The sequence below is a fragment of the Myxocyprinus asiaticus genome, chromosome 14 (assembly GCF_019703515.2).
Source record: "Myxocyprinus asiaticus isolate MX2 ecotype Aquarium Trade chromosome 14, UBuf_Myxa_2, whole genome shotgun sequence".
NCBI lineage: Eukaryota > Metazoa > Chordata > Actinopteri > Cypriniformes > Catostomidae > Myxocyprinus > Myxocyprinus asiaticus.
Window position 1 is genome coordinate 25,678,366 of NC_059357.1, and position 489,156 is coordinate 26,167,521.

The 489,156-nt window shown below is 38.6% G+C and overlaps 19 protein-coding genes and 1 pseudogene across 39 annotated transcripts; 8 read left to right on the forward strand and 12 right to left on the reverse strand.

Moving 5' to 3' along the window:
• Positions 1 to 43,967: 43,967 nt before the first annotated feature.
• Positions 43,968 to 119,538, reverse strand: LOC127451324 (rab11 family-interacting protein 4A). Of its 3 annotated transcripts, XM_051715914.1 has the most exons (15): positions 119,281 to 119,538; positions 102,100 to 102,187; positions 96,296 to 96,381; positions 59,204 to 59,421; positions 58,296 to 58,463; positions 56,516 to 56,650; positions 53,137 to 53,172; positions 51,121 to 51,220; positions 50,830 to 50,933; positions 50,533 to 50,673; positions 50,255 to 50,336; positions 47,967 to 48,104; positions 47,715 to 47,870; positions 46,981 to 47,124; positions 43,968 to 46,663 (listed from the first exon to the last, which is right to left on the reverse strand). In XM_051715914.1, exons 1-15 carry the CDS (start codon positions 119,431 to 119,433, stop codon positions 46,547 to 46,549), a joined length of 1,866 nt encoding a protein of 621 aa, XP_051571874.1. In that variant the 5' UTR covers positions 119,434 to 119,538; the 3' UTR covers positions 43,968 to 46,546. The 3 variants fall into 3 exon arrangements, with proteins under 3 accessions (XP_051571874.1, XP_051571875.1, XP_051571876.1); XM_051715915.1 differs by lacking the exons at positions 96,296 to 96,381; positions 102,100 to 102,187; positions 119,281 to 119,538 and adding an exon at positions 79,537 to 79,873; XM_051715916.1 differs by lacking the exons at positions 96,296 to 96,381; positions 102,100 to 102,187; positions 119,281 to 119,538 and adding an exon at positions 79,418 to 79,553.
• Positions 119,539 to 123,576: 4,038 nt separating this feature from the next.
• LOC127451502 (coilin-like) lies at positions 123,577 to 132,296 on the reverse strand. The gene is made up of 7 exons (XM_051716250.1): positions 131,984 to 132,296; positions 130,828 to 131,893; positions 130,065 to 130,154; positions 129,512 to 129,559; positions 128,748 to 128,817; positions 128,542 to 128,630; positions 123,577 to 123,753 (listed from the first exon to the last, which is right to left on the reverse strand). Exons 1-7 carry the CDS (start codon positions 132,232 to 132,234, stop codon positions 123,694 to 123,696), a joined length of 1,674 nt encoding a protein of 557 aa, XP_051572210.1. The 5' UTR covers positions 132,235 to 132,296; the 3' UTR covers positions 123,577 to 123,693.
• Positions 132,297 to 132,394: 98 nt separating this feature from the next.
• Positions 132,395 to 142,023, forward strand: LOC127451503 (retinoid-inducible serine carboxypeptidase-like). 2 transcript variants are annotated; one of them, XM_051716252.1, is made up of 13 exons: positions 132,395 to 132,583; positions 133,510 to 133,634; positions 133,862 to 133,951; positions 134,173 to 134,328; positions 134,413 to 134,487; positions 136,700 to 136,772; positions 136,960 to 136,997; positions 138,969 to 139,097; positions 139,414 to 139,504; positions 139,619 to 139,732; positions 141,066 to 141,203; positions 141,409 to 141,572; positions 141,773 to 142,023. In XM_051716252.1, the coding sequence occupies exons 1-13, from the start codon at positions 132,520 to 132,522 to the stop codon at positions 141,833 to 141,835; spliced, it is 1,320 nt and encodes a 439-aa protein (XP_051572212.1). In that variant the 5' UTR covers positions 132,395 to 132,519; the 3' UTR covers positions 141,836 to 142,023. The 2 variants fall into 2 exon arrangements, with proteins under 2 accessions (XP_051572212.1, XP_051572211.1); XM_051716251.1 differs by having other exon boundaries at positions 132,396 to 132,583; positions 133,495 to 133,634.
• A 2,826-nt stretch (positions 142,024 to 144,849) lies between these two features.
• Positions 144,850 to 158,995, reverse strand: engase (endo-beta-N-acetylglucosaminidase). Of its 2 annotated transcripts, XM_051716712.1 has the most exons (14): positions 158,779 to 158,995; positions 158,576 to 158,652; positions 158,205 to 158,406; positions 155,733 to 155,881; positions 155,493 to 155,647; positions 154,457 to 154,605; positions 154,138 to 154,309; positions 151,161 to 151,264; positions 150,920 to 151,031; positions 150,344 to 150,528; positions 150,125 to 150,267; positions 147,200 to 147,299; positions 146,989 to 147,100; positions 144,850 to 145,578 (listed from the first exon to the last, which is right to left on the reverse strand). In XM_051716712.1, exons 1-14 carry the CDS (start codon positions 158,880 to 158,882, stop codon positions 145,174 to 145,176), a joined length of 2,169 nt encoding a protein of 722 aa, XP_051572672.1. In that variant the 5' UTR covers positions 158,883 to 158,995; the 3' UTR covers positions 144,850 to 145,173. The 2 variants fall into 2 exon arrangements, with proteins under 2 accessions (XP_051572672.1, XP_051572673.1); XM_051716713.1 differs by lacking the exons at positions 158,576 to 158,652; positions 158,779 to 158,995 and having other exon boundaries at positions 155,733 to 155,870; positions 158,205 to 158,342.
• Positions 158,996 to 165,462: 6,467 nt separating this feature from the next.
• LOC127451703 (monocarboxylate transporter 4-like) lies at positions 165,463 to 166,931 on the forward strand (annotated as a pseudogene).
• A 3,185-nt stretch (positions 166,932 to 170,116) lies between these two features.
• LOC127451755 (casein kinase I-like) lies at positions 170,117 to 210,909 on the reverse strand. Of its 3 annotated transcripts, none has more exons than XM_051716681.1 (10): positions 210,426 to 210,909; positions 189,197 to 189,307; positions 185,325 to 185,473; positions 184,737 to 184,965; positions 183,331 to 183,501; positions 183,094 to 183,242; positions 182,559 to 182,730; positions 180,032 to 180,144; positions 178,100 to 178,169; positions 170,117 to 172,135 (listed from the first exon to the last, which is right to left on the reverse strand). In XM_051716681.1, the coding sequence occupies exons 1-9, from the start codon at positions 210,499 to 210,501 to the stop codon at positions 178,137 to 178,139; spliced, it is 1,203 nt and encodes a 400-aa protein (XP_051572641.1). In that variant the 5' UTR covers positions 210,502 to 210,909; the 3' UTR covers positions 170,117 to 172,135; positions 178,100 to 178,136. The 3 variants fall into 3 exon arrangements, with proteins under 3 accessions (XP_051572641.1, XP_051572640.1, XP_051572639.1); XM_051716680.1 differs by lacking the exon at positions 178,100 to 178,169 and adding an exon at positions 209,546 to 209,654; XM_051716679.1 differs by lacking the exon at positions 178,100 to 178,169.
• A 4,680-nt stretch (positions 210,910 to 215,589) lies between these two features.
• dus1l (dihydrouridine synthase 1-like (S. cerevisiae)) lies at positions 215,590 to 224,622 on the forward strand. The gene is made up of 14 exons (XM_051716672.1): positions 215,590 to 215,676; positions 216,085 to 216,357; positions 216,488 to 216,596; positions 217,491 to 217,541; positions 217,627 to 217,739; positions 217,921 to 218,003; positions 218,151 to 218,254; positions 218,348 to 218,495; positions 219,705 to 219,801; positions 220,010 to 220,095; positions 220,347 to 220,510; positions 220,890 to 220,927; positions 221,505 to 221,580; positions 222,000 to 224,622. The coding sequence occupies exons 1-14, from the start codon at positions 215,611 to 215,613 to the stop codon at positions 222,131 to 222,133; spliced, it is 1,542 nt and encodes a 513-aa protein (XP_051572632.1). The 5' UTR covers positions 215,590 to 215,610; the 3' UTR covers positions 222,134 to 224,622.
• Positions 224,623 to 224,900: 278 nt separating this feature from the next.
• Positions 224,901 to 242,376, reverse strand: LOC127451752 (COP9 signalosome complex subunit 1). Its single transcript, XM_051716674.1, has 14 exons — positions 242,281 to 242,376; positions 238,985 to 239,077; positions 237,999 to 238,180; positions 237,731 to 237,895; positions 237,417 to 237,552; positions 237,111 to 237,188; positions 236,960 to 237,020; positions 236,670 to 236,755; positions 236,444 to 236,538; positions 236,221 to 236,326; positions 236,011 to 236,091; positions 235,513 to 235,650; positions 234,952 to 235,086; positions 224,901 to 225,315 (listed from the first exon to the last, which is right to left on the reverse strand). Exons 1-14 carry the CDS (start codon positions 242,311 to 242,313, stop codon positions 225,241 to 225,243), a joined length of 1,464 nt encoding a protein of 487 aa, XP_051572634.1. The 5' UTR covers positions 242,314 to 242,376; the 3' UTR covers positions 224,901 to 225,240.
• Positions 242,377 to 243,499: 1,123 nt separating this feature from the next.
• Positions 243,500 to 250,990, reverse strand: rac3a (Rac family small GTPase 3a). Its single transcript, XM_051716689.1, has 6 exons — positions 250,827 to 250,990; positions 248,080 to 248,151; positions 247,803 to 247,920; positions 245,325 to 245,387; positions 245,059 to 245,218; positions 243,500 to 244,724 (listed from the first exon to the last, which is right to left on the reverse strand). Exons 1-6 carry the CDS (start codon positions 250,859 to 250,861, stop codon positions 244,594 to 244,596), a joined length of 579 nt encoding a protein of 192 aa, XP_051572649.1. The 5' UTR covers positions 250,862 to 250,990; the 3' UTR covers positions 243,500 to 244,593.
• Positions 250,991 to 255,352: 4,362 nt separating this feature from the next.
• On the reverse strand, positions 255,353 to 266,901 carry LOC127451756 (cAMP-dependent protein kinase type I-alpha regulatory subunit-like). Of its 2 annotated transcripts, none has more exons than XM_051716682.1 (11): positions 266,788 to 266,901; positions 265,800 to 265,987; positions 265,512 to 265,679; positions 265,274 to 265,365; positions 263,868 to 263,929; positions 262,521 to 262,567; positions 260,811 to 260,969; positions 260,581 to 260,641; positions 260,266 to 260,387; positions 259,049 to 259,130; positions 255,353 to 258,326 (listed from the first exon to the last, which is right to left on the reverse strand). In XM_051716682.1, exons 2-11 carry the CDS (start codon positions 265,971 to 265,973, stop codon positions 258,154 to 258,156), a joined length of 1,140 nt encoding a protein of 379 aa, XP_051572642.1. In that variant the 5' UTR covers positions 265,974 to 265,987; positions 266,788 to 266,901; the 3' UTR covers positions 255,353 to 258,153. The 2 variants fall into 2 exon arrangements, with proteins under 2 accessions (XP_051572642.1, XP_051572643.1); XM_051716683.1 differs by having other exon boundaries at positions 265,800 to 265,982; positions 266,788 to 266,900.
• A 4,397-nt stretch (positions 266,902 to 271,298) lies between these two features.
• zgc:86896 (uncharacterized protein LOC415190 homolog) lies at positions 271,299 to 278,589 on the forward strand. The gene is made up of 10 exons (XM_051716685.1): positions 271,299 to 271,446; positions 271,923 to 272,003; positions 272,335 to 272,439; positions 273,426 to 273,648; positions 274,611 to 274,718; positions 275,235 to 275,441; positions 275,656 to 275,731; positions 277,621 to 277,814; positions 277,929 to 278,019; positions 278,135 to 278,589. Exons 2-10 carry the CDS (start codon positions 271,940 to 271,942, stop codon positions 278,138 to 278,140), a joined length of 1,074 nt encoding a protein of 357 aa, XP_051572645.1. The 5' UTR covers positions 271,299 to 271,446; positions 271,923 to 271,939; the 3' UTR covers positions 278,141 to 278,589.
• Positions 278,590 to 278,714: 125 nt separating this feature from the next.
• Positions 278,715 to 294,302, forward strand: wipi1 (WD repeat domain, phosphoinositide interacting 1). 2 transcript variants are annotated; one of them, XM_051716677.1, is made up of 12 exons: positions 278,715 to 279,312; positions 283,787 to 283,869; positions 286,188 to 286,357; positions 286,496 to 286,592; positions 286,718 to 286,815; positions 286,970 to 287,062; positions 288,655 to 288,725; positions 288,874 to 288,981; positions 289,412 to 289,576; positions 289,674 to 289,781; positions 292,123 to 292,253; positions 292,333 to 294,302. In XM_051716677.1, the coding sequence occupies exons 1-12, from the start codon at positions 279,236 to 279,238 to the stop codon at positions 292,446 to 292,448; spliced, it is 1,317 nt and encodes a 438-aa protein (XP_051572637.1). In that variant the 5' UTR covers positions 278,715 to 279,235; the 3' UTR covers positions 292,449 to 294,302. The 2 variants fall into 2 exon arrangements, with proteins under 2 accessions (XP_051572637.1, XP_051572638.1); XM_051716678.1 differs by having other exon boundaries at positions 286,191 to 286,357.
• A 7,849-nt stretch (positions 294,303 to 302,151) lies between these two features.
• slc16a6b (solute carrier family 16 member 6b) lies at positions 302,152 to 313,342 on the forward strand. The gene is made up of 6 exons (XM_051716662.1): positions 302,152 to 302,524; positions 304,314 to 304,568; positions 305,346 to 305,489; positions 308,001 to 308,129; positions 309,385 to 310,251; positions 311,518 to 313,342. Exons 2-6 carry the CDS (start codon positions 304,331 to 304,333, stop codon positions 311,754 to 311,756), a joined length of 1,617 nt encoding a protein of 538 aa, XP_051572622.1. The 5' UTR covers positions 302,152 to 302,524; positions 304,314 to 304,330; the 3' UTR covers positions 311,757 to 313,342.
• Positions 313,343 to 316,167: 2,825 nt separating this feature from the next.
• On the reverse strand, positions 316,168 to 369,134 carry gna13b (guanine nucleotide binding protein (G protein), alpha 13b). The gene is made up of 4 exons (XM_051716684.1): positions 368,796 to 369,134; positions 354,447 to 354,670; positions 335,316 to 335,366; positions 316,168 to 320,411 (listed from the first exon to the last, which is right to left on the reverse strand). The coding sequence occupies exons 1-4, from the start codon at positions 369,076 to 369,078 to the stop codon at positions 319,839 to 319,841; spliced, it is 1,131 nt and encodes a 376-aa protein (XP_051572644.1). The 5' UTR covers positions 369,079 to 369,134; the 3' UTR covers positions 316,168 to 319,838.
• Positions 369,135 to 370,242: 1,108 nt separating this feature from the next.
• rgs9a (regulator of G protein signaling 9a) lies at positions 370,243 to 387,793 on the forward strand. Of its 2 annotated transcripts, none has more exons than XM_051716675.1 (17): positions 370,243 to 370,389; positions 371,785 to 371,881; positions 372,813 to 372,863; positions 374,481 to 374,587; positions 374,705 to 374,756; positions 374,941 to 374,999; positions 375,085 to 375,161; positions 375,397 to 375,478; positions 375,609 to 375,671; positions 382,188 to 382,217; positions 382,315 to 382,376; positions 382,501 to 382,614; positions 382,716 to 382,831; positions 384,612 to 384,699; positions 385,399 to 385,537; positions 385,746 to 385,828; positions 386,365 to 387,793. In XM_051716675.1, exons 1-17 carry the CDS (start codon positions 370,324 to 370,326, stop codon positions 386,519 to 386,521), a joined length of 1,443 nt encoding a protein of 480 aa, XP_051572635.1. In that variant the 5' UTR covers positions 370,243 to 370,323; the 3' UTR covers positions 386,522 to 387,793. The 2 variants fall into 2 exon arrangements, with proteins under 2 accessions (XP_051572635.1, XP_051572636.1); XM_051716676.1 differs by lacking the exon at positions 370,243 to 370,389 and adding an exon at positions 371,446 to 371,490.
• Positions 387,794 to 388,091: 298 nt separating this feature from the next.
• Positions 388,092 to 401,327, reverse strand: cog1 (component of oligomeric golgi complex 1). Of its 3 annotated transcripts, XM_051716661.1 has the most exons (15): positions 400,458 to 401,327; positions 399,633 to 399,877; positions 399,369 to 399,550; positions 398,953 to 399,123; positions 397,256 to 397,412; positions 396,939 to 397,149; positions 393,856 to 394,638; positions 393,071 to 393,217; positions 392,702 to 392,863; positions 391,145 to 391,269; positions 390,940 to 391,048; positions 390,637 to 390,746; positions 388,942 to 389,023; positions 388,734 to 388,771; positions 388,092 to 388,260 (listed from the first exon to the last, which is right to left on the reverse strand). In XM_051716661.1, exons 1-14 carry the CDS (start codon positions 400,764 to 400,766, stop codon positions 388,757 to 388,759), a joined length of 2,808 nt encoding a protein of 935 aa, XP_051572621.1. In that variant the 5' UTR covers positions 400,767 to 401,327; the 3' UTR covers positions 388,092 to 388,260; positions 388,734 to 388,756. The 3 variants fall into 3 exon arrangements, with proteins under 3 accessions (XP_051572621.1, XP_051572620.1, XP_051572618.1); XM_051716660.1 differs by having other exon boundaries at positions 388,092 to 388,771; XM_051716658.1 differs by lacking the exon at positions 388,734 to 388,771 and having other exon boundaries at positions 400,458 to 401,325.
• A 5,107-nt stretch (positions 401,328 to 406,434) lies between these two features.
• On the forward strand, positions 406,435 to 408,495 carry smim22 (small integral membrane protein 22). The gene is made up of 5 exons (XM_051716690.1): positions 406,435 to 406,477; positions 406,576 to 406,666; positions 407,237 to 407,389; positions 407,488 to 407,555; positions 407,653 to 408,495. Exons 3-5 carry the CDS (start codon positions 407,263 to 407,265, stop codon positions 407,698 to 407,700), a joined length of 243 nt encoding a protein of 80 aa, XP_051572650.1. The 5' UTR covers positions 406,435 to 406,477; positions 406,576 to 406,666; positions 407,237 to 407,262; the 3' UTR covers positions 407,701 to 408,495.
• Positions 408,496 to 408,673: 178 nt separating this feature from the next.
• rogdi (rogdi atypical leucine zipper) lies at positions 408,674 to 416,285 on the reverse strand. 2 transcript variants are annotated; one of them, XM_051716688.1, is made up of 11 exons: positions 416,040 to 416,285; positions 415,554 to 415,625; positions 415,365 to 415,447; positions 415,134 to 415,188; positions 414,898 to 414,978; positions 414,662 to 414,757; positions 414,249 to 414,347; positions 411,856 to 411,969; positions 411,469 to 411,518; positions 411,206 to 411,332; positions 408,674 to 410,670 (listed from the first exon to the last, which is right to left on the reverse strand). In XM_051716688.1, the coding sequence occupies exons 1-11, from the start codon at positions 416,106 to 416,108 to the stop codon at positions 410,662 to 410,664; spliced, it is 855 nt and encodes a 284-aa protein (XP_051572648.1). In that variant the 5' UTR covers positions 416,109 to 416,285; the 3' UTR covers positions 408,674 to 410,661. The 2 variants fall into 2 exon arrangements, with proteins under 2 accessions (XP_051572648.1, XP_051572647.1); XM_051716687.1 differs by having other exon boundaries at positions 408,674 to 409,801; positions 416,040 to 416,283.
• Positions 416,286 to 421,549: 5,264 nt separating this feature from the next.
• Positions 421,550 to 444,410, reverse strand: glyr1 (glyoxylate reductase 1 homolog (Arabidopsis)). Of its 9 annotated transcripts, none has more exons than XM_051716663.1 (16): positions 444,332 to 444,410; positions 443,817 to 443,853; positions 443,510 to 443,589; positions 443,291 to 443,429; positions 443,097 to 443,207; positions 442,697 to 442,780; positions 435,697 to 435,750; positions 433,107 to 433,157; positions 432,933 to 433,006; positions 429,210 to 429,309; positions 429,007 to 429,117; positions 428,801 to 428,902; positions 428,237 to 428,399; positions 427,968 to 428,150; positions 423,601 to 423,725; positions 421,550 to 422,441 (listed from the first exon to the last, which is right to left on the reverse strand). In XM_051716663.1, exons 1-16 carry the CDS (start codon positions 444,367 to 444,369, stop codon positions 422,340 to 422,342), a joined length of 1,554 nt encoding a protein of 517 aa, XP_051572623.1. In that variant the 5' UTR covers positions 444,370 to 444,410; the 3' UTR covers positions 421,550 to 422,339. The 9 variants fall into 9 exon arrangements, with proteins under 9 accessions (XP_051572623.1, XP_051572625.1, XP_051572624.1 ...); XM_051716665.1 differs by having other exon boundaries at positions 442,697 to 442,774; positions 444,332 to 444,370; XM_051716664.1 differs by having other exon boundaries at positions 427,968 to 428,147; positions 444,332 to 444,370.
• Positions 444,411 to 455,330: 10,920 nt separating this feature from the next.
• On the reverse strand, positions 455,331 to 471,348 carry ppl (periplakin). Its single transcript, XM_051716862.1, has 22 exons — positions 471,118 to 471,348; positions 467,603 to 467,702; positions 466,225 to 466,379; positions 465,690 to 465,810; positions 465,479 to 465,598; positions 465,319 to 465,360; positions 464,723 to 464,884; positions 463,122 to 463,229; positions 462,752 to 462,847; positions 462,525 to 462,647; positions 461,534 to 461,680; positions 461,073 to 461,224; positions 460,666 to 460,769; positions 460,410 to 460,567; positions 460,054 to 460,232; positions 459,825 to 459,963; positions 459,558 to 459,751; positions 459,120 to 459,270; positions 458,935 to 459,018; positions 458,729 to 458,845; positions 458,502 to 458,594; positions 455,331 to 458,396 (listed from the first exon to the last, which is right to left on the reverse strand). Exons 1-22 carry the CDS (start codon positions 471,165 to 471,167, stop codon positions 455,727 to 455,729), a joined length of 5,265 nt encoding a protein of 1,754 aa, XP_051572822.1. The 5' UTR covers positions 471,168 to 471,348; the 3' UTR covers positions 455,331 to 455,726.
• Positions 471,349 to 489,156: the final 17,808 nt, after the last annotated feature.

The window sequence follows — 489,156 nt, forward strand, 5'->3', positions numbered from 1 at the left end:
AGGAAAATAATGAATTTAATCCATTTTGGAATAAGGCTGTAACATAACAAAATATGGAAAAAGTGAAGCGCTGTGAATATTTTCAAGATGCACTGTATATACTACTACAATCTTGTGGTATAAGAAACATTTAAATGTGCCAAGAGTTATAGACTTATAATGATAAAACTAGATCATATCACATTTTAAATGTCGACCTGTTATGGGCAAACTTAACACTTGTTATGTAAATTAGATTTACCAACTTTATCTGAAATAGAAGCACACCTCAAAGTAACAATACTGCTTTATTATAATTTGTAGGATATTGTGGGGGGCGTGCCTATTAAGTCTCCCTCCGCCATCACTATAATAAGAGACAGGTGTTAGAGATAATTATGAGCCAGGTGACCAGCCTTACCACTCCCCCCCCCCCCCACCCCCCCCGCAGACTGACACATGACCACGCCCCCCATGCCACAGATATATATAAAAGGGCAGTTTACCCTTTCTCAAATTCATGTTTATGAATGTAAATATAAATTGTGCTGTTCCAGTGAATGCAGCGAACATCCCTTTTTCTAAACACATACTGTACATATAAAGTATATTCAGGGTTGGGTAGAATACTTAAAGTATTCTGGGCTGAACACTAAATACTCACTTTCAAATTTATTCAGTAATGTATTGCGATACATCACATAAAAAAGTTACGTATTCAGAATACAAGAATACTTTTAGAATACATATTTATAAAGGCAAGACACAATTGGAGGAATTATGTGTAATATGTCATTATTATTTTATCTGAACTGCTACATCTCCACTATTAACATCTAAGTGTGTCTAAACAGCCAGTTAGCTATTTGTGCAAATTTCATTAACTAAGCACTACCTTGATTTCTTTAAATTAGATATGGAGTTTAATGCTGATATTTTTCTTTATGGAAGGAAGAAGGCCATTTGTGGTCAACTACAATAACTCGTCCATTTTCCTACAAGTAAAAAATGCTGCCAAGACCCAAAAGCCCCTAGCTGTGACAACCTAGCTACCGAGCAGGGTTGTTTGTGAATGTTCAGAATGGCATTTGTAATGTTTTTCACTATTGTTTTGTATTTGAATCTTCTTCTTAACCCATTATTTGACTGAACTGACAAAGATTAATAAAAAATTGGATACAATGCAAATCAACCATATTTTTGAGATGATTACTGGATGCAACTTGCAGAAATTAAACATGCAAGCGAGGTCCTGTGACAACAATGTATTATATGAATGAATTTAACTAGGCTTGCTTCCATATTTAGGCCTTTTTATTCTTTGTATTTTCTACTTCTTTAATTACTGACACTTTTATTTTATTTTTCGGTGCTTTTAATTCTTTTACTCCTTTGGTTTTAATTGTCAATCTTAGATTTTTTTATTTTTTTTTTGTGAATCACTTCATATGATATGTTAAATAAATGTATTATTTATGTACACAGCAATTACAATCACAGGAAACAATTTATCATGCGCTTGAATGTAATATTTGTGTAAAATTGTATCTGTATTGATTCTAATGCACAGCTGACAGCACGCTGATTAGGACAACAATCTTTTTTTTTTATTTTCTCCCCAATTTGGAATGCCCAATTCCCAATGCACTCTAAGTCCTTGTGGTGGGTAGTGACTCGCCTCAATCCTGGTGGCGGAGGATGAATCTTAGTTGCCCCGTGTCTGAGACTGTCAATCTGTGCATCTTATCACGTGGCATGTAGAGCGCGTTACCGCGGAGACATAGCGCGTGTGGAGGATTTACGCTATTCTCCGGCGCATCTACGCACAACTCACCATGCGCCCCACCGAGAGAGAGAACCACACATTATAGTGATCATGAGGAGGTTACCCCATGTGACTCTACCTTCCCTAGCAACCGGGTCAATTTGGCTGCTTAGGAGACTTGACTGGAGTCACTAAGCACACCCTGGATAAGACAACAATCTTGTGCGGTTGCCAGATATTAAATTCCAGAATCATTATTCATGTCTAAGATGTTGTATTGTCACTATCTTGTGTCTAAAATCAAAACTTTTTTTATTTTTCCCCCTTTTCTCCCAATTTGGAATGCCCAATTCCCAATGTGCTTTTAAGTCCTTGTGGTCGTGTAGTGATTTGCCTCAGTCTGGGTGGTGGAGTATGAATCCCAGTTGCCTCTGCGTCTGAGACCGTCAACCTGCGCATTTTATCACGTGGCTTGTTGAGCGCATTTCCACAGAGACATAGCACGTGTGGAGGCTTCACGCCATCCACTGCGGCAACCATGCTAATTTAATTATTATTTAAATTAATTTTAACCTGCAATTCTTTATTCAAATTAGCCCTAATTTGGCATGAAACACTTGCAACACTGCTCACACACTGCAGCTGCTCTGAGAAAGAAGAGTTGATCGCAAATCTCATAAATTGGATATGAACTTTATTACCACCTGCTGGTGAATCTCCAAACTTCAAATGTAGAAACTGCATTTAGAGTTTGCGCTGAAAACGTCTTAGCACAATAACCTATTTCTCATGATATTAGCAAATTGCAGGTCCTTGCACGAGAGCAGAGTGACTGCAACTGCTCGCGAGGTCGAGCGTTCAAGTGAAAACTCATTTTGTTTTGCTTCAACAGGACCACCAGCGATATTAACAACAGAAAACACAACATTGCTGCACACAAAGCAGAGAACAGCACTTGCAAAACATGTCTGAAGAGTTTGTAATAACCAGCGAGAAAGGCAGAGGGAGCGAGAATGTCTGTCACCTCTTCTCCATTCTGAACCTGTGTGTGTGTGTGTGTGTGTGTCAGACCTCTGCAAAAACAAACAGTAGGTGTAACATTCTTGGCCAAAGGAATCATATTCCTTCAGAACAAGACATGAGTCGCATACAATAATTTATTAGACTTCTGAATTATACTTTTGTGTCCTTTTGAAGCTTAAAAAGGTGGTCAACATAAAATGCCATTGTTTGACCTCACTGAGCACAATTTTTTTTTTTTTTTTTTTTTTTCCACAATTTCTCCCTTTGTGTTAAGAAAAAGAAAGAAAGTCACGTGGGGTTATAACAACACAGGGGGAGTAAACAATGACTGAATTTTCATTTTTGGGTGAACTATCCCTTTAAGAGGTAATACCATAATACTACAATAGTATGTCTATGCATTGCACATAATACATCTGTAAAATTAAAAACAAAAAAAGAGGATTCAATAATGATGGGGATGAAATATACTTTTTTAAACATGAAAATAACATACAAAAATTGCTATATAAAAAATTACAATAATAAACAGTTTCCTTATTCATTTCTTTGGCAGTTAAGTTATAATAAAGAGATGGTTACACTCTAAACAAATTAATATGTGCAATGATGTTCGATAAAATCAGTACTGGGAAAAAATAAATGAGAAACGGGCACACGTACACACACACTTGTGTTGTACTACAGCAATGTTATAAAATACTCAGAAGTCATGAATATTAGTAAATATGTTACAGTAACTTCACCGGAAAACATAGCCCATTACACATTGCAGTCGGTAAACTCAATATTCCTCCGGTAATGTTCTATTCATTAAAGCATGAAAACCAATATAAGCTTCAACAACCCTACCAGAAACTAAACATGCAAGGACAAATTACATAAGCCTGTGATTTCGCGCCTAATCCAACCCGACAGCTCAAAATATAAACCATTACTGTAGGCTTACCGTAGTGAATCGGGCTAAGATGAGGACAGGGTTTTAAACATCGATTTTTCACTCAATAATGAAATGTTAGTCATTTTTAACCAAAAAAATAAATAAATCTAACATAGTGCAGCCTTAAACAATTTAATGTGTTAGAATCCACCCTTTTACAGTGGCCCTGGTGTTCCTTACCATCTCCTTTCTATGGTAAATATGGGTAAATAAATGAGCAAGTTTACTGTTTAAACAGTTTACAGTAATAGAGAGAGAGAGGATGTTTTTGATGAAGACGGGCGCTTAATATAATTATTCTCAGCATCTCTCAGCCCTCTTCAACAGCCCAGCGATGTGACCCACGGGATTAACAAGTCAATATTTATGACCAGGCCATGGAGGAACCCCCAATACACACATTGCACCAAGATCATCCTGAGCTTGTTGCTAGTGTGAAACTCAACCCGTGACTCTCTCAAGGGAGTTAACATCAGCATTCTAAGTGGACATGTGGTGTCAGATGCCAAATTTGTGATGACCTTAATTAGCAGTTAGTTAATTTGTAATTCAAGATGGAGCACGGTTGTAATAGATAAAGCCTAATGAATACATCAACTGTTATCCAGTTAGTTTACTTCTATTTAAAGTTCCGTAGAGGAGTAATTTTCTAAAAATGCGGTGGACACACATTACTTAGGTGTGAGGTTCCTGTGACACTAATATTAGTCACAGATGAGCAGTGACTTTTTTCAGGGCAAATGAACACACATGCACACAAATGGTTGATAGAGGGCCTGGTACATTCTTGTTCCATGCCCTGTACCCTCAAACACGCAGTATTCGGACAATCCATCACCAAAATGCGGGCCAGGGGCTAAATGAAAACCAAATCTGCCATACCTGTAGAACGCCATACCAGCTAACACATGGGTGTCAGTTTGCACATGTTGTGTAGGAGCATTTTACGAGGTGATGTTAATGGGATACAGAGAATTGTTCCTTCTACTACACACTTCATCTCAGTGTGTGTCATCTCTCAAGCCTGCTGAACCTTCAGTGGGGTCAGACACAGGAGAACCACATAGAGTGTCCAGAGCTTTTGCAGAGACATGCCTGAATACACACACCAGGTGCTCACACAAACAGAATGCTTGGGCATTCTCAAAGTTTGGTAATAAACCTGTTTTTTGAATTTACAGTCATGGTAAAGATTTATATATTCAAGAAACCAATTTAAAAGCATAATTTTATAACCTAACATTTTATTAAATACTATGAAACTCTATATTGGTTTGCATATTATGTAATTATTTTAATTTTACAGATGTATGAAAAATCCTGTTTCCCCATCATGTTGTATACCACTTTAATGACATTGATTTATTTATTAATTATTTTTATTATTTGTCATTTTGTTTTCCCAGGTTAAGCATAAGTGCAAGGTGTAACAAAAGTGTGGAGCAAAACGTAAAATGTAAATTATTTAATTTAAAAACATGTATCCCTTTATTTCATGTCATTGGTGTTACCAATGTTAAAGACCTGTATTTTGAAAATACAAAAGGTTATTGAAAAAGATAAATAAGTTATTTTCAAAACATTAATTACATTTTAAACATATTATTATTTTCACTTTTTTTTATCACACTACACATAAATCAATCGGTGTTACATTATTTAATGTTCGTGTGAAAGACTTTTATCAAAACATTATTGAATTTTATAATATATTGATTTTAATGTGATCTAAGATGTGTGTTTTGAAATGCTATTGATGTCATCTTGGAAAATTAATCCTTTTTGAGAATTTGTTACTGTGTTGTTGTCATTGGCGTAGCATTCCAATGCTGTGAAGGGGGTAATTTGTCCCCCCAGTCATGTATCTGTCCTTGTTTATATATTTTTTATCAATGCTGAAAATAATTTAGTATGAGATACCTTGCAATTGCTTGACTGTTAGTCTGTTATAATCAGACAAAAAACTGAAGTACCTTTTCTCACCGCTGGCTAGAATGGGCCAGTCACAGTCAATTATTGTTACTGGATGAGGATTTTTAAAAATGATTTTATAGGAGTCGTGTGGCGCCATGCGAGGGTCGGATGTGTGAATGGTGAGCTCTGTGTACTTTGCTTGTTTTTAATACTTTTTGTGTCATAAACCGGTGAGATTTGAAACACCCTGTTCCATAACTGTTCTATGAAGACAATATGTCAAAGAATTCAAAGTCCTCGGGCTCTGGAGACATTAAAAGACACTTACATGCTCAAGCTGATACCCCTGACATGGCTGCAGACTGGGGACTCATTTTGGATGGTGCGGTGGGAGAGATTCAGTGTCAACTGTCGAGCATGTCGGCAGTGCTGGTGAAGGTTGTTGCTGACTTGGAGGATCTTGCTGTAATATGTCAATCGATCACTGCCATGGAGATAAAATTCTCTGAGTTGGTTAAAAGAGTGTCAGATGTTGAGAAACAGACTGATTATCTGGAGTCATCGGAGAGGGAATTAGCTGCTAACCCAGTAGCGACCAAGACTGACTTGGAGCGCATTTGGGAAAAGTTGGAAGACTTTGAGAATCGTAACCGGCGAAACAACATCCAAATTGTTGGAATTCCTGAGAATGAAGAAGGCTGAGATATGGTGAAATTCCTAGAAGAGCTCTTCCCGAGTCTGCTCGACATAACAGGCCATAAGCTGGAAATCAAGCGAGCTCACAGAGTTCCGGCTCGGAGATCCGCTGAGGAAGACAGGTTGATCGGGATCAATTCTGGCCAAATTTCTGAGATCATCCGATAAAGATCTTGTGTTACGCGAGGTGAGGAGTAAAGGAAGGCTTTCTTGAAAAAATCACAGCATTTTCTTGTTCCCAGACTTTGCAAATTCGACAAGAGAGAAACGTGATCGGTTCAAGGAATGCAAGAAACTCTTACATCAACAGAAGGTTGCTTTTGCACTGATGATCCTGACCAAATTGAGAATAGATACTAAGGATGGCCGCAAAATATTTACATGCCCACAGCAAGCGATGTCCTTCATAAAGTCAATGGAATAAGTCATTGTGTGATACTGTCTATGCAGCCGAGTGGGCCTGACTCATCTGCACGTTCTATGTGCTTATGCCTCCTATTGGTTGGAGTTTGTTCTGTGGAATATTTCTTGCAAAACATTGGAGTGATTAGGGCATTTTTTGCACTCATGTAACAGCCGAGTGGGCCTGACTCACTGAACATTCACTTGACTGTCTGAGGAAACTGAGTGCTTTTTTTGTTTCTTTTTGTGCTGGTTCTATATAGCGGCTGGAGTTTGTTTTGTGGAGGAACACACCTTCGGAACAGTTATGTGGATGAATCTACACGTCTTTGTGTTTATCCCACCTATTGGATGGAGTTTGTTTTATAGATTATTTTCTGTTGTGTAATTCTGTCTCACAAAATTTGTATAGAATCACCAGACTTGAGCAATCCAATGGCAAAGTTGTCGCAGGGGCTCTCGTAGGCGTACATAGATTGTTTGAGTTTAGAGGGATGGACGCCGGTTGGCGCTGTCGTGCGTGGAGTAAATGCGCATGTTTTTTTTTTGTTTTGTTTTTTGGTTCAGGGTTTGATTGTTGCACTAATGTTGGAAGGTGGTCTTTATAATCTTGTTTTTGACACACAATCTATTTTTTCTAATATGTCAAAATGTCAAATGTTAATATGAGTGGATTGTCTCTCTCTCCACATGGAATATGAATGGGTTGGGGCACCCCATAAAAAGAAGGAAGGTTATTTATTTTCTTAAACATAAGAAATATGATATTGTGTTTCTTCAAGAAACGCATCTTTCCCTGCAGGAAGCTGAAAAATTTGGGAGGATATGGGGTGGACATGTTTTCTTTAGTGCTTGCTCAAGTAAGAGCAGGGGAGTCATTACATTGATAAGTAAACTTCCCTATCTGTCACTCACTCGACATTGTGTCTGGCCGAGGCCTCTTTTCCTTCTCTTTTCTCCCCAAAAAGAGTGGAATTTGTTAACTGACTGGGAGCCCTAAGTGTCTACATCGGGGGGTGTCACTCCCAAGGGGAAGACACTGCGGAGACCACACCCCACCCAAAAGAATGGGGGAGTACTTCAAGTGGAAATATATCACATGGTCTTACCGAGTCTTGTTGGAAGTATGTCATGTGGAGAGTCGCATGGTAGGTCCTACCCAAGGGGGGAGGAGTTTCTACAAGCATGGCGACTGGAGCAGAGGGCCCTCTGCTCAAGGAAGACGTAGTTTACCAAGAGGGAAATGATTTTATGGAAGATATAACACATGGGGTTACCTATGGGGAACCACCGCATGCGGAGCACCTACCTCAGTACAGGGCCTTACCAGCATACTTACTGAGCCGGCTGTGAGTTTCTCCACAAACTCGACTGCCACAGGGCTAAGGAGGAAAGTCATCCAGGGATCACAGTCTGTGAACACTACTGGGAGTCAAGAACGCACGTCTTCCCCTCAAGGGAGGGGAAAGGCACTATGCGCAAGCTGTACACCTGGCCAGCTGTCCCGGAACTTACCTGCTTGTGCCTGCCACTACACGGGATGAAACCGACTCAACCCGGAGATTGTAGAACCTCGCAAAGGTGTTGGGTGTTGCCCAGCCAAAGAGGCGCCACTTGCCAGGGCCCAGGAGGCTGCCACACTCCTGGTAGAGTGGGCTCGTAACCTCGCGGAGGTGGCACGTCCTGAGCTTGATATGCACTAGCGATGGCGTCAATGACCCAGTGGGCGATCCTCTGTTTGGAGACAGCGCTTCCTTTCCGCTGTCCACCATAGCAGACAAAGAGCTGCTCGGAGCTTCTAAAGCTCTGCATGTTATCCAAATAGATGCGTAAAGCTTGCACCGGACACAGCAACACCAAGGCTGGGTCTGCCTCCTCCTGGGGCAGTGCTTGCAGGTTCACCACCTGATCCCTAAAAGGGATTGTGGGAACCTTGGGCGCATAGCCCAGTCGGGGTCTCAGGATCACGTGCGAGTAATCCGGACCGAACTCCAGGCACGATTCGCTGACAGAGAACACTTGCAGGTCCCATACCCTCTTGATGGAAGTGAGCGCAGTCAGGAGGGCAGTCTTGAAAGAGAGTGCCTTAAACTCAGCTGACTCCAAGGGCTCAAAGGGAGCTCCTTGTAGACCCTGAAGGACTATAGAGAGGTCCCACGGAGGAACGAGGCGAGGCCTCTCAGGAACCTGATGATCAAGTCGTGCTTCCCCAAGTACTTACCATCTACTGCATCGTGATGAGCCAAAATAGTGGCTACATACACCTTCAAGGTGGAGGGGGACAGCCCCTCCAACCTCTCCTGCAGGAAGGAAAGCACAGATCCGACTGCACTTCTCTGTGGGTCTTCCCGTCGGGAAGAACACCACTTTGCGAACAGACGCCACTTCAAGGCATACAGGCGCCTCGTAGAGGGAGCCCTAGCCTGAGTTATTGTGTCTATCACCATGGGTGGTAGGCCACTTAAGTCCTCTACGTCCCGTCCAAGGGCCAGACATGGAGATTCCAGAGGTCTGGTTGCGGATGCCAGATGGTGCCCCGTCCCTGAGAAAGAAGGTCCTTCCTCAGGGGAACTCACCAGGTGGGGGCTGTCGCGAGGAGTGTGAAATCCGAGAACCATGTCTGGGTGGGCCAGTAGGGTGCTATTAGGATGACCTGCTCCCCGTCCTCCCTGACCTTGCACAGGGTCTGTGCAAGTAGGCTCATTGGGGGAAACGCATACATGCGTAGTCCAGGTGGCCAGCTGTGTGCCAATGCGTCTATACCGAGAGGTACGGTTAGGGCGTACCAAAGCGGGCAGTGGGAGGATTCACGGGAAGCAAACAGGTCTACCTGTGCTTGACCGAATCGACTCCAAATCAGCTGGACCACCTGAGGGTGGAGTCTCCACTCTCCCCTGAGGGCAACCTGACGTAACAGCACATCCGCTGAGGTGTTGAGGTCGCCCGGGATGTGAGTGGCTCGTAGCGACTTGAGGTGCTGCTGACTCTAGAGGAGGAGACAGTGGGTGAGTTATGACATGCGATGGGAGCATAGACCGCCTTGGCAGTTGATGTAAACTACCGTCACTGTGTTGTCCGTCTGGACCAACACGTGCTTGCCCTGGATCAACAGCTGAAACCTCCACAAGGCAAGCATTACTGACAACAACTCTAGGAAGTTGGTGTGCCAACGCAGCTGTGGGCCAGTCCAAGAATCGGCGGCTGTGTGCCCGTTGCATACAGTGCCCCAGCCCATCTTAGAGGTGACTGTTGTAACCACGACACGTCTGGAGACCTGCTCTAGGGGAACTCCTGCCTGTAGAAATGCCAGATCGGTCCTAGGGCTGAAGAGGCGGCGACAGATCGGTGTGATGGCCACGCGATGTGTCCCGCAGCGCCATGCCCATCTCGGGACTCGAGTCTGAAGCTAGTGCTGAAGCGGTCTCATATGCATCAACCCGAGCGGTGTGGCCGTCGCTGAGGATGCCATATGCCCCAGGAGCCTCTGAAAAAGTTTCAGTGGAACCGTTGTCCTCCGTCTGAATGCCTTCAGACAGTTCAGCACCGACTGAGCGCTTTCATTTGTGAGACACCATCGCGACGGGTTGGAAAGCGCGAGCCACGCGTCCAAACTCTGGCCGCGGGGGACCGAGGGGATAATCGTATCAGACGTACCGGTGGGTGGGGCCTCGCAGTGGGGCGGAGCTCGAGGTGCCACGTCGAGGGGACTCGAGCCCCGTGGCTGTGCTGAGTCGAGGGACATCGAAGCACTTACCTGGCTCCTGCCGCCCACTATGAGATTGGCCGAGGAGGGGGGAGGAGGAGTCTTGTCCCCGAGGTCCATTGGCACTAATCCTGTGTGGGGGTATTCGTGCCACAGCTGGGCACCCAGGGGCGGGGGGTCCGCCACTGGAGCACCAAACCTGCCAAAAAGGAACTGTGGACGGCGGTCGTGACGTTGGCCATGCACACCGGACATGTGATCCAGGAAACAAGGAAACTGCTCTTTTGCTGAACCTTTGGGTACCACAGCCTCTGGGCATGCGGCAAAAAAGGAAACAAAAGATTCTCCTCCCGGCCCTCCACCAGGGGATGGAGTGGTCTGTGTACAAACTCCAAAGAGATGGGTCTTCTTGCCCCTGGGGTGCCAGTTTAAGGGGCGCTTCGAAGCCTTCCTCAGGTTCTTGGCAGCTGACCGTGAGACGGGGGGTGTCTGCTTCCTGCGATGGGCTGCACACCGGGGCCGGACCATGGGGGCGGGCTGCGGCAGAGCCGGAGATGTTGCTGCAGGGAGACGCCCTTGGCAACGAGCAGATGGGGTGTGGGATCTTGAGCCGCACCGGGGCAGGATGTGCTTTATAGCCTCCATCTGCTTCTTCACCGTCGAGAACTGCTGGGCAAAGTCCTCGACGGTGTCGCCAAATAGGCCAATCTGGGAGATGGGGGCGTCAAGGAAACGTCAAAGGGACCGCGCTGTGACCTTCATCACCCGGAGAGCGAGGTTGGTCGCCGAGCACAGTTTCTGCATCAATCCCAGGTCAGAACTACCCTCGTGCAGTTCTTTTAGTGCCTTGGCTTGGTGTACTTGCAGGAGAGCCATGGCGTGCAGGGCGGAGGTGGCTTGTCCAGCAGCACCATAGGCCTTAGCCGTCAGAGACGACGTAAACCTACAGGCCTTGGACGGGAGCTTTGGTAACCTGGGCCAGGTGGCAGCGCTCGGCGGACATAAGTGCACCGCGAGTGCCTTTACCACCTAGGGGATCACCAAATACCCCCTGGCCGCTCCACCATCGAGGGTAGCGAGAGCGGGGGAGCTGAAAGATCGGGACCGGGCAGTAAAAGGTGCCTCCCATGACCTTGTCAGCTCCTCATGTACTTCCAGGAAGAAAAGAACGGGGGCGGGGCACGGCTGTGAGCAGCGCCCTGAGCCCAGGAACCAATCGTTGAGCCGCGAGGGTTCAGGGGAAAGTGGAGGGTTCCACTCTAGCCCGACGCTCGTGGCTGCCCGGGAAAGCATGTCCATCATTTCCGCATCGGCCTGAGACCTGGCGACCGTTCCCGAAGGAGGAAGGCCAGCCGAAGCCTCAGCATCAGACGGGATGAGCCCGCTCTCCGATGCTGCACTCGATAACTCATCATCTTCCGGGGCAGCAAACGAGATGTCGAACCCGCCCTGAGACGAGCTGGCGATCTCGTCCGAGCATGCGATCAGGGCAAGCTAGCATGCTGGGGAATGGGAGGTCCGTGGTGGGATACCCGGCGGAGGTGGTCCCATTGAGGTCCCCAAATCGCCCCCAGTGCTAACCGGCACGTCCTCATACCCCGCAGGTAGAAGGACTGAGGCTGTCAAATCCAGCAGTCTTTAGCGAGGTGAGTTTTTCTAGAGGTATTGTATTCAGTGCACTGAATGCAACCACTCAGCTCCGAAAAGAAAATCTGAATGAGTGGTTGCATACCAGCTCCTTTTGTACCTGTATGTCCGGGGGAGTGGCATGCAAATTCCACTCACCCATTCTCTTTGGCCTTTTTTCAAACATCAGAGGTGTTTCGGGCTCCCAAGAGTGACCCCTAGTGTCACTACATCGACACAACATCTCGTTCCCTCCATCAGGGAACGGAGGTTACGAAAGCAACCAGAACGATCTACAATTCAAATGTCTCAAACAGATTAATGATAAATTAGGAAGAGTATTTATTGTTCTAGCAGAAATTCAGGGGCAAAGTTTGATTTCGGCTAATATTTGTGCACCTAATGCTGATCATCAGGGCTTCTTTAAAGATCTTGAAAGATTTTTGCAAGCCGCTGGCACCCCTCATGATATAATATTGGGAGGAGGCTTTAATCTTTTAATGGACTCAGTCCTTGATCATAGTGAAGCAAAAGTGTGTAAGCCCCCTAGAGCAACAAAAACGCTTCACAGGATGTGTAAAAATCTTGGTCTTAAAGATATTTGGAGACTTTTGAACCCATCTGGTAGGGACTATACATTTTTTTCATCAGTCCATAAGATTTATCCTAGAACAGATTTTTTTATATATACAGTTGTGCTCAAAAGTTTGCATACCCTTGGAGATTGGTAATATATGTACCATTTTTAAAGAAAACATGAGTGAGCAGGCAAAACACATTTCTTTTATTTCTTATGGGATTCATATTCAACTGTAGGTTATAACAGAATGGCACAATCATAAAACAAAACATGGCAACAAAGAAAAAAATTATATGACCCCTGTTCAAAAGTCTGCATACCCTTAGTTCTTAATACTGAGGATTGCCCCCTTTAGCATCAATGACAGCGTGCGGTCTTTTGTAATAGTTGTCTATGAGGCCCCAAATTCTTGCAGGTGGTATAGCTACCCATTCTTCTTGGCAAAATGCCCCCAGGTCATGCAAAGTCTTTGGTCGTCTTGCAAGAACTGCATGTTTGAGATTTCCCCAGAGTGGCTTGATGATATTAAGGAAAAGAGACTGTGATGGCCACTCCAGAATCTTCACCTTTTTCTGCTGTATCCACTGGAGGGTCAACTTGGCCTTGTGCTTAGGGTCATTGTCGTGCTGGAAAGTCCAAGAGCATCCCATGCGCAGCTTTCATGCAGAAGAATGCAAATTGTCTGCCAGTATTTTTTGATAACATGCTGCATTCATCTTGCCATCAATTTTCACAAGATTCCCCGTGCCTTTAGAGCTCACCCCCCCACCCAAAACATCAGTGAGCTACCACCATGCTTCACAGTGGGGATGGTATTCTTTTCACTATAGGCCTTGTTGACCCCTCTCCAAACATAGCGCTTATGGTTGTGACCATAAAGCTCTATTTTGGTCTCGTCACTCCAAATTACAGTGTGCCAGAATCTGTGAGGCATGTCAAGGTGTTGTCCGGCATATTATAACTGGGCTTTTTGTGGCATTGGTGCAGTAAATGCTTCTTTCTGGCAACTCGACCATGCAGCTAATTTTTGTTCAAGTGTCGTCGTATTGTGCTCCTTGAAACAACCACACCGTCTTTTTCCAGAGAAGCCTGTATTTCTCCAGAGGTTACCTGTGGGTTTTTCTTTGTATCCCGAACAATTCTTCTGGCAGTTGTGGCTGAAATCTTTCTTGGTCTACCTGACCTTGGCTTGGTATCAATAGATCCCTCCAAGAGATTCCACTTCTTAATAAGTGATTGAACAGTACCGACTGGCATTTTCAAGGCTTTGGATATCTTTTTATATCCTTTTCCATCTTTATAAAGTTCCATTACCTTGTTACGCAGGTCTTTTGGCAGTACTTTTCTGCTCCCCATGGCTCAGTATCTAGCCTGCTCAGTGCATCCACATGAGAGCTAACAAACTCATTGACTATTTATACACAGACACCAATTGCAATTTAAAAAGCCACAGGTGTGGGAAATTAACCTTTAATTGCCATTTAAACCTGTGTGTGTCACATTGTGTGTCTGTAACAAGGCCAAATATTCAAGGGTATGTAAACTTTTGATCAGGGCCATTTGGGTGATTTCTGTTACCATTATAATTTAAAAAGGAGCCAAACAACTATGTGATAATAAATGGCTTCATATGATCACTATCCTTAAATAAAAGGCATGCATGATCAGTCATATTTTCAAAATCAATGCCAAAATTTCACAATTTCTGCCAGGGTATGCAAACTTTTGAGCACAACTGTATATCTAAGTCCCTTATTTCATCTGTTGTTGATTGCTCAATTGGAAACATCTTAGTCTCAGATCATGCCCCGGTGAGGTTAGAGGTGTTGCCACATACGGAGAAAAAGAAATCATATAGTTGCCGTTTTAATGTATCCCTTTTGCAAAATCCTGAATTCCAACAAATGCTAAAGGCTGAAATAAATGTTTATATGGAGACTAACTAGTCCTCAGTAACCTCCTAAGGCAGTTCTTAGAGGTCAGATCAGCATGCCTCATTCATCAAAAAATCCAAAGCACGAGAACTCGTGGAGTTGGAAGGGAATTTTAAAATTGTCGAGGCAGAGCTGAAGCGCCAAATGTCGTCTGATGGCCTCAGAGAATTGACCCGATTGAAATACAGATATAATACTATTTTGTCACGGAAGATGGAGTTTTGGCTATTCAGGGCAAGACAGTCATACTTTGAGTCAGGGGACAAAGCAGGGAAGCTTTTGGCTAGATATATAAAGAAGAGAGAGTCTTTTTCTACCATTCCCTCAGTGAAATCTGCTGGTGGTGAAATATTTACCTCAGCCATTGGTATTAATAATGCTTTTAAAGAATTCTATCTTGATCTCTATAGTTCCACGTCTTCATCTAATGATGAAGATATTAGAAACTTTGTGGAACCATTAAAAATTTCTAAACTGATGACTGAGCAAAAAAATTCTCTTGATTCTGAAATAAACTTGGAGGAGCTTGATGAGTTAATTAAGGCCTTGCCTACAGGCAAGGCTCTGGGGCCGGATGGCTTTGCCACTGAATTTTGTAGATCTTATCCTACAGAACTGGCTCCACTTTTGTTAGAAGTTTATACAGAATCATTAAAGAATGGAAAGCTTCCGCCAACCATGACACAAGCCCGGACAAGCCCGGATCAGATTCTTAAAAAGGACAAAGATCCAAGTGTGTGTAAGAGTTACCGTCCAATTTCTATGATCCAGCTAGATGTTAAAATTCCCGATTCCCGAGTCTCATCCTATGTTCATGACCACGGAGGTCGTTCCCGAGTCTCTTCCCATGTTCGCGACCATGGAGGTCATTTCCCATTCATCCAGGACTCTTTGTCTCGAGCCTCCCACGGCTCCACCCCCAGAGTCTTCTTTCCCCAGCGGCTCCACCCCCAGAGTCTTCTTTCCCCAGCAGCTCCGCCCCCAGAGACTTTTCCTCCTGCAGCTCTGCCCACTCCCCCAGAGACTCCTCCTACACCGGCTCTGCCACCTGTCCCTGTCCTGCGGCCGCCTTCCAGGCCTCCTGACCCTGTCCCCACCTTGAGGTCATCTCCTTGGTCTCCTGGCCATCCGCCTGATCTGCTCTGGTCTCCCTGGTCTCCTGGCCGTCCGCCTGATCTGCTCTGGTCTCCCTGTTCTCCTGGCCGCCCACCTGATCTGCTCTGGTCTACTTGGTCCTCCGAGCCTGCAGCGTCGCCCTGGCTCTCCATCCTTCCAGCTCCGCCTTGGTTTCAAGCCTCCATGACATGATTGGTTTTCCCCTGATTGTTTCCCCAGATGTTCCTCGTTCCCTTGTTTTCCCTTGTATATTTAAGCCCTTGTTTTCCACTGGTTTCTTTGTCAGTCTTCATCTGTATTATGCTGTGTTTTGTTTCATTATGTTCTGAGTTACCTGGTTTACCTTTATTTTATTAAAAAGGCTGCATTTAGATCCTCATTCCTCTCCTGTCTTGTCACATTATTAAAATTAATTGTATTCCAAAATTCAACTACCTGCTACAGTCTCTCCCTATAGATGTCCCCCTCTCTTATTTCAAGCAATCTGATAGCATAGCAAAGTTCTTCTTTTGGAATGGTAAGCGTCCCAGGTTACATAGGCCGATTGACTAAGTTGGGCTAGGCCTACCCAAGATTTTTATTTATTATTATGCATTCGGTCTCAGACATTTGGCTCACTGGTCGCTTCCACCTGAAAGAGAGCCTCCCTGGTTTTGTATTGAACAGGAAGTTCTTGCCCCTATTTTGCCATTGCAAAGCCTTTCTATTAAACTAACCGGAGAAGTTAAGTCACACCCCGTTATCTCGCATTTACACGCAGTATGGACGAAAGTGTCCATTCAGACTTTTATTTAAATGTTGCTTCGAGCATATGGCTGAACCCAAAATTATGTATTAATAAGTCCCCTTTCTGCTGGACAGAGTGGATTTTGAGGGAGGTTAATACACTCAGTGACCTATATGAGAGTAAAGGGTTGAGATCTTTTGAAAATATGGTTCAACATTTTAGGATTCCCAGATCTCAGTTCTTTAGGTATTTACGGCTGTGCCACCTGCTCTGTACTATTTTTGGGGGTAGCGTACACCCCCCTAAAGTGGCAGATACTCTAGGAGTGGAGATTACTGCTTTTGGAAAAGGTCATGAGGCATCAGTGTATTACTCCCTGCTAATTCAGAGTCTGAGGGACAGAGCTTTAAATTCTATCAAGAGATTATGGGAGAAAGATTTAAACTTGGTAATGGAGGAGGGAGTGTGGGCTAGGATTCTAAAAAATGTCAAGTCTACATCTATAGATGCAAGGATGCGTCTGATGCAATTTAAGATTTTGCATCAATTCTATTGGACCCCCTCTAGATTATATAGGCTTGGACTTAAAGACACACCTACCTGCTGGCGATGCCAATCAGAAGACAGGGACACAACACATGTTTTTTTGGGAATGTGTTAAGATCCAAGAATTTTGGTTGAGGGTATAGATCTTTATGTGTGACGTAGTGGACACACAGTTTTCATTTTGCCCCAGACTGTGTATTTTGGGTGAGGGGCGGTCCTGAATATAGGCGATAAATATATAAAAAGCAAAATATTATAAAGGGTTTTATGTTGATTCCATATGATCTATTCTTATCTTTGTTGTAATCAATAAAAAATGTTAATAACAAAAAAATAAAAATAAATGCTTTTATAGATAATGCCGAGGTGGATTTCCATTGACAGGTATGAATAATGGAAAATAAGTTGTGATACAAAGTAATAAAATGAAAAACAAAAGTCAAGTTATCCTTTATTATTAGTAATAATGAGACGTTAATAAATCCGCTATAATGGGAGTAAACTGAATTCAAAACCTGAGCTGTTTCTAAGTAAGAAAGTTACCAAATATTGAGAATGACCCGCTTGAAAGGTCATAATTCCTGTGGATTCATATACTGTGGATAATATAAAAACATTAAAGACCAACACTAGATGTTCATTTCTACCAAAATATGTCTCAGATATCTCCTTTTGCTCTCTCACTCATGTCTTAGTAATGTTAAAGCTAATAATAAAAGTATTTCTGGAATTCGTTTTCACTCCAGCCCTCACACCCACACAGAGACAACAAGTTACACACACTTCTTTCTACCAGAAGCAATACTACAAAACAGCCAGGGTATCCAATATAAACGTATGATGGATCTGAACCAATCGGGTCTCATTAATTAAAGACATTCATTCTTTGAAAATGTATCTTTCACTCTGTCGTCACTGTAATAAATAGAACTAGCTCAATAACTGTATTCATCCAGTTTGTTGATTCGTTTTATACTTTAACCTTTATGTCATGATGAAGTATGGCTGTGATTTGTTTGTGTTCCACAAGTAACACTTAATTATACTCTGGACAGTCAAGATTAGACCTGCAATCTGTAATCAACATCATTTGTGTGATACAAACCCCTTCTGACTCCAAACACAGAAACAAATGTTTGATGAAAGGTTGCCTGGAAAAATATCTTCCAAATTAAACTATGGTTATCAATTTGTTGGTGAAACAATGACTATAAAAACAATACTTTGGTGTATTTTCTGGGACAGAACATAAACAGAATGTGGTGTTTGATGAGCAGTCGGTGAAGAACTGGCGAGAGCCGAAGCCTGTTTGTCAGTCACTAAGCCACAGAGAGATGCCGAAAAGCACAGGGGCAGCAGGCTGACACACCCTGGATCAGCGGTCCTGCATTACTCATAGGAGCACAGACAGGAGGGTTTCAGAAAGATCCGCTGTGCTTTTCTACTGCTGTTATCCAATCAGGGCGGAGATATGGGTGTGGCTTGTCAAAACAGATACACAACACACACAGAAGCAGTTTGCTTTAAATGTTTAGTTTACCCAAAAATAAACATTTGGTCATCATTTACTTACTCTCATGTTGTTCCAAACCTATATTAATTTCTTTCATGGAACACAAAGGTGATGTAAGATGTAAGAAAGACAAGTTCAGTCACCATTCACTTTGTTGTATGATACAATGAGTACATTTACATGAGCAGTTATAATCGAACTACCGCAGGTTTTTGTGTTGTTGAGCTACAGTCTTCATTTCTCTGTTCAAATATACAAGTATACATGCTGGACGGAACTGATCTACAATCGCATTATCTACACTCACTGAGAACTTTATTAGGAAAACCTGTACACCTACTTATTCATGCGATTATCTAATCAGCCAATGCATAAACTCATGCAGATATGGGTCATATCAACCATCAGAATGGGGAAAGAATGTGATTTCAGTGATTTCAACCATGGCATGATTGTTGGTGCCAGACAGGTTGGTTTGAGTATTTCTGTAACTGCTGATCTGCTGGGATTTTTCACACACAACAGTCTCTAGAATTTACTCAGAATGGTGCCAAAAACAACAAACATCCACTGAATGGCAGTTCTGTGGACGGAAATGCCTTGTTGATGAGAGAGGTCAACAGAGAATGGCCAGATTGGTTTGAGCTGATAGAAAGGTTACAGTAACAGATAACCACTCTGTACAATTGTAGTGAACAGAATAGCATCTCAGAATGCACAACACATCTAACTTTGAGGCAGATGGGCTACAACAGCAGAAGACCATGTCAGGCACATTATTAGGACCATAGTGTTAGTTTGATTATGCAGTAAACTATTTATTTCGGACTAACGTGTTTACATGACATTTTAAAAAGACGAATTATTGCTTTAATCTGACTGGTCAAACTTTTAATGTTTTAAACGCACTCAATGAAAATGAATGGTGACTGAGGCTAAGACTCTGCCTAAAATCTCATTTTGTGCTCCACAGGGGGAAAAAATAAATCATACGGGTTTGAAACAACATTAGGGTGACTAAATGATGACAGTATTTCAATTTTCTAGTGAACTATCCCTTAAACATAAACATTGATGCAGACGCAAATGCATACCAGCCATATAACATCATTACTTGTGCACACACTGTAAAAATGCCAAATACTGTGTTTCACACAGAAATAGCACTCATAAAAGACATTAATTGGACAATCAGAGTTAAAGCCATGCAGTTGTGTTTAGACTTTCAGCATTGAGAAGAATCAGTAAAGCTTAAGAGCTATATACCTTAAAAGCAATTAATGTCCACATTTACCCATCTATCACACTTTTGTAATTACACTGTTTCCTGTCCTTTATGCAGTACTTGTCTGCTTCAGGCCTGAGAGGATTATTTCTATGGGCCACCATGCGTTAATGTAGCCGTGCTGGACCTGCTTTAAAGAGAGACCATTAATACTGTGTTAAGATTACATTCTGAGGATGATTTAAGGAGGACCAGGAGACTGTGCAGCATTACTGCACTCCTGAGGAAAGGTTTTCATGGATGGAGGAGTTATACAGGAAGAAGGCTAGGTCTCTCCAAAAACATTTCAAATAGGGATGCAGTACAAGGCCATGTGGAGGAATGAAAACCCCACTTCTCTTTGTGTAGACACTGCAAGAGTTTGCAGTATATCCTGTATATACTGTACACATAGATAGATAGATAGATAGATAGATAGATAGACAGACAGATAGACAGACAGACAGACACATGCAGCTGAATATAAAACATGAATATATAAGGACGTGCTTAAGTTTGAAAGGTCAGGCATGCACAAGCAGCAGGGGTAACAAAGGCTTATACACACCCTAACACTCAACATCACCCTTTTAGAGGATGATTTCCATCTATATTCTAATTATTTACATACTCTCCTGATGCCCTTAAACTGTATATGAAGAACATCCTGATTTAAAGGGGGATGATGCGCTGGGATGTGAGCTCTGGTATAAATCAGCAGTACTATCAGCAACAACAGACAAATCTAATCATGCCTCCATATGGGCTGGAGATAAATCAGAACACTAACATATTATAAGCTTACAGGAAGTACTTCTAAAGACAAGTGAGGTTTCTCAGTTCCAGGAGGTTTAAGAAAAGTTCATCTCCACACTTCACAAATGCATAACTATAAGGATAAAAAGGCAACATACTGTATTTAAAGATCTTGGAACAGGATACATTTGAACTGTTGATAAACAATATTTCATGTGATATTAAGGTCTGGCTTTCATTTTTTCATGCTACTGAACTATCACTTTGTAACTTGTGAATTGCTTTACAAACAAATACACTGAGTCAGTTCATTCATTCGTTCATGCATTTGTTCTTTCATTTAGACTTTAATTCACACAGTTCTCCACTCATGCTTTCTATCTCTCATTCAATCATATGCGATTACACAGAGCAGGCAAAATCATTTGAGTTGTGAACTGTATCAGTGTCAGAAATGAACAAAATGAAGAAGAAATGTTTGCCTCTTGGATTTAATTTTCAGGGATATTTTTACCTTTATTGGCATATGTTTTCAAATTTAAAATATATAAATAATATAAAATAAAAATCTGTTCTTTTATGTCAAATACTTACATTTAATCAATTTCTTAACATGAATTGTCAACCTAAAGAATAATAGCTTTATATATATATATATATATATATATATATATATATATATATATATATATATATATACACACACACACTGGTGGCCAAAAGTTTGGAATAATGTACAGATTTTGCTATTTCGGAAGGAAATTGGTGCTTTAATTCGCCAAAGTGGCATTCAGCTGATCACAAAGTATAGTCAGGACATTACTGATGTAAAAAACAGCACCATCACTATTTGAAAAATGTCGTTTTTGATCAAATCTAGACAGGCCCCATTTCCAGCAGCCATCACTCCAACACCTTATCCTTGAGTAATCATGCTAAATTGCTAATTTGGTACTAGAAAATCACTTATTATATCAAACACTGCTGAAAGCTATTTGGTTCATTAAATGAAGCTTAACATTGTCTTTGTGTTTGTTTTTGAGTTGCCACAGTATGCAATAGACTGGCATGTCTTAAGGTCAATATTAGGTAAAAAATGGCAAAATAGAAACAGCTTTCTCTAGAAACTCGCCAGTCAATCATTGTTTTGAGAAGGCTATACAATGCTTGAAATTGCCAAAAACTGAAGATTTCATACAAAGGTGTACACTACAGTCTTCAAAGACAAAGGACAACTGGCTCTAACAAGGACAGAAAGAGATATGGAAGGTCAGATGTACAACTAAACAAGAGGATAAGTACATCAGAATCTCTAGTTTGAGAAACAGACGCCTCACATGTCCTCAGCTGACAGCTTCATTGAATTCTACCCGCTCAACACCAGTTTCATGTACAACATTAAAGAGAAGACTCAGGGGTGCAGGCCTTATGGGAAGAATTGCAAAGAAAAAGCCACTTTTGAATCAGAAAAACAAAAATAAAAGGTTAGAGTGGGCAAAGAAACACAGACATTGGACAACAGATAATTGGAAAAGAGTGTTATGGATCTTAACCCCATTGAGCTTTTGTGGGATCAGCTAGACTGTAAGGTGTGTGAGAAGTGCCCGACAAGACAGCCACATCTATGGCAAGTGCTACAGGAAGTGTGGGGTGAAATGTCATCTGAGTATCTGGACAAACTGACAGCTAGAATGCCAAGGATCTGCAAAGCTGTCATTGCTGCACATGGAGGATTTTTTGATGAGAACTCTTTGAAGTAGTTTAAGAAGTTCTGAATAAAAAAAAATTGTAATAGTAATTTTTCATGCTATTAATGTCCTGACTATACACTGTGATCAGTTGAATGCCACTTTGGTGAATAAAAGTACCTATTTCTTTCCATAAGAGCAAAACCTGTACATACATACAGTGCATTCAGAAAGTACTCAGACCCCTTCATTTTTTTCACATTTTGTTATGTTGCAGCCTTACACTAAAATGCTTGTATACAGACCCTTTGCTATGACACTTGAAATTTTGCTCAGGTGCATCCCATTTCTCTGGATCTTTGATTGGAGTCCACCTGTGGCAAATTCAATTGATTGGACATGATTTGGAAATGCACATACCTGTCTATATAAGGTCTCACAGCTGAAAATGCATATCAGAGCAAAAACCAAGCCATGAGGTCAAAGGAACTGCCTGCAGAGCTCAGAGACAGGATTGTGTAGAGGCACAGATCCGGGGAAGGCTACAAATTTGTTTTGGCTGCATTGAAGGTTCCTAAGAGCACAGTGGCCTCCATAATTCTTAAATGGAAGAAGTTTGGAACAACCAGGACTCTTCCTAGAGCTGGCTACCTGGCCAAACTGAGCAACTGGGGGAGAAGGTCCTTAGTAAGAGAGGTGACCAAGAACCCGATGGTCACTCTGGTTGAGCTCCAGAGATCATGTGTGGAGATGGGAGAAACTTACATAAGGACAACCATCACTGCAACACTCCACCGATCTGGGATTTATGGCCAGACGGAAACCTCTCCTCAGTGCAAGACACATAAAAAAGCACCTAAAGGACTCTCCGACTGTGAGAAACAAGATTTTCTGGTCTGATGAAACGAAGATTGAACTGTTTGGGCTCAATTCCAAGCGTCATGTCTGGAGGAAACCAGGCACCGCTCATCAACTGCGCAATACCATCCCAGCAGTGAAGCATAGTGGCAGTAGCAACATGCTGTGGGGGTGTTTTTCAGAGGCAGGGACTGGGGGACTGGTCAGGGTTGAAGGAAAGCTGAAGGTAGCAAAATGAAGAGATATCCTTAATGCAAACCTGGTCCAGAGCACTCAGGGCCTCAGACTGGGCCGAAGGTTCACCTTCCAACAGGACAATGACCCTAAGCACACAGCCAAGACAATGCAAGAGTTGCTAAAGGCAGTCGCACACCGAACGAGAAGCGCCACGCCACGTCGGGGCTAGGACATGGCACAGATATCAAACACAGGGCATGTCAATGCAGTTCAGATTGCAGACAGTACACACAAAAGTTACCAATGTTTTTCCCTTGTTCAAGAATGAAGAACGCTAAGGTAAATAATATATGTCCTTTGATAATGATTTGGGTTGATTTTAATGGAAAATATGTGAGTTGCGCTCCATGGTGTGGCTGAAATTTGAGCAGCCTCCGGAGTCGTAGCTGGGTGCCGCTGACAGACGCCGAGTGTCGGTGGCAGTGTGCGTACCTTCACACCGTAAAAAGTGTGTTTTAAAGTCATCAGGTCTAAAAGTAGGGAAAAAACAGATGAATTATTTTATTATAATAATTCATTATAATAGTCAATTTAGTATGTGTTTAGGGGAAATTAAGGTAATCTGGGAAATGTTTTGCACTTTTGACTTTTGGCAATTTAATTTGTCACCCCAACATTTCAGACCACAGCTAGTATATTGTAATATTAACAAACATGCTTGTGATGGGGCAAGAGATGGACATATTGCGCCAATGACCCAATGTCACAGATTACCCTAATTCACCCTACATCACACACTGTTGTGTTGTTCAACAACTGTAATTTTAATTACAATAGAATAACAAGCAATTGAAAAAACTGTATGTACTACACTGATGACTGCACACAGACAAAGCACTTGCTTGCAGTAAATCCGCAGCCCAGCCAGTGAAAGACAATGGCCTTATATATCACGATGATGAAACACCCAGGCAATGCAATGCTCTGAGCCAATGTTAACACTGGACTTATGTAGTCAAGCCACAGCGTCTGCAGGTTTCACTGTCAAACAAATGCCCATATTACCCTGACACAAACTTCCATCTATATTTATAAAGGAAGTTTAGTGAGACCCCCTCCCACTCACAGTAACATTCACAAATGCCAGAATTTACAAAACCAAATTTCTGATGGCTAACATGCAGCATACGTTTTTGCTAGCATCTCAAACTAGCATCAGTAGCACACAGTGGTCACAAGATTTTGAAATCCATGACAAATGTCTTGGGTGTCTCTTGTTCAAGTAGCAGCGGGTGTTGATTAAGGCAGAGGTTTCACACCTTCCTGACAATCAACTCTCCAACCAGCTGTAAAGCAACCACAGGAGACAAAGAGGAATGTTTACATGGTGATGTCTTGGAAAACATCTGTTCTCTTCTGACAAGAAGACACAAGTTATTGAGCTCTGATGATCCAGATTGTGTGTAAAGGGAGCGTATGAGGTAGGTGTAGTAAAAAGATAACCACCACATCAGGTCTTTGGAGATTTCAGGGGTCTTTCCTGCATGATATGTTCTTGAATATTCGCTGGTTTTTTAAAATTGTTTTTCTATGTAAACATGCACTAGATGAACGTCTTTGAGAGCTGTGATGCATTTCGCTGTTTTTTCATCATCTCATGCCACGAGCACTGAATTTTTAAGATGCAGTGTCAAGTTATACTGCCCTACAAAGCCTAAATATAGTAATTACACCAACACTGAAACTGAGAAAAATTACTTTCCAAAAGTGGATTATAAAAAGTCACTGTTTTCACTAATCTGAGCATAGTTGAGCCAAACAGGACAGATCGTAGTCCCATTTCGGTTATAACTATTCTGACCAAATGTGTAGTTACTGTGTTTTGGCTTTGCAGGGCGGTATAAACGGTTAAACGGTTCCATTGCATTGTGCTCAGGGGCGTAAATACAAGGAGGGCAGCCGCCCTAAGGCCTGGTGTGAGAGGGGGCCCGCAACAGTCAAACAAAAGGAACCAATAAAATGACTGCGGTCCCCACAGGTGACAATAAACGACCCAGGCTCCACAAGGAGTGGGGTTCTTTGCACTGGGGCCCATAAGATCCAAGTTACGCCACTAATTGTGCTACGTCTAGCTTTTTTTAATGCAAAAATGTATCCTGTTTTTACGGCCCCTTATCCATCTGAGGAAAACAACAGCACCATAAAGTTAACACAAATATCCAATAGTGGGCTTTTCTCATAGGAGCAATATCTAGAGGAGTCGGGGTTCAAAAGGTAGTATATGTCTGTCTGTCACTTTTCACTTTAAATTTCTTCTCACCCTTGATTTTCACTTAGTTCACTTGTATATATGTATAAATGTTGTTTCTCTAAAGCACTAGACAAATATTATCCCTGCAATGAGACACAGTGTGGAAAATGTTGAGTGCATGATAATTGTGAGGTAATCTCAGACCAGTGGTAGTCGCGGGTGGTGTGGAAATGCTTTGGTTAGAAGTTGAAGTGTCAAATAACAGACCAAAATCTTGATGGTGGGATATAGCCAAACCTGGGATGGTTAAATCCGCAAGTCTGCATGAAGAGACAGACATTTATGATAAAACAGTTGTTTGTTAACAGTGCTGGGAAAGTTACTAAAAAAATTAATCCACTATAAAATACAAATTGTAATCAGATTACTTCATCAAAATGTAATTATATTACTAATTACTTTACTTTTAAGTTGCTTTTTAAAACACTTTTCATAGAAAAATAATTTTTGCCGCTCAACAAATATTGTCTATATTTCTGTATATCTATATTTAAAATGTAATATACATGAATAATATTATTTTAGAAACATACTTAACGTTTAAGTTACGTACTTAAAGTAATTTAAAGTCAGTAACTGTAATCTGGTTACAAGAATTTAAAATTGTATGTATTCCACTACTTTTTACTTCAAAAAGCAATTCGATTACAAAAACGAATTACTTTGTAATCAGATTACACCCAATACTGTTTGTTAGTTTACATGGTGGAAGATCATTGGGAAAAGACTACATGCTCTGGAAGAAGAAAACATGTGTACATAGAGGAACAGACTCATGTGAGCAGGAGGCAGTTCAAATCTAGAGTCAACAGTCTGTTCACACTGACATTCTTCTTCCTTTCAAGAGTATAAAACACAGCAGATTTCCAAACACTTCCAAACGTTTGCTCCTCTCATACCAAAGCCAAACCTGAAATTCACATGTGATGATGGTTTTTGCACTTACAAACATTGGCAACTGTGGGCCCTGTTACTAAGCCAGTTTAAATTACAGAAAGCTTCAATTCTGGCATCTTTAGTTTTGAATTGAGCAGAACTGTAAAAATATCTTTCAATTTATTAGTTTCCACCTTTACCTGCATAAAATACCTCTAAACACAATGACTGTAATGCATAAATGCATTTGCTATACTGTAGAGGGGTTTGAATAGGAAGGACACGGGAGCCGGTTTCACAGTCCACGTGAGTCAACTTTTAATGCAGTTGTTTTCAGCTTCACAACAAAGTATTGGCCTTTCAGCTTCACAACAATGTACTGGCTTTTCAGCTTCACAAAAAAGTATTGGATTTTCAGCTTCACAACAATGTATTTATAGAACACACATAGCATTCTCTCTCCCTCTGTCTGTCACTCCGACGGCCTTTTCAAAGCCCATCTCTGTCGTCACTGAAACGAGACACAGGTGTTTAGTGTTAACAATCACCAGGTGATGGCCCTTACCTCTTCCTCTCTCCCCAGTGACAGACACACAACCACGTCCTGCTCCACATACCCCCACTGCCCAACACAGGCCCGGGCCCCATCCGGCCCCCCATTCCTGGAGAGGAAATCAGCCACAACCATCTGCGGCCCCGGCCTGTGGAGCACCTTAAATTTTAAGGGCTGAAGTGCCTTCATGCGGTGGAGGCACTGAAGTGGGGTGTGATCCGAGCAGAGGATGAAGGCCCACCCCAGCAGGTAATAGCAGAGGATTAGGACCGCCCACTTGATGGCAAGGCACTCTTTCTCGATCGTGCTGTACTTAGTCTCCCTCAAAGAGAGCTTGCGACTAATGTACAGCATGGGCCGCTCCACCCCCTAAACCTCCTGCGAAAGCATGGCCCCCAAACCCCTCTCTGATGCATCCGTCTGCAAAATGAAGGGGAGAGAGTTAGGAGCATGTAGAAGTGGTCCACCACAGAGTGCAGATTTCACTCTCATAAAAGCCTGCTGGCACGCCTCCGTCCACTGGACCGGATCTGGTGCCCCCTTTTTAGTGAGATCAGCCAAGGGGCTGGTGACATCAGAGAAACTAGGCACAAACCTTCGGTAGTAGCCAGCCAGCCCCATAAACTGTCTCACCTCCTTTTTGGTCTTGGGACATGGGACATGGGCAGGCCGCTATCGCCGCGGTCTTATCAATTTGAGGCCGTACCTGCCCATGACCCAAGTGGAAGCCCAGACACTGTACTTCCACCCGTCCAATTGCGCACTTTTTCAGGTTTTCCGTGAGCCCCGCCCACCTCAGTGACCTCAGGACGGCTCTCAGTTGCTGCATATGCCTCTGCCAGTCGTTACTGTATATGATGATGTCATCTAAATAGGCAGTGGCGTATGCAGCATGTGGTTGGAGAATCTTATCTATGAACGTGGCGGGAGCCCCGAACAAACCAAAAGGAAGAGTGACAAATTGGTGTAATCCGAACGGTGTGGAAAATGCCGTTTTCTCTCAGGATAATGGAGTTAAGGGGATCTGCCAATATCCATTTGTTAAATCCAGTGTCAAATAAAATTGAGCCGCACCCAACCGATTGAGCAGTTCATCAATTCGGGGAATTGGGTATGCGTCAAATTGACTTTCACAGCATTGACTTTCCGGTAATCTACACAGAACCAGACTGACCCATAACTCTTAGGTACAAGAACAACCAGGCTGGCCCAATTGCTGTGCGATTCTTCTATTACCCCCCTCTTGAGCATTGCCTCCAATTCATCCCGAATCACTTTTTTTTATGTTCGGGCAAGCGGTACGGCCGACTATGTACTACCACTCCCAGTGGGGTCTCGATATGGTGTTGTATGAGGTTAATATGACCAGAAAGAGGAGAGAACATGTCTGCAAATTATTTTTGCAATTTGGCCACCCCCGCAAGCTGGGACGGTGAGAGGTGGTCTCCACAAGGGACCGGGGTGAATGGATCGGCTTTGAACTTCACCTCCATCCCGAGCTCTGCCTTCGCCAGAACTACCGTCGCCATGGACACGGGGACCACCTCTCTCCATAATTTAAGGAGGTTGAGGTGGTAAATTTGACATGCTCCGCCTCTATCTGTTTGTTTAACCTCATAATCGAGATCCCCGACTCACCGTGTAACCTCAAAGGCTCCTTGCCACTTGGCGAGTAATTTTGAACTCAATGTGGGGAGTAATATAAGTACTTTGTCTCCCGGTGCAAATTCCCGTAAAATGTATTAATTTACTAAATATTATTACCATTACTGTTTTCTTCTCTGTCACTGCTTTTATTGTGAGTATTGATGTTTTTTTTTTGTTTTGTTTTTTTTAGAAAAACCGTGCCAGTGAAGTAATTTCAAAATAAAATTGAAAATTAACAGCTCATAGCTTGTTTGGGTCATTACATCACATACAAGAGATATTGCAGAGTCTCTTCACTTAGACACATATACAAACTAGTACATCATCGCCAAGACATCAAAGCCATTTCTGGAGACCTCCAGAGCCTTGTGGAACCTCCACAGACTCTTCTTAGCCCTGGTGAAGGTCTTGTGTGGCAGTAGATGAGCTTGATGAATAGGAATGCCAGGGCTAACACGACCCACATGGCTACACACAGCTCTCTCTGCGCTTGGCACTCACTCCAGGCAGGACAGGCACAGTTGCCCAGCAACAGTTAAACTCTGCTCCCCATTGGCTGGTTTGGTAAAGCCAGAACATACAAATTTCTCAACACTGCAATCTGTTTTTCCATCAGTTACAGAGAACCTGAAATACCAAGCTGGAGTCTGTTTCTGTTCTGAGTTTAGACTGACAAACAAATTACTGCCAAATGTCATTCCAGTACGACAAGCCAAAGAAACTGCAGCAGCACTGCTTCAGGGTTTGTGTTGCTCTCTCATCAGCTTGCGCTTGTTACCATGAGCTTTCCATAAGGCATTGTCTCACATTATCCCCAGTGTGCTGGGCAGACAGACCAGGGCAGAATTCCCCTACTTTAAACAGCACGGTTCTATGAGTCATTATATGGGAAAGAGAGAGAGCTGGAGGCATGCCTGGACATATCGGAGTTCCCCTTTACAGCGCACACACACACACACACAGACACACTGAGTCACACTCTTTGTGCTCCAAAATGAGAACAAAGTTGTTTGTTTTTAAAAAGTGTCATTTGGGATCCAAAGTCACACTAAATTTGTCTTATCTCTTCTCTACCTTAATTCTATTCCAAATGCTGTTCTTAATCAGCGACCAAGTTATGTTCTAATTAATACCTTTTGGCCCCAAAGTTTCTATAATTTCAATTTTAAAGTGACTACCTGTCAGGAATAAGAGGCTCAGGACCCAAGTGCAGAAATTCAAAAAACAAGGAATTTATTTAAATACAAAAAAAAGGGAAAACTCAACCAAAACTCCCACAAGGGGGAAAACAAACATAAACAAACCTGTAGGGGAAAACGAACAATCCAGGGCTGGGGCAGAGGGAAACGAGGAACCAGGACAAACCGGACCGGACAGGGATGGGATGAGGAACAAACTGGACCGACCAACTACACAAGACTGACTGGATCATACAAGACACACAAGTCTGGAAACAAGACGAACTGGCACTGGACAACAAACACGAGGAGACTAAAATAGGGGAAGAAATCGACAGGTTAACAAGACAGGGCAGGTGTGACTAATAAACTAATAATGGGCAAAGAAGTATGACATAAGACAGAGAGACACATGGCAATACAGAAACAAAACAAAGCCACATGCTCTAACAAGACAACAAAACACCCAAATGGCATGAGCGCACATTGCCAAGACAATGAGGCAATATACACCCATGGCAATCGACAAACAAGACGAGAGAATGTGTAGCAATGCCAAGCAAAGTGATGCCACGTATTCTCACACTAAACGAGACCTTAGTCTACATTGTGAGGCAAACACCACACAATGCACACACAACAGGCGACAAAAACAAGACAGGACACCTGTGCGAGAGTTCGGCCACACACACACCCAACACCTTAGACCGAAGTGACCAAACCTCAGAACAACATGAAGACAGCTCGCGTCCCGGGTGCGCAAAGCAACACGAGCGCGACACGAGGTGCAACCATGTTCACGAGAGACAGACAAACTATTGATGTGAGTGCATGCTGCCAAGATGACATAAGCACGATGCACCCATGTCAATAACAGACAGACATAGAGCACGAGAGTCTGGATTCCGACACAGAACGAAACCGAACCAGACAGGAAGTCAGGATCCAGACACCATGCTCCCTACATGAAACAAGAGAGACCGAAGAGCGCACGGCAGGGATTACAACCAAAACGCATGCTCACACAAAGACAAGACAGACATGGGACGATAATGCCACGGTCCGGTCAGACAAAAATCCAGATTGACAGAGTGACAGGACTGTGACGATACCCCCCCCCCCAAAACAGGAACATCAAATAAAACACAAGACAGACAAAATGAGCACTAACATAAAAATGGCCTCCGTGGCCAGGAGCGCTGGCAGCGACTGGGGAACAGCCTCCATGGCCGGGAGCGCTGGCAGCGACTGGGAAACAGCCTCCATGGCCAGGAGTGCTGGCAGCGACTGGGGAACAGCCTCCGTGGCCAGGAGCGCTGGCAGCGACTGGGGAATGGCCTCCATGGCCGGGAGTGCTGGCAGTGATTGGGGAACAGGAGTTCTTCTACACCTCCTCTTCCAGGTGTCCAGGAGCACTGCTGTGGCTGTGGCTGTCATGACTGAGGACACTGGCACTGGGATGGCTGCGGCTTCAGGCACTGGCTCTGGGACGGACGAGGCTTCGGACGCCGGCTCTGGAATGGACGAGGCTTCAGGAACTGGTTCATTGGCCGTAGCAGGTGTGGGCGCTGGCTCGTTGACCGTGGCAGGTGTGGGTGCTGGCTCATTGGCCGTGGCAGGCGTGGCGCTGGCTCATTGACAGAGACAGACCAACTATTGACGTGAGTGCATGCTGCCAAGATGAAATAAGCATGATGCACCCATGTCAATAACAGACAGACATGAAGCATGAGTGTCCGGATTCCGACACAGACCGAAACCGAACCAGACATGAAGTCAGGATCCAGATACCATGCTCCCGACATGAAACAAGACAAACCGAAGAGCGCACGGCAGGGAAAACCAAAACAGCACGCTCACACAAAGACAGACAATGAAACACAAGACAGACAGCAAAGCGATGCCACGTATTCTCACACTAAACGAGACCTTAGTGTACATTGTGAGGCAAACGCCATGTGATGCACACACATCAGGTGACAAAAACAAGACAGGACACCTGTGCAAGAGTTCGGCCACACAAACACCCGACACCTTAGACCGAAGTGACCGAACCTCAGAACAACATGAAGACAGCTCGCGTCCTGGGTGCGCAACACAACACGAGCGCGACGCGAGGCGCACTCATGTTCATGAGAGACAGACAAACTATTGACTTGAGTGCATGCTGCCACAATGAAATAAGCGCGATGCACCCACGTCAATAACAGACAGACATGGATAACGAGTGTCCGGATTCCGACACAGACCGAAACCGAACCAGACAGGAAGTCAGGATCCAGACATCATTCTCCCGAGGGCATCCTCCTCTGGCTGTGGCAGGCGTGGGCGCTGGCAGCAGCAGGGGAACGAACTCCATGGCCGCTGACAGTGGCAGTAGAACGGCCTCCATGGCCGTGGGTGCTGGCAGCGGCAGGAGAACGGCCTCCATGGCCATGGGCATTGGCAGCGGCAGGGGAACAGCCTCCGTGGCCGTGGGCGCTGTCAGCAACTGACGAGTGGGCATCCTCCTCATCCTCTTCCAGGCAGAGAGAAGTACTGCTGCTGTAGCAGCCTCCGACTCCTGGCGGTCAGCAGCAGTGGGCTCGGCCGAGGCATCCACTTCCATGTGGGGGGTGCCCTCATCCTCGGGTTGGGATGAGAACTGGAAGTCCCCCAGGCACAGGCCTTGATATTTTCCTCCCATTTAAGGGCGAGTCTGACAGCCTCGGGAAACTCTGCATCCTCACCCTGTTCAAGGACACGAACTGGCACTGGACAGCAAACATGAGGAGACTAAAATAGGGAGAGAAATCAACAGGTTAAAAAGACAGGGCAGGTGTGACTAATAAACCAATAATGGGCAAACAAGGAGGAGGGGTATGACGCAACACAGTGAGACACGCGGCGATACAGAAACAAAACAAAGCCACATGCTCTCGCAAGACAACAAAACACCCGGATGGCATGAGCACACATCGCCAAGACAATGAGGCAATATACGCACATGCCAACCGACAAACAAGACGAGAGAATGCATAGCAATGCCAAACAAATCAATGCCACGCATTCTCACACTAAACGAGACCTGAGCATACATCGCCAGGCAAACGCCATGCGATGCACACAACAGGCGATAAAAACAAGACAGGACACCTGTGCGAGAATTCGGCCACATACACATGACAACTTAGACCGAAGTGACCGTGTGGGGTCAGCACAACATGAAGACAGCTCGCGACCTGGGCGCGCAACGCGAGCACAAGGCACACCCGTGTTTACGAGGGACATGCTGCCAAGATGACATAAGCGGGATGCACCCACGTCAATAACAGACAGACGTGGAGCACGAGTGTTCAGATCCTGACACAGACCGAAACTGAACCAGACAGGAAGTCAGGATCCAGACACCGTGCTGCCGACATGAAACAAGACAGACCGAAGAGTGCACTGAAGGGAATACAACCGAAACCGCGAGCTCACACAAAGACAGATAACGAAACAAGGCAGACATGGGACGATAATGCCATGGTCGTGTCAGACAAAAACCCAGACTGACAAGAGTGACAGGACCATGACACTACCGTCTGTGTTGTAAGTACCATGATGCTGTGTCATTCAGATTGCATTTCAGGTCAAGAAAAGCCCAACTACTTAAAAAATGAAAGTGCAGTGTTTTAGACAGTCAGCTGAATAAAAGCTGCATGAAATCCATGTTGCATATCCAAAACTACTCCAACAAGTACTGATCTTTTTTAAACAACAGGGGCCATGATCGTTTTCTCCTTTGTTATGTTTAATAAGGCCTAATATATGAAGGGATTATTTTTGCCAGTGTTTCCCAATCTTTTTTGTCTTATGTACACCCATAGACCCATCAGTAAGGCTAAAGTACCACTTCATCAACACTAAACCAGAAATATGCTCCTTTTAACTCTTATCGTCCACAGATTTCCTGAGCAACCACTGGGTATAAAAATAAATGCAGATGCGGGTGAAAACACTGGACATCGGAAATTGAAAACAGGTGAATCGAACAAGACTTCCGCGTTCAGGAAAAAGGTGGATACTGGGCATTGGTCAGCATTATCATTAATATTGTTGAAATGGCCATATTTAAAGTGATTCACTATTAAACTAAAAACAATCAATGCTGGGGAAAAAACCCAGATTAACCAAGTAGCTTGTTTGTATTTCACAAGTCTAAGGGCAATCATGAAGAAACTTACTAGAGAAAGACCTAACACTGAAGTTATTTATGAATTTAATCCAATAAAGTAACTGACGTATGACATATGAATGTCATTCCAGAATAATTCACAGCACAAATTAAAATCACGTTATGTCCTAGTGCAATTATTCAAATGCAAATACTGCGATTTAATGAGATAAATATGTAGTTTGCATGTGAATGTGTGGAGCCGGTGTTGTGCCTACCCCGGCTGCTCATACACCATCATGAGCATTGTACGCTTTGTTTATAGCAGATAACAGCAAGCAGATCACTAATTCACTTTGTAGAGTGAGGCACATATTTATTTAATTAAAAAGAATTAAAAAGAGGCCTTTTGCAGTTCAATATTCACATTGGTGCTTTTGCGAAAGTGAGAAGCTATCGTCAAAAATACACAGAAATGGAAAGGGCTTCAAGCCAAAATAAAAGCTCAATTTAAATGGAAAAATTATGTAATATTTACTGTAATACTACTACTATTACTACTAGTAATAATAATAATTATTATAAATCAATAGTAATTGTATTATATTTAAACAATATCACATATCTGTAATGCACTGTTATGCAGCAATTGTGCAATGTTTTATTTTGGATTGTGCTGTGAGGTTCTTTTTAAAAGCACTTCTTTATTATTATTAAACTTAATATTATTAAACTTAAAACTTAAAATCATAATAACATCGTTCGTTGGTTTGTTTATTTTTCTCTATGAAAGTAAAAGTCATACGTTTTTATGAGATCAGGTTGAGACCGAGTTAAACCTGCTTAAGTACCCCTTGGGTACGAGTACCGCTGGTTGGAAATCAGTCTCAGTTCCCCAGTCTTACAGTGTCTCCTTTGTACACACACACAGCAGGTTTGACAATTCAGGAGGCCTTCAGATTGATTCTTCCCATAAGAAACAGAGTAAACCCAAACACTGCCTTGCCTGAAGATACTTTCTTCTTCCCTCAAAAGACACGTGTGAAGATGCCCCACTGGACACGTGGAAAACAGTGATCTTTTTATGGCTAGAGGGCAGACAGACATCACGTAGAGAACAGCAATTAACACACAGACAATCGATAACAGCAGTAATCTGCAATAGGGAGGGGCTGCAAGTACCCTTAACAGCTCCCTGTGATGAAAGCCCTAAGTATGGACAACAGAGACATAAAACAACACATCAGACATGAAACGCCTCACTGACATTAATCTTGCAAGCTAGAAACTATTGCATTGGCCATAAAGGAAATTTGGAAACTAATGGCTTGTTGCTGACAAAACAGAAAACAATCTGAAATAGCATCCATGATCTCTATGATCTATGTGTTATTTGTGTAAATATAAATCTAATCTTGGACTAGTTTCTTCCCTAGCCTCAAAAGTTCTTATCAGATCTGATCAACGTTTCACTCTCCAACATGCTTTACGACTGCTAGATCAGATTGATACTGCCTTATCTATCCTAGCAGGTTATAAAATGAACAGAAAACTCCTTATGAACACTTGTCCAAGAAGCCCCATCCAAAATCAGAGATGAGAAAATTGAGGCAGGAGATGAGTAAAAGTGGGACAGACCACTGTCCTTTTGGTTCCTCGCTTCCGTCCTCCCTGCTCTTGTGAGAAGGAGGTCATTCACACCTTGCAGAGCTCAATCATGAGGACCAGCCCTGTCTGGCCCAAATAGAGTGCTACATTCCCCTAGTACAGAGGTAATGTAGCACACACTATGACATGCAGTGTGGTCAAAGTCAAAGTCGTTTACAAAATATATAGAGCTGAAGTGTGTCATTTTTTAAAAATGTAAAAATACTTTCTCCTATCCCAGTTTAATATGCAGAGACAACTATAAGTAAGCCATTTGTAGCTTGATTTCTCCAAAAAGGGTAAAAACTGCGTGTGGCAGCGGGGCCATGGTCAAGCATCTCTCCGGAGAGAGAGAAAGCGGTAAGGGCGCTTACACTTGAGGTAAATTATGTCTAACAACTGTCTCTAATTTCAGTGACCACGGGGAGAGCGGCATAAAAAGGGCCACACCACAAGTGGACGAGAGAGAGAGCCTGGATACCAGAGATCATATTGTGAAGCCGAGAGTTTATTATTGCGAAGTTGAGAGTTTATTATTGTGAAGTTGAGAAGTGATTATTGTGAAGCTGAGATCAGTGTGGTTATTAAAAAAAGAACTTACCTGTGAGTAGAACAACCTGTCTCCTGTGTCCTCCTTAAAGACTGTCCACTACACTGGTGCCGAAACCCAGGAAAACAATTTTTTTTGGTTGAAGATGGACGGAAGTCGCCCCGTAGAGTCCTTCCAGTTGGCTGAGATCCTCCAAGCCCTCGCTGGCCTACATCAGAACCACCAGCAAACCCTGCTTAAGCTCTGGCAAGACCAAGATCGCCAGATTGTGGAGCTCCTTCGGGCTCAAGCAGAGGACCGGCAGGCGAACCGGAGCCTCCTCAGCCAGGAGGCGTCCCCAGCCGCGACCCTGGACACCCAGACACCGTTGCCACCACCTACATTACAAAAGATCGGGACGGCGGACGACCCCGAGGCGTTCCTGGATCTGTTCGAGCGCACCGCCGAGATCTGGGGTTGGCCGCTTGGCCAGTGGGCAGCCCGACTTATTCCGCTGTTGTCCGGGCAAGCCCAGCTCACGGCTCAACAACTGCCGGCGACGAGCCTCCTGGCTTATGGTGACATGAAGAAAGCCATCTTGCAACGGGTCGGTCGGAGTCCGGAAGAGAATCATCAACTCTTCCGGAGCCTGAAGCTGGAGAAGTCCGACCGCCCGTTTGCCTTCGCCCAACGGCTCCGCGACGCCTGCCGGAGATGGCTGCTAGCGAGGGACCGTGGCGTCGACGGGATCATCGACCAGGTGGTACTGGAACAATTAATACATCGACTGCCAAAGGGGACGGCGGAGTGGGTCCAATGCCACCGCCCGGCGTCGCTGGAGGAAGCCGTCTGGCTTGCGGAGGACCACATGGCGGCGATCCCGAGGGCGGAAGAGCCCTACCCCTCTCTCTCTCTTCCCCCTGTCTCATTCCCCTCCCCTCTCTCCTTTCGTTATGCTCTCTCTCCAGGTCCCGTTCCTGCCCCACGCAGACGAGGAGGACTTCAGCCACTGAGACCAGTTCCCCGGGTGTGGGAGGCGACACCTTCCCCTATCCTGATGCCCCACTGCTCTCCCCCTCGGGGGGGGTGCCCGCCGACACAAGTGCGGGCGTAGCGCCTGGGCCAGCTTGCTGGAGGTGCGGGGACCCGGACCACTTCCGGGATCAGTGCCCTCTGATGGAGCTGGTGACGATGGTGTGGGTTTCTGACCTCCCACAGGCTGCCCCCGACTGAGCCGGAGTGTACCGGATACCGGTAAGTGTCAAGGGGGGTACTCACCAAGCATTGGTGGACACCGGGTGTAATCAAACCACTATCCACCAACGTTTGGTTCAACCCGAGGCGTTGGGCACAACTAAAGCGTTGAGGGTGAAATGTGTGCACGGGGATATTCACAAATATCCGGTGGTGACCCTGACGATTAAATTCCAGGGGAAAAAGCATAGAGTGGAGGCCGCAGTTAGTTCCCACCTCACCCATCTGCTGATTTTGGGGACTGATTGGCCTGATTTTAGAGTTTTATTAAAGGGAATTTGTGCAGATGGGTCCTGTATGAAGCAATGTGCGATGCTCTGGCAGGGGAGGCGGAGCCGGGGCCGTCCTCGACAGCTCCACGTCATAATGACGAGAGAGGGGGAGAGGCGGTGGCCCCAAAGGGGATTTCCCTTTGGAGCAGTCGCGAGACGAAACCCTCAAAAACGCCTTTGACCAATTGAGAGTCATCGATGGTCAATGACGCCAGCCGGACATCGCCCTTTCATACCCCTATTTTGTGATTATAAATGAGCGGTTGTATAGAGTGACACAGGACGCTCAGACTAAAGAGGATACAACCCAACTTTTGATTCCACGGAGCCGTCGGGAAAAGGTATTCCAGGTGGCTCATTATAATCCCATGGCGGGTCACTTAGGAGAAAGGAAAACACTGAACTGTCTAATAGCCCATTTCTATTGGCTGGGCATTGGCGGCGATGTCCGCAGGTGGTGTGCGGCATGCCGCGAATGCCAGCTGGTTAACCCACCGGCCACCCCAAAAGCGCCATTGCGCCCTCTTCCGTTGATCGAGGTCCCCTTTGAGAGAATTGGAATGGACCTCGTCGGGCCATTAGAACGGTCAGCACGCGGACATCGCTTTGTATTGGTCCTAGTGGACTATGCAACGCGATATCCAGAAGCAGTGCCTCTTCGCAACATCTCAGCACGCAGTGTTGCGGAGGCACTCTTCAAAATAATCTCCCGGGTGGGGATTCCAAAAGAAATCCTCACCAATCAGGGCACAACGTTTATGTCATGGACACTACGCGAGCTGTACGAGTTGTTGAGTATTAAATCGATTTGCACCAGCGTATACATCCTCAAACGGATGGCCTGGTGGAACGATTTAATAAAACCCTCAAAAACAAGTTCGTGCACGACGATGCTAGAAATTGGGATAAATGGCTCGACCCCCTGTTATTTGCAGTACGAGAGGTCCCGAAAGCCTCCACTGGCTTCTCCCCATTCGAGCTGCTGTATGGGCGATGTCCACGCGGTGTGCTTGATGTCTTGCGAGAGGCCTGGGAGGAGGGACCTTCAAACAGTAAAAATGAAATTCAATACGTTCTTGATCTTAGAGCAAAACTCCACACTTTGGGGCAGCTAACACAGGAGAATTTGCTCCAAGCTCAAGAACGACAGCACCGACTCTATGACAGGGGAACTCAGCAAAGGGAATTTGCACCGGGAGATAAAGTGCTTGTATTGCTTCCCACATCGAGCTCTAAATTACTCGCCAAGTGGCAAGGACCCTTTGAGGTCACACAACGAGTGGGAGATCTCGATTATGAGGTTAAACGAACCGATAGAGGAGGCGCACATCAAATATACCATCTCAACCTCCTGAAATTGTGGAGGGAGGCGGTCCCCGTGACATTGGCTACGGTAGTTCCCGAGAAGGCGGAGCTCGGACCGGAGATGAGTTCAAAACATAAATAGTTCACCCCGGTCACTTGTGGAGACCACCTCTCACCGAGTCAACTCGCGGAGGTTGCTAGGTTGCAACAGGAGTTTGTGGATGTGTTCTCCCCTCTACCGGGGCGTACAAATCTCATTCACCACCACATCGAGACCGAGCCGGGGGTCGTGGTACGTAGCCGCCCCTACCGATTACCCGAACACAAGAAGAAAATCATTCGGGAAGAATTGGATGCAATGCTCGATATGGGGGTAATAGAAGAATCCCACAGCGATTGGTCCAGCCCAGTTGTTCTAGTGCCTAAGAGCGACGGGTCTGTATGGTTCTGTGTGGATTATAGGAAAGTCAACGAGGTGTCTAAATTTGATGCATATCCAATGCTTTGCGTTGATGAGTTGCTCGATCGGTTGGGCACTGCTCGATTTTATTCGGCATTGGATTTGACGAAGGGTTATTGGCAGATCCCCTTGACACCAATGTCCCGTGAAAAAACCGCCTTCTCCACACCGTTTGGATTACACCAATTTGTGACACTTCCCTTCGGTTTGTTTGGAGCCCCGGCTACGTTTCAGCGTCTCATGGACCGAATCCTCAGACCGCATTCAGCTTACGCCACTGCCTATTTAGATGACATCATCATTTATAGCAATGATTGGCAGCGGCACATGCAACATCTGAGGGCAGTTCTGAGATCGCTGCGCCGAGCGGGACTCACAGCAAACCCAAAGAAGTACGCGATTGGCAGGTGGAGGTACGGTATCTGGGGTTCCACTTGGGCCACGGGCAGGTGCGTCCCCAAATTGACAAGACAGCGGCGATTGCGACCTGCCCGAGGCCCAAGACCAAAAAGGGGGTGAGACAGTTCTTGGGGCTGGCTGGCTATTATAGAAGGTTCATGCCTAATTATTCGGATGTCACCAGCCCGCTGACTGATCTCACTAAAAAGGGAGCTCCAGACCTGGTCCAGTGGACGGAGCAGTGTCAGCGGGCGTTCACGCAAGTTAAAGTTGCACTTTGCGGGGGGGTGCTTTTACATTCACCTGACTTCTCTCTCCCTTTTGTTTTACAGACAGATGCTTCAGACAGGGGGCTGGGGGCCGTACTCTCGCAGGTGGTGGAGGGGGAGGAGCGCCCGGTGCTGTACATTAGCTGTAAGCTCTTGTTGAGGGAAACTAAGTACAGCACCATGGAAAAGGAGTGTCTCGCCATCAAGTGGGCGGTCCTAACTCTCCGATACTACCTGTTGGGGCGGGCCTTCACCCTCTGTTCCGATTACGCCCCACTCCAGTGGCTCCACCGCATGAAAGATACCAATGCACGGATCACCCGTTGGTATCTGGCTCTTCAGCCGTTTAAGTTCAAGGTGGTCCACAGACCGGGAGCGCAGATGGCTGTCGCCGACTTCCTTTCCAGGAATGGGGGAGGAGTGGTAGGCAGGCCGGATGCCTCCCCGGCCTGAGTCGGGCGGTGGGGATATGTGGCAGCGGGGGCGTGGTCAAGCATCTCTCCGGAGAGAGAGAAAGCGGTAAGGGCGCTTACACCTGAGCTAAATTATGTCTAACACCTGTCTCTAATTTCAGTGAGCACGGGGAGAGTGGCATTAAAATGAGCCACACCGCAAGTAGACGAGAGAGAGAGCCTGGGTACCAGAGATCATATTGTGAAGCCGAGAGTTTATTATTGCGAAGTTGAGAGTTTATTATTGTGAGGTTGAGAAGTGATTATTGTGAAGCTGAGATCAGTGTGGTTATTAAAAAAAGACCTTACCTGTGAGTAGAACAACCTGTCTCACGTGTCCTCCTTAAAGACTGTCCACTACACTGTGGCTCTGTATCTATATGACCATCACGACCAGCCCGACACAGCCATTTTAGCCACTTTTCCACTATCGGGCCAGTGCGAGCCAGGACTATCAACTGGCCAGTCGGGGCCTCGAACCTCGAGCTGTGAGACCAAAATTGATCTGTGTTCCCACTATTGGGCCAATAGCCCCGCAGCGTTGCCCTAAAACCCACCCCTAATACGCCACCCTGATGCCAATGTCACACACCACCCTATTTCATAAGCAAGAAGGAAACTCAAGCTGAGGTATCATGTTATCTAGTTATCTAAAATATTGAGTTTATATCGTATGTAATCATTAGCTATCTAGCAAGATAAATTAGCGTTGACAACTCACCGACTTTAACTGCTGTGGTGTCCCGAGTGTCTCTACACTAACAGCGGTACGATGTCCCAGCACACCGTCCATGATCTCGAACCATGGAAAGTTCTTTCTCTGGGCATCGCTTTGTCCATTGTGCATTTTAACGGAGTCGTATTGTGCCTGCATTTTTTTCTTTTTTCACGAACCTATACCGTTGTGCACTGAATACACAACCTGGCAAGTTCTGCGAAACTCTGCCTTTGACAGTGACCCTGCCTTAATCCCCAGTTGGCCTTGTTTGGCCAAAGGGTAATTGCTGAGGCAAAGGCCATTGTCCCCCAAAAAGCCCAGAGGAGGCACAATAAAGCCTCGGAAGAGACAGCAGGACTGCAACTAGCACGCCCTTGTTTGGCTCGACAGTGGAAACGCGGCTATTGTCTAAGCCAATTTTGAGTTTGGGGTGGGACTACCTGTTTTTTAACAAATGGCAGGAGGAGGAGAGTGTTCAGGAAACCTGTCTGAAAACAAGCAGCAAAGAAATTAGGCTACACACTTCACCCACCTTTAATAACCTTCAATTTGCTTAAGGCCTTGAAACTAGATAAAATAGCTTACACCGACGAACGATGTATGAATATTTAGATATGTCATTAAACACTTTTATGTAGTCAACACATACAACGAATCATATTTTTTAATTTTTTTTATTTACTTTGCCTTTTCAGTGACAATGAATCCATTTCTACTTGATGCAATCTTGCTCTTAGTTCCCTCAAAAGGATATAGACTTTGTGTTTGGACAGCTGTGATAAAACACATGTAAGTCATTCTTGAAGAGCACATTCTTGTAAGATGTGTCTAATGAGAACTGTGATGGAGATGACTAACATATCAGAGCCTGAGCAATGTGAAGAATGAGGATATATTGCTACAATACACACTTTATGCTGGGAATGCCAGACACATTGAATTGTACTTTACCTATCATGAGACTTGTACACACACATACAAGAGATTGCCATGTGACAGTTCTGACTAAAGACTTAAGATACAGTAGGTCTTTACTGTGGCATGAATGCACTGGGGGATGACCATGAGCTGTGGGGGAAACAACTGTAGCGCAAAAGTGTCTGAAAATAGTGAATCATAACTGAAGGTAACTGAAGCAGGCTATATTTGCTTGTTGATGGAGTGCTGAGGTACTTATAGGCTAAATGTTGTTGTGCTTTTGTGGATATTTCTCTATCTCTAAGAAACAGAAAAAGGCGTTTTGGTTCATTGGTTTCAATAAAACAATCAGCGCATTGGAAAATGTGAGTCCACAAAGTTAGCTCCCTCTGGTGGATTGTTCAAGGCGAAGTTGGGAAGAATCTTGTATAAACTATGTTTACTATCATGTAACTATAAATTGTTTGCATTCAAAAAACATCTGGGACATAATCAGTAGAAAAAGATGGGGGGGGGGGGGGGGGGGGGTAATACCCTTTTTCCTAGTTATACGTATTAGCCCTCAAATCAATATTACTGGGTTTAAATGTGTCATGTACTCTGCAGTTTAGTAAATCCTTTGAGATCTGAAGATAAGATACAGTGCTGTCACATTTCAGAGTTAGACATTTTCATTTGTGAAAAAGGAACAGAATTTCACCATCTTTACTGCCTGGACACAACTACATTTGTTTAGTCTACATATAGCCTATATTTAGTAAAGTTACACGTGTTTCCAATTGGATCACATGTGAATATAGTGACCTATCAGTTGTGTTATTTCTGCCAACATAAACATGATATTTTTGAGGACTGTGGTGGCTATACCATTAGCACAGTTGCATTGTAGGCTAGTAACAATAACTATAGTAGGGCTTAGTATTTGGCGGAAACTAAGTTTGACATTGTACATTTTTGTAAGGGATATAGGTAGCTATATATTAAACTAAGAGGGGTACTAAAACATTAAATTCTTGCAGTTAGAACGCCGATTGCATTAGGAGCCGTTCAAGCAGAAAACGTTTTGTCGTTCAACTGCGCTGTTTTTCCATCTTTGACCATTGCGCCGAGTTACTGTTTTCATAGATTCCCCCTTTTTAAATGTTGTGACAATTTAAAAAGAACTTAAACGGTTAAAAACGCGTCTCGAGACAACTGTTTTATTCGTTGCGCTGCGTCTAGCTTTGTTTTGCGCAAGAGCGTTCTCGGCCAAAACGGCCCCTTAGAGCCAAATTAAGTCTAAATTTAAAATCGCAAACTATCTTTACTGCGGTTTAGAGTAAAATGAAAAACTTTTACACAAATTATGTTCAATCCTGGATTCAGTGGAGTGATCAAAATGACCGTTCACCTTTCACGAAGTCTCGCCGTACACAACCACGATATACTGTATTTTGTCTTCTCTTTTCAAATGGTTGCTATTCCCTTCAAGGATTCGTTTAACTTGCGGTTAATACATCTTTCCCGAGTCAGAGGACCGCTTTTGGTGGCCTGTCCACAATCACCTGTCGGTGCAGGGCAGGCTTTGTCCACTAGATGGACACACAGTTACGTCTGGCACTAGATGAAGCAAACATCAGACAAAGTAAAATTTTAGTTTTATGCTGCCTTTATGTGATTTCTTGAGCTTGAAGGGTCTAGTCACCCTTCACTTGCATTGTGTGGACCTACTGATCTGAAATATTCTTCTAATAATTTTCACTTTTGGGTAAACTATCCCTTTAAATTGATCTGTTCATATGGTAGAGTGAAATTGATGTAGAATACAAAAAAAAAAGTCAATACTCTTGTCATCTCAAGTCATGCCAAAACAAGTCATTTATTGTACTTTTCAAAATTGCCATATCTCTTGAATCCTTTACACTATTATTTAATGTTCAGAAAGATTTTTTTTTTTTTTTTGTCCTCCTCTACAAGACGTGTGTGAACAGAAATTAGTAATAGCAATCAACTGTATCATATACCCATACATGGGACAAGAAATAAGTAATTTTTTTTTCAATAAGAACAAAAAAGGCGTAAGCAATAAAAGGTTGTGTAAACCTTGACCCAAAAAAGATGTTAAACTGTGTAAAGTCTTTAACAGTGAACACAGACACAGCACAACTCTTTAAAATGTGCAAAACAAACATTGTTGCTCGAAATGATTTTGGTCATCCAAGTGTTAAACAGAAATTATATGAATCAGCTAAGTTTTTCAAATGGGTGTTTCTTCATAAGTTTGTTGTGACTGCTTGAGAACAACCTTTCATTTCTTTTAAATGCATAATGACGAATGAGTCTTGCCTATGACATCACCATTACCGGTGAGTAAGCAGAGGAATATTGCAGTAACTTTGATGTCACTTAATATTTTCAACAGTTGGATTGACAAAACAATTAAAACTGTCTTATACCTGTACATTTCTTTTGTAATATGTCAAACTTATAACATATCTTGCCATTTTATCATAAAACTGTATAAAAGACAGCCTTTCATTTATTCATTAAGGTTGATCAGTGGCACATCAATACAAATAGGAACTAGTCCCTGTACAACATTTACAATGAGTGAAAAATGCTACAACACAAGGTATAACAGAAATATATAAAAAGCTCCTCTATAACTGATTAGAGTAATAGTTATTGAAACAATCAAAATGTTAATTGGTATGTTACAAATAAAGGGCACAAACAGAAAGAGATTAAGAACATGCGAAGAAACAGATTCAGTACAATTTGTGCAACAAAGCAAAACTAGTTTGTGACAGTCGAGCATGTAGCAGTATTGGCTCCTTTCCCATACTACACAATAATTTAAAATACTTTGATTAACATAGTATTTTACTAGCTAAATAAGATTTCATACCTTCATGGGGATAATGGGAATACTGAATACTGTGAGTGACATGGTTATACATTCATGGGATGTTTGTTCAAGCACTTTTATTTAATGTGCAGCTTCCTCTACCCATGGCACTGAGTTACTAACTCTATAAGTACCCACACACTCTGGCTTGAAATTTCATTGGGCCATTTCATTGAAACTTTTACAGATTTTTGTACAACTGAGTCATCTCTGCTCACACCGTTTACCTCTCTTGTGCATCTTTGTTGATAACTGCATGTGATCCCTCAGGTAAAGGATGCTTATGGCCAGTACAGGCCTGTTTGAGGCTGTATGACTATTTCAGTCCATCAGTATGGCAACTGAAACATCATGCAACAAAGACCTCATGACATTTAAATTGGAGTTTTGTGGCTTTTAGTCCATGTCTGTTAGCTTTGAAGCTATCTATATGCTAGTGTATTCCTAAAAGATTATATAATTAACTTTCAATAGATATACACTTATAATACGCATTCTCTAATGGGTAAACCGACCAAAAATAGTAATGTTGCGCTACACAGATTTTTGTCCAATCAAATGTTCTGTAGAATGAGAATGTCCCACCTACTGATAACACCTGCAATGAACAAATCATGGCTCATGGCTTTTACTTAATTTAAGCCTATTTGCTATTTAAAAAAAAAAAGGATGAGCCCTTAGATATGTCCCAGCCAAACTTCTTGTTTCAATAGGAAATATGTTTCAGAAAACTGTACTCGTCAAGCGATTTCATGGGGTCTTTAACAGCAATGTACTTTAGAGCCTAGTTCCTCTTTTTTGGTAGACTGACACAATGTTTGCCAACATTATTATTTTCACAGCAGTTCACAGTAAACCGCAGAGGACAGAAAACAGTCAGGAAGCTCTCTTATCTGCTGATCATAATTTCATTACAGCTGCAATCTTCATGTTGCATGAAGTCTCAGGCAAATACAGACCTCTTGTCTTTCTATAGCTCTGTCTGTTGAATCAGTGCTGAATTGTTCATTGGTGAACAGTACTATCAAAACAAGTTTTAGAGAAAGTCTAGAGGGCTTCTGGCACATTTGATTAGAGAAAAAAAATATGCCATACCCTGTCAGTGCATGTAAAGCTCTTCTCTATGGTGTGATCATTGTGATTTCATATTAATTCTACTTTTTTTTTTTTTTCTGGTGTAGAATACAACACTGAGTTGTACATACTCAGAGGTAGTGTGTAAATATAACTGAGAGTGAAAAGTACACTTCTACACTATATTCCAGTTTCATCACTTGTTTTTGTAATTTCTACAACTTAAATTCACAGCATGAAGACATGAGTGGCTATGGAAACTGTAACCCGTGAATGTGAGACAGAGTACATGAGAGACACAACCATTTCAACAGCAACTTGCTCTGTAAGTACATAATGAATTGGTGTGAGGGGCTATGTCAGTACACTTCACAGCCCTCACCTGAATGCAGAGTTCTCTATGAAGCATGTGTCCTCTATCCACTTTCAGCTCAAGAGGATTGACAGAGAGCCTAATGCTTTATTTCTAGGATGGAGGGGTTGTGATCTAGGATAGCCAGGATGATCTTGTCCATGTACTGCCTTAAACGGAAGTTGATATCCTCTTGTTCTTTCAAAGCATCAACCAGCTGCAGGGATGGAGAGGACAAAATGAGTGGCAAAAATGCCAACAAACCTGATACAAACCTCTCTATTCGTGAAGATGTAGAATCATACTGAAATTATTACTGGGAATAAAAACTCATGGTCATTTGCATACTACAGCAATACCACTGTGTTAAGGTGGCCAATTTTAAATATAACTTGACTAACATACTATTATTTGATTAAATAATGTGGACTAATGTACAGACCCAAACGTAACAGGATCAACCATTTCCATTCAACAACTTTCTGTATTCTGTGGCTCAATTATAAATCTCCTTCATACTCAGTGTTTTCTCACCTCATCTCTGGAGGCATTGTCTATCTCTGCTGCCAGTGACTGGGCCTTGGTGTGACAAGCAAACAGGTTTTTGGCCTCATAAAGGCTGAGGCTGAGAATCTGTCCGTTCAGATCATCATTCTGGTCTCGGAGTTTATGGTTCTCCTGTTAGAGGATTAAACATGTCAGTGTGGAATCAGTTCCTGAACTATATGCATAATATGTATAGTATAGAATAGTATAGTTTTGTATAGTATAGAATAGTATAGTATAGTATGATATGATAAAGTTTAGTGTAGTAGAGTACAGTATAGTGTAGTATGATATATTTTGGTATGGTATGATACAGTACAGTATGGTATAGTATGGTATGATACAGTATAATATATTGTATAGTATGGTATATAGTTTGGTATAGTACATAATGGTATGGTACAGTATAGTATGATAAAGTTTAGTGTAGTATAGTACAGTATAGTATAGTTTAATATGACATATTATGGTACGATATGATATAGTATAATATTGTATAGTATGATATGATACAGTACAGTACAGAATATACCTTGTGGTGTGCATTACACAAACTAACTACTATGTATCACATAAACAACCATGCGTCTGATTAATCTGCAAGAATATTGCAAAATATGATGTCACAGACGGGATGGTAAACATGGTCATATTCAATGTTTTTGAAGCTGTGTTTTTTAGTGGTAGTGCCAGTAAAGTAACAAAAGGATTCTCCACTGTACCTGTTTAAGCCGTTTGACTTCATGTTCCAGCTCAATCTCTCGAGTCTTGGCATTGTACTCAGACAGTCCGGCAGCATTACGGCCGCGGCCAGGCTTCTCCGTCTCCAGCTTAAAGAGCTGCAGGTGCTCCAGCTCACGACGCAGGTCCTCAATCAGCTACAAATATTGAGAAAGTGACAGAAAGATTTATAAATGGTGGGTTTATATGTTTGTGTGTAGTTGTAATGTGCAATAAAAGCTTCAGTGTATTACCTCTTGCATTGCCTCTCGCTCTTTCTGAAACTCATGTCTGTTCTGCCAAAGCTTATCCATCATTTTCCTGTACAGATCCATTTCATCCTTTAAACGAAGACTTGTGTCTTCCAGCTTATCTGTCATGCGCTGCTTCTCCTGTGCGCGCACACACACAAGTAAGAAATATATAAAAGGGCCCTTTAATGTATTTAGCTATATCAGACAGTGACCCAGTTTTTTAGCTTTATGGAAAGACTGCAGCATCTAGTTCTGCATTTGCTCCAAATTGTTTCATTCCATCTCAAAGATCAAAGTCCCACAGGCTCAGACTCTAACTACAGTGCTGCTATACCTTAAAAAAAATCTAGTGTTGCCGCAAATGTGCCACTGTTTATTTACGCATGCAAATGAACTTATTATTGCCAGAATTTTTCAGCTTTTCACTGGTAGTGGTGAACATGCAACAATGAAGGGTTTGCTGCAAAGCTCATTTGCATGTGAAAATAATTAGTGGCAAATTTGCGGGAAGTTTGCCACAGGGGTTTGCCAGAACTCTCGTTTTTTGTAAGGGAATATCATGCAAGCAGCAGCTTTCACACTTATTACACTGGCTAATGCAAGAAGTGTGAAGGAGTGTGCTGTTAACACTGACAGTCTCCTTCATAATAGAGCTCCAGGGATTACCCCGCCTGCTAAAATGTGCCACAGGATCCTTCAGTCAGGTCATATGTGACAGTGTGCAAATGTGTGTGAATGTGTGTGTCATTGAAAGTTTAAGTAAGACATAGAGAGAGAGCAAGAATGTGTTATAAAAGGTTTAATAGTTCAAGAAATATTTTAAAACACATAATTCTGACTCTAAATTCTGACTGGATGAGCTGCATTTGAATCTCTTGTAAAATGCACACCTGCGACCCAAATTTTACATTAATGCACAAAGTTGATATGTTGCTTGGACACCATAAACATTACGTAAACGTAAGGGAAATTAACCTAACCTCATTTACATGATGGAAGAATTGCTTGTTCCGATTATTAACCCTTAGATTGTGTTTATTTCATCCAGTTGGAATAAAATTCCACGACTTTGTTCACACAGGGCATCTGAATGTACACTTTTTTTTTTTTAGATCATTTTCATAAAATGTTATTGGTTTTATTTCACTTTGTGGTGTTTCCGGTCTAAAGTGACCGGCCATTGGAAATAAATTGATTAGACTACAAAATACAGAAATTTTAAGTGTTAAGGAGCATCCCAATCCTTTAGATGAGCATATATGTGGATGTGTGTTTGCACACACAAAGTCTTGGACATGTGCACACACACACAACGTGTGTTTAGCATCCTTTTGTGAATCATCTTTCCATGTACACTCTTTAAGTAATATTTCAAGATCTACTAATAATATTATGTTGTGTTTGGGCTCATTTAAATCAGGATAGTCTGCTGTAAATTACGATATGTCATTGACTATGTTATATGTATGTTTCAGGAAGTAATAAGGAGAAACGTGACAAAAAGACACTCCTGATTACTTTATTTATGTGTGTCAGTGGGAATTTAATACACTAATACTCACTGCAGTGTGGCCCCTGATTACTAACTGAGACCTTTCCAATGATATATAACACATGGCTATCTCATCTTTTTATGTTTTTACCAACACTGAATATAATTGTTGTGTTTACAAGTTTTCAAATTATGAGAACAAAACGGTTCTAATTTGTCAGCAATTTAAAAAGCATTATTTAAGAATTGGTAGGATCAGCCTTCTGCATTGTAAAGTTCAGAATTCTAATGACATCTATTTTGTTTAGATCAATCAAGTGGTTATTCATTTATTACATAATTATTATTATTTGTTTTCTGCAGGGAGTGCCCCCAACTAACTAAGCTCAATTCAATGAATCCTTCTAGCAATAAAAATATATATATATATTTAATACATTCAAAAAAGAAGTACAAAATCTGTCATAATTACTAAGAAGATATAATGCAATACCTTGGGATAATATATGCAATATGAGAGATTTATTAACAATCTTAGTGGGCCAGTCAATTTTGACTGGGAAAACAAAAGGTGTAAGCACAAACAAACACAACACAAGAGTTAATAGTAATAAAAGTAACTGTTTAATGGTTCACTATGTTCAATATTGGTGTATTTTATCATAAAAGCATAAAATCCGTAAGTGGTATTAATTTAAATTATTCATAATTTGACAATCTGTATTATGTGGATCATTTGCTTGTGGAGATGAAGGGACTTCAGTTGAAGGGGCCTGAGTTTTGATGCATCACTGACCTGGTCCAGTTTCTCAGTCTGGGACTTCAATCTGCACACATTCACTTTCATCTCTGCATTTTCCTCATCCAGTTGCTGAACCCTACAGACAGAAATCATCCATTCATTGAGATTGATGCATAATCACAAAGTAGTGTGTCACACACAGTCTCATTTGCTTTCTTGAGTAATTTCTTACAGTTTCAATTTGACATACAGTGGGGTCCGAAAGTCTGAGACCACTAGCAAAAATCCTTACACTTAATATAGGATTTTCTTGATTTTTCAAACTAAGGTACCTGTTACTAAGCAGTTCAATCTCAGTGCTCTTGTCTCTCTCCATCTTACTGTAGGCCTCTCTGTGTCTCTTCAACTCCTCTTCTAGACTTTGCTCCGCACGTGTCTCCTGATCTTTAATCTGCTCCTCCAGCTCATGTACCCTGATGTGTAACCGTATACAAATGTGCATAGACATACATGCAACAATAATTAATAAATACATACAAGAATTTACAATATACAGTATGTGTTAGCATGCTCTTTACATCATACTATACTGTTTGTCTGTATCTAATGATGAGATCTCTTAACTTTACCTGTGAACTAGTTGCGTGTTTTCTTGTTTAAGTTTGGATTTCAGATCTCCATGAGCCAGACTGTCATTTTCCAATTCTGTTATCTTCTTCTCCAAATAACTCACCTGCATTAGAATAAAGGAGCCTGTTATAGACTACTCCTTCTGAATCACATGAAAACAGTGTTATTACAGTGTCCTTGAGTGTGCTGATGGGCTTCTTTAAGAGTTTATCTGTAACTTTATTTTATTTGTGCAATTTTTCATGCATTAAGTAAATTCCACATAGGTTTTCTAAGAGATCTTCCAGGACCTTTTCAGTGATGTCAATGTCACAGGAGTCGATGCTATCTCTGAACAGGTCTTCTGTGCTGCCCTGACTGCTGCTGAAGTTACTGTGGTGGAAGAGCTGACTGTGGGGCACACAGAGAAACAGAAGAATCAGAAAATGGGCACTGATCTCAACTATGCAATTAACCACAGCAAGAATAAGATTTTGAATCTTCCAAGTGGTAATATAATTTAGCTAGGAGAAATTATTGTCCTACAGAGAGCACAGCTTACTTTTAATAAATGTTATCTCAGACATGACCACTAGACTTTCAAAGTAAAGAGATACGAGATAGGTTTTCAAGAAGTTCTGTTAATAGATTAAGGCCAAGTTAAGTAAGTGAATGGATTGTCTCAAGCCAGTTATCGGCTTCAGACAGGCAGTGAGTACCAGTAAAAGCTGGCTCAGCAGGAACCCTTAAACGTATACCTCGGGTCTTTAGTGACCCAGAACCTCATTTTCCCCCCTGTACCTCATCCATTTTTTTGGAGTTTCCTATAGTATTCTTCAATCTTTTTCTTTTAATTGTGTAACACACACACAAATCCAAAAGTGCAAAAATAAATTTATTTTATAATGGCTTAAGTATCAAAATTGTATATAATAGTGTCGCTTTTTTGGTCACTTTTTTTAATATTATTTATATATAATATAAATTATATTTTGATGACTGTTTCATATTTATATTAGTTTATTATCACAGTATATCTTTTTGTTTGTTAATTACAAGAGATAGAAGTACTATATTTATACAAATGACAACTACATCACTTTGATTTTCTATGTTACAATGGTGAATCATCAGTATCCCATATGTGTGTAGACATACATTTTATACACTCACTGAGCACTTTATTAGGAACAACTGTACACCTACTTATTCATGCGATTATCTAATCAGCCAATCGTGTGGCAGCAGTGCAATACATAAAATCACGCAGACACAGGTCAGGAGCTTCAATTAATTTTCACATCAAACATCAGATGGGGAAAAAATGTGATCTCAGTGATTTGGACCATGGCATGATTGTTGGTGCCAGAAGGGCTGGTTTGAGTATTTCTGTAAATGCTGATCTCCTGGGATTTCCATGCAAACAGTCTGTAGAGTTTACTCAAAATGGTGCCAAAAACAAAAAACATCAAGTGAGTGGCAGTTCTGTGGATGGAAATGTCTTGTTGATGAGAGAGGTCAACGGATAATGGCCAGACTGGTTCGAGCTGACAGAAAGGCAACTGTAACTCAGATAACCACTCAGCTCACATCAAACCTTGAGGCGGATGAGCTACAACAGCAGAACACAACATCGTGCACTTTATTAGGACCACAGAAGTCCTAATAATATGCTCAGTGAGTGTACATGCTATTTGTTACTTAATGTGGCACTGTTGTTTCAGTGATTGACTTGATTTACATTTGACATAGCTATTTGATGAAGAAACAACATGGAAGTAAACTATACCAAGTACAACACATGAACAGTACGATATGACTATTGTCATTTGACTGTACTACTGAAATTATATAAGTTGTGTGTCTATTTAGACTCAATAAGTGCCTGAGAAAATACATATGTGTAGCTACTGTGTGGCTTATTTGTTATGTGTTATGTGTAGCTCAATATGTGTTGGACAGCCAGTTGCATCTCATGAAGTTTCAGTGTGAAAGTAATAAATCCTGTTCTAGATTTGTCCTGATTTGTTGCATTATCTCTTTGATATATAAAAAATACAACATCAAAATATATCAAAATATATTGTATTCTATTATTGTCTAATTGTCTTGAAAATGTTTTGAAAATTTGACACTATCTGGGCATATTTTAGATCCATTTGTGATAGATATATACGTGCTGGGTCTCTAAAGACCCGAATATGTAAGAGTGTTGGGTGAAATTCACATGCATTTAAGGGTTAACAGAGCTGGAGTCAATGGTAGAGAAAATGTTTGCTGTACTTCTTAAATCATGTATTCTTCAGACTAAAATAAACTAAACTTACCGACCAAATGCTGTGCTGGAAATTTTCCTGTTTGGGCTGCAAAATTAAACAAAAACGGTAAAATATGGTTAGATCTGAGAAATTAGTTTTGCACCTCTATACAAAAACACAGCTAAATCTTCTGCAACTTGATAAAAATTTGATAATTTGAATGAATTTTTCAATTTGATAAATCATACAAGAAACTCACATTTCTGAGGATACATTTTTTTAAACGATTCACATTTTATTAATATTCTCCATGATATCTCAAACTTTTCCACATTCACTCCATGCATACAGTTATGCATAATTGTAATTTATCTAAATCCATACAGAGAGCCCAATTTACCCATATTGCAATTGTTAACAATGTTTTGTTTATTCAATTCTGCTAAACTCATTTGTTTAGACTCTAATGACAGATTCACTAGTGCCCCAAGTAGCCTAGATTACGTACTGCAGTCAATGTCTTATGAGGTCAACAGATTACACAGATATTTAGACAGCTTTGGAGGACCTCATTAAAAATGAATTACCTGCACTCTAATTATAAACAGTAGCCTGTTTTTATGTAACTGTGTGACCCATGTCAGTCTTTAAACCTCTTCTCTTGTTACATCACAAAGTTTTGAGCTCAAGCAACTTATAAATATACAAACCAGCTTTCTTGTCCTTATACTGTACATAACTAACCCAGCCATCACAGTACACAACTCACTGAACCGGACCAACAAAGATAGAGCCAGACAATCTCCTAACCAGGGAAGATAAGGACAGATATACACTTACAGCAACCACACACATATACTGTACATCCCTAGGGCTTCATGACCTGGCTTAATTTTCTCTAAATAAACATGCAGGCTTGTTTTCCAAATTGCATTAGTTTAAAACAATAAGACATTTTCACATTAGCTGTGGTATCTGGTGGCTTTTACACTAAACAGTCATTCAACGTCTTAACATCTACACTGTAACAGTTTTATGTAAGGTTCCCAGCCGAAGGAAACACTAATCACTATAATGGTGACTTAAAAAAATAAAATAAAAAAACTATTACACAATTATCCTATAATGCAGGGTAATTTATTGATTTAATGATTGATTGATTGATTGATTGCAGAAAATAACTAATGATTTCACAGTACAATTCTGAACAGTTTTTTATAGTAAGAATTGGTATTATATATTGTAAAACCCTTGCCATATTTTACAGTGTACTGTCCAAGTCTAATCAGTGATCTTTGATGCATGTATGATACTTTATAACCCAAATGTTTGCTGTTACTAAAGTGCAGTTCATTTGATGCCAATCATTTTTTGCATGAATGCATTTTAACTTCAGCAGAGTATGCAGTTGAGGATTTGGACAAAAATGCCTGGGGATTAATAACTAAAGGCAACTGAATTCCACATGATCCCACTTCCTCGTCAATCCTATCTGCCCAGAGAGTGGGAAATTACACAGCTCTTACTGTACACACTCTCTGTGTGGTATGATGTCTCACTTTATCAGCTACAATTAGTGGAACCCTCACTATCCCATGATGCATTAAAGGGGTCATCATATGCCTTTTTTAAAATCATTTTCATTATGTTCCTTTTGGTTCACATATGAATATTAGTTTTTGCACAAAAAACAGACATATATTCTTTAAAACATAATTTTCCACCCTCATTTTGACCATCTGTCAGAAACACTCGGTTTTGGTGCTGCTTCTCCTTTAAAGTCGGCATGAAACGGAAGTTTCGACCAACTTCCGTATTATGACGTATTTCTGAGTGAAACAGCTTATCTTACAAGAAAAAATGTTTTTTTTGAGCTTATCCATTGGTTGTTGACTGGATTGTGAAAATATGGCCGTTGCATAACGGAATGGTGGCAGATCTGAAAGCGAGTTTGCAGTGGACAAACACACACACACACACACACCTACCACCGTGGTGCTCGAGTCAGAGCTGGTTATCGGTGAAATTGAGCAGTGATCTCAACACATTTATTATCAAACTGACAACATAAACGCACAAGCACATTGCAGTCTTTGCTTATGAAGAGGCTGTAGCTGTTGAAAAACGAGTGAGTAAAAGATAAAAATATTTTAACATTTTGATTTACAATACACTAACTATAAAGGGAAAAAAAACACTTACTCATACTGTGCATCACAAGATAATTGCATTAAAAAATATAAATAAACTCCAGAGGCATCCAAAGCATTATATTCATTAGTGATCACCTCAGCAATTCAGGCATGAAATATCTCGAACACAACAGTGAATTCGCAGTTATTCCTCCTCATTCGAAATGTTAATTCAAGCTAGCTGACCCATAACCAAGGAAGTTTGGGTTAAGGCACGATAGTTTTGGAGGAAAACAGACGAAAGTACACCTTGCCATCTTCACCAACATGCGATTGATGCTTCGTTCAACTCTACGCAAGGTTGTGATATTTATAAGAATGGGGCAGGGTTTAAGTGGACTAAATGATTGGAGAAATCCTGCATACGTCACCAGAGAGAAGTCTGTCTTTTCACCAGAAGATCGAGTTATTACATTTTGATTAAAGATTACGAGGTCAAAAAATAAATAAATAAATATATAAAACATATGCATGGATGAATCGTTCACAATAAGATCAATAAAAGGCATTTAGAAAATAGATAGACTAGATAGACTTGATAGTAAACACCCACTGTTATGATTGTCTCTCTGCTCTTGACTGACCTGCTCTCTCATTGCCACCTCACTGCTCACCGCTGCTGGGCGGGGCTACGGAAGTGATTAAAGGAAAAAAAGGCGTTGATGTGGAGGTGGTCAGATGCAAATGTCTCCCACAGTGTGAAATCACAATGAGGAGGAAGTAGAGAATGGGTTGTTTTGGCAGCTAGGTTTAAACAAATTCTCTTTTGCAGTGAGGAGGAAGTTTTGAGTTCAGAAACTTACATGTTTTTATAGTACAATGACCTCTTATAAGGAAAATTTGATTCCTCATGTCATGACCCCTTTAATGCCTTGTTAAATATGAACGATTGCAGTGGCACTCTCCTAAAGTGCCAAGTTTATCAGGTGTCCACATGATAATAAAATAATTATTTCAGCAGGTTCCATTTAATTTACCACACACACACACTTTAAAACCCAATCTTTTCTTGAGGGTCTCAGTTTTCCCACACTGTCTGATAACATTCATAAAGATTAGTTAACCCTATGACTGGAATGTTGTTGCTATGGTAACAGCTCCTCTGATGAAACCCTTCTCCCGTTAAAGCTTTTGACAGACCAGGGTGATTAAAGAGACTCATAAAAATATGCCAAGCTTTGTCTAGAGTGAACCGAGACATAAAGAATCCTCCCAAACGCACAGTGTTACAGTAAGCCATGTTTGTCTCCTCTTACCTGTTAGCTTTGAGGTTCTTGAGTCTGGCCTCTAGGTCATTGAGCAAGTTGACTTTCTTGCAGCACTGAGAGCAGTAAACATCCAGCAGCTCACTGTTGTACAAGTGCCTGATCTTCTGAGGGGTCTGACCAGCACTGTAGACATCATTCAGTGATCAATCAAGACTGGTAGTAGAAGCATTCAGAGTTTACTTGTTCAATATGGTAAGATATTTCAAATTCCACATAGCTGGAAAATAAAATCTAATGATATGTTATTGATTTTATGATATGGTAATTACCTTTGATTCAAACATATGTGACAGATAAAAAAGAATGAATGGGAACTGCTGAACATTTACTGTAAGCCAGTATGTTCAAAACCATTTCACACACACAACTGTATTTATTGGCTGTTGTGATTTTGTATTCAACAATGAGATGATTAATGGCTGTCAGAGATGTGAAACTCAGCAGATTTAATGAAAGAGAGTGTATCTGAGTGAGAACTATTCATTTTTAGATTTACCATTCAAAGCAGGCTTATGACATCTATTCAGTCAAATATAACAGATCATGCAGAATGTAGCTGTTCTAAAACCAAGTGAGCTGCCTCATCGCCTACTACTTTTAGGCATCTGCCTTCAAAGGAACCTCATGAGCGACAGATTTGGAGCGCTCTCCATACAGTAACTCACAAATAGCGCTCTGCACGAGAGACGCGACCTTAAATTTCAATTAGGACTGTCAATCGGTTAAAATTTTTAATCGAATTAATTACATGACATATCGGTTAATTCATAGAATTAATCGCATTCATAATTATTTGCTGAAAAAGGCCCCCAAATAAAGGTAATTCTTATAAATAATTCATAATAATTCAAATATTTATAAATATAATACTAATTTATTTATAAATATAATATTAATATGGCCTACGATAAATATATAATATGGATTTAAATTCAGTTTGAAATAAATTGCATTATTGTGGCAGATGAATAAAGCATTTATTAGACAATACAAAAAGTGACTTAAGAATTCAATATATTGTTTATTTTATTCTCAAATCACTGAACAAGCCTACAGTTGACAGCAGTCTGTTTTGAATTTAGTTCATCAATGTGTCCAGTTCTCACAGTTCGCGTTCTTGCATTCTATCTGCGCTATTTTTAATTGTCACTTTATGTACATGTGCGTCTCGGACGGATGTGTTTGGAGCATCTCACTGGTATTCATTGTCATGAACGCCGCATTTTTAGGACGCTTTGTCAAGTTAAAAGTAGTGGAAAGTTCGAAAATCGCATCTCAAGCTCCCTGTATTCTGTTGCGCTTCCTCCTAGAGTGGTTCTCAATTGGTAGCTGTGCTGCTTTGTGAGGTTTGTTGAGGCACACTGCCACCTATTGATGCAGCTCGTAAAAACAGAAGTACTTCAAGCTTGAATTGCTCGTATGGTATGAAAATCCATCCTTTTATGCGGAATTTACTTACGCGTCTGTGGGCAATAATGTTTTTTTACACGTTATTTTTTATATAATCATACTAAATTAATGTGTTAAATCGACAGCTCTAATTTCAATAGATTTTGAGGGTAGCATGTTGCTAAGCTAATATCGGCTAAAACATTTGACTAAAATGAGTTATCTTAGGAGGCAGCATTGTGAAGTTGCCTACTTTTTGGAACAGCCTTCGTATTGGGACCGCACCTATGATGCTTTAAAATGCTCCCTCCTTAGGCAGCTCACTAGGCTTTGGAACTGAGTATCTATTTCAGTATTTTAGATTACAGGATCTATTAACCTGGAGGGCAGTGAAGAGCCCAGGTCAGAGAAACCATTAGTGCGTGTGTCATCATCTGGGATGGGGCTGCTGGGAGTGAAGTCCACATCCTCTCCCTCTCCATAGTCCTCGAATTGCTCCTCCACTGAGATCACTGACGCTGCTGCTGATGAGACCATATGACCACAACTAAAACCACAGACAGGGAGAGGTCAGTCTTGCATTATGCACTTCTAAAAAACAGAGAATCATTCAGACATCATTAAAGCCGAGGTGTGTAATTTAGGCACCACAAGGAAATTGAAATCAATCAGAATTGCAAAAACAACGATTTTTAAACAGGTTTTTCTGATCACTGGTCTTGAGTAGGAGAAGATAGTTGGGTGACATTATCTAGCTAATTACTTTTCACAGTTGCCATTCCCAATTTCCATATCTGCATATAAATGTAAAGTTTAAAATTGTAACCTAAAAGTGATGCTTGCTCCCTCAAAATAAACTTGAAATTTGGAACCTGAGACTTGGCACTAAAAAGAAAATTTGAACTTTAAAAAGAAGATTTGTAGCTGAAAAAAAAAAGAAAATAAAAACATAAAATTTTAACGTTAAATTTGTGTTAAAAGGCGTGTTACATTACTATTTTTCAGATTTAAAACACATTAGTCCCTTAATTTGCTCAGCCCCAAACTCATGCATTGGTTATGGTAGTGTTGCTGTGTTGGGATGATTAGAATGCTCAAACAAAGCGATGTTTTGATAGTGCCACAGAGCAAAAGTTTATAATTTTGGGGGAATCAATCTAAAAAAGTTGTACTTATAGTTGCCTCTGTATATTAAGCTGGAATACGAGAAAGTACTTTAACATCGAACAAATGACATGCTTCTGCTTTAACAAAACTAAAATAAATATATTAATCTATGATACTGACTTGTTTCCATGTAGAAAGAATCCTCCCAGTCCTTCCTCTTTATCATTATGTTGTCCTCCTCTAGAGGATTCAGATCCTGCTCCACTGTCTCCAGCACTGTCCATATCTGACTCCTGTGCATCCCGGCAGCCCAGTCCCTCCTCATCAGAATACAGCTGGCACGCCGGGTACGGCCGTGTGCATACGATGATCGGGGGTCCCAGACTGCCCTCCCTGTGCTGCGAATAGATAGCATAGAGATCATGTTATGTTCAGTCATATTGTTCAAAAATCATGAACTTAACAAAATACATCATCATATGGAGTTTTAAAATCATTTTAGCAAGTTATTCCTGGATACTGTTGCCTTTGGCTTGCTCACTGGGGGGTTTATAAGGCACTGTTCTTTGAAAAGTTGTTTTTGAACAAATTGAAACAACATTGTGGAAAATGTGGTTAATATCAACATACAGTAATACATTTTTAAATCAAAAGTTGTACAAGTTAACAATAGTTAATGCACTATGATCTAACATGAACTAATAATAAACAATTGTAATTGTATTAACTAGCATTAACAAAGATTAACAAATGCTGTAAAAATATATTCATTATTGTTAGTTTCTGATACCTAATGCATTAACTAATGTTAATGAATAGGACCTTACTGTAAACAAACAAATGGTGTCTTACAAAGAGGAGAAAAGACTGAAATTTCTTTATTGTATTTCTGGCAGAGTCAGAAATAGATTCTCTCAAAGTGAAATAATACAGTTACAGTATGTCTATCCCACAGTTAGCATTTCTCAAAGGTTTGGGAAGTTTTTACATCCATTCTATCACTCACAAAATATACAGCTCTAAATATTAATTTAATTATTTAAATGCATGTCACATCTCAATGGCGGGAGGACGATGGGAATCAGCTGATGCTGCCTAGTGGCACTGTTATTTGCACAGACAGAGCAGAATCTTTATCACACAATGAGGGATTGTCTAATCACTGCTTCTTTAGATGTGTGTGTTTACATTTTCTGTCTTTGTCTTTTTGTATTGAGTATATTTGCTTGTGTACGGCTTGGGAGATACAAATAGCAGGTTTCAATAAAGCTGTGAGTTATTGCTGGCCATTAAGTCTATACAATACCCACAACAACATAACAAAAATACACCCATATTGTTAATAAAATTACTTCAAATCCCAGCACAGCCCTCTGAGATGATCATTGCACCAGTAGAGGAAATCATACTAAGGCTCTGAGAGGCTCTCTCCACAGCATTTACTCATACTGCAGTGCTTCAATGTCATCGGAATCAGCTTCTCCGCCATACTTTAAAGGCGACATGAAAACATGGATAGGATTCTAGAGACAACTTATGATGAAAAGACTGTATGTCACAGAGGTAATCCATCCAAACACATTCCTTCAAAATTTGAATGACTGTGTTTCAGTGTTATTATTATACTGTATATAGATACATACATATACTGTATGTATTTGACAAAACTTCACTAATTTCTGAAACAAACTGTCAAAAATTGCTCGGTTATGTCATACAGTGGCCCCAAAAAAGTATTTAGACACTTAAACCACAATTTAAAATGCATGAATTTTATTGCATTGATTAAATAACAGACCAAGCATTATCTGCAAATCAATGATGCTAGACCTTTTTCTAATGTTTCTGAGCTCTTTTTGCAATTACTTTTAACCAACTGGTCCCACAGTCATTTTTCCCCCGATGGGCTGATCAAGACCTCAAAAACATTATTGGTAACACTTTATAATAAGGTTCCATTCGTGAACATTAGTTAATGCATTAGGTATCATGAACTAACAATGAACAATATATTTTTACAGCATTTATTAATCTTTGTTAATGCTAGCTAATAAAAATGCAATTGTTTATTGTTAGTTCATGTTAGTTCATAGTGCATTAACTATTGTTAACATATACAACTTTTGATTTTAAAAATGTATTACTATATGTTGAAATCAACATGAATCAAGATTAATAAATGCTGTAAAAGTTTTGTTCATTGTTAGTTCATGTTAACCAGTGTGGGGTGTAACTGGATTACAAAGTAATTAGTTAATGTAATCTAATTACTTTTAGGCACAAAAAAGTAGTGCAATGTATTACATTTTAAATTCTTCAGATTATAGTAACTTTCAATGAAATTAATCACTTTAAGTACATTACTTGGGTTACAAATATTTCTAAAAACAATATTATTTTGTATTATAGTTCAAATGTGAATTCATATGTTCATATGTACGTCTGTTTGTGTTTCTGTGACAGCTGTAGGGTGTGCGACAATGAACAAGGAGAAAATAGACATTATTTTGAATTTGTTGAGCGGAAAAACAAACTTAAAAGTAAAGTATTTAGTAATGTTTTTCAATGAAGTAATTAGTAAAGTAATCCAATTATAATTTTAGAGAAGTAGTTTTGTAGTAATTTGTAGTGGATTACTTTTTTAAAGTAATTTACCCAACACTGGTTCTTCACTGATTCACTGCCTACTTAATCCCTTCGTTGTGTCAGTATCTTTGCTAGATTGTTGTTTGGTATGAAGTAATTTACCTCACTCTCTCTGCCTAGTTGGTCCTGTCTATTTGGTCCTGTTTGGTTGCCCGTCTCCGCCCACATGTCGGGAATGTGGTAACCTTCCAGTTTGCTGTATGCTTGTTCTCTGCGCCCATGACTCTTCAAAGGAGGATTCCTCATCTCTGCCCACGTGTTGGGAGTGTAGTTATCTTCCAGTCTGCTGTGTGCTTGTTCTCTGCACCCACAACTCTTCAATTGAGGATTCCTCACGGATCTGCTCCTGACTACCATGACGCATACACTCGCCTACGAACACACTCTTCATGGAGGATTCCTCATGGATCTCCTGCTTACTGCGGCCGGTGCCAGGTTCTCCACTCTAAATCCTTTGAAATGTTCCTCTGCTCTTGGGTCTGTTTGTCTCGACTTCTGACAGAACAATCTAGCCAGTATGGACCCAGCGGAGGAATCTACTCTTCGCTCTGCCCTGTCTCAGCAGGGAGCTTTACTGGGACGTCAGCAGGATCAAATCTCCGCATCTAACTGGGCTCTGGAGATGATGGCGTCGCAGCTCACTGAGCTCACCTTTGTCGTTCAACAACTCTGCTAACCTCCCAATGCCGGTCCCACTCAGGAAGCACCCTCACCGGCTCCGGCAGTTCCTCACATTTCTGGACACTCGGAGGGTCATATCCCTCCTCCAACCCCGTTCTCAGGTGAGGCGGGATCCTGCAGTACTTTCCTTTCACAATATTCCTTGTTCTTCACATTACAGCCCTCTGCTTTCCTGTTGGAAACAATGAAGGTGGCTTGCATTAACACACTCCTCACCGGAAGGGCCGGTGAATGGGGGACTGCCATGTGGGAACAGACATCCCTATTGTGCTTCATTTCACGCATTCTACACGGAGCTCCACCAAGTGTTCGATCGCTCAGCTCAAGGTCAGGAGGCAGCGAGGGTCTTATCCAGACTGTTTTAGGGAGATCGGTGAGTTGCAGATTATGCTATCGAGTTCCGTACACTGGCTGCATCTTGTGAGTTGAACGATCACACCATGTGGGACCTGTTTCTGCATGGGTTTCCAACAACATCCAGGATGAAATCTATCCCTTGGATCTATCTCCACACTTCGATGATTTGGTGGACCTGGCCATCTGAATGGATCAACGTCTGGCCCTATGCCATCGCCCCTGCCGCTCTCCACCTACCCGGGCAGCTGGCCATACTACCCAGTACACAGCTTTGGCCTGGTCTCTGGAATCACGGTCAGACGCAGAGTTCATGCAGGTCAGGAGGACTCGGATCTCAAATAAGTAGAAACAGCGACGCCTCATTCAAGGATTATGCTTTCATTGTGGCGGTCTGGTCATTTCTCTGTTTCTCTGTCCAGTAAAAGACAATGCTCATCAGTAGACGTGGTTACTGGCGAGCGCAACACCCTTGGACAAAGCCCCTAGATTACATACACTTCTCCTGGCCCGGCTGCACTATGGATCAACCAGTCACACAGTGTCTGCATTGGTGGATTCCAGAGCCAAATGGACCTTTATGGACATTGACTTGGCTTCCGAGTGGTGGGTTCCTATGATCCAGCTGGATGAACATATCACCGCCCACACCCTCAGCGGCACGCCCTTGACCGTCATCACCCAGTCCACCAAGCCAGTCAACTTTGTCTCTGGAAATCATTCAGAGCAGTTGTCCGTTTACCTGATTCAATCTCCATCTGCGCCGGTTGTGTTGGGGCATCCCTGGTTGGTAACGGCAACACTGTGCTTGCTTGGATTCCTTACTGTTTGTCGTCTTAACTCTGCTGTCTCCCCTGCCCAGTCTTGTGTTTTGTTGCAGGATGAACTGGCCGATTTATCCGGAGTACCATTGACATCCCATGACTTGAGGGCAGTGTTCAGCTGGTCCCGCGCTGTGACCCTTCCTCCTCATCGCCCATACAACTGTGCTATTGAATTGCTGCCTAGCACTTCTCCTCCTCGGGGATGGCTGTATACACTCTTGGCTCCCGAGAGGGAGGGCCATGAACAGGTATGTCAATGATTCTCTGGCAGCCGGTCTCATCTGCCCTTCCTCATCACCAGCAGGGGTGGGGTTCTTCTTCATGGAGAAGGACAGCTCGCTTAGACCCTGTATAGATTATCGGGGGCTGAATGACATCATGGTGAAGAATTGTTATCCTTTGCTGTTGATGTCCTTTGAACTCTTGCAGGAGCATCCGTCTTTACAAAGTTGGACCTACGCAATCCTTATCACCTTGTTCGGATCAGGAAGGAGGATGAGTGGAAGACAGCTTTTAACACCCATAGGGGGCACTTTGAATATTTGGTCATGCCTTTCGGATTGGTCAACGCCCCCACCGTCTTCCAGGGGCTCGTGAATGACGTGCTCAGAGACATGGTTGACCGTTTTGTGTTTGTTTATCTAGATGATGTTCTGATCTTCTCCCAGAATATCCAGGACCATGTTCAGCACGTCAGACAGGTGCTTCAACGACTGCTAGAGAATCTGCTGTTCATCAAGGTGGAGAAGTGTGCTTTTCATGCACAGTCAGTTCCATTCCTGGAGTTCAGAGTTTCTTCCAAGGGAGTGCGCCTGGACCCTGCCAAGGTCAGAGCCATCTCCGAATGGCAAAGCCCAGATTCTCGCAAGGCTTTGCAGAGGTTCTGGGGTAATTTCTATCATAGGTTATTCGGAATTACAGCCTACTCGCTGCACCTCTGATGGATCTTACCTCCACCCGCACTGACTTTTGTTGGTCCCTGCAGGCCAAGGCCACGTTTTCAAAATTAAAGAAGCGGTTTTCTACCGCTCCTATCCTAGTAACTCCTGACCCTGCATGTCAGTTTGTGGTGGAGGTGGATCCGTCAGAGGTTGGTGTCGGAGCGGTCCTGTCGCAGCGCTTTTCCTTGGACAGAAAGATGCATCTGTGTACCTTTTTTTCGCACCACTTAACACCAGCAGAATGGAACTACAACGTCGGAAATAGAGAATTGTTGGCTGTCTGGCTGGCTCTGGGCAAATGGCATCATTAGTTAGAGGATTCGGGGTACCTTTCGTGGTTCGCCTACAAACACACTCTTCACGGAGGATTCCTCACGGATCTGCTCACCGAGCGGCCACGGCATGCACGCAGCAACGAACACCTATCTCCTGATTATTGCAGCCGGTGCCCAGCCCAGTTGAAGTTATAATTTATTGTTAATAAATCCTTTGAACTGTTCCTCTGCTGTTAGGTCTGTTTGTCTCTACTCCTGATATTGAAACAAGAGACATAGACACAGCTATTTAGGAAATTGGTTGCCAGGGACAACATTCAAATATACAGTTTAGCAGTCCTTATACAAAATTATTTAACTGTAGAACAGTTATTGGCCAATCAGAATCAAGTAGTCCAGAGAGCCGTGTAATAATGCTTAACACACAAGAATTTTATAGTCAGCTGCTCACCTCTCACTCTGATAATTTTTTGCCCTTTTCAGTGTCTAAAATCATTTTATCTTCTCATTTTATTCATTTTAGTCATCTCAATTTCTCTCCTTAGTATATACAATGTATTTTTTGTTAGTTTTTTCCTATATCAACCATGCTAAATTCTTTCTTAACCTCCCTCACATTTGCTTATAAAAAACACTTCATTCTATACTAGCCCAGTGTCTCAGTGTGCAGCAGTGTGTTTGTGTGTATCTGAAGTGACCTCCCTCATATTCACACCTCATTGAGACGTTACCTTCTTTTATAGGTCACACGCATCACTCGCTCACCTCTTCACTTACTGCATGCCACATGGCAGACTGTAGACTAAAAATTTCATAAGCTATTAAGATTTTTTTTAGAAAATAGCCATATCTTGAATTGTTTGTTTTTCTTACTCCATTAGCAATTTTCTTGTTTTAAAGGGATAGATCACCTAAAATGGAAAATTCTGTCAACATTTACACACCCTCATGTTGTGCCAAACCTGTATGACTTTCTTTTTTCTGTGGAACACCAAAGGAGATATTAGGCAGAATGTTAGGGACTGACAGCATCAGTTTCCACTGACATTCTTTGCATCTTTTTTTTTTCTTTTCATAAAATGAAAGTTAATGGTGACTGAGGCTGTAATTCTGCTTAACATCTCCTTTTATGTTCCATTGAAGAAAGTCATACTGGTTTGAAACAACATGAGGATGAGTAAATGACGAAAGTATTTTGGGCTAAACTATCCCTTTATATAGTCTACCTCCTATTCCTCCCTTTCACATCTATCACCTCTTTTGCCCTGCCCCTTTTATCTCTTTCCCTCTAATCTCCCTGATGACAGATTTTCATTTTTGATTGTACTAACCCTTTAATTAAATCTAAAAAAATCTAATGAGATTTATGCTGAAAACAAGAAAAATTAAATACAAAAATAACTCAAGATATAATCTCAGAAAACATGTCTTACACAATTTTGTTTCTCAAGTAAATGTATCTTGATTGTAGGATTTTCAGATATGTACATAATGTCCACAGGATTAAATATCACAGGCAAGCCACAGGTGGAGCTAAACTTTGATTCTTTACACACGGCTGCATCTTTGGAGATAACAGCGCATGGAGCAGATTACTGATGACCGACATCTGCATATCTGCTTAATGTGAAGCTTTGACAGTATAATAGAGGTCTCCCCTGCTGAGAACAGACTGTGATGAATGCAGCCCTCTCAAATAAACTCAGACTGCAGTAATGTGAGAGGAGAAACAGGGGTCTCCTGCAGTGAGAGCCCAGATAAATGTGCTCTAAACTCAGATCCCATTTTCTCCAACCAGACCCGAATCTGCCAGCCCCCCTTGCACCGTCTGGAATTCCTAGACGTAACATTCATTATTTACACTCTGTTACTGACAGACTGCTTTCAATATTAAGCACGCATGCGTTAACATGCACACACACTCACACTCACATGCATTTATACCATATTAATTTCATATAAAGTCTTCACTCACACATTTAAATATTCCTTCACATATGCCTACATTAATGAGCAGTAAAAACCAATTGTAATTAATAGCTATTCCTACAACAAATTATTTTTAAATAATTTTCCAATTGGAACTGTTTAAAAGTACACTAAAAAACTTAAACTAAATTGTGGTAACATATAAATTAACTGGTTTTATTCAAGTCAAAAATACTATTTGACATCATTAAATCAACCAGAAAACGTTAGGTTACACCAACAAAAATTATTTTCAGGGTTAGATCAGGTGAAAAGAACTCATTAAAGGGATTGTTTACCCAAAAATGAAAATGTAGTCATTGTTCACTCACCCCTGTTTTTTCATAACCCATGTGACTTTCTTTTTCTTAACACAAAGGGAGAAATTGTGAAAAATTTTTTGCTCAGTGATGTCCTACAATGGCAGTTTATGGTGGCCACCATTTCAAGCTTCATAAAGGACACAAAAGTATAATTCAGAAGTCTAATAAATTATTTTATGTGACTCATGTCTTGTTCTGAAAGAATAAAGTAAGGTTTGGTGAAAAACAAACCAAAATCAAATTGATTTTTTTGTGAAACTCTTGACCAAACATTGATCTTCTTTCCGCATTCATGAGGCTGCACGAGAGCAAAAGTTCAAGCAGCCCACTCTCACTATATGGGCCATTAAAGCGAAAAAAATTTTTTTTTTGCTTCAACAGGACCAGTAGCGATATTAAGAAAGCACAACACAGCTGCAATAAAAACCAGAGAACAGAACTTACAAAACATGCCTGAAGAGTTTGTAGTCAAAGAATAGATGCATTTCTATCCCCAGCCTTATTTGTTTGAACCGGAGTAGTCAGAAATCAAAGAGAAAGATAGAGGAGGCATTAGGCAGCCACACATACACATTTATAAGTTACAGTCAAACAGAGAATGCAGTTTTTTGAAGGTTTCAGATGTTTTGCTTACCGAAAGTTAACAGGAAGAACCAGAGAGAAAGGCAAATGGTGCCGGCATGTGTCACGTCTTCTCCATGCTGAACCGGTGCGTGTGTGACAAAACTCCACCTGAAGAGAGCGAGACCACTGAGAAACAGTCGGTAGGTGTAACATTCTCAGCCAAAACCAAGAAATTTTTAACCGGTAAATGAGATGTTGGCTTCAATATAATGTTATGAGATTGATTTTGGACTGGTACCAGTTCATAATTGACAGGACTGCATGGCGCAACGCCGCAAATAGAAACCAAGTGATCAACGGAATGTCCCATTGCTTATCGCAGCTTTAGGACAAAAACTCTGATTAACATAGAAAAGATACCTTTTATCATGTGTCGTTTGGTGTCTGGTTAGGACACGGTGTGACTGAGGCTGCCTTTAGGCAATTCTATCTCTCTCTTGATTCTCTCTTGATCTCATGAAAATTTATTTCTGAGCACTCCAATTCAAAAATATATGGCTGAACATTGAAATGCATGTATTCTTTGACTTAAAACTCTTTTGTCTGTTCTCTGGTTTGTGTGCAGCTATGTTGTGTTTTTTGTTGTTAATATTGCAGCTGGTCCGGTTGAAGCGAAAACAAAACGGTTTCTCGTTCTATCGGCCCATGTTTTGAGCAGGTGCAGTGTAACTGCTACTCTCATGCACCCTCATGAACGCGCACAGGAGATCAATGGTCAGTCAAGAGTTTCACTAAATAATCAATTAAATTTCGATTTGTTTCTCACCAAACCTTACTGTATGCATTCAGAACAACACATGAGTCACATACAATAATTTATTAGACTTCTGAATTATACTTTGAAGCTTGAAGAGGTGGTCACCATTAACTGCCATTGTATGACATCACTGAGCACAATAATTTTTCACAATTTCTTCCTTTGATAAGAAAAAGAAAGGAAATAATTATGACAATACGGGCGAGGAAACAATGACTGAATTTTCATTTTTGGGTGAACTATCCCTTTAAAGTAACAATTGCAGGTTACCACTTTTTACAGTGTACTTGTATATTTTTAAACTGTGTTTTATGTGTATTATGTGTATATTGTTTTGTGTGTTAAATGTGTTTCACTTAGTTCATATAGTTAAGGTAAACAGATTTGGTGTGCTGTCAATAACGGAGGGACTTGTGCTCTGAGATCCCCCACTGGACTTTCTGACAAAGCAATAAATAGAAAGACAATTTTGAAAAAAATTATTGGTATAGGCGTAATTAAATATAAAAGTGGAGATGGGGAGGTGGAGGGATGCCGGCAGCATTGTCACCTGAGTGAGGGAAGCAGCCAATAAAATATCCTTGGGATATGATTGGAAGGCCTAGATGAACAAGCTCCTCCCAAACTAACATTTGGAACTATATACAACAGTATATTGACAACTGTGTTGTGCACCATGAACCCAAGACTTTTACCTACCTTTACACTGTGATTAAGGTGTAGTGACAAGAAAGTGATTTGATTTTATGTAACTGATTAACTTATAACAGATTACAACAGTTGTTTTAAAACAAAGATAGGCCCTAATAAGAAAAAACACATTTGAGGAATAAAATTATTGCTATAAAACCATTGCATTTTCATGACTCAATTTAAAGTGGAAAATTAAAGCAGGGTAAGTGTGTATTTTTTGCTCTTAGCTGTTTATTTATGGTTACCAAGATGGACTAATACTGTCATGCTGTAGTATTGCTGACACATCCCAACATCCAGAGTTCTATGTTGGATCAAGTTATGCTTCAAACTAAAGACAAATGCAAAATCTGGGACACTAAGAGCTACACAAAAGAGTCCATATAGTTTAAAATGGGCTGAGTTGCCTTTAACATTATCAAGGAGAGGAAGATCACTGTTAAAAAGCCAGTGACCCGGCTCTGGAATACCCTGCCAGGTATTGATTCAAACACATACTGATTCAGACACTCTATGCTGAGTGTAAGTGAGATTCCATTGATTTTGATTGTGTAATCAAACACTTTTTTATGTGTCCTTACTGAACAACAGCAACTCCTTTTATTACTTGGCTTTAAATCAGCATTTGACATTTTATTCTATATATCTACAAAGTAAATCTTAAATTGTTCTGTACTTATGTGCTTCGTATCAGCTCTTGATGTCCACTTTATTCATAACATCTTAAGAGATGGTCAGTGAAACAGGGGTGAGAATGTATTAAATGTGTAGTAAAAGTTTGCTACTGCAGTATTACTTTGGTCTCAGAGCATGCCTGAAAACATTCCAATGCACGACATTTCCCCGAAGCTCACTTTAACTATAAATAATAGAGAAGTTCCCTATCTGTCACTCACTCGACGTTGTGTCGATGTAGTGACACTAGGGGTCACCCTTGGGAGCCCGAGACACCTCTGGTCTTTGATAAAAGGCCAATGAAAATTGGCGAGTGGTATTTGCATGCCACTTCCCCAGACATACGGGTATAAAAGGAGCTGGTATGCAACCACTCATTCAGATTTTCTCTTCGGAGCCGAACGGTCATGCTCATTGAGCTGAATTCCTACTGTTCATTCACCTCTGCTGGATCTGACAGCGCATTTCAGCGGCTTCTCCCTCCTCTGCACTGGTGCACTGCAGAGAACGCCCCTGGGCGTTTCGGCAGAAAAAGAGAGTATATTTTCTGAAAGGGTTTATTTCCTAAAAGAGCGGCACATATGGTCTTTTTAAAGATGCCTTTCCGATTGTGTGTTATTCCTGGTTGCAGTCATTATCTCTCAACTTCGGATGGTCATGATCGCTGTCTTTCGTGTCTGGGCGCGACCCATACGGAGGCAGCGTTCATGGATGGTTCATGTTCTCACTGCGAGAACATGACCATGGCAACGTTGCGGTCACGGCTTGCTTTCATAAGAAACTCCAGCGGCTCCCTGCCTCGGTCCTTCTACCTACGGGTTTGAGGCCAGCGCGGCTAGCACTGGGGGCGATTTGGGGACCCCAATGGGATCACCTCCGCCGGGTATCCCCCCGCGGACCTCCCATTCCCCAGCACGCTCGTCTGCCCTGATCGGGCTTCCGGATGAATCCGCCTCTTGTTTGGAGCCCGCGAAGATGATGAGCTCCCGAGTACAGCATCAGAGAGCGGGCTTGTCCAGTCGGATGCAGAAGCCTCAGCTGGGCTCCCCCCTTCGGGGACGATTGCCCAGTCACAGGCTGATGCAGAGATGACGGACATGCTTTCCCGGGTGGCCACAAGCGTCGGGCTAGAGTGGAACCCTCCGCTCTCCCCTGAACTCTCGCGGCTCGATGATTGGTTCCTGGGCTCGCGGCGCCACTCAAAGCAGCCACACCCCGCTCCAGTGCCTTTCTTCCCGGAAGTGCACGAGGAGCTGACAAAATCATGGGGGGCACCTTTTACTGCCCGGTCCCGATTCCTCAGTTCCCCCACCCTCACTACCCTCGATGGTGGGGCGGCCAGGAGCTATACGGCGATTTCCCTGGTGGATAAGGCGCTCGCGGTGCACCTATGCCCGCAGAGCGCCGCCACCTGGCGCGGATGCCCAAAGCTCCCGTCCAAGCTCTGTAGGTTCACGTCGTCCCTGACGGCTAAAGCCTACAGCGCTGCTGGACAAGCTGCCTCTGCCCTGCATGCCATGGCTCTCCTGCAGGTCCACCAAGCCAAGGTGCTAAAAGAACTGCACGAGGGTAGTTCCGCCCTAGATCTGATGCAGGAACTGCACTCGGCGACCGACCTCACTCTCCGAGCGACGAAGGTCACGGCGCGGTCTCTCGGGTGGACGATGTCCACATTAGTGGTCCAGGAGTGCCACCTTTGGCTCAACCTGGTCAAGATGGGTGAGGCCGACAAGACACGGTTCCTTGCTGCCCCCATTTCCCAGGCTGGCCTATTCGGCGACACCGTCGAGGACTTTGCCCAGCAGTTCTTGACAGTGAAGCAGCAGATGAAGGCTATCTGGCATATCCTGCCCCGGCGTGGCTCAAGATTCCGCGCCCCGTCTGCTCGTCGCCAAGGGTGTCCCCCTGCAGTGACTGCACCGGCTCCGCCGCAGACCGCCCCTTCGGCCCGGCCCCAGCGTGGAGCCCACCGCAGGAAGCAGACACCACCCGTCTCACAGTCGGCCGCTAAGAACCCATGGAGGTCGTCAAAGCACCCCTGAGACAGGCGACCCAGGGTCGAAGAAACCCACTCATCTGGAGCTGGTAAGAAGACCACTCCATCCCCCGGTGGAGGGCCGGGTGGAGAATCTTTTGTTGCCTTTTTGTTTGATTTCGCCGCATGCCCAAGTGGCTGCGGTACCCAATAGTTCACCAAAAGAGCGGTTTCCACCTTCCCTGGGTCACATACTACCGTCCACGGGTTTTTCTTGCAGGATTGGTACTCCAGCGGTGGTCTTCCCGCCCCTGAGCGCCCAGCTGTGGCACACATCCACCCCCGATGTGACAGTCTCCATGGGTCATGAGGACAGGCCTCTTCCTCCCCCGTCCCAGGCTGTTCCGGGGGTGGTCACAAGGAGCCAGATAAGTGCTTCGATGTCCCTAGACTCAGCACGGCCACGACGTGGTGTGGCACCTCGAGCTCCACCCCACCACGAGGCCCCACCTGCTGGTACATCCGATGACGTTGTCCCCTTGGTTCCCCTTGTGCGGAACTTGGATGCATGGCTTGCGCTTTCCAATCCATCACGATGGCTGGTCCGGACCATCTGATTTGGCTACGTGATTCAGTTCACCAGGCGCCCGCCCAGGTTCAGCGGAATCCACTTCACCTTGGAGACTCCACCCTCAGGTGGTCCAGCTGATTTGGAGTCGATTCAGACAGGCACATGTGGACCTGTTCGCCTCCCAAGAATCCTCCCACTGCCCGCTCTGGTACGCTCTGATTGAGGCCCCCCTCGGCATAGACGCGCTGGCACACAGCTGGCCCCCTGGCCTGCGCAAATATGCGTTTCCCCCAGTGAGCCTACTTGCACAGACTCTGTACAAGGTCAGGGAGGATGAGGAGCAGGTCGTCCTGGTAGCACCCTACTGGCCCACCCAGATGTGGTTCTCGGACCTCACGCTCCTCGCGACAGCCCCCCCTGGTGAATTCCCCTGAGGAAGGACCTTCTTTCTCAGGGACGGGGCACCATCTAGCTCCTGTGACCAGACCTCTGGAATCTCCATGTCTGGCCCCTGGATGGGACGCGGAAGACCTAAGCAGTATACCACCCGTGGTGGTAGACACGATCACTCAGGCTAGGGCCCCCTCTACGAGGCGCCTGTATGCCTTTAAGTGGCGTCTGTTCGCTAAGTGGTGTTCTTCCTGACGGGAAGACCCCCAGAGATGCGCAGTCGGATCGGTGCTTTCCTTCCTGCAGGAGAGGTTGAAAGGGTGGCTGTCCCCTTCCACCTTGAAGGTGTATGTTGCCACCATAGCAGCACACCACGATGCAGTCGACCGTAAGTCCTTAGGGAAGCACAACCTGATCATCAGGTTCCTGAGAGGTGCCAGGAGGATGAATCCCTCCAGACCGCGCCTCGTTCCCTCATGGGACCTCTCTGTAGTTCTTCAGGGTCTACAGAGAGCCCCCTTTGAGCCTTTGCAGTCAGCTGAGCTTAAGGCACTCTCCTTGAAGACTGCCCTCCTGACTGCGGTCACTTCCATCAAGAGGGTAGGAGACCTGCAAGCGTTCTCTGTCAGCAAAACGTGCCTGGAGTTCGGTCCGGGCTACTCTCACATGATACTGAGACCCCGACCGGGCTATATGCCCAAGGTTCCCACAACCCCTTTTAGGGACCAGGTGGTGAACCTGTCCCAGGAGGAGGCAGACCCAGCCCTATCATTGCTGTGTCCGGTGCACGTTTTATGCATCTATTTGGATCGCACACAGAGCTTTAGGATCTCTGAGCAGCTCTTTGTCTGCTTTGGTGCACAGCGGAAAGGAAGCGCTGTCTCCAAGCAGAGGATCGCCCACTGGCTCATTGACACCATAGCTATGGCATATCACGCCCAGGACATGCCGCCCCCGGTAGGGCTACGAGCCCATTCTACCAGGGGTGTAGTGGCCTCCAGGGCCCTGGCCAGGGGTGCCTCTCTAACAGACATTTGCAGAGCAGCAGGCTGGGCAACACCCAACACCTTTGCAAGGTTCTACGACCTCTGGGTGGAACCGGTTTCGTCCCAGGTAGTGGCACGCAAAACAAGCAGATAAGCCCGGGATAGCCGGTCTGGTGTATCGCTTGCACATAACGCCTTTCACCTCTTCTGAGCTGAAGACATGCGCCATTAATTCCCAATAGTGTTCACAAACTATGTTCCCTGGTTGACTTCCTCCGAGCCCTGTGGCAGTCGAGTTTTTGGAGAGACTCGCTGCCGGCCCAGTACACGTGCTAACTAAGAGCCCTGTTCTGGGGTAGGTGCTCCGCATGTGGTGGTTCCCTGTAAGGTAACCCCATGCGATAGATATCTTGTGCCCCTCTTGCCACAACGCTGAACTACCCGCTGAAATGGCCGGACCTTGTCTCGGCTCCTCAGCATAAAACCTGAATGAGTGGTTGCATACCAGCTCCTTTTATACCCGTATGTCCGACTATCACACAATAGATGAGGCAAAGCAGACTGAACTGAGTACTTTATTAGTGTATTTTCCTTTATGAAAGTGGAGGAAATATCAGTGCATGGGAAACATGACAAAACAAATGATATAGCTAACAATCTCAATATTTTAAGTGGTGTTTGCTAAGGCGACCCTCACCATTACTATTGCGCATGTCAGGGTTAAGGATTTGAACAAAATCCATATTGCACCACACCTTAGCACCGTGGCACAGCATCACTGATGTAAAAATCTGGTTTCATCACTACAGTCTCTTTTTTCTGTGTAAATCTGGCTCTTCTATGCAGATCTGTCATGTTAGGTTGACAACAACCCACACAGAGAATCAAACACTCAACGCTGGCCAGCCACCAAAATGCACCAGCATATTCATAGTCTTTGAATATCAAGTGTAGCCCACAAGAAATGTCAAGTGGGCTCACAAACATGACAGTAAAACTTTCATTCAAACAACAGGCATCCCCCACCCCACGCAGTACTGACCAGGGCATCATCCACCTTTTTTTTTTTTTTTGAGGGGTTACTAGTGGCCGTCCTGACACACTTTGTCTTGGCAGCCTAGACAAGATGAGAAATGACCAAAGAAAGTTAAAAAACACTTTTTAACAGCATAATATGTGTATGAAATGTCTTAGTCTAGTGGCATAGTTTTTGTTTAGTGTGCAAGGGACAGGGTTCAAATCCTGACTTCATATGTATCCAAGCAAAATTGCAGCTTATTTTTCACGGTATGGAAGAGGGCAGCTTTGACATTTTGTTAATGACTCCTTTTGTGTTTCACTGAAAAAACTTATGAAAATATTATGCATTAAAATCTACTTGGCTCAAGGCATGATGCTTCTATCTTTGGAGACTTTATAATATTCTAAATAAACTCTACAGGTATAAAGGTCTGTGAAAGCGGGTAACATTCATACTAGCTGCTCATTTTCCTTATCAAGTCTGCTTGGCTGGTTTTGTTTGAGATCTCAGTAGAAATGCAGCTGGATAGCTGGCTAGATCGCTGCCTAAACACAGCACAGTCAGCAGACAGAAAACAGTGTGGATTTACAGGGAGCCATGAGTCATAATCCAGCGCCCTGGGCTTTAGAAGCGCCTGTTGCCCTTCTCAAGACGGTATCAAAGCGAAACACCTTTGAAATCCTTATTGACCTTGAAATTGTTAACACAGCAAACACACAGAATGGCCATCCAGAGCTGTAGTTACACAATCAGTCCTGCAGGGACACTTGGTAAATTGGTGTAAGTACCAAGTAAATTACTTTATAAAACCACAGTATGTGTAGGAGTCCTCTGAAAGAATAACAAGTTGGAGCAAGTAGAGATATTTGTTCTGTTCCAAAACCTAATGAGCAGCCTACTGAGGCAGTATTTTAAGACATCATAGGCAGTTCCAGATGCGAAGGCTGTTCCAAAAGGTAGGCAACTTAATTATTCTGCCTCTTATGTTACCTCATTTTAGTCAAATGCTAAGACAGCAACATATGTATCCTTTACAGAGAAGACAATCCCAGAATGCATTCCCTGGTGAAATATACACTGATGAGCCAAAACATTAAGACCACCTGCCTAATATGCTGTTGGTCCTCCGCATGCCACCAAAACAGTGCTGACCCACTGAAAAATGGACTCTACAAGAACCCTGAAGGTATCTGGCACCAAGACATTAGCAGCAGATCCTTCAAGTCCTGTAAGTTGCGAGGTGGGTCCGCCGTGGATCGGACTTGTTGGTGCAGCACATCCCACAAATGCTCAATTGGATTGAGATCTGAGGAATTTGGAGGCCAGGGCAACACCCTGAACTCTTCATCATGTTCCTCAAACCATTCCTGAGCAATGTGTGCAGTGTGGCAGGGCTCATTATCCTGCTGAAAGAGGCCACTGCCATCAGGGAATACCACTGCCATGAAGGAGTGTACCTGGTCTGCAACGATGTTTAGGTAGGTGGCACGTGTCAAATTGGCATCCACATAAATGTTTCCTAGCACAACATTGCCCAGAGCATCACACTCCCTCCACCGGCTTGTCGTCTTCTAACAGTACATCCTGGTGCCATCACTTCCCCATGTGAACGGATCACAAGTACATGGCCATCCATGTGATGAAAAAGAAAACGGGACTCATCGGACCTCCAAGGTCCAGTTCTGATGCTCGCGTGCCCATTGTAGGTGCTTTCAATGGACTAGTGTGCTTCGTTTTAGGAGTGCTATTTGTATGAAGCGTGGAGTTGCTGCCTATAGAGTGCTCCAAATCATTCACTTATGAGGTTCCAAGACCATTTTGGATGCTGCCTTAGAAGGGCTTACTATGTTTTGGAACAGAGGTCTGAAATATATTTCCCAATTCATTTGCTCTATGATCCTGAAACAATAAATTTAGAGCCATCTCTACCCTTTTTCATAAAAGTAAAAAGTGCACCGATGGCATTCTGAATGGTCTGTCATGAAGTGTTCATCCACCTTGGCAGAGATCTCCACAGCAAGAGTCTGGATGCACCACATTATAGGGTATTAGAGTGTCCAAACTGCAATTAACTTCCTGTCCAAACCATAACATTGAATGATATCTTTTGCTAGGCTTTGCATTATGGTGTCCATGAAATGGTAGTGCAGAGAGTGCTCTTGGTCTTGCACGGACTTTCTTCTGCCCACACATTATCCAGTGCTGATAAAGCATTTAATAACAGATCGATATCTAATATATCAGGCCTACTAATTATAAAACTATTGTCAGCTTAACAGCAGAAGACAAGAGACCTGGATCAACTTACACTGTATGTGGGTGTCTGACATTAAAGCAAGCAGAATTTGGAAAAATAGGACAGAAAAAACTATATACAATATGCACTTGTCTTTTCAGAAAAGTATATATCACTATTGTAAGAACTGCATCACACAATATGAAATACATAACATTTAGCCTATTTGTTATTCTTGAACAAAGGTATTCAAATAATTGGAAATGATTATATTATCATTTAAAATAATTAAATAATTATATATAATTAGTTAAGTTTCAAGATAGTGATACAACATACACATTCTTACTTTGACATTTATACCACATTTGATGTTCACAATTCTGGATAGGTACAGTATGTTTGAACATGTACTGATATTCCAATAAACTAATGCATAACATAATTCAATAATACTTGTTTCAAGAAAGTTTTTTCTTCTTTTTTTTTTTTTTTAATCTATGTGTGGTGCTCTAGACATATAAAAATAAATGTCATAATGGCATATCAACCATCCATGCGTTTATGGTACTGTAGGTATAAGCAGAGACTATTGTGCTCTACAGAGAGGGAACAGGGCTGTGTATTGACTGATCTTTATCTGTACAATGAAGATTTATTAGTGTATACCTGCCAAGCTCCCGGTGGTTAAAGTTTAAGGGGCCAACAACACTTTGACTGAAACGCCTTGGCAAAACAAACCACCAGAGGGGCCAAGGCAAGCACCGGGGAAGGAATTTCAATGGAAGCCTGCGCTATTGTTCCTTGACCTTTCTAAATGGTCCTTTACTAGAGAAATAATGTTACTGAAACATTGAAGGCACACCAAACACACACATTCATAAAAACACAATATAGACGCGGTCCTACCAGAAGGGGGTCATTAACTGTCTGAACGCCTTCTCAAACCACCTCAGTACCCTCAAACTCTGCTTTCATGTTAACATCCTCCCTTCTAACTATCAGCTGTATTCTCCTCCCCCTTGACAACCAACAACTCTCTGCTGCGACAACCCCCAACCCCACACAAACTCCCAGTCCACACCGCACCATTAGCCCTGTTCCCAAGAGACAATGTTTAAGTTTATGAGCATCTACACTTATAACAACAATCAGTCTGCTGGTTTGTTTAGACCATTTCCCATTTCACTTCACAAGGTGCAAAATAGAGAAAAAAAATTTTTAAAAAGAGAAAGAAAATTCTGTCATTTACACTCCCTAATGTTATTCCACACACATATGACTTTCTTTCTTCCATGAAACATGGGACAGCCTCAGCCAACATTCACTTTCATTACACGTAAAAAAAAAAAAAAATCAAATTTAAGTGAATGGTGACTGCACATTCTGCCTAAAAATTTGTTTTCACAGAGGAAACAAAGTCATAAAAGTTTGGAACAAAATAAAGGTGAATAAATTTTCATTTTTGGGTGAACAATCCCTTTAAGAATAAAATACAGTATATTATTTTATGTATTTAACCACAGCTAAGCCCTGGACATCGGAATGTATAGTGTTTCTAAAAAGCATGTTTAATGTTTTACTTAAAAAATTTGATTTATTTTCATTTTTCACGACTGTTCTATGTCCCAGACATTCATAACATACAGTATAAGCTTTCTGAAGTTCATCTAAAATTTCTGGATAGGGATGTTTTAGCACCTCCAATTCAAATATACTAATACATCATATGGTGCAATTAAACTTGTTTAAAGACAGTTTTAAAAAGCACAGGAAAAAAGAGACAATGGGGTCACCAACAATTGTTCAGTAGACAAAGCCAGACATGAACAGACACATTAAAACACACTCCACACCACCAAACATGTATAATAACATGGATACACACAGTCCAACCACACACAAGCAGTCTAAACACACACATAGTCCCTCACATTGACTGATTAGCATTTCAATAGTATGACCCCTTTCCCCTCTAACAGATTACCACACAATCCAGCCAGGCTCAAGTCATTCATTGAACTTGTCATTCAAGGGCAGGTGTAGTCTTTTGGAAAGAGATGATCATGAATTCCAGCACACTGCACATAGCCATTACATCATACACTAAATCACAGTTAAGCTAAACATTTTACACTTAAATGTAGAAAATTCAAAAAATTAAGTTGTCCTTTGGTCTCTGAGCTCCACATTTCATTCCATTGAGCTTTAACTCTCTAAACAAGTGCTATTAGGTCTAAAAGAGATGGAGTTCAAATTCTTGAAAATCTAAGACAGTGTTTCCCAGTCTTTTTTGTCTTATGTACCCCCACATCCCCATCAGTAAGGCTAAAGTATTCCAAGAAAATAATGTATGCTGAGAGATTATTGCAGAGCATCTAAATTGATCCTTCACACATAAAGAGAAGTATATGAGAGAAAGAAAAGAAAGATGGAGTGATTTCGAGTCCTTACAGGAACAATAGACTTTACTTGGCTGCAGCAATCACTCTCCCATGCTAGTTTTCTCTTCTAACCACCATCATTCTCTCTCTCTCCCTTAGCTCTGATCAAAGCGCAGTGCCTCCTCTTACCCCGCTGCTCAGTACTGAAGATCCATCTCTTCCATCCTCTCCACCCGTGCTGGTTAAGCCCCCATCAGCTGAGGACATCCAGGATTTAGTGACTCCGTCTCCCTCCAGGATCCCCACCCTCACCACAGTCCAACAGGTGAAATCAAAGTACCTTGTTGTAAGAATTTGTTCTCCTGTAAATGGGTTGCTTCAGGTTTATTCACAAAACAGGAGACACCTATCCACTGCTAATTTAAATTGGCTTAGCCCTCCACAGAGTTTCACTCGCACACACACATATGCACACATACACACCAACCGATCATGCACATTCAGCCACACACAAGCAGAGATGGACAGAGACGCAACTGATCTGGCAACAGTTGTTGGGGTTTTGGCCACTCCTCCCAGCAAATCACCTCCCCTACACCTCCTGTCATACTCCCTCCCTCTCTCTGCCTCGTTCTCTAGGTTGTTGCTAGGAAACTATTCAGCTGAGCCGTCTCACAGCTGTGGCATCGAGCAGAGCATGAGTGCTCCATTGCAACAGACACGCGGTTATCTTAAGCCTAATCTCAGCTGTGTTGCTAATACTGTCTCTACACACAATTACAGATAATTAACCTTCTTCCCAAAACAGCACTGTACAGTAAATAAAGCAAAAAGCTAAATAAGATACCGATAAATACACAAATTAATAAGAAATGGATCATGTGATGGCTTGAAAAAAAATCATGCAGTCCTTATAGTAAGAATAGGCCAAGGAACTCTTATATCTTCTGTAAAGTGTTTATGGTGTTTTACTGTCATGTTGCATGACAAAGTAATTCAGATCCTACAGATATAGCCGCACACATCTAAAACCATAAAGCCAAGCATTTTCCCTCCAAAATTTCAATAAAGCATAAAGACATTACAAAACATAAATGATCAGAAGTATTACATTACTTTTGTCTGAATGGATTAAACACAGAAATTGTGCAAATCAAGTGTCCTAACACTTCATATGGAACCCTAACAATCAGACGCGGCAAAACCAATGGGCTTTTCAAATTTAAAATTGATAACCTAGGGTTAACATAATCCTGGGTTATCTTGTTCTGTTTCACACTGTTCACTTTGCCGTGAGTTAGTAAAAGTGGCCTTGACCCACATTTTAATTTAAAAAAAAAAAAAACATGAACCCAGGGTTAAACGTGGCCTTGACCCATAGTTACACAAAAATTAATTCAGGGATAAAAGTGTTCTTAACACAGGGTTAAAACTGGCCCTTGACCCACAGTTATAAAAAAAAACATTATCCCAGAGTTAAAAGTGGCCTTGACCCATAGTTACAAAAAAATAATTAACCTAGGGTTAAAAGTGGCCTTGACCCATAGTTACTCAAAAATGAATCAATGGTTAAAAGTGGCCTTAACCCAGGGTTAAATGTGGCCCTTGACCCAAAGTTACAAAAAAACATTATCCCAGTTAAACGTGGCCTTGACCCATAGTTATATTTAAAAAAAACATTAACCCAGGGTTAAAAGTGGCCTTGAACCATAGTTCCACAAAAAACTGTGGTCTTAACCCACAGTTAAAAAAAACATTAACCCAGGGTTAAAAGTGGCCTCAACCCACAGTTACAAAAAATATATTAACTAAGGTTTAAAAATGGCCTTGGCCCACAGTCACAAAAATTTACCCAGGATTAAAAGTGACCTTGACCCACAGTTAAAAAAACATTAACCCAGGTTTAAATGTGGCCCTTGACCCATAGTTACAAAAAACATTAACCCAGAGTTAAAAGTGGCCTCGACCCACAGTTACAAAAAAATACATTAACCCAGGTTTGAAAATGGCCTTGACCCAGAGTTACAAAATAACTTTAACCTAGGGTTAAAGGTGGCCTTAACCCATAGTTACACAAAAATTTACCCAGAATTAAGTGACATTGACCCACAGTAAAAAAAAAAAAAGAAAAAAAAAGAAAAGAAAAACATAAACCCAGGGTTAAAAGTGGCCTCGACCCACAGTTACAAAATATATATATATATATATATATATATATATATATATATATATATATATATATATATATATATATATATATATATATATATATATATATATACATAAATATATATATATATATATATATATATATATATATATATATATATATATATACATAAATATATATATATATATATATATATATATATACACATTATCTCAGGGTTAAAAGTGGCCTTGACCCACAGCTATAAAAATATTAATTTAGGGTTAAAAGTGGCCTTGACCCATAGATACAAAAAAGCATTAATCCAGGGTTGAAAGTGGCCTTGACTCACAGTTACAAAAACATTAACTCGGGGCTAAAATTGGCCTTTAGCCACAGATACACAAAGACTTTAACCCAAGGTTTAAAGTGACCTATTAACCCAGGGTTAAAAGTGACCCTGACCCACAGTTAAAAAGACATTAAATGAGAGTTAAGCATGGTGTCAAAAGTATTATTTTACAAATAATTTAATATTTTTTTTAAATAATTTATTAAATATATTAAGAGATTCCTCTAACAGTTCTCAATAATTTACAGCTGCAGTGAGCTCTTGCTTGAGGCGAATTTAGGTGAAATAGAAATCCAATCAATGGTGAACATTTCACCAAAAATGTTCACACTCCTAGGGCTGTGAGTGAGAAATCTCACATGTGCATGCTGACTCTGTGTATTAATGCATATGTGTGCATACTGTATGTGTGAAAATGGCATGTGTGGCTGTCATTAAAGGTAGATTAACAGAGCTATGGGCGTTACAGATTACAATAAAGAGATGACAGAAGCACAGAACTGAAAATGAGGTTCCGGATGCATGTCCGTGCAGGTTTATAAGATTTCTTATGCATCTGTGTTAGAGAGAGAAAGAGAGAGCAATACTCCTCCGTACCAGCTATATAGTCTGTATCAGTGATGCCCCACTTTCCCATGATTCCCTTGAGTTCAGTGCACAGCATCAGCGCCAGCAGTCAGTTTCAGTCAAACAGCTCAAATTGGACCTCTTACCTTTTACATCCTCAGCTCTCTCTTTAAGAGCTACAAACACCTCTTCAAACCATCTCACAACCAAAATACATTACATATTATCTCTGCCACTATGATGCTGTAGGGATACTGATACAGGCTGAGCTTTAACTATGAGAAGAAGGGAGAAAGACGGAGAGAAAAAAGGGAGGGTGGAAAAAACAGAGGATGTTTTTGGAACATGAGGGTGTTGGCTGCAGATGAATAGATACTCAAACAGCCATATCACTGCAGTTTAAATTGGCACTCAGGTCATGAAGCTGTTTTTATACCTATACAACCAAATGCAATTTCATATTAGCAATGTTTTACAGTTTTAGCTAGATTGTAGATTTTCAAAATACAATGTGAAGAGATGCAATTGTTATTTCAGCAGGTGGTTGATCTCCACCTGCTTCCTGTAGTCAGGTCTCAAAGGACTCACAATCATAGAAAATAAACAAGTGTACAAAGTTCCTGCTGGAACATGAAAGGTGTAGTTAGACCATTATTAAATACACAATTCTTTTTTCTTTTTTTTTTTTACATTACAGACTGACCGCATTGTGAATTCGGCAACAGTAGGTCGAAATATTTGATGTAATTGGTCTGTGCTTAGCAAAATTTGACTGCTCCCCAGTGGCCGAAGGTGGAAGTATTGTTGAACGTATGGGCACATGTGAGGTTCAACTGAAATGTCCACAGAATGGCGCAATAAGTGAGTTGTATTTTTAGTTGGAAATTAGGGGTGGGTATAAATATAATTTTTTTTGATGCATCGCAATCTTCATTTTAACTATCTCGATATTGATTCTTAAATCCCAAGATTGATCTTATACTTCGTGCACAGCCCTCTACAATGAGAGTAAATCACTTGCATCTGCAACCAAATTTTGCACTATGCAACTAAAAATGTATATATTTGGCAACTGGCTGGTAAATGTTTAGATTTCACTCACCAGTAAATGAATTGTAGTATAGTGGTGGAGTATTCAGCAGTGAGATCCTTTCACTGCGTGTTGAGAGTAAAAGTTGTTCCACTGACTTGAGAGCCGAACGGTGACGTAACGGGTTACGTGGCTATGTGGTAGTTTTATGTGACTACCTCAAACATAAACAAATATTGCACATCACTGTGTTTGTGTTGCCTACAGTTTTAACTCCTGTTTTTTTAGGATATATTTAAACACACAGAGAAATTCAATCCAAGGTTTTTTTTTATTTTGCAAATATAATAAATTACTGAGATAAGCTGCAGAAGACACCAGCGATTCGGTGTTTATCTCAAGCGAGACTGATTGAATTCAATGTTCTGGTTAGTTAGCTGGATGGTCGTGCTCCCTCCACTGCCGCTTTTGCTTGGGTCTCTTGTGGTCCCTGTACTCTCTTTAAAATGTTACATTTGTTTATTATTTGGTCAGTCGAAGCCGGTGTGCATCATTTATTGCCGTATCTCCTTATAGACCTTTTTTTTCCCTTTGCGATCTCTCTAGTTTATCTTGGACCTCCGTAGAAGACCATATCGCAAGTAGAGCTTGTTACCTCCGTGTTTCCTGAATACTTTTGATGTCTGACATTTTTGTGGGGTTTTAATTGTTGTTATACAGTAAAAAAGTACTCCTTTCAGCAGACGGTAGTTACTGTTGTTGTTTGGAAAAATACCTGGTGATGAAACATAATTACCACCGACGTAATTGGCTTCTGTGTCGAGGCTAGCAAGCTTTTGGGGCCAGTGCGGAACCAGATTTTCCACCCCGGAATGGCCTTTACTGCAGTGAAAACGCGCGGAACAGTTCGAGAATTCGCACTGGCCCAGGAACCCGCCCCTGATACATGTTGGTGGAAAAGGGTTATGAGGCTGCTAACACTAGAGGGAAAGGTGAAGATATTTGTATTAATGCAAAACTGCCTGATGGGGGATGAAATTTTAGAATCAACCCATTTCCCATGTGCTCATATTGTGGTCCAATCACTTAGCCTCACAATTTGAGGTGTCATACATAACTGTAGTGCAAACTGTGTGGGGCGAGTTTTGCGCCAAGGTTTAATACTTTAGGATCTTGTTCAGATCAAAAACCCTAAGAATGAGCATTAAGTATTAAATAATGAAGAGAGATAATAAATAAATGCATATATGTATATATATATATATATATATATATATATATATATATATATATATATATATATATACAGTTGTGCTCAAAAGTTTGCATACCCTGGAAGAAATTGTGAAATTTTGGCATTGATTTTGAAAATATGACTGATCATGCAAAACAACTGTCTTTTATTTAAGGATAGTGATCATATGAAGCCATTTATCATCACATAGTTGTTTGGTTCCTTTTTAAATCATAACGGTAACATAAATCATCCAAATGGCCCTGATCAAAAGTTTACATATGCTTGAATGTTTGGCCTTGTTACAGACACACAAGGTGACACACACAGGTTTAAATGGCAATTAAAGTTTAATTTAATTTGAGAGGGGTCAACAAGTATTGTGCTCCTTGAAACAACCACACCGTCTTTTTCCAGAGCAGCCTGTATTTCTCCTGAGGTTACCTGTGGGTTTTTCTTTGTATCCTGAACAATTTTTCTCACAATTTCTGCCAGGGTATGCAAACTCTTGATCACAACTGTATATATATATATATTTATATGGTATCAGTCAGAATTACAGTCTAGTACCCCAAGACTGAAAACAGAATACATTTAGTTTTTTAACTAAAACTGCTCTGCTGCATAGAAACAGTGTAATGTGTGAGTGATAACTTCAGGCTTTAATTTAGATAGAGAAGCCCCCCACTAGGTGTGCATGTGAGCAAGGCTTTTATCTCTTCTAACGCTATTTTTCTCTCTTTCCCACCCTTGTTGTGATTGACAGTGCATAGATTAGGAGACTGCTGGAATTTGCTTAATGTATTTCATAAGAGAAATAGGGGGAGAAAAGAGAATAAAAGAGGGAAGCAAAGGGTGGGGGCGGGAGTCACAAACAGTCCACTCTTTAATCAAAAGCAATGAGCCAAAAGGCATGAGAAATCAGACAAACAGACACACTGACTGGACAACGGAAAATTAACAATCAGTTAAAAAAAAATCCAAACAAATGACAACAATCCTAAAGCTTAAAATGCTTAACGGAAGTTTCAAATGTTCATAGCTACCAGCACAGAGTGGACTGGAAAAGGAAAAGGAGAAAAAGTGAGAGAGCGAGAGGCAGAAAGAATAGCAGGAGAGGACACAGTGAACCCCCTTGGCAGTTTGAGCACAGTGTGCATACAAATGACTGTATTCCTCCACTGTCTAAACCAAAGCAAACAGATCTCCTAAAGAAAGTCACAAATAACGTAAACAGCTACTGCATAAAGACCAATAGACATCAACACCAACAATGTCTACTCAACTGATCCTCTCAGTCTTCTTTAAGAAGATCTCTGTGGTTGGTTGTGTCTACAGCATATCTAACAATAGAGGACCACTATAACTCTGAATGTCAGAAGGAAGTGCCTAGCATAATGTAATGGCCGTAACATTGAGGTGAGGAGTTTCCTGAAATAGCTTTTGAATTTGTTTCTAGAAAAACAAGGGGGCTGAGTTTAGATGCAGGTTTTGTAGCAAGAAAGTAGCCAATGTCCCATTTAATCAATATACAATTAATCAGTGCTGTACAAATGGCAACATACACTCACTGAGCACTTTATTAGGAACTCCTGTACACCTAGTTATTAATGTGATTATCCAATCAGCCAATCATGTGGCAGCAGTGCAATGCATAAAATCAGCAGATGCGGATCAGGAGCTTCAGTTAATGTTCACATCAACCATCAGAATGGGGAAAAAATGTGATCTCAGTGACTTAGACTGTGGCATGATTGTTGGTGCCAGATGGGCTGATTTGAGTATTTCTGTAACTGTTGATCTCCTGGGATTTTCATGCAAACAGTCTCTAGAATTTACTCAGAATGGTGCCAAAAACAAAAAACATCAAGTGAGTGGCAGTTATGTGGACGGAAATGCCTTGCTGATGAGAGAGGTCAATGGAGAATGGCCAGACTGGTTTGAGCTGACAGAAAGTCAACGGTAACTCAGATAACCACTCTGTACAATTGTAGTGAACAGAATAGCATCTCAGAATGCACAACACATCTAACTTTGAGGCAGATGGGCTACAACAGCAGAAGACCACATCATGCACTTTATTAGGACCACAGTGTTCCTCAGTCAAAAGACTGGACACACTTGACTGAATTTATGTTTCTTAATATCCTTAAAGGTGCTTTAAGCGATTTTACCCATTCTGATTCCACGAGACTGAGCCGTCGGATTAGCCATGGCCCCTCTTCCCAAAATGCCGCACTCCAAAAATACCAAAATGAGCTTTATTGAGACCGACATCGTGCAGAAACGGTTGTTAAAAACATCAACAGCAAAATAGCTCCCTCAACTGACAAATGTTATGAACAACATGGCTTAAAAATGGTAGTAAATTTCAATAATTTGCTGCAACTACAACACTAGGAGAACATGCAAAATGATTGACATGTCGAAAGCATCATTGTCCACGGTCTGCGGACACATTTTTGTTTGCTGCTTACAGAGTCTAGCGGTGTCACAGAGACTGGTGAGATATTTTACAATATCTTGCTTACAGCACCTTTAAAACTTGACATTAGTTTTGTAGACAAACATAAAGTGTGTTTTTTTTCTTTTTAGAATCAGAGGTGCTGATACGCTGTGCCGAGGTTCTGGAACATTAACCCCTGGTTATGACTATTTTATAAAAATGTGGAAATAGTAAATGCATAATGCTGACATTTTATCTAGTAATGATGTCAACCAACCTCAATCTCAAGCTGTGCATGAGTTTGAGGTTGGCTTCTTAGTGGGAAAGCTTGTCATAATGTGTGTTATTTTATATTAATTCAGTTACCTGGCTACTCACACCAACCACCCAAGCAGAGAGAGCAGAGGAGACGAGAGGAGATAAAGTAATAAGCTGGACCACTGGCATGTTGAAAGCTTGACGGCAGTGATTGGACTGGTCTGGTTGTAGTACAGCACAACGTCATCCAAAAATGGGACGCTTCTATAATCTGACCTGAAGTAAATAACAAACTCATACGTAGTGGCAAGTTTTTTGATTTCCTTAAATTTGGCACACACATTACATGCAATCTCTCTCTCTCTCTCTCACTGTATTGCAAGCACTTCATCTGTCTTTAATATTTTGATATTTAACAATTTTTCTTATCTCAAATATTAAGTATTTTGTGTACAATATTAAGTCAAGTATTGACAGCTGCTGTAACATCCTGCCACTCAGCATTCTCTTTTGTTATTAAAAACACCCAAAGATACCAGTATATTTTTGAGCTTCTACTTCTAGAAGTAGAACCCTGACTTCATTAATGGTTCCTTTTTAAACTCTCTGCAATAGTGAAACATGAATTGAGAAACACAGTGTTATTTATATGCATGTACAGTACTTTAAGTTAATGAAAGAAATAAAAGGTCAAAATTGATACTATTTGATTAAGTTTAAGCATTTAACATAAATAGACATCATGCTGTGTTTTTATATGGTTTGAAAAAAAATGTCAGTGAAAATCAATAACAGTGTGCCAAATGTTGTCACTTAATAAAAAAAAAGTTAATTTCTGACAGTGCATTATGAACATGGAATACCTAAAATGTGAAATATTATGAGGCTCCAGCTGTTAAAATGTTCTAGGCCTCATAATTCTTCACTTCTGTGACTCCTAGACACCTTCCTCATGTTACTTAACTAAAGGAAGGTGTTTGAGAATCCATAAACATCAACACGGCACATCCCTTCCATCCACCATGTTAACAATGCCCAAATGTCTTTTATTAAACAAAGAACATTTAGAACAATGTAATATTCTAAAAATGTCAGAACCTGAATTTTAGGGCAAGATGACTTCGTAAAGAGTATATTTTAATCTAACAAGCTATTCTATCACAAACAACTGGGAAAGAGAAATGTTTCAGTCATTACACTCATTCCAAGTGGCCTCTTTTTCACAGAGAAGGGGCAGATCACACTGAATTCTAATCTGCCATCTTCACTCCGTCAGTCTCACAGGCAAAAGACACTAGCCTGTGAAATACAATCTCATATAGAGCTGTGTTGCTGTGTTCTTGATAAAGGGAGCTCTGCAGTGCATGACAGTCGGAGCCGGGGATTTCTACTCACACTGAAACATCTTCATCTCACTGTTTGCTGTGCATCTCATTTCAACACCTGTCTGTGCTTGAAATGCTAATAGCCTGAGTCTGTCTGTCTGTCTGTCCATTCATCCATCTATCAATATAATCTTATCTTACCCTTAAAAGTATTCTACATATGACTACATAAAATTAACTACATTTCAAGCTGTTTAAACTTTCAGGCAAGGCTTTGTCAAGCCAACATCAAAGTTTGTCTTGACAAACTTTCTTTTCTAGTTATCATTAATTCACTACTTAATTCAGTACTCTGTGGAGACTATTGAGATTAAAATGAATTGATCAGACTATAACACTGAGTTCATGTACTGAATGCACCCAAGAAAATGTTGTAGTTGTAGAAACAGTAGTGAATGAATGTGAAAATCAATAGTACCTCATGATTTAAAAGAACTGATTAAATAATTATTTATGAAATTATTTCATTTTTGAGGATAACAAACAAAGGAATGTAATTCTTAATAATAGTTTAAATCCTAGAATACCCTAGAGTCAAGCACAGGACCTTCAGTACCTGTAATCAATTATTTGACTGTACATTCAAATTAGTGTTGGACTGAGGTAGACAAAAAAGCAGACTATATTAATGTTGCACAGATAAAGGCGTGTTTCTGGAGCAGTTTTCTGCTCTATTCATCAGCAGGCATTTAAACCTGCAGTGACACTCTCTCTTTCTCTGCCTCTGCTTCAGTGACAGTGTAGGACATTCAGTCTAGACTTTCTCAATATCCAGTATCTCTACTTTCTCAATATTTCTACCAACTCAGCTCAGTCCATCAGCACACAATTTCTCTGTCCTGCACAGTAAAAATAAATAAATAAATAAAGACACTGCTATTAAAGGCGAAAGACTGAGTGTCTTAATTTATAATTAGAATAAAGCAAAAAAAAAAAAAAAGTCAAATCAATACAATTCTTTATTTCAACAACAATGGGCAATTCAAAATGGGCAATGACCAGACCTTGACATATTCTCTCACTTATACACTCATTCTTGCTCTCTCTCTCTCTCTGTCTGTCTTTCAGTGCTGAGTGCTGTGGTTATCCATCAGTGTAATCAATGTGACAGGCTCATTTGTGCACTGACTCAACTATCATTCAGCAGCAGTCACTCAGAAGAACATCTCAGAGCTCAAACTCCAATCACAAGTGACCTGTACCGAACATACACACAAACACAGATGTATCCAGACAAATCGCAGCTCTGAATCTTACTAATGTAACGTTGCTTTGAAGTATGAGGTTTCATTTGGTTAAGCCCTATTATTATAAACAACATGGGCCTAAATAATGCAACATTAACAAAAGCTGGGTTAAAGGAGCAATCAGCGGCAAAAGTGCCCTTCTATCTTTTCAGCCGTTTTGGTTCCGGAAGTATTTTTCCCATTGTTTTTTTCCATAGTGATTCCATAAAATCCTTCATAAAAGAATTCTAAGCCATGAACAAAACCAACCAGCTCCAAGGTCAATCACAACATTACAAATTTTAATTTGAAGCAAAAATGTATTTGAAAATCAACAAAAAGACAAAGGTACAAGACTGTTTACTTAATGTCTTTCATGAGGGAATGAACTACAATCCCATGAAGCATTGTGAAAGACATTAAAAGAAACAAAGTAGTTTAAAAGTGTGGGGAGATTGTCATTCAATTATAATTCGCAGCTGCTGCAAAGCTCTTTTAGTGCACTTTGTTTGCTGTGATTCTCTGATTGGTGGATCTTTCTGTGCAGAATCATGGATTGTGTAGTTCTTCACCAGGAATAACACTAATAAACAGAAGTTTTAATATAGAAAGTTGTAATAACATGGACTGATGGCTTTAACAGAAGCATATACTATTGATTAACATTCTTGGGCTCATGGTAGGTCTGTTTTTAAAGGTTTATAAGTTATTGATATTGTTTTTATGGCAAGAAATCATTATGAATTTCTCTCCTGACAAAGGCCCCGTTTCCACCTGGTATTGAGATGCGTTTCGGATGATCCGATCACATGTGGTCAGGTGAGACACATCGCTGTTTAAACCTGGTCACATAAATGCATCTCCTGTGACCACTTGTGATCGGATTTGGAGGGGAGGGTCTCTGTTTCATGACAGCATACATCAATCACTATGTCAGTGTGTTACTGCATGATATTAAAGCACATCAAAGTCAGAAAAGACAAAGAAAATGTGAAAAAACAGCAGGCTGTTTCTCCTAGGTGCAGCTGAAATTTAATCTAAGCACAACACAACATGCCAAGCAGAATTATCCATTATTTTAGTGGATTTCCTGTATTAAAGGAGCTTCAGCTGTTCGTGTTTCTCATCTGTGTTGATATCAGACACACTAAAGAAGACCCGTGGAGCTCTTGTGATGTTTTATGTATCCACTTTTCTAAATTTTCCTATAGGATGGTTATTTCCTTTTAAAGCTGCTCGTAAAAGGCAAAGTTAAAACTTTTTTTAGCGCAGCGGTTGATTGACAGGTGAGGGGTGGAGCTGCATTGCTGCCTGGATGCATACAGGATGGATTAGCGTTTACACATCAAATGTGATTTTGACCACATTTGTATGTGGTTTTTGTATGTGGTTTTTGTGAAACATTTTAGACCCCATTTAGAGCTGTATTTAGGGTTGACCACATGTGATCAGATCACCTGAAATGCATCTTAATACCAGGTGGAAACGGGGCCAAAGATTGTGAAAAAAAAATCATTCCATTCCATCATCAATGTAAATTAACACTTCAATGCTTTTGTGTTGCGGAGAGAGAGAGAGAGAGAGAGAGAGAGAGAGAGAGAGAGCGAGAGAGCTGCAGAGCAGATCAAGAAGATCAATGCAAGGCTTGTGTCCTCTCTGTTTATTTGAAGTGCTAATCTAACTCTTTGCAGCGGAGAACATAAAGAGTAAAGAGCAGTGCAGTAGCAGCATAATTTAGAGTTTATTTGCACCTCCTCACACAACAGCCATTTTTATTTAGCTCTGTCCTCTTCTTTTTTTATTTTTTATTTTTTTCTCCCAATTTGGAATGCCCAATTCCCAATGTGCATTTAAGTCCTCGTGGTTGCGTAGTGATTCGCCTCAGTCCGGGTGGCGGAGGACGAATCCCAGTTGCCTCCGCGTCTGAGACCGTCAACCCACGCATCTTATCACGTGGCTTGTTGAGCGCGTTGCCACGGAGACATAACGTGTGTGGAGGCTTCACGCCATCCACCGCGGAAACTACGCTCAACTCACCACGCGCCCCACCGAGAACGAACCACATTATAGCGACCACGAGGAGGTTACCCCATGTGACTCTACCCTCCCTAGCAACCATGCCAATTTGGTTGCTTAAGGGACCTGGCTGGAGTCACTCAGCACGCCCTGGGATTCGAACTAGCGATCTCCAGGGGTGGTAGCCAGCGTCTTTTACCACTGAAAGACGTAGCCCCTCTTATTCTTCTTTTTATATAATGCTGAACTGTGGGAGGTACCCAGGAGATATTCCTGATACCTGCACCACACTTTTTCCATTTCACTTGAAACACATAGGTTATAGTACAAATTTCCTGTAACTGTTGGGAAATGTACTTTAATGATTGTGATTGGGTTTTGCTGCATTCAGAATTTTGACAGTGCAAATGATCAGGTCTACTGTACATGCACGTGTTAATACTGTAAAAATGTGTTGCTCAGACTGTCAATGGTTCAAATAATCCCTTGTTTTATCATCTTGAAGTTAGTTACAGGTTTAGTTGACTTGAAATACTTTTGGAAAGTTGACATGTCCTGTGGTGTGACATGCTAAATCATGTAACTACATTTTTATTAACAGCCTTTTGCTAGTTATTTAGTATTATTATTATAATTATTATTATGACTGCAGCTTTTATGATCTCATATTAGGAATACTCCTTTTTTATTTTATTTTTGGGCTTTTTTGCCTTTATATACAGGATAGTATAGGTGGACAGGAAAGTAAAGTGAGGGAGAAAGAGGGGAACAGGATCAAGTCTGGATTTGAACATGGGTCCCCGTGAGGCAACAGCTCAGATATATGTCAGGGGCGAATGTGTTACCTTCTACACCATAGCTCCGACATACTGTTTGGGATTAAAAGGATAGTTCACCCAAAAATGAAAATTCTCTCATCATTTACTTACCCTCATACCATCCCTGATGTGTATGACTTACTTTCTTCTGCTGAACACAAATGAAGATTTTTAGAAGAATATCTCAGCTCTGTAGGTCCATACAATTCAAGTGATTGGTGATCAGGCCTTTGAAGCTCCAAAAATTAGATAAAGTCAGCATAAAAGTAATCCATCAGACTCCAGTGGTTTAATCAATGTCTTCTGAAGCGATCCAGTTGGTTTTAGGTGAGAATAGAATGGAATATAACTCCTTTTTCACTGTACATCTTGACAGCAGTCTCCTTTGCGATCATGATTTCAAGCTCGATTACGCTTTCTATAGCGCCATCTAGCACTCTGCGCATGCATCAAGCACTAGAAAGTGTAGCTTGAAATCATGATCATGCCTAGAGACTGCACTGGCAAGATGTACAGTGAGAAAGGAGTTACATTTTGGTCTATTATCACTCAAAATCAATTAGATTGCTTCAGAGGACATTGATTAAATCACTGGAGTCTTATGGATTATTTTATGCTGATTTTATCTCCTTTTTGGAACTTTTTTGGAGCTTCAAAGGCCTGATCACCATTCACTTGCATTGTATGGACCTACAGAGCTGAGATATTCTTCTAAAAATCTTCATTTGTGTTCAGCAGAAGAAGAAAGTCATACACATCACAGATAGCATGAGGGTGAGTAAATTATGAGAGAATGTCCATTTTTGGGTGAACTATACCTTTAATAAAGTAGCATCCTATTTTATAGTATATTCACTGAGACTACATGGAATATTTGTACTTTTAAAAAATAACTTATCACACTGCAGGACCATTTGAAATGAACTAGTGAAACAAAAAAAGGTGCTTAAAAAGGTTAATAATTTTTTATTTTTTTTTAAACTTGGTTATAGCAGCTAAGTTAAACATTTTCACTTGTACTTTCATAAAACATCTAACCAAAAATCTTGATGTTCATAAAAAAAGAAAAGAAAATGGTCAATGGTCATGGACATGTTATGCATCAACTACCCACAAGCTTCAAAGAGATGCTGGAAAACAACATACTAAGCAAATCCTAGATTGATTTATCTCTCATTCTCTCGCCTCCAATTTACAGTATACTGCTTACAAAATTTCATCTAAATATTAGTATCTAATTAGTGTCTCCTAAATTGAATGAGAACATGGTTAGGAAGCTCATTATCACATTTCATATGTCCTCAAATGGTGGAGCAGCTCAGAGAGTGCTTGCCTATTTGCTTTTGCAGCAGTGTTGAATATCCACAGGGACGTTGATCCAGCTTCAACACAAAATCTTCTCTCTTGAATTCACTGTATGAAGCTGACTGTTAAAAAACATTTAGAATCTTCCATGCAAGACTCTAAAGTTTAATGAGCAATCTTAGATTACAATTGGTGATGGATGATACAAATGGTATTAAACCAGTTTACTGCATGTCTAGCAATATATGTGCATACAGTCATCTTGATGAAAATAATATTAAACTCAACTTATATTTATATGATGATATCTCCAGAGTGCTGTGGTAGGTTTGAAATGCTGTTTCAATCTTTGTTGCTCTTGAAATGAATTATATACAATATCTTTTAAAACACTGCCCCCTAGTGACGATGCCAGTACAGTTGCAATAAACTGCTCTGTACTATTATACACAATCACAGCGGTTTTTAAAACAATATTTTTGGTTTGCTTTCTGAGAAGAAAAAGACTGTCATTTTAAATAAATATCTCTGATAAAAGCTGATAAATTATTTATTAATAAATTTTTAATTATTCATATTTATTTTAGGAGCACACCAGCACATAGACTTCAAAGCCAACTGACATGGACTCAAATTTCTCACTTTGATTTCTTATGGGGTCTTTAAGAGCGCTAATAAGAGTAAAATGTGTTGCTTAACTGCATAATAACAATACAGCTGTGTTTCTTATAGGTGTGTGTATGTCAGAGATTTCGTCCGCTCTTTTTGGTTGTTTGACTGACAGATCCATAGAGTCACACACAGCATGTTGACACCAGCCATTAAAACATTCTGTGTCAGGTAATGTTTTATAAGGCTTGAACGGTAACTCAAGCAGCAACCTGTATAACAGTGGCGGTATGGATTACTGTGTATTGTGTGAGTGAGAGCTGTACTTTGGCTCAACTCAGTGTAATCCATCAAGTTCAAGCAAGCCAAGCAGTGAGTTGTTCCCTGTTATACTAGAGAACAATAGATTTCTCGTCCTGTTTAGTGTTCTTATACGTCCAGACACACTGACAACAGAATATTAGACATCACAAGTCTTCTCTGGAATGGAACATTACATTATACTTTTAGAACTAATACTGTATGTAATAATAGGCAAGTCAAATCTCACAATCTAGAAATGTATCATCATATGAACTTGGAAAATGTTGAGAGGAAACAGCTATTAACAGTTGAGGGGCTGATTAAAACATATAGACATGCCATTTTTACATGCTTAGGTGGTTCCTCTCAAATAAAGGATACTTCCAGTTCTGGGAGGCTGTAGAGATAACTGCCTCTAAATTATGCAATCACATGAGCACAATAAAAACAAGCAAGTGTGCATATTCCAAAACAAAATCCCAGTAAAGTAAACTGAAACTTATGGACCACACATATCAGCCTGTTCTGAGCATAAGTATAGTCACTGTAATGCAAAGAATTTCCAATTGAAACAGGATATTCAATGAGAAAAACATTACGGGCAGGGTGTGATTTTATCCATTGGGAATTGACTGCATCGTCAAAAGTGGGCATTCCGTATCATAATGGAGCCAGACCTGAATACGAGTTTGCTAAAACAATGCTTTAATAGCCTTCTGGCTATTGGTTAACATTATCCAATAGCCTGTGCAGCCTTTGTGACATCAGTGGAAAACGAAATTTGTTTGAGGAGGAGCAAGATATTACATTTTGATTAAAGATTACGAAGACAAATTTTTTTTTAAATAACATGCACCAATCAGTAACAAATAGACTTTATACTTCCTACCACCAGATAGATTACATTTCACTTTTTTGTGCTAACACATACATTGAAAAGCACAGGCCAAAGTGGTTACATACATCCTGAGTATCGACCTTTAAGCCACAAAGCCATGTCTGTAGACTCTGAGAAAGATATTTTGGACCTCTAGAAGCTCAGAGACCCTCTCCCTCACTGAACCCTATTGGTACGGTGAACAGCTACTAATCAAAAGAGGTGCAATTAGATGCATATGCACAATAGCAAACAAGCAGAGTTTCCAGCTGACTGGAACCAGTCTAATTGCATTAACTGCAATGGTCTAATTGCACACATTGCAAACGAAAACAATAAACACAAGTCGCCAAACACTTAAAAACCTGCCCACCTGATAGTAGTAACCATTGTCTGTCTGATATGGCTGGGCTCCAATGTTAGGTGTCCCAAGTGCAGTTTTCAGGATTTCCTCACAGCCTGGATCACAGGGAAAAAAATATTTTATATGATATTAATATTAAAGAATACAAATCTCTTATGTCCCATAAAGCAGATTTATAGCACAAATCCATACCCTCCACTCATTGATATGATATTCCTTGAGGATCTCATGTGTATGACTTACTTTCTTCTGCTGAACACAAACAAAGATTTTTAGAAAAATATCTCAGCTCTGTAGATACTCACAATGCAAGTGAATAGTGGCCAGAAATTTGAAGCTCCAAAAAGCATATAAAGGTAGCATAAAAGTAATCCATATGACTCCAGCTGTTAAATCCATATCTTCTGAAGTGATATGATAGGTGTGGGTGAGAAACCGATCAATATTTAAGTAATTTTCTTCTATAAATCTCCAATTTCACTTTCACATTCTTCTTTGGTTTTTGCCGATTCGCATTATTTGTGCATTTTGCCACCTACTGGGCAGGTAGAATTTATAGTAAAAAAGGACTTAAATATTGATCTGTTTCTCGCCCACACATATCATATCACTTCATAAGACATGGATTAAACCACTTGAGTCATATGGATTACTTTTATGCTGCCTTTGTGTTTTTTGGACCTTCAAGGTCTGGCCACCATTCACTTGCATTGTGAGGACCTACAGAACTGAAATATTCTTCTAAAAATCTTTGTTTGTGTTCTGCAGAAGAAAGTCATACACATCTTAGATGGCATGAGGGTGAGTAAATGATGAGAGAATTTTTATTTTGGGGGTGAACTATCAAGAAATGTGGCTTAATCATTTACAAACTGCAGCCATTGGGACTATAAATAAACCTTTATGACTTTAAATTCCTTTTCCATATTTGACACCTTCTTGTGTCTAATTTCCATTCAAGGATGAAATTAAACCTGTTCTGCTTTAATTATTGAACTACGCCCCATTTAGGAGAGAGCCAGAGATATCAAGATCCACTTAAAAAAAATTTCACTATATTTATTCTCACACAGAGGTCTTTCACACACATAAACACAGACCAACCCCTCAGCAGAAATACAACAGGCTAAGTAAAATGACATGAATAAATAACGTGCGGAGAGAGGCAGTGAGGGGCAGCTGAGGCCTGGTCTACATTTATAGTTACAGAGTGAAGTGTATTGAAGGCTCAGTGCTCTGTGTGACATTTTAAGTGGGCCACAGCTCAGCTTGGCTCTGACAATTTCCCAAATGGGAACATATTGTGGGCAATACATAAATATATAAAGCCATGCACAATGGGCTAAACTGTAAGGGCCTGGTTTAGCTGATGCCAAAGACAGACTGATGGAAAAACTGTGGTACAATCCTGCATCTTTTAAGTTAACCACGTACATAAACACATCAGTCCTCATTTGGGACTGCAATAAGACATACAATACAGTGGTCCCAAAAAGTATTAGGACCCTTCAGCCACACTCAAGTACGTCTTTGCGTTACATAAGAAAATATGAAACTAAGCATTTATTTTAAAGAAATACAGCACAAACATACTTTTTCAAGCAAAACATTTAATAAAAACAAGATATAGATATTTTCTTCAAAATTAAGACAAAAAATAGTTAGACTCTTTCTGGTTGTGAAACTTTGTGTGATCTTAAGGGGAACTGGCTTCATACATTCACTTAAAATCACCTTAAAACAAGTTGGTTAAAAGTCATTGCAAAAATGGTCCTGAAAAGTAAAGTTAGTTCTAAGAAAAGCTCTAGCATAATTTGTTTGCAGATGCCAGTTAATATGATATTTTGTGTCGAATGCAGTGACATTCATACATTTTTAAGTGTAACTTAATTGTCCAAAAGTGTCCAAATACTTTTTGTGGCCACTGTATTTCATTTGTAGACTCTTGCTGTGCCTTCCTTGTTTGCATGCTGGGGATCAGGGATTGGATGATTCATTAGGGACAGAGATGTGAGTTGGAAGACCACTGGGGCTCATTAAACACAGGGCACTGGGGGCTGTGGGCCTGTAGCCCATTTGGCCTGCCTGTTACTCCTCAGCATCCTATCTGTCCTCTTTTTCCCCTTCCGTAGAGCACTGGCACAGAGACGTGGCGCCCGGGTCCCTGTGTCTGCTGGTGTCCTGGCTGTCCAGCTGTCACGTTTCATAAGTCTGCCTAGCAGCATGAGAGTCCCTGTCTGACAAATGCCTCCCTGCCTATGCGCTCATAATGAGAGTGAAATAGTCCTCTTATGGAAGAGTGAGTGTGCTCATCTAGAAAAACAGCTATAAGTCACATAAAATTAGATTGCTATGATTGCTGAACTGTTATTACACAGGCACTATGTCTAAAAGCAATGTTTGACACTATAATCAGAAATAACATCCCTTACTTTTTAACTGAGAAGCACAACCCACACAAACTAGTTAATTACTATGCTGTCATTGTATGGGGTATGTTTCAAAGACAGACAAATTACAAATCTGATAAACAGTTAATTAAAGGCAGACCCAGAGATGCTCCTAATTCTGTTGTTCAAATGTTGTTATTTTCAGTTAGGCATATCAAGAGTGTTTAGCGGTAAAGCAGAGGTCTGTTATCACATTCTGCTCACTCAGACTGAGATTATTCATTATTGCCAACATTTCGATACAGAGTAAACACAGTTGGGATTCTACCAGCAACAGGATTGGATGTAGAATGCTGAAAAGGCATTAGTAAATTGTAAAATCATTGATCAGGAAACCGTGAAGAGCAGTTCACCCACATGTCTATCTGTCTTTGGATTTTTCATATTAATTGTTTAACAAAGTAAAGTAATAATCCTGGACTAGAAATTAAATTGCATGTATTTTTGGAAATGAATGCACAAAAATTCCAGGGCATCATAGGAAGTGTCTGTCTGAAGGAACACGGTATTTTATTTGGCATTTGTGCTGAACATAACAGCTGTGTATGACAGAATAGAAGACGTACACTATTGTATTTGTGACGTCACAGTGTTGACATTCAGGGCTGAAGGGAGGTACAGTCGCCCCAAAAATTATTTGTACACTCAAAAAAATGGATTTTTGCTGCTTGTACTTAATAAAAATGAATTCTGAACATTTTATAACAACTTGATTGCATTTCTTTCTATCCATTTAAATCAGTAAAATGGAAGTTTACTTAAACTATTTGAGTTGGGATTACAAAATACTTATTGTGGTGTTAATGTAGCATTGATGAAACTGGGTAGGTGATTTCAATTCCCCAGGATGCTTTGCAGGGGATTCGATAGGGAGAGTTAATGTTAAAATTAAGTGTTATTTTTTTATGTTTTTGTCCGAGATGAATATAAAGGGGGATACTTGTTAGTGTTTAATATTTTGCTATGTTGAGATTTAGAAGAGTTTCTGTTATGTTGGAGATTTGTAGGTTACCATTATGGTGAAGAGTTGAGCTTGAGCTAACGATGAGGACAAGTAAATATTGCACATTAAATTGATTGCTTGCTTCATTGAGTAAATGCTATTCTAACTATAGCATAGTTTCTAAATTATACTCTGTAGTACTTCCAACCAGCATATATTTAGCATGCTAACATTCACTTTCACTAGTTAGTACATAAAGAAATAAAATAGATTTATTTAAGTTACCTTGACACAACAAATTTTGTTGGGTTTACCTAATTCAACTAGGTTTTTTCTACACAAAGTTTTTGTGTTGAGATCACACAGTAATTTGAGATAAGAAAACTCACTTCAAAAACATGGAATCACTAACTACGTTTCCATCCAAAAATGTTTCCATCCTAAACGAAAAAAGTTTTAGCGCATCAAAATAAAGCTGATGGAAACGCAAATTATCACTAAAATTTCACAGGTGTCGACATAATATTTTTCCATTTAACTCTAGCGCATAAACTATGTAGATACATCAAAAGTCACGAAAAACTGGTTTGGAAACACTTTTTGTTGAGAAAATTGGCATTAACGTAGTGTGACATGACAGAATTTACCCCAATCGTTAGCCTGTGTTAATCATATATATGCCTTTAATTCACACAAACTTAACTTGGCCATACCCTGTTCTGTAGACGTATAAAGTCGGCTGAATGACATTTTCTACACTTCAAGACTATAAATTATCAGAACTATTTGTCCAATAAGTTCACTTTTAGAAACCCAGCTTTTGAACCTTTTAAAACTTTTAAATATTTTAAATCTAAGCCTCTTTATCTCGGATCGCATTTGCTGAGCTTCTTCAGAAAATGTAAATTGCATTATGACACTAAAATTAATTTTAGATGATAATCAAGTTCAGTTGGTCATTAAAAGTTGTGGGACAAATATACGGGACATAATGTAATTGTGATGGCAATGCTTTAGATTAGATGATTGTTCAAAACAGCCTATTGAATATCAGGAATGTATAATATATAAACCCTGATATTACACCGCATCAGTTTTTCTTTAATAGTTGTGCACACAGCATATAGACATCGATGGATGGTCCTTCTCCTAAGACCGAAAATTTGGTGCAGGTTGCCAGCTTGAACAAGGCCATGATGATTCGCTTTCAGGTCGGAACCGGTGGCAACCTGTGATAGGCACAACATCAGTACCAATATTACAGTCCAATTTTGATTGCAATTACTCATCTTCTGATTGCTTTTATTTGTGAAATTAAAATGACAGTTAGCTGGCTAATTTCAATGAATTGTCTCAATACTCTTCCCATTTTACCAAAACTTGGGAGGAAAAAAATTAGGGACATCTGGGAGGCAAATTAGCGATAAACACACATTTCTGAATGGAAACGGCTTAAGGGCAGATTTCTTCTGCACTAAACCAAAACGTATGCGACAAAGTGTTTTTTAGGCATGACGTCATCATGCACACCATTTTTATTGATAAAAGGCCATTTGAATGGAAACAGGCAGAAGATGGCAAATTTTGCTAAAAATATTTTACGCATTTTCACTTTGTTGATAACAAAATAGTGAGAAAAGTGGATGGAAACTAGGCTACTGTCCACAACTGAATCAAGTTAAGTCAAAGAGCTATTTTTTTGAACACTTAAGCCACACTTAAAAATGCATTAATGTCTTTGCATTATGTAACGAAAAATTGTAAGTGTCTTACATATTTCTTTTAAATAAAGATAGCACAAGCATACTTGTCAAGCACAATATTTCACATTATAAAGTGTGTTAGATTTCAAATTATAAAACAATATTCTGTTCAAAGAAAATATTTGGACACTTGTGGTTGTCAAACATTAGTGGAACATGTCCATAGTACATGTAACAAACTACACCTGTGGTTACTCTGCTTCACTTTGAGAACTTGAGGGAACTGACGTCACATAACACAGGTGAACTTCATACATGTAAACTTGGATCTGACTTCATATATCCACTAAACATCATCTTGATACCAGTTGTTTAAAAGTTATTGTAAAAGTTGGTTCTGAGAAAAGCTCTATCATTTGTTTGAAGATACCAGTTTGATATTTTGTATTTAATGCAATAAAATAAATATACATTTTATACACATACAAGTGTCCAAAATTGTCTAATACTTTTTGGGACCATTATATAGTACATTTCATGGGATTTGTTTAATCCTAAATGAGGCAGTACAAAGTCTTGTGGTTAAATCATAATAGAAATAAATGCATATTTATGTGTTCTCTAGGATGTTGCTGTGCTCTTACAATCTCTTTGATCTGAACAGATTCAACAATGGTATTAATGGGCATGAAATATTGCTCAGAGCGAAACTCTTACCTTTGATTGCAAACACTCCATGGCAGAAATCTTTGAAGTTAATTTTGCCGTGAGCATTTGGATCCAGGTACTTGGCAAACTTCTTCACCTGAAAAAGAGGGCAGTGGTGAGAATGTTAAACACAAAGTCACAATGACAAGAAGGGTGATCACACATTTAAGATGTTACTTTATTATAAATAAATGAGAAGATGTGAGTAATATCAGTGGTCAGTTTCACACAGGTAGGAGTGCAGGTGGTGTCCTCCTCTCCCACTGTCAGTGAGTCTTTGTGATGAACAGCTGTCTCAGTGATACAGACTGATCCTGACAGACTGCTGACACACAACAAGACTCTCTTGTTCAATTCAGTGACATTTAAAATTCAAACACCCTGTTCAAGCATACCTGTATCTTTCAAACCACCATGTGCATTTCTGATAACAGTGATAAACCTCAGAGGACAATATTATTGCTCAGAGGTTGCTCTTTGGAGGCAAGTATCAACATTGTCTCAGATGTTGTCCTAGACATATTTTAAAAATAAGAAATGAAAGAAATGAAAAATAAGACAGAGATTAGACTATTGTTGACATATAGTAACAGTCTAGTGCCATGTATGTGGATAGCATTGGTTAGATAATTTGGGCTTGGAAGAATCTGATGACTTTTGATTGCCGACTTTGATGTCTTGGCAAGTTTGAGAAAAGTGTGTGACAATGTGTGACATCTCTTCTGAAACTCTAGAGGAGATACATGTTACAGAGGTTACTGGGACCTTTTTTTTGCTCAGGAGCAAAATCTGAAAAGCAGGACCCTACTGAAAAGACCAGCTAGACCACTTTGAATTCCCATGCTGGTCTAGGTCGGTTTATGCTAGTTAGTGTTGGCTTGGTGCTGGTGAAACTGGACTACCAGCATAGTTTTTCAGGTGAAGATGGTTAACCAAGTAAATCTTCAATGGTAGATCATGGCGCTACACTGAAAAAAATGTTTACCTAAAAAATTTTTTATGTAGTAACATCTAAATTAACTGGTTTTATTCAAGTTAAACAGAACTCCACACACAGCTCTTTGAAAACATCACTTCTTTCTAAATATATTCACCTCCTGGAGAAAAAGAAGTGCTCTTGACAACCGCTCAGTCTTCCAGACCTCCCCTTAAAACCTGCTAGAATGATTCACCATACTGCCACAAAAGTGAAAGAGCTCTAACAGAGAACCAAGAGACTGTGTGCAGAAGTATTAGTTCACACAACCATGAAAGCAGGTGATCAAAGTCTGCTGATGAGTTTGATCTATCTTTTCCTGCATCCAAATATGCATACTTCCCTGCTAACTAGCATGCAAAAAGCAGTTATGAGCTCAGTCAAATTAGCAGGATTTCCGATTTTGCAGTATTCATAACACGGTAGGCAAACAATAACATATTGATCTGGTGCTTGGTTTGCGAAACAGTGGATCTTAGCTCTTACGATCGTTCTCTATGTGCGAAGCTATGAACGTTCTTTGCTTTTTTATGTGCATTTCCCAAAACTGCACTTAACAGGAATGTGCAATGAGCCACCTTAAGTAGGAAGGAAGACGCTTTAAGGAAGACGAACCAAGATAGACAATTTACCCCTTTAATATAATATAACATCTCCATTCCCTCTGAATTTAATTTGCAAAACAATCATGCTCTATTGTATTTTAAATTCTATATTATTCAATTATTAAATACGCGTGCACATCAGAAAATAGGCCTTGATATGATAAGTAGACCTAAATAATTATATTACATTTAGAGCTATTGAAATTAATACGCTAACGCATGTCATTCATTTAAAATGTTTAATGTGTCATTTTTCTTAAATCGCGATTAATGCATTTAACAATTTTCACATTAGATTCTGATATTTTATTCAATTCCATGCGAGTGCTGAACACTGGTTGGAAAAGGGTGAAACCTTTGGGATGTGTCCATTGTCATTACACTGAAGCACACACCTCAAACACACAACAGCGATTCCGTGTCAATGATCAAGTGATGAAGAAAGGACCTACTAACATAAAACAAACCAAGATGGGACTTGTGATAAGCCGCATTCAGACGACATGCTGGAGTTGAGCATCAGCATTTCCACGGTGTTACATTCCAAACAATTCTGATGAAGTACCATTACGTGGACAGTGTAAGCACTAAAAGCAAAACAAGACATTCTCTGCAAGTGCTTTTCATGTGGCGTTCAAAGCGGCAAATCATGTAAATGGGGCTTCACGATTGCTGTAGCAAAGTGGATAGCCATAATTAATATTGAAGTGGAGGAGGGTTTAAAAAGATTTAATACCCATTGCAATGAAAACGCAAACTACATGGACTAGATATTTCAATTAGTTAACTTCCCATTTAGACTTTGGGAAATGTTTAATGTTACTTGAATTAGTGTCTTTATACTGTGGATTGCTTTGTTTGGTAAATGTTAATAAACAATTATTGTTACATATTGTTTTAATTTATTTTCTGGGAAGGAACTAAATGCATTTCTACAGGAAAAGTCAAATTTCAGCACTTTCCAAACCTGCAATTAATCGCAAATAACTATGAAAAATCATGCGATTAATCTCTTTAATCGAGTGACAGCACTAATTATATTTAAATAAAAATACACCACATTTAAAATTAAAGTATCATGTTCATATTGTATACAACTGCATAAAGTGTAAAAATCTGAACACTGTATTAAATTGTATTATGTGTAATTTTGCAGTTGTCCTGCAGGTGTCTACATAAAAATATGTCCTTACGATGCTCTTAAGTGCTCTATGATTCCTCCGCAGCACACGTAGATCTACGACAATTTTTCAAGTCAACCATGCTTTTGGGAAACAGCCCATAAATCTACTATGATTTGTACAATTATTTCTACAATCTACTTAGGCTTATGATTCTTTTGGGAAACAAGGCCCTGATTTTGAAGTGTGCAGCCAGTGAACATTTTATAATCTCATAAGGCCAAGAACTGCAAAGCCATTACATTTATGAAGTTAAATGTAAAACAACAGAGAACTTTGAGCCGAGTGGCTCTTTTCAAGTGTAAGTGCTTTAGGTACCAAGGAAGTTGTTCGTACTTATTAGTAAAATATTTTTGCAGTTGTTGTTAGCATGTCATAGGTCAAAGAACATAAAGATCAAAGTACATTTAGCTAACATGGCAGATGTAATATGACCAGGACTGTATTTATACTACACACCTGCATCCTTAAAGAACATACTTCACCAGTCAAGAAGTTCTTCATCGAATTTAGAACATACTATTTAAGTAGGAGAACTTGGACGCAGCTTCAGTAAAGGTGTACGCACTCACATGGAGCAGCACACATAGGCTAAATATATCTCTTGCCCCAAATTTATCTTCTACTGTGCAGGCAGAGAGAAAGAGAGAATCAGAGAGACAAACACATACAGTAGGTGAAAGGAAGAACTGTGTTTGACTGTTACAAGGGGTCAAGGCAGTGTTGCAGGAGAAGCAGCGGCCAAAGAGAGTGAGACAGATATGAAGATGGAAGAGAATGGCACACTTCCATGACTGTAATGCTACAGATTTTTGTGATTTACTCTTTAAAACAAACATGGCTACCAGCCATCATACAAGAGAAATGACACTGTCATCCTGCCATTAGCAGAATGCATGAAATGCCAGCAGAAGTTAGTGTATCAGATCATCCTGTTCTTAAACATCTGCACTGAGTATACATAATTAAATCAGGTTACATCAGGAAAAATAGAAAATTCACATCACATCCAGCATTGCTTCTGTCTGATTACTAAATGCTTTTAAACTCTCTCGGCACACCAAACAAGAGTCTTTTATCCTCAGAATATGTATGATTGATTGAATTAGCTCCATTTTTGTCTGAAATTCTACATTCTCATGCAGTATATGACCAGAAGTATATAGACATGTAAAAACTGCACCTACTCTCACGGAGCACTTATTAGGAACACCTGTACACCTACTTATTCATGCGATTATCTAATCAGCCAATCATGTGGCAGCAGTGCAATGCATAAAATAATGCAGATGAGGGTCAGGAGCTTCAGTTAATGTTCACATCAACCACCAGTATGGGGAAAAAATGTGATCTCAGTAGTTTCGACTGTGGCATGATTGTTGGATTGAGTATTTCTGTAACTGCTGATCACCTGAGATTTTCACACACAACAGTCTCTAGTTTACTCCGAATGGTGCCAAAAACAAAAAACATCCAGTAAGCGGCAGTTCTGTAGACAGAAATGTCTTGTTGATGAGAGAGGTCAACAGAGAATAGCCAGACTGGTTCGAGCTGACAGAAAAGCTACGGTAACTCAGATAACCACAACAATTGTAGTGAGTAGAATAGCATCTCAGAATGCACTAACACGTCGAACCTTGAAGCGAATGGGCTACAACAGCAGAAGACCATGTCCGGCACTTTATTAGGACCATAGTGTTTCTAATAATGTGCTCAGTGAGTGTGTGTTTGTTGAGCAATAAAAGGAATATTCCAGGTTCAGTTTAAGTTAAGCTCAATCAACAGCATTTGTGGCATAATGTTGATTACCACAAAAACTAATTTTAATTCATCCCCTGGGTGAGGCACTTAAAATAGAAGTGAATGGGGCCAATTTTAGGAAGGTTTAAAGGCAGAAATGTGAAGCTTATAATTTTATAAAAGCACTTAGATGAATTATTCTGTTAAAACGCATGTATTATTTGAGCTGTAAATTTGTTTGAATTGTCATTTACAGGCATTACAGGGTTTAAGGCATTACATTGTCATGGCAATGAAGTTGTAAAATTGGATATAACTTACACAATTAAGGTTAATAAAGGATTATATCACACTAAAATCATGTTAACATGCATATTGTTTACATCTTGTGACTATACTTTTGAAACAGTGAGTATTTTAATGTTTACAGATTGTCCCCATTCACTTCCAATGTAAGAGCCTCACTGTAACTCATGGCCTTTCAAAAAAAAAACTTTTTTTAAAAAAGAAAAGATGCAAATCAAAATTCATTTTTGTAGTAATAAACATTATCCGATTGAGCTTATATTGAGCTTATATTCTGCATTGAACCCAGAACATTCTTTTAATATTCCATCTCCATGCTCAGAGTTAGGAAGTTTCTTTTTAATAGTTAGCTATTGGACATGCATGTCAAAACCATTGACATTACTAGTGAGTTGGTCATCTCTAACTTTTCTAGGAATGCTTTCCACTAGATGTTGGAACATGGCTGCAGAGATTTGATCCCATTTAGACACAAGAGTATCAGTGAGGACCGGCACAGACGTTTGGTGATTGGTCTTGCCTAGAACTTGTCATTCCGATTCATCCCAAAGGCGTGTAATTGGGTTCAGTTCCGGGCTTTGTGTTGACCAGTCAAGTTCTTCCACATCAGACTCAGTAAACCATTTCTAAATGGACCTTGCTTCTTGCATAAGGGCATTGTGATGCTGGAACAGAAACGACACCTTCTCAATATGGTTGCCAATATGTTGGAAGCACACAATTATCCAGAATGTCATATGCCATTGTAGAACTAAGATTTGTCTTCAATAAAATCACTGGAAAACCAAATCTGTTCATTAGAAGGGGTCGTCCACATACTTTTGCCAAGTAGTGTACATTGATTTTAGCCACTAGAGATCATTCAGCATCTAAAGAAGACCATATGAAATTAAAGACTAACATTTAGACCCTGTCATCAGAGGATATCTTGCTATGGTATGTTCTGTCCCTGTGAAGCAGTGCTGTTAATGAGTGTTGTATCGCAGACTCAACATTAGCAACTACTCTTCAAGGGCACCACAGTGCAGCCTGTGGGAGGGGTAGGAGAGCAGAGCCTGAGGGGCGGCACACATGTTCAACACACGTTCTGTGCTCAAACCATCCTCGTGCTCTTCAGGCATACCAATCACAGCAGCTCTATACAGCGTCAGAGAATGGAGATGCAGGAGGAGAGATGATGAGGAGGAAAAAGACATGAAAAATGGAAGATGCTGAGGGATATAAGAGAGTAGATGAAGAAAAGGTGAACAGAAAGAGGTCATGTGGAAAGATTGAGATACAAAGGAAGAAAAGGGTAACAGGAAATAAAATGGAGGAAATCAGCATTCATAAACACAAGAAAGAGATGGATACAAGGTAATAGGGCCTAACAGGGGCGGACATCGCTGCCCCCTTCCGCATATCGCGGCACTGTTTTGTAGCGTGTTCTGCATAACGCGGCGGCCCATGCGGCCCCATTTCGCGGACGGCCCACTGGGAAAAGTCCCGGTTCTCCCAATGGCCAGTCCACGCCTGGGGCCTAACATTTGGAGAAATGGTTAAAGAATTAATGTAAATACTGGATTAGAGGAAAGAAATGGAAGCTGGAAGAGCCCTGGAAGAAGATGAATAGAAAGTCAACACAAACATGTAAGCCACAATCATGACTGTTTCTATGACTCAGTATCCATTAGCACCATCAAGAGAAAGCAGTCATCTGTGACTGTCCCTCACATGCTGTTACATAACTTCCTTCTGCACAAAGCACTGAACAGTATTCACTGAGACTGGCACTACATGGTGCAAGAACATTTACTTTTGACTAATGAAAAGCATTACTTTATATACACTGGCGGCCAAAAGTTTGGAATAATGTACAGATTTTGCTTTCATGGAAATAAATTAGTACTTTTATTCACCAAAGCGGCATTCAGCTGATCACAATGTATAGTCAGGACATTAATATATGAAAAATTACTATTACAATTTGAAAAAAAAAAAATCTGAACTTCTTAAACTACTTCAGAGTGTTCTCACAAAAAATCCTTCACATGCAGCAATGACAGCTTTGCAGATCCTTGGCATTCTAGCTGTCAGTTTGTCCAGATACTCAGATGACATTTCACCCCACGCTTCCTGTAGCACTTGCCATAGATGTGGCTGTCTTGTCGGGCACTTCTCACGCACCTTACAGTCTAGCTGATCCCACAAAAGCTCAATGGGGTTAAGATCCATAATACTCTTTTCCAATTATCTGTTGTCCAATGACTGTGTTTCTTTGCCCACTCTAACCTTTTCTTTTCTGCTGCTAAAGTGGCATTTTCTTTGCAATTCTTCCCATAAGGCCTGCACCCCTGAGTCTTTGCTTTACTGTTTTACATGAAACTGGTGTTGAGTGGGTAGAATTCAATTTAAGCTGTCAGCTGAGGACATGTGAGGTGTCTATTTCTCAAACTAGAGACTCTGATGTACTTATCCTCTTGTTTAGTTGTACATCTGGCCTTCCACATCTCTTTCTGTCCTTGTTAGAGCCAGTGGTCCTTTGTTTTTGAAGACTGTAGTGTACACCTTTGTATTAAATCTTCAGTTTTTTGGCAATTTCAAGCATTGTATAGCCTTCATTCCTCAAAACAATGATTGACTGATGAGTTTCTAGAGAAAGCTGTTTCTTTTTTGCCATTTTTTACCTAATGTTGACCTTAAGACATGCCAGTCTATTGCATACTGTGGCAACTCCAAAACATATACAAAAACAATGTTAAGCTTTATTTAAAGAACCAAATAGCTTTCAGCAGTGTTTGATATAATGGCAAGTGATTTTCTAGTATCAAATTAGCAATTTAGCATGATTACTCAAGGATAAGGTGTTGGAGTGATGGCTGCTGGAAATGGGGCCTGTCTAGATTTGATCAAAAATGACTTTTTTTCAAATAGTGATGGTGCTATTTTTTTACATCAGTAATGTCCTGACTATACTTGTCCCGCTCCAGGCGGTCAGCCAGGAGCCCCTCTCCACTCGCAGTCGGCGGACTCAGACCCCGCCGCGTTTCAGCGGCTGGTAGGGGTCTCCTCCACCCCTGGCAGCGGCCCTGACCGCTCCAGGAGGTCGGTTAGGAGCCCCTCCTCCCCTCGCAGTCGGCGTCCGTTCCTCCGCTCTCAGGTGGCCGGGCTCCTCCGTCCCCCGGTGGATGGCCGCGGCTGCTCCGTTGGGGTGGATAGTAGTGGTGAGGACTCTACTACAGCGCATCCCTCCTCCTTCATGTGTTTCGGCACCAGTGTAACAAGGTAAATGGAAAGGACGCGGCGAGAACCGGCTTAACAATATAAATAAAGGTTTAATGATAAACTTAACCAAAAAGACAAACACACAGGTATCGGACAGCTGCCCGTAACTCTCTCTCTCTCTCACACTGCCATCTCCAGTCAGCCTTATCCCTCTCAGGCTTAATCAACCTAATTAGGGGCCGGGTGTGCGGAATCACGACCCGGCCCCACCCTCCGCCCTGTCACAAAAATAAAACGCAGTATGATGTAACACAACATGCATTACATATTTCCAAAAAATAACAAAACATAGCATAACATTCAATAAAATAACACTGTTAACAAGAATAACATACAATGTTTTTTTCAAAATACCTGTTTACTTATGCATTAACTAACTAAGCACTGTGCTGCACTTTACTGATTGTGCTGCATTATTTTATTTCAATTTACATATTTCTGTATATTTTTCTTTCATTTTTATTACTTTTTATACATTTTTAAATTTAAATATATTAATATAAAGATTACACATATTTTTAATCTTATTTCTTTTTCTTTCCTTGTTCATATTTATGCTGTAAAATTATTTTAAAATGTACTATTATGTCTTCATCAGTGTCAGAAGTCAAAAACTTTACCATTACAGGGCAATATTTGCCACCTGCACTTGATTCTCAGGGGCATTTTTATAAGGGCATATTTTTATAACTCTATAAAACATATACTGCAAGTCTTCCTTTTATGTTAAATACTTACATTTAACCAGTTCATTAATATTAACAAGAGATAAAAATGCATTAATAGGCCAATAGAATATTAATACCTATATCTGATGTTACAAATACAAATCAGAGGATTTGTTGTGAGGACAATTTTTGAAATACCATTGTGTATGAAATGTGCTATATAAACAAACTTGCCCAAACTTGCCTTAAAAACATGACATTTATAAAAAAATTATAATAAAATAATACATATAAAGTACTTCCAAATTACAATATACTGTACAGTTTAAACAACAACAATAATTCTTGCATGAAGATTATCACATACTGTATTTTGCCAGTAAACGTTGTCTTCATTGGCATCAGTAATGAATTCAGTTTGATTCTGTACTGCAGGACTGAAGGTCTCGAGAGATGACTCTGCTGAGACATTCCCCTCTGCGCCCAGCATTAGTCGGATAAAACCAACCCATTTGTCACCACTGCTTACTCCTGCATACTGCTCACCATGTTTAGCAAGCAAAACAGTCACAGGAGCTAATGCTGTATAAAAGTACATTGTGACAACTGGGTGAGCTGGCATGGGGTTTATTTCAGAAATAAAATCAGATTATTTGTGTGGCGTCATAATAGAAAATGACTGGGATCTAAAACAAAACTATCCTGAGAAGGGTACATAAACTCATTCCAAAACATCATAAATAATGAATCTGGATCTCTGTCTCCATCACAAGATCTACCTACGTATCAAGATTCAAGCAGATTAAGGTTTTCATTACTGCCGTCTACAGTGACCATTGAGACTCATTTTAACTGTCAAAGGGCCTTGAGGCATCACAGTTCATTATGGATTAAATTGAATGTGTAAAGAAAGCCAATTAAACATCTTAATTAGCTATATAAAAGCACCTGTCAACCAAGAATGTCTGCACAGGGCTAAGCAGTACACAGAGCAGAAACATACTGTTATCTACAGCCACTGCTACGGTCCACCAAGAGCACCAAAATGCTTTACAATCTCAAGCCTTCAAAAACAGAAAAAGCTTCTAAAATTAATTCCCAACTTAAACTTGCCAGTCGGACAGACTGAATGTCCAGTATGCTATTCCCAGCCTGATCCCATGAAATTTACGTCCAGCGTGGGGCGCCAAAGCAAGTGAAATGATGTTTTAATCAGACAAGGTTTCTAAGTTGAAACCTAAAACTTTAGGTTACTTTCACGCTTCACTTTCATTCAGAACGTCCTTGGCTGGGCTCTATGCTCCGAGTTCAAAGTCCAACACTCTGTCAGAGTAAAGTCCATGTAAAGACCATGTACAGTCCAACTCAAGATGGCGCAGAGTATGGCTACTGCGTTGCGACCTCCGACACACAGTGGCGATTTTAGGGGGTGGCCTGTGGTGGCCTGGGCCACTCCTGAAATCTCATTGGCCACCTTGTGGCCACCCCAGAACTGATTGGTAGTTCATCATGTTCATCAACACAAGAACAAAAAACCAATAGAAACACCTGTCATTCAAAGATGACATCTCAGGTCATTTGTTGATTTAGAGCCACACTGACCCAGGGTCAGTTTTATATTTCTGACCATTATAGTAGTGGTGGGACTGAAGCTGTGTGAGCTGATCTTTGATCAGTGGGGGGAGGGGCAGGCCGCGGGTGGCCAGGCAGGTGCCACAGGTCGCGGGCAGCGGGCACCAGGTCTGGAGTATAATGGTCGGTCAGAAGCACGAAGCTGACACGAGCTAGCGTCTACCTCCAACTTCCAATGAGTTGACGACGTCGATTTGTGGTCAAAAAGAAAGCTGTTATTTGAGTGGTATGTTCATCTAATCTAACGTTTAATTTATCCCGAATTTCCATGTGAATGTGAAAAAAATTTTTCATTGTTACAGTAGCTAGGTTAAAGAGTAAGCTAGACCCTACACCACATTCAGCATGTTATCTTTATATTGACATGAAATATGAAATGCCATGTTTTCTGATTTAATGTGTAAAGGTGTGTAAAGCGTTTTACAGATGTATATGTTCAATAGCTAAAGTTATATATATGGCTAACCTGTGTGTGAAATGGAAGGGTTTGTGCTGTGACTCTACTTTAAATCTTTACATGAGTTATTTATGAGCTCTTTATGTGTATTATTGGTCAGTCAGACCAATAAAATCTTCAAAGTTTTTATACCTTATTTGACATTTTAAATATGCAGAGGCAGGGCAAATTGCACTTAAATGCCGCAAATGATTTGACTAACTATTTTATTTGGTAATATTCAAAGTAATTGAAGCTATCAGAACATGTGGAAAATAAACCTGAGTAGACACTGTAAATAGAGTTTTGTTTTTTACTGTATTCAGAGCTCAATCTGCAATTTTGGGGTTTCCAGACAGACACCTATAAGCCCTCGTAGCCAATTTCACACACTGATTTGTACCCAATTTAACAATATTTCTGCTGGACAGTGCAGTTATAGCTAATAAATAATGAATAATTGATTGAATGATTGATTGAATTGCGCCTCAATCAGTTATCACCTGTACTTGTATCTTTATATGATTATACACTATACCTGATGTTATACACAGATTAATTCTCTACAATGAGAATAGCTCTTAAAAATGTGTAACTGACTTTTCCTAAACAATTACTGATTTAAAAATGGATGTTATGTTAAAATAACCAGAGATTCCCAGAAACTGTAATAGGTTGAAATGGAACAGGAATAGAAGACTGTCAAATGTCAAAACAACAGTCTGATATTGAATACAAACAATTCAGTGAATGCTAACATGAGTTTAAGAATTCATTTATTCTACACGTGTAGATGTTGAAGCAAAGCAATGTGATATTTACACATTTTGATCATGTGCCATTCATAAAGGTTCTCCCAGTATCGCCACCCCACACTAGGTCTGTGCCACATCTTGGCCACCCCAGTAAAAATGTCCTGGATACGCCACTGCCGACACAACATTGTAGTTTTTTGTTTGTTTTGTTTACAATTCTTATGTTTTTTGTCTTGGATGTTGTCTGCCTTATTGTCTATGACAGACAAACACTTTTGGACATCGGTTCTGCAATTACACACCGTAAACCGGACTTCAAATTCCTCAATGCCGACCCGCTGTTTACAAACACGCCAGCAGAGCCCTTTGTCTGAGCAGCCCAGCCACGGAAACGTAGGAGGAAAAGGGGAAATTGAGCCGGCGTTCTCATCAGAGTAAAATGTCATGCAAATTGTCCCCCACTACCTAGTATTCTACTGGCAAATGTTCAGTCTCTGGACAACAAGCTCTCTTTGCAATGAGAGATGAGGGACTGCTGCATTATCTGCCTTACAGAAACTTGTCTGTTGAGATTCCAGACTCAGCCATCAAACCCGCGGGGTTCTCCGTGCACCGAGCGGACAGAGCGAAAGACCTCTCAGGTAAAAGCAGAGGTGGTGGTGTATGTTTTATGATCAACAAATCCTGGTGTGATCAGAGGAACATACATTCTATCAAGTCTTTCTGCTCTCCTGATCTGGAATTTCTCATGCTTCTGTGTCGACCATTCTGGCTACCGAGGGAATTCACAGCGGTCATTATCACAGCTGTGTACATCTGTCACAAGCCGCCACAGACCGGGCACTCAAGGAACTGTATGGGAGTATAAGCAAGCAGGAAACCTCGAACCCAGAGGCTGCGTTCATTGTGACCGGGGACTTTAATAAAGCCAACTTCAAGTCAATAGCACCGAAATACTACCAACACATCAGTTTCAACACACGAGGGGACCGGGTTTTGGACCATTGCTACTCTCCCTTCCGGGATGGCTACAAATCCCTCCCCTGCCCACCATTTGGCAAATCGGACCACTCTTCCGTTCTGCTTCTGCCCGCTTACAGGCAGAAACTGAAACCGGAAGCACCCACCCTCAGAACGATCCAGTGCTGGTCGGACCAGTCAGCCTCTACGCTACAAGACTGTTTTGATCACGTGGACTGGGAGATGTTCTGGTCCGCCTCCGATGACAACATTGAGCTTTACGCTGATAGCGTAACGTGTTTCATCAGAAAGTGCGTAGAGGATGTTGTTCCGACCAAAACAATACGGATCTACCCTAACCAGAAACCTTGGATTAATAGCGATGTTCGCGCGGCACTTGATGCGCGGACCTCCGCTTTTAATTCCAGGAATGCGGAGGAGCATAAACAAGCCAGTTATGCACTCTGCAAAACTATCAGAGCAGCAAAACGCCAGTACAGGGACAAGATTGAAGTACAGTTTAACACCACCAACTCTAGAAGCATGTGGCAGGGAATTAATATCATCACGGACTTTAAAGGGAATAAAAACTCAGCCGTGAACACTGCTGCCTCTCTTCCGGATGAGCTAAATACTTTTTATGCTCGTTTCGAGGGAAATAACACCGCCCTTGCGGAGAGAGCTCTCGCAGCCGAAGCTACAGAGGTTAGTTCACTCTCCGTCTCTGTAGCGGATGTAACCCGATCCTTCCGAAGGGTGAATATCCGTAAAGCCGCAGGTCCAGACGGCATTCCGGGCTGCATCATCAGAGCGTGCGCGAACCAACTGGCTGGTGTTTTTACGGACATTTTCAACCTTTCTCTCTCCTTGTCTGTGGTCCCCACATGCTTCAAAATGTCCACCATTGTGCCTGTACCAAAGCAGTCCAAAATCATTTGCTTAAATATAACTGGTGTCCTGTTGCTATGACCCCCATCATCAGCAAATGCTTTGAGAGACTAATCAGAGATTACATCTGCTCTGTGCTGCCTCCCTCACTGGACCCATTGCAGTTCGCTTACCGCAACAACTGCTCCACTGATGATGCCATTGCATCTACACTACACACTGTTCTCTCCCACCTGGAAAAAATTAACACTTATATAAGAATGCTGTTTGTAGACTACAGCTCAGCATTCAACACCATAGTGCCCTCCAAGCTTGATGTGAAACTCTGGGTGTGCAGCTGGATCCTGGACTTCCTGTCAAGCAGATGCCAGGTGGTTAGAATGGGCAGTAACATCTCATCACTGACCCTCAACACTGGAGCCCCACAGGGCTGTGTTCTTAGCCCACTCCTGTATTCCCTGTACACACATGACTGTGTGGCAAAACATAGCTCCAATGCCATCATTAAGTTTGCTGATGATACGACGGTGGTAGGTCTGATCGCTGACAATGATGAAACAGCTTACAGAGAGGAGGTGCACGCTCTGACACACTGGTGTCAGGAGCACAACCTCTCTCTCAATGTCAGCAAGACAAAGGAGCTTGTGGTGGACTTCAGGAGAAGAGAAAGAGAACACAGTCCCATCACCATCAATGGAGCACCAGTGGAGAGAGTCGGCGGCTTCAAGTTCCTGGGTGTCCACATCACTGAGGAACTCACATGGTCTGTCCACACTGAGGCCGTTGTGAAGAAGGCTCATCAGCACCTTTTCTTCCTGAGATGGCTGAGGAAGTTTGGAATGAACCGCCACATCCTCACACGGTTCTACACCAGCACTGTAGAGAGCATCCTGACTGGCTGCATCTCCACCTGGTACGGCAATAGCACCGCCCACAACCGCAAAACCCTGCAAAGTGTGGTGTGAACTGCCAGACACATCATTGGAGGTGAGCTTCCCTCCCTCCAGGACATATATACCAGGCGGTGTGTGAAAAAAGCTCGGAGGATCATCAGAGACTCCAGCCACCCGAGCCATGGGCTGTTCTCACTGCTACCATCAGGCAGGCGGTATCGCAGCATCAGGACCCGCACCAGCCGGCTTCATGACAGCTTCTTCCCCCAAGCAATCAGACTTTTGAACTCTTGATCTCTCACGATCAATATACATCAGCACTACACATTATTAATCTTATTATCTCACACTGGACTGTCATAAATTATATTCTCTCTTAACAACACACTGGCAACTGACTATCAACCGACAGCCTGAATGTCAATACAGTACAATACAACCTACTGTACATTTTATATATACTATATATACACTATTTTTTATTGTATAATGTGTATTCTATATTGTGTGTATTGTATACTGTACACTGTATGTTATTATTTGTATACTGTGTTGTGTAATTGTGTATATTAGATATGTCAATTGTGTTGTGTAAATCTTAAGTTTATTGTAAATTAGTATATGTCTCATCACTGTCACAACTGCTATGTTGCTCAGAACTGCACCCAAGAATTTCACAAACTATTACACTTGTGTATATGGTTGTGTGACAATAAAAGTGATTTGATTTTTTGATTTGAAATGTAGGTGGGTCTGTAATACAAGCGTTAAAATGTATCGACCATTTCAAGACTGTTTATGGAAGTGACATATTTATGTTCCTTGAACATTTCCTACTACTTGACCAACTCAGACTGTGTTGCAAACGGGATAAATCACCCTCCAAAGGGCACTTTGAAGGGAGAACAATCACGATACCATGCTGTAAGATCGCTTCAAACTGAATTTCCAGTAAAAATGACTTAAAAATTAGTTCTGAATGACCTTTATTTTTGAGCTCCACTCCTTTTAGCCTTTCAAAGCTCTCAGAGTGGATGGTAAAGTCTTCGAAGGGAATAGGGCATAGGAGGTCATCACTTTTGAATGGAACACACCTCATTCAAAACAACAGCTGGAGGCACTTCATTCGTAGTGACTTAAACACAATTAACACTGCTAACGTTAACAAGATCGTCTTAAAATGTCATTATTAAAATGTCGACCATGTTGTTCGGTGGCTGGATGTTGATTTAACAGAAATTAAAATGTTTAGATCTCCAAAAAAGCAACGACAAATGGACGCATGAACTGCTGAAATGAATGTGAAAGTGAATAAAATGCACAGTTGCCTATTCCCAAAATAGCCATAGTTTTGTCAGTGAGTTTTTCCACACAGATTCAAAAAAAGGCTGTTCCATGTTTTCACCTTAAACCAAACCCAAGTTTAACTGAAAGGAAAGGCCTCCTCAGCATCTTCACATTGTTATACATGGACTGCCATGGTGACAAAAAAGAAGAGCATTTTTACAGCCGTTACTTGTGCTGGCCATGTTGTGCTTTCATATATAATGACATTAGACAGCACATTCCAGGGGTCCAGCTTTCTAGTGCATCTAATTTATATATATATTTATAAACACGAGTAACTAAAAAAGGCCCACTGACAAACACAGCATGGCCCAATTGGGCAGAATAATAGGTATCTGTAGATCATTAAAGGATAATGAGTGATTCCTCTGTCATTGTTGTTTGTTTTGGTCACGCTCTAAATACAGGCAGTTTTCTTGAGCAGATAAACTGAACTGACAGATCAACTCAATGATTACCTAGAGAGGGAGGAAAAGCAATGACTCAATTTAGCAATGACTCATCAAATAAATCCTCTATTCCATTGTAACTTATTTCACTGAATATTTTTAGTAGTTATCATGGTTACATAGTTATTATCAAAACTGAGAAGGAAACAGGGTAGCCTAATGCTAATTTTTTTAAATATGTAGATATTCAATCCATCGTTTATTATATATATATATATATATATATATAAACACATCACACACACAAATACTGTATACTGTACATACAGTATATGTATATACACAGTAAATAAAGCCAAAAAAAATATTTTAAGCCGTGTCACCAAACATATGGGTAAAAATGTGAAACGTGCCAACATGTACCAAAAATAATATTTCTATAGTATCTGACATGCTTAAATGCCAGTCAGCAATGATATGAACACCCCTCGGAGTGAACAAGTGATCTAATTTGAAACTAATTTATAATCTGAAATTTGATGTCACATGGAATACATAAAAATTAATCTTGAATAATAAATTCAGTGAATTAATTCTGTGAATCATGTACCTTACTGTAAAAATCAATCAAGTCAGTTTTAACTGTCATATTGTGACATTAATTGGCATGTTCCTGGTATTAAATGTACAGTTAATACTTTTTTTTTTTTTATAAAATTAATCTCTAAAAAAAAAAAAAACAAAAAAAAAGAGAGAGAGAGAGAGAGATCATATACAGATCATAAAACATGAATTGCTAAGAATCTGTAAGTGACGCCAGATGACATCACAGCTGATGGAGTGAGGACACAGTTGTCTTGGTTACCTGGTGGAAATGTCATAATTAAACTAAAGCTAAATATGCAAAAGCTGCTACAGCATTACAAACGTTTGACCCCAGTAGTTTTTACTGAATAGAGAATATGAAGATATGTGAATATACCAACCTGTTTGCATAATAACATAAGTGAAATACTTTACTGAAATATTTCCAGAGATTACATGGTGTGATGTAGCCTACAGAAGTGTTGTGCAGTATTTATATTAGTCTTTTTAAACGTTGTTAGAATAATGGAATTATGAAATTGACTATGTAATTAGAGCATCTTACTTCATCTCCTTGGCCGAACTGTAGACCGAGGTCCACGAAGTGCTCAACCCGAATATAGCCGTCTGCATCCTCGTCACACACGTCGAAGACTTCTTTAAGCTTTTTCAGGAATGCTAGCAGCTGTTCTTGGTCGGGGAAGACATTGCCATCCATCGTTATGATTATGCGCTGTTAAACGAAATGTATTAGAGAGACTCGGCGTCTATCCGCGCACTCACCATCATCATCATCATCATCATCATCTCAGCTCGCGGTGGAGCTCAGCCTTACTCAGCGCTCTGACATCAGCGGCAGCATCACTTGTTCAGTTGGAACAAACCATTCGCGCCTGCGGAGGGGTCACACTTAATAACTTAATAATAGCGCTTACCTGTTGTTAATGAAGGAAAGAGCGATAGATATTTGGTTTGACGTCACAACAAATGATATGGATGGCCAGCATTTTGGGGGCCCTAAACAGATTTTCAAAATGGGCCGCCCCACAGCAAACCAAAGACACCTTACATCAATAAGCAAGCTTAAAATTGTGCAAATAAACAAGTCAATTTATTCAAACGCATAAAGCTTAAAAATGCAAACATTGGCAGGGGCCTGGGTAGCTCAAGTATTGTTGCTGACTACCACCCCTGCAGTCATGAGTTCGAATCCAAGGTGTGCTGAGTGACTCAAGCCAGGTCTCCTAAGGAACCAAATTGTCCCGGTTGCTAGGGAGGGTAGAGTCACATGGGGTAACCTCCTTGTGGTGGCGATTAAGGGTTCTCGCTCTCACGTGGTGAGTTGTGCATTGATTGCGGAGAGTAGCATGAGCCTCCACATGCTGTGGGAGTTTCCGCAGTGGCGTGATAAGATGCATGGATTGATGTCTCAGTAGCAGAGGCAACTGAGACATGTCCTCCGCCACCCGGATTGAGGTGAGTAACCACGCCACCACAAGGACCTGCTAAGTAGTGGGAACTGGGCATTCCATTTCATAAAAAAAGCAAACATCAACTGTAGTTCATTAGCACAGGCATAACTGCTTTAGAACTGCTTTAGAATCAAACACACCAATCACATGCACAAATTAATAAATACCATTAATGAAATTCCAAGATTGTGCATATAAGAAAGAATTAAATTAGTAATTTAAAGGTGCTGTAGGTGCATAACTTTTTCATGAAAAGGTATGCAAAAAATGTTCCTACTTCCCGAGAGATATTGCTGAAATAAGTTTAGTAAGATATCTCACCTGTCTCTGTGACAGCACTAGACTCTGTAAACAGCAAACAAAAATAACATATTGATGTTTTCAACCTGTCACTCATTAACACATTCTCAGACTTAAGCTACTGAGAAGAGTCGTCAAAATGGATTACATGTGGGAGCACAAAATATTTTTCACCAAGTGTTGATGGTGTGAGTCTACAGCACGTGAAAATGCTAGTGAGGTGTTTTTTCCCACAGCCTGCGGAGGTAAATTGGACCTGGCAGATCACATTCAGACAGCTATGCACACTGCACTTTTTCAAAATACAAGCATTTAATTGTTATACGTGTAATTCTGCTTAATTTCTAGCTTTCAACTTGTTAATAATTTGTTAAAATGTTTCCAGCAGTGACAGCTCGTATTATTACACATGCAAGATCAATATTAAAGAAAATGACAATTGTACTTTTTAAAATTTATTTGTCATCCTACATTTTTTAGAGGCTTAAATGTGATTAAAATTATTGTAAATGGAATATAAAATACACTATCACATATATGTGTGTGTGTATAAATATTTGCACCCTTCCCCCGTCCCAGTTTAATGCTCAAAAAATCTGCTAACCTTAACAATTACATGATGGGTGAATGACATGAGAACTCTACTGTCCTTAATATTTTTACTATGTGGTGACCGTTTTATAAAAGCAATAAAGCACTCGAGACTGTGCCATATTGTGAATATATTCACGGCTGAAGGGGTTTCAGGCACCCCGCTTTGCGTCGTGCCTAACAACGCCCTTTAGCCGTGTCTATATTCACAATATGGCATGGCCTCAAGTGCCTTATTGTATAAATAAGATTTGCACATAAGTGTATTATACACTTACAGAAACAGTTCACTCAAAATTGTAAATTCTCATCATTTACTCACCCTCATGCCATTCCAGATGTGTATGACTTTCTTCTGCAGAACACAAATGAAGATTTTTAGAAGAATATCTCAGTTCTGTAGGTCCATACAAAGTGTATGGTGACCAGACATTTGAAGCTCTAAAAATCACATAAAGGCAGCATAAAAGTAGTCCATAAGACTCCAGTTGTTAAATCCATATCTTCAGAAGTGATATGACAGGTGTGGGTGAGAAATAGATCAATATTTAAGTCCTATTTATTTACCATAAATCTCCACATTGACTTTCAAAATGTGAAAGAATGTGAAAGTGGAGATTTATGATAAAAAGTACTTATATATTGATGTTTCATATCATATCGCTTCTGAAGATATAGATTTAACCACTGGAGTCTTGTGGACTTGTGGAATGTCATACACATCTGAGATGGCATTAGGGTGAGTAAATGATGAAAGAATTTAAATTTTTGGGTGAACTCTCTCATTAAGACACTTTATTTACACCTCTCTGATGGTTGACAGCAAACAGAAACTGTCAGTCTTCACTTCCATGGGATAGATATGGGGAGAAGAGTGACACTGGCAAAAGAGGGACTCAAACTCGTGTCACCCGAACTGCAAGTCAGCTGTCATACTAATGTGGCCACGGCCATTCCTTAACACATAACTGTCAAATTTACATACTTATGTCTCCATTCCTTTTCTTCGACACTTATATAATATTTTTTTTAAATTGTTTTTACAGGTTTCATTGGCCTATTGTCATGCATATAGCAGGACTGTGTGGCCAGTGTTATTTACATTTAGTGCAAATAATTATTTGTCTATACTAATCCCATGGTAATGGGTCCCCTGGTGGTTATAGGACCCTATGCAGCCACCTGTGTCGCTTAATAGGTAGGGCCAGCCCTGAGGATGTCTTTAGTCTGCTCTGACAATTTTGAATGATCTCCGAATCAAAGCATAGGCTATTGAAAACAATATTATGTTGGTTTGACAAAGTCAACATACTTTTATTTTACAGACATGGTTTAGGATTTTTCCAAAATCCCATCGACACTGACGGAATGTTCAAACAGGACAAGATTATTCAAACTCCAACTGTAATTTAAATTTTTTTTTATTTTTTTTTTTTAACAAACCCATCCAAAGACTACTTACCTATCTATCTGACCGTTAGTTAGCTAGTTTAAAGAGGCCTTATTATGCTTTTGGGGATTTTACCTTTCCTTTAGTGTGTAAAACAGCTGTTTGTGCATGTAAAATATCTGCAAAGTTACAAAGCACAAAGTCCACACCAAAGGGAGTTACTCTCTCCCACAGAAAACACTGCTCCTGAACTGTCTGAAACACCTGGTTTGCAGTCCAGTCATTACTTTCGTGACTTAGCTATGTCACTGTGTAACACATATGCATAATGCCCGCATAACAGCTACTTCGGTTATGGAAAGACACATGGTCCAAGCAGTAGACCAATCACAACAGACTGGGCCAACTGACCAATCAGAGCAGACTGGGCTTTTCGGAAAGGGGGGCTTTAAAGAGATGGGAGCTAAAACAGAGCGTTTCAGACAGAGGGTGAAAAGAGGTGCTGCAGCAATGTACACTATGAAAAAGTGTTTTTTTAACATTAAAGCATGTAAACCTATTCTAGTAGACCCCCAAAATTAAATTATGAACCTGTAAATGAGCATAATATGGGCTCTTTAAACTTTTGCACAAGGCTTTGTCAAGTCAACATCAAAGTTTGTATTGATAGACTTTACCCATCTAGTTATATTAAAGATGCACATTTATGAATGGGACTGCAATGCAAATAATTTAGTGGTTGACATTACAGCAGCTGCTACTCAAACTGTCAGGTGCACATACTCAAACCATCTGAACTTGGAACAAACTTAATATAGAAAATATGCTTATCCCTTGCTGAAAAGACTAAACAAAACACAGCCTAAGCTGGTCAGGCTGGTTAGTTGGCTGGCTTTTGAGGGGGTTTTGGGCACTTTTTTGCTGGTCATGCTGGGAGACCAGCTAGATTAGATTAGATTGGCCAGGCTGAGTGACCATCTTCAACCAGCAAAAAACCTTTGGCTAGTGAGCTGTTTGTTTTTCAGCAGAGTCCATAGTAAAATAAATAAGGTCAACCCACAATTTTTTTTAAAAACAAATTATTTATTCAATAGACATTGTAAAAAAAAAAACAACAAAAAAAAAAGAATTACAATCTTGTGGAAATTAACCATTTAAATTTGAAAACAACATGAAAATAATGGTCATGGTCCACATGGCTCGGCCTGTTTGTATTGTCTGACTCTCATCCAACATTCTCCACAATGAGCCGGGGCTCCAGAAGAGAATCCCAGCGCTCAGTCAGCTGCAGTAAAGACATCAAAGACAGGCTTGTTTTAGCCTACCACAGCACACACACATGTACAAAGAACTGCCCTCTTTCATTTTAACAATTTAAAAGGATAATCAGAAAGCAACAATTGTGTGGGATTGGGGGATGGGGTTAAAATCCAAAACTACAAAAGAGAGGGTTTAGAGCTTTGCCAAAGAGTGCCTGCATTAGCTCTGTCAGGATAAATGCTGAATATGATATAAATGGAGTATGCATTCTTATCCTTTTAAAACGTGTGTGTTGTATGTGTTGCCTTCAATACATGTTCTAATTATGATTCTGTATTTTAATTTACACCATATGCCATGTGCCTAGGGAAAAGGTTGGGGTAAATAAAACATATGACCTGTATATTTTGGGGGGGCTTTACAGCTTACTGACAACTACCATTTTACAAAGAATGGAGTCTTAACCACACCCCTTTTATTCCAACTGTGGTGATAATTAGCCATAAACACTCTTCACACCAAAAGCCATTTTTTAGCCACATGATGATCACTGACGACCCTGCAGAAAATCTCAAATATTTTCAGAAAAACCTCACCGCACCAACAAAATAGCCTTTACACAAAGACCAGTTTCATTAAGTTAGATGCATATGACTCAAATGCGTGGGCAATGCAATTATAACTGTTGAGAATTATAAGTGGACTTTATAAAACATGACGAAATCAATATACAGTGCTGCGATTTCTTCTGTTCTTGATTCTGTAAATTGTTTCAAAAATTGAAATAAAACCTAACATAAAACAAAGGCAATCTGAGTGAACACAAAATACAGTTTTTAAATTATATTGGGCCTCATGTGCTAAGATAGGAGACAAAGGCAGGCCTACACACCATCATAAAGCCTGACAAAAACAAATGGTACCAAAAACAAACAAAGGGAGTCCAAACAAACTACAGATCCCATCAAGCCTTGCTCACTTTACACCTAGGTGTGAAATTCTGAAGGATCGAACTCTCAACTCCTATTGGATGAAACGCACGACAGAACGTGTCCCTCAATCATGATGTCAGAGAGAGTATAAAACTCGCTAAGCTCGCTTCCAGTGACAGTGTGCGCCACGTCTAGTTGCAGCCCTGCTGCTCCAAGGTGTAGCCTCGTTACCCAAGGAAGTAACATACGTACCTGAACATTGGCCATACAATCTCCATCTCGCTGGACGAGCCGAGATTCTCCATGCTCCACCGAGCACGCCAACGGATCTGAAGGAGACTGCTGAGCAATCCGCGTCTCACCCTTTTGCCTGCAGAAGAAGAAGATTTCTCTTCCTTCTTCAACCGAGTCAACTTCGCCGATATCTCCGCCAACCCACCGAGAATCAGCCGTACCGCCCAACGACAGAGCAAGGAAACGGCCTCCCGTCATCACTCAAGGTTCGAGGAACAGAGTTGGAGTAAAACGACGGACGAACACACATTCTACCCGCGTCCTCATGCGACTCAAGTAAGAGGTTTACGTCTGGGCAGAGATAGATTATTATAGTGTGTTATTCTTGTGTATCAAGGCTATTGCTTGTACAGTTTACGGACCACAGAGTCTGCTCATTGCTGCTAATAATACTCAAGGTATTACTGTTACCACGAATGAGATTTGCGGTGTCGTTCAACCACGTTGGGCTGTTTGTGCATTTCCGCCATCGCGGATGAGACCGGAACACTGAGTTTATCCATTAATGAACCAACAACCACGGCAGACAGATTACGTTCAAGTGTATCTGAGTGATAAAACTAACGGTTGCCGTCTCTCCCATAATCTGTTCTCTCTCTCTCGTACTAACCGGACACACACACACGACCCCTCAAGCATATCAACACACAAATTTGGCGAACAGATAACTTGGCAATAGAGCCCAGCTTTGTCCCTAAGTTATCGTATCAGCCGAGACACGCGTTAAATGGGCAGACGCCATTAACCAGTCTCTCCGCCCACATTCGCACCCAAATTCTCTAGCTGGAAACCTCACATGACATACTCTCCACGAGAGCCACGCCTGCCATTTTGTGCACTCCTCCTCTCCTTACATACAAGCACACACCCACCTATTTACATTCACACACACACCTACCCTCCTCTCATGTATTATATGCTTATCTGTCACGATATCTAATCATGTTACTGTTTAGTTTGTAGTAGGAAGTCGGAAGTTTATCGACTGCATTGAATTGATTATTAGTTGATATTACTGCATCAATAAACTTTGTTATACTTTAAAGAGAAGTGTTTTGGTATTGTTCTGCATGCACCTGTGCCAAGGGCTGGCAGGGGATGTCAGTGCTCGGATTCAAGCCTTCATTGTTTTCCTTTTGAATGTCGATGTTCTCCGGACGTTGACTTTCCTACGAGAACAATCCTATATTGAGACTGCTATACTGTCTGGTTAATAGTACCTGATTCCAGGGTGGTGCCCCGGCAATATTAATCCTTATTAATATTCTATTGATTTTGATCATTGATAGTTGTCTTTGATGATTGTTGATTTGAAGGATTAATAAGCCAATGCTGATTCTAATCAATGTTCTATTGATTTTAATAATTATTAATTATCGCTAATATCCAACCCCGCTCCTGAACGAAGCCCCAACCATCATAATGTTATTTGTTGAAGCAAAAAAGTTATCCAATACCAACTGAGTTGTTTAGTTACTAAATCCCCATATTTATGAAACTGCATTCATAATGGTGTTTAGCTGGACTAGACACACCCAGGCTTGATTACTGCCAGTCCTGTTCAATCAAATCAACACCTACATAGAACTTTTTCAGCAGCAAGAATTTGGCTAAAAGGTCCCATCCAGTAGCACACTATGCCAAGGTTGAAAAAAAAAAAAAAAATTCCAGAAATGAATGAAAGAATGATGCATTTATATAGCACTTTTTCTGATACTACACTCCAAGCGCATTACACAGTGAACAGGGAACTCTCCTCAACCACCACCGTGTGCAGAATCCACCTGCATGATGTGACGGCAGCCATAGTGCGCCATTACGCGCCATTACGCTCACTACACACCAGCTGTTGATGGAGAGGAGAGAGTGGACTGATACAACTAATTCATGGATGGGGATTATTAGGAGACCATGATGGATAAGGGCCAATGGGGGGAATTTGGCCAGGACACCGGGGTTACATCCCTACTCTTTACAAGAAGTGCCCTGGGATTTTTAATGACCACTGAGAGTCAGGACCTCAGTTTAACATCTCATCTGAAAGACGGTGCATTTTTACAGTACAGTGTCCCAGTCACTATACTGGGGCATTAGGACCCACACAGACCACAGGATGAGTAACCCCTGCTGGCCTCATAAACACTTCTTCCAGCAGCAACCTTAGTTTTCCCAGGAAGTCTCCCATACAGGTACTGACCAGGCTCAACCATGCTTAGCTTCAGTGGGTAACCAGTCTAGAGCTACAGGGTGATATGTCTGAGGAAAAAGGTGATTGAAATACATCAGTATGGGAAGGGTTACAAGGCTATTTCAAAAGCTCTGGGACTCCAAAGAACCACAGTGAGAGCCATTATCTTCAAATGGAGCAAACCTGGCACAGTAGTGAACCTTCCCAGAAGTGGCCGACCTTCCAATATTCCTCCAAGAGCACAGCAATGACTCATCCAGGAAGTCACATAAAAGCCAAGAACAACATCCAAGGAACTGCAGGCCTCCCTCGCATCAATAAAGGTCACTGTTCATGACTCCACTATCAGAAAGACACAGGCCAAAAATGGCATCCATATTAGGGTGTAGAGGTGAAAACATTAAGGCTCATCTGAATTTTGCCAAAACACATCTTGATGATCCTCAAACCTTTTGGGAGAATGTTCTGTGGACGGATGAGTCGAAAGTGGAACTGTTTGGAAGACAGGGGTCCTGTTACATCTGATGTAAATCAAACACAGAATTCCACAAAAAAATACCTACGGTCAAGCATGGTGGTGGTAGTGTGATGGTGTGAGGATGCTTTGCTGCTTCAGGGCCAGGGTGACTTGCAACAATTGAGGGAACTATGAATTCTGCTCTCTACCAGAAAATTCTAAAGGAGAACGTCCGTTCATCAGTCCGTGAGTTGAAGCTCAAGTGCAACTGGATTATGCAGCAAGACAATGATCCAAAGCATAGGAGTAAGTCCACATCTGAATGGCTCAAAAGAAGAAAAAATAAAGTTTGTAGTGGCCTAGTCAAAGTCCTGACTTGAACCTAATTGAGATGCTGTGGCAGGACCTCAAACTGGCAGTTCATGCTCGAAAACCCTCCAATGTGGCTGAACTAAAGCAGTTCTGCAAAGAAGAGTGGGCCAAAATTCCACCACAGCGTTATGAAAGACTGATCTCCAGTTATCTGAAGCGTTTGGTTGCAGTTGTTGCTGCTAAAGGTTGCACAACCCGCTATTGAGCTTAAGGGGGGCAGTTCATTTTTTACATGGGTGACATAGGTGTTGGATAACTTCTTTGCTTCAAGAAATAACATTATTCTTTAAAAACTGTATTTTGTGTTTACTCAGATTGCCCTTGTTTCATGTTAGATTTTGTTTTTGAAATAATTTAGTATGAGATATACACACAAACAGAAGAAATCAGGATGGGGGCAAAGACTTTATCACAGCACTGTACATGACGTTGTTTTACAATGATTTACACAGAACCAGGCTGGATCTCTTCAATTACACTATTCCAGTACCCTTCTGAATAAATTAAAGCAGGTAATAAACAATTATGGTATTGGTAGCTAATACTATATAATGGGAGTACATTCAATACCTGTGATCCATGTGTGACAGCATATTCCACTATCTCAGATCCATCAGGGTTCTGATATACCAGGTCAAACTTGCCAGGTTCAACTGGGGCTAAAAGACACAAATAAATTATTGTTGCAGAAGCAATGATGCAATTTAACAAGCAGCTAAGAAAGGTGCTGTCAATCTCCAGGTTTCAAATTTTTATAATTTAATGAGTTGTGATACCTTGAGGTTGTGAGAGCAGTTCTAGCTCCATCATCTTTGTTTGAGGATTAAATGCAATTATCTTCCCTTCCTAAATGAAAACACAGCACTAAAGATTATTTTAGAACATATCCATAATACAATTTACATTACAGAGGAATAAGAAAATTTGAATGAGCTTGAAGAAATGGCTTTGAACTATGGATGCACCAAAAAGAGTTTGTAAAATAGTTTGGCCGATACCGATTTTAACAAAAACCATAGGCTGATGATACAGATATTTTGCCACTTAGCTTATTTTGTCACCAGATCAGTTTTATTTAGGAATGATTAAAATGTAAAAAGAGGTACAAAAATTTTTATTTTTTAACCATTTTAACAATAAATTTCCAATACATCTAATTTCCACTGTCTCAGAAGTCAAAGTCTGCTAGTTTCAAAGCGTTTTGGATGTTTTTCCTCATCATGTAGCCAATAGTTAAAAGCCGCTTTCACAACCGTCTCGTCCGTTTATGGCATTTTTTTCTGCATTAACGGGAGAACGAGAAAGAATAAAGATTAAATATGATGTATATGTTATGGGTATGTTCTTAGAAGTGCCAACCTTTCTACATATTGTGGCTATTATTATTTCTGGATTGTGCATTTGAATACACAGAGATTTTACAGTGAATATCGGTGTTTTCATGCTAATAACTGATATGCCAATGGTTTTAATTTGGTCAGTAATTGGCCAATAAATATCGCCAGCAGATACATCGGTGCATCCCTACTTTGAACCTTACTTTATAATCAGACACCTCTGGTGTGTAGTTTTCTGTCAACTCCAAAAGCTGTGACGGGAGAACAATCAAAAATAATTCATAAGTACATCTCCATGGAAAACTGTTCACATAGAAGGTATATGAAGACATTGAAATAAAGAAATATCACATAACACATACTGTATAATATTATCAGGGGACAGAAAAAAAGGCTGATGTTGTGTTTCTTTTATAATTCGTCAATGTCAATGCTCTACTCCAAAGCAACTTAAATATGAGGAAAAACACATGCAATTTATAATACCGGACCCAGCCATATTTGTAGTATCACATTATCGGGATTCAAAAGCAAATCAAAGTACTACAGAAACTGGAGCAGAATTATAAATACAGAAATGTAGAGAAGAAGTGATTTTTTTTGTTTTTTTTGTTAGGAAGTGCCTTTATTTAATCAAGTGTTTGTGGCAGAGGTCTGTCTTGTGTTGTTTCTTGAAGGTTGCGTTGGTCTCAGCAGATCGGGTGGAGATTTGAAGCATTTTCCACCACAGAAGGATAGAGAGAGAGTGAGTCATACCTTAAAGGCAATCATTTGGCCAACCGCAGGGGGAGCTGCCAGTAGTGGCAAAGTGGTGTAGTCTCGTCTGGGGGCTGGTGCTGGTGGATTCTACAAGAACACACAAAAGGAACTGAAGGGTTAGTGCTTATGCTAAAGTAAATAATAATATTTTTTTTTAAAAAAGACAAAGTTGTGTATAATTCACCCAAAAATGAAAATTCTCATTTACTCATCATTACTCATACATTTTTAGTAGAATATTTCAGCTCTGTAGGTTCTCACAATGTAAGTGAATGATGATGAAGCTCCAAAAATCACATAAAGGCAGCAAAAAATGCAATCCATATCACTTCGGGTGAGAAACAGATCAATATTTAAGTCCTTTTTTTACTATAAATATCCACTTTAACTTTCAGAATGTGAAATTGGGAGATTTATAGTAAAAAATAAATTTAAAAAAAAATTATTAATCTGTTTTTCACCCACACCTATCATATCGCTTCTGAAGACATGGATTAAACAACTGGAGTCTTATGGATCACTTATGTTGCCTTTCTGCGATTTTCAAAGTTTTGGCCACCATTCACTTGCATTGTATGGACAAACAGAGTGGAGATATTCTTCTAAAAATCTGTGTTCAGAAGAAAGAAAGAAAGTCATACACATCTGGGATGGCATGAGGGTGAGTAAATGATGAGAGAATTTTCATTTTGGGGTGAACTATACCTTTAAGGTTAATAGCCTAATGCAAAATAAACTACCATCTTCACATTCATCTTACCTGTAAAATAAAACTTTCATTGGTCAGAGCATCTCTCTGTTTCGGCTCGTCATTCTCATAGTTGTAATCAAAGTCTTGTTTAAACGGTGTTCCCTTGGCCCTACCAAAGCCTCCTCTCCCACTGCCTCGGTTTGCACCCCGACCTTTGCCCCTCTCCTGGCCTCTTGTGTTTCCTCTGGCCCTGCCTGCTGCCTCACCATCACTAGGCCTCAAACCAGCAATGTTCAACCCCATTCCATGCAAGTTCGGTTTCTTAATCACTAACTCTATTTCACTGCCACCGGAGTCTGAGCTGTCTGCCTCATCCTGGGGCTTTTTAGAGATGGAGCCAGAGGTAGATTGAGCTGCACAACTCTGTGTGGTTGAGGAGAGCTGAGTTGTTGGTTGTGATTTCTTAGCTAAAGGTTTGACTTGGCTGGGTGATGATGATGAGGAGATGGAGGAGGAAGAATCTGTGGAGCTTGCTCTCTGTCGAGGTGTTCTAGGTGGAATTTTAGAGTTTGTAGAGGTGGATGGTTTCGGCATTGCAGGAGGTGTCTGCACAGGAACACTGCTTTTGCAGGTGGTTGGTTTAGCCTTATTATCAGAAGAGGATGAATCTGATGATGTGCTTTCTTTCCGTGCGGTTACAGCAGGTCTCTTGTTTGAACTTGACTGCTTGGGTTTAGGTTTTGGTGGAGGGGCCTTACTTTGAGACTCATCTGCACTGCTGTCTGAAGAATCTGATGTGAATTTGTGATGCTTTGCGTTTGTTTTGCCACTTGTTTTTCTGTTGGTTGTGTTAGAAGCAGGGGCTGTTTGGGTCTTTTGAGGGGTTGCAGGTTTGTTAACGGACTGCTTATCTTCCTTTTTCTTATGTTTCTTCTTCTTCTTCTTTTTGCCTTCCGCTGCTGGTGCGGAGCCATTGATTTGGGCATCTTCATGCTTCGTTTTCTTACTTTGACCTTGTGTGACACAGATTTGCGTCTCTTCTTCTCTCCCTCTCTTCTTGGTCTTTGAATCGTGAGTTTCAGAGTGTTGGCAGGCCTCAGTTCCATTAACATAAACAGGACTGGATACTTTGACCCTGTCAATAGTGATGGAGAAATACATGTCAACATAAAAGCTTTTAAAAAGCATAAACGTCCATTATATTATCATACAATGCAGTGCTTACCTTATACTGTCATTGTCACGTACTATATAGATGCTTTCTGTGGAAGGCAGGTAGCAATCCTCAATAAACAGATCTAAAATAGTTTTACGGCTGAAGCCAAACTTTTCCTTTACTATGCTGGACAGATCTGCGACAACTCGACATTTGTTTAAGTCCACCAGCAGCCAACACATACGACACTCGGGTGTTGCAGGAGGAGGATAATCAAAGTACAATCGGACCCTGATGGAGTTGAGACTGGAGGTGGCCATGCCAGTGCACTGTGTGCAGTTCTTACAATGAGGGCTACTCACTGTTTTAAACGAGGACGAGCTCAGTCGCACTATGATAAACTCTCCTGCCCTCTACTGGTCTGGAAGAGAATAACTGGAGTTTATTTCCTAGTGGTTCTATCACGTCTCGTCAGCTGACCGAAGTCATATGATACTGTACTTCACATCACCTTGCTCGAAGGATTGGGATACAATACTTATAGCCGGTGGGTCCAAACACAGCCAGTGTGCCAGCCTGATTAAGTGAGCTTGAGATCAATAATAATGGCGCGGTCGTGGATTGGCATGCTGGTTGTTGCGCTGCTCTTTGCTGAAAGTTTTCATAAAGGTATGTGCTTAAAACTGTACTTTTAAAAACGTAGAGGTTACTTTTTATGCGTGTGTTCTTGTTCAGTCACTCAGTTATTTGCAGCCATCGAGGTTTTACATGGGACGTAATTGCAAGATGAGTTGATTCTCAGATAATATGTAACTTTAGAGAAAAAGCAAACGCAAAGGATAAAATGATGCCTGTAGTTACATTAGTATCAAGTGTTAAATAGAGCTCCTCTCGCGCAACGAACTTAAACTAAATCTCAGCTTCATTTGCAGTTAGGTACATTTTAAGTTGTTCAAACTTAAAACAAGCACGAAAGAAAAATTGACTTTAGTTAAGGAATGTTACGGGTTCAAAACAAGTTAAGCGCAATTTGTGGCATACTGTTGATTACCACAAAATAAAAAATAAATGAATCGACTCGTCCCTCGTTTTCTTAAAATCGAAGTTAAAGTGAATTTTTGGAGGGTTTAAAAGCAGAAATGCGAAGCTTGTAATTATATAAAAGCACTTACATTAATTCTTCTATTAAAACTCATGTATTATTTGAGCTGTACTGTTGTTTAAATCATCGTTCATTTAGGGTATTGCTGTTTATGGCGTTACGTCATCATGGACTATATTTGGCTGTAACTTTACACAGAATAGGTTAGAAAGCGATTTTATCACACTGAAATCATGTTAACATGTATATTGTTTACGTTTTGTGGCTATACTATTTTAACATTTTGCCCCATTCACTTACATTGTGCCTCATTGTTACCCTGATTTTTGCTGTTTTTAAAGAAAAGGCGGGACGAGTTGAAATACATTTTAGTGGTAATCAACATTATGCCACAAATGCTGTTGATTGAGCTTAACTTGTATTGAACCATACTGAAAATTATTTTAGATGTTGTTGGGGGTTTTTTGTCACACAACAGGTATTTGTGTTCCAGTTCAAGCCAAAGAATCATGGGGATATGTGGATGTCCGTCAGGGAGCACATATGTTCTGGTGGCTGTATTACGCCAACAGTTCCAGTGCCAGTTATAAAGAACTACCTCTAGTTATGTGGCTGCAGGTTTGTAACCCCTCTGTGTGATCTGTTCTATCTACGCCTTTAACTAATAGTTATTTATTATTATTTATATATACATATGTGTAGTTACTCATAGTGATTTTATAATGTAGATAGGTATTCCAATGCACCTATGATGTCCAAAAATGTTCACTCAATTTTGAGACCCAGTCTTACATAGTCTCACAAAATAAACCTGAACATGATGATCATGCTCATTGCTATTTTAGGGAGGTCCTGGGGGATCTAGCTGTGGTTTTGGCAACTTTGAGGAAATTGGACCACTGGATAGAGACCTGAAGCCAAGAGAAACCTCTTGGGTATGTAAACTAATATATATTTACTTCACTCTCATATCTGCCACATTGATTTTGAGGTTAATTTCTGGGAATTTAGAAATGTAATTGTCTGATTTTATTCTGCATTTTCTGTTCGAAACATTTAACAACAAATCTTTTTTTAAATATAAGCTGTGTGTGTTATATTAAAAAGTCTGACTCATTACTTTTCCCAGAAAATAAACATTTCTGTATCTGTTTAGGTGCATGCATCCAGTGTGCTATTTGTGGATAACCCAGTAGGTACCGGCTACAGTTACACAGACACTGAAGATGCCCTCACCAAGGACGTTGCAATGGTGGCATCAGACATGATGGTCCTCCTCAATAACTTTTTCTCTCTAAAGACAGAGTTTCAGGTAAAACAAAAACAATAGCACCTGCCAGATATCATTTGCTCATCGCTTTTTCATTTGTCTTAACAGACGTTTCTTCCCCAACAGAGTATTCCTTTCTATATATTTTCTGAGTCTTATGGAGGCAAAATGGCAGCAGCTATTTCTCTTGAGCTCACAAAGGTAATGTTTGTTGTCTTCTCTCTCAGCTTATGCATCATCTGAAAAGCAATATTGTAGAAAACTGCAGAAGGAATCATGTGTTCTGATGATCTAAAAGAGGAACAGCATGAATCAGAAGAGTACTTACTTCCTCAAAAGTATACTTTGACTCTGTGGCATCAGTTTAGATTTTTTAAAGGGATAGTTTACCCAAAAATGATTTGCACTCATGCCATCCCAGATGTGTATGACTTTCTTTCTTCTGCTGAACACAAACAAAGATTTTTAAAAGAATATTTCAGCTCTGTAGGTCCATATAATGAAAGTGAATGGTGACCAGAACTTTAAAGCTCCAAAATTAATATAAAGGCAGCAAAAAATAAGCCATAAGACTCAAGTGGTTTAATATATGTCTTTATATGTGATTATATAAGTGTGGGTGAGAAACGGATCAATATTTACAGTTGAAGACAGAAGTTTACATACACCTTAGCCAAATACATTTAAACTCAGTTTTTCACAATTCCTGACATTTAATCGTAGAAAACATTCCCTGTCTTAGGTCAGTTAGGATCACTACTTTATTTTAAGAATGTGAAATATCAGAATAATTGTAGAAAGAATGATTTCAGCTTTTATTTCTTTCATCACATTCCCAGTGGGTCAGAAGTTTACATACACTTTGTTAGTATTTGGTAGCATTGCCTTTAAATTGTTTAACTTGGGTCAAACGTTTGGGGTAGCCTTCCACAAGCTTCTCACAATAAGTTGCTGGAATTTTGGCCCATTCCTCCAGACATAACTGGTGTAATTGAGTCAGGTTTGCAGGCCTCTTTGCTCACACATGCTTTTTCAGTTCTGCCCACACATTGTTTATCAGATTGAGGTCAGGGCTTTGTGATGGCCACTCCAATACCTTGACTTTGTTGTCCTTAAGCCATTTTGCCACAACTTTGGAGGTATGCTTGGGGTCTTTGTCCATTTGGAAGACTCATTTGAGACCGAGCTTTAACTTTCTGGCTGATGTCTTGAAATGTTGCTTCAATATATCCACACAATTTTCCTTCCTCATGATGCCATCTATTTTGTGAAGTGCACCAGTCCTTTCTGCAGCAAAGCATCCCCACAGCATGATGCTGCCACCCCCATGCTTCACAGATAGGATGGTGTTCTTTGGCTTGCAAGCCTCACCCTTTTTCCTCCAAACATAACAATGGTAATTATGGCCAAACAGTTACATTTTTGTTTCATCAGACTAGTGGACATTTCTCCAAAAAGTAAGATCTTTGTCCCCATGTGCACTTGCAAACTCTAGTCTGGCTTTTTTATGACAGTTTTGGAGCAGTGGCTTCTTCATTGCTGAACAGCCTTTCAGGTTATATCGATATAGGACTAGTTTTACTGTGGATATAGATACTTTTCCACCCGTTTCCTCCAGCATCTTCGCAAGGTCCTTTGCTGTTGTTCTGGGATTGATTTGCACTTTTCTCACCAAACTACGTTCATCTCTAGGAGACAGAATGCGTCTCCTTCCTGAGCGGTATGATGCTGCGTGGTCCCATGGTGTTTATACTTGCGTACTATTGTTTGTACAGATGAACATGGTACCTTCAGGCATTTGGAAATTGCTCCTAAGGATGAACCAGACTTGTGGAGGTCCACAATTTATTTTCTGAGGTCTTGGCTGATTTCTTTTGATTTTATCATGATATCAAGCAAAGAGGCACTGAGTTTGAAGGTAGGCCTTAAAATACATGCGCAGGCACACCTCCAACTGACTCCAATTAGCCTATCAGAAACTAATTGTCTAAAGGCTTGACATAATTTTCTGTTTTCCAAGCTGCTTAAAGGCACAGTTAACTTAGTGTATGTAAACTTCTGACCTACTGGAATTGTGATATAGTCAATTAAAAGTGAAACAATCTGTCTGTGAACAATTGTTGGAAAAATACAACCACTGGAGTTGTATGGATTACTTTTATGCTGCTTTGTGATTTTAAGAGCTTGAAAGGTCTGATCACCATTCACTTGCATTGTATGGACCTACAGAGCTGAGATATTCCTCTAAAAATATTTGTTTGTGTTCTGCAGAAGAACAAGATGAGAGAATTTTCATTTTGGGGTGTACTATCCCTTTAAATCTATTTTTTTACTAGTTTTTTCTTTATTGGGCATTTACTGAGCACTGCTCAAGTTAATTTTATTCTGCATTGAATGCCAATTTCCTCTTTAGGCAATTAAAGGGGGTTCAGTCAAATGTAACTTTGCTGGGGTGGCACTGGGAGACTCCTGGATCTCTCCTTTAGGTCTGTAATATGTGTGATACCTTAAGTCTTTTAAAAGATATCTCATTTACATCTCACATTACCAGTCATGATGCATGTTAAAGTTCTAATTTATCGCATTTTATAGTGTAAAATCATAGTCCTCCTTAGATGGCTCACATGACAATACAGAATTCAACACCTCCAACTACTTACTCTTTGTCTACAGATTCAGTCATGACCTGGGGTCCTTATCTTTACAGCACAGTGAGTAACCATAAACAACCCTGTCTTCTCCTCACAGGGATTGAGTATGAGCAAGGCCGTAATGTCTTGAACATTGTGGGGGACCAAACCATTTTGGGGGTGGGGTTCGTGGGTGTTGAGGTCACAAATATAATTGTCCTTTAAAATAGTAAAGGCTCTGAATGCAATAATTTTCTGAATAAAGGCTTTAAATGCGATAAAGGCCCAACATTTTATAATTTTAGGTTTTAAACGCTATTTTTTTTTTCATTAAGTACAAGACTACCACTGTGTCTACATTGCTAGCAGTTTGCCTGTTTTAGTCATCTTTTCTTTTTTGTGCTGTATCAAAGAAAGGATGAATATCATTTGAATTTCTTTTCATCATTGATGTATCTGTAAAATGACATGACATCAGCTGGCTAGCACAAAGAAAATACACAGAATTATTTACTGCCATCAAGTTGTCCCTCATTTTCCCCAGCAGAATCTTAACACAATATTTTCTTCAGGAATCCTAACGCTGCTCTTTTCCATACAAAAACGGTTCATATTGACCACTGCTGTCAAGGTCCAAAGAAAAAAAAATCATTATTAATATACATTAAAGTAGTCCATACAACACATAGCTGATGTATGGCCCCAGAAAGCTTGGAATATAGTGCACGAGTCACACTGTTATGATGTCTTTATACTGAACCTTTAATAGTGCTTTGTAGTATTTGCCCTTTTTGAAGCTTGACAGATCCTGCTCACTATAAACTGTTATTCTATGGAATAGAGCTGCTTAAAATATCTATTTTTATGTTCCAAGAAAATGTAACGGCATAAGGTTTTGAACAACATAAGGGTGAGTAAATAAGTGAGCAAAAGTACATTTTCCATTTTTAGGTGAACTTCTCCTTTAACTGGTGACTTGTCCTCAAAATAAAAAAAGTCTCTTTTAAAAGAGGACTCTTAGGAGATGCTGTACAAAATTCAGAATTAAAGATATAAAGAAATTTAGAAAATCTTCAATCGATTTTAAATTGTTACCTAATAATATTTGCATTAAAAATATGACACTGTCCTTGCCAAAACCTAAAAACTCAATTGAAGCCACAAGTCACAGATCTAATGTTCTAGTTCTGATCTAGGTGATAATGCTCTACTTTGTGTTAGATCATTTTCTAAGACAATATCAAGTGAATTTTCTAAAAAGGTACTTCAGATAACCACATGCATTCAATTCCTTTAAAATATACACACATTCGCTCTTTGTCTTGAGCCTGATACGCTGAAAACTACTCCGTTAATGTTTTCACATTCACAATTATGAATGACATACGAATTACGTACTGGACGTGACGTTTTTAATTCAAAACGGCAAATTTCACCAAATGGTGAGTAGTTTGCACCACTGGAAATTACTGTTGGTCTGTACAACATTTCAATCATAAAATAGTGGGCAAATATTGCATGTTTAGTTATATACTGATATCTTACATGACACTGGCACTCTTAACCTGAACTGCTGACACAGGTGCATGCTGTGTGGCGCTGGAATAATTCAGAAGATTCTCAAATGACATTGATGAGCATTGTTAGACTACTGTACTGCACTAAAAATTACATTTTTTTTTTTTTAAACCATTATGTTATTTCTGCAACAACTTAATGACAATTAGATAGCAGTGCATAATGGACTGCAGCAGAACAGCAACAAGGATATCAATTATTGGGGGGACAATCTGGCCATATTTGATTATTGGGGGGGGGGGGGACTTGTCCCCCTCAATGTATATTGTGGTTACGGCCCTGAGTATGAGTGCATTAAGTATGATCAAATCAAACTACTACAGTAATGATTTAATCATAGCGTATTGGTTTTTATTTGATAATGATCCACCAATTCTGACTTGGCTGTGAAATGGTAGATTGAAATGTTAACTTTCAGTCATTCATTGTACAGAACCAGATAACTGCATGCTGTCTCTATGTTGTGGTGTATAGTCTATGTTGGATGACAATGGGCTTGAGGAGGTGAACAAAGCAGCAAAGGGAGTGCAGCAGGCTCTGGATCAGGGCCAGTATCAAAAAGCCACTGAGATGTGGTCTATCACAGAGAATGTGGTGGAACAGGTCAGTAGTGCATTGAAATAAAGTTTATGTACAGTTTAAAAATACTGTAGGGTCTAGTGAAGGATGTTCATCATGGTTCCCACGGTCATGTAAACCCTGGAAATATTAAGGAATTTTAAAATAGATATTTTTTTTAAAAGGTGAAAAAAGCCAGTCAATCACAAATGACTGGAAAAGTCATGAAAATAATTGGTGAAAAGGCGTGGGTATAAGGAATACTGGTTTTTATAATGTATTGTTTCATTTCATGTGATTAAGCTAAAAACTTAGGTTGATGAATATGTCATGTGCTTCAGTTCTTTGTGTTTTGTTACAGAACACAAATGGAGTGAATTTCTACAACATCCTCACTCAAGACTCTGATGAGATGAAGAGCAGTTCAGATCAAACCACAGATGGATTTCTCTGTGAGGATCTCAACATACACATTAAAACTTTCTATTCAATTCAGTATGTTCACATATTTCTATTCATTACCCAAATGAAAAGGTTTTAGGTATTTTCTTGTCCTGTTTTTACAGCCTCACTGAAGCGACGTCACATTCGCCCTTTGCACCGTCAGTCCCTTTCAGAGTTGATGAACGGGCCAATCAGACAGAAGCTTGGGGTCATTCCAAAGAATGTCACATGGGGAGGTAATTAGTTATTTTTATGATTTACAAAGATGTTCCTGTGTGTGAAAATTCACAAACCATTTGCTATGGTTTAGAATGGAATACCAGCATACTGCCTACAATTTTTTTTAAAATTATAAATAAACAATAAATGTATGCTACATTAGCCACATTTACAGGCACCCTCATAATGCGATTAAGGCAATACTGTGATTTAAACTGTAGCTCATGTAAACAGAATACTTAATAATTAATTAATATTTTATTGCGATTATGCTAATAATCAGAGTAATGATAATCGCAGTAAGATATGTGGAATACTAATTTTAATCACTTTATACAGGCATGTAAACGTCCCCTGCAGTGGTCAGTTTGAAGTCTGAATTGAATGTCGGTGAGATAAAAAGAGTTTGTCCTCACGGGTGGAACACAACAACATCAAGTGTGCCCAGTGTACTCCGATTCACAAACAAATGACTCTTATGAACTGATTCTTTTTAGTGAATCAAAACAGACTGAGCAACCAGTGTAACTGTTTTTGTAATAAATATTAATTTATATTAAAAAAAAAACAATAAAACATTACATTTCTCAGCAAATTATCAGAGTAATGGCAAGTAGCATGTAAACGGGAGTGAATAGATTAGCCAAATCATCTAAACATCTTAATCTGACTATTCTTGATACTCTGATTATTGCAATAATCAAAGTATTGGTGTACATGTAAACGTAGCCATTGTCATTGTCACATGACCTCAACACTTTGCATGTTTAATTCAGTAAGTGGCATCCAGTTATGTTGGCAGTCAAATATGGAGTTAAGAAGAAAATATAAAATTTACATTTAAGCATTTGGCTGACGCTTTTATCCAAAGCGATTTACAGTGTACTTATTACAGGGACAATCCCCCTGGAGCAACCTGGAGTTAAGTGCCTTGCACAAGGACACAATGGTGGTGGCTGTAGGGATTGAACCAGCTATGTGCTTTAGCCCACTACGCCACCACCACCCCATAAATATTGTTCATTGCTTCCAGTTCATTCATCATTGTGGGATACTGTGTTGCACACAATGTGCTCTAGTTGTACAGTATACTGCACATTTTGGCAAATGTAGTGGGTCATCCAATGGCCGGGTCTAAGTGGGGGGACTAGGGGAGTCTGCTGGCCAAACGACCAAGAGCGACCCTCCAGTCAGACGAATAGAGAACTTTCCTAGTATTGGCCCTGGGTCATCCGGGTATGTGCACAGTATATATAGTGCAAACATAGTGCGAGTCGTATTTTAGTGTAATAGTCCTAACTTGCTCATTTTTACAAATTGTTTTTTACATTTGCTTTACTATTCCATCAGGTCAATCTGAGGCTGTATTTGTCAGCATGGCAGGAGATTTCATGAAGCCTGTTGTGAACATTGTGGATGAGCTTCTGGCTTCAGGAGTCAATGTCACAGTCTACAATGGCCAGCTGGATCTCATTGTCGACACAGTGGGTGAGGACTGCAATGTGCAATCTATGAGTAAAGCTTTCAGAATGGCTGACAGACTTTATATTAGGACTTGGCCAGTAAGCTCCATTTGACCCATCTGTTAAAGAGGTTTGACATTTAGGAACTTATAGCATCATTGTTGGATGCTATCTGGATAATGTCTCTGTACTGCAGTGATAATTATTTGTATCTGTGGGTGTGTGGGCAGGTCAGGAGCAGTGGGTGAAACAGCTAAAATGGAATGGACTCCAGTATTTTAACCAGATGAAATGGACAGCACTGGAGGACCCACAAACAGAGAACCAAACTGGAGCCTTCTATAAGACCTACAAGAACTTTGCCTTCTACTGGATCCTCAAAGCTGGACATATGGTATCAAATATTTCCCACTCTTTTGTATTTGGCAAATTACTTTGTTCAGTAATATATTCATCAAAATGTACAACCATGGCAGTGAATGTGCTGGGCTATATTGGTTTAGCTTCAACAGTCAAGAGAAAATAATTTCCTCTGTATTTATTTTCAGTTTCGATGTTTGTATGTGAACAGATCTATCCATTATGTCTTGACAGATCCCGTCTGACCAGGGCCCAATGGCTTTAAGGATGTTGAAGATGGTGACTCAGCAAGAGTGATGAATCGGATACCACTGGGATTAGCTTGTTATCCACTTTTAGACAATCAACACTATAAAAAATCACCAAAATGTTGTTTTTAACCTTTTAGGTTCAGATCCTAATGTAATCAGTGCTTTTAATGTCTATGCTGTCTTGTACAATTTGTAAATTTTAATGTGTGCAGACAATAAAGTCATTTTTATACAGTTTGAATTTCTGCCTGGAATCTACATATGCTACAAACAGGAATGTTGTTCCATGTTCCCATTTACTAGAATGTATTTGCTTTCAGAAACAAAGCATCTGGTCAGCTCTTCTTTCTTGATTGTTTGATGAAAGCAACTTGAGCTGCTTTTAGAAAAAGCTAACAACAAGCTTTAAAGGAATAGTTCACCCAAATGCCATGCCAGATGTGTATGACTTTCTTTTTTCTGCAGAACATAAATGAAGATTTTTAGAGGAATATTTCAGCTCTGTTGGTCCATACATTGCAAGTGAATGGGTAACAACATTTTGACGCTCCAAAAAGCACACAAAGGCAGAATAAAAGTAATCCATAAGACACCAGTGGTTAAATCCATATCTTCAGAAGTGATATGATAGGTGTGGGTGAGAAACAGATCAATATTTAAGTCCTTTTTTGCAAGAAATTCTTCTCCCTGCCCTGTAGGGGACATATGAAGAATGTGAATCACCAAAAACACAAGAAAGTGAAAGTGAAAATGGAGATTGACTGAGCAGGGTGGAGTATATATAGTAAAAATTGACTAAAATATTGATCTGTTTCTCACCCACACCTATATCACTTCTGAAGACATTGATTTAACCACTGGAGTCTTATGGCTTACGTTTATGCTGACCTATGTGATTTTTGGAGCTCCAGAATATTGGCACCCATTTACTTGCATTTTATGGACCAAAAGACCTGAGAAATTCTTCTAAAAAATCTTCATGTGTTCAGCAGAAGAAAGAAAGTCATACAAAACTGGGATGGTATAAGAGTAAATGATAAGAAAATGTGCATTTTTTCAAGTAGTTCACCCAAAAATGAACATTAATTCATTTACTCACCCTCATTATTTTCCAAACCCATATGATTTTTGTATTTCCGTAGAACAGAAAAGGAGATTTCAGGCAGTATGTTAGCCTTAGTCACCATTCATTTTCATCTTTCCATACCATTAAAGTGAATGGTGACTTGTCTCATTGTCTCATGTTGTCAAGTTTGGAACAAGGTTGAGCAAATGACAATTTTCATTTTTGAGTGACTACCCCTTTAAATGGTAATTTGCCAGAGATTGCATACTATTCATGAATAAATATTACATTTTTAATCAAGAAGTAGGGATATGCAAAACTACCAATTTTCATAACTGACTAATCGGTTGGTTGTTTGAACGACTAGTTAAGGATCTAGTTAAGAATAATAATGTATACGATCAGATGAATTTCAGAGGGATATATGGATGCTAAGTGCAGCAATTCAACATGGTGACAAACGGCTATTCAATAAATAAATAGGCTAAATAACTATAACATCACATTGCACAATACTATTAAAGTAAGAAAAAAGAAGGGCTCCAATACAGAGCGGCACGAAACGTAGATGACCCACTTTAATATATCCATTGTGCTTCAAGGTGATCCTCACTGCGCATACAAAAGTGCAGAAGGATATTATTGCAGGTACACAACTAGTTCACAACATCAAGCAGTTTAAACCTTTTTTTACTGCAACTGTTTATTTAAGCAGTGTCAGACAGAATCAGCAAAAGACTTTAATCTCTCCACAGCACCTCACAAATACTGGAATACAGTATGTGCAAACTCAAAGCGCAAGGCAATTTTGGCCTTATACAATCACAATCTAGTTTCCTTCTTCAAAGCTCATCAATATATATATATGTGTGTATATATATATATATATATATATATATATATATATATATATATATATATATATATATATATATATATATATATATATATATATATATATAAACATTTATCAAAATGACTGATCAAGTGCATAAGGTTTTTAAAATTCAAAAATTTCAGGCAGCTGAGGGTATAACTGTGTAATTTAGATTTTACAGCATTTTAAGTATTCTGCATACACATAGGTTGAAGAATATATGTAATATACTGTACAATTTTAAAAATACTGAACTGAAATATTAAATCATAAATAACTCAAAACCGGTTAAAAAACAACTGTTCAACCAAAAATGAAAAGTCTTTCATTATTTACTTACCCTTATGTCGCTCCAAACTCATATAACATTCTTTATTCCGTGATTCACAAAAGATTAATTTTTAAAAAGTTTTAACGGTGTTTATTTGCCAAGTCATAACGAACATTTGGTCAGGAGATGCGATGAAAAACAATGAGGTTTGATGTTGTTGATGTAGCCACCATATTTGATTTTTACCTTAAGTTCTGTTCATCACACAAGGTGATCGCACTGTTTTTCAACTGTTTTCCTATGTAAACCTTCACTAGATGGAAGTCGCAACAGGTATATTTTTTTTACAGTGTCTTGTGCAGGAGCGCTTTCAGAGGTTGCGCTACAAATGATCATTATCCATCATTTTGATGGAATGGGAAGATTAAAGAACTAAAATCATGGATGACTGATAAGCGCGCGTTTGGAAAAACAGAAAAGTTCTATTCATTAATTTGATCAAGTGAACATTCGGTTTGAGAAGTCAAAAACATTGCATCTATAACAAACTTTACTGTTATTGTTCAATAGAAAAATTAGTATCAATTTGATTTACTTTCTCAGTTATGGACCAATTTTAAAGCACTTTTTTTTTTTTTTTTTTTTTTAGAATTTCCTGCTGTACAATTTTTCTATTGATGTTTTATTTATATAGTGAACAAATATTCTAGGCTTACTATAACACAATGTCTGATAGAAGCTTTTCGTTAACAAAATATTCTGGCTTGGCCTGCATGCCCCGGAGGTTTTTTCCATCTGGCCCACTTGTCGATGAAGTTGAATAGCCCTGCCATACTGCATGAATGCTATCGATTGCTTTTACTGTGGTTTCTTGGTGTTCTTTATGTCCTTTTTTTTTTTTTTAGCTTGACAGACTGAAGTCACTAATAACTTGCATTATGGCAAATAAACTCTGCCAAGACTTTTTAAAAATGTTCCTTCTATGTTCCACAGAAAGAAAAAAAAGAAAGTGATATGGGTTTGGAGTGATATTAGGGGAGGTAATAATGACAGAATTTCCCTTTAAGCACCAACTCATGCCCTATTCCATGGCATATTGAAGAGGAGAGATTATTGTTAATGCATGTCAGTTGTGGAGTTTTAAGGCATTTGAGCAATAGTGTTTAATGTTCATTGGTTCTCTGTGGAGCTCTCACTGTAGCTGAGTGTGCGTCGGCCCCAGTGGACCTCAGGTAGTATGAATCCCTCTCTGGTGACCGGCTCTACCACCAGCTCAATGAGGCCTGGAGCAGCAGGAACTTCCAGCTCCACCACACGGTACAAGCTTGAGTAAGATCTGCCTATTAGGGTCAGGGGTCCAGGGGGAATCCGAGGGTCAGGACCCCGAAGACGCCTCCAGTGTATCCGGAAATGGCGGACAAGCTGGTTGGGATATTGCCAACGTAAGGTGGCATTCAAGAGGACCTTCAATGTTTGTCCATCTCCCTTCAAAGCACCCGTCTGCCACACCACATCATTCACACAGATTCCTTGAACAGACTCCAGGGGGGGTTGAAGACTCTCTGCGTCCAGCAGCTGTGGAAGAAAATATTAGGAGCTGACAATTTAGCCTCTACCGAGTTTATGTTCCCTTTTAATTAGGGTTGGGCGATATATATCGAACATGTATTCGCAATGATTTTATTGCTGATATAAAGTAAGCAACATTGTGAATTAATGCGCTGTTAAATTTGGTCTTTCACCTCCTGAAACCCGAGCGTGACTTCTGTGTGGATTTTCCATTTCCCTTTTTGATTTGTAACTAGTAGCACCTAATAAACATGCAAAAAAACTAGTTTTCCTAAAAATTGATGGAAACATATGTGGACAGCAGGACAAAGTTCTGAAATTTTAAATAATACCAAGCTATAGAAAGTCAGATTGTTTAAATCAAATTGTTTATTATGTTTCCAGGAGTGTTGGTTATTTATGTTTTGAGACGTTACAGACATTACATCAGAACTTAGTATAATTAATTCTGATTCAAAGTAATGGCCAGCATCATCCAATCACTGCCAACCTTGTTAAAATAAAATGTAGCATTATAAATTCTGAATCTATGTACTGATTACCATTGTCCCAAGTCTGCCAAACATGTTGAGTGGTCCAAACATCATCTGCAGCCTGAAACTGAACGTTTGGTTTGGGTTTTAGGAGTGAATGCACTTAGCTAGATAGAGAGCTCTAGGTTGCTCCCTATTTAGTGAGTCACTTAACCTCCAGTGTGCTGTCTGTCTGCACTGGTCTCAGAACAGTTCGAAATGCACCTTACTTTCATCCTAACTCCACATAAAGCCTCTGAAAGCAAAACTGTTCAGCTTTTGGATGAACCCATTTATTCTCAATGTGATAATGCACAGTAAATATAGGATTTCTAAGGAAGAAATGCGCTAAAGTACACATTAGTGTACATTGATAAATCGCTCAAATTTTAAACATGGCATATAGTATGAAACTACAGACTCTAATCTTTTGACTCAAACGGGTTTCAATGTAAAAAACTTAATTAGGTTTCTTACCAGATGTAGTTTTTTTTTTTTATGGTGTTTCTCCCAAAGACAAACTCCGCTGTGGTCGGTGCCATGTTGTTTTGTCACATGACTCGAAAGTTGAGATTTGGAAGGTTTCAATGAATGAGTCAATTTAACAATTTGTTTCATCATCACTCAAAAATGTTCATGGAAGTGTATGCGTAGCACTTTTTTCATTTATTAGAATGTTTTTGTAAAAATATATGTAGGTAAATATTGCTGTTAATTACTATATATTGCTATATTGGTGCATATAAATGAAATAGTCGTTTTCTCAAAATAAACAAATCCTCCTTTGAAGCTATTTCAGAACAGATACATGTACTGAATATCTTCAAAAGGCTGAAAAATGTTTTCGCTATATTGCCCAGCCCTACTGCCAATTAGCCCCTGATTATGTACATGTCTGCCTCACCATCATCTCTCCAATCCTGCAGCTGAAAGAGACATCTTCATCTCCTTCATCACGAGATACACGAATACACACTTCTCGCAATGAGCAGCCAATCGTTTTCAACAGGAAACATCTATGCATGAAAGCACATTGAGTTTGATTACAGAAAGCGGAGGTTGAGAAAAGTATTTCAGAAGTTTGGTATTATTAAAACAGTTTTGTGGAGTCTCACCGGGTAGTCCAGCCATCTAAAGCCCACTGGCCACAACTCTGTGTGAACTTTGCAACCAGCTGGTTATCCTCCGCTAACACTTCTGGAAAGACACTGGTAGCTAAACACACACACAAACACACACCATGTTACGTAAAATATGCTATTACACTTCCCTAAACATCAGGGTAAGCTCTTGACAGGATCTCTAAGGCTCTGTTCACACTGAAGCAAATCCGATTTCGTTTTCAAATCTGATCTTGAAATCGGATCCATTTGTTCAGACATTGCAGTCAATATCCGGTGTATCAACACTGTTTGCTATGGGGGCCTAGGTAGCTCAGCGAGTAAAGACACTGACTACCACCCCTGGAGTCACGAGTTTGAATCCAGAGCGTGCAGAGTGACTCCAGTCAGGTCTCCTAAGCAACCAAATTCGCCCGGTTGCTAGGGAGGGTAGAGTCACATGGGGTAACCTCCTAGTGGTCGCTATAATGTGGTTCTCGCTCTCAATGAGGCACGTGGTGAGTTGTGCGTGGACGCCGCGGAGAATAGCGTGGGCCTCCACACGCGCTATGTCTCCGCGGTAACGCGCTCAACAAGCCACGTGTTAAGATGCGTGGACTGACGGTCTCAGACGCGGAGGCAACTGAGATTCGTCCTTCACCACCCGGACTGAGGCGAGTTGCTACGCCACCACGAGGACTTAGAGTGCATTGGGAATTGGGCATTCCAAATTGGGGAGAAAAAAAATAAAAAAAATAAACATTGTTTGCTATAGTATTGCTAAGCGTCAGTGCGATGCCAAAACACAATTGTAAATGTCACATTTATATTATATACGGGATGTAAAAAAAAAACACACACACACACACACACACGACGTATCGACACTTCTGAACTTTTATTTATATAATCTTTACTGATTGCTGAGTTCATGTTGATTTTGACTGATAGTGTCCCCAAAGAAAGGCAAAAAATATTCTATTTTAATAATACCGGATTACTAGAACACCGGACATTTATGACGAGCAATTACTGATGATCACTGTTGATGAATAATATTTCATATTTGCTATATGACAATGTTTATTTTATAAGTGTTTATATTGTAATTAATACACTGTAAATAATTGTAAGAGTGCATATTTATTCACCTTATCTGTTTGTGTGAGCGCTAGCATTTAAAATTAAGAGCCCCTGAGGAATTTTGTGATTATTTATAGTTAAAAGTCCCGTGTTAGGCACAGAATCTTTTTTATTTCTGGTTATTATTGGGATTTTGTTTGCAAACTGCATAAACTGCATCTGGGATTTCATTCAGTCTAGACTTTTGTACATATAAAATCTTGTTTGTGTTACACATTCAATATATCAATTTTTAAAACTATCGGGCGATTAATCGGTTAGCAGTTTTCTACAAAACCTTAGTTATCATTATTAGCAAATATCGGAAGACCTTTACTATTCATACGCATTGCGTTGTGTCCTGAATGAATAAAAACTACACTTCCTGACCAAAAAAAAAGTTGCATACTCTAATATTTCATTGGACCACCTTTAGCTTTGATTATGGCACGCATTCATCACAGCATTGTTTCAACAGCTTATGCAATGTCACAAAAATTATTTCCATCCAGAGTTGCATTAATTTTTGCCCGAGATCTTGTATTGATGACGGGAGAGTCGAACCAATCCGTAAAATCTTCTCCAGCACATCCCAAAGACTTTAAATGGGGTTAAGGCCAATTCATATGTGAAAATTATTCCTCATGTTCCCTGAACCACTCTTTCACAGTTTGAGCCCGATGAATCATGGCATTGTCATCCTGGAATATGCCTGTGCTGTCAGGGAAGAAAAAATTCATTGATGGGATAACCTGGTCATTCAGTACATTCAGGTAGTCAGCTGACTTCATTTTATTGCTGCATAACGTTGCTGAGCCTAGACCTGAACAACTGAAGCAACCCCAGATCATAACACTGCCTCCAGAGACTTGTACAGTGGGCACTATGCATGACAGGTGCATTGCTTCATGCGCTTCCATTCTTGCACTGAAGTGCCCATCGCTTTGGAATAGGATAAATCTGGACTCATCAGACCACATGACCTTTTTCCATTGCTCTAATCTTTATGCTCCCTACCAAATTGAAGTTGTTTTTTCCCGATTAACCTCAATAACAAGTGGCTTTCTTGTGGCCCCACAGCTGTTTAATCCCAATCCTGTAAATCCTCGTCACATTGTGTGTGTGGAAATGCTCTTACTTTCACTATTAAACATAGCCGTGAGTTCTACTGCCCATTTTTTACGATCGTGATCTCCGATAACGATCATTCAAGATTTTTTTTTCTGACCACATTACTTCCGCGAAGCTGACGGTTCACCATTATCCTTCCAGGTTTTAATAATGCGTTGGACAGTTCTTTACCCAATTCCAGTGATTTCAGCAATCTCCATTGTTGTTTTCTTTGCTTGATGCAGGCCAATAATTAGCCCCTTCTGAAACAGTAAAATCTTTTCCACGACCATGGAATACGTCTTCCGACAATTAAGAAATGAGAAGCTACACATTGCATCAGTTAGGTTTAAAAGAACTGTTGCCAGCTGAAACTTATTAATCACTGCAATAATGATCCAATCATAGGCTCTTAAGGATCTGCTTATTTAAACCCAAACGGCAACTTTTTTTTGGCCAGGCAGTGTCCTTAAAATATGAGCACTCAGACTGAGATACACTGCAAAAAAAACAGATTTTCATCAGATTTCAAACCACATATGGATGTGGTTTGGATCATCGTATTAGTAAACACTGGATTTTTTTTTTTGCTCTTCAGACTACAAAAAACTAAACAGATTTGAGTCTGGTACCCAAATTGTTGCTGCCTGCCTGAGCAAAGCCTAACAAATACTTTCTAATGAACACAGCCAGAGCGATGGTACTCACATGGTATTTCCTCTGTCCCATCAAAAGTGCACAAAGGAACATCTATTGTTTTGAGCTCCAGGGACACTTTCACCCCCACAGGTGGCTTGTAGACAAAAGACACAAAAGTTCTGGCAGCCAAGGGAACATGGAGAGAAAATATCCTACAAAGGGAAAAGAAGGAAGTGTTGGTGACACCTTTCGATACAAGTTCATTTGAACTCTAGTAACCTACGGTACCTTGCACAGACTTCAGGAAGTCCAGATGGAATTATACCCTCCACCATCAGAGAGCTGCCTCCTATCCAAGCCTCCTCTGAGCAGCCACGAGTTTTCAGCCAGCCCCCTTTCTCGATGGTCTCAGAGAGGTACAGAGGCTGGATCTCCTGAGCATTCAGATTGAACCAGCTTCTCTCCATCTCCACCTACACAGTCCAGGTAGTCAGAAATTACACTCAACATTCTTGCCCATCTGCACCACACATGTGAAGCAAGGGCAAGTCACAATGTGTCTAAAAAAGAAGAGAGTTCAATTTATTTTTTACCATATGCCAGATGTCATTTCAAAGTATGTAATAACCAAGAATGCTTTGATTTGAATGTCAAGACCTGATTCTGCTGGGAAGGCTGCCTTTCTTGAGAAGACTAGAAAACTTCATATTTCATTGAGCATAATACATTTATAGCTATTTGAGATGAAGTCTTGTGGACTCCAGATGTGGATCTCAGACTTTTCGTCATTGACACCACATAAGGAAGGAATGCATTTAAATTGAATTTTAGCAAGATTGTGATTCTGTGTTTGGTATACAGAACCTGTCCTTTCCAATAGAGGCTTTTTCCAAAGCCCTGACAGAATGAGGAAATGAATGGAAGACTGGAGGACGGACGGTGGATATAAAGGTAATCCGACAGCAAACTCCAAAATCTGAGAAGAGATGTGAGATAATTGTGATAAAGGTGATCATGATGTTTGGATCTGCATGTGCATATTTGCTACTGCAAAACAGTCAGCAGACCAAGTGATCAGTTGGTAACTACGTTCTAAAGAACATACTTTTCCTGGTTTTGGCGAAAATCTGCCTTTTCGTGGCATTCGTACACCCAACCAGGAGCAAAGATAGCAGTTGAAAGTTCATACTTGCGAATCAGCTCCAGAGCCTAATAAGAAAACATCAACAGGGGAACGAGTTGAGAATGTCCAATTTGCTAAAATGACACATGTTTACTCTACTTAAAGGGATAGCTCACCCAAAAATGAAAATTCTCTCATCATTCACTCACCCCATGCCATCCCAGATGTGTGACTTACTTTCTTCTGCTGAACACAATTTTTAGAGAATTTTTCAGCTCTGTAAGTCCATACAATGCAAGTGAATGGTGAACAGAATTATGAAGGTCCAAAAATCACATAAAGGCAGCATAAAAGTCATCCATAAGACTCCAGTGGTTAAATCCATGTCTTCAGAAGCGATGTGATAAGTGTGGGTGAGAAACAGATCAATATTTAAAGTCCTTTTTTACTATAAATATTCACTTTCACATTCTTCTTATGCTTTTTGGCAATTCGCATTCTCCATGCATATGGCCACCTACTAGATGGAGCTGGTCAAAGGTGGAGATTTATAGAAAAAAAGTACTTAAATATTGATCTGTTTCTCAGCCACACCTATTATATTGCTTCTAAAGACATAGATTTAACCACTGGAGTCGTATGGATTGCTTTTACGCTGCCTTTATGTGCTTTTGGAGCTTCAAAGTTCTGGCCACCATTCACTTGTATTGTATGGACCTACAGAGCTGAGATATTCCTCTAAAAATATTCATTTGTATTCTGCAAAAGAAAGAAAACCATGTTTCCGGAATGGCATGAGGGGGAGTAAATGATGAGAGAATTTCCATTTTTGGGTGAACTATTCCTTTAAAAGTACAGAGATATTATGCGTGTACAACCAATAAAATGAAACAAAGTTAAACAGTATGACTTTTCCAAGACCTTTCCAGGTGCTTCTGGATATGGATTTTTAAGAATCATTTTGATTCACTAATGAATCATTCAGACTGAAATTGTGAACCATTTAGACCTAGTATTCAATATAAAGAGTGGACTAAAATAAACGATTTGCAGATTTATAAAATTAGTGTCGAAGTTAACGCTTTAATAGCACGTTAACACAAAATTCGTTTAACACCACAATTTATTTTAACAGCATTAATGCATAATATGACCCACTGAATAAACCGCAGTTCATGAGAAGCGAGTCAATTCACACAAACGCCACATGCATTGACCGTAGGGAAAACATTATTCCGAGACCTGTGCCAAGCATTTTATCAGTGAATCATAGCAGTAGAACATGCCCGCAAAGCACAGATAGAGCTCGTAACTTTGAAACATGAATGCTGCGGCAAAACATCTGCCATTTGATTACCTGCCTTGCACTGCGCACAGCAATAACTTAGAATTCTGCTCTTAAGATCATGTTTGTGCTTAGATTAAACGCAAGTAGTATAATTAAGAGAAATGGTGTGCTAGTGCATTCTTTTTTTCTTTTAGTACACTGACATAGGCTAATGATTGATGTGTCATTAAACCAGATACTCTCCTTCGAAATCCAACACAAGTGGTCAAAAACAACAACAAAAAAAAGGAAAAAAAATTAAATCAAAAATTATATATATATATATATATATATAATACGGCCAGTTATCGCTAACGGTGATGTGTCTCGATTGTCCACTTCTAATTGGATCACCCAAAATGCATCTACTTATGCTTGTTTACATGTTATCATGAATAAACTCTCCCGTTGACATGTGTGTGAGTTTATGAATGAATTTCGGGATCTACTCACCTGTCAATCAACCGATGTGCTAAAGCAAGAGTTTTAAATCATATGCCTGACGTCCTTCTCCAGAAGACAGCAACGCAAGACTGTTCTGATGCGATTCTAAAGGTAAATTGCTTTTGAACTGCTTTTGCCAGTGTGAGGGATACAACTTCGTAAACTGACAGGAAAGTTAAACTTCTGTGGCAGCGCAGATCATTTTTGAATATGTCAGACACTGGTACGTTTTAACGGTGAAAAAAAACAGTAATTTCCGGATAACGGACACCCTGTTGCTGTCTTCAAGATTCTGACACAGTGCTTCTGTTTGATAGTGCGCTAGCCCATGCAGAAGATGGAGACATTGCTGGAACCCTGCAGTTAATCTACACTGTCGTTAACCCATTTAATCCCACTGGTTACAATTGTGACCGGGGTCTAAAAGGAGTTGAAGATGTATTTTGCACAGAGCTGTCAATTGTAAATGACAGTGTAGACTTTTTTTTTGCATAAGTGGTGCAAACAGTCACATGACCATAGCTATTTAATTCCACTGTGGTCCTGGAAAGATTATTTCTGTCAAAACTCCATAAAAAGAAGTGAATAAATCCTGACATAATACACTTGATTTTGTACATAATTTGAATGATCCATGAGCCATGATCATTTTCTGTTGTTCAACTCTGTTGGTGGGGTAGGTTTTGTGTGGATGACTGAAAAATACATCTGGATGAAACATATTTTGTCCACTCATGTTTATAAAGATATTGCAATTAATCGTGATTAACTACAACAAATTATGCGATTAATCACGATCAAATATTTTAATCGTTTGACAGCCCTAGATAAAATAGATAATTCGTTACACACCTAATGCGTGGCTTTGACGTATAAACTTCCCAGAAGGACTTGAACGCATCATAACTATGGCTTGCGAGCAAGTTTTACTCAAGAGCATTATCTAGCCAGTGAGATGTTTTTAAACCAGATGAAAACTAGACAAATGTTCACTATATGAAAATATTCACTATGACTTTAATCTAATTTCTATGACTTTAAAGATTTTATCAATTTACATTACTTTCCAGGCATGGAAATCACAAATTTAAACTCCCTGATTTTTTCAGGTTTTCCATGACTGAGGGAACCCTGGAAATATGAATCTCTCATAGAACTGTGTTAACTCAAAACTCAAATTTCTCTTACCTTATTGGTCTCAAACTTCCCTCCGATCACCTTCCCTCTTGCAAACACATCAACACCAACATAGATATCAGCCAAGCGGCCCTGAGCGGCAGAGTAGGACTTCATCCACTCCAGGCTCTGCTCTGTCCAGTTGTAGTTTGTGAAAATTCCATCGCATGCATCAAAAAATATTCTGAAAGGACAAGAGAAAGCTGATGGCCAAATTGTGCAAAAGGAGCAAAACCTACAGTATAAATCTGACACATTAGTTTCAGAATCATGACATTAGTTTCACAGACCTGGATCTACCCCTCTAGAACCCCACAAGAGCACCACTTGCCTGTTATCATCATTGAGTTCATTCTGCCAATTCAGTGAGCCGTTCTTCAGAACACTGTCATACCAGATGACCACACTGCCTGGAACACGCTCATGCATCTGGTCTGTGAGGTACCGCAGAAAGGGAGCAGTATTCTTCACTGCAGTTTGCTGAAAAGTGAGTAAAATTTGGGGTAAAGTACAAAAATTTTGGTTTAATTGTACCGTAATGTCCTGCTATAAAGAGATACACATAGTGACCTAACAGTCCTCCATCCAATCAGACAGAGTTGGACACTTAGCCCAGATTTAACTTCACTTATCAGAGCCATATTTGAACAATACCAAATTTTAAAGATATTTTTTTATAAGTGAAAACTTAAACTTCTTTGCTTAAAAAGTTTTGCTTGTGCTATCTTTAAAATAAATGACACTTGATTTGATATTTTGAGATATTTTGTAATGCAATGAAATTCATACATATCTAAGTGTTAAGGAATTACCCAGGTTCAATACAAGCTCAATCGACAGCATCTGTGGCATAATATTGATTACAACAAAAAATAATTGAAAAAAATAAAAAAAATCAAGGTTACACTGAGACACTTATAATGAAAGTGAATGGGGCCAATTTTTGGAAGGTTTAAAGGCAGAAATGTGAAGCATATAATTTTATAAAAACCACTTACATTAATTCATCTGTTAAAATTCATGTATTAGTTGAACTATACATTTGTTTAAATCATAACTTTTACAGTCATAGGGTTTTAGGGTTCGTTGACATTACATTGTCGACAAAGTTGTAAAATTGGCTATAACTTTACACAGAAAAGGTTAGTAAGGGATTTTATCATACTATAATCATGTTAACACATTTTGTTTACGTCTTGTGTCTATACTTTTAACATTTACGAATTGTCAAAAAAACAAAAACATTTGTGGTAATCAAGACCATGCCACAAATGCTGTCGATTGAGCTTAACATGTATTGAACCTGGAATATTTCTTTAAGTTATCAAATACTTTTTTGGGGGTGGCTGTATGCATTGTTTACTCACACTCAGCACATTTTCTATGTTAATGAGCCACCCGTCAAAGCAATAGCAGTGGGAGATCTGAACCAGCTTATCGGCAGCTGCACGGTAAGTCTCCTCATCTGCAAGGAAGGTCTCACATATCTTTTCTCCATCTGTCCACTCTGTGATTAATGTACCTTAGAGGGGAATAGGATTACATCAATAGATCCATTCTGGTTTAACACTAAGCATTTATCAAAGGCAACCCATAAAGGGCCTCACCTATAGAGAGCACTCCATGCTTATGTGCGGCATTAGTCCACACTGCTGGAGGAATGGTTACCATCTGATGACTGAAGTAGTTAAAGATGTCAATGTAGTCCCAATGATAGAAGGCGTATGGCATCTCCACCTCTGCGCCTTGAATGAACCTCAGAAAAAAGGACAGGACCGTAAACAAAATGAAGTTTGCCAACCGCAGCAACCTAAGTAAGGTATGATCTAGCGCAGTGGTTCTCAACTGGTGGGTCACGATCATTTTTTTTTTTTTTTTAAACAGTCCACAGACCTGTTCTGACAGGATCGTGACATGCAGGTAAAAAGCAATAATAAATGCATATAATAAAATACAACTAACCATTTAATCATGAGCCTCTGAAAGCATTTGCTGATGATGGGGGTCAGAGCAACAGGACGCCAGTCATTTAAGCAAGTGGTTTTGAGTTGCTTTGGTACAGGCACAATGGTGGACGTTTTAAAGCATGTGGGGACCACAGACAGGGAGAGGGAAAGGTTGAAAATGTCCATAAAAACACCAGCCAGTTGGTTCGCGCATGCTCTGACGCGGCCCGGAATGCCGTCTGGACCCACGGCTTTACGGATATTCACCCGTCGGAAGGATCGGGTTAAGTCAGCTACAGAGACGGAGAGTGAACTAACCTCTGTAGCTTCAGCCGCGAGAGCTCTCTCCACGAGGGCGGTGTTATTTCCCTCGAAACGAGCATAAAAAGTATTAAGCTCATCCGGAAGAGAGGCAGCGGTGTTCATGGCGGAGTTTTTATTCCCTTTGAAGTCTGTGATGATATTAACTCCCTGCCACATGCTTCTAGAGTTGGTGTAGTTTAGCTTATCAAGTTTTAAAAGTGAAGAGAAAACACTTTCCATATTTTTGTGGTATATGTCAAACTCAACAGTATTTTGCTGCAAATAGGCAGATGTAAATGTGCAAAGGTTGTATGACATGCCCTCATCCTTAAAGCTGAAGTATGTAACTTTTGCAGAGTTAAAATACTTTCTTCTATCCCAGCTTATAATGCAGAGACAACTATTAGTAAGCCATTCATAGGTTAATTTTCTAGAAAACTGTAAACACTGTCTCTGCGGTGCTATAAAAATTCCTGTGTTTGTTTTGAGCGACCCGCTTAGACCCACCCAAACAATGTTACTCAACCAATGGCGTGAGTTGGGGGCAGGACTATCTGACTGTTTGAACAACTGCAGGAGAGGGGGAGTATTCAGTAAGCTGTTTTGAAAACATTGTTTATTTTTACAATTCCGTTCGATGGCGCTAGTTTCTTAGAAATTACATACTTCAGTTTTAAAAGCCATGAACAAAACTACACAAGGTGTAAAATAATATGACCCAGGCTACATTAAATATGGGTTCACTTGCAACAAGGATAAACACAACCATTTATTTTGTGAATCTGTGAATTATTGGCATTAGAGATTAACATTGCTTCATTTAATATTCATAAATACATGTTTTAATTTTAAGAATATTTCTGTTTACTTTGTACAATGCACAAATTTGTTACTGAGTTGGGTCACCACTTGATGTGCAATGTTAAATCTGGGTCCTGAAGCAAAACCAGATAAGAAACCACTGGTTTATATAGAATATCTTAAGAACATGTCATCACATTTACATAATATAATTAAAGGTGCACTCAGTAATTTTTTCCTCTTTAAAAAAGTCCTAAAGACATGAATTGTAATTTTGCAATATATGTAGGAAATCATGAGCACTCACATTAAAATGAAGACTCCAGTCATATCAGTAATCTTATAAAAGCTGTTTTATTCTTCATGGAGAGTGTCCACACATGGAGGCTGCCATTTTACAATCACATGACCAACCAAATAATACTCACTTATGCGGTGTTCCATTTTGAATTGGGTGGGATATTCCTACTTGATATCTCCAATCTCCTACCATAAAGGTATTCCATTCCCAGATGCACAGAAGATGACTTGTAAGGAAACTAAACTGTAATGCTCCCGTTACCTTAGTAGGTATTCGGCTGTCACCAGAGACATCACCTAGCAACTTAGTTGATAAACAATGCTGCAGCGCAAATGATTATCAAAAGAGTGTATAATTTACCATGTTTTCAACACCTGTCTCAGCAAACGTTTGTTAAACAAGCTTTAATATCATGTAATGTAGACACTTTGACTCGTTTATCAAGATTCCGACTTCAAGTGGCATTCCATTGCACTTTTCCTTGTAGGAAGTTGGAAAAGTTGAATGGAATGCAGCATTAATCTCAGTAAACACTCAAAGATTACATTTATTGTGGCTGACTGTGAATAGTGAATTTTTTCTATGGCATCTTTAACTAAAAACTATTAGCTTTGAAAAATGCTGCTTCCATTCAGCCAAGTGTCACTGTAAGTCCAAGATGACATAAACACCAAAATTACAGAGTGCACCTTTAAAAAATTAGACTCAAATCACACTTTGAGTAGTACCTGTCCTCCAGGTAGCCCCCCATCAAGTCATGGGACACCAATGTCCTTCTGGGGCAGCTGGCCAGTGGAGGATACCTGCTAGCCAGAGGCACAGTGGCCACGTTAAAGGGGCTTGCTTCATTTCGTTTCCATGACAACAGCTCATCAAGGGACTTCAGACTGCCACTAATGGGCTCAGTTGTGTCAGGATCATAGTGGCTTCCTGTCAGATCACAGAAATAGTGTCAACCTCCTTCAACCAGTAGTCAATATGTAACTTGGTTGAATCAATATGTTTTATTAAGATAAAACTACAAAATATATCATATACATATCAGTAATATAAATAGGTATAATGTATATATGTAAATATCATATACAGACATCAGTACCTGGTAATGTTGATGGTTTATAAGATATGACTTCATGCACACTTTGATCGCCTGGCTGGTCTAGACAAGACTCAGAGCTGGGCAAATAACCATTGAACATAAATCACATATTATTATAACGCAAATAAAATGTTGCTTTGATTCATATGATGTACAGCTATCGAGAACATGCGTCAATCAAAAGCCACAAATGACAAAGTTACCTGATCTCCTCGATGTTAGGAATCTTACTGTTTGATATTTCCTTCCTTTTTCGTTTTCGGGTAGCCATATGTTCATTTTTCTTCGGTGTAGAACCGCCTTCCATTTATAAAAAGATGAACGGATAGGCACTTAATAGATTTAAACAAAACACAAAAAAAAACTACTTTAGTAATGGGTCAGCTCTCACTCAGGAATAGTGCAGCAGTCAGCTTCCGCCTCGACTCTGATTGGCTGAATGAATGCAGCACGTTCTGAACAGAGAATCTATGTGAACGCTTTGCTGTATATCTCCACTAGAGGGAAGTAGAGCAGACTAGTAAAATGAGAACTGTATGTGTGAAATCAGCGTTTCATTTTATAGATCATCTCTTTCTTTGCCCAAATCGAATATCGGATTAAACCCCCTGTTTTAAACGGTATAATATAGCCTTCTCGTGTTTGACTTACGCCCTCTGGAAAAGTTATACAACCATTGTAAAGAATGCTGCTAAACATTAAGCCATGCAATGCACAGAGAAAAGGTCACCAAGATTTGTCCCTCAGACTCCAGATGATCCACAGATTTCTCTTTTGTCAAGCCAAATCACGTTTAGGGGATTGACACAAAATTTGTAATATTAAACTCAGTAAAGATAATGAAGTAAGACTCAAAGGTAGCTAATTTCAGTATACACACAATAAGCAAGACAACATTACAACTAAGGAGTCTCAGAATCATTTTTGAATAAATTATTTCATGATATTTATTTATAAGCACCTAAACAGCTTGTTTACCCTGTAAATAATGTATGTCCGCATGGGACTGAAAGAAACAAGCACTGCATGAGTGCACAGTCTCCCTTGGAGATGGCCCTTTAAAGCAACACTGTGTTTACATGCAGCCTCAATTGTGGTAGTTCTAGTAGTATGTGAAAAAAACAGCCCAGTGTCCAGGCCGAAAAATATGCACGTAAACCTCAGCTGAATAAGAAGGGAGACTTTTGTCTCCTTCATTGAGGATGTCACCTCCCATATCTATTTGTTTTGTTTAGAATGAAGGTCCATTTATTTGAAGCACAATGATTTTCTTCTGGTTCTCTCTTCTTTCAGTTGTCATGTGGGCTTGCAGTCTGAACTGAGTGCTTTTAACAGACTGGAGAGGCCTGTGGATACTGTGAAAGCCCGTGGAAGTTTTCCCCATTTACACAGTCTGAGCATCAGAAGTTATAAACATTCATTTTGTCTACTTCCTGAATACAAATTATATTTTTGCAAAAATAAAATACATAAAGCTACTACACCCATTATTATTTCCAATCTAATATTTAAATTAGCATTGTTTACACTTTAGAATCCCATGCACACATTGAATATATATAGTAGGTCTGCATGCAAATGTTTCCTTCATTGAGGCAGATCAAGAGAAAGTGTTGAGTCATCACTATCATTTGACATTTCCTGTCTTTCTTTCCCTTATAGGGTCTTATGCTTCCATAACTGGTTATTGAGCGTATTCAGGCTGTGGTTTGTTGAACGGGCATGATACATTTGTAAACATATATATTCAGAAAATATTTACATTTATATTGTGATGGAATATACCCAGATAGTTAACAACAACATATGTACTGAACAGTATTTCAAAGTTTACTCAAGCTTGAAAACTCAGTTGTGACAGCTGCTGTGGATGCATTGGTCAAAATGTTTATATGACCCACATTAGATCTGTTTGGCACCCAGAAAGAGCAGTGGGCTGTGTGTTTGTGAATGTACCACAGCACTGATCAATCAACTGATGCCCTGCAGGATGATTTTAGAGGGCAGTCGGGTGAATCTCAGAATGAACTGCAGTGTTCAAACAATGAAAATATCCAAGCAGTCTGCTATAGAAATCATAAACAGTCCTTTCTGGCTGTGGATATTAGAGAATAATATCTAAGTTTACTGATGACCCATTGAACACTTTGGATTTAATAATCAGGAAGTAAAAGTAATTTCAAGTCAAGTCATTTTTATAAGAATAGCGCTTTTTACAACACAGTTTGTTTTAAAGCAGCTTTACAGGTGTACATTATGTAATGTCTTAAAGTCCTCATTGAGCAGTTCAAATGAAAACGATTGAAAATCATGCTTTAAAAATTATTTGTCTTTAGGCCTCCATTGAGCAAGCCAAAGGTGTCTGTGGCAAGGAACCCAAAACTCCATAAGATGTTGGTTAATGCATAAAAATAACCTTGGGAGAAACCAGGCTCAGCTGGGGGAGCCAGTTCCCATATGGCTATATGGCATGAATATAATGCCAATATTAGTTATCTATGTGTAAAACAAGTCATGTATTATTTGACAGTAAACTGAGTAGATGTTCATTCATTTATCAAAGGGGATAATGGGTTCTGACTGCATAACAGACAGAGTCTGAGGGAAACAAACAACAATGATTTAGGAGTGCCCAAATTGGTTTTGCAAATGACTTTATTAAATATATGAGATGAATCTGCACAGGTTTAAAGGAGTAACGAAATCTTGGCTTTTGCCATAGCTCTTAAAGGTGCACTCAGTGATTCCTGAGAAACACTGCTGATATTCAAACTCAACTGCCAAAACAAACACACCCCTCCCTTTAGTGCTCCATTGGAAGCTCCACCCCCAAATTCATGAATGTGAGACGGTTTTATGCACACCAGTTCCAGACATTCACAACTCTCCTGCTACTAAATCTAACATCACAACAACAGCATATATGGGTTCTGTGAAACATAGCAACATTTATGTTACCCACCTATCGAGAAATAAAAGAGCAACTTCTGCATCCGTCTTCAAACCTTTTACCTCTCGGAGGTCTCTCCACTGCTGAAAAGCCTTGCCGATGTTGATGCGGCTCCTAGCCCTCGATTTATTATAATCCTTCTTTTTTAGTTTATATTCATCTGACCTTTTTCTCTTGGTCTGTTTCTCAGTCATTTGTCCTCCTTGGAGTTTAGAAAGTTTGCATCAGCCAGATTTGCCGTCGCTCTTCTAATGAATTTCCCTCTGGCTCTGCCCCCATCCCCCATCCTGTGCACACGCAAGAACCACCCCCTGTTGCTGATTGGGTGAAGTAGTGTTGTGTGGATTGGTCCGATCCACTTTGTTTTTGTCCCATTTACAGAGCCAGGGCTGTGTACAAATACTAGATTTTTTTTCAGCCCACCCACAGAATGGACAGCTAGCAGACTGTGAGGAGATATTTGCAGAATTTGACAAATAGTGTATTGGATTAGAATTACTGAGTGCACCTTTAAATCTTCTTCATGCTTTCACATCTTCAAACCTGGTGCATCACAAATGCATCACTTATGGAAATACCACTTTCTCTATTATAAAAATGTACCATGGTATTAATATGTTTTTTTTTAGACATGGTCCCTGGAAATTCCACATTCATTTGACATGTAGCTTGGTAAAACCATGGTTTTCTTTTAAGAAATTAGAGAGTACCATAGTAATGCAATGGTACATATTGGTACTTAATTTCCTGATCTGCATCTTTTATATTTATTAATTTAACAGACACACGCTTGGATGAATATGAATCATGATGTGAGCAGCAGACTTTAGGACACAGTCCACAGAGATAAAGCGGCTTTCTCTTTCTCGCTTACAGCGACATGCTGCACGGTGAACAACATTAACATTTAAAAGTGGGAGGGCATCATTTCATAAGTAAATACAATTAACAATTTGTTATTCATATTCTCAAAGCACAATATAGTAATCAGAGGGACTGATGCCACAATGATGTTAATACGCCTCTCACAAGATGACAAATGTTTGCACAAGTTCAGAAGTCACTTTGCCCATGTCGCCCATGACTGTGGTAAAAAAAATAAATTATATTGGATATTCACTAGACATTCGATACTTCCTTTAACATTAATTGGTATGTAATTGCAAAATAGTGGCGGTTCATGCTGTGTCTCGTTCAGATAACACTGTAAATCATAATAACAAAAGTAATTATGATGTTATTTGATAAATGTAATGGTTTTAAGCATCAAAAGTGAAAAACGCAAAACAGCGATCCCGACAAGGGCAATCCAAGTTAGGGAGTGTCTCAAAAGTGTAAAACACACAAATATCCAGTTACGAGATACATTATTCCATGACTGCATTAAAGGTGCAGTATGTAAGATTCAGAAACCCTTGTTATTAATGACACCTGTGGCCATTAAGTGAACTGCAGCCAGCTACCTTTTGCTCGTGCTCCTGCACACACTCCATAGGGACACGAGCATCCACCAAAACAATGACGTAAAGTACAGAGACCGAGACTGAATGTGATTCACCGGCATCATGCTGACAGATGAGGTAGCATAATTAAAATTACACAGTTATGATTGTTTAACTACAAACTTTGAGACTAAACTAAAACAGTAATATCAGCTAACACAGCATACTGATACATACTACCGAACTATACCAGACAGTTTACTGTTGCACTGCATTATGTTGCACTGCTGTATGTTTTGTATGTCATATGTTGTACTACGAATAAGAAACCAGCGTATTTGCTTATCTTGTATACCTGATTTTATTTTTTTTATTTTTTGGATTTTTCCCCTTTTTCTCCCAATTTGGAATGCCCAGTTCCCAATGTGCTTTTAAGTCCTCGTGGTTGTGTAGTGATTTGCCTCAGTCTGGGTGGCAGAGGATGAATCTCAGTTGTGTATGAGATCGTCAACCCACGCATCTTATCACGTATGGAGCCTTCACGCCATCCACCGCGGCAACCACGCTCAACTCACCACACACCCCACTGAGAACGAACCACATTATAGCGACCATGAGGAGGTTACCCCATGTGACTCTACCCTGCCTAGCAACCGGGCCAATTTGGTTGCTTAGGAGACCTGGCTGGAGTCACTCAGCACACCCTGGGATTCGAGCTAGCGAACTCTAGGGGTGGTAGCCAGCATCTTTACCACTGAGCTACCCAGGCCCCCATCTGTATACCTGACTTTTAGTATAAAGAGAAGATCGTTGAAATTATTTGAAAGTTACGAAGCAAGGTAGCTTGCAATTCGTCAGCGTTAGCAGGCAAGATCAAGTTAGCTAAAATTACACAGATCAATCCTTATGGCACTATATTTCACATGCTTTGCAGTTATGTAAGCTTACCTGTCCAATAAGAAGAACGGCAATTCAGGGTCAGTTTTGATCCCCAAAAACAAACGAAGGCCCCTTCAGGAAACAAATGCCCTGCCGATGTTCACTCTAGTTTTCGCTCGACCGCGATCAAGTTCCTGCTTAGCCAGACGGGATTCAGTAGATAAATGTTTTTTTGGCTTACTCTGAGTTTGTGTAGGAGCTGGACATTTGCTGGATTTCATCTCTAAGATAATGTTACCTAGTGTTGCAGTTTGTTGTCGCTGTTGAATAGCGGAAGAGAAGCTATCACTGAGGCAAGACTCTCGGGAGTGCGCATAAATGTGACATCCTTTGGATTTTCCCGGCAAAAGCGACCCGCTCCCTTCGCATGAAAATCAGCCTACAGGCTTTAATAGGCAACCTAGGAAGTTACATATTGCACCTTTAAGAAGTGGTTCTTTTTACATGTGTAATGTTTATGTTGTTAAACACATCACCTGCAATGCATTTACACACACCTGCTACATATCTTACACAGCTTTGATTGTGGAAATATGTTTATTGTATTTTTAATGAATTTTTGACATTTTCAAATCTATATAACTTCTTGGTCATGTGACCTAGTGATGTCAGACCACCTGTAATGCATTCACACACAGCTAATACACATCTTACATGACTTGGATTTTGGTTTAAAATGTGTATTTTTTTATTCATTTTAATTTCTGAAATATTTAAAAAACAACCTCCTTTGACACAGGCCAGAGACTTCAACTTGTGTTACCAGCATGCCTAACTTAATGAATCATGGCAAAGCACTTGCACTTCCCACAAGGCCAAATCTCAGCCTGCTTTGCTGCTATTTAATATGCAGCAATTAACAATTTTAATACATGACCATAACTTGTAGTTTGGATGATGCCTGACATGGTGTTGCCAAGACCCTGCTCTATCCATTGAGCTACAGCACTTACTCCAAATGACCTGGAAGGCTTTCATGACATCTGGATTACTAACACAAAGGACAGTTTACCCACAACTAAAACTTCTGTCATTAATACCATTGTATGCTCATGTGAAACCCTTAATATTGTTCTTGTTTCATGTTACACAAAAGTTACTTACATGCAAGTTCTTTAGCTGAATATTCAAGCAGATGTTTTCCATACAATGAAAGCAGATGCTAGTGGATGTCATGCTCCAAACAGGAAGCAAAAGAGTAACACTCAGTTGTCCTTATAACTTAATAGTTACTAAGTCACTAGTGATAAATAAGTCACTAGTGATAATAGTCACTAAAGCCATATAATACAAACAGTATATACATTTGAGTGAGGAACTGATTAAAATTTAGTTTGTAATTAATTGAAAACCCAATGAAAACAAGTTTCCCTATGTTTAAAACTGTCTCATTCACACGAGTATCAATTGTTCCCTTTCGATTACGGAAATCCAAGTCGTGTATGATGTGTTATAGGTGTTTGTAAATGTATAACAGGTGGTATGACATCATCAGGTCACATGACCAGGAAGTTAAGTGGATTTGAAAATTTCAAAAATTCATAAAAATACACATTATGCTGAATCGATATTTCAGTGAGAAGCATCCTCTTGCTAATGGCCTGGCAGCAGCCAGGAGTCCAGTGGCTCTGTGCTGCCTCTCCCCTCTGGGGCAGGTCCTTCAGTATGAATATGGCTGGAGAGGGGGCTTCCTTATTTTGGGAGGGATGCTGCTGAATGTTTGTGCCTGTGGGGCTTTAATGAGGCCTTTGATCCCACCAAAGAATGCAGAGACTCCTAGAATTGAAAACACTCTGGATGATAAAGACAAAAATAAACCAAAACCTAAGTCTATGTTGCTGGACTTCAGTGTTTTTCCGAGACCGGAGCTTTGTCATTTACACCATTGCTGCCTCCATTATGGTACTTGGTTTGTTTGTGCCGCCAGTGTTTGTGGTGAGCTATGCCAAAGAGCTGGGAAATGAGGACACAAAATCGTCTCTCAGGCTGACCATTCTGGGTTTCGCTGACATTTTTGCATGGCCCACATGTGGCATCATTGCAGGATTAAGGTGGGTTCGTCCACGTTGTGCCTACCTCTTTAGTTTTGCTGTTATATTCAATGGCACTACAGATCTGGTGGGGTCCAAGTCTAATGACTATGCTTCTCTGGTAGTGTTCTGCATCTTCTTTGGCATCTCTTTTGGCATGGTGGGAACCTTGCGGTTTGAGGTCCTCATGGCAGTTGTGGGCACAGAAAAGTTCTCAAGCGTCATTGGTTTAGTTCTCCTGCTCGAAGCCATTGCTGTTTTGGTTGGGCCTCCCTCTGCTGCTAAGTGTTTTATTTATAATTAGTGGTTTATTACTACTGTAATAATCACTTCTATTATTGCTCATACTTGGGGTTAGAGATTTGAACAAACCACTATCCATAAGTATGGTGTGCTATTACTTTTAAGTGATGAGACTTACAATTTTGACTTTGCAGACATTGAAAGGGTGAAAAAATTCCATAGACTTGCATTGAAGGAGGGATCAGAGCCATATCTATGAATGGATATCTATGCTAAGTACATCCTAAAAAACCCAATAGCACATTTTCTACAGTAATAGTAAAAATCTAGTTTAAACAAGCCGGGTTTTCCCAATGTCTCTGTAAACTAGACTTACAATAATCTATTGAGTATCCTTTAAAGCCATTAAAGTCTTTTTTTTTTCTCCACATTTTTTTCTGTCATACCTTGGGCATCTCTTGGACTCCACTAAGAAGTACAGGTTTGTCTTCCTGATGGCTGGGATTGAGATTGTGATGTCTGCACTATTGCTGGCCATTTGTAACTTCTTGTTCATTAAAAAGAAGCCAGAGGCACCAGAGAGTGCAGTGGAGGAGCCACAAAAGGCCAATGGAAACTCAGAAAAACCGAAGGACGTGACTAATCTGAGACCTGAGAGTGTGACAGTGGATCCAAACGAGGTGGAAACATTCCTTAAAGATAAAGATGAGCAGAATAAAAACATCCCCTGTAGTCCAGAAACTGACCTGTGAAGGCCAAAGGTGAAGACTTTTCTCATTTAGAGGAGGTTGGAAAGACACAAAAAAGAGGATTGAAGAGAACAGCAGTATTAATGTGTGCTATTGTGCAGTTGATATACTATTGTGTGTGCTATTTACTGATATCAAAAGAGTTTCCACTTTTCACACATGAAAATGTACACCTTCAATGTAAGTACTTTTGTAAAAGTACATGCATTTCGAAGACGTGGCTATTTATATACACCATTACGTATCGGGAACTCATGCAATATGTAAAATATGCTTTTTTTAAATTTTTTTATTTAGTTGTAAGCAGTGTGTTCCATCGGCTTTAGCAGATGTCTGAAAATGTAATTTTTATTGCGCAAAGATCAATACTGTTACATTCCTTCACTTCTGACAGTTTGGCACCTACTGCCCTATTCCCTCTTATACTGTATTTGTTGGTATATTTAAACTGTCTTAACTCCAAAGGACAGAAATGGGTCAGCAGAATACAGTTAGTTTCTTATGTAAAAGTGGAATATAATTGTATTAGCATTAGTCAGTATTATTTGTACTGTGAATTTATTTCTTATCACTCCGTTTGTACGTTTCTCACGTGTGACTTGATTTAAAATAAATATTCCAGGTTCAATACAAGTTAAGCTCAATCAACAGCATTTGTGCCATACTGTTAATTACCACACACACAAAAAAACTTTTAACTTGCCCCTCATTTATAAAAGCAGTTACAGTTACAGTAAGGCACCTACAATGGAAGTGAATGGGGCCAGTCAATAAACTCTAAAATGCATGTAGTTTCAAAAGTATAGCCACAAGACGTAAACAACATAACATGTTAACGTGATTCTAGTGTGATAAAGTCACTTACTAACTTGTGTAAAGTTATATCCAATACCAGGAGTTTTGTTGTCATGACAACACATTTGTATTGCATATAACTTTACACAGATAACTTTAATTGCCGATTTTAAATCATGTTAAAATGTACAATGTTTACATCCTGTTGCTATACTTCTGAAACTATGTGTATTTTAGCATTTATGGACTGGCCTTATTCACTTTTATTGTAAGTGCCTTAGTGTAACCACAATTTATTTATTTTAAATAAAGGAGAGATTAGTCAAAATAATTTTTTGTGGTAATTAATTATTGTATTGAACAAGGAATACTCCTTTAACTTTTTATGGCTATGCTCAGATTTTGTCATAGCATAGTAACATAGAGAGTAGGCATCTCTGCATTTATGCTTCATTTATATGAAGAGCACTTCCGCAATATTTGCATTATGTTTTTTTTTTTTTTTTTTTTTTTTTTGACAAGAACTCAAACTCAGTTGCTAATTTTCAAATTTGGCTAAATTGCTGCTTTTCATTAGAAAACAATGATCACAGAAAAGCATGCAGGGGTTATCCCATTGATTTACTGTGAAGGGAATGAGGTTTGACAGCACTGCCTGGTGGAAGTGGTTCTAATTTTATACTAGCAGAGAGAACTCTGCTTGTATCATTTGGATTACTTTAAGGACCAACATCTTTTAACTACACACCACCTCAAAGACAAAGATTTCGTCAGTGCAGCAAAGATACGCTTAGACTCTGTAGCCCCAGAATCAGCCACAATGCCTTTCCGCTGTTGAACTAGGAAATGTAGACATACCAAATTCAGATATAGCAGCTATTTATTCTTTCTAGGAAAGAAAAGAAAAAAACCATGCACAAAATGAAACAGACTGTTAAAAATTCTCTGCTTTGTCTGTGCAATGTGCATCTTGTTTTTTTTACATGGTAAGGTAATTTACCTTTCACTTTCAAATGTACTATTGGTTTCAGTTTTCAGATAGGATAATATGATGACTTTATCTCTGTGTATGGAAAACAAATCCAAATGTGTTCAATAAATGTTGACACAATTGTCCCATATTATATTTCACTTATTGTTTCATGAGAAAAACAAGAATTATTGATAAAGGACGAAAATAATTAAGCAAATTATTACTAATTGTGCCCTTGATGAGCAAAATGTATCCTTTTGTGGCCTGCTACGATAAAATTGTATATAATAAAAGTAAAGAAAATACAGGAAAACAATGTGTGGACTCACCTACTCTTGCTAAAGTGTTCGAGTAGCACCATCTATGCTTACTTTGGTAAACAGCAACAGTCAACAGGGGCGTAGATTCTTGGGACGGGAGGTTATACATATATATATATATTTTGTGGTGAAGTATATGTAGTAGAAAATAAGTACTTTCTATATTGCATAATTTAAAGTGAGAATTTGAAAATAAATTCTACATTTGTCCTCAATTCAAACGTAAAAAAATTAATGCTCTTGCTTATAAGGAAATATTATTCATGATTGTTATATTTACAATGCATCATGTATGAATTCTAAAGGAGTTATTTTCACAAGTTAATAAGTAAATTTTACTTAACTTTTCAAAGCTGGTGTTCCCAGCAGGCTTGAATAATTAATAAGCTTGCATTTGATTTGTTGCAAAAGCTGATTTATGCCAATTTTTGCTGATTTTGTTACATTTGGCAACTTTTTGTTTTGTGAAGTCTGAAGTTCATTTTCTATTCGAAAAGACCGGTTCATGATAAAATAAAAAAAATGTAAAAAAAATGTATGCACCAACTGTTCAGGTCTGCGTGCGCAGCTCTGGATCTCATTTCTATCGCCATTAAAGCAAGGTGATGTTGTCTTATAGACTACAAAGATTTCATTAAGGTGATGGTACATGATCAAGTACATAAAAAATAAAAAAAAGCATAGAAATGCCAGTACACATTTAAAAGCATGGATTAATTCAGTGCTACATTGCTTGAGTAAAATGTACAAACAAAAAGCAAGTAGAATTTACTTTTTTTTTTTAAAGTATTGCAAATCAAACTCTAATTGAGAAGTTCTAATTAAAGCCACCAATAATTGTGTGTAGCATTTTCTTAAAAATAAGGTCTGTGAAATTTACTAGCAATTTCTGCATGTAAACTGTTTCCTAGGTTATTATTATTAAGTAAACCCCCCTCCAAATTTTTCTGTCAGCCACACATACATTAGAAAACGATGTTAGGAAACTGATAACAGTTTTCCAACAAAAATTGATTTGTGTGGATGTGGCCTAAAAAGAATGAGATGTTTAGGGTACCGAAATACCAAGGTGTACAGAAAAAAAGAGAAACAAGTAAGACTTACAAGTACTTATTAATTTATTTACACATTTTAAAATACACAAATACAGTGGCAATACAAATGAGAAATAAAATCTCCCAGGGGAGGAAGATATCCATAATTCCACCCGATACAGCACAGTGTGATGCTTGTGTGATGCAGAAGGACTGGCCAAGGAGTCATGTGTAGAATGAACCAGAAAATGAAAAAGAGAAATCCATAATCGGTCAATCCCAGACAAGAGTGTTCTTGTGCCTACATTAAAACAAACAACAGTACTGGAGCAAGCGTTTCCGTGAGACCACCAGTGAAGAGAAAAGAATACTAACTGAGCAAATCTAGAACGGTACAAAGTCCCTCTCACCTCTCTAATCACTAGCCTTTTCCCATACTCACAATACACACACACAGACAGTGGCTATGAAAAATTGTACTTTGCCATCACTAGAAACATCCTATATACATGACAACAGAATTTCACCACTCACCCCCCCCACATGACTACAGAAAAAGCCTACGCTCTACTATGCAGAATGATATGGAAAGACAGGTTGCCATCCACTTCCTCCTTGACTTACAGCACCAGTAAGTCGAGGAACCTTACTTCTGAAACAAGGGAAAAATAGTAAGTAAAACTCTGTAAATAAAGATTGAAAAAGAAAAACTTGCATCTCAATTTCTAAAATTGTCAGTCAAAAAGAAAAAAATCAATCTGGCATGGCTTCAATGATGGCTGGTGTAATTTGAAATGAGACAAGCTGGGCTTGGGACATCCATTTCTGAATCCAAACGCACATTTAACAAACAACGTGCCAGTCTCTCTCAATATACAGTATGTCGAAGTCTCTCAGGTTGGAACAAGATTTTTTATGTTCATACCCTCGGTTTAGAAAGATGTGGACACTGTCCAACAGTCTTAATCCAGCCATGTATGCACCCCTTTGTTGTAAAAGTACTAACATAACTTTGGGGGGGGGTGTTGGTTAAAAGAAACAGAGCAACATTAATAACATCAACTTCTCTACAATACAGGCATTTCACAGCTTTCAAGAAACAAATGAAAAGCTTAAGGGAATGCAATAAAATCAATGAGCAAGTTGATAAAGTGAGACAGGTTGTTTGGTGCAACAAACTAAAAAATAATAATATTCTCATCTTAAAATGTGTAATGGTACAAAGGTGGTATTGTGGTGGCATTTACAAACCTTTGTTTTGCTCTATGTTTCTTAGCCTGGCCTTTCACATAATAAACTATAAAAAGACATAAAAAGGACATAGCCTTCATCCTGCCACATGAACTGACAGGCTTTCAAATCCATTTAATTCTGCATGTCGTTTTCAGTAAGCTTTTAAATGCTGTTAAACAAAAAAAAAACAAAAAAAAGAGAAAAAGATTCACCTGCAAACGACTGAAGCCAGTGTGAAATCAATTTAATCTGTTGTACACAAACAAAAGGCCAATTAAAAAGGTTAATGGTAAGCAAAATGTCAATGGCTATCAGGACAGCTGCATTCCAAGCTGTGTCAAAGTGATTTTTTTGCAAAAGGAGAAGGTAAGCCGGAGTATCAGAGCAGTTGTACGTGGCTTCAGCCAAAACGCTCCGTTTGTGAAAAGGCCCCTGGACGGTAGGTGGTGTATTGAGTCAAAGGCAGCGATGGCCAAAGAATCACAACCCCCTTCCCAACGCCAGTGATCTTCTGGCAGAAAGCGATGTTAACAAGCACCATTTATGTGCCTAGGTGTCTTAAGTTGTGTGCATGTGTAGGTGTGAACATGTTTGAGTGTGATGCGCCAAAACAAAAAAACTGTCCATTTCTTGAGTTTGCGTAACTCTCAAGAGTATTTAATTGCATCGAGAGGAAGGAAATATAGTTTCTTTTTAGATTTGATTTTCTGAGGTTGATTTCACATGGATAGAGGCTGCTGGAGAAGTACTAGTGCAGATCAGGGCCGTAGGTTGGTCTGCTCTTGAGGCGTGCGTAGGGTCTCATCGAGGTACGGCAGACTGCAGGCCACTTGGGGTGACACGAGAAAGAGCCTGGGATGGAGGAAGAGAGCCAGACAAACCAGTTAGTTTTAGATGGAAACAATACTAGACAAACCAAACTGAGATTGTCACTGTTCACAACTTCCTAGGAGCAACTTACACAGACTTCTTCTACATTGCAATTTTGGAATGGCTACATTCACACAGTCAATGTTTGGGAATCACAACAGGCGTGACTCTCAAATTGTCCTGCACATACTACAGCCTAAAGCAGACTGAATAGTGTCTGTATGGACAAGTTACAAAGTCTATTCCTTTCTATAGCTCACAAGTAATGCCGGTAACCATATCTATAAGTTTTTTCGAAACCATTCGGCATTTCAGGACACTCCCACTGGAGAATAGCATGAGCCTCCCGTCAGATCTGTGGTCAAAAACTCTCTGGCTCCATTTTTGTCCTTGTATTACCATCTCCACCCAAACATTTGCTCTACAACCACACAATACCCCTTATTCAGGTTATTTTACAAATAAGAGGTTGAAAAATAGCACTAACATTAGTGATAGTCTGCAAAAAACAAAACATGAAGCATACACCTGTCTTAGATTTGATGTCACATGTATGTGATTGATGTGATAGAAGACTAGTTGTCGACTGTGGTTCCGTTCGTAAAGCGCTCACAAACAAACTCACTCTCAAAATCAGTTGTGACTCGGGGTCTGGGTAGCTCAGCGTGTATTGACGCTGACTACCCACCCCTGAAGTTGCGAGTTCTAATCCAGGACGTGCTGTGTGACCCCAGCCAGGTCTCCAAAGCAACCAAATTGGCCCGTTTGCTAGGGAGGGTGGAGTCACATGGGGTAAACTCCTCGTGGTCACAATTAGGGGTTCTTGCTATCAATGGGGCACGTGGTAAGTTGTGCGTGGATCATGGAGAATAGCATGAGCCTCCCGTGCTGTGAGTCTCCGTGGTGTCACGCACAGCAAGCTACGTGATAAGATGCGCGTACTGATTTTCTCAGAAGTGGAGGCAACTGAGACTTGTCCTCCGCCACCCGGATTGAGGTAACCGCACCACCACGAGGACCTACTAAGTAGTGGGAATTGGGCATTCCAAATTGGGAGAAAAGGGGATTAAAAAAATAAAATAAAAAATAATACAAAGAAATCAGTTGTGACTCCAGTAAATTTAAGGTAGTCACTTATAGAATGCAGTTGTAACTTGCTTTTATAATCAAACTGTATGAACAGAACAGTATTTAGCACTGCAAATAGGGTTGACCACTGATAGAGCAACAGTGCCGGACCACTTTTTGGTTCCAGAAGTTTTTTTTCCATAAATTTTTTTAAATAGCAATTTCATTAAAAAATTCTAAGCCATGAACCAAAAAGTGAATTACAACATTACTGATTTGAAGCAGATAAGTATTTGAAAATAAGACAAAAAGACAAAAGGTACAAGACTGTGTACTCAATGTCTATAATGAGGGAATGAACTACAATCCCATGAAACATTGCAAATGATGTAATCAAATTAAAAAACAATATAAAAATATTGATTTAAAGTTCACACGTCATGGAAGTGGGTGGTCGCTGCAGAGCTCTTCTGGCATGCTTTGTTTGCCGTGACTATTGGTGGATTGTTTCCCTTCAGTTGTGTAGCTCTTCACCAGAAATTCCGCTATTAAACACGATTTCTTAAAAATTAACTTTAAATAATGCAGACTGATGGCTTCAATAGAAGCATCTACCATTGATTAACAACCTCATAACTTGCAGTAGGTCTGTCTTTAAAGCTTTACTAGCTATCGTTAAAATTCTATTTGTCTATGGAGAAAAAGAATGGAATTTTTACTTCCCTAACCATACTGCTGCACTCTATACTGCTGCTGTGTCAACATAGCCATTGTTCAGTAAATTGTCAATTGTCCCAATTCCCAACAAGTAATCTCAGTTTGACAGTGTCATAGCATGTTTTATTTTCTTTGAAAGAATTGTTAATATTTTATTCTATTATTCATATTACAAATGGTCCTGGGGCCATTTTTAGAGCTCCCCCAATTGCCTGCCACAACAGGGAGGCATGTGGCAGGAGAGGGAGGGAAACATCCAGGGGCACAAGGTTTATAACATTGGGTATTTTTGTTTCCACACTGGAACACAAATGGCTGACTATTTCAAGAGAGGGGGAGGGGCAACATCTAATTGTGTCTTGTACCTTCAGATGCATAATAAAATCTGGAGGTGATTAATTACAAGGTGGGGATCCATTTTTCATGTTCCCTTGTCAAAGACAAGGCAGTGCAGGGGGCCCATGAGGACTAAGGGGCAGTAAATTCAGCCAATCACATTACAGCTCCTCTCAAAAGGATAGGGGTGAAACCATCTCTGATGTTACAGAGAGAACAAAAGAGTATTCAGTAAATCTGAGACAGTTTACAGTAGCACTGCTTGAAAGATTACACTACATACCAGTGGAGACATGAACATAAATGAGATTTAACAAAGCATCAAATTGCATTCAGGACACAAACAATAATAAAGGCAGCAGTTTTCTGTAAATTGATATCTTAAGTAGCAGTTTACACTTTAAAAAATTAAAAGTAAAAAGGCTATTAAAGGAATAATTCACCTAAAATTAAAATTCTGTCATTAATTTACTCACTCTCATGTTGTGTTGTATGACTGACTTCAGATTTAACATATGCAGTATGTTAAATCTCAGTTGCCATGCAAACAATAAATGTATATGGTGACTTAAGACATTCTGTCTAACATCTCCTTTTGTGTTCCACAGAAGAAAGTCATATGGGTTTGGAATAACATGAGGGTAACTAAATTACAGAATTTTACATTTTGGGTAAGTGTAAAGCTGCCTTGATAAGTGGGTGCAGGAGCAAGTGCGGGTGATCACATTGCATGCCAGAGAGCTAGCAGGCCAAAACCAAACGCCAGGGGTTAAGAGTGTGACACTACCACATTCTAGAGTGTACAAAAACATACTCACAGTCAGAGGGCGCTGCACAGCACACAATACACAGCGCTCTACTGCACGGCAGCAACACATCTGTATGTAGAGGTCTTTTCAGCTTCCAGTACTGATTTTGTATCAGCTCTCTAAACACTAAGATAATCCTGATAAACTATTGTTTAAAGGGATAGTTTATCCAAAATCAAAAGTTCTGTCACTTACGCACTCTCATGTTGTTCAAAACCTGTACGACTTTCTTCAGTGGAACACAAAAGGAGATGTTAGGCAGAATGATTGCATTAGTCACCATTCACTTTCATTGTATGGCAAAAAATATGTAATGAAAGTAGATGGGGACTGAAGCTAATATTCTGCCTCACATTTAATTTTGTGTTACATAGATAAAAGGTATGTCATATAAATTTTGAACAACCCAGGTGAGTAAATCATACCAAATGTTCCTTTTTGGGTGAACTATCCCTTTAATTATTAGGTTCTCAACATTAATCCATGAGTACATGTTGTCAATTGTGTGTTTGGAGCAAAAAGGCTGCTAGTAGTTGCTCGAGTATTATGGGATGATGGTGGCAGATGGTTTAGTGGGCATATGCCCATATACAGTGCATCCGGAAAGTATTCACCGCGCTTCACTTTCTCCACATTTTATGTTACAGCCTTATTCCAAAATGGATTCAATTCATTATTTTCCTCAAAATTCTACAAACGATATCCCATAATGACAATGTGAAATAAGTTTGTTTGAAATCTTTGCAAATTTATAAAAAATAAAATAAAATAAAATAAAAAAAATAATCACATGTACATAAGTATTCACAGCCTTTGCCATGACACTCAAAATTGAGCTCAGGTGCATCCTGTTTCCACTGATCGTCCTTGAGATGTTTCTACAACTTGATTGGAGTACACCTGTGGTAAATTCAGTTGATTGGACATGATTTGGAAAGGCACACACTTGTCTATATAAGGTCCCACAGTAAACAGTGCATGTCAGAGCACAAACCAAGCTATGAAGTCCAAGGAATTGTCTCTAGACCTCCGAGACAGGATTGTATTGAGGCACAGATCTGGGGAAGGGTACAGAAAAATTTCTGCAGCATTGAAGGTCCCAATGAGCACAGTGGCCTCCATCATCCATAAATGGAAGAAGTTTGGAACCACCAGGACTCTTCCTAGAGCTGGCCGCACTGGCCAAACTGAGCGATCGGAGGAGAAGGGCCTAAGTCAGGGAGGTGACCAAGAACCCGATGGTCACTCTGACAGAGCTCCAGCGTTTCTCTGTGGAGAGAGGAGAAACTTCCAGAAGAACAACCATCTCTGCAGCACTCCACCAATCAGGCCTGTATGGTAGAGTGGCCAGACGGAAGCCACTCCTCAGTAAAAGGCACATGACAGCCCGCCTGGAGTTTGCCAAAAGGCACCTGAAGGACTCTCAGACCATGAGAAACAAAATTCTCTGGTCTGATGAAACAAAGATTGAACTTTTTGGCCTGAATGGCAAGCGTCATGTCTGGAGGAAACCAGGCACCGCTCATCACCCGGCCAATACCATCCCTACAGTGAAGCATGGTGGTGGCAGCATCATGCTGTGGGGATGTTTTTCAGCGGCAGGAACTGGGAGACAAGTCAGGATCGAGGGAAAAGTTGAATGCAGCAATGTACAGAGACATCCTTGATGAAAACCTGCTACAGAGCGCTCTGAACCTCAGACTGGGGCGAAGGTTCATCTTCCAACAGGACAACGACCCCAAGCACACAGCCAAGATAGCAAAGGAGTGGCTACGGGATAACTCTGTGAATGTCCTTGAGTTGCCCAGCCAGAGCCCAGACCTGAACCCAATTGAACATCTCTGGAGAGATCTGAAAATGGCTGTGCACTGACGCTCCCCATCCAACCTGATGGAGCTTGAGAGGTCCTGCAAAGAAGAATGGGAGAAACTGCCCAAAAATAGGTGTGCCAAGCTTGTAGCATCATACTCAAAAAGACTTGAGGCTGTAATTGGTGCCAAAGGTGCTTCAACAAAGTATTGAGCAAAGGCTGTGAATACTTATGTACATGTAATTTTTTTTCGTTTTTCAAACAAACTTCTTTTACATTGTCATTATGGGGTATTGTTTGTAGAATTCTGAGGAAAATAATGAATTGAATCCATTTTGGAATAAGGCTGTTACATAACAAAATGTGGAAAAAGTGAAGCACTGTGAATACTTTCCGGATGCACTGTATTTTTACATGCATTAGATATTTTCATGGCAGACAAAACATACGGTGCTTTCTGTAATTTTGTTGATCACACTAATCAGTGAATTAATGTCAAATTTAAGCACTGAGATATTAAGATATGTAAGCGTACACACTTAGTTTTCATGTCGATATGACATTTGGTCAGCACCAAGGGACATTTAAATGGCTAAGGGGAAATATAATATTCCAAATGCATCCTCTGGCCCATTATGGGTTGAAATTATGCTGTGAACACTGTTTTATCCTGCAGGGAAACATTTCTGGACCATTTGAGACAGATGCTTTAGCACTTTTTGTTAAAAAAAAAAAAAAAAAAAAAAGAAAAAAGAAAAGAAAAGAAAAAGCTACACCAACACTTCAGATTCAGTTAAAATGGCTCAGAGGATAACAGTACTGTTCATCTGTGAGCAACAAATCACATCGTCTGTTTATTGTTTTTTTTTTAGGGATTAAAAATACCATCTGAGACATTAAAGTGTGGAGTGAGGTCATAAACTGTTAACCAGGATGAGACCAGAATCAAATATGCAAGTATGCCAGCTATATAAGCTGGTGGTTTCAGTATTTGAATAACACCATGACATCCGAGCACTTTGTCTGAATTAGAGCCAGAAATAAAGTAGTCTCTCTTCATTCCGTGTGGTTGAGCCTCACGTGAGTGATGTGCTGCGTAACAGCCGTACAGCAGTGATGTGGGACAGGGAGTCTATTACTGAGTGCAGGGAGGTGGAGGTAGTCCAGAAAAGAAAAAGAAAAGCATTGTACCAAACTGTCACTCACCCAATGCTGAACAATCACATCAGAACATGGCGAGCATCTACTTGCCGTGGTGATCAAAAGGAATGCTATTCTGAGGTGGGTGTGAAGGTTGGCGGAGGGGGAAACAAATATATTTGCAAAGAAATCAACAATGTGGTCATCACCTCAAAATGTGAAACTGTATAAAAGGTGTTATTGTTACAGTAAGATAGCAAATATTCAAATCATACAGAATTATGACTGTGGACAGTATTTCAGGAATGTACACGTTTTGAACTATGCATAAAATATTCTAAATACATGGCAGCAGTAACACAATGTGCCCTGCAATATCCTTGAAAACCTTAAAACTCATTAAATATAAACTATAAACACTTTAAAAAGCACAAATAAAGACACTTCTCGTCTCTTACAAATAACAATCTAGCCATTCACTTAAGTCTTCTGCATTTTTTCATACTTCAGAGTCTTTCCAATCAATGCAGAAGAATGGCTACACAGCATTAGGGATGGACATTTTGGTCATTTTGTCTGCTCAAGTACTCGAAGTAATTACTGTTGGGGGGTGTACATGTCCATGTACATTATATGTCAGACATAAGTCTTTGGCTGCTGCATTGCATCTCGTTGTTCCAGTGTCTCTACTATTCATTAATATAGGCTGCTATAATGTAATTTGTTATAAAAAAAGCACAAAAGTTGGCATAATCAGAATATATTGCATTATATTTTGTCATTATGTGAAAACTTACTAGCCAGCACAATAAAAGAATGCTCAGAAAGCAAGTCTCTCTGCTCTTCCTTCAGGTTACAGTAATTATCTAAATAAGCACGCACCACTGTTTCATCATAGTTAGCTGAAACGTGCATTTGCAAACCGCAGTTGGCTTGACTGGAGACGCAATAACCATCGCGTTTTTTATACGCCGTGTTAAGTTGAAAATAGTTTTGAAGACCATGCATTCTTTTCCATTCAGCTGCTGTTTGAAAGGAAGAATTCGCCTGTTGTGTGTGCACGCTTCTCCAGAGTGTTAAGCGCTTTCTCTGCCACGGACAAAACATGTGCAGTGTACTGTGTTGGAGTTATTGCTGTGATGATTTATGCTGTTTTCCATTCAACTCGGAATTTTCAACTTCATACTGGGAAAAGTGCAATGAAATGGCACTTTAAGTCAGACTTCCAAATTGGAAACTTCAACTTCAATTTCGCAGAGATGCAGGTTTGTGACGTCATGCAAGCATGTCAGCCCCCAGGGAGTCAATGATAAACATTCACTTTTATTCCACAATACCCATTAATGAGTCAAAGTTCCTATTTAACATGATAATAAAACTTTAGCAAACATTTGCAGAGACAGGTGTTCAAAAATCTGTAAATTACACTCTTGATTATCGTAAACCTGTAGAACAAACGTTAGCATTGCAGCGTCGTATATCAGCTTGGTTGATATGAGACGTCTTTTTTTGACAAAGGCAGTGCTAAAAATCACAAAGTAATTAATCTCAGAATTTAAAATAAGGCCCCTCTTTGACACGTTTGTGTATAGTTGTCACTGAATTTCAAATTCTGAATACTCGAGTACTCTTGCCCATCCCGACACAGCATACAGTGTAGCCTTAAAAACGCCTTGATGCAGTGTGCTTTGTAAGCTACGATACAGGCTTCATAACAGGCCAGGCCATGGCAGACACAAGCTCCATCTGAGCACACTTACATGGCTATCACTCCCTATCATCTTTTCCTTTGTCGCTCTTCTGGATAGTGATTGAGAACAGCAAGTCTGTTTATGAAGCTCTTCTAACCAAAGTCCCATTTGTGGTCGAAATGGACAGGAAATAAAGACAAAGGGCCATTTAAGAGCAGTGGAGCCAAGGCCAGACACTGACACCACTGCCAAACACACAGGCAACCTTGGGCAAAAATGCTGGTTTCGTCTTAGGAAAAGTTGGTACCTGTGACGTGGACATGCGTGAGGTGTCCTGTCGGCCAGTTAGATCAGAGGAGGAAATGTTGACGGGGGCTCCGCGGTGCAATCTCATGCTGACCTTCCTATCTCGCTCTATTCCTAAAGAAAAAAAAAAAAAAAGACAAAGGGAAGACAAGCGGTCACTGCGAGTACAGAAAATGGAAAAAGTTTGGCCACTGACACTCAACCAAAACAAAATATGCTTCTGTTTTCCAAAGTGGAACTTCTGCACCACAACGTAATTACACCAAACTAGAAAAACTGCATTACATTGAACTCAGGGCTCCACAGAGAATACAGCGCTGTGAAGAAGTATATGCCCCATCCTGATTTCTTCTGTTTGTGTATATCTCATAATAAATTGTTTAAAAAATATTCAAACAAAACCTAACATAAAACAAAGGCAATCTGAGTAAACGCAAAATACAGTTTTTAAATGATAATGTTATTTATTGAAGCAAAAAAGTTATCCAATACCAACTGGGCTTGTGTGAAAAAGTATTTGCCCCCTTAGTTACCAAATCTATGAAACTGCATTCATAATGAAAGACTGATCTCCAGTTATCGGGAGCGGCTGGTTGCAGTTGTTGCTGCTGCTAAAGGTGGCACAACCCGCTATTAAGTTTAAGGGTGCAGTTAGTTTTGCATATGGGTGATAAAGGTGTTGGATACATTTTTTCCTTCAATTAAAAAATATATATTTTTGAAAACTGTATTTTGTGTTTACTCAGGTTGCCTTTGAGAACCTGATGTTTTACTCATGTTATATATCATTTGAAGATCTAAAATAATTTAGTATGAAAAATACACAAAAAAATAAGATATCAGGAATTTTTCACATCACTTTAAAGGCCTGTTCACATCAAACCTGTTTTTTCGGTACGAATGTTCATTCCGAATGAGCTTTTGTACGGTAAATATGGATTTCGATGGCGCTATTCATACAGAGTCCAACAAATCGTCCTCTGACAATTCTGAAGTTTTTTTTTACGGAGACCGTTCCAATTGTTTTTTCTTCGGACTGCGATGAAAACTGACAGACCACTGAGATAAGAGATTTTTGTCAGTTGCTGCAGCTGCTCAATCTAGCTTGTTGGTGGCGCTAATCAACTGGCAAACACAGGCATTGGACGTGCAGCTGATACACACTCAAAAATGATATACATAAAAATAGCTGCAGTTCATGAACCCTTGGTACTGCAAACATAAACCCATTCTGTTTTTGAAAATCTGCTTATGGTGTTTTGTTTTAATGTGCATTATTTAATATGTATATCACTGTGCCTGTCGTATTCTCATAGCATTAAAAATAGCAGCGAGGTTCAGCAATTCATTTGGATTGAGCTCTTAGTAAAATCCCATAAAAAGATATTTTTTTTACAAAAGATTAGATTTAGACAAATGAACTGCAGAACCACACTGCTATTTTTTTGCAAGGATAATATAACAAAGTATTGCAATAATTTAAAGAAAAGGCAGTACGACAATATTGTCTCTTATATTATTTTTAATATATGCATACTATTTTATAATAAACTTATTCTTAATGTACAATATTCCACATGTATTTATATGACTGTATCTTGTGTTATTTTATCCAGGCATTATAAAAAGTGAAAGTTGGGTTCTGGAGTCCGTTTGGGAGATACTCGTAGATAAATACAATGTGCAAATATAAATAGGACATATTTATGCAACAGTGCTCTTTACTCGCATTAAAAAACACATATTATATACTCCTCAACATGCATCAACACCATGGAAAGGACATATTGAAACAGTTATGCTGAATTAGGTAAATAAATGCTTTAACGGCATTCATTAGGCTATATTAATCTCTAACAGCTGAAGGTGCGGGGAGGAGACTGGTATACATGTTTAGATCATCAACAGTGCTGTCTACTGAACAGGGGTGAAATTGTTTTTTATTTCATGTTTATACGGACTCTGTGAATAGACCTTCCATCAGAGGTTCGTCTCGCAAAATCATCACTGATTTGGTGTGAACAGGCCTGAAGTGTTATTTGATTAAAAGACACTGTAATGCTAACTGAAGTTTAAAAGGCCCTTGGAAAATGTGACATATGGTGGGTTTATGAGTCTGTTTACAGCCATACTTTTCACGCCCAGTTTCTTAGTGCCAACGAGACTAATGCAGGGTCAATAATGTGACTGGTATTGAGACAAAGATAAAATGTCTTGTATGTGTAAACATCCACTCACACGTCAGAAAATTTCAGTCAATTGTGGATGTCTAACAAGCTTCCTGTTAAGGGAAAGAGTTTGCAACCCTTTAACCACTTCCTCTCAGCTCAGAAAAACAATATATCACTGCCTTGATGTGAAGCAGTGAAGAGAGAGAAAAGCCTTGTGTACTGCACAAACAAACAGAAAAATGTCCTCATATGCTTGAGCCTCAAATATGCTGGCTTATTTTCCTGTAGTTCAAAAAAGAAGGCAGAAAAAACAAACAAGTGCCAGTAGAGCAGCACTGATGTGCTGAATATCTTCACCTGTGTGCGAGGTTGGCGTGAGGGGTGTGGGCGGTGCTACTTCTTGTGTTCCTCTGGGTCTACCTGAGCCAGAAGGCATCATGCCACGGGCAGTGGGATTCCGCCCATGCCGCAATCTTTCCTCCCGATCCCTCAGCTCTCTCTCTGGATCTTCTGCTGCTCTGTTTGCACCCTAAAAACCACAACACACCATGAATGTAGCAGTTAATCTTTAAAGGGATATCTAAATTAATCCTGAAAATTTTGTCATCATTTACTCACTCTCAGGTCATTCCAAAGCCATATGACTAACTTTCTTGTGTGGAAAACAAAAGGCAGAATGTTAGGGACTGATGGACACAGTCACTATCACTTCCAATGCATCTTTATTCCATACAATGAAAGTGAATGGTGACTGAAGCAGTCAGTCCTTAACATCTCATTTTATGCTCCATGGAAGAACGATCGTCATACAGGTTTGGAAAGTCGTGAGTCAAACAAACAACAGATTAACAAATACAGCGACTATGCAAAGTCGACTATGCAAAATACTCACGAATTTGAGCATATTCCAGTCAAAAACGTAGTCGTATGAAAAGCCTTGCCGGTGGAAAAGGTTCCTAAAGAGCTGTCTCAGGTAAGAGTAGTCGGGCTTGTCGTCAAAGCGAAGGGAGCGGCAAAAGTTGAGGTATGTGGCAAACTCAGCTGAAATGGAGACCATTATGTAAACCTATTATTAACAGCTCTTTACGATCCCACTGAAAAAGCAATGATAACTTTGGCAGTGGCTTACATGGGTATCCTTTGCACAGGACTTCAATGGGAGTGGACATTTTCTTTTCACTGATGCGCTCATACTTCTGTCTCTTTGTGGCCGCCTTCAGACCCTGCCATGGCAGAGAGCCCAGGTTGAAGTACATGAGCACATAGCCAAGAGACTCCAAGTCATCTCTTCTGGACTGCTCTGTGAGAGAAAGTACCAAAGATAATAAAAGTCAGCATGATGCCTATATTATTCTTAGGACATCCAGTATGTCCTATCTTGTATCATATACATGTGTCTGGCTTATATCATAAATGTTAGGAGTGGGCGGTATGACTAAAATCTTGTATCATGGTGCAAGTACTTTTACATAATGATAACAGTATATATCACAATATAGTCATTTCAGTTTGAAATTCAACCCCAAAATGTTATTATTATCATTGTAGTAATGTATTTTTTATTTTATTTTTTTGGACAACCTTAGTGACCTTTACGATATGATTATTTAAAACAAAAGGATCATAAGCCTGGATTTAGTACAAAAACAGCTTCAGTATGAATGTGAATTCTTAGAAGGATGGGCCATGTTTGAAGCCGTTGTAAAACAGCCGAAAACAAACATTTAAAAACATTTGTCTTAAGGTATTTATATCTTCAGTTTTATTGTGTCAATAGGAAATATAAATTTTAGACTCCCAAACATTTCTTTTTCAAATAGAATAGAAGAACAGGGAGCCCTGCAACAGATGGCATGGCCTCCACAGAACCCCCCACTGAACAATCGAGTCAGTCTGGGATTACATGAAGAGACAAGTAATTGAGACAGCCTAAATAAATAGAAGAACTGTGGCAAATTCTCCAAGATGTTTGGAACATGTTGGAACATCTGCAAACAACCAAGAAAAACTGTGTCTAGTTGTACTAAGAGAATTGGCGCTGTTTTGGAGGCAAAGGTGGTCACACCAAATATCGATTTAGCTTTGTTTACTGGACTTTGTATGACGTTGATTGATAAATTAAAACTATTTATGGCATTATTTTTGAAGACATCCGCACTATGCAACATTTTTCACAAGTGCCTAAAATATTTGCAAAGTACTGTACATGCAAAGCATCAAACTAAATCACTCCCATTAAACTCATCGAAGTAGTCTACACAGGAAGTGCCTATCTGCGACACAGTTTGGAGACTAGGCTATAGTTTTCTGCTTGATGTCAGATTTTTTTAAAATTGTGCCATGGATACACCACGGTATAAAGAGAATGGCAGAATATCTACTGGTTGATATTTCTACCGAAGCTCGGTATATACGGTTATACTGCCCAGCCCAAATTAATGTTAGTGTGATGATTGTAAGACTTATGATGGGGCAGCTGTTTTAACACACAGGAGGTTTCTAAAATCTGGTTCAATACGACATGTGTCAGGGTACCTATTCCCAAATGGGTGTTGATGGAAGCGTAGCGAGCAGTTCCAGTCAAGTTTTTGTTCTCGCGGTAAGGGATGTGCTGGTGAGTGCGAGCATCCCTGTACTTCTTGGCCAGGCCAAAGTCAATGATGTAAACAAGGTTGCCTTTCTTCCCCAGGCCCATAAGGAAGTTGTCTGGCTTGACATCTCTGTGGATGAAGTTCTTAGAGTGGATGTACTCAATACGGCTGATCTGATGATCGAACAGAGAACAGGTTTAGACGGTCGAATGAAAGAGAACAAAAAAGGGAGGAGCAAAACAAGTGGCAGAGACTCCATGCATACCCAACACACCAATACAAATAAAGCAATGAACGCATTAAATCCGTTCAACAAGAAGGCCTTTTATGATGCCCCTTGGAATTTAATACTCAAACACAAAATGAAAGAGGTTACAGGTATGTCTATATAAAACAGCAGAATGAATAACAGTAAAGCATGTCACAAGATCACGACTTCCTGGTGTCATTATCCTTTTTTTGGTCTCCTATGACAAAAGGTGGGTAGGGTGGAGGGGACAAAGTTCAGGGATGATCATGTCTCCAGCCTTACCATCTGGTCAGCCAGCAGAAGAACAGTCTTAAGGCTGAACTTGCGAGAGCAGAAGTTGAAGAGATCCTCCAGACTGGGTCCCAGCAGTTCCATCACCATCACATTGTAATCTCCCTCTGCTCCACACCATTTGATTGTTGGAATACCGACTGTAAAATAAAAAAATACAATATAATTACTACAGAAGCATTTTTCCCACAGATCTCTGTGATCTTAAGAGATTCTGAAGAAACTCACTCTGTTGTTCCAAGCCCATTTGACTTTCTTCCATGGAACACAAAAGGAACTATTTGGCAGAATGGCCTCAGTCACTATTCACTTTCTTTGAATTGAAAAAGGATGCAAAGAAAGTGAATACTAACATCAGATCTACTTTTGTATGTTTGGGTAAAGAATGTAAAGTGGTTTGTGAAGGACATGTTTGCCAGCCAAAGCATTTGTCTAGGGTTTATTAATTTACGCTTAAGCTTGACTGTCATACGTGTATGTCTCTTTGCGGGACTGACGGAGGCTGAGGGTGACCTACAACATAAACTCATTTCCTCAGCTGCCTAGGTTCAGAAGTGTGTGTGGGGGGGCAATTGTTTCAGTTAGAACAGTGATGTGATAAAAACCAGGCAGAGCTTCAGCTAGGATAAACCAGCAGTCCTGGTTGGTCACCCCCAGTATGGGCACTAAAGCATCGGCCATAAAAGCACATCTCTCAGACGACCTTGAAGGTGATAGAGGGAAAGATATAGGCTGTTGCAGAAGGAGAGCCGATACCCAATTAGCTCACTTCAAGACCATTAATCTTGCCCTGCTCACCATTCAGCTACATGCTGGCCAGAAAAGCCAGCTGTCACAACGCTATAATGTAATTAAGTTGAGTTTGTACTGATATAATGTTTGTATAGACCAAACTTCCAGGAGAACAAAGAAGCCTTATGTAATTCGATTACACAGTTTAAGCAAAATAGCTTCAGTAACCAGCTTTAACTAAATGCTACATTTTATTATCAATCTGCAAATTAAAACAATGAATTTACATTGAATGCCACATTGAGGAGAATGTGAATTTTGCAAATATTCATAACATAGAATACTCCAAATTCAAATTGGCAATGAAAACTAATGAAGTGGGAGAGAACAATGTGATAGGCCTTCTCATTTGCTTAAAAACTGAGTTTTTAAAAATGTTCAATGATCAAGAATTCTCCTCACTCATGCAACACCTAGCATAAAAAAAATACAAATACAATATAGCACAGGTCTCAAATGCACAGTGCTTTTTGCTGTTCAGCACTTTGCAGAAAACATCTTCCAGGTCGGCTATTAATGCGCAAGCTCAAGAGGTTAAATATATCTCCCGGTCTGAGCAGTCCAGCATGCCTTTCCACTCTCCAGGACTCTGTCAGGACGTCTATGACATGGTCTATATTAATAGGAATTAAAATAGAAAAATCCCTTGCCTCCATGTATGGGCATTAACAAGTGTGCAAATTCCAACTACAAAATATTTAGAAATAAGATTACAACATTCAAGGCTGGTTTCCTACTTTAATTGATGCATGCATGTACCAGTACACATGCACATACATACACCGGGCTAAGATATTAACCAGGACAAAAGCAAAACAAAAAAGCCACAAAAAAATTACCAAAAAAATGCATCTGATATTTAAACGCTACTGGCAAAAAAAATGCCCTTTTAATGAATTCCCTTTGTGCCGCATCGGATATATTTTATTACACTATTTTTAGTTAGATATTGCATAAGAGACAAGTTTATGTTGATTTGTTTTTATAGGTAACATCCTATCTTATTGTTCAGACTGATCATTTATTGTAGTGAAATTTAATATATTCACTGTTTGACATAAAAGGATGACAAATTGTGCGTTTTGCATGCCAATGCAAACAATCTGCAGCTTGTAGAAATATTCTGGGTTCAAAACAAGTTAAGCTCAATCAACAGCATTTGTGGCATAATGTATATTACTATAATGTTGAAAAATTATTTCAACTCGTCCATCCTTTAAAAAAAGCAAAAATTGAGGTTACAGTAAGGCACTTACAATGGAAGTGAATGGGGCCAATTTTGGGAGGGTTTAAAAGGCAAAAATGTGAAGCCTATAATTTATAAAAGCACTTACATTAATTATTCTGTTAAAACTTGTGTATTATCTGAGCTGTAACATTGCTTAAATCATAGTTTTGTTTTTTTTAAAAGGAGGGATGAGTCGAATTTTTGTTGTAATCAACATTATGCCACAAATGCTGTCGATTGAGCTTAACTTGTATTAAACCCGCAATATTACTTTAAAATCAACACCCACATCTTTAAAAAAAAAAAAAAAAAAAAAGTTAATATCTAAAACTGGTATGAACACACCTTTTCTCCTTGTAAAGTTAGTGGCTTGTCACTGTGCTTGCTTGTTATTGCTGGGCTAAATAAGGCTGGGAGTGGTGGAAGAGACCCAGTTGAGAAATGGAATGCAGAGGACCCGCCCCTCCCCCTCCCCACTCAAACCCACACCCCTCCGGACGCACCATCTGGCCCGGGATCCATGTGATCTCAGAGAACACAAGCACTGAGAGGGAAGTTCACTCAGAATGTCGGTCTGTTGTGGCACGGATGTCATCGTAACGTTTGGCTGCTGCTGTACGAGCGGCATGCATGTTCAGTCATGCTGGGTCTCAACATGTTTGAAGGCAAATGCCGTAGAGGCCACACGTCTGCTGCTGGCACCGCAAAATGCCCCTGACAAGACTGTCATTCATTTATCTACAATAAAAACATTCAAGGCCAAACCCTGCTGGGGTCGGTGGGGGACATCCTTCAGGCACCTCATGTATATTCATACTGCCATTTATGACAGCCATTAGTGTGTACCAACTGGATGAATTGAGCCATACAGACAATAAGGAAGCACAAATTACAAATACCTGATGGCTTCAGTAACATAAATTTTTACCACTATCATTATTTTAAAAAAATTAAAACTGTCAATTAGTGTGTTTACATGCATGATCTTACACTGCTTATTTAAAATCTCATGTAAATATGTTATATTTTAGAATTATTCGTTTTTAGAATAAGCAGATTTTTTTTTTTTTTTTTTGCGCTATCAACATGTTGTGTATGTAAACTCACTATTTTGTTCCTGAATGCTGGTCCATATGATGCTAAAATTATAAGCACCACCAATGATACAGCCCACATATACTTCCTCTTTTTATACCACATAAGGCTAAATATTCAGCCAATGAGGAGAATCATTGGTGCTGACAGAATGCAGAGGCTTGTCTGAGATCTCATAATGCCACTCTGATAAGAAGAATGTGTTGATTCACTGACTGAAGTTTTGAGGGGGATTGGTCACAACTGGTTGGCCACCAACTATCCACACATATTTCTGGAACACCCCAGATTAATAGTTTGCTTTGTGACACACTGTCTAGAAAATGGGGATCCATGATCTACGCCTTGCCTCCAGACATAGATTTTGGCTCAAACAAATTACTTTAAAACATTTTGTTAAGCATAAAATGATCTGCAATACAGAATGTCTTTTTGGTGGCAGGGTGGAAGGACGGATGTATAAATTTGACCAAAATCTGTTTTATCATGTATTTATTAAATTTCTTGAACACTATTACACCTCAGACTTACAGGGTAAATTTCATCTTCACACTAAATGTTTCTATAGAATTTACTTTGAAGAGCTTTTTTTTTTTTCTTTAAAAAAATGAGCAAGTAAACACTGGGTCTTGTCTATGCAGCAGGAGTGGAAGGTTTGTGTGTGTGTGTGTGACTCATAGTTCTATATTAATGGGGAAGCCTGATGGAGAACATGAGGAACCTGTTGATTGAGTGGGAACACACATACCGCCTCCTTGCATCATCTTGTAGATCTTGCTCTCGATGTGCAGCTGTGGGTGCTTCGTTTTCACACATTCTAGCTTGATGGCTACTTCTTCCCCCACAGAGATGTCTGTCCCTGTACATCAGAAAAGGTGGGAGAGAAAGAGGAAAGATGAGAGATGGTCAATTGCATTGTAAATCACCAAACAGAAATTAGAAAAACAATGGAGAAAAGGGCTGGGTAAAAATATAGATTTTCCGATGCATTCTAACCAAAATATATCCATATGAATCGGAATCTTATTTCATGTGTCTGCAGGAAGCTTTAAAGGAATACTTTACACACAAACTAAAATTGTCACTATTTATCTCATTTTGTTTGAAACCTGCATTATTTTCTTCCGTGGAACACAATACAGAGACTATTTTCACTGTATGGAAAAAAGGCGCTCTAAAAGTGAATAGTGACCGAGTCTAACATTCTGCCTAACATTTTTTGCAGTTCACGGAGGAAAGAAAATCAAACAGGTTTGGAACAGCATGAGGGTGAGTAAATGGTTCTATTTTTTTCTAATCTAAACAAAAATATCTATACATGTACCTATGTGATGTACCGCTCACGCATACCAAGCATGAGAACAATAAATCCACTCAACTAGAGAGGCTTTGCAGTGTCTAAATAAGCTTTAGCTTTCAGTGCATTATGAGTCATTGGGGCATAAATAGATATAATAAAAAAATAAAAAAATATGCAGGCACACTATGATTAAATATTTCTGCACATCTAATTGTTGACTCACAAGCACAGCTTTCTAGTGTGAGGGAGTGGGCACAATTATCTATGCATACTGCTATACCACCTCCTATCTGACCCACCATCTGCCTCACCTCAATACCCTGAGTAGAGGATGCTAAAAACATTCACTTTCTACTGCTGTAACAGACACCCAGTAAAAAAGATAAGGAGCACAACAGTAACATGGTGGCATTTCCAAAGCCTAGGATAAGCACATGTGAGGGATGTGACATAAAAGGCAGGATGAAAAGGTTGATAAAAAGCAATCATGAACTCCCCTCCCCCCACACTCAGTTTTGCAGCTGACGTATTAGCTAAACCCAATGCCACTCTTCCGGTTTGGGGGCAGCATGCCAGTTCTACTATAGGGGAATGGTGATACCTGGTCTAAACCCTTTGTGCTAGAAAACAGATAATTCAGAGCTTGTTTACATAAAGATGCAGCTAGATGGAGCAAAATGGAACAGAATGCAGGAGTTCTGAGATGCAGTTTAAAAAGTTTGACAAATTTGAACTTGATCCGCTGTCTTAAATACACAACGCTTGTGGCATGACACTCAAAAAACAGTGTGAAATGTGAAGCAATGAGCCTAGTCATATTTTCAAATGTGTATGGCTGTAATGGCAATGCTTTAAAGGGAATTAATTTAAAGACAATTTTTTTTTTTACCTTTTTACCATGCACACTGTCTGACAGCTAAAGCACACTGCCTATAATATCAAAATGAAAAAACCTGTTTCTTCAACTTAAATGAGCACTTTCATGTGACAGGGGTTGATTTATTTTTTTTTTTTTTTTTTTTAATTAAAATTAACAGATTTAAACTTTTTCCTTCTTGTTCTATAAAGGTCACATTAAAACTGACCTTTTAACCAGGCCTTCATTTATTTTTGGTACTTTTCAAATGACTTATTTATAGTAGATTTTATTGTTTTAGCTTTGTCTCAGACCCAGGGTCTGTTCCAAAACACAGTGAGCTGCCTCGCTGTCTCCTGCCTAGTATAGGCAGCTGTCTTCCATGGCAGCATCCTAACTGAACAGGAGCCGCATTGGCCAATACGACCAATCTTAGGAGGCAGCATGATTAAGATACCTACCTTTTGACAAAGACATCGCATCTGAAGCGCGCCTATGATGTCTTAAAAGTGCTGCCTCTGGTGGCAGCTCACTAGGATTTGGAACAGACTCCAGACTATGAAAATCCATCTAAAAATACTAATTATTACACGTTAGAAACTATGATAATCTAATCAAAGAGTGAAATAAACCATTAATGTCTATTGACAGACTTTTGACATGTAAGCGTAATGCAACTGAAAAAAATATTAAGACCACCAGGAAGTTGCATCTTCACATATATATATAGTATTCACACATTTGACTTCAAGTGCTATAGTGTGTATATTTTATTTCATATTTTGCTTTTCATCATTCTAAATTACATTTTAGCTTTTTTTTTAATTTAGAAATGGTACATTCTACCAATTTATATGATGTCATGAAATAGTATTTATAATAATGATAAAAGATGTTGTCACTGTTTAAAATTTCATACATATTTTAAAAAAATATTCACAAGGTTGGAACCCATTAATGAAAATAGAATTCCACATATAACATTTAAGTGTTACTATATCAAGCATACCATGTAAAAAAACAAACAAAATTGGTTTATGGGGCAGGGCTTTGCACAGGTTTTTACCAAACTCCTGTGTAGACACTAGGAGCCTATTAAATTAAATATTAATATTCAGTGTTTGTTGAAGTTAGTGTCATAATGTATGATTGCACCTTTATTAATGTTAAATTAATGCAATTATTAATGTTTCTTTTCACCTTTTGATCAACAACTGACTAAATAACAAAGGATATTAAGTGACACTATGAAATGAAAATGGAGCATGTGGATCTCATATTTGGACACACATTATATGGAATATGGAGTCAAACAATTCACTTTACTCACATTATATGTATTGACTTAAGTGTTCAAACATTTATCGTACAAGTTCTCAAATTCAAATCTACAAACTCAAGTTTTGCAACTCTTTTAACCTTCCAATAGTCATCCAACAGGTGCGTTACACTGGTCTGTTGCCATGATGTAAAATGAAGAATGTTGTTAAAACATTCTGCGGAAAAGTTTAAGCAAAAACAGAGTGGACGTCTTTAAATGCAATGTTAGGGTGCTTTCACACTTGGTTCGATTGCTTGGACCGAACCAGAGATCGTTTGTTTCTAAAGTGTCTTTTTCTTTGCAATTCTTCCTATAAGGCCTGCAGCCCTGAGTCTTCTCTTTACTGTTGTACATGAAACTGGTGTTGAGTGGGTAGAATTCAATGAAGCTGTCAGCTGAGGACATGTGAGACGTCTATTTCTCAAACTAGAGACTCTGATGTACTTATCCTCTTGTTTAGTTGTACATCTGGCCTTCCACATCTCTTTCTGTCCTTGTTAGAGCCAGTTGTCCTTTGTCTTTGAAGACTGTAGTGTACACCTTTGTATGAAATCTTCCTCAAAACAATGATTGACTGATGAGTTTCTAGAGAAAGCTGTTTCTTTTTTTGCCATTGTTTACCTAATATTGACCTTAAAACATGCCAGTCTATTGCATACTGTGCAACTCAAAAACAAACACAAAGACAATGTTAAGCTTCATTTAATGAACCAAATAGCTTTCAACTGTGTTTGATATTTTGGCAAGTGATTTTCTAGTACCAAATTAGCAATTTAGCATGATTACTCAAGGATGTTGGAGTGATGGCTGCTGGAAATGGGGCCTGTCTAGATTTGATCAAAAATGACTTTTTCAAATAGTGATGGTGCTGTTTTTTACATCAGTAATGTCCTGACTATACTTTGTGATCAGCTGAATGCCACTTTGGTGAATTAAAGCATCAATTTCCATCCGAAACAGCAAAATATGTACATTATTCCAAACTTTTGGCAGCCAATGAATATTTAATCATTAAAATATTTAAACCTATTATGCTTTGTGTTCACAACAGAGCTATACAAAAACAAACGACTGACAGTTGTAATCACAGTGCGTTTACATGCAAACCGATACGCTGATAGCAACCAAAAATCAGCTTTTTTTTAACAAGTCCAATAATGAAAGTTTGGACGAACAAGCTGATCAACACGAACCACCTTCGCAAGCACGACTTGTGCAGGATGTTTCACAGTGGTAAGTTTTGATTTAGTAGCTTTCTTACAAGTACACTGCTGATTATTGTGAACCTAATAAAGCTTCAAGTAAAGACACATAGTGCATCTAAGTTAGTCATCTTTTGCTGGAATGGGTGTAGCTGAACTTTTTCGCCCGAGATTTGAATGGAGAACAGAGGCTTACTTCCGGTTGGACATTACCGGGTGTATTAGAGTGAGCAAGTTAGCCATGGACTACCGATAGCAGCCATAACATTACAGCTTTTAACTCTATAATTATGTAAGACTCTTGAGATCGACCATTTTGTTACACAGTTTTAGGTAAAAGCTGGCCCACAGCTGAACAGTAAACCCTTACCAAAACAATAACATAAAAAGTTAGCTGAGCACTACTGCGGATTGCAGACGTAAAATGACCATTTATAAAAATAAATCCATCTCCACACTTGATCACTATTCATGATCGTAAGAATGACAAACAATCTGCATAATTCTACACAACTGTAGGTAAAAGTGGGCCTGCAGCTGATTAGCAAATCTATTACAACACAATAACATTAGCTAGCAGGTTAGCAGAGGCCTACAGCTGTGCACTGGGTGTACACCGTTCCTACAACACAAACTCCACATTTGAACTCTTGGTAGCAGATAAATCCACAAATAATCAAGTATATTTGCAGGTTGTGATCCTGAAGCGCCAGACTGTAACAACAAAGTGGGAACTGCACCATTTTTCAGGAGTAACCGACTTGAAAATCCGGCATTGGTTGTGGTTGTACTGCTGAGGAACAGTAGTAAAAAAATATGTATTACTGATACTTGAATTCCTCTGCCTTTGGAAGTCCAAACAAAGAGATTTTGCATTTGCAGTGAAGAAAACAGCGTCTTCTCGACATGGCGACAACACTAACCCAACTCATCCTGGCCTCGGCTATAACTACATTTGTTTGAGGGCGGGCCAAAGTAGCCCTTAGGCAGGCATTATGCAAATGTTTTACATAGTGACGTAGATACTTTATGGAAGAAATGGATGGACTACAATCCAGCCGTTTCGTGTAGTTCTTGAGCAGTTTTGTCTGTGGGAGAGAATAACTCCCTTTTGCGTGGACTTTGTGCTTTGTAACTTTGCAGAACTTTTACATGCACAAAGAGCTGTTACACACTAAAGGAAAGGTAAAATCCTAAAAAAGTACAAAAGGGCCTCTTTAATATCTTTAGTTTTCAGTTGCATTACGCTTACATGTTGTCAAAAGTCTGGCAAGTAAAAACAAAAATGTACTAGCCAATGGCGATTTATTCTCCAATGTGTCCATAGATGGTTGTATAGTTTGTATAAAAAAAAAAAATTCAAAAGAATGCTTTATATTAAGTAACTAGGGCTGCATGATATGGAGGAAAAATGTGATAATCCTATGACATCATCGGAGCGTGGAGAAAATCGGAAACCCCACGACCCAAATAAACTGAAGTTTATTGGAATAAAAAAGGAACCTCTATCCCAGAGATAGTTGCCTTTTGTTCCAAATTGCATATAGACTCGGTATAATATGTACAGTTTTACCAGTTCTCGAGCTGTTAAAACTCTTCCATACATGCACTGTGTATGTACTTCCAGCCACTGCAAAGTTCCATCTCCTGAATTACCATGATTTATTTCCATTTTGAAAAAATGCTATGAGGTACAAGTAGCACCAGCTTCACAGAACCTACCCTACAAAGCCTGATACAAGCCCTTACCTGCCATGGTTCATGGAAAAAAGAAAGCAAGACAGGGTTTTTCCTTCATTGCAAATTTAAATGAATAACATAAAATTTGCTTTGATGGCACAAAATGTTGCTATGGTGGCCGCCACAAATTTTTTTGTTATTTATCTCGCTTATGGCGTTTTATAATCGCTAAATATGGCTGCTTCTCATGTGGAACACCGATGTGTGCGGGGTGATTGAAACCTGGTTTCGCGTGCATGTCGTGTGATCCACCTTAGAATCACTCGCGCAAGTGATGCACTCTGCTCGAACCTACTATATCTCTGGAGCATGCAGGTGTGCACATCATCCAGGCTTTCCTCGATATGCGAGCTCCGGTGACAGGTTTTTTTTTTCCATAACAAATACAGTTTATTTTTTAAGAAAGACTAACTACCTAACCACTGAACCATCCATGGTCATCTGTGATTATGGCATTACAAATAGGCCTGTCACGATAATTACGTTATCGACTTATCATACGATATATGGACATGACCTCGATATTGCCCATTGTGTTTACATGCATGTTTGTTTACATAAGAATGAATGTCACCAACATTTTATCCAGTTGAGCTGCTTCTGTCTGCTCTTTTTTGTCGGAGGTGGGGCTCAGGAAGCTCCTCCACAAACACAGTGGACAGCGGCAGGTGAAGATTACGTGACTTGACATTAATGCTCGTCCGCGTGTCTGGGACAAGTGGAATTTTTTTAACGGGCAAGTTAAAGAGAATTTTACTTGCCTGACAGGACAAGTAGCCTGATTAAAATCTCAATAACGAATGTTAGCTCAACAGCACGGGATTGCAGGATTGAGCACAATTTTTATCATTCCCGCATGTTTCACTTTCAAAATGTGGGGAATTCCCTCTATCGTGTCGCCCTCTCTCCCTCTCGCCTTCACTCGTGGTGCAATGTTCAGCAGCTTGTGAGTGCGAGCAGTGCGTGTATCTACTGAACTTTAGATTTTACATTCAGTATATAAAGGGTATAAACCTGTTAATTGGACATGCAAATGGTGTAGTACCACGTCTCTATAAGCGAGCGATGCGAAACAACTATTGCTCCTCTTTATAATCAACAAAGCTTTCTTCATCGCAAGCGCGTAACATCTGAGAGATCTAATTTTGTCTCGTCACATTGTGGCGCTCCCTCATAAAACAGCAAGAAAGGCAGAAATAGCAAAAATGCTTTGTGTAAAATACCACCTGTAGAGTGAAGAGAAACACTTAAAGACTTATGCACCCGTTACATCTCTCATCTTTCTAAAGCTCCATCTAATGTATGTATCCGAGGTATTTTCTCTGCCATGTGAATCAGTCAATTTTAATAAGTATATAACAACATACATTATAATATTATCACTATAACATTAATAAATTACACACAATGAAAACATTATCTATCTTTAATATACATATCTGTTTTGAATATACAACAACTGATTTAGCAGCAAGGTTCTCTCAGGATTATATCTGTTATATTTTCAATGCATTTTGTCAATATTAAATAGCTGTTTTTAATGCAACTGGTGAGAACTGACTTGTACTCTCAAAGAGATGATTTACCCAAAAATGAAAATTGGGTAACACTTTACAGAAAGGTTCCATTTGTTAATGTTATTTAACTACATCAGTTAACCTGAACTAACAATAACAACTTTTATATAATTTATTAATCTTGGTTAATGTTAATTCCAACATTGAGTATATTAATACATTTTCATACATTAAAATAAAAAGTTGTATATGTTAACGTTAGTTCATGCACTATGAACTAACAATGAGCAATTGTATTTTTAGTAACTAACATTAAGATTGATAAATGCTGTAAAATATTGTTCATTGTTATTTCATGATAGCTAATGCATTATCTAAGTGTTACCAAAAATTCTGTCATCATTACTCACCTTTATGTTGTTCCAAACCGGTCTGACTTTCTTTCTATTGAACTCAAAAGGAGATGTTAGTGAGAATGTTAGTTTCAGTCTCAATTCACTTATTTTATGGAGAAAAAAAAAGATGCAGTGACCGTGAATGTGACTGTGACTAACATTCTGCCAAAAATCTAATTTTGTGTTCCTCAGAAGAGAGAAATTTATACAGGCTTGAGGGTGAGTAATGATTTATCGTCTTTCTACACTGTGTTCTGCATTGCTTTCAGAGCTGGGAACAAAAACTGCAGTTGGAGATGGAGAGGGGCCTTCCCGACTTTATTTTTTTATTTTGTTTGCCATTCCGATTCCAATGTCTGAATATTCTTAAGAATTAAAAGTTCATTGCTCTTTGAAAGGGTGTACTTGCATTATTATGCTATTATATTATCATTATATCAGTGGCATAAAATGGTCTTAAAATAACAATAATATCATTTATCGTAATTATTTCTGGGACACTATATCATCCAACAAAAGTAGTTATCGTGACAGGCCTAATTACAAATGCCTCTGTTAAAACAATGGAAGAACAATGGTAAACATAAGGGCAACTACTATGTAGAATAAAAGTCTCTGTGGTGACCATGACCCTTTTCAATCACAGCTGTAGTGGTTTTCCCACAGTTCCTGAAAACACCCTGTGGGCACTGCCACATGAAAGAGTGGTATACAATAGGGCTGCAACTAACGATTATTTTGATAATCAATTAATCTAACGATTATTAGAACGATTATTCGACAATTCAGCTATTATTGCAAAGATTAATCATTAGCTCTTAACCGATTATTCAGCTTGTGCCCGACTTTGTATTAAATGTGCTTACTAACAATAAAGAGGACAAAATCATCTTTTAAAAATACCTCTAAATGACATTCACTGAATTAAAGGGAAAAAATAATTTTTATTAAGTTTAATTTAGTAAAGAAATTCACTGCAAAAAATCCTATTGTTATCAAATGTTTTTGTCTGGTTTTCCATTTAAAATTGTCTAAAAATCCTTAAAGCAAGATACATGTGCTTAAGAAGCAACATATAAGATATTTAGACTTGATTTAAGAGAATGTATCTTAAATATAAGTTTACTTTGTATATAAGTGTATTTTTTCACTTTGTTACACTTCTGCGAGTGCAGTAAAGACAAAATATACTTATTTTCAAGATCTATTCTCTAAAAGCAAGTCTAAACATATTATATGCTGCTTCTCAGGTGAATGCATCTTTTTTTTAAAGGATTTTTAGATATTTTAAAATATTTGTATTTTTAATATTATATTCAACATTCTCAATTAAAAAAATGCTCTTCTGCAGTATAGTTCCTAAAGTAAATGTATGGAGTTTTAAAGGAGTTTTAGATATTTATATTGGAAAACAAGCCAAAATTAAATCAAAAAATGTTTTTGCAGTGTATAATGGGGTGAAGACTACCTCTCTCAACTTTCTGTTCACTTCAATCCATCTTTAACTCACACACAAAAAAAAAACCTCTCTCTTATTAATAAAGCTGCGTATTGCCAATTTTCTTCACGATAAGAAATGCACAGTGACACATACATTATGATTCAATAAGTCGCAAGCCATCACGTTATAATCTAGCTGCATTAAGCATGCGTTTGAGAAACGAGCGTCCCCATGCCAGAATGTGCCTCAGCTGGGTTCAGTTTCAGTCACTCCCCCTCAGATAGGGACACTTCACGCAACTCCTAGAAGAGGCACCGACCGCACAGATAAATGTCAGTTTTGGAGTTTGTAGTTATTTACATGATCTGCTTCTGTATTATTTGAACTTTATTAAAGCTATAACGTATTAAATATGACAGCATTTAACACGTAATGCCGGGGTGTTTCCTTTAAAGACGCTCGACACGCAAGTTCCTCTTCAGCAGAGCGGCAGCTCCGGCTCCGCTTATTCCACAACAAAAGTGTTTCTGTATTTACTTTTGTATTTTTGCAAAAAATGGTCGCAGGAAAAAAAAAAAAACTGCGAACAACCAACTGACAAACACAGGTATTACTGCTGGTTGAACGCTAGGTTACTATGGGGTAATTTTCATTAAGCAGGGTTAGGGTTAAGCCTACACAAAGCAAGACACCTTGATTTCAAACTTTGAACTTTATTTTTTATTTATTTTAACTAAAATTTCAAATGAAACTGGAAAAAAATATGTGCATTTAAATGTGTTTTTGAAAGATGGCTTTACAACAGTTCTGAAGGACAACATCTCTCAGGCAAAGAACCTACTTCATCTGTGCATTCTCAACCGGTCGAGTATTTCGTTGTCTGGGAAAATACATCATGTGTGTGAATAAATTCGGTTTGTTCACTCCTTCACGATATCTTGCGATATCCAATTACATCGGCAAACCCAGGGCTGAGGGATTGGTGAATATTCTTGCTTTAGTAATTTTGCATTGAAAATTAAATTACTTTATTTAAAAAACTAAAAACTTAAATCAAATACATTTCTAAATTAAAATCTCCAAACGAAATGAAAAAGCAAATAAATAAATAATAAAGTGATAAAAGAATTATATAAGTAACCACCTTTCCATTTACCATCAGGCAAGTGTCCGTCTAAACATGCAGGCACGTGTCTGTCTCTACGGGCAAATTATTTGTAATATTAATTTGATAATAATAATAATCTAATAATAATTATTATTTAATAGATTAATGGGAAAACGAGCCAAATATCGTCTTGACATCGTCAAAGGCATCAGCTATTGGCGATCACTCTGACCATCATCGATCCCCGAGATCATCGTCTGTCGGCACAACCCAAATGTGCATCTCTCTTTATAAATTCACAAAATGTTCAGACAGTCTGTCTCCTTGCTGGTTTTTCCGACACATTCAAAATCATTACCGTTTTTGCCGGCTCGCTTCGTGCACGCGCTTGTAAAATGTATATTTTGAAGGCTCATTATTACGGTTTAGTATTTCTCTGTAATGTAGAACAGCGTTAGCAATGTTACTTATAAGATTATTTCTCAGCCCTGGAACTATATATTTAAGTAATTAAATTAATATCATAAATGTGCAACAACTAGTCGACTAATGGCTTAAATTAACGACTACTAGTCGACTAGGAAAATCTTTGGTCGGGAGCAGCCCTAATGAATAATCAAATTATGTCAGAGACTTAAATAGCCTTTATTTTTTTGCTGTGATCGGAGCTAAAGAAGCACAATTTATGATACCACTGTTGTCATATTTTACTGTGCTGATTTGAAATATGTTCTTTGTTTGTAAACTTGGCTAAAACCAGCCGTTTAGCAGATTTCGGTCTTTCCCCATTCAAGTAGATAGGAGCTGCACTCTTATGCAGCTTGTATCCATAGAAAATAGCTGCCCGGGTGCTTTCCCAAGATGGTGGCTGAGTGGAATAACTTGCGTTGAAAGGGACTTTGGTTGTGTTAAACATTTTAACAGTAGTTCCACCTTGGGTAATTCTAGAAGTGCAAAGCATTCAATTGCAACTCTGCAGTCATTGTCACCGAATTTAAAAGCAATTCCACAAAATAGATTTTTTTTTTAAACACAGCACGGGTTGTAGGCGTTTTACAGGAAATAATTGGCCCTGATCATCAGGTGTTTTTTGGTCGATGTGCAGATAATTGCTTTTATCAGCCAATAAATCTCTACTTTTACTATTGTACAAGTAACAACACCCTCAAAAGTCAAAGTCTGAGCAAATCCCTTTGTGGCCTGAGATTGGGATTATTTAAAAAGTCCTTGCCTGGTTTACTGCTGTTTGTGAGTGTTCATGGCAGCTCACACCAGTCCCATTCCACCTAAATTGAACATAGTCCATTGTTGGGGATGGCAAGATTTTCCTGTCACACTCCAGTGAGGGCAGGCTGCATGGCTTGATTGCCCTGCCTTTTTTAGCCTCGCATTACGAGCGCATTCAATGGGAAACAGAAACAGCTACAAATCAGATACACTCTAGGCATATTAGCATAATGAGCATGAGTGAAGCCCAGACACCTGATCAGACTTCTCAACAATCCAAGTCCATGTTTTCAGACAGCCAGTGGCCCATGCAAACAAACAAGGATCCATTTAGTCATTTTCTTCTATATAAATGTAATTACCAAATCTACAATTACTTAAATGTGCTCGCTTTATCCGACATTGTTAAGTCTAAGGTGTACGCTTTACATTGAGCATAAGATGTCTTCTGTTGATTTTTATCCATTCTTGCCTCTATGAACGTGTTGCACCACAACTCTCGGTGAAAACCTATAGATTACAGTGAAGATACTCAAGATATGTTCAGTGGAATTTGTTTTGCCTGGGCACATTTAACAGAGAGACTGTTCTTTCTCCCCTATACTGACAACACACAGGGCATGTTGAGACACATCCTTTCACTACATCCACAGGAGCAAATCCTTAACTAAGCTGCATATATGCATGCAATTCAATAGCAAAGGAATGATTATAATGCTTATGGTGTCCATCTAGTAACTGCATATCCAACACACATCACACACAGCCAGTTAGGTCTCTTGAGCTTAAGGGCATTTTCAGATCTGTAACTTGTTTGATTGTTCCAAAACAGCGGCTAAAATTTTTACAATGTTGCATTTTCTTCTAGGTTCGGTTCGCTTTTACAAGGCAACATTTCAAAACGGACCAAAAACTGTGAAAATAAAAGTCACATGTGAGCAAACTGTCCGCTGGTCAGAATGTTTTTGCATTGTTCAGGGATTTAGCCCATACATCAATATACCTGAAAAAAATGTGTCAACCGGTGCAAATTTGAGTATTGTTTATGTCACGGTTATGCAAAACGTTGCAGCATGTTACAGAATGTGCATTCCAGTCAGAGGTTACACTGCAAATAAATATTTATCCTTTGCTCAGATGGACACGACTTTTATCCATCATTAGATACTTTTGCATTATTTCTGCATTGAAAAGTGCCTGTTCTTACGATCACAGAGATCTCGCTCTCCCTCTCTCTTGCACGCACACACAAACAGACACATACAAACAGCAGAAAGAATGAATCCACATAAAGATGGTTCATATCTGCTAAAAAGTTGCTAACACCGTTCTTCCCGTGTCTGTTCTGCCGCTATCCAAAAAAGAGAAGCGATCGTCGTAAAATTACCTTAACAACTTTTATTTTAATAATTTGGAACCGGAGCAAGACTAACTTGTAAAGGTGGTCTCGGAGCGACTGTTTTGGTGTGGATATAAATGTAATTCTCATGTTTATATATGCCAAAAATAACCGAACTAAGGAAGAAAACGCACCAGGTTCCGAAACAAATGCTCCAAACAAGCCAGGTGTGAAAATGCCCTAAAAGTGCATTTGACAACCAATTCCTTTTTTACTCCAAAAAAAGTACTCACTGGCCCATTTTAGACTGGTTCATACAAATGTATGCTAATTTTTTCCTTAAGATAAAAATTCCATTTCCTGGGTAGGGGTGTAAACGTGAGATTTTCATAGTATGATAACTGTCACAAGAAAATACCACGGTGTTGTGGTTAGTGGTCGACTGATATATCACCGAGGACGATAATTTGGCTGATATTCTGATTTTTTTAATTATCAGCATCGGCCGATAAATTTTCCATTTGGCCGATTTGTTTCTTGAAGGCGCTGAAAATCACCTGCTTGCATGTGAAGCAAGACACGTAAATGACCAGTCACGATTGGTTTTGTTATTACGTGCCATCGTGTTACTACAATTATAAACCGGTGTGCAACAGTCTCATTAATATGGACCGCATAAATTAACCACGGCAGACGCATTTGAGCTCATAACGTTAAAGAACTCGCCTGTTTCATTCTCCCTCTCTTTCCTCAACAGTTCCCTGTAACTTTTAACTGTCTTGTCTAATGATAAAAAGGCAAATATCAATAAAACGAATATCATATACGTCTGCAAATATGCTTATATCTCGTTTAAACAGATGTAATAAACAAACCTCACAAAACTTGAGCAGATCCAGCATCCTGTGGAGTGCTCATTTATTTACCTCTAAAGCACGTATTCTATCAGCCTCTCCTCAACAGTTCCCAGTCACTTTTAACTTTTCTAATGATAAAAGGCAAATATCAATAAAACTTCTATTACATACCATTTGCAAATATGCAGATAACTCGTTTAAACAGATGTAATTCACAAACCTCACAAAAGTCCAGCGTTTTCTTCCTGTCGAGCGCTCATCTAATATCTTCCTCTGAAGCACGTATTCTATCAGCCAGAATCAAAAACTTCAGGATCAGGATCAAAAGTTCCTCTCATTCACAAATCATGACGGTCAGACCATGTCAATCCAAGTAGGCTATGCAGGCCATTTAAACTGTCAGGAGATTGCTGCTCGCACTGGATCAGCACGAGCACGTGAGTGCAACTTCAAAGTAAAAGTGCTTCACGTGTGCCATAAGTAAATATCTTATTCACTATGCACTGTATGTACAATGGGTTTGATTCTGTCTTTTTTGAGAAAATGCGGACATACCATCCATGGTTGCTGGACTACTGTGTGTACTGCTATTTTCTTCTTCCTAAAATTAACAATTACTTCAGGTGCAAATAAATTACTAAAATTTGATGACTAAACAGAAATAAAAAAACTGCTATCTACCATTTAAAATACAATATTATTTTTTTAGATTATTTTTTACAAGGTTAAAGTTTTGTGTAAAATTGAGTAAATATAGTGCTAAATAAGTTTGTTATTTTTTTTTTTATTTAGCAATTTTATGTTTGTTATTTACTATATTAAATTGTGTGATATATCGGCATTGTATCGGCCTGTCGGCCACCCTTCTCTCTGGATATCGGCATCAGCCATTAAAAAAAACCCATATCGGTCGACCACTATTTGTGGTATCACAGTATTAAGGTGCATTGCTTTCATATTTAGTTATAGCTAAACTTAAACTAAAAAAGACCTCCAAGTAAACTGAGGAAGTCGCAATTTAGAGATTTATTTTATCACGTCAAGTTTATATGACTTAATTGAACTGATTTGGATTTAAGAAAAGTTCAGAAAAAAAACCTGACTTTCCATTCATACAATACCGTGAATGAGATGTTAACTGTATGAAAACCATCTGTTTTACAACCGAGGTATAACATAAAACCGTCACATCCCTATTCCTGGGGAAGCCTTCCATGATGCAATCTTGGAGATCAATCAAACTCAGACACCAAACCCCCTCCCCCCCCCAAATGCAGGCAGCTGGCTTGCTTCTCAACCCCCATCGCTCACTCCAGAGCCGGATCTCTCCAGAGGGAATGAGGGTTAGGCCTGTGCCTGTCTGGAGAACAAATTGGTTGCACTCATCTCAATCATGTGCATTTACTATAAAAAACATTTTTGCATGATGCAAGTTTGATGGTTTGTGCAGTGTGTAGACAGATGGATACTTGCGTTTAGTTTCAAAATTTAATTCATAAACGAGAGATTTGCTAAATATTAGGGATGTAACGGTCCATCGATCTGGATCGATGCATCGATCAAATATTCAACAATGCGATTTCATCAATACAACACGTAAACAGATGATTTTCTTTTTTTTTTTTAAAGATGCACCTTTATTTTGACACTAATGCCAGCCACGTCCGTACGCATTTCCGTCATGCAATGCAGCAACCTTATAATATTCATCTCGTTTTATAAGCGCAAATATGCTTCTCATATGGGACACGGATGTGTGCGGAGTGATTCAAGCATGAAGTTACGCTCTGCTCCATCCGTGTGTGCCTGTCAACAGGGCTGCAAGCTCCGGTAACAGAAAAGCGCTTATGATCATGCAATTAAATCGGGCTTCCCTTGATATTGTGGCGCATGCGATTATTTGAATTCTACATTAGACTTTTCTATTTTAAAGTTCTACGGAGCAATTCAACCAATTCAAACGGCTAAACAGCCACAATATTCTGAACGGGAAAGAAAAAGCACCCGTCCAACACCAGCATCAATTACAAGACTATTCAAATCTACACATAAACATCCTTACTAACAATTATCACAGTAAAATGTAACAGAATTTTCTATACAACTGTGAAAGTTGTAGCCAAGAAAAAACACGAATATCACATACTCTCCTGTCAGAAACAAGTTGTGGGTATGTGAGTATTTTGGACTGAAAGACTTGCTCGATTGTTGTAGAGATGACAAATTGTACTGTATAAACACTGTAGTGTTTACCTCATTCCACAAGACAATGAGATATCATCAAACGATTGATGATCACTTGTGTATGTGACTTTATTTTTTACATTTTTTTTCTGTATAATTTTTTTTTCAATAACTGAAGTACCTTATATTGTTGTGGATGTCCCAATCTGGATACTGGATTTACAATTTTCATAGAGCTCAATAAAATATTCAAATTATATTTTGGTTTCATTTGTGAGATAATAAATGTTACTGATTGTGTAAAATAGGCGCATAATATCGTAATATCTATAGCAGGCCCCTGAATCAAAATCGCAACGCGGCAGACTTTGAGGTATCGGCAAACATCGGATCGATACAAGATGGTATAGTGATGAAACTGCCGATTTTCACCTCTACTAAATATGCATCACTAGTACAAGAGAATAGTATGTGGAAACAGTGTGGGTCCTGTAGTACCTGTTTAGTTACACAAAGTCAAACAAATGGAATTTATAGATTTGACACCACTGTAATAAACAATCAAATCAAAAATAGACTTTTATATATATTTTTATTATATATTATTAATTATTATTATACTTTATTATAAGGGTGTTAATCCACTGAACATTGGGACACTGATGACTCACACAACACAATTACAAGGTCAAACATTTAAACACCATTAACAACATTGGTGTATTAAAGACACTATCGTGTAGACGGGTCAATGTAGATGGCCCTTGTGACTACTGAGCTAGAGAGCTGATTGAGACCAGAGACTGTTTAGCACGAGACAGACCAGAAAAATAAATGGGAAAAATTGGAACACCCAACAGAGCTGTTCAGGTTGTAGTCCAAAAACCCAGAAGAGAATTCACCATGGGTTCCCTCTGAATTTTTCTATGGGTTTTTATAATGGGGTTTTTCAATTTATGAGTAAAAAAAGGTCTGTGGTAAACATTACTTGACGATACATGGACATTTTGTTCTACAACATAAATTACACACTTTCATGCATAAAACTTGATTTTTGAAGCCGTACTGAATTACATAATTTTTTATTTTTTTTTTTTTTTTAAACACAGCTTCAAAATTCATGTTTGCCATATGAAAGTGTATAATTTATGTTGTAGAACAAAACATATCATCAAGTAATGTTTACCACAGACATTATTTAACTCATGATTTTTAAAACCCCCATAGGAAATTCCCGAGGGAATCCATGGTGAATTAGCCTTCCAGTTTTGTCTACAAATTGACATCACAGCTGAACAGCTCTATATGGTGGATGTAGAAAAGGAAGTCCCGCCTTACAGTTAAAAGAGCCAATTACCTTTAAGATACAGACATCACCTGTCATTTAATTCGAGAACACGCATTAGCTGGATCAGTCTGAAAAAAACAGTTTTTAGCTAAAGAAGCACAATTCATGATACTATTGTTGTCAGATTTTACTGCTGATTTGAACAATGTTATTGGATTGTAATCTTGACCAACCACTTTGGAGATTTCTGTCTATTCCCATTCAAGTAGACAGAAGCAGTACTTTTATGTTGCTGGTATCCACAGAAAAAAGCTGCCTGGAAGCGTTACCAACCTGGCTGCAGAGTGGACTTACAGCCTTGAAAGCAACTTTCATGGTTCATGGCTATGACATTAATAACGCCTATTGCTGGCAGCTCTTGCCCCTATTTCGCCGTTACAAAGCATCTCTATCAAACTAATTGGAAAAGTTAAGTTACACCCCGTTATTTCGCATTTACACTCGGTATGGACTAAAGTGTCCAGATTGTTTAAATTGAACACTTATTTAAATCTTGCCTTGAGCATATGGCAGAACCCAAGACTGTGTATTGGCAAGTCCCCTTTCTGCTGGCCAGAGTGGATTGTGAGGGGGGTTGCTACACTCGGTGACCTATATGAAAGTGGAGTGTTGAGATCGTTTGAAAACTTGGTCCAACATTTTGGGATCCCCAGACCTCAGTTTTATAGGTATTTACAATTGCGCCACCTGCTTTGTACTATTTTTGGGAGTAGCACACACCCCCCTGTGGAGGCAGATGCTTTGGGAGAGGTGACTGCGGCTTTTGGAAAAGGTCATGAGGCATCAGTGTACTACTCCCTGTTAATTCAGAATATGGGGGATGGAGCCTTAACTTCTATTAAGAAATTATGGGAGAAAGATTTGAATTTGGTATTGGAGGATGGAGTGTGGACTAAGATTCTGAAAAATGTCAAGTCTGCATCTAGAGATGCAAGGGTTCGCCTTATGCAATTTAAGATTTTACAAAGATTTTATTGGACCCCCTCTAGATTATACAGGCTTGGTCATAAAGACATACCCACATGCTGGCGATGCTAATCAGAAGTTGGAGACATAGTCCATGTTTTTTGGGGTTGCGTTAAGATCCAAGATTTTTGGTTAAAGAATCAGAATTACTTGCGTGACATTCTGGACACTCAAATTTTACTTTGCCCCAGACTTTGCATTTTGGGCAATGGGGAAGTTATAAATTCAGGTGGCAAATATATTAAAAATTGGGTTCTGACTAGCGTGATGATCGGTAGACAAATTATTTTAAGGCGATGGAAGTCAGACAGAGCGCCACCACTTCCAGAGTGGTGTGCGGAGATGGGGAGGGTGGCAACTTATGAGAGGATGATAGATGGAAGGCTGGGGCTGGAGGACTTATTTTTCAGGAAGTTTTGGAGGACTCTAGAGGAAGGGATGAGGAGGGAGATGTTTAGTTTAATTATGTATATTTATTATATATTTTATTTATTTTTATTGTTTGTGTGTGTGTATTATTTTATGTGACCACAGGGGTGTTCTTTGGGGTAGGGTGGGGTTGGTGTTTGGGGAGGGATGTTAATGAGTGTTAAAAGTTAAATGTTGATTCGGTGTGTATATGTTGTGTTTTTCTCTGTTGTGCTTTCTTTTTGAATCAATAAAAAAATGTTAATTACAAAAAATAACGCCTATTGCCTACTTAAAAAGGCACCAGCCCTTCGATATATCCCACTAAATCTTTGGCAACACAGGAAAAATAATTAGATCTGTGAAACAGCATTTGAGAATGTGTTTTACAAAGACTATTACAAAGTTCATATTCGTGCCGAGCCTAACCGTGCTCAAGTAGAAATGCTACTGGAAGCATTCCTCACCATGCTCAAAAATCGTTTGGCCCGATGGTGATAAAGTGGGTATTTGTAGTCTCATTGATTGGGTCACTGTGCTGATCTGGCTTCACCTCAGATCCATGCAGGCAAAAGACAATCAAAAATGTTCTTGGACTAACTCTATGAAAAAGTTCAACAAATTAACAAGCTACAAGATACTCAACCAGATATCCTGTGTTTTCATGATAGCTCAGAGTACAATTTACCCAGATCTGGTGCACGTATGCAGGCCAGCGCTGTACATTTTAAGAGGCTTGGTGGAGAGAGCATGTGTTGTTGATCAGGTCAGCCTGGCCCCCTTTAGCCCCAGCTGGAGCTCATCAGGCTCTGCCTCCCCAGGTGTGGGGATATTGGGAGTCTTTACATAAGCCCCTTACAGAGTACATGGACGCGGCTGTTTTCAGTATACCAGCTGAATCACCACTGTTGCATAACAACATTTAGGCACATTGTAATTCACACAATGGGGTTGTATTGATGACAATTAATCCCAAACAACACGTATAAGATCTGTAACCCAACACTAGCGTGCAGAGTTGAGGCGTGATGGCAGCTGAGATTGTGCACTTCTGCAGCAAACAGAAACAAAAGTGTTTTATGTAAACAGCCACACAAAAACCAGCTGATCAACTTTTTTCCCACTTTGTTTGGAAACATCAACAGACTTCTGCAAATGCGTTGGGTAACTTTGCAAGAACACACAGGGCAGTTAATCAATTCAGATTTAGGATCTTTGCTTTGGAACTAATGGTTGTTTTTAAACTGTGCTGGAGAGAAGTACAGAGAGGAGGCGTGGAGCATTTCTCCACCAAAGTACTGCTGAGAATGTATCATAAACAGAACAGGCCAGCGATGAGATCACAGCACACTACTCCAACTGCAAAACGAAAAAAGACACGGTGAAGGGTTGCGCAAGAGCGCAAAGCTCACAAAACCACAAAGTACCATTGTGTCTTATGCATTCTATATAACAAACTGAGTTGTTAAACTTTGCATCATGAGTCAATCTATAAACGCTTCATAAAGTTACCAAACATCACAACGATTGGTCCTATACCCCGGACATACTGGCAACGTTTAAAATCTTCATCCTGCTGACATATTAGAAAGTTGCATTTTAGGCAGCTGCCCCTAAGGCCCCCAAAAGCAATGTCGAAAACAAACATTACATCATCTGCGCCTTTCACAAGACCCTGTAGATGTTAAGTTGAAACTTGCACGCAAAGGGAACTTGCCAGCAAGTTAAGATAAAGCATAACGGTCCTCTTGAAAAGGTCCTTAAAATTAAAAACGTTTGCTTGCTTTGCACTAAACTACAGCCAACATGTAGGAACAGCTCTGCAGAATAACATCAGGCAAGTGCTTGCAAAGATCTGGTCACACAAGCAACAGTATGCAATACAAACTCAAAGTGTTTTGATGAGGTAGAACTTCACTTCCTCTTGAGTTTGCCCAAGGCACGTTCATTCTGTGCCTGACCATCAGTCAAAGGTCAGGTATTACATCGAAACCTTCCTGTAAGAAAAGTTTGTTACGCTAGATATTAATAGGCTATTCTCCACAGAACGTGTCCTGTCAATAACAAGGACACCGAATGTAAATACAAGGGGCAAAATTACATATTACCAATTTTAGACATAATGCAGGCTCAACTCCTCTTCAGACCGTCTTTGACAGGATTTATTTGGACATGTACACTTCACATTACTCATCTAAAAGGCAGCCTACACATTTCAAATATGAGATTACTGAATCCTCCAACACAAGATTTTAACTGCTTATAGCAAGCATCCGAATACATTAAAATGCAGCTGACAAGACAGCCAGCAAAACACAGAACTGTGCAGTTACTGATAGGGAACTACTATAGAAGTGTATTATGTCTGAAACTGGTCTAGTAGCAAATCTCTTCGATGTTAGTTTGAAACACAAATGCTTATAACAGCAGTTTAGCAGATTACAACATTAATCTATAATATATAACAAGCAAAAACTGTAATTGTAGTAAATGAAACCAGGCTGGTTGTGTTTTTTTATTAAGTAATATTCTTTATATTATTTTCTCACTAAAAATGGGTCTAATACCTGTTGTACCAAATATAAAAACTGTGGTGTTTATGGGAAGGGGGCGCGCGCTTCAATAACAGCTGACTGGTTGTTTCAACTGAGGGACGTGAGGAATCTATTTGACGTTTCAAAACAAAATATGATGTGTAGCATCTTTCACTTACGGACAGTTAGTACTGACTCTATCAATAAACGAAATAAAAACGAACGACTACTTACCCAAATAAATGTCACCAAAGGATCCAGAGCCAATCTTCCTTCCCAGTCTGTATCGGTTTCCTACTCTCAACTCCATGATAAACGACTAAATAACAAAGCTAGCAATAAGGCTAGCTTGAACAGGACTTATTTAAATTATATATGTACGGTAAAAGCCAAGAAACCAACGAAAATGTGTCCTTTGTTATCCGTCTATTCTTCTGTCTCTCCCAGCCAGAATCCCCATATACAGCTTGCTAGCTTGCTAATTCCCTTCACAGTAGCTCTCTAATTTTCACCAGTTGTTTTCAAACATTCCGAATTGGTAACTATCAAAATACTAGGCTCGATAAAAAGAGTGAAGTGTAAACTTTATGCTCCAGTAAGTTTTACCCTAAAAATCGTTTGTTTAAAAAAGGATGAAGTCGGATTTTGAGAGCGACTCCCTCCTAGCTCTGCTGACCCCGAATCTACCATTTACTCTCTGAATAGCTGTGCTGCAACAGAAGCTCCATCAGTTGAATAATCCAGAGGACGCAGTGACGTCACTTCCCGTAGCAGTCGCGTTGACACAACAAAACCAATGCTTGGATTTCTATTGTTTAGTCTTTTGAAATGTTAATAACTCCCGTTTAATAATAATTTAAAAAGAGGGGTTCAATACAATTTATGCTCTATCGACAGCATTTGTGGCATAATATTCCAACAAAAATTAATTTTGACTTGTCCATCCTTTTCTTTAAAAAAAAAAAAAAATCTGGGTTACAGTGAAACACATGCAATAGAAGTGAATGGGACCAATACATAAACATTTAAATTCTGGATGTTTTAAAAGTATAGTCACAAGACATAAACAATGTGTGTGTTAACATGATTTTAGTGTGGCAAAATCGCTCAACATTTTATAGGTAAGGTATAGCCAATTTTACAACTTCGTTACCATGACGATGTAATGTCAACAAACTTTAAAATGACTGTAAAAATTATTATTTTAAAAACTTTATAGCTCAAATAATAAATGGCTTTTAACAGAAAAATTAATGTAAGTACTTTTATAAGATTATAATTGTCACATTCCTGTCTTTAAACACTCCAAAAACTGGCCTCCATTAACTTCCATTATAAGTGTCTCACTGTAGCTTAAATTTTTGCTTTTTTTAAAGAAAAGAATGAACGAGTCGAAATTATTTTTGTGGCAATCAACATTATGCCACAAATGCTGTTGATTGAGCTTAACTTGTATTGAACGCGGAATATTCCTTTAAGTATGCTTTTATACGTCAGTAAAGCGTTTTCCTATGTTATTTTGATTTTATGACATTGCACAGGGATGTAAACAAATGTATTTATAGGGCATATACATTAATGTATATTTGTCAGTTAATATAAGTCATGTTTCTATTAGATTTGTAAAGCTTATATAAAGCTTCTTGCCTGAGTTAAATACTGAAAAGGGCAAACTTTATCCACAAGTGTTCACTGGGTGTGTTCATTATGCATCAGGAAGAAAATTTGCAAAACCAGTTTGTGATACCCAAACCAAAGTCGAAACGGGTTACTGTTAAACACATAATTAACATCCCTATCTCAAAAATAATTATATCATTTTAAAAAGGCTCACTAATCTCCTATCATAAAAAGGAGACTGGAAATGCATATATGGAGATCTGCTACTAGGTGTAAATTGAATCTTTAATGGATTTTAAAAAAATATTGGTTTAGATCCTGTAGAAAATATTTCTGTGGATGTGTTACATTTAACAGCTCAAAATACAGTATATCCTCATTTAGTCTTTAATCAAATAAGTAATAACAAAGATAAATTAACAACAACATTTCAGTTACAACACTTAAATATGTAGTTATCGTTACATTTCCATTTATTTGATAGATCCTCTTTCATCAAAGCAAATTACAATTAAAGCATACAAGAAATAAAAAACAATTCTAAAAAGTAAGTCTATCTACAACAACTGCACAGTTTGTATAATAATTAAGTTGCGTGCAAGGCCATAGTCTGAAACACTTGCGATGACATTTCATATTACATAAGTATTACAGGCTTACAAGCTGTATTGATAGCTTTACTTGGTGTGTTATTGTGAAATTAGCACCTGAAGCCATGTAAAGAATGGCATATCAATATGAAGTATTACAAATCATTCCTAACAAATGCTCATGGAGACACAGAAATGTCAATTTTTATAGTAACTTGTGGAAATAATGACTCATATTTTCTTATAAGCAGTTTTTACTGCCATGTTTAGAGAGCTATAAAATGTAAGATGCTGTTTGCCCAAATGTGTTGGGTGAGAGAACAATACTTTTTCAATATGACAACATATCAAGTATAAGCTTTCTTTTTACAAAACAGCTTTTCTCAGGATTTAAAGTAGGCTACCCTGTCTGAAACATGAAACATCTTTCTATGGTAACACCCACAAAAGCTGATATTGTATTCAGTTGACCATGATTGGTCAGAGCACAGCCAATGCTTGTGGCCTCATAGGTGAGAGTCACATGACTGAATTACTCAGCTTTCCTTTGCATGTGCTCAGTCACGTTGAGAGCAATGCGCCAAGTTTGTGAACGCCCACTCTGATAGTGGTAACAGATTTATTAAAGAACAGGTCTCTCTCCAAAACACTGCATTAGTGCTGTGATAAACAAGACTTTTTTTTTTTTTTTTTTTTTTTTAGATGTAAACAGGGGCATACAAGAGAGTTATGAGAATGTTCTTCTATAGCTACTATGGCTTAACTCTAGTTTCTGTAACAGGTGTACTCTGTAAACACAAATTTCCTGAAACATGATGAACCAATAATAGGATGTCTGTTGATTCTATTACTAATAAAGAGAAGTGTAGAGATATATAACACTGATTACACAACCAGTGCACACCCATGCAGGCAACACATGTCAAAGTGCTTCTCAATCTATGTTGTATTATAGCTGCAAGTTGTGTGTATTCAGTTTAATTCAAATAGTAAAGGACTTATTCGTTCAGCTTTTGATATTAAACACTAGGTACAGTGAAGCACCGGATAAGCACTTATTTTGTTTATTTGTTTTCCTTGCCATGTCAAAGTCTCTAAGAGACATCTATTACATATATTATTTGTAATGTATTCAAACATATTTTAAATAATTGTTTCAAAAATATATTTTTTATTATTTGTGTTACATCAAAGTACCTTACAATGTCTTATATCTCGTTAATAAGAAATGCAAGATACAGACTCCTCAAACAGGGCACAAAACCACAAATGTACAACTTAATGCTGAACAAAATAGAACATGGTGTATCAATGTAATATTGGTGTACACTGACATCTGATGGCCAATTCTGGTGCATGCGTAAATTGATTATTTCACTGCGTGATATCTGTAAATTACTGTGATTGATTAGTAAATAATCAAAGAAACAAAAATATAATTGTATCTTAAAGAGATAGTTCACCCAATAAGGAAAATTATTTCATCATTTACTCATCCTCATGCAAATCACATATGTGTATCACTTTCTTCTGCTGAACACAAACAAAGATTTTTAGAAGAATATCTCAGCTCTGTAGGTCCTTACAGTAAAAGTAAATGGTGGCCAGAACTTTGAAGCTCCAAATAGCATATCGCCACCTACTGGGCAGTGAGGAGAATTGTTATTTCACTGTGTGACATCTGTAAATTACCGACTGATTAGAAAATAATCATAGAAACAAAAATATAATTTTATCTTAAGTTCCCATCGTGCTCTTCTGATTTCCTTTCCTTTAGTCAAATGCGAAACAAAAATGTGTATACAAATTCGACCCCCTTACAAAGAATGTAATTTATATATATATATATATATATATATATATATATATATATATATATATATATATATATATATATATATACCGATCAGCCACAACATTAAAACCACCTGCCTAATATTGAGTAGGTCCCCCTTGTGCTGCCAAAACAGTGCCAACCCGCATCTCAAAACAGCAATCTGAGATGATATTCTTCTCACCACAATTGTACAGAGAGGTTATCTGAGTTACTGTAGACTTTCTCTTAGCTCGAAAAAAGTCTGGCCATTCTCTGTAGACCTCTCTCATCAACAAGGCTTTCCAGCTGCAGAACTGCCGCTCACTGAATGATTTTTGTTTTTGGCACCATTCTGAGTAAATTCTAGAGACTGTTGTGTGTGAAAATCCCAGAAGATCAGCAGTTACAGAAACACTCAAACAGCCCTTCTGGTACCAACAATCATCCATGTGATTATCTAATCAGCCAATCGTGTGGCAGCAGTATGCACTGCTGTGTCATGCAGATACGGGTCAGGAACTTCAGTTAATGTTCACATCAACATCAGAATGGGGAAAAAATGGGATCTCAGTGATTTAGACTGTGGCATGATCGTTGGTGTCAGATGGGCTGATTTGAGTATTTCTGTAACTGCTGATCTCTTGGGATTTTCACACACAACAGTCTCAAAAATTTACTTAGAATGGTGCCAAAAACAAAAAACATCCAGTGAGCGGCAGTTCTGTGGACGGAAATGCCTTGTTGATGAGAGAGGTCAACGGAGAATAGCCAGACTGGTTTGAGCTAAAAGAAAGTCTACAGTAACTCAGATAACAACTCTGTACAATTGTGGTGAGCAGAATAGGGTTGGCGCTTTTTTGGCGTCACGAGGCGGACCAACACAATATTAGGCAAGTGGTTTTAATGTTGTGGCTGATCGATGTATACATATTCCCATGGTTGTCAAACACAACAGTATCAAAATCAACATAGCGCCCTCAACTGACAACTGTTATGAATCTGAATATGACATTAAACCTGAATGTTCCGCTTTAACAACTAAACTATGAAAACGCGCAAAATGATTGACAGGCAGAAAGCACATGAAAGACTTCTGATTGGCTGATCAATGAATGTGTCCCCGGACACATTTTAGTTTGCTGTTTACAAAGTCTAGTTCTGTCACAGAGACTGGTAAGATATCTCAGGACACTAATTTCAGTGATATCTTTCACGGAGAATGAACATTTGCTGTATACCATTACATAAAGAATTCCTTACAGCACCTTTAATGGGCTATTCCATAAAGAGAGTAATTTTATTATTTCGGACAGTGAGTATGTATATCTGGAATACATCTACAGTGTCATTGTTTTCACACGGATGTATTTTACTGAGACACACACAACACTTCATGTGCCGCACAGAGCTGCTGCTGCTGCTGCTGCTGCTGCTGCTTGAGGCTGAATCAATACCTACTGTAAGTATTCTGCTCTCATCGCATTTTTATCAGGAGATGTCCTGGTTAACATATGCTTGCCTTTATTTCATTATACGTTCTGACAGACATGCTTAATATGAACAGATTGTTTTTTAGCAATAACAAAATGGTGTTAGGCTCTTTAAGTTCTTTTGAAAAACCGTCTTCACCTAATGTTTTGTAAAAGAACACTAAAAAACAATCTATCAATACCAGTGTGCTATAATAATGTTCATTAAGTTAACACAGTTAACCTAGATTGCTATGCTAACAAAGACACACAGGATGTGTCTCAAAACCTAGAGAGCTGCCTACCTAGATAGCACATCTGAGAATGACCGGCGATTGAGTTAGGAAATGTATGGCTTTTATCTACTACGTATCTGTTGCATTTTATTGTGTATATAGAATATCTACAGCAGCAGATTGTGTATAGCAGCTGTCATGACGAAACCTCGTGGGTTCGAGTTTTGGAGAAGCACTCTGAAGTGTGCACGGTACGTGGTCGCGCCCATGGTGGACCAGAGCGAGCTCGCCTGGAGGCTGTTGAGTCGCAGACATGGCGCAGAGCTCTGCTACACTCCCATGCTGCACGCACAGGTGTTCGTCAGAGATGCAAACTACCGCCGTGAGAACCTGTTTAACGAAGTAAGCCAAGAAGACCGACCCCTCATCACACAGGTGGGTCCATGCACTGCTCAGATTCTTTGGCACAAGATTGTCACTTTCTGCTTTGAACTTTGGCATGACTAAACAAGTACACTCCTCTCATGAGGGTCAGACTCATTTTTAATTTGGTATCTCAATACAGTTCTGTGCCAATGATCCTGAGGTGTTTATCCAGGCAGCTCTGCTCGCCCAGGATTACTGTGATGCCATTGATCTGAATTTGGGCTGCCCCCAGATGATTGCAAAAAGAGGTACCAAAACTCAGCCAACACACTGGTATTTTCTTTTGTAATGGAGGAGATATAGAGGTGGAGTTTGGTCCTTGCACTAGGGAAAGGGTCATTATCAAAACATAATAACAAACATGTCCCCTGACCCCAGTCATGAAAACGATTTAAAATGGTCAGGAAACCCCATTGAAAAGGCATTGTTCTATATCTTAATCTTTTATTAAATAATATGAGATGGTTTGACTCTATTTTAGTTTGCACATGTTTTAGAAAATGTGTCATTTGCCTGAAAAAAACCCTTGTCCCCTTCATCTGGTACACCACTTCTGTGACATACAGTTATTTACTGTATGTTTATTTATTTTTTACTCATTTTGTTTTCTAAAGTCAAGCATTCGTGCAAGACCTAACAAGTGTGCAAACAAGCAAAACAAAACAAGTAATTAATAATTTAAATAATAATAAAAATAATAAATGTTTGTCACTTGATTTTGTCATTGGTGTTATCAATGGTAAAAACTTTTATTTTGAAATGCAAAAAGTTGTGGGGAAAAAAACTTCCAAGGTCAAAATTCAGTGATTTTCCCACCATGTGTAAAAAGTTATTAATTTACATTTGAATGGTAATTTTTTTTTACATGGTTCATTGAAGAATGTAATTGGTGGTACACTGCTAAAATGTCATGTGAAAGATATTTATTGAAGAAAATTAAAATGATTTAATGGTATTATTTATTGATTTTAGTCTGATCAGATGCTTTCAATATTTTGTAGGTCGGAAAGTCAACATTTTTCATAAATGACCCAAAATTTAATTTAAATTTTTTTTTTTTATATTTTTTTTTATACATTGATCTCAGATTTTAGCAGAATGTGTCCATAAATGCTCATTTAATGTTTGCGGTTCTTTCTAAGGCCATTATGGTGTATTTCTTCAAGACGAATGGGACCTTCTTGAGAAAATGAGTAAGTCATTCTTTTTAAACGATTTGGTAAAGCTGTGAATCTTGCAAAGAATGTGTAACTTATTTAAGTGTCTCCCTCACCCCAGTTAAATTGGCTGATGAAAAACTCTCTGTGCCCATCACTTGCAAAATCCGGGTCTTCCCAGAGATTGAGAAAACAGTAAAGTATGCCAAAATGCTGGAAAAGGCCGGATGCCAGGTAAAGTGCTTTGGTTTGCTTTGTGGTGTCAAAGGACCTGGAATTCAATTTTCAACAACATTGTGTTGTCACCAGACTAGATCTGTAACATCTACATTACCACAACCCTCTAATTTGATTCATAGCTTCTTGAACCAAGCTGCTGATTGGTTCCTTATGCAGAGTTGCACATCTTTTATAGCTCCTCACAGTCCATGGGAGAACCAAGGATCAAAAGGGGGCTTTGACTGGTATTGCAAGCTGGAAGCACATCAAAGCTGTACAGTAAGAAATAGATAACACTTTTTACTGGCTGTTTTTATTTATTTGTTGTTTCTAGTTCTTAGTTTCTTAGTTTCAAAGTTAGCCTTGTGCAGGTGTTTGTGGTTCTGATTTTAATTAAATTGTACATGTTCATCTTTTCTTGTGTAGGGAGGCTGTAAACATTCCTGTTTTTGCCAATGGAAACATCCAGCACTTGAGTGATGTACAGCGCTGCATGGAGGAGACTGGAGTACAAGGGGTTATGAGTGCAGGTAGCATCATCCTCTTATCTTCTGATATCTTGCTCAAAACTCTTTGATAGTATACAATACTCTAATATTTATATGAAAACTTTACATCCACAGAGGGGAATCTGCACAATCCTTCCCTGTTTGAGGGATGTAATCCACCTGTGTGGGAGATGGCTGAGGAGTACCTGGAGGTGGTACAGAAACATCCACCCTGCAGTCTGTCTTATGTCCGTGCCCACCTCTTCAAACTATGGCACCACACGTATGTTCTTACAGCACACAGATTTAAAACACTGGACACTGTTCACACAATGGAAAAGTTTCTTGTGTAGAAGAAAGTGTGCTTGCTTTGTATTAAGATTTTTATATCTTTGAATAGAATTATCAAATTAAGTAGGGCTGTCGATTTAACCCGATAATTTAGTGTGATTAATTATATGAAAAATAATGCGTTAAAAATGAACGCAATTAATCATGCCTCTGACCTGTATGTAAGATTCCGGAATAAAATAAGGAATATTCCTACCATTGGAGCAATTCAAGCTTTATGTACCACCTTGATGCAGCTGGGGGAAGTCGAAGCTTCAACTGGACAGGCAACACACCTCATCAAATCGACGAGCAGGCAGCACAGCCTTCCACAGTTGACACGCTCTTGCACTCATTGACAGTTGGACTGAGCACAATAGAATGCAGGGATCTTGAGATGGGGGTTTTCACAGATTTAAACTATGTTTAACTTGGCACAGCATCCTAAAAACACCACACTTATGAATAGAGGCACTTAAACTAGTGAGACATGACAGCCAAAGTGAGACGCTCTAAAAGCGTTTGTCTGATGCGTGAGTACATAGACCAACAATAAAAAAATAGAGCAGGGGAAGTAGGCCAGTAATAGGGTTATGTTCAATGATATGGAAATAAAACCCTGATTAAGAAACTTTAACAAGGGCTTGGGTAGCTCAGCGAGAATTGATGCTGATTACCACCCCTGGAGTCACGAGTTTGAATCCAGGGCGTGCTGAGTGACTCCAGCCAGGTCTCCTAAGCAACCAAATTGGTCCGGTTGCTAGGGAGGGTAGCCTTCCTAGCAACTCCCTACCCCTCACATGGGGTAACCTCCTAGTGGTCGCTATAATGTGTGGTTCTCGCTCTCAGTGGGGCGTGTGGTGAGTTGTGCGTGGATGCCACAGAGAATAGCGTAGGCCTCCACACGCGCCATGTCTCCGCGGTAACGCGCTCAACAAGCCACGTGATAAGATGCGCGGATTGACGGTCTCAGACGCGGAGGCAACTGCGATTCGTCCTCTGCCACCCGGATTGAGGCAAGTCACTACGCCACCACGAGGATTTCGAGCGCATTGGGAATTCCAAATTGGGGAGAAAAAAAAAAGAAACATTAACCGTTAAACATAAATTAATTGCATGTGTTAACGTGTTATTTTTGACAGCTCTGCTTTTATAACAACAGGCTACAGATACATCAAGACCTGAGGGAGGAGTTAGCCAAAGCAAAAAACATAGCTGGAATAACAGAAGTTAACAGACAGCTCAAACATCGCTGTCAGGTAAATGGATTTTTAAATTTAGTTTCAATCGTAGAAGATTTTCCTCTACAGGTTTAAATTCACTTTAAGCTTCTCCGTATCCCAAAAATGAAAGCATTTTTACGTTAGCCTTAATGCATAAACCCCATTAGCCTAATGGGGTTCAGAAGAGCAAAGTTTTCTTGAGCAGGGATCACATAAGATGACTTATTGATTTTTACTGTTACAGGAGGAGATGGCTAAAGATGAGTCTGAATGGAATCAAACTGGACTACCCTTCCCGCACTGGATCTGTCAACCCTACGTCAGACCAGCGTGAGAACATACATACTGCTTGGATCATTTGTAACAAGCTAATATTAATTATAGCATATTACATTACATAATTTACACTTGACACCGACACTGTTAAGATTTGTTAAGCAAAGCAAAGGGTAATGCTGTCTACAAATGTAACATCATTTTTAACAGTTTTGTCAGTAATGGAAGTATAAACTAGTTTGAATAGTAAAGCTGGTTTCAGTGCACCCATGGGCACTTAAATGTTAAACTGCTGTATTTTGCAGACCTAAGGATCCAAGCACTGAAAATGGGCAGAAAGCACAAGAGACGAAAGCTGTGAGTGTGAAGAGGCCACTAGAAGACGATGGTTCAAATGACTCTCTATCCAAGAATAAACAGAAGAAGAAAGCCCGTAACCCTCACAAGAACTTCTGTCCAGAGCTGAAACGTAAAGAGACATTACTACTTGAGATTTCTTAGGCTAAATGAAAAAAGTATGTTTTGATATTGCACCAAATATTTTCCCCAAATTTTTAGGCATGTAGACCAGTTGGGGCCTTTCACCCAAAAATTAAAATTCTGTGTTTTCTTATTTTCTCCCCCTCATGTTGTTCCAAACCCATATGAGTTGTTTTTTTCTCTCTCTCTCTCTCTCTCTATGAAACACAAGATTATGCTTGGCAGAATGGTAGACATTATCATAACCTGCTTAGCCTGCTAATGATGAACAATATTACCATTGGTTTATTGGGTGTATTTCATATGAGATATCAGGTAGCCTGAATTGTTTTGATTAATGTATGCTTCTACTTCTTTGTATTCTTCAGCAAAATACATCAAGTGTGAGCAGTGTGGCAACCCCAAAGTAAGTCTTGTTCTATTACCTTATTCTTTTAACCTTTCTGTTATGTTTGAAAATAATGGCACCTGTGATGTTTGGGTCAAAAATGACCCAATTAGAGTTCATTAAATTTACAGCACACTTATCTATTAATTATGAACATGAAAATTTGCATAGGCTTACATGTTTTCACACTGAATACAGGCTTCTATAGTAGCATTTTAACTGGAAAGAGCACCACCTATTTGAGTTGTGGTACTACACATATACAATAGATATACAATAAATTCAGTACTTAAAATAATGATACTTTCGACAAAAATATTATAAAAAGCTAAAACTTTATTTTACATATTCAGTTAGTCAGTGTTGAGGATAACCCAAAGGCATTTTGACGAAGTTTAAGATAAAGATTCGTTTTTCACCGTTTTTAACTCTTAAACGGGTCAGAAATGACCCAGACATAACAGGAGTGTTAACAGTTTACTGTCCATTCCGTGTGTTTTATTAACTTAAAGCATAATACTAAAATTAATGTGTTTGGCTTACTATAAAGCACCATTTGTAAGGACCATAAACTGTTATTCTCTTCCTCCAACAGGGGAATAAATGTGTCTTCAACTTGTGCCGTGGGTGCTGCAAGAGAAAGGCTTTCAAGGAAGTGGCTGATTGTCCAAGTTAGTTTATTAACAGTCTGCTATTGTGTTTGCACTGCACTGCATATGAACCACAAAGTGACGTGATCAGTAATACTTGAAGTTACTTCACACAGAAATTGTACATTATGGAAATACTGAGTTTAATAAGTTAGTTTGGAGATGTCTAGATTCTCAGTTTTAAACCATAAAGAATTAGGTTTTTCTACATTAATTAGCTAAAATCTGGCGTAATTGAGTATTCTTAGGGGCCAAGATTGAAATTTAATTTTTTTGATAACATTTAAATTTACTTTTATATAGTATAGTATATAGCAAAATTACAACACTGCTGTTTGCCAGGTTATATGATCATAGCATGTGGAAGCTTGACCAGCAAAGTCACCATTTTCTATTGGGTGAGTAACAACTATAACCTTTGTGTTAATTTTGGTTCGCAGGTCATGGCTTGAGATTCAAAACCAAGGCCTTGAGACAATGCAACTCAGACACAAGCAGTGGGCTGACAAACAGGAAACCCAGTAGTCAGATTGATCTTTCATCTGCAGTCCACGATCAGCAGCCCCTGGCATAAAGGATGATTGTATATTAGATCTGGGTGACAGTGGCATCTGAAGACTTAAATCATTTACCACTCTGAAAGTTTGTTTGAAATCAGTTCTCACTGCTGCGCTGAACTGAAAACTAACGATTACAGTTGGTGCCAAACCTGGTTGCTTCTCCATTTCTGCACAGATGGAATTGTGAATGTACATGATACTAAATTAACTGAATATTCAGAGCCTCTGTCATACATTACACCAGACATTAAGTTAAAGGTACATCTGCTAACCCTTGCATGTTTTGGTATGTGTTGTGATTATACCACTGTGCTGCTGTTACTTATTGCTAGTTCATCTGTTTTTCTGCATAAGTAGAGCAATTCTCGTTCAGTGTCTTTTAAAGGGATAGTTCATCTTAAAATGAAAATTCTCTCATCATTTAATCACCATCATGCAATCCTAGATGTGACTTTTTTTTTTCTGCTAAACACAAAGATTTCAGAAGAATATCTCAGCTCTGTAGGTTCATTCAATTGAGGTAAATGGTGATCAGGCCTTTGAAGCTTCAAAAAGCAGATAAAGTCAGCATAAAAGTAATCCGTATGACTCAAGTGGTTTAATCCAGGTCTTCAGAAGTAATCTAATCAGTTTTGGGTGAGACTAGAACAAAATATAACTTTTTCACTGTACATCTTGCCATTGTAGTCTCATGATTTCAAGCTCGATTACACTTCCTAGTGCTTAAAGCTAAGGAACGTCGCCTTGTTGTACCACCACAAAGAGACACCAAAACACTTTCCCGGACTTTCAGCTTCATCGTACCACGTTGGTGGAACGACCTTCCCAACTCCATCCGTAAAGCTGACTCACTCTCTGTCTTCAAAAAAAGACTTTTTAAAAACACATCTTTTCCATGAGCACTTAACCAGTCATTAAAAAAAAACAAAAAAAAAAACAATTCCTGTTGCATTTTATTCTGTTTTGAATACTATTCTGATGCTAGTGATACTTTGTAATACGGCACTTTTTATACCACTGTCTCCTTAAGATGATTCGCTTATGTTTTCCTCTTTTGTAAGTCGCTTTGGATAAAAGCATCTGCCAAATGAATAAATGTAGATGTAAATGTAATGTAAAGCATGCACAGAGCGCTAGATGGTGATATAGGAAGTGTAATCGAGCTTGAAATAATCATCGCCAAGGAGACTGCTATCAACATAAACAGTGAAAAAGGAGTTACCTTTTGTTCTGTTCTCACCCAAAACCAACTGGATCGCTTCAGAAGACATTGATTAAACCACTGGAGTCGTATGGATTACTTTTATGCTGCCTTCATGTGCTTTTTGGAGCTATGGACCTACAGAGCGGAGATATTACTCTAAAATTGTTGTTCGTGTTCAGTAGAAGAAAGTCATGCACATCTGGTATGGCATGATGGTGAGTAAATAATGAGCGAATTTTCATTTTTGGATGAACTATCCCTTTAATGAACTGCCACTATGCACTGCTGTTGGGTGAATACATTCATATTCTAAATGATTTAAGATTGCATACTTTTACCTCCCTTTTAGCAAATTTTGATAATCACTTGGAAGAAATGATATTTAAAATTAAGTTGCCACTATAAACGCACACCCTTGTATGGTTATTGTTCCAGAGGAGCTGGACTTTTATCTTGGGACTTTCTGTTTAAATACACTGGTGGAGATCCTAACCTAAAAGAATAGCAGGTGCTCTAGCGGACTTAAAATGTGTACTTTCTTACAATATTTATTGTCTTCCTTATTGAAAGATTTGACAATTGTATGGTGAAGCCACAATCAAACACCTTTTATTTTTAAATTTTCCAAACAACATTATATAAACTCATTTTTACTTTATGGATTTGTTCTGATTACTATCCTGGGCTGTCAAGACCACATTGTAATGCAGTGATTTTTCAATCTTACACTCAGATCTGTGGGCAGAACAATTACATTAAAAAGGTTTCAGACTGAGTAAATTTAAAGTAGATTTAAAAGTAAATGTATCTATAAAACACAATTGTCTGATAACAGATGCCTACTAACAAATTACCAGAAATCAAATGCCATAGTTCTGTGTTTGCCTTTCAGCATTTTGTTTATCAGGAGTTAGTCTCCTATTTGAAAAATGTAATCCTATTATAACTTTAGTTCAACATTGTTAATTTCAGTTGTATTGTATGGCAGCATATCAGTTCATTTTGCCATACTTTTTATAAATACTGTATGACATTTTGAGTCTCACTGTTACTTTTCAGTATCAGGATAAGCAATGACTTCAGCTCAGTGCCTTTTTATAAAAATCGTGGGTCATTCCCTCAAAAACATTCTTAAATGAATCCCTTACTGCCCTAAATGTAGTTGAGGATGTCTAAAGAGCTGTGGTTGATCTGTATGGATGGGGTTTACTGGCAACATTGTTTCCCTCATCAACATCTTACAGTGGTGATCAAGCAGGAATGTTTGTTCAAATACATTTTTATGGTTCTGAAATTAAACTATTTCTCTTGCCCTTCTTTTCTAATAAGATGACCAAAGACTATATATATATTTCTTTTAGTTTTCTGTATATAGTTTATTCAAAGCCTTGTAAGAGAGTTAAGTCTACTCTTTGTTTAGCGTTGACCCGCTTATAATTCACTGGAGTCACAATCTTATTAAAACAATACATGAGAGAGAGAAATGTGGCAGAGTAAGTAAATGAGTCTTAATTTTATGTCAGTCAATGCAAGACCAGCACCTGGATGGAGTAAGAACCTTTCCATTTTGAAGCATCTTTTTGAATGTATGTTTATTTTAAAAGCATGTTTTGTGATGAGGTTTCTCAATGTGTAATCAAGATTTGTCACAAGATACAGAGGAAAGTGCATCCTTTACAAAGAACAACAGGCCAGTACAGCTTAAGTGCCGCATTTCTCTTTTTCTCTTTTCATTTCTGAGCAACAGGGTGTGCTTGTCTTTAATACAGACAATAGATATCTTCTTCCCAACTTAAATAAAGTCTTTAGATTGTGATTTTTCTCTCTTCAGCAGGGAAACAATTGATTTTTAAGCAGGGACCTTAGTTGCGGCAGTGGCCCCATGTACTTTCCTAGTAGAGGCATGTGGTTGAGTCTTCACATGTTGGTGCTCATTCGTGTTTGGCTGTTGGCAGGTGTGAGCTCCCCTTGACTGCCTTCTCTTGGAGGGGACTGTGAAAGGAATGAGAGGAATCAGTGAGAAGCATCATGTACAGTGAGAAAAACAGACTGACTGGAAGATGCATGATAGTGTTTATGAAAGATGACAGGATGATCAAGGGGATGAAGACTGTGGGGACAATGGAAACATTTCATGTTTCTTTGAGTGATTCTTTTTAGTTCCTTTTCAAGAACAAAACATCAAGACACCTCAGAGAGCTTAAGTTTCTTTAATTTCAGAGGCTTTATTTTCTACAGAACGAAAACTGGTTTTTTTTTATCTGCTTATTCTATTTATATTGACGTATCAAAACAGGCATATTTTACTATGACTTTTAAGTGGAATCGTTAGATAGAATTTGATAATGAGGGGCCTTAAATCAAAGATTTGCACCCCTACGTTGTTCTTGAAAAATTTAGATGCATAAAGAATAATTTTGGAATCGGACAGAGACTGAATCAAAATCTAGTACCTAAAGATTCTCTCCCTATCCTGTACACTAGTTTTTACATGTACAGTGGCAAGAAAATGTATGTGAACCCTTTGGAATTACCTGCATTTGTCTAAATTTGTATTAATCTGGTTTGATCATCTAAATTACAATAATGAACAACCACAGTCTTTTAACTAATGACACAAAAATTATTGTATTTTTCTTGTACTTATTGAAAACATCATTCAAACATTCACAGTGTAGTTTGGAAAAAGTATGTGAACCCCTAGGCTAATGATGTCAACAAAAGCTAATTAGAGTCAGGAGTTGGCAAGCCTGGCATCCAATTAATGACATGAGATTGTAGGTGTGTGTTAGAGCTACTTTGACATATAAAAAGCACTCAAACATTATGAGTTTGCTATTCACGAGTAGCATCTGCTGATGATGACCATGCCTTGCAAAAAAGAGATCTCAGAAGACCTGCGATCAAGAATTGTTGCTTTGCATAAATCTGGAAAGGGTTACAAAGTTATCTCGAAGAGCTTAGATATTTATCTGTCCACAGTTAGACAAATTGTCTATAAATGGAGACAATTTAGGATTGTGGCTACTATCCCTAGAAGAGGCCTTCCAGCCAAGATGACTCAAAGGGCACACCGCAAAATAGTTAATGAGGAAAAAAAAAGAAACCTACAGTGACAGCTATAGACTTGAAGGAATCATTGGAACCGGTTAATTTCTCTGTTCATGAGTCTGCTATATGGAAAACAATAATCAAGCATGGTGTCCATGGCAGGACACCATGAAGTAAGCTGTTGCTTTCCAACAAAAACACTGCTGCATGCCTGTAGTTTGCCAAAGACCACCTTGACACTCCACAACACTACTGGGAAAATGTTTTGTGGACTGATGAAACTAGGGTTGAATTGTTTGGGAACAACATGCAGTATTACGTATGGCATAAAATGGGCACCACACACCAACATGAAAACATTCCAATGGTGAAGGCAGCATTATGAATTGGGCCTGCTTTGCATCTTCGGGGCCTGGACCACTTGCGATCATCGAGAGAAAAATAAATTCCCAAGTTTATCAAGATACCCTACAGCAGGGGTACTCAATAGGCGGACTCTGGTCCGGATCCGGACCAAAGGTCGATTACATCCGGACCGAGCTCTGAATCTATGTGCTAGTTATCTGACACCTGGCTAAGTGATTGTGTAAGCATATGTGTATAGGCATGCAAAGATGGAATAATTTATTTTCTTTTGTTAAAAATAAATATTTATCTCTAGAGCGGGAGTAAACCGCTACAGATACTGGCATCTTTCGCATAAACACTGCAGAAATCAAAAATTAAGCGAAGTGAAACTATCTTCATCTGTCTGTTATATGATTCAGACGGTTCAGCTAAGCCAGGTTTGTGTCAGGACAAGTTAACGTGCTGCTTTAAGACATTTTCCGTCTAAATAGAGCTTTATTAAGCAGCATGTTATGAGCCTTTTATAATAAACAAACAGATTTTTGTTCTAATTTTGTGAAAATCAGATGTCATCATGGCATGATGGCAAGAAAAGCCCATTTATACAGTATATAAATTAAGCAAAGAGCTAATGCTTCACTGTTACGTTGTTAGTAGATTCTCACTTTAAGGAAAATATAGAAATGGTCCATTAGGATGGTCACATGATGCCATGCGAGGAGCGGACGTGAACGATGAGCTCTGCGCACTTTGCTAGTTTTATTACTATAAGTGTCATAAACTGGTGAGATTCGATACACCCTGATTCTTAACTGTTCTAGGAAAACAATACATAAAAAAATTCAAAATCCTCGGGCTCTGGAGACATTAAAAGACACTTACGTGCTCAAGCTGATTACCCTGAGAAACAGGCCAAAAGCCCTGGACTCAATTCGGATGATGAACTGAAAGAAATCCGGCGTGAATTGATGAATGTGTCGGCAATGCTGATGAAGGTCGTTGCAGATTTGGAGGACCTTGCTGTGATACGTCGATCAATCACTTCCATGGAGACGAAATTCTCTGAGTTGGTTACAAGATTATCGGACGTCGAGAAACGGATTGATTATCTGGAGTCATCGGAGAGGGAATTAGCTGCTAATCCGCTAGCGACCAAGATAGATTTGGAACGTGTTTGAGAAAAACTGGAGGATTTGGAGAATTGTAATCGACAAAACAACGTCCGAATTGTTGGAATTCCTGAGCATGAAGGAGGCAGAGATATGGTGAAATTCCTAGATGGGCTCCTCCAGAGTCTGCTTGAAATAGCAGACCATAAGCTGGAAATCGAGCAAGCACACAGAGTCCCGGCTCGGAGATCCACGGAGGGAGACAGGCCCTGATCAATTCTGGCCAAATTTCTGAGATCATCCGATAAAGATCTTGTGTTACATGAGGTGAGGAGTAAAGGAAGGCTTTCTTGGAAGATCCACAACATTTTCTTGCTCCCAGACTTTGCAAATTCGACAAGAGAGAAACGTGATCGATTCAAGGAATGCAAGAATCTCTTACATCAATGGAAGATCGCTTTTGCCCTGATGTTTCCGGCCAAACTGAGAATAGATACTAAGGATGGCTGTAGAGAATTGACATGCCCACAGCAAGCATTATCCTACATAAAGACATTGGAGTAAGCCATTTCATGATTTTCATGTTGCTGCCTAGGGAACCTGTCTCACTGAACACACACTTGACTGTCCGAGGAAACTGGGCACTTTTTTCCGTTTCTTTTTGTGCTGGTTCCGCCTAGTGGCTGGAGTTTGTTTTGTGTAGAATCATTTCTTCGGGACAGCTTGTGGATGAATCTGCTCGTTTTGGATGCTTATGCCTCCTGTTGGCTTTGTGGAATATTTCTTGTAGGACATTGGAGTCAGTTTGACTGCCCGAAGAACTGAACAACACGCAGATATATATATATTATATATATATATATATTTTTTTTTTTTTGTGCTGGTTCCGCTAGCGGCTGGAGCTTGTTTTGTGGAGGCACACACCTTCGAGTCAGTTAAGTGGATGAATATACATGTTTGTTTATTTCGCTTATTGCCTGGAGTCTGTTTTATAGATTATCTTCTGTTGTGTAATTCTGTTTTACAAATGTTTGTATAGAAGCACCGGACTTGAGCAATCCGATGGCAAAGTTGTCGCGGGGACTCTCGTAGGCGTACATGGACTTTTTGAGTTTAAAAGGATGGACGCCAGTTGACGCTGTCGTGCGCGGGGTTAATGCGCACGTTTTTCTTTTTTCTGTTTGTTTTGTTCTGGTGAAAGTTTGGGGGTTGATTGCTGTTCCAATGTGGAATGTGGTCTTTATAATTTTATTTTTGACACAAAATGTCAAATGTTAATACGAATGGATTGTCTCTCTCTACGTGGAATGTGAATGGGCTGGGGCACCCCATAAAAAGATGGAAGGTTATTTCTTTTCTTAAACATAAGAAATAGGATAGTGTTTCTTCAAGAAACACATCTTTCCCCACAGGAAGCTGAAAAATTTGGGACGATATGGGGTGGACATGTTTTCTTTAGTGCTGGCTCAAGTAAGAGCAAGGGAGTCATTACATTTATAAGTAAACATCTACAATTCAAATGTCTCAAACAGAAAAGATAAATTAGGAAGAGTCATTATTGTTTTAACAGAAATTCAGGGGCAAAGGCTGATTTTGGCTAATATTTACGCACCTAACGCTGATGATCAGGGCTTTTTTTATAGATCTTGAAGGGATGTTGCAAGTCGCTGGCACCCCTCATGATATAATACTGGGAGGAGACTTTAATCATTTGATGGACTCAGTCCTTGATCACAGTGAAGCAAAATTGTATCCTCTGTGGGCGTGACTTGGGAGGCACTTAAGGTGGTTCTTAGGGGCTGGATCATACAGTATGCCTCATTCGAGAACTCGTGGAGTTGGAAGGGAATATTAAAAGTGCAGAGCTGAAGCGCCGAATGTCATCTGATGGCCTCAGAGAATTGAACTGAGGTGGAGTTTTGGCTATTCAGGGCAAGACAGTCATACTTTGAGTCGGGGGACAAAGTAAGGAAGCTTTTGGCTAGATACATAAAGCAGAGAGTCTTTTTCTACCATTCCCTCAGTGAAATCTGCTGGTGGTGAAATATTTACCTCGGCCATTGATATTAATAATGCTTTTAAAGAATTCTATCTTGATCTCTATAGTTCCACGTCTTTGTCTACTGATGAAGATATAAGAAACTTTGTGGAACCATTAGAACTCCCTAAACTGGCGACTGAGCAAAAAAATTCTCTTGATTCTGAGACAAACTTGGAGGAGATTGGCGAGGTAATTAAAGCCTTGCTTAAAGGCAAGTCTCCGGGGCCAGATGGCTTTGCTGAATTTTTTAGATCTTATGCTACAGAGCTGGCTCCACTTTTGTTAGAAGTTGTTGGGCCTCATGTATTCAGATAGAAGACAAAGGCAGGCCTTACACAGTCATAAAACCTAACTCAGGCCCCCACAGATTTTATTATACTGATAAAAATCGCACCAAAATCAAACAAAGGGAGTCCAAAACAGACTACAAATCCCATGAAGCCTTGCTCACTAAAGGATCGAACTCTCAACTCCTATTGGATGAGGCACACAACAGAACGTCTCTCAACCATGACATCATCAGGAGTAGAAATACCTCTGAAATGCTTCCGGGATTTGCTTCCAGCAACTTCGCTCACCGTGGGTAGACGCAGCTCATCGCTGCTCTCAGGTGCAGTCTCATGGCACAAGAAAGTAACGTCCGACTTGAAACTGTGGTCATACAATCTCGCTGGACGAGTTGAGATTACTCTGTGTTCAACTGAACACTAACGGATCCGAAGGAGACCGCCGAGCAATCCTTATCTTCATCCGTTTGCCTGCAGAAGTGAAGAGATTAAAGATTTCTCTTCCATCTTCAATCAAGTCGACGTTTCTGATTTCTCCGCCAGCCCACCGACAGAGCAAGGAAACGGCCTCCCGTCATCACCCAAGCCTCAAGGAACCGAGTCTGAGTTAAAGGACGGATGAACACACATTCCACCTGCATCCTCATGCGATTCAAGTAAGAGGTTTACGTCTGGGCAGAGATAGAATATTATACTGTGTTATTCTTGTGTTTCAAAGTTTTTGCTTGTACAGTTTACGGACCGCCATGTCCGCTCATCATTCCAGGGGTGATGGCAGGAGGTAGGGCACATAAGCTTCTGCTTTACGCAGAGGATATTTTTTTTATTCGTCTCTGACCCCACTAGATCTTTGCCTTGCCTCCACAGAATTATTAATTCCTTTTCTAAATTCTCAGGATACAAAGTCAATTGGTCTAAATCTGAAGCTTTGGCTCTGACAGCGTACTGCCCAGTAACGGCTTTCCAGCCGTGCGCCTTCCAGTGGCCCAAACAGGGCATTAAGTATTTAGGTATTTTATTCCCAGCAAATTTGTCTGATTTAGTTAGAGTTAGTTTTGATCCTGTAATAAAAGGTTTTGAGCGATGTGGGCAGGTGGGCTCCATTACATTTATTGATGATTGGGAAGGTTAATGTTATTAAAATGAACTGTATTCCAAAATTCAACTACCTGCTAGTCTCTCCATATAGATGTCCCCCTCTCTTATTTCAAGCAATTTGAGAGCATAGCAAAGTCTTTCATTTGGAATGGTAAGCATCCCAGATTACATTTCAGTAAACTGCAAAGGCCGATTGACAAAGGTGGGCTTGGCCTACCCAATATATTGTTTTGTTATTATGCATTTGGTCTTAGACAACTGGCTCATTGGTTACTTCCACCTGAGAGAGCCCCTCCCTGGTTTTGTATTGAACAGGAAGTTCTTGCCCCTATTTCGCCATTGCAAAGCCTATCAAACTAATCGGCGTTAAGTTACACCCCGTTATCTCGCATTTGCACTCAGTATGGACAAAAGTGTCCAGAATGTTTAATTCAGACATTTATTTAAATATTGCCTCAAGTATATGGCTGAACCTTAAATTATGTATTGATAAGTCTTTCTGCTGGTCAGAGTGAATTGTGAGGGGGGTTACAACACTCGGTGACCTATATGAGAGCGGAGTGTTGAGATCTTTTGAAGATTTGGTTCAACATTTTGGGATTCCTAGATCTGTTTTTTTAGGTATTTACAGCTGCGCCACCTGCTCTGTACTATTTTTGGGAGTAGCATACAGCCCCCTAAAGCGGCAGATACTCTGGAAGTGGTGATTACTGCTTTTGGAAAAGGTCATGAGGCATCAGTGTATTACTCCCTGCTAATTCAGAGTCTGGGGGACAGAGCTTTAACTTGGTATTGGAGGAAGGCGTGTGGGCTAGGATTTTAAAAAAAATCAAGTCTGCATCTAGAGATGCAAGGGTGCACTTTATGCAATTCAAGATTATACATTGATTCTATTGGACCCCCTCTAGATTGTATAGGCTCGGTCTTAAAGACACACCCACCTGCTGGCGATGCCAATCGGAGGAAGGAGACACGGCCCATGTTTTTTGGTGGTGTGTTGAGATCCAGGGGTTTTGGATGAAGGTTCAGAGTGTTGTGTGTGATGTGTTGGGCACTCGGATTTCGTTTTTGCCCCAGACTCTGTGTTTTGGGCAATGGGGAGGTCATCGATGTGGGGAATAAAAACAAAGATAAATCCTGACCAGTGTGATGGTTGCCAGACAGATTGTTTTGAGGGGATTGAAGTCGGCTGGAGCACCCCCATTTCAGGAGTGGAGCACGGAGATAAGAAGGGTGGCGGCATATGAAGAAATGGTATTTAGTAGACTGGGTAATTTGGATTTGTTTGTTGGGAAAAGGGGCAAGTGGTTGGCGTACTTGGAGGGTTCTCGGGGAGAGGTAGCAGAGAGAGAGGTTTAGATGTACACTTCCGGTCAAAATATTTAATTTATTTATTTTAAAATATTAATTTATTTCATTATAAAACTAAAACTGAATTAAAAAAAAAAAAAAAAAAAAAAAATATAACAAACAAAAACGTTTTTTGAAACTGATGTCTTGGACCAAACAATAAAGAAAAGCAGCCAATAAGTGCCCAACATAGGACTCCTTCAATACTGTTTAAAAAGCATCCCAGGGTGATACCTCAAGAAGCTGGTTGAGAAAATGTCAAGAGTACATGTCTGCAAATTCTAGGCAAAGGGTGACTACTTTGAAGATGCTAAAATATAACACAGTTTTGATTTATTTTGGATTTTGTTTAGTCACAACATAATTCCAATAGTTCCATTTATGTTATTCCATAGTTTTGATGACTTTACTATTATTCTAAAATGTGAAAAATGTGAATATTGTGAATATGCTCATGTGTTTGTTGGGGGTCGGGTGGGGTTAGGGATTAAATGTTAAATGTTGATTCCATGTATATATGTTTTGTTTTTCATGTCTTCTGTGGGAATCAATAAAAATGTTAATCACAAAAAAAATGGTCCATTAGACTTTCACATTTTTATAAAATTTTCCTTCAGGGGACACCCCTGAACCCCCATATGGTATTTTTTATGTCAAAAGGCCTCCTATGTCCCATACATAGGTATAGATTCTGAATGTAAAAATAGTTCAACACAAAACTGGACTGCTGTCATTCAGCTTCAAAACTAACTGTTGATCTTATCTTTTAATATTCATATCCAAGTGCCCTCAACTGATGAAGTCTTGATGAAATGTTTTAATCTTTTGGTAGAAAAGATCTCTCAGACCCAACTACTTTAACTGTCTCTGGGCCCCCACTGTCCTCATCCCTGCACAGTTTTGAAGAGACTATTTAGACTGTTTCTCTTTTTTCCTTCCTTTTTTTTTTTTTTACAAAGTACTATTGCTGGCAACATGGCAAGTTGTAAAAACTATTCAAAAAAAAAAAAAAAAAAAAAAAAAGACAATTTCCTAGCCATATGCAGTAACTACCGACACCATGTAAGCAACATATTATTATCCAGACCATTGCTGGGAAGGAAATTTAGAGACCGAACCTCTTGGAACTTTGAGTACCCCTGTCCTACAGGATAATGTCAGGGTTGCTGTGCACCAGCTGAAACTCAGAAGTTGGGTGATGCAGCAGGACAATGACCCTAAACACTGAAGTAAATCCACTACAGAATGGCTTCAAAAAAAGAAAATCCACCTACTGGAGTGGCCCACTCAGAGCCAAGACCTTAACCCAATAGAGATGCTGTGGAATGACCTCAAGAGAGCCGTTGACACCAAACATCCTAAGAAAATGGCTGAGCAGAAGCAGTTCTGTAAAGAATGGTCCAAAATTCCAGCTACCGGAAACACTTGGTTGAGGTTACTGCTGCTGAATGAGGATCGACTAGTTATTAAATCCAACAGTTCACTTACTGTGAATGTTTAATGGAATGTGTTCAATAAAGACATGAAAGATAATAATTGTTTAAGTTGTTAGCTTATGCACATTGTGTTTGTCTATACTTGTGACTTTTATGAAGATGAGATCACATTTCATGACCAATTGATGCTGAAAACCAGCTAACTCCAAAGGGTTCACATACTTTTTTGCCACTGTACCTTGCCACATTTGAAACATACTTTAATCTGGTTGAATACTTGCTAGATCAGGCAGTAATGGTCTAATGGACCATCTAAATGTTCATGTAGTACATCTGCAAACTCTAATTTCAGGCTGATCTGCTTTTAAAGTGTTATCTGTCAGCAAAATTCAAATGCAGATCACTTACAAAAGCAGTAATGCAGTTGAGGGTACATTATATCAGTCCCTTTTCAGTTCCAATTGAATGTACATACTGATCAAATTTATGAATGCATTGTAAGTCAATATTAAGTGCTTGCCAAATGTACCAAATGCAAGATGTAAACATAAATAAGTATTCTGTGAAGGGAACGGATTCACAGAGGTGAGAGCAAATCACACATGTGCAAGTCTAGAGTCTTTACAGTTTAGAGGGAACACTGGTCACAAGTCCTTAAATTTGCGACCTGAGCCGAGTACCCCACCTCTGTAGATTCAACCATCATCTCACAGCATCACATTAATATATCACCCCAAGAAGCATCCTCAAATGTATTACTGCGTTAATAAGTGCATGCTTTAAATTTTACTTTGAAACAAAGAGCTCTGAGAGATTCATGCTGAAGGGACAGGGAAGGAGATGGTCAGGGGATGGTGAGATGAAGAACAGAGCAGAGCAAGGACACGTTACCCTGGGGACCCTGTTACCTTGACGTGTATCTGATTACGAAGCACAGCTGCCCGCAGGATCATTGCTTTTGCTCGTCTCTGAAACTCTTTGCCCATCTGTAGAGACTTTTCAAAAGTTGTGCTTCTCTGATCCACATCCCTGGCATACAAGATCTACAAACAGAGGATGAACATACAGTACTCAATTCACAGGTGCAGCTCATCCCCAAAACAACAGACAAGGATGAATAAAAAAGAAACAATAACCAGATTATGAGTAATTGCACATTTATATGCAGAGTTCGCACACCTTTTTTACCAAGGAATTTCCACGATTTTCCAATTGTTCAGATTACTGGATTAGGATTTTTTTTTTTAATCACTTTATAGAGGTTGTACTTATGAAGAGCAATTTCTAGCCTATCAAATATGTTAGAGCAGACACTAACTAGAACAATTTAAAGTCACTATAAAATTTCCATGACTTTGATGATTTAAGATTTTACTAATTTTCATAATTTTTCCAGGCCTGGAAATCCCTAATTTAAATGATCAGGGTGATAAACGTGGGATGAATGGGATGTCAGAGTGCAGCCCTGCCTTGCTGTGGGAGTCGATACGGGCATTGATCAGGCCCTCCAGGATCAGCTGGGTCAATTCATCCTCCAGAGCTGCCACTGTGGTATTAAAGGCCACGGCCATTTTGTTCATATCTGCTGACACATAGGGGCTAAAGTACTGCAAGGGGGAAATAAAATATTGAATGAATTGGTCATATTATCTATCATACTAAGCTTATATTTTTTAGTAAATAGGGGTGACCACCGATTATTTTACTTCAACTTTATCACATTCTCTATTTAATCTCAAAATAACCATGCCAAGATTATAAAAACATTTTAATTTGGCTATGGACTGTCCATTTAACAGATTTTAACTGACATAATTTTATCTCAAAAGCAAACGCCACATAAAATCTACAACAAAAAAAACATACTAATTTAAACTAACCAAATCAATTAAATGGTCTTAAAATTTGAGTTCACGTTCAGCATCTAAATAAAATTCAGAACCAAAAGCACATATCCCTTTATGTACCTGTATGAGGGCTCTGTTCCTGATTTGTGTATACAGTGTTCTTACGTGAGAGGCCAGGTACATGTCTAGAAGGAGATTATCCTATAATGCAGAAGAAAAAAATACTTAAGGATCATAATGAAACTAAAAACACATTAGAAAGAATTCAGTGTCTGAAACAAGTCAAAGTACAAGTCAAAACCTAGCAAATAAACTTTTTAATAAAATTACCTTAATTTCATCCAGCATTTTCAGACAAGATGCATACTTTGACTCATAAAACTTGAAGATAATATCACGTACTTGGGGTTCCAACTCTAAAAATAATTTAAAGGAGCTAGAAAAAAGTGGAGACAATTCAGTGAGGTTTTATCCACATGTAAACATAGCCAGAAGCCATTCACCTTTTATATGCTTGTTGTGATTCCTGTACATCAAGCACAAGAAAGGTTACCTGCTTGAGATGACGTTTCGCTGCAGTTCCTGTCTGTCAAATGTAGCCAGGGCACACATTCCACCGTACACTGCTACATTACTGGGGGAAAGAAGCTAAAAAATAAATAATAAAAAAGCATCTAATTACATAACATGCAGTAACACACTACATCTTTCACCACAACTTGCTATATTAATAGAAATATCTCGACTGGCACTGGAACAGGATCAATAATGACACCAACCTCAGGGAAGTCGCAGTGGTCAAAAGAGGCCTGCAGGAAGCACTTAGCAGCCGGTTTATACTTTCTTGAGGCAAGTTCTGCCAGTCCTAACATGATCAAGACAACTGATAAAAGCCATTGTACAAATCATCGGAATTGCCCACTGGCCAATTAACAATGTGATTAATCACAAAAATCACAGCTTGCTATTAACTAAATCAAAATATTAAGTTAATTACAGATTTTAAGTATAATACTAAATAATCATTCATAATTTGTGTAATTTTAAGAGAGAGAACAAAAACACTTGCCTGCAGCACATTTTAGTTTAGTTAGAACAGCTTGGTTTTGACTATCTCTCTCTCCTCGTTGCTAGAATGCAAAGATAAATAAAAGTTAAAACAGAGTTATTCTCTTTGAAATCTTATGAATAAGTAAACCAGAATGATAAGTTGCACCTACCTCTGCTATCTCTGGTGTGGATTCAGCCTTGCTGACATAGCTAAGTACATGTGACCAGTTTTGGAGGTAAACGCTAACCTATAAAATATGAAAGATATTTGGATGAGTTGTGAAAGCATGCATAAATACACATAATCCACACCACAAAAGATATAGTGCCGCAAAACTTTTGCCATATACTGTCTAAATAATACTTTTTACATTTTAAGCCTGAAACTAAGCATTAGGAAAACCAAAATCAGAATATCCTGTCAAAAAATGATCATCATTAAAATGGCCTGATGATAAAGGGCAATAAGTCCATACCTTGATTACATTAAGACACATGTTGATGACATGCTTGGCGCTAGTGCAGTAGTCTCTGGCTCGGGAGTAGCATTTCAGGGCATTGCTGAGGTCACCACAGTCAAGATAATGATCTCCAAGGTCATCGTGACCCCTCCTGAACAAAAATAAGGAATAAGAGTATTCTGGATTAACAAGAATCTAGCATGTTAAAAATGTATTCTTTATGTCGCACTTCCTGTGCTAAATAAAAGCAACAGGCATCCAAATATAAAAGGCACTGCATCATCACCAATACAAACAAAAAAAATCAGACACAGCCAGTGTGGCCATACCTTATGCTTTCTTTGATGGAGTTTCCCTTGTAGTTCTTAAGATCAGTATCCAGCTTCTCCAGTTTGAGCAGGGCTTTTTTTCTGGTGGATTCTGCCCAGGCTGTGTCGAGAGGAGGGGGTTCTACTGCCCCCTCCGGTACCGCATCTGGGATGCCTTGCACTTCCCTATAAGCACAAAAATATTTCATGAGTACAAAGGGAATCATGCATGTTATCTTTCCATGAGGAAACTAAATCAAAATATGTTGGAATGCTGTGTTATATTTGCCTTGTGGCTTCAGTGAGTTTGCGATGGATTTCTTCATAGACATCAACATTAAAGGTTCTTTGGACAAAGGACAGGGCCATCTTCAGTGCTTCCACTCGTAGCTGGGGGCAGTGGTCTGCTATAAACTGCAGCCTTTCAATCCGCATCAGCCCACTGTAGCTGGAGGCATACTGCTCTAGATCCTAAAAAAAATAAAAAATAAAAAAAATAAAATAAAATATCTCAGAACGCATCCAATCCCCAAACAATTCCTTTCTAATGATCCAGGAGGAACCTACATTCCAATTTTGTTCAAAATGGCTTAAAGGTGCTATATGTAAGATTGACAACAAGCGTTTGAAATGTGTACTGCAGTCCAAATTCAAAATATTGGAGAGTTGTCTGCCCTGCCCCAGACTCGAAGCTCATGCGGGTTGCCAGAATGTTGACAAGCAAATTAGCCAACTCAGCATCCATTTTAAAGGATTTCTGGGCTTTAAGCTGTCTCCATCTTCCAAAGGCATCTCCAATATTTATCCTTGTTTTACTACGCCTCTGGTCATGGTGGTTTTTAGACAGATGGCGAGGCTTTTAGGTCGGGGGGAATCTGTTATCTCTGATCTAGTTCGTTTGCTGGCTTCCATGGCTGCAGCACACAGCGTTGTTTGCCTGCAAACTTGTTGAAATCTGGCAACCTGGCGGTGTCGAAATACTATTGGTGAGTGGGCATGATCACACAGGCCCAGAATGGAAACATCAAAGTAGAATATACTGGCTGTAGAATTATTATCAGAGAAGCCAGTGTTTCAACTTAGCATGTTTCCTAATTCTCTAATGACATATTATGGTAATTTTATGATTTAGTACAGTAAAAATATTACATATAGCACCTTAAATATTATTTAATAACTTTAAATAGCTGAAAACTTTAGGAAGCAAGTACACAATTTTGCTGACCGTTAAACAAAAGACATACTAAAACCATGTCAAGTATACGCGTGGCATACCAGAGTCGGGTTTTCCACAACATAGTTGGTGTCAGGTGCATTCTGCTGGTCTTCCTGAGGGTCAGCATCTATCTGCATGGGTTCTACAGACCCCTGTTAATACATAAATATAACGTTTCACACTCTGTATGGTTGTTGCACATTCAACATAATTCTCTACAGATTACCAAAACACTCTGGGCCAATAAAAAGTTCTATAAATATTATATAAAGATTCATCTTAGAGATGCACTGATATTTTGGCCAGCAGAAGTTTTTGGCCAAAAGTGAAGAAAATACTGAAAATCAAGGCTGACATTTTTTACAGAAACTGTTACTTTAAAATCTGATAACAGAAACACTCACATGGAGAAAAAGCATTGTTTATGTTGTACATTAAAGTCACACATCCCCAGAAGTGAAGTGATCACTCTCTTGGTTATTAGCACATTAATGAAGAGCATTTTTCAGTGCTCAGATAATGTGTGTTGTTGTGTATCATAGCCATTAATGTCAAGATCTGATTTGACATTAAAGAAACACAAAAGCACCATTAAAGTAGGCCATATGACTCGTGCATTATATTCAAAGTCTCTTGAAGCCATACAATATTTTTTAATCACAAAGGATGCGTTTAAGAAGTAAATATGTCATCTGAATGAGCAGCACGCTTCAATGAATGAATGCTGCTCTGTTGTTTGACACACGCACGCACACACACGACTCGTGAAGCGCTACTATTTTTAGCACAGCTCAAAGTTCTTCCTGGAATGTTCTGCCAAAATAAAACCAGAGGGTTTTAAAGTTGAGAAATTACAACTGAAATTGTATTATTATTATTATTATTATTATTAAATTACAATAATATTTCAATTGACTGAGTAATGTGATATCCTATCACAACTAAAATAAACACAAAAGATCCACTAAAGAACCCATTTCACATTCCAGGTCCACATACAATATGGGGGGGGAGGGGAATGTGCCAACAGAACTGGCTTCATGTTCACTGGAATTAGCCTACTGTTCATTTTGCTGCTGCATTATCCAGTAGGGAAGTTAACCCTTTAAGCTTGAATGTGCCCGCTGGCCCAAACTGTCAAAATAATCATAACAACAGTCTTGACCAACACAAAATAGGTATCGTTTGAAAGCTTAGCTCTATTTTCCAGTGCATATAGGCATAATGACCAAAACTGAACAAGTGCTTTGTAATTTGCAGATAAATCAGAAGTGTTTTGTTTTGATCATTTATTTAAAAAAAAATTGTACTGTACAAATTATAGCAGTCAGTAAAAACATCAAACTCGTCAAATAGCCATGTGTCATATGTCATTGGAAAGCTCTTAAAGAGTAGAATACAACCAGCCTATTTGACTCACAAACAAAAATATAGCGAGTAATAGCTAAGTATATGTCTTTGACATTTATGTTTCATGTGAACAGGGGTTTCTTATATGCTACGTTTTTGCTTATAACTTGGCGAAAAATATGGGTTTTCTTAATAGGCTAAACATTTTTTTATATAATTCTTCTCTCTCTGCTCTATTTTCTAATGAAATGTGGTTACAGAAAAAGTGGTTTCAGTGTACCCCGAAAAATAACATTTAGAATTTGTTCAATTATTGCAAACAAAGTCTAAATTAAAATCATCATTTTCAGCCTAGGTGTCCAGAATTGTTTGGTTTCGGACAAGAATTTTCATTTCGGTGCATCACTAATTAACCTAATGTGAAGAACATAGCAGCATCTTTCTTTACACGGCATACTTTTTTTCCTTAAGCAACAAATTGTGAAAAGAAAAACATATCTGTGCTTGTTATATTATCTGTAATGGGAGAGGCCAAGTTAACACCGAAGCACCGAGTCTCAGCTCCAATGTTTTCAGATGGTTTTCATGCTCTAGCTGCCCACAATGTGTGGTGGTTACCTCCACAGACAAATTGATGAAAAGCTGTACACACTGTATTCTGCAGTATATTCCATGAATGGGTCAGACCCACTTCTTTGAGGGTAGAAGTTCAACTCTACCAATGAGGATGAGGCTGATCTGGCTGGAAAATTCATGTTATCCCTGAATCTACCCTGAACCTGCCCTGCAGCATCCCTGGACCCTGACTGAGAACGCTCCTGCAAGAGGGCCAAAACATTACACAGCTCCAAATAAAAATGGTCAATATTGTTGAAATGAGCACATCAATTAAAAATCATCTGAAATGCAAGGATGTAGCCACATATTCAGTATTAGTGGGGACCAAATGTAATAATGTATAAATCAACAATTGAAAAACCCCATATCAGTTGACCACTATTATGAATATTGGGGGGGGGGACATGTCCTCCTCAATGTCTATGGAGATTACGGCCCTGAGGAAGAAGGTTCAAAATAGTTTAATCAAGGGAACACATTTGTAACCACTGGCTCCATGCTCCTTGTTGACAGTCCCACATTTGTTACCACTTAACTTCGCCCAACATACCCAAGACTTCACATTGCATAATGATGTTTCTTATTATTTACTCACTACATTATAATGCATAGATTTATAAATGGCAGTCCAGTGTGACTGAAAGCCTGCAGTTTTCTAAAAATGGCAGGTCTCTCAATAAATGATGAGCTGCTGGACAGTGATTACTCCTTTTGGTCATGTGGGCTGGATCAGGCTTGAATTAAAACACTGGCTCAAAGCTCCAAATCCCCCTTTAAAAGCAGGTGATGGAGAAATAAGCAACTCACTGTAGCCCGTGTCTGTCTCAAACCCTGCTGTGCTGCCAACCTAGCAAGCAATATGAGCATCATATGCACGTCTGGAACGTACGAGAGAATGTCCTATAATGCCTAAAATAATAGGCATTTCATTAGACTTTGAAAGACAGACTGAATTTCATGAAAACAGGCTAACTAACACTAAACAGGCAGTTTGCAAACGAGATTTTGCTTTCTAATCACACTTAGCCGGTTAAAGTTTCTACCCAAGTGTTTTGCGGACAGCCTCAAGAAAACCAGTTGGGCCAAATTGGGTGTAAACCAAAACAGCGCTGTTGGATGTATTCACTGTCGTAACGGCATTTGTCTCGCTCCTCAGGCCGATAAACGCGCGCTGCCGCTAAACTTCAAAATAATAATAATAATAAGTGCTTGTCGCGTCCTGAGGGCCTCTGACTTACAGCTCATGCTAGACCAGCTAACAGGTCAAAACGGCTCCGATAGCTATGAAATTAACACCGTCAACAGAGGTACTTCAACTCGATATTCTTCTATGACCAACTCTCATGTTGTGCGAGCTTTGGAAAAGCATTTAAAGGCGTGAAATTACCTGAAAGTTAAAGACCTGCACGGGTAGTGGCATCTCCTCCTCCTCTGCAGAAACAGAGCACTCAAACACATCCGGGGCATGAGAGTGCGTGTGGTCAACGTGTTGCAGCGTGGAGACGTCACTACCTTGACACTTCGCGAAGCGCTGCATTCACATTTGGGTGATATATTTTATAGGTTCAAGCAGGGGCGTAGATTCCAGAGGGGATAATCAAAAAAAGCAAGTACAACCCCCCCCCCCCCCCCAATATTTATACAATGATCAATGGAAATATGTCAATTCTTCACACTGTAAACACGCACCCCCCCCCCAAAGGGATAGTTCACCTAAAAATGAAATTTACTCATCGTCATGCCATCCCAGTTGTGTATGACTTTCTTTCTTCTGCTGTACACAAACGAAGATTTTTAGAAGAACTGAATATTTCAGTTCTGTATGTCCTCACAATACAAGCGAATGGGTACCAACATTTTAAAGCTCCAAAAAGCACATAAAGGCAGCATAGAAGTCCATAATCCATAAATAATCCGGTGGTTTAATCCATGTATTCTGAAGCGATATGATAGGTGTGGGAGTGAAAAAGATTAATATTTAGGTCCTTCCTGCCCAGTAGGTGGCAATATACACGAAGAATGTGAATTGCCAAAAACAAAAGTGAAGATTTATTGTAAAAAAAAAAATTTAAAAATTAAAAAAAAAAAAAATATATATATATATATATATATATATATATATATATATATATAAAAAAGGACTTAAATAATTATCTGTTTTTGACCCACACTAATCATATCGCATCTGAAGATTTAACCACTGTAGTTGTATGGATAACTTTATGCTACTTTTATGTGCTTTTTGGACCTTCAAAGTTTTGGTACCCATTCACTGGCAATGTGAAGACCTTCAGAGCTGAAATATTCTTCTAAAAATCTTCATTTGTGTTCTGTAGAAGAAAGAAAGTCATACACATCTGGGCTGGCATGAGGGTGAGTAAATGAGTGAATTTTCTCTTACTGATGAGCTCTAGTATTTTAAATATTTATTTACGAGTAAAAGACATCTGGCGACTGCATACCAATTTGTTGCTTGTACTTTCTCTAGTACATTCAAAGAGTTCCTTTTATCGATGCGTTGCCTTTAAAATGATATCACACACACTGGGTTATTTTGACAAGAACTGAAAGGTGCAAATGTTTTCAACAGAACAGGAGGACTGAGGTTGTGTATCTGCCAGTGTCTAGGTTTAATTTTCAGTCATTAGTTCAATAACATCAAAATAATTTCAAACCAAAACATAAACACTCAGTTGGCACACATACACATATTTTTATGTTTGTAAAACGGAAATGTTAATTTTTTAAAGGTAAGAGCATTTTTTTTTTGTGTTTAAAAGATCATTTGGCAAGTAGGCCCTGCACAGAAATTCATAATGGCACATCTTATAATGTTTCAAACATATCAGGAGAAAAAACTAATTGGAGACAAAAGACTTGATGGTGTCACAGTTTGCACAAAATGATCTTCTTTCAAATGAAGTTGCACTATGCACTCTTTTACACATTATAGCCAAATGTGACGTTTTAGGAAAACCGATTTCATTGTTCACTTCTTTGTGTCATATTTCTGTCAATTTTAAGGAACTGTATTTCTTTGTTTAATATACAGGGATGCAAACTCCTGAGAGATGAAATGGTGAGAAAGTCATAGCAGATTTTTTTTTTCTCTCTCTCTCTCTCTCAAAGTGATTTTAAAAAGAAAATGTGACTATCTGAAAGGTTAGTAGTTTGCATCCCTAAATATAAATCATTACATACAGTGCAGGCACAATAAAACACAAGTACAGTACAAATGCTTGACAGGCAATAAAAGCTGAAATTAAAATACTTAATGTAAGTGAGAGTGTTGACAATGGCCTCACATTTAACTCACAAAAGCTATTCACAATATGTATTTACACAATATTCTGACACATTCACAAATCCCAAAAGGGAAAGTACTTGCAGATAAAATATGAATATCCACATTCCCACAATATCCACTTTATAAGCTCTGAAAATGTAAAATGATAAGTATCAGAGTAAATGGGTTTGAAGTCCCCATGTTTAATAATAACTGATTGCATTTGTTAGCTATGCTTCTTCTTTAACAAACTCTGATACATTAAACATCCCATGGAAATGTATGTCTCTGCAGTTTGTCATCTCAAATGTTGGATGTACTATCTGTTGATAACAAGCAGATAACAGCAGGGCTAAAGAGGAAGACCCCACTGTTTAAATGACATATCAATGAAGGAATTAGTTGCAGTGCTCTTCACAATACAGTACACTTTTTGCCCCGCTTCTTTACAGGTGGAGGGCACAAAACAGCACGGATGGCCTCATCAAACACAGTCTTTAAACCCCTCTGTGTAAGGGCAGAGCACTCCAGATACTTCACAGAACCTAAAAAAAACAAATGATCCAATGAGCCACTATACATGGTAAAATGCATCAAGGCCACAGAAAAAAAACTATTATAGAATTTTTTAACAATGCAAATTGCAAAACTACTGTGTACAAAACTTAGTGAGCTGCCTCGCTGTCTTCTATGGCAGCATCCAAACTGAAACAGAGCTTCATAAGAGACCGATTTGGAACACTCCATATAGGCGGCAACACCGCGCGTCATTTAAATAGCAGCGCACTGAAGACTCAACTCTCTAGGTTTTGTTACAGACCCTAGGTCTATGTAAGCTTTTCAAAAATACATCTACAATACACAGAAAAAAATTCTTACCAATCTCTCTTGCCATAGCAAGGCCTTGAGGATAAGTGATGGGAGCTAGTTTCTTATCCCGCAGACGTTCAATCGTGTCTTTATCATCCCGCAGATCAAGCTTGGTGCCCACGAGTATGATGGGGGTGTTTGGACAGTGATGGCGAACCTCAGGGTACCACTACAAGAAAAAATCTTTGGTTAACACAGAGCACTAAGCAAATATTCTTGTTTTCACCTTGTTGGGGGAAATCACAAATTCAAATATCAGCATACTGTATACTAACCTTTGCTCTTACATTCTCAAATGAAGCCGGGCTCACCAGTGAGAAGCAAATCAAAAATACATCCTGCGGAAACCAAAAAAAGGCTCTTTGTAAAAAATCAATGTCATCAATTATTCATTTCAGATCACACTGCACTATATAATCAGATGATGTCATAAAGAAATGAAAACTGAAGTATATTTTTACCTTTTTAGTATCGCACTGATAAAAACAGGGATGCAAACTCAGGTGATAAAGGTGAGAAAGTCAACATAGGTTTCTTATATATATATATATATATTTAGTTGATTTGTATGTTGTATTTAAAGTTATTTTTTTTATTTATTTTTTTGCATTTAAAGCTTTTAAAAAGTGTTAAAACTTAAACTAACCATTTCAAGTGATTTTAATAAAGGAAACTGTAGACAATTTTACAAATTGGGCAAATTAGCTTAAAAAAAGGTGACTTGCTGTAAGGTGAGTAGTTTGCATCCCTGTAAAAACTATAATATAATCAGTTTAGTCATTTTCAACAATGTACCAAAGCAAGTCTCAATCTTCAGCACACAGATCCTGTCTAAAGATTTCAAATCACAAAAAGTACTATAAAAGATTATAAAATGACAAGTCTTAAAATAGGCCTTGAACAATGCTGAAAGTGATTAAGTCTCAGGAAGTGATTTTATGCTATAAATGGTATCAGCCTCATCAGCTCTTCACTTTCAAACAGGTGAACAAGCTAGTGTAAGATATAAGATCATACGAGAGTTCATTTTCAAATTTTTAAAAAAGCTACTGCCTGTCCCCAGATCTCAGTTTTTTAGGTATTTACAGCTGCGCCACTTGCTCAGTACTATTTTTGGGAGTAGCATACACCCCCCTAAAGCGGCAGACACTCTGGGAGGGGTGATTACTGCTTTTGGAAAAGGTCATGAGGCATCAGTGTATTACTACCTGCTAATTCAGAGTATAATTATAATTTATAATTATAATTAATTATAATTTTAATTATAATTAATTATAATTTTCTTTATTTATCACACATTATACATTTGCACATATACGGTGAAATTCTTCTTTTTCACATATCCCAGCTAGGCTGGGGTCAGAGTGCAGGGTCTGGAGGACAGAGCATTAACTTCTATCAAGAGATTATGGGAGAAAGATTTAAACTTGCTATTGGAGGAAGGAGTGTGGGCTAGGATTCTAAAAAACATCAAGTCTGCATCTAGAGACGCAAGGGTGTGCCTTATGCAATTCAAGATTTTACATAGATTCTATTGGTCCCCCTCTAGATTGTATAGGCTTGGTCTTAAAGATACACCCATGTCTTTTGGGGGTGTGTTAAGATCCAGGAGTTTTGGTTGAAGGTTCAGAGTTGTGTGTGTGATGTATTGGGCACTCAGGTATCATTTTGCCCCAGACTCTGTATTTTGGGCGATGGGGCAGTCATCGATGTTGAGAATAGACAAATAAAGAGTTGGGTCTTAACCAATGTCATGATCGCCAGACAGATACTTTTAAGGGGATGGAGGTCGGCTGGAGCGCCCTCATTTCAGGAGTGGTGCTCGGAGATGGGAAGGGTGGCGGCCTTTTAAGTAGGGTGGAGAAATGGGGTGGATATCTGTCATTTATGGATGTGTGATTATTATTATAATATTTTTATTTATTTATTTTTGTGTGTGTGTCTATATCATGTATGACCACTGGGATGTTGTTGTGGGCGAGGGTGGGATTGGGAGGGGTAATAGTGGGGGTTAATGTTGATTCTGTATATGTTTTGTTTTTCTATGTTCAAATATGTGAATCAATAAATATTGTTAATCTGATAAAAAGAAAAAAGCTACTGACTGTTATGATTGGAAAATCTCTTGAGATAAAACCTTGAATAATGTCTTAAGGTATGGTGACCTTGGTATAAATGGAATGATTAACTAATAATTGAGAATTGCCATCTAAACCTTTATCTCCGGTGTAATTGGGTTGTTTCGATTTGTGGGATAAGTGACTGCATCTCTAACTAAAACACCCTTGCAATTCAAGCGATACCTTTTTAAACTGTAAATGTCATTATAATATTCTAATACATTGTTTTAATGTGCATTGATGACAGCAGTCATACTTCGGATCATTTGTGAGTAACTCTTAGGGATTTAGAAGTCCTCAGGACGACTTCTAAGCTGTCGTGGGTTTAAGAGCTTCTTTCAGCATTAAAATGCTTCATGAATCACTCTTAGATTAACATTTTAGTCCTAAAATCAGGAATGACACAATTTTTAGTTGCTACTAAAAGTCCACATTAGGAGTGACTTTTAGCCTTTTAGATTTTTTGTGAATACGGGTCCAAATTGATATGCTATTATATTGATATATATGCTATTTTACTATTTTTGTAAAAAAATAAAAGAAATAAAATACATGAGCACACTCCAAAGCTAAACTCAAATTACTACTGCTGATAACCAAAAGGAAGGATTACATATTGACATATTTAAGTACCGTTTGAGGGTAGGAGAGTGGTCTAAGACGATCATAGTCCTCCTGACCTGCTGTATCCCACAGGCCTAGGTTGACCGGTTTGCCATCCACCATAACATTGGCAGAGTAATTGTCAAACCTAAGAGGAGGTTCACACACAGGTACAGGAAAGAACTTTGTAATGATCTAGCGGACCATGAACTTGACATAAATAAATATACAAAAAGGAAAATGACACACACGGGCAGCACAAACATGCATGAATATTTCCCAATTCAAAGTATCATACTGTACTCACACTGTAGGAATATACTCTCCTGGGAAGGCATTAGTGGTGTAGCTGATGAGCAGGCATGTCTTACCCACGGCACTGAAATAAAAAAAGATGTTAGTGGGTTAGTTCACATAAAAAAAATAAAATTAAAAAATATATATATATATATATATATATATATATATATATATATATATATATATAATAAATATAATGCTAAATAAGAGTTTTTATATATAATTTGTCCATGCTTTTGTGTGTGTGTGTTTTCATGACAACAAGCTGTCAATCACCCAAGCTCACTCACAAACTAAAATTCAACTTTCATGTTGTTCCAAACCAGAATGAATTTCTCTCTTCCTTGGAACACAAAAGGAGTTGTTAGGCAGAATGTTAGGGATTGATAGCCTCAGTCACCATTCACTTTCAATGCATCTTTTTTCCATAGCATGAAGGTGAATGGTGACTGAGGCTATCAATCCCTAACATTCTGCCTAACAACTCCTTTTGTGTTCCAAGGAAGAGAGAAATTCATTCTGGTTTGGAACAACATGAAAGTTGAATTTTAGTTTGTGAGTGAGCTTGGGTGATTGACAGCTTGTTGTCATGAAAACACACACACAAAGCATGGACAAAGTTAAGTGGAGAGTGGAGGCAGGAAATGCTGTGGTGGGGTAAAGACTGAATTAGGAACAGTGATAAAAATTAGGGGGAAAAAAAGTGAGAGTGAGGAAGTGTGATAATGTGTAAGGAATAAGGAATGAAAAAGCGATGTGAACAGGCCAAAATAGAAAGTAGGTTTCACGGCTGAGAACCCTGACTTTGTACTCCTGTCATGAAGTGTGTCGCCCCCTCTGTTTTTTCCACTGGGCTGTGAAAAGTAGTTGCCCATGGCGACAGAAAGCATGTACCACGAGAGAGCAACTTAACCTGGTTGCAGAATTAAATGTGAAACAGCTAATATAAATTCTCCACAGCCTGAAAGAAGCTATGAATTCAGCAATACACTGAAAAAATGTTTACCTAAATAAACTGGCTTGAAGTATTTATCATCACTGAATCAACTTGAACACAATAGGTTACAACAAAACTAATTTTAAAGGGTTAGGTAGAAATAGCTCATTAGAAGGTAACAATTACAGGTTACCACTTTTTACAGTGTAGGCTAAAAATATAAACATGACAGATCCAAATCAAACCGAAAAACAAACCAAACTACAATGTTTAGCAAATTACACTTAAAAATGAAAATTCTCTAATCATTTACTCTTTCTTGCTGAACACAAACAAAGATTTTTAGAAGAATATTTCCACTGTTGGTCCTTACAATGCAAGTGATTGGTGATCAGGCCTTTGAAGCTCCAAAAATCACATAAAGTCAGCATAAAAGTAATCCACCAGACTCCAGTAGTTTAATCCATATCTTCTGAAACGATCCAGTTGGTTTTGAGTAAGAACAGACCAAAATATACCTTCTTTTTCACTGTACATGTTGATAGCATTCACCTTGGTGATCATGATTTCAAGCTCGATTACACTTCCTAATGCCATCTAGCACTCAAGTAGGAAGTGTAATCGAGCTTGAAATCATGATCGTGCCTAGAGACTGCAATGGCAAGATGTACAGTAAAAAAAAAAAAAAAAAAAAAGAGTTATATTTTGGTTTGTTCTCACCCAAAACCAACTGGATCGCTTCAGAAGACATGGATTAAACCATTCAAGTCATACGGATAACTTTTAAGATGACTTTATCTCCTTTTTGGAGCTTCAAAGTTCTGGCCACCATTCACTTGCATTGTGTGAACCTACAGAGCGGAGATATTCTTCTAAAAACCTTAGTTTTTAGAAAGTCATGCAGAAAGTCATGCACACCTGGGATGGCATGAGGGTGAGTAAATCATTTTTGGAATGAACTATCCCTTTAGGTGATTTCCTTTTTGTATCTTCTTTGGGGAAATAGGAAAAAAAAAATTAAGAATTCCAAAAAGACAATAATAGCTCAGATCGAAAAAAACAAACATTGAATATTATTTTAAAGTTTTGTTCTTTAACTGATAGAATAATATTATAGTCTAACTGTATTTGTAAGCCTATTTTATTGGACAGCTATAACGGGAAGAAGCGTTGTAAATGACCAACATTTGCAATTTTCTGCTCTAAATATAGTCTACAGGTCATATATGCTATCTGAACAAATAAATGCATTTAAAAGGTTTAACGATAAGTCTTATGAGCACCAGGTGATCCAGGGGAATGGATTATTTCCACTGGAGCTCCAGTGATGTAGTGGGTGTGAAAGCATTACATCATTAAATAGCGATTCCACCTTAGACGCGAACCCAATTTATATACTACATTGAGGAGCTCGAGTTTAATATTATAATATATAATGAATTGCTCGTTTCATTGTCACAACAAATGAATGCAACAAATGTTCATTTAAAAAAAAAAAAAAAAAAGCAAACACAACATGTAAAAAGCCTGAGCCTATATTTAACAAAACACAAACGCCAAACGCAGCCTATTGCTCATCATTAGGCTACAATATAATTAAAAATGAGAGTCAAACAACCTCCGGTGTCTCGGAAAATGATGAGAAATTTTTAGGTAAGTCCATTAATTATAAGCGTTTAATAAATTCTGTCTGAGTAGATCTCGCTCATTCGTTCAGTCAGCACACAACCCACAGCCCCTGCTCGCAACAATTGCTTTTCTCCAAAAGAAACATTCCTTACACAAGCAATTTCGGCATTTATTCTTTAAAACCTTACCCGTCGCCGACAACAACACACTTAATAGCTTGCATTTTCAGGGCACGAGTCGTATCCGACGAGTGAGCAATCTGAAGAAATACGCTGAAATGTGATGCTGAATGTGCCTGTGTGGGCTAATACAACAGAGCTTCAGCAGCAGTGGCGGCGGCGGTCGGGTGCATTTCACGATAATTCCGAAAAAAGACGAACGGAGCCTGTTCGTTCTTTTACGGAGGTCTCGTGAGGTGCCCCTAACAGTGCACGCCCACTTTTTCAGCCGTCTGGTCTGGGTTCCGGAAGTATTTTTCCCATTCATTTTATTCCGTAGGCTTTTCACAGAATCCTTCATAAAAGAGTTATAAGCCATGAACCAAACCAACCAGTTGCGAGGTGAATCACAACATTGCAAACTATGATTTGAAGCAAAAAAAGTATTTAAAAATCTGACAAAAAGACAAAGGGTACAAGACTGTATACTTACCTTCTTTCACGAGGGCACAAACTACAATCCCATCAAGCATTGCAAATGATATAATCTAATAAAAAAACGATGGAAATATATAAAACTTGATTTTAGGTTGTTGATTTTAAGCACAAAAACAAACTACTTTAAGTTTACTGCAAAATATTCCAATATATATAAATATATTATATAGTTTGAAGATAAAGGGAGACTGACTCATTCATAGAAGTGGGCGGTCACTGCTGGACTTGTCTGGTGGGCTTTGTTGGTTCTCTGATTGGTGGATCTTTCTCTGCTGGAACATGGGTAGTGTAGTTGTTCACATTAAATTCTATTTTATTTTAAAACAATGAATTTGAGATATGTTAGTACCCCAGTTAAGGACTGATAGATTCAACAAAGGCATACCATCGATGAACAACCTCGTAGCTCACGGAAGGTCTGTCTTTAAAGGTTTATAAGTTATTGTTGAAAATTAAATAGGATTTTTATTTTCGGAATTGTTGCGATCTACTGCCTCTGTGTCTTTCTCTTTCCATTATGTAGTAGGATGAGATGTCGTCATTAATCACTGTGTTAATCACAAAATATTATTATCTCCCATTGATTAAAGAGACATTGACATTGTGAGACATTGTGTGAACTTATAGAGACATGCATGAGGCAGACATAACTGAGCTTTACCAGAGACTATTTAGCCGGACCACTTCTATTTAAATGAATGGGAAAAACGCCCAATATGGCGGATGTAGAAAAGGAAGTCCCACCTTACAGGTAAATGAGCCAATCACCTTTTAGATACAGACATCACCTGTCAGTCAACTTGAGAATGCGCATGTGCGTTAGCTGCACCAGTCTGAATAGTATTTTTAGTGTGATCTGAGCTTAACCCTAGAATGCATGACCCCAAAATGGATTTCTTCCAAGAAAATGTATCCTGTTTGTATCTTCATCAATCATTTAAGAATTAGATCGTTCACAAAGGTTAATGTTTAATTAATGTTTATTTGTTCACTTTTAAAATTTAAAATTAAAAGATAAAATTCAGTATTCTTTAAAATAACTGTAACTTTCCTGGACCAACTCTGAACCGAGCCTTTATCACAAACACATTCAAAACATCTAATAGTGCAGACAGCTTTCTCCACTGGAATGTTCTAAACCTCATCTGCTTCTCATTAAAACACCAAACAACTACACAATACTTTGTCACAATGACAGTTATCTCCAGCACAACCTGGACTGTATTCTGGATCATCATCATTGGAGTACTCTGATTTTTGTCTCCAATGCCATTATGGGTGTCTAATTGAACATTTCCAAAGCCTCCTCTGCTGTAGGCCTACTGTATATGCGAGCATGTTTTGCTAACAGTTGACTTGCTAATAGTTTGCTTGTTAGCTGATTTACAATATTTGTATGTCTATGTTTCAAAATCTGTCATATATATTTTTCTAAAGTTTACAAAATACAGTATTTCCACACAAAACTTACCAACTTGCTAACATGTGCTAGCTTCCTAAGTAGTAGCTCTAGTGGTTTACTAGCTAGCTGATTTCAAATATCATGTAAAATATCTGAATGTCAGTGCTTAAAGATTTATCTGTCACACATTTTAAAAAGTAAAAAAAAAAAACCAACAACAACAACATAAAAATACCATGTGAAATCATTCTGACCCCCTTATGCAGTCTTGGGGTAGTGATAGAAATGTTTTAAATTTTCTGAAGCTATTACCAAGAAACATGAAAATGACATTAGTGAGGGTCACAAACAAGATTTGGGGGCTTTAATGGGAGATCAAGGAAATCAATATTTTTACTGATAAAATGTTCCATACATCAGAACCTTTGGGTCAGTTTAACCCCCTTTTTGCATTCTAGGGTTAAGAAGCACAATTTATGATACCATTGCTGTCAGATTTTACTGCTGATTTGAAATATGTTCTTTGATCGTAATCTTGACCAACCATTTTGGAGATTTTGGTCTTTCTCCATTCAAGTAAATAGAAGATGCACTTATTGCTGATTGTATCCATAGCTGCCTTTGAGCATTTAAAGTATGGCTGCTGAGCGGACTGACTTGCCTTGAAAGGGAATTTGACTTTACACAAGTGACAACTGTCAGTCCTATGCTGAACAAATGGCACAGTGGCTTAACACAAGTGATATGGTTAAGAGAACAACTGTCAGTGCAATTTTAAACAAATGACACAGAGAAGTGTGGGTGTGTTAAACTATTCTAAGACAGTAAAAACTGAGATAAACCCAGCTGTGTTTAAGATGGCATGTAACAGAAATTTCTGGAAAATACTCTTAATTCACATGACCACAAATGATTTTGTAAGAACAGATACTGGAATATAAATGAACACACATAGGCCTAACTGTCTTAAAGGTGTATTTAGTAATTATTATTATTATTATTTTGCATGTTGTCTTACACTTAATTTAATCCATGAGTGAAAGTGTCCAATGACAGGGTGGTTACTGAGATTTAGCAAGTAGTATTTGGCTGGTCATGTGATTCTAACATGGCAGCCCCCATGAAGGGACCCTCTCCGTAGAATAAAACAGCTTTTATAAGGTTACTGATATGACTGGAGTCATTCATTGAGTCTAATTATTTGAAACATGTTTTATTAAAATGACTATTCTTAAGTAATAAAATGTTTTCATTGAGGACGAAATTACTGCGTGCACCTTTAAGGTGCAATTTTCACCATTGTCCTTTGTGACAGAGTTCTACAATGAAGCATCTTAAAAAGATTTCTAGGGAGGACCATCCCATTTTTGTTAACTTGAATAAAACTATTAAACATAGAGTTGACTCTTTCTGCCAGTGTTGGGTGTAATCCAATTACAAAGTAATTATTTACTGTAATCGAATTACTTTTTAGTTAAAAAAAGTAGTGTAATATATTACATTTTAAATTCTTGTAATCAGATAACAGTTACTGACTCAAAATTAATTGAATAACTTGTAAGTACATTATAGGGTTATGCTTATTTCTATTATACTATTTATGTAGAATGCATGAATTATCACCCCATGACAAGTCTTTGTGATGGAGAAATGAGGTGCAGAGTGTATGACTTTTGTAATAATTAACAAGAGAGAAATATAGTCATTATTTTGAATTTGTTGGGCGGAAAAGCGGTTTAGAAAGTAACTTAAAAATAATTACTTTTCCAATGAAGTAATTTTAAAGTAATCTGATTACAAATTTAGAGAAATAATTAGTATTTTGTAGTGGACTAAGTAATTTACCCAACACTGCTGCCAGCAAACTTAATTTTTATAGCCTACAATTTAAGAACTTTATAAGGGAGGTTAAAGCAGGTTTCACACAGCATGATTTTTTTAAAAAGTGCCCATATTAATGCGTGGTGTTTACAACTATTGCAGCTTCCTATGTCAGACATTATACATTGCTGTATGCATTTACATGTTTCAAAAAGGAAGCAAAAAAAAACAGGTACAAACATGACACAAATGGTATCTTTCAGGGATGTGAATGCAATTTAAAAAAGTAAAATGTATTTTATATAGCCTTTAACTTTCTCAGGTTTTTAAATCAATATAGAATAAACAATGACAACACACATTAAACATCATGTTAATGTTTTCATGTGAGAAAAGATGTTTAATTTAATAATAAACTTAGTCCCTAATGCAAATACAAGAAATAAAGGAGACTTACATTTTCAAGAATTTATAATTTTATTGCTTGACCTGCCATTGAGACAATCTATACCAAAAGGGTTACAACTTTAGCACATCCAATGAAATCAAACCGTATTATAGAAAAAGAATAATAGAAAAATGGTCCTCTGACATTTTATACATCTCTGTGCCGAGGGCTTAACAAACTGAACAGCTGAAGAACATGTGAACAGGAGTCCCTGATAACAAAGCTTACAACCAAATATATAAATTCCTCTGTAGATAGTATAACATATAATTTTACTGAAAAATCCAAAAGAAAACACCACTGGAAGTCACAGGGAATGAAAAGCAAGTTCCAAAAAAGGTACTGTAGAGGGGGGCTAATTCAAACACATTTCCAAAGTACCACTGAATGTTCTTGAGGATACAGGGCCTGGAGTTGTTATAAAAAAAAAAAATTAAAAAAAATTCATAATAAAATAAGAAGAACATTGCAATTGTGGTGCTACAAACCATTCAATCTATCCCCAGAACAAAAGAAAATGGAAAAAGATTGATAGTTCCTTTTAATTAACTAAAATTGAAACATCGATTCTGCACTGCCGAACGATAAAGTTATATAAACAGAGCTATAATCAGTAAGCAATTAAATGCCTATCAAATGATGTCACAGTTTACATTATATGGACTCATACCAATTATAAACAATTAAACATGTTCATTTATTCAACCCCATCATAAGGCATAAACCACTCATTAATACTACAGTGGAACGGTTAATCACAAGGCTATATTATATTTGAAATTTCACATCCCCCGCAATTCTGGGTGGCAAATTCTGTGGTTTTAAATACAGCACCAAGATTTTAATGATTCTGAAATTCTAATCAAATCTTAGAACTAAAGTGGCAGAAATCTGTGAATGAGCATGTCAGCAAAAAAATTAAAAATAAATAAAATCTTATTTTCTTAAACAGCTGCACTGACATACCATAAAACTTTCTAAAATCAAGTGCCAGTGAAAGACAACAGGTGAAGAAAAATGAAACAATTATTCCATGTGGTTAGTAGGGCAAACTCAAATATTTAAGATACACACTACATATATAATTTCACTTGTCTCTCGCTTTAATATTCAAAGCAATTTTGGGAAAGTTCTATGCAAACCCTAAATTACTGGAGCTTTACGTCTAAATAAATAACTCGGTATCTACTAATCAATTACATTGCTAGGGGGATTGTTTAAGGATGGAATAAAATATTAAGGTTTATAAGTAATACAGGTATCAAGCTAACAAAACAGTTATGAATATATTAGAGGGATAGCAAAATAATCATTATAAAAATAAAATTAATCAGGCACTTTTCAAAACCTAAATTTGCTTGCAATAACACGAGTCTGTGGTATAAAGGAGCTGGGTATCTGCATACTAAATATCTGAATGACAAAGATGCATGGAAAAAAAAATTACAATTAAAATACAGATCAATTCATTCAAAATAATACAATTGTGACAACTAAAATCTAACTTCAGCAACTGTTAACACTATACTGTACCACCCAATAAAACTGTACAACACAACTTGGAGAAACCTATACTTAAAGAACAATATCCGATAAGAGATTAAGGTGGTGGCAGTAGTGAATCGCAAATCTATTTCATAACGTTGTATGGATCCCAACCCATATCCCATGGCATATAGATACCATGAACTCAATACAAGCGGTAAATACTGTCCTGTTTTAAGACTTTGATTTAATTATGGGTAGCATAAATAATCTAAATCTGAAACAAAAAAAGGACACGAATTATTTGGAAACAATTTGCACATTTTTAGCCCTGCCCTATTATCCACATACTTGGATGTGGTTTAGCTTTTTCATCTTAAGAATGAGAGAGAGAGAGAGTGAGAGAGAGAGTGAGAGAGAGACTTTTCGGGATTTCTAAGTAGTTCACATACACTCTCATACAGAGAGAAAAGCTAATGGGAGGAATAAGGGGAAAAAAAAATAAATCGGTTGGCCAAGGTCACCAAGTAGTCACTTCCTGTTGCGTAAAAGGAGGACACTCACATTCTCAGTCTGTCACAAAGCTCAGTTTTTACAGACAAGCTTAAAAGATCCTCTAACATTTCTGTAAACCCTCCCGATATTAATGATTAAACACAATTTTAACAACAAATATAACCTTAACATTTCATTACTAATATCCACCGCATTTCTTTGATTAAACAAAATAATTCATTAATGAAAATAACATTACCTTTGTGAAACAAACAATCAAAAGCATTTGCAACAGAGGGCATTCCAGAAAGAAGGAAATGTGGGAAAAAAAAAAGTGTAACTTTAAAAGGAAATTTTACTAATCCTGGTCTGCTCCAAATAAGAGTCCAGTGCAAGCCTGTGCATGTCACATGGAGGATGAAGGAAGAACAGAACGTCCAACAGAGTATGAAAAAAAGCAGTTTCCCCAGTGCAATGGGATCAAATGCCACAATGGAAAAACAGCAGGCGCATATAAAGTGTTCTTTATGTATACATGTGTATGTATATGTATATATAGATATCAAACTGTGCAAAAAAAATATGGTTATGGTCATTTACTTCTAATATATAATCAATTAAATACACTATATATGTGCAGCTATAACAATAAAAGAGCAAAGCTGATGACCATGATAAACACGGTGATATTTAAACTTCAGTACCCTCAAGAAAACAACATAACACACATGGATTTGCCTTTGGCTTCCCTATATTCGAACGCTTGTAATGAAAACTGAATCTGAAACTCTTCAATGGCTAAAAAGATGCGTCATAATATACTGAGTCGATACACACAACTGTCAGTCTTGCCAAAGTTATCCTTCCATTCGAAACACTGTTACAGAGAAACTTCAAGAAATTTGGAGGCAAGAGAAAATCCTGATACATTTTTGTTATGTTCACGTGACATAACAAATCTGCACAATATCTGCACGGCATCTGTGGCACAATAATTGGCTTGTTTCTCAGACAAAACTAACAATTAGCCTTGATCTATGATGGATACAAATACGACAGGGCACAGGACAAATTGAAAGAAAGACAGAGAGAGAACACTGAAGTAAAAGGGCACCTATTTGTTGGAAAATGCATAAAGAAAAGTAAGAAAATAAAGCAGATTTGCATTGGTGGACCCTGCAATAGAGGAGGAAAAAGCCTAGTGCATCTCAGACGGACAGAGACACAAAGCTGTTGTACTGCTGTATGTTTCTCTTCAGGATATCTGAGCAGGGACCAAGCACCCGTTCGAACCGGGGACGATCAAGTTTTACGCACTTCAGCGGACCACGAGCGACCACTGTGGCGGCACGTGGGCGGTTCATGAGCAGGGCAATCTCACCTGTTGAAACATATGGAGGTAAATCAGAAAAAAAGCACAAGCTGAACATTAGAAAACACTAAACAAGAAACATACTTTACACAAGTAAGCGAACGCAGACCCGAGCGATTGGGCAACGCATTACCAATGCACGGTCTGACATACTTAAGTGAACATACTTAATGTGCCTTCTTGCCTTAATGTGGTGGTAAAAACCTCAGTACTCAAGGGGGTGAAAAAGAGTTACCTTCAAAAGTTTGTCATAAAACCGGATGTGTTTTGTTTGGGTAAGTTGCTATAAATGCATTGACTTTAACTTACTTGCTTAATAAAATATAATTAGTAAAATTTATATTTTAGTAATGTACCTAGTTAGAAGGTCCCCTGTATAATTAACAGCATTAGCTGGGAGAGAATCTACTTCCATTGTAAACAAAAGGGCACATATGGGTATAATGAAATATCCCCATATGAATCGATATCGAATCAAAATCTAATCAAACCGAGAGCTTGTGAATCAGAATCGAATCTGGAAATCTGTATCAATAGCCAGGCCTATTGCTCAAACTGTTGCTCTGGCATTATACTAGTTCATGCGTTGTGCGCCCCTAGCGGCAATGCTGAGAATGCAAAGCATAACTGTGTACCTCGCACATTTCGAAATGCAACAACACACGAGATCAAGTTTGCAGTCCAGTGACTTCTGGGGCATTTGCCATTAGAACGTAAAGAGAAACATTTACCAAAGTAGTCAGAAGGTGCGAGTCTTCCAACCTCCACAAACTCCTCATTTTCTGACCGTCGCTGCAGGACTGCTGCAGACCCCTGTGGACACAAGTCTACTTCAATATATTTGTTCTCCTTTGACATCTCTTTTAGGACAGCCACTTTCTATAAACAATTCATCATTATTTACTTGTGTTATTACTGAAGTGTTATTACTAATTAAAATTAATTAACTGTGTAAAGTATACAATGCCATATGACTATTCAGCGACACCTTGAATAGAGTTACAGATGAATATTAGGGGTGTAATTGTTCACTCATCTCACGATTCAATTCAGTTCACGATACTGAACTCATGGTTCGGTTCATTTTACGATTCTTTACACGAAGCCTGAATCAAAAAAAAGTTAAGATTGAACTTTTTATTTAATTATTTATTATTATTACTTTATAGACATATGCAAAACAGTTTGTTTTCATAAAAAAAATTGCTAAAAGTACTCTTCTTAAAAGTGCTAAATGATCCATCAGAGATGTACTTGGACTAAAAACAGCCCAGAACAGGGCAATGGTGACACCAAATGGAAATAATAGCAAATAATTCTGCTTACTGAAAATATGGAATTATGTTACATACATATGCTGCTTACACAGTCACAGATTACAAACATTTAAAATATTTTAAATTAAAATTTGATCTTTCTAAAATAGTACTGCTTATCCAGTTAAATAATAATTTACTGAAACTGTCAATAATAGACAAAAATAGCGTTATTATACATAATATTCAGGATTATATATAGCAGATTAATATGGCACTGTCATTAAACCTTTGTAAACTTATATTTTCTCTCACGCTGTCAGAGCAGATCAGTCTCATGCATCAAAAGGACATTCAATCTCTCACGCTGAAAAGACGCATCTCTCTCCTGCTCATGGTTTTACTTTCAGCTGAACTCATTGTACATCGAACTCATTGTGCCAATGAAGAGATTTCCATTTGTATGCCCGCGTTACGTAGGATGTCACATGTATTGGATAGAACAGACGCTAAAATAATTTAAATAATAATAAAAAAAGTTCCATCTCCACGATGCGCATCGTCACATTTTTTAACCGCGATGCATCATGCCACGATAAACTGTTACACCCCTAATTAATATATATTTACAGTGAAATGGCACTGTATTTAGCAGTGTAAAAGTGAGTGGATTTAACAACAAGGAAAGCTACCTCAAGGATAATGAAAAATTCATCTCCGGGTTGACCCTGGACAACAATCTTCTGGCCATCCTCAAAGTTGACTGTCTCAAGGGCGTCAGCAACAGTCAACCGTTCCCATTTATCCAGAGATTCTGCTCATAGCATGTAAGCACATTAACAATGGGAAGCACTTCACAAGTCAACAGGTTTTGTTCATACAGTAGGTTGGTCAGAATTAAATGCCATTATCTTACAAAAGAGAAATGACAAAAACTACGACTTATGAATAGTTTACCATCCAAACATATGTGTTAATACACACAACCTGAAATTCATAAAACTCACCCAAAATGGAGACTTTGCTAAGAAATTCTTCATACATTTTCCTCTTTCTCAGAGTGCTTCCCTTAATAAGGAAATGAAAGTTCAGCAAATGTTTTTTGTGCTAGTAAAAATAATATATCATTGATCCTCAAATAAATATGATTTTTAAGAGCCACTGCAACTATTTTTAAAGATTATTGCATAGACATAAATGTGTTTTTATAATAATGGCAATGAAAGAGTTTACCAACCATGAGTATTCTCCTGTAGCTGTCTCTGTCTATCCCCCACAGCTTGACATTGGTCTTTGCTCTGACAGTAGCTGCTCTGGGTGTACCGTAAATTAAAGCCAGCTCACCAAAACTGCCACCCTCTCCAATACTGGTCACCCACTCATTGTTGACATGCACCTACCGAAAAAGAGCAATATTCAGATCATTATTATTTCAAATGGTGTGGCGGTGGCGTAGTGGGCTAAAGCACATAGGTTGTATCAGAAGGTTGCTGGTTAGATCCCCATAGCCACCACTATTGTGTCCTTGAGCAAGGCACTTAACTCCAGGTTGCTCCAGGGGGATTGTCCCTGTAATACACTATATTGCCAAAAGTATTCGCTCATCTGCCTTTAGACGCATATGAACTTAAGTGACATCCCATTCTTAATCCATAGGGTTTAATATGACATCGGGCCACCCTTTGCAGCTATAACAGCTTCAACTCTTCTGGGAAGGCTTTCCACAAGGTTTAAGAGTGTGTTTATGGGAATTTTTGACCATTCTTCCAGAAGCGCATTTGTGAGGTCAGACACTGATGTTGGACGAGAAGGCCTGGCTCGCAGTCTTCGCTCTAATTCATCCCAAAGGTGCTCTATCGGGTTGAGGTCAGGACTCTGTGCAGGCCAGTCAAGTTCTTCCAAACCAAACTCGCTCATCCATGTCTTTATGGACCTTGCTTTGTGCACTGGTGCGCAGTCATGTTGGAACAGGAAGGGGCCATCCCCAAACTGTTCCCACAAAGTTGGGAGCATGGAATTGTCCAAAATCTCTTGGTATGCTGAAGCATTCAGAGTTCCTTTCACTGGAACTAAGGGGCCAAGCCCAGCTCCTGAAAAACAACCCCACACCATAATCCCCCCCTCCACCAAATTTCACAGTTGGCACAATGCAGTCAGACAAGTACCGTTCTCCTGGCAACCGCCAAACCCAGACTCGTTCATCAGATTGCCAGATGGAGAAGCGTGATTCGTCACTCCAGAGAATGCGTATCCACTGCTCTAGAGTCCAGTGGCGGCGTGCTTTACACCACTGCATCCGACGCTTTGCATTGCACTTGGTGATGTATGGCTTGGATGCAGCTGCTCAGCCATGGAAACCCATTCCATGAAGCTCTCTATGCACTGTTCTTGAGCTAATCTGAAGGCCACATGAACTTGAGGTCTGTAGCGATTGACTCCGCAGAAAGTTGGCGAACTCTGCGCACCATGCGCCTCAGCATCCGCTGACCCCGCTCTGTCATTTTACGTGGCCTGTCATTCCCAATCGCTTCCACTTTGTTATAATACCACTGACAGTTGACTGTGGAATATTTAGTAGCGAGAAAATTTCATGACTGGACTTGTTGCACAGGTGGCATCCTATCACAGAACCACGCTGGAATTCACTGAGCTCCTGAGAGCGGCCCATTCTTTCACAAATGTTTGTAGAAGCAGTCTGCATGCCTAGGTGCTTCATTTTATACACCTGTGGCCATGGAAGTGATTGGAACACCTGAATTCAATTATTTGGATGGGTGAGCGAATACTTTTGGAAATATAGTGTATGTGCACCGTAAGTCGCTTTGGATAAAAGCGTCTGCTAAATGCATAAATGTAAATGGTAATCAAAATAAAAGTGAAATGTCCTGCAAATTGAATTACTGTAATTACTTCACCGATTGTTTATATTTGGAAGCATTCCACTTACATCCATTTCACCTTGGTCAATAACGTAAAAGTTATCACCCTCATCACCTGAAATGGGAAAAAATACATTAGTCGAACTCATTTTTCTGAAAAAAAAAAAAAAAAAATCACATTTAGCTTCTCCCAAAGGCCCTTTTCCCACTACATGAACTAAAGTCCATTTTAGGTACTTTTACATGGAACTAGTACCTTTAGTTGTTTTCACAGATGAGGAACTATAGTTCCTCTTAGTCGTTTAGAGAGAATTTATTAGCTCCTACTCCGGGGTAGGTACTTTTTGGGAGAAAAGGGACTGTGGGAGGTGCTGCAGCCTGTGATTGGTCAAACAAATATGATGCACAAAGCAATGAGAGTCGACAGCCGCCATGAGTAAACAAACTAGTAGCCGCTAGCCTATTACACCTCTGAATTCCTCTGATTTTCGAATTCCCTTTACAGCACTAACATAAAACCTACAAAGTATCCAAAGAGTATCACCTGTTTCACATATTATGCGTGTGTGTTTGAGCAGAGCTGCTGCGTGACTTCAAAGGTAGACGCGGTCGAGTTTTCATCACATCTGTACTGTGTGAACTCTGTGACTAAACAGAAAATAAGGTGATTTCTGGATTATTACATCAAATTTTTCCTGGGATGACGGATATAAATAGTGGGTAATCGAGAGTGGGTAACTGAAATCTATTACAAACTAACTAATCTAATTTATATGAGGAAAGTGTTGCGTGCCTGTTACTGCATGGTTAACTTGCATCAAGATGTCTTTAAGTCAACGAGCGAGTAGTTCAATACAGTATTTTATGCTGAGTCACAAAAGCCTTTTTTTGTAAAAGATTGTGTTGATAAACAGGTTTATAGTGCATTTTCAACATGTTGTCCGCTGAGTACAGTGTGTGCTGTGTGATTAAAATAGGCTGAGTGCCTCGTCTCATCTCTCACTGTGGCTTCAGGGACGCAGCACCATGAGGCTCACGCGTCCAGTGTAAAACAACCTCAAGACACATTTTGGGTAATACAGCCCTAATAAAAGTGTAGCGCTGATCCTTCCGTGGTCCATTGGTGTTATTGATTTTGTTGTTGCTATTGGATCGTGCGTGCAAACAACGTCAGAGGAAAAGTGGTCAACATTAGATGAGAACTAAGAGGAACAGAACACTCAAGGAGACTTTTCCTTCTTGCATTCGCACACAAAAGTAACCCCCGTAGTGATGTCATCTAATGTAGACCATTTATCTTCTGTCATGGTTTTTACGTTCGATTCAATAGCAACAACAAAATCAACAAAACTGATGGAGGACGCCAGGGAAAGTACCGGGACTGTATGTGGGAAAGGGGCTAAATAAAGCCTTACCTTGTTGAATGACAGTTTCTCCTGCAATGTAGGTGACTGAGAACATGGCGTCAAATATGTCACTGTGAAGATTAAAATGTTGTATTAAACATACTAAGATTCACAGTGAAAAATTATTATGTAACTCAGTACTAATCAAAACTAGAGATCGACACTATCGATTTTTTTTCCAACCGATCCAATACCGATTATTTTTGTTTACGCATTCGATAACTGATAAGCAGAGCCGAATTTCTTTTTTTTTATATATTTTTTATTTATTTTATTTTATTTTATCCCCTATTCTCCCCAATTCTGGAATGCCCAATTCCCACTACTTACTAGGTCCTTGTGGTGGCGCAGTTACTCACCTCAATCCGGGTGGCGGAGGACAAGTCTCAGTTGCCTCCGCTTCTGAGACTCGTCAATCCGCACATCTTGTCACATGGCTCACTGTGCATGACACCGCAGAGACTCAAAGCATGTGAAGGCTCATGATACTCTCCGCGATCCATGCACAACTTACCACGTGCCCCACCGAGAGCGAGAACCACACATTATAGCGACCACGAGGAGGTTACCCATGTGACTCTACCCTCACTAGCAACCGGGCCAATTTGGTTGCTTAGGAGACCTGGCTGGAGTCACTCAGCACGCCCTGGATTCGAACTCGCGACTCCAGGAGTGGTAGTCAGCGTCAATACTCGCTGAGCTACCGAGGAGCAGAGCCGATTTTTTTTTTCCCCTCCTCTTTTCTCCCCAATTTGGAATGCCCAATTCCCAATACACTCCAAGTCCTCGTGGTGGCGCAGTTACTCACCTCAATCTGGGTGGCGGAGGACAAGTCTCAGTCGCCTCCGCATCTGAGACCGTCAATCCGCGTATCTTATTACATGGCTTGTTTAGCGCGTTACCACGGAGACGTAGCGCGTGTGGAGGCTTCACGCTATTCTCCGCGGCATCCACGCACAACTCACCACGTGCCCCACCGAGAGCGAGAACCACACATTATAGCGACCACGAGGAGGTTACCCATGTGACTCTACCCTCACTAGCAACCGGGCCAATTTGGTTGCTTAGGAGACCTGGCTGGAGTCACTCAGCACGTCCTGGATTCGAACTCGCGACTCCAGGGGTGGTAGTCAGCTTTAATACCCAGGCCTCTAAGCAGAGCCAATTTTTTATTAATTTCATTAAATTTATTATTTCATCTTTATATTACAAAAGTTAAAAGTAGTAAACAATAAATACATGGTTGTGATTACAGAGTCCATCTCGAATGGCATTTGACATAACTTTAATGGCAGTTTGCGTAACATTTTTGAAACACTCACCAGATGGCGGCATTTATTGGTGGATTGAGGAAAAATGCTTGAATATTGGAAAAAAACTATTATCAGTCGATCTCTAATCAAAACATATTTTACCTTCTTTCATTGTCATCAAGATGGGCAAAAAGCACATTTTTCTCGATCGCTTTAGCAAGGGCAGCCATAGTTTTATAGTCTTTAGGAATGACCTGTGAACCAACAGGGGAAAGCCATTTATTACTTAAAAAGTGACCACACTTTAATAATTGTATTGAAAGTAAATCAATTTCAGTATGAAATTCAATAAGAATAATATTTAAAAGCAACAGATTCTAATTAAAATCTAAGAATTCACCTTTCTGACATAGGAAGCAGCATCTTCCTCAGTGTAGACCTCTGCACTGATGGCACCACGGCGCCGCCGGCCCTTAACCACAGGGTTCATGGGAGGAGAGACCTCATCTTCACGGGAGTCTGAACGAGAGCTCGACTTCTGCTGGCTAATGATCTGTTTAGCTTCCTCCTGATAAGACATGAACACTGTTAATGACACTAATTAAACTTACATATAAGAACACTTGTAATAAAAACTGAGCCTAAAAATAGTGTCGCATGTCGTTTCCCTTGAAAGAAAATGACCGACCTTCTCAAGCCTTTCAAAGTATTCTCTGAGGAAAGCCATAGGCCTTTCAGGCCTAGAGGTGCACAGCTGCACAATACAGTCCTTCAGCAGCTGCTGGATGTTGTTCTTCTGCACGTAGCGTTCACACTCCCGCAAACTCCTCTCCTCTTCACTGTTCGTACTGCTGGACGCCATGTTGACCTGCTGACCTGACACATGCAATTCACATCAGCTCATGAAAGAATCTGTGGCAAAAAGTATTTTCTAAAGTAGTATCTTCCTGACAAAATGTAAGAGCAATTTCCAGCCGACAGTAAATACCTAGAAAACTGTAGTAGCTATAGGAAAGGCCAAGACTGGAAATCACAATATTAAAATTCCCTGACATCTCCAGGATTTCCCATGACTGTGAAAAACCCTGTTGTAAATATATTCACGTGAACTGGTAATCATAACCTATTAAAAACAAAACAAACATCTGCCAACCTTATGAATAGCCTAGACTTACTGCTGCAAATCAATACAACACAAAACATTCTCTAATATAGCGGCTCTGTAAAACAATGCATATCGTCAAATTCACATATTTACAACACATCAAGTAAATCAGACCCAGTGAAATATTATTTTCCTAAATAATCACATAATATGGGACCATTCTGAATGGTGTGATGTGCCCCAATGAAAGGCCCCTGAGCTCATAAAACGTATTCCGCAGTTCGCATCCCACAATAAAATGGTACTCAGATATGTTAACATAACAATTTAGTGCAAGTAACCGCGTTTTAACACGTATTTAAACGTTAAGCAGGGTAATCCTGCAGCCTCTTCTAGTTCTGTGGCTTCTGTAAACAGTTTTGTCAGGCAGCAAAAAACGCCATCTTGCAAGCCACATTATCACAACAACAGAGGCCGACGGCATTACTGTAAGCTCTCCACAGGTCTGTCAGCTCACGCATCGACATCACAGACAGTTCAAGCGAAGACTTATGCTATTAAATATTCATACCTGAGTTGTTTCGATGAGGTTGTCCTCCTTGTTTTACTCTGTAACACTGGCTTTCACAGTCCTTGGACGGAAAGATGCCTCACCGGAAAAGGTTATGACCAATCACAAACAACGATTGACGTCAATGAGCCTCGATCTGGGAAGCCCGTTCCTAACAACCTTAAAGGGCAAGGGCTCGTTTTTGTTTCTAGAGGAGATGTTGTGAACCAACGAATGTATTACATTCTGCTGCATCGAATGTGCTACACGAACATTAAATATGTGCTACATGTTTAAATCACATTTTAGAGTCCTCTTTCCATGACATTGCCATGCAAAAGACAGTACTCGATCTGTTTAAAGCTTGAAACCCTCTGTCAGTGGATCTTTATGACAGCTGAAAAGGATAATGGGTCTAGTGATAAACCCAAGCACTGGGTTGTCCTTATAGTCAGGGATATTCCCCTCACTAATACACCATACAGTACCAATATGTCTCGTTTAATGGGGCCCCTAATGAAAAAAATAAAATAAAATTCGAATCTCTTTTGTTGACATTTCCAGAAAGTAGCTTGGCTTTTCAGAGTTTTAAGAGAAAGATAACCTGCTGCCATCAAACAAAAAATATTCTCTTTGGCAGGATAAAATTCACAGGGACTAATGTCACACCCCCAAATTCTGTCCCCTTATCCACCACTTTTTGAAATACCCTTTCTTGAGGTAAGTGTCTAATGCAGAAGAAACATCTCCAGTTCTTGAGCAGCAGTTTCCATTTCGATAAGTGGTGATCCAGCATGAGTTCATCCTAGTCTGTAACTTTATTCTTTTTTTTTTTTTTAAATTAGCCTACATCAATTCACTTTTAAATCAATAAGCATCCCAATCAAATTTGAAATGAGCCAGCACTGATATGACTTTAGAGGAAATAAATTCATCAGACACATTCCTTGAACTTGTGAACCTTTATCACTGTCCTAGTATTGACAGTGATAAATGTACAGCTCAAATTATCAAATTAATTGCTTGAATTGGTCATCAAGAATTACTATTTATCAAAACGGTAATAGATTATTTGACATTATCTGCACATAACTAATTAATGTTAATGTTAATTAATATTTGCCACTTCATAACCAGTGTTGGGGGTAGTGCGTTATAAGTAACACACGTTATGCAATCAGATTACTTTTTCCGAGTAAAGTAACGTGATATTTTTTATTATAGACCATAATATCGGAGTTACTTTTTAAATAAGTAACGCATTGCTGTTGGACACCTCTCCTTTCCCCGTATTGCGATAAATCAGATGTAAAAGTGTGCAAATTTTAGGGAGGAGATGTAGTGCATACATTCAACATTCTGTTGAGTGAAATGCAATTGATTCATGTGTAAATATATTCTGCATTAAAAAATCAGTAAATGCGTTTAGGCAGAGAGATTATAAGACTAGTCTTCCACTGGCCACGGCATGATATACAGGGTGAAATACTTGAATACTGAAATATTCCACATTTTTATTTTATAATTGTTTTATAAAATACAGTCAGTAAATACAGTGTTAACATATCCCTTTACTCTATAGCACTAAATTCAAGGTTTTGCTATAATTAATTACATGAAGTACTTGCGCTGAATATGTTAGCTAAGCAGGCTTGCCTAAGGACAGTTTCCAAGTAGGATAATTTAATGATGCACGATGGAATGTTAGCATATTAGGCTAATCTGTTAGCATGTTAACTGGAAACACAAAGAGAAATGTTAAATTTGACCATTTGTTGCTTTGGTAATTGTATGTGATATGTCATATATAGCTTAATACAGTATATTAATTTATGTATTTTCATGATTAAGACAACATAACTCTTCTAGTGATATTCTAGGATTTATGCTGGCTTCATGTGCTATCAGAATTGTCCTACTTCCCAATTCTGAAATGGTAATTACAAGTACGTACATTCAAGTACTTTGTTGTTGGAAAGAACAGGAAACATGGACACCAGGTCCATTCATACATGTTCCTTGAGGAACTTTTATTTTGACACCATAATACATATTACTCTGCTGACAATAATGGAATTTTGGTCAAATACAAGCTATTTTCACGGTGTAAAAATGTACAGCATGCATCAAATGGTTGCTGATATCCATAATGAATATGAACGAAACGGTAAGCGCTAACAATTAGCTGCATTTAGAAATAAATAATAAAACCTGTCATTCACTACAGAAACCGCACTCGCCTCCGCCATGTTGAAAGTTTACGACTCCTCTCAACTCGGAAACTTGAGTATTAAAGTTGTATCAGAGTTTCCTAGTCGTAATTACGACTTGAGGGATTGTTCATATGCAACTTCCGAATGGAAAACTCATACCTCACCCATACTCAAACACAGCATCAATACTTGCCCTCGTGAAATTATAAAACAAAAAAAAAAAGAAGTCTTTTCAGGATAAATTTCCGAAAATAGCTTGGATTTTCAGACTTTTTAAAGGGGTCATGACATGAGGAATCAATATTTTCTTGATCTTTTGACGTATAAGAGGTCATTGTACTATAAAAATACACTGTAAGTTTCAGAACTCAAAACTTTCATCTCACTGCAAAAAGAGTATTTGTTGAAACCAAGCTGCCGAAATGACTAATTCTCTACTTCCCCCACACTGTGATGTCACACTGTGATTACAGGGCTGCCACGCAATTGACACTGTTCTCACGCCACACGTCCCTTTTCTCACAAAGTGATAACGTCGCGGAGCAAAGAGGGCACTGACAGCGCATGGACAGATAGGACAGACAAGACAGAGCAGGCAGCACCATGCAGCAGCCAGTTATTCAGACCAATCAGGGGGAAAGCAGCAGCACAGCCTAATGAGTGAGTGAATTCGGACGCTGACGTATCCACTGAGCGTTGGAGTGAAGTACATGTGATTTCATCACATGTACTTTTATATTACATGTACATTACTTTGCAAATTAATAATAACAATACTTGGTATTCTTATTCTATAAGATGGTACAATAATACAATAAATATTGACTCTGTTTGTCATTTTTATATATGTTCATAATGATTTAATTAAAACAGCATAAGCTTAATAAAATACATAATGCTTAAATGATTGTATTTATTTATTATGTGTTTTAGTATCTTTAAACTCTGATCCACCCTGGGTATAATTTTTGGACGCAGAGATGAGAAAACCATGGGAACATAGCGCCCTCATGCGACCATAAAACAGCACTGAAATTATTATAACCTACATTTGAAAACTGAATCATCCACTAAATTATCACTGCCACTGCGTGCGGTCTCCTGAGTTACAATAATATCACAGTTATTTAGTGAAGAAAGAATTCTTTAGCTTAATGGCAAAATAAAACTCCACATCATAACATCATCTATATAAATAAATGATACATTTTAAAATGTATCCATTGGCTCACTATATTTTTTTAAATTTTATTTTAATGAAGTAATATTTTTAAAAAAGTAAAACAATAAAGTCAGTATGAAATAAAACATTCCAGGAATAAAGGAATCTGTTCACTCAGAATTCGGACACTACAAAATGGCCGACACTTGAAATAGTGCACTATATAGTAGATAGGGGAGATTTCGGACACATCAAGTGTCTCATTTCGAAGGCTGTGTGCTCTGGAGGTCACATTTGCAGCCGCATATGTCACAGATGCTGTCTCGTTTCAGAAAAGCAGGTTGAATGCTCAGGAAGCAGCCTTTGAATGCATCCTTCTTTCACAGGAATTCAGAGGAGAAAAATATGATGTTCAAATGCAAGTTATGTTAATTCCCAAGTTGAAGTACCTCAGTAGGCAGGAGTAAAATACATAATATGTAAACTTATAAAAATATATATTGTAAAATAAAGCATTATAAAGTTAATATAAAAGTACAGCTGCAAAATCCATTTTCATTTCTCTCTACATCTTTATAACTCTCCTAAAGTTTACCTCAGAAATTCCATTCTTACTCAGAGCACTCGTGCAGTTTGAAAGGGATGTATGCAGTCAAAGCAACCATGATACCTTCTTTCCATTTGTCCTACATCTCGTTTAAACAAAGCAAATTCTAAGTTGATGACACTTGGTATACAGAGCACGTAACCTACCTAGCACCATTAGGTATCATCATCACTTTGTAATGAGACACAGCCTCAAGGAGACAGCAGGTCAGTCAAGAGCAGAGAGCCAATCATAACCGTGTGATTGCCAAGTCTTGAGAAGCAGCTCCAAAACCAAAACTGAGCATTTCTGACATAGGGTAGATGTTTTACATATTTTTGACAATTTTTTTTTTACATATATTAAAGTAAACCTCAAGGAACATATTAAAATAATAATAAAAAGGCATGTCATGACCCCTTTACAGAAAAATAACCCATCGTCTCAAAGACAAATATTTTGTCTGTGATGATACCATCACCTTCCTTTACATGGAGTTTGCTTTTAGCTAATGTTGAAGATAAGACAGTCCAGGCCAGGTGCCTATATCAGAACATAAAGACACACCCTCCCTTATCTCCTCCCTACTGCCTCTGCAGCCCTTCCTGTCTTTGCTCAAACTCATTCGTGTCAACTGCCCAGAGTCCACGAACATAGTGCTCTCCAACACAAGGATACAGGATATACCTCTATCTAGAAAAAGAGAAAAAAAGACAAAGGTGAGGGCATAATCTATTTAATATAGTCAGGTAGGGTCATGTTTTTTTGCAGTGCAAATCTGCAATCACTGCTAGTGCTAAGTTACAACAATGTACCATAACTTTACTAGGAGTCTTTATGGGTTCCTTTATCTGATAAAAAAAAAAAAGTTTTAAATGGCACATTTTCAGTATGATACATGTAGATGTAACATGTTTGTTAAATGTAAACAACTAGTACTTGCCGTAGATGTTGAAGTTTGGTAATGGATCTAAATAATGTGTACATTGCAAATGTGCATGTAGTTATAATGGAACATTTTCAGTGAAAATGGTGAAAATAAATAGATTTGCCCCTAATAGATTATAACATTCTGAGAAATCAAAATCAAGATGATTTGGGTGGAGTATTCCAAGTTTACACTTTGCGTTCCTTTTTTAGTCACTGTACATTTCCATGATTGCATACAACTCCTGACATCTGTGGTGCATTCCAGGGTCTCCTCGTTGAAACATGTCCCTCTGCAGTTTTGGATTGGAGCCTCTGTCCTGTCATGCCTGGAACAAAGACCGCACACGTAAGAACAAACCAGTTGAGCTACATTTCAACATAAATTACATCCCTTCAGGCTCCTAATGTTGCTGCCTGCAATTCCCTTTTCCCCTGGTAATTGTCATCCATTAAAATCTACTCAGAGGGAAAGATTGTCCATGGGAGAAAAGCTACACTTCTACATTCATTTGAGTTATAAACCATCATCATATCAGCTTGCTATGAACTTACTGTAATTGTGCCACTTTATAGAGAATTCTTCTTTCCAGAACAATTCCTGTAACCGCAACACAACACTTATATATTTAATGTGTATAAAATAAATAGAAATCCTAAAAATGTAATCTTCCTCTTAGAACTTGCCATCAGTCCCAACAGCAATGTTGTGAACATTTATCATAAGAAAGGAAAAGAATGGATCAAGATTCACGACCTGACAGAACACAGTGGCCGAATCACAGGTAAGGCAAAAGGAAATAGCTGCCACATTAGTCATTAACTCACTGATACCTACTGTGTGATTGACCTATAGTATAAAGCAAACATTATCTCAGCTCTCCAAAGGAAGGCATGAACTGCACTGTGAATGCACAAAACACACAAAAATGTTTTATACCGCATTCTAACTGGTATTCTTTAATAACTTTAAACTTTTTGTTGTTATTGTTTTCTATTTACCGAAACTGGAGATTTAAAGGGATAGTTCACCCAAAAATGAAAATTCTCTCATCATTTACTGCATGAGGGTGACATGCCATTTCAGATGTGTATGATTTTCTTTCTTTCTTCTGCTGAACACAAAGGTTTTTAGAAGAATATCTCAGCTCTGTAGGTCCATACAATGCAAGTGAATGGTGGCCAGAACTTTAAAGGTCCAAAAAGCACATAAAGGTAGCATAAAATCCATATCTTATTATGCGATATAATAGGTGTGGATGAGAAACAGATCAATATTTAAGTCCTTTTTTTACAAAAAATTCTCCTCCCTGCCCAGTAGGTGGTGATATGATCAAAGAATGTGAATCGCCAAAAGCGAAATAAGAAGAATGTGAAAGTGGAGATTTTTAGTAAAAAAGGACTTAAATATTTACCTGTTTCTCACCCACACCTATCATATTGCTTCTGAAGATATGAATTTAACCACTGGGTCTTTTGAATGACTTTTATACTGCCTTTATATACTTTTTGGACCTTCAAAGTTCTGGCCACCATTCATTTGCATTGTATGGACTCAAATTTATTTCTAAAAAGTTTTGTTTGTGTTCAGCAGAAGAAGAAAGTAATACACATCTAGGATGGCATGAGGGTGAATAAATGATAAACAAATTTTCATTTGTAGGTGAACTATCCCTTTAAATCTATAGCCCTGGATTCCAATTCACATCCATCAATAGTCATGATAAATGAACATAAAAATAACTAATAAAATTGTTGATTTCATTTATAGGGATTGATTGGGCCCCAGAGTCCAACCGTATAGTGACATGTGCCTCAGATAGGAATGCCTATGTATGGACACTTAAAGATGGGGTCTGGAAGCCAACCTTGGTGCTGGTCCGCATCAATAGAGCTGCCACATGTGTCAAGTGGTCACCTCTTGAGAACAAGTTTGCTCTTGGAAGTGGGGCTAAACTTGTTTCAGTGTGCTACTTTGAAAAGGAGAATGACTGGTGAGACTCCCATATTTCAATGGCTACATTTGGAATGGAATACTAACATAGTGCTTACTGCGTAATGCAAAGTACACTCACTGAGCACTTTATTAGGAACACCCGTACACTTATTTATTTATGCAATTTTCTAATCAGCCAGTCGTGTGGCAGCAGTGCAATACATACAATCATGTAGATACGGGTCAGGAGCTTCAGTTAAAGTTCACATCAGCCATCAGAATGGGGAAAAAATGTGATCTCAGTGATTTTGACTGTGGCATGATTGTTGGTGCCAGACGGGCTGGTTTGAGTATTTCAGTAACTGCTGATCTTCTGGGATTTTCATGCACAACAGTCTCTATAGTTTACTCAGAATGCTGCCAAAAACAAAAAACATCCACTGAGTGTCAGTTCTGTGGACGGAAACACCTTGTTGGTGAGAGAGGTCAATGGAGAATGGCCAGACTGGCTCGAGCTGACAGAAAGGCTATGGTTACTCAGATAACCACTCAATACAAGTGAGCAAAATAGCATCTCAGGATGCACAACACGTCAAACCTTGAGGTAACAAGCAGAAGACCACATTGAGCACTTTATTAGGACCATAATGTTCCTAATAAAGTGTTCAGTGAGTGTAGCTTTGGAATAACATGAGGATGAGTAAATTATTAAATAATTTTATTTAGGGGTGAACTACCCCTTTTATTATAAGCATAATAAATGAGTCAAGAAAGATGTTGAAATCACTGTTGATATTGCTTCCAGTTCATTCACTAGAAATGTGGAGTGAGGTGAGGTCTGTTGTATTAATGAATCATACCAGAGACACTTCTATGAGCGTCTATTCTTGATCAAGACAATGATGTCTGTTTAACACCTGTGCTGCTGTCTGTGTCCTATTAACTCCTATGCAGCTTTGCCACATCTCTCTTGTGCAAACTCTGTTCACATTCACACACTGTTCATCATTGACTCTATAGGTGGCTGAGTAAGCATATCAAAAAACCCATTAACTCAACAGTTCTGAGTCTAGACTGGCATCCCAACAACATGTTGCTGGCAGCTGGCTCTGCTGATCTCCACTGCAGGTTTGAATATTCAATTTAAAAGCACATTGTAACTTTTAGAACCCTCACTTTTTGTAACATAGGCAAAGTTCCTTTTTAAGGCAAGTCAGTTCACTCTGTAGCCATCTTTGGAACGCTCCTGGGCAGCTATTTTCTATGTAAACAAGCTCCATAAAAGTTCTTAAATGATGAAAGACCAAAATCTCCCAAACTGTTGGTCAAGATTACAATCAAAGAACATATTTAAAATCAGCAGTAAAATCTAACAACAATACTATCATAAACTGTGCTTCTTTAGTTCAGATCACGGCAAAAAAAAAAAATATTTTTCAGGCTGATTCAACTAATGCACATCAGCGTTCTCGATTTGATTGACATGCAATGTCTGTATCTAAAGGGTGATTGCCTATTTTTCCTGTAAGGTGGGACTTCCTTTGCTACATCCATTGGCTGTTGGGCGTTCCAATTTCTTCCATTCATTTTTAAAACCAGTCTCTGCTAAACAGTCTCTGATATAGCTCTTGATATTTGTTCCAGAATCTTTTCTGCATATATCAAGGACATTGAGGACAGGCCTGGACCAACACCCTGGGGAGCCAAAATGCCCTTTGGGGAGGTGCTTCTTGAGCATAAAGACTGTGTTGGCTGGGTACACAGTGTCTGTTTCTCTCCATCTGGAGATACTCTTGCCTGGGTTAGCCACAACAGCGCCATCAGTGTAGCAGATGCCACCCAGGGAAAAGAGTAATTACCAGAATTTATAACATACATTAACCTCATCTCCAATGTCACATATACACAAAATGTAAAATCAAACCAGAATAATTCAAGAAGTCAACATCCATTGGTGTCTGCTGTCTGAGAGTCTTCCACGTTCACTGAAAGTAATAAAAATCCAAAATATGACCTTTACCAGTCACTTTTACATTGCCAATATATAAAATGTAATGCATTGCAGGGTAACTCAGCTGACAACAGAACATCTGCCTTTGCTGAGTGTGCTCTATGTCAGTGAGTCTGAAATTGTATCAGCGGTAAGGATATCTTATAGCTCCATTTCACACTGAGATATCTTCTTGTTATCAGAGCTTAATCAAATCCTTGGCCTGGTTTATCAGCTTATTTATATGTGTGTATGTATATATATATATATATACAGCTCTGGAAAAAATTAAGAGACCACTGCAAAATTATCAGTTTCTCTGTATTAACTATTTATAGGTATGTGTTTGAGTAAAATGGTCCTCCATCCACACCTTGATTGACCTGGCTGTGTAGCATGGAGCATTGTCCTGCTGGAAAAAACAATCCTTAGAGTTGGGGAACATTGTCAGAGCAGAAGGAAGCAAGTTTTCTTCCAGGATAACCTTGTACGTGGCTTGATTCATGCGTCCTTCACAAAGACGAATCTGCCCGATCCTCCACCAAATTTCACAGTAGGTGCGAGACACTGTGGCTTGAAGGCCTCTCCAGGTCTAATCATTAGATGACCAGGTGGATGATCTGGGGGTGCTTCAGCAAGGCTGGAATCAGGCAGATTCATCTTTGTGAAGGACGCATGAATCAAGCCATGTACAAGGTTATCCTGGAAGAAAACTTGCTTCCTTCTGCTCTGACAATGTTCCCCAACTCTAAGGATTGTTTTTTCCAGCAGGACAGTGCTCCATGCCACACAGCCAGGTCAATCAAGGTGTGGATGGAGGACCACCGGATCAAGACCCTGTCATGGTCAGCCCAATCTCCAGACCTGAACCCCATTGAAAACCTCTGGAATGTGATCAAGAGGAAGATGGATGGCCACAAGCCATCAAACAAAGCCGAGCTACTTGAATTTTTTGTGCCAGGAGTGGCATAAAGTCACCCAACAGCAATGTGAAAGACTGGTAGAGAGCATGCCAAGATGCATGAAAGCTGTGATTGAAAATCAGGGTTATTTCACCAAATATTGATTTCTGAACTCTTCCTAAGTTAAAACATTAGTATTGTGTTGTTTAAAAATGAATATGATCTTGTTTTATTTGCATTATTCGAGGTCTGACAACACTGCATTTATATATATATATATATATATCCCCTTTTTCTCCCAATTTGGAATGCCCAATTCCCACTACTTATTAGGTCCTTGTGGTGGCGCAGTTACTCACCTCAATCCGGGTGGTGGAGGACAAGTCTCAGTTGCCTCCGCTTCTGAGACCACCAATCCGCGCATCTTATCACGTGGCTCATTGTGCATGACACCGCGGAGACTTCGCATGTGCAGGCTCATGCTACTCTCCGCAATCCACGCACAACTTACCACACGCCCCATTGAGAGCGAGAACCGCTAATCACGACCACGAGGAGGTTACCCCATGTGACTCTACCCTCCCTAGCAACCGGGCCAATTTGGTTGCTTAGGAGACCTGGTTGGAGTCACTCAGCACCCCTGGATTGGAACTCGCAACTCCAGGGGTGGTAGTCAGCGTCAATACTCGCTGAGCTACCCAGGCCCCCACACTGCATCTTTTTTGTTATTTTGACCAGTAGTCATTTTCTGCAAATAAATGCTCTAAATGACAATATTTTTATTTGAAATTTGGGAGAAATGTTGTCAGTACTTTATAGAATAAAACAAGAATGTTCGTTTTACTCAAACACATACCTATAAATTGTAAATCCAGAGAGACTGATAATTTTGCAGTGGTCTCTTAATTTTTTTCCAGAGCTGTATATATGCATTGCATCACATCCTGAAAAAGATCTGCTCTGTTTTAAGATCAACCAGCATTGTTCAGATTTGCTTTGAAATATTTTCAGTAAGTTAAAAAAATGGCTATAATTTGATTAGTATTAGAGATTGCATTGCATTTTAAAATTTAGATTTGCAAATCATTGTTTTTTTTTTGTTTTTTTTTTTTGTGCATGTGTGCGGTGGGGATCCTAGGGACATGATTGCTGCCCATATCAGTTTTCATACAAGGGTCCTGGAAGCTTGGTGTTTGTGAAGAAAGTGGACATTCCCAAGCAGACTTCTAAGGGCAACATGTCTGCTATGCAACATTTCCGTAATCTTGACAAAAAAGCTGTTACAGAGGAGGAAGACACTGAGTTGGGCAGTCTGCACCAGAACAGCATCACGTAAGGCTTGACATCTGCTTCTAATCTTGTGTATTTTAGCACTTTCCCCATGCAGGCAATATTTTAAACAAATCCCACTGCAGTTTGCTAAAATTAATTTTGTTTCAATCAAAGCCAACTACGTATTCTGGAAGGGGTGAGGGCCAAAGTGGAGAAATTCAGCAGCATAGGCTTAGATGGTGCCATGGTTGTTTGGGATTTCAAGGTATTGTATTGTAATTTTAAAAAACTATACTTTTGGTGATCCATTTGTTCACACCACTGTCACCTTCATGTACTCCTATTACAAATGTTTTTTTCTTTTCTAATGTTCTCTTTAGCACTGAAAACCCACAGTATCTGCGGAAAACAATCCTAGTCTTCTTTACTGTCTGCTCATCTTTGGCAGCACTTGTTTTTCTGTTTTCTCATCTACGTGTGTAGCCCTTAGTACAGTACAGTACAAGGTGATAATGTTATGTTGATTATGATGAGAACTGTATTGGTATGGATGATCCCTGACCTGTGTTATCCTATCTAATAGCTTTTTCCTGCAGTATTACCTGAATAATAGGGAATGTTCAATCAAATATTTTTGTCCGAACAGAACTGAAAATTTGGCAGCATAAAGTGAGCTAATCTTGTAAGCAATGACTATCATAACTACATATTTTTCTATTTCAAAAGTGCTGCTAATGTAAAAAAAAAAAAAAAAAAAAAAAAAAAAAAAAAATCCCATATAGTTTTGTATTTAATAAAACAAAGAAACAAATAAAAACACAATTCATAAATAAAAGCCTCTGACTGATTTCGTGTTTTTTTTACTCTGTTTGTATTGAAACATGCTGTAGCACCTCACACACTACAAAACACCGTCTTGTTAAGTGTCGCTTTCATGCAAATGACTGTAATAAATATTTCTTGTAGGAAGTAAAAGCTGTAAGTAAGTCGTATCTATTCCTGGAATTTGTATGAAGGTACTCCGTGTTAAAATGTCTTTGGTTATCGTAAAACTGCAACAGTTACAAAGACAAACCACGCCCCTTTCTATTACTTCCGCATTTGAAGCCAATCAGCGTCTATCTCAGTTCACTTGACCAGATCAGCGCTGTGCCGAACGACAACACGGCGCTTTTTCTTTAACCACTAGAATGTGGTGTTGATGTGACGCAGCAACTATCAGCTGGGTTTGTTTTGCTTCATGTTGACCGTTTCTCTATGCTCCGCTTGAAGTCGTACATTTACAAAAACATCGCGTTTTAATTTATTCATGTGAGGCAGGAGGATCGTTGAAGTGCCTGAGTACAGTCCCTCCACTTTGTTCGGACCATACAGTTTTTCTAGGTAGGTCTTCGGTTTGTCACTATTTGTCCAAAAGGTCCAACCGATCCCAGGCCTCCGATCCAGGGCGGAGGGAGGGAAGGAGGTCGTTGGGAATCGGGATGGAGACCAGAGAGGGAGCCGACGGTACTGGCGGCCCGCCGGGACTGTGCTGCGCCTCTTTCAACCAAGACTCCACGTAAGCGCTCCACATCTGCAGATCACTCTTGCATTATCGGATAAGATGCTATTGACCGCACTTAACCTCACAACACAAACCTTCATGATGAACTGTCCGATGTTTGTTGTCTATTTTGATAATTACACGTATATAAAAATCTAGTTACAGTGTTATAACAATGTTATACACAAGACAGGTGAGAGGTAAATAAGTGTTTTTTGTGTGTTTTTTTTAATGCTGTTTTAAAAAGTTTCTATGCTTGTGGGCTACAATGTAACTTAATGCTGGAGTGCCTCAAACGAATATAAACTAACAACAAAAAAGCTCATAACCTCATAACAAACATAACCCTACAAAAATCATCTAAAGACTATTTAGAATAAATATAATCTCATCCATTATAGATAGAAAAGAGTCTGAGAGGAATGTTTGCCCTGGCTTTTTTTCCTCACAAGCAGAGGTGGGTAGTAATGCGCTACATTTACTCAGTTACATTTTAAGAGTACTCAATGTACTTTTAAGAGTAGATTTAATGGTGGGTATTTTTACTCTTTCTACTCAAGTGAAATTATAATGAAAAAAATGTACTCTTCGTTACAATGGGGGACGTTACTGTCGTTACATTACTGGTTTTAATTCAGTAAGTGTTAATATATGCGTAATTTATTGAGAGATTTTTGAATGGGACTTTTACAGCACTGGAACTTTACAGTGGCGCTCTGTCACTCGACTTAAGTTCATCACTGCAGCAACAGCAGTAAGTGCTCAAAACAAACACTTTCTTTATTTAACACAGTGAAATTGAAGAGTTACGTTTATGTGATGCATTCATTCAACACCAAAACAAGCGGGAATTTCAGCATACAGATTTACGGATTCAACTAAGAAAACGTGTTGCGCTAAGTTGTGGTGATAATGATAACGTGGGCTTTGTTATGGTAATGGCCAGTTTCAGCGTGATTCTGTACTTACGGGCTCTTTTGACCTCTGTTTTTAATTAAACATTTTCTTATATCAGTGTTGCAATACATCAGTGCTTATAAATCCATGTTACAAATGGTCTACAACAGACGCGAGCGATTGTCGTGTCGCAGCGCCATGCGGACGCATCCATTGTAGACAACGTCATTGGGAGCAATTTTTTTGTCACATTGTGCCGCACCGCTCGTGTCTGATGTAGACAGAATGTTATTTTGCTCTGCTGATAATGCAGCACGAGCATACAGCCATATACGTTATAAAACCACATGCAATGCATTTTTCTTAAGGACAACAGAGAACAAGCTCTGAACTAAAATAAGCCTAAACGTGCTTTATAGACAGAGAGAAAAGGTGCATATTCACTTTTAATTGCTCAAAACTAATTATCTAAATTATTTTGTCACTGTAAGCTACAGAATATACTGAACTAAGAATCCATGGAGGACTTTAAAAATTTGTGAAATAGCTACATTAGGCATTAATAATGCATGATCTTGCTTTGATTCATAACTTATAATACACAATATTATACATAATAATATAATTGAGCCTATGAGACATTTATTTTTTTCTGTAATAATTGCTAAGAACGTTTCCAACCATTTCATCTAATTTTCAAACACGATCTGTCAAGCATCCTTAAAGTGATAGTTCACCCATAAATGAATATTCTGTCATCATTTAGAGTCACTGTCATTGTTCCAAACCTTTGTGTCTTCGTCTTCTCTGGAACCAAAAACAAGGTGTTAGGCAGAATGTTAGGGACTGACATCCTCAGTCACCATTCACTTTCAAAAATGACAAACAAATGGAAGTCAGTAGTGACTGAGGATAAAATTCTGTCTAACATCTCCTTAATTGTGTTTTTTGTGTCCAAGTCATACTGGTTTAGAACATGAGGGTGAATAAATTAATTTTTAAACTATCACGTAACAGTGGGTATAAAGGATGACATAGATGAATAATCAGATCTTTGCAATGTAATCTGCAGTGTAACTAGTTACTCACTACTTGAGTAATCTTTTAATTCGATACTTTCTTACTCTTACTCAAGTAATTATTAACATTAGTACATTTACTTTTACTTGAGTACAGTTTTTTGCTACTTTACCCACCTCTGCTCACAAGTAGACCTGAAATCCCTGGACTGTGTGATCCTGTTGATCAGTCCACAGTCTCCTGACAAGATGACCCAATCGTGTTCTTTTTCATCCCCGAGAAGCATGTCTGATATGTCCAGCACAGTAAATCAAACACAAAACATGATACTGAAAGTCAGGCGATCTGATGTATCTCTCACTTGTGATTGAAGTCAGGAGACAACACACATTGGTACCTTGTTTAATAGGAATTTGAATCATTATACATATAATAACATTAAGAAACTCTATTTTTATATAGCCCATTTAAAGGTAGCAAGGTAAAGGTAACACGATATAAGAATAAAAAGCATAAATAAAATATACAAAATATAAACATGCACATAAAAAGAGTTTAATAATAAGACTTAATCAATCAAGTGAAAGCATTCCTGAAATAATATATTTTAAGATATGATTTAAATAAACTCAGGGTCTGTGCTTGTCTAATATCAGCTGGTAGCGAGTTCCACAGTTTAGGAGCAAATCATTTTGTACAGGGTTCACACAGACATAGAAAACCATGAAATATCCTGGAAAAATACATTTTTGGATTTCTAGAAATGTCTAAATAAAAATCTTAGTGTATACACAGTTTTTCAGGTATGCTCAGCTCAATTAATATTTCAATTGGTAGAAATAGCTTTTGTGAGTGAAATCTCTACAAATAATAATAATATAAAAAATCCTTATCCAAAAATAACAACCGACTGAAATAGTCATGCACTGTAAAAAGTGGTAACCTGCAGTTGTTACCTTAAGGAACTATATCTACCTGATCTAACCCTTAACATTTTTAGGGTTAAAGGGATAGTTCACCCAAAAATGAAAATCCTGTCATCATTTACTCACCTTCATGCCATCCCAGACGTGTATGACTTTCTGCTGAACACAAACAAACAAGGATATCTCTTCTGCTGAACACAACTGAAGATTTTTAAAAGAATATCTCAGCTCTGTAGGTCCTCACAATGCAATTGAATGGCAACCAAAACTTTGAAGCTTCAAAAAGCAAATGAAGGCCACATAAATTCAAATTGGTTTTTGGTGAGAACAGACCAAAATGTAACTCCTTTTTCACTATGAATCTTGACATCAGCAGTCTCCTTGGTGATCATGAATTCAAGCTCGATTACACTTTCTAGCGGCATCTAGCTCTGTGCATGCGTCAAGCACTAGGAAATGTAATCAAGCTTGAAATCATGATCATGCCTAAAGACTGCAATGACGAAATGTACAGTGAAAAAGGAGTTACATTTTGGTCTGTTCTCACCCAAAACCGATTGGATCACTTCAGAAGACATTCGTGTCTGATGGATTACTTTCATGCTGCCTTATTGTGCTTTTTGGAGCTTGATAGTTTTGGTCACCATTCACTTGCATTGCATGGACCTACAGAGCTGAAATATTCTTCTAAAAATCTTTGTTTGTGTTCTGCAGAATAAAGAAAGTCATACAAATCTGAGATGACATGAGGGTGAGTAAATGATGAAAGAATTTTCATTTTTAGGTGAACTATCCCTTTATAAAAAAATTCAGTGTGGAAAATATAAGGTCAAAAGGTGTGACTGCACTCACTGCCCTTCTCTAAACCTTGTAATTAACAGCATATGTCAGAAATAGTCATTGAAATAGAGCTGTAAATGGCGTCCAGAGCAAGCTTTGTTTTGGGATTCAACACTGTGGCCAGTAATGATGTGGACATGCTTATGTTTTCAATAAAAGTAGTAAAGAACATGCTAAGCACAGGATCTGACATGAACAGCTATGTGTGGATGAATGAAGAGCCTGCATAACAGATGTGGGCAGTGGGTCTTAAAAAAGTTTTTTTTTTACACTAAAAAGAGTACATGCAATCTGTGCTTTCACACAAACCTAAACTCTTTTGTTTAAATTGAAGCCAAATAAATCGTTTTTTTAATGAATTGAGTCAGGACTTTTGTTGTATTAGCATCATTTTATGAGGGCTTTATTAAGTTTTGTAAGTATTGTCTGTATTAAATTACAAACAGTACTGTCTGTGTTGGCTATGACAGATATTTAACAGAAGTAACAGAAGAAGTATCATGATGACAAGTTTTTTGTGCAGCCATTACATCATTGTTCACCTTCACTTTATGTTACATCAGCTTTTGACTCAAACAGCTCTGTTATTAATAATTAATTATCAGTATTATATTATTAGTTTGTGCTTTCAGGTGCCATATTCATTCTGAACACAGCATTATTCTGTGTAATTTTGCTCAGCTCCATATTCAAAAGTACATTCGATACAGATTTCACCTCTAAATGAAATTACTAAAAAAATTACTTTTATGGTCAGAAAAACATATCACATATTCTACAGCATGAGATCTTTTTGTTTTTTCCAGGTCATTGGCTGTGGGCACCAAAACTGGATACAGACTTTTCTCTGTGACCTTGGTAGACAAACTGGACTGCATTCATGAGAGCAGTGAGAACTTCTCCAATTATTTATATATATATATAAGGATGGTTGTCTACAAAACTAATGTGCAAAAAGGAGGAAGCATCATGTGCCACATAATGTAGTCATCATAATTTCATCATAAACGAGTCACACAACAAATACGTTAAAATGACATCTCATTTTGTTGGTATTTTTCCATCTTTTGCCGAGAAGGAAGTAAGGAAATTTTTTACATTGGAGTTCTAGCATTTGAGGTTGTCTCTCACAAGAAGACTATACGGCCCGTGGTTGTGGTGTGAGCATCTGTTTTGTGATAAACTCACCATAAAGGCCATAAAGTTGTCCTGCCTGTTTTGATGAGGTCAAAATATCCTGCTGATTCACTTTACACAGTGGCAACACTTTATTTTTTTGAGTTCATGTCTACAGTCCACAACAAATTGATTAAAATATTTCAAAATATGCTTTAAAATATGGTGCAATGTAAAGAAAAACATAGAGTTTAAAGGGATTTTTTTTTATCAGAAAATGAAAATTCTAATGTGAAATGAAATTATTTTTTTTATATATCATTTACTCACCCTTTGTTGTGTATGTTTTTATTTCTTATGTTGAACAAATGTTCTTGTTGCTCTGTTCCACACAGGGCAGTTATTTCTACCATCAAGCTCCAAAGAAAAGAAAAGAAAATAACCCCCCCCCCCCCCAACAAACTATTCCCTCGCAATAGTTTGTGTTCCCTCGCAATAAATTTTGCGTTCCCTTGCAATAGTTTGCATTCCCTTGCAATAATTTGCATTCCTTTGCAATAAGTTTTGTGTTCCCTCGCAATAGTTTGCGTTCTCTTGCAATAAGTTTAGCGTTCCCTCACAATAGTTTGCATTCTCTTGCAATAGTTTGCATTCCCTCACAATAAGTTTTGCATTCCCATGCAAAAGTTTGCCTTCATTTGCAATAAGTTTTGCGTTCCCTCGCAATAGTTTGCGTTCCCTAGCATTAAGTTTGCATTCCCTCGCAATAAGTTTTGCGTCCCCTCGCAATATGTTTTGCATTCCCTCGCAAAAGTTTGCGTTCCCTCGCAATAAATTTTGCATTCCCTTGAAATAGTTTGCGTTCTCTTGCAATAGTTTGTGTTCCCTAGCATTAAGTTTGCATTCCCTTGCAATAAGTTTTGTTACCACACAGTAGTTTGCATTCTCTTGCAGTAGTTTGCATTCCCTCACAATAAGTTTTGTGTTCCCTTGCAAAAGTTTGCCTTCATTCGCAGTAAGTTTTGCGTTCCCTCGCAATAGTTTGCATTCCCTATCATTAAGTTTGCATTCCCTCGCAATAAGTTTTGTGTTCCCTCGCAAAAGTTTGCATTCTCTCGCAATACGTTTTGCATTCCCTCACAAAAGTTTGCGTTCCCTCGCAATAAGTTTTGTGTTCCCTTGCAATAATTTGCGTTCTCTCGCAATAGTTTGCGTTCCCTTGCAATAAGGTTTGCATTCCCTCACAAAACATTTTGTATGCCCTTGCAATAAGTTTTTGCGTTCCCCCCGCAATAAATGTACCATGGTTTTACTATAGTAACCATATTGTTACCTTGATATTCGTAGTAAAATCATAGTAATAATACAGGACAATGAAAACTATGGTTAGAAAAATCATAACTTTGTGGTTACATGGTTTTACTAGAAATACCATGGTATTTCTAGTAAAACCATAGTAACCGCAAGAATTAACATGTTTAATCTATAGTAAAAGCATGGTTACTAAATAGATACAGTATACTGTAATAAAACCGTGGTTTCCACCAAAAAAACATATTTACCTAACTTACTTTTCATAGCTTCTACAATATTACTGTAGTAAAACCATGATTTCTGCCAAAAAACAAAACATGGTTAGCCTAAAACTGTCTGCTATTATTGGCAAACAATAATAACTACAAAATTATGATTTTGATTATTATATTTTCTTTTTACTGTATTATCATTATGGTTTAACTACAAATATCATGGTTAAAATATGGTTACTGTAGTAAAGCCAAGATAAATTTATTGTGAGGGAACGCAAAACTATTGCAAAGGAATGCAAACTATTTCAGAAAGAAATTCCCAGCCTGTCCTCTAAGGGACTATTTATGTGAGGAAAAGAGCACAAATTAAATTTTTGTTGACTGAGTAATATTAAATTAAATTGTGAGTTAATGATGACAGATTTTTTTATTTTGTGTGAACTGTCCCTTTAAATGTTGCACATCCATATAAAAGAAGGCCTTTAAAATGTTCTCTTACAACTACTGCATGTAGCTTTTGTATGTCACTGTTAATGTGTGCTTCTCCCTGCTGCCTCTTTAGCAGAAACTCAAGACGTGTATATCGTGGAAAGGCTTTTCTCCAGCAGCCTTGTGGTGGTGGTGAGTCAGTCAATGCCACGTCGCATGAATGTCTACCACTTCAAAAAGGGCACTGAGATTTGCAACTACAGCTACTCAAACAACATTCTTGCAGTGCGCCTCAACAGACAGGTAAACACAACACAGCTTTGCTGCAGTAATGCACCTGCCAATAAACAATTATGAAGCTCTTGAGAAGGACGAATGTTTGTGTTTGCTCTTTACTTGTTTAACTCCACAGTGTCTTTGGCTGTGTTCTTTCCACTGCAGAGACTGGTTGTTTGCCTGGAAGAATCCATCTATATTCACAACATAAAGGACATGAAACTTCTGAAGACACTTCTCAACACACCATCCAACCCATCAGGTAAGATTAAGATTGAGTTAATAATTGGATTTATGTAGTTAGAAAACAGTTGGTTCTATATAAATATCAAGTTTAGTAATCTATGTACTGTAGGTTCATGTATAACCAACAAAGTGTCTCCTTAGGTCTCTGTGCTCTCTCCATCAACCATTCCAACTCTTTCTTGGCATACCCAGGAAGTGACACCATCGGAGAAATTATTGTCTACGATGCCAACAATCTGGTAAAAATACCGGCCAAGAAACAGTTTAGCTGCTCGTTTGGCGGTTTCTTTGGTCGACATTTAGTTATTGCACATGAGAGTTCTATTTCCCATGATAAATGCCTGATCGACAATCCTTTTTCTTTGTTTTATGTGTCTCTCTTTGCCTATGCAGAGCACTGTGACCATGATTCCAGCCCACGATAGTCCACTGGCTGCCACCACCTTCAGTGCCTCTGGCACCAAACTGGCCAGTGCTTCTGAAAGAGTAAAGATCCTGCATTTATATAAATACATAGTCAGGTGAATCTCATGAAACCTGTAAAGAATATTTCTGGGTCATATTTACCCCAAAATCAATAGAAAGAAAGAAAATATATTTTGCTTAATGAAAATTAAGCCTATTTTTTGGGACCATTAAGATTTTTTTGCAATGTGACATTTTTATGACAACTAAGCACACCCTCCCTAAATTCTTATTACTGTAATGTCAAAAAAATCGTATTGGTCCCAAACTTCCCAAATGATATATTCACGAGTTCACTGGTTCATATAGTCCTGGAGCATATTAAAAGAATATTCCGGCTTCAATACAAGTTCAGTCGACAGCTTTTGTGGCACAATGTTGATTACAACAACAAAAATGTAAACTTGTCTGTCCTTTTCTTTAAAAAATCATGTTAACACACATATGTTTATGCTTATGTTTATGTCTTGTGGCTATACTTTTGAAACAGCGAGTATTTTAACGTTTACAGATTTGCCCCATTTACTTTCATTGTAAGTTCCTCACTGTTACCCAGATTTTTGCTTTTTTCTAAAGAAAAGGAGGGATTAAAGAGTTGGGTCCTAACCAGTGTCATGTACTTTTAAGGGGATGGAGGTCGGCTGGAGCACCCACATTTCAGGAGTGGTGCTCGGAGATGGGGAAGGTGGCGGCCTTTGAAGAAGGGTCATCTAGAAGACTGGGGAAATTGGACTCGTTTGTGGGGAAATGGGGCGGATATCTGGTGTTTTTGGAGGGCTCTTGGGGAGGGGCTGTGGAGAGAGGTGTAGTGGTCAATATGTGTGATTATATATTATTTTTATTTTTTATTTTTCATGTATGACCACTGAGATGATGTTGGGGGCCAGGGTGGGGTTGGGGATTGGGAGGGGTAATAGTGGAGGTTAATTGTTGATTCTGTGTATATATGTTTTGTTTTTCTGTGTTTAAAATGTGAATCAATAAAAAATTGTTAATCAGAAAAGGAGGGACAAGTTTAAATGATTTTTTGTGGTAATCAATATTATGCCACAAATTTGGTCTAAAACAAGGAATATAAATACAGTTTTGAAATAATAATTTATATAGGCATTATGAAATATAAAGGGGAGTTGAGATGGGGAGGTGGAAAGATACAGAACAAATAGTCACCGGAGTGAGGAAGGTAGTTGCTCATATAACATACATATATAGATATGATTGGCAGTCCTAGATGAACAAGCTTATCCCGAACTTACTTTTGGAACTTCGTTTATTTATTATAACGATATATATTTATATTATAAGTATTTATTCATCATGGTAGTAATTGTTGTACTGCATTTTAAAATGTTAAATTTTTTTTTTTTTTTTTTTTTTTACTATAATACATTAAAAACGTACTGCATCACAGTAATGAGAATCTAATAAGAATCACAATTGAGAATAATGGGAATTACAAAAAAATGTCCAGACTCAATACGGAGTTGTTATAAAAATATCGAGCATAATGATAACCTTGATGGCCCTAAAAATATTCTTTATAAGCCATATACACAAACAAATATGGACACAGCTCTGAGCATTGTTTTGTCCTATGATTTTTGCTGTGACAGGGCACTGTGATCCGAGTGTTCTCCATTCCAGAGGGACTGCGCTTGTTCGAGTTTCGGCGGGGCATGAAAAGGTATGAAGCAGAATCTCAAAGCAGACAATGATCATCCTTTGATCATGCACAAGGAGAAGAACCAGTCGGAGCCATTTGTGTAAACTGTGGCATTGGCGAGCCTGTTTTTGTGTACGCCTTTGACCTCTGTGTGTCTGTGTCATCAAAGGTATGTCAACATCAGCTCCCTTTCCTTCAGTCCGGATGCCCAGTTCCTCTGTGCCTCAAGTAATACAGAGACAGTGCACATTTTCAAGCTGGAACAGCACAGTCCAAGGTATTGTAAATTCACACAACATTAATAGTCATCTTAAGTTTTAATGGAGTCAGCACCAATAGGATACCTTACATGTATATCTCACTCCAAAACGGACTATTTATTTAACAAAGAAGGGGAACCATTTTATAAATATTTGGGTTCTGGGATCTCAGCTATTATGTTGCATGGATTTCAATGGTTGGGACTAAATACACAATCACCTAAACTAGAGTCAACTGTGTTTTTGCATTTTGAAATAGCATTTTGTGTTTAGAAATTTGAGTGGCATATTTTCCATCTTGGCTGATTGATTGGTGATTACCAACAAACCATCAATATCCACTTAGAACCTTGCTACAAATGTAATTCATTTAAACAAATGATTCAGGATATAAATTTTTTTCTGACATGCCTAAACTTTGTACATGTGTTTATGTTTCTCTCGCAGTGGGGAGGAGGAAAATCCCTCTTGGTCAACATATGTAGGTAAGATGTTCACAGCAGCCAGCAGTTACCTCCCAGCACAGGTGTCAGGCATGATGAGTCAAGACCGAGCCTTTGCTACTGTCCGTCTCCAGATGGGTGGTCAGAGGAATGTCTGTGCCCTGGCAACGTGAGTTCTACAGTCTAGAGTTAGAAATGTAATATTTACTGAGGAAAAATAAAACCACTAATTGAAAACTTTGTATACTGTACATCTGACCAATCAGAATCCAGAGGCTTCCATGTTTGCTTGTGGCCTCCTCTGATGGGCAGCTATTCATCTATAACATTGATCCTCAAGATGGGGGTGAGTGCACTTTAGTGCAGAAGCACAGGTGAGTCTTCAGTCTTTAAAGAAATCTATTCACCTTAAAAATTACCAGACAGTCCTACCTTTGCCACTGTTGCTGTCTGCCATAATTTCAGATGAGTCTATGAAAGTTTAAAGAAAGTTTTATATTGAGAAGTATGTGATGTGGATTAAATTATGTGTCAGCTCTCATTGTGTCATCAGCTACATTTGCTTCAAATAAATTAGAGGTAATAATTTAACATTAAATAGCTCACCCAAATAGTTAATTTACTCACCCTCATGCCATTCCAGATGTGTATGACTTTCTTTTGCTGAACACAAACAAAGTGCAAGTGAATGGTGATCAGAACTTTGAAGGTCCAAAAAGCACATAAAGGCATCATAAAAGTAATCCATATGACTCCAGTGGTTAAATTCATATCTTCAGAAGTTATATGATAGGTATGGGTGAGAAACAGTAAAACTTTTAAGTCATTTTTACAATAAAAAATGACTCCCCTGCCCAGTATGCATGAAGAATGTAAATTGCTAAAAAGAATCACTTCTGAAGACATGGATTAAACCACTAGAGTCATATGGATTACTTTTATGCTACCTTTATGTGATTTTTGGAGCTTCAAATTTCTGGTCACCATTCACTTGCATTGTATGGACCAACAGAGCTAAGATATTCTTCTAAAATATTAGTTTGTGTTCAGTGGAAGAAAGAAAATCATACACATCTGGGATGGCATGAGTGTCAGTAAATGATGAGAGAATTTTCATATTCGGGTGAACTATCCCTTTAACCCTCTGGAGTCTGAGGTGTTTTTTGGATCCTGGAGATGTTTTGACATGTCCTGACATTTGTGCTTATTTTAGTTACTTACACCATTTGTATGTTTGAGAAAATAAAGTTTAAACTTGGTTAACAAAAAAATAAATAAAAATGAAGGACACTGAAATAGGGCCATAAAACACATACTAAAAATTTTTCACAAGACCTTTGAGTGCTGAATTTTGTAGACCAGAGTAGAGATAGACCGATATATCGGTTTTACCGATTAAACGGTGCCAATAGTTGCTTTTTGGAACTATCTGTTATCTGTAAACATTTTTGCACATAGTTGCCAATAATTTTTTCATCATTTCAAAATAAGAGTCCCTAGTGTGTTTCGGGCTTGTTCATACTTAAAAGTCCCCATGTTATGTACCAAATCTTTATTTTCTGGTTATTATTGGGATTTTGGTTGAACAAACTGCATCTGGGACTTTATTCATATTGGACTCTTTCTCGTTGCCTGCCAAAGTAAAGAAAGAATAAGAATTGTTTTGACATTTTAAAAACTATCGCCCAATTAATCGATTATCGGCCTTTCCCAACACCTTAGTTATCAGTATTGGCAAAATCCACTATCAGTCTACCTCTAGACCAGAGCCTTTGCTACAACATACTGTGAAAACCATCCTGTCCATTCATTCACAATAAACAATATATTGATTTAACTCTTTTACCACATTGTACCGTATTATCACACAGTACGTCAACAATGAATAGATGAATAAATGAATAAATGACTTACTCAACAGAAATTATACCCTCCACTGGATCAAGTTGTTATTTAAAATGCAAGAGTTTTTCATCAGAGTCTTGATCTTCTTCTGACAAAAATTTGAATTCTTCCTGACTTTTCAGGATCATCTGTTGATATTCACTGCGTGTAGTGTGCCTTCATTCAAAAGCGATAGCAAATCGATGAATCTAATGACGCCTGATGCCATTTTTACAGCATTGATGGGGGCATCAGATCATTACCATATGAATAGCAGGCTCCATGAATGGCCGTGCTTGGACCAGAGCTAATGAGCTGAGACAGAAAAACTGTACCTCTCGTGAGTTTCATATGCATTACATAATCAGAGAATATTTGTTTTGGATTTGAATTGGTTCATTTAAAAGTAGGCATTTCAAGGTTTCTATAGACATATTTATCATGTCTGTGTGACAGTTATACGCTGAGTTTCGGTTGATTTTTGTGACATGCTCCAGACAAAAGTTCACGGCAATAGAGGCAGCAGAAAGTGCATCCTGTTTGTTTTCTTTATTTTACAAAAGCACAACATTTTGTTTTTATGGTGAGTGGACACAAATAAAAGTAGACCCTTTATGGTTTCGAATGATGTCTTCCTCTTATCTGTATTACCATCAATGATGGAGTATTTTAAGTCGTTGCTGTCGTTATTCGAAAAAAAATCCAAGCGATCTTGATCTTGGCGCCTCCGCCGACACCAGAGGGTTAAGGTAACTATTGCAGGTTACCACTTTTTACAGTGGCAACAGTTGAGAGCTAAAAAACTAACTGATGTCACCTTTTAACCACCAGGTTGTTTGGATCAGATGAGGAACCGGAGGAGACAGAGAAGTCTGAACCTAATGAGCCACCACAACCATGCCAATCTTACGCGGCCACTGTGGCCATTCCCTCCTCTGGACCTGTTACAGCCACTCTCACAGGTATCTGTCGACATATATACACTCACTGTCATTTACACCCAAACACATGTTTATGATCACCTAAATCTTCTCTGCACAGGGTACTCCGAGGATGGGGGAGCTAAGAAGGGTGAGGTGATTCCTGAACACGAGTTTGCAGCAGGGCCTGTTTGCCTGGATGACGAAACGGAATTTCCTCCCGTGAGCATTCGCTAACTCCCCACATCTGAGCACCAGACTAAACAGTGTTACATTCCAGTGTATCATGGTGTTATCTTGTCTCTTTGTCCACAACCACAAATGTAATTTACTATTTATAACAAAACCAAGACCAGCCTGTTAGGTCTGATGATAGGGAGTTAAGTTAATGATAATGCATTTTCCAGGACCAACTCTTGCAGTTTAGTATTAACCAGAAGAAAATTTCACTCAAAACTCTTTTGAGATATGAAATGGTTTTGTATAGATTTGAGTGGTATGTAATCTGCATTTGGACTGTAATAATGCTTGACACAGATGTTGAGTTTAGAGACAGAAAAATACACAATTTCCGACACTAAACCAGCAGCTGCTGTTTTAGTCTAATGATTTTTGTTTTAGATCCTATATACATGGACATGACCATGAGCACAAGTTGACTGATTTGTTTGCTTGGGCATAGAATGCACTAAGAATGCATTGTATCCAAGATATTTGTGTGTTTTACAGCTGTTTGTCTACCATTTTGATGCAGTAAATGTTTTTAATTATTTTATACACTTTCTATTTCAATCTAAATGGCACAATGTCGTATACAAATTTTTGTCTATGCATTCACACAATGTAAAGGAGAATTTCAGTTTAAATACCTTTTTATGTTCTGAACAAAGTCTCAAGGGAGTTTAACAAAGAAAAACATTTTGTGATGGAAAAGATTGCAAAATCAGGAGTAGGAACCAGAACCCAGTTGTAAGAAGCACCTTAAGTTATGAATACCCTTAATCGTAAGTGTATTGTCATTAAGGGTTTTCTTAACTTTTTATTAAGGAGTTTCTTGCTACTGACTTAAGGATTAACTCTTTTTTTTTTTAGCGAGATTCTTTGGTGCAGTGCTTTATTACCTCCACTTGGTGGAGCACTGGAGTGCATCATTGTCCAACAGGCCTTGTTGTACTAACACTTCCTCACTTTTTTTGAGAGAGCAGTTAACAGTGATTTATTTGAGTTCATTATAGAAACATAGCTTAATATCAGTTCCTTAAATAAAGGAGCTCAGGACTGTGATAACAGAGGTATTTCATCATCTATAACATATCATTTTGGACTAACACCTAACTTAGTTGCCATTGTAATTCCTAATATGCCTTCTTAGTGTCGTTATGTAATGTTAGGTGAGACATGTTCTCAGCAAGCTCCTGTTGGGATCTGTATCTTTCTATAACACACCCATGGCTGAGGGAACAATAAAGCTCTGTTCTGGTTTTCGGTAGATAAATTGGTGCCTTGACGGATCTGTGCGAGACAAAGGGAGATGTCCGTGAGAGGGTAGAGAACAGGTCGAGGTCACAACTGTCACAGAATGATCCTCAGTGCATGAGCAAGGACAAACAAACAAATAATAATAATAAAAATATCTTCAGGGTGCTAAATTATTAACGGAATGGTTGAAATGGTTTCTTAATTTCAGTTGATCAGGGATTTGGGTCATTGTCACTCAATCCCCTGAAGGGTGTGTTATATATGAGGTGCATGACTGAAATATAACCACATATTGTTATAGTTACATAAGACAAATTGTATTAATTTAGTCATAATACTGTAGCAGTTTATTATTTATAACACAATCATTTTGAATCATAAGTGAAGAGGAATTACTTTTTTTTCATATATGTTTCTGCTGTATTGATACTTAATATGTTTACATGTTACCATCATCCTGAATACTAATACAGTGGGATGTTTTGTATGTATGTGCCTATGATATTATTACTTATAAGAGTGCAAATATTTTGCTGGATTGCTCAAGACCAAAAGATTATAAAAGGAAAATAATATGTAGGAAATATATTAGAAATGAAATTATGCAAAGCATCTCCTGGCTCCTGTGTTCTTTTCTATAATCTGACTGATTATTTGCTACAAATGGAAAGCATTTGGAAAGTGAATTTGTTTTTAAAGAGATAATTGACCCATAAATGAAACTTCTCTCAATATTTACAAACCCTCATGTTGTTCCAAACCCATTCTTTCATTCATTGTACACAAAAGAAAATGTTAGGCAGAGTGTTAGCCTCGGAATGGTAACCGAGGCTGTCATTCTGCCTAACATCTCCTTTAGTGTGTCATGGAAGAAAGAAAGTCATACGGGTGAGTGAACAATTTTTAGGTGTTTAATAGTCTAATTGAAAGGACCATTATGAAGGTAAAATAGTGTCTAAATGATTTTCAAGCACAGTGTATGATTTGTTAAAGGTGTAAATCAAGCTGCAAGCATAAGAACAAAATGCTTTCTTAAGTGTAATTCATGTGTTTCATGAATTTGCAATTTCATATTAACACAAAGTAAATGTGGTCTGTATTCTGACTACCTTTTCTTTCACGCTAACACTTAAATAGAGGAGAGATACCCAGAGGAACGACGCGGAGCCATATGAAGAAGAAGCTGTCTGTCACATTATTAAACCAATCAGGTCAGAGTAAACTGGTAATGGAAAACCTCATATGATTGGTTACTAGAAGCAGGTAGACCTTTCTTCCCCCTTGCACTTGCAAATCTCTTTTCAGTGAGAAATTCGTGCCAAAAGTGTGAGCGCAACAAAGGGAAGATGAAACTGTGTGCTGTATATCGCATTATTTCTGGAAAATATTTATGCCACAAACACAAGTTATTTACACATTTGCAGTAGTTTATTTTACACATACAGACTGATTCTACGTGGTCAATTCTTTTTGCTGTTCTTGACACCCTTTCTTTGCTTGCATATCGCTGATTGTAGGTTTGGAATGTTTTTGGCCATATTTAGGCGCAAAAACAGTGCCAAAAGTGAAGTCAGAAGAATACAGACCACATTTACTTTGTGTTAATATGAAATTACAGATTCACACATGAATTACACTTATGCAAAGCATTAAAGTATTGATAATTATTTTTTTCTTAGGCTTGCAACTTGATTTACACCTTTACAAAACGTTCTGTGTGCACACAAAACAAATTTCGCTTGCAATATAATTTACGCTCTCACAAATCTCACTCTGCCTATGCAAATCATTTCGGCACTATTTTACCTTCATAGACCACTCTGCAATAAACCATGGCAAAATAACTGACAAAATCAGTGATACAAGCTTGGAAAACTCTTATTATTAAAGGGACAGTTCACCCAAAATTGAAAATTCTCTCATCATTTACTCACCCTCAGATGTGTATAACTTTCTTTCTTCTGCAGAACACAAATTAAGATTTTTTGAAGAATATTTCAGTTCTGTAGGTCCATACAAGTGAATGGTGGCCAGAACACTGAAGGTCCAAAAAGCACATAAAGGCAGCATTAAAATAATCCACGTGATTCCAGTGATTAAATTAATGCCTTCAGAAGTGATATGATAGGTGTGGGTGAGAAAAAAGTCAATATTTAAGTAATTTTTTTTTACCATAAATCTTCACTTTCACATTTTTCTTTTGTTTCTGGTGATTCACATTCTTTGTGCATATCGCCACCTACTGGGCAGAGAGAATTTATAGTAAAAAAGGACTTCTATTTCTGATCTGTTTCTCACCCACACCTATCATATTGCTTCTGAAGACATGGATTAAAACACTGGAGTCATATGGATTACTTTTATGCTGCCTTTATGTGCTTTTTGGACCTTCAAACTTCTGGCCACCATTCACTTGCATTGTATGGTCCTAAAGAGATGAAATATTCTTCTAAAAATTGTGTTCAGCAGAAGAAAGTCTGGGACACATCTGGGATGGCATGAGAGTGAGTAAATGATGAGCGAATTTTAATTTTTGGGTGAACTATCCCTTTAAAATCTTATTAAAGTTTGTTTATTTATTTATTTAGCTTGGATTGAGTAGACAGCTGACAGTAAAAATGTAAACTCTTCTTGATGATGTCATACTCAGAGAGCATGACCTTATTTGGTATAGATATCTTATCTTATAGATATAATTATGTGGTGGCCTTGAACAACCACAAACACATGCAGTTTACCGAACCCTTTAGCTTCTATTCATGAGTTACCAGTACTCAAACCATATCAGCAGCTAACCTGATAGCTGACAAATATCTAACAATAGTGGAGAAAGAATGAAATAGGATGTATGGCTATGGGTATACTGTAAACTCTAAAAAGGAATCAGAACTCAACAAATTTGAGGCAATCAGTTACATCAAATTTAAGATAATAAACTCCCTAGTTTAAGTTTATAGAACTTTCAGATTTAGATTTTGAACTACACATTCGAGTTAATTGCCCTTAACTTGAAATATTGAGTAATTTAACACATTTTAATGGCACTTAATTTTAAATTTAACTCAATTTTTGTTGAGCTTAAAATGATCATGTAAGCTCAATTTAAATACTTTAAACAGAGAGTATCTATATCCACAGTAGTTAGAAGTAGCTTGGACAGTGAATGCTAGCATGCTGAATGCATGCTAATAGGAAACACTGTTTTGATTTGCATAGCAGTTTGCTCTTTGAGTAAAGCAATGTTCTGTTGAACCATCTTAATTCGTACCCATCCTAATGGTAACCCCTGAAAACTTTAACAGAAACTCTTAGAAATAACAAAACAAACCATTAAATACTAACAAGTCTCCCCTTTGACATTCATCTTGCACAAAGACACATTATATAACACTTAATTTTAACATTTACTCTCCCTGTTGAGTGTCATGTTACATTTAAGTTCCAGTAAATTTAAAGAGACAAATTCATTATATATATTATATATATTAATAAATATATAAAAATCAGTTTACATAAAAGGTGTCAGTTTCGTGAACTCAAAACAAAGAGAATGTTTTAAATACTCATCAAGGTAATAATTTGTATGATTAAATTTTTTTCCTACTCAAAACAATTAATTATTTTGAGCATTTGGGTTTACAGTGGGTAGTTGACATGAGATATATTCAATAAGTTAACAAGTTCTGCAGTGTGACATGCTATACTCCATCTAAAATATTTTAACTGCATTTTGCTAATTCATTTTATGCATGAAGTTTTTATGACCTCATATTAATTGAGAGAGTGCATGGAATATTTGAACTTCAAAAATTAATTTGTTACCTGAAGGACCATTTGAACTAATGAAGGCAAAATGTCATTAACATTTATGTAAATATGAATCTAAAATCCTGAAGATTTAAAAAAATGTCATAGACATGTTATGTGTAAAATACACATATACAAATACATGATAACTGAGGCCAGAGTGCTCTCTTGCACAAAACTAAAGAGTTTTGTTTTTGGAATTCAGATAAGTATGTCAGCAAAATGGTGTGAATATCAGAGAAACCTTAGAACATGATCCATTTTGTGTGACCATGAGAGCTTATGTAATATCAAGAGTCAGCTGTGCTACACTGATCATTATATGTTTTGACAAGGAATGGAACATGTTGAGCTTTGGACAAAATCTAGTCAACACAACTTTGTTGATTCCTCAGTGTGCTAAACCTCTTAGGTCAAGTAAAAAAAACAAAAAAACTCCAGTTTAAAAAAGATTTTATATCTTTACGTTCTTCACAATTCCTTTTCATGATAATTCCTGCAAAAGCATATTAATACATTTTAATCTGTAACTTGAGTTAAACATTATGTCCTGAAAGTTTAAAGGTTTATAAATACAAAAAGTAAATTATGCAAAGAGTTCAAAAATACAGGCACAGGTCTAAGACTGGTGCCATGACAACAAAGGCTAGATGCCAAAGTTGAGGATAAAGGTCAGAGCGAAGTGTGAAACATCTGATCATGACCTGCTCATTGATAGACAAAAATAATTGTTCCAACATGAAATGTACAGTAAGTGCATTTATGATAGTGTAAAGGTGGATAGTTATCTATAAGGTAACTATATTTTTACACAGTCTAGAAAGATCCATAGTTCTCTCAGAGCAATGTGCAATAAATTGTTCTGATCAAAGTCTACACATGCAGTTTCCTGATCAGCAAGGTATGCTGCTGGTTGAAGCTGAGCAGCAATGTGTAACACTTAGATAGTTACTGGCATAGTTATTGAGCCGCTCGAGACAGAGTCATAAATGTCTGATCTATGGACACAGCAATGAGCAATTTCCTTGCTTGAACCTGGTTGAATACTTCTATTGTTATTCTAAAATGCTACAAAGGAATGTAAGCATACCTTATCTTGCAAGTTCTGATTACCAAACATCATTAAAGACAGATTACTTATTGTAAGGTGAATACAATTTTGGTGTCTCCCGTCAGATGGTGTTGTGTCTGCCAACAGGTTTACAGAAAGGTCCATTAAGAATACCTCCTTAAATCAAGCCAATTGGTATGGGCCATGCACTAAAATACATGCACTATATAGTTAGGCTGCTTTTGAGCATCCCCAGTAAAATACAAATTTTAATATCTAAAAATGGACCTTATGTGTCTGGGACATGAGCTGTCCAAGGTACTGAACAATATTCTGCGAAGAATTAACACTTCCAAACTGATGGTTTGTGCTTGATCTTATAGGACTAACATTGTCTTACGAATACCTGTGATAAGTCTATTGAAAGTTGCTGAAAATATAATCATAACGCATACATGTTACGTAAAGGGTTTGGCTGCTGTGCAAGGGGCAACATTTCTTCACAAGGACACTCCATGTAATCCGCTATCGATCTAACCACTGTACAATCAGGCATGAGTGTTTAATGATCAATATTTTGATGTGGATTAACTCTGCAAAGGGTACAAAGTGGTATAATTTAACCAGACACTGGAAGTCAGCATGTAATGATCATATGAACTCTTGTTACAAGAAAATCTACTGTCTAACAGCATCTTATGATGTTAATAATTATTAATCCTGCCAAGGCTTTAGTTAAAAAAATAAATAAAATGAAAAAGACAATTGTAGATAAAATAGATAATAACAGAAAAATACAACATATGCACATGTTTTTTTGTTTTTGTTTTTTGTTTTTGGAGCAATTACATAATAAAAACAATCTCCTTCTAGATCTTACGAAAGTTAATGATACTATCTATCCTTCGGTAACAAAGTTAGTTTGTTACTTAATAATCTCTATGACAGTCCACCTGTAAAACTGTCAGGGAACATAAATGCATAATCTCGCTACTATATTTTTATTGTCATATTTACTACATATCCCATCCCAAATATTTTATCCAGTAACTACTTTGTTGTCAAACCAGTCCAAAAAAGACACTCCAGACAAGTATTTTCTCAAGTTGTACTGCTGAAAAAATCCATCTTAAACTGGTAGCTGTGTTTTGGAACAAGGTAGCTGGTTTTCTACCTGGTCCAAGCTGCTCATTAGCTGGTCTTTAGCTGGTCCAAGATGGTCTTCCGGCAACCAGCTGGTCATACCAGGTCAAGCTGGTTTTTGGAACATGGTAGCTGGTCAACCAGCTTGAGCCAGCTCATGACTAGGGCTGAAACAATTAGTCGATGTCATCAACAACATCGACAATAAAAAATTGTCAATAAAAATTTTCGTTGTCGAATAGTTGCTTGATCTCATTTAACGCAACATGAGATCATTTGAAACTCTAATGATGACGCGTGAGAGCAGCACTGCAGTACACGCCTGACTAAGAAGTGGAAGAATTACCCCGCTCACAGTCCAGATGCAGTCTAAACTTTCCAAACAGCTTCAGGTGATGTAGATTGCTAAGTGTGAGGAAATTATACAAAAATACCAAATAAGTAAATACAGAAGCACTCTCGTTTTTGGAATAAGCGGAGCCCTTAAGCAAAACTCACATGTCGAGCGTCTTTAAAGGAAACACCCCGGCGTTACATCTTAAATGCTGTCATATTTAATACGTTATAGCTTTATTAAAGTTCAAATAATACGGAAGCAGATCATGTAAATAACTACAAACTCCAAAACTGCCATTTCTCTGTGTGCGGTCAGCGTCTCTTCGAGTTGTACGAAGTGTCCCGATCTAAGGGGGAGTGACTGAAACTGAACCCAGCTGAGGCACATTAGACTTGCTTTTAGAGAATAGATCTTGAATATAAGTATATTTTGTCTTTACTGCACTCGCAGAAGTGTAACAAAGTGAAAAAATACACTTATATACAAAGTAAACTTATATTTAAGATACATTCTCTTAAATCAAGTCTAAATATCTTATATGTTGCTTCTTAAGCACATGTATCTTGCTTTAAGGATTTTTAGACAATTTTAAATGGAAACAAGACAAAAACCCTTGATAACAATAGGATTTTTTGCAGTTAATTTCTTACCTGAATTAAACTTGATAAAAAGTATTTTCCCTTTATTTCAGTGAATGTCATTTAGACATTTAGAGGAATTTTTAAAAGATGATTTTGTCCTCTTTATTGTTAGTAAGCATGTTTAATACAACATTTTATGTCGGGGCACAAGCTGAATAATCGGTTAAGAGCTAACAATTAATTGCTGCAATAATCACAGAATAGTCGAATAATCGTTCTAATAATTGTTAGCTTAATCGATTATCAAAATAATGGTTAATTGCAGCCCTACTCATGACCAGCTTGGGCCAGCTCAGGGCCAGCTCAAGACCAACTCATGACCAGCTTGGACCAACTCATGTCCAGATTGGGAAAGCTCAAGGCCAGCTTAAGACCAGTTTAAGACCAGCTCATGTCCAGATTGGAAAAGCTCAAGGCCAGCTTGGGTCAGCTCAAGGCCAGCTTGGACCAGCTTTGTCTGCCTCATGGCCAGCTTGGACAAGCTCAAGACCAGCTCATGGCCAGCTTGGACCAGTTCATTACCAGCTTGGACCACCTCATGGCCAGCTTGGACCAGCTAGCTCAAGACCAGCTTGGACCAGCTCATTACCAGCTTTGACCTACTCCCATGTTCCAAAACAAAGATACCAGCTTAAAATGGATTTTCCTGCAGACTGGCTCATGCTTTTATTTATTTATATATGTATTTATTCTGCAATAAAACCAATGGCCTATTGCAGATGTTGAGACCGCTGCGGTGTGCTTATGCAGTATTTGTATGTAGTCGTGAAAGAAAGTGGGCACAGAAATCCAGGTTTGCATTGTTGCTGCCCAAATGCACTAGGTGGCTGTGTAAACAGGAAGGATGCGCCCGTGACGTCAACAGCCAGCAATATAAAAGATAACGAAACGTAAGAGTTTTGTTTGAGGAATTTCTTTAAAAGTGGTTATTAAAATTCGGATTATCCGCTAGTATTTAATTTATGTCATTAAAAAGCGTTGAAAACACACTCTTTATGAGCTGCTTCGTATTTGAGACAGAACTGGAATAAACCTGTTTTACCCGGTAGATTCCACGTGCACTGCACCAGTTTCTCCACCACAGCTCATCTCGCCGGCTCGCGCGTCCACGTCCACGTTCCCGTTCCCGAGAATGTCACCACGGAGACGCGCACGTCACACGGACAAAGTCCTGTTCTGTTCCTCACAAAGTGTCATTATTTATCACAATGTTGTTCGTTAAAAGAAGGTCACCGAGATCTAAAACGTATTTTGAAATGCTTGTATTTTTCATGAAACAGAATAGTCTAATGATGTCACGATTAAATCACTGATGGTCTTATTAAAAAAATGTGATATTAACATACCGTTACGGTCTGTTTCAGAGATTTTGTTTCCCGTGTAAACAGACAGGTGGAACTTGAGCGCATCCAATCGGTTCTTAAGAAAAGCGCCATAGAGAAGTGCAGTGCGCACTCCCGACGATTAGGAAGCAGACAGCTCTCGCGCCCGCGCCTGAATACCGGCTCCAGCCGGTATAAATTCTGTCAAACCTCAGCTAGAGGAAACAGAGACAGGGAGCGGGCACAAGATACAGTATCTAGCAATATAGTCCGTGTTTAAATTATTAGGGTAGTCAAATATAGACGGAATTAGACGCTCGGAAACAATAGGATTGATTTAAACCGTACACGATTCGCGCTCCTCTCATAAGTGACTGCGGATGCTCTGATAAGTCGAGATGTTCTCCAGTTAGCATTTCAACAAAGACAGATAGCTTCTTTCTTTCTTTTTTTAATTTGTATTTATTTTTTATTTTTTTTCGTTTTTCCCCCCCAGAAAGTTTATTTCGAGTGGTCGTTTCCTCAACATTTTGGTAAGTTCAAAATATTGGTACTGTTAAGTTTCCTAGGAGTGGGGCGCACGCGAGTGGTCCGCTTTCACCAAAGACTTGACTGAATTTACAAGAGATACCCTTTTATGGCTTCTGTTTTGTTGTCGATGATTCACTTGTTCGGAGAAGTATACAGTGTACAGTCGGTGGAGGTCCTGACTAATTCAGCATGTTTTCATGCAGTGAGGTTCAGATGTTGGAGTTTGGACGTCACGATGAGGACACGAAGTCCTGCTGCAGTGCGTATGCACTGCCCTGATAAAGTTACTTATTGCGTCAGCTTATTTCTCTTCAGACGCAACCACGAGAGTGTGTTTATCAAACTCAACGACTTAAGAACAATGACTATGCAGAGTATGCAATCTCTGCGTGTCTTGGTTGTTGTTAAAACAATCTGGGTAAAGTCTATTTATTTTATTTTATTTATATATTTATTTTGGCTCCCAAAATGTACAATATAAATTACAATGTTAATATTTTAATTTAATTAGTGTTGTTTTGCCTAGACACTCCCACCATTCGCCATTCATCGCCAGGTTCTTTCTCCAATAACCAGTGTCCATCCACAGTGGTTTCCTAACAAATTTTGCACGCAAATAGATTTGGAGCACCTAAAGTGAAATAGTCCAGCAGACAGGGCAGATTAAAGACAAGAGAGGCGTAACAACGAGACACAACTCATTGCTGCCTCTTGTGGTCAGCTGCAGTGTAAAAATGTTTTTGTGTGGTAACCTAAATGCTTCATGTGGTAACATTTAAATGAACTGGTTTTATTCAAGTCAAATGTGATATTTGATCAAAATAAACCTGACAAATTAGGTTACTCCAACAATATTTTTTATGGGTTAGATAAAGAGAAAATGGATCCTTGAGGTGACAATTAGAGGTTACCACTTTTTTCAGTGTGGCAATAGCATGCCATCAGAGCCAATATGGAAATTTCATAATTGCTAAAACTTTCTCTATTTAAAAAAAAATTGATATAGTGGTCTAATTTTATGAATATAGCCACAGCAGCATGCCACAAATAACAGAACTGTAGTTATTTTAAGCGAATTACGTAGATTTCACTGACACTCAGAATGAAGTGTTATGTTTTTTTAATGTTGCCATATGACAAAATACAAGTGTTGAGGTCTGTGTGCGCAGATCTGTATTTTGTTTCTATTGCAAGTAATGCAAGCTGATGTCTAATAGGCTACAAAGCATGCAATTAGCTTCCCTGTGGAAGGCTTCTAGATTTATATGTATATATAAAATGTTACATTTTGCTAACTTTATTTAAGTACCATTAACATCAGATTAGTAATTGAAACTTCAAAGTGTAATTTACTGACTCACTTGAATCAATAGTATGTCATGAAGTTAAGTAGATTTTACATAATTTTTTAGTATTTAATTTTAAGTTGTTATACCATTAAAATTTACATAGACAAACTGTATGCAAAAACTTGCAAAATAAAAATTAAGTAAATCTTACTAGCCTACATTATAAACAGAACCATTTAAATATTCTAATTAAATACTGACAATAAGCACAGAGAGGCTGTGTTCTTTCTGCTGTGTATTCACAGCAGATTTAGACAGTGTGATGAAGCATTTATTAAGGAATAAACTTGTCATCTTTTACAATGTACAATGCATTAAGAAAAGCCAAAAGGGCAGAAAAGAGTTAAGATGGGTTGAACTTATTGCTGAACTAGTTGTTCTTACACATCTGCTTTTACCAACTTTAATCACTCACTGTCACTTTGTTTACTCACGTTTATAGAAACATCAGCATCGAAGATGAAAGGATTGATGTCTACCATAAAGGGATGCACACGCCCCAATGTGTATGCTGAAGTGCCAGATGGTGGCTGGGGCTGGGTGGTGGCTGCTGCCTTCTTCTTTGTGGAGGTTTTCACCTATGGCATCATAAAAATTTTTGGAATCTTCCTTCAGGACCTTATGAGCTGCTTCGGTGAATCCAACAGCAGAGTGTCTTGGGCCATCTCCATCTGTGTCTTTGTCATGGCCTTTACAGGTAATTCAGTCACTAAACATTTAAAAGGGCTTTTCACACTGCGCTTAACCCCAGTTATCGTCTTTTGAAACCACGATTTTAACCCCAGGTAAAGCAGAGGAAGTTTAAAAGTGTGATTTCCAAGCCTGGAAAAATCATGGACATTAAAATATCTTAAAAAGTCATGGAAATATCTGTAGTGAATTCCAATTTTTCTAGTTATTCTAAACTCTACACTATTTAATATGCTAGAAATTGCTCTTATGTGAGTGTAATAAAATGATTGAAAAATGAAAATACCAGTTACAGTTGTGGAAACCCTGTAATGCCTTGAATATGCATGAAAAAAGCAGATCTGCCAAGCACAGCTTTTCTGTCTTGGCATTGTGCTGAAAGCAAGCAATGCCCCATTTAGTGGATGTGCTGACATGTGCTGTATAAGTGCCGCTGGCTGTTATGAAAGCTGATCAGGGATTCACTTACTTTACCTAGTGACAAAGCAGCCCCATCATGTCAACAGATGGATTTACATTTTTTCCAGCTAAAAGGACTTCAAAAGTAGCATTATTGTTCAAACATCAAGGCAGTCACTCAATAGGGCTTAGATTCCCTTGGTGCAGTATTACACACTACCATAAATGGACAGTTTAGGAAATGCATAGTTTCTTTTTATGAAGTCATGTCTTTGTAATTATATTTGAGCTGTAACTGCATATCTATACTTGCTCCTTGTCCGATTGTTATCGTCAACATGTAGTGTCAATGATTGTTTGTAATATAGTGCAATTTTGCCCACAGCTCCCCTCTCCATGGTGATGAGTAACCGGTTTGGCTATCGTCCAGTCATCATGCTTGGTGGACTCCTGATCAGCCTAGGTACCATCACAACAGCCTTCACCCAATCAATCACTGAGATGTACATCACCATGGGAGTCGTTGCAGGTAAATGCACTGTGTGTTAATGTGATTTTAAACTGTATGTGTGAAACATCTGTTTCTGCATTGCTTTCCTGGAAACAAAGTATTGAGCCAATTCAGTGTGGTTGAAAACGATTTTCCTTAGGGTGGTGTGACATTGTCAACTGACTAACTTTTACTTTTATTTTTAGAAATTGACTATCCAAAAATGTAGAAAGCATTTGCAATGTAATATTTTCTTGTTTGTTTGTATTAAAGCCTCAGCTTTGCTTTCTCAGCTTCGGGTTTGAATGGCTGCCACCTAATTGCTATTGCATGAATAAATTATATGGTTTTAATCATTTGCCCAGATTGATTTTGAATTGTTGAATTATTATTTTTTTTTTTTATTTTTTTTTTTTTTTCTTGGTACACATGACATTCTTTTCTATTCACTTATCCTTTTTAAAAATACAGAGAGGGAATTCAAGCAGTGCTGTGACTGGTATTTTCATTGGGCCAATCCGACCACATTCTCTAGCAATTAACTGGTCAACATTACTGCAAATATCAATGATAAATTATCACCTTTGGCACCCTTAGTGACTTTTGGAACATTATGAACAGAATGTCTCTTATTGGGACATTGTAGAGATTCAAACACTTTATCCAAATGTGAACTGAACTACTTCTAAGGAAACTCAATTATATACACTGGCACCCAAAAGTTTGGAATAATGTACATATTTTGCTGTTTTGGAAGGAAATTGGTGCTTTAATTCACCAAAGTGGCATTCAGTTGATCACAAAGTATAGTCAGGACATTACTGATGTAAAAAACTGCACCATCACTCTTTTAAAAAAGTCATTTTTGATCAAATCAAGACAGGCCCCATTTCCAGCAGCCATCACTCCAACACCTTATCCTTGAGTAATCATGCTAAATTGCTAATTTGGTTGTAGAAAATCACTTGCCATTATATCAAACACAGTTGAAAGCTGTTTGGTTCATTAAATGAAGCTTAACATTGTCTTTGTGTTTGTTTTTGAGTTGCCACCGTTTGTAATAGACTGGGATGTCTTAAGGTCAATATTAGGTCAAAAATGGCAAAAAAGAAACAGCTTTCTCTAGAAACTCATCAGTCAATCATTGTTTTGAGGAATGAAGGCTATACAACACTTGAAATTGCCAAAAAAACTGAAGATTTCATACAAAGGTGTACACTACAGTCTTCAAAGACAAAGGACAACTGGCTCTAACAAGGACAGAAAGAGATGTGGAAGGCCAGATGTACAACTAAACAAGAGGATAAGTACATCAGAATCTCTAGTTTGAGAAATAGACACCTCACATGTTCTCAGCTGACAGCTTCATTGAATTCTACCCACTCAACACCAGTTTCATGTACAACAGTAAAGAGAAGACTCAGAGGTGTGGGCCTTATGGGAAGAATTGCAAAGAAAAAGCCACTTTTGAATCAGAAAAACAAAAAGAAAAGGTTAGAGTGGGCAAAGAAACACAGACATTGGACAACAGATAATTGGAAAAGAGTGTTATGGATCTTAACCCCATTGAGCTTTTGTAGGATCACTAGACTGTAAGGTGCGTGAGAAGTGCCCGACAAGACAGCCACATCTATGGCAAGTTCTACAGGAAGTGTGGGGTGAAATGTCACCTGAGTATCTGGACAAACTGACAGCTAGAATGCCAAGGATCTGCAAAGCTGTCATTGCTGCACATGGAGGATTTTTTGATGAGAACTTTTTGAAGTAGTTTAAGAAGTTCTGAAATTTGTTTTCAAATTGTAATAGTAATTTTTCATATTATTAATGTCCTGACTATACATTGTGATCAGTTGAATGCCACTTTGGTGAATAAAAGTACCAATTTATTTCCATAAGAGCAAAATCTGTACATTATTCCAAACTTTTGGCTGCCAGTATATATACTGTATACATGCAGTATTTCATCAAAATGTAGCCCATAATCCATGTTAAATGCCCCACTGTAATAATTCTAATTTGAATTTAAGTGCTATAAAAAAAGTAAAAGCTCTAATTTGAACATTTTATTTGTATAAAATCAAATATTTGCTCCTCACTCACTATGTCCAAATATGGTGAATCCCTTGTTCATTTGTTGTTAAAAGGGGCTGATGTATTTTATAAACTCTCTTTATAAATTGATTACACTTTGGTTAAAATTTGAATAACACCAATTTTTTGACCACATAATCCTTTTGCTTTTCAGATCATAACCCATCAGAGTGTATGCTTTGTTGCACAAGATGCACTGCTAGCTTTCCCCAATAATCAAAGCATCCTTCCTCTGCCATTATTAGTTGATGCATCCTAACCTCGCCGATCTTTGTTTCTCCTTGTCTCTCCTTTTGTCTCTTTTAAATACAGTTTTCTTTCAGCCATTTGTCCAGTTTGTCCCATGGAAGAGAGCGGCCTGGTTCTTGGCGTGCTTGAGCCCGGCCCTCAGACCGACCTGAGCCCCTTGTGTTGAAGGGACCAGTGGCTGTCATCTCCCTCTTTGCTATTTATTTACAGGCCTGGGTTACTGCCTGACCTTCCTGCCTACAGTCACCATCCTCTCGCAGTACTTCAGCAGGCGCCGCTCTCTTGTCACATCCATCGCCTCCACAGGAGAATGTTTCTCCCTACTAGCTCTAGCGCCAGGTATGATAGACAGATCACACAATCTACTTACTTACTTACCTATCTGGTCACAGATTTGCAAAAATACTTTCTCAGTTACTAAAAATACAAACTTGCAATTGATTCAATATAAAACTATGCGCATAACACACATTACACAATACAACAAGCACGAAATGGGTCTTTCTAATTCAGATATTTGCTCTCAATGTACTCTCGACATCCCAGACACATAAATCCACTCTTTATGGTATTGTTTACCTGTACAGCATTTTTGGATAGAGATAAATGAGAAACTGTCTTCCATCTTGAATTGTAGGATTCCTCTCTCACCTGTTTTTTAGTTGGAGATTTATCAGAAATTGAAACCCCCTCTGCTCTTATTAAACCTATATACATAGCTTTAGAAATTGCAAAGAAAACTATTTTACGTAACTGGAAATCTAAACAATAATAAAGTATTAATCATTGGTCAAATTTACTAATAGAATACATATCAATTGCAGCAACATCAAAATGTTGCACAAAAAATGTATTGAATTATGGTCTCCATTTATAGTTTTTTTGCAATTAGATGAAAATCAAGCTTTCTGATAGTAAATGCAATGCTAAATATTACTATGACAACTGTTTTTGTCTTATAATTTATTTATTTTCATTGAATGTTTTTATGTGTCTTGTGTAAACGTTTTGTCCTGTTTCTCTATTTGTTCTATGCTATGTAAAAAAGTGTCAGTGAACAACAAAATATTGACAAAAAAGTATGATTGACAGTTGTGGGTCAGCACTCGCTAAACTGACTCAGGCAGCTTTGTTCTCACATTTACATTTATTCATTTAGTATTTAGTAAAAGTGTATTTGGAAGTCAGATATACTTGACAAGTCAAAGTTCTTGGGAACACAAATGTTTGACTAAACACTTTATTTTCACAGAAAGTGCAATGCTTTTCTGACATGTTAATCTTCAAAATTTGAAGATTCCGTCATCATTTACTCACCCTTTTGTTGTTACAAATCGTAAAATGTCCCTAAGAATGAATGTCTCAGTCACTACTCACTTTTAAAGTATGGAAAAAGATGCAATAAATGTGAATGGTGACTAAGATTAACATTGTGTCATCTGATGTAACACAGAAGACAGAAAGTCATACGGGTTTGGAACAACAGGCGGGTGATTAAATGATGACAGAACTTTCATTTTAAAATAAACTATCCCTTTAAAAAAAGTATAATGAATGACAAAAGTAATTATTTTCATTTGAATCCACAATGCAGCTTTGAATGCACTGAAGGAGCAGATTGGCTGGCGTTACTGCTTGGTCGTAATTGGAGTTTTGCAGTCTTCAATCATCGTCTTTGGGGCTCTTCTAAAGCCAATAATCATTAAACCTATACCGTCCACCACAGAGGGTGTCACTTCCCCACTGAAGGAACCTGAATCCAAATACGACCTGGAGAATGAATTCACACATACCTCTTTCAGTTCTGTGGACTCAGGGGTCCAATCAATCTCCTCCTCTCAAACTAATTTGTCTCAGGGCCAAGGATCTACAGAACCGGACTCTGCTGAAATAAAAGAACATGGGGAAGAGGAGGAAAGAAAGAACAAGGAAGAGACCCCACTCAAGGAGGAGGAGAAAGAGGAGTCAGGGGTCTCTAGACCCAAGCTGTTGGACTTCTCTGTACTCAGGGATGCCAGCTTCAACTGCTATGCACTTTTCGGCCTATTTGCCACACTGGGCTTCTTTGCTCCACAGCTCTATGTGATTGAGCTGAGCGTGAGCCGAGGTGTGTCACGTGACAGTGCAACTTATATGCTGTCGGCCATGGCAGTGGCTGAGATTCTAGGTCGTCTGTCAATGGGTTGGGTCCTCAATCGCAGGCCCATCCGCAAAATCTACATTATGCTGATTTGCACAGTGCTGCTGTGTCCGGTGCTGGTCATCTTCACCTTCGTCACTGAGTTCTGGGGGCTCATGTCCTGCTCCTGTCTCTATGGTTTCTTTCTGGGCACAGTGGCCTCCAGTCACATCCCCATGCTGGCTGAGGATGATGTGATCGGCATTCAGAGAATGCCATCAGCTGTTGGTGTTTATGTCTGCATCCAGAGCTTCGCAGGTCTGGCTGGTCCACCTCTTGGAGGTAAATGCAAAGCCTCTGTAGGCTGACTTATTAAAATAAGAAAAAATCATAACCACTTCCTATAGGGTTTTAGACACATATCTCCCTGGAGGCCATCCATCACCACACTTTTTGAGACTTATGTCTCTGCAGAACAAAAATGGTCTTTTCCCAATCAGTGGGCATTTTCAAACCAGGATTTGCATTTTTCAACCCCTTTACATGATTTGCCTACTACGTTGAGATTCCCTACTTTTTTGGATAGTCTAGAAATGCCCATCCCAGTTTGAAAATCCCACAGATTGGGAAACACACATTATTGTTCAGCAGAGACCTATATTTCCACATTTTGGACTCCCTTATCAGACACCACATATCAACTGATAGGTTGAATCAGGTGTTTTAGATGAGAGACACATCCATAATGTGTAGTGAATGGGGAACAGGATTGGAAAATTGTGAGCGCATTTACAGATTATGCTTAATTGTGTGGTCATGTAAATGCCTTAGTCTGTTTAACGGTTTAAGCAAAAAATGATCGGCACACATCGATTTTTACCCATTACCTTGATTTCGCATTGCACATAAACACCTTTACCATGTAAACACCTTTACCAGTGTTCTTACCAGCTTATCCATTGTGTGCATGCCTATTAACAATTTTATGTGAAAAGCTGAGAATAATCTGATGATTTCAAATTTCATGCAAATGCTGTTTTCTTGCATTGTCTGATTTTTTTTTAAAAAAAAGTAAAGCTTATTTTGGTAGTTATTAGCATATTGATGTGCATGTAAATGTGCTCAGTTTGAGCAACTTATCAATAGCATAAAAGCACCCTAGCATTGTTTTTAAATAACAAGTTTACATATATTCAGAAAATGAAAAACATAATAAATAACAGTATAAATGCACATTGCATTAAAAAAAAACCCCCCCAAAAAAAAAAAACCCTAGCAGTGTTGGCAAGGACAGGGATGCAAACTACTTACCTTTAGCTAAAGCTAATTTGTCTAAATTGTTTGGTAGAATATTCTACATTTTACTTCATTTTAAGCTTAAACACTTGAAAAAAGCTTTAAATACAACAAACAACTGAACTGAAAAGACACATCTGGAACACCTGTTTTCTCACCTTTTTCGCCTCTCACGAGTTTGCATCCCTGTAAGTGACAAGAATACATAGGCAAAAAAAAAATCTACTTATCAATGCAAACTTGCTAATAAATTGGTCTGTATGACACATGATGATACACATTATGACGATACTCTTGTGTCTTTGTTTTAAGGTGTTCTGGTAGATGTGACTAAAAATTACGGATCAGCCTTTTACTCCTGTGCAGCTGGAATGGGAGTGGGGGCTCTGTTTCTTGGACTGGTGCGTCCAGCCAAAACTGGCCTCTGCCTTTGGAGGAAAAGGAATCACCACGGGCAAAAAAAAGACAGAAAGTCCAACTCACAGGGTAGTGATGATGCCCCTGCTGACTTTGTAGAAATGGATGTGGAGATTGACAACAGTCCTGCCTGAATGCCGCCTCATCTCAAGAATCATGACACATGTGCACACACTTGTTATCCTTCACTTGAATAACCCCCCCCCACACAAAAGACTGCAGTATACAAACCCTGTGCCATTAGGGTTACACGATCACAATTAATTCAAACAAAAGTGTTAGAGAAGGGTTTAATTCATTGCACTTTTTCTTAGCCTCCAATCAAAACCACAAAGTCATGTTTACTTTTAGTGTGTCGTTTATTATTATTTATTAAACAGGAAGAGTTTTGAGGCACCTTTCCTGTGACAGAACACATACGTGTTACAGTATCCACTGAGAAACACACTTTTAAAGAGGGCAAGCATGACCTATACCTCTCATTTACCAAAGTCAGTGTGAAATGCACCCTCTCTATTTATTTTTTAATTATGTCGACCATGAACAATCATATTTTCACAAGTGAAAAGTTGTGGGACCTCATCTTGTTTCTATAATTGTCACCTACAAAATGAAACCTCAGGCCATAAATTGCTGCTCTCAGTGAGGTGGTCAATAGGCTTATTTATATTGGGTTGGTTTGCATAAACCACATTCAATGCTGAAGCTGAGGTACAGAGCTGTATAGTGTTTCAGATTAACACCATCATCTGCTTGCTTACATATTAGGGGTCCATTTGTTTAATCTTTAACTGTTATTGCTATTGCTAATGGAAACTATGTGGGCAACATCTCATCTTAGAAAGAGCGGGGTTACGTTGCTCTAATTACATCATTGCCGTGCTCCTTCGCTTGAACTGAGACCAGTTTATCTTGAAAACATTCCCATTAGAGATGGCGTAGACAGTGATAGACAAATTACAGAGGGGGGGGGGGTTACCTGCTGCACTTGCAAGTCTTCCTTCGTTTGTAATGCTGTCACTCAATCTGGAAATGTTTTAAGAGGGACAAATTACACAGAACAGATATCAAAGGCTTTTTATCATGGACAAATGGTTCCCTTTGAATTCCTGCTAAGAGATATCATGTAGGCAACCTAGAAACACTGAAACGTTTCTTACAAAAATTCCTAAGGATTCCAAAGAATGCTGCCATGACATGTTGCCGCCAGAATTTGGAGTGTGCCTTTGCAAATAATTCTATGGAATCATGGAGAGCTTGTGACTTATAGTAAACTGAAAGATGCTCTAAGAGCTCTAAAGTGAATGTAATACACTAAATTGCAATATCTTGATGAAAGTGGTAATGTAATTCAGTACATGGATGGCAGAATAATTGTGTCAGAATGAAAAGTATATGAGCAATGGGATGACTTAAAAATGTAAAAATAACTAAATGTATTCTTGCACGAATCTACTGCATATGAGATGCATCTGCTGATAAATCCCACTGAAAATCCTTACCTAATGACTTGAACTCTTATGTACCTCTTATCATATTCTGTACACTCATTTAATTTGTCATACATGATGTATTTAAATTATGTTTTGTACTTTTGATGAGAAGACACATTTTTTAATGTAATAAAATTGCAATGCAGATTTCTGCCTGTGAGATTCTGCACCTCTGAATATGGCAATTACATATGTTCAGTGTAGAATAAACTTGATGCTTTTTATAATTGTGTCCTGTGTGGTGTTTCTTTGATTACTTCTACTTAGGCTGATCTATACTGAAGAGCACCATAAGTACATCTAGTGTTTTTGTAAGGGCCTGGATATAACAGTAACATGAGTCTGGACAATAGACCGTATTCACAGTAACGCCATCTTTTTTTTGAAAAGAATGCACTGTATAAAGCTCATAGATCGAACATATTTTTTCCCAGCTGGGAGGTTTGACATTTTTTATTTGATGTAATTTCAACATAGACAAAATTCATGTTGTTCTTTCTAATTTTCATAAGCAGACTCTCTTAGCCAATTATTCAATAAGGCGGTCATTTATTCACATATCAAGAATTTCTCTATCACTATCAAATCTGTCACTCCAAAAGAGTTTGCCAGTTGTGTTTGATGCTATTCCAACTGGGGTTATTATACTGTTTAAAGGTTATAAGTCTATCTATTTTGTTCAAATATAACTCTACCAGATCCAGCTGATACACTAGTAGGTAAAACTTGTTTCAAGTCTCCCAATCTGAAAAACAATCGAAATATCCGTGCCCTATTCCAAAGTGACTGTGTTTCCACTCCTCATGCAACTGTAACATGGAATACAGTGGGTCTGTAAAAAAATATTTAGTGGAAGAAGGTTCTGACACTTCCTAATAAATTTCTGTTAATAAATAATATAGTTAATAAACTTTCAGTGGTGTATGACCCCATGCCTTTATTATGACTTTACTTATTTGGCTCTGTACGCTTGTAATGATTTGTTTTTATTCAATTAATGATATTTACTCCATATCTTTTCACCTTTTTATTATTTCTGTCTCTGTATCACTTATTTTGGCATTTCTGTTTAATCCCCTTGGCACTGAATGTTGTTTTTTTCCTTTTTTTTATTTTTTTTTGGTTTGTGTGTCCTGCAAATTGTATATCTGTATGTGAGCATAATAATGATAAAAAATAAAGCTTGTAGATCACATCTAATTTTCCAATTGTTGTCTGGACTTTTTTGTCTATTGAAATTTCTTGGAAAGATATATATTTTTTTCAATGTTTCATCAGTGGAACGATCCAAAAACACTGTAAATAACTGTACAATCCATTGAAGAGAGACGGTAAGTCTATCCCTCACAGCCTCATTGTCATTTCTGTCAAAAATCAAAGATGGCACTGCTGTGAATAAGGTCTGAATGAGCTTGCTCTGCTGCCATCAGTAGCTCTCTGCACTAGGTAAGTGCAGCTCACACATTGGTAGTAACTGTAATCTTGTTAGTGTATTAGGAGTACATTAATGTAGAAACAGCAGGGCCTGTAGTAGAGTACAACTAGTGGCTAAATGCACCCCTTTAGGAAAATGTGCTTTTTTTTCAGGTCGCAAAGTGTATCAAAATAGAAAAAAAATAATACATTCCCTTAATATATATATTGATGTGGCAACACCATTTCTGTGAAAATAATGGAAGGCTGTTTTGATTTAAAATCAGTTTTTAAAAAAAGGTGGCCTTTTGACCCACACTTGAGGTAAAAGGGATATAGTATATAGGGGCAATAGTTATAGGGCAAAATTTATCAGCTTATATAAATACTTTTAAGACAGCAAAATGCGTTTTGAGTAACAAATTAAGATAATGCTTAATCAAAATAACCACTTCAGGAAAGGGTGCATATTTTCCTGTTAATTTCAAACACATTTGTCATTAAGTATTCTATAAACAAATGAATCTTGTTTGGATCAGTCAATGTGAGCCCATTCTAAAAATTATCTTTATGTGGGCCTATCCCTGCTTAATATGCAGAAACAACCATAAGCAATTTGTAGGTTAATTTTCTTGAAAACTGTAAATACTGTGTCTCTGTGGAACTATAAAAATTCCTCTGTTTTAAGCGACCTGTCCAGCCCGACACAACAACATTGACTCAACCAGTGACTTGAGTTGAGGATAGGAATATCTGTTTGTTTGAGCAACAGCAGATGGGGTCGGACTCGAAAAGCTTTTAGAAAACTATATTTATTCTTGCAATTCTGTTCGGTGTTGCAGAAATTACAAACTTTAGCTTGAAACATTATCTGTGGTAGCATGATACTAGGGTGACAGAACAACCATGTAAACCCCGTTAATTTTCTCACTATATATGCAAGGATACCAGAAAGAGATATGATGTAGTATCGCGATAAAGTAACACAAATTTTTGTATGTACGAATTCTAGGTAACACGTTACAATAAGGTTCCATTTATTAACATTAGTTAACTACTTTTATTAAAATAATGAACAATACTTTTACAGAATTTGTTAATCTTAATTTTAACATTTACTAAAACTTTTCTAAATTTAAAAGTTACGTTAACATTAGTTAATGCAATATGAACTAACAATGAACAAAAGTGTTATTAACAATAACCATGATTAATAAATGCTGTAAACCATATATTGTTTATTGATAATTCATGATAGCTTATGCACTAACCAGTGTTAACAAATGGAACCTTTAAGTGTTATGGAGTTATACCAGTGTTCTAACAAATATACAAGGATCAAATTTCTGTTTTTAAACCTTCCCGAATACAGTGCATAAACTTTTATTTTAAGTACAACTTTTGTTTGGTGCAATTACTTTTGCACAATTATGTGAGCCTGTGTGTACAGCAGAATTGTTTTTTTTTTTTTTTTTTTTTTGTCATTTGGTGCAACACTACAACCTAGTTTTAGCAAAGTGGAACTGCACTTTCATTTTAAGTGACATGTATGGGCGTAAGTGTACACATGTATTTGTAGAATTAAAACAAGCTACAGAATTCCTCGAACGAAGTCAATTCCACAAAAACACCAAAATGACAGTTTTTGAAAAAGGCTTTTATTGAGTCAGTGATGAAGAGTGAGGAAGCAAAGGTTAGACTGTACAGTGAAAGCAGTTTAATGTTCTGTACTGAACGCAAGAGCCTTGAAATCATTTAGTATGAATTATTTCGATATTACGAGGACTGAAAAATATCCACATTGATAAAAATTCAAAAAACCTAGGTACAAAAAAGAACTGGAAAGATCTGAGGCATCAAACTTAGAGGCACTAGGAATTAAGATTTTTCTCTGAGGCAGGCATAATCCTTGCATAATAATAATCAAACTTGATTATGTGGGAAGAACTAAAAAGATCAAATCTATCTCTGATCAGAATCACATTTCAGAGAAAGCTACAGTGAGAAAGACTCATTTGTTCATACATAATCAAAAATTTGTATAGGAAGAGTTGAGAAAATGGGAATGGCGTGAAGAGAGATCACTTGTGTCTATTACACCAAAAAACCTTTGGAAGTCAAAGGTAAAAGATTTTTAGAATAAAGCCTATTATCTCTCCCAAACACCTTTGAAGTGTACAGAGAATGAATACAGCTAAATTAAGTAGTGTATCTGTGCAGCATCGTCCTTCTTTTAAACATGTCAATTGGTGGAACAACACATCAACCGTTAAGAGGGCAACAAAGGGAGGATTTGAAATCAAACACAAGCCTTAATGCACTACAGAGGCACTGAGGAGGCATGCATGTTGGTAAGTGTCGCCATAAGCACAGCTTTTATCCTCTACTTGTCACAGCTACACCAGACAGTGACATCATGTTCACAAGCACGTGTTTACCCTCAGGGCCAACACAGCTCAACTGAGAGAAAACAACATGGCCAATCTGTCGGACTTCATAGCATTCTCAATCATTTCCTCTATATTTTGGTATGTAACACTTGATTTTTTGAGGTCACTAAGCTCAAAGGCCATCAGTATGTGTAAGGCAGGTAATACAATGTTAGCAATTGCCAAAAGTCAGAGTTTTAGGATTCACCATGCTTCTGTATGACAACACAGAAGACAGTAAATAGTAGAGGTTGATCCTCAAGAGTATTTCAGTATCTCTAATGCCATTGCAAAAATGCTGAAATTTACTCATTCAAAATATTGATCACTTTGTGCTTGTAGCAGTTTAAGTTGGTATGGCGAAAGGCCAATACTAAGACAGTATTTAAAGGAATATTCAGAGTTCAACACAAGTTAAAGGAATGTTTCAGGTTCAATACAAGTTAAGTTTAATCGATAGCATTTGTGAATGTTGATTTCCACAAAAAATAACTTTGACTCGTCCCTCCTTGTCTTAAAACAAGCAAAAATTGAGGTTACGGTGAGGCACTTACAATGGAAAAAATTGGGCCAATTTTTTGTAAGTGCCTCACTGTAACCATGATTTTTGTTTTTTTGTTTTTAAAGAGGAGGGGGGACGGGTCAAAATTACTTTTGTGGTAATCAACATTATGCAACAAATCCTGTCGATTGAGCTTAACTTGTATTAAACCCAGAACATCCCTTTCAAGGGATAATTCACCCAAAAATAACTCATTATTTTTGGGTCATTATTTATTCACTCACATGTTGTTCCAAAACCAAACGACTTTCTTCAGTCAAACCTAAAAGATGAAGTTCGGCAGAATGACAGTCTCAGTCAATATTCTCTTTCATTATATGAAAAATAAAAAAATAAAATAAAATGCAATAAAAATGAATTGTGACTGAGACCAACACACTTCCAGTTTGTAATATTGGTTTGGAACACCATGAGGGTAAAAAAATTACAGAATGCATTTTTGGGTGAACTTCCCTTATAAAACTGCCCATCACTGCCTATGTCTTAAGTACATATGTGTCTGTGCTCCTGAAAGTGATCATGCAATGCCTGATTTGCTCCGATTGGCACCAGAAGACACAGGACATTGTCAGTGGCGTATGAAGACGTAATACTTGCTTTCACGAGCCTCCTGGGCCTTTAGCCAGGGGCATAAGGCAGGATTTGACACCAGACAAAGAGTCCTCTACTCCCTTTTTTTCAGGCAGAGCTGCAGCCAAGAAGAAACCAGCAGCATCTGAATGCATAGACGCATGCAGGCACCATTCACAGCCAAGGTTGCCCGAACAATAGCAATGAACCAGCCAAAAAGGAGCAACCCTTAATAATGGATGGGAGTGGAGCAAATTACGAAAAGGGAGTCAGTGTATGTATGTATGTGTGTGTGTGTGTGTGTTATATACACATATATATATATATATATATATATATATATATATATATATATATATACATACACATACACATACACACACACACACACACGGGAACCGATTTTGTGTGAGTACACAGTGGCAAAAACAGCTATACATATTCAGTGTAGGTTACACATCCATTAGAAAAGAGTGAGGTGGGTGAGGTACAGACTATTTACATAAAATACTTACTACAACAGTAGTATTCAGGACATGGCACTATACAAAGCAGCTATACACAACCATTGACAGGGAACAAGGTTCACAAAGTAGGTCCTATCCCTTTTGTATGCAAGTAATTCAGACAGGAAACAGTTGTTCGAATTATTGGTACCTAAAACATGTGGCACTTGTGAATACGGAAGCTTTTGACAAAATCAAAAATACATTTTTGGGGTCTGACTGAAAAAAAGTCAGTTTAGTTTGGTTGTGGACAAAAAACCCAAAACAAAACAAAGGAAATAAATTAAGACACTGTTTGTTTTTTGTTCCCTGATGGACAAAAAAACAAAGAAATTGTAAAGAATTGGAGTGAAGGAGTTTGTCTGTAGGCCAGCAAGGACATCTGACAGAGAGCTACAATTAGTGGACATTGGAGTTAATTTCATCAATACACTAAAAGTGATCTAGATTCAGCCCTGAGTTTAAGCCATATACTGTATCTATCAGCTTGCCTAGCATGGCTAACCACAGTATAAATTCAGTTTATCAAGTGGTATATAGTTGCAACAACGTGTTTCCACTCAAAACCATTTCTTCGATCGTAAGCATTATCCATCAGCAGAGGAAAATCACAAAAAGTGTAAACCTTTTGAAATATAACTTAAGAATCTTTTTGTTAAATATATTCATATCTCTATATAAAACATCTGAATTCTAAAATTAAACGATTAATTGGACAGCTAACAAGATAAAAACACCAATCAAGATAAGGGGAAAAATTTGAGTAAGGCCAGGCATGTGTCGACAGAGAGGCTCAGAACATAGTTCCTGTTAAAAGGTTAAAACATCTTGCTATTTGGTCAATAATAAAAAGGCTCAAAGGGTAACTGATTGAGGGCAGTGCTTTTTCTCTCCATCAAAACTTTGTTTCCCTCCGCTGTCATTAATAACGTGGGGGGGGAAACGCATTGATTTTGCCACCTTCAGGCTTTCACTGATGAGGGGTAATGCTTAATGACACATACAGCTTCTCTTGGCAGGCTGAATAAGGAGAGTAACAAGTGAGTGGACAGACACACTCCCTTTTCTAACCTTAGCAACCCTTGGCCACCATTCTGTGCTCACGACAAACGACTAGGCTAGGCTTTTTTCCTTGCACAAAAGCATGTCAGAGCTATTCAGAAAGGTTACTGTATGGAGTACAAATATCTGAGCAGAAGAGGGTAATTTGAGAGAAATCTGCAATGAAATGTAGGACCAGAAATCACTGCAGCATGAGCTGTTTGAGGTTGTCATGCAAGATGGTGTCCTTGACGTCGCGGAAGACCAGCCGAATGTTCTCTGTGTTAATGGCAGTGGTGAAGTGGTGATACAGGGGCTTCTGCTGCTGGTCTCGGCGCTTGTTCCGGAAACACTCCACCAGGAACTTCTGCACGTCGGCCAGGCAGTGCGGCTCCCCTGTGTACTCATGGAAGTAGTCCTTGATGGCCACCGTTTTGACCTTCTCCTCAAGCAAGTCTGTCTTGTTAAGGAAGAGGATGATGGAAACGTTGCTGAAGACACGGTTGTTGACGATGGTCTCAAAGATGTTGAGCGACTCCATGAGGCGGTTGGTCTGACGGTCCTCCATCAGCACTTGGTCATACTCGCTGGACGAGACGAGGAAGAGGATAGAAGTGACGCTCTCAAAGCACTCGAACCACCTGCGGCGCTCCGATCGCTGGCCGCCCACATCCACCATTTTGAAGGGTACGTTCTTGATCTCGAAGTCATACTCGTGAATGCCCTTGGTTGGCTTACGGGCCAGAAGAATGTCTTGCTGTGTCGGTAGATAGTCCTATAGAGACACAGAGATAATGTGAGGGGACAGGACTGATATTTACATGAAACATGACTGTAACTTCTACTTCGGGGTCAAAGCATGCTTTAAAATTAATAAACACCACTTGAAAATAGAATGCATAAATCTGCCTATTCCTAAAATGTTCAAACCTGATGTTTACAATGAAATGTAGTAATGTAGTAAAACAATATATTGAATTTTGCAAACCAAAATAAATGACAAACCATATGGAGGCAAAAAGTTTGATATTTCAAAATTGGCAACATTATTTTCTGTCCATGTGATCATAAAGAAAGACCCGTCAAACTTAAAAATTTCTACACTATTTAGTAAGGGTGAAACAGTTTATCGTTGCACAATACGTCGCGGTTCGAAAATTCAAGTTTACAGATGATTAATGATAGTGCCATATTAAAGGGGCATTCAGTAGTTCTCTAGCTAGTGTTAGCATTGCTCTTCTTCGTGTACTTTAAGTACCGATGTTACAGTGGTGTTAGACGCTATACTGCCATCTTTTGACGTGGATCAGCATGATCCTCTCTGCTGCCCCTATCAGCTTTGGAATATCATTTGCATCTAGAAAATGTCAGAGTTTGAGGTAATTTCTAAAGTTATTTATTACTCCTATAATATAACTGCTTTGCCTAAAAACAAATGTCAGAAATCAAGTGAACATGCTCCTGCTGTTAAGGATAGATTATTATTGTCCCTCATATCAATAATCTTTGGAGACTGTCTACGTTTCAGGTTATTTCTAAAGACAATTACCGCTTAGTGTAAAATAAACCTCAATTATCTAGCGATACTGAATGTTATTGTAAAGGAAAGATTATAAATGTTTTTGATGATCAAATTTAGCATGTCCATAAATTCTGTATTTGAAGAACTTGTTTTATTTCCAAGCAACCAACGTCATGGTTTACACAAAATCCTCAACAATTGCTGTTCCAAGCTAGTTTGCACTAAACGAATGAAGACATAGATGCCTTACCGTTACCGATGTTTACTCTAGTTTTTTGCCTTTGCCGGTCTTTCTGTCTTCTTGCTTGAAGCAAGTTGCTTCAGACCTTTTTTTGCTTCTTCGGCAGTACAGCTACTGGATCTCCCGTTGTCTCCGCTGCTAAAGCACGATAAATAAGTATGTTCCATTGTGTTCTGTCACCATGACAAATTCCTTGTGTGTGTAAGCATACTTGGCAATAAAGCTCATTCCGATTCTTTTCGCTCTTCACGTCACCAAACGACAATGTTCGGCGCATAACCAAGAGTATCTACACAGGCGGCAGCCAATGAGTGTGAGGATTCTCTTCTTCGACGTTTAGTGAAACACCACGGGTCATGTGATTTCAACATGGTGAAACACATTTAAGGGGATGACCCGCACCATGTAAAATAAAACACTTTTTTTTATTGAAAACTATGATGAGTACAGTCTTCATCTCATGTGAGTACACCATTCGGATCAAACTTCACAAAAACACAAATCATTTGTTAATGTGTAAAACATTTATGTTGGCTCCAAACTACTGAATGCACTTTTAATCTATTATTTATAATGCTGAATATTATGTATAATAATGCTATGGGGGAATATAATCCTAATGTCAAATATGATACGAACCGAATCGGGAATTTAGTATCGTGAACTGAAATTTATCGTGAGATGCATTAATTATTATACCACTGCTATTTACAAGGTTCGCACAAGGTCCTTGAAGTGCTTAAAGTGCTTGAATTTAGCTTTTAGAAATTGAAGTACTGGAATACCTGGGAAATTGTTTTGTTGAAAAGGGCTTGAGATTAAAGCAGAATATTTCTTCTGTGTAATGTGTCCATCAAAGATGAAATCCACGCACTACAATTTCATTGAATAATTTGTCTTTTAATATCTTTTTTCTATTTTTTGAAGTCAGTTGTTGATCAAAAAGTAAAAAGAGAAATGTATTCTTATCACATATAGCACGGACGCGGTAAAGACTCCTCTCCTCTCTACCACTTGTTAAAAAGTGCGTTTATAAAATTCTGGCAACATCCTCAGTGTCACCAAATTCATGTGGGACAGGAAAAAAAGCAAACAAATGTGATGGACAGCTCATGGCTCATTCTTTAAATTGCTGGCATACCAGTGTCGGGGGTTGGGGGGCAGCATAAGCAAAAAGGTTGTAAGCAGCACTGCACTATAAAAAAATATCTGTAATTTTAACGGTAAAAGACTGCAAAAATGCTACAGTAAAAAAACGTTAATTGGTAAATGGGCAGTTACCTTAAAATATACGGTAAAACATTTTAATATATTTAAAATGACAATACATGTAATTTTACAGTAACATTTTTTACATGTAAAAAGTATGATTTTACTGTATATATGTTTAACAAGAGAGTACATGTACCTTTTACGATAAATTATTGTTAAAATTACGGTTAAAAAACAAAACAATAATCGGGTGTTCCCAGAATTCCCTGCGTTCTATATCACATTTCATTATATTTTATGGGAATAGTTGCTGCTTCTTATTTTAATATCACTTATCTACATTGGGGTGTTCTATGTTATATTTGATGTAGTTTAGTTAATGTTTATTGCATTATTTTAATCTCACGTGTGTCACCCTGATAGTGTTTAGTGTGTGTGAGTGACTGAGCACTGTGCCTTTCTGTAAATATGACAGCGAGTAACAATACATAATAAAGTGAAAGCAGATTTTTACAGTTTCAGAAGGTTAAAGTATTACGTTTCAATGATTTAATAATATAAACAGTAATACACCGTAAAATATACAGGCATCAAACTTACATCCCGTAAAGCCTAAAACGTGGTTACCATATTTATATATTTATTGATTTTTATTTTACAGTGAATTTCTGGCAACCACAGTGGCCAGTTTTTTACCATAAATTGAACAGGATTTTTTTTTTTTTTACAGTGTGCCCAACACTGAGTGCAAGCGTAAATGCAGACAAAATGCATTACTTGAAACTCTACTATGACTCCACTACTGCCATGTCAAGTCGACAAGAGCTGTACTATGCCACAGTTTAATGCTCAGTGCTAGCACATAAGGCTGGAGGTACATTTCTGAAATTCCAGACGAGATGACAAAGACCACTGCCTTTAATGGAAAAGCCATCCTTGATGATGCAGCATCAAGTAAAAGCTATAGTTTTTGGTTACTGATACCATTGTATAAATATGCTATTCAAGGCCAGATATGATTAATTTATTCCGTGGGCAAAAAATCATTTTATTTTTATTGTGCTTTACACAATACATAGTTTTTAAAGCAGCTTTACAGAAAATCATACTGTAATGTCTCACATGTCTAAAATCACCTAGTAAATAACTGTATCGAAAATATATGCCTTAATGCCTTTTATCCAAGACAAAATTAGTTGTTTTCAGCTGCTTATGAAATCAACATGGCAGCCACCATGATCTAATGAAAATGAACATGGTTTTAAACACATTTTTCAAGCATATTTTTGGGGGAAGAAATTACTAAGCACCTTTAAGATTCAAACTGATGTTAACACAAGGAGGGTGCTCCAGAACCAAACATACACAACATTTTGTCACGTGCCTGAGAAACCCTCATATCCTTCTAAACATTCATCAATGTTGGGCTGCGGAAGTCCAGTTCTCCCCAAACATTTTAGATCTACATTCATCCACTCATTCCATACATCGGGGTCAGAAATTACCCAAACCTTGGGGTAAATATTAGGGTTGTCATAAAATACAGATATATCGATTATTAATCGGCAAATGTTATCCTTTAATAAAATGTTTTCTTTTTTGTTTTTGTTTTTTAACACTGACATTCATTCAGAAGAATGAATGCAAACTGAAACAAGCACTCAATTTTCAACAGCACCAAGTGGTCATTTCCACCTTTGGGCACATTCGGAAGTGTGCTATATTTCCTCCTCGTTTGTCGGTGGCGTGATTTCCACGTCATGGCACGTGGCTCAGTGGAACGAGTAGTCGTTTAGCTTAAGAAACAAAATGGACTATCGTCAAAGAGCAATGTCTGTATGAGGCGTGCCCATGGACCACAACACATTCCACCCCACTTCCTCTTTCACAGAACAGAGCCAGTGTGACAGAGATGAATGTGATGTCAAGTAGTATAGTACAGAAAGTGAGGTATGTATGGAAATAAATGTATTGCCCCCTGTCTGTGAGGCAGTGAGCAAGTTTTAGTGTTCACAAGAGCAACATCTAGACCATGAAATATTTTAGACCAGAGCATAACAAGAAAAAATATGTATATTTACTAGAGGAATTTTCATGACTTTTCACTATTTTAAAATTCTCTGATATTTCCATGACCGTGTGAACCCTGCCCTAGATAATGTGTTTAAAAAGGAGAACCAGCATTACTTTCAAGAAGCCGTGAATTGAAAACAGCACTGGATCGATATGAGGTTATCTGGTCCTTTGTCCTAAAACAGCAGTCTGGAGACTTGAGTCAAAGCTAAGATCCTAATCATCACATTTACTGCAGTCAGCAGTGTCTAGAAAGAGCACAAAACCGCAAACATCCGTTTAGTACAAAGAGAGAACACGAACAGCAGGTCACATGATACAAAGGGAACTATACAGGCCCTTCGTGCACCAGCCAGGCACTAATGCTGTTGCACAGATGTACGTCTCAGTGTGTAAACACTATTGTTGACAAGATAAATGCAAAGGAATTGGAAATAAATCAGGACCACAAACAAAGGCATAATCATAAATACAGACGTCAAAAGTACTTATACTTCTGTACCAAGTAGATAATGAAACATGCATACAATGATATTAGTCTTTCTGCAGTATTGTCACACCCAGAATCTGCAGATTTTTTTTTTTTTTTTTTTTTTTTTGGCATTTTCTGCACTGATTTTGGGGGACAATATGTGGAATGTATTTTAAATATGGTAAAATGTCTTTAAAAGGAAAATAGTAGTACACTCTTATTAGTAGCTGAAAGCACAATCCAATTAGCAAAACACACAAAGGTTGGAGGATGTGATGAACTGAACGATGGTTGTTCGAATTATGCGGAAATCTGTAGAGCTTTCCGTGTGGGCCTGAGTATTAGGAGCATTATTAAGAATTATGAAGTTTCACTGGCATTAGTATCAACTATTGAAATTTTGGTACTGTGACAACAGGGACGCACCGAAATTTCGGCCACCGAAAATTATTCAAATGCTATTTTCAGATGAAAATTTGAACACAAACAGAAAACACTCACATGGAGAAAAAACACTGTTTTATGTTGCACATTAAAGTCTACATCCACGGGGCCTGGAGTCAAGATGCTGACTACCACCCCTGGAGTCGCGAGTTCAAATCCAGGACGTGCTGAGTGACTCCAGACAGGTCTCCTAAGCAACCAAAATGGCCCGGTTGCTAGGGAGGGTAGAGTCACATGGGGTAAACTCTTGTGGTCGCTATAATGTTGTTCTCGCTCTCGGTGGGGCACGTGGAGAGTTGTGTGTGGATGCCGCGGAGAACAGCATGAAGCCTCCACACGCGCTATTTCTCCACGGTAATGCGTTCAACAACCCACACGATAAGGTGCATGGATTAACTGTCTCAGACACAGAGGCAGCTGAGATACGTTCTCCACCACCCGGATTGAGGCGAGTCACTATGCCACCACGAGGAGCGCATTGGGAATTGGGCATTCAAAATTGAAAAAAAAAAAAATAAGTCTACATCCACAGAAGTGAAGTGATCTCTCTCTCTTGGTTATTTGGCATTAATAAAAAGTGTTTTCCAGTACTCCGGTATTGTGTGTCATGGTTGTTACAGTCAAACAACAACAACAACATACAAACACCAAAAAACTAGTCCATATGACTTGTGATTATTATTCAAAGTCTCTTGAAGCCATACTATAGTTTTGTGAATGGCAAAGGATGCCCAAGTAAATATACAGTCTGCATGCGCAGTACGCTTCATTGAATGAACACTGCTCTGTTGCTGACACACACAGCATGCGCAGGGATTGTATTGCGTTGCTGTTTTCAGTGATGTGGCTCACAATATGTGAGCACTCCACATGAACTCCATCTCAGATGTAGATGCTTGATAGTTTGGTTCACTTAAAACATGCATTGAGAACAGCAACGGAGGAGCATTTCACCTGATAAGAGGCATACTGAAACTACAATGAACTAGACTACAGACAGAAACACAAAGTTCTTCCTGGAGTGTTCCGTCAAAATAAAAGCCAGAGGGATTTAAAGTTAAGAAACTACGACTGAAATTGTATTATTGTATACAATGACTTTACTATTATTACTACAATCATCATTATTAACAATAATAATGTTAATATAATTTAGTTCACCCCAAAAGTGTAAATTCTCTCATCATTTACTCACTCTCATGCCATCTAAGATATGTATGACTTTCTTCTGCTGAACACAAAGATTTTTAGGAGAATATCTCAGCTCTAGTATAAACAGATGTAATTCACGAACCTCATAAAACTTGTGCAAATCCAGTGTTTTTTCTTTCTGTTGAATGCTCATATAATATCCTCCTCTAAAGTGCATATTATCTCAGTCTGGATCAAAACTCAGTTCCTCTGAATTTTGAATGGTGCATGATGGTCAGTCCGTGACAATCCAAGCAAAAACAACCATCCAACTTCTCTTTAATGTTTGCCCAACCGTAAACACTTTCTTGTGCAATGTTTCCCCTAGGATTTTTAGCAGTGGTGCAGTGGTGCAGTTGTGCGTGTCCACAAGCAAGCAATGCCTGACCTGTATTTACATGCACCGGTGAAGGAATAGCTTAAAACGACCTTAGAATCATTATAGACTGGTTATTCATGTTCGCCTTGTCATGTGTGTGTTTATTTACTGTGAGCTTTTGACACATAAAAAGACCCAGATAGCTGTCAAAAAGACTGATTCATTCAAAAACGAAACACCACTATTGTTCGCGATGTAGAAAGCATGCAGCTGACTGGGGCTAGCAATCAAGTAGGGCTGTAACGATTATGAAATTTGGCTGGCAATATGAGATTTCCTTTTAAGGCTTTAAAAACGTATGAATGACATGAAAAATAATACTTTAAAATACAAAAATATTTCTAAATACTTAAAATATGTCTCTCTTTTTGGTCAACTTTATATTTACACATTTCTTTTTTTTTAACTCATTTTACACACACACACACTTATTGTATTTATATAATATTTTATTATATTATGCAATAGTAAAACATTTCGGTCCTAATTTCTTCACTTTCACATGTTATTTTAATGCTCTCATTTAACCCAAAAGCACTTATTTGTCATTAAAAAAAACCTTTGAGATTTCATTTCATCATTTCATCACTCCACAGAAATAGAGTAAGTGTGCGTCCCCTCCTCTGTCTCACTGCGTGTATGAACCAGGAACATTTGCCATTACACCATTGCACTTTGCGTTCACTATCACAGTTTATACTTTTTCGGTTGTATTTCCACGGAGGTTTGGCACGAGCCTCTGCTGACAGCGCGCATCAGGGCGCTTGACAAGTGCTTCATGCACTCTTTTGAACAGTAGCTGCTCTGGTTGACGTCCATGGTGCGACTCAGTGACACTCAGACTTGAAGTTCAACTGAATGACACACAAATGCGCCATTCATGGCATTTATACAGCATATTTGCTTAAAATTATCTTATTTTGGCATTAAAATGTGATAGGAATTAGAATGCCCAATAATCGCAGTTAACAGACATTTATTTAATAATCACTACAGGCCTAGTGTATATACACCGATCAGCAACAACATTAAAACCACCTTCCTAATATTGTGTAGTCCCCCTCGTGCCACCAAAAGAGTGCCAACCTGCATCTCAGAATAGCAATCTGAGATTATATTCTTCTCACCACAATTGTACAGTGCAGTTATCTGAGTTACCGTAGACTTTGTCAGTTCGAACCATTCTGGCCATTCTCTGTTGACCTCTCTCATCAACAAGGCATTTCCATCTGCAGAACTGCTGCTCACCGGATGTTTATTTTTTTTTTTTTGGCACCATTCTGAGTAAATTCTAGAGACTGTTGTGTGTGAAAATTCCAGGAGATCAGCAGTTAAAGATACTCAAACCAGCCCTTCTGGCACCAACAATCATCCATGCGATTATCTAATCAGCAAATCATCTGGCAGCAGTGCACAAAATCATGCAGATACGGGTCAGGAGCTTCAGTTAATGTTCACATCAACCAACAGAATGGGGAAAAATTTGATCTCAGCGATTTGGACCGTGGCATGATTGTTGGTGCCAGATGGGCTGGTTTGAGTATTTCTGTAACTGCTGATCTCCTGGGATTTTCACACACAACAGTCTCTAGAATTTACTCAGAATGGTGCCAAAATCAAAAAACATCCAGTGAGCAGCAGTTCTGTGGACAGAAATACCTTGTTGATGAGAGAGGTCAACAGAGAATGGCCAGTCTGGTTTGAACTGACAAAGTCTACGGTAACTCAGATAACCGCTCTGTACAATTGTGGTGAGAAGAATATCATCTCAGAATGCTATTCGGAGATGCAGGTTGGCGCTGTTTTGGTGGCACGAGGGGGACCTACACAATATTAGGCAGGTGGTTTTAATGTTGTGGCTGATCGTGTATATATATATATATATATAATATTTAAATTTATAGGGGCAATCATACATTATGAAATATTTTAATTGGTAAAAACCTGTGCAAGCCCTGCCCCATAAACCTAATGCTTTTATTTTAAATAGTACATTTGATATAGTAGCACTTAAATGTTATATTTGGAATTCTGTTTTTATTATTAAGTTCCAACCTTGTGAATATTTTGTGCTAAAAATGTGAAACAGTGACAACAACTTTATCATTATTATAAATGTAATTTCATGACATCATACACCGATCAGCCACAACATTAAAACCACCTGCCTGTAGGTTCCCCTCCTGTAGGGCTGAAACGATTAGTTGACATTATCGACAACTTCGACAATAAAAAAATAATTGTCGACAAAGATTTCCGTTGTCGAATAGTCGTTTGATCTTAACGTAACATAAGATCATATGAAACTGATTGCACACAAGAGCAGCACTGCAGCTCGCGCCTGACTGAGGAGAGGAAGAAAACACATCTCACAGTCCAGACACACTCTAAACTTTCCAAACAGCTTCAGCTGATGTAGATCGCAAAGTATGAAGGAAGTATAATGCAAAAATACAAAATAAGTAAATACAGAAGCACTCTTGTTGTGGAATAAGCAGAGCCGGAGCTGACGCTCAGCTTAAGCAATACTTGCGTGTCGAGCGTCTTTAAAGGAAAAGCCCCGACATTACATCTTTAATGCAGTTATATTTAATGCGTTATAGCTTTATTAAAGTTAAAATAATAAGGAAACTGGCATTTTTCTGTGCGGTCAGCGCCTCTTCTATGAGTTGCGCGAAGTGTCCCGATCTAAGGGGGAGAGATTGAAACTGCACCTGGCTGAGGTACACTCTTTTGCGGGGACGCTCCTCCCTCGAGTGCGCGCGCTTAATGGAGCTAGATTATAACGCGATGGAAACGTATTGAATCATAATATATGTCACTGTGCATTTCTTATCATGAAGAAAATTGGCAAAACGCAGCTTTATTAATAAGAGAGAGGTTTTTTTTTTGTGAGATAAAGATGAAGTTAACAAAAAGGTGAGAGGTAGTCTTCGTCCCATTATACACTGCAAAAACATTTAAAAAAATGTTTTGGCTTGTTTTCCAATATAAATATCTAAAACTCCTTTAAAACAACATACATTTACTTTAGCAGCTTATACTGCTAAAGAACTATTATTTTTATTTATTTTTTTCTGAGAATGTTGAATATAATATTAAAAATACAAATATTTTAAAATAGATATTTTAAGCAGGAACTGGATTAACAATCAACAAGACTTTAATTACAACATAAAATGCTGAACTGAAACATAACCACACACACACACACACACACACACACACACACACACGAGCGGCCATGTGCATCTCTCTCTCCCTCTCTCTGGAATCCCTGTCTCCTCCTTTATCTCTCTTCCGCTGACTGGGCAACTCAGCGCCAGGCGTGCATCCTCATGGCCCGGCCACGCCCTCCTCCTAGTCACATAACCCTAATGCCCGATTCAGGCAGGGGAAACCTCTGGCTTGATTGACCCCCCTCCTGGAGTTCCGCTGCCGGCTGGTCTTCCACGCTTCCTGGGTAGGATGAGGGGAGGGAGAGGGGAGATAGAAAAATAGCAGGAGAGCCCGAGAGAGAGAGAGAGAAAAGAAAAAAACCTCTGCTTCCCGACCACGGTGCCATTCGGTCCTCAACCAGCTGTCCAGCAATCCTCCGTGATTGCCGGGCGATGGCTCCCCCGCCGCCTCCTGGCGGACCACTCCAGTTCCATCATACCAATCTTCTCCTCGGCGTTGCAATCCTCAATCAGCGGCGATAGCTCTCTCCAGTTCCATCGAACCAATCTTCTCCTCTGCGTTGCGATCCTCAATCAGCGGCGAGAGCTCTCTGACGGCGTGTCTTCCTCCAGTCCCGGGTTTCGGCACCAGTGTGGCAGACAAGCCTCTTGTTCGGTAGGGAAATGAGGAAGCAGGAACCGGATTAACAATCAACAAGACTTTAATTACTACATAAAATGCTGAACTGAAACATAACACACACACACAGAGCGGCCACATGCGTCTCTCTCTGGCGTCCCCGGCTGCTCCTCTATCTCTCTCCCGCTGATTGGGCAACTCACACCCTCCTCCACGTCACAGCATATTTGTTGTTTAATTTGTTTTTATACCCGTTTGCAGTCTCTTTATCCTCTCCGTGCTCACAGTGCAGCGAGTCAGAATCACTACCGTAATGACTCTAGAAAATGGGCAATTTAATATTCGTACATGTGTAATTTACACATTTTAAAAAAACAAACCTGCATATTCATCTGAATAACAGCATGTTTAAAAGTTTAAATTCATGAATATTTACAATTGCCAACAATTCACCCTCCAGAGGCCACTCTGTCATGCATCAAGAGCTGAGAAAGTGCTCATTCATTAGAGTAGCAGTGTATGTGCAATTCCCTGCATGCTGCAAAAAAGATCGGCCCTGATTCTAGGCACAGTCGGCCGATCGCCAATCACAGACTTAAGATGAAGATCGGCCGATCAATTGGTGCACCCCTACATACGATCGCATGTGATGTCATAAATATGAATACTATGTATATATTTATATGTGTGAAGATGCATCCTTCCCAGTTTGCTTATCTTTTTCAGTTGCATTATGCTTACATGTCACCAAAGGTCTGGCAAGTAAAAATTAGGGATGGGCATTTTGTAGTAATTTTGTTGTCGAGTACTCTAACCCATAAAAGACGAGTAATTGATTACATGTAAATTAAAATGCAAGTCAAAAATAACAAGTATAACACATGCTGTACGTAAAATTTATATTTTGTTTTATTCACAAATGCTACCAAGAACGGTTTCATAATAAGCTAACTTCAACAAACTATGCTTTTGGGGGGAAAAATTTAACGGACAATATGCATTAATAGAAAAATAATTTTAAAAAAAGATTTTAAAAATAACAGTAATAAAAAATTTGCACTCACCCGGAAATTACTTAGAAACCAATACGGATGGCATTAGGGTAATACACATTGGTAAACTCTGAGTCTACATAAAAAGGCTATCACATTTTTATCATTTCATATGCTATTCAGAAAAACCATTGGTGAAAGTTGGCTTTTTACATAATGCACTCTGCCCGTGTTCAGAGATTTAACGCACATACACACAAAGACTGGTCTGATCAGCTTCAGAGTTTCTCATGCTGCTTCGCGTTTTCTTTCCACCATAAAAGCAGATCCTTGTCCATTGGTAAACATGACTCCAACAAGAACTGAATACCAGAGTAAAATTCAATAAGAATCAAAATTTTAAAAGTATTGCCACACTTGGCTGAGTTTGAAAGTAACTACATGAAAGACAACATCATATTTCCTTCTCTCAAGCAACACCTAGACGACACACATCCACAGTGGACTCAATTGTGATGGTGTGATTTGAGATTCAGAGGGAAAGTACAGCATATTCAGCATTGCCCACGGCAGGCAAATGAGCAAAGGAAAATCAATTTAAGATATTCGAGTAGTGTTTTTAATAGTTTACTAGCCTGGTGCAGAATGAGTATTTGATTGGTAATTTACTTGTGCACATCCCTAGTAAAAATAAAAATGTAGCCTTCTAGCCAATGGCGATTCTTTCTCCATAATGTCCACAGAGGGATTGCATTTCTGTGGCGGTCCAGACACAAAAGCAACAAGAGTCCAAATTGAATGAAATCCCAGATGCAGTTTATTGTGCTACCAAAATACCAATAAAAACAGAAAAAAGGTCCACATTTAAATTATGAACAAGCCCGAAATACACCGGGGAGCGACCCCAGGTGCTCTCAAAATAGATAAGGAAAACAAAATATGCACTCTTTTACAATGTTTTACAAAATAAACACTACAATGTGAACATTTTCACATACAAAATGAGCAGTAATTCATCAACAGTAGAACATCAGCGATCACATGTTATTAACAAAAAATGTTCCTGTACTATGGGCATCCTTAATCACAGAGCCCTTGTGACACACAGAACAGACATTGCTTTTCCTCTAGAATGAGTCTTTCAATTATCTCCTTAAAAATTAACACAAAAACTGGAAAAGGAAGCATTTTCAGAATAAAATGTGGTGGGAAAATGCTGCTATAGGAAGTATTATGTGAAATATTGAAAGAGTGAAACATGTGACCTTTGATGCAAGTAGAGCTCGTTTCACTTCTCTCTGTCTGTGCTGGCTGGTGAGCAGGGCAACCCGGTCACACCCCTTATGCTTTGAAGGAGGGATGAATGCATGCGTGTTTATTCTCACTATCTGCCAACATCTGCCATTCAATATTTCTTTTCTGCTCTGCTTTAATTATACCTCTTTGCTGTGGCAAGTGATTTATCCAAAACCGCTTCAACGGGAAATCAATAATAGTGAATATAAAATAATTATTTAGTGATGCTAGTTCTGTTGTTTTAGTACTGTACACAATGGTCTTTCAATATCAAATGAATCAATATCTTGAGTGAAAGTGAAGACTGTGCTTTATTTAAAGCAAACTTCATCCATACGTTGAGCACTTCAGTCATAATTAAAAGGACAACATGTTTCCTAAGCTATTTTGCAACTAAAGTAAACAAGGGCCTATAACGAGACAAAAAAGATTACATGTGTAAACTTTAGCTCCCCAAAAACAATGTTACAGGTGAAATAACATGCTTTTCCAGATTTGTTTTATACAGTTGAAGTCAGAAGTTTACATACACCTTAGCCAAATACATTTAAACTCAGTTTTTCACAATTCCTGACATTTAATGGTAGAAAACATTCCCTGTCTTCGGTCAGTTAGGATCACTACTTTATTTTAAGAATGTGAAATGTCAGAATAATAGTAGAGAGAATGATTTATTTCAGCTTTTATTTCTTTCATCACATTCCCAGTGGGTCAGAAGTTTACATACACTTTGTTAGTATTTGGCAGCACTGCCTTTAAATTGTTTAACTTGGGTCAGTTGTTTTGGGTAGCCTTCCACAAGCTTCTCACGATAAGTTGCTGGAATTTTGGCCCATTCCTCCAGACAGAACTGGTGTAACTGAGTCAGGTTTGTAGACCTCCTTGCTCGCACACACTTTTTCAGATTGAGGTCAGGGCTTTGTGATAGCCACTCCAATACCTGGACTTTGCTGTCCTTAAGCCATTTTGTCACAACTTTGGGGGTATGCTTGGGGTCATTGTCCATTTGGAAGACCCATTTGCGACCGAGCTTTAACTTCTGGCTGATGTCTTGAGATGTTGCTTCAATATGTCCACATAAATTTCCTTCCTCATGATGCCATCTATTTTGTGAAGTGCACCAGTCCCTCCTGCAGCAAAGCATCCCCACAGCATGATGCTGCCACCCCCATGCTTCACGTTTGGGATGGTGTTCTTCGGCTTGCAAGCCTCACCCTTTTTCCTCCAAACATAATGATGGTCATTATGGCCAAACAGTTCAATTTGTGTTTCATCGGACCAGATGACAGTTCTCCAAAAAGTAAGATCTTCGTCTCCATGTGCACTTGAAAACTGTAGTCGGGCTTTTTTATGGCGGTTCTGGAGCAGTGGCTTCTTCCTTGCTGAGCAGCCTTTCAGGTTATGTCGATATAGGACTCGTTTTACTGTGGATATAGATTCTTGTCTACATGTTTCCTCCAGCATCTTCACAAGGTCCTTTGCTGTTGTTCTGGGATTGATTTGCACATTTCGCACCAAACTACATTCATCTCTAGGAGTCAGAATATGTCTCCTTCCTGAGAGGTATGATGGCTTGGCTGATTTCTTTTGATTTTCACATGATGTCAAGCAAAAAGGCACTGAATTTGAAGGTAAGCCTTAAAATACATCCACAGGTACACCTCCAATTGACTATCAGAAGCTCACTGACTAATTGCCTAAAGGCTTGACATCACTTTCTGTAATTTTCCAAGCTGCTTAAAGGCACAGTTAACTTAGTGTATGTAAACTTCTGACCCACTGGAATTGTGATATAGTCAATTAAAAGTGAAACAATATATCTGTAAACAATTGTTGGAAAAATAACTTGTGTCATGCATGAAGATGTTCTAAATGACTTGCCAAAACTATAGTTTGCTAATATGAAATCTGTGGAGTGGTTAAAAAATGAGTTTTAATGACAACCTAAGTGTATGTAAACTTATGACTTCAACTGTATATCTATTCAGTCCCACATGGAATCTGTGCAAAACTCCACAGATTTGAAACCAGCACAGACAGATAACAGCTACATGCTTACCGGTGTCCTGAGTTTGTCCAAGTTATCCAAGAAATATTTCACAGATTCACCCTGCAAGGACGACAAAGAGCAGACAATCAGTCATGTTATCAAAGCACTGCAATGAATGTAAACATATCCACAGAGTGAATATGAGATCAGAAGGTAATCAGATTATCAGAAGGTGATATTTTTGTTTCTTTTGTACAAATGTACAGTAGCAAGAAAAAGTATGTGAACCCTTTGGAATTAGCTGGTTTTCTGCATTAATTGGTCATAAAATGTGATCTTATCTTAATCAAATTTACAAGTATAGACAAAGCACAATGTGCTTAAGCTGACAACACACAAACAGTTATAATCTTTCATGTCTTGATTGAACACATCCCATTAAACATTCACAGTGCTGTGGAAAAAGTAAACCCTTGGATTTAATAACTGGTCGGTCCTCTTCTGGCAGCAATAACCTCAACTAGTGTTGTCACCGTATCAAAATTTCAGTAGTCGGTACCGATACCAGTGAAATTTCACGGTTCTCGTACCAATTTCGATACCACAGAAAAAAAAAGCTAATATGATAATGTGCTATTGAACACACTCAATTAGCCTAAAGTTACATTTCAATGTAAATAATAAAAGATATGCATGTTTCCTTCAAGTGTTTCTAACACTTGTTTGTTTTTAAGCAGGGCCCTACTGAAATTGGTTTTATTTTTTCCCCAAATCCTTTTTTTCTTTTTAAAAAATTTTTCCCCCCCAAAATTCCATGTTTTAAAGTTTAATTTCATTTCATTATCAAAATCGTGTCTAATCAAAACATTTTCATTAAACTTTTACAAACTTTTAACAAGTAAAAAATAGAACAATTACTTAACATACCATTGCATTTTTTAACAAACTTTTATTCAGTATAAAAGCATTCTTGCTTATGATATATTGCTTAATTTTTTTTATTATTACAATCATTATTCATTAATCATTATGTATTATTATTACACATTTAGCTTTTATTATGAATTGTGCTTTTATTTTGACGGAAGTTTAACTTCTTAGGGCAAACAGTTCACTACATGGCCCAATGTGATCGTTGAAGCGCAAAAGCTGTGATTTAATTATATTAATTATATAAAAATAAAGCTTCAGTGTGGGTTAGTGCTCTGCTCTGTCATCTCTCATACAACTGAATGATTCTCATAGTCTGTGGTGTTTCCAGTGTATGAGCGGTCTGCTTCACACATTAATTTAAAGCTCATGCAGCTCATACAGACTAAGATTGCAGCATTTCGCGGTTTAATCACACTAGTGAATTTCACGATTTTAATTTGATTAGTTGTGCATTTCAGTGTAAAAGGAGCAACAAAAGAACATGCTCAAATAAGTGTGAGCGTTTGAAAGCAGTCATGTGTCAGTAAGACAGTGCTTGGTACTACTGGTACTGTAGAATCACTGGTATCGTTACATATTTTTTATTTTAGTACCAAATTGGTACCGAAGTACTGGTACTTTTGACAACACTAACCTCAATCAATTGTTTCTGGTAGCTGTGGATTAGATCTGCACAGCATTCAGATGGAATTTTGGACCAATCTTCCTTACAGAACTGTTTCAGCTCAGCCATATTCTTAGGAAGTCTGGTGTGAATGGCTCTCTTGAGGTCATTCCACAGCATCTCTACTGGGTTAAGGTCTGGGCTCTGACTGGGCCTATCCAAAAGGTGGATTTTCTTTTCCTTTTTTTTATTTTTTAAGCCATTCTGTAGTGGATTTACTTAGATGTTTAGGGTCATTGTCCTGCTGCATCACCCAACTTCTGAGCTTCAGCTGGCACACACCCAACCTGACATTATTCTGTAGGATATCTTGATAAACTTGGGAATTCATTTTTCTCCTCGATGATGGCAAGCGGTCCAGGCCCCCGAAAAAGCAAAGCAGCCCCAAATCATGATACTCCCTTCACCATACTTCACCACTGGAATGATGTTTTCATGTTGGTATGTGGTGCCATTTTTACACCATATGCAGTGCTGCTTGTTCTTCCCAAACAATTCAACCTTAGTTTCAATAGTCCACAAAACATTTTCTCAGTAGCGCTGTGGAGTGTCAAGGTGGTCTTTGGCAAACTTCAGGCGCACAACAATGTTTTTGTTGGAAAGCAGCGGCTTCCTTCGTGGTGTCCTGCCATGGACACCATGCCTGTTTGATGTTTTCTGTATAGCGGACTCATGAACAGAGATGTTAACCAGTTCCAATGATTCCTTCAAGTCTTTAGCTGTCACTTCAGGGTTCTTTTTTGTTATTAACAATATTTATCGATTCCATGCAGCAAATCAAGAAGCCTTTTAATTTTTGTCACATATTATACATTTTGAACATACACAGTGAAATTCTTTTTTTTTTTTTTGCATATCCCAGCTAAGCTGGGGTCAAATAAAATAGACATAACAAAGAATGCAAATTCAAACCACATGAAATCACAACTTTTCCCCCCGAACATTAACACCCCCACCCTACACAATCAAGCACCCCAGTGGTCAAAAGCCAACTGACAAAGACACACAAATAGACAATAAAACAGCAGAAAATATTTAGAAACTAAAAAAAAAAAACAACAACAACAAAAAAAAAAAACACTAGTCTCTCTCCACTGCCCCTCCCCGAGAGCCTTCCAAAAAGGCTAAATAGCTGCCCCATTTCCTGATGTACAAATCCAGGTTGCCTAGCCTTCTACATGCCATCTCCTCAAATGCCGCTACCCTGCCCAAATCGGTGCACCACTCATGAAATTAGGGCGCATCAGTTGACTTCCTTCCCCTGAGGATTACCTGTCTGCCAATCATCACGCTGGTTAGGACCGAGCTTTTTATATATTTATCACCTATATTCAGGACTGCCCCATCACTCAAAATACACAGTTTGGGGCAAAATGAAAACTGAGTGTCCACTACATCACACATAAAGCTCTGAACCCTCAACCAAAATTCTTGGATTTTAACACATCCCCAAAAAACATGGGTTGTATGCTACCCCCAAAAATAGTACAGAGCAGGTTGCACAGCTGTAAATACCTAAAGAACTGAGATCAGGGAATCCTAGTATGTTGAACCATATTTTCAAAAGATCTCAATACTCCACTCTCATTTAGGTCACAGAGCGTATTAACCTCCCACACAATCCACTTTGACCAGCAGAAAGGGGACTTATTAATATGTAATTTTGGGTTCTGCCATATGCGAGGCAACATTTAAATAAATGTCAGAATTAAACACTCTGGACACTTTTGCCCATACCAGTGGCTTCTTCCTTGCTGAGCAGCCTTTCAGGTTATGTCGATATAGGACTCGTTTTACTGTGGATATAGATACTTGTCTACCTGTTTCCTCCAGCATCTTCACAAGGTCCTTTGCTGTTGTTCTGGGATTGATTTGCACATTTCGCACCAAACTACATTCATCTCTAGGAGTCAGAATGCGTCTCCTTCCTGAGAGGTATGATGGCTGCGTGGTCCCATGGTGTTTATACTTGTGTACAATTGTTTGTACAGATGAACGTGTTACCTTCGGGCGTTTGGAAATTGCTCCCAAGGATGAACCAGACTTGTGGAGGTCCACAATTTTTTTTCTGAGCTTTTGGCTGATTTCTTTTGATTTTCACATGATTGCAAGCAAAAAGGCACTGAATTTGAAGGTAAGCCTTAAAATACATCCACAGGTACACCTCCAATTGACTATCAGAAGCTAACTGACTAATTGCCTAAAGGCTTGACATCACTTTCTGTAATTTTCCAAACATACACTTTTGCCCATACCGTGTGCAAATACGAGATAACGGGGTATGACAACTTCTCCGGTTCATTTAATAGAAAGGCTTTGCAATGGCAAAATAGGGGCAAGAACTTCATGTTCAATACAAAATCATCTTCCTTGCTTATTGCAGCTGCTAATGGTTCCAGGGCAAGATAGAACAATAAGGGGGAGAGAGGGCAACCCTGCCGGGTGCCCCTATTCAGAGTAAAATAATCTGAAATGAATCAATTTGTTTGTGCCGCCGCTAACGGGTGTCTATAAAGTAACTTAATCCATCCAATAAAAGTATTTCTGAACCCATACATTTCTAAAATTTTAAAAAGATAATCCCATTCTACCATATCAAACGCCTTTTCAGCGTCAAGTGAGATGGCAGCGACTGGAGTCTGATCATTCGCCACTGACCACATGATATTGATGAAATGCCTAATGTTATCAGAAGAGCTGCGGCCCTGAATAAACCCCACCTGATCTATAAGAGATGTCATAACTTGACTTAATTGGTTAGCAAAAAATTGACAATATTTTGACATCTAGCTGGATCAGGGAAATTCAAAAACGGTATCTCTTTCACTCGCTTGGATCTTTGTCCTTTTTAAGAATCAGACTGATCAGGGCTTGCGTCATGGTTGGTGGAAGCTTTCCATTCTTTAATGATTCTATATAAACTTCTAACAAAAGTGGAGCCAGTTCTATAGCATAAGATATAAAAAATTCAGCAGCAAAGCCGTCTGGGGACTTTAGAGTTCTTTTTTCGTTGAGCATTCTGCGGTGTGCCCTTCGAGTCATCTTGGCTGGACGGCCACTTCTAGGGAGAGTAGCCACAGTCCTAAATAATTTCCATCTATAGACAATTTGTGTAACTGTGGATAGATGAATATCTAAGCTCTTTGAGATAACTTTGTAACCTTTGAGCTTTATGTAAAGCAACAATTCTTGATCGTAGGTCTGCTGAGATCTCTTTTTGCGAGGCATTGTCCACATCAGCAGATGCTTCTTGTGAATAGCAAACTCAATATTTAAGTGTTTTTTGTAAGTCAAAGTAGCTCTAGCCCAAACCTCCAATCTTGTTTCATTAACTGGATGCCAGGTTTGCCAACTCCTGGCTAATTAGCTTATTTCAACATCATTAGCTTAGAGGTCTGCATATCAGAGCCGCGGCAGACGCGTTTGAGCTCATAATGTTAAAGTGCTCACCTGTTTCATTCTTCTGCTCTCTCCTCAACAGTTTCCTGTAACTTAACTGTCTTGTCTAATGATAAAAAGGCAAATATCAATAAAACTTGTATTATATACCGTCTGAAAATATGCGCATATCACGTTTAAACAGATGTAATGACCCAACCTCAAACAACTTCAGCAGATCCAGCATCCTGTGGATAGCGCATAAATCTTCCTCTGAAGCACGTATTCTAACAGTCTCTCCTCAACAGTTCCCTGGCAACTTTAACTTTCTTTTCTAATGATAAGAGGCAAATATCAATAAAGCTTGTATTATGTACCATTTGCAAATATGCAGATATCTCGTTTAAACAGATGTAATTCACAAACCTCACAAAAATCCAGCATTTTCTTACTGTCGAGCGCTCATCTAATATCTTCCTCTGAAGCACGTATTCCATCAGCCAGAATCAAAAACTTCAGGATCAGGATCAAAAGTTCCTCTGATTCACAAATCATGACGGTCAGACCGTGTCAATCCAAGTAGGCTATGCAGGCCATTTAAACTGTCAGGAGATTGCTGCTAACGCTGGATCCGCACAAGCACGTGAGTGCAACTTCAAGGCTGCGCCCAAAACCAAGAAAATGCTGCCTTCGGAGGTAGGATGAAAATACGGTGCTTTTCAAACTGTTCGGAGACCAGTTTCCTTAAGAGTTCCATTCATTCAAAACAGCTGTCAGTTAAGCCATTAACTGATTAGGCAGCAAGGTAGCAAGTCAGCTGCCTATGTTTTCGGATGCAGCCCAAGGTAAAAGCACTTTACGTGTGCTATAAGTAAATGTCTTATTCACTATGCACTGTATGTACAATTGGTTTGATCAAGTATTTTTTTGAGTAAATGCGATTGTTAATATGCACATGCCATCCATGGTTGCTGGACTACTGTGTGTACTGTTATTTCCTTCTTCCTAATATATTAACAATTGCTTCATGTGCAAATAAATTACTAACATTTTATAACTAGACAGAAATCTGACGAAACTGCTATCTACCATTTAAAATACAATATTATTTTTTAGTTTAGTGTGAAATTGAATAAATATAATGCTAAAGAGTTTATATATATTCTGCAATTTTATGCTATTCTGCTCTCTGGATATCTGCATCGGCCATTAAAAAAAAAACATATCTGTCGACTGCTAGTTAAATGTCTGCAAATAGTCCTGTCAATCTGCTAATGAAAAAAGAACATATGCCAATGTCAGCACTCAAAGAAAGAAGGGCCTCATTCAACATGAGAAGAACAAACAGATCTCAAATCTCATGTAACCCTCTGGTGGAACAGGATGCCAGTAATCAACGGTGTACTATACATTAAAAAACACAAAGATTTTGTACAATACTGTTACTGGCATATTCTATTGACATCCGGAACTCAGCAGTATTGCCATTTTTCTGCAATCTACATTTTGTGGCAATAACTGAACATTTCAAAGTTTGACTAGTGCTGAACTGGCACCACCTCCTGCTTTAGCCCTGTATTCATGACAGCTGGTCTCCACTAGAACAACAACACAGGACATTAGAAGGCGGCATAGGAACCACACAAGTAAGGCTCTACAGCACCAAACAAACAAGAGTCTGGTTTTGAAAATTAAAATCTTGAGTAATAGGAACAAGCTGCCCAGGAAATAGCTACAATGAAAGAGGGAACAAACATGAGTCCGTGTTAATGTTCCGTGACGTTCAGATGAACAACAGACCACTCAGACTCTTAGATTTGTGTAACTACAACAATTAGGCACACTGACAGCAGGAAGGTGTTGTGTTTTGTTTCCTTTTTGGCATGATGCTCATCATTCTCAGTAGATGATTAAACTGTAGAGCAAAGCTCAGTGCGAGACCAATCAGATGTACAGCCTAAAAAGCCGGTGCATACTAGTGCTGGGCAATCAAAGATTAAAATATTCTTGATAAATGGGTAGTTGCCATGAAATACTTTTGGGAAGTTGACGTGACCTGCAGTGACATTCTATACTCTAAAACCATTTTAAAAATCATTTTTATAATTCTTTTATAATTATTTAGCATGCAACTTGTCACAAATTAATAGAAATTTGTCACACTACAGGACCAATAAAATGAACTAATGAAGACAAAAGGTATCATGATGTCGATTTAAAAAAAAAAAAAAAAAAAAAAAAAACGAATCCACAGTGTGTTGTGCGTCAACTGGGCTACCCATATTCGTGATGATTTTGCTTGAGATATATAATCCAGCAACAACGTGCAAATCCCTGTTATGCATTTTTCATGTATTAAACTGTTAGCTACACGTAGCTACATATTGCCGTTTACTACTATCCATTGTTATCCATGAATTCATTTAGTGAAAAACAGTATGGAAAACATGCCTTGAATATTTTAAGATATACTTTACTGTATTTCACTTCTTGTATTAAACATTTGTTTGGTTGAAATGGTGTTTCCTCTATCTGATCGAAAAAAATAATAATTTTACCCTTTCAAGTCATTTCAAAGCAAATACATAAATCAAATTATATACTGAATATTGTCTAAAGGCTGTAAATATATAATGTAGATATAATTTGTTTTAGTTCCATCACCCAGCCCTACTCTCCAAGTCTTGCTCATTTCCTACTCAAACCCCCTTTTAAATCATGAGAATGTTTGGGGTAGCTGAGATTTAAGAAATACACAAAGGTCTTTTGAGGTGGTTTCAGAAGAGAGAAGATTATGTCATAAGATAACCCTTGGTAACCCTCCCCCAGCTGGGCATAAAGCCATAGCCACACTGTGCTGTTCATCTTCAATGGAGGGTGTGGGCACACAGGAACAACATGCTCAGAGCAGAGCAGGATATCAGTTTCTGAGCAACGTGTAAAGAGGAAATCCTGTTAACTCAGCAGCAACTGAAGCAGAGTCCACTGAGCAGTGCACATGTTAGCGGTGACTGCTGCTAAAAAAAAAATTGTGTTCTGTAGAGGCACCTCTCTAAAACCATGTTAAAACATGTATGACTTTCTTCTGTTGAATACAAAAGGGGATGTTAGGCAGAGTGTTAGCCTCAGTCACCATTCACATTCATTGCATCTTTTTTTCTTCTTCATATAATGAATCTATACTCTGCCTAACATCTTATGTGCTTCACGGAAGAAAGGTTTGAAACATGAGGTTGAGTAAATGATGACAGAATTGGGTGAGTTATCCCTTTTGATTAAAAAGGAATTAAAAGGAATATTCTCACCTAGTTTTAAAAATTTAAATAAAATTAAGCTACATCTTATATAAAAGTTCCCCACACTGGATTACTTAAATGTCCGATTTTGAAGATAACTTGTTTAACCTAATTATTATCTGTAATATAAATGAATTATGAGCAAGAGTGAGGCTAAATGAAATATCTCCTTCACTGGGCCTCAGATCTGCAGCAGTGCATGAGGGCCATCGTTTTAATCACAGCTCAACATTCCTTCACGGATCATTCAATCCTTTTACCAGATCCTGGTAATCTCAGGCTAGGATGGAGGAAAGGCAGGAGGCGGCACATCTCAGACGTCAGGCCTGTCAGCCTCCACAGAGCTCACTCACTCCAACAATAATACTTAAACATATGAGTCAAATGTACTATAGAAATGGAAACAACACTCTTACATGCCTACCTAGCCTAAGGAGTCCCAGCCCTCCCTGTATGGGTTGGGCATTTCACAGAAAACCAGTGTTTGGACAAAAGGAGGGAGAGCAGTTTGGTGATTGTATCCTATCAAAACATCTCTTCCGCTGCCTTCAATAGGCAGACATCAAGGATGCTGAGGGAACGCAGCGGAGTGGGCGATGAACAGACCAGAGATCAGTTTAACTTTTATTATGCAGCCTAACTGTCAGCATTTTGAATAAGCACCATCTCACAAACAAGTATTCTCTAAATCAGATTAAGCCTTTAGTAGGTTACGCTGAAATAAACCTCACTAATGGGGGGCTGACTTGCACAGACACTCATAGTAGAGATTGTCCCATTATTGTATTTTATGACCAATGCGGTAGGGTTGCAACTAACGATTATTCGACTATTTGTCGATTATTGCAACGAATTAGCTCTTAACCGCCTATTCAGCTTGTGCCCTGACTTAAAAGTTGTATTAAACGTGCTTGCTAATAATAAAGAGGACAAAATCATCTTTTAAAAATAACTCTTTCACTGAATTGAAAAGAAAAAAAAACTTCATTACGTTTAATTCAGTACAAAATTCACTTTAAAAAATCCTATTGTTTAAGTGTTTTGTCTTGTTTTCCATTTAAAATTGTCTAAAAATAGTCTAAAATGCCATTTCAGTTTTCTTAGATCGGGACACTTCATGCAACTCATAGAAGAGGCGCTGCCCGCACAGAGAAATGGCAGTTTTGGAGTTTGTAGTTATTTACATGACCTGCTTCCTTATTATTTGAACTTTAATAAAGCTGTAGCGCATTAAATATAACTGAATTTAAGATGTAACGCCGGGGTGTTTCCTTTAAAGACGCTCGACATGTGAGTTTTGCTTAAGGGCTCTGCTTATTCCACAACGAGAGTGCTTCTGTATTTACTTATTTGGTAAATTTGTATAATTTCCTCACACTTTGTGATCTACATCACCTGAAGCTGTTTGGAAAGTTTAGACTGCATCTGGACTGTGAGCAGGGTAATTCTTCCACTCCTCAGACAGGCGCGAACTGCAGTGCTGCTCTCACGTGTCATCATTAGAGTTTCAAATGATCTCATGTTGCACTAAATGGGATCAAATGACTATTCGACATCAAAAATGTTTGTCTACAATTTTTTTTTTATTGTCGACGATGTCAATAACGTAAACTAATCGTTTCTGCCCTACAATGCGGTACAGATTTTTTTTTTTAAGTGTCCAATAACCGATATGCATTACTGATTTTTAATCACCATTTCATTTCTGCTTTTGTACACAATGATAAATCATTCTTCACTAACCAGATGAACAGTCTGCCTAACAAGACTGATATTAAGCATAGTCAAATAATTAATTTAACCTATTTTATTGGTAATATATCCAGTGTTCTGTAACTTAATTTTCCCTCTTTTAAAGTCTTCGACTTTTTATCTACGACAATTTATCTTTTACTACGTGATTTTGATTTGGGCTTTGACTATCTATATTGGTAAACGGATATTAGGCTCTGTTAACACCTGGTATTAAGATGGTCAGGCAGGACATCTCCATTTACAACTCTCTACAGACACATTGGAGAAAGAATCACCAATGGCTAGTAAATTTGTTTTTACTTGCCAGACTTTTGACGACATGCAAGCGTAATGCAACTGAAAAAGATATTAAGAAAACCAGGAAGTTGCATCTTCATATATATAATATATATATATATATATATATATATATATATATATATATATATATATATAGTATTCACACATTTGACTTCACGTGCTATAGTATGCGTGTGTATATTTTATTTCTTATTTTGCTTTTCATTATTTTAAAAATCACATTTTAGCTTTTTAAAAATCTTAAAATGTCACATTCTATCAATTTATATGATGTCATGAAATTGCATTTATAATAATGATACTAGCTGTTGTCACCGTTTGAAATTTCATACATATTTTAACAAAATATTCATAAGGTTGGAACCCATTAATGAAAATAGAATTCCACATCTAGCATTTAAGTTTTACTATATACCATGTTTATAATAAAAATGATTAAAAAAAAAAAAAAAAAAGGTTTGAGGCAGGGCTTTGCACAGGTTTTTACCAAACCCATTGACGCTGCAAGAACATTTTTGTTAAATTCTTCAATATGTTCAGTGTTTGTTGAAATTAAAATATTTCATTATGCCCCTTTAAATATTTATATATTTACACATTTATTACACTTACTATACTTTGTTACATTGTTGGCAGCGCACATTAATAAAAGAGAAGTTGCACGGTTGTTTTTACCTCATCCATGCAATGTGTGATTAGAATTAATATTTATTTTTACTTTTTGATCAACTGATGACTGCAAATAACAGAAAGGATATTAAGAGAGACATTATGAAATGAAAATGAGAGCATGGATCTAATCTTTGGACACATTACAAGTAAAGAGTCAATGCAAACTTTACTGGCATGACGTGTATTGACTCAAGTGTACAAATATTTTCTGAACAAGTTCTTAAATTCAAATCAACAAACTCTAGACTTTTGCAACACTTTTTTGACCTTCCAACAGACATCCAACAGGTGTGTTACACTGGTCTGTTGCCATGATGCAAAATGGAGAATGTTGTGAAAATGGTCGGTGAAAACGTTTAAGCAAAATCAGTGTTGACATCATCCAATTCAATGTAAATGTAACTATGGCATATCACAGATCAACTAAGGCCATGGTGACACCACGATCCATGATAACTCAGGACTCACTGCAGCTGAATAAGGTAAATTTCTTTACAGTGCATGCTCGTGAGACAACACACAGTAGGGGTGCACCGATTAGTGCCCGACCGAAATTATCCTTTCACCGATATATCGGTATCGGCGTATATTTTACCGATATGAAAACTTTTTTCAGAACATATAATGCAGAAAACAATGCTTTAGAATTGGTGTCATAGAGTAGTTTGTCAAGCAGAGCGCGCTCCGGCTCCATTGTTTACAGCGCTGACTCTGAACTGATGGTGGCTCTGCAGTCAGGGCGGAGGTAAACGGTGCGGATTTGAGCGATCTCTTCTCCTTACATTGCTAACTAGTTTGTGAAATACATACTGGAAAGTTAACAAAAAATGACCCCATCGTTTTCTATAACTAATATAACGTTAACCCTGTCCCTGACAACCATGTCACTCATGTTTATCACATCTGTTTGCTGTTAGCCAGCTATAGTTTGTCAGTGCAGTCAGTAATGTAGCAGATTGAAAGGTAAACATCAGAGCATCTTTTTGCAGCTCAGCAGACAACGGTGCAGTGGTGGATTGTGTGTGGTGAGTGTTGATTTCATGCTTCGCTGTTACCTATTCGGTGAGATGCAATGCTGGAAAGTAAATTAAGTCCATCTTTTACTCTCCGTGGCAACGAGCTTACAGCTAACTAGGTAATCACGTAGCTACTTTCATTGTTGTCAGCGTGTAAACATGTATTCACTAAACTGTTTTGTTCAGGATTCACAGTTTGGTACCCCCTTCAACCGAACAATTCCAGTCACTGAATTTATAAAATGTAATACTTAAAAGTCTGGTTTTTCCAGACATTAAAATAGGATACATAATAAAAGTAGATTTAATAAATAGTATATTTGCCCCGTGTAAATAATAATATATAGGAACTGCATCTAATATAAATGAGGGGTGATAAATACTAATACAACAATCTGGAAAAATAGACATTTATTCATTTTAATATCCTATATACAGATGCATCTCAATAAATTAGAATGTCGTGGAAAAGTTCATTTATTTCAGTAATTCAACTCAAATTGTGAAACTCGTGTATTAGATAAATTCAATGCACACAGACTGAAGTAGTTTAAGTCTTTGGTTCTTTTAATTGTGATGATTTTGGCTCACATTTAACAAAAACCCACCAATTCACTATCTCAAAAAATTAAAATATGGTGACATGCCAACCAGCTAATCAACTCAAAATACCTGCAAAGGTTTCCTGAGCCTTCAAAATGGTCTCTCAGTTTGGTTCACTAGGCTACAAAATCATGGGGAAGACTGCTGATCTGACAGTTGTCCAGAAGACAATCATTGACACCCTTCACAAGGAGGGTAAGCCACAAACATTCATTGCCAAAGAAGCTGGCTGTTCACAGAGTGCTGTATCCAAGCATGTTAACAGAAAGTTGAGTGGAAGGAAAAAGTGTGGAAGAAAAAGATGCACAGCCAACCGAGAGAACCGCAGCCTTATGAAGATTGTCAAGCAAAATTGATTCAAGAATTTGGGTGAACTTCACAAGGAATGGACGGAGGCTGGGGTCAAGGCATTAAGAGCCACCACACACAGACGTGTCAAGGAATTTGGCTACAGTTGTTGTATTCCTCTTGTTAAGCCACTCCTGAACCACAGACAACGTCAGAGGCATCTTACCTGGGCTAAGGAGAAGAACTGGACTGTTGCCCAGTGGTCCAAAGTCCTCTTTTCAGATGAGAGCAAGTTTTGTATTTCATTTGGAAACCAAGGTCCTAGAGTCTGGAGGAAGGGTGGAGAAGCTCATAGCCCAAGTTGCTTGAAGTCCAGTGTTAAGTTTCCACAGTCTGTGATGATTTGGGGTGCAATGTCATCTGCTGGTGTTGGTCCATTGTGTTTTTTGAAAACCAAAGTCACTGCACCCGTTTACCAAGAAATTTTGGAGCACTTCATGCTTCCTTCTGCTGACCAGCTTTTTAAAGATGCTGATTTCATTTTCCAGCAGGATTTGGCACCTGCCCACACTGCCAAAAGCACCAAAAGTTGGTTAAATGACCATGGTGTTGGTGTGCTTGACTGGCCAGCAAACTCACCAGACCTGAACCCCATAGAGAATCTATGGGGTATTGTCAAGAGGAAAATGAGAAACAAGAGACCAAAAAATGCAGATGAGCTGAAGGCCACTGTCAAAGAAACCTGGGCTTCCATACCACCTCAGCAGTGCCACAAACTGATCACCTCCATGCCACGCCGAATTGAGGCAGTAATTAAAGCAAAAGGAGCCCCTACCAAGTATTGAGTACATATACAGTAAATGAACATACTTTCCAGAAGGCCAACAATTCACTAAAAATGTTTTTTTTATTGGTCTTATGATGTATTCTAATTTTTTGAGATAGTGAATTGGTGGGTTTTTGTTAAATGTGAGCCAAAATCATCACAATTAAAAGAACCAAAGACTTAAACTACTTCAGTCTGTGTGCATTGAATTTATTTAATACACAAGTTTCACAATTTGATTTGAATTACTGAAATAAATGAACTTTTCCACGACATTCTAATTTATTGAGATGCACCTGTATAAATTTTGAATGTGTTGAGACATGACACCGGGCGACACACCCTGAAACGGCACTGTTAGAACAGTTTCATGCTGAAGAGCCACTTAAGTTTTTTTTTTCTCTCTCATAAATGCGCATAAGTGTAAATGCCAGCATCATCATATGTCGAAAGGACTGATGCATGTCAACCAAAACGTGAGCTCATTGATGTCATTAAATGAGTCTGCTTTTTTATTCCATAAGTTACTCCTGGTCGGAGGCTGCCATATATATTTAGTTTATATGTAGGGTTATGTCCTACATAAATGTAATAGTGCAACGCTCAAATATTTAGTAGAGCGTAAATTGTGACTTAGTGCCCATTTACGCCACAACTAGACTAAGTTGTAACGTACGTATAGCTGTTGTAACCAGCCCCTGATGTTTATTTAGCTATTTATTTTATTTTTATTTATTCTTTATTTTAATGGTCAGCAACTCACTGATACTGAACATACAGTACTGATGTTTATTTAGCTATTTATTTTATTTTTATTCTTTATTTAAATGGTCAGCAATTGACATACTAAACATACAGTACTGATTTTTATTTAGCTATTTATTTTATTTGAATTTATTCTTTATTTAAATGGTCAGCAACTGACTGATACTAAACATACAGTACTGAATGTTATTTTATTTAAATGGTCAGCAATTGACTTATACTAACAGTACTGATGTTTATTAAGCTATTTATTGTATTTTTATTTCTTTATTTTCTCAGTGTTCATTTCTAGAATTTGATGACAATGTATAATAATAATGTCAAATGTTCTTTGATAAAATTATTTAAGAAAGCAGCCTTCCGAGTACCTTTGCATAGTCATAACGGTGCAAAATCGGTGAAAAATCCACATAGAAAAGGTCTGTTTTCATTCCAGCTCAAAAATTTGCTATATCGGTCACCATATCGGTAATCTGTGAATTTTCCCTCTCTAAAATCGGTATCGGTCTAAAAAAAAAAAAAAAAAAAATCCCATATCAGTTGGGCTCTAGCACCGATCATTCGGCCACCGATTTAAATCGCCCAATTTTCATCTCAAGTCTGTGATTGGCCGATCGTGCCTAGATTCAGGGCCGATCTTTTTTGCAGCATGCATACACAGCTACTCTAATGAATGAGCACTTGCTCAGCCCTTGAAGCATACAGTGTGGCCACTGGAGGGTGAGTTGGTAGCAATTCTAAGCATTCACGAATTTAAACTTTCAGACATGATGCAATTTAGATGAATATGCCGGTTTGTTTAAAAACGTGTAAGAATTACATGTATATGAATATTAAGCTGGCCATTTTCTGGAGTCAATACGACAGTTATTCTGACTCGCTGCACAGTGAGCACGGAGAGGATAAAGAGACTGCAAATGGGCATAAAAACAAATTAAACAACAAATTAACATGGAAAACAAATCTGAGTATACGTGATTTAACGTGAGCCGTGACAATCAGACGGTGTGTGGAGCAATAGAGACTGTTTGAGCCATCATGAGCGCTATTAGCTTCTGCCCCTTCAACATGAGCACTCTTAGTGTCAATCAAATATGCAGCTCTCCAGGTGCTCTCAATATCTCATCAGTCACATCTCAGCGCTATTCCCTATTTCATTGAGGATCCCAATTTAAATCAGACGAAATGTTGGTCGAAATGCCACTAATAAAAGATATAACTGTTTAACCTTAAATAACAGCACCGCATCTTCACACATTTGCTTAATAATTAGTGATTTGTATTGCAACAAAACGCCAAAGGCAGTAAACAAATAATCAATACTAATGATTCCTCACAGGAGCAGTTTTGGAGCTAGTAATAGACAACTTTCTTATTTTTGAACGCATCTCGGCTGTGTGTGATTCCCTTATGGTTTTTACTGCTTGCAAGTATGTCACATTGACCTTTGATTTTGACAACAGAACTACAAACTACAAATAAATGTTAGCAATTCACAATTAAAGTAATTTTACTGTGTGGGGCATAAACATAAATGCAGAATATAACTTTTAAATGTTTTTTTATTTTTATTTATGTTTTAGTACTGCCCTGAAGATTCTATTTGACAACATATCCTCACATGTATTCCACAAGACAAAATAGTACCTCAATTTACACACACGATCCTTTTCAGAAGTTTACAATCCCTTGGTTTTTAATATGGTGTGTTGCTTTCTCTATGATCAATGACTGTATGTGTAATAATTGTTCATCAGTCCTTGCATTGTCCTGAGCAGTGTAGATGTCCATTTTTCTTAAGAACTTTCTTAAGTACTGTCGCAACATGCTAGTTGACAGTTATGCTCTCTCCTATGATAGTCGCGGAAGTTATCTCAGTAAATAATATAATCTCCGACAGTGCTTTCCTGTCAGTGATAAAAATGATGGAGAAAGGACCTCTTAATGCTATTTGATGCACAAAACACCACCAGATTGGACTTGTGATAGAACTCAAGTATTTTTCAGCCTACGTAAGGCCCAATGTAATTACCACAGAAGCACGTAAAGTCTTAAATATCACCAAAACGCAGAATGAAACGTTTTTGTTTGCAAGCGCTCTTCATGAGGATTTCAAAGCGGTGCTGGCGTTGATGCCCTGACGCGAATCATGAACACAGCTTCACGACTGCTATAAGAAAGTGGATAGCCACAGCAGATTCATATTCTGGAGGATGAGATTTTAAGAGATTTAATGCCCATTGCAATGAATATGCAACCGATGTTGGGACTAGTTCTTTCGATTAGTCAACCTCCCAGTTAGACTTTGGGAAACATTTAATGTTGCTTTTATTGGTGCTATTTTTATGCATTTCTATCTTTACACTGTGGAACACTTTGTTTGAAAAATGTTAATACAGCATTATATTGTTAAATATTGTTTTGTTTTCTTTCCTAAGATGGAAATAAATGCATTTTGAAATTAAAAAAGGTTTATATAGTGTCAAATTTCAGCACTTTCAAAATATGTGATTAATCGCGATTAACTACAAAACATTGTGTGGTTAATCACAATTACAGATTTTTATGGACTGTCAGCACAATTTTTTTGTTAATCGATCACAAAACGTTATGGACCCTGTTTAAACTTGTATTTAGCACTTACCACTTGTGGTCATATCATCCTTTAATACCAGGTGTAAAAACCATCTTAAAAGCATTGCTAACCGATTACGTGAAAAATGACAATATCGGTAAAAATGTCCGGTCAAACCGGTAATATCGGTCTCACTATAATTCATAAACTACAAGCAAACCTAATGATGATTCACCAAACAAAATTTGACAGTTATAAACTGCTTGCCCTCTTTTCAGTGCAAAGAATACATTAAAAAGACAAAATAACAGTGCTGTTCTTAGGGGTAGTGAGAGCTGCACAGAGACTAAAGCAGTGGATCAGGATTATGCAATGCCTAGAAATTAGAGGAGTGGTGGAGCAAAGAGGTCTTAAAAGGGTGGTGGCCAAAAGCAAAGCGATCTTGACTGCTGGAATCTAGAACTTTTTTTTGTTGCACGTCGGGTGCCTACCATAACCCCCCAGAGGCTGAAGAGGCATGGTTGTGAAAGCAGGAAGCCTGATAATGTTTTGCACTCGACACACGTGGTTTGTGGATTACAGGGCACAAAAGTATTTTGTTTTGTTGCCTTTACTCACACAGGCTGTGCATGCCAGAATACAAATCACTAGAGCCTGGTAGAGCAGAGGGAAGAGCACGCATTAATAGGCAAGTTGTACATAAACCTCTATCCTCAACAGTCAAATTTGCTTTCCACTAAACATCTGCAAAGTGAAAATGGAGATTCCTGAGCTGCAAGAAGTGCAGATCTTCCATGTTTTCAGCTCCATAAATCTGGGCAGCAGTAAAACTGCTTGGTGTCTTGTTGTTTCTTGACCTAACCAGCATGCATCTGCTGCTCTGCACAAGTCCCAACTGGCCCATGCTGAGAGGATCAATAGAGATGGGCAAAGACCACCTTTATCTCCCAGCTAAAACAGCAACTCTCTATGCACGGTTCCAGTAAAGGTCAATATGGAAGTTAAATTCATAACTTGTGCACAGGGAAATAAAATGTGCACAGGAAAACAAAATGTTAAATTCCTAGAGTTATACTCCAAGAATTACCAACATAAAGCTCTCTCATTAACATTGCTCAAAAATTCACAAAAAACACAAGGATCAAGTTGTGTCAACATCCTGTTATTCATTTTTATGAATATTGATCATAAAAGTTGATTAATTAGTGTAAAGACTTTGCGAAATCCAAACATTTAAAAAACGGGGAAGTAAAGCATTAGGAACTGAGAGCATTTAGAGAAGTCTGAAGTTGTGTGTTAAGATGTCACTTGCTTATGTCAGGCCCTAATCAGGAATCATTTGTGATTTATTGGGGTAAACCAAAATTAACAAAAAAAAAAAAATAATAATAATAAACTAAAAAAAAAGACACAACACTAAACTAGCTAAATAATACTAATAAAGAAAAAGGAAATAAAAATGTCTTCCCTTTCTCTAGACTGGCTTTGATAAATTCCACTGCAGTAAGAAACAGAAATCGAATTAAAAATGTACAGCTTAAACAGCCAAGGCCTAAGCACAGCGGCAATGTGGTTTACACATCCTCTTAGATATACACACAACATCTTGGCAAGTTAATCTGCAAAAATTTCAGTTAGGCCCTTAAGTCTTTTAAAGTATTTTTGGCCACCACAAGCCAAGACAAGAAAAGAAGAAAAAAAAACATAGGCTATGCTAACAGGCCTAATGAATAGTATGAAATTGTTATTCAAGACATTTTTTAGAAAGAACCCTGAACATGAAATCAAAGGTTATCCTATTTGCTATCTTAATTCATCAGTGCACATTTTTAAGGTTATTTTTATAATCTTAATTTAAAATGTAATAACTTTAATAATCCAGATCTGAAAGGACATTCTGTTTGACAAAACCAATGCCTCACAGGCAAGGAAAAATAACATTCATCAATAATATCATAGCCTGGCATGATGCACCCCCTACAAGTCCCGCCTTACAATTTTTCCTGCTGAATATCCAGTTTCACTCAGAAATACACATTACAGAAGCAAATGCATTGTGAATGCCATTTCATACAGTCTGCAAAGATGAAGAAATACAGTTGAATCATTAGTGGTAGGGGGAAACTCACCAGCTGAAATTCCCTGCGTCGGTCATATGCGTTCTGTATGCCACTGTCAGCCCAGAGGGCACTGATCAAAGGCAGGTACTGCAGGAACACTTTGGTCTCCACTGTCCCTTGTGACACCATGGTGCGTGTGTCAAAAGCCATCATGATGTCTCCATGTGCCTGGTTTGAAGGGTCTCCCCAGGGGATATGCAGTTTCTCTCTGGCATCCACAAGCACTCGAATACCTATGAAGGCAGCCAGGGGAGAGAACCTAATGTAAATATAATGAAATCAAATCAACACCTTAACGGGTTTCCCGAATTGTTTGTTTTGGCATGGTAGTGCTGACATGCACTTACATACTTTACTGACCACATGAAAGAGTCTAAGCATTTAACTTGCTTCTGTGAATCTGTCCAAGCCAATATAAACTAGGGCTGGACAAAAATGACATCTCGATATTTTTCAGCCTTTTGACGATATTCGATATACAGTATATCTCAATAATAATGAATCTAAAATGGCTCAAAGGGATTTTTTTTTTATATCAGAGAAACCATCATTTTATCTAAACAGCCATTATAGCTAAGCAGATTCACTATTTTAAAGCCACTGAATATAAATCTAGTTAAAAATAATAAAGGTATGTTTCCCACAGATTTTCACTAAATGAACACAAGGGAAAATGAGATTATAATTTTTTATACATATTTTTAATACAATTTTATTCATATGCACTTATATACTTAGACTCATATACAATGATACATTATAGCTTAATAAAAAGCATTATTTACCTTCATAAACATTTACTACTGCATTTTATTTGAATGAACATGGTGTGCAAAAACTACTTATTAACCCAGCTGTATTGCATAATGCTAAATTATTCCTGTGGGACCCAGTCAAGTTTATTCTTATAATATAATACTGAATTATCATTATTATTTTAAGGATTAGATTTGTTTTATATAACTGCAATATATTTATTTCCTATTTACATTTAACTGGTTTTATTTTGACACTGAAAGAAAGTGCAGTTTATTTGACAATTTAAAACGTTCTGGTGAAACGCTGTCATCTCCTCCTTTTCTCTAATACTGTGTAGATTTGTATAATAACTTGTAGCAGTTTCTAATGTTTGGAATTGTGCAAATGCTTGAACCTGCAAGTATTTTTCTTTCACACTGCATGTGATCCGCTGAGCCCATGAGCCCCGTGCATGCACAGAAAAGCACATCACCTGTTAATTCTGAAGCGCACACCATATTTATCTGTCTTGTATGCAGCCTTTTGCAGTTTAATAATCACATATGACCATATGGCCACTTTGATGTAAAAAAAAAAAAAAAACATAATTTTTCCCCTTTTTTTTTACCCAATTTGGAATGCCCAATTCCCAATGCGCTTTTGAATACTTGTGGTCGCGTAGTGATTCACCTCAATCCGGGTGGCGGAGGACGAATCCCAGTTGCCTCCACGTCTGAGACCGTCAACCCGCACATCTTATCACATGGCTTGTTGAGCACGTCGCCACGGAGACAGCACGTGTGGAGGCTTCACGCCATCCACCGCGGCAACCACGCTCAACTCACCAGGTGCGCCACCGAGAACAAACCACATTATAGTGACCACGAGGAGGTTACCCCATGTGACTCTACCCTCCCTAGCAACCGGGCCAATTTGGTTGCTTAGGAGACCTGGCTGGAGTCACTCAGTACGCCCTGGGATTCGAACTAGTGAGCTCCAGAGGTGGTAGCCAGCGTCTTTTACCACTGAGCTACCCAGGACTCCTCACTTTGATGTTATTTTGACTAAATGCTCATTCTTGAAATATCGTGAAATTAGGCTACTGATGCACCCTTTATAAAATATATTTTTCCATTTTATGTACAATGCAGTGTATTGACAGTTTTCAAGTTAGACATGAGGCAAAACTAACATTGCTAACATTAGACCCTATTTGTTTTTCCAATACATGCAAATATAAGCAGTACTTTCTACATCATTTTCAAAGCTAAAGCCTAAAAAGAGGCGTTTAATGTATAAAATTATTTACATCATTATAATAAAAGGCACAGGGCTAAGTCAAATTATGTATTGTAATTGTGCCATGGCATTATTAGTTAAGACTTGTGGTTATACCAGTGCAACACATAAGAGCATGTGCAGACTATTTAGCAGAGATGGGTGACTTCTATTAAAATGAATGGGAGAAATTGGAACACCCAATGGCAGCCAACGATCAGCAGATGTAGAAAATCCCACCTTAAAGATAAAAGAACCAATTACCTTACATACAGACATCACCTGTCAATCAACTTGAGAACGCGGATCCGCATTAGCTATACAAGCCGGGAATTTTTTTTTTTTTTTTTTTTTTGCATAATCTGAGGTAAGGAAGCACAATTTATGATACCAGTGTTGTCAGGTTTTAATGCGGATTTGACATATATTCTTTGATCATAATCTTGACCAACTGTTTTGGAGATTTCAGTCTTTCCCCATTCAAGCAGATAGGAGCTGCACTGTCATGACTGGAAATAGCCTCCCGAGAGCATTCTAAACATGGCTGACAATGGATTGACTTGCTAGAAAGACTTTGGCATGTGTTATTGCTGGATGACACTTCAACTTCCTACATATATTCCGACTGATGGCTTGAGCATCTATAGTGAAAACAGTAGTTGGTCTCCAGTTCTATATATACAGATTATCGGCCTAGGGGAGTCCCATTGTGTGCTGGTTTTCACACTTTGCCTTCTCTTTCCTTTCAAAACTGTTATCTCCAGCATCTATAGTAAAAAAAAAAAAAAAAAACAATTAAAAAAAAAAACCTGCTAGACCTGTTTTCAGCTTTCCAGCTCACAATGACTTTTGTGACTTTTCAGATATTGTCTTATGGCTGGATTTCTGGAAGAGGTTTGTAGTTTTGTTTTTCCTGGTAATTAGGCATGAGCATAATAATAATGGATGGTGTTACTGTTTAGGAAAAGGAGACCTGTTCTCTTCCATTCTGCATAACAACAAATATTCCATCATAGAGATTTACATGGACTATTTTGTCTGAGCCACGTGCTGTTCACAGTCAATTCACGTTTCCAGGTTTGGAACGCTGATATAAACTATGCACCTTTTTCCTGAACGCAGAAGTGTTCCACGATTCATAACGCACGTTTTCATTTTATGATCTCCAGTGTTTTCACTCGCATTGGCAAGGTCCCGCGGCAATTAGAATCATCATGGCGCCGCCCATTAGTTAGTCGGGAAAACAGTGGATAGCATGGTAACCTTCCACAGTGGTGAATGAGAAACCATAGAAAATATTTTTGCCCAAACAAATAAAATAAAAAATTCACTATTGTTTCCACGACTTTTCAAAAGAGAAACAAAAATAGAGACCAGTGGATTACGGCAGTCATAAGAGTGAAAGATGTACAGTCACTCCCTCAGAAGCTGTATAAGTAACCCCATCGCAACAATGTTGACCATTTCTATTTTTATAATGCTTGAATAATATAACACAAAAATATAAATGTGCACTAAATCAAAATATTTAAAAAAAATTATATTCGATTGAATTTGATTACTCGATTAAAAAAAAACCTTCATTTCAAAATTGCCGAATCGACAAATCAAAAATAAGGCAGAAGTGACGTAGTATTCGGATGAGGGTCCAAATGCATTACGAGGTGTCAGCTGTGTGAGAGCACCACTTTAGATTTGAAAAACAATGCAGGGCCTGAAAAACCATAACATTACTTCAGAAGTGCAACAGAACTCAAAAAGATGACATACAGTTTTCACAGACCCGCTGGACACACACAGTAAGCTCATCTACATACGATTTGTGGTGCAGCGCATCCAGATGCGTGAGAGAAGGTAAGCCATTAGTTTCCACGGGGGACACATTGAACTCGGCAAAAAACACATTGGAATGTACTCTAAACCTATTTATCTACACAATCATTTGCAATATAGGCTTTTATGAAGCAACATAAAATAATGTAATGACAAGGACGTCCGCCAGACTTGATTAAATTTACACACGCAGTGATGGATACACAAACACTTTGCTCAGTAAATCTGACTGAATCCACACGATCTAAGAAGGTTATTTTCTGCAGATTGCGATTTGGCTTCCATTGTGTGTAAATTAATTAGCTTTTAAATGTAAATGTGATCTTCACCCTCATGTCGATTATATTTCATGCTGATTAAGTTTGTAACAGTTTGCAATTAGGTGTGAATCTTCACTAGCCTCACAATTTGATTCAATTACGATTTAAAGTGTAACGATGCATCTTGGTGTAACGATGCATCTTGTCCTCCAGTGTCTTTTTTTCCCCCTGAAATGCGAGTAACTGGCAATAAGCAAAAGCCAATGAAATAGAGAGCATGCAAGAGGAAAGGCATCAGAAAAAATAAAGAATTAAATGAAAACATCACCGACATCTCCCGAACCGCTGCCTCATAATTTTTTGCTGTTTTTTTCCACCGTTCTGTGCAAATCAGTGCAATAATGGCCACGAGCTCATCTTTCATGTTGTTTGTTGGCACGTTATCATGAATAAACTCTCCCGTTGCCATGTGTGTGGGTTTGTCAAAGAATTTCGGGATCGTAGTTTCATTCGGGCAAGAATGGTCATGTGTTTGATACACCTAGCCTGCAAACAGTCATGTTTGTGCGCTTGACTTTAGTGTATGCGCTTAACCCATGTCTTTGTTTCTATCTCTGTCTCGCGTCACTGCGCTGCCGTGGTTTAAACTGAACTCAGAATCGATTCAGAATCATTGGAGAAAGAATCGCGATGCATTGCTGAATTAATCCCCCCCCCAGCCCAACCCTATTAGCAATTCCCCACTTCTGATAAATATTTTATAGTTTATGAAAAGGTAAAAAAGTGGTCAAACATGGAGTAGCTAATCTCTGTCAACTTGAATTATATATATATTTTATATTATAGATCTGCTTTGGGTGTCTGTTTGCACAATTGTTTTGTTGTAATTCAATCGTAGAGTCCATCAAAATTTAGGCTAATGAATGCATTTTAGCCAAGCGTGACTTCACCTTGACAACTTTATGCAAACAGAGTTATTATAAATTATTCTATTTTTAAGATTTATCGATTAATCGTCAGAATAATCGTTAGATTACTCGATTACCAAAACAATCGATAGTGACAGCCCTATTAGATTTATGCTGCTGAATAAGGCGGAAAAGCCTTATCCCAGTCTTACGCCCTTTTTAAACCTGGTATTAAGGCCTTGTTCAGACTGCCACTAAAAATCTGATTCTTTGCATATCCAGATTGTATCCAGATGAGTTTTTGATAGTATGGACAGCAAAAAACCACATGAAATCTGATTTTTCCGAATCCGATTCAAACCACATTGGGAGATGGTTTCAAATGCGATTTAAATCTGATTTTTTCAAATGCATCTCAGTCCGGACACTCTGGCTGCTCAAATCGGATTTCAAATGGTCTTTTGTGTCACTCTTAACGAGACACACAACGATGACGTAAAAAATTGGTGACTGCCGTACGGAACATCACAATATTTACCAACCTCCACCGTCGCAGAGTTTTTCTTGTGCGATGGAGGAGTCCTGCACTGCGACCGGACAGGGCGCTTATTTGGAGAGCGAGATGATGCACCTCCATTTTTCCCCGCATCTGTTTCCGTTACATCATAACGTGGGTACGCCTACGTCGTTACCAAAGCAACCAACGTCTGAACGCGCAAATCTGATTTGATCACTTGCAATTAATAGTGTGGACAGTCTGCCTGAAAAGATCTGATCTGAGAAAAAAAAATCAGATTTGCCTGCAGTCTGAACATAACCTAAGATGCATTTTGTTCACATCACCTTCACATTGTATTTGTTCACTGTGTACCTGTTTTTGTCCACTTTTTTTTATTTTAGAACCCAATAATAATACGTTAATACATTATGGAAATACAGGTGCATCTCAATAAATTGGAATGTCGTGGAAAAGTTCATTTATTTCAGTAATTCAACTCAAATTGTGAAACTCGTGTATTAAATAAATTTAGTGCACACAGACTGAAGTAGTTTAAGTCTTTGGTTCTTTTAATTGTGATGATTTTGGTTCACATTTAACAAAAACCCACCAATTCACTATCTCAAAAAATTAGAATATGGTGACATGCCAATCAGCTAATCAACTCAAAACACCTGCAAAGGTTTCCTGAGCCTTCAAAATGGTCTCTCAGTTTGGTTCACTAGGCTACACAATCATGGGGAAGACTGCTGATCTGACAGTTGTCCAGAAGACAATCATTGACACCCTTCACAAGGAGGGTAAGCCACAAACATTCATTGCCAAAGAAGCTGGCTGTTCACAGAGTGCTGTATCCAAGCATGTTAACAGAAAGTTGAGTGGAAGGAAAAAGTGTGGAAGAAAAAGATGCACAACCAACCGAGAGAACCGCAGCCTTATGAGGATTGTCAAGCAAAATTGATTCAAGAATTTGGGTGAACTTCACAAGGAATGGACTGAGGCTGGGGTCAAGGCATCAAGAGCCACCACACACAGACGTGTCAAGGAATTTGGCTACAGTTGTCGTATTCCTCTTGTTAAGCCACTCCTGAACCACAGACAACGTCAGAGGCGTCTTACCTGGGCTAAGGAGAAAAAGAACTGGACTGTTGCCCAGTGGTCCAAAGTCCTCTTTTCAGATGAGAGCAAGTTTTGTATTTCATTTGGAAACCAAGGTCCTAGAGTCTGGAGGAAGGGTGGAGAAGCTCATAGCCCAAGTTGCTTGAAGTCCAGTGTTAAGTTTCCACAGTCTGTGATGATTTGGGGTGCAATGTCATCTGCTGGTGTTGGTCCATTGTGTTTTTTGAAAACCAAAGTCACTGCACCCGTTTACCAAGAAATTTTGGAGCACTTCATGCTTCCTTCTGCTGACCAGCTTTTTAAAGATGCTGATTTCATTTTCCAGCAGGATTTGGCACCTGCCCACAGTGCCAAAAGCACCAAAAGTTGGTTAAATGACCATGGTGTTGGTATGCTTGACTGGCCAGCAAACTCACCAGACCTGAACCCCATAGAGAATCTATGGGGTATTGTCAAGAGGAAAATGAGAAACAAGAGACCAAAAAATGCAGATGAGCTGAAGGCCACTGTCAAAGAAACCTGGGCTTCCATACCACCTCAGCAGTGCCACAAACTGATCACCTCCATGCCACGCCAATTTGAGGCAGTAATTAAAGCAAAAGGAGCCCCTACCAAGTACTGAGTACATATGCAGTAAATAAACATACTTTCCAGAAGGCCAACAATTCACTAAAAATGTTTTTTTTTATTGGTCTTATGATGTATTCTAATTTTTTGAGATAGTGAATTGGTGGGTTTTTGTTAAATGTGAGCCAAAATCATCACAATTAAAAGAATCAAAGACTTAAACTACTTCAGTCTGTGTGCATTGAATTTATTTAATACACGAGTTTCACAATTTGAGTTGAATTAATGAAATAAATGAACTTTTCCACAACATTCTAATTTATTGAGATGCACCTGTATACTTTGTATAATATTAATAATATTATAAAATAGTAGCATATTTATGTACTAATTTACACTTGCATGCGGCATAGCTATGCAGTTTGGTTAAACCCTTAAGCTTTTATTTTAGCGGAACACTGAAAGATGACATTTCCATTTGACAATGCTTTTTACTGCAGAGAAATGCTCTCATCCACTCTTCTGCCCACAAAAACTCGGTTAAGGCCTTTTCAGACAAAATATGTGACAAAACCAAGACCAAAGCGAATAAAATGAAAATCAACTTCACCACTGTACATTAGGCATTGTTGTTTGGCAAATACTTCTTCTGGTGCATGGATCTTTTTTTTTTTTTTTTCCCTTTTTTCTCCCAATTTGGAATGCCCAATTCCCAATGCGCTCTAAGTCCTCGTGGTCGCATAGTGATTCGCCTCAGTCTGGGTGGCAGAGGACAAATCCCAGTTGCCTCCGCATCTGAGACAGTCAACCCGCTTGTTGAGCGCGTTGCCACGGAGACATAGCGCGTGTGGAGGCTTCACGCTATCCACCGCGGCAACCGCGCTCAACTCACCATGCGCCCCACCGAGAATGAACCACATTATAGCGACCACGAGGAGGTTACCCCATGTGACTCTACCCTCCCTAGCAACCAGGCCAATTTGGTTGCTTAGTAGACCTGGCTGGAGTCACTCAGCACGCCCTGGGATTCGAACTAGCGAACTCCAGGGGTGGTAGCCAGCGTATTTTACCACTGAGCTACCTAGGCCCCTACCTGGTGCATGGATCTTTAAGCATTCAGCTGTCAGTGCATAAGATTAATAAATTTAATGCAGTCAAGGCATTTATTTAACTAATATGGCATACCCATTTCATAATGTTCTTTCCATGTTTCTGAAGCATTTTGAGGGACATAGAATGTGTTTTGTATGTGCTCTTGCATTCATTTCGGTCTTCAAATTTATGCATGTATTTGCAGAGTATATTCCAAACGAACTCCTGAAGCCAGCTTCTCTTTTTTTAATGCCTTGGATAATATAATAGAAGGTACAGTGATATAAATACCTTTGTATTTCAGAATTCTACTCTACACATCATATTTGTCAAGTTTAATTGGGAGAAACTGTTTTTTGTGATTCATTAACATGCAGTAACACACTGAAGTAGTGATGTCATCATGAAATCAGACAATGTCCCCTCAAAACCCAAACACAAGTGGTCAAAGGAGAATATTATGATCTTGCCTGTACACACTTGTGATCAGATCATCCAAAACACATCTTAATACTAGGTGTTAACAGGGCCTGTGAAAAGGGTCCATACAGTAAATAGGGTTGCCCCTGACCTAAGATTTTCCTAGACGACTAGCAGTTGTACATTTATGATATTAATTTAATTACTTAAATATGTATTTTCAGAAAGTGGTTTGAGTTCCAGTGCTAAGAAAGAATGCTATAAGTAACATTGCTAAAATTGTTCTACATTACAGAGAAATACTAAACCGTAATAATGAGCCTTTAAAATATATATTTTACAAGTGCACGCATGAAGCAAGCCACAGCGACACCGGCAAAAGTGGTAATGATTCTGAATGTGTCGGAAAAACCAGCAAGGAGACTGTCTGAACAGACAGTTATAGAGAGAAATGCACATTAAGTTAAACATGCAGTAGGCGAGGTACTAATTTAGCTTCCCCACTCCCCACGAACACTTAGATAAGCCTAATCGCGCATATTTATCTAAGTTATCTAACGTTAGAGCGAGCGGCCATGCTAAGTGGCTAACATTAGGCTACCTATATGTTTCAAATGATAAGCCATGTTTGAGGCGAACGTTTGCCTGCAGAGTTTGCATGTCACCTTCAGCCCGACATAATTACTGCATGGACCAGCCGTGTAAACGATCATGTCTGTCCATCACTGACTGCGTGATTTCGCCACTTCCTGTGGAGTTTTTTTTCCCTGCGACCAACAGACCAATCAAAACTTGGTCAACCAAGACTCTTCTCATTGACTAACGTTTGGTCGACTATTAGGGGGCAGCCCTTCAGTAAAACAAGTAAACTACAAAGCATTTGATTTGCGTTTCCTCATTTTAGATCCTGCGTGGAGTTTCTAGACCTAATGTGCAGTAATCAGGCTGTTCCGGGGTCCTTGTACAGGATAAGTCCTTAATTGTTCTCTCCACACATTCAGGTGCGAGGTGATGGTAGGTCAAGAGTGTTTAACTGAAGGGCCCTTTAAGAGGTCAGCAATATCCAAGTAGAGGTCCATTAGTGCAGCGCAAGACTGAAACGTATGAGAGCTGTCTCTATTGAATACAAGTCCTACAGCAGAATCAATAACAGCAGTTTATAGATGCACATTAGCGAGAGCAAACACGCATTCTGTCTGAAATATTCATGCACTATATACAGAAAACTTTCTATCCTGTCCCTACGGGCCAAGAGCACACAGGCCACTACTAACAATTTCATTCCTACATTTAATTATATAGCAAGTCCAGATTCCAATGACACGTTAAAGCCATTTGTTAAGTAAATCTGACGCATACACATAAATCAACTGGAATATGTATACAATAAAATGCAGCAGGAAGAAGTATGACGAACTGAACAATGAGTAGGCCTGTCACAATTATGAAATTTGGCTGTCGATTAATTGTCAAACAATTAATTGTGATTAACTGCCTGTTTTAGGGCTGTGACGATTGTCTCGTTAAGGGCTTTCACAATTAATTGTCATATTTTTTAAGGTGTGCTTTTTCTGCATGTGTGCTTCATACACCTAAAGAAGTCATTTTTACATATTTAACTTCAAATATATAAATCAAATAATAAAATAGGGATAAACTGATTTCCTTTTAAGGCTTTTAAAACATATAAATGACATGAGAAATAAAATACTCAAAAATATTTCTAAATTTAAATATGTCTCAATTTTACATTTACACTTGTTTTTTGAACTCATATTTTATAAAATATTTTTAATAAAATATTTTTATACATATTTTATTATATTTCTATTATATTTTTATTATATTATGCAGCAGCAAAATATTCCTTTCCTAATTTCTTCACTTTCACAAGTTATTTTAATGCTCTGATTAAACCCACAAGCCCTTATTTGTCATGAAGCAGAACCTTTGAGATTTCGCTTCATTTTATCACTCCACAGAAATAGATTAAGCGTGCGTCTCCTCCTCTGTGTCACTGCGTGTCATTAACACAGCGTGTATGAACCAGGGACATTTGCCATTACACGATCGTTTAAAGTGAAACTGGAGTACTTTGCGTTCAGTATCAAAGTTAATAATAGTTTGTTTATTTGGTTTGGAATGAGCCTCTGCTGAGCGCGCTCTTGCTCTTCAGGACAGGAGCTGGTTGACCTCCGCGGTGCAGCTCAGTGATGCTCGGACATGGAGTTCAACTGAATGACACAAAAACGCACCATTAAATGGCATTTATACAGTATGTTAGCTTAAAATACCCTTATTTGGGCATTAAAATGTGATAGGAATTTGAATCGCAGTTGTCTCAAATAGCCACGGTTAGATCAATTAACCGCAATCATACGGTTATTTAATAATCGTGACCGGCCTAACAGTGAAACATACTCTGCTGCAGTGCAGGAAACTTTAAGAGCGGAGCCGGCAAGAAGCGTAACTCTTTTGACACATCACATATTTGTGGTGCATCCATCTGACTGAAGCTAAGAGGGTTTCCTCATCATATATACTGTACATGCACTTTCACCTTATAACCGACAACTGTAATATTTACCACCACTGCAGACAAGCCGATACCCTGAATAGATGTGATCTGGCATCAGCGAGACTTTCCCCATTAAAGACTAAATCATGTAATTTCATAAACAACAGCAGGATGCAACAAATGCATGCTCAGCTGAACTATGAAGGATTATAAACAAGATAATGCCTGAGTTAGAAAAGATAAACAACCTGCTACAGCTTGGAAGAGTAACTCCAGAAGCTTTTACTCCATAATTTCAAAAAAATTTGTATAAACTCACAGGATAAAGAATAGTTCAGCCTAATTCAATAATTCTGTCAAATTTACTCACCCTCATGTAATTTTTGGCACTACCAGAGGTTTTTCTCACCAGAACTTATATGTCTTTAGAAGACTTGGAATATAACGCCAAGCCGCAAGGACTACTTTTATGATACTTTGGGGTCCTTTTATAAGCTTTAAAGTGAGTCACTATCATTAACTGCAATTGTTTTGTTAAGACAGACCGCAATATTTATTAAATCTCACTTTAAACATACCCATCTCATTTTCAACATGTCATTGCATTTTTAACAAATAAAGTGAATAATACATTTTGCAGTATTAACATACTTCTGCCTCAAGTTGAATAAAGCTTTTTTTTTCTTTTTACATGAAGGCTTTTCAGTTTGTCTGTGTTTTTGATGGTAGCTTCACACCTCCGGATAAGCAGCTGTTTAAATGTCTCAGTGCGATTATTAAAGTGCAAAATGTTGCGATTTAAATTTATAAACAGTCTCCAGGCACTACGTGCTTCACAGTGAATAGGCACTCTGTTCTTTCATCTATTACAAAATGCACAGCGAGCGTGATGCTCTTTATGCAGTGATTTTAGCATATGAGTGGCTTCACACATTCACTGTAAAGCATGCAGCACATGCAGACAGTATATTTAATTAAATTGCATCTTTTTGTCACACTATGACCTATCACGATTTTAATTAGATTAACTGTGCATTAATTTTTCCCAAATGTGTCAAATTCATGTCTGTGCATTCAAAAGCATTTTTGTGTTAGTCAGACAGCAAGCGAGTATCTAATTGAGTCTGTGCTTGGTACCAACGTTACTGCATTAACAGTGGCAGTGACATCTTTTTTATTTTAGTATCGACTTGGTACTGCAGTACCAGTACTTTTCACATCCCTACCTTATATATATATATATATATATATATATATATATATATATATATAATATTATATTATATTAGAGGTGTGACATCACTGTTCAAAAATGTGATGATGGGCATCATGGAGATGGGACAGTTTTTACATTTTTTTATAAATATTTTAGCATCTGTTCTATCCAATACACGCAATGTCCTGAGCCTACATAATGGAAATCACTTCACTGGACACAAAGAAGCTGTAAAATAAAATTGCACACTAGTAGCCACAGGTGTTGTACGATGAGTTTGTGGCTGAGACTACGGAAACCGAAGGGATGGCATGAGGGTGAGTAAATGATGAGAGAATTTTCATACTGGGGTGAACAACCCATTTAAGCTGTGGCAAAGTGCATAAAGACATCATGAAGAATCATATAGGCCTAATCAGTCTCTTGAATTGTGGAAGTTGACACCTGGGAAGAATAGAAGACCAAAGAGGAACAATGTAAAAGCCCTGAGTAAACACTTTAAATATCCTCTTATGGATTGAACCTAAAAAACATACCCTGCATTACTCTTCAAAGAGGAGCTCTGGCAAGCTGGATCTTCAGTGAAATGTGAGAAACGAATAAAAATGTGTTTCTTTGATTATTTGTGTGCCTTTTCCCTCTTTCACTCTCCATCTATGCATTATAATTAGGTTTTGTGTTTTCTGGAATGCCTTAGGATTAGATCCAAGCAGCCATTGAACTAAATGCTTCCTGTTTAAGTTGAGCTAGGGAAGGATATGATGTTAGTGACCGCTGCAGACAGTCTCCACAAGATCACTGATGAGCCCTTATTCATGGCCACAGTGAAATATTAATCTCATACAGGAAATCTCACAATCTTTTCATAGCAATAGGCACTGGAAATCCCCAGCTGAGGCAACCCAACTGGGGAGCACTGTATTACATAAAGTGTGTACTGATCATATCACATCCCCTTCTTTTAAATAAAGACCTGGCCATACTGTCTGAACTGTGAAACCATAGCAGTAACAGTAAAGCTGGTTAGTTTCATAGCAGGTGTTGGTCTGTGATTAGTTGCACTGTCAGTGATTACCATGTGCTCATCATGTGCCACTCAGGACACCACCCATATCAGATGCCCAAAACACGTTGAAATATAGTCTATACATATTACTAACTAAAAACTTCAATCAAAACTGACATATAAACAAGAAGGAAGCAGTATGATTTGAATAAACAATCACGGCGATGAGTTGAGTCAGTGTTGTGCTCCAGACACCAGTCTCTTTGTTATTTATAAGGACATACCAGCAAACAAGAAAGAGCTTGTTTACAATTTGAGATGGGCTTTTCGTGCTGGATTGATTTATTTGACATAATCCAGTTTTGGTTATGGCATTAACTCGTGCAGTCAAAAGAGTTCTCCGAGGAGTCCTTAAACAGCCCCCAAAATCTGACAAAACACACAAACTAGAATAGTAATGAGTTTAATATTTCAGAAATTAACATATGCTGGTTGTAAATAAAATAAACACCACACATGTTGCGGAGTTTAAACGAACGGAAAGATTTGTGCTCTCTTTAAAACGACAAAAAACTTGAGCACGAACATTCGGGTTAAATTCACGCTAAGTTTTGGCTTTCGTAACGACTGAAATCAGATGTGCGATTTAATTCAACTTTAATCTGTCTGGAAGTTATGAGACAATATTATACAGAAATGCGCTGCTTCGCTGAGGTCTTTGTTCAAGATCACGGCGGTGAAAAGTTGAGAGAACAGCATGGGCGTTTCTCCTGGGCAGGTTACAGCGCAACTTCAGCTAACGCGAGCTAAACCTCGTTTAAAACTCACTTCACCAACACACAGTCACCTTTAGACCCCACACGACACTCTCCAGAGGTCTGACGGGGAGACGCGCACCTCCTACCTTTAATAATATTACTGTAAATGGTGGCCCTGAACTCCTCTTTGGCCCGCTGGTCGAAGTCCTGCCCGTGTATGATGCGCATCTGCTTGAGGAAAGTGGACTTGCCGCTCTCCCCGGCGCCGAGCAAAAGTATCTTGACTAGTCGTTTCACATAGGTTTTGTCTTTCAGAAGACCCCTGTCTATCTCTTTAGATTTCCTCAGTTGTTCCGCCTCGCTGCTGTTGAGAAGACAGTTTGGAAAACAAATGGATAGCAAGGACCGGGACGGCAGGAAATCCGCCATCTTTGTGCAACTTCATCGATACAGTACTAGGGAGTGAAACTGCGCGCGCCTGAGTGCTGGTTGCGGGCGGGGCGCTGTTACCATAACACTGGCGCGCGCGCGCAGTGCTGGGGTGATAAAAGTTTGGGCGGGTTCGACCAAAGTCTTTTTAGCAACTCAGTCCACTCGGCCTCCATCTTTGGAACGCTCACGGGCAGCTATTTTTCAAGCGGCATACAAGTTCTGCTCCTGTCTACTTGAAAGGGGAAAGACTGAAATCTCCAAAACAGTTGGTCAAGATAACAACCAAAAAACATATTGCAAATCAGCAGTACAATCTGACAACATTGGTATCATAAATTGTCCTTTATTTATTTAATTTTTTTTACTTTGGATTATGCTACAAAAACGCAATTTACCTGGCTTGTATAGCTAATGCTCATGCGCGTTCTAGAGTTGATTGACAGGAGATGTATGGATCTAAAAGGTGATTGGCTCTTTTACCTGTAAAGCGGGACTTGCTTTCTACATCCAATTTCTCCCATTCATTTAAAAAGAAGTGGCCCGTCTCTGCTAAATAGTCTCTGGTTCGACATACGAGGCAAATATTAATTTTGCGGTGAAAGAGGCTGAAATTGTGTGTATCTTCACTTATTCTCAAAATGTATGTGCCCCCATTCTAGTTAACCCCCTGTTGACACAGTAAAATATAAATTTTGCGGTGAAAGAGGCTGAAATTGTGTGGTTCTTCATTTATTCTCAAAATGTATGTGCCCCCATTCTAGTTAACCCCCTGTTGACACAGTAAAATATAAATTTTGCGGTGAAAGAGGCTGAAATTGTGTGGTTCTTCATTTATTCTCAAAATGTATGTGCCCCCATTCTAGTTAACCCCCGTTGACACAGTAAAAGCTTTGTACTGCATAATATTTCTGAAACATTTACATTCATTGGATAAATCATGCTAGACCACTTAATTTGTTTTATAGGCCCGTAATTAGGCCGTTTCTGAACAGGCTATTTTTGGTGACGCCAAAAGCGCAGTCACTTTCTTGTGTTTCGTTAGTCAGTGTTTACACTAGTGTGTGTGTGTGTGTGTGTGTGTGTGTGTGTGTGTGTGTGTGTGTGTTCTTGTGTGTGTGCGCGCGCGCACGTTCTCGCGATACGTGCAGCGGGGATCTGCACTGTCCACTCACTCTTATAAAAGGGCCGTTTGAGTAGAGGATTTGTTTTCATCTTTTACATTTATTTTTCGTGGACTGCAAAATGACAATTAGATCAGACCGGGATCATGGTCAACATTATCGGCCACGGATGGCCTGCCTTAAAAAGGTAAGATGCTTCTTTAGATATAGCAAGGTATTTGTTATTATTTATTTAGTCTGCTAATATACTTTGTTGAACATTTAACCCCATTTTCTGGACCTTATAGCTTATATTTAGCTGTCTGTGCCTTTGCTATACTGTAAAATCACATGCAGGTCTAAATTTAAATAAAATAAATTAAGTGATCCTTTTAATTTTTTATTTTTATTAAAAGTGCTTAAAGGAATATTCAGTAAAAGTTAAGCTCAATCAGCAGCATTTGTGACCATGTTAATTTGCACAAAAAATATATTTAGACTCGTTTCTCTTTTTCTTTAAAAAGAGCAAAAATTGAGGTTAAAGTGTGGCTCTTACAATGGAAGTGAATGGGAGCAATTATTTGGAGGGTTAAAAGGCAGAAATGTGAAGCTTATAATTTTATAAAAGCACTTACATTATCCTTCAGTTAAAACTCATGTATTATTTGAGCTGTAAATTTGTTTAAATCATAATTTTACGGTCATTTTAGGGGTTTAGGGTTTGTTGACAATGTTGTCATGTCAACAAAGTTGTAAAATTGGATTTAACTTTTCACAGAAAAGGTTAGTAAGTGATTTTATCACACTAAAATCATGTTAACATGCATATTGTTTACATCTTGTGGCTATACTTTGGAAATAGTGAGTATTTTAATATTTACAGATTGACCCCATTCACTTCCATTTTTTGCTTTCCCTCAAGTAAATGAGGGATGAAATACATTTCTGTTGTAATCAACATTATGCCACAAATGCTGTCGATTGAGCTGAACTTGTATTAAAGCCGGAATATTCTTTTAATGCTACAATATGTAACAGTAGAATACATCAACAAAAATTATATTCCTTTATCTCAGCATGCATAGAGAATATCTGAACCTTTGACCTTTTCACACACATGACCTCTTTTGATTCCATCCCCCCACAAGTTTTGGTTTATTCTGAGCTTCTTGAAGAGATCTTGAATTCATTGAAAAGGTAAAAGAGCTTTCAGACTTCAAAGCCAATTAGCTTGGCATCATGCCACATGACAGCTTGAGTTAAGAGCTCCAGTTCTTACTAATTTCAAAGGCCATAATGATTCCAAAGCGTAAGTTATTTAAATTTTTTTGTTGTTGAAGATTTTGTCTTTTATTTTTTTTTTCTATCAGAGGGCATTTAATAAAGTTTAATATCCCAATTTTTAATCCAAGCTTACTTAGGGTCCCCCTGTATATCTGAACAAGTTATTCTGATATTTGAAGGTCACGGCTGATTTTCACTTGAAAGAAAGCTGAATATGACTAAATATGCCTAGCTAGATGTGAACACTGTGATGCATTGAATGTCAATAGTTGTTGGGGCTGTACCTAAGACATTTGAACTCATTTCCTGAATGTCTCAGGTGGAGGCCATTGTGGTAGAGATGCAGAACTCAAAGAATGGAGTCAAAGCATCAGAACAGAAGCTAAACATTACAGTCATTCCCCATGCCATGGCCGGTGAGTTTGTGTGGTAATGTAGTAAGCTTCTTTTGATTTTGATTTTGGTTTGAAATGGTATGATGTTTAATGTGAGCACATCATCTATTTTATTGTATTTGTCGTCATTGCAGTTTGGAAAGGATATTTTACAAAACTTGTGCACTTTGTTATACTGTGCTATACAATCTACGAAAATACTATAGCACAAAAGACTTAGGTTGATATACAGAGACAAGCTTTGTGCTGCCACTGATCATAATCTGAGGGCGCTTGCTATATACAGCAGCCTTCAATTGGATGAGATCTTTGCTACTTTAGGCTCAAATCTCAGCAAGGATTGTTGACACATCTAGTGAGTAACAAATCTAGTGAGCCAGGAACTTTAAGTACATCTTGCATAAAGACTTAATGGCAACAATAAGACTGAACACATTAACATACGTTAAGGCAAAAGTTGACATGAATTTACAGTGTACAGAACTTTAACATAATTTATTAATGTTTCTTATTGTTAATTTTTGCATATACAAATACGTGTTTAACATTCAAAGTTGTATGCTTACATGAGTTCGTGCCTTAACGGCCAAACTAACTAACAATTAAAAATAGTATATTTATAAAAGACCATTAACCAAGATTAATAAATATTGTAAATAAATATAGTATGTTGATAATTAATAATGCATTAAATACAATTAACTTATAGATCCATTCTGAAGTGTTACTGACTTAATTTTCAGATGTAATAATGTGAAAATGTTTGCCCTTTCTAAAGCAGTATACACATGTACAAAGCAGTGGTTGGCTACAGTTTATTGTTGGGACATGCACTAATATGCTTAATCATTGTTTACCTAAATGTTTTATTTTAAAGCCTGTCATTATGGTAATTGTTATGCTCACTGCACACTTGTGCTCTCCACACATCTTCATTTCCTTTTTCTGACAGGTCAGGACATTCTTGCATGGATTGCCAACCACATGAAGACAACTAACGAAGGTAAGTGTGAAAATGCCTTGTTTTGAGTAATTAATGGTCCAGAAGTCTTAAAGGTGTCATGACATGAGGAATCAAATTTTCCTTGTTCTTTTGACATATAAGAGGTCATTGTACTATAAAAACCTACTATAATTTTCAGAACTCAAAACTTACTCCTCACTGCAAAAAGAGCATTTGTTGAAACCAAGCTACCAAAATGACTCGTTCTTTACTTCCTCCACATTGTGATATTACACTGTGGTAGACATTTCATCTAACCGCCTCCACGACAACAAATCATCACCTATGCTGCATCCGAATATCCATACTTCTCTACTATATAGGATGCCAAAAACAGTATGCAAATTGAGTAGTATGTCCAAATCCTCAGTATTCATGAAGCAGTAAGCGAGAAATACCCAGATGACCTACTATTTCCGGCAAGATTTTGAAGTGCGGATCGACTTGACACTTAACGATCCCTTAATCCCTCGGGAGTTGAGGCGACGTCCAGTTCAAAACACTGGATTTAAAGGAACGCCGGTGAATTGCGAGGCGCACGGCTCTTCTCAACTATAATGCAATATATACCAAGATAATTGTTCCTTGTGCTTGAATGGTGCTTGTTTATCAAAAACCAAAGCAGATAGTTTTCGCGGTCGTTGTTATAACGTCATATATTCAGGTCACGAGATGATGCCAACGTCCCCAGATGAAGTATATTTGAAATCTATTCATACTACTCGCATGAATACCTAAAATAACGTACTGTTTTACCAGCTGAGAAGTGCGTCCTTAAACGAATACAGTACATACTGTGACCGTATGTGATTTCGGACAAAGCACTACTTACCTTATCACTTCTGTAGCCCGCCCAGCAGCGTTGATCAATGAGATGGCAAGAAAAGATCAGGTTAGTCAAGAGCAGAGAGCCAATCATAACACTGGGCGTTTACTGTCAACTCTTAAAGGAGAAGCAGCACCAAAACCGAGTGTTTCTAACCGAGAGTCAGAATGAGGGTGGGAAATGATCATGTTTTACAAATATATGACTTTTTTGTGCATTAAACTTTACTAATATTATAAGTAAACCTCCAGTCTGGTCTCCTAAGGAACCAGATTGGCCCGGTTGCTAGGGAGGTTAGAGTCACATGGGATAACTTCCCCGTGGTTGCTATAATGTGGTTCTCACTCTCGGTGGAGCGCGTAGTGTGTTGTGCGTGGATGCAACGGTGGATGGTGTGAAGCCTCCACACGTGCTATGTCACCACGGTAATGCGCTCAACAAGCCACGTGATAAGATGCGCTGATTGACAGTCTCAGACGCGGAGGTAACTGAGATTCATCCTCCGGCACCCGGATTGAGGCGAGTCACTACGCCACCATGTTTCTTCCTCACTGGGAATTGGGCATTCCAAAAATAAATAATAATAATAATAATAATAATAATAATAATAATTATATATATATATATATATATATATATATATATATATATATATATATATAATATTATATTATAAGTAAACCTAAAAGAACATTTTAAAATAATAACAAAATTCATGTCAAGACCCCTTTAAAATGTGTTTGATTTACATTATTATTGAACAATAATGTCCTTTGATTTCCTTATGCCAGAGGCTCAAGCATTTGGCACAATGTTAGTGGCATACGGTTACATCTACCCTCTAGAGGACCACAAAAAGCTTGTCCTAAAAGGAGATGGAAGTTTGTACCGCTTTCAGGTAATTGTGTCATGTGAATAATTCTAACAAGTTTTTATATGGCAGGAGAACCTATGATTTTCTAAATGTTTTAATAGTGGTGAATAGTAACCTGGTGCCCTTTTATACTATCCATAGACTCCCTATTTCTGGCCTGTGCAGAAATGGAAGGCTGAAGACACAGATTATGGTTTGTGATCTAAAATAACAATTTTAAAGCAGTGCATCGAATCTGAATCTGTTGTAAAGTTTCAAGAAGGAGTTACTGGTCAAGCGATACATTTACATATTTAAAGAGACAATTATATTTCACAATCTCTTAATGAAAATGAAAAGATTGAAAAAAGAACATGTTTCTTTCTTCCTTACTGAAGCAATCTATCTGGCAAAAAGAAACATTCGAAAAAAGGGAGTGCTTGATGCCCATGAACAGGTACGCACAGGTTCTGTTCACATTTAGTTATCCCTTGGAAGACAAAGCAATGTCATTATACCATAATGCTGTTTTATTGTAACAGGAAGAATACAACAAGCTTCACAAATGGATGAACCACAAGTGGGATTTTATTGTAATGCAAGCAAAAGAGCAGTACCAGTGAGTATTTACTGTATAGTCTCTCCTGCCATGTAAAACTTAATTACATAGTTACTATTTCAGTCTATAATCAGCTAAATTTGTATCATATTGCTGCCCCTATTATATCCATTATTCATTTCTTCATAACTCTAAAGCACCTTGAGAATGTGTTTTACTTTTGAGAATGGAGATGATAATACATCAAGTACTTGCAGTATATTATTTTATTGTGTTTTTTCTGTGTGCTGGGAAGTGCTGGGAAGGAGCGTAAGAAGCCAGACAGAGTGGTGTTCGACTGTCAGGAGAGAGCCTACTGGATAGTCCAAAGGCCTCCAGTAAGTGGTTGGCAGAAGTGACCAGTGTTTGCTGGTGGTAGTTGCTCTTTGTGTTACTTCTAATTGACAATGCTTTGAATGCATTATCAGGAGAATAAAATCAACATCTTTGTTTTCCTTTCCTCCACAGCCACGAACTCACAGTGCCATGGATTATGGTGTGGATCGCCATATTGATCCTAATACAGAGGAGGTAATTGGTAAGTTTCCACGTGATCCACCAAAATCTGTTGAGCAAGAGTCAAAAATGACCATCTGAGGGAATAAGTCTGGAATGCTACTTGCTGGAAGGATCTCCTCCTGTTGTAAAGTTAAAGGAGTATTCTGGGTTCAATACAAGTTAAGCTCAGTTGACAGCATTTGTGACATAAGGTTGATTACCACAAATAAAAAATTTGGACTTTTCTTTTTTTCTTATAAAGCAAATATCAAGGTTTTTGTGAGGCACTTACATTGGAAGTGAATGGGGCCAATTTTTGGAGAGTTTAAACAGAAATGTGAAGCTTATAATTTTACAAAAGGACACATTAATTCTTCTATTAAAACTCATGTGTTGTATGAGTTTTAAAGTTTTTTATATCGTCGTTTTTTCAGTTGTTTTAGGGTTTTAGTGTTTACCGCATTACGTCGTCATGGCAACAAAGTTGTAAAATTGGATATAACTTTACAGAGAAAAGGTTAGCGAGTGATTTTATCACACTAAAATCATGTTAACATGCATATTGTTTACATTTTGTCAATACGTTTGAAACAGTGAGTATTTTAATGTTTGCAGATTGGCCCCTTTCACTTCCATTGTAAGTGTCTCACTGTAACCTCGATTTTTGTTTTTTAAAGAAAAGGAGGGACGAGTCAAAATAAATGTTTGTGGTACAAATACTGTCGATTGATCTTAACTTGTATTGAACTCGGAATATTCCTTTAAAATCCCAAAAGGTGCTCTTTGGTTAGGTTTTGTTCATTGCATTTAGAAAAATAGTCCAAGGCAATTCTAGTACAAGAGTTAAAAAGCCTATACTTTTGTTTGGCTAGTCCCACATGGACATTAAATAATTTATTAGATTTTTTTAAATGTCCATGTGTGACTAGCCAAACAAAAATAAAGGCTTTTTAACTTTTGTACCAGAAGTACCACCAGACCATCTTAAAACTACTAAATAAACAGCACTAAAGCTTGATGTCACTTGATTTTATATAAAAGCATCAGTCCCAACTATCACAAAGGCCAATGAATTCACCCAAAAGTTAACATTCTATCATCATTTACTTACACTAATGTTGTTCCAAACCAATATGGCTTTCTCTGTTCCATATAAGGAGATCCACAAAAGATGTAAGGCATCCCTCAGTCACCATTCACTTTCATTCCATCTTTTTTTGATAAAAATGTAAATCAGAATCAGCTTTATTGCCAAGTATGCTTGCACATACAAGGAATTTGTCTTGGTGACAGGAGCTTCCAGTGTACAACAATACAAAAACAGCAGAAAGACATAGATAATAATAAAAAATAATTATACACATACGTACAGACGCACACACACATGGGTAGTGTAAATCTAATACAATCTGTTATGTACAGTGCAAATACAAATCTGCTATGTACAGTGCAAATGTTTTTTTTTGTTTTTTTTGTTTTGTTTTTTTCTCTCAGAGGAATGAAATGGCAGAAGAGGTTGGATGCGTTGGATAAATATAAAAAAGACTGAACTGTGCAATACACAGTTATTGCTCAATGGGGCAATTTAACTGTTCATGAGATGGATAGCCTTAGGGAAAAAACTGTTCCTGTGCCTGACGGTTCTGGTGCTCAGAGCTCTGAAGCGTCGGCCAGAAGGCAACAGTTCAAAAAGGTAGTGGGCAGGGTGAGTGGGGTCCAGAGTGATTTTTCCAGCCTTTTTCCTCACTCTGGAAGTGTATAGTTCTTGAAGGGGGGGCAGAGGGCAACCAATAATCCTCTCAGCAGTCCAAACTTCTGATGTCTGATTTCGTAGCTGAACCAAACCAGACAGTTATTGAAGTGCAGAGGACAGACTCAATCACTGCTGAGTAAAACCGTATCAGCAGCGCCTGTGGTAGGTTGAATTTCCTCACTAGCGAAGGAAGTACAACCTCTGCTGGGCCTTTTTCACAATGGAGTCAATGTGGGTCTCCCACTTCAGGTCCTGTGAGATGGTAGTGCCCAGGAACCTGAATGACTCCACTGCTGCCACAATGCTGTTTAGAATGGTGAGGGGGGTCAGTGTTGGGGTGTTCCTCCTAAAGTCCACAGTCATCTCCACCGTTTTGAGTGTGTTCAGCTCAAGGTTGTTTTGACTGCACCAGACAGCCAGCTGTTCAACCTCCTTTCTGTATGCAGATTCATTGTCATCTTGGATGAGGCCGATGACAGTGGTGTCGTCTGCAAACTTAAGGAGCTTGACAGAGGGGTCCTTGGCGATGCAGTCATTGGTGTAGAGGGAGAAGAGTAGTGGGGAGAGCACACATCCCTGGGGGGCACCAGTGCTGATTGTACAGGTGCTAGAAGTGAGTTTACCCTGTCTCACAAGCTGCTGCCTGTCCGTCAGAAAGCTGGTAATCCACTGACAGATAGACATGGGAACAGAGAGTTGGTGTAATTTATTCTGGAGTATAGCTGGGATGATGGTGTTGAAAGGAGTAGGGGGGAGGAGGGGGGTTGCAGGAGGTGTTGGTGTTTGTGTGAAATTAAGTTCAGAGTGGGTGTTAGGTTTGAGATTGGGCCTTTCAAATCTACAGAAGAACACATTCAGGTCGTCAGCCAGTTGTTGGTTCCCTACATGGTTGGGTGTAGGAGTCCTGTAATTTGTGAGTTGTTTCATGCCACTCCACACTGGTGCAGGGTCGTTAGCTGAAAACTTGTTTTTCAGCTTCTCAGAGTATCTTTTAGCAACTCTTGATTTCCTTGTTCAGTGTGTTCCTGGCCTGATTGTACAAGACTTTATCCCCAACTCTGTAAGCATCCTCTTTGGCCTGACGAAGCTGCCTGAGCTCTGCTGTAAACCACGGTTTGTCGTTGTAGAACTTTAAATAAGTCCTAGTAGGAATGCACATATCCTCACAGAAACTGATATATGATGAAACAGTATCTGTGAGCTCGTCCAGGTCTGTGGCTGCAGCCTCAAAAACACTCCAATCCATGCAATCGAAGCAGGCTTGTTGTTCCCGCTCTGCTTCATTGGTCCATCTCTTTACAGTCCTTACTACTGGCTTGGTTGATTTTAATTTCTGCCTGTAGGTTGGAAGAAGATGAACCAGACAGTGATCAGAGAGTCCCAAAGCTGCTCTAGGGACAGAGCGATATGCATCCTTTATTGTTGTGTAACAATGATCCAGTATGTTCCTGTCTCTGGTGGGGCATGTGATGTGCTGTTTGCATTTGGGCAGTTCACGTGTGAGATTTGCTTTGTTAAAATCCCCAAGAATAATAATAACTGAGTCCGGGTATTGTTGTTCCATGTCTGTGATTTGATCAGCCAGCTGTTGCAGCGCTGTGTTCAAACACGCGTTTGGCGCGATATACACACTCACCAGAATAAACCAGGAGAACTCCCGTGGCGAGTAGAAAGGCTTACAGTTAATAAAGAGTGCTTCCAAATTAGGACAGCACATCCTCTTTAACGTTGTTACATCTGTACACCAACTTTCATTGATATAAAAGCATGTTCCACCGCCTCTCATTTTCCCCGTTAACTCCGCGATGTAACAGATGTAACGCGTTGTCCGGAATGGCTTTACTCAGCCAGGTTTCTGCGAAGCACAAGGCAGCAGAGGTTGAAAAGTCCTTGTTTGTGTGGTTGAGGAGATGTAGTTCGTCCGTTTTGTTAGGAAGAGAGCGGAGATTCGCTAAGTGAATACTCGGCAGCGCTGTTTGAAATCCGTGCTGACGGAGTTTGACCAGCACACCGGCTCGTCTCCCTCACCTGCGTCTCTTGAACAGCAGAGCTGTGCCTCCAACTAAAATGTCTAGCAAAACGTCTGAATATTCGAAAACCGGGAAAAGATTGTCTGGTATATGCTGTCGAATGTTCAGCAGTTTGTCTCTGTTAAAACTGACTGGAAAAAGATTACTAAACACAGGACAAACAAACAAAAACAACAAAAGAACTGAGGAGCTCCACACCGAGGCAGCCATCCGCGGCACCATCATGATGAACAAATAATGACTGAAGCCCAAAGTATATTTCAGTTTTGACACAAATGTTTGGCATCTGCACACAGTCAAATGCCAGCCTTTCAAAGTATACTTCATTGGATTGTGTGTGCAAACACGGGTGCTATGAGAGGACTATTTCTCTTCATTAGTTTAGACTCGAGGTGTACAATTGCAGGTATCTCCTGGCCTCTTCATACATGCGCTCTTGACGTTCACATCCACTGTTCTTGTTTCCACCTTCATCTCTGGATGTTTAGCGGTGATTACATCTTCTAGCGCTTCTTCATGACAACAACAACTCAATTGTGAGTGTTGCCACCTTGTGGACCCAATTATTAGTGCAAATAATTCCAGCCGCATGCGCATACTGCGCATTGAGTACACGCAGTTAGAAAAATAGCACCACGCGCATTCAGTGCTCGAACACTCTACTGATGATGACATTTGCATCTCGCATCTTGTACGTGTCTGACCAGAGTATACTTTGGGCTTGAGGCTAACATTCTGCCTAACATTTGTTGATCTCCTCCTATGAAACACTGAAAGTCATATTGGCTTGGAACAACATGATGGTAATTAAATGATGACAGAATGTTAATTTTTGGGTAAACTATTCCCTCAAGCAATTCAGTGCTGTCATTTTTCACAATGGGAGGAACCTGTGCATTTAACACAGGAGCTAAGGTGAATTGTGGAAGGACTACAAAATACACTATGGTTTGAAAGGCTCTAACTATAGAGCCGATTAGTTCTGTGTCTGTCTCAGTCCTGGGATAGCCATAGATTCTCTTGCAATCTTCTTTGCTGTATAAGAGGATTCCTGACCTGCTCTTCTTCCAAGGAGATCCCCACTCACTTCCCCCTTTTCCCCTCACAGGCCTTGTTGGAAGTAATATTAGGACAGCTTAACACTAGGTGGACTATTATATTGCTGATTTGCTGATTATATGGGTCTGCATTGGAAAGCAATTAGCCATCTAAACTCACCAGATTATTGCCAGCAAAAAGTCAAATACCCAAACATTGCATAAAGGGATAGTTCACCCAAAAATGAAAATTCTCTCATCATTTACTCACTCTCATGCCATCATAGATGTATATGACTTTCTTTCTTCAACAGAACACAAACGAAGATTTTTAGAAGAACATTTCAGATCTGTTGGACCATACAATGCAAGTGAAAGTTGGCCAGAAGTTTGAAGGTCCAAAAAGCACATAAAGGCAGCATAAACGTAATCCATCAGACTCCAGTGATTTAATCCATGTCTTCTGAAGCAATGCAATCAGTTTGGGTGAGAAACAGATCAATATTTCAATCCTTTTTTTATTATAAATCTTTACTTTCACTTTCAGAATGTGAAAGTGGAGTTTTATAGTAAAAAAGGACTTTAAAAATGTATCTCCTTCTCACCCACACTTATGATATCGCTACCGAAGGCATGGATTAAACCACTGTAGTTTTATTGATAACTTTTTTGCTGTCTTTTATGTGTTTTTTGGAGCTTCACAATTTTGGCCACCATTCACTTGCATTGACAGAGCTGAGATATTCTTCTAAAAATCTTTAACAGCAGAATAAAGAAAGTCATACACATCTGGGATGGCATGAGTGTGAGTAAATGATGAGAAAATTAAATATTTGGGTGAACTATTCCTTTAAAATGTCAAAAATGTAGAAAAAAAAATAACCCAAATATAAAACTTTCTGGGAAAATAAACCTGTGAAAAACACCCAACTAATGAGTGGATAAGGCCATAGTCAGGAGAGGCACTTTGTTTAATTGTTTGCATTATAAAATGAGGCTGTGATGGATAGAAATACAGTCTGTTCATTGGGTTATACTATTTAAATGTTCTACGTAACATCTAATTATCACAACTCATGTTTTACTGAGTTTTGTGTCCCTCATTTAAATATGGTGTCTATCCTGACTAAGGTCTATAGAATGTCATTGTCAAGCAGAATAATATCATGTTATCTGATAATATGTGGGGTCTGCAAGTGTGTTGGTCTGCTTTGAGAGAGTATACTGTAAATCAGTTGGTGTGACCTCTTTTTCTCTCTTTCCTTTCCACACAGATTTGTCCTTCTAATACTCCTTCAATTTTCAAGATGATTCCGACATACTCATGTAGAATCATAGTGTGCCACAGTATTTTCTTTTTCTTTTCCGGTTTTGTAATTTGTTGCAAACGTTTTCTGATTTGCTGTGATAAAATGAATCTGATAGTTTGTGTTCTGTGTCTTATGACAACAAATATTTTTGAACCCAGTTCTAAACAAGAACTTCATGTTTAAGATAATAATCAAACACAAACCTTTAATTACCTTATTAATTATGACTGTGGCTTTATGTAGATGCTTGTTTGTGTTTGGCAGGATAGCATTTAGATATTGCATGTAGATATCACTCGTGTTTGGCAGGATAGCATGTCGGGTCGCTTTAGAGAGTGTGTTTAGGTAGTTTTGGTAGTTTATTAGTAGCATCTGGTTTGCGATAGTATGTAACAGAATTCTGTTATTGCCTTTTTCAGAAAAAAACCTATGATTACTACAGAAGGATTGTAAGTGACATTGCTTCTTTACAAGCATTTAGAGAACTGCTTGTTTTCATTAATTCCTTTATTTTTATTAATAGTGGTTGGTTCTCTTATATTTTAGATCATCTACACACAGCAGGCCATCATGAGGTCAAGGGTCAAGTCTTCAGTGTCTCTGGGGGCGTAAGTATAAAAATTAAACCTACTTAAACAGAATAGTTGAAGTTAACAAATTTAGATGACACCAAAACATTATTTACTGCTGTGGCACTTGAAATGGGATTAATGTCTGTTTCTTTGCATTCAGCTTTGTTAAGTATATGACAACACGCATAAACCACGACCCGTTCCTGGTACCCTGTCTCCCAAGCAACCCATGGCAAACTGATGATGACACATACTGGGAGCTGAACAGGCCAAGGTAAGACTTCCCTGAGAGCTGTATTGCCCATGTTTTGGGCATTGTATTGATTGCTTACTTTCTAGATTACTTTGTTATACTGTTTTTTTTTTCCCCCACAGTGTTGAAGTTCCCACAAAGATGACAGTTGAACGCTGGTCCTTTAGCTTCTTTGAGTTGCTTAGTGACCCACGGGGCCGTGCAGACTTCAAGATCTTCTTAAAGAAGGAATTCAGTGGTTTGTGAATATTTATTTAATGGTTTTACTATTTGCTGGTATAAAGAAACTAACTCTGGCTATTAAATACACTGGCAGCCAAAAGTTTGGAATAATGTACAGATTTTGCTCTTATGGAAAGAAATTGGTACTTTTATTCATCAAAGTGGCATTCAACTGATCACAATGTATAGTCAGGACATTAATAATATGAAAATTACTATTACAATTTGATAAAAATGTTCAGAACTTCTTAAACTACTTCAAAAAGTTCTCATCAAAAAATCCTCCACATGCAGCAATGACAGCTTTGCAGATCCTTGGCATTTTCTGTCAGTTTATCCAGATACTCAGGTGACATTTCACCCCACACTTCCTGTAGCACTTGCCATAGATGTGGCTGTCTTGTCGGGCACTTCTCACGCACCTTACAGTCTAGCTGATCCCACAAAAGCTCAATGGGGTTAAGATCCATAACACTCTTTTCCAATTATCTGTTGTCAAATGTCTGTGTTTCTTTGTCCACTCTAACCTTTTCTTTTTGTTTTTCTGATTCAAAAGTGCCTTTATCTTTGCAATTCTTCCCATAAGGCCCACACCTCTGAGTCTTCTCTTTACTCTTGTACATGAAACTGGTGTTGAGTGGGTAGAATTCAATGAAGCTGTCAGCTGAGGACATATGAGGCGTCTATTTCTCAAACTAGAGACTCTGATGTACTTATCCTCTTGTTTAGTTGTACATCTGGCCTTCCACTTCTCTTTCTGAACTTGTTAGAGCCAGTTGTCTTTTGTCTTTGAAGACTGTAGTGTACACCTTTGTAAGAAATCTTCAGTTTTTTGGCAATTTCAAGCATTGTATAGCCTTCATTCCTTAAAAACAATGATTGACTGACAAGTTTCTAGAGAAAGCTGTTTCTTTTTTGCCATTTTTGACCTAATATTGACCTTAAGACATCCCAGTCTATTGCATACAGTGGCAACTCAAAAACAAACACAAAGACAATGTTAAGCTTCATTTAACGAACCAAATAGCTGGGGGCCTGGGTAGCTCAGCAAACAAAGACACTGACTACCACACCAGGAGTCACAAATTCGAATCCAGGGCATGCTGAGTGACTCCAGTCTGGCTTCCTAAGCAACCAATTGGCCCGGTTGCTAGGGTGGGTAGAGTCACATTGGGTTAACCTCCTCGTGGTCGCTATAATGTGTGGTTCTCGCTCTCGGTGGAGCGCATGGTGAGTTGTGCGTGGATGTTGCGGAGAATAGCGTAAAGCCTCCACATGCGCTAGGTCTCCGCGGTAACGCACTCAACAAGCCACGTGATAAGATGCACGGATTGATGGTCTCAGATGTGGAGGCAACTGAGATTCGTCCTCCACCACCCAGATTGAGGCGAGTCACTATGCCACCACGAGGACCTAGAGTGCATTGGGAATTGGGCGTTCCAAATTGGGGAGAAAATCCAAAAAAAAAAAAAAAAAAAAATGAACCAAGTAGCTTTTAACTGTGTTTGATATTATGGCAAGTGATTTTCTTGTACCAAATTAGCAATTTAGCATGTGTTGGAGTGATGGCTGCTGGAAATGGGGCCTGTCTAGATTTGATCAAAAATGACTTTTTTCAAATAGTGATGGTGCTGCTTTTTACATCAGTTATCTCCTGACTATACTTTGTGATCGGTTGAATGCCACTTTGGTGAATTAAAGTACCAATTTCCTTCCGAAACAGCAAAATCTGTAAATTATTCCAAACTTTTGGCCGCCAGTGTATATTCAAATGTTTTGATCTATTTTCACTGTAGGTGAGAATTTGGCTTTCTGGGAAGCCGCTGAGGAAATAAAATGGGGCACAGCAGCTTCTATGTCAGAGAAGGCAGAGACTATTTTCAAGTGAGACATAATATTTTTTAAATAAAGGAGTTAAAGGGATAGTTCACCCAAAAATGAAAATTCTCTCATAATTTACTCAACCTCATGCCATCCCAGATGTGTATTACTTTCTTTCTTCTGCTGAACACAAACAAAGATTTTTAGAAGAATATATCAGCTCTGTATGTCCTTTTTACTACAAAATGTCCACTTTCACTTTCTCATTCTTCTTGTTTTGTTTTTGCCGATTCACATTCTTTGTGCATATCACCACCTGGGCAGGGAGGAGAACTTATGGTAAAAAAAAAAAAAAAAAGACTTAAATATTGATCTGTTTCTTACCCACACTTATATTGCTTCTGAAGACATGGATTAACCACTGGAGTCATATGGGTTACTTTTATGCTGCCTTTATGTGATTTTGTTTTTTTTGGTGCTTCAAACCACCATTCACTTGCATTGTATGGACCTACAGAGCTTTTTTCATTTGTGCTCTGCAGAAGAAAGACATACATCTAGGATGTCATGACGATGAGTAAATGATGAGAGAATTTATATTTTTGGGGTGAACTATTCCTTTAAATTTACAATCCACTTTTCAGTAATCGAGTGTTTTCAAGTATTTAAAGAAAAACTAGATCTCCATACATTTACATGTATTTGGCATGAGCAGCCTCTCTTTTATAGCATTTATGTACATGCTTATTATCCATATTGTAGAACGTTCCTGGCCCCAGGAGCACCACGTTGGATCAATATTGATGGCAGAACCATGGGTCTTACTGTAAAGGGATTGGAACATCCTCACCGCTTTGTACTGGATGCTGCCCAGACCCATATCTTCATGCTGATGAAAAAGGTATTATCTTAAGCAGAGCACTCTAACTTCCTAGATCTGTGGCTTCAATCCAGGCCTGTTTCAATGTGATTTAAAAAAAAAACACAAGACTGACCACTTGCAGTCTGTACATGCTCAGTAATTTGAACAACCCCATATGGACATTTCACACTGGACATTTCTAATGTAGCTCTCACTGAACTCAAATGTTTTTGTTTTTTTCATTTAGGATACCTTTTATCGCTACCTGAAGTCACCAGTTTACAAGGAAATACAGAAAAAGGCCATTTCACCTGAACCACATAATTTCTCGTAAGTCTGTTGATTAATATAACTGTTCAGATTTAGTCCTAAAACTTGGAAGAGAATTCGCACTTTTGAGCCATGGGTTAATTACATGTCAGTCTTATGATGTGTAATTAGGCGGACAACCGTTGTAGTCATTATATAGCAACTTGTTCGCAACATAATGTTTTTAAACCAAATGTAAACTTTTGAACAGTTTAAAATGAACTTTTGATGTATGCTTGTGTGTAGTAAATGTTTTAGACCAAAACTGGAAAATAAAAATGTTTACCACAGACTACTCGAAAACTACTTTTCTAAAACCTATTAAAAAAACTCCCATGGCGAATTCGCTTTCGTTTTGGCCATCAGCTTGACGTCATGACTGAACAGCTCAATACATCCTTTCCTGTACTGGTTTTGCAACTACTTTTTCTAAGACTTCACTGCAAATCCCCAGTAATTTAGATGGCACTGAAATCTCATTGTAAAAACTGTAAAAACAAACCATTTACCGCCATGAAACAGAGTTATAAATGTGCCTTTTCTCTCTCTACTTTCAGTGATGCTCAGCTGGAGCACAATGCCAGGAACCGCAAGCCTGGCATCCACCCTATCATCATCTGGCAACAGGAACAGGAAGAGAAAGCCAAGGCAGCAGCTGCAGCTGGACCCATAGACATTAAAAAGTTAATGGCCAACAAATTAGATCGCAAATAGAAAGTTGCAGGCCACGGGTCAGGACAGAGAGCCATTCTGGAAAAGCTTTACAAAAATCCTGTTTGCACCCTAACTAAAAAAAAGAGACCCATAAAATGGTTTAATGATTCTTGTGTGCTCTACAGATCCAGTACAAAGTATAGAGCTAAATTTACACATGAAACTGGTTACGTCCTGAAATTATATGTAAATGAAAATATGACAATGAAGCAAAGGGAGGGTGGCACTGATACATAAAATATGTACATTTGACAGCTGATATATTTTTGTAGTTGGCTACATTGGGCAACAAAATGTCATAAACACATTCCTAGTGGGAATTATACATGGAAGACCAATGTCATAACTTTTTTTTGGTTTTGACATCTGCATGACATCAACACAGCACTTGCATTCCATTTAATCAGTGTTCACCTGTATAGCAGTTTCCCATTTATAGTGTGAACATGTTTTGCATGTGTGTACACGTGTACAATAGTCATGGTAAATGCTCTCTCATTCCTGCAATGAATATGCAGTGTATTCAACAGTATAACAAGAAAAGGCAGCATGTTCTTTGTTTCAGTGTTATATGGCATTTATTACAATACCTGTAGTGTGAAGGAAGCTTCTTTGAAAATTTAGCTTGCCAAGCTACTAACTACTGATTAGCTACCCATTAGTAGTAAAAGCTACTTAAAGAGACAATATTTTTACTATTAAAGTTACTATGCACTGTAAATTTACTATTTATATGCATGCAATAGTATGCCAGTGTAGTATACAAAAGCACATGTGTATAAGTATACATTTAATAGGTAGAAGGTAGATTGTAGGATAAATGCTAAAGCATAACACACACATACTATATAGAGTACTATGCAAAAGTCTTAGTCACACAAGATGTTTCACAAAGCATTTGCTTTAAGATGGTTATTTATATCTTCAGCTTTAGTGTGTCAATAGGAAATATAAAGGTTAGACTCCCAAACATTACTTTTGCAAATAGAATAGAAGAACAGGGAGCCCTGCAACAAATGGCATGGCCCCCACAGAGCAACCACTGAACATTGAGTCTGTCTGGGATTACATGAAGAGACGGCCTAAATAGATAGTTCTTCTATGGCAAATTCAAGAATCATGAAAAATCCTATCTGCCAACAACCAATAAAAACTGTGTCCAGGTGGTGCTGTTTTGATGACAAAGGTGGTCACATCAAATATTGATTTATATTTTTTATGTTTACTGGACTTTGTATGACGTTAATTGATAAATGAAAACTATTTATGGAATTATTTTTGAAGAAATCCTCACTATTCAACATCTTACACAAGTGCCTAAAACAGTATATATGGGTTAGGTAAAGTAAAATTAGTAAAAAAAAAAAAAAAAAAATTATAACGATAAACAGGTTTAATTTTCAACCACATATTCTCTTTAATATGTTTTGCATTGCAATTTCTCCTTATATAATGAAATATGAAATGGATTTTGTGAAAAATACGCAATACAGGACTCCATTTTTACCTTTCAAAAAGTATTTTTATTACACTTATATATTATTTTACAGACTACTGTATGTACGTTTAAAAAAAACAAAAAAAAAAAAAAACTTTACAATAAAAGGTTATTTGGCCATGCCAGAAAGCCAGCCTAATTTAAAGAGAGAGGGGGCTGCAGATTCCTCTTCTTGATCGGCTAACTGCCTGAAAAGATTTCCTGGGCGGAAGCTGTCCACTGGAGCAGAAGAGGGAGCCACCTAAAAGGATTGAAGAAGAAAAAAAATTCCACAGAAAAGCATTTAGATTGCCTTATAAACTGATTTGCATCTCATTATGTTGTGACACCACAACAGATAAATTCAAACAGAGCTTTGAATAGTTGTTTACACAGTCAGAGCCAAAGCACTGATGTACAGATTTACGTGCAGTTTTCTGGCCAGTTGCTGGAGATATTTGGTACATTCTACGTGGTCTTTTTTTTCATGTATTATAGTATTAAGTTCAAAACATTCTGTTTGATGATGCTGATAGCCTGTTACTGCTTAATAAACGCTCAAACACTGCTAAATATACAGAATATATCTAACTACTATGCTATGGGTTGCACTCACAAAGCATATCAGCTGATGCAATCAGTGAATTAAGTTTTGTAACTCCAAAACTAAGCATTGCAAGCTCACTGAAAACAATATGCAACAGCACCACACAACAACACGACATCACCCGTCACCTTCAGATCCTGCAGCTCTTCTACTAGGTCTCGTAAAACTGTGAGCATTGGTAGAAAAGTCACTTATTTGCAAACCATGGTGACAAAACAAAACACATCTGATCTATTCTTCTATAAACATGAGAGCTCAATGGTTTACTTTTCTTGTAAACATACCAGTAGAGGTATTTAGGAAGTATACACAAACCAAAATGATTAACCATCTTACCAGTGGTCTAGTTATATCTGCTCCATGTGTGGCTGTTTTGGCTTTCCGAGAGTTTGTCATACTCAAAGGCAGCAAGCCAAACCTTGCAGAAAAGAATTCAAGATAGATTAGCAAAAAGTTTTATGAAACTCAAATGTTGCTTACATAAATATATTTTTATAATCTTGTAAAATACATACAATAACATACATCTGTCATGGACACTTAACAATCCTACCTCATGCACTATCACTCAATACTTTTGCTATATTACACTTGCACTATATTCACCTTTAACATAGATTTACACTGTCGGCCAGAAGTTTGGAATAATTTACAGATTTTGCTGTTTTGGAAGGAAATTGGTACTTTAATTCACCAAAGTGGCATTCAGCTGATCACAAAGTATAGTCAGGACATTACTGATGTAAAAAACAGCACCAACACTATTTTAAAAAAGTCATTTTTGATCAAATCAAGACAGGCCGCATTTCCAGCAGCCATCACTCCAACAGCTTATCCTTGAGTAATCATGCTAAATTGCTAATTTGGTACTAGAAAATCACTTGCCATTATATCAAACACAGTTGAAAGCTATTTGGTTCGTTAAATGAAGCTTAACATTGTCTTTGTGTTTGTTTTTGAGTTGCCACCATTTGTAATAGACTGGGATGTCTTACGGTCAATATTAGGTAAAAAATGGCAAAAAAGAAACAGCTTTCTCTAGAAACTCATCAGTCAATCATTGTTTTGAGGAATTAAGGCTATACAATACTTGAAATTGCCAAAAAAACTGAAGATTTCATACAAAGGTGTACACTACAGTCTTCAGAGACAAAGGACAACTGGCTCTAACAAGGACAGAAAGAGAAGTGGAAGGCCAGATGTACAACTAAACAAGAGGATAAGTACATCAGAGTCTCTAGTTTGAGAAATAGACACCTCACATGTCCTCAGCTGACAGCTTCATTGAATTCTACCCACTCAACACCAGTTTCATGTACAAGAGTAAAGAGAAGACTCAGAGGTGTGGGCCTTATGGGAAGAGTTGCAAAGATAAAGGCACTTTTGAATCAGAAAAACAAAAAGGAAAGGTTAGAGTGGGCAAAGACACACAGACATTGGACAACAGATAATTGGAAAAGAGTGTTATGGATCTTAACCCCATTGAGCTTTTGTGGGATCAGCTAGACTGTAAGGTGCGTGAGAAGTGCCCGACAAGACAGCCACATCTATGGCAAGTGCTACAGGAAGTGTGGGGTGAAATGTCACCTGAGTATATGGACAAACTGACAGCTTGAATGCCAAGGATCTGCAAAGCTGTCATTGCTGCACATGGAGGATTTTTTGATGAGAATTCTTTGAAGTAGTTTAAGAAGTTCTGAACATTTTTTTCAAATTGTAATAGTAATTTTTCACGTTATTAATGTCCTGACTATACATTGTGATCAGTTGAATGCCACTTTGGTGAATAAAAGTACCAATTTATTTCCATAAGAGCAAAATCTGTACATTATTCCAAACTTTTGGCCGCCAGTGTATGTATATGTATTTGAATACAGACACAGTCTGTCATTCAGTTTTCTCATTTTATTCTTAATATTTTAAATAATAATTAAATGTATTATTTTGTTTCTATTATGATAGTTCAAATGCACAGTTTAGGTTGGAGTGACTAAAGTAAAACTGTGTAAATGGTATGAACTTTATATTCACCGGATCTGGCTGCTAGCTAAAGGAAGGATGTTGTATGGTTCCTGAGAGTTGATATTGTTGGTCCTAGAGGTAAACTGCTTTTCTGTGCCAGTTAACAACCCTAAAAGCACCTAGAAAGGACATGAGATGAACATCAGAATTCACCCAAGACAAAACAAAATTGTTCAACTGATAAAGGGTGACAGCCATGACAACAGGGTAATATTGCAATCTAAATCACATGAGAACTGGCAAATTGAATGAGCCAATTAAACCTCAGGTTGTTTAAGGGTTAGTTGAAGACGTATAAATGGCAGTGCTTACAGAGGTCCTTTGTGAGAGTCGGTTCAGGTTGCTGTTGAGATGTGGAGTGAAAACATCCAAGTCAAAAGGGTCAATGTGACTTTCCAGGGAGTCACAGACCTGCTGGATCCTTTAACAAACACCAGGAATGAAGGAAAAGTATAAGATGTCTTCTGGGCATGCATATATATTATTATTGCAGACTGTGCTTGTGTTTACAGTTTACCTTGGGTCTTGCTGTGAGCGGGAGCTCTTGCCCTCTTCAAGGCGGGCCCCTAAAGTGGCATTGAGATACCGAAGGTCAAACAGTAGCTGCAAAGCTCTGTTTTGGGTCATGGGGAGGGTTGCATCCTGGAGACAGACAGGGAGAAAAAAGTGAGGGAAAGAATTTGTTTAACCCTTTAAGCTCTGAGGGTGTTTTTAAAAATTTCCTGTTGCAGTGGCATGCCCAAAATTAAAGGCTTATCACAAAAAACAAAAACAAAAAAAAAGAGGGTAAATTGTTTCATATCATTTTAAAGAAAACTTTTAAATTGTTTAATGATATAAATTATGATAAATTCAGAGACTCTCAGCCTAATAGACCATAAAAAATAAAAATAAATTATTAAAAACAAAAAAAGAGCCAAATTTGTTTCCTTATTTTTCTGATTTGACATGATATATCTCTAGGTGTAAATAAGGTAACTGTTTCCAATCATGTCAACTGTAACTGAGAAAATTTTTGTGTTGATACATCAAAGCAATAAACAAAACAAAAATAATTTATCATAGTGTACAAAAACGTCTCCAAGTGTCCAAAAGCCTCTCCAAAAAAACAAAACAAAACAAAACATAATTGTACATAAGAACTAATTACACATGCAAATACAATGACTAAAGGTATGCTCTCTCTCTCCAAAGCATGCAGGCATGAGTAACAAGATCTCTTTCAGTTCCATTCTGTTTCATTTGAGCAATCATTGAGTCTGTCATGTACTTGGTGCCATCTTCTGGTGGCCATATGTAATTAGAGTGAACAATCCTCTCTGCCCATATTTGGATGACTTCCACCTCTGGTTTCAGTGATCTGAATACTAATAAGATTAGTTTAGCATTCCACGACGCTGAACAACATACTACACCATTTCCGATGAAGTCATCTGATCCAGGAAAGCTAACGTTTTTTTTGCCAGATAGCACATTATGTGCTCAGTGCACATTGTACTTTGTGCGGTTTATCTAATGATCTATGCATCCGATTACGTTGTGTGTTTGAATTCGTTGTAAAGATAATAACCTCCTCTAAGTAATGGTATGATATTTTATGTTCTGTTTATTTTTTGTGAAATTATAAGTGAAAACACGGCTTATAAGCAACACCAGTTTAAATGTATTATGTATGTCAATTATATGTACTTACTTATATGCTATATTTTTTATCTGTGAGTAAAACAAATAGGCTGGTTGTATTCCACTCTTTACAACGACATATGACACATGGTTATTTGATCAGTTTGATGTTTTTACCGATTACAATAATGTGTACAGAGCAAAAGTATTAATAAATTATCCAAAGTTTTGGTCATAATGCCTACATGCATTGTTAAGAGATTCTAAGCATTAAAACTACACATATTTTGTGTTATTCAAGACTGTAGTTATTAATATTTTGATCATAATTTCTTTCTTGGCTAGGCAGGCCAATCCAAGCTTAAAAGGTTGAAGGAATTATTCAACTGTAATTTTTAATAAAGAGCAAGAGGTAAGAATGTGTGACAGAGATTTTGACCTATTCCCTCACCTTGCTCTGTGTGTCCCAAGTGAGTTTTTCGTACTCACTCACCACCATGCCTAGACATCCCCGCAAGATGTCCAACAGAGTGACCTTTGGTAACGCATGACCTCCGACCCTATTGACCTCAAGGCACAGATGGAAGAGTAAGGACTGAACATACCACGAGGGCTGCAGAGAGAAGAAAAAGGACAATTTTAGTCATTCATTTTTTAAATGAATATGGTTATATTCTCACTATTCATTAAAAAAGATCAACATTTTAGTTTACATTACCATGCAATATCACAAAACATTTGCAGCCCAAACTACACAAAAGTATTTATTACATAAATGTATTTATACTAGTGATAAAAACAGGACAAAATTAGCTGTTACCTGTACAGGGAGGCGTATTTTAGACATTATATTATTTCCTGACTCAGTCTCTTCCTGTATCTCAAGCTCCTCCCAATTTGTTGCAGTGCCCAGGATGGAGCCAGCTGTTCCTGCATGTAGAGTTGTAGCAAAGCTGCCTACAAGTGCCTAAAAAATGAATTAATACTTTTTTAAGACAAACCTTGTACACTTGTAAGCCTCGACCTAAATCCCATTGAACTATGAACATCCAGCATATTTTCATAAATTATTTCACGAAGTCTGCCTCTAGGGATAGTTCACCCAAAAATAAGGGGGGCGCCACATTAGATCTTGCCTAGGGCACCTAGTAAGCCAGAAACGCCACTGAATGAATTACATTTTAAATTTTTCTAATCAGATTACAATTACTGACTTTCAAATCATTGAATTACTTTTAAGTACATTATAAGGTTATGCTTTTTTCTAATATTTTATTTATGTAAAATGCATTAATGGCCCCATAACGAGTCTTTGAAGGAGAAATGAGGTGCTGAGTGTGTGTTACAATGAACAAGGAAGAAATATAATATTTCTTATGTTTTAGAAAGTACTTTAAAAGTAATTAGTAATGTGATTACTTTTTCAATGAAGTCATTATTAATCTCATTACAATTTTAGATAACTAATTAGTAATTTGTTGTGGATTACTATTTTTAAGTAACTTACCCAACTCTGCCCATTAAGTAATATGAGTTACTATCTATATGTGTAATACATGTTGTTAGCCAACCAGAACTCTTAAATAAGAGTCTTAATGGCCTTACCTTGGTGAGTGCAGAGCTCCATATACCATAGCCCTCCATGCTGCAAGATAGAAGTTCATCTTTCAGATGGCTCCACTTAACTTGTGCTGGGCTGACCTCTGCTGTCTTTGTTGTGCTGCCTTTGCCCAACTTCTTGCCCTGTCGCGGTGTACCTCTGTTCACAGGATCCATACCCCCCTGCTTACCCAGGATGCATTGTTTCAGACTGAGGCACAACTCCCCCATTGACTGGCACAGTCTCGCCATAAAAAGTACTGCACTTAACTGGCTGGGGCTCTTGGACTTATCCTGGGCATTAGCAAGCTCAGAGCGCACACTGCTAAGGATGTCCCTCACACATTCCAGGCAGTGGTCTCGAAGAATGTCCTCCACTGCTCCAGCATCCATAAAGCGGTTAATAGGGGATGTAGTTGCTACTGGGACAGTGTCTGATGTCTCCTTGTTTTTTTCAGAGGGCAAGTAGTGCTGAAGATCATCTAGTTTGGCTTTGAGCTTGGAGTCCAGGCTGGAGCAGAACATTTGGACACATGGGGTGAGGGCCTGGGTCTTCATGGACAGGCCGCTCTTCTGCTGGGGGCTTCGTTGGGATACACTCACCCAAGCTGCATCGCTAAGGAGGTCTCCTTGAGATTCGGACCACAGGAAAGCGGCAACATCACTCTCATACTGCGCCCCTCTGCTGAAACTCCCAGTGGAGGTCTGGCTCTGTAGATCCTGCAGAGCCGAAGACAAGAGCTGTCTGGAGCTGCTGGAGATCCCTTGTGTGCCCTCCTGTGTGACTGCCTAGAGAGAAAGGAATAAAGAGCAATGAAGGAAAGGGGTTACAAGCACACACTCAGATTTGTTCTGGTGGAGCATGGCATGAGCAATGCAAAGTTCATGGGCTCGATTCCCAGTGAATAGGTGTGGGAATCAGCAGAGACCTGGTGTTAAGATATTATATCTGAGTTGCAATACAATAATATTACGATTGTTTATGTTTAGTGAAACTGTTATATATTGCAAGCTTTGGTCCCACTTTATATAGGGTGTCTTTAACTACTATGTACTAGCATTAAAATACATACATGTTGTTCTGCAAAATTCTCACAAGATTCATATTTGCTGCTACTGATGTTGACATAAAATCTGGCAAAAGATCTTACAAGTTAAAGACTTATATTCTTAATTGGTTCTTAGTTTGCATTTGGATCAAATAGAAATATTTAAGTGTTTGTTGACCTAATGCCGTAATATGCATCATCTTCTCACACACTTGCTTTAAGTAGTGCTCAATCTCTTGTAACAAACTGTAACTAGGGTGCTTTCACACTAGCACTTTTGGTGCACACCCAGGGACAAATTACATCAAAGTTTGGTTAGTTTGGATAATGTGAACGCTGTTTTCCAAACTCAGGTGCGCACACACGAACCGCACCTGGGTCCGCTTGAAAAGGTGGTCTGGGGTACGGTTCATGTGAACTTCAGCTGATATGAACACAATCGTACCAAATAGCAGAAGTGAACTGCTTGGGATGACGTATAATTCGTGTCTTTGCAGGCTCGCGACTGCAGTTATTATGGTATAATGCATTTCTCATACCTGCTTGTGTCCAAATACATCAACTTCAGAGAGCAGTTCACATTCTTCACATCTCTTGTAATGCATCCACAGGTTCGCAGCAGACAAACGCTAATATTCATCACATCATTGCACATTCAATCCATCCGTGGCAGATAAACACAAGTGTTGTTCCGGGCAGGGCAAGTTTTCGTGGTAAATCCAAAGAGACAAACTTTAATACTTCACTTAACACAGTGACGTCTTCTCGAGTTGTTACCTAGTTACAGTGGTAAACAGCTGCCGCTTGTACTCACATTGATAATGTAATCAGACCACAGCTCAGACCCATATAATATGATGTGACCACAGACCAGCGTGGGCAGCGGGAGGGGGAGGAAACGAACTCGGGTTCAGTCCATGCAATCGAACCAAGTGTGTAAGCAACCTAAAAATATTTATCCTTAGCAATACAGTACTGTGAGGAAAAATATTGTGATACTATTTTTTTTCTCCCACCTCTACCAGGGAACACTCACTTATAAAATGTATACCTTGAATGCACTGCAAGTAACTCTGACTAAATGTATCTGCCAAACAGGGTTGGGGAGTAACGGATTACATGTAACAGGATTATGCATTTAAAATACAAAATATAAGTAACTGTATTCCACTACAGTTACAATTTAAATCATTGGTATTTAGAATACAGTTACATTCAAAAAGTATTTTGATTACTGAAGAGATTACTTTGCATTTTATTGTCATTTGTTTCATTTAATATTTAGTCCTTTCTGATGGAAAACATTTATACATATAAATGATGCGATCCAAAGTGCATTTGAACAGCGGTGAAACACTTTCTTATGTTTAATTCATACAACCAGACAGAGAAGTAAGTTTGGAGCAGCAGAAATAGAAATAAACCTTGTGTGAACATTTAGCTTTATGCTAAGCTAAAATGCTATTTCTAGCCATTTTACATGCACCTGTTACCAGACACGATCATATTTGTTTTTATCAAGAAAACCCACATTAGATCATTATTTATTTTTTTCTCTAGTAAGATCTTTGATATTAGGGCAAAAATCTTATTCTTGGTGAAATTTGTTTTTCTGTAAAAATATCTAAAAATCCTTAAAACAAGATCAGTTTGATTGATCTTCTTTTAGAAACAACATTGCATAAGATATTTAGGTTTTTAGGAGAATGTATTTTTAACATGTGTATTTTGTCTTACTGTACTGGCAGAGTTTTTATAGTCAAAACAAGTGAAAAAATCTACCAGTGCTGAAGAAGTAATCCAAAGTATTTAGAATACGTTACTGACCTTGAGTAATCTAACGAAATATGTTACAAATTACATTTTACAGCATGTTTTCTGTAATATGTAGTAGAATACATTTTAAAAGTAACCCTCCCAACCCTGCTGCCAAATGAATAAATGTAAATAGGATGTTCGATACCTCACCATCTTGTAAGACAAACTCACACAGTCCTTACCTATCAGACTAGTTAAACTGGTTGAATTTCTTGCGAGTACCTGGAGTCGTTGGAGGAATAGTTGCTGTAAAAGGTCATCCCACAGGGCCAGAGGTCGCTCGAGGAGGCACTGGCACACTGTGCTCCAGTGCTGGCTGATGAATTCACTGCTGAGCAGCTCGCACACAGCATCTCTGATTGCCGCTAGACCCTTCAGACTCTTCACATAGACCAGCAGGCTGTTAACTCCACTGCGGATATCCTCCTTACAGCTATTAAAAGAAAAATCAGTATTTATTTGAGTAATGAGTAAATGGTGAGTAAATGCTGACAGAATTTCATTTTTGGGAGTACTGTCCCTTTAAGGATGACACATACGTATCAATCCACTGCTGCAGTGTGTCTCTGAGCTGCTCCCTCTGTATAGGTTGTGCTAGTGTCCGAAGAGCAGGCTGGAAGTTCATCACTGAAGGGGGGAGGTGTTTAAACCAGCTGCCTGTGCTCATCTCCTTGTCTAGAACCTTCTTCTCTTTCCCTGGAGCACAACATCACAAAACACTTCCTGTTATTACATGACTTCTAATTGAAGACATTGAAGATATTATTCAATTAGAAAGAAAATCTAAAGATGCAATGCTATTGATCTTCGATAATTGGAAGGGTTGATTAATCAGCTGATATTTTGTCATTTTGAGATTAACGTTTCGAGTGATAACTATGCTTGATTAACCGATTACAGAAGAGTTCACTCCGCTGAATATCAGTTCCAAAATGTACTGACATCTTTTTCAGATCTTTTTTTACATTTATTGGTAACACTACAATAAGGTTCCAATCGTTCCAATCAAGAACGAACAATGAACAATATATTTTACAGCATTTATTAATCTTTGTTAATGTTAGTTATATATATATAAAAAAAAATTGTTCATTGTTAGTTCATAGTGCATTAAATAATGTTAACATATACAACTTTTGATTTTAAAAATGTATTACTATAAATTGAAATTAACAAGATTAATAAATGCTGTAAAAGTATTTTTCGTTGTTAGTTCATGTTAACTAACATCAAAGGATTAGTTCACCCAAAAATGAAAATTCTCTCATTGTTTACTCACCCTCATGCCATCCTAGATGTGTATGACTTTCTTTCATCTGCAGAACACAAAGATTTTTAGAAAAATATCTCAGCTCTGTAGGTCCATACAATGCAAGTGAATTGTGACCAAAACTTTGAAGCTCCAAAAAGCACATAAAGGCAGCATAAAAATTCCATAAATATTCCATAAGACTCCAGTGGTTTAATTCATGTCTTCTGAAGCGATCCAATCAGTTTTGGGTGAGAACAGAACAAATTATAACTCAATTTTCACTATAAATCTTGACATCAGTCTGAGTCTTGAAAGCAGTCTCTTTGGTGATCATGATTTCAAGCTCACTTACACTTCCTAGTGCTTGTGTAATCAAGCTTGAAATCATGAACGTATCTAGAAACTGCAATGTTAAGATTTACAGTGAAAAAGGAGTTATTTTTTGGTCTGTTCTCACCCAAAACCAATTGGACCACTTCAGAAGACATGGATTAAACCACTGGAGTTTTATTGATTCTTTTTATGCTGCCTTTATGTGCTTTTTGGACCTTCAAAGTTTTAGTCACAATACACTTGCATTGTGTGGACCTACAGAGCTGAAATATTCTTCTAAAAATCTTAGTTTGTGTTCAACAGAAGAAAGTCACAAACATCTGGGACAGCATGAGAGCGAGTAAATGATGAGAGGACTTTCATTTTTGGGTGAACTATCCCTTTAAAAAAATGTAAACTTATTGTAGTGTTACTAATTTATTTTAAGCAGTTTTGAGCATATCTTTTTTCCCTTTCATTAAATTGTATTTTACATATCAGCCATCCAGCTCTCTAGATCGGTATCTGCCATAAAATAAAAAATAAAAAAAAACATATAAGTCAACCACTAAATATCATATCAGTTCATGCAGAGCATCTGTTTTGTCAAGGCAAAAATGAGGAATTTGTTATTTTAAGCATTACTATGTTAACATCAATCCAATAACTCACCAGTGGATGTCTTGGAGGTCACATTTTCCAAGGTGGTGAAAAGTAGGCCACAGCCCAAACCAGTATCGGACATTTGGCCCTCCGTAGGCACATAAAACACAGCGTAAGCCTGGAACAGAGTGGTGACCAGCAGCTCCACCAAAGAACAAACCTGTGCTTTAACACCAGCACCTAAGAGAGGAACGGCATTACAAAAACAAGTGCAAATGCATTTATGTATTAAGATCAACTAAGAACAAATGTTTTATTTTTGGTTTTGAGTCTATCAATCAAAAACAATATAAGAGTACAAGCTCTAGCTTTTCATAAACCAAAAGGAACTGCATGCATGTCTGCTGTATTAATTGAGATCCATTTTGAGTTTGGCTTTTTATTCATAAAATGAACCAAAGGACAACTTTTTATTGAGAACAAACCATGCTGAGGCTGATTTAGCAGTTGTTGAATGGATGCTTTTCTAGCCAGCAGGAAATCAGCAAGTGCCTGGCGAGGAGAGCTGTCCTCCAGGAGCATGGTGGAGACCAGCGCTTCAGCGATCGCCTGATCAGACACTGCCCTGCCACGCAGTACAGTCTTGCTGTCCAATAAGATTGTAGACCTAGAAATAAAGATGGAAAGCTCTTGAAAAGATCAAAACAAAAGCGCATGGTACATCAGAAAAGCATTAGAATCGAACGTACCTGAAGTGACCAGCAGCTGCTACTTGCCGCACCAGGATGGGGAAGCGAGAGAGTACAGGGCTGTACTGATGCCCTCCGCCCTCCAAGTGTAATTGTCTGTGAAGGTGACAGCACATCAGGTAGAGCTGTGTGGCTTGCAAGTACTGTGAGGACTCCATGGCGCTCCAGATCCGCTCAGGGATTTCCAGAAGTAGCTTTATCTGTGATGCCATTGTGTAGAATTTCTCCTGGGACTGTTTCTGACCCTGCTTGGAATAAACACACATCATATACAAGGCACTGAATTACCTGACACTATAACTGTCTCAAAACCTTGTGAACTGGCCTCCTAGACAACATTTTTAGGCATCATAGGCAGTTTTGAGACACAGCCGAGACAGTCACATGACGTCATTTGATAAACAATGATCTGAAAAGGGTTAGTTCACCCAAAAATGAAAATTTTGTCTTAATTTATTCACCCTTATGTTATTCCAAACCCATATGACTTTCTTTTTTCTGTGGAACACAAAAGGAGATGTTAGGTAGAATGTTATGGTCTGAGGGATTCAGTCACCATTCACTTTCATTGTATATAAAAAAAGATGCAATGAAAGTGAATGGCGACTGAGGCTAACATTCTGCCTAATATCTCGTCTGTTATGCAGAAACATAGAAAGTCATATGGGGTTGGAACAATACGAGGTTGAATAAATAATAACAGAATTTTAATTTTGGGGTGAACTATCCTTTTAAAACTAACCATTAAAATCTGTCATACTCAGAACTTTTAAAGGTAAAGGTTTGCACTTTTATAATGACAGTCAACCAAGCATAAGATCCTACCTCTGCTTTGCAGCTGGCCTGAGGGGTGTGTTTCCCCTGCTTCAGTTTATGGCAGTACCGATACATGTCCTGAATGGACTGAACGACACTTTCCGAGCACTGTCTCATCTCACCGATCGTGTCAGCAGCATCGATCAGATCCCTGTATCGTTCACCAACCATCTGTCGAAGTTCCTCCTTCTTCTGCTCTATTTCTCCCCGCACTTTCCTCTCGATAGCGCGAATATCATCAGTACTGTACCGTTCAAATAAAACGGTGGGGTCTTTAATTTCTGAAACCCTCAGAGACTGGGCTGGGATCGTAGCCATCTCTTTAAAACTCAACTGAACTGAGAATTAAAAACCCGGAAGCACGAAAAAGATTCCCTTCCACGTAAACAAAGCGTCAGAGGTCATTGCTCAGATCTTGCTCGAAAAACGCAGCTCAACTGTAGGTTCAGTGAGACAGCGACTCGCTGCGTGAATGTTTGGTACTGCAACGTAGCGATGAGGCAGAACGGCTGTGCCTCGTTTGGAAGGATACGTCCTCCGGAGGTCGCATTTGTCGGCCGCATACGTCATCGAGGCTGTCTCGTTTCAGAAAAGCGAGTAGGACAATGTAAAAGTGAAAAGGTTAATGCAGATATTTAATTGAATTGACGCCTGGAGAGTTAAGCATCCTCACAACACAATCTTTACCTTGTGTAACAATTCAAGGTCTAAGATCTGTGGTTGGTCTCACATATGCTTGAAGGCCACTTAAGTGTTGCTGTTTTATCTACCCCTCTTACTGATCACAAAGCGATACAAATTAATATTGATTTATTGTCAATACCTTCTGATAAATTACAAAATTCATATTGAAAACTCAATAGTTCGGTACTGGAACATGATATAGTTATTTCAGAGGTAAAGAAGCAGATTCAAATCTTTTGGACTAAAGCCAAAGCAGAACAGGTTTATGGTAAACAATGGAAATTTTTTTAATTTGAAATAGGCAAGTTTTTTTAGAAAGTATTGTAGTGATATTGCAAAACTTAAAAGAGCACAAGAAGAGAACACTATTTCTACTATTGCAGCCTTGTCGTCTAAACACCCTGACCACTTATCTGAGGTTGAAAAGAATACTCTTTCTGAATATCAGCGTAAATTAGATATATAAGTCAAAAGCTGAAGGTGACTTTGTAAGATCCAGGAGACGCTGGCTAGAAGAAGGAGAACAGAATTCGGCCTACTTCTTTAGACTAGAAAAATCTCTATCCAAAAACATCATTGATCAATTGAGAATAGGTCATTCTGTCACTGATGACCCAAAAGAGATTGCTAAATATTGTTTAGAGTTCTATATAAATCTTTATAGCAGTCAATTTTGCAATGACAGTGCTAAACCTTTCATGGACACTGTAAGTAACATTAAATGTATTAGTGCCTGTGATAAGATTTTTTGTGACAGCCCTATTACATTGAAAGAGGTCCTTGAATCGATCAAACATTTAAAGAGTAATAAATCACCAGGTATAGATGGGATTACATCAGAATTTTATCAGACCTTTGCAAAAGAATTGGCTCCTTTTCTGTTAGAGGTAAGTATTCGTGAAGGTGCTCTCCCTTCTACCTTAACGCAAAGCTTAATAACTCTTATTCCTAAACCTAAGAAAGACTTATTACTAATAGACAATTGCCGTCTGATTAGTCTTCTAAATTGTGATTACAAAATTATTGCAACAATCTTTGCTAAATGTTTAAAAACCATTCTTGAGGACGTAATAGATGAAACTCAATCTGGGTTTATGAAAGAGAGACACATTTCAAACAATATTCGGTTGGTACTTGATCTTTTAGATTACTCAGACTTAGTGAATGTTGATGGCTACATTTTATTTCTGGAGTTTTATAAAGCCTTTGATTCGATTGAACATGACAATCGAATTTTGTAATAATTTTTCTATAATACTTAAACATGGCACCTCTCCTAGATTTGTATTAAAGTGAGGAATACGTCAAGGTTGCCCTGTTTCACCATACCTGTTCATTTTAACCACTCAACTGTTAGCTAGTCATATTAAAAATAGTTCCTTGAAAGGAGTTACAGTCGTGAGAAAAGAAATCATCATCAGCCAATTGGCTGACGATACTACTCTTTCTTAAAAATTTAGACCAAATCTCCTTAGCCCTTGACACTATTAAAAGTTTTCTAATGCTTCTGGGATTTATCTCAATGTGCTCAAATGTGAATTAATGCCTATTAAACAAAGTACTGTCTCAAATATTTGTAATATCCCAGTTAATGAGACTGTTACCTACCTTGGTATAATCATTTCAAAAAATCAGAAAACTAGATGTGAATAAAAAATGTTGCCAATCATAGAGGAAGACTCAATCAGTAGCTTCAAAGAGACTTACCTTTAAAGGGTAGGATTCTCCTCTCTAAATGGAAGGTATTTCACGACTAACATATGCAGCCATTTCCTTAGACCTTGATAGGACTCTGTGTAAGAAGATTGATCGGTTACTGTATAATTTTGTATAAGACGCATTATGTCAAAAAATCTATTCTGTCAAATAGCTATTATAACAGGGGTCTTGACTTTGTTGACTTTGCAATTCTAAATAATACTTTTTAAATTAATTGGGTAAGAAATCACTTAATAAGTCCATCCAATATTTGGAATTTTATACCTGAATGTGTCTTCTCCCAGCTGGGAGGTCTAAAATTTGTATTGTTATGCAACTTCAACATAGACAAGATCCCTGTCACTCTTTCTAACTTCCACAAGCAAGCACTGTTGGCATGGTCCATGATTTTTAAGCATAATTTCTCTCCGATTAATTATTGTATATGGACTAATAAGGACATGGACTAGTAAGTCTTTATTCTTTGAAAACTGGTCAAAGAATGGGATCAATCTGGTGAGTCAATTATTCAACAAGGAAGGCCAGTTATTCACATTCCAAGAATTTCTCTCTGACTATATTATTCCTATTACTCCCAAACAGTTTGCAATCGTACTCGATGCTATTCCTGATGGTGTCATCATGTTGTTTAAAGGTATTAATAATGCCCAGCTTAGCTCAGAGAAAACTCTTCCAGACCCAACTGATACACAATTAGGCATAATATGTTTTAAATCTCCCACGTCAAAAGATAATAGAAATGTACATGCCCTATTCCAAAACGACTGTGTTTCTACTCCTCAGGTAATTGCAAAGTGGAATAGGTCAGTGAAAAATATTTTGTGGAAAAGGGTTTGGTCTCTTCCTAGTAAGTATCTGCTGGTGAATAAGGTCAAAGAGGTTTCTTTCAAACTCCTTCACTGCTACTATCAAACTAAAACTTTTCTTATGTCAAGATTCAAACTGACTATTGAAACAAATTGCTCTTTTTATGATTCTCATCCAGAGACTCTTTTCCATCTTTTTTGGTATTGTGATTACACAAGAAAATTTTGGCAGGACATTTGTCAATTCTGTGTGGATTTCATACATAAAGACATACAGCTTTGCTTTAAGAATGTGCTTTTTGGGTTTGTCACTCTCGAAAAACTATTTGAAAGTGAGTATTTTCTATGAAATTTAATTATTCTACTTGCTAAGTACTTTATCCATAAATGTAAGGTATTAAATATTAAACTCATTTTCTCTTATTTTCAAAGAGATACTGAGATTTATATTAAATCTCTGTCCACCTCCTCTATAAAAAAAAAAAAAAAAAAAAAAAAAAAAAGCTATTAAGACCTGGAACGTGTACTTACATTTTGGTGTTTTTGGGTAATTGATTATTTCCTTATTAATGTTTTGGGTTCCAGGCATAGATGACTTGTGTGGGTGCTGTGTGTATCTTGTTATTTATTTGCTTTTTTTTTTTTTTTTTTTTTTTGTCTCTTGCTTGATTTTTACTTTTTTGTTTTTGGCAAGATATTATATTTGGTTATGATATTATTTGGCTGATGTGATGTGGTTCCCTTGGCATGGACCATTGTTCTATGTATAATACATGTTTAAAAAAAAATAAAAATAAATAAATAAAGCGAGTAGGACACTTTGAATGCGACCCTCTTTCACGGGAATTCGGAGGATGCATGAGGCGTATGCTTCGTGGGCACTCACAAACCACAATTCTTTGCTTCAACGAAAAGTCTAACAAATATATATATATATATATATATGATGTTCAAACGCAAGTAATGTTAATTCCCAAGTTGAAGTACCTCAGTAGATGGGTGCAGAGTATATAATATGTATAATTATATTAATGTATAATTAAAATAAAGTATTAGACTAAAAGTACACCTGTAAAATCTATTTTCTTTTCTCTTCACAACATTATAACTCTCCTAAAATGTACCTCATACATTCCCTTCTAAAGGGACTCAGCGCTCGCGCTTGTTAAAGAGTGGCGTGCTGTCATAGCAACCATGTTACGTTCTGTTTCCATTTGTCCGACGAAGGCCGTCTCGTTTAAACGAGGCTTGTTTAAAGGATTATTATTATTTTTCTTTATAACAACTCAAATTCTCATAACCAGTATATTGTTAATCTTTTTATTATACTTGGTAAATTTTTCATACACAAATGCACATTTTTGGGTAAGAATCCGTTATTGTCAATTTTTCTGGTAGACTATAACTCCTAGGTTTTGTCTTTGATGGGCATAAAAAAAGAAAAATCTTTGAAAAGTCAAAAAATGCTTTCAATGTTTAACCTTGTATAGATGTTTTTTTTTTATTATTATTATTTTTTTTTCCTCTGGCTTTTTATTATTTTTTTTTATTATTACATTTATGATGTCTTCCTTTTTTTTTCTTTTTTTTTTTCCTGCTCTTGTTGTTCTGTACTTGTTGATACAATCTCAACAATTTTTGTTATAAAAATAAAGCTCAGTTTTGCATGAATAAAAAAAAAAAAAAAAAAAAAAGACTGTGTTTAAAGGAGGACACTCGGTATACTGGAGCCTTCAAGGACGCATCCTACCTAGCACGCAGCCTTCCAAACGAGACACAGATAGAGACTACTTAACGCCGATACAGACCACTAGTATTAAAATAAATGGAAGAAATGTGAACGCCCAACGGATGTAAAAAAGGAAGTCCCGCCTTACAGGCAAAAGAGCCAATTACCTGTTAGATACAGACATCGTTTGTCACTCAGCTCGAGAACGCTCTTGCGCATAAGCTGAACCAGCCTGAAAAGTAGGGTGTTTTAGTCTGAAAACACCCTATTTTTTTTTTTTTAAAGCGCAATTTATGATAACATTGTTGTCAGATTTGACTACTGATTAGAAATATATTCTTCAGTCGTAATCTTGACCAACCGTTTTGGTGATTTCGGTCTTTCCCAATTAAAGTAGATTGGAGCTGTGCTCTTATTAGATATTCTCCGCGCTTTTACCATTTTAGAGAGTGTAATGGTCTACTACTGTGTTACGACAGAAAGTCACCATTTACGGATACCATACAATTGAATAGGGAGAGCCGTAAACTAACACCTACTTGTCGCAAAATTGTCTTTGTCTTCTCTGATAAAACAAGTATTTTATAATATTAAACTCCTCACATAGTTCATTCCAAAAGGGTTGTTTAGTGTAAAATATGTTGAAGATTAGCAGACAGGCGGTCAATTCGTTAAATGATGAGTTGTTTCCTCACAAAAGCAGTTTATTCAGCACACTGAAGAATCTCCTCCATAGACATCCATACATTCCTTGTCATTGTACCACCCATAGAATGTCTATGGGACCGCCGCTTGTACTGTTTTATGCCAAGCTTGTAGGCTGAACTATATAGAAGAGTTCTGCTCTTTATGTTGCTTGTTTAGGCTACATAGATGCAGTAGAGATGCAGACCATGCCCGGGAGCGTTCCAATGATGGCCGCCAAGTGAACTGACTTGCCTTGAAAGGAACTTTGGGCAGAAGCGGTGAATGCAATGCAAATATGACTTGAGAATACGCATTTAGTTAGGGTGTGGAGTAGCGACTACGTATTACCCCTGTCACTTGTTTAAAAATTGAGAATGTTGGGCTCTGTGTAGTTATTATTCAAGGTTATTATGACTGAAGTCAACATTAAAGGCCTTTGACCTGGCATTGGATTTATAGTTACTTTATGCTTATTCATTACACACTCTTTGCTCTTCCGCAGACCTCGTGATCTGTTCAATTTAGGCTCCTCGGCGACAGATGTAGCGCAGTAAGTAACCCGGAAATAAGAAAAACAACAGTGAGCACAACAGGTGAGTGATCGAAATATGCGTTTGAAAGATACATTAAAAATGTATGACATAAAATTAAAATAATATAGATTCATTTACGAACGAGCAGCAGTTCACACGAGGGGGATCTGAATCTTATACTTTTCTTAATTTTCGCAAGTATAAGGTTGTGTTAAAAGGAAACGAAACTTATTTAAAAAGTCTTTCTAAAAAGAGATCAGTATGAATTTAAAGCTCATAGTATATCTCATTCACTGTATAAACCTGTAAATGAGTACAGCAATGGCGTGTTACCTGGAAACATGTAGTTTTTTCTGGTTTCCAAGTTGGTTATCTAAATCCAGAATACTTTTTCCTAAAGTTTAAATATAATATATGCTATTTCAAGGGTTCTTGTTGTTGTTCATCATTAAGTTACTCTCCTTTTCGTTCTTTAGAGGACTTTGAGTCAATCAAATACAAATACTTCCTTGTTTACTCTGGATCTCTCTCATTTGAGTAAATTTGTCTATTGAACAGGTTTTAAGTTATATATGTAGTTTCTATGTTCCAAATATTTGTCAACAGCATGTAATTAATTCATTCCAACAGAGTACTTGAATCTTCTTACTGAAGCCATGGAAAAGAGCGTTCAACAGGATTTTGAGAACCAGTTCAATGATGTGGTCTCAAGACTGCAATCAAAGCAGATGTTTCAGTCAGACTGGGACATTGCCTCCTTTGCGGTTTTCTTCATCTTTATAGGTAAGCTATAATGTATAATAAAGCAAGAATAAGAAAGTAAGAGAAGTGATTAAGCATGGTAAACAACAGTACACTAAATGTTTTGTTCCTCGTCACAGGTATGGTCCTCTTGCTGGTTATCTTGGTTCTCATCCGCTGCTGTTGCTGCTGTTGCTGTGATGAAAAGGTGTTTAAAATACTACTGGTATAATTTCACAAGATTAATAATAATAATAATAAAAAAACCACTCTCATGAAATGTATATATTGTTTCCACCTCACAGCCAAGGAGACAGAAGGTGGGCATCGACAACATGGCAATGGAGCCGTAATCCTCCAGAAATATAGTCTCCACTACACACAAATCAGCTACAACATAATAGATCGTGTGAATCTAATTTATTTATATATATATATATATATATATATATATATCAATTATTAATACTCAAACAGGGAAATGAAAAGACTTTCTGAGGTAAATGCTTCCTTATAGGGATGATAAAAGCAAAATATTGAACTGAAGTTGCAACATCCATTACAGATACCAGAATTAGTACAATAGATGGGACATGTTCTATAAAAAAAGAAATGCTTTCTCTTTTAAGACATTTATCTGGACTAGTTTGTAATAAAAATGACTTCTGACACATGGGATATTTTCTGGCATTCAATGAAGATGCTTTATGAAAATATTTCAAGGATTTGGAATTTTCCTGGATGGAGCAAACAATCTCCATTGACATTTCACATGTTTTTGTAGTTTTTAAAGAGTAGGCCTATGTTTAATCTGGTAATCTGGAAAATGACTGTGACAGCTGGTTATCCCAGATGCCAGTTAGCCTACACCTTAAACCTAAGATTGAAGTATTTTCAATGGATTTCTTTGACCTTTTTGAATGGTTGACTGATCTATAATTGTAAAAAACAGAACTTGAGCACTTTGAGAAGAATTTTCATGCTTTTGATTAAACTAAAAATGAAAAAATAATTTGAATAGTTCACATCACTGATAAGACTTTTTATAAATTTTAAATAGCAGAACATGTTTGAAATAATGCTTTATCTGATCTATTATTTGGAAAAAGTTGTATAAAGTTAACAAATAAAATTCTGAAATGCTGGAAGTCTGTTTGAAATAAATTATTTTAATTGGACATATGCATACACATACCATAAATAAATAAACATTACAAATCAAATCTACCATTTCCTGTATATAATTCCAGTGTACTATAATAGATGGTAGCACTGGTCAGTTAATTTGGTCTAAACCATTTGAAAAATGGGACACTTGCAAGATAGTGTTCATAAGGTACGTTTATTGCACAGAATATTCAATATTAACCATGAAACATACCATGAAAATATATATATATATTTATTTAAACATTTTAATCAGTATTCAAATTAACATACTGTCATTGAGGACACAAATTAAGTGCATGGAATAAATAAAAATTACCAATAAATAAACAGACAAAGCTGAGAATAGAGTAAATGAACAGAGAAAACCTTTCTGTAACAATCACAAACATTGAACGATCTTAAGTTACAAGAATCAGAACTATTGAGTGAAAAAAAAAATTCATCATGGAATGATGCTCATTAGAAATGGCAAACTCGATTCCCTAATCACAACATCCTCAGGAATAAGTATTTTAATGGAATGATAATATGAAAGCCCTCACACCATTAATTGTTATATGTCATTTAGTGTTATTAATCAGCGGAGTTCTTCTACTAGAATTATACCACAGTTCAGTTACATTGGCAAATATACTGTAGTTCATTTGTGCACAATAATGTTAATGTTTTTACTTTGTTTCACCGTGGGAGAGTCCCTGATATAATGTCTATCCCTCCAAAGTGTTCAAGTGTTAAACACCCCCACGAACTAAAAGGCAAAAACACTGGTGATTTGAAGAGGTCTCATTAAATAGAATGGAATATTTCACAGTCTTTGTGACAAACGAGAACTAAGAATTCCAAGCATCATGTATTTAGTAGCATTTCCATTCTAAAGTCTAGGCCTATGGTTAGCTTAAATATAGGCAAGATTACTGACAAACAGATCAACACTGACAACAATGACAAATACTGCATGAACACATAAAGGAATAAATGTCACTGAATACCTTCATCTGACAAGCCTGTTTCAAATGAATGGATTCAGCACATTTTACATAGCACAATATCACTGCTGCAGTACACATACTGTACAATAAACTTTGTATGCCTCACATGAATAAACAATACATAGTCCTATAGTAAAGGGAATTACTTTATGTAACTTGTTCTCTGAATTATTTTGTTCCTAGTGCATCCTAAAGTATAGTAATTATTTCATTTTATAATCATTTCATTGCAAAGGAGCTTTGGTCGGATATAGCTTAAAAGGGTCTAGTTCCAGAAACTAGAGAAGACAGAAATCTGCAAATAAAAAGAAATGACCATGTAAGTTCATCTTCTATTGTAAAAAAAAAATCAGTTTTGAATGACCTGAAAGGACCAGTTTATGTCTATATATATTTTTTTATATATATATATTTTTTTTTACATGGCTCTATGAAATACTAGTTTCTGATTGGTCAATCACAGCATTATGCAATCAAATATTTTTGTATAATGACTGCCAAAATGTATATTTGACTGTTGTCCCTGGCAACCAATTTCCTGCACTGTGCTAGTTAAATCTCTTAACTTCTTCAGCTCTGGTGCATTTTTGGGCTGCCGCCTGCAAATTTTCACACATATTTAAAAGCTCACCATTTACATATATTGTAGACTAATTGCCAAAAATTTGTCTCATTTTTTTCAGAACCACCCTTAAAAAAAAAAAGACTCCAATTATTCATAAATAATATTGTATGTTTACAATTCTATGATGAATAGAATAAAAATAAAAATAAAAAATATATATTTTTTGTGTTGTTGTCAACTTTGTAAGCATGTAATTCTGGTACTGTTCACTCCATCTCCCTCCAAATAAAATCATATTTTGTTCTACTAGATGGCAGCAAGTACTACAAAAAATATTTTTTCCACTATCACCTTGCAAATCTGAAATGTAGGTGGTGCTCTAACAAATTGTAGCCCTCGCAGATGTGCTCGTCCATAGACATTCAGTCTAATTTTCAGTTTATGCAGCACCTCCATTGTTTCATTGAATATCTCAGACTCTGAGTGGACTAGAAGCTCAATCTAGGTGTCATTAGAAAGCTGAGATCCTCCCATTTTTTGGCAGGATTTTTGCCATTCATGTGGCCTTGTTAGGAGATGATCAATGTTATTCACTTTACCTGTGAGTGGTCAAAAGTTCAGATTCAATGCTTTTAAACAATACCACATGTGCCCGATTTATGTATTCGGAGACTCGAACATTTTAAGTGTAAACTTTTTCTGCGACATAGTGCCCCCCACTTTTGGACACGCCGGCGAGTCTGCAGAGTTGAAGAGGTTAAAGCACTCTGCAGTCCCTTTCATCTCACATAATAAAACAATTTTAACTCAAATCAATATTTCCTACCCATTTAATTGATTAATTGGTATGAAGCTATGTAGTATGTGTGATAACATTTCAGTCAGTCATTATCATAAAATAAACCCTGTCAGGATAATACAACACCACTCCGCTTTACATGGGTTTTTTTGCGATAATGAATGGCTGACTGTACATTATCTCTTAACTGTTTCTTTTTAAATGTATTTTATATTATGAACAGTTCTGTACCATCTGATAACACCATTAGGTTGCAAAACAATCTAAAAGGCTCTAAACAAAACAAGTTAATTTTTGATGTTAAGAGAGTGACCATCTGAACATACCACACCCACCTTATCTTTGAGCTGTTGACAGAGCTGCAGGGAAATGGTGAAAAACACCAGAGTGTCATTCAGCCAGGGAACCACACATTCCACCTTATGGACATGGCTGATCTCAAACTTAGTGTTGTTGTATTCACTAAAGGGTAAAGAAAATTACGAGACAAACTGATTTCACGCACTTCGGCCAAACAGACCGTTTAAAAACAGTAAAAGGACACATATGTCATGACTGTTGGAGTTGCAACATGAAAACAGGAAATGTGGGCACTTACAACATCGCCCCTGGATTATGCAGCACTGAACTTCCTGCAGATTTGAAGTTCTAATGAAGAAACAAATTAATCTGCATTTTAAAGTGCATCCATTCATGGTAATTAAGCTTGACTGGTATTTTTTGTTTTGCTTTTTAAGTACAGTTACCCCTTTTTTCCATGATGTTTTGGTTTAATTTTGCCATTTTAAAAGTTTATTGTTATCCTATTTTACATGTCTACCTTTGTTTAATGCTTACTAATGCACATTTACATTTAATGTGCATTTATTGAATATGTTTGTCTATGTAAGGCACATTTCCATTCTATGGCAAATTGCATGGATAATAAAGTGTGAACTAAACTAAAAGAAGATGCTAGATTGAACAGATTTAAACATGGTGATACCTTGGTAGTGTTAGGCTGCAGCACATGCAGTTGGTACACTGTCAGACACAGTTTGCTGAGATTGATATAGAAGTTCACTATCACATCCCCAGGCATTGGAGGTGTAAACATTTTCTAAAAGGAACCAGAAATAATCACAGTTAGAACACAACAGATTATAGAGAAAGCAGTAGTGAAGCAACTGTTGGAGGTAGAAGAATAACAATATTTTAGAAAAATTTCAGACAGCTTTTAGAGAAAAATCACAGTACAGCAACTGCCCTTCTTAAGGTGACCAATGACTATTGATGGCGGAGGGTGCTTGAGAGTGCTCCATTTCAGTGTTGCTTTGTTTAACTGCAGCGTTTGATATATCTGATCATTAAATTTTGATTGATAGATTAAAGAGTTGGGTGGGAATATCTGGGGTGGATTTAGACTGGTTTATTTCCTATTTGTCAAATAGGAAATTTGTAGTGTCTTATGGAAACCAGGCACCGCTCATCACTTGCACAATACCATCCCAACAGTGAAGCATGGTGGTGGTAGCATCACGCAGTGGGGGTGTTTTTCAGAGGCAGGGACTGGGGGACTAGTCAGGGTTGAAGGAAAGCTGAACTCAGAAAAATACAGAAATATCCTTAATGAAAACCTGCTCCAGAGCGCTCAGGACCTCAGACTCGGCCGAAGGTTCACCTTCCAACAGGACAATGACCCTAAGCACACAGCCAAGACAATGCAAGAGTGGCTTAGTGACAACTCTGTGAATGTCCTTGAGTGGCCCAGCCAGAGCCCAGACTTGAACCCGATTGAACATCTCTGGAGAGATCTGAAAATGGCTGTCCACTGACGGTCCCCATACAACCTGACAGAGCTTGAGAGGATCTGCAGAGAAGAATGGCAGAAAATCCCCAAATCCAGGTGTGCAAAGCGTGTTGCATCATACCCAAAAAGACTTGAGGCTGTAATCGCTGCCGAAGGTGCTTCAACTAAGGACTAAATTAAGGGTCTGAATACTTATGTCAATGTGATATTTCAGTTGTTTATTTTTCATACATTTTCAAAGTTATCAAAAATCTGTTTTTGTTTGTCATTATGGGGTATGGCGTGTAGATTGATGTGAAAAAAAAGTAATAATCTAAAGCATTTTAGCACAAGGCTGCAACATAACAAAATGTGAAAAAAAACGAAGGGGTCTGAATTCTTTCTGAATGCACAGTATGTTACTACCTCTTGGTTCTGTGATTCGAAAACACAACATTAATTTTCATTGCTATGCAGATTACCTAAAAAGTTATATTTGTCGTTGGATCCCAATGATCTGAATAACTTACATGTTCTTCAAGAGTGTATAGTAGATTTAAAAACTTGGATGGCATGTCATTTTCTGCAGTTAAATTCAAATAAAACAGAGGTTGTCATAATCGGTCATGGTTTTAAAAAGAATCAGATTGAGTTAGCACTTAATCAAGTGGTCCTGAATATTCAGCAGGTGGTGAAAAAATTGGGTGTCTATTTTGACACAAATTTAAATTTTGAATATCATGTCAGGAAGTTAGTTCAGTCTTGTTTTTATTAGTTAAGGATCATTTCCAAGTTGAGACAGGTTATGAGTTTTTGGCATAAAGAGAAGATTTTTCATGCTATTATTTTGTCTCACCTAGATTATTGTAATGCACAGTTTTCAACTTTAAATCAATGCACTTTAGCACGGCAACAATCAGTGCAAAATACTGCAGCTAGACTTTTGTCACAAACTAGGTCTTTTAATACTATTACTCCAGTTTTAGCTTCTTTGCATTGGTTACAAATTACATGGGTTGGTGCCAGATTATTTAGCAGAACTTTTAAGACCTTATGAAACAGTTAGACCTCTTAGATCTTCTTGTCATGAAATGTTGGCTGTTCCAAGATCCAGATGCAAAATAAAGGGTGATGGAGCATTTGTAGTGAAGCCCCATGATTATGGAACAGCCTGCCCTGGGATATTAGATCTGCTGAATCAGTGTCTGTTTTTAAGTCTCGTACCTATGTTTTAGTGAGTGTGTTTTGATTTTACAATTTGTAAAGCACTTTGTGCTATATTGCTAAAAGGTGCTATATAAAGTTATTATTATTATTAGTAATAATAATAACAGCACACAAATAATTCTTAAAAATGTTCAATTGAAATTCTTTTGCATTTTTGCATTAAAAAATAGTAAAGCGGAATGCAACAGAATGCTTGAGAGACGTTTTTAAAAGCTGAACTCCTTTCAACTTGAAAAGCGGTTTAGAAAACACAATGCTCATGGCATGAGACGCTGTAAAACGGTGAGACGTGAAACTATGGCCCAAGATATCCGTCTGATGCAAATGCCTAGACCAACAATTATAAAGACCGAACAGCCCTAAAAGAAGTTCCACATACTAACCATTAATCCACTAGATGCAAGCTCAGAAAGAGTCATGCTGGCTGGGGTAGTGAGTCTATTACGTGCTCGGGTCAGCTGAAGCATCACTGCATCCATAAGCTGAAATAAAAGTAATGGCATCTATTAAGGGCAGAAAGAAAGTAAAAAACACCCCTATATCAGTTATAGCTGTTTGGGGTATCCTTATATTGTCTACAGCTCATCTTCAAATCGTCAATGTAACAGATTTGAAAAAAGGCACCTAAGCTTGAATAGCCTACAGTACTTCACATGTTTCATGGAAGAGTACATTGTACAAACAAGAACTACATAAGTGCACAAATTTTTTTTTAAACAGGGCATTTAGCTTTCTCAAATATTTATTTGTTCCACACCTAATTGAGCAACCAGAGCTTTTATTAGCGATGACAAACCTTATTAACTTCAGCCCCAGTTTTAAAGTGATAGCTCTCATCACGGCTGCTTAGTAACTGGAGGGCCTGATTCACATGGTTTCGGGCATCCTGGATCTGTGGAGAAGCAGAGTGTTTTTTCATCTCTATTGATAAAAAATAATAATATCAAACCACTGCAAACAAAGCAATGCAATTATCTTGTTTTGATCGGTTCACACTAAATGGCTGAAATTAGAGAAAGAAAGAAAAATTACCTGCTGCAATTTCCACTGTTTATCGTCCCGGAATGCAAAATGCATGACTTGACTGCTTTTAACAACTTTGATATTAATATCCTGCAAGGAAAAATGAAATATTTTAATCTGTCCATTTTATGTAGGCAACATAATTTGTAATTTTTATTATATTGCATTACATCCGAGCTGATATAATGCTGCATTTTAGTTCAGAATGTCGAGTACATTTTTATGACGTTGTCAAACGTACTTACAGTCTGAGTCAGAGCGTCTCCTTGTAGTGTCAAAACCCCTTTAACCTGGTCCATCCTAATCAAATGTGAATGGGTATTATTAAATAAAAGCATTTCTATGCTGCATTGTACACATCTTTAATGTCATAAAATCATAATAAGTGGCAATACACTGCTGCATCTAGCTATATTCTGCATAATGTTTACATTCAGTTTTAAAAATGCAGAGTGATCTTATATTATGACACTTACGTGGAGCTGCCCAGAATAAAATTCTCTTGTTTCAGTTGTCCTTCCAGACCTGTTGATGGCACTGAAAAACGCCTTGATGCCTCCTTTGGTAAAATCACACAAACTCTGTTAGTAATGCAACTGGCAGATCCACAATATAGAATTTAGGTGTATTAAGCCATTTATTAGATATACGACAAATGAAACTACCTTCAAAATGTCCTGCAGCTGTTTCAGCACTGCATGCACCTCTTCTTTCAGCAGCCAATTAAATTCTTCCTCCTATAAAAACACAACAACCTGGTTCAAAAACTTGCTCTAAAATGCTTAATTATTATGATCAACATGGTGCATTACTAGGATTAATGCACAATGGGAACCAATGGTCAATAGCTGATTGCAACACCACACTGTCATGAATGCATTACAACTGAACAGAGCATTGATAAGGCAAGTCAAATCACTGTTTAGATTAAATTGTTTAACCATTTCTAAGCACTAGGATGAATTTGAACTTTGTCCCACCAGCTGGTTGCAAAATTGCTTTCATCAGTTAGCCTGCTAATTAAATCGGTACACAATTGCAACTGCAATGCACCACAAATATTACTGTCTATTACTGTTAAATATTAATGACCTCGCATTTGTGTGTCAAGAATCTCTGGTACATGTAATAAACACGTACAAATCTCTTACCAGCACAGTCCTCTCCGCTTGACTCGCTGCGGTCATCTTCGCTAGTTCAGATCGGTCTGCACTGAGCATTACCTTTCGACTCTCTGAACTCTGTTGGAAATGACCTAACCAGCCCGCTATTTGGTGTGACTGCTGAGGCGATCACACATAAACAATTAGGCTTGACACCGCCTCCCTGCCCCGAGTTTTGGTTTGTGTGTAACATTAAAATCGTCCGGGGTTAGATGATTATCTGGTTGGTTCCCAGAGTCGTGTCTAAAAGGGAACCGTCAGGCTTGGAAAGTCTCGCGAGAGACGCGTTTGCTGTAACTAAGATTAGGGTAATGTGCGTGGAGCTATAAAATAGGAGAGCTATCCGTTAGCATCCCCATTCATCTCTATGACTGTGCTCAGCTAGCGCAGGGTTCCCAGAAAGCTAGAGAAATTGAGGTTACCATCTTTGCTCATGGGCGCTCAGTTCTGGGATTCGAGCTTCATGTGACTGATCACTCGTCAATGGCAATAGATAGGGAAAAATATAAATCACTTTCACGCTTTTAATAGCCCTTCAAAAACAATCCGTCACCGGATGACGATGTGCTATAATGCAATGAAATAATTTAAAGTGAAATGGTTCTTGGATTTATTAATTTTTTTTTATATTTCGTCATAAATCACGGCTACTTTTGTATGGCTATCTGTGGAGAAATATGCTTTTTGCCATCGGGTGATGTAGTTCCACCATCTACCAGCAGGTGCTAAAAGGGACCTGCTAACCAGCCAATTCCTGACCCCCTGGTAATGTGTAAAAATAGGGTTTTAGTTTAGGGGTTGGAGTCGGTGAAGGATTTCTGCGAGACTTTCCCGAGCCCAGCTCAACTAAACTCAACTCAACTCAGCTCAGTTTTATTTAAAGAGCACTTTCAAAAACTGCACTGGGTACCAAAGTGCTGTACATGAAGTTACAAAAATTAAAATCACATACATACAGCTTAAGAATACAACAAGCATTTAAAACCGACAAAGACAAAATAAGAGGAATTGACATAGTACAATTTATAATGCAATAAATTAAAAGCTAAGGAAAATAAATACGTTTTTAAGGCCCCCTGGAAAGACACTAGAGATGGAGATAATTTCATGGCCAACGGAAGCTAGTTCCAAAGTCTAGGGGCTGCCACCGCAAAAGCTCTATCACTTTGAGTTTTAAGGCAAGATCGAAGAACCGGCAGACACAGTTGATCACCAGAGCGGAGAGACCTTGAAGGTTGATGCAAACTTATTAAATCAGAGATGTACTCTGGTGCAAGACCACGGAGAGCCTTAAATACATGTAGCAACACTTTGTACTGGATTCTGTATTGGATCGGTAACCAATGTAGGGAAGTCAATCCTGAGGTAATATGGTCTCTTTCCTGGTTCCAGTTAAAAGCCTAGCAGCTGAATTCTGGACCAGCTGCAGGCGAGAGATAGAGGCCTGACTCACACCCATATGCAAAGCATTACAATAGTCCAGACGAGAAGACACAAAGGCATGCACAACCTTCTCCAAATCATCAAAAGAGAGGATGGACTTTGCTATAGATCTAAGATGGAAAAAGCTATTTTTAACAACAGCATTTATTTGCCAATCAAACTTGAGCTTAGTGTAAAAAAATAAAAGGTTTTTCACATAGGAACATTTTTTCCCTGGAAGCAATGACAAGTTGCCATCTAAATTTACCCCACATCCCCTTTGACCAAAAATAATAAACTCTGACTTATCCTCGTTTAATTGGAGAAAGTTGTTTGCCAACCAACATTTCACATCGGCCATGCATTTATACAGAGACTCAAAAGAGGGTTGCTTCCCATGTTTAATAGGAAAGTAAAGTTGAGAGTCATCAGTATACAGATGGTAGTGTATGCCATGCTTATCAAAGATCTTTCCTAATGGAAGCATGTAATGGGAGAATAAAACAGGTCCCAAGATGGAGCCCTGAGGAACCCCACACGTTAAAGGAACAACTGATGAAGAACAGTTCTCTAAACAGACTGAAATTGTTCTACCCTTGAGATATGAAGAGACCCAATCCAAGGCTAACCCCTGAATACCAACCTGGTCTCTAAGGCGATCGATAAGAATGTCATGATCGACCATATCGAAAGCAGCACTAAGATCCAGCAGCAGAAGAGCAACATGACTACCAGAATCCACACCTAATAAAATATCATTTAAAACTCTCAACAGAGCTGACTCTGTACTATGACCGGCTCTGAAACCTGACTGAAATTTATAGAGCAAATTATTGCTAGCTAAAAAAATTATTTAATTGTGCAAACACCGTCTTCTCTAATATTTTAGACCGACGGTTCGCTTCTTGACAGAACAGGTGGATTAGAGCAGGGGGTTTCAAACGTTTTGATGCAGGAACCCTTAAAGGGATAGTTCACCCAAAAATCTGAATTCTCTCATCATTTACTCACCCTCATGCCATCCCAGATTTGTATGACACAAATGGAGATTTTAAGAATATCTCAGCTCTGTAGGTCCATACAATGCAAGTTAATAGTGACCATAATTTTGAAGCTTTGAAGAAAATCACATAAATGCAGCTTAAAACTAAACCAAATGACTCCAGTGGGTTAATCCATGTCGTCAGAAGCGATATGATAGGTGTGGGTGAGAAACAGATCAATATTTCAGCCTTCACATTGTGAAAGTGAAGATTTATAGTAAAAAAGGTCTGCACTATTTATTGTTGACTGTTTCTCACCCAAAGTTGCTGCATTGCTTCAGAAGACATAAACTCAGCAAAAAAAGAAACGTCCTCTCACTTTCAACTGCTTTTATTTTCAGCAAACTTAACATGTGTAAATATTTGTATGAACATAAAGATTCCACAACTAAGACATAAACTGAACAAGTTTCACAGACATGTGACTAACAGAAATGGAATAATGTGTCCCTGAACAAAGGGGGGCCAAAATCAAAAGTAACAGTCAGTATCTGGGGTGGCCTCCAGCTGCATTAAGTACTGCAGCGCATCTCCTCCTCATGGACTGCACCAGATTTGCCAGTTCTTGCTGTGAGAAGTTACCCCACTCTTCCACCAAGGCACTTGCAAGTTCCTGGATATTTCTGGGGGGAATGGCCCTAGCCCTCACCCTCCGATCCAACAGGTCCCAGATGTGCTCAATGGGATTGAGATCCGGGCTCTTCGCTGGCCATGGCAGAACACTGAACGAGCAGTATGGCTGGTGGCATTGTCATGCTGGAGGGTCATGTCAGCATAAGCCTGCAGGAAGGGTACCACATGAGGGAGGAGGATGTCTTCCCTGTAACGCACAGCATTGAGATTGCCTGCAATGACAACAAGCTCAGTCCGATGATGCTGTGACACACCACCCCAGACCATGATGGACCCTCCACCTCCAAATCGATCCCGCTCCAGAGTACAGGCCTCGGTGTAACGCTCATTCCTTCGACGATAAACGCGAGTCCAGCCATCACCCCTGGTGAGACAAAACTGTGACTCGTCAGTGAAGAGCACTTTTTGTCAGTCCTGTCTGGTCCAGCGAAGGTGGGTTTGTACCCATAGGCGACATTGTTACCGGTGATGTCTGGTAAGGACCTGCCTTACAACAGGCCTACAAGCTCTCATTCCTGCCTCTCTCAGCCTATTGCGAACAGTCTGAGCACTGTTGGAGGGATTGTGCATTCCTGGTGTAACTTGGGCAGTTGTTGTTTCCATCCTGTACCTGTCCCACAGGGGTGATATTCGGATGTACTGATCCTGTGCAGGTGTTGTTACACGTGGTCTGCCACTGCGAGGACGATCATCTGTCCTTCCTGTCTCACTGTAGCGCTGTCTTGGGCGTCTCACAGTATGGACATTGCAATTTATTGCCCTGGCCACATCTGCAGTCCTCATGCCTCCATGCAGCATGCCTAAGGCATGTACATGCAGATGAGCAGGGGACCCTGGACATTTTTCTTTTGGTGTTTTTCAGAGTCAGTAGAAAGGTCTCTTTTGTGTCCTATGTTTTTATAACTGTGACCTTAATTGCCTACCGTCTGTAAGCTGTTAGTGTCTTAACGACTGTTCCACAGGTGCATGTTCATTAATTATTTATGGTTCATTGAATAAGCATGGAAAACATTGTTTAAACCCTTTACAATAAAGATCTGAAAAGTTATTTGGATTTTTACAAAATTATCTTTAAAATACAGTGTCCTGAAAAAGGGACGTTTCTTTTTTTGCTGAGTTTATATTAAACCACTGGAGTTGTATGGATTACTTTTATGTACCTTTATGTGATTTTTTATTTATTTTTTTAGCTTGAAAGGTCTGGTCATCATTCACTTGCATTGTGAGGACCTACAGAGCTAAAAATTTCTTCTAAAAATCTTCATTTGTGTTCAGCAGAAGAAAGTAAGTCATACATATCTGGGATGGCATGAGGGTGATTACATTTTTGGGTGAACTATCCCATTAAATATGACAATTCACCTTGTGAGAGACCCCCTCCTAAAATATATAAAGGTTGCTAAATATATTTTTGTGTATAAAGACCAGAGAAAAATGTTAAATGTTGTATTATATATATATAGAGAGAGAGTAGAGAGAGAGAGAGAGAGAGAGAGAGAGAGAGAGAGAGAGAATACTGTGTAAAAGTTTTAGGCACTTGTGAAAAATGTTGCATAGTGAGGATGTCTTCAAACATAATGCCATAAAGTTTTCATTTATCAATTAACATCATACAAAGTCCAATAAATGTAAAAACAGCTACATCAATATTTGGTGTGACCACTTTTGCCTTCAAAACAGCACCAATTCTCCTGGGTCACCTGGACACCGTTTTTCTTGGTTGTTGGCAGATAGGATGTTCCAAACATCTTGGAGAATTCGCCACAGTTCTTCTATCTATTTAGGCTCTCAATTGCTTCGGTCTCTGCATGTAATCCCAGACAGACTCTATGTTCAATGGTGGGCTCTGTGGGGGTCATACTATCTGTTCCAGAGCTCCCTATTCTTCTATTCTATTTGCAAAAGGATGTTCGGGAGTTTACAGTTTATATTTCCTATTTACACACTAAAGCTGGAGATATATAAAACCATTTTAAGACAAATGCTTTTGTGACATCTTATGTGACTTTTGCACAGTACTGTATATATATATATATATATATATATATATATATTTGTATTGCTACTTTATTGCTAGGTAATGCCATTATACTCCGGCTGAGTTTGGAATGGCATGCTGTACTACCTTACTATGCCAGAAACAGTAGTATGCCATTCCAAACTCAGCCTCAGTTGTAATTGACATACTCAGTTTTAATTTATAGTTGTGTGTATACTGTATTGTGTACTGCTGTTGTTTTGCAGCATTGATAATTACATTAATTTGATTATTAATCATGCTAAAAAAAATCCAAGTGCTGATCAAATAGACATTTATAAATATCAATATACAGGTGAGGAATCCTCTGAAAACATTCAGCTGCAATGTAATGATATGGAAATTAAGAATTAGCACAGCTATTTAGACACTTGGTTTGTTTATTCAGAGGGTTCAGTTGACTGCACAAACAAAGGAACAAAAATTTCACATTTACATGAAATTATAAATAAACTCCAATTATAACATCAATGCCTTCCTTGCAGAACTAGAATCAGGTTGTCTGTATTTCATTATCAAGTCTGTTAAGCCACAAAAATCAAACAATTTACAGTAAATAAACCCATCAGCTAAGACAAGAACAGCCTACAATATTAAGACACCAGATTAATAAATTCAGTAGAGTCAAACTGAAAGCATGTTATTCCAAGTATTCAAATAGCCCAACCCTGTAATGGGGATATATACAACATCTTACAGGGTCCTTAGTAATTCACAAAATTATTTTATCCGTTATCACGCGTCAAATTCTTTTGGTAGAACAACAGTTCATAGAAAAGGAATCAAACTGTATTTGTTTTTAATTTAAAACTAAATACCGAAATGACCAAATAACATGCCACTGAATACATGGCCTGTAATATGTAATCAAAAAAAAAAAAAAAAAAAAAAAAAAAAAATCCAACATTTATAATTTAGGGATAAAATGTCTTTATCTTGACATGAAATTTTGTTTTCCATTTCTATAAGTTTTAAATGGAAGTTTAAATCAAAGACTGCCAACAGTCAATTCGTTTTTGAAACAAGTAGGCAAACAATTTAATAAAAATAAGGTGACAGATCACCCTGATCTGACTGTCAACTTAGAACAAAAAATATACATTTTCAATTCTGAGGTCCAATTTAAAACGATGAAATAAAGTACAAGGGAAATTAAATTATTCCAAATGTTTTTTCTTTTCTTTTTAAGTCCATTTGAAAGATGCGTGTGTGCTGCAAAACTAGATCTAAAGCAGGGAAAGACCTTGAGTCAAGCTGAAAAAAAAGAAAAAAGAAAAGAAAAAAGAAAAGAAAAAAAAAATTAGTTCCACTGTATTACTGGTAGTCATGACTCAATACTTCAGTAATCTAAGGGATGCTTTTCAGCATATGGTTAATTAATTGAGTGATGTTAGGGACATTTCTGGATTTTCTGGATGTGTAATCATTACAAAGCCAACCTCTAATTTAAAAAAAATACTGCATTTCTCATAAGGCAAAGAAAACTATCTAGTGAACTGGTGATCTCCAACAATGAACAAAAAACAATAAGATAAAACGAACGGCCAAAATGCAAATGACAGGATGATGATCTTTAGAGATAAAATAAATAAATACTTCTATCATATATGGGTATTAAGGCAATGCAGTGGCTGTTTTCTTCGTGCTTCTCAAGTCTGTTTGTGATCAGAAAGTTCATATTTTCAGTAAAAAAAAAAAAAAAAAAAAAAACACTCAGGGAAGTCATTAGTAAAAATATGAATGATAAATAAAACCCTAGTCACCTCAAACAAGACTGCATTGTATGCTGCAGCCCTTAATGAAATGCTGTTATAACACTGCACGCACTATCAAATAAAATATCAATATCACAGGGAGTTTAATCACGTCCCATTCAGCATACGTGCAGCAATATTATAGCCAGTGCAATGCTCAGATTAGACTGCTAAAGAGATCCCATTACACATGGGAAAACATATCACTGGTGCCCAACAAAATTCATCAGCAGAGGGGAGAGAGAGGAAAAAAAAAAAAAAAGGTTTGTGGTCCAGGATGTAGAGCACATCTACAGAATTAGTGAATATAAGCTCTGTAGACTGCAGACATATCATTGTCTGACTGGTCCAATGCTTTTGCCCTCTTGTATACCTGCAGAAATACAAAATAAAACATGACTTCTTAAAAGCAAATGGTTGAATAGTTGAAACTGCAATGAATTCATAGACAAAACAGTTAAGGCTTTGTCTCGACTGCTCTTCTATGTTCGTTTGCATCACTTTGAAAGCATATTACTGTTCGAATCAGTCATGTGGTTCAGATTAGATCAAATTGCATTACAGAATCTCTTAAAGTCAAAGTACATTAGTTTGATTAAATCAATTGAGTATCTGACACACTGATAGGAATGACCAATTATAATCAAATGATGTCTCACCTCATTTGCAGCAGCTGCCATCGGTGTTGGGTGATTAACAGAATCTCCCATTGAAATGGCCAATCTCAGATCTTTCTGAATATGTTTCAGGTAGTAATCAGGTTTGAAGTTGCCCTGCAAGATATCTAAGAAAATTGAACAGGTCAATCTAATGAATTTTTATAACTAGTGCTGTCACAGTTGATTAAAATATTTAAATCTCAGATAGTCACATGATTTTTCATAGTTAATGAGGATTAATCGCTAGGCTTATGATCGATGCCTTTTTCACGCAATGATAATCAGACACACCGGATGCGAAGGTATGCACACACCGCCCCTCGCAGTCTCCACAGGCTGCTTAAAAATCTGCAGCGCCAAGGAGCTTAATTTGCATAGTCTTCTATTAAATTAGACCCAATTCATTATCTAAGGACAAAGATTATTTACTCCAGTCATTACTGGATGATATATTGTGTGTATGTGTGTGTATATATATATATATATATATATATATACACACATATACACACACACACACAGGTGCATCTCAATAAATTAGAATGTCGTGGAAAAGTTCATTTATTTCAGTAATTCAGCTCAAATTGTGAAACTCGTGTATTAAATAAATTCAATGCACACAGACTGAAGTAGTTTAAGTCTTTGGTTCTTTTAATTGTGATGATTTTGGCTCACATTTAACAAAAACCCACCAATTCACTATCTCAAAAAATTAGAATATGGTGACATGCCAATCAGCTAATCAACTCAAAACACCTGCAAAGGTTTCCTGAGCCTTCAAAATGGTCTCTCAGTTTGGTTCACTAGGCTACACAATCATGGGGAAGACTGCTGATCTGACAGTTGTCCAGAAGACAATCATTGACACCCTTCACAAGGAGGGTAAGCCACAAACATTCATTGCCAAAGAAGCTGGCTGTTCATAGAGTGCTGTATCCAAGCATGTTAACAGAAAGTTGAGTGGAAGAAAAAGATGCACAACCAACCGAGCGAACTGCAGCCTTACGATTGTCAAGCAAAATCGATTCAAGAATTTGGGTGAACTTCACAAGGAATGGACTGAGGCTGGGGTCAAGGCATCAAGAGCCACCACACACAGACATGTCAAGGAATTTGGCTACAGTTGTTGTATTCCTCTTGTTAAGCCACTCCTGAACCACAGACAACGTCAGAGGCGTCTTACTTGGGCTAAGGAGAAGAAGAACTGGACTGTTGCCCAGTGGTCCAAAGTCCTCTTTTCAGATGAGAGCAAGTTTTGTATTTCATTTGGAAACCAAGGTCCTAGAGTCTGGAGGAAGGGTGGAGAAGCTCATAGCCCAAGTTGCTTGAAGTCCAGTGTTAAGTTTCCACAGTCTGTGATGATTTGGGGTGCAATGTCATCTGCTGGTGTTGGTCCATTGTGTTTTTTGAAAACCAAAGTCACTGCACCCGTTTACCAAGAAATTTTGGAGCACTTCATGCTTCCTTCTGCTGACCAGCTTTTTAAAGATGCTGATTTCATTTTCCAGCAGGATTTGGCACCTGCCCACACTGCCAAAAGCACCAAAAGTTGGTTAAATGACCATGGTGTTGGTGTGCTTGACTGCCCAGCAAACTCACCAGACCTAAACCCCATTGAGAATCTATGGGGTATTGTCAAGAGGAAAATGACAAACAAGAGACCAAAAAATGCAGATGAGCTGAAGGCCACTGTCAAAGAAACCTGGGCTTCCATACCACCTCAGCAGTGCCACAAACTGATCACCTCCATGCCACGCCGAATTGAGGCAGTAATTAAAGCAAAAGGAGCCCCTACCAAGTATTGAGTACATATACAGTAAATGAACATACTTTCCAGAAGGCCAACAATTCACTAAAAATGTTTTTTTTATTGGTCTTATGATGTATTCTAATTTTTTGAGATAGTGAATTGGTGGATTTTTGTTAAATGTGAGCCAAAATCATCACAATTAAAAGAACCAAAGACTTAAACTACTTCAGTCTGTGTGCACTGAATTTAATTAATACACGAGTTTCACAATTTGAGTTGAATTACTGAAATAAATGAACTTTTCCACGACATTCTAATTTATTGAGATGCACCTGATATATATATATATTATATATATATATATCCCTACACAATGCATTTTCAGTTACAAGTATGTCTTTTTGTGGTTTGACAGCTTGAATGAAACACCTATTCAAGGCTACAGACAGAGAAATCACACAATACATGTCGCTATTTCTAATCGTTCACTTTGCACAGTTATACCAGTTTCATACACTAACCTGCAAACTCATCAACGTCACTTTGTTCATTCTTGAAGAACAAAAACCTTTGTGACTTTTGTGTATGGTGACTACATCCACAAATTTGAACTGCCACCTGAACTGCATCAATGCAACTTTTTGTGAGACCTGTGCCTTGTCTGCTTCTCAGTAAATATTTTATCACCCTTTTGTGGCACCCCAAAGCTGTTACACCAGACTACATTAAACAAGGCGAACTGAGTGAGTTGGAAAGCGTGCAAATTAGGCTTCTAATTTAAATGTCGGCTAATGTTAATATATCAATGCCTCAAAAATATCGATAAAATAACGTGCCGATCAATAATCAATATTTTATTATATAATATGCCTATTAATCGCAGATTTTGAAAGTGCTGTAAGTTGACTATATACTACCCTTCCTGTTAAAAATAATTTATTTCCTTCTTAGGAAAGAAAACAAATCAATATGTAACAGTTTTTATTAACATTTTCCAAACAAAGCCTTATATAGACCTTAATCAGAGCAGTGCCATTTTTGATGGGAATGAAAACCAGGGAATACACTTACTGTCTCCTCAATAATATTCACTGTATTGAACTTGTAATCACATCTAATTTTCCACAACTCTTGTCTGGAGTTTTTTGTCTACTGAAATTTCTTGGAAAGATATTTTTTCATGTTTCGTCAGCAGAACGATCCAAAAGCAATTTAAACAACTGTACAACCCACTGAAGAGACTGTATGTCTATCCATCGCAGCCTCGTTGTCACTCCTATCAAAAATCAAAAGATGGTGCTGCTGTGAATAAGGCACATATTCAAATAACACTAAATGTTTTCCAAAGTGCAAGTTAGAGGTTGACTAAATGAAAGAACCCATACTATTCTTACTGCTTCTGACAAATCTATGTATGGCAGAATTAGTAATAGTAGGGTAGTATGCCATTTGAAACATATTCTTGTTCTGCTTTAGTGCTGGCCCTGACCACAAAATGATACTTCATCCGAATTGTCCGGTTATCATAAGCGGTGCGTCGACAGACAGTACACGGGAGAACAAGCTAGCCTACCACAGCAATCCCTCATCAACAGCATTTATCGTATGTTTCGCTTTTAAGGGGATAGATAAGATTTTAACTGCTTTTGTGGTAAGTAAATTCTAGGGGTGTAAATCGCAATTTAATCACAATACGATCTTTAATTGTTTCTCTTAGCCAATGAACCGATGTTTGACCTCAGAGTATGTGCTATCAGTGTTTTTCTTGGCAACAACTTCCACAATTGTATTGAAAAATTCTGTTACAGTTTACTGTGATAAGTGTTATTAAGGCTGTTGATGTGAAGTGTCTTGTAACTGATGCTGGTGCAGGGCAGGTTTTCTTTTTCCCTCATCAGTGCTGTTCAGAATATTGCAGCTGTTTGAATTTGTTGAACTGCTCCATAGCGCTTTAAACAGAAAAAATTCTCATGTACAGTGGTCGCATGCGACACTATATCAAGGGAAGCCCGATTTAATCACGCATGTGAGCCGCTCTGCGCGCCTGTCACCAAAGCTCGCATTTTGAGGGTAGCCCGGTTGATGCGCGTGCACAGATAGTGCAGAGTGCAACTTCAGGCTTCAATCACTGCGCACATCCGCGTTGCACAAGAGAAGCATATTTAGTGCATATAAAGCAAGATACATATTATAAGGTTGCTGCATCGACTGATGGAAATGCGTACGGATGTGGCTGGCTCTGTCAAAATAAAGGTGCATCTTAAAAAAATATATACATCACGGTTTACATCGCATTGTTGGTTATTTGACTGATGCATCTATCCAGATCGAGAAAACGTTATACTCCAATTAAAATCCGACTTACAAAGGCATTAATGCAGTAAAAAAAAGTCATTGTTAGTTCATTATACTTTATGCTTAACGTAAAGTGTAAACCATTCTTTCAAAAGGTACAAACGTATCATGCCGTGATGCCTCTAGATGATCATATTTCATCACCATTTTCATCAACTGCATTCAATTATAACTTATCCAGATCTACATTATGGCAACTCGTCATATGAGCAAACAATTACAAAACAGGAGCTTTTAAGAGTACACCATAAAGGAAACCTACTTTGGCATTTCTGGTCCACAAAAGTGCTTGCCATCTGTCCCTGGCAAAGAATATCCAAAAATGTTTGTTGTGACTGTCCAGTGGCCTGTGCCAAGGTCAGCCCCTCTGCAATGGTTGCCATGAAACTTCCTTGAACCATGTTCAGGATCAACATCATTCTTGCGGCATTTCCGGCTTCACCTGCTTTATAAGCCAGGAACAATTTTATATTTCAAGCGCAAACATCAACCTGGAACACAGCTACATGCTATAACTAAAACATTTTTTACCTATAAAGAAAGACGTCTTCCCCATTGCTTGGAAGCAGCTGCTACAGTCTTCATAAACACTGCGGTCTCCTGCAGCAACAATGACCAGCATACCATCATTGGAAAGCTGCTGGCTGCCTGAAACTGGAGCTTCTAGAAACCTGCCGCCTCTGGATGTGATGACCTACAGATTCAAATGAACTTCAGTTAAGTGCTTCCTCCACTATTAAAGGGACAGCTCCAGACCTGTATGACTTTCTTCCTTCAGAGAAAGCCAAAAGGAGATGTTATGCAAAACTTTAGCATCGTTTACAATTCACCTATATTGTTAGGAAAAAGATGTAATGAAAATAAATGGTGACTGAGACCAACATTCAGCCTAACATCTCTTTTAATTGTGTTTCATAGAAGAAAATGTAATACAGGTTCAATTTACAATTATGCATTTGGCAGACGCTTTATCAGTTTATGGGTTTGGAACAACATGAGTAAAGGATAGAATTTTCCTTTTCGGACGAACTATCCCTTTTATATCAATACGATACTGCAAATGGTTAAGACGATGAATTAAAAAGGCCTTGTTACTTGTGCAAGCTCTGTGATGGTTTCTGGATCAACAGTGGACATCTCCACATAGCATTTGCCTGGTCTGATCCCCTGTAGAACTCCACTAGGACCTAAAACAAGCTGAACAGAAAAGACATTTGTAATAACATGTAAATCAAAGAAAAGGCAGCATTACAGACTGACAACGTAGACATTAGAGAACTATTTCAAAAACATAGACCTACATCTCTGGCAGCTTTGGGGTCTGATACACAGGAAAATGTGATATCACACATGGACACAACCTCTGCGGGTGTTCGGCCTAATCTGGCACCTTCCTGAATGAACAAATCGCACTGCAGAATAAAACAAGCACAAAGTCTTAAAACATCCACATTCACTTGGTTTAACTTTTGGAGAGTCATCATTAAAACTTCACAGGTAGTACCTTTTCTGCTGTGCGATTCCAAACTGTCACAACATGGCCCATCTTCAACAAATTACAAACCACACCACTTCCCATTAGTCCCAGTCCAAGGAATCCTATCCTGTTGTGAAAACAAGTATACAGTTGAAGTCAGAATTTACATACACTTAGGTTGAAGTCATTAAAACTCATTTTTTAACCACTCCACAGATTTCATATCAGCAAAATATAGTTTTGGCAAATCTACTTTGTGCATGACACGAGTACTTTTTCCAACAATTGTTTACAGACAGATTGTTTCACTTTTAATTGACTATATCACAATTCCAGTGGGTCAGAAGTTTACATACAATAAGTTAACTGTGCCTTAAAGCAGCTTGGAAATTCCAGAAAATGATGTCAAGCCTTTAGTGAATTAGCCAATTAGCTTCTGAAAGGCTAATTGGAGTCAATTGGAGGTGTACCTGTGGATGTATTTCAAGGCCTACCTTCAAACTCAGTGCCTCTTTGCTTGACATCATGGGAAAATCAAAAGAAACCAGCCAAGACCTCAGAAAAAAAATTGTGGCACTTCACAAATCTGGTTCATCCTTGGGAGCAATTTCCAAATGCCTGAAGGTACCACGTTCATCTGTGCAAACAATAGTATGCAAGTATAAACACCATGGGACCATGTAGCCATCATACCGCTGAGGAAGGAGACACATTCTGACTCCTAGAGATGAACGTAGTTTGGTGCGAAAAGTGCAAATCAATCCCAGAACAACAGCAAAGGACCTTGTGAAGATGCTGCAGGAAACAGGTAGACAAGTATCTATATCCACAGTAAAACAAGTCCTATATCATCATAACCTGAAAGGCTGCTCAGCAAGGAAGAAGCCACTGCTCCAAAACCACCATAAAAAAGCCACACTACAGTTTGCAAGTGCACACGGGGACAAAGATCTTACTTTCTGGAGAAATGTCCTCTGGTCCGATGAAACAAAAATTGAACTGGTTTGGCCATAATGACCATCGTTATGTTTGGAGGAAAAAGGGTGAGGCTTTCAAGCCTAAGAACACCATCCCAACCGTGAAGCATGGCGGTGGCAGCATCATGCTGTGGGGATGCTTTGCTGCAGGAGGGACTGGTGCACTTCACAGAATAGAGGGCATCATGAGGATGAAAAATGATGTGGATATATTGAAGCAACATCTCAAGACATCAACCATGAAGTTAAAGCTCGGTCACAAATGGGTCTTCCAAATGGACAATGACCCCAAGCATACCTCCAAAATGGTGGCAAAATGGCTTACGGACAACAAAGTCAAGGTTTTGGAGTGGCCATCACAAAGCCCTGACCTAAATCTGACAGAAAATTTGTGGGGAGAACTGAAAAAGCATGTGCGAGCAAGGAGGCCTACAAACCTGACTCAGTTACACCAGTTCTGTCTGGAGGAATGGGCCAGAATTCCAGCAACTTATTGTGAGAAGCTTGTGGAAGGCTACCCAAAACGTCTGACCCAAGCTAAACAATTTTAAAGGCAATGCTACCAAATACTAACAAAGTGTATGTAAACTTCTGACATACTGGGAATGTGATGAAAGAAATAAAAGCTGAAATAAATCATTCTCTCTACTATTATTCTGAAATTTCAAATTCTTAAAATAGTGATCCTAACTGACCCAAGACAGGGAATGTTTTCTACAATTAAATGTCAGGAATTGTGAAAAACTGAGTTTAAATGTATTTGGCTAAGGTGTATGTAAGGTGTTTAATATAATATTAAAAATCAGAGATGCACCGATACCGATATTGGAATAGGGTCCGATACCGCTCTCATGTACTTGTACTCGTAAAAATGCTTTGATACCAAAAATCGATACCATCCGACGAACGAATATCATTATGTAAACATTCAGCGAACAGATTAAAATCACGTCATGTCCTAGTGAGATTATTTAACAGTAAAAGCTGCGATTTAATGAGATAAATAGATAGTTTGCAAGTGCAGTGTTTTATATGTGAGTGCTTGTGAATATGTGGGGCCGGTGTTGTGCAGGCATAGAGACAAACTGCTCGTACCTTTATGAGCATCGCATACTCTGTTTATAGAAGATGATAGCAGGCAAAGTGCTAATTCACTTTTTAGCACGAGTCATATACAGACTACATATTTATTTATTTAAATAGTAGCCTTTTGTGGTTTAATAATAACTTTGGGTCACGTAGCGACCGGCTTTTCCGGATTGGGAATCTGCAGTCATTATGTCAAGAGCTCCTTGGTCTAATGACACAGAAACACTTCAAAATCAAAATAAAAGATCAATTTAAATGAAAAAGTATGACAGAAATAGATCACTACTGTATAGTTACATAATATTCACTGTTATACTACTACTACAAATAATAATAAATCAATAGTAACTGTATTATATTTAAGCAATATCTCACATCTGTGATGCTCTATTATGCAGCACTTTATTTGACAAAAATAACTCCAATGTTGTATTTAGGACTGTACTGTGAGGTTCTGTATAAAAATCACTTAATTTAATAAAAATAATGAAAATTGTTACACTTTCATTTGATGAATTGTTATACTGTCATTTGTTTTTTTTTTATCCCCTTTTCTCCCAATTTGGAATGCCCAATTCCCACTACTTAGTAGGTCCTCATGGTGGTGCGGTTTACTCACCTCAATCTGGGTGGCGGAGGACAAGTCTCAGTTGCCTCCGCTTCTGAGACAGTCAATCCGCACATCTTATCATTTGGCTCGCTGTGCATGACACCGCGGAGATTCACAGCATGTGGAGGCTCATGCTACTCTCCATGATCCACGCACCCCTTTGATAGCAAGAACCTCTAATCGTGACCACGAGGAGGTTAACCCATGTGACTCTACCCTCCCTAGCAAACGGGCCAATTTGGTTGCTTAGGAGACCTGGCTGGAGTCACTCAGCACGCCCTGGATTCAAACTCGTGACTCCAGGGGAGTGTTGCTTCTCAAATAAACTTATTTTTAGACAATTTTAAATGGAAAACAAGACATAAACCCTTGATAACAATAGGATTTTTTGCAGTGAATTTCTTTACTGCATTAACCTTAAGAAGTATTTTTGTCCCCTTTAATTCAGTGAACGTCACTTAGAGGTTTTTTTTTAAAAGATGATTTTGTCCTCTTCATTGTTATTAAGCACATTTAATATAACTTAAGTCAGGGCACAAGCTGAATAATAATTTAAGAGCTAATGATTAATCGATGCAATAATCACAGAATAGTTGAATAACCATTCGATTAATCGATTATCAAAATCAGTTGTAGCCCTAATCCAATATCACAACTTTCTTTGTCATGACGCTGGTAACCCCTGTAATGTGGTAAAACTCTGTATCATCAGTAAATCCCTGATTTTATCACACTAAAGTAATGTTAACATGTCTAAAGTTTATGTCTTGTGGCTGCACTAATGAAAGTGTGTATTTTAACGTTTTTGGGCTGGCCCCTTTTACTTCCATTGAAAGTGCCTTACAGTACCCACAATTTTTATATTATATATATATATATATATATATATATATATATATATATATATATATATATAAACATGGGACGATTGGTGATTGGTTTTTGCTGTAATAAGCATTATGCCACAAATTCTGTTAAATGAGCTAAAAATAGTTCCACAAATTGTTAAATTGGACCACCCGAAACATAAGGAATAATTTGACATTAAAGAACATGATTAATCTATCATATTACCTTTTGTCTGTAGGTGTGATGCTGCCATTGATTGCTGTGCTGTCTGCTGCCTGAATAGACGTTGCTCTTGTGTCCTTTGGAGGAGATATACAGACAATTATTAATGAATACAAGCTGGTTAATTAGTAAGTTATTGAAGAAACCACAAGCTATGATTTCCCAGGCAATGCTCACCTCCTCAATAATCTTTAAGCGTTTGGTGATGGGCTCCATTGATGAAGCAGGCTGTAAGGAGAGAGGGGAGTTTTTGGTAAATCAAAGTTAAATTAAAGAGCATAAAGTCTTGTTAGAAAAGGAATCTAGATTCACTATGGGATGAAAACACAGAGGAAAAAGATAGGGGAGAGAACCAGGTGGAAACCATTTGGCCCAACAGTCACAAATGATCCTGTGTGTTACTCATGGCCTTGCAGGCTTCCTGTAAGGTTTGCACTTACACGGCTCATACTGCCATATCTGATACAAGAGCCAAGGGCCAGGAGCAAAGCCAGTGTTAGGAACTGAAAATAAAGCTATAAGGCTCAGTCACATGCTATCAGTTGAACTGAAATTTATACGGGGCCAAACTGTGGCTGACACAGCCTACATAATGACGAAGCAATTTTGAGGAAAGCCTTGGGCATTTAATCTTAGTGTCTTTTCACAAGAAATCATATTACGATCAATTTGTTTCTGACTGTGAGGCCTGAAAGCAAAAGGTCTAAAGGACAAGCAAGAAGGAAATGTTTCTCAGACGAGAAAGTGTCAAGAGGAAAGTGCCATTTAAACACAGTTCACTGGCATAATTGGCACTTGAACTGAAGCACAAGAGTATCTTGGTCGTGCTGTTCTGCTGGCTGAAACAAACCATATCAATTTTAATTTCAAATCTAATCAATAATTTATTAGGGCTGTGAATGGATTAAAAAGTTTAATGAAATAGCAAATTTTTTTGTGATTAATCATGGTACATAAAAACAAACATTAAAATATAATCATACATACTGCATATTTAATTAATATTTTATCTCAAAGATCTTGTAAGAAATTGGTTAGTCATTTATTTTAATTATTTAAATATAAACATGTTAAAATGTTCAGTATCAGTAAAAATAAAATAAGTGGACATGCTGTAATTAAAAGTTAAGATACATACAGATATAAAACAAATTTAATCTGAAGTTTAATTTGCTGAGGTTTAAAATCTCAAAACTATTATTTTGTCGGGGGCCTGGGTAGCTCAGCGAGTATTGATGCTGACTACCACCCCTGGAGTCGCGAGTTCGAATCCGGGGCATGCTGAGTGACTTCAGCCAGGTCTCCTAAGCAACCAAATTGGCCCGTTTGCTAGGGAGGGTAGAGTCACATGGGTTAACCTCCTCGTGGTCATAATTAGTGGTTCTCACTCTCAATTGGGCGCGTGGCAAGTTGTGTGTGGATCACAGAGTGTAGCATGAGCCTCCTCATGCTGTGAGTCTCCACGGTGTCATGCACAGCGAGCCACATGATAAGATGCGCGGACTGACCGTCTCAGAAGTGGAAGCAACTGAGACTTGTCCTCCGCCACCCAGATTGAGGTAGGTAACCACGCCACCACGAGGACCTAAGTAGTGGGAATTGGGCATTCCAAATTGAAAAAACAACAACAACAACAAAAAAAAAACACTTTCAATAAATGAAAGTATAACAATTAATTTTCATAATTTTTATTAAATGAGGTGATTTTATACAGAACCTCACAGTACAATCCTAAATACAACATTGGATTGTCAAATAAAGTGCTGCATAATAGAGCATCACTGATGTGAGATATTGCTTAAATAAAATAGTTACTATTGATTTATTATTATTTGTAGTAGTAGTATAACAGTGAATATTACATAACTATACAGTAGTGATCTATTATGGTAATACGTTTTTCATTTAAATTGAGCCAAATTGGGAGAAAAGGGGATAAAAAATAAATAAATAATAATAATATATATATTTTGTCTGGCTGCAGTTCAGTCTCCATCACCCGCACGCTGGGTCTCTCTCAGTTTCAGATGACAGTGAGTGAGCATTTTCGGGCGATGCAAAGTGATATGGCAGCTTCACCGTTTCTCTCCCACATCTGGCTCACAACTTGCGGGTGAAGTCTCCATTCTCCATACATCGTTGATTATGCCCCGGATATGCATCACGCGTAATGAATAAGTGTGCACTGCTCCACACAATCATTTTCTGTGCTAGGATGTGCAGTCGAGACAAGTGTGTATATCTCCTGGAAATTATGCTAATTTTAGCCACAGGAAGTGTGGAAGAATATTAGTGAAGTTTCAGAAAGTGCAAAAAAACTGATACTGCATTAATTTGAGTATTTTTTTAATGCATTAAATAGTCAACTATTAACTGCAGAAATAAACACGTTAAATTTCCCAGCCTTATTATTTAGACATGCTGGCTTGTACAAACTGTGCAACCATTGCCTAGACATACCTTTTCACCATGACTGTAGAAAATGAGTCAAAAAACTATTTTTAACATTAAAAGCTGAGGAATACATGCCAGCTCAGGTCATACTCAGATCAATCGATAAGTTCAACATTGTCTGTGTTCCAATACTTCAATTCAGTACAATCACCATGCTGCAGATGCAGCCAAACAGCATCGCCAAAAGCAGTTTAGGAAGGGAATAATTCAGAGGTTAGAAATAGAGAAGCCATTGTGTGCAATGTGCAAGAGACGGGGGTAAGGTTGCACTAACTATAAAATCATTCAGCATCCCAGCAAAATGTCTCCTTACCTTCTCAGACTGGCTGAGCAGAAAGTGATGGAAATGTGGGTCATCCTTTACTGGCTATAATGGAAAAGAGTTAAATTGGAAACTATTCTCTAAAGAGACTTACTGACCAGACAGTTGCTTAATCTGAAACTATTTACAGCAATATGTTGGGAGTTGCAACAACATAGTGAAGGACAATCAACTTTTTTTGCAACTTGACTTACGCTTGGCCTTAGATGATTTATGGCTAGGGCTGGGCCATATGGCTAGTGGTCGACCGATATGAGTTTTTCAGTGGACGATGTGATACATAGAGAGCATGATGGCCGATATAAATACTGATAAATATAATACAATTTAACAACAGCAACCATTACAAAAAAAATCGAGAGCTCTGACAAACTTGCTGCAAATTTCCTACTCACTATTTTCACATGCAAATGAGCTTGCAATTCGCTGCAAATTTTTTATATAAATGAGTGGCAAATTTACTGCAAGTTTGCCAGAACTCTCATATTTCTGTATGAGAAATTAAATGTACCGTATTTTCCAGAAATAAAGCTGCACTTGACTTTAAGTCGCATCGGGTCAAAATCACGTTGTTGAGAGGAAAAAAAAAAACAGATAAGTTGCATCTGTATATAAGTTACACTGAAAGAGAATGTATATAGGCCAGGCACTAGGACTCGGTAGCAGCCACTCGAATTCCTTTTAGCCGTTCGGAAGCATGTCAGATGCGCTCCGTGAAGAAATTACATCAACATCTACACATCGTATCATGCAGTATTTGGCTTTGTTTTAAATGGGAAAATTTGCTTTAATTAATCTTGTGCAGTGTTAATCTCGTCAATGAAATCACTGACGAAAACGTTCGTTGACTAAGGTTTTTTATTTTATTTAGTCAACGATAAAGACGACTAGATGAAAAAGGAGCATCATGACGATAATTAAATGATTTTATTAAAGCATACTACTGATGAAAATATGACGAGCTAAAAATTATACTGCAAGATATTAACAGTGCAAAATATGAAAAAGGAGAAGAAACGTCTATAGAATCTGTATATAGAAGAAGATATCAGATATAGATTCATCTAACCTATTCATAATTGGGCTGCGTGAGTTGAACACAGGCAAAATGAACCGCTACAAAACAGGATATAATACCTCATTCAGACGCATCCTATTTATACATGATTTTAATCACTATAGTAGCCTATATCCACAACATATATGTAATATAACAACTTACATCTGCACAGTGAAGCGAATGAACAAGTGTACTTGAACTAAATGACACGCTAGTCAGAATATGCATAATTTGCGTTGCGTAACTTGCGTTGTGAATACACTGTTTCCGTAAGAAACACACTACACGCATTGCTTTCACTGAAAATTAATAATTCTCTAAAGCAGAGATGCCCAAACTAGGGTCCGCCTTGATGACCTTTGATTTGGCCCGCCTTGAAGTACATGACAAGAGTGAAAAGAACAAAAATGCTATTGACACAGCTTTTCATTTCATTTATTTAGCAGATTGCAGAGTAATTATTATTTTATTTTTTTTGTATAATGAAATTATTAAGGAGGTGAACAAGGGCAACTTTAATGGTTTGCACACAATTATTAATAATTCCTGCGATTTCCATGTTCATATTGTGGGAAATTCCCGTACACTTTTATTCACTTTACAATGCAGCTACAAATTAGTCTCTATATTAGTAAACCAATAGGTACAGATGAACAAATCAAATCAATAAACTTGTTTTTGTATCAAACTGTAATTCCAGAAGCTGCGCAAATAAATCTCTCCCTCTCTCGCGCAGATGTCAGCAGTGTCAGAAGTGTGAGCGCACAAAGTGAAAAAGTGCTTTGTCACATAGATACTGAACTTAAGATGCTACAGATGTATATACCGTTCTAAACCTGTTACTTTGAAATGCAAATAGTGTTATACCACATCTCCATAAGCGAGCGACGTGATAAAACTATATCGTTCCGGTTTATAATCAACAAAGCTGTTATCACTGCAAATGCGTGACGGCGAACGCCTTTCATATCTTGGCGCTTCCTCATATTTCATAATGCAGCACATTTGCAAGTAAGGCAGAAATAGCAAAAATACTTTGTGTAATGTACCAGCTGCATGATGAAGAGAGACCCTTAAACACCTGTTACATCTCTCATCTCCATCTCTAGTTCCATCCAGGGTCAGATATTAACAGAGGCTCTGGGCTAAAAAAAATCCCCCTGCAATCTGATATAGTTCCAAATTAATATATCGTGTTCTTCATTTGAATTTTCACTTAAATGTATTTGTTTCGTGCCGTCCGTTGTGCAGATGGTGCTGTAAATGCGCACAGAGGGACACTCTGCTTCTCATGCTTTACATCAGTTCGGTGTCATGTTCACTTGCTAAAATTATCAAAAGCTACAATGTAGTTAATAATAATATTAACAAAAATAATATCTGGATGTGTTAAACAGCCTTGATGTTAAATAAAACATTAATTATACAATAATAATTTTACAAAACATTAACCACTTCATATCTCTGACTAATGTTCATTGTTTTATTAAATTGGCTTATTAATTGAATAGCCAAAATATTTGGAAATATGTGAATGAGAAAAAAAAAAGAAGAATTGTTTTAGTAACAATGCACGTTATGCAATGCCCGCTCTAAAGCATGAAGAATTCAGAGTACAGTAGGCTGACTTCTAAAAAGTAGCTAATACTTCAGTGTATTCATTATTATTTTAGGAGCTCAGTATTTTTTCACAACAAGGACAGTAGGCTATGTATAGTGATTTGTTTGATACATTTTTAAATTAGAAAATGTTTATACATTTTTTCCCTAAATGTTTAAATATTTGATTAAAGTTTGGTCTGTTACAGTTTGACAAATTTTTTTTAATCCATTTTGCACATCGTCGTCAAATAAAAGATTTTATTTAGTTGACTATAATTGTCATTTTCCTCAGAATAAAACTGATTAAAACTAATGAATATGAAATGATGAAATTAACTAATTTTAAAGGACATTTTCATCAAAAGACTAAAATAAAAACTGTGAAAAAATTAACACTGATCGTGTGTAACATTTAATATTATGTCCATTTTCATGAACAATTGTGACAAATAAGCCACATCTGTTGTAACTATGCTGTGCACAAATAAACAGCTTTTAGTCTGCAAATAAAACAATAAGCTTGTTGATTTCTATATTCATTAACATCAGTGACTGTCTATCTGTGGCTATTTTTGATATTCAACTCTGTTTATTATGCATTAATTATCTGGTTCACTGACTGTGTTTTTACTACTAATGAGATGAAACATCATTTTATAGGCATGTCAGGAGTTGCGTTTGTCAGTGGTCTAGTGTTTGTTTTAACAATAATGTAATGATGACAGAATATTTAAAATAGTTAAGTTTAAAATACTTTGAATAGGCAACTTTTAAATACTACTTCCGTCTCTTTGACTGATGTTTTCATATGTTTTAGTGTATGTGTGTTTAACCCACCGACATCAGTTACGTATAAATAATGTAAGTATTTGCCCCCATCATGATTTCATCGGTTTATGTATCTCATACTAAATAGTTTCAAAAATTAAAACACAATTTAACATAAAACAAAGGCAATCTGAGTAATCAAAATACACTTAATGATAATGTCACTTATTGAAGCAAAAAAGTTATTCAATACCAAATGGGCCTGTGTGAAAAAGTATTTGCCCCCTTAGTTACTAAATCCCCAAATCTATGAAACTGCATTCATAATGGGGTTCAGCTGGACTAGACACACCCAGGCCTCATTACTGCCAGCCCTTTTCAATCAAATCATCACCTAAATAAAACTTTTTCAGCAGCATAAAGTTGGCTAAAAGGTCTCACCCAGTAGTAGAGTATGCCAAGGTCGAAAGAAATTCCAGAAATGATGAGGAAAAAGGTGACTGAATACATCAGTCTGGGAAGAGTTACAAAGCTATTTCAAAGGCTCTGGAACTCCAAAGATCCACAGTGAGATACATCACCTCCAAATGGAGACAACTTGGCACAATAGTGAACCTTCCTAGAAGTGGCCGACCTTCCAAAATTCCTCCAATAGCACAGCGACAACTCATGCAACTGGATTATGCAGCAAGACAATTATCCAAAGCATAGGAGTAAGTCCACCTCTGAATGGCTCAAAAGAAGAAAAAAAAAGTTTTGTAGTGGCCTAGTCAAAGTCCTGACTTGAACCTAATTGAGATGTTGTGGCAGGACCTCAAACTGGCAGTTCATGCTCGAAAACCCTCCAATGTGGCTGAACTAAAGCAGTTCTGCAAAGAAGAGTGGGCCAAAATTCCACCACAGCATTATGAAAGACTGATCTCCAGTTATCAGAAGCGTTTGGTTGCAGTTGTTGCTGCTAAAGGTGGCACAACCAGCTATTATGTTTAAGGGGGGGCAGTTCATTTTTCCACATGGGTGATACAGGTGATAGATAACTTTTTTGCTTCAATAAAAAAATATATATATATTTGAAAAATGTATTTTGTGTTTACTCAGGTTGCCTTTGTTTTATGTTATATATCGTTTAAAGATCTAAAACAATTTAGTATGAAAAATAAAAGAAATCAGGAAGGGGGCAAATACTTTTTCACAACACTGCAAGTCGCAGGACCTTTCAGATGATGAAATAAGACACGATTTATATTCCGGAAAATATGGTACACAAAATTTCTAATGTGAAACTAACACTTGTTTGAAAAGAAAAAAAAACCTTAAAAAACAGAAAGCATTGAATATCCATTAACAAATCTATTGGTAGATTTTGAAAATGACAGAGGGGAAGGTTAACACTTCTGTTAATCGGCTAAGCAATCATTGTTATCAGCCGATGCCGATAATCGCAAAATGGCCAAATATCGGCCGATTAATCGGCCTTGCTGATATATCTCTTGCTGATGGTCTATCACTACATATGGCTACAAAAATCCTCTCTCTATATTTTTCAGTCTATTGACAATATTCTATATATATCTTGATAATTGTGTATTTGCTCTAAATGGCTCTTTTTAAAGGTAGTTTCATCCAAACAGCCTTTATAGCCAACTTGATTCAATATTTTAAAAGGCACTGAATAAAAATCTAGTTTGAAGGTATGTTTCCCACAGTTTTTCTCTAATTGATCACAAGGGAGAATGAGATTTAATTATTTTCATTGATATGCACATTTATATTTATATTTTACATACAATGAATGATACATAGTAGCTTAATAAAAAGCATTATTTACATTTATATGCGTTTACTACAACATTTTTTGTGTGAACATGGTGTGCAAAAATGACTTCAATCTATATTTTTTGGAACCCAGTTGAATATTGCATAATACTAAATTACTGTGTGCCTAATAGACGTAATACTGAATTATCATTATTTAGAGGATTAGATCAGATCTGTTTTACACAAAATTAATATAAATTTCGTGTATCTATTTACTTCACCTTTAACTGGTTTTATTTTGACACAGTGTTGTCACGGTACCAAAATTTCAGTAGTTGGTACTGATACCAGTGAAATTTCACGGTTCTCGATACCAATTTCAGTAACAGCATAAATATGCTAATATGACAATGTGCTATTGAACACACCCGTTTAGCCTATTTAAAAAGTTATGTAGCGCCCTACAGAAATCTGTTTTATTCTTTACCAAATCATGTTTTCTTTTTTGTTATTATTATAATTTTCCAGAACTCCATGTTTTAGAGTTTAATTTCATTTCATCATCAAAATGGTGTCTAATCAATTAATTCTTATAACTTTTAACAAGTGTAAACAGAACTTTTCAACACGTCATTGCATTCTTTTACCAAACTTTTATTCAACAGCGGTCTTGCTTGTGATATATTGCTTTATTATTATTCTGTATTATCATTACAGTGAATATTACATTTTACTATACCTGTTGAAATATATTTCAGTCACAATTTCAGTGCTCTAGCTTATATTTTGAAATGTGTTTTTATTATGACGTGTATTTTTTGCCTTAATATTCACTTTCTGGATAAACAGTTTGCAACACTTTTAAGACACCTGAAATCTCATCTCTTTACACTGGCCTTTGAGTCTGACAAATGGAATGTAGGACATTTTGTGTTTTAGATTAATGGTGTTTGTGTATGTGGTCATTTTTAAATGTTATGTTTTAAATTGTATTACTGTGAAGCACTTTGGTCATCTCTGTTGTTTTAAATGCTATATAAATAAAAGATTTAATTATATAAATTATAGTTTACATGTGCTGCGTGGTTCACAGTAGATTAATGCTCTGTCATCTGATACAATGTTTCGTAAATGATTTTCAATGTCTGTGGAGTTTCCAGTGTATGAGCAGTCGGATTTATACATTCAAAGTACACATCTCTTCCACACTAAGATTGCAGTCTTTAGCAATTTAATAAATCACACTAGGACATGCACAATTTTAATTTGATTAATTGTCCATTTCAGTGTAAGGAGTAACAGAGCACGTGTTCAAAAGGATCACTTTAAAGCAGTCGTGTGTCAGTCATACTGCATGCTGGTACCGGATTGATTCGGTGCTCAGTACTACCGGTACTGCAGAAACACTGGTATCATGACATCTTTTATTTTAGTATCGACTTGGTACTCTTGACAACACTAATTTTGATTTGCAGCCTTGAACGATTGTGTAATTAGTCCACTGATGCGCTCTTTATGAAACTTAATGACACATAAAAAGCACAATAAAATCAATGCAATAATCACGATATTGCTAATTTTATATTGTCGCAAAATTATCTCGAATATTTGACATATCGCCCAGCCCTACTGATGACATTGCTGAATTTGTTTGTGAAAATCCAGTGCACTTCTGTGACTTCCCCTAACTCTACTACTTCAGCCTAACAATGGAAAAACTTTATTTGTAACTAAAAAAGGGGCATATCTGCAGAACACATAAAAACGCAGATAAGGCAGAGATAAACTGTGAATGTGACCTACACTGCTCTCCCATTTGAATCCTGATACTGTTCCAGCGACCAGCCGTCGTACAGAGGATGGCTCTGGATCAGAGTCAGTCTGTTCCTTAAGGGAAAGAGAGACACATTCACCATGTGTATAGATCGGCTTTATGTTATGAAACAAAGCCCTGTGTTGGCTGTATCTCTACCCATTCAAAAATACAGCCAGGCAGAGGCACTGCAAAAGATGACAACAGTCTCAATGAATGGGTGGGTCCCGCTCGACAAATACGAGACTAAAACATACAACTGTAACCTGATTCCACAGCAGGTGCAACAGCAAATGGCCTTAGAAAAGGACTTTGATGAACCTGGCAAAAAAAATCTCTGTCTGATGTCCCACAACTGTGATATGTGAGGGTAAAGCATTATCTTCCAACCTTGTCTGATGAGCCACCCTTGAAGGCATCCTCATCATCCTCTTCAATAATCTTCATAGGTTTAGCTGCTTTACGGCCTTTCTCCGATTTGCTTTTGTCTTCAGAGTGCGCCTGTAAAATGAGCAATTTCATGAAACGTGAGCCATTATAATTCATGTAGCCTGTAATTACCTGCTGTATTTGTATGGACTAACCTGATCTTTGCCCTTGGCTTTTTTAAGGTACTCCTCCACTGCATCAACAGCCTGTTGGAAGCGCTTGCCTTTGTTTATCTTGATCATCTCCTCTTTGTGGGGGTGGTAGGGCTTCAGCTGTTCTACTTTTATCCAGGCGCTAAAAAAAGAGCAAAACATACCAAAGCAAAGACAAGGGACTTATCATAAAAGAAAAGTTATGATCATCTTTGTACTTACTGATCTTCAGTCCCAAAAAATTTGACAAAAAAGCATTTTTTGCCTCTCGGCTTTTTCAGATCCTTTGGAGGACTGACGATCTGAAAACACAGGAATGGTTACAGGATCAGTAAATGGGTTGCCAAGAATGCAAAAGAACATTTCCATCCATAACAGTCTGATGTTACATTTAATACCCTAGGTAGGCAGCTCACTATGTTCTGAGACCTCTGTCTGCATGGTCAACCACAGGCAACAAACAAGCCAACAGCTGACCTAAGAAAAACAACGCAACTTTAACTCAACGTTTTATATAATCAGATCTTACCTTGCCTGGCCAAGGTGGATAGCGTCCAAGCTTTCCCCTGAAAAATATATTGAGATGGGAAAGTATGTTTTAAATCGCTTTGGCTCATTTCGGGGTATGTGAAAAGGAAAAGCTCTAGTGACTCGAAACAAGCTAGCTACCGTTTAGCTAACCGGTTTCTCAACCAACAACAAACAGCCCTCCTAAATGCAGTAACAGTTGTTTTAAATTCAATATCCTCATAATGACACAATTAAATGCTAGGGTGAACAATCCTAAAGCTTTAACTACACTAGCAGCACATACTCTTTCCAAAACACATGAAAGTAATTGTTAGCTTGTCGGCTAAGCTCTCTCAAGCCTGCTGCTCAACGTTTGGCTTATCGGCAGACTTTAACTGGGCCTTATGCTCGATTTTAACAAAACATGTTAATGCAATTATTGCAAGAGGTTGAAATATGCATTTCTACGCCCATGAATGGATATTCAATGGTGACTTTAGATTAAAATGTTAAAAGTTAAATTAGTTATCTCACCAAACCAAATCCCCGATCCTCAGATGCACGGTCGCCATCTTAAACTGTTGGAGAGAAACGTCGCACTGATCGCATTGAAGACACCCACTACACTTTTAGTATTATTATTTTTTTCTGTTATAATACACTCTCTCTCTCTCTCTCTCTCTCTCTCTCTCTCTCTCTCTCTCTCTCTCTCTCTCTATATATATATATATATATATGTTTTTTAAAAATTAATTTAATTTGTTAAGTAAGACGCTTTTTTTTTAATTATTTTTTTTTTTATTTTATTTAATGGATTAAGGTTTGGGCACAAAAACAAAATCCCTAAAATGTCAACAATTATTATCATTGCTTAACCTCATATAGCAATTTCTCTCTGGATCTTGTTTACATTTATTTTTTATGTAATATCTGGAATTTCTTTCTTTCTTTCTTTTTTGATTCAGCTCATGCTGAATCAGTCCTACAATTAATTGAATTGTATGACATTTTAAGGAATGTTCTGGGTTCAATAGAGAAATGTGAAGATTATAATTTTATAAAAGCACACATTAATTCTTCTGTTTAAGCTCGTGTGTTAAATCGTAATTTTTTTTTTACAGTTTAATGTTTGTTGACATCGTCGTGGCAAGGAAGTTGTAAAATTGTCTATAAATGTACACAGAATAGGTTAGTAAGCGATTTGATCACAATAAAATCATGTTAACATGCATATTGTTTACGTTTTGTGGCTATAATTATTTTTTGGATTGGCCCTATTTACTTCCATTGTAAGTGCCTCACTGTAACCCAGATTTTTGCTTTTTTTCACAGAAAATGCTGTCGATTGAGCTTAACTTGTATTGAACCCAGAACATTCCTTTAAGTTCCCAGTACATGTTGTGGTATTTATATTGTTTAATTTCACCTGATTACAATTTTAATAGGCTTGGTAAAAATAATTAAGACAATTTATAGTGTTACACACTGCTGTGGGCCTAAAAGTAAAATTTTAAATAATTGAAAGCATTTTCAACTATTGCACTGTAATTTCCTCATGTCCCCAGAGTTGCATGTCAAACATCTTTGACACAAATAAGTGCAAAATCGTTAAAATTCTTTCTTTTTTGTATTTTTTAACCTAGACAATTAAGAGTCCACCCTGTTATGGGAGGATGTATGGGAAATTAATGTAATTTTAAAATGTCAATATATTTATGTAAATAGAAATAAAATCATCCGTATAAGTTTATAAATATGTTTGCTATAGATATCAATCACAGACCTTGTAGTGGCTTATTTATCCACTGAATGTCCACCCCATTATTGTCCACCCTGACCCTGCCCATTTAACTAGATGGACAGATTTTTTAGTCATTGAGCTTGAACAGTATGACTAATAAAATCTTTAACATGTCCCTTTAAAGATTAAACATAAAGATACTTGTAAAAGTATGTTTTATTTTTCAAAAGTTTCAAAGCCGAAATGTCACCGAACTGAATCAGAATCAGATTGCCAAGTGTTCTCATGTACATTTTTTTGTTGTTGTTGTGTGGCAGGATGAATGAGGCACAGACAATTATTCTCAAGTGCACAGTCCCACAAAGGGGGTGTTTTATTGTGACAATAGATAAAAGAGGAACTTAATGGTGCGTGGTGTCTTCGGTGCAAGGGGTGGGGTGAGCGTGCTGGGGAGTCTGTGTTCGTGAGTCCTGTGTTCAGTGAAGCTTCCGCGGAATGCGTGCGGTGATTGGCGCTCACTCATTGCTGAAGTCTGCAGAGAGAGAGAGAGGATTAGCGACATGCCTTCCAGTTAAAGCTCACCCTCTTCCTCTTTCTCCGGTGTTTAAATCCCCTCCAGCTGACTGTTCGCAGGTGAGGCCGATCAGCATCTGCATTCCACCGTTGATTGGCAAATGAGCTCCAATTCCAGTGCAACGCTGGCATGGGATACTCGCCACATTCCCCCCCTCCCCCGCAAGCGACGTCCTGGACCTGGAAGCACACAGAGGGGATGGGGGGGAGGGAGTGAACTTTTACACAGACTTGACCCTCCTTTGAACACCCTTGAAATGGAAGTCCTGGAGGGCGAGGAACCAGCGGGTTACCCTGGCATTAGAGTCCTTCGCTCGTGCCATCCATTGAAACGGGGCGTGGTCAGTCAGCAGAGTGAATCTCCGGCCCAGTAGATAGTATCGTAGCTCCAGGATGGCCCACTTTATGGCCAACGCTTCCTTCTCCACTGCCACGTACTGGGTTTTGGCTGGGGTCAGCTTCCGGCTGATGTACACTATGGGGTGTTCTTCTCCCTGTTGGACTTGGGACAAGACGGCCCCCAAACCCGTATCCGTGGCGTCTGTTGTAGGTGGAGACTTCATTCAACTTCCGGAAGTCATTGCAGAAGCGGAGGGTGCCATCACCCTTCGGAACCATCACAATTTAGGGCAGTGGTAGCTCAGCGGTTAAGGCTCTGGGTTACTGATCAGAAGGTCGGGGGTTCAAGCCCCAGCACCGCCAAGATGCCACTGTTGGGCCCTTGAGCAAGGCCCTTAACCCTATCTGCTCCAGGGGCGCCGTATCATGGCTGACCCTGCACTCTGACCCCAGCCTAGCTGGGATATGTGAAAAAGAAGAATTTCACCGTATATGTGCAAAATGTATAATGTGTGATAAATAAAGAAAATTATAATTATAAATTATTATTATCAGGTTGGACCAGGGGCTTCTGGACTCTTTGATGACCCCGAGTTGTAGCATCCATTGTACTTCCTTCTCTATAGCCTGTCGGCGAGCTTCCGGGACCCGGTAGGGATGCTGCCACACAATGGTTCCAGGAGGTGTGCGAATTTCATGATGGATCATGTTGGTCCGCCCGGGGCAACTTGAAAACACGTCACTGAACTGTCCGACCAGGGCTTCCAATTCCTTCTTTTGATTCGCAGAGAGTTGGTTTCCCAGATCTACCACTGGGGCCTCTGTTTGGGCGTACCCGACAACCCATCTCTCGGGATCAGTCCAGTGTTTGAGGAGGTTAATATGGTAGATCTGCTCCGCTTGTCTTCGTCCCAGCTGCCGGATGCAATACGTTACCGGCCCTGTCCATTCCACCACGGTGTAGGGACCCTGCCAGGTGGCCAGGAACTTAGATGTGGCACAGGGGATCAGCACCAGGACCCGGTCTCCGGGGTGAAATTCACGAGCTTGGGCAGGGTGGTTATACGTGCACTGCTGGGCACGTTGGGCCTCTCCCAGATGTTCGCGCACCAGGGGCATCACTTTCTCGATCCTCTCTCTCATCTCACATACATGCTTAATTACTGTTCGGTGCAGCGAGGGCTATTGCTCCCAAGCCTCCCGGGCAACGTCTAGCAGGCCCCGGGTCTGGCGACCGAACAGTAACTCAAAGGGTGTGAATACAGTGGATACCTGAGGCACTTCCCTGATGCCGAACAGCACGTAGGGTATCATGAGGTCCCAATTGTGCCCATCCTCGGTTACCACCCATTTCAGCATCCGTTTTAGGGTCTTGTTGAAACGGTCCACTAATCCGTCTGTCTGGGGGTGGTAAACCGAGGTGCGGAGTTGTTTCACCTGCAGCAGCTTGCACACGTCTGCTATGAGCCGGGACATAAACAGAGTGCCCTGGTCAGTGAGGATCTCTTTTGGGATGCCGACTCAGCTGAACAGCAGGAACAGCATTCGAGTGATGTTCATGGAGGTGGCTTTCCTCAGTGGCACTGCTTCGGGGTACCGAGTCGCATAATCCACTATGACCAGGATGTGCTCATGTCATGGCAGACTTCGACAGTGGTCCCACCAGGTCCATCCCGATGCGCTCGAAGGGCACCTCGATGATGGGCAGGGGTATGAGGGGGCTGGGGGGAGGTAGTCGTGGAGCCGTTCTTTGGCAGACCACGCAGCTCTGGCAATAGCACCTCACTTCCGCGTCCAGTCCGGACCAATGGAACCGGTCCCTAATTCGTCGGGTGGTGTCCTCAATTCCTAAGTGCCCGGCCATGGGATCCGAGTGGGCCAACTCGAGCACGGTCTCCATCTTCATACGTGGCACCACCAAGAGGCGTTTCTCCTCCCCCCGCCTGTGAGCGACACACAGTAAAGCAGACCATTTTCCACAATGAAGTGAGGAGAGGGGTGGGGGGTGGGAAGTCGTACCTTGCCGTTGACTACTCTGATCTGGGACCAGCAGTCACTTAGATGGTTGTCCTCCCGTTGTTCCTTGACGAACGCGCCCCCTTCCGTTATCTGTTGGAAGAGGTCAGAATATTCATTAGGAGAAATCACTCTCAACTCACCATCTCGCTCACTGTCAGTGGCCAGCAACACCAGGCGTCTCCGTGGTCTTGGACAGGGTCCCCTGCAGCATTGCCCCGGCGGCTGGCAGGTTGGACAGTTTGGGCCAACAGCTGTTCGAAACCCGGCCAGTCTCATCCTAAGAGTAGGGGCACCAGCAGATCTTTGACAATCCCGACCTCCACTGGCCAGCTTCCTGGTTCGGCCTTGATGGTAACTGACCGTGTTGGAACATAGCATGTGTCGCCATGCACACAGGTGATGGGGATTGAGGCTTTGCTGTGTGGTCGGGGGGAAACTATCTGGGGCTTGGCCAGGCTTACTGTGCTCCCGGAATCCAGGAGGGCTTTCACACAGTGGCTCTCGACCTTCAACTCCCTTTCTGGGGCTTCCCAGGGCACTGCTCGGTGAACGATGCAAGCTGCCAGCCAGGCTCGGGCCCCTGTGGGGTTTGGGTCTGTGGGCATGGGTTCCTCCCGAACGGATGGTCTCGCTGGTCTGCTATGAAGTGAGGAGAGGGGTGGGGGTGGGAAGTCGTACCTTGCCGTTGACTACTCTGACCTGGGACCAGCAGTCACTTAGATGGTTGTCCTCCCATTGTTCCTTGACGAACGCGCCCCCTTCTGTTATCTGTTGGAAGAGGTCAGAATATTCATTAGGAGAAATCACTCTCAACTCACCATCTCGCTCACTGTCGGTGGCCAGCAACACCAGGCATCTCCATGGTCTTGGACAGGGTCCCCTGCAGCATTGCCCCGGCGGCTGGCAGGTTGGACAGTTTGGGCCAACATCTGTTCGAAGCCCGGCCAGTCTCATCCTAAGAGTAGGGGCACCAGCAGATCTTTGACAATCCTGACCTCCACTGGCCAGCTTCCTGGTTCGGCCTTAATGGTAACTGACCGTGTTGGAACATAGCATGTGTCGCCATGCACACAGGTGATGGGGATTGAGGCTTTGCTGTGTGGTCGGGGGGAAACTATCTGGGGCTTGGCCAGGCTTACTGTGCTCCCGGAATCCAGGAGGGCTTTCACACAGTGGCTCTCGACCTTCAACTCCCTTTCTGGGGCTTCCCAGGGCACTGCTCGGTGAACGATGCAAGCTGCCAGCCAGGCTCGGGCCCCTGTGGGGTTTGGGTCTGTGGGCATGGGTTCCTCCCGAACGGATGGTCTCGCTGGTCTGCTATGAAGTGAGGAGAGGGGTGGGGGGTGGGAAGTCGTACCTTGCCGTTGACTACTCTGACCTGGGACCAGCAGTCACTTAGATGGTTGTCCTCCCATTGTTCCTTGACGAACGCGCCCCCTTCTGTTATCTGTTGGAAGAGGTCAGAATATTCATTAGGAGAAATCACTCTCAACTCACCATCTCGCTCACTGTCGGTGGCCAGCAACACCAGGCATCTCCATGGTCTTGGACAGGGTCCCCTGCAGCATTGCCCCGGCGGCTGGCAGGTTGGACAGTTTGGGCCAACATCTGTTCGAAGCCCGGCCAGTCTCATCCTAAGAGTAGGGGCACCAGCAGATCTTTGACAATCCTGACCTCCACTGGCCAGCTTCCTGGTTTGGCCTTAATGGTAACTGACCGTGTTGGAACATAGCATGTGTCGCCATGCACACAGGTGATGGGGATTGAGGCTTTGCTGTGTGGTCAGGGGGAAACTATCTGGGGCTTGGCCAGGCTTACTGTGCTCCCGGAATCCAGGAGGGCTTTCACACAGTGGCTCTCGACCTTCAACTCCCTTTCTGGGGCTTCCCAGGGCACTGCTCGGTGAACGATGCAACCTGCCAGCCAGGCTCGGGCCCCCGTGGGGTTTGGGTCTGTGGGCATGGGTTCCTCCCGAACGGATGGTGTCGCTGGTCTGCTTACTGGCCGTGAGGTGCCCTCCAGTGGTCGCCTTTCCTGGTGCGTTTTCCAGAAATAGGTGCCAGCTCTCTCTCTGCCGCCAAGAGCTAGCATTGCCTCCGCCAGTTCCACAACCTCCACCAGGGCGGCGAGGGTCTCGGGGTTCCGCATTCCTACAGCTCGCTGTTGCATGCGGGGGAGGGACTGGAGGAACTTGTCCACCATCACTCGTTCCGCTACCTGTACTAGTGTCGGTTGCCTGGACAACAGCCATAGACGGGCTAGACAGGATAGCTGCGAAGCCTGTACGCATGGCGGGAACCTGAACATCATACACCCATTCATGGAAGCGCTGTGCCGCACATACCAGTGAAAGCCTCACCTGTGCCAAGATCTCATTCTTTAGCTATTTATAGTCTTCAACGGAGGCTGGGCTGAGTGCGTAGTAGGCGTGCTGCGCTTCCCCCGTTAGGAAGGGCGCAAGCGTTCTCGCCCATTCGTAGATATGCCTCCATGTTATCATGCTCCGTTAGCTAGGTGATCAGCTGACTAAATTGGGCACGGGATTCGGGGATCGGAGCGTGAGCAGTGGCTTCCAATCGCAGCTGCATGAGCTCCTGTTCCGCCCGCTCTTGATGTACTGAAAGTTGTTCCATGATTTGTTGCTGGCAGAGGGAGATATTCGCGAGCTGATACATGAGCTCTTCCATTGTTTCCAGAGAGAAAGCTGGACCTGTGGAAAAACCAGATGGAGAATTGGGGTAAGTTTCATTGTCTGACCTCATTTTCTTCATTTCAGCCAGCATTCTCCACCACTGTGGCAGAATGAACGAGGCACAGACAGTTATTCTCAAGTGCACAGTCCCACAAAGAGGGTGTTTTATTGTGACAATAGATAAAAGAAGAACTTAATGATGCTTGGTATCTTCGGTGCAAGGGGCAGGGTGAGCGTGCCGGGGAGTTTGTGTTTGTGAGTCCTGTGTTCAGTGAAGTTTCCGCGGAATGCGTGCGGTGATCGGCGCTCACTCATTGCTGGAGTCTGGAATTGAGAGAGAGAGAGAGAGAGAAGAGTATTCCAGGGCGACGCTGAAATGCACGGGATATTCGCCACAGTTGATAGGAGAAACAAGTGCACACAGAACATTACACAAAACATACACAGAATATAAAACAAGGTAAGAGTATAAATAGACATACAAAGAATTGGACATATAACAGAATGGCGTATGTACATGTGCAAGTGGTAATGTATTTGCAAGGTAGGGGTATGTTCAGTTATTGAATTAAATATGTGAATTTACATATGTACATGAGATTTGTATTTACATTGTTGCACTATGGTGAGTCCTGAGGCAGTTTAATTATTCATGAGGAAAATGGCCTGAGGGTAAAAACTGTTCTTGTGCCTGGATGTCCTGGTGTTCAGTGCTCTGTAGCTCTGGCCAGATTGCAACAGTTCAAAGAGGGAGTGGACAGGGTGTGTGTTGTCCAGAGTGATTCTACCTGCATGTTTCCTCACTCTGGAGATGTGCAGGTCTTTGAGGGTGGGCAGAGGGGCACCAATAATCCTCTCAGCATTCCTGTCCGTTGTAGTTTCCTTCAGTCTGCGGGGGGATTTCTCCTGAAGTCCACTATCATCTCCACTGTTTTGAGCATGTTCAGCTCAAGGTTGTTGTGACCACACCAGACAGCCAGCTGTTCAACCTCCCATCTGTATGCAGACTCGTCACCATCGTGGATGAGGCCAATGACCATGGTGTGGTCTGCAAACTTCAGGAGCTTGACAGTGGGGTCCTTTGCAGTGCAGTCATTTGTGTACAGGGAGAAGAGCAGTGGAGAGAGAACACATCCCTGAGGAGCACCAGTGCTAATAGTGAGGGTCCCAGTCTTACTAGCTGCTGCCTATTGGTCAGAAAGCTGGTGATCCATCGACAGATTTGAGGTGGGCATGGAGAGCTGGGTCAGTTTGGATCAGGCATGATCCTTGCATAAGTCCCAGGTCTGTTGAAGTGTTGCAGGATATAATGCAGTCCCATATTGACAGCATCATCCACAAACCTGTTTGCTCGGTAAGCAAACTGTAGAGTGTCCAGCAGGGGTCCAGTGATGTCCTTCAGGTAGGCCAAAACCAGTCCCTCAAATGACTTCATGACCACAGATGTGAGAGTGACAGGTCTGTAGTCATTAAGTCCTGTGACTTTGGGGTTTTTGGGGACCGGAATGATGGTGGAGAGTTTGAAGCAGCAGGGAACTTCATACTGCTCCAGTGATCTATTGAAGACCCGTGTGAAGATGGGGGGCAGTTAGTCAGCACAGTGAATTGTGGGATGTTTTTACACAATTGGACCCAGGGCATATAGTTACACTTTAACACAGTTTAAGATTTAAGAATAAAAATTCCATTAAATACTCAGAGAGAAACATAGGCTAAATTTCCTATGGTATATTGTTAAACACAGTACCACCGCTCTCTATACACATATTATGCAGTCTGCGTAAGGCATCAACTCTCTAGAGGAGAAGGGTATCCACAATATTCTCAGCAAATCAACTGTATTTCGCAAGGTGGGCAGAATTTCCGGTTGGCTAGCGGAAGTGCGATCGGTTGGCGTTTTGTGTGTAGCCGGTCACTGCTTGCTTGTGTCATGTGGTTAGATTCTTGCTTTTTAAATGCTGTAAGATGTCTTAAAAATTTCACGGACAATGTGTGCAGTTAATGGTTATCCTAATAATCAAGTGAAATTAAAGTTTTATCTAAAACAGCAATGTTATGATCAGAAACCACTCGCAAAGCGCTCCAGTCCCAGATGCTGCTTCTTCCATCGGTTGCATACAGAAGGATTTACTTAGGAACATCTGTTTGAAAAATCTTGGAATAATTTTTTTGTGTGCCCTTTTCACTTTATTGGCAAGTCAACAGCGGGGGTTACTTATATTATCCACCGTTACGGTCCGGCTACAATAGATGTCCAGAAATGGAGCGCAATGAATTACATAAACATAGCATTATTGTGCTAACAGGTGTGTGTACATGTGCTGAAAGTTCATTAGAAATTTTGAGAGTTTGTTCATTTATATTCAGCATCTTTTTTTGTGAATGCTTTACATGTTTTGAAATGGCTTTATTACTGAGTATAAAAGGGATCTGTTTTTTTCTGAACTGTGTGATTAGTGACAATGTTTTCAACTGTTTTCATGCTGTGATGCTAAATGGATAAAGTCTACAGTGGAAGACCATTATTATTAGATGAGACATGTACAGTAGTGAGATGTTTTATCACGTTTTAAATTAATTGTAGTCTGATTTTCCTCTTTCCTGCATTTTTCCTGCCTGCAATTCACTTTGTTTTGAGTGTCTTTGCAGAATGTACTTGTCTTTGCTTAAAGGGGAAAGGTGATGTGGAAAACAGTGTGGACTTTATTTCAGTATCAATTAAATTTTGTACAGTGATTTTAATAATACATACTGTTTTATATTTACTTTACAGAGAACATTGCACTTTTGTGTACAATGTTTATAATGTATGTCCAAATAAATATGTTTATTTGTATTGCATGTAGCTCTTTTTGTACGGCACAGTTTATTGTGTGGCTGCTAATACATAGTTATTTCCTACACAAGGACGATAAATTCAATCTATCAACAGGATCAGTTGTTCAGTCAACACTAATACATTTCATGTGGGTTATAGCATTAAGATACGGAAATTATTTATGTAAACTAACAATTATAAAGCTAGATTGAGCTTGTTACTACAGTCATCTCCCACAAAATATTTGTATTTTATCTGAAGATCGGCAGCATGACGGTATCATCGCCTGAGTCCTGTAATACATGAGCATCCTGCTGTCTGGACCTGCCCTGTATCTACAGTAAGTTCATAATCTCGGTACAGCAAACTCTTCAGGTTCTGACTATACTCAATATATGCTTTAAAATAAACATGTCCAACTTTACAGCTGTGAAGGACCTAATAGGCTACATAGCTTTTCAGGTTAGTCTGCTCAGGTTCTTCCATCGATGGATAAAGACTCAACAAAATAACTAAAATGCTCCTATTTGCTATATTTGGCCATCATCCTCAAACCCATATCCATTAACAGATAGATGGGGAAGAAAAATATCGCCTCGCTATAATTCTGTGACCATTTGTTCTCAAGTTTCTGTGATTTTTAATGCTGCTAGTACATAACATAATGATTGTTTACGCTTAATCGGAAGTTCTGCCTACACCACCCGCAAAGCATCACGGGACTGAGGATATTGTGGATAACTACAGGTATAGCTCCGAAACGCCATTAAATATATAGTTAGCCACTAACCATAACAAATTTGGAGTAACCCCGCCCTCTTTTGGAGATTCCACCCCCATTTGGAGGTCTCCGGCCTGCAGCTATACCTACTTGCCCTAGATCGAGGGGCACCAGAAAGTCCAACAGCTGCCCTTCTCGCACGTTATACATTATCCAAGAACCCGATAGCAGTCGCGGAACACAGACGATCGCCTTGCAGCTCCCACAATGCCTTGAGATGTTTCCTCAAACAGATACAAGATAACACCTAAAAATACTACGGAAATAACTTGCCACCGTGTTTTAATATGCACCATTGCCAAAACCTGGTTAATTTGTTACCCTACTGCTTTCTGATTATCAACTGCCCAGATTTTTTTTTTATGATTAACCCTGACCTTTATTATTTTGTGGCTCCTATAAAGATTAGTATAAATGTTATAGTTTATTAAACATAATGCATATTCACCTTTAACATTACTAATCAAATATTTGATATTTATTTGTGATATTTACTGGTGTTGTGAATTCACAGCCTGGAAATGGGCTCATATTTTCAAGAACAAGTTGAAAGACAAGAACACACAGTACTCAGGTTTGTCCATATTGTATTTTAAAATCTCAAATCAAACATGAAAGTAGAATAGATTCATCTGACACAAGTGAAAAAACCAAAAGAAACAGATAGGGCTTTAACTTTTTCATTAAGGCACACACTGCACATATTAGATCAGATTAAAGTAAATCTGAAACAATTTCAGTAAAACATGCTCAACGTGGCTCTTTCTAACCTTCAATGAAAACACTTTAGGAACAGTGATAGAAACATTAACCCAAATTCAGCACCATAACCAAAGGAACACCATCTTGCACTGATATAAAAATGCATTTGAAAATAAATACATTAAGAAAGAGAATACAAAATGAGATTTTAGCTGCAATCTGGGAACACAAACGGTTATGTATAATGTTTTCTAATTAGTGGATTTATTTGCCTGTGCCGGACAGCATGACACCAAACTCTTGGATACTGATTTCTTTGTTCTGATATTGCTGCAGCTGGCGGTTTGTGATGTTTCCAGCCTTCAGAGCATCTTCAATGGAAAACTTCTTTCCTGATTTTCTGTCATGAAGAACAGAGGACTCGCCATTTGGACCCTTGACAGTGATCTCCTCCCAGTCACATTCCTGACTCTGAAGGTTTACAAACATTTTCCAGTCGATGAGCCCAAGCTTGTAAGCCTCCTCAGGCCTCATCTCCTTCCCGGTGTCTGGATCAATGACAACAATTGAACGACGGAGGTGACTTTCTCTTTGCTCTCTTTTGACCCTGATTGTGGACAGGCTCTTTTGTAGCTTCTCAATTTCTTCATCCTTCTCAATTCTGATACGTTTAAGGTCAGACAGCTCTCTTTGCAAGGATTGCAGTCGAAGTTCCATGTTCCTGCTATTCTCCACTGGACCAGACTCTGTGATGGTTCTGGTTTCTTTTGTTGTGATCTCGATTTCGGCGTGAAGCTTCCTTATCTCATTCTGTAGGCGCTGGTTCTCCTGCTGTAACCTGTTGCTTTCATCACGAATGTAGTCAAGTTCTTTGGATGATTTTGTATTATTGAACTCCATCTCAGAAATCCTTGAGTTCACTGTGATAAGCTCTTGGTCCAGCTCACGTCGTCGCCTTGTCTCTTCCTCAAGACTTCTCTTTAGCCTGTTAATCTCAATCTCTGCCTCTGGATCTTTCTCGACTTGAACTGTTTCAGTTCGCACAACCTTTTCACGAACTTCCATTCTCTCAAGTGTGTCTTGCTGCTGCAACAAGGCATTGTACTCCTTCTCCAAGAGCATACGCTTGTGCCTCTCCTCTTCAACCTGGAGACGCAAGATGGAGTGCTCTTTTTCTTGTTGAGGATCCTGCTGTAATACAACCTTTTGCTTTACGGTAACCTTTTCTCTGTTTTCCTTGTCTCTGATCTCTAATTCATTAAGCCGGACTCTCAACCTCTGAATTTCAAGCTCAGCATCTCTGCGAGCTCTGCGCTCACGTTCCAGTTCCTCGAGCTGAAGGTCGAGGTCAGCCTTTTGATGTTGCAGCCTGAGCAGCTCTTCCTTCAAGATTTCCCTTTGTTTCTGCTCATTGTTGATATTTTGAGAGAAGGTGTCAATTTCAGACCTCAAGACTGGATCCTCCTCCACCTTCACTACTTCTTGCTGGACAATCTTTTCCCTCACCTGTGATAAGTTGATCTTCTTAAGCCTGATTCTTTCTTCATTGGAAGCCCTTTCTCTTTCTAAGTCCAAGCGTTTCCTCTGCTCCTCAGCCAGTTTCCGCTTGAGAGTCTCAATCTCCTCTTTGGTATTAGGATCCTCTCTGTATTGCAGGATCTCATTTACTACCTCTTTGGTCTGAATCTGAGGCTTGGTGTCTTTCCATCTCTGAATCTCATCTTTGAGTTGGAGTATCTCAGTCTCTGTTTTCTCTGTTAAGTGGGTTTTGTCCACAATTTCAATCCTGAGTTTCTCCAGTTCTCTTTCTGTTTCTGGGTCAGTCTTGTATTTGATGACCTCTTTGATGATTTCTTTGTATTCAATTTGTGGGCCTCTGTTTCTCAGCATTATCAATTCTTCCTGAAGGGACTTCAGCTGAAGCTCTGAATCTCTGCACCTTCTCTGCTGCTCTACAAGTTCAAATCTAAGATTTGCCACCTCTGTCTCCGCCTTAGGATCAGGTCGCACAATCTCACGCAAATTCTCCTGAATGATGACCTTTGACTTCTCTGCCTCCAGGCTAGTAATCTTGCGTTGGAGGTCTGTTTTCTCTCTCAGAGAAGCACTGCGCTTGGATTTTTCATCTTCATATTGTCTCCTCAGATTCTCTACCTCTCTCTCCAATCCAATATCTTTCTCGACTTTCAGCACTTCTTTGATGGTGATCTTCTCCTCAGCCATTGCCTTTTCCTTTTCAAGACGCTTCAGTTTCTCCTGCAGGAACTGAAGCTCATCTTCGAGTTGCGTTCGGCTGTCTACTTCTTTTTGCTTTCTCTCAAGCAATAATCTATACTCGCTCTCAAGTTGAGGGTCATTTTGAACTTTAATGACTTCCTGCTCAGTAATGATCTCCTGTTCCTTGGTTTTTTCCTCTGCAAGTATAGTAACTTGCTTCTGAATCTGAATGATTTCATTTTCTTTGACTATTTTCACCCGCCTGAGTTCCTCTAGCTCTTCTCTTAGTTTCCTGAGTTCTTCCTCTTGCCCCCTGTCTCTCTCAATGCGGAGTACCTCTTTGACGGTATACTGCTGAGCTCCCTCTTTCATTTCGGCCTCAATCCCACGTAGCTTAATGCGGAGGGTGTCTAGTTCACTCTCCAGGACACGAGTGTTTCTGCGTTCGTCTGAGAGCTTCTGCTGGACTTTGTGAAATTCTTCTTCCAGTTGGGGGTCAGCCACCTTCTTGATTAACTCTTTCTTTACAATTGTATCCTGTGGTTTTTGGCCCTCTAATATATAGATATCACTCTGGATTGTCTGAATTTCCCTTTCCATTTGTTCTCTCCGCTGGATTTCTTCCTGAAGCTGTTTTTTGATTCTCCAGGGCTCTTCTCCTGGGGCAGATGATCTCACGGTCTGGACGTCTTGTCTGATCACTGTGACCTCTGGTTGCTATAAAGAATTTTGAAATATTCAGTGAGTCAAACAACACAGATGCAACGTTTATGCCGAAGTGTATGATTATTGGTATGCATGGCTCTTGATAATGTGTTCTACCTGGTTAAGAAGACTTTGAGCAAACTCTAGGTTCTGCAGTCTCTGCTTGTTCACAGCATTCACTTCAGTGAATTTGGCCTCAATAGCAGATTCCTTTTGAATGCAACAACGTTTAAATAATCATGATGTGCTCTTATTAAAAACATATATATATATATATATATATAACACAAATTACTTGATCTAGGTATTTACTTTTGTAAAAAAAAAAAAAAAAAGAAAATCACCTCTCCCTTCACTTTCAAAGCAGGAGATTGAAGTCTGCTCCTTTTGTATGTCTGGGGAACCAAGCCATCTTCAAGGTCAAGGATGGCTTTAAACCGTTCAGCTTCATTTTCATAGTCCTGAAAGCAGTTACACAAAAGATGCCACATGGCTTTGCAACAAGATAACTGGATAATGCACTCAACGTAATACACTCTGGTTTTTCTACCTTGATTGCTTGCTGATAAAGCTGTGCATTTCTTGAAACATTGTTCAGGTCAGACTCCTTTCTCGCGATGTCGGAAAGCAGATTCTGTACATTTAAAATATGGTTTTAGTAAACAAATAATAGCCTATAATTTGACTATAATAGAACTGCTATGGTTGAAATCATAAATATGGCTAAAGACTCACTCTTTGATTTTTCAGTTTTGCTTCAATCTGTTTGATATCGTCAGTTTCGCGTGGTTCATGGTTTGGTATCCGTGAAAGCCAGCTGTTGAGGTTGTCATAGTCATTGTGGTAGTTGGCATAGGCCACTTTGGCTCTTTGCAGACTTTGTGATCTGTAAAATTAAAGCATTTTAAATAATTAAAAGTTAAATATCTGATTTAACTGATTGTGTACACTCTCAGTAAGATATAATTTATAGAAACAACAAGAATACATTTTTATATAAAATAAACATTAATGATAAAAAATTATTATTAAGGTTTAATTTAAATAATATAAATCACAGTAAGTAGTATTCTGAATAAGAAATCTGTGGAATTCCTATATACAGTATATACAGACCATATACTGAATATAAGAATATATGTAAAATAACATATGCTACATTTATTATCTCACCTTGCATCAATCTGTCTGTTCAGGTTGTCAAAGCGTTTGTTGAGTTTCTGAACATCTGCCTCTTGCCTCTCAATATCAGGGCAGTGTTCTTGAACTTTGGTGGCCATATTGTCACAGCTGGCCTTGGCAGCTCTCAGGTTCTGCTCTGTCTCTGTGACAGTAGATCTTTTTGCCCTCAGCTCAGAAGCAATGTCCTATATAAAAGAATGCATGAGCTACAAGTGCATAAGGAACCTTAAAAATAGTGGTAGGGATAACAAATCTTACCGCCAACTCGCGCTGAGTCTTCTCCAGCGAGCTGATGTCAGACGGGGCGACCTCCTCTTTTGCCATTTTGTTTTCAAAGGTGGACAGTAGAGCTTTGCCATTCTGCAAAGAGTTCTCCAGGCGACTGGAATTCTGCAGTCTACAAAAAGACAGTTTTTTTTTTTCAGCCTCAGGTTTTCAATTATCAAAACTTTATTCCTTAATATATATAAGGGGGAATTATACATACTTCTCATCTGCACTCTTCAGCAGCAAGTCAACTTTGTTGTATTTTTTGTTAGTCTCATCCACCTTAGTGTAGAGCTGTGGTGCACTTGCACATTTAGGAGTGGATCTGAGGAAAGTTTCAGCCTCCTGCACTTTTGCAGACTTTTCTGGCTCTATTTTACGAACTGTGGAACCAATATCCTGCAAAAAATATACTGGATTAAGGCTCCTCATGCTAATACCACAGTGGAAACATACTGTTATAACCTTTTGGAGGACGCAACATTATTTGAAACAGAATCTGAAGTAATGAACAATATTGAAAGTTACTGACATAAAATAAAAAACATAAAACAACAGCCATAGCAAACTTTGTACCTTCATTTCTTGTAGCCTGTCAGCACTGTCCTGTACAGGACGTGTTTGCTCCAGTGGGGGGCGCACTCGAGAGTAAATGGCCTTCTCCTGCCTATCCAGATCACCAATCACTTTATCCAGTCCTGCCATCAGCTGACGGCATTGCAGCTCTTGTTTATCTGTGATCGGGCAGTAAGACATAAAATGCCATCAAGTTAGTCTCTTTAGCAGTGTAACATCTTGTTTAGCTCTCAGTCCTACAATGTTAGACACTAACCTTGACTGCCTGTACTCTCCTTCCTTAGTTCCCCTAGTCGAGCCTGTAATACAGATTTGCTGCTGGCCACCTTCTGTTTGATGCTTTTTTGCTGTTTTATCAGACTGCAGAACAATTTGGGGACATCTTAATTTTAGACACAACTGACACAATTTTACTCCACTCATTTTGACCACTGAATTTGCATGACTTTTCCAGACAATGATTTTAAAAAAATAATTTTATAGAAAATTGCACTCTCAAAGAGATATTTCTAGCGGACAAAATATTTTCGAGCTGAGAATAACAAGAACATTTTAAATGTACTTTTTCATGACTCTTTAGGCTTTTCAGGGACAACATTTTCATGATATTTCCATGATAAGTTTCCATGACAGTGGAAACCCTGGATATAGAAGAATACCCACTTTTCAGCGATGGACACAGCCTCAGGGTCGGTGGGTGGGATTATAAAGCACACTCCTGGAACACTCATTGTGCGGCCATTTGCGTCCTTCACATCCCATTTGGGCCCATTGTTCTTGAGCAGAGTGTAACTCTCTCCTCGCAAAATTGAACCCTGTGTCATGCAAAATAAGCAAAGTAAGCCCTGTTTCAACTTGGTATTGCAGGCAAAACATGAAACCTTTAAATAAATGTGAAATCCGTATTAAAACCTCTGCACATGTTTCCGGAGGTTTAAACAAGATGATTCATTTGGGTGAAGGCCGTCTTATGGATTTAAATACATTACATGGGGGAATCTAAAACCCAAGCAGAGAAAGAGTTCTCTGTGCTTTCTCATGATAATAGCTGATGTTTCACTGACTGGAATTCGAGGAGCTCAAAGCCGCATGTATAGAGTGAGAGAGAAGCTCAGACTCTGTACCTCGTCAGTATCATATTCACACAGAGCCTCGATAGGGAGCAGTTTCTGAGGAGTCTCCCTTCGGTACTTTAGAGGTAGCACCTGCAGACTGCGCTTCTGAAGAGCTTTCAGACGTTCGTCATAATGATCCATGGCTTTTGCCTGATCCTGTCGACACAGACACAAACATCCTCAGATATTGAATACAGCTTTCCAGTCATTATTCATTTAAAGTAGAAGTGTGTAATTTTCTCCAAAAGCAAAAAAAATGTCTGGTTTCTAACAGGTTTTCCGAACACCCGTCTTCCTTTGGTTGAAAACAGATACTCCCGCCCCAAACTCACGCCATTGGTTGAGAGAATGTTGCCATAACCATGTTTACATATTCGGGGGGGGTGGGGGGGGGGGATGTGGTCAACCTACAAATGTCTTACTGACAGTTGTCTCTGCATCTTAAGTTGAAATGCAAGAAAGTACTTTAAAGGTGCACTCAGTAATTTTTTTTCTCGTTTAAAAAGTTTTACTTCTAAAGAAATTAATTGTAATTTTTAAACCAATGTCTAAAATCATGACCACTCACATTAAAATGAAGACTCCAGTCATATCAGTGACCTTATAAAAGCTGTTTTATTCTACATGGAGAGGGTCCCCTCATGGGGGCTGCCATGTTAGAATCACATGACCAGCCGAATACTGCTTAATCTCAGTAAACATCCTGTTATTTGACACGTTCACTCAGGGATTTAATTAATCCAGGCTGGCTGTGAATAGTGAATTTCTACAATGGCATCTGAAACTGAAAACTACTGAGTTTGAATGATGCTGCATCCACGGCCCTAGGTGTCAGTGTAAGTCCAAGACAACGTGAACAAAAACGTACTGAGTGCACCTTTAACATTGAAAAAAATTACACACTTCACATTTAACATACAACATGAAACAAGAACATGTCTTAAATATTCTAGAGTATGTGGTAAATGCAATAAGCACAAAAATAGAACAATATATTTACATCCAGGTCAGCAATCAGGCCCTCCATCTGGTACATGTCTTTAAACTCAGGATTATACTTCTGGTTGATCTCGGTCTCCAGGCGCTTCAGCACATCATTAATGTCTCTTGCATCCTTTTGAAACTGAAAAGATGAAAAAAAAAAAGCACAAATGAACAACACTGAAAGCAGACATGGGACAGTATGGAACAGTAGATTTTTTTTTTCTCTGTTTCTAACAGACTAACTTTGTGATAGTCATCCATGTTCTTGAGGTGATTCTCCTCACAAATAAGCAAGTTGAGATATTCCTTCCAATCTGCATGGACAGCATCCATGTGTGCCTAAAAATAAGACATGTTTAGGAAAAAGCAAATATGCCTATGCCACAGACATCAAATTAGGGTGGAGTAGATGGGATGCACTTGTACTTTGCACTTGTAGAATTCAGCTTTTATCAGCATATAAATATAAAACTAGTTTTAAAAACAATGTTATAACAGTCCTTTGTTAAATGGAATAATAATCATTTTTCAATGCTTTTTCTTTATCATTTTATCTGTCTGTTGCAGTTACTGTTATGTTTAATGTTTTATAGCAAATGTCTTATAGTATTACCCCAATGACATTTTTTCCTGGGTGGTTCTGCTCAACAAGTTCTTCTCCGTCTTCATTCAGCTGGGTGATGGTTTTCTCCTTTGACTCCAGACACTTGCTGATGAAGTTCTGATGTCAAGTGCATAACAGCACGTTACAATTAATGGGTAGTTGATGCATTACATGTCCATTAAACCTTTTTTTTTTTACTCAATATCAAGATTCTAGGTTAGAATTCTAGGTTATTTTTTATAAATGCATATAGGAAGGTGCTGTACAGTGTTTCACCATTTTAACCACCTTTTTCCTTCACTTGTTCATTTTGAAAGATTCTGCAGTGTGACAAATTAGAGCTGAATGGTGTAACTTTTCCAGTGTTAAAATACTTTCTCCTATCCCAGCTTAATATGCAGAGACAAACTATATGCAAGCCTTAATAAACACTGTGTCTCTGTGGTGCTATAAAAATTCCTCTGATTGTTTTGAGCGACACAACAACGACAATGGGTGGAGCTATCAGTTTGTTTAATCAACAGCAGATGGGGGGCGTATTTGGAAAGCTATTTATAAACAATATATATTTGTGTTATTCCGTTCGGTGGCACAGAAAGTACACACTTAAGTTTTCATTTTAAAAAGTACAAATATTCCATGTACCGGAAATCTCATTAAAAGAATAGTTCACACAAAAATTTAAATTCTCTCATCATTTACTCACCCTCATGCCATCCCAGATGTGTATGACTTTCTTTCTTCTGTGAAACATAAACGAAGATTTTTAGAAGAATATTTCAGCTCTGTAGGTCCATACAATACAAGTGAATGGTGGCCAGATCTTTAAAGCTCCAAAACACACATAAAGGCAATATAAATATAAATACAAGTAATCCATATGACTCCAGTGGGTAAATCGATATCTTCAGAAGTGATGTGATAAGTGTGGGTGAAAAACTGATCAATATTTAAGTCCTTTTTTACTATAAATTCTCCTCCTGACCAGTAGGTGGCGATATGTACAAGGACTTAAATATTGATCTGTTTCTCATCCACACCTATCATATTGCTTCTGAAGATATGGATTTAACCACTGCAGTCTTATGGATTACTTTAATGCTCCCATCATATGCTTTTTGGAGCTTCAAAGTTCTGGGCACAATTCACTTGCATTGTATGGACCAACAGAGCTCAGATATTCTCCTAATAGTCTTCATTTCTGTTCAGCAGAAGAAAGAAAGTCATACACATCTGAATGCATGAAGGTGAGTAAATGATGAGAGAATTTTCATTTTGGGGTGAACTATCCCTTTAATTAATTTTGTCACAAAAAAAAAACAGCACGCATACAAATAATTGAAGAATTAGCAAAATGCTGTTTAAAATAGTTTTATATGGAGTTTAGCATTTCACACCACAACACAGCAACTTCCAGTAAAATCAACAAGTATTTCATTTCAACAACAGTATTTCATGAGGGAAGCTTGAATCATGAAAGCATATTTGAAAATAACACCTCAATACAAGTTGTAAAAGACAGTGCAGGTAATCTGTTTTATTGCCATCTTGAATTACAGCTCATTTATGTATAACCTATCACTAAATAGATGTTCAGTCCTGAGCTTTACCTCATACTGCCTCTTTCGGGCTGGATAGTCCAGGTTGTTATCACTCCAGTCATATGTAATTCGCTCATCAGCTTGTTGGTCCATCCAGTAGAGCTCGTTGGTACAGCGCTGCATGTAGTCCCTCAGACTGAGCAGGTTCTTCTGACGAGCAGTTGAGGTTTCCTAAGAGAGACAGATAACAGAGGACTTCATTAACTTAATGAAGCTCACACAAGTAGTGGTACACAATACAGAGCCCCTCGGGTAAATTAACATAGTGCTAAACGGTGCAACAAGAACTGACAAATGAACCCTGATCTTTTACTATAACTGCTATATGAGTGTTACTAAGTGAGAACTGAGACTTTAAATGCCAGGGTGATTTCACTGGATACAGAAATGTACAATATGAAGGTACTGACAGCATCTAAAATGGATTTACATATGTACAGCTTTAGAGATCCTTTGGGTTTCAAAAAAATCGTAAGTTATTGAAATTGTACAAACATTCAAAAAGTTTGTGTGAAATAACCAAACTTTGCATATAAATTCAAATGAGATCACATTGTCAGTGCATAACTAAGGTGCAAATTAAAGACAGAAAAATTCAGTCTCACCAGTAGCCTGTTGTACCTCGCCTGCTGGCCATCCAAACTGTCCTGTTATGCAAGTTAAGCAGATGAGTCACACATAAGTCACATTTGACCGTCAGTCGAATGACTGGTCAAAAGCATCAAATGTTCTACTTCTTGCAGCAACCGTGAGAAACAAACTTACCCTGTCTCCAGTGATATACGGAGCTAATGCCTCCACTTCACTGTGGAAAATATTGTGCTGTTCCACTTCATTTTCGACGGTGGGCAGATCTTGTCCGAATCCTCTGTTGTTCAGGTTTGCCTGCATCAGAAAACATTTGCACATGAATCATCACTTTTAAACCATATATGCAAGTGAAAGATTCAAGAGACAGGACTGATAAGTTACACACCAGTTTATCATTGATCATCTTTCCCCAATTGACGGTGGGAGCCTGTTCCGATCTTGTGATGTTGTAAATGCGATCGTGTTCCTCGTGGAGCTTCATCACACGCACTCGCAGCTGTTTCATACTGTTCCAGAAAAGAGAAAAAATGAGCATTCTGCATCCCCATATTCAGAGGAACATCATATTTAAATTAAGTGTCTTTTTATGTTTTTGTCATAGGCATGGCATAAAATTCTGCTTGCATGGAATATAACAGAAAGATTCTGTTGGCGAATATTAAAAGTGGATATAGCCAGTCAAGTATGAGCAGTCCCACACTAATCTGTGTGCGCAGAACTCGGCAGTTTGAACGCGCTTCATTCACAAACCCCTACCCCTTGCGTGTGCGTTTATTAAATATTTTGGCTCATTTGATTATGATTTTGGCTACCAATACAACTGTACTACTTTCAACTCTGCATTCCCCCCACAATTAGCACAGAAAACATGAAGAAGTCTGCAGATTCCATCTGGACCTGGGTATACAGCATGTACTCACTCCTTCTCAATCATCTCAGCCTGAGGGTGCTTCAAATGGGTGGCCTGCACTGCATCCTCATCCAGACTCTTCAATAGCTCCAGTGAGTTCAGGATCCTTTTGTTGGTGTCTTCCTGGTACAGTGGCTGCTTGCCCTCATTGATTTTCCTGATATCCTAGAAACATCAAAGATTAATGCAATTAACCCTCACTTTAACAGCTCAAAAATATTCTTAACATTGAAGTATCAGATTGAGAACTGATTATAAACTAAATGTAAACTTGATAACATGCTTCAGCTCCATTATACAAATGTTACATATATTTGGGATCTCAGAGATCCTAGGTATAAAATAGGAATAAATGCAATTATTTTTTACATGCTAATATTCTCTGGTTGGTGTTCACATTACTACACTCCTGTCTATTGTTTATTTTGTTTTCTTTTATTGTATTATTAATAATGTGTTTTTGCAGAAACGTTACTAGAATGTATACCAGTCACATTTCTGAAAAATGCATGCCTACTTTATGATAAAACAGAGGGTTAAAGTTCAATAATATCTGCCTACTGGGTTTTGAATAGGTCAGAGGAACATATTTACAGCATTTGAAAGGAATTAGATATTAATTGCATTACATCATTGACCCCAATGATGTCATGACTAGGGCATTTTGAGCAGTCTTGTATTCGAGTACTCTAACTTTTAATTATTATTTGGAATTTAGAATTTAAGTTCAACCTTCAACCTTTGAATCTGTTTTCCTTATTTAAAAATGAGCACTGTGCATAAACGATAACATCTAGCAAAAAAAAACAACATTTGCACTTACGCATAAAAACACACATTCCAAGTCTTCTGAAGTGATACAATCACTTTAAATAATGACAGAATTTTCTTTATGGGTGAACTATTGTTTAACAATGTCATGCATCCACAGCACCAACCAATGCATTAAGTTGTATGAGCAAGATTTAGTTGAGAGGAGCAGTTTCACTGCTGCCCACGGCACATAGAAAAATCAAATTGCAATAATGAAGTAGTGTTTTTACTATTTGAATATTTGAAGCTGAACGAATACTCGATAAATCGGTTACTCGTGCACATCCCTAATGAGAATAAACATCTCATTTTTCCTTCAAATTCTTTCAGTCCTGACTCTGGGATCCCAAACATAAAATCATTAAAGTCAGTCTCAACATGGTGGGTAAAGAACTGTTATGCAACAATAGTTCTTGTTTCTTGCCACTGGCATATGCTTTCCAGCTTTTTACCCTAAATAACCCTAACGTGGCACATTTGAATAAGCATTAAGATGCTTAATGGTGAGGAGACAGCAAGAGTAACTAAGTCTCTGGCTTTGATTTGTAATCCACAGAAGCGTGTGCTGTACTTACTCTGTTGAGATTCTGTTCTGTCTCAACGATGTTCTTCTCCACCTTGTCGGCATTCTTCTGCAACTTGTCAATCAGGACAGCTAGATCACCTTCAGGTGGTCTGAGGTGAAAAAGAAATGCTAAAGTTGTATTTTTGGAGGGAGCATTTAATAAAGTCTCAGTGATATGAATGAACATGATACATAAGTTATTTTGCCAAAATAGAGGCTCTCCTGTTACATATGTATTAGGCTGTTGTGTTACATCTCTGGATCTAGGACAAAGCATCTCCTATACTACTTCACATACGTGCCAAGCTTGACTGAGATGCTCTGAAAATAAATACAGGACTTGCACAAATATATCACATTGGATAATGAGACACTGAGGGGAAAAAAATTATATTTATTTTCCTTCCACATCATCTGACAAAGAATTCACAGAATGAAAAATGCAGTTATGCTCTTTAACATTTATGTCTTGGATAGTTTTTATGGCATTCTTCAATTTCAAGTGAAATGCTGTTTACAGTGTGTCAGACATGACTTAACTTGATGAGGAAAACAATTGCACATCCTGGCCTGTATTTGCCTCAAGGCTAACGCTCAATGAATCATTAGGCTAACAATGGAGTTAGAACATGTTAGTGGGAGTTATAAATAATGTATGTACCATTGTCTGAACACACAGTAAAATGATAATGTCATGTCATGAAAGAGGGGGCACAGCACAGTTTTATGTTTCAACGGAGGATAAAACAATCAAAAACAACAGTAGAAATGTCTGTTCTTCATTGGTTTACAAGTTATGAGTGATATATGTAAATGAGGGTGATAATTACACTGAGAAAGTCATTTTAATGAGGGCGTTTGAAACCCAAACAGGTAAAACAGGTTTTACTACAAATGTCTTCTTTTGTAAGAAGATTAAAAAGACTTATCTACATTTCTGTAGAGATCTAAAGACATCTGTACTACAACACACAAGCAGAGAAGAACTGTTGTTAAAGCATGAGACTTTAAATTAAATAAAAACAATTATTAAAGTAAAACTGAAAATCAAAGGAATAAAGCTGCAAACTGGTCTGTGTGTAAAATGTCCTGAATGATACAATATAGACAATGTCAATATGAAATTATTGGTCTTTTTGCCTTTCTGAGTCACTTTTTTGCTTGTTTTCCTCCTCCTTGCTAAAGGTCTTTCCTTGTCCAACTCCAAAATAAATAAAATCCACTGAGAAATCTTAACAACTTAAAGAACAGTGCTATACTAAGGTGGTGTCCATTTGTTTCTCAATGCAAACACACCACCCATATTTCGGTGTGCCATGCCTTGTTTCTGTCAAAAGCAATGTAGGCAGACAAGTCACAAAACTTGGTATATTTGACACTAAGTGACCCATTGAGTATTCCACAGTTGAAGAACGCTCAAAGATGACCTAAACAGAAAACTACGTGTTTAGGCAAAGATCTTTTTTCTGTACATCTGTAACCAATAAAACAATTTCAACAGAACTGAAAAAATGTTCCTAGAGTAAAATGCTCTGTGGTTGCTGTGAACTTCTCTCTACTGCTTTAAGTAATATCAGTGCCCAATATCCTAGCCAATAATAAATCCTAGAACTGCTAAAACAAAGGAGAAGGCTAGATCTCTCAAATCACCAGCAAATTATGCTTGCTTTAACTTGAACTTCTGTCACATCTACCACCAACCATCAGACTTTATATAAAAAAAAAAAAAAAAAAATAATAATATATATATATATATATATATATATATATATATTTATTAAGTGAACTCTGTCCTGTTAATTCCACAGTTAGTGGAATCCTACTTTAAAATGGATTACTTTAAAGAGAATAACAATAAAATATTTTCAGATAAACCTCTCCACACTACTCAATACAGCATACAAATGACAAGACATTTTTTTAAACTGACTGAATGTTCCCTGTTAGTCTCACCTTGGAATACTTGACACGGTTTAAATGGAGTGTGTCTGAACTAAAAGGTTAGTAGTATGAAGGTTATCTACTTGTTTATTTCAAAGGGATGAGGGTTGACAGCGGTAGCCTAGCATGCCTTCCCATTCACTGTCATCATTCCACACATACACGCCCTGACAAAACATTTACAGCAAAACCTGAAATAAAAATACTGTTTCTGATTCGATTTGACATCAGCACGACAGGAAAGTCACATTTAAATGTGAAGTGAGACCACCCAAATGAGTTAGGGGGCTGTTCACACCGAAGGTGTTTTTCTCACTGTTTTTTAAAGCGTCTTGCGCTGGATCGCAGCGTGTTTTAGGCGCAGTGTCAAGTTAAAGGGATAGCTCAACCAAAAATGAAAATCCTCTCATCATTTACTCACCCTCATGCCATCCCAGATATGTATGACTTTCTTTCTTCTGCTGAACACAAATGAAGATTTTTTGAAAAATATCTCAGCTCTGTAGGTCCATACAATGCAAGTGAAGGGTGACCAAATCTTTAAAGCTTTGAAAAACATAAAGACAGCATAAAATTAATCCATAAGACTCCAGTGGTTTAATCCATGTCTTCTGAAGCAATCCAATCGGTTTTGGGTGACGAACAGACTAAAATATAACTAAATTTTCACTATAAATCTAGATCATACGATCATGATCAAGCTTGATTACACTTCCTAGCGCCATCTAGCGAGTGCTAGATTTTGCAGAGTTGCACATGCATCTTGAACTAGGAAGTGTAATTGAGCTTGAAATCATGATAGTGCCTAGAGATTGCAATGGCAAGATGTACAGTGAAAAAGGAGTTACATTTTGGTTTGTTCTCACCAAAAAACCAGCTGGATCGCTTCAGAAGACATGGATTAAACCACTGGAGTCTGATGGATGACTTTAATGCTATCTTTATGTACTTTTTGGAGCTTCAGAATTTTGGTCACCTTTCACTTGCATTGTATGGACCTACAGAGCTGAGATATTCTTCTAAAAATCTTTGTTAGTGTTCTGCATAAGAAAGAAAGCCATACACATCTGGGATGACATGACAGTGAGTAAATGATGAGAGAATTTTCATGTTTGGGTGAACTATCCTTTTAAAAAGAAACGCGTCTCAAAATACCGGTGTTCTGTTCTGTTCGTTGCTCTGTCTCTGGCTTTTTTTTAGCGCAAGAACGTTTTCGGTCTGAACGGCTCCTTTAAACATACAGAGAAAAATTATATCAAGCCAATCAAAATTTATCTAAGCATTAAGAGAAAAGTTATCCAACCTGTTACAGCGCCTTGACTTTCCGCCACACCCTTTTACTTACAACAAGAACCTCAAGGCAAGTAGGCATGAAACACATGCGAAATTTAGTTCAAAAACAGTTCTTTATCATATATACAATATTTCACAATACACTATGACCTGTGTAATGTGGCTATATATGCCAAAGGATCATGAAACGACAACGAAACATAGCACCAAACTCCTTCCAGCTCTTTTCTCGAGCAAACCATCAAAACATTTCGGACGCACACAATGACAGTGTATTCAGTTGCCACCGACCTTTTCTCAGTGATCTTCACGGTGTTCTTGGCGGTCTTTTTTCTGAACATTTTGACAGTTTCTCCAACACCCGTCTGCAAAGATGGCACAGTAAGGACTCCGCTCTGATGTCTTTCGTTCAGCAAACTTGTTGAAGTTTCTCAGAGGACAGGTACACCTCAAATACAACGTCCACAATGACAGAGCGACTGGTTGTAGCTACCCTCCCACAAACAAGTACTTTCGCTGTCCGTCAAGAGCTGGCATGTTTTAAAACACCAAGCCAAGTTAAAGAACGGGCTGGTGCCCTCCCCTTTCTGTGAAACATACCTGCAGCCTATCAAAACAGAGGCGTTGGCCCTTTTTCTTCTGTGTACAGTTTCATGCAGTGCTATTCTATCCTGTACACCTTTCAAAGCAGACTTTTCTGAACAATTTAATTCAGAAATGTCAAATGAAAATGCATTTTTGCTGTCAATATTAAGAATATTTGGACAATCATTTGATAATCAGGCGATAATTATACATTTAAGACACTTTCTTTTATTAATAATGGCTTTTTATTGTAAACAAAACATGAACATATGCAGGGCAGGGCAGTACAAATGCAGCTTGTATTGTTTGTTGATGCCTTTTGTCAGCCATGGTACTGTAGGCTGACATAAATCATCCTCTACTCATTTTGCTAGTGTGTCTCACTCAACAGAGAGTTTACATAACCAGTCCAGCCTTTGTTTGGGATGAAGATACTTTGGGCGAATTCCAGTTGAAATTGATCATCCCTATGCCCTACTCACTACGAAGGACAGATCTCTTGATGTGGGCACTCTGAATGGAGCATGACATTACAGTTTGAATGTAGCCATCACAAAAGACTTGTGACAGGGCCCTTTGTGAAAAAATGAAGGAATGACCCTTCGAGTGGCATCCCCTTCTCCAAGTGCCCTTCAAGAGCACAAAAATGCAGTTTGGAAAACGCCCTTTGTGAGACTCATAAAGAGTTTTAAAAGCCAAATCTGTTTCTAAAAAATGTTGTACCCCATGCCTTCATATATCTTTTAGCAGCCTGATGCTTCTTAAATGTCCAGGAAAAAAAGTTTATTATTAATATTATTTGTAACATCTTTAACAGTTTTAAAATGCATCAACTGTATCTGCAGATCAAAACGTGGCCGCATGCAGAGAGCAACTGGGAAAAGTCGAAAGGAGATCCCTCTCAACACTATCAGAGGAAAAGTCATGAGTACCGGGTTTTGTTGGATGGACAGAAACAGTGAGTCACCAGGAGGTGTATGTGTTTATTTGTGTGTGTTCCAGTGTCTGTTTTTGAATGGAAGCAGATGGAGACTCAACAGCAATTCCGGTTTGATTATCTCCATGTGGTAAAATCAGAACAGAAACTGTTTTTACTGCATGCCTCACACTATATAAATAAGAAGGCCTTTTCTTCAAAGATCAATTCAAAAAGGCGTCATATGAAGACTGTAGTGCAATCGTAGGCCAAAAAATTACAAAATAAAATAGGGTAGTGTGAACAGATGTCTTCTACACTGTAAAAAATTGCTGTTAATTTACGGCCAAATACCTACAGCAATCTACTGTGATTCTTAAATATAGTAGTTTGCTGTTAAAATGTTGCATTCTGGGAGATCAAGAGCAGACTCACTGTGAAGTGAGCTTCAGCCATTGGGCAGTGTCAGTGATCATCTGCACTAACCGCAAACCAAATTCAAATCAAAATATATGAATACATTATTCAAATCATATGCCATCCTCTCACCATGCCTGAGTATTCTCAGACTCAGAGAAGCTTAGAACAATGATTAAAAAAAACAAAAAAACAGCTCGAAGTAGGGAAGCAAGATATATCGGCACTATATCGGTTACCGTCCAATATTAATAAATTTTTATTTATTGGTATTGGTCGATACTGATACTTATCAGCCGATATTGGATATTTTGACAGAAAACAGCTCTTTTAAGAAGGGAAGCATGAAATATCTGCACTATATCAGTAATTGGCCAAAATGAATAATTTAAATGTATTGGTATTGGTTCATATTGATACTTAGCTGATATTGGATATTTCATTGTGAAATGAGATGTCCATGGGAAGGGAATTTTGTGTTTTGAAAAAGTTAATTTTTTAACAACGTAGTATATTGGTGCATTACAAATGCACATGTTTTATCAGTGAAACGAATATGCTTGTTGTTGTGTTCTACTAGTATAGACTCTTTCCAACAATATATTGATCAAATTTCATAAATTATTAAACGGAAAACTTCTAACAGTAAATACATTAAAAAGCAGTAGTTAAGAATTGACCAGTTCACCAATATGAATTGCAAAGTCGAGATTCTAAGCTTTTAAATGACACATATTTGGTATCAAGTGAGTATTTTCTAATACATTAGCTAGCCACTTCAATTGAAAAGGCTGAAACACAAAAAGTCAAATGATCAGTAATTAGTATCGGCCCAGAAATTCTATATTGGTGCATCACTACTTGCTTGTAGGGCTTTTGCAACCTGGTCTCATTGAATCACATTACTACCTACATTTTTATAAAATTATTTTTATATGGCTTGTCATACATGTTGCTACAATTTCCTGGTGAAATGAACACCAGAGGCGCTACAACAACTTTTATTTCCTTATGCACAAATCTAGAGTAAAATGGCAGAATATCTGTTCATAAACACTTACTTTTCATCCTATTCCTCACAAAGTGCTATCTTATGACATTTATACACTTTTATTATAATGCATGACTTGTAAGGTGATACATTTTAATGTTTGCATTGCATAACCAACTACATTTACAAGCTTGTCAATGCGATCAAATTGTGCGACAGCTCAACTGAGAGAGCATAAGTTGCACTTGTGATGCAAAGAACTGGGGTATGAGTCCTGAAGGGCACACAAGCTGACATGTGAGCCAAAAGTGGCATAGAAGCAACACAAATTATGTTGTTGCTTCAGCATTGCTTTTTTCATGTCACACTTTGCTTTTAATGACACTATCGGTTAGGTTTAGGGTAGGGAGGTAGGTAGGTTTTGTTCATTTAAAACATGATGGAGCATTAACCTTATAAACTTCATCTTTTCGGTCTGAACAAAATGTAATACAATTTGGCAAAAATGTTGTCACTGTCGTGTAATTTTTTAAGAGAACAGGCTTTAAATTCCTTTAAAGGCCTTGCACATAGTTTGCTACACTGCCAGAAAATGAATTGCATTTGAGTGCGTGTATGCAAATAATGTGATTGTGCATTGGAATACAATGTGTTTGTGCAATGTCTATTGGAAAATGTAAAAAACGTGATAACCCATTTGGTAATCACTGTGTTGACTGTAACAAGCACCATATTTTTCTTGACATTACATTTGTTAAAGTGTCTTCTTAAGTAGATAATGCATATAGCTGTACAGGAAAGTGATATCTTTAAAGGAATGCCCAAAGATAAGCTACAATTATAGAGGCCTTGTGTGAGGTTGGATAGGAGTAAATCACACAGGAACACAGTCCATTTCAGGGGCTTAAATATTAACTTTGTCATTTAGCCAAACGTCCCCAGCAGCATTTGCATTCAACACCTCCTATAGTACAATAATTTCAGATGCTTAATATGTGTGAATTGGTTTCCTCTTACATTTAGATCTTTTAATGTTCCATCTCTTTCAATGGCCCACAGAGTTCATTTTAGGCAAGATTTGTTTAGATTGATTAACTGGTGTTGCTGCATTCTATGTTACACATGATCCAAGTGAAAAGGGCAAGAAATGGATTTTTAGTCTTCACAAAATGCAAATGAATAGATATTTGCATGCTCTACTGATAATGAATAAAATTCTGTCTGTGGGTTTTGCACCAGGAATTTATTAAACAGGTGAAAGGGAGGAATTCCCTAACACACCCAGAGTCAAGGTGAGGAATGGAGCTAATGTTCAAAAGTCTTGACTGGCATGTGTGCATTATAGCATGAACACAGTTTAGCAGTCCGACCTGTGCGGCTAGATATAATGTACTGACACTATGTATTTAGTTTTCTAGCATTCCTCTGCCAGGATGGGACTACTTTGCATAGGGTGTGTTAAGTTCCAAATCTGTAATGATGGTCTTGTGAGAAATCAGTCATCGTCCAATGGACTCATTTAGTGGTAGGGGGCACTAATGAAAGTTCATTCTCCTCACGGTACATTCTTATCCGAGGCACATGTGTAGTAGAACTATGGGGTGTGTTCGACATCGCATGCCTCTCAGTGCAAGGTGCATAATCCAAACATGGGCGGAGAAACCAAGGTATTTCTAACAGACAGTTGTAGGCTTTCAACCAATACGGACGTACATGACATTTCATTTTAAGAATGAAGCATGCGTGTCATACCAATGATGACTCAAAAGCCTAGGCTGAAAACGTATACAGGAAAACATCTAAAATATTGATTTAAAAAATAAATGACAAAATATAAGCAAGATAAAAACAAAGAACATCTGAGGCAATCACCATTGCCAGTCTTCTATTTTAAAATGAGAGAGAGGAGTGTCTGTTTTCCGGGTGTGAAGACTTTTGGCTCAGTGACAGGAGTGTCAGTCAGCACCTGTTTTGTTAAATACACAAGGACATTCTCAAACTAGAGAAGGTGTGTCACACAGTTTCTCATTACTATATTGTTTGTGGCTCAAAAATGCATCTAGAAACCTTTAATCACAAATATGCTTGCCATCCACAAAGGTATGCTAAGACATTGTTCGTAACAATACGGCACAACTTATGTCTCTGTGGAGGATAAGTTTCAGTCAAGAAGCCTTGCTTAACACCTGTTTTTCTTGCAGATAAAAGTGACATTGAGGTGCATAGACAGATTACTTAACTTCCATTTCTTTAGGTCAAAGAGAAGCATTTACAACTGCTAAAAGTGCTATTTCAACACCGTAATTGGCCAAGAAAAGTCGATTCTTTAGATTGTGGTGAATGTCACTCTACACTTTCTACACAATTCACCTTTAGGTTTGTGCTTTAAGTATTGTTGCATTATCATTTACTCATCCTATCCATATAAAATCACTTCAAATACTGTACTTTACCATTAAAATGAAATCAACTTATATTTAATGTAATAATATGTACAACTGGGCCTAAAAATTTTATGAACTATGTCAGATATTTCAAATAAAAACAGAGGAATTAATGAACACATTTTCCCCATGTTATTTTGTGACCATAACACTACATCTACATGCTCTTTGGAATCTCTTTTGGGCATTCAAGGTTGGTCCAAAAAATTGCTTAATTTCCAGCACTGAATCCTTCCTGAGACTGTGGACAAAGCAGGAAGCCAAGGCTCAGTGAGTTTGAAAACCACCTAAAGACCCTCTGATACATAAAACTGCTGTGTTGCAGCAATCCTGTTATGTTCAGTAAACCAGACTGGCCATGGTCTCAAATCCCCAGCAGAAAATCTCAACAGAGCCATGATTATATCAGCCACCACTGACTAAAAACTTGATTCATCCCTTCAGAGTTTGCTTTTGTTTTTGCCTTTTTAGAAGCCTGGTAGACCACACTAGAAAATGTATGGCCGAAAGCAGCCATGTCAGTGCAACACGGACAGTATATATAAAAGGGTGGCACTGACATATACAGGTGACAACCACACCCAAGTCAAGTATGAGTCTAAGGAGGAACCTGCTCGGCAGACAGTGCAGCCCTACCTACATTCTAGAATGGGGAGGCTCGTAGAAAACCAGCCAATCCTGTCCAGCCCCAACTAGCGCTCAGTCATTTATATCAATTGTTTTGTCATTAGTTTCTAAAAATAAATAAATAAATAAACGGCTCTTTAGGGAATCTGCATTCGAAAAGGTATAATTCTTCTCTGCCTGGCTAAGGTACATTACCTTTAAGATAAGGGTAAGAATGTTGACAGAGAGTGACTGCGAAGGAGCTGTAATGTGCATTGATCTACTATGCTATCTGAAACATGCTGCCTCGCCTATTCTCTCACTCTTTTCCTTTACACCTCACCTCATGATCCCATTCAAAGTATGTCACTGTAGAACTAAACTCTATTAACTGATACTTCATTGTTTGATTTGGCAGGATATGATATCTACAGTAATATGGCAAGGGTCTACAATTAATGGTTTAATAAGGATAAAGGTTATGCAGAATGAATGCCTCACCCTAAATTCGAGTTAAATACAGGCCTAAAAAATGATGCACACTTGGATTAAACAACAGTGTATAAACATACAGATTAAATTTCAGCCATCTGCAACACAGTGAAACAAACAAATGCTAAGTGAATCAAATGCAGGGTGAATCTCACAGAGATGTCCAGGTCACCTTTTTCCTAAAAAAATAAAACAATAAATATGAAAGTTTTCGTTACAGTGAATTATTACTGAAAAAATCCTTGCAAAACAGTATTTTTACTGTAATAACAGTACTACAATAATGAGAAGCATAATTAAAATGTAGTGACAAAGACACAACCAGACGAATTACAGTAATGAAAACTGGGGATGCACTCAAAAATACAAAATAAATTAAATAAAAAAATTCCATAACAAAATTCCATCAAATTGAATTGTGTTATCTTTAACAAAATCACAATAAAACAACTTAATAGTTTACGTTTTATTAATTTAATTTAGTTAAATATTACACAATTCATTTTGATGGAATTTTGTTGTGAAATTGAAATGTGTAAATCTTATTGAAATGCATAAATATGATTGTCCTAAAAAAAATAATGTCACAATGCTTAAAATTACTTTTCTTTATACAGGTTGACAGGTGTCGTGAGATTCACTCAAGCATGCATGGAAGGAGCCTGAAGCATGATATGGCTAAAATGCACAGTGCACTAATAGATGTCACAGCAAGAGAACCTCCCTAAACCAATGAAAGTGCACTGCTCTGAGCTTACCAAACTTTACCACTGGGGAGACTCTTCGCTTGAAAGAGATGTTGAAACCCATAAAAAGTGGTCATTTTTTAAAATGAAAGTCCTCTTTAGTGCATTTGACATGAGAAAGACAAAACTCAATACCAATTCCAAATGAAATGTAAAACAAATCACTGATTGATGGTGTAAGACAGAATGAGTGTGTGTGTGTGTGTGTGTGTGTGTGTGAGAGAGAGAGAGAGAGAGAGAGAAAGTCAGAATAAATTACAGGATATTAAATTGTTTCTGTTCTCTTTGTTTTAACATCATGCATTGGCAACACAAGGTTCAAATGTGTCATAATTGAAGTCCCAGACACGGCTAGTGCGTTCTATAGGGTGACCAGATTTTGAAAGTCTTAAACTGGGACACCTGGGGGGTTCACGATATATGCATATACAGTATATATAAGGGCTGGAAAAATCACTCTGGAACCCACTCACCCTGCCCACTAACTTTTTGAACTGTTGCCTTCTGGCCGGCGAGTGCTGTCTACAGAGCACTGAGCACCAGAACCGTCAGGCACAAGAACAGTTTTTTCCCTCAGGCTATCCATCTCATGAACAGTTAAAACTACCCACTGAACAATAATTATGTGCAATACACAGCTTAGTCTATTTATATTTGTCCAACATATCCTACCTCTTCTGCATTACATTCCCTTGCACTGTATATACAGGTGCATCTCAATAAATTAGAATGTTGTGGAAAAGTTCATTTATTTCAGTAATTCAACTCAAATTGTGAAACTCGTGTATTAAATAAATTCAATGCACACAGACTGAAGTAGTTTAAGTCTTTGGTTCTTTTAATTGTGATGATTTTGGCTCACATTTAACAAAAACCCACCAACTCACTATCTCAAAAAATTAGAATATGGTGACATGCCAATCAGCTAATCAACTCAAAACACCTGCAAAGGTTTCCTGAGCCTTCAAAATGGTCTCTCAGTTTGGTTCACTAGGCTACACAATCATGGGAAAGACTGCTGATCTGACAGTTGTCCAGAAGACAATCATTGACACCCTTCACAAGGAGGGTAAGCCACAAACATTCATTGCCAAAGAAGCTGGCTGTTCACAGAGTGCTGTATCCAAGCATGTTAACAGAAAGTTGAGTGGAAGGAAAAAGTGTGGAAGAAAAAGATGCACAACCAACCGAGAGAACCGCAGCCTTATGATTGTCAAGCAAAATCGATTCAAGAATTTGGGAGAACCTCACAAGGAATGGACTGAGGCTGGGGTCAAGGCATCAAGAGCCACCACATACAGACATGTCAAGGAATTTGGCTACAGTTGTTGTATTCCTCTTGTTATGCCACTCCTGGCGTCTTACCTGGGCTAAGGAGAAGAAGAACTGGACTGTTGCCCAGTGGTCCAAAGTCCTCTTTTCAGATGAGAGCAAGTTTTGTATTTCATTTGGAAACCAAGGTCCTAGAGTCTGGAGGAAGGGTGGAGAAGCTCATAGCCCATGTTGCTTGAAGTCCAGTGTTAAGTTTCCACAGTCTGTGATGATTTGGGGTGCAGTGTCATCTGCTGGTGTTGGTCCATTGTGTTTTTTGAAAACCAAAGTCACTGCACCCGTTTACCAAGAAATTTTGGAGCACTTCATGCTTCCTTCTGCTGACCAGCTTTTTAAAGATGCTGATTTCATTTTCCAGCAGGATTTGGCACCTGCCCACACTGCCAAAAGCACCAAAAGTTGGTTAAATGACCATGGTGTTGGTGTGCTTGACTGGCCAGCAAACTCACCAGACCTGAACCCCATAGAGAATCTATGGGGTATTGTCAAGAGGAAAATGAGAAACAAGAGACCAAAAAATGCAGATGAGCTGAAGGCCACTGTCAAAGAAACCTGGGCTTCCATACCACCTCAGCAGTGCCACAAACTGATCACCTCCATGCCACGCCAAATTGAGGCAGTAATTAAAGCAAAAGGAGCCCCTACCAAGTATTGAGTACATATACAGTAAATGAACATAATTTCCAGAAGGCCAACAATTCACTAAAAATGTTTTTTTTATTGGTCTTATGATGTATTCTAATTTTTTGAGATAGTGAATTGGTGGGTTTTTGTTAAATGTGAGCCAAAATCATCACAATTAAAAGAACCAAAGACTTAAACTACTTCAGTCTGTGTGCATTGAATTTATTTAATACACAAGTTTCACAATTTGAGTTAAATTACTGAAATAAATGAACTTTTCCACGACATTCTAATTTATTGAGATGCACCTGTAATAGATTGTATTTGTATATATGTATATTATATTTTTTGTCTTATTGTGTATTTCTTTATATACTTATATTTTCTCTCTTTAAAAAATAACAAATACAATTTTATATATATATATATATCTGTCTTGTTGCTGTATTGCTTGTGCACTGGAAGCTTCTGTCACCAAAAAAAATCCTATGTATGTGTAAGCATACTTGGCAATAAAGCTCATTCTGATTCTATATATATATATATATATATATATATATATAAAAGGAGGCCACACCAAGTACTGATTTAGCTTTTTTATGTTTACTGGACTTTGTATGATGTTAATTGATAAATGAAAAGTATTTATGGCATTATTTTTGAAGACATCCTCACTATGCAACATTTTTCACAAGTGCCTAAAACTTTTGCACAGTACTATATATATATATATATATATATATATATATATATATATATATATATATATATATATATATATATACAACAGTTAGTTCCGGTCCTTGAATCTGATTGGACGAGAGACATTCTATGAGTACTGATGGTCTCACACCATCAGCACTGGGACGCTTCACTGTGTGTATCACTCCGCTTGTGTTCGTGCCATTCTAAACTAAAGTGTAAGAGCAGTGCAGATGTGTTAAGAGCTATCTGTCTCTTTACATTTAATATTGTGACATTACATATTTTAGCCAGCAGGTGGAGGCAAAAGACCATTTATGTGTGTAATATGAGCCCCTTCAGGTGGTGTGCAGTGAGTCGGCATCAGTCAGTGTTTACACTCAACAGCACTCCGTGATTGCTCGTATTACTACTACACTACTAAAGCTAGGAAATAGCTTTAAACGGCTTTAAACGAACAACTTAAGCATTAATGCTGCCTTCATGTGCTATCGGAATTATCCTACTTTACTTCCCACTTCTGAAGTGGTAATTACGAGCACGTCACGTTCAAGTGCTTTGTTGTTAAAAAGATCAGGAAACATGGAAGACGCCAGGTTTATTCATACATATTTTTTGAGGAACTTTTTTTTTGTTTTACGGCATAATACATTACTCAGTTAGCCTGCTGACAATAATGGAATTTTGGTCAAATACAAGCTATTTTCACGGTGTAAAAATGTACAAAATGTATCAAATAGTTGCTGATATACATAAATGAATATGACCGAAAGTGCAAGCGTTAACAATTACTTGTATTGTGGGGCCTGGGTAGCTCAGTGGTAAAAGACGCTGGCTACCACCCTTGGAATTCGCTAGTTCACTAGTTCAAATCCCAGGGTGTGCTGAGTGACTCCAGCCAGGTCCTAAGCAACCAAATTGGCCCGGTTGCTAGGGAGAGTAGAGTCACATGGGGTAACCTCCTCGTGGTCGCCATAATGTGGTTCGTTCTCGGTGGGGACTGGGTGAGTTGAGCGCGGATCTAACCTCCACACGTGCTATGTCTCCGTGGCAACGTGTTCAAGAAGCCACATGATAAGTTGCACGGGTTGATGGTGTCAGACGTGGAGGCAACTGGGATTCATCCTCCGCCACCTGGATTGAGGCGAATCACTACGCGACCACGAGGACTTAAAAGCGCACTGGGAATTGGGCATTCCAAATTGGGTGAAATAGGGGAAAAATAAAAAACAAAAAACAAAAAAAAATAATTAGCTGTATTTAGAAAAAGGAATAAAACCTGTCATTTACTACAGAAACCGTATTCTCCTCCGCCATGTTGAAAGTTTACGACTCTTTCCATCTCGGAAACTCTGTATCAAAATTAACTCTGAGTTTCCCAGTCATAATTACGACTTGAGGGGTCGTTCATGTGCAACTTCCGAGTGGGAAACTCATATTTACGATAATTCCGATAGCATGTGAAGGCAGCATAATGCTCATCACAGCTGAGAGGACATACTGTTCAAAATGGCGGAGGAGATTGCGGTTTCTGTCCAACTTATTCCTGGGGGTCTTACTGGGGAAACGGATATGGGATAAACTTCTGGCGGAAGTCGTTCTGTAGCATTCGCTAATGTAAGCAGTGGTCATTTAGACACTGTTTTCAGCTGTATTAGGATGTGTTTCGAATGATCCGATGACAAATGATCAACACTATATACAGGTGTAAATGGGGTGCAAAACCTTTTGTGATCAAATTACAAAAAACACATTCGGAAGTAGTCAAAAATGCATTTGAAAAGCTGTAAACACCGTCTGGGATGCAGCGAAGTGCCACTTCTTATCTGTCAATCAACTGCTGCTCTAAATGAAGAGTTTAAACTGTTCATGACTCTGATGACACATGGCTTTAAAAGGAAATAACTGTCCGATAGGAAAAAATTTAAAAAGAGCTTACATATACATGTACGAGATCTTTAGGGATCTTCTTCAGTGTGTCTTCGTGTGCACTTACAGTAGATTAAATTTGAGCCGTTCCTGGTGCGCCATTTTTCCAAGCTTCTTTGTCTTTTGTGACATTATATCTGGTTTAATAATTTATGATGTGGCGATACTATATGTCACAAGTGCTCACAGGAGATGCGTTTGTGCGAACAACAGCGATGTGTCTCGTCTGACCCCATGTGATCGGATCACCCAAGAAACATCTTAATACTGCGATGTGCATTAATAACAACACCTGTTTTTCTTCAAGAATTGTTACAGCAAATGTTACAAATGGTTTGAGAAAGAGACGTACAAGACCAACATCTAATGTGTGATCAGTCAATAAACAGAGACATGCGAGTAAAAAGTGAGTCATTTTATTTTTAATCATTGAACAAAACCAATACCAGCTATAAACAAGGTCTTAGTGAGTATTGTATTATATTTTGCTCAAGCCATTTAGGCTAGAACACATTACGATGTCCTTACAGAGCTCAGGGATAATGTGCGGTTTGTGGCTCTACATACATCCTGAGGCCACTTCTTTAAATCATCCTCAAAAACCTCAGTTAAAGATGGAACGGCTATCCGTATATTGTCCTTATTATGCTCCGTCTGGCTGTGCTCACACATCTAGAAGTATGAATGAATGATAAAAAAATTAATGAACATAAAATGCAACTACAACTGTGTTTACGTCTTAGCGGAAGTACTGACCACATTTCACGCAAAGCATCACGGCGCATAGGAATAAGGTGGACAGTGAAAGACTCTTGCACAACAGATACCACAAAATAGGGAGGAATACCCCCACTTAGACGGCTATTTTTCCACTGAGAAAAGAGGATGAATTTCACCAAAATGACATTATCTTCAGAAAGCTGACTAACAGACTACACCATCATCAACAGGTTATCGCACACACTCCATCTCTCTCTCTCAAACACACACACACACATACAGTTAAACTCAAAAGTTTAAATACACTTAGGCTGAAGTCATTAAAACTCATTTTTTAACCACTCCACAGATTTAATATGAGCAAACTGTAGTTTTGGCAAGTCGTTTAGGACATCTACTTTGTGCATGATACAAGTAAATTTTCCAACAATTGTTTACAGACAGATTGTTTCACTTTTATTTGACTATATGACAATTCCAGTGGGTCAGAAGTTTACATACACTAAGTTATCTGTGCCTTTAAGCACCTTGGAAAATTCCAGAAAATGATGTCAATCCTATAGACAATTAGCCAATTAGCTTCTGATTTGGAGGTGTACCTGTGGATGTATTTTAAGGCCTACCTTCAAACTCAGTGCCTCTTTACATCATGGGAAAATCAAAAGAAATCAGCCAAGACCTCAGAATTTTTTTTTTCTGGACCTCTAAATTTTGCATCCTTGGGAGCAATTTCCAAATGCCTGAAGGTACCACGTTCATCTGTACAAACAACAGTATGCAAGTATAAATACCATGGGACCATGTAGCCATCATACCTCTCAGGAAGGAGACGCATTCTGTCTCATAGAAATGAACGTAGTTTGGGGCGAAAAGTGCAAATCAATCCCAGAACAACAGCAAAGGACCTTGTGAAGATGCTGGAGGAAACAGGTAGACAAGTATCTATATCCACAGTAAAACGATTCCTATATCGACATAACCTGAAAGGCTGCTCAGCAAGGAAGAAGCCACTGCTCCAAAACTGCCATAAAAAAGCCCGACTACAGTTTGCAAGTGTACATGAGGACAAAGATCTTACTTTTTGGAGAAATGTCCTCTGGTCTAATGAAACAAAAATTGAACTGTTTGGCTATAATGACCATCGTTATGTTTGGAGGAAAAAGGTTAAGGCTTGCAAGCCGAAGAACACCATCCCAGAGCATCAGAGGGGGAGAGTGACACGAGAATGTGAAGAGTTTATGTTACTGAGAACCTGTTTGTGTGTATGTTGGCCACCAAGAGCCCTTTTTGTTTATATTCCTTGTGACACTGAGAGAGTAATAAAAATACTCACATTGACTGTTCGCTGTCTCCTGACTCCTCCATTGCCCACGAATTTAGAAACTATCACAAACGCCAATATTCTTATATTGGCTATGGGTTTTGAGCCCTGCCCTTTTAGGCGTGAAGCTGTCCGCTATAAAAGCAGGTGAGCAAATACCATTCCTCAGAATTTCCTTCTTTCACGACAGTGATTCATCTCTTGTCTAGAAGCCCTCTACTACTTTGCCGTCGACATACACGAGTCAGCGGGCGGGATCTAAAAGAGTTACACGTTCGCGTCTTTTTAAAGATATCGTTCTGTAAGTGTTTTCTTATGTAAGTGACACGTCCCGCCGTCAGATCAGCATGAGAGCTGCATTCACTGTCTGGACTGTGCCCACACTGAGACAGCTCTCATAGAGTCAGACTGCCCTCACTGTGAAGGCATGAGTCTCAAGACACTTTGCTCGCAAATCGCCCTCGTTCTGAGGGACGGTTCAGCCTCACGTGCCTCCCACCCGCCTCTTCTGTGACACCCAAGAGATCACACGAGGTGGCACGGCGGGGGCGCGAGGTCGAGCAGGATGAAATTGAGGTGGACCTCGTGTCAGCACACGCCCCGCGAGCCATGTAATGCGTCTATGCTGATACAGTGTGTACATGACCAGCTCCAGCCCTCTACGCCTTGTCACGTTCGGCAGTTCTGATGCTGGGGATGATGATGTTATGTCTCTTGCTGCATCTGGCGAGTGGTCAGTGGATGATGCTGCTGCCCCTTCCCCCAGCGAGGGGAAGGAGTATGCACGCACCACTGAAAGGAGATGCTTCGCGTCCTTTCAGGGGTGGTCGAAGAGCATGTTCTCCAGTATTCTCCAGAGAAAACTGAAAAATCTCGTCTTGATGAATGGTTCGTCAAGTGACCAAGTTCCGCAGATCTGCCCTGCTCGTCCCGGAAGTTCATAATGAACTGACAAAATCCTGGCGCGCACCCTATTCAGCTCGCTCGCAAAGCGATTACACTCTTCTCAATAAAGTGGACCACGGGGAAGACAAAAGTTATGCACAACTACCCCCCCGAAAGAGGCGGTAGTGGCATATCTCTACCCGTCGAGTAGCAGGGTGTGGAACTCATGCCCTGTTCATCTTTCTAAGCCGTGTCAACTATGTCCGCACTGGCTGGAAAAGCATACTCAGTGACAGGCCAAACTGGTTCGGCACTCCATGTGATGACGGTACTCCAAGTTTTCCAAGCTAAGCTCCTCAAACTAATGGATGAGCAATGCTACGATCCAGAGATGTTCAAAAGCTCCGCACCACTACGGACATAGCGCTGCAAGCCACAAAACTCACTGCACAGGCCATTGGCAAGTCAATGAGCAACCTGGTGTTTTTGGATCGTCACATCTGGCTGACCCTCACGGAAATGCGTGATACGAGAAAGGCCGCTCTATTTGATGCTCCGGTGTCTCCAGCTGGCCTTTTCAGAGGCTCTGAAAATCTTTGCTCAAATTTTATGTGACGATTATATCTGCGTATCACGCACCTAAAACCGGCACCTCTATAGGAAAACATGATTTAATCATAATTCCTGGGGGGGGGGCAGCTAAATCCCCCTCGTCTGGCTACAGCCCCGACTTGGGGCCTATCTTGGTCCTAAATGTGCTTGCGGGGCCTCACTTTAAGCCTCTGGACTATGTTGAATTGCGTGTGCTTTCTCTTAAGACCGCATCACTGCTGGCTTTGGCCTCAGTATTATTGATTTGCAAGCACTGTCAGTTGACAATTCATGTCTGGAGTTTGGTCCAGGTCTTTCAAACCATTGTCAAACCCAGAAAAGAGTTTAGTGCGGCATGATGGGACTCTGTTCCCCAAATGCGTTAGAATGCAATGTCAAGTGTAATGAGTCATAAGGGAACATCTTGTTTATGTATGTAACCTCGGTTCCCTGAGACGGAAGGAACGAGACATTGCGAATGCTGGCTGCACTACAAGACTCAGAGTTCTTTGAGGTGCGAGCAATGCGCTCTTTGTCCCTCAGTCAGAAAATTCAGAGGAATTGTGTTTGCGCCCCTGCTTTTATAGCGGACAGCTTTGCGCCTAAAAGGGCAGGGCTCAAACACCATAGCAAATATTAGAATATTGGCGTTATTGTAGAGAGGTTTCAACTAGGACGTGTAGAATGACACTCCCCATATGCGTTAGCAGAATGCAATGTCTCGTGCCCTTCTTCTCAGGGAATCGAGGTTACGTATGTAACCGAGATGTTTTTGAGAGGCTTGGATGCATCATTTGGTTTGAACCAACAACGGCAGATTATGATCCGTGCCGTAAGAAAGTAGTTCCATACACATATGCGTTTTTTATGACCGTACTTTTAAATTTACTTGTTCACTCGCAATCGTGCTATATGGCCCTAAATCAGCACTGCTGTGGCCGAGTGCCATAGGCAATCACAGCAGTGCTGATGTAGGGCCATATCGCACTCTTGCTCATGTGATATTGCTTAAATATATACTGTATAAATACATACATTGTATTAAAATATGTAGCTAAATTCAATATAACATCTTTTAGTATGTGAAAAGTTATTTTATTATATATTGTTTTATACAATTTGAACCACATTTTAGATATTTGTAAAATGTACAAATTCCATACAGCCTATTCTATCCATATGATGTCATATTGCTTGTCTAATAATGATATGACTTGTCAGTGCTTGAAATTTGTTGTCAGCTACACATTTTTACACAAAATTTGCAACACTAGAACTTAAAAGTTAAAATACAATTCCACATTTTCACATTTAAGTGCTTGCACTATTTAAAAAAAAAATAATACAGCTGTATGAATATGACCTTCAATCTTTTATTTAACACTGTGGCCATGGGAAAGTGAACATTTACAGTGACAGCAAAACATTTCAATTCCATTTTCACATGTTGTGCAAAGAAATAGATCGGTTTCTTTCAGCTAGTTGAACATGCATTTTCATTTGGGCATTTCTAATTTGCGTTGGGTGATGACAGAGAGCAGCAGAGACCGCCAAGCGCATGAGTTGTTGTCATGGTAACCAGATAGATTCTGAGCGGATTGCTAGAATTAAAGTATCGTCAAATCATCATGCAATACAATAAAATATCTTCCCTTCCCTGCAATCGATACCAGACACGATACCAAGAAGTACGATGAGGATATTTAATTTCAAAGAAAAAAAAAGCAGTGAGCCTAACAGCTGAATCCAGGACATTATTATATTTTTAAGAGAAATGACAGGACACTGGGACACACCTCATAAAACCGGGACCGATTTCTGGTCACCCTAGTTTTCTACCTGCTTTGCTTCTCTCCATGATGTACTGTAGTGATTCCCTCCCGCTCTGTCTTTGCTAATGTAATGATGGCAATAAGCATTTTTAGTGTTATCGCCGCCTAGTGGCATCTTCATGTTAAGGTCACAGCAGGTTTAAAGGTTTAAAAACCTGTTGCAACAAAAACAAAAACTAAATATTTTTTACGATTATTTTTATTTTATTTTAGTTTTTTGAACATGTATTTTAGTTTAGTTTCATCTTTTTCCAATTATGTTTATTTTTATTTTTATTTCAGTTTATGAATTTTTTTCTTTTTTTTTTTTTTACATTTAGTTTTAGTTTTAGTTTAGGATAATAACCTTGGTCAACATAACTCAAGAAGTGATTTGAAGGAATCAGTACAAACAAAATTATACTAATTTCACTTTTGGTTTTATTGTGGTAACCACAAGTGGCAACTGTTTTAAAAATATTAATAAAATAAACAAAATGACAAAAACAAAACAAACAAAAAAAGTTTTAAAAAGCTTCTTACATTGTTTGAAGGCGATCATTTATTTAATAAGGTCTTACGATAGCTGTAATGTGCCTAACTATGGTATTTTACCAGAAAGAGAGGTTACCATGGTAAATTGTAATTTTTTAAGGGCCATATAGGTGTGTCAAAAAAATAAAAAAATAAAAATAAAAAAAACATTATGGAAAGTGCAAGGGCCCTCTGGGGTGGCTCCCATAAAAGGGACATTTTTTGTACCAGGTAGAGTTTATAACTCGTTTTGAGCACATAATTGTACCCTAAAGACCTATTGTGTACCTTTAGATGTACATTTATACCTTTCGTTCCACTGGGAAGAAAAATGTACTGGCACAGTACCTTTTAACTGACGATGTACTGTATAAGCTACATATAGACTACTCACTGGGCACAGTTGAGGAAGGAACCATAAAAATGTTGTACCGGGCCCTGGGAATTTAAGCGAGAATTAGCAGAAATTAAGTGGGTGTTGCATGGGACAAGTGGGCTTACACATGTGTAATAAGAGACGCTTACAACACAGACAGACAGATAATAATGACATATGACATGACTAATTAAGTAATGGGTAGAAACTGACCTCATGACCTCAAAATTGCATCCACTTAACCAGTTCTAAGGCATTCAAGTGTGATGCCATACTGTGAGATAGTCATTCTTTGTCATTGCATATCC

Coding starts and splice junctions, on each gene's coding strand:
- LOC127451752 (XM_051716674.1), bottom strand. CDS start 242,313: ATGCCACTACCCGTGCAGGTCTTTAACTTTCAG. Junction 239,078..242,280: donor TGCAGGTCTTTAACTTTCAG/GTAATTTCACGC, acceptor ATGTATTAACAG/GGGTCTGTAGAACCCATGCA. Junction 236,539..236,669: donor ACCACTGCGACTTCCCTGAG/GTTGGTGTCATT, acceptor TTTATTTTTTAG/CTTCTTTCCCCCAGTAATGT.
- cog1 (XM_051716658.1), bottom strand. CDS start 400,766: ATGGCTACGATCCCAGCCCAGTCTCTGAGGGTTTCAGAAATTAAAGAC. Junction 393,218..393,855: donor GGAGCTCTGCACTCACCAAG/GTAAGGCCATTA, acceptor TTCATTTTTTAG/GCACTTGTAGGCAGCTTTGC. Junction 391,270..392,701: donor CTTGGGACACACAGAGCAAG/GTGAGGGAATAG, acceptor GTCTGTCTCCAG/GATGCAACCCTCCCCATGAC.
- rgs9a (XM_051716675.1), top strand. CDS start 370,324: ATGACAATTAGATCAGACCGGGATCATGGTCAACATTATCGGCCACGG. Junction 375,479..375,608: donor GGATAGTCCAAAGGCCTCCA/GTAAGTGGTTGG, acceptor TTTCCTCCACAG/CCACGAACTCACAGTGCCAT. Junction 382,377..382,500: donor TCTTCAGTGTCTCTGGGGGC/GTAAGTATAAAA, acceptor CTTTGCATTCAG/CTTTGTTAAGTATATGACAA.
- LOC127451756 (XM_051716682.1), bottom strand. CDS start 265,973: ATGGCGTCCAGCAGTACGAACAGTGAAGAGGAGAGGAGTTTGCGGGAG. Junction 265,680..265,799: donor ACTTTGAAAGGCTTGAGAAG/GTCGGTCATTTT, acceptor ATGTCTTATCAG/GAGGAAGCTAAACAGATCAT. Junction 260,642..260,810: donor GCTACAGGAGAATACTCATG/GTTGGTAAACTC, acceptor TTCCTTATTAAG/GGAAGCACTCTGAGAAAGAG.
- rogdi (XM_051716687.1), bottom strand. CDS start 416,108: ATGCTCAGTGCAGACCGATCTGAACTAGCGAAGATGACCGCAGCGAGT. Junction 414,979..415,133: donor GAGACGCTCTGACTCAGACT/GTAAGTACGTTT, acceptor TTTTCCTTGCAG/GATATTAATATCAAAGTTGT. Junction 414,758..414,897: donor AACAGTGGAAATTGCAGCAG/GTAATTTTTCTT, acceptor GCTTCTCCACAG/ATCCAGGATGCCCGAAACCA.
- engase (XM_051716712.1), bottom strand. CDS start 158,882: ATGGAAGGCGGTTCTACACCGAAGAAAAATGAACATATGGCTACCCGA. Junction 155,648..155,732: donor GCATGGAGTGCTCTCTATAG/GTGAGGCCCTTT, acceptor TTCCCCTCTAAG/GTACATTAATCACAGAGTGG. Junction 150,268..150,343: donor CTTCCTGAAGTCTGTGCAAG/GTACCGTAGGTT, acceptor TTCCCTTTGTAG/GATATTTTCTCTCCATGTTC.
- glyr1 (XM_051716663.1), bottom strand. CDS start 444,369: ATGGCGACCGTGCATCTGAGGATCGGGGATTTGGTTTG. Junction 443,430..443,509: donor TTTTTTGGGACTGAAGATCA/GTAAGTACAAAG, acceptor CTCTTTTTTTAG/CGCCTGGATAAAAGTAGAAC. Junction 429,118..429,209: donor GGAATCGCACAGCAGAAAAG/GTACTACCTGTG, acceptor TTTATTCTGCAG/TGCGATTTGTTCATTCAGGA.
- zgc:86896 (XM_051716685.1), top strand. CDS start 271,940: ATGTCCCTCTGCAGTTTTGGATTGGAGCCTCTGTCCTGTCATGCCTGG. Junction 273,649..274,610: donor TTTGAAAAGGAGAATGACTG/GTGAGACTCCCA, acceptor TTGACTCTATAG/GTGGCTGAGTAAGCATATCA. Junction 274,719..275,234: donor TCTGCTGATCTCCACTGCAG/GTTTGAATATTC, acceptor TATTTGTTCCAG/AATCTTTTCTGCATATATCA.
- LOC127451503 (XM_051716251.1), top strand. CDS start 132,520: ATGGCGCGGTCGTGGATTGGCATGCTGGTTGTTGCGCTGCTCTTTGCT. Junction 132,584..133,494: donor TGCTGAAAGTTTTCATAAAG/GTATGTGCTTAA, acceptor GTCACACAACAG/GTATTTGTGTTCCAGTTCAA. Junction 136,998..138,968: donor GTCCTTATCTTTACAGCACA/GTGAGTAACCAT, acceptor TGTGGTGTATAG/TCTATGTTGGATGACAATGG.
- gna13b (XM_051716684.1), bottom strand. CDS start 369,078: ATGGCGGATTTCCTGCCGTCCCGGTCCTTGCTATCCATTTGTTTTCCA. Junction 335,367..354,446: donor GACGCAGGGAATTTCAGCTG/GTGAGTTTCCCC, acceptor TCGTCCTTGCAG/GGTGAATCTGTGAAATATTT. Junction 320,412..335,315: donor TGGACAAACTCAGGACACCG/GTAAGCATGTAG, acceptor GTGTCTCTATAG/GACTATCTACCGACACAGCA.
- rac3a (XM_051716689.1), bottom strand. CDS start 250,861: ATGCAAGCTATTAAGTGTGTTGTTGTCGGCGACGG. Junction 247,921..248,079: donor GGAGAGTATATTCCTACAGT/GTGAGTACAGTA, acceptor ACCTCCTCTTAG/GTTTGACAATTACTCTGCCA. Junction 244,725..245,058: donor TGCTATGGCAAGAGAGATTG/GTAAGAATTTTT, acceptor TGTTTTTTTTAG/GTTCTGTGAAGTATCTGGAG.
- wipi1 (XM_051716677.1), top strand. CDS start 279,236: ATGGAGACCAGAGAGGGAGCCGACGGTACTGGCGGCCCGCCGGGACTG. Junction 279,313..283,786: donor TCTTTCAACCAAGACTCCAC/GTAAGCGCTCCA, acceptor TGTTTTTTCCAG/GTCATTGGCTGTGGGCACCA. Junction 289,577..289,673: donor AATGTCTGTGCCCTGGCAAC/GTGAGTTCTACA, acceptor CTGACCAATCAG/AATCCAGAGGCTTCCATGTT.
- ppl (XM_051716862.1), bottom strand. CDS start 471,167: ATGTTCAGAAAAAAGACCGCCAAGAACACCGTGAAGATCACTGAGAAA. Junction 463,230..464,722: donor CCCGAAAGAGGCAGTATGAG/GTAAAGCTCAGG, acceptor ACTTGACATCAG/AACTTCATCAGCAAGTGTCT. Junction 460,233..460,409: donor ACAGGCTACAAGAAATGAAG/GTACAAAGTTTG, acceptor TATTTTTTGCAG/GATATTGGTTCCACAGTTCG.
- smim22 (XM_051716690.1), top strand. CDS start 407,263: ATGGAAAAGAGCGTTCAACAGGATTTTGAGAACCAGTTCAATGATGTG. Junction 407,390..407,487: donor GGTTTTCTTCATCTTTATAG/GTAAGCTATAAT, acceptor TCCTCGTCACAG/GTATGGTCCTCTTGCTGGTT. Junction 407,556..407,652: donor GCTGTTGCTGTGATGAAAAG/GTGTTTAAAATA, acceptor TCCACCTCACAG/CCAAGGAGACAGAAGGTGGG.
- LOC127451324 (XM_051715914.1), bottom strand. CDS start 119,433: ATGGATGGCAATGTCTTCCCCGACCAAGAACAGCTGCTAGCATTCCTG. Junction 102,188..119,280: donor AGTTCGGCCAAGGAGATGAA/GTAAGATGCTCT, acceptor CCTCTTTTTCAG/GTGAAGAAGTTTGCCAAGTA. Junction 48,105..50,254: donor AGACTGAGAAACTGGACCAG/GTCAGTGATGCA, acceptor GTGCGCGCACAG/GAGAAGCAGCGCATGACAGA.
- LOC127451755 (XM_051716679.1), bottom strand. CDS start 210,501: ATGGAGTTGAGAGTAGGAAACCGATACAGACTGGGAAGGAAGATTGGC. Junction 189,308..210,425: donor CTTTGGTGACATTTATTTGG/GTAAGTAGTCGT, acceptor TCTGATGTACAG/GGACAGACATCTCTGTGGGG. Junction 180,145..182,558: donor CACGCCAACCTCGCACACAG/GTGAAGATATTC, acceptor TTTTTTCTTTAG/GAATAGAGCGAGATAGGAAG.
- dus1l (XM_051716672.1), top strand. CDS start 215,611: ATGTGCCGCACAGAGCTGCTGCTGCTGCTGCTGCTGCTGCTGCTTGAG. Junction 215,677..216,084: donor AGGCTGAATCAATACCTACT/GTAAGTATTCTG, acceptor TTGTGTATATAG/AATATCTACAGCAGCAGATT. Junction 216,358..216,487: donor ACCGACCCCTCATCACACAG/GTGGGTCCATGC, acceptor ATCTCAATACAG/TTCTGTGCCAATGATCCTGA.
- LOC127451502 (XM_051716250.1), bottom strand. CDS start 132,234: ATGGCCACCTCCAGTCTCAACTCCATCAGGGTCCGATTGTACTTTGAT. Junction 130,155..130,827: donor ATGAAAGTTTTATTTTACAG/GTAAGATGAATG, acceptor GTGTTCTTGTAG/AATCCACCAGCACCAGCCCC. Junction 128,631..128,747: donor ACTGCTCTCACAACCTCAAG/GTATCACAACTC, acceptor TGTGTCTTTTAG/CCCCAGTTGAACCTGGCAAG.
- slc16a6b (XM_051716662.1), top strand. CDS start 304,331: ATGAAAGGATTGATGTCTACCATAAAGGGATGCACACGCCCCAATGTG. Junction 304,569..305,345: donor CTTTGTCATGGCCTTTACAG/GTAATTCAGTCA, acceptor TTTTGCCCACAG/CTCCCCTCTCCATGGTGATG. Junction 308,130..309,384: donor CCTACTAGCTCTAGCGCCAG/GTATGATAGACA, acceptor TCCACAATGCAG/CTTTGAATGCACTGAAGGAG.